Genomic DNA, 576,716 nt, shown 5'->3' on the forward strand with positions numbered 1-576,716 from the left:
GGCAACCTTCAAGTATTCTTCTTCTATCGAGTGTGTTATTGATAACGCTGGTGTTCGATTTCATTCAAGTCGCCTAAAGGCATCTGACATAACGTTGAAGTAATACAACTTTACAATATTTTTTTATATTTATAATATTTGATTAACAAAAATATTACAAAAATCTATCTACACGTATATATTTATAACGCATTTCTTCTCAAAATTATCACTATAGTCTGAACATTACATTTTAATATCGGGACCTGACATCAGGTGAGCCTCATGTCTGTTTGGTAGTATGAAAAGATATATTATAAACAAGTTAAAAAATACTGAACAAATTGTTGTGTAGATAATTCAAATGGAATTGTTTTGAGTCGAAATATGTAATTTTATTATGAATAAAATATTTGAACACCTTATCTATATTGGTGAAGATTTATATTTGAAAAAATAACCAAAATCCTGATTAAGGCAACGATAAACGATAGGTACAAATATAATGTTTCCCGTTCCAACTCATTTTCGTTTATTAAACGGCACAATAGGGAAGGTATAATCCGTATCTACTGAGGGTAAATTGTTTTTATTAACAAAGCCCAGCAATTCTGTTTAATTAAAGAAGCGGTGTAGTCACGGCAAGTAAATCTGGTACTCAAAATAGTCCCCAGATTTATTCTTAAAAACAAGTTTTATAAGTTGTTTGATATATTAAATTACTATTATTTTCATGGCATTGAACTGGCGCAAACCTAATTTAATTTCTTTAGACTCTAGAGTAACTAAGTTAACATAAAATCTGAAAGCAGATTACAATATTTTAAACACAATTAGTATCTATTGTTATTATTTAATATTAGTAAATAATTCATATATTTCGGAATCTGTATAATATAGGAAATGATTTAAGTGTATTATGAAATCTTTTGAACATAATATTATAATAGGAGATTTAAAAGATTTAAGCAAAACATTTTTATGAAATGAGATTAGCTAGCTCGAGTTTTAATCGATTCTGACAAAGTCAAAAGGTTATTAGAATAAATCGATCGCCTCATCTCGAACGACCCAAATTATGGAATAAATTTTGCTTCCGAAAATAAGATTATTTGATGTATTCTAAATGGTTTAAAATTATATCGTATACGATATTTTGCTAGATAAACAGAATCGCTAGATATATAGGTAGGTCCTGTAGTGAATTCCTTTCTTACTTAGTACTGTTCATCCTTATGAATACTACCATATATCATACATACACATAAAGTATTATTTGCAAGAAAATACGCATCGATATTCCAGTAAATCATCCTCGCTATGTCAAACGATTTTTTTTAATAATAATTTTTTTCCAAAAAGCCTACACCGATTTCAATAAGGTAATTTGCAAAATAACTAAAATAAATCCAACAAATCAACTTACAAAGATATTAATTTACCTTAAGCCACGTTATTATTAATTTCAATTGCGAGTTGAGAAACTACATACACAACCTCCGATGTCCTCTGAAAACGGTTTGGCTTTAAGCATGCACAGAAATAGCAAGTTGCAACAGAATATTCACTAGAGATGACTACAGCCATTAACAAATAGATTTCTGCTATCAATAGAGCTACAGATCTCTAGCAATCAATTATTGAGATACCACCGTACCTATTCACGGCTCGCTGATTTTAACTTACTGCGTCAAATATAGAGAATATTACTTTAAGCAGTGAGGACTATAGTGTGTGGGTATAGGGCGAATCTCTCTTTCATCTGTGTGGTTGCATTCTAGGCCGTAACGCCATGAAGTTCGGGGTAAAAAACCTTACAATTTTTAATCACCAAATTTTGAAGTAATTCCTCCTTAGGAATTAAAAACTCGCGACACACGACACTGTAAAGAACCTATAAATTCAATTTTTCTTCAATCAATCAATTTTATTTTTTTACGGTATAGCTCTAATTTCACGACCCTCCTGATGACGTCAACCCTATTTGGGCATGCTCTTGTTTTCTATCACCTGTCAACGTCCCGTAGTCACCTACGGTCCCGTATGACATTCATTATATGGAGTGTAGCAATATAACAAAGGATTATAATTTACTGTTTGTAAATAGTGGCTGATTTACCTACAAAACAAACTATTTTCATATTATCTGTTTGAAAAAATAACATATCGATGTAATTGGAATATTAATTAGTCTACCAAAAAATTATAGGTAATTTGAATATTCGCTTTTGAAGGGAATTTAGTATTTTTACTTTACTTCGAAATACAGAACTGGCACTTGTAATTAATGAGATACCTCATTATAGTTTGAAACCAGCTTTAACTTACCTCCTTGATGTTTGACAAAAAGTTCTTTAAACGTAAATATCAAAATGTACTAATGACTAGATTTGACATTTAGATTTTTTTTGTATAAGTGTATATTGGATGATTAAGTTTTAAATTAATTAAATAAAAGTGTTACACGCACCACAATGCTATCTATTTTTGGTCTTATATTGGACACTTTTCAATTCAATATCTTACTGCAATTTCCACAACCAGTAACCTGGTTATAGAACTGTGTGAGTGTGACTGAACATGTGTAGGGCCCTTGCAGGTGACGTGCCATAACTCGATATAGCGGCACTTACCATGCGGGACTCCTGTCGCCACTATCTCAAGAACCTGATTACAGTATTTACGACGGTTCGCTGCGCAGAACCCCCGCCACTCAAGTTATTGCTGGTAGTAATGTTTAACCTAACAGAATATCGGTTAGTGTAGAAAATGTGTGTGCGTGTTATGGGGTAAATTTAAAAACGTTATCTCGAATTTGCAATGTCTTAATAAGTACATTCTGGCGCAGATATACTTAATCGCCTAACGAACTTATTACCTCAGGGAGGTCAGTTCATCCGCCACCAATTACAGTAAAACTTCATCGCAGATGATTGGTTGTATGGTTTACATAACTATACTTCTATTTTGATCAAAGAGGTTTATTCTAAACAATATTTTTATGTTTGATACGGTTATTATAATGACTGGTTTTAACGGCGGCTGCGCCAGTATGTATTTCTCTGCGAAAGCGGAACAGACACTGTCTTCATACAAACTTCCCCCCCCCTCTTAATAGTCTTTTGGGGGTTTATTTTTGATGAAAAAACCCTAAACGATCCTATGTTTGAACTGGTCTTTAACTATATGCATACCAAATTTCATCACAATCGGTCCAGCACTTCAGGTTTGTTTAAATATTAAATGGATCTTGTTTAAGGTAGCCTTCGAGTTTCTTGTTACCCCATATGGAATAAAGACATACTATATCTGCATTAGAAATAAATTACTACTAACAATGTAAAGTGTTTGATTAGCACTGTTTCTCACCTATAGTACGGGCATTTATTGCCTATTGCATGTAAATTGCCTAATTCGCCTAAGCAGTTTGACGTCTGCGTGTGACACTCTATTGTTCTTTAACGCAAATAATACTTATAGCTATTCTATAGTGTATATTTGGGTCATGGCCCATACTCCTTATCCATCCATAAAGAATATTAGTACCCCAACAGTGGGGGCGTTTGAACGGCTGATGATGATGATTCTATCATGATATGACATTTTCTTAGCTATGTTATAACCATTTAAAGTAGTGTAATGTAGTGTGTATCATAGTAGTGTTACGTAGTGTATCTTTGTGTTTCTACTACAAATAATTACCAATGTATAAGTATTTTTTATGAATAATCAAGAAACTCATATGTTTAGAGTAGTAGTTGTTAAAGAAAATGGTTAAAGGCATATAAAGGCTTTTTTGTATTTTACATAACATTGTACATAATTTTATTTACTCGCTATTAATGTAATAACTTTAAAAGCTTTGATAAAATATTAATAATATGGAATGAAATTAATACGTAATCAATATTTTATCATCTCTGCATGTTCTCGGTTATGTTTGGGGTTGTAAACCCGCGAAGTCCGGTATCAGCATAAAAATAGGCTTAAAGCTTTGAAGATTCGGAAGTGATTTTACAACCGGTCGCCTGCCTGACACCAAAACTCCTTGGGAATGCTATCAACTACCTATAGCCTATGTGTCCCTCGTACGACATCCACGGGAAGATATGGAGTGGTCCTATTCTAGGGTCCCCGCGCCATGCCAATTCAATAGTAAAATTACTTTATTTGTGAAGCAAAACTTTATCTTGTACAAGAATTTCTAAGTAACCATGAAATATTTTCCACTAAGCTCCATCAACAAAGCAGCACTTATTTTAAAATCGTTTTTGTGAAAGCCTACTTTCCTCACGGCAGACAAAACTGCAATGTAGGTGATATTTTACTTGCAGTCCGACCGTAACCACAATTTTTTGAAAGCTTTTGCTTTGTGTGCTCCTGAAAAGCTCATTGTTCAAGCTTCTTACATAGGTAGCTGTCACTGTAATATTTTCTATAAAAAAGTTCTCGTGTATAGATGATAGCAATTCCTCTCTGTTGGCCATTATTTGCATACAAAAACCATAGGTATATTCCGAAAATTAATGTTGAGATTTGGTCAGGTGAAGCATTTCAATGTTCCCCAAGCCTCCTTCAAAAAAATAACTTTCTCAACATAAAAATGCGTTAAACGTAAAAGAATGTATGCCGCCTATGAGCAGGTCGTAAAATTTCTTATATTAAAGCCCTTTTTAATCTATTCAGGGAGAATTTACAGGGCCGTTAGTGTCAAAACGTTGCTTTTATTTCGTTCAAGTTCTTTTGTGTCGAGTATGTTATCAAAATTTATCCAAAATTACCACAACTCATATTCTGTTGTAATTTTTTTTAAATTATATTAATGAAAATCTTATTTACCAATACGAGCCACGCCAGATAACAACATAGAATGGGCACAAGTTATCACAAAATCTGTAAATGTCCATAAACCAGCAAAATATCTGTCTGTAACTCAGCAAGGCGAGCCTTAATTGCTCACAGAAGTAAATGGTAACTCTTGCCACATAATATCGAACTAGATGTCTTACGTCAAAGGAACTGGCGCTCTCCTTCATTAGAAATTTTAAATTAATTCACATTGGAAATGAGCAAACCTGATTCTGCATGCAGCAGTGGACTTAATTAATATTTTCTTGATCCGAAAACTAATTAATTGAAAAGATTCGTTTTGCTAATAAGGAATTGTGGGACCTTTTGGGCGACTGTACATATCAACTTATACCCGTATTTCAAAGCGATACAAAAGAATCTGCAACAAAAAATTGTTCATTCAAACTAAACTAATAAAATAAGTATATTGTACTCAAAATAAAATAAGTATATTGTACATTTAACAGAGTGGCGAAGTCGAAAAGCGAGCAATTAATCCAATACAGGTAGGATTAAAAAAAGAACTTTTTGCTTTAGCTGGCGCTGTTTTCAGAGATATCAGCTTATAAATCAGCCTGTGGAATAGTGTGGATCCATGAATGTAGTGTGGCCGGCTGCGGGCGATAGCGCGAGCATGGCGCGCGGCCAGAGCCGTGTCCGACGACCGGGCCGTGCCGGACTACGGAAATTCTAGATATTACAGGAGAGACGCTTAATATATCGTATTGCTTTGTAAGAATATGTTTTGGCACCGTAAAAAATAACGTATTAAGTTTGGTTCACTTACATGTTAGTAGTTGCTTTGCATTAGTATTACAAATGTAGGTAATATTTAACGATACTGCACTGCAGTACAACTATATATGGTTTTGCAGAATTATTGCAAAACAATATGTTTATCACCAGATTTTTACGAAGTATAATTAAATTTATCGGACCGAATACATTATTAGTGGTATTTCTGTACTTTCGCTGGTTTAAGTTTACGGTGCGATTGTCGGGTGTGTACTACTTTTTGTTTTTCCACTGTATCATGGTTGAGATATTCATTCATACAAGCGTTAAAACTCGATGGTATGTGAATTTAATTTTGCATTTATTTGATTTTTAAAGGGTTATCCAAAAATGAGCGAAGCCGCGGGCAAAAGCTAGTCTTTAATAAAACAATTAATTGTTTTTATATTCACTTTAAACCCACCCAAACAAAAATTTATTTATGCTTTATTTCTTGGAAAATCATCAAATGTTTACAGAGACGTTACGGAGGATGAATGAAAAAATGTGAAATAGGATAATAAGGGCAAGCAATGCACAAAAAATATGCAAACGTGCGCCTCACAAATTGCGCTAACTTGAGAATGAAATGTAAAACTTGAACGTCGGCGTCGCGGAGCGGGGCCAAACGAGAGTCAAGTGTGGAGCGGAGCGGCTTTCTAAATAGAGGCGGACTTGCGGTAGCGTACCAACTTCCTTACAATATTATTGTGTGTAGTTTAACTAACTTCGTTTGTCATTTCAGGCGTAGTGTGACTGTTGTGCGGTCCGCGGAACGCCTGGAGGACTTCACACTTCGAGCGCGTCTCTAATTGTCAACTTGCAGCATTGACGTATGTTGTACATGGATGTCTATAGTTGTTAGCACTATAAACAGACGTAACATTGGTTGACAATAAAGAGCAAGCAATGAACTTATATTATTATTTTGTTCCTCTAATAAAGAATGACATAGGAAGTATTTCCAATTTATTTGCTTTTTTACTTATTAGTTGTAAAATATAAAAAGACTTGAATATAGTACAATTATAGTTAATTATTATTATAATGGTACGACCTTGACATTTTCAGAAATAGTATATCCCAAAAAATTTTTGAAATTAAGTAGGTATATCGTTTTTAAATTCATGAAACAAACCGTAATATTTTTGACATAGTTATAACAGTGCAACTTGAGACTTTTATTGGGGACCATTCGGATAGGATTTAGAGGCTATTAGCGTCATATAACCCAAATTTAACTGCTACTGTGGCAGGCTTTCCGCTTCTCAAATTCGTATAGAGCACAATTTATAAGTAGATAATGAAAACCAATTTGGACTTGTAATCTGTCCACTACACTGATTCAATGTAACGATATGCTGTCACGTTTTCATGCCAATGTTTATCGATTCCAGCGTGTAGTTATTAAAGTTGTGCAATGCAGCGTTGCACAGCCTCTTGGAGACATTATGCCCGTGTCATCTTCTTATTGTGACGTCATGCGACGCCCTCCCCGAGCCACCAACACCACCCGGGCTTTTCATTGTGCCGTCCCACTTTTTAATCTGAAGACGTCGTATAAAGTACAATACTTCGTAAATACAGCTGATATTTTGTTTCATTTTTAACGCAAATACTTTATATATAAGGTAAATTGATGTGTAAATAAAATTTTTGAAAAAAATATCTTTATTTATTGTGTAATCTGTATAGTTTTTTGTATTACAATTATAATAATATTTGATTCATTGTAAATGTAATTTACGATGACCATCCATCAAGTACTTAACTATATCAAGAGTATTTGGTATACATAGCATTTTTCGAGAAAAAATATCTAAGTGTTCTGTAAGTAATTAAAAATTTATATTACGATGACTTGTGGTTTATTATTATAATATAAATGTATGTACCTATAAGATACAGCATCCATAATTTAATAACTAATACGTATCCCAAAAGAATACCCAACCTTAGATATATATTATAAAGGTATATTTCCGGGCCTAGTTAGTGGAACATAACAAATTATTTACAGGGAAGAAAAACTACACGTCTAATATTAGCGGCGCAATATTAATCTGAGGACTCTGGCTGAGTCGACAACACATCTTCTTGTAGGATTGTCTGAGACATGTGGATAAATCATAGCGATATTACGAAGTCGGTGGCGGGCCGTAATAGATCAAGCCATAAAGGCACCTCTCCACCACTGAGCAAGAACATTCTGAGCTTGCATTCCTCTTGTTTGATTAAAACAATGAAATCGTTCACATACATCTTTTCACATTTTGTTTCAGTGCGTTGGGCTTTTATATTGCACGCTTTCAACAAAGTATATGCAAAATTACTAACAGCCATCTCCGCAAAATGAGCTTATTAAACATATTATTAGGCATGGTTTATTCTGCCCTTATGCCAACTATTTCAAAAAATGCTAATAATTATAATATGAAGGAAATCAACATTTGGCAACGTCGTTCAATACCACGTTTCAATCGATTTTTATAAAGATATGTCATAATTTGATAGAATTTAACGCAGTAGTTGAGTGATGCCTTAAAACGCAAGAGTGACGTCATATGTCTCACAGTCATGCACCTAGGTCGTAGTCGCGTTAGAGCTGCAATTGAGATTAATGTTGGTACTTTGACCAGTTACCTTTGATCCGACTGGTGGCCGTGTGAGTATATGCGTCTTTCAATAAATATTCATACTGCTTATCTGCTTAGGTTCTCTCCACAAAGACTGTTATAAAATATAGATAACATTTGTTGTTTCTTATATGTTACTGCAAGTTTAAAAAAATAATAAAGGTACGCCAGCCAGACTAGCCAGTAAGAGTGCAAAAGAAAGTAAGATAAAAAAAGGGCGCGAATTTATAAAATAAGAAAAATGACGATGTAATAAATATGTCAGTTCATTATTAGCAATTGATAACAATTTAGATCAAATCAAACATTGTTAAACGTTTTACAGTACTTTGCACCTAAGTTAATTTTAAGTTGTTAAGTTCAGAAACAAACTATTAGTTCATACACTTATCTTTAATAAATTGTTACTTAAGTATGGCAAAGACATCTTTATAAATGATATTACATAAGAGCCCGAGAGGCCTAGAATTTTTATAATTAAAATTATTTGATCTCACATTCCTTTTTTATGAGGCGGCGCTATTTATATATTTTGTTTTTATTTGGGAATCATACAATCGCCTTACACATAAAAATATCAATAATAGAATAACACATACATCAGTAAAGTTTCCACAATTAATTAACTCAGATGTTGTGAGCCGGTAGGTCAACTTGTACTTGTGTTGTACTATTCAGATTGTAATTTATATAATTTTTTAAGTAATACGCCCATAGGATTTGTAAGTGATTTTTATCAGGTTATGTACCATTCATGTTGTTAAAAATAAATGAAATTTCGAAAATTCAAAACTTTGACGGTCTAAAGTACACATAATTTATAAAACGCAAACAAAGTTCTTGCCGAGCTGTCTGTACGTGGACCAACGCTTTGTATTACCCACAAAGCCACACAGGAAGGTGGGTACTTGTACGTGGGGCTTTTAGGCATAGTTATCGTGCAAACCGCAAATGCGAATTTACGCTTTCCATTTTGAAAAATTAAAAGCGACATTTTCAATGCAATTGCAAACGTTCCTTTCGCAGTTGGCGCGGGTAATGGCCACTCCAATACGAAAATGCGCGGTCTTTTTGTTGTCGCCGCTTTCCAAAACACTCATTTGTGCCCACTATATACAATGCACTTAATTTTCCCTAAATCGCTACTTAATGTTTCATTGTAAACTCCATTCGCTTTATTGTAAACATAGGTATATAATAAACTCTGCATACAAGTGGGCATGAAAGCTAATAATAATACTACATTTCAAATTCCAAGCTCAAAATGTTATATGAGTCTATATTTATTGAATTATAAACATTTGTATAGTTATTGAACAAATAGTATGTATGTCAACTGAATCAAAAGTTTTAATATTTTTTTTAGTTCATAATAGTTCAACAAACAATGGTATAGTTCAATGGTAAAGTACTGATAAAGCATTAACAGATACTCGTAGTTAAGTACAGAAGATACCTCACACAAGGTTGGGATAAAACCTAGCATTGATTTTATAATTACACTGCTTTTGAAATTACTTGGGTACTTGGCAGATATTTATGAAAAAGGAAATATTGTAATACTTAAGTATCCTATAAATGTGTTCCTCTTTTCGTTTGAGTTTCGGAAGCCTTTATTTTCACAAGACACTGTTATTATGTGCTTGCTGACCCGAAATATTAATTTCCTTCGCTCAAAAGAACAAATTAGTCGATTTGAATTATTTCTTTAATTTCCATTTCCACCACAAATAAAGTAGGATTGCTCAGGCACTCTTTCAATAGCGATTCCTTAACGATCTCAATTAGCTTAAATACGTAATTTAAATGGCCAGATGTTGAAGGAACGCCGAGTGCGTTGTGGGAACGATTCCGGATCGGGTCCGCACCGGCGCCGCATTACTTAATGGCCACTAATAATAAAAGCAAACGACGAAATGACTTAAAACAAATTGCAATATTGTTCAAATAGCTTCGAATAGTATTCACGTTCAAAGCTCTTTAATATGCTCTCTCTTTTTAACCTGAAAGTGGGATTGGATGAGTGTTTCTGACATTCTTGCTTACATTGAACTACTTGTTTAAATATTAGCTTTTTTATCACAAATTACTAAGCACCATAAGTTTCAGCAAACGTTTTTCTAAAGTCACTTAAGGTGAGTTGCACCGTCAACTTTCAACGCATAAAAACACAAAGTACGCCATTTTATCCAAATGTCAGAGGCGCGCGACGCGCCGGTTAAAATCAACGTCAAATTTATCGGTGCAAGTCACCCTTAGCCACTGAAGCAATGCTGGGATTTTTTTCTCAAATTCTATTAAAAACAGGTTTCAATTTTGTAGCTATCTGACCGAATGTAAGTACATAATATAAATCAGTAACATAAATAATAATTCACTACCTATACGTACGCCTATAAACTTTTTCAAAACTATTCACTGAAAATAACGGAGTGTATTCAGCAATCCCGCAAGATTTATTAAACCTTTTTGTAGTTTTATGGTAGTAGAATGCGTAATGGTTGCGTGTCGCTGTACCGTGCATGCGTTTCCAGACTCGTTCATATGGAGGATTCAGCCATCATCGCCGATTGATGACAGCCAGTCACGATTTACATTGTTTTTGTCCTGAATGTGCAGTTAAAATAGACGTAAATGTATCTTCCTATGCAAGAAAAAATGTCTTCGTGAAAAAGTAGTGCCTACTTACATAAAACGTAGTGAGTAATAACATGAAGTAATTGCATAATGAAACTGATAATCGCATACATAATTTGTAGTGTGATCTCAGCCTTACATTTCTGTTACTTTAAAAAACGCAGCGACTATTCAAGTCTTTCAAATTAATTCGAACTTTTTATTTCAGTGGACGAAGTAATTTATCTCCTTATTTTTTATTCAGAGAGCAAACCTTCAAGTAAAATGAAACAAGAGATGGAATTAAAAATATAAAAAGGTGATTTTCCTACGAGGCTGAGAACGGCGCGGCATTAATTCAAGAGGCGCCGCCTAGAGCGAACTGTCAAGCTACAAAGTGCACTGTATGCTCTTAATATTTATGGTTCACGACTATAGACAATTACCAAAACACCCGTACATTTAAGTGTTGGCGTGTTGGCAAATGGAAAAGCTTTGCATTCAACCGTTTACGTTTTTATCTGTAGTAATAAAATAGAGGTGAACAGACACAAAAATAAAAACAATTTAAGATAACGTAATTGTACACAGCAATATTATGTACTACAGAGATTTACAAATAATGCTAGAATTGGTATATTCCGTCGTTCTTTCTAACCGAAATAACAAGTTCTACTACTACCTTCTTTATTTTTTTATTTCATTATATCAACTTAGATACCTATTTAAATATGTGGACAAAGTTTTTGGGGCAACTATACTGCAAAATGATATATAATAATAATATGAAACGTATGTACGCTCGTTAAGTTGTGAGCAGGCATCGGTTTTCGGTAGTTGGCCACTTGGCCAAGTGGCATTTTGCCCGTTAACGTAATTTTGTACTGACCACGTTAGATAGTTACTTACTTAAGATCATACTAATGTATAATCGTTTGGCAGTGAATTCATATACTGCTGTATCGGTAATGGTCTTCACAAATATGATTCGCCGAAACGCCAAGCTAAGAAAAAGGAAAAGTGAGTTCATCTACATTTTTATTCGCAATTGACTGGGATTATTCAGCTTGAGAGGGCGGATTTAAATAAAGCCTTTGCCAATTTAGAATATAACGAATACCTTCTTCCTATTTCATTAAAATTGTTTTTAATATATAATATGGTTGTCACTCCAGAAATTAACGCTAGTTTGTTTTAAAAAGAATGAGTTTACATTTTTTTTTCATAAACGTCCTTACAGGGTTCCTGTTTGAACGGATATACCTTTTACCATGTAGACGACCTGAGTAAATATATGAGACGCAGTGACTGAGTTTGAGTCTGTAAAAATATATAAGAAATTTCTATTTTATTTCACGTAACATGAGATCGGTACTCTCGAAAAGAAATCGCAAGTTTTTATCTGTAATCATTTGTACGTGAATGTACTCCATGTGGCTGGCGGTGACTGGTGGATCATTTTTAGGGATCCATTTAATATTATAACCAAGCGTTTTATCAGATATTTTACAGATTATAAATTCACATATAAAAGAACTTGTTTTTACGGGAGACAAAATTTGGAGATAGATGCGTAGCGCAATTTGTCTAGTAGTATTTATATTTAGATAAACAACCGTAATCGCACTGCTGACATCTGCGCAAATTTTTTTTTACAACATTGTGAATATTTCAAAAACGTATTGGCCGATTTTGTCACCCCATGAACTTAAAAATTCAATTGAAAGATACTAGATACCTTTTAAATTTCATCAAAATCGTAGCAACGGTTCGAAAGTTATCGCTTTACAAACATACATACATACAAAAAAAATATTTTTAAGCAAAGTAGAATGTAAAATAAACACACAAAAACTCATATTTGTGTGTTCTTAAATATAAGTAATTAAAATGTAATACATAATTTCAGTTACGAATTACAAATATTCAAACATGCTTGTAACACCTAGATAGCGTAATAGGGTCGTTAACTTTCTTCTTTCGAGGTTATAGAGCAGAACGGCTCGGACGCTAAGAATTTTACGAGCAAATTAAATTCCACACTTGTCGCCCGCATTTAACTGCAACTTTCGCGACCACTTTACTGCTAGCTTATGGTAAAACGACGTATGTGATTTTTTTTTCGAAATTGAGTAATATACGTTTTCGTAATCTTCTTTTAATGCTGGTTCTGAATTCGTATACAACTCATTTTCTAAAAAAATGGTAGATGCGTCTTTTTTCCGTTTGACGGCAGTTTAGGCGAGCTCGTTACCTCATAAATCTCTTCTAATAAAACATTCCCGTTCCGTATCTTGTAGACATTGTGGAGAATGTCAAATGTGTATGCTAACTAGATCGAGTTTCACAGTTAGTTTGTAGTTATTAGAAAATATTACCTAATTATAAAAGTAAATTTTCATAACGTCTTCACGTATCATTGCTCCTCTATACATTTATACTGCATATTAATTAAAGCCTTGCACGCTTTTACGGATAAACAGCTGAGCCGAATTTGATGAAATTAGGTACAGGTATAGTTACTGATCTGAGATCAACCGCGGAAGAGTTGCAACCATCAGGTAGTAGTAAAATAACTGAACAACAAATTTCTTATTTCTAAATTCGCTTTCTACTAATGTAGAAATTACAATTATTAAAACATAGCACACAAACTATAATGAGAACATACGCAAGAAATTCATTCAACTTTAGTCAGTAATTACCTAAGTAATACATGGTGTTTTGAGCACTAAAATGTTGCTGATAAATATAATTTAGAATTGAGCTGCTTTACAACGCTGAATAAGTTCAAATAGACTGAAACATTTGTACTGTAATGAAGACAAATGTTTTCTGTACCAGTTAGCACTGCAAAGACTTTAATATATATTAAAATTATTTGATTCTGGAATGTTTTACTATACTCGATAAATCTGTGTTAAGTTTTTAAATTCCATTTTGGTATGTACCTATGTGAGTTATATTCGAAGGATATCAATCCAGACCAGTAGTCTCTACGAGCTGGTACGAAATAGCTACGCCGTAGCATTTCGTAGCTAGCGCCGCTTTCGTATTTTGTCACTTTGAATTATTTTTTTCTTTAGTCTATACTATATTGGCGTCTCACTACTGAGTATTCCTTCCTTTTCTTTTCCAATAAATCTATAAATCTATTTGGAGAAAACTTCTTACTAAAGTTATTTAATTTTGTAAAAGGTACAAACTATATTATGACGACCTCGGTGGCGCAGTGGTAAAGTTCTTGCCACTGAACCGAGAGGTCCCGGGTTCGATCCCCGGTCGGGTCATGATGGAAAATGATCTTTTTCTGATTGGCCCGGGTCTTGGAAGTTTATCTATATATGTATTGGTTATAAAATATAGTATCGTTGAGTTAGTGTCCTATGAAACACAAGTCTCGAACTTACTTTGGGGCTATCTCATTCTGTGTGATTGTCCCAATATATTTATATTTATTTATATTATATTTTTAAACACTACTAATAATTTACATCACAGAATTAAATTAATACAAATTGTCTCAAACAATTAGAACTCTGTCTACGTAATATAGTTAATATTGAATAACCTCCAAATTTTTTTAAGATAAATATAAATAAATAAATATATTAGGACGTATCACACAGATTGAGCTAAATTGTATGATCGGATTTAACTTCAACACTAATTTCTATTTAGCAGCTGAGCTCCCGACCATATCAATTGGTAAATCAATATTGCCCGTAATTTATTAGACGTTGTACGAAAAGAAACGAAGGTCATGAACAGATATGTGATTTGTTCACTTATAAAAACGATATCCGTTATTGTATAGCCTCAATACTTGTGTTTGCTGATTTCTTAATAGGTGGTTTGGTTGTGTAGATCTTCGTTACGGGTACTTAAGTCATCAGAGTCTAAGATTGTGTTGTAACATTCACGTTTTTAATATTATTTGCTATTCGTTTTGTATTAGAAATCCGTGTTCCGCAGGGCCCCTAATAACTAACATATAGAAATCAGCATTATCATTCACTTACATTTCCTCCGATAACAAGGAAATAAGCTTCTACAACAATTAATTTAGTTGTAGTACCGTCGTTAAACTCAAACAAGCTTTTAATCTCCCTTGGGGTAATAATAACTTGAAGACGATGTAATGGCTCCACTTACAAACTACACAGCAACTGTCAGTGGTTACAATACGGTTACTATAACACAAGAAATTCCTAATAAAAGAAAATAAACAAAAAAAATTACAATACACCTAAGATTATTTCTCTCACAACCCTATCAATAGAAAGTAAAGAATTGTGTGTAAATAAAATTTGATTCATAAATAGCGCTAGCCCCATATCTAGATAATATTTAATTACCGATTTTTTCTTTTAAAATTCTGAATTTTTTCTTTTAAAAAAGCGCAATGCACACTCAGTTTTTTTAATCCGCTGAAGAAGGAGATAAGCCTGCTATATAGAAAGCCCAACTATTTCCTTACAATTTTAAGTTTGAGTTGCAAAGTGCGGAAAGTGTTAATAAAAGCTATAAGTAAATGAGTTATTAAGTGAATCATTTATGCGAACTGCACTTTATGAAATTAAAATGTTGAGACATTGTTTTTGTTTAGTTTGTCATTACTATGACAAACTTTTTTGTTTCTGCAACAAAAGATTATATATTAGAACAGTTAAATAATTTGTAGTGTATTATATAATGCAGTCAAATTAAGTCAATATTAAGGTTTCGATTTATTTAGGATTAATTAAGGGCTCAAGGGGCGAACGATGATGCGAAGCAATGGATCCGTCTTTGACTGAGATTTATGCTGTAATTCCAAAAGGTGAGGGTAAACGGCATTACAGACGAAACACAGCGGATTTGACGACGCCGGCCGTCTGAATATTCATCTCTATCCATCACCCTGCCTAAATAACATAGCGATGAGACAGAGGTCTTTATCACTAAGGAGTTACGGTCGACCTCGGAATAATAAAACTATTTCTTATACATTTATTAAGACCCCTAGTTTATAGCCCGCACTAAAGATAAAGCAAGTCTTTTGGTGCCAACGAATGGAATTGGATCATCGTGAACCGGACACTGGTTTAAATACTTACTAAGTGGGCTGTACCGTCAACATTGACGTTAACTTTAACATGCGCAGAAAAACGCACATTGCCATTTTGTCTAAACGTCAGCGTCAATTTGACCGGTTAAAATCAAAGTCAAATTGACACTGATGTTTGGGCAAAATGGCAATGTGCGTTTTTCTGGGCATTTAAAGTTAACGTTAAAATTGATGGTGCAACTCACCTTAAACATTTTTTAAGACTTCTTTCATTTAGCTGGTATTAAGGTAATTATGGTTTATATGTCTATCTAAGTGTATTATAATTTAAGTAAGTATAATAACTACTTATATATTCTTAGTAGTATAGTATAATATAAATTTATAATTAACATAATACTCTTTTCCTCAGGTGTTCCCGGTTACATTCGGAGTTGTGCCTCCCCGAAGCTCAGGGTTCGCGTAAAAAAAACAAGCATCAAAGTTTGGAGACATGGCTATGCTTTTACAACCGGCTGTCTGCCTGACGTCAACCCTCTTTGAGGATGCTGTTGTTGCTTATCAGCGGGCATGTCTCCCTTAGTATCTTCGTATTCATACGTAATTAATAATTACCTAAAATAATAAATAGTCTAAACAAATTTGACATAAGATCGGTTGTTTTTTTCACAGTGGAAAATATTATATTCCTATCGTCGAGGGTCTCGACATTCAAACCACCACAGGTTAAGCTTCATAAAAATTGATGGTGTGTTTGAGGAAATGTGGAGATTGCTACTAAATACGCTATTTACCTTCCTTTGGGATGGAATATATGTAATGTATTTCTACAGAAGCCATGCCCTAGAGCGCTTATTTACACAAACAAATATTTTCAAAAAAGTCATTGAAGTCAAAAATCATTAAAATGTCCTAAATTATATTTTTTTCAGTAACCAGTAATACGTTGAAACCAAGGAAGGCTACTCAATCATCTTAGGTTAAAGCGCTCCATTTAACAAGTTTTTTTCGTATTTCGTTTGCCGAGCGAAGTGTAATTGACACCACATTAATCTGAATTCCATGCCTGGTTTGCTGGAAAATCATTGCTTAAATCATGCACCTTACGATTTTAAAAACATACCTATATTAAACCCTTGCAAACATACATAAATTTGGTCATGTAATGTTTTGTTAAATTAACTGTCATACAATCAAGGGATTAATATGAACTCAAAGTCCAAGACAAAATCCAATACCAGTGTGATTCGCAACGTTTTCATTATTTAAAAACTCGTCTTTATTTACTTCCTATATTAATTCTCGGTTAATAGTGTTAGATTAAGTTTTTAAACAGTATATTCTCCCCGCTGCACTTGATTCCCGGCATAGTTTGCTTAAGTGTTACTTATAAACCTAGTTAAGTTTAAATACCCATAACTTGGTTAGCGAACGTGCAGTATGGAGGTTTTAGTAAGTTGAGAGCTCTATCTCGCTTTGCTTCCACTAAATTCGTGCTAACAATAAAATGTTGCCAGAGTTTCTGGGTTACAGCTTACTGCGATTTCGATGTAAAATTCTCTATCATAAAACATCTTTCTTTTTTATTATAAAAACATTCTGACTTACTACAGTTTAGCATGCTAAAAATCCTTTTGTATATATCTTATTTTATCTTAACTTATAAACTACATGTCAATTCAAATGAAAAAAAATCTGAATAGATGTTTTCAAAAGTATGTGTATTTCGAAAGTGTGTGTACCCAAAACTGCTTTAGACGAAATAGGCTAAAGTGAATGTCCAAAGTTTGCTAGAGCTTACTCTTGTCACTTGGAAAACGTACGTATTGTTTCAATGTGTAAGTATTGTAACTATAAGTCTCTTAAGTCTTGTATGTTTGTCTGGAAGAGACTCGACACGATTTGGCCACCTTTTGCATGATATTTTTCTGTATTCCTTTAATTATTTTAATATATTTTTAATATATATAACAAAAAAGGACGCAAGTACTAAAGTATTACATATAGTTATTCAAAATCTAAACAATAATCTTCTAGCCATAGTTTTCTTGTTAATCAGATTTGTTATTTGGTAAACATGAAAACATGTAAGAATTTATCTTTTATTACGTAGTCCTAATTCTGTGGATTTGACACATTTTGTAAATTGTGCGTAAGTATGTTGTATATTCTCTCTTTCCTTTGTACTTACCCCAAGAGTTATCATCTCATTCTGAGTCACTTCTTGGCTGACTGGTAGAAATCCTCAGACTACTCATTTTTTACATATTATTGTAATATAGTTAAGTGAATAATTATGTTGCTAATATAATAAAATCGCATGAGTTTACCGAATATGTGGCAACATTTCTTACTTTGCCAGAAGTCCATCAGTCAGCGGAAATGCAAGTCACACGCGAGGTAATTTGCTGCTCCCCTGCGTCGCACTCTGACACGATCAACTTCAATTTCTCTTCGTAACTAGCAATGATCATATTTTGATTATAAATTAGCATCTGCATTATTTTAAAATTTCTAGAGATGTACTTTAACTTTTGTATGTGTATTTTGTATTGAGAAAAGGATTCGTCAAATGGCAAAATGTTCTTATATCATTTAAAACTTTATCAGTTTTGATATATATTACATTTACAATGTACAAAATTAGATTTCCGCTGTCTGTCCTTATGTTTGTTTAGAATATTAAAGCTATGCAGCGGATTTTAATGCGGATAGATATGTAACAAACTGAGAATACGAAATAAAAGTTTTAGGAATTTGATTATATCTACACTTAATTGAATGATATTTTCATTCTTAAGTAACGAAATGATAGATATCTGAATCAACGACATGTAGCAGGAAGATGATAAATAAACCGTCCGCAGCCTCTGCCGAAAACGATACACGATTGGATTTACACGTGGCGAGCAAACTTTCACGAGAGCCTTCGTAAATATTAACTGCTACTCTGACGAATTCTTATATACATTTCGAAATAGATTTCTGTAGGGCACAATAAATTTTCTAACGGATATAATTTAAAAAATTTAAATAATTTACGTAGATACAAGACATTTTTTTTACATTTCCATGAGATAATTGATACATTCAACCTTAGATACATTTTAAAATCCATTCTTCCACATGATCATAACTATGTTTTAAATTATTTTTGGTGTGAACATAGTTGGAGAGCTGAAGAGTGACATAGACTATTTTAATTTAATAAATACTAATAAAACTAATTTTGTCTAAAAGAAGTAGCGAAGGTTCGCTAGGCTACGATGATAAAACGATATATTAGATATATAATATAAATATGTTAAAACCTATTTTCACGAAGATGACACTTAAACTATACTAACCGAGAATAATTCGTAAAGATCTTTTATTTGTTCCGGGGAAATCCAATTAAAAGCAAAATACATACAAATATTATATATATTTATTTATTATATAAAATATATCTTTATGTATATATGTAATACTTGTATGTATACAAGTCTTTCCTTTTCATGAATATCTTAGCTGTCACTTTTTATGTGACTCAAGAAGATCGGAACTAAATAAAGCATTGAGTATCACTAAAAGGTTTTAAACGTATCATATAGGCTCAGGCATGCATGCGAACCAGGCTGGTCCATAAATCAATGTCGAAAAAATGAATTTGCGGCGTTTTACGATGAATATTAATGAAATTTTATGGGCCAGCGCAATATTCCTCTTGAAACGTTATAGGACAAGAACAATCCATAGTGATTCATTGCATGGTTAACTATGCACTTTTAAAGCCAATTAATCAAAATCACTGACTATTAAAATAAAACTATAATATATTTTAATATACGTACACAATTGTTTGTTATTTCTATTGATTTGGAAAATATGATGAAGGCAAATTTGGCAGTGTATTAAAACAATGAATGGATTGATTATTCAGTGCATAAATAAATTGGCTCACTGGTCCATCAATGGAAGCGTCGACAGTCAGAAAGGGAGATAAATGCCGTTTCATTTTCCGTTACTCAATTGTAGTTAAAATTATTTTATTTTATTGTTTCTTTAGAAATCTTGTCATTCGTCATGTATGGGCCCTTTCACGTACCTGATGATTTGACGGCTGGTCTCTCTGATGAACTCTACTTTCACCTGAGTACACTTGTCCCTGGGAGCCAGTGCGGCAAAGAACCTTGACCACGCGATCGAGAACATTAGGTTTATTAATTTTTTTTAGGTTGTTCATTTTTAGGTTTATTCATTTTTTTTACTCGGTGTCGAGCGAAAACCAAGATAATCACAAAAACTGCAAAGATTTTATTGTAAGCTATTGTCGATATCGCATAATATACACATACACTTTTAGGTGTGCTGTGGTATGTCAAACCTGTTTTTGTAACAACCGTTTGAAAGATTGCAAGAGTAAATAAAAACAAAACACGTATTTAATATTTATATCTAGCCAACATAATCAGGTATTTTACAAATTCTTCTTTCAATAATAAAACATACCATAAACACTCTAGAATCGTTATCTCCCAATTCGATGCTGCATAACAATCGGATCGACGTGTATTATGCAAAATAAGTCTATTCATCTCGCCATGTCAACGCTCGCTACGTATACGTGAGATAAGTTGTATCGATATAACCCGAATTCGCAAATTCGAATTGAGATTCAGTATTGAAGCTGTGAGTGCAGTCGGACGACGCAGGCAATGGTCCCAAGGCGTGCTACGAAATTTGTAAAGATGTCTAGCTCTCCCTGGACCGAGGTGAGAATAAGCCAACTCGATTTGTTCAGTTCGGTCTCAAGTAGGTTCAGGAAACTATTTGAATATGACTCGGAAAAGATGTTATATTTATAGAAATTTACTTGCTAGAAACGAAATTTACTTCACTCAAAGTACACATGGCACGAAAGCTCGTTCATTTCTTTGCTATATTAGAAGATTAATTTTAATATACTACCCTTTAATTATAGTGTTAATAAATACCCAAGTAAGTTAACATTGATTTATTTTTAATATCTTTTTATAATGTTCATGATGTGCTTATAATGTACGATCAATATCAATACATATAATAAAACAATAATAAAAGTTGTCTGTACATTTAATATACTTATTTACAAAAAATAATTTAAGGCGATGAAGAAACAGTAATAGACTGAGTACTAGAAAAATGTCTGTGTTTGAACACGCTAAACTACTGGACGGAATTGAATGAAACTTTTTATTATATAGTTATGAAGCCGGTACAACTTATAGGGTACATAGTTTTTAGAAAACTGGAACAGCGTATGCCTTATTCTGACCAACTATCTAAAAGTAAGTATAAACTATATCGAAATTAGTCCTTAGCCAAAGTGATTCAGACTAATAATCTATTAAAGTATAAAAAAAATTGAAGATCTGAAACATCTGATGTGGAATACAAAGAAGCTAGTTACACAATAATATATATAGAAATGACGTTTTAGCAAAAGTTGTACAAATATTCTGTTCCTACCCATACACAAATCTTGGTAAAATCCGTCAACTATATATAAAACACAAATAAAGTCGCGGGCATCATTTATTGTATGATAAATCTGAAATACTTTTAGAGGATCGATCGATCAAATCGGGAGACATTCGGGAGAAAAAATCAAACGATGTAAAATAAATAATATCAGTGAGCGTACTCTCGCCGGGGTGATAAGTTGTAAAAACAAATTCGAACACCCGTTACGCGGCCAGTGTGATATTGCTACCTTGGTGTCAACAGACGACATGAGGTAATAACATTGATTTTATGTAATTGCTGGCATAAACGCTATATGATGACTTTTCAAGCTATGAATTGTGTTTTATTTTTCAATTTGAATATTGTTTACAATCGGATCATGTTCAGATTATAAAAATCATTAAGCTCGGATTCATTTTCGACTTGTTTTTGGAAGGTGATTTACAAACACTTGTTTGTAAATCACCTTTCATTACCAATAAGCAATTCATTGATTACTTATATTGGCACTTTTCCAGTAGGTAGGTATCCTACACAAAGCTAGCTAACGTTTTTAGACCATACACACACATATACACATGAGAGAATTCAATTTAATATTTGATGTAGCAAATTAATTTGCTACATCAAATATTAAAATGCATTTATGCAATTACTCAGTGTTCTGTTTCAGACAATTCCTTATGCTCTATTGTCTAAATATCTAATAATAGAGCATTGCAGCGAAATGATTATGAAGGTACTTAGAGATTACTTCTTGTTGCAGTTTTTAAACTGAATACCAACAAATTGATAAAGTCCTTATAAATAATATGGACCATAAAAAATATTACCGATTAAGAATACCCATTGTAAATTTAGTAAAACTCAAACAATGTCGAAATTAAATCTATGAATAAAGGTGCTGTTCAAACGAACCCGTCTAAATTCTACATTTTCATGAAATTTCGACATCTGAGAATACTAGTAGTAATACTAATAGATAGAATTAGCTTATCAACAGCATATCATTGATAGGCATTAATAATGAGCATCTATATGTTGGGCGTTATAATCTGTTGAAGGGGCACACTCAGAAAGTGGTTGAGAGCCCTCCACAATTTGCAGCGAGCATTATTCGGTGATGTTCAAAGTACTTATCACGAAACACGTTAAATGCTATCCGAAATTGCTATAACATTAGCCGCAACTTAGTGAGTGGAAACGATTAGCTACACTGAATGGTTGACTGAATTTTACGCAAATCAAAAACTTAAAGAATCATAATAAACATTTAAATAAGTGGTAATCGTGCAAGTATACACAGAACATGTTTTTGTTGCAGATATATAAACTTCTTCTCTCTTCATAATTATATCGGAAGTCTGTATGCAGTTTTTAAACAACATATTTTCGAAGCTTTTTCTTAAAAAAATAACTATTCATATATTATTATATATTGAAAAACATAACTGATTTCTGAACTGGAAATTAGCTCTCGTATTTGCTATTCTTGTCTAGGCAAAACAACTGTAGTCATTATGAGTTCCGATGTTGACTTTCGTTTCGTATTCTAAGTTCCAAGTCATTAAACTAAACTCTCCAGGAGAACTGTCTACCAATAATTAAATAAATACAATGTGGCGTGGGCGAATGATTGAAATACGTAGAGAGTTTATATTACTCTTTATTTTTGTGCTCAAATAGTTTTTTAATTAAATTACATTAGTTCGAAATTAAGCTATCAACACTGCAGCATTAGTGTCAAATCCGATTAGGTACTTTAGATGTTAATAGTAAAAATGGTTAAATTAGTACATAATACAGATATATTAGATAGATTAATATTTATTAAAAGAGGATCCATAAAAATTAAAAACAGTGCAAATTTATCTCAGCTCATTATAAGTGCAATCGTTGCAGTAACATAAAGTACTCCTAACAGCCGTGCAGTTCTCACCAATGGAAGCTGATTTAATTAGTATTGTTAGTGAAGTTGCGCAGCGTTTGCAAATAATCCCACTCTAGTTCCTACACCACCTTACACAGTGTAATTGTTTAAAGTCCATGGCATCGTAGCTGCCATAGGCATAGCAGCCAAGCGACTAAACCGATTTCGATTTCGTTTTTTTTTAATTTAAAACCAAATTTAATCGAGAGTGTTTATATAGCTATGTTTGGAAAAGCGTCCAGCCGTTTGGAAACCGTCAGCTCTTTTTTAACAGATGAGGAGATGACAAACAACTACGGAGTCGTGGTTTCTTATATTTTTAAATTAGTTTTTTAGGCTACATTTCATTTTAGAAATCATTTAGGTATGTTATTTTTTAATTAAAAAAATATGATAAAAATTTGATAATTTTAATTACAACAAAGAAAATACATTAATGGAGCAGTTGTTTTAAAAAAAATGTAAGGTGAAAATATTTAAAACCTGCATACAGGCTTCACATATAATTACGTAGAGTGAAGTTTATATATATGTTTAGTCCTTCCCTAATGTTTTCATTTATTTCCGTGTTGTTTTTAGTTAGTCGCAAAAATAAATTAAAAGTGTCTTCAAAAAGCTCCTTTGTACAGTATTCAATAAACGCCTACATAAAGGCATTAATCTTCTTTTACATCTTCTCCGCCAACTTCGAACACCTTTGTTAGTATAGGTAGGTACATAAATCGAGAAGAGATTACAAATAAGCTTATTGACTTCAAGCTGAGACTGATTATGCGCCCTTCTTTAGATAATTGACTATTTATCTAAAAGTGCTATCTTTGGTATTTGTCGAATGACACGCGGGAGGCTCAATAACCATCCAATTTGCATAACCTAATTCCTTGTGGCTGCATCAAATTGCTGACAGACCTCGCGGCCGAGCCCCAGCCGTAATGAATGGGACGTCATCCTGATAAGGACGGAAATTGACAGGAATCTATGCAATCTGTGCTGTATATGATGGAGAAAAAATTAAGAAGTTATTAAATGTTCTTGAACAAAAATTACCAGAACCCTATTGAATAATATAACCTAATTTATATCCTTTACGGATTTTTCGAATATTATATATCGAATATTATTAATTTGAATTTCAATTTTTTATTCCTAACTAAGTTTGTATCTTCATCACGACCGACTAATGAGGATATAATTTTATTCAGAAGAAAAAGAATAGTTACATAAATAAGTAAGTAGAGATGATAACATGCACTTAACACATTAATTTTCCATTACTTGCGTGGTTGGAACTTTGCAATTTAACAAAATTTATTGCAAGACAAAATTCAGCGCGCTATTTTGTAAAGAACTTAACCATGTCCATGTTACTTATAGTACGAAGCGACTCCAAAATTAAAGATGTTTGGATGTGTAAATTGCAGCGTTAATTTTCTAGACGTTGAGGTTATCGATATTTAGCGCAGCCCATGTGTATATTAAAGAATACTACATATAACCTATACTTATAGGTAAGCAAAATTTTCTTGGTATTATATAGACTAGTTGTTCGCCACGAACTTAGACTTCGCGAACACAATAAATGTTTTACAAAATTGTTAATATTTCAAAAACGACTGAACCGATTTTGATGCCACACAAACTTAAAAATTCTATTGGACTATCAGACCAACGTTTCGAAAGTTATTGCGTTACAAACAAACATACATACATACAAAAAATGTATTTTTGCCCCAAGTAGAATGTTAGACCTCGCTCGCTTCGCTCGCTCGGTCAATAATGAAGAGAAGGTCTGTCTGGATGCCATATATCATTAAGCTCAGTTGTACATACGTAAATACCTACCTAAATGAATAATCTACCTGATAAATTATCATTATACATGTACATAAATCTATACCTCTAATTTGTGCGAATAAGCGAAATACGGCATGAATTAAGTACTTATTATAGCTTGTCTTGTTGTAGTTATAGTTAAACTTATTCTAACGCGCGTCATATCTGTCATTAAAACATTCTTTATGTACGAGACTAAACTAAATAGGTTTGATCTTTATCTCGACGCGGTCAAGAAATCAGTATTCAAGGGTCAGCCAACAATAAATTGAATGCAGCGGCTTGTCAGGCATCCGAGAAAAATGAAATTCCGATAGAAATCCAACGCGTGGACAGGTCGTGCCTGCGCATACAAGCCTCTACTATGAGACTCTTCTGTCCTGTACTGTCCTCCTGGTAAGTATTGTAAAATTACAAGGATGCTCTTCGGAATCGGATTGAAATATTTTCACCTTATAATATCCATGTACTTTATATTTTCAAAATATTTTTTAAATAAAAAAAATATCTTTTCTTATTTACAAAATCTCGTTTAACCAAATAAATGTAGGTACTTGGACTAAGACGTTGGACTATGATGATTTTGATCAGTAATCAAAGAAATAAATGCTTGGATTACGTAAATAAAGAGTATGTAAATTCGACCTTTTAAGCATTAACGTAGTGCAGGCGGACTTTATTATTTTATAAGATGACAAATATATGTATTATCTTCTCTGTTTTCATTTCTAAGCAAGCACATACATCCATCATGTCAAGTGTGATTTTTGACCCGCACTTGAATCGTTTCCAGAACTGAAGTGTTATAAATTACCTCTGTCGGACAGAAATAAATATTTAAACTTCAGTTCCTAGTGCTTTATGGAAACAAAAAAGTAAAAACAATAATATTTGGAAACAGTTTAGTTTTGTGACGTTTAACTATACTTACTTAAACTTAGAAATACCTTTCGGAAATCAAGAACAAGTCACAAGAGTCTACAAATGTTGACCTTAATCGTATGCCTCGTTTAGACTACCAATATTGAGTTTCAGAACCATTTTATTATTCATAACATTTTCATTACTAAGAAATGCTTCCGCTTCCGCGTTTAAAAATGCAAATTTTAAATTTTGAATGACATAAAAATCTTTAGCAAAATCAGCTAGTCTATAAGCAGCTGCTTGGGCGAGTCATTGTAATCCGGCTCCGTTGTGCGGACACTTCTCAATATTCTTTTTATGCAGCAGAAGTGGGACGGCAGCTTAGCGCCGCTGTAAGTTGTAAGGCGCTGAACGAAATTAATGGCTTCATCCGCCAAAGTCCTTTTGTACAAAATAGTGACTGCAGAATTATATTACGCGCTAATTGGTAGACATGGGGTTAAATTCAGCTTTATTCCCAAATTTTTTCAACTCATTATCGTTTTCAAAATTCATTTCAACGTTTTAAAAGTTGCTATATAATCGAATGTTATACCCAAGTCTCTTTTGTGTTACATAATTTGCAATATTTTTCACTCTTTAGTAGTCATCAGCCAGAAAACGCAAGTACTTATAAAATATATTTATTACTTTTTTTCCCCTCTTATTATTGTCATGTCTACCGGATGGCGGCTCAACGTGTCCTTTTATGATGATGTCTGAAAATCAGTGTTTGCTCCTTGAGCAATTCCACCACTGAGTCACCTCAAATTTGTATCACTGCGGCTCACAATTACCTCACGGTGGATCCGGCCCTCCGATGGATGTCGTACGAGGCGACTAAGGGGCATAGGCCGCTATTAGCCAACAACACCATTCACAAAAATCACATTTGGTATGCGCCTAAGCATATTAAAATAAAAACAATGCCTTACTATTGGAGTTTCTTTAATTTTTCATGTTTTTAGCATGAACTATTTCTCTGTAGCGCCCTTTATTTTACGTGCAAAGTCCTTACAAGAACGCCTGCAGACTTAATCCCAGCAAACACGTGATGCACTGCCCACTCCAGCACATTGCTAGAACATTGAATAAACTTTGACTAATTGAACATGCATATTTTAATTAGCAATTAGGTAGTAACTACCATGTATACGAATTATTAAAGATTCCAAACTAAGCATAGAATTAGCTTGTTAAGTTGTTAATTCATTGACTTTGGGAGGTAGGTACTACTCATATGTACCTACCTATCAATTAGAAAAAAATGCTGTTTGCTATACTTTTTTTATAGTTGCCTTATTTTATATGTAGTCTTTATTAAAACAAAATACTTAGGTAGGATATCAAGGATAGAATAGATTTAATTTATTTTATCAGAGAATGAAATGGTTCTCGTCTTCTATCTTGCGTAAAAAGATTTTTCATAGCGAATTGCTACACATAAATGCGGACACGACTTCTTGAATCTTTTCTCCATAATTGATTCCGTCTTGGGAGATATTTCTTCCTGCTCGACCGCGACAGCGGAAGATGATTGCGATTTGCTTGTACCTACTTTCATCAGTGACTTATTATTGTAAACAGTTACTGTACAGACTTGTAGTTTTGTGAAGGTTTTACATTTTTTAATAGAAAGCAGTACTATTTAGTTAAAAACATGATTCTTCATGATTTCTTGGTAGCATAGCGTACAAAAATATTTTTTCATCAATTACTAGTCCTTATATTTGGAATAAAAGAATAACTCATTTAACATGATAAAATACTTTTGCAATTTAATTAAGGAATAATATTGTATTCATAATCTCCCTTACTATTTCCCATGATTTGGGATCGATACAACACCTATGTCTTATCAATTCATAAGCCTCTGTTTCATATAATTCCTCACGCAGTTAATCCACCTCTTTTTGGTGTATTTCATTATTATGATAATGATATTTATGTGTTCATATGTAGGAAAGTAGGGTTTTCAAAACAGTTTCAATGTAGAACACTTTATCTAAATATTCTGTAAATGTTTAAAGTTATTTAGATCCATCCCTCCAATACATACTTATTTTCCAAAGAACGTCTGAAAATACGACCCAGGAAGAAAAACGGAATCTACCTTCAGCAAAATTTATGTTAATCTAACTTTTTCGGCAAATAAAATGGAGATATAGAAATAATGTTGCACAGGATGTTTGTTGTCCTTAAATATTTAAATCTGGTCCAGTTTCAAGAGTGGAGATAAGTACGAGGACAGACAAACTCCCTGCTGACAAAGATATATCGGCATATTGATAACCTTGCCGACCGATATTGTCTTAATTAAAAATTAAACGATGTCACAAGCTCATTAACAGACAACCTAATAATAATTTATTACAAAACTGTTAGTTTAGTATGCATTATTTTCCAGTAACACTTCGTCATCATTAGCGCACATATCATCATTTACTATATGACAATATGGAATTTACCTGCTTAAATTCTTAATCATATAAATTAATCATAAGCATGACAAAACATGGTAGTTTTTTTTAACAACTAGATATCCGAAAGTAGGTACTTATTTAAGACATGGAGTAGTTCAACATAAAACTACATTAGCGGTCCGTCTAGGCTTCACTCTGGTCAAAACATAATAAACTAGCCGCTCGCCCCGGCTTCGCTCGGGTAAAACCATAATAAAAAGTAGCCTATGTCACTCCTGAAGGTTTCGCCTATCTCTATGCCAAATTTCATAAAAAATTGCCCAGTAGATTTTGACTTTAATGTATTCATTACAAACAAGGAAAAGAAAAAACGAAAATACAAATCTTTTCTCTTTATGATATTAATATGGATTATACACTTAATCTTTCCTCAGGAATCATGCTATGTATAGGTAAAAACCGCATGAAAATCTGTGTAATAGTTTTTGAGTTTATCGCGAACAGACAGACGCGGCGGAGGAAGGAGATGTTTGAAACGGCATAATAGAAGGTGGAAGTCCGTCCCACTGCTGGATAAAGGAGATCTTTACCCAGCCGTGGGACGGAATATATTAAAATAATAATAACTTTCTTCGAAGAGGTGAATATTCTTTTAAATTATTCTGACATCCAATTTCATCGCTAGCTTTTTTCCTCGGTCCCTATTGGCAGATTTGATTGATTGCATCAATTTCACCCTTGCAATCCTGTCGCTGTTCTTATCTCGTCTTTTCTGACTTATAAACGAGTATTTAAAGTAAAAGATTACTTTCAGTATTTACAGTTTCATAAAAATCTCATGTGATTTTTCCAAAGGACGAACAGACAATGATGGAAATTCTCAGGTTGAACAATTTAATACAGATAAGTGCATCATGTATGCAAAATGTGTGTATAATATCCAATACAATACAATTTTTATTAAGCAAACAACAATATTCTGTTTGAAGACAATTTTTTATTTCTATGTATTTAAAAAATAATACTTATGTACAAATTGTGGATTTAAGAACTGACTGATACTGACGTAGACTCAGACCAATAAAGATAGATGATGCGATGCGATAAAGTTATAGAAACAAAGCGAAGAAGCTCGAGCGAAACTGTATGAGTGCACTGAAGACGATGCGGTAGTTTTGTCCGTCCATGACTGACAAAACAGATAAATATCAGTGTTTTATCAGCTAGTATGTTCACATCAAGCGTAAACCAATAAATTATGCAGGGAACAACCTAATGTCTAGCCAGTAATTTCCGCCTGGTCCTGGTAGGAAGTAAAGAGCTGGATTTATCGTCAAGAAGGATATGCGTGCCAAAGGTCTGACAACCAAGGATGCCGAAGAAAAGGGAAATGGACCTTCGGCTTCAACGCTTTCCATCTGAGAAAAAAGCCGGGGAGCCGGAATCGTTTAGAAAAACAGAGAGTTTTTCAGCAAATGCCACGAGGCAATGCAATAACGTCACGTTTCGTCGGCAACCTGCACGAAGTTTACGAGAGACCTCTGACAGACCCACCGTAAATTGTGGCGGTTCAGTACGTGTTGTGTGTGATTATGTACAGTCTACCTCACTTATAAATTATTCAATGTGACAGCTTTACTTATCCATGTATTATTTTTATTCCATTCAGATTTTTGTCATTATCAGAAAATAATTTTCTGACTTCCTCATTTCTAATATTGATTTTACTTCTTATCAACAGATTCGAAATGCTAGTAGTAGGTATGTAGCATTGGATTACAAATAATTATATATTATAATCTATCCTACTTACGTATGACTTACATACGTAAGTAGGTTAGATTTCGCGAAAGTATGTGTATACATACTTCCGCGAACAAACATACATGCAAAATGTTGATGTATTCTCTCTGTCCTCACTACAGTTAGATCCGGTGGATTTAGTTTATTATGAGTACACACTAACAAATGACAAGGGATGCGCTTTTAACTTTGCGTTGAAGCAAGCAGCATTTCTCAGTCTGTGTTTTCCTAAAGTAAATTTGAAGTATCTATACTTGTTCTATGAGTAGTGTACCTATATATTTGACAACCAACACTAGATTTAACTCAAATTATTATCATGGAATCTTGCACACAGTAAGCAAAATAATGTAACAAAAATCAAAATCGTAACTTCTTTCCGATCTTTTAATATATGTTTATTTGAGAATTATTGTTCGTTGCCAATTTAATACCGAATTATCATTTCCAATACATGTAATAATATATCTCTATCGTCAAAGCGTAAATTACCCAACCTAGCAAACATATTTACCCTCATAGAGTATTAAATGGGTTTTAAAAATTCAAAAATTTAATAACATCGAGTACCTAAAATTTTCAGGTACCGTTTTCACATTCGACGTCTAATAACGTAACATGAACTGATTTCGAGGTTTCAGGAATCTAAACCAAACACTATTTCCGATATCTAACAGTCAAATGGATTAATGGATTTTGCCGGTTATTGCGAAAACTTAGCTTCGTTTAATTTAGTTATCTGCTCTCCTATATGCAATTAATCTTATTGTTTAACTAATTACGAAATACCAACGAACAACGAACGAAATAGTAACGAACACCTATATAAAAGTACTTATACAATTATAAGAAAGTATACCTAAGTACAATTAGGTGATAATTAAAAATATTCTTAATTTATTATCTTACAATAAAGTACCTTTGCATCATTTAGGTAGGAATCGCTATATTTACTTCGTGAAATTCAGTTGAATGCCAAGAAATCATTATACGAGTAATAACAAAACAAGCATATGTAATACAAGTTTTTCTGACAAATCATGCACTGTTTTCACTAACTTTCATTCAGTGAGATGTCAAGAATATCTTTCACACAATCCTATAAAGTTTTCGTAAGAACTTTTTATAGGGCAAACTGCACTTTGGAGAAACACGATTTATTCTACCGCAAGTTTTCGAAAGTACTTTCGTGAAGTAGTTTAAAATTTTATTCCTCAAAACTTTTTGCGTTGTGGACATTTAAACTTTACTTAAAACTTGTTTGTGATTGACGCTTAATAGATAATGGTTCAATTAATACAGCCGATACTAATACTCAATATAGCTAAATTTTATAAGCCAATACAAAGTAGATAGTTAAGGGACTAGCGCTCTTAGATAGACGACTCTTCTGATCATCAAAATGTTTGAAATTATATAAAGTATCCGTAATTTAATGTATAGCTCGTAATTTGAAGTATGGCTACTTGGGCATATAAATCTGGACCACTGGCCGACTTGGACATTCTTGAAAAATGGTAGGGGTCAGATCGGCGACTCTCGGCTCTCGGCCATAAACTGCCAGTGGTCGAGTCGATCAAACGTATAGTTAATATTTGGTCAATGTCCAGAAAATCTAAATATGTTTACGTTTAGGCTAAAAGCACTGTAAATTGAAGTTTAAGTAAGTAAAAGAATCATTCATATCATACTTTATGGGAATATTAATTGACGTCCACCACATACTTTGATTATTTGGTACGAACAAAAAAAATACAAAAATACAAATCAAAATTAGTATGTATGTATAAGTATTGAAGTATATAATTGCGAAAGTCTGACCTCTTAACGGCTAACCCGCTGGACCGATTTTGATGAAATTTGAAATATACTTACGTATAAGTTAAAAACCCGGACAAACATACGCTATTTTAAAAAAACTTTCCGTAGCTTACATGGGGATGAAAGTTTCCAAAAGTACTGATCAGCTGATCAACCAAAGTCATCTGAGATCATCCTAGATTTCACAAAAATCTAGAAAAGACTACGTTAGTCTTTTCCAGACCGTTTTATTACGTTTGCCTAATTTAACCGGGTAATAGCATATTCCGTTTCGATGGATATTTGAACTGTAGAACAGTGAGATGGACCTTTTGTGCTATTAACTATGAATGCATGAAATCAATTTTGAATCGTTGCCAACTAAAATCTTAAATCTAACCTTTACCAATGCGTATATGACAACATACCAGATATTGTCATTAAAAATGTCATTGGATATGCGATATTATTCAAAAAGACCGTGTTTCCGGAGTCAACGAACCCTTTTTAAAGACATTTATAATATTCTAAAAATAGTCATTTTCCCACTCCGTAACATAACTATTAATAAAGCCAGAAACCAGTTACAAGTTTAAACATAGTTAAAGAGAGGAACCTAGGTCGTTAAATTGATCGAAGTGCTTTACTGAGAAAACTAACTCCACCGTCTCAAGTTAGTTGACAAGGTCTAACGTTTCATAGCAAAGTTTTCTAGCCACCCCTGTTTCAAAACACTGCAGTATAGTACATATGTATGAGTACATAGTATGGCGCATTACAAATAAAATACGAGTGCTCCGAGAGGCGTTATCGTTTTAAGTCGCTTCATAATTTTGATTTCTTTTCTTAGCGTCCTGTTGTTACAAGTAGCACTTGAGTGAGACTTGGTTGAAAATTACAACTGACTGAAGCGCAATTCAAAATTATCCATCACTATAAAATTCCTGTACTAAGCGTAAGTCAGTTAGCTAATATCACTCCCACCAACAGTGAAATGACTTCACATTAAGACTCGAAAGCAATATTGAATAATTTTGAATGACCACATTTATATACTTCCTACACATAGTATCTACTCGACAAAGAATGAATGGAATAAATTTCTTATTGTTAATTTTAATCGAATGATAATATTTTTGTACAATTACAAAATACAAATTGCAGGACAATGCTATGAAAGTTAAAACATGGTCTAAAGTGTAGACGTAATGACAGGTTAATTACTACCTATGTACGAGGTGCCTCGTAGAAATCAGTAGTACCTGCATAATTACAGATTGTTATCCTAACTAATATTATAAATGCGACAGTAAGTTTGTTTGTTGCCTCTTCACGCTCTATCTACTTAACCAACATTTTACATATATGTATTTTGAAGTATGGAGAAGAACATAGGGTACCTTTCATCCCGGAAAATTAAAGCGGGCGAAGCCGCGCGAAAAAGCTAGTAAGTAATAATTACAATCGAATAATTTCAATTTAATATATTCCTTGCAAAGGATGGTGGAAAGATTCTATTGGAGGAAAATAGTAAAGTTCTTCTAATACCATGCTTTCATTGTTTTAAAAATGTCTTAAGTGAAGTCTCACTTAAGACATTTCACTACCATTATCATTTTCATCCCGCGTGAGTGCACAGCTGGGCGTGAGTCCATCTATTTTCGCGCCATTTCCAATATTTCTATGATACAAATCGTATAAACAATAATGATCAATAAATTCATCACGTATTCATGCAAACAATAAAATAAAAGTAATATGAAGTTGTTGTTTACCAACTTGAAAAGAAAGTAGTGCTTGGGCGAGCTGCCCATTTTGTACTAGGGTGGGTTTATGTCCGTCGTATAAATGTTTATGTTGTATGCATACATTTGATGAAACTTATAGACTATGACGACAGAGCACAACATTGTAATACTAAACTAGACCATTTTCTTTAAACCAACTCACAGTAATCTGTCTGAATTACTTTCAACAAAAGTATCCGAAACTGTTTTATATTTAACTATCTGAATAATTTGCAAAATCCATATAATACAAAACAATATCTTACCTATTGTACTAAAGTAGTCTCCTCAAAGCAGAGCAGTTTTTCATGTATGTTTAGTTTGATATCTTTGCTATAAAAAAAATTACATTAATATGTAACTATAAATTGGCAAAGTCTAAAAGACCAAGTATTTTGTCTACAATTTTAATCGGAACCTCTTATTAAAATTTACATGCTGTTTAAATATTACTATCTGTGTGCCAACTGTGCGATGTATATTTACCCTATTTTATGCAAATAAAGAACTGTAATGATTAAAAATGCTATCAATAAGCAAAAGCATTAGCAAGTTGAATAAACCATCATTTCTGTAATAAATGTATACACATAAATAAATACACTTGGGCGTATCTCATGGTGATATATCGCATAGCCCGTCCGCAGCTACACCACATACAATCGATCAAGTTACCAGATACATTATTTATTACTGGCTGCAAGATGTGCAAGTCTTCCGTTTACTACCAGCAGGAAATGTTTTTTTTTTAAACTAATTGGTACAATATACAGTAAAGTTCGGCTTAGTACTATTGATAGAATTTTTTCTTGGTAATTTTAAAGGTTCTGATATTGGGAGGTTGCAAGAAATTTTTGAGTTTGTGAAAACGAAGTTTGTTAGAAAATAAAAAATATGAACTCAAAAGAAATCGAATTACTAGGTGTGATATTGCGTATAAATTGAACGCATAAATGAAATTCTGTTATTTTCCTCTGCTACTATAACAAAAACAAAACATCGAGGCGAATAATCGAGGCTATTTACATTTTGCTCTGGCCACCTGACGCCAGCCAGGAAGCGCCACCTGTAACGCCAATTCCTGATCATTTTACTAATTTTGTTATACTCCAATTAGGGCACTTTATTAGCCGTTAACTTTGATGCGATTTTTAAACCAAAACAAGAAATTACTGATTATAAATGTTGTACTTACATATCTACACTAATCTACAGTAATTAATAGTAACTACTCAATAAATTTTCAAAATTCTTTCAACAGTAGGAGGCAACATTTTTCTTGAGTAACAAAGTTTTACTTTTTATTGGTCTGAAAACAATAAGTAGGTAACACTGGTAGGTAACTATCAAAGTCTGTTATGAATAAGCAAACCATTGTAATTTTAGGTTTGATTTTTTGGTTACGGTTTAAATTTCTTGCTTATTGGTCAATATAAATTTAAGTAGTAGAGGCTGTGTCACAACGTTTTTCTTTTCTTGGACGCTGGTAGTTATATTTATTCCCAATATAAAATATCAATGTGAAATATTACACAATGGATAACGTATTAGGCGACTAAATTATAAAAAGCCTTGACGGGCGTAAGGCCACCACAGCATTCCCAAAGAGTAATGACGTCCGGCAGAAGACCGGCCGTAAAGTCTCTTTCGGATTAAAAAGTTTAATTTTTAAGCGGTCTATTAGCTTCTCCAGTTGCTTATTGCTGTTAACGTAACCACCATGTATATGAAAAACTGATTATTCGCGTGGAACTGCAAAACCGTTTTTGAGAACATCGAAGTTCTTTTTTAACATTGTTAGATTGTGGAAGTTAACACAACAATTGACCGAAGTAGATCTTGTTACATTTAAATTTTGTTCCGACCTAGTTTCTTCCGCGCCGCGTGGTCTCACATCTGTATCCTTGCAGCTGAGGTTTGCTCAAGTGCACCAACTGAAGAGAAAAACTTACAAAACTTTATCATTCCTTTCGATTTGAAACTAGCTATATTATAACTGAAAGTCTGGCCAGTATATACAACACAATTCATAGTAAAAACGTAAAGAAAATATCCATGGAGCATAAAAGCCGTAACACACACATACGAATATAAAACGAAAATTTTGCATAACTTGACAAGTTTTGACATTGTGAGGTAAGTTACGCAAATGCAAAAATAGTGACCTCTAGTAGTAAACAAATAGAAGCGACAAGCAGACGACGGCTCTGTACCCATCCGTGAGAATATACAATAATAACAAAATATATTCAGCGTTGTTGATTTGCAAGTGCAAGTCATTGATTGTATTACACACAAACCACTATTCGAAAACATTGACCTCAATGAAAACATTTCGACAACAGACCGTATATCGCATTACTGTGGTTTATGTAATTGAATGTATTTATAAACTAATCATCAATCAATATATATTGTTATAAGTCTTGAATATTAAATACATTAAACAGTAAAAAGTGTTTGTACTTTACATATATTTAGGACATGAAAAAATGAAAAAACTGTAATAAGTATAGAATTTAAAAATGTTTCTCTGTTTGTACAAGCACGGGACGAATTTGAATAAAACTTTTTTTGTTATGAAGCCAATGCAACTTATAGGGTAAATATTTTTTGAAAACTGGAACCACGTATGCCTTACTCTAACAGACCCTCTGAACGAAATGACGCATTAACAAAAGTGGATCAGACCGATTAGTAATTTCTACTAAAGTATTAAAAAAATGAAGTTCGAATATATAACATAGAAATGACGTCTTAGCAGAAGTTCTGAGCATTTCCTGTTGAGGTATAAACATCGAAGATCTTTTCATCATTTGATGTGGAATTCAAACAGATCAGCTACACTATAACGGTAAAAGTACTAAACTAAAACGTAATAGATAAATTTTAATTTTAATAGTTTAGTATTATGATTTATGATATACAATAACATAAGCTGGGAGTGGATATATCCATGTGGTGAAGGCGGTAATAGTTTAGGCCTTATTTTCAATGACGACAGATCATATATAATTGAAACATGCCTAAACTGGCTAAAACTCCCATAAATATATATAATATTCCTTCGGGGTATAGTATATAAATATATATATTTTATGGCACATGTAAGTAAAGCAGTAGAAATTGGACGTAGTTAAGCAAAAATGACTTAATCCACACAAGGTCGTTTTTGAGTTGCAGGCGTTTGAAGTTTGAGCTGTAATTTCTGTAAGACAAAAATATTCATCTTTTAAAATTTGAACTTATAGTTAAATAAATGGTGAACTTATACTAAAATATTTTAATTTAATCTATCCAATAAAGTGTATATTTTGCAGTACATTCTGAGATATTTAATAAAATGTGGGTTAAGTCCTAACAATTAAACTCAAATTTGTTAAGACAGGTCTTTTTTATTTATTTATCAGAATGGACTCATAACTACCCCTAGACCAGAACATAGATTGTAAAAAAAAAGAAAATAAGTAAAAACTCTAGCTACACTAAACTATTTTATAACAATTATAATTATAGAAATAAAAAAAAAACTAATTGAGTACGTCTATCATTCATTCTCCTGTAAAACGAAGTTGAAAAAGAGTTGCTCCATCGACATCCTCTTGGATATTGTTGTTGCCCTTTAAATTTTCATAAAAATAATGACAATCTTCCAGAATTATACTGAACACTGATTTTAGATCATCGATCTTTGCTTGAGAAATGAGTTTTCCTTGTGGCCAAAGAACTTCAAAATCTTCTTCTGAAAATTGAACAACAATGTTTTTTTTTGACAAATCCAAATTTGGATATCCCTATTTTCTGATGGCTTAGTGATTAAGTAGAATTATTTGCTTAGTTTTAATATCCCAGCCAGTTAATTTTATCTTTATTAATGCAATTTTTGCGATTAATCAGGATTAACAAATTCATTATCAGAGCCTTCAAACATTAAAATTAATTCATCGACCATTGTAATATTGATAATGGCATTTGTAACAAAGGGCGGGTTTTCACTGTCTTGTATTTGTGTACTTCTGTCAGTCTTAGCTTGATTCTCTCGTATGGATTCACCCTCTAAACTGTCGCTCTCTGGAACTTGAAATTTTCTCTTTTTAGTTTTATAGATGAATTTGAGACATGGGTTTCCTCTCAGAGTCTGTTTCGCCGTCGAAGTCTACATTTTGATTAAGGTAACTATAACTAATACCATTTACTATGGCGTCTTTCTGACAAGTCATTATGTTCAACTGCAGACAAATCTTCGTTAAGGATTTCGAGTAATTCTAAAGTACTCGGTGACATTGATGGTATAGGTAAATCGGCTTCCTTCCGTGTTGCAAGAGGAGTTAGTGAGGAAAATGTAGGAACAGCTGGTGATTCAACACCTGATAACAACAAAAAAGTATCTCAGAGATATAGCAGTCATGTATACCTTTGACTACTCATTAAGACTTACTTTTTTAAATTAGTTAAAGATTTTTTTTTAATATAGACAAATCACACAGATTAAGTAAGCCCCAAAGTAAGATCTAGACTTGTCTTAGGGGATACTAACTCAACGATACTATATTTTATAACATATACATATATAGATAAACATCCAAAACCCAAGTCAATCTGAAAAAGGTCATTTTCCAAATTGACCTGACCGGGGATCGAACCCGGGACCGCCGACTTGGCAGTCCGGCATGATGACCATTAGGCCACAGAGCTTTTTGCGCAGTCACAAGCGGAGTCAGTGGACCATGCTTTTTAATTAGTAAATAACCAGTATTAAAACAGTTAATTTTATTTCAAATACGGTAAACCAAAAAAGGTGCATTAAACACATCAACACGTGCAACAAACAGTATAATAAATCGTTATTAACTAATCTTACGCAGATAGATTGTAAATAGTTTGCGTGCCCGTAATGTATCAGTCATTAAATATATTCCTTAACTCTGACTGCCTGAGTTGCTTCAGGTTATTCGATAACTATGGGCTGTTTATCTGAAATCATTAAACTGAATTATCTCAAGTATATTTAGTCATTTTTGATAAATAAAAGAAATATTTGGTTTGAGTAAACCAGACACACAGAAACGACCATCATATTTGCAATCGAAACTGATTCTTAAAAAGGACCCAAACTGTTTGAGTTTATTCTGGTTTATTAACCTGACAAACATACACCTAAAAACTCATTAAACTCAGAAACAACTCAAGCAGACTGAGTTTATACTGCAGATATTCTTTTTTACTCTTCATACTGTGTGTTGAGTCGGGGTGCCAAAAAAAACTAGTTTCATACATTTTTAAAATAGAAATGATATTTTATAAATAGATTATATTATTAGATTTGACCTTTAGGAGTACTATGGCATACATGTGTGTATTAGGTCCTTTCTGCGTAACTACGTCATTATAATGATATTTTAATTTGTTGTAACAACACAACAAACTGGCAAAATATTTTCAAATACTCCAAATCGTCAACACGACAAAAGCCGACTTAAAAAGGGTTTCCTGAGACCCTTTTCGCCGATTGTATATGTTTGATACTTGAAAACAATAATCAAAAGAATAATATTTGATTGTAACCAACAAATAACTAGACAGTAAAAAATAGTTAAGTACATACTCCCGACAAAAGTGTAACGAAAAAGAATGAGCAATTTTTATGATCACTGTATTTATTGTTATCTCAAGCTATAATATCTGTGTAGTACAAATTTATTATTGTTAAGTATCTACCGATTTTTCTTGAAGCTGTGGAGGTCAAGACCGTCACTAGTAAGTAGTAGAGTAAGACCATCCGCCTGTGATCAAAAGGTCCAAAAGTCGAATCCTACGTGCCATATGAGTTTGTTTACCAATTTGACTCATGTTTAGTACTTTTTATAGACCACCACTTACTTGCTCAAAAAAGTTTACAATTTAAGTTCCCTAATGACTACCTGTCACTAGATGTCGTTATTTAGTCGTAAAAGTCATGTCAGATGCCTTTAGGCGACTTGAAGAAAATCTGACACCAGTGTTAGCAATAACGCACTCGAAAATAAAGAATACACGTTTTTTTACTCAGCGTCAAATTGCTTGGTTGTAGGAGGGCGGCGCGCGGTGGCGCGGCGGCGAGCGGACGTCGAAACATCAGAAAAAACGCAACCACCCCGGATGCACCTGTAATTGGCGGCTTCCGCTTCCGCAGCCTGTCCCCAGCCTTATTCCCACAACAAATTCTTTTACACGTTTTACAGCTCGATCTTGAACGAACCAAGCCGTATTTATTTATATGTGTTTACGATTTGTATACTCTTTGTTGATTTGCTTTCAATACATTTCTTCAAACAATTGATAATGAAAAGCGCGATAATAGCATTAATCAGATTCCAAAGGCAGGTGTTCTGTTATCTCCCTGCAAAAAAAAACAATGAATTTATTAAATTTTTATTAAACCCATTGGATAAAATAAATTATTAATTTCCTTTCATCGTGGTTTGGATTATAAAATGCAAATAACTAGGCAATAGGTACCCATTTTATCTTCTTCTCGGAATACTTTGATTAAAATGTGCGTGTGGTCAAAGATCCACTTTTTGCATTTTACAAATATTATTACAATGAGTTATGAAATTGAAACATTGCTTAAATGAGACTTTTATCTTTTTTTCATAATTAGCAAATAAAAAATGTAGTACACATTGCTTAGAAATATTTTTATAATGAAGCGTAATAATTTTGAACATTTTAACGATTTATTTTGAAAGTCCTTTATACCCACCGTTCAAATTGATTAGGTTAAGTTTATTCATACTATTGATTGAACATTTTGGGACATTTTCACTATTTGTTGAATAATAGAAACTATTTTCTTTGCGTAAACAAGCTGATCCTGACAGATCCTCGTACAATTCGCCAGTGAACTGTTTTGAAAATCAATAACTATTCATATCCCCCGCTCGGTCGCCCGTGCAAACATTACTCTTGAGTACATGAGTACTCCTTGGGAACGCTTTGATAAATCAGAATATTTTTCAAATGGAACTAGGAAATTTCTAACCATCTGCGGAGAAAATATAAATTAAATATGATACATAGACGACGTTCGTTCCACAAAATCCTTATAAATAATCACAACTGGATTTTCAGTTTCGATTCCATGTTAGAATTTACATTGCATAATGTGGATTAATTCGATAAATAATTATTTATCGAAAAAATAATAAATAATTATTTATTGAATTAATTCCACATTATAATAGTCATTGTTTTTTAAGTAGCTTATATTTTTAAACTAATAAGTACTGACAATCTTTTGAACACTTTTCATGCATACATATACGAGTATATACCGTATCACGCCCGTTAGTCTCTACATTAATTCATCCTCTCCATGCCCAAATCTCATCATCCCTTTTTAGAGTCCCGTAGTCCCTTATAGTTTTGCCGTATCCGTCTGTCTGTCCGTCCACCCGTCCGCGGTCTTAACTTTTACTATTAAAATGATATAATTTGATATGGGTATACATTAATCACGCCATGGGTCCAATAAAATCTTGAAAATACCAAATTTTTAGGGTACCTCCGCAACACGTGAAGTAGAAATGATTTTTCTTTTTCATATTTTCTATAGTGTGAGGTTTCGTTGGATAGGTCTTTCAAAAATCTAGGATTAAGTACACCGTTCGTAAATTATTAATTACGAAACTAATTACATAAATAATACATTTCTACACAGTCTTTTTTTTTGTAGTGTGGAGAAAATCCCTCGCCTCTAGATCCCGCCTATGCAGCCTGCTTCAAATCATTCTTTGTCCTTTATTTTAAAATAAAAATGTGATAATTTTGAGGCAAGAAGGCACGAGTAGCATTAAGCAGTCTATAATCTATTTTGTTGTTTGTTATTCAAATTATGTACAAATACATAAAACAAAAAAATGTACAGAATACAAAAAAAGTTTTGCATTCAAATATTTTAACCCTTGCCAGTGTAAATGTGTGTGAATGCAATCAATTGTCGTCTTCTTCTTCTTATTTAGGGGCAATGCTCTTGTCGGTAAAGTATTCGCTACACCTCTCTATACTTTTAAATTATCAGGGTCTAGTAGATAAATAAACGTGCAAAAATAAAGTTATAAATAAGTATACAGGTAAATTTAATTACACCATAACAGCTGTTTTAAATATTAAACACCCCAGCATGGCACACTGTCGTCCGTCCTTTTATTACTTTCAACGACTTGTAGATTTCAAAGTGGGTTGCCCACAGCTTGTCTTTCAAAAGTTTACTCCTTTCATATCTCCGTTTCAATTCCGCAGCGCAATTTATATGCACTTTGTAGCGACCGCTCAAAAGTAGCTCGGCGGCAGTTTATTCCCGGAGAGTGCTACTGTTAAATGCCGTTTTTTCTGCTGAAGAAGAGTCTTGATGACGCCGTTCATAGTTAATGAGCAGCCAGTATCCGGGTGTTACAGTGTAAATTGCCCGCTCTCAAAAGGCCCGCGTTTGCCAACTGGGCCGGACCGGTGTGGCGTAAAAGACGCTTCCGCCCCTGCATTATTGTTTGCCTCAAATGACTTCTTTTTTTACGTCGAACCAACATTGGGGCCTGTAAGTTGCAACATGCAATCTCTTTTTGCTATCATGTGAAAATGAGTGTCGTCAATGCAGCGCCGCTAATAGGATGTTTTGTCCCGCAAATGGCTTAAGGTTTTCAATGTATGACGGAGTTTGTTCTCAGTTTCGTACAAAGATAAAAAGTTGAATACCACATAAAGTGTGCGGTTAACTACCTACGTACAATATTTCTTTGCAAGATACAATTTCAAATAAATTGAGGTCGCATTCATTAACATATGTTCTTATATTTTATGATTTTATAGTTAACTTACGTAGGATTCTTTTGTAAATAAATTATTCCTATGTACTTAAAAATTCATACCATTTTGTATATTGAGTAGACTAAAAGTTAAAAAATTATTTATGTAATCTAAAAAGCTCACATACATAATTTTTTAACTCCATGGAGATAACAAAGTAATTACTTTTCAATCGGGTTGTTTGATAAGGTGAAATGTATGAATGTAAAATGTTTAATATAAACAGCGACATGCCTTCATATAATAAGAGTAGCAAGTGTAGCACTTTGAGCGATTGTTGAACGAGCGCGGCATGCAGGTGCAATAACAATGCATTGTGGGGTATCGAAACTTATATAATAAACACTTTGTGACTTTGCATCCAATAATATTACTGTATATTTAATATTTGTTTTTGTTAGAATAAACAAACAAAAAGTATTGGTATCCTCTCTATCAATCCTCTGGTTGATTGAAATAATTATAATTCAAGGGTGAATTGAAGACGCTGTATTTATGAATAAACGGCAAACAGACGCCGCCTGTAATTGTTAGGAATTATTTCGAATTTCACAATGCCAACCAATAATTATGTTAGTTGACTGATAAGTTCTGAATCATTGATATTACTATTAATAGTATTTTAAAAATATACTCTCAGTAAATTCTCAATTGGAGCACGAGATGTAAAATGACATCGTAGCCAAAAAGCTTGCTATTTTTGTTTCAATGTTCCACTTCTGGTTTATATAACATCATCTTTTTCAAATGGTTCTTTAGTTGAATACGAATAACTGTTTACTTCGCACAGTAACCTAACTAAATAAATTTAGTTTTTAAAACAATATAACGAACCAATTTTTGTCAGAACTAACAGAATCTGATCAGAATTGTGATTTAATTTAAGTAAATAAATAAATAAATTTGTACATAATTTGAATTACAATTAAAAATTGCCCGTTAATTAAATTTAGTGCTAAAATTTAATTATTTAACCCCATTACTCCACTAATATAATAAATGTGATAATAAGTAAGTATATACCTATGCTATCTCGTCACATACCTACCGTATCTTCATAAATCATTTTTTCCGTAAAATCTCCGTGGGGAATTTACGCAAGCAAAGCCGAAGGCAAAAGCTAGTCATCGTATTTTTCAACTATCCCCTTCTTTGGTAACGTCAACTGTATATACTATACCGTGCACGCACGTGTCAGTTTATATTAGACATGCAATAGAATCACAGATAGAATCCAAACGAAGCAGAACAAGCTTCATACAGAGTGTCCAAATTTATTAAATCTTTTGGATAGACAGTAAACGTGACACATCTATTGAACCTTATCTTATGACTTGTAACAGGCAGTCGTGGGTATTTGATATACCCATTAATAAATATCAAAATCATAGAAGATTATAATGGAACACTAACTTTCAAAACAAGTGACCGTAGAAATGTAACAGAATTATTTATAAATTTGAGGTATCCTATTATGGTAGAAAACTTGGCAATACAAAAATGAATCATGAAATTATATATTCCCCATCACCCGCTAGCTCGCGAACATCCACTGAACACATCCTTGTTGTATAAATCTGTTGCATATTTTGAAACTACATGGATTGTATTGCTTACATGGCCGTACGCGGCAAAAGAGCGATATCAAACGCTCTGTTATATCATGTCTGTAAATTTCTTACATTCAATTATTTTTAAATAAATTATAACGCAAATTTTATTTTATACCCAAGTTTTTGTTTTCACACATTAACCCCCAAACGTTATTTTGGTTATAATGAAGAGAGGTGATTCATAATTGAGAATTAATAAAGAACCGGGTTATGATGGTGGGGTTGTCTACTATAAATAAATGCACAAAAATCAATTATCAATATAATGTATTTCCAAATATATTACAAAAACCTGAATAAATTAAAGCAATCAAATTAATATTCAATTTCGATATTAACATTTAAATGCAAGATTTGAATTATATCATTTATTAGATAAGGTTAACATATATTCAAGCAATTCATATGTAAAAATCATTATTATTATAAAGTACCTAGTATGTAGCTACAATAACTATATTAATTAGGTAAATCCCGGAACGTAGCTAATTGAATGTAGAAGTAGCGACAGTGTCCGAAAATGTACATGTACATACATAGACGCACGGACGGACAGGCGAACTTGTTTAAAAAGATAGTATTAGTAGTTGTTGTACTAGTAGTAGTAGCCCGCGTTTTTAACTTCATTTTGGCTTATTTTTACTTATAAAAAGAATTTTGGAAATACCTCTTCTAATTTTATTCTGTATCTAACTCTGGCCATTAATATGTTTAGTAAATCTGTAATAAATATTCTATTTTATTTATAAGTACTGCCTCTACGTAGTATGACAACATTACAGTATATCCCCAAACCAAGGTATACACCACCTATAAATTTTTGTAAAATTCTAAGACGAAAATAATATTAGCACCTGCCATGGTATAATTTTCTTCATACTGATGATATAGAAAAGTTGTGCCAACATAGTTATGTTAAAGTAAACCTAAATAAAACGTTCAAAAGAAACTAACACGATTTTGTATAGGAAGGTAAACAGTACACCCGGGCCTATACAAATGACACTTCATTAGAATAGGGCCGTGTGTACTAAACACACAGTATACAAAACGTACCTACTGTATACCAAATCGCGTGTTAAGGCATGCCTTGTCGCCGTTGTCAATATAGTATGTTATGATTGATTCGTCTTCTATAATAGATATTAAATGGAGTGCGCATGCGACGGCGGGCTCGAGATCACACGACACCAGCTTTTGAATTAATTTGCTTCAACACTCAGCGGCATGCCCATTCGACAACGGACCGAGTCCCGATCACACGTTACAGTAGAACAAAACAATTCAGCACTGAAAAGAAACAAAGTATTGGAAAAATGAGCGTAACCACCAGTGCAATTGGTGAGTATTAAGTGTTGAACAGTGACAATAAAGGATATTTAAGTTTGTTTAAACGGCAGTGGTATCAAAATTGCGTAGATTATTGAAAAATAAGACAGGCTCGTGTGTGAATTTCGGAAGAATGTTAAAATCTGGTATTACAGAGAGAAATGATTCCGGCGACGCTCGGACTTACAATGTGACCACATTCGGAATAGGACCCAACAAAACGTGAGTAAGTAATGTTTTCTAATATTTTTGTTTAATACGTACCTGAATTTTAAAAAATATTGAGTTTTCATAATATTTTCCTAGCTTCCGACAGCATTGAACTAGGTTAACAATCATTTATTTAGGACAAACCAATTTGGACTTTAAATTTGTGAGCTTATCACTGTATATAGGGACACCGATGGATAAAGTTATTCGCTATATATATTAAAATATTGTTGGGGATGAAAGAAAGCGAATATATTCGTTATAAAAATTAGCATTAAAAATTTAAGAACAAAACCACCAAGAAGTAAAGATAAGTATTAGAACATTTGATTTTTTTAAACATTGATTTATTAATTGATCGAAAAATAATTAATTTTACAGAAATGTACCACAAACTAGCCCCAGAAAATTCAAGAGTTGGTTAACAAAAACGATACCAGCCGTCTCTGAATGGAAGCAGTATATTGGCGTTTTAATATGCGGTAAGACATTTTAAAATATTAATTTAATTTCGAGGCAACTTTGTCTGCTAAAATACTGTTACATTTATTTTAGTACTAGTAAATAGTCTAAACGTAATCTAAACTCTCTCTCTCCCTCTCTCTCATCTGAATCTCAATTGCATTCGCACCCAAGAGCGAGTTCAGGTTTAGGTGAAAATAGAGAGGAAACAGAGTGGAAATAGTCCACGCTATAGCACTATGACTAAGTTATCTTATTACAATATATAACTAAAGTTAAAATAGTTGAAGAAAGTTGAACATAATAAATATATTTTTTTCAAGTATTACATACTACCTATATATATAATATAAAAATCGATATAGAAATTGCAATATAGTTGTAAAATTGTGTAATTTCGTGAAAAATATACTTACATACAAAGAATATCACACGTAGTTTGAAAGTACCTACTTATACTTATGCCATGAAGCAGTTGACATGATATCAGCTTCAAAGAAAAATATATGGCTAGGAAAAGATCTGTGTTATATTTAACCTCACTTGTTAATTTATTCCCATAAATTTCTTTCATAATCTTTAATTTATAATTTTGTTCCGAGGTGAGACATGATTAAAGACAAATTTTTGCATGTAATAATAAGATTTCTGACATATTCTGAATCATTTTCGCACTCTACCTAAACAAACATACATTTGTGCTTATAGCTATAAATGTAATATATGTAATATAAATACAAATAAGACATATTGAGTTAGTAACAACGAGAATTGTGTTAGATCACTAACATAACATTATATTTTATAACAATTATACATTAACATCCTAAGCCCGAGTCGATCTGAAAAATATTTTATTAGCTATTTCTTGTCAGATCGGGTGGAACGGCAGTCCAGCCTGAGATCGCCATATATATGTATATCTTAGCTAAAATTTAATTTATTACGCTCTAGATCGTTATACTATAGACAACAGGCTTTCAAAAAACTTCAGACTCGCTTAATATGCATTGAATATTTACCCAATAATATATTTAATTCGAGATATAGATATTTTTATTTTATAAAAACCCGAAAATACAAACATGTGTAAGAACACATGGTTTTTGCTAATTAATGTTATAAAAAGGTTGAAAAAGCCGTAGTAGCTCAGTTCGCCGTTTACATTTTCTGTAATAAAGGTAAATTATTAATTATAGGTTAATTCTGAAAACACGAACATTCTAGACATAAAACATTTTTTGTTATGACTTTCCTACGCGCCACTGATGTTTTCAATTAATAAAACAATTATAGATGATCGTTGCATAAGGAAACAGATTAGGTACTCGTATGTGAATTACATTCTGCATTGAATACTTATAAAAGAGCCTAACTGCAGGTTTTGCTTCCGTAACAGTGTAATTCAATGTAATGTTAAAGAACCTCGGATTTTTTTTTTTGTTAATAACTAAAAATTACAGAATGTTTTCGGGTTAACCTCCTTGGTAAAACTTCGACAACTACAGCAAATATTTTAGTTTAATTAAACATAAAATACAGCTATTTAATACATACTTAAATACTTTTAATTATTATTAGAGATCTCCAATCCTTTGAGCAATGAAATCAAATTAGTAATCTGAAAGGTAATATTGACCTTTTGTCAAGCTTTTATTTACCTTGCTTTGAGTTCGTTGCACTAGTCGACTTTGACGTTCACTTGCAGTTGTAACCTGTGCAGAAAACAAAGTATAGCATCTCAAGTTAACGTCAAAGTTGACTGATAGGTCAAATCTTACGATTTAAATTAGACTCACTTCCCGTTCCGTTAAATACGCTTTTAGTTTGGATGACAATGCATTATTATGATATGCGTGATCTGTATTGGCACACAGGATTGGCTCCCAACGAGAGCACTATTCAACGGCTTACTGCACGGACATAATTAAGAACTTCATAAAAAAATTCATTTTTGAAAAAAAAAACATATTTCTTCTTCTTATTTCAGGGGTTACAATATGGGGTACATCTTGGTTTCTGTTCAAGGATGTAGTACTCCCGGGCAGCTTCGCCTTTCACATGGCTGGAGTAGCCATAGCAGGCTATGTTTGTGGACACACTATAGAGCGGTATACTACAGTCAATCCTGTAGTGGGGATGACGTTAACTGGAGCCCTTTACAGAAATTTTGGACCAACCAGCTACTTAGACGACCCCATTGCTAATATTATTGATTTTCATTTAAGGTATCTGTTATACATATTGCTATTAGCTTAATAATAAAGCAAGGCATTTCACTTTTTAATATGTCTCTCTATGTAGTTGTAAATAAGTGATGATAAACACTCATTTAATGTAATATTCCACAAGACAACAGTCCTATTGCGGAAGTCGTGCTAAGAAAACATTTCTGTAATTTCCTCATTCGATTTTTATTTAGCCGCTAGTTACTTTTTGGTAACATAAAGAATTTATGCAGATATAATCATTGGTTAGAAAAATTAAAGTAGGCGCATTCTATTTTTATTTAGGTACATTATTTTAATTCATGCCTCTACGTCTCCTAGGTCAATTTTTTAATTACTAGGCCTAGGCATAGGCCATAATTGACCCGGAGTTCACGGACTCATATTCAAACCTTTTTAAACTGTTTCAATTTTACTAAAACTTTGAAAATCTGATTATCATCAGATAACTCTGTGAGACATAGTTCTCGTTCTTCACAGGGTCGGCATTTGATGGTCGTTCCACTTAACACGTCAGAGACAATCAAATACCAGACCCTGACATCAGATTGGCTAGTTGTTTATGGTTCAATTGACCTGGCAATATTTTTTTTACAGACGTATATACCCTGTAATTATCTTGACGAAAGGACCGCTCACTTGGAACTGGGATTACATAAAAAATAATTCGATCAAAGTATTCTCTCTAGCAACTATACCTTGGATCGTAGAGTGTTCGTCTATGGTGTTTTTCAGTCATTTACTTCTTGATTTTCCATGGTATTGGGGTAAGTACTTTAAACGGTGTATGCCCTACATTACTTAAATAACACTTATAAGTATTTTTTAAAATATTATACTGCAGTATTTTATCGCCTATAGCTTTAGGTCCACGGCCAATTCCCCGCGAGATCAGTACAATTTCAGAAAATAAAATTAACTTATGTCCTTTTCTGTATCGCTTTTTTGATGAAATTCAATCGTTGGTTGAGTAGATAAAGCATGAAGAAGAGAATTAAGGTTAAACAATTTCATTGATTATTCTTTAAATAATAAATAAATCCTTTATTTTAGGCAACGTAACAAAGTAAACAACACAATATTTATTTAACAGCTTCTAAGGCTATGTGTCCCTTAGTCACCTCGTACGATTTCCACGGGAGGATTTGGTGGAGAGTGGTTCTGGCAAGGGAGGATTCCAGTGGTGCATTTCCAGGGCGAAACCACACGCCGAAATTACATTTATTAAATTATACATTTTCCAGGTCTACATCTCGGCGCGATATTGTCATCAGTGTCTCCAGCTGTGGTAGTACCCACAGTAAACGCTCTAAGCGCACGGGGCCTGGGCACCAAGCGACAGATCGCGCAACTAGTCGGCAATGCCGGAGGACTCGACACCGCCTTCACAGAGGGCACGTTTGGAATTATCAATAGCGCAATATTTTACCCGGCAATGCTACCATATAGAATTATCAAGGTTATTTTAAATGCTTCCTATTTTTTTAATAATAAAATAATTTTAGAAAATATTATTATTGTTATTTTAATGTCAACGGTTGTACGAATCAATGTCTATTATGACGTAACTTGTTACTTCATTCAAATTATACTGTTTATATAGCGTAACACAAATTTATAATTTTTTTAACACAAATCCTACTTTGTGGCTTACTCATTTCTCTATCTGTGATTCATGCGTTTATATTTATATACCAAATAAATAACGTCACTCCATCTATACTAATTCTAATTTCTAATTAATTTGGCCAACGTTTTTGGCAGGCAGTTCTGGCAATATTCGTGGGGATCGCGCTTGGCATCTTGTGGGGCATCCTGATAGACTATATCCCGGACCACAGTGACGCGTATGCGCCGACCATACGCAGCCTCTTAATTTTATTCGGAGGGCTGCTGATATCATACGGAGGTGCTTTCTTGGGATGGGGAGGAACTTGTAAGTATCATATTATGCCTCATAATTTAAAGTAGTTATTACTTGTTCAATCAACGACACATCAAGCTATCCTAACTCTGAGTAAGTACTTACAGTAATAAGTAAATTTTATGATGCAGAATCGAGTAGACGTCCTAGTACTTTATCTTATCAAAAATATCAGTAGCGTCATTGTCAATCTTTAATTAAACATAACATTAAGATATTCAAACATATCAATGGTTCAACATAAATCAAATCGAATAACGAGCAAAAACAGAAGTCTCCTTATTTTACTCGATTTCTGTAAAGTATCTGTATTTGAAATATTTAACGAGGTATCCAATGTCGTCATATGTCACGTGTTTTCCATATACTTCTCTGAAACTTGTCTCTGATACTTCTCTATCTTCTTGTTTCTATTTTTACAAGCAAACGTATTCTTATCTTTCATGTGTCACGGTGTATTTATGTCAATATGTGTCACGGTGTTTGTATTTTGTAAGAATATTTAACTTACCTGCTAGTGTAGAAAACCTTATCTGCTATTGTGTTAGTAGTAGTAAATACTTACCTGCTAGTGTGTTAGTAGGAAATTTAATTTTACCAATATTATATGTTGAAATACTTTAATAACCTGTCAGTACGTGATTTACACCTGCATTAAATAAATAAAATATTTTATAGAATAGTATTTTTTATGTTCACGTACTACACGTGTAATAATACGTGTCGACACGTGTAAAGTCTGGTCGTAATCGTCATCGGCTAATCATTGCACGTCGTTAGGCGGTTTAGAAACTGTATCAACTACGACAGTTGTTGTATCTATCTTATATAAAAAAATATTAAGATATTTTTCGCGAAAAATATTTTTTTTGTTTACTTTCATAATATTTAAATTATATAATGAAATTAAACATTTTTTTTTTAATTTAGAGGGCTAATTTTATTTATTAAATCTGCCTGATCTTAGACAAAAAGTATTTATAAATCATAGGAATTTATTCCCTATCTAGCTGGAGTGGCAATCATGGTGTGCGCGGGGACAGCAGCGACGCGGTGGTCGCGGCGAGGATGGGCCATCAACAACAACCCGGTGGCCGAGGTGTACAAGCTGCTGTGGCGGATCTTTGAGCCCATGCTCTTCACTTACAGCGGGTACTTTCTAGAAGTAAGCACCTTCAGCTGTTTTAATTTTATGCTCGACAGTTTTGAGCGTGGCTTTCTTGAAATACATATTGCTTGATTTTACGATTTCAACTTAAGTACCTAGGTTTCTAGGTATTCAATGTTACTGATGTAAGTAACAATTTTGCGACACTCAATACTTAGAAATTATTAATTACCAGCGGCCCGTCCCAGGCTTCGCTCGGATAAAGCCATAAAAATTAGCTTATTTTACTTCTGAACGTTTCGTCTATCTCTATGCCAAATTTAATCAAAATCAGTCCAGTAGTTTTCGAATTCATTACAGATAAAAAAAAAAACAAAAATACTAAAATCTTTTCCCTTTAACATATTAGTAGATGTAAGAGGGTCATACACGCTAAAATTAATAGTTCCTTTACAATAGACCGACATCACGTACTCTGGGTATTTTTATCGGTAGCAACATTTTTTCGCTGGTAACGTAGATGGATCTGATCAACTGAAACAATAAGTTGGCAAATTTCCCTTGGGCAGCTTTCTTTATTATACACTCAATTTTTGTCAATATGTATTAAGAAACACGATTACCTACTATTTGTTTGTATAACCCACAGATTGTACAAAGAGGTGAAAATGTTGTGATTTAGAAAAAAATTGTGAATAACATTAAATTAAATTAAATTAAAATATAAACCAGTTTAATATATACCTGTTAGTGATACAGATTTTTTACAAAATGAGATGGCTGCCTCTTTGGATATCTATCTCCAAAAATGCAATCGTCTCATTTATTAGAATAAAAGAGGCAATAAAAAGGCATTATTGGTCCCATGAATGTCTCAAAGGACAAATGGTGCAATGCGTACCTACTAACATTTTTTAAATTGGAAAAGAGCAGAAAATATTTGTAGTAATAAGTAATTTGATCGGATATTACCTAATTTTTAATTTTCATGATTCATTAAAGAGCGCACTCTTTGGCACCAGTCAAGTAAACTTTAACCTGCGCAGAAAAACGCAAGGTACGCCATTTTGTCTAAACGTCGGCGGCGCACAGGTTAAAGTCAACGTCAATGTTGACTGGTGCTCACCCTAAACCTATCTGTGTCCAACTAAAGATAAATAAATATAATTTACTTTCAGATTTCTCAAGTGTCCGGAAAAGAAATATGTTTGATGTTAGCCTGCATCATTTCCGCGTTGATTTTGCGGCTAGTTACGGCATTTCTTATCGGTATTTGTAACAAGATGTCGATAAGAGAAAGTTTGTTCATTGCCATCACGTGGATACCAAAGGCCATAGTTGAGGTGAGTTACGCTATTCTTTTTATTTAAAAACATCCTAGATATTACTACCTTGGCAAATTAAAAGGCGTGCTTAAAGTCTATCAAGAACATGAGTCATTTAAACAGCCCTCTCACCATTATTTACCTATACCAGGTAGTACAAAAATAGGTTCTTTAATATTATGCCTAAACGAAGAAAATTGCCGGGCTAATATTTGAATAGAGTCGGGCGAAGTGACAGGCTCGTTATACGCTAAAGCAATTAATCATCGGCCATGATGGTGAATGCAGTGGCCGCTGCCCGCCGCCTGGCCTTCGCCTCACTGAATTACCACTTCCAAGTGATCGCTCCGTTAATGGCCGCGAACAAGCCTATGACTTTACTAATATATCTATGTATAATTTACATTAAGAATATTGATGATTTGAGATGGATATATTTGTGTGTATAATTAGGTGATCATTTTAAATGGTATACGTTAACTTACGTTAACTTAGATATTTCATAAATACCTAACGCTAGAGTAAAAATTATGTCCCAAAATAAGGGAGGCAAGGATTTCGATGTGGAAGACACAATGTCAACTCAAAATATATTTTGGTGCCACCGCGCCAAGTCAAATTGCTTGTTATTCCGTATATCTTGATTTCAGAGGAGGAAAAAAAGGAGATATTCTGAAGTATACTTGCAGCTACATTTCAGTCGACGATGGCCTTTCTAGCCTACTTTTAGAAACCGTTATCTGTGGGTCTGTACCTGTATAAAATACCAGTTATAAATAATCGTGGACAGATTAATTTATTTATCCCACGTATGAACCTACCAACCTTGTTAATGTTTTATGGGCCTCCGAAAACACTACAGAAGGGTAAAACCACGAAGCAACAAATGGTTCTTGGCAAACCCTTTTGACTGACTTATCTGTGCGCCACTTATATATAGTCTTTTTTCATTGACTGTACATGTTAAATAAATTTATAGTAATAACCTAATACACAGTTATCAGATATATTAAAAAAATATTTAAAAACAAAACTTTAAATATTTTTAAATTATGGATAGTAAAATAATACATACCTCATTAACTCAGAAATTGCAATAGGAAACAAATGGTGACAACTCTTTCGTTGAGATTTGTCACGCCTCTTTAACTATAGAGAGTGCCGATACGCTTGATACACATCGATTACCTTGGATCAGTAGTACTGTAATTAATTAAATATAAAAGAAACTTAATTGCAGGACGGAAAAAATAAATAAATAGTAATTCACAAATCTTGAAAACAGGGTCACAGATTCCTATATCCTTGAAATCAGAACAGAAACAAAGCTCCAAAATCGATGAGAATAAAATATTCTTTTTATTACTAAAACGTTCTTATAACTCAAAATATCAAGAAACATTACATGCCTATAATTGAATATTTTATATAACATTTTAGGTTTTAACATCGCAACAACGTTTTTGCACTGCCAACCTGTATAATATATTACCAGATTTATCACATCTCACTACAAAAATGTATTCACTAAATTCACTCATCTGTGATTTATTTTCTACATTATGCCTTACACACCTACAACAGACTTTCAATTAAAAAAAAAAACTTTTTCTTAAGCCAGGACAGATAGTGAAACAACTTTTAGTACTTTTGAGTTTCGTTACAGTTTCTGTCATAGAGAAACCACATATGAAATGACGACTTATAACAAAAGACTTTTTAGTAAACCTCGTCAACTTCGTAACACCTTGATGTGGTTGTATCGTTCTATTTCAGAGATCCATTATAAAAATACATAAGTACATGTAAAAACACACATATACAGAGATCTTGAAATTTCCTATACCTTAGTTATATTTAAAGTGGAGCTCAGCTAGTAAATTCATATCATTTGTTTCAGGCAGTACTAGTTCGCGTGGCAGCAGATTCTTTGTGGCAAGATGCGACTTCATCCGACAAACAAATAGCGTCGCAACATTCAAATATCATAGTTATTGCAATTCTTATAACTTCCACGCTGGGGTCTGCTCTCACCACGTCATTGGGGCCTGTACTTCTTTCTCAATCGAAAGTTACACCTGAAGGTTTGTTTTTTCACCTTGTTATTTACAAGGAAGGTGTTTATTGAGACATATGTAAAAAATCTAGACACCCGTTAATTATATTAGTTGCATCTAAATCCAATGTCAATTCTTACCCTAAAATCATCGTACAGGTACAAATTACAATGTACGGTATACATGAACGCTATACAGTCAGATATGATACATATTTAGGTAACCAGATCGCATAACATGTTTACTTGCACACTGTTTGCAAATCGATTAGTTGTTATAAATAAATTATATAAAGATATTATACCAAAGAGCTTCCGCTGGATATAATACTTAATTGGACTACTGGAAATAAATGACAGAGTTCCAGTAAAAGAGTTAATAAAGAATAATATATCATATAAATGTTTCACAGTTATAATGCTGTGTTTTGTATCATTACTGAACATTATATAGGTATTTTGATCATTGTAAAGAGATGGGTTTAGGATATCTTACAGACCTAGAGCTAATGACCATGACCTACCGAAAGCAGCTGTATAACGAGTTTCTTTCGGCTAAGTATAAGAAATTTACTTTATAAACAATGCAATAATACAAGGTTAGCGTGACGATATTTTACAAAATGATAGTTTAATAGATTGAAAAAAAAACATCTATTAATACAAGGCGACTGAGGCGGGAATCATTTATTCGGGGTGTTCAGTTTCCGATTTTCTTTTTTTGTCCATTATTAATGCTTCTGAAATTGACCATTGACCGCATAAATCTTGTGACGATGCCAGTGTTGGAACTAAATGCAGGGATTCTTTATTAAAAATGTGTGACATTAATATCATTACCATCTACGACTACCCAAAAAAAGGTGACTATAATATGAAGGTTCTTGAGTAAAGGATTTATTATATTCTTTGTTTCAGAATTTTATCGTACACAGACCTTATCGCCAACAGCATCTGCGTATAGTGTTAAAGAAAAATCTAGCTCTCTTGAACTGTAAATTAAATATGAAGTAAGAAGTTAAATATATATATATATTATTTTTGATGTTTAACTTACAACGGCATCCCATCTTTCCCTCTCCTGCCTTACTTCATCATTAAATTATTATTATTAAATATTGTAAATGAGTGCGTAAAAACCGATGCCAATCACTGCTTAAAGTGGCGATGACGAGAAAGATACTGCATCGTGACCGCACAATATGTATGAAATACACAACATTGCAAGTGATTAATTAAAAAAGATTAAATTAATTTGGTATAAAATAAATTAAATTGATTTTACAGAGTAATTTATTAATAATAAATAGTATATTAGTTCATTTGATCAAAACTAGTCCATAAAATATAACCAATGATTCCCAATGTACCTATTGACTATCAATTTGAAATGACAAATCTATGGATGCATCGATGAACTACTCTTCAACTGATTGAACATAATGAATACAATTCAATGTTGGTATGAATTGATGGCCAATGAGTTTTAATAAAGAATCGGGCGCTGTATTTGTCGTGCAAAAATGTAACAACATTAAAATCATTTTTTCGTTTAGATAAATTATTACAAGTAAGAAAGAGAACTACTACATCTTTGCGTTTGGACTTAAACGATATAATTTAGAAAGAAGAGCCAAAAATTTTAGAACAGAGAGGAGAGATAAACCACTAGGAACATATTCTACCAGCCCATGGATAGACGTCAGCGTTTTCCCTCTCCATGTTTTTACAGGAGTTCATGAAACTGAGCATCTTAAGCCTATGCATGCCAAAGCAATATACTTATTATTTGACTGATATTTTTTTATAATATAATTGCATATTGTGTAAAATATAATGAACCAAAATAACATTTTATGAACATTTTCATGAAAGTAACAGAGCATGCACCATGTAAAATTTCACGCGTAAATTGGCAACGCTTTTGACTGTTTGAAACGTAATGCGTTGTAATTGAGCATGTTACTTCTGAATGATTTCATGTAAACTCACCGTGAACAGAGTCATTTGTTAATAATAATTAATGGAGCTGTAGTAATTAATTTCCACTTATTTAGCTCCGAGGAGGCCAATAACGACACTGCACAAGTGTCTATTTCGAGTCGCCATTGTGCGATGACGCTTTTAATATTTGCGGTGTTATAGTGCTGTTATAATATTTATTTGAAAATAAAAATTGGCAACCAAAAATTTATTACATACAATATGCACAAAGGTAAGATTTAAATTTTTATATTTAGTTAAAAAAATTAATGTTGACGAAATTTTATTTTTGTTCGTATTTATACAGTTATATAAATCTATGCTATCTAATGCTATCTATGCACTTTAGTAACTTTATATGGATAACTTATATTAGTTTATAAGGATTTAAATATATATTATGTTCAGATATATATTAATTTCAATTTATATTTTCACTGAATTTCAACGATTAAGGTAGGTGCGATTTAGGCACACTGCCGACATCCATACCTATCTACAATTTCATAATAATACTATAAATGTGAAATTTTGTCTGTCTCGTCATGTTTTCACAGCTAAACCACTGACCAGATTTTAATGAAATTTGGTGTCCCGACCCAAACATAAGTTACCTATATACAATTTATTTTCCAAATTTCTGCTCAAATAGACCAGGAATTAGTTGAAAGTGTATGACAAACGCACTCGATACCTTTCACCGCGGGCGGGGCTACGGAAAACGGGTAGTACTCGTACAAAAACAAAATCTTACCTACATTTTATACATCGAATAACCCAGTTCTTGCGCTCAAATGTGCAAAAGAAATTTATTCAAAGAGATATTCAATATTAGACTTCTGTGTCGATAAGTCTGTATCACTGTTTACATAGTCAAAACGCATGAGTTAAGGAAACAAACCATTAAATAAATTAAATTTTTCATCCTAAATTTATTCATTTTAATCCTGAATACATAGAAAATTGACAAAAAAAAGATGTTTAATTTTGTCTATTGACACCTATAGCTGTTGCCTATATCTATAGGACAGACTACATTGATGTCTATTTTTTTGCAGCAGTACTGGAATTATTATATAATCTGAGCCAGCGCCTCAGCATTTCCCCCTTCCCTTGTGAATTTTCCACAGCTAGGTAGTTTTCTGCGATTATAGGCGAAGTTTTCTGAAAACTGAGATATAGTGTAAAGAGGTAATAAACTAATAAAGAATCCCGCTAATCCGCAATAGGCCCGCGTGATGGGTCTTAGGCCATATACTTTATCCATCTATGCCGCAGGCCCAGTAGTGGGAAGTTTAAATGGCTGTTGATGGTGATGATTAAAGGTACTAATACTTTACCAGCCTTAGCAAAAATAGGTGAAACCTACCTTGTTCTTACATAACACGCATTGTTTAGAAATACTACACCATTTGTACAATTTGAAAGTATAAATCAATTTGAACACAAATGAACAATTGCTTCTCTGAGTGTTGATTAATTGATACTTGGTTGAGGTTGAGTTAACCCACTAATCCGCATTGGGCTCGCGTTTTGGGTCATGGCCTGTGGAAGCTATTTCTATGAGCCATGACTCTAAACGCGAACTCAAACTCAAAATCCATCCTTAAAAAAGGCCAGAGTCCCAGCAGTGGGTACTATAATATAGTTGATAATTATGATAGCGGTTAAGGCCATATCAATAACGGTTAATGACATGAAAAGAAGAACGAACAGCCTAAAGAAAATTAATATCTTTATCTAATAAAGTTATGAATCTTGAAGATTGCGAAATATTGAAAGTAAAAATAGGTTATATATACATATATCCACATATATAATTTCCCTTCGCATCGCATCGCGCCGCTGATGATCAATAAGGACAATCCGTAAGGTAATGACCACACGATCATCTTAAGTATTATCCTGACTTTATTACTAAATAGCGGTCTGTCCCGACTTCGGAAAAATTATGTAACTTCTGAACCAGGCATGTAACGAATATTTGCATTCGCATTCGCATATGCGAATGATTCGCATCAATTTAAAAATTCGCATCAAGTTTTGCGAATCTGTGCAAGTCGGTACATGCTAGAAGTGGGCGGGAGGCCTATCGCCTCATAGGAAAAAAGGCTGCCATGTTACTTTTTATTAAATATAATTTGCCAGTATTGGAATACTAAACTTGAGTACTTTATTACAATTAATATAATTATTAGTAAATATTGTGATTACGTACTTAGTTTTATTTGTTATTTTAATGAATTACCTAAACATTCGAATTCACACATTCGCATTACCAATATTCGCGAATGTCGAAAATATGACATTCGTAAGAATCCTGTTCTGAACGTTTCGTCTATCTCTGTGTCAAATTAAATCAAAATCGGTTCAGTAGTTTTTTTATTTATTACAAACAAACAAATAGAAAAAAAATACAAATTTTTACTCTAGTATGGAAGTATGGATATGGATAGGTGACCTAGGTAATTTATATAATACATAACAAATTTTTGCTTCATTAAACATTTGAGATTAATCGTTGAGTTGAAATCATAACATTATAGAGTACAATAAGCATTGTAAGAACAGTTGGTTGTTTTACATCCAGCATTCCAAAGGTATTCACGAAATATAAATCATTGCTTGCATTGAGATTTTACTTGCTTCATCGACTTCAGATAACGAATCGAAAACGGTCGACGCAGGTGACACTAGACCACGTAGCCGCGAGGAAGTGAAAACGTGAGTAAGTACGAGCAGTGTTTGCTTTCTCTGATATAGGAAACTGAATAAGAAATCCCTGGCGCGATTGTTATCTACAATGAACGAAGAAGACAATCTATTAGTTAAATTAGGAAATAAGTGCGACATTATGTCTTCAACGTAAGGCTTGAATAAATGCTCATAAATATATTTAGTATGAGTAATTTGATGAGAATAATGTCTTAATTTTTCAGAGAGTGTGCGCCGTCTGCAAGTAAAAATGTTGATTATGAAAAAAATAAACATATATTGTGTGATGGATCAACTTCATCTTCTATTCTTCACTTCACGACACTATTCATTTTAGGTGAGTGATTTTTTTTGTTTTAATGAATTACATATGTTAGTTTTCTTTTTATTATCAAGTTACTAATAGAATAAGACTGGTAATTACTTAATTTTTTTAGTTAATAATTTCAACAGTAACGGCTGCATAAAATTTTTATTTTTTAAACGTTTACAACGTCTTTAGTTTCGAGTTATTTTTTATCCCGATACCTATCTGAGGAGTGGAACTGTTAAAACAATTAAGTATATTCAATTGGATCAGAATAGATTTATAAATATATTAGGACAAATCACACAGATTGAGCTAGCCCCAAAGTAAGTTCGAGTCTTGTGTTATGGGATATTAACTTAACGATACTATATTTTATAACAAATACATATATAAATACACATCCAAGACCCGGGCCAATCAGAAAAAAATCATTTTCCATCATGACCCGACCGGGGATCGAACCCGGGACCTCTCGGTTCAGTGGCAAGAACCTTACCACTGCGCCACCGAGGTCGTCAATTCCTATCGTTTATGACATTTCTAAATACAGGAGACCAGCATGCTCGCTTGCCGCCCTATTTCAAAAATAAAAAAATAAATCTGCTTTACTATAAAATCCTCCTCTTTATTCATAAAATTATTTTTCCTTAAATAGGACTATGCGTATGGGGTTTTCTATGGTCATCATGTGGAAGCAGCTGGAATTGGAATGGAGAATATTTCCGCCTGGTGCTCGTGGGGGTGGTGGCTTGGGGTAGCGGGCTGGTGCTGCAGAGGCTGACCTCGCTCCCCCCACTCCTCGCCGCGCTACTCACAGGAATACTCGCTAGGTACCTCAATCTCCTGGATATGAGACAATACACAAATATTGATGGATTTTTAAGGTAATAAAGTCTCATTTACTTATATATTTTTAAAGTGAAATATCTTATAGATACATTTACAAAGTGCGTCTTCAAGATCAGTTTTGTGTATACAAAAGTGACAAGACTATCTTGATATTATATTTAATTACAACTCAAACTCATTGACAAAACAAAAAACATTACATATGGCAAAAGAGCAAATTGTTTGCAATGCAAACGTGTACATAAATAGCATACAAATAAATCTGAAAAAATATATAGTTTTGTGCCTGATTCTCGTCACATCATTTTGTCATACTAATGTGACACAGATTTTTTCATCAAATTTTCAATCAGATTTTTGCATCAGTGGATGCTGCTAAAATGAACATAATCTACCATCTAAATAGTAAATCCCTACAGGAATGGAATTTATAACGGTCTTGGTAATTAATAATCTTGTAATTTCACTGACATTAGAAAAATCGGTATTATTAATTTTCTCCTTCAATGAATTTGTTTTTAAATATGTTTCTCTATTTTCTTAAAAAATAAAATAAGAATACAAGAAGTTATATTATTGTATATAATTTAAACTTCTATTCTTTTTAAATTACAGATGAACACTTATAAAACTACTGTTTTTCTTCTCTAAATCCCACAGATTATGCCATAGCTTTTGTTTACACAACATACAACCAAAATACGTGTAATTTGATGGAACCAACATTCTTTCCAGGAAAATATATCCAATCGTCATCTTAGGAAAGGGCTCACTGGCATGGGATGTGAATTACATAAGAAGTAACTGGGGTCAGGTGGTAGCCCTGGGAGTGTTGCCGTGGCTCACTGAAGTGACTGTGCTGGCAGCCCTGACTAATATCCTCCTCGGCTTTCCCTGGATATGGGGTGAGTGTTAAACTTCTTGAAATTTTGTCGATTTCTCATCCAGATATCTTTTCTAGGCACCATTTTCACGCCGTGACTCACCTTGACGCTCCTCTAGTATAAAGTTTACGTCTAAAATAATTGATTCCAGGGTGATGTTCGATCGAACAGGTTGCCTCAACAAATCCCTCCAGGTTTATAGAATGAAAATATTTCTACAAGGAACTTAAAACGATCCGAAATTCGAACGGGTGCAGATACCTACTAAAAGAAATACTACAATAAAAGTGCCAAAAACAAAACATTTCAAAAAGACATTTAACATATACTAATAAATATTGTCAATATAGCTTTACCTGGAAAGGTTTACGTTGAATATACAGCGAACCAAAGGGGTAGATAAAACAATAATCACAACAAACAGTGACAGCCGCAATATCCACATTCGGTATTTCATAGTGGTGGAGTCGCTCGATATGCCTGCAGTTATAAAATGAATAGCTATAAGTACAGTGTGCGAAGCGTGCTGTACAAAGCCAATTCAATAAATCCGCCGTGCGACTGGTATTGCAAAAGATTTGAATGCTCTTTGTTGCACGACGTGCTTGGGAAATTAGGATAATCACATGCTGGGACCAAGGTGGAATCCTGTTTGTGGATTCTTCATATGTTTATAAAGGTAATTTTTGACTAAATTGAGTTTAAAACTCTGCGTACTAAAAACTTATCTAACTATCAGATAATTTAATCTGGAATTCACTCGAAATCTACTGGACCGATTTCCTTGAAATTTGTATGTAGGTACCTTATATACCGGGCTAAAAGCCGGAATCACGGGTTAACACCTTATAGATATTTCATCCCGGAAAATGAGGAAAATTAAAACAACAATTCACGGAGTCGATTTACTTGAAAATTTTATAGAAAGAAAAAAGGGGTAAAAAACTGTTAATATGAAAGTTCTACACCGTTGAAGTTAGTGACCTGAAAATTTGGATTTTGGTTGTTTACAACAAATTATTGAATACGTATTTCAGATTTGTCTAAAAATTTACTCTAAAAAACTTCAAAGGGGGGTGAAAGATTGTATGGGACTTATGGGATATAAAGTTGAAAATTGGCACACCTACTTTTTGTAGTAAATACAAAAAATGTTTTGGTTAAAAATATAAAACGACGTATGGGAAAATGGGATGGCACGCGATGCAGAAAGCGGGAGTGGGAGTCGGAGCGGTAAATGGGAAGGAGACACATAGTGGGGAACGGGACGGGACACATTGCGAAAAACGTGATGGCACGATACGGAACGGGATATTTACATTACATAGCAAGAAGCGGGATTGGAAATCGAACCAAATATGAGAAAAAATGCGAATTTAAACCATATATGTTTACCAGTATTTCAGAGTACGCGATAAAAAAATTACTGATATTTTGCTATGAAACTCATGCGGGCGAAGCCGCGGGCAAAAGCTAGGTTTGAATAAATTTAACTAAAACCTGAATATTTATATTCAAGCTTTAGTTGTTATTAAAAAAAAAACATTTACTAATTTAGTCGTTAATAATTTTATAAGTAATTATTTTTCGTATACAAAATTAAATCTGCAGCAAATATGTTTTTGTAACAAGTAGCGAATCCACAAAACCGACCATTTTTTCCGATCAGACTTGATTCACGATCCAAAACTCACTTTTAATTAACACTGGCGCTTTGTACGTATCAGCAGTAGACCACAAAATTGTATCAATATTTTACGATTTCCGAATAAAATCCACAAAATGTGACGTGCGCTTGCGAATGTGCGTTGTCGATACGAAACGCGGAAGCGCTTGATTCCACATTGCTCTCCTTGTTTTTGTGTATCACAGTGAATACACATGTGATTATGCGTCCAAATTTAGTGGACAAAACGTTATAAAGCGAAAACTTTACAGCATTGTTTTTAGTTTTGATGTTTCCACTTAAGGAAATTAAATCCCAGGTTTAATTTTCTGGCGTAATAATGTTTCCCTTTTTTCATATATTGAAACAAATGCATTGAAATCGGTAGAGAAATCTTGCCAGATCAGTTATCTGATAAAGCTAGCCATGCTTTAGCATCTCGAAAAGTTAAGCATCAAAGTAATTGATACTAGCATTTTTATAATAGTACTTCTAATGCAGTATATTTGTACCTACCTAAATATTTTGTTTCTTTCTGTTTAATCACTTATTTTAAAAGGTTTAAATCAAAGGGTATTTCAAAAGCAAATATTTACACTCATGATTTCAACTTTTAACGAATTTTTTTATAGCCTTTCTACATAATTGAACATTTCTCTTGGTTTCTTCGTTGGTATAGATATCCATTGTTATTTTGTTATTTAGCTGTCACGGATTGTCGCCTTACGATCAAATTATACTTTTAAAAAGAACCGTTTGAAAAATTTTGGTCTTATATGCCTAGAACTACAAAACACAAATTTGACTAAATACATAGTTAATTTTACCTTTTAGCACTTTCGTTATCATATAAATAACTCAAATGGTCTGAAAGGCCATACAAACAACAAAGGTTGCACAGTTGCAGCTAACTCTGTGACATGCTGCAACGAAGCACGTTGATTTACCTACCTTTGTAATGTCACGCCACGAGTCCTGGCTGTCAGTCCAGATGAATGGAAAAACTCATAAAATATGCGAATTTAAGTTTTATCATAAGTTTCAATATTTATCCGTAGCAAAGTTCAACTACTTTTTTGTTTTTGTGAAACAGTTTTCTGACTATGATTTTATAATGTAAGTATTTATATAAAGCTGATGACTTAACTTGCCTATAGTAGTGCCTGTAGATTTATATTTTTAATTGAAGACATAAGTAAGTTAGTACTAACTTTAATTGCTATGGCTGTCAGGTAGATCAGATTGATTTGGTCTAATATGCACATTCTAGTTGCTTTACCTTTTTTAAATCATATCACATAACAGGTAATATCGGAAACATCTACAATATGGGTTCTGAAAAATAAATTTAAAATGCAGGTTTGCAATATTAGATAGTAAAAACATAAAGTACTCATATGATAAAATGTAATTATTCTAATTAATGAAGTAAAAATAAAGACAAAAGCAAACAAGATATAACCATAGAAAGCTAAGGCACAAGGAATTGGTTACACAACTTGTTGTTAGGACCGCATGCGGAGAAATCTTTAGTAATTTTGTGATTCCGCTTCGATTTGCAGGCTTCATGCTGGGTTCCGTATACGCGTCGGTCTCGTGTCCTGTGGTGATGCCGCTGGTGGTCAAACATAGCTCGCTCTGCATTCAACGCAATTGGCCACAATTCGTGTGCACAGCCGGTGGAGTCGACACTGCCCTCAGTGTCGGAATTTTTGGGGTGCTCTACAGTTTTTTGTTCTACGATACCGATGATACGTATCGATACGCTAAAGTGAGTAAACATTAACTATACAAATTTTAAGTACAGAGGTAAAATTATATCAATCTTTTATAATGTGTTATACGATTTGATTTTTATTTCCATCTATGCATATTTTTTTTACTTAACTTTTTATCAAATTATTTTGCATCAGAATCATGTTCGGTGTTTTTGACGAACTAGCCTAATAGTCCCAGATTCGATCCCGGTCAGGTCAAAATGGCGAATAATATTTTTTTCAGGAGTCTTGTATGACTAACTATATCTCTCGAGTCTCAAACTTACTTTGGAATTAGCTAATCTGTGTGATTTGTCAGTATATATTTATTTTATTTATGTCTTTTTTCACAGGCGGGTTTATCTCTGTTTGCCGGCGTGGCTCTGGGGATCTCGTGGGGCACTCTCGCGGGGCTCCTTCCCCACGCCCAGGATTATTATGCAACAGAGCTACGCATCCTACTCGTCGTAATGGGTGCGCTCTCCGGGAATTTCATTACGTCCATGTTTGGATGGGGCGGCACCGGTTAGAATGTTCAATTTAATATATCGACAAAAGTTCTAATGTAATAATATGTTGTATGTATCAATATTTAAGATATAAAATCTCTCTAAAACTAGAGGCAAACTATCGGCAACAAGCGTTGTTCGTTCACGCCGCACTTTCATATAGACCTATTTGTTTCTTTCCAGCGGGAGTGGCAGTGCTAGCTTGCAACGCGACAGCCGCCACCTTCTGGGTCCGGCGCGGCTGGAAGCTGAACAACAACCCGGCGGCGACCACCTACCACGTCTTCTGGGCCTTCTGCGAGCCCCTTCTCTTTGCATATACTGGCACCTTCTTTGTTGTAAGATTTGTTTCATTTTTATTTTTTACGTCTTTGTGGATTTAATTAATCGTTTAATTTTTTCTTATTGTTAGGAGAAAACAAAGTTCAAGTCTTGTGTCTCAACTCAAATCTTGATTTGATTTTTGTTTCCCAGATCGACAGCACCACGGCGGAGACATCGTTGGTGCCAGGGTTCGCTATCCTCGCTATATGCTTGAGCGCGCGGCTCTGCATGGTGTGTCTAGTTTGCTGGAACCTCTCGCTCAAGGAGAAGCTATTCGTCTGCTGCACGTGGATCCCCAAGTCCATTGTTGAGGTAGTCTACATACCTACATTTACTACAAATAATCTATTATTATATTAAGAGTATTAATCATACCTTACAGCTAGACAAGACCCAATTTGAACCAGATCTTCACATTTCCATTCATATTTACAAGAAAAACACTCACTCACTCATGTTGCCAGTTTGTGTGAAACTTCGATATTTTATTTTAAAAGAATGAAATTTTTAATTTAAATTTGTAATTAGTAAAAAATAATTTATACCAATTTATATTATATTATTTTTTACCAATAACAAATTTAAATTATCAATTAGATTTTGAAAATTGCATCCCTATAGGGGTGAAATAGGGGTTACAAGTTTGAAACTTCGTCATTTTTGAAGTGAGACACATTAATTTTTTTCTTTAAATTTGTAGTTGGTCAAAAATAATAATGCATTAATTTGATTTTGAATTGCATCTCTAGGGGAATGGTGTAGGGGTGGAAATATATGCGAAACTTTATTATTTTTGAAGAGAGGTCCATGAATGGTGGGGCACGTTGCGTGAAACGTCATGGGACAATTATTTGCAGGAAACGAGACAGGACAGGTTTCAGAACGAGACAGGTAGCGAAAATAGTAGCAAGAAACGGGGAATTGACCTAAATATGAATTTGAATCATAGTAATAAATAAATTTTACCAGTCTTAGAATACCCGATAAAAGAATAAGTAACTGAAATTTTACTTCGATTACTTTTATTAAATGAAATGCACGCGTGCGAAGTCGCGGGCAAAAGCTAGTATACTTATATAATGTTTTTCTTTTCATACACATGTATCTTAGCAATATCTGTGGCCAATATTAATTTAGCCAAAATTTTTAATACAGGTATAGTAATGTTTGTTGGCTGAATTTGCATTTTAATTGTGGCCAAGCGAAAGTTGTGGTTTTAGCCGGGGTATTTATTTATGAATAAAATTAATAAATAAATACCCCGGCTAAAACCACAAAGTGATGTAATGTATACGACAATAACTGCAGTTTAATTAGCATTATTTCTGTTTACGAATACGAAGCCAACCGGCTTCGATAACCAGCTTTAATTAATGAATGTGTATTTTGATTTTATATCACATTTTTATTTTTTACTTGTAGTCAAGGCGTATTTCTATAATAAACATCAAGCTGTACCTAATTAATTTCACTATATTTAACAAAATGAAATTAACTCAATCTTAATTCGAAAGCCGATAGCGTCTTAGTTTTCAGTCAGAGGGTCCGTTGAAGATCGGGAAAGCAATCCAGAATAACTATTATCATTCCTTCGAATGGAAATTCCAATTTGTGATTTCATTTGAAAGCAAAAATTAATCTGAATATATTTTTTGCTCTTTATTGAAATGAGCAAAAAATCTCATCAGATTTTCTAATATAATCATTACTTACTTATGTACATAATCGTTATTTATTTATTTATCTTTTTAGGCGGTGCTCTGTCCGGTTGTATTGACTACACTAATATCGAAGCATACGCAGGATGATCAAGTTATGAAATACGCCGAAGATATTGTGAAACTTATAGTACAAGCAATCCTCGTGACGACGCCATTGGGATACTTGTTAACTAGTCATTTGGGACCAATATTAATGAGAAGCGCTGCAAAGGATATCGAAAGTGCTGGTAACCAAGTTATAATAGAGACTATGTCGTAAAATTATTGTTTAAAATCAATATGATCCTATCCATACTAATATTATAAAGAGAAAATATTTTTATTTTTGTTTCTTTGTTTGTAATGAATGAACTCTACTGAGACAATTTTGGCACACATATAGACGAAACCTTCTTGTTATGGTTTTACTTTATTAAAATTAGCCTTAGATAAAATATACTTTTTTAATTAGATAATATGATTGATATTTAATTTAATATATATTACCTATATATGGTATTATAATACTTAGTTATAATGCTAATATACTAAGCTGTTATAATGCTAAGTTTATTAGGTACTGTTTATTTTTTTCAGGACACTGAAAAACATAATATCAACTAAGTAATGGATCTCACTACCGCACACAAACACAACTGTGTCTTTTATATATAACTGTCATATCTATTATACAATATTACGTCAACTCTAACTGGGCAGATTAATATCAATAATCGAAGTGAATAGTGGGCTTATTGTTGGAATTGAGAAATAAGTATAGTGACAGGTTGCTAGTGCTTGCCCATCGCCTATGATAATATTCTCATTTTAAAGCTTGTAAGATTTTTTATTTTTTTTATTTGTCTCTATATACATTTTATTGTATACTCTTTTTTTCTAATATTTTATTTAAAAACAGACTACGATGAATTGGAAAGTAGGTACCGCTTAGCAAAAAAGGGTACATGGTGTCAGAAGATAAACATGTAGGTCTCTATTGTAATACAAATTGCAAAATTAAGTTTAAGTGAAGGAATAAAGATTTTCAGTAATGTGTGCCTATTATTATACGTACCTTGGTTTTATGTTTACAATACGCGAAGATGGCAAGAGCAAGAGCAGCGTGTCAAAAGCAGAATTTTAGTTTCTGTGGTGTCAACAACACGTCGTCACCACATGCGACCGTTACATGATGGAACTGTTTAAATTACTGATGGTTTTTATCAACAGTCGATCCATAAACTATAAGCTATACTAGAAATAATTATCTACTAGGCTTAAAAAACACTTCAATACTACTGTGTAGTATGAAAGTAAATATATATGGTAGAGAAATTATTGAAATTATATGAAATTTCGACGTACGTCAATGCAACTCAGTGTCAAAACCATGGAAATAGTAGGTACTCCGAAGTACTTACTAAGTCAATGGCGATCAAAACCTATAGAAATCAACGCAGCTACAACTTTGAGAGTCATGTGAGCCTACTTTATAGTTTTCATCAATAACCTGTGAGAGTCATAAATTCGAATACCGCCATCTAGCAGTAATAGATAAAACGTACTACTAATCAAAAGGAAGGTTTAAATTATAACTAGCGCCCTCTGACTTGTTTTTCCGGAACTGATGATTACTGGAATTGTACAGATGCAAAAGTTGGTTTTTATTACGCCATCTACTTTATAGCAACCTAAATGAAAAGTTTGCTATAAAGTAGATGGCGTTACGCAAATTATAAACGAAATAGAGCCATGCCCCATTGGTAAGTCGTGCTCCGTTGCGAGACGCAGTACGTGACTGCGTCGTTAGTTTCTATAGATTTTGACTTTGACATTGACGTGCGTTAACGTACGTCGAAACTTCAAATTTCTGCGTTGTCCGTTGATTGAAGTCAAAACGACCGAGCGTGACTGAGCAATAGGCCATAGGGCTCATATAGGTACTTAGCATTATAAACGAAAATAAAATAATTTATTGCCATTATCAGAACAAAACATCATAAACAATGTTTTATTATTACTATTGGAACAATAAAAAAGGAAATTCTCATTACTTCTATAAATTTCTATTGTAGTAAGGATAATAAAATGGATAAGTAGATAAATTATTTAGTTATAATGTTACTTCTGGTAAATAAGTATTATACCGGCTTCTCGCTATCGGTAAACAGTTCCCCAAATTTTGCAATTTTGATGTACATCGTTGGTTTTTCCTTGCGGGAAATAAAAGCTTTCTTTCATACAAACTACGCAATGTTCGTGCATTCGCGTCGGCAAATGTCTAAGTTCGGAAATCGTGTATAGCCAGCATTGCACATGAGTGTAGATATATAAACACGAGAGCACACGTCATAGATTAAAGTACATGAAGTTACTTATTTGTAATTCAAATATTAGGTGTAACATCAACCTAAACATGGTGACTTCAAATCACTACCGTCAAGGATTCAAATTAGGACGCGTTCCTATTGCTAAGTCGCGCTCCATTTTTTTCTGTAGTGTTTGATACTGACATGAGTTGACGTACGTCAAAACTTCATGTAATTTTTCGTTCTCCTGCGTTGATCCGTCGACACAGGAGGGAACGCGCTCTTAGATCAACGCAGAAAAACCGAGAGAAAACGTAGAAATTGTATAAAGTTTCTACAAACGACAACGCATGTCAGTGTCAAACTCTATAGAAAAACTACGGAGCACGATTGAGCAATGGGTATACGGTATTGCCCCGATTGGTCTGCATATATCGATAATACAATTATTATTATTCTTTACGTCTAATAAGCATAAAAATTTAATTGCCAATACAATAAAGATAATTTTATTTAAATGGCTAACTTTAATATCGTGTGTCACATAAATATATCATGAATTGATCGGTTGTAAATATCGTAATATATCTACATTACATACTACTATTAAAAACCTAATCAAAAACGTATACCGACATATACATAATATATTTCCCAGGTATACAGTTGTTATTGCATATTATGGCATGAAAATCCCAAACTTAAGTCCGGATATTAATGCCCGAAATTATCTTAAAACTTACGTGCCCAACAGAAATTTAATTCTGCCATTGTAATTAGTTTATATCCCTATATAGCGGTCCGTCCCGTCTTCGTTCGGACGAAACACGGAACATAATTATACAACTAAACCTTCCTCAAATATACACTCTTGGTGAAAACCACATGAAAATCCGTGCAGTAGTTTTTAAGTTTATCGCGAACAAACATACAGACAGACGCGATAGAGAATTTTGTTTTATAATATGCAAGAATAGGTACATATCGCAAGAGAAACTCAAAATATATTAACTAAATAGGTGTTTTCACCAATTGATATTTTATACCCAAAGACAGTTCTTTTAGTATTATTAGTAGTATAGAATTAAGGTAAAATTTGTTTAAAACTCGGGCTTTAAACAAATTTTACCTTAGTTCTACGTTAATACTATAAGAACATAGTATTATGTAAATCTTTACATGTTATCTTAACTATGTCTAGTAGACAAGTTTTTAGATAAAATTAAGATGTTGACATCTTATATAAGCTAAATCTGTCTAAAGGTATATTTTCCGATATCCATCAATATGCACATATCACATCAGTTAGTATTTAATACTTAATTACTGATGATATAATACAAACTCAAGACAGACGATGTAACTCGTGATCTAAGTTCAAAAATCTTATGCATTATCGGATGTTTTCAGAGATAAACGATCTATTTAGATTGTCATGAGATCCCTTCAATTAGCAAGGCGCGTAAAGCAGACATGTCAGGAGTGCGGGGCTGGCACACTGAGCAGTGCGCCCGCGCCGGCAGTGCGTCTGGACCCGCCACCCGGCCGTACACACAGCCGCCAGATCGTAGCCATCTTTGAGGTGATAAGTGCTAGTGAAAACCCTGAACGAGGAAATTCAACAAAGCTTCACGCTCCCACTCGCTCCAGTTCAAGGCCCCTACGTGATCTTAACAAGGCGTGAACATAAAGGGCCTCCGTCCTCACGTAAACAGACCTGCATTTGTATATTTTTTTATCTGAACTCTCTCACCTTCGAAGTGAATATCTAATCGAACTGTCAACTGACTATTTTTTTTTTGATCAGTGTGATATCACAATACGATTGAATGAATAGTGTTTACTGAAGATGAAATCTCGAGACCGTCGTGCGAAACCCAAGCACGAGAAAAAGAGCGGGAAACAGGAGACTAAGGGCGGAATAGTAACCGCATCTGGTCAGGGCCGAGTGCGCGCCAAGAGGTCCGGGGCGGAGGCTGTGAAGCTGCACATCCAGTCGTCCGGCAGCACGGGCAGGACGTCCAGGTCTGCCACGGCGGTATGTTAACTTCTATATAATAACCACTTGTCATTAAAAAGACATTCTCCTTTATACATAGAGTCAAAAAAAAATAATATATATATATATATAGACGAAAAAAACAACAACAAAGTCTGTAGTACTGAAACCTACACGTGCATTTGTACACGTGACTGGCCTTGAATATTATTCACAACCCTTTGTAGTACTAGACGGTCTTCGTAAACTATTACTATAACAAGTCATAGTGTTGGTATATCTGGCCCACTATAAAGCGACATGGTATTTGTCTGTGATGAAATGTTTATAATATAGTCATGGATTAGAGTCAAATAGTACCTTCTGTGTTGTGAAACTTATACATGAACCTAGATTGAAACTTCACTATTATAATAAGGAAAATATGTAGAAATCACAACAGCGCTTTAACACTTGATTGATTAGACTATACATAGATAGCTTAATGACCCTTAAACTCACATACATCTCATCTCTTCTATAATATACACTCGTAGAATTATGGTAAACGTCTTAAATGAGCGATGATGATAGAACTGTTCGGACTTTTACCATTAATAGTTGATAGGTTTTGCTGGTAAATCTTAGGATTTACCGTAGTTTAGGCTTTTACAGTAACATATATATCCGCAACAATCACATAATTTCTAAAGTTATTTTCTATTTACTATAGTTAATTTATCTGCTTGAAGAAAAAACCCGGTGAAGATGATTCTGTTTTTCCAATTGTTCGCTTTAGGTCCATAAACTTTAAAAAGCAACAACATGGACAGGCAGATTAACACATTGAAGAGAATAATAAAATGTTCAGTATGTAACACCGAGACATGTGATCCGTTTATCACTTCCACAAGATCGTGTCATTCGGAGATTATCGACTCTTACCTTATCGTGCTGAGAATTAGCCTTGTCGTACGTTCAATTTATTGTGCATACTGTTTTACATGTTAAACATTCGGCAACGGTGACTCTTTTTTGTCAATAGCACAACCATGCATCATGAATAATATGAAATTCCTGTATGCGCGCTCCCGTAAGTTTCATTGGAAAAATTTAAAAAACCTTTCCTCGCATCGTTATTTCTCGAATCCTACCTCAATTTAGGGATCTTCAAGGCAAGAGTGAATAGGCATTCTTTGAACTTGCGTGTAACACCTTAGACTTCATCTCTGCTTCCCATTAGGCTAGATAGACATCAAACGCACTCAAATTTGTAATAAAAAAAACCTATGAATCTATTAGTAATCTCAACCCAGATTGACAAAACTCAATTACCTATAACACGTCAAACCATTGCCTGCCATTAAGCCACTAACAGACTCTTTACTACCGAATTTTCCTCGATTGACCAATACAAGCATAGTTATATAATTTGTAATTATAGTTTGTAAACGGATTTAGTCATCATCATACACATACCATACGTCTAGCCATGGTGGTGGTGGCCATGCTGGAACTTGACGTGCCTCTGACGCCTTGACGCAAGGTGATGCGTTAAGCCATTTTACAAACCACCTCCAAATTGACATTATCTAACTACGTAAGTGTGGTCAATCATGGAAAATTCGTTAAAGGGAGAATTATATATGAAAATAAAAACGACTTAGACATATTCATGTCTAAGTCTTCTCATAAATATAATATTATATTATACATATATTAACTAAGATTCAAGAGCATTAATATTAAGATATCGCAAAACAGAGAAAGAAACTAACGTCTTACTTAACTTTTAAAAGTATCAAAAATAAATATAAGACAACCTTCAATTCCCTTGCAAGACTATTATCCACCATCGTTCACTAGCTCTATTTTTTAAACTGAGAATCCACACTTTTATAAATAATATAAAACAATATATTCCTATTTACATTCTCTAATGATTGAACTGTAAAAAATATATATTATCATAAGCCTAATCCAATACTCACAAAAAATTTGCTCACACTAATTGATTTATCAATTGACAAACAAATGAACAAATAATGATATGATTATTTAGATACACTACCATCATATTTCGCCTGTCTCTTTTTAGTACTAATTTTAAAATATGCGCAGGTAATGAGTAAAAACCCATAAAATTATCAGAAAACCACAAGCAATTATTACCTACCCTACATTGACTATTAATTTCCTTTTACAAAGTTATAAAAATTTGCTGGCTGATGCATTCTCACGTACAGGTGCTAATTACGTTTTATTCTAAAACGATTTCATTCATTTAGGTACGTATTTCAGTAAAAGTTTACAAAGCGAAAAAATACTACACGTTCATTAATAAAAGTATCGTTTCATAATATTAACTTGATGTCTACGCATTCAGAAAGAATAGCGTACAACATAATTCAGAAGTCTAAAAATTTTAATAAAGAGGACATTTGAAGTTTGCGTACACCAGGGAATTAGTAGGAACATACTAAATCCATGGCGTACACAAAATATATCAATCAAATATACTCAAGTAATAACGTGACAAACCATAATAAAGTCAATTATATTATAATGTTACCAGGATACAACAAGTGATTTGTGGTTTCAAAACACGACGATTTAAAGTTAAAAAAAATACTATAACTGATAGGAAAATATATGCAAGGTAACAATAATTAAAAAAGAATGTGACAGACCGTAATAAAGTTTATTGTATTATATCCTTGCCAGGATGCAACTAGTGATTCAATAAATGTTTAATTTTATTGTCAGAGTAATTTTGCACAGCTTGTGGTTTCATAATATGACTATTTAAAAGTAGAAAATTAACCATGGATAATAAATCAAGGTAGCAATAATTAAACTGTAGTAAGCTAAATAATAATATTGCTAATTTAAAACTGAAATTGTTAAAATAATGTTAAGACTGCAATAGGTACGTGTTATACAACTTGACACATAATTTAGGGCGTGATCGTAGAAATTTAGCCGTTCTCTGTATTTTGAAATTAATAAATTCAATAATTTTGCTTGATTTAATGATGTAGATTACTGCTATAAACCTACAAGTTCAGAAACGTCGACGCACAAAGCAAATCGCATTTGGCTAGTTTTTTCCCTAGACTACGACGGTCGCGAACACCAAATGATGCTCTACTATGTAAATTGTGGTATTTACCATATCGATATATTTACCATAAGTTACAATACGTACTGTATTGCGGCCGATGTCGCATGCCGGTTTGATTTGTAGTGAATATTGTTTTCACGTGACACCACCGAATGTTGCAAAAACTACTGATAGATCCCCATCGATTTACGGGCATACTAAACGGCTTTTTCATTTCTTTATAATTTTTATATTAACGTATCACGTGCATTCATTAACTCTATTGTGATAATAAACGAAACAAAGAGATACACTTATAAGTACTAAGCGGTTCGTTGAGTAACATCATTCTGTAGTGACCAACCGGTATGGTACAGTGTGCAGAGGATTTTACGGTTTCGTGTAAAAAAACCGAGGCCATCCAGTGAGAAATATTATCAAATGCCCTTAGCCGGTGGTCACGTAAAGAGTTAGCCTGACTCCGACCCGGGCGCGGCAGTCTGACGTTGGCCGCAGCAGCTCTTAATACGCATCTGTCCTTTATCCCTTAGATAAGGGATTATCTTAAGTAGCGTCCACTTGGTGCTACCTCGTGACTCGAGGGCCGGACTCAGTACTCGCTGAAGATACGCGATATCTCGGAACTCGTCAATATAGATCAAACGTTTATTGTGCTAGTTCATTACTTTATATCTGCGATGTAATTTATGATCTCAATTTTCTTTAATATAAGCATAAAAAATTCATAAAATTACGACATTATAACTCGAAGTGTGGACTGTGTGAAGTGAAGACCACGGTTTGCGAAGGTGGGTTATTTTTTATTTAGATTTTGTTTATTTATACCTTTAATTTAAGTGACATCTTTTTAAATAAGTTGGTCTTTGTGAAACTTTTTACATGTAATATTACTATTTTTTAATGTTTTTTTTAATAACAAATGCATTATGCATATGAAATTAAGCATATATTTATACCTATTTACAGTATGCCTATTTATACAATATTAAATTTACTTAAAAACATTACAATTATTATCAAACATAACATAACATTTTAAAATGGTTTAATGACTGGATTGTTACAATTACAATCCTCACATTTGTATCCCTCATTTTGATAAATATCTACATATTATCACATATTACATATGATTACATATTATATATATTACATATTATCTACATCAAGCCTATTTGGGAGTCGACTGTTGACTGAGTGAAAACATAGAAAACATTTTAATGGATCCCCTATTTGTAATCGATGCAGTTTTAATCTAACGATATTTTGAGAAGTCGTGTTTAGGTGCCTACTTGTTTTAATCATTCGAAATTTTAATACATCGACGTGGCACACTAACGAGCTCAAGAACACTCGCTGAAAGATCTTGGAACATATAGTATATAAGCAAATGCATTCGCTTTCGAATAGTGGATCCCATTTTAATGTCTACAATAGTTATACATTTTACAGAACGAATTAACATTTGTGAAAACGTATGCCTATGCCCTATTCTTTAAGAATAGTACTTATATTCTGATGAATAGAGTAGACTTGGCGATACTACTGCATCGGAGGTTTTATTAGTAGGGGCGCCCAAGAGTAAAAAAAAATTCGATCCTCAGAAAAACTCGTGCGTGCAGATTATGGCAAGATAGACTTTCGCAATTATAATATAGATTCATTTTGGTGTAATCAAATAGAGAATGTAAAAAATATTTTAAAATATCAACAATTTGAGCACATGCGTAATAAATTTGTCAAAGTGAATAACCATTTCTTTATTTTCCTACTTCCTAGTTTTCTAGTTCTCCATCAATAGGAACTTTATAAATCCATCCATCCAAACGTATTTTCGCAAATTGTGTGATTGTCCTAATATAAAAAACATAAAAAATTGCGAAATCAACGCAAATATAAAAATATACAAGAACACTCACCTATTTCTTAAAACTTTGTTTGTTTGTTCTTTATTAAAGTAATTTTTTGTGTGGATACAGTTCTTAGGGTGGAGAGCTTTGCCACGGACTTTAAGTAGTAAGTACTCAATAGTTGCGAACATTGTGTTTCAAACATCCAAATATAGTAAATAACTGAAATTTTAATTTATCTGGTGTGACATCATCAACATTATTATACTATTAGGATAAGATTAATTTAACTTCGATTGACATAATAAATTTTGCTACCCAATAAAATTTCCTTGAGATAATATGACGTAATACGATACGAGACATAAAGTCGTCACGGACTTAATATTGCGGTATATGAGTCGTGAATATTAAGTGGACGAACGCAGGAAAATGTTCTTCTTTATCGACCCCTATTTGTGATTGTGTCTCAATAATATAATAGAATACTAGTTTTGGACCTATATATATATAAAGATAGCTAGAAAAGCAAACGGCTGAACGCACATTTTCCGAACATAGTTAAAAACACTCTCGATTAAATTATCTTTAATAAAAAAACTAAATAAAATTTGTTCAGCCGTTTGGCTAATATGATACCACGGACAGACATACACAGACATGTTATAACTCCCCTACTTCTCTTGTCGGGGGTTAAAAAGCTTAACACATTCACTCACTCGTCACGAAATCTCGAAAACTTGTAAACCAATTAAGATGAAATTTGTAAGGAATGTAGATCGTGACTCAGAGACATCCTAAGAAAGGATTTTTTGGAAATCCATCTATAAGGGGGTGAACGCGGGCAAAAGCTAGTATTTTATAAAAGCTACTTTTATAAAAAACTAGATTTACACAGAACAAAGATACCCCACTGCGTTCGGGCGTCTAAATATCTCGTATGGGAATTGATTCATTTCGAATCTCGTCTATTTCAATCTACTATTCTAGCGTTTATAAAAAAAAAGATCTACGTCATACGGATTGACCACGGTTTTATTATTAATATTGAATGCTAGAAGAGATATTTCGAATATAAGTCAAAGTAATCCAATGAATCTATTCAATTTCAATTGTCACTTCCCGTAGAGCGTAGCGTCTTGTGTCGTGCGTGCGCGGAGTCATCTTTCAGTGCTTGTGTTTGATGCACATACTTTAATACGAGTAGTAATAGATTATATCAAAACGACTCGTCGTCGCCGCCCGCCGCAATCAACTTGTTTGACAACACAAATGAGTGTGAAACATCGCAGCATACATCAAGATGGTCAGTTTCATTTTGTAAATAATTTTAATATTTGGTCAATTCAAATCGAAATTCTTTATTCAACTTAGGATGATACATAGTGATGTATCATCCTAAGTAGTTATTTTACATCAATATGATAATATTGATGTAAAAAAATACTGCCGACTTCCAAATCACAAGTGAAGAAAGAGCAGCCGCACGAAACTTTTTCCAAGATTAGTTTATTGTGTAGCATGTTGCGCATTACATACATAATTACGTTTATAGGCGTTCATACTTCCTCCAGCACCATCATCCCATCAAAACATTTGTAAAATTAATATTCTTAAGTTTTATATCTCAATAAAATAATATTCTAGTTGGAAACATAAAGAAGGTATATATAAAATAACTAAACTTCAATTTGCTTAAAAAATTAAAACTTTTTTAAAATCGGGTAGCAGATATTATAAAATTAATGATTTTTTGACATTTATCTGTTTAATCTTAAAGACATTTAAATTTAGAAACATTCGTGTTTATCTTATTTAATTTATTTTTGCTTTTTCTTTACTTAAGTAGATATATATAGCAGCGACTGTAACTATATTGGCCCACCATTCTATGGCAAGGCATGTTTGAGTCTTAAGATTTTATGTATCAATTTATACGTGTTTTGCAAATAAAATATCTGTTTATCTTTATCTTTTGACAGTTTATGACACTTGTATGTATGTATTAAATCTTTACCAGACGTACGGAACTTTTCAATTGCAATCATGTCTCGTTCTTTGATTTTATTTTATTTTGTGATAGCTACCGGTCCTTATTACGACGTAACGGTACTATAGATAACGCGCTTTAGATAAACTTACATATTTTAGGATTACTTTTCTTTCGATTCTTCGAATACGTAAAATGTATGTATATGTACCTCATCGTCAAAATCGGGTAGGTTAAAGGATATAACATCTCAATTCATATAAAACTAAACTAGCTTTTATTCGAAGCTTTACTTTGTTGAGAATAATGAAACGCTTTGATAATCTTGTTTTTTTTCCTTATGAATTTGTTTGTTAATGTATCTGGTGAAATCTTACGAGCTGAATTAGAAACATTCCTTCTGATTTATTGTATGACACACGTACTTAATTAAAATTTGGAATGTTGATTCGGTTCTAACGCGTATTTGTTGTATGCAAGCTCTAGTGTCCAAAAATATAAAAACTTATTCGTGTGGTCACTTAAGATTTATTTAATCAGTTTTCTCTGTTGATGAATCCATACAACAATTATAAATCAAGTGTATAGTATAGATGTTAATTAAAATTAACTATGTATTTCAGGGTATTGTACTTTGGAAGGTTATCAGACAGCCTTGCCATAAGGAAAGGACCTTCACAATACCTTAACATGCGGTATCGAGGTGTTTCTTACACTAAAACAGGATACTTACAGGAAAATCAAAACCAGATTGTCATACTCGTAAAATTTAAATTTAATATACACAATAACATCATGGAAAAATATAAAGTACTTATAGCTAATATTTTTCCAATAGGTACTTACGTATGCGACAAAAGCATATTATGTCCGAAGTTGATAAAAATATAATAATTTAATGTAATCTTATTTGTACAGTACAATCTTCATCCCAAAACGTAAATACCATAATGTATATTTGTTAGATGCCATTAAAATAAATAAATCAATAGTGTGTATTTTACAATGGCCCTACCAGTCGCGCATACAGCACATTCACAACGTCAATGCAACAAATTGACTCTAGGGAACTATCCCAATGCCAATCGCAATTAATAGCTTTGTAAATAAAATTTTATATAGACAATTTCTCATAAGTACTTGATTTCGTGGAAAAGACCTCCCCCGAAATTTGATACGAACGTGTTAGGTCTTAAGTTGTTACACAGTTTATGAAAAATATACAAATTTTTCTTTGGAGTTCAAAATTCTAATAGCCGCTAAAAGTATTTATTCCAAGATGATAATTGATCTTCATAGGATACACCCATCGTGATCTCGCTGTTAGCAAGTGGATACAGTATTATTACACTAAATACATGACAAACACATCGTAGCAATAACGCAATGAATTGTTTACGTCTTTCTAACGACGGGCGTATGCGGGAGATTAACACCACATTGGACGATTATATCTCAATAATTACTGGTTTATTCCAATTGCCATTGAAACAGCGAGTCCATGGTATCCAGAAGCCGAGGATTTTATCAATGAGGTGGAACGCAGTTTGCGGGAGCGGGATAGATCTCCGGATGGGTCCTGGTATATAGGATGTCCATTGCTGTTCAAAGAAAGATAATGCGGCAAGCGTGATTGGTAGGGATTAAATTTTTAAGCAATTTTTTGTCTTTGTATTCCATTAAATATGTGATAATGTGATCACACATTTACAGCAATTTTCATGACGTTAGTGGAATAGTTTCTTCGAATATGTACAAAAAATTTAAATAAAGTCGGCGACGAATCAACTCCTCTGAGAACTGCCGGCCTTGTCTAATAAAATAATGTTGCATACTGGAACAATTATATTATTGGTATAGACATTGTGTCACGTCTTTATTCCTTAAGGGGTAGATTCAAGATTCGCGGTAGTCATATAGGCCACTTGTAGGATACGATGATAGCATAGTCGACTTTTAAAATCTGCGCGGAAAAAAAGCACTTAGAAGAATAATAACGGTCCATAAAATTTTTACTGATTAAATTAATTAATTTTTTTTAATTAAAAAAATCCATTAAAAGAGCATATTTTTTTAACATCATTCATTACATATATGTATAGGTATATAGATTAGGTGGAGTTAAGCAATTATGTTTCGAATAATGCGTATTTATTCTTGTCCTCCAATGTTTCCTGAATGCCCCTTAAACCATTGTAGTGAGGAATAAGAAGAAAATTATTCCAAGTTCCAATTCCATTACGCGAAAAAGAGGAATAAAATCCGAAATGAAAATAAATAAGGATTTTTACAAATTATATGCCAAAAATTATGTTTATGGTCAATATCTTTCCAGAGTCTTATCAAAGGCGGTGAGATTAAAATAATACAAAAGATCAATAAACAGAAAAAGTAGTGGAATATATTAAAAAAAACTTCCAACGGAATGCTAGAATCCATTTGCAAGGAATGTTAATGTAAATGATCTTGAGTCTTAATGGGATGGTTTTAGATATAAAATTATTATTAATTAATCTTAATCTGATTTTAATCAAAACAGTTAAAGGACGCGAAATTAAAACAGTCAGGCGCCGAAACTCATGTGACATTATGGTGTTGGAAAATTTTCAAAGCAAATTTTCCAACAAAAATAATCGGCAATATTTGTGATATAATCGCTCCTATTTCTATTGTATGAGTGAATAATGTACAAATTAAGGTAATTATTTCTAACAAAGTAAACAAAGCCAGTATGTGACAACAATTCACACCGTAATGACTCAAATTGCACGAGCAAACCTATTGAAAGTTGATTAGCAAATTTAAAAACACAATGCTAATTGAATGCAGAGTTTGGTTTCCATTTTCATTCGCACCCCAATTATTTAATGTTGCACTGTTTACATGCGTCCTTATCAACAAGCAGTTACAGATACAGAAAATCATATCATCTTTGCGTTTTACCAGTTACATTTGGGTCTGTGACGCGAATCCCTGGGCCAGAGTAAAAAGAAACCTCACATTTATGTTCTTTTTGAATCTGCTGTGTATTTATATTTTAATACCTGCCGCCTGCATGCCTGATGTCAATCGCATTGAGAATGCTGTACATGCCACGACGTCCACGGGAGGACATAGAGTGGAAAATTTAATAGATAAATAAACAATTTACTGGTGCTTCTGGTAATAATGATGTTATAATTTTTAGCAAATCAACTGATTGTGAAGTTATAACTTCACAATCAGTTGATTTTGCAGCAACTTTTATTAATAATACAATATATTAAAATAAATCGCTTACTTTTGTAAACAAACGAATATTTATATCTTAGAAAAAAGTTTAATGAATGAAGTCATTGCCCTTTACCTTTTAATTAAGGTCTCATAACAAAAGCGTCGTGACGAGTATAATTGGATGAGCAATGAGGCGTATCAGCGCGCGTGGCGACGGCGAGTGGCGACCGACATTGCTCATCAAATGATTGTAAACTCGTGGTGCGTTCCTCGTGAGTGATCATGTGATTGTGATGAGACCACTTAAGCAAATAAATGCGGACCGGCCGCGAAACAAGTAATTTTAACGGAACTACTAACATTCGGTAGCCATCACCTTTATCAAGTGCTTGGACGTAGGCATACTACATCGAGATCTTGTCAAAAGATACGATAACAATGTAGGTACATACGTAGTTCTCAATTTTATCATATACTAAGTAGTAGGTACTACTGAGTATATGATAAATTTGAGAACTACGTAAATTGGTATCAAAACAAAAAATAACCGTCTAAAGTACTGTTGAATAAGGATAAAATATAAAGAACTACAAACAACAGACACGTGGAAATTATATAATTAATTAATTGTGCATATAAGTGCATAGGTATTATTGGAATTTCAATAAAATCCTAAAAATTTAGAAAAGCTTGAGAATCATAGACGAAATGAAAAGTTGTGATATTATTACCCTGTACCTTATTTAGCGCTCCAACTCAATCGAGAAGAGAATATTAAAAAATTTGGTTGGTTTCGTTTTGTCTCTTATCTGTACACATAATCTGTTAAATACATCTTAAAATATTCGTTTCATTAACTTTGATGAGGTCTTCTTGTTTCAAGATGAAATTTAGTAATCGTACAGCCATTAGCCTGCTAGTAAAGTGCGAACCAGTCGCCGTCTACGCAGATCACTTTTGTGTTTTCTTACATTGTACTCACTTAATATTTTTAAGTAAAAATTTAGTAAAAATAAAATGTTGAGAGTGAAACGGTTCAATTTACGTAACCATGTAGTATATAGTTACGTACATGGTATTATATTCGACATTTTAAGTTCAAAGTTTTGTTCAAATATTTAAATTAGGTATATATTTATATATACCATAATAATAATTTTCATTCATTGTAGTTATTAGTCATTGTAACTGTTAATTAAGTATTATAACTACAATGAATGAAAATTGTAACCGAAAAGCTATTTTGTAAATTCGAAACTGACATCTGATATTTACACCGCGTTGACTTATATGGAAAACTTCATCAAAGTAGTTAACATTACACTGTTCAGTTCCCAGAAATATTATAATATGTATTATTTTCTGTTTGTTTCAGGTTCGCAAAACAAGCGCCAGAATGACGGCGATAAAGGAATATCCCTTCGACCTAAGTGATCTACAGAATCAGACTAACGAAAATAAAGAAGAGAAAAACTCGACACTTGTGCCTACACAGACGTCGTTAGAGGCAGATGCTCCCACCGCGCTACCCCAGAACATCGCCAAAGCCCAGACCCCGGACGGGAAGAGAAAAGTCTCCATAATGGCCGATGAAGGCAGTAAAGACAGAGAAAATATTACAACAGACAGGTAATTTATTTGAAACATATATTCTAGTAAAATCTCTATTTATAGTAATCAATTTCAAAATAGGCTAAAGAAAATAATATAAACTTTCCTACTTTTATAAATTCCCATTATGTAAAAAGAAATATATAAAAAGGAATATAATTAAGCAGCTGAGAGTTAAGCGGCTGAAAATCAATCTCATGTTGATACTTTTTCATACTTTTTTACACAATGGCAGAGAAAAACAACCCACTCCGAGAAGTTTTTTTATCAATGATCAAAGGATCTATAATCGAGCACGTATAGGAAACTATCAGGCGTTTATATCACAGATATAAAAACATTACATTTGTTTACCGTCTCTGTCAGTCCGCCATGGGAGCCTCGTCAATAGTGTTGTTCAGTCGTTGCACATATTCCTCACAGGAGGTTAATCATATTTTAAAACAATAATTAATAAGGTATACTTATGACATAATTACATTTCAAATTTGATTCCTCGTATAAATAATTATTTAGGTAGTTAGATTATTTATATTCTGATACCATAGTGAGGGAAGGCCGGCGCACACCGAAAGCGTATGTAGCCCTTTGCAGAACAGATTGTACCTATAAATGTATAAAATCAAAAACCAAAAATATATATGAAACTTGTATGACAATAATGTGCTATGACATCACGACGTCATAGCACATCATAACAACATCATCATCATAAAAAATGACTGGTGATAAAATAGCCACACAGACTTTTAATTTCACAAAATGACCAGCAAAAATAAATACTACGTTCAGTTTTATTTTACTTTACGATAATAGCACCACCATTAGTAGTTATAGCTTTATAGACGAAAAATCCCAGGTTCAAATCCTACTTGTGCCGCATTAATGTGTTGACCAATGAGACTCATGCCTAGCTGTTTCTTAATCCACCACTTGCTTCCGTTGACGCACACTACACTGGTAGAGTGTTAGTTCTCTAGTGTGGTTGCGTCTACTACGGTAACAACATTTTTAAAACCCCATTTACCTCTTAATTCTTTAATTTTTGAACTGCTAGAAACAAAAACCTTTACTTAAGCTGATTGTGATGCTGAAACAAAGAAATTGGCTGCAGTACTAGACTTACTGGGACAATTAAAAGTATCTTAATAAGATAAAAATGTTAGAAGTTCTGAAGAAACTAGGTATTGAAAACAACGAGGATCAACAACAAACGCACGGTAGTAAATGTAGAAAATAATCGCCTAGTATTTATTCAAAGCAAAATCGCAGAAACTTAATTGACTTTAAGATTGTAACAGGCTAAGGCGTTGAAAAGTAACTACAACGAACTTGCAACTTCTGATTTGAGTTTCTGCCATTTATGACTTTGAGAAACGTATAATTTAAATTTACCTTTATTTTTCGAGTGTTGATTATGGTTTAAGGGCATTTTACTGAATATCTCTGACGTTTCTGTAGCAAGCCCTGCAAATATTATTTGATAGATACTTACTAAACATCCTGTTAGAATTTAATATTTTTAATTTAAACGTATTTCTTTCAAATGCAACTTCAACCAGCCTGCGGCGCACCATGCGAGTGTATTTCTAATCATTATTTTTTGGTCTCTAGACATTATTAGAGAAAGAATAACATAGGAACATAGGTATATACCAATATGAAATGAAATGTAATAACGGTGTATTTTTTATGTAAGTATATGATTTATATCAAAGCTTGTAACAGTTGTTACAACTTTTTAATTACGATTATTAATTTGAATAACAATAGAAAAACAACATGTCACATGACCAAGTATAGTCTTAATAAATGTTAGTTTACGATCCAAATGCGACCAATTTTGTATTTTTCCACAATTAGTTACAGTATTAGGGTATTCGTCACGGATCATATTTTCAACCTTTAACAGTTCCGTTGTGAATAATTTTTGAAGCAAATAATATTATTTAAATTTTGAGTGATGTAGAACTAGATGAGCACGAGAATGGACCCCTACATAACAGGGACCACCAAAGGTCTAACAGCAGATGGTTGGACGATATCATGATTAGGAAGGTGTAGGGAATCTTAAAAGAAGATGGGGAGGTTTAAGTCCGAAGGTGAAGTAGATAGATGATGATAAAAGTTTGAATACTATTCTGTTTTCTGCTTGTTTTTCATATGACGTCAAACATAGGTAGATTTCATCTTGACATGTACTTTCCAAGAGTTTAGACGTGACAATCACTTGACAGATCTCATTTGCCGGACCCGCGCGCCCTTTAATCTACTAGCAACCCGTCCCGGCTTCGCTCGAGTAAAACCATAATAAATGTTTCTCAGAAATCATCCTATATAGATAATCAGATTTAATTCAAAATAATTGAAGTTCAGGATTCGAAACATCAACAGTAACAACGTGAATTCAATGGTGTTTACCGCTGAGCTCTCATATCTTTATTTGACGAAATTTTGAAAGGGATTATTCGTTATTTCTTTTCACCCTTATTTAACTACTCTAAAGGTCAAATTTAAAAAAATCCTGAAACACGGGTTTCATTATTTTTGTAACGTAGCATTTATGCCAAGTTTCAAGTAAATCAGTAAAGATTTTAGGGGTCGAATTTTGAAAATTCCTTTCTTATCTGAATACTACGTAATAACCTAAAGCTAATGCCCAAATTTCGCGTTTATAGCTTCTATGGTTCAGGCTGGACGTTGATTAATAAAAAACGCTTGTTCTTTTATACATAAATGTCATTTACTTTCCATGCACTCATATCATAAGCAAAATTTTCATGACTGTAGCGTAAAAAAAGTTTCATGACGTTGCGTGATGTGCGTGCGTGTTTTTTTATCTATGATTCTATGTATTCGCACCAGGAATTAGTAAGACGGAGTACCTACTAATTCCATGGCTTTGATATCATAATTTGTGATGCTTGCATTACAATTCTTGCTTTGATATCACGTCATCATCTACTATATCATCATCATATCTAGGTACTATATTTACTATTTGAAACTATTTTCCTGCCACTAGTTTCGTAATAAAAAATAGGCTTCAGCTCGCCTCCGGTAATAGATAATCATATTACCATTTTCAGAAGGTCGCTATTTTAATTTTGGTGAGTCCGCCTTGAATAGGTCGTCCAAGTGTTTCATTTATTCTTGTATAGATCTACATTATGATATGTCACTCGGAAAATATCCATCTATGAGTCCGCAAAAGTAATTGCTTATTTGGCAGTTGCGCTGCAACGTTCCCAAAAAGTTGATGGCATTAATTTAAGAACCTGAAATTAAACTGATGGTACGAATTTGTCGTTCACATCAGTTTAAATCCTATAGTGGCAGTAAGCCCCTTGTTCTGTTACAATTCCACAATTACAATTTCAAGCATAGGTATCAATCCTAAAAAAGCATATAGGTAGGTAAGTACCTAAATTACTCCTCACTTCAGCATAAAGTTGATTATTTTTTTATTGTTCGGTGAACCATGACTGGGTAGTCAGTTTTATTGGAAATATTTTCTAACAAAGCGACGACGACGTATGGAACGAATTGTTCTTTTTACGATTGTGTTCGTGGTACACATTGTGTGGACGAGCGCAGGCGCGGAAGGTTCGGAGGGCGCGGGTGCGCCGTCACAGCCGTTATATGAGCTTGTTTGAGATTTTTCACGTCGTTTTATAAACATCGAGCGCGACATCGCCGACCTACTCAGTCAGTCGTCATCTTGATACAGGCACGACAAACCGCCCCAGGCGATGATCAACTTTTTTCTATGGCAGAGAGTTTACTGTTGGGCTTGAGACCATTTTTTGCACTACGGCCAATGACCGGCCGGCCGGCCGGCGAAACTGAGAGGACGGAGGCAGTCACGTGCCCGGGGTGAGGCGCGACGGGCGGCTCACTCACAACCGAACCTTCTCTTTAAGATGCACATTCGCCTTCGCATAGGTGTGGAGCATGCTGGTCCGGACGGCATGCCCCCGCATCGAGTATCCTCTACACTAGCTCCGTAACCTTAACTACGTGAACAAAGGCTCAATGAGCACCATGTAGGATGTCTCACAGTAGCCTCAGTTGTCATTACGACAGCTATCTACCATCGGATTCATCTCTCGAGACAGACGCACTCAATCGCCACTGGTAAGTTTAAAAATATATATATTAGAAAATTGCGTAAAAATTTAATAACATAAACAAGACTTATTTATGTATAATTACATATTTTAATCTGTACATGCTTTTTAACGTAATGTAATTACACACTTAACACTTCAAAACTCAACTAAAAGGACAAACAAAAAAGATAATATTTATATATTGATTACAATATCATAGTGTCACCAGTTGTAGGTATGACATTATGCTCTAGATAAAATATTTAGTATAATGTCACAACATTGCAGTTGCATTAATATGCACTGACATAATACCTACAACCCGATTGTGTCATTTGTAAATTGTAAACGTGCGTACTTTCCTACCAAGTAGTTAACATTCATAACTCGACGTGTGTGAAATAGAGTAAATTAACTTCTTGCCAGATCGTATTTGGCTAAATAAACGGAAACATCCGAAAAAGAAGTATAACGTTCTTGTAAGAAGTTAAGTATATTGAAAACGTTATTAATTTGAGAACTTTATTCCATTTCGAATACTAATCAAGAACAAAATAATATAAGTTAACTATATACCAGTTCATCCATAAAAAAACAATGCATGCTATGCAGGCAGTATTTACAACGTTGACTACCTAGTGCATAATTAAAAGTCCGAGGATTTCGCATAGTTAACCAAGTGCACATGCACTCATGCAATAAATTTCCACAATTTTGACGAAATTAAATTGTTCTATCTTGAAACAAATATTATTTTTTAAAACAAAGGAAGTTTACCCCACTACATGAAGGTAGACCACAAGGCTTTACATTTAATATATAAGTAGTACTGCTAGTTGTAGGTGTATATAAGGCCTTGTGAACAATACCCTCCTATTACAAAAAAGTGGGACATAATTATATTCAAAATATTGAAATTGATTTATTCCTAAACTTGCCAAAGGTTACTTTGTTACACAGGTAGGTATCCTGCGTTACAAATGAAAAATATGATGTAAACGCCTATTACTATTATATTTACACCAACTACACCAACTGCTTTGTATTCCGCTTTATAATTCTATGGAAAATATTACTCGCTTGATCGTTATACATTTACAATGGGTAGAATAGGGATACGAAATATACTTAAAGAAAAAATGAATTTAAAACCTTGCAAACCGTTATTTTTTAATCTCGCAGATGATGTCAAAAAATATTTCGAAATCATTGAACAAACTTAACAAGATAGATATCCGCCTGTTGAAACTTGATGTTATTTATAAATCACAAATAAAGTGTCTAAAGTTCTTTATCATTTGGCTACAGGTGGCGACTATTATAGGTAAATGTTATCATATGATATCCTATTCATCTCAGCACATACCGGGTACAAACCATTCTCTTATACACCTATACGAGTATTATGGCTGCCTGAGTCATCTACCGGGCAAACGTTACATTCAACCTCTAGATTTTATGAAATGTTTATTTTTCTCAGACCACAAAAATTTAATTCCAAACCATGAATATGGTTTGGAACTAGACGTAAACGACAGAAAAATCTAGATGGTTTTTAATTGGTAGAAAACAATTAAGATCAAAAACTTTCTTCAACTAAAGAAACAGTTCCAATTCATTATAAATAGTTTCATCACGTTGTCGTTGACAAAGGAAATGAAATCAAAATGCAAATTAAACAACACACGTTATTTACTTAACTTGCTCTAATATACCTTTGATCTTTACAAATTCCGGTCAACTGACTTCTTAACAGAAGTCTGCGGACATTTATACTACGAACTTTTGTTAATTTTATCACCTCTAATATTTCAACTACTGGGCAAGACAAGATCTCAATATCACTTATTGAACAATCAAGCATAAATTTTCTTGTCGATAAAACCAAACATTTAGCTTTATCTTTGTTTTATATATATACAGTTACTAGACATTAAAAAAACATCAGTTCGATATTCACTATAAGTTCACTACAAGTACTGAATTACATGGACAATCCGCGATCCGTACTATAAAATGCATTGATATAATTACTAGTGTGCATTATGTTGACCACGTTAGATCGGTCGACCCAGAACTAAACATTGACCTACTACATTGACGAACATATCCGTCACTTGCTGTTATTTACCTCATGCTATACAGAGCTTAATTGGTAATAGTAACCTTCTCGGGATTTTATATGAGACCTATAATTAAAACTAGGTTCGATTTCCTTTAGCTGAGAGCGACTGGGATTCAGATGAGATATAAATAATCAGTAGTGGGGGGTCAATTTGGGATGGTTACCTGTTATGATTTATTAAATAAAGATGTTGTTACTTAGCTAGCTGCCACGTACGTATTGACAAGTACCTATACTCATATTCTGAATAACCAGGTTTAGTTGTCTGAGATTCTTCTCAGACAACTAAACCGACTTTTGATCTAGTCTTGTTAAGCGCTTTTCATTATACAGACTAAAAAAACTTTATTCTAATATCCTATTATTATCAAATAAAGTATCATACATTGACAATTACTATCGTATATACCATGCGCAAAATAAACTTTCTCTAGAAGAAAAAGTAAACTACCTATTTAAACCTGTCCCTGTTTGGTAACTAACCGGTTGTCACTTGAATTTTGATTCAATGACACTATACAAAACCAAACATCACTCTTAATTATTATGTTCAGGAAAAACACTGTTTTTTTCTTCAAATTATTCTATCCATGGGTTTCAAATTTCCTTCGAAATTCGAGTATTCTAGAAAAGGAACCCTATATTCGAGATTTACCTACTAACAAAAGTCATAAACATATTATTTATACACTCTAATTCTTAGAAATAAATGTGCAGACATAGTGTCTTAGCATTAAAATATAAATGCAACACAAATTTTAAAGAAAACGATTTTAAACATCTTTTAAGTATGAAATGATATCAAGTTCTTCAAGTATCTCAGTTTATCTTTTCTATATTCCGTAAAATTATGACAGAATTTATGTTAACAACCACTTAAAGTTTTTTTGGTTACAGGAATGGACGGGTTACAAGTACAGCAGAAGGGCCTTCGCGCCGCAAGAGCAATCTACACAATGCAATGGCGGCAGAAATGGACTCATCATGGGGTATATATTTTCTGTACAAAACATAATCTATCTTTGAAATTAATAAAAAAAAAATATGCGCTACTAGTTAAAGTGCGTAACTTTAACTAGTAGCGCATATTTTTTTTTTAATTGTAAAATGTAAACTGAGTGAAATACTCATAATTAACGGATATATATAAATGCACCTATACAAACAGAAAGGCACTAAAACTTATTTTAATGTTTACTTCAAAAACTAAAATGTTAATTTTAGGCACTTTTAATTTGCTGATAACAAAGCTGGTTTGAAGCAAAACATTTTTAATATTCACAGCACGCTTCCAAGTCGAATACGATACGGTAACTGGTGTAGCTAATTTTATTCAGTCTCAAAATAAGCAATATATAATGTTGACATCGAATAACAATATAACAGCAATTTTCCCTAACGATTGCTTTAGAAATGAGCAGGTGCGGGACAGACGCAGCTGTGGACTCGCATGGACAATTTCATCGATTGCCAGCACTTGACTTACATTTGTTTTACTTGTCACTCGTCTGCTTGTTCCCAGACCGACCGGCGCATATAGAAGGCAGATATAAGAAGTATTCAACAACATCCTCAATTTATTCCAAGAAAGCTCTGTCACAGCAAAGTGAGCACGTCGAAAGGTAAATAAAGAATTATAAATATTAGTAAATATTATCAATTATGCTGATAACGGCTGATTTTAAAATTTCTTTTCTTAAAATTTTCAGGTCCTGGTGGTACGCTTGTTGTCAAAAGTGTCATCAAGAAGAATCCGGAATTCCTTCTTGGGAACCACCTCATTGGCAGAAGTTATGCCCTTACCCACTATGCCCGTCATACAGGACTTTCGCCCAAACCCTATCAGTATTACTAATCGGTAAAAAAATATATTATTTCAAAATCTTACATGGTCTTGAATAACAACTGAATAACAAATAGTATATAACGCTATTATTTTGTCTTCAGGTTTGCTTGCATGGCTGACTGTATGGATCATCATGGGAGACACCGCAGCCCCTGGCGGCCAGTTGTTCATGCTCACAGTGCTAACAATCTGCGCGTACTTAGGAGGATGGTTGTTGACCAAACTCACGACACTGCCATCTCTCATAGGCATGCTCGTAGTCGGAATTTTAATGAAAAATATTGGCTTTGTTGACTTTGATCCATCCTACCAAAAAGTCTGTTCATATATAAGGTGATTATATATCAAAAGGCTGCCCAAAATTATTTATCAAACTACCCATTTCAAATTAACTCAACTTATTTATTTTATTTCAGAAAAATAGCTTTGACAATTATTTTAACCAGAGCTGGGATGGATTTGGATCCTACGGCTATGAAAAAAGTTTTCTTTACTGTGATTAAGCTGGCTTTGATTCCATGGTTGTTCGAATGTATTTTGAGTGCTATAATGGGCAATCTGCTGCTTGGTTTACCATGGGATTGGGGTAAGCAACATTAAAATTTCCTTATCTGGCTGTCCAATAATCATGTCGTGAAATTATTCAATAGTTATAATAAACTCACAAAATCTTACCCAAAATAAATCAAATTATTCATATTTCCACATCATATTGACAAATTCGAGTGCAAGATATTAATTAATTACATGATGCTCTCAGAAATTTAAAAATATACGTTAATAAATAAAGACATTTCATTAAATATTCATTGTGAACATTCAAATTGTGACTAGAAGATTATTACAATTCATATCTCGAAACCACTATTGAATTTTCGGGCGTGACCATTATTAGATATCTATGTAAAAATTACACAGGTCCATTTGTACATTTGTAATCAACCAATTACTAGCAAGGTTACTTCAAACCTAATGGTTTAAAGTTATTGTTGACAATTTTCATTCTTATACATATGGATACCTTATACATATACATACCTTTGTCCTACAAGAACATATTCGGATCATACTTGAAAACGTTGGCTGAGTCTATATGAAAAATGCACATTAAAAATTATTTGAAAACTGCTTCTATAATCTTTTTACTATAATATTTTTTAAATATTAGCTTCGGTTTAGTTTAGTATAGTTTCTGATGATAATTTATGAAGCGTATATTTGTTTTAGCATTTTTACTGGGCTCCATAATCGCAGCCGTGTCTCCTGCTGTCATCGTCCCCTGCTTATTCCGGCTACGTGAGAAGGGCTATGGCGTCTCGAAGGGTATTCCCACCTTGGTGCTAGCTGTTTCGGGTATTGACGATGCTGCCAGTGTTGCTGTGTTTGGAATCGTGTCAGGTGTTATGTTTTCCGCTTCATCGATGACCCTGAATATTGTGAAGGTAATATTTGCTTATTTTTTATCCATATAGTTAAACAATGTTTTTTGTGTATATAAGGTGAGTTGCACCGCCAACTTTGACGTTGATTTAAACGTGCACGCCCCTGACATGTAGACAAAGACAAAATAGCGTACATTGCATTTTGCATCTGCGCACCTTTAAGTCAACGTTGATGGTGCAACCTTCCTTAGTGGCTAATTGACATGATTATGTATGAATATGTCTCAAGATGTCAACCTCGTCATTCACCACGAACGAACATGTCAGCGACATAATAAAAATACAGTCATGTGACTTTACTAAATTACTTACCTACACACACCTTTGTCAATACATAAAGTGTAAGTATAGTTCGTCATTGATCGGTCAATAATGGTATTGATATCAATGTCTTCTGAAGCGCCAACATAATCATTATGTTTAAAATGTAAATTAATCATATCACAAGTACAAGAGTGACTTATTAATTATATAGCTAGGTACGTACATATTTTCATGCCTGTTTCCCATAGGAAACTTATTAAATATTGTTCAAAATAAGTTTAAAGAGTCATTGTTATCAAGCGCTGAAAGGGTGCTGAATAAAAAGTATCATAAAATTCCATTCCTTAGTGAATTTTTTTTCAAAGTTTCAATTTTTCAAATTACAGGGACCTCTGAGTATTCTGGGCGGGATAGTATTTGGCTTCCTGTGCGGATATCTAGTAAAGTATATACCGGAGAGGAATGACGCGTTCTTGGTGCCGTTGCGGGTGCTGTTGCTGTTGGCCGGCGGCGTGGTGTCGGTGCTGGGCTCCGAGGAGGTCGGCTGGGGAGGCGCTGGTAATAATATACCTTCTGTTTTTAAGTTATTCTACTCAACGCTTCTAAATTTCACCAAGAATCCGTGCTCATCTTGACAAATTTGACTGCAATTTCTCGACCGAACACCATATTTGTTATGTCACACACATTTCATTTCCAATTTATACGTGTTCTACAAAACATGATTTATTATTAACTAGCTGATGCCCGCGACTTCGTTCGCGTGTAAAACAATTTTTGGTAAGGAGTCAAAATTAGTAAAAAGATTTTAAAAATCTTATTATACCTCTTACATTGGGGGTCTATCCTTCGGGTGTCAATATAAAAAGATATGAAGAGTTATTCACTCCGGAGAAAGTCACGTAAATTCGCAATAAGCGATATATGCGGGATAAGTACAGTTGTAAAACTGTACTTATCCCGAAATTCTCAGTGGAAGTTGTGCCGTCACCGGCACAAAATCTCGGCTTCGATTGAATTTTTATTCTTCAACAGGAAATGCTCATCAGACTGAACAACTAAATTATTATATGTATTGATTTTACTGACTTTTTAATGTCACTATTACCAATGATTGGTTCCAGTAATAATAATCCAATGTTCCAATGATCCCGTCTTCTCCATTCCCATGATATTCTGCCAAACACAACACATAATAAGCAGAATTTATAAACTGGATCATTTCCGCACAAGTCGAGAAGGTTTATACTAACAAACGTTAAAAATGTTTGCGGCTTCGGATAATTGTTTTTCATAGCATAGGCTTTCGCCAGAACAATGCATTGTTATATGGAAATATGTCGGCAGCTAATAAAAAAGTGCAAACAATGTGAAATGTAAATATTTTCCCCATTAATGAGGACTGACCTTATACCACCATTTGTACGAAGACAGATAGGTAACCCCCAATTAACACAAAGGGATGTTTTAAGATAAATAATGTAGTTTAATATAATTTTAATGTAATAAGTTTTTGTCGAAAATAGGAAGGACTGTGACAGGTGTATGGATTTGTAAGTTAAATAAAATTGTTATCTACCTACTAGAGGAGAATAATTTATGGTGTCTAATCCATGTGCCATGTACCTTCTGTATGTACCTCGTCATTCACCAGCTTTTTATGACGTATGAAGGAAAATTATGAACCCGTATTGAGATGCGCATGCATAGATATTGAACGAGCAATGTTATCTATTTCAGGGCCACTTGCAGTGATTGCCTTCGCCTTTATGGCTGGTAAGAACTGGAGTGAACAGGGATGGGAAATAGACGACAATCCGGTCGCCACTGCCTTCGAAATATTCTGGATGTTCTTTGAGCCTATGCTGTTTGCTGTGACCGGTGCCCAGGTCGTGGTAAGTACATTCTCCTACTTGTTCTTATTATTTAGAAGTAAACAGGAAGTCTGTATAGTTTTTTCTATAATGTAACTATTCCGGTAGCCTATAGTTGCGGCTGTTATAAGTAGTTAAAACAATTTATGTAAGGTTTGTAGAAAAATAGGTACTTCGATCAATTTCTGTAGTACAACTAACAAATGAAATAATCTATACAGTAAATGAAATAAAATAATATATATAAAGCAGTGACATGTCAGATCAAGGCCATACTCATTTTACTAACATTGATGCATTTTTCCCATGAATGGAAGTTAAACAAGTTAACAAAAGAAAATTGTTTGTAGTGTATACATATTTAAGTTAAGTAGCGTAGTATCGAATTTAGAAAATTATTCTTTCCTAATGGATGGATAAGAAGTATGCGCCATGACCCACTGTTTTATTATATGTAGGTTTGGCTGGTTTTAACGACTGCAAATGCAACAGGGTATTATTTTCATTTTGCAGATAGCCGAGCTACCATTACAGCTGGTATTAGTGGGCAGTGGGATTCTGGTAGTGTGTGCGATACTGCGTGCCATCCTCACTAGCGTGTGTGCGGTGCGCAGCAACTTGAACACCAAGGAAAAGATCTTCGTGGGACTGGCGTGGATGGCCAAAGCAACTGTACAGGTTAGTACTATATAATGTGTATTTACTTTTTTTTTGAAAATTAAATAATAATGAGATGAAAAAATTCTGAAATCGAGCAGGAATTGAACGGCGGCCTTTACGTCGCACGGGTCTCTGAAAAACGCCCGATCAATGCACGTCCCTTACAGGTCGTGATACAAACAGTGATGCGGCGACACGCGGCATTTTGTATTAATCGCCAAAGATTACAACTGTTGATATATAATGTTCATTCCAACTAACGTTCCGCCTATTTTCGTAGAACTTTATCTCATCTATAATATACTTCGCAGGCTGCCTTAGGTCCTGTAGCTGTCGACGAAGTGGGTAAGATGTTGAATGTGACCGACGAGAAGCGGGCTGAGCTAATGAACTACGCCGAGATCGTGGTCACAGTATGCATCATGTCCATTGTAATCACCGCACCCATCGGAGCCATTATCATTACGCTCACTGGACCCCGATTGCTGTCCAAGACGTCCAAACCACCTGTACTCGAAGGTAAATAACTTTTAATATCAATTTTATTTCAATTGTTTTTATTTAAATTCACTTTAGGACTAACGATTTGCTTAGGATTTAAAAAATGATCTCATACTGTCTGATACGGGGTCCACTTACTTACCCCTACACTGAATGAAAAGAGCTTTTTCACATCCAGGATTTCGCAGAACGGCTAGTTTCCGGGCCAAGGCAATTGATACATTGGTATACTCGCCCAAATTTTCGCAGAGCAAGGAACCATCACTTTAAATAATTCAAAACACTCATTGTGCTTTTCGTAGCCATAAATGAAATCAAATTTGATATCATGGTCCATGGAGTTCAGAATCTCACACACTCTTTCTTTGTGTGTTACTCTAGGTAATTATTGTTTTAAGGGTTTGGAATAAACAGGTGTCAGTCTGCATTTCTAAATTTCATAAACAGTGTGAGCACTAGCAAGAACGACTATAAAAACCATCTATAATACTATAGAAATAGGTGTATACTTATACGAGTTCCTATTTGTGTATCGCTTGGGCAGTTAGCGCGTTACGTGCGCACCCACACACAACTAACAATCCATCATCGTTTTTGTAAATTCCGCATCAGGTTGGCGGCGGTCCCACCGGCCTTCCATCCGAGACATCTCCATCATCGACGAGGAAGAGCTGGCGGAGCGCGACGCAGAGGCGGACGAGCCAGCCGCGCCGCCCGATAGCCCAGACCCGGCGTCGCCCGCCGCTGCCTACAGCACGCCCAAACCCATCACCGTCCAACCCAACCACCGCACGTGATCGTAACAGGTTGTCCTCATTCAGAAAAAGTGGCGCGCTACGACGCGACACGGTAGCTAATAAATGGATGTATGTCATGATTATGCGTGATACAGTGTCCTTTATAATCTAATAGTACGTACACAGCCATGTACTGTACGACCATACATTTATTATTTTCGCATCACGCCACTTTATCTCAGTGAGAACGCGGGGTTAAGGTCGCGTGCAGTTCCGGTTGTGTAGGTTCCTTCCACCGATTATATCGAACATCCCATGGTATTTAAAATCAGTTATGTCTTTCTGGTCTAGGCTCTACACATCAAGATATCGTGCTTTTTTTATTTTATCATGTACTTACTTTCCTTTTATATGATGGACCTATTTAATGGGAAAATAATACACAAGTACTTTTATTGTAAAATTATATATAGCCATCATCAAGCATACCTGACTTTGAACCATATTGTTTGTAACTTATAAGTTAATTCCGGTGGGTTAGTTTAGTAAGTAAATCTTATACGAATGGCATAAAAGTCTGCCATACTCTTCTATACCCGTCCAGTACACTTACATTCATCTGTTTTCATTGAATCTACAATATTTTTCATCAAGCGATTGATCGCAAATAATTACATTGATCACTCACATTCTTTTGTATCAGTATAAAAAATACCTAGCGACAGTTCACTTCTAGGTCCCAATTTTTGATTTAAAACAATTTTAAGATAATAAATCCTATTTATTAAGTACTTGCATACTACATGGTATACTATTTTATTTTATGTTGTCACCACCAGTAAAACATTTTAAGAGAATCACATAAGTAAAATTGTATATAATAAATGTAATTAGAGAATTAGATAAATAGTGATAAGATCATGTGATAAACAGTATAGGTACTTAAATAGGTAAATTAGTAGCATCCCATGCATTTTATTAAAAAAATATATTCTACTAATATATTTAAATGTTATTTAAGTAATTGTAAAAAAATCCCAGTTCATTATTTGTTAAACTAAATTTCAGCAAAACTTTGGTAAAACTATTCTAAAAAAGTAATGTACTTATTTATATTCTAATGTGGGCGATTATATTTTCTAAAAACAATTGATGTTGGTACAAATCATTACAATTTAAATACCTATTTAAAAAAATATTTTTGTAACACTATACCAGTCCAAATATAAGATTGCACGTTTACACTTTAAGATTAAGAAAATATAATTATGTAGATGTAGGCGGCAAATGTAATGTGTTCAGTATTATGCACGCATCTCACGATGCAGTCGCCAATTTATTTGAATAGAACCCAGTGTTTTATAACATTTTCGATTTCATAAATACTAAACATGAGTATTCTATTCTTATTTTTGTTAAAATAATACTTATTGAAATTGTTACATGCGTATACTTGTACTATTTATGATATTTATACTTATATTGTGCTAGTACTTACCCTTTTATGGCACAAACAAAATGCATTCGTAAACTTAACACTTTTGTTATGTAAACTAAATTATTAACTCATTTATTACCCAATTTATCTATTATTTTTATAGACATTGTCGTTGGAGTAAATAATTATTTTTGTTAAATATAATTATTAAAAAAATATGCTTAAAAGTATCATTGTATCGTACTCAAATCCAAATTCTCTTTGGCCCAGTCATTGTAAAAATATTTAATTAATAAATAAGTACTTATTACATCTTTAATCAAACAACTTTAGTATGTAATTTATAGGTACTTATTATGTATCTTGGTTGTGCACTACGATGAGTACTTATAATAGAAATATTTAGGCAATGGTGCTGACTTGTAACTATTTTTGAATCAATTACTGGACCAAGTATTTCTATTAACGGCAGGTTATTTTTTGTCAATATTATGTTTATATAAATGTGTACATACTTGTTACCGATGAGCAATAAATGTTTACTAAGTATTAGTATTTAATATTTGTTCTTATTGAATTCGGTTTTACAAAAATTCGCACCCTAAACAGCTGACCAGTTAACTCTATAACTTATCCTATGACACTCATCTATCTTGCCACGGTTCCATCCGCATGACGTATACGAATACGTAAAAAAAAGATAGTTATTTGTACCTATAAAAAATCTTATTTGCCAACTTCTCAAAATATATTACTATTGACAATTTCATATATATGTATATATATAATAGATGATTTTGTTTGATCTCTGATACTAGGTCGATAGCTAGTCATTACGTCTTGCATCCAATTAGAAGTTATTTTGAAGTTCGTATATGTTTCTCTCACAAGAACGTGTGTGGTGAGTCACACAAGTAATAGCTCACAAAATATAAGGGCGGCTAATTCCATTACCTCACTAAACAAACGAAAAATTGTACAATAGCTTGTTATACGACATGGGTGCGCAAGGCGCAGAATCAAGAAACTCATTATTGTCAATGAGTCTTCCTTATTGAGAGGTAATTTCATTAGTAGAGCGTTTCGACAGTTGCGGCCGCACTGTCATTACAATTTTTCAAATTTAAACAAAGACAAGATTTTTTATTTTTTATCCGATCATAAAAAAATTCGTCTGTACTGGAATAATGTCAAATTTGTGAATGGTTGATTTTAGAAACGATTCCTTCCTCAAGAAAATTGACGGATGGTAATAACAGCACATTCGCAGCGGTCGAATCGCTCCAGGAACGACCCAACGCCGCCTTCCTTTTAAATTAAATTTAATACAATATTTATAGATTTCATTGCTTTAGGTGTAATTTAAAAATTTGTACATAGTTCAATATATTATACATCGCAGTGCTAAGAAACTGAGGTATTGGTCTGAAGACCGGGCGCGTTAGACGAAACGTTAACGAAACACAAACCATGTCACGTCTTCGAAGTCACGGGTAATAGCAAAAATAAAACTCAGTCTTTATATAAACACATTCTTACAACTTTTCAGGCACTACCTAATTTACATAGTACCTTTAGATATTCTCAATAAGCGTCAAACATGTAAAATTGACATAGAAATGCATCATAAAATCGAAAGCGTTGGTGGTAAATGACATGATTTTTACGGTGAGATTACATTTTTGCATGTCATCGGTGTGGAAATAATGAAATTGACTTCATTTTAATCTGTACCACCAGGTACCTTGATATCTATGTAAATACCTAGTTGCGAAATAAACTTCAAATTACATTTTCTTTGAAATGTATTACAAATATAAATTTTCAATGTTTTTAGATGTTTCTTATATCTGTATTTTAGTGCGGGTAATAACGGCGAATTTGCTATTAATTGTACCTAGCTTTATGGTACCTAGCTTTCTACACATTCCATTGATCTAAATAAAACCTAACGTGCGGTCGACTGTACGTATACTTAGGTTTTGATTCCGAAAATGAAAATATGAAATCGAAAATATTACAACATAAAGTGATCTTGTTGACTTACAAGTTTTCACAGCTAAGACACGGAAAACCAAATATTCGATATACATTTTAACTTGACCCTCTTCGTGTTCCCCAGGTTTAACCACAGGATTTAACAGACGGACTTATAGATAAATGGACAGACGCACAACGAAGTTATCCTATAAGGGTTTAGTTTTTCCCTTCTTCAGATAAAACCCTAAAAAGACTCCTGAAATAAAATCTCTTTCTTATAAAGATAAGTTAGAGCATTGTAGGAAAGAATATGAGATTGGATCAGTTCCAAAAAATACAACAATTAAATTTCAAATAGGTTACGCAGGAATCGATCGTTCTCCGCAAAGATTGCCTGTGATAAATGTGACTAATGAGTTTGTTAGGGTGTCGTCCACAACTTTATCTGTAAATAAAGTATATAGGAGAGGGGAACAATCTTAATATATTTATAATTCCTATATTTTAGCTGTACCGTCATTATTCTCCATCAGGTGTTCCAGTTTTCAAAATCATTTATACCCTATATGTTGCCCAGGCTTAGTAGTTATATAAAAAAAGTTTCATTCAAATTCGTTTAGTAGACAGATATACAGACAAACAGACAGATTTTTTTTCAAATTCTTATTCTAACTCACTTACTATGACTCTATCGCCTAATTTTGTTTTTATATAAATTTATTCAATATACAGATTTTTTTCTACTGTTTTATTATATGTATTATTAAAAAGTGACATCCGGGATAGTTTCGGAATTTTGTGTATTGTTGTTACACAAATATCTATCCATAAAATTACGATAACTCGATTAACACGGCTGCCAGAATAAAACATACATAGCGCAAATATAAAAAAAACTGTTTAAAAATAGATTATCTCGGATTGGACACGAAAATTCTGAAACTCAATGGCCTCAAAATTGCTACAATAAATATGAACTTATGTGGAAGTAATAAGCAAATTAAAATTCCACTCATTGTTACATTACGCGTACTAATGATAATATTGAATTAGATTCTACTTAGACAGGATAAGGACTAATAGTAGGGTAGGGGTAAATCGTCTCCATTTGTGATGAAGGTTCTTTTTAATTAAGGGTAAATAAAAACAATTTATTCAAATTGTATATAGCCAGAAAATACAAGTCATATACAAGCCTTAAAATTAATAGTATAATACTATTACTACAAATAAACAAAATTCGAAGGAAATGAATTCTCAGACGAAATATTTGTACCAAATAGCCCTTCTAAAATATTTATTGGTAGATATATGAAATTTATATAGAATTTTTAACACTCTGGCTGACACTAACACTATCGTAGCATTTTTTATCGATATTTTTTTAGTTATCCAAGTTGTTCGAGCTTAGTTCTATTTTTTTTTAATTCATCCTTCGCCTTTTTATAGTTTTTATGAGTTTTTTTTTACAGTTTTAGCAGTTTATATGAATTCATAAAAACTGCTAAAACTGTGAAAAAATACTGCTCGACCGAGGTTCGAGGGCGGGATTCCGCATCACACCTGTTATTCGATTCAAACATAGTTTTATGTTAGTATACTACTTTCCGAGTGTGAGAAATGAAAACTTATTTTAAATAGTTACATCGATGACTAGATCTATCATTTCCCTCAAACATCCTTGTGAAAAAAGACAATCGAGAAATATTTATTAAACATGTAAATTATTAATCGTACACTTTCGTATAGAGATATAGAAATCGTAATTATAAGTAAATGCCAGTGCTTATTCTTGCACTACTCAAATATGAAAGTTAAACATATTAAATTATACATACTTTGTAACTTTTGCATACAAATACAGGTTAAGTACCCAATGTTATAAGGTTTTTCAGGCCAAGATTTTTGCCAGTATATGATTTTTATTTCTTCTTATTTTCGAACAACTATTTTAGATCTTACCAACATTTATAAATTAGAAACCTATTTAAGACTGTACTAAATTATAAGAAACACTAATGAAAATACTCTTACATTACAAATAGGCACAAATAAGCATCATGCTATGATATTAAGTATAAAAAGCATTAGGTACCGACTAAGTAGACATTGTTTTATAAGTGATATAGATGAATTGAAGTAATAAAAAAGTGAAGGTGGGTTATTGAATATTATTATATAAAAATAAACCTAATGTATTTTTTCATAAGTATATAACTAATAATTAAGTAAGTACACAATTAAAACTAAAACACCGTGGTCCTGTGGGTATCAGCCGCCATAAAAGTACAGTTTATTGGTAATTATTTTATCTCTTATTTTTATGGTTGCTGTTCCCTAAAGATGTACTTGGAAGTCATGACGTAAGAAGTACGACGTCAGTCGTCGTAATTATTACGGCATACTTTTTCAAATATACTTTTAGGATACATTCATGTACCTACTCAAATGCACATACCGGTGGTTACAATGAAATATGTATTGTATAAAGTAAAACTTATACATACTTGCATCCAAGTTTATACGATGCAAACTAATTACTACTTAATTTAATTACTCTTAAATATTATTTGTGCTCCAACAAAATCTATTACTGTCACGTGATAAAAGACATAACACGGTGCGATATTATGTACTGTTTGGCGTGATAATAAAGTATTTGAAACATGCGAAACGCCAATATATTTTAGTAGTTATTTATTATTGAGTAAGAACCCAATATTAGTAAGAGAATTTGAATGTTACATTTTTGCATAAAAATAGCTGACGAGCCATAGTTTCAACCACAGATTATACAAGTATGATGTTTCAGCCTACTAACAGCGCGTTATAAATTATTTAATAAGCCGCACTAATCTTCCGACTCTGATGGTTAATCTATTTCTTTTTAGCATTGTTAGGCACAGATACCCTGGTAGAGACGCGGTCGTCGGCACTGATAGAGCGAGACAGGAGAGTGGATGACGTTCGTCCAGATGATGAAGTACCATTCTGCTGCGCATCCGGGTTCTCCAACCCTGTTAATATTAGTTTCAGTTAATTGAAGTGCGTCAATTGTCAAATAAAGCGTTTATTCACAACCCAGAGTGTGGTACGGATGCTATGCAAAATATGGTAAAATATTATATTATCAACGCAAGGGCAGGTTACTATCCGTGATTACTGATAGATGGGTAGGTATTCACTTTAGTTCTATTTTTAGTATATTGTTTTTTACAATTTGTTATGTGTATCACATGTATAAATGTACCTACCTTATCTGTATTTACAAACTACTAACATGAAGACTGACAGGACACGGACTTCGTCCTCAAAAGTAAACAACCTATACATGTCCTAAATCTAAATATTTAACTTTGTTTCGTAACAAAAATACATATAATTATCAGCAAAGCAATAAGCTTCGTCATCACTATATCTTTACAAAAATCATATCCGCAACACACTTCGTCATCGCTGAAATTCATCCTCAACACGCTTCGTCAAAAGGTTTACAAATGTATTCCAAATTATAGTATGAAGAGATTATTTCAGGATTGTGAACAAACGCACACACCACAGTCACGGACACAAGCAAACATGTGCTACACGCTCTACACAATATGTTATGACTAGATACGTGCAACGACTATTATTAATCGATTAGATTATAAAGCGTAGCAGATACTGTGTTAATATAAAGTGTAAAATAAGGGAATTTTTAAAATGTTACTTGAAATTTATATTAAAATACTTATTACGGATTTGTTTCACCAAAACCTACAGATAGGGTGAGCGTTTCTACATAGTGACCATGGACTGTAGTGCCTTAAAACGAAATATTTAATAAAACAAAATAGGTTAAAATTAGTATTCTATTGTAGATGACTAGTCAGTTATCTAACCTAAATATATTTTTTCAAATGTTAGTTGTGGTGAAACACGTCCCTTTTATTTCTAAAGTCAAAAACTACAGAAACATTACATTTATTCCACAAAATAATTAAAGTAGGTACAGAAGGAAAGCTGATAAATAATCGTCAATAAGTACTTGTGTCAATCGGTATCCTTGAACAGCCTGAAAAAATAATATAGTTTCTCACTCTGGTGTTATTATGTGTCAGTTTATTCATACATTCTAAACGCATGTCCATGAAAAAATCGGCAAAAATTATATACAAGTGGTGAATATTTGTATATTTTTTTTGTAATTTTTTTGCAATAAAATTTTACATAAACAAACAAAACGAGCCTTCGATTTACCGGTATATATGACGGTAATTTCTATTAACTTTTAACTGCTCTCAAATGTTTTTTATCGCAATATATAGAGGCTTCTAAGATAACTTTTACGACTAGTACTGTTATTCAATATGCATGCACCTTAACCCATTTATTGGGTGTGCAGATATAAAACCTCATCGTTTATAGGTAAAGGCTTCTTATCGGAAGATTACATTCTAAGAAGTTGTCACACTTCACTTCATCACAGTTACATCTACTTTTGTAAATAATAGTCACTTTAATATACTTATTACGATGATGTTTGCGAATAAATATGAACCTAAATATGCTATTGAATTGCTCGGCCCACTATTCAAAAAGAAGAACCTAAGACCTATGCAGTCACTGCAAGTATATAAATATTCCAAATTCAAATTGTTTGTATGCATGTGTATGCTGTAATCTTAGACAGAACAAAATAATTTGTATACTGAAGCTGAAATTATTTAAAAATATATTTTATTTGTATTCTTACCTAGTCGTTTTCTCGCCAAATAGTAGAGCTTAGGCTTGAATATTAATATAATAAAGATGAGGACGCCCTGGAGTTGGTTGTATAGATCCACGATGTCCCACAGCCATTTGGGCTCGCCAGCCACCGTGGACAGCAGCTCGCACACCCATCCCGCGCCCATCACCACCCACAGCTTACCAGTCAATACATACCTAAGACCATGAAATAAAGATTTTCTTCAAATTCGTCATAACCTTTTTATTTTCAACATATTTTTGTGGATTTATTTTAAGCAAAAAGAAAAAATTGTTCTGTAAGAAATCCTCGATACATTACAAATCTGTTACTATTAATAAAATATATTAACAAATGAAACTAACTCAAACCAAACCATTACGAAATCTTACATTGTATATTTTAAATATAAAATATATCTCAAAGCAACTGAGGTAGGTGTTGGTATACTGAAAAATCAGTTGACATAGGTACAAAAAATATTGACTACCTAAATTTAAAGAAATTCGTGTCAATCTTTCAAGGAAAGGAAAAAGCCTTACTTTGCCCTGTCGACTCTGAAGCGGCGTTTCATGCGCTCGCCTATAGAGCCCGCCTGCAGTCGGTGCACTTCAGATTTTACCCGTGCGCAGTGCCGCGCCGTCAGCACCCACAACACGAAGTTGATGCAAGTCACTATGCCCATCGGAATCACGAAGAAAATGTAGTGCGGCCAATCATCCTTATGGTTTTGCACTGAAATCACATACAGTTTAATATTTAGTCCGTACATTTTGGTTGCTTATATACATAGAAATTTAAATATATGTGCAAGTGGGTTTAAATAAACATACATAGGTATATTGTATGGTTTGAGTTAGTTTCATTTGTTAATATTTTTATCAATAGTAACAGATTTGTTAAAATATAGTGATGAATATTTGTTAATATATATCGCGTTTGTAGTTGTCTGTTGCCGTCGAGATAATATATACTAACGGGTATTTCCATAACCTAACCAAACTACATAACATAATATCCCACCCGATTATTCGTCAAAGACATTCAGCCTGCGGTCAAATTTGAAAATTATTCGAACCCACCTCTTAGAACATAATTCATTAAGGTCAAATTTCATTGTCATCATAATCATCCGGAAGTGATTATCCTCATGAAAATGACAATTAAATTACAAAGTACGTATGATGTATCGGTATTGTATGTATTCGATACTACAGAACGAGGACACGGGACTTCTACTCAATAGAAATTACTTCTCCCCAAGAAAATAAAATAGATATCTAGTGAATTAGATATACCTACAAATGTTAAAGAATATAGACGCTATAACTTACGTGATCCAAACCAGCACCTGTTAACACCCATATTAGAATCAAGGTAGGGAGTGACCGGGTACTTATCCAGCAAGAAGGTAATGACAGTCAGGAGTATGGATGAGCTCCAAGCGTACGCGGAGTACCAGATGAAACGCTTCTTCTCGGCATTCGCCTTGCGCAGCGGCCGCACTGATCGGACGTTCCTATTGTAAATTCGACTAATATTAGATACTGCCTAAGGATATTCTTGAAAAAATAAAATACTTTTTTTCATTATAGTTGTGTTTTTTTTTTGTGATCACGTCCGCTATTAACTGCTATGAACTTGTGTATATTAGTAATTGAGCGCCGGATTATGCTGGAGATTAACACAATCAATGAGACGAACTATATTTTTAGAAAAAAAAAATGGGAACAATTTCCTGTTTTAGTACAAATTTTAAACGCTAGATTCCTGCTGTCTATCGCTATACGATGTATATAAATAATAAATTATTTTATTTATAAGTATCCTGACTACCAATCAATAAATTATCCACTTGTTTGGGATACAGATATGAAATACAATCCCAGGATTATCAGGAAACTGAAAAATGCCGGGATTTGATCCACAGATATATAGGCGTACTAATAATTCCTAACTAACTAACTAATTCACCTAGACAGAAGGAAAAACGGTCTTTATGGTTTTATCTTTTATTACTCCATAACTGTATGTAATTTTTCAGAACTCAGAATTCAACCGCATATTCTTAGGAAGGCACACTGAAAACTATGTTATTAATAGAAATTTTATTATTAGACTAAGTGCTGTTTTGAGTAAGCGTGAATGATTTCATGGCAATATTCAACGGCCAAGCTCAATGAGTAATTTATCAATAATGAAGTGGGTGCTCAGAGATAAAGCTAACGTAATGAAAATTTCCTGATTACTTGGTGCACACGGATTGCAGTGTTCGAGTGAGTATGGTAATCCTCCACTAAGCGCAACGTGTAAACAATCTCACGTTAATAAATAAACTATGCATTTAACCTACTTAAAACTAAAAAAAAATTAATCATTAAGAATAATTGTCATAAGAATATAATTAAATTTTTGACTTACAACTTAGTGACCTGTCATACCTACTCGTATATGTTTATAATTTTGTACATACAAAAGTAATAATCTTGCTCTCCAAATATAATAATTACATTTATTATTATCTATTTAACTTTAATTTACCAAAACAGCACAAATGGGTGACTAAAGCTAAAATACCAAAAACCTGTCAATGGTCAATCAGTCAGACTGTAATTAGATATCAAATAAATGCTTATTAGTTTAGCTATGTATTTGCATATAAATTCCTGTATTTAGTCCCTTGGGCAATTATTGTAGTTTAATTAGATAGAACCACACCTGCACTACTAACACAAAAGTGACTTTATTACTGCCATCCTGTCGGTTTTCATTAGACTATTCGTTGACGGCTATGTTTGACCTTTTCACGCGAACGTACAGTCCATTAGCTCTCTACAAAATAATTAAAATGATTTCACTTTTTACGATCATGACAATGAATTAATGAATAATGAATACTGATAAGGGGACGTAAATTATAAATGTATCGCTCAAAAGGCTGAGGAATAACCAAAACACTGTCATTATATATCCGTGATTCACTCACAAATAAATAAAAATATATATTACATCGAAAATGCTGTTATTAGTATAAACATTTACTGTATTAGTCAGTCATTAGTAGGTAATTTGAAAAATTGTGAAAAACGTATCAAGTGGCCTTAGAATAGAACCACTCCATAACCCAATGATTAATCAATGATTCAAATATAAAAATACGTATATAGGAATACATATTTTTCGTTTGTTCAATCAAATTTTAATGTAAAAGAACTTGTAAATTTATTATATTACAATAAAAGTAAGCATAAACTAGGACTGAGAAACAGGTCAATAAATTTGAAAATTATCATTGATTATTCAATTCTCTATTAAATTTGAGTAATTCATCGTCAATCTTACAAAGTAGGTTGGTAATTTACTTGTTTTTACGGGAGTGACAATATCCTAATTCGTACAGTCCACACCCTCAACCTTGATTAACTTTTACCATGAACTAACGATGTAATATGTAATGCATTAATGCTGTAATGTACTCTTCTAATAAGCTAACCCTGAGCACTTAGTAGAGAATTAATAATGAAAGGTTTCAGGATATTGGATATTTGCGTGGAATGTTTTTCTTTAAGAATATTCACCTACTTGTTTCTTGTTTACTTTAATTTAATCAATAAAGTAAGACAGTTTTAAAACGTAAGATCAGCTCAGCCATTCAACTAAATACAATAGCAATTTTATCAATAGGCTTGGTATGCAGTAGGTAATGCACAAAAAATATCAATGTGCACCGGCAGTTGCATCACACCTCGTATATAATGGCGATTATGAAAACGGAAGGCATTTAAGCTATAAATAAATAACAAGTGCAATACACTTCTGTACTCTACTTATTTAGGCCTCAGTTCCCTCTCCGTACAATGTAAACAATTACGTCTAATATGATCATGACCGAAGCATACGTGTGTAACTAAGCATCGTTATTTGAAACTAAATTGTGCGGTTAATCTTCACTATAATAAAGGGATAACTAGGGATAACATTGAATATCAAAACATATTTTCTAGAAACGTGAACACAAAACTTTGCGTTGCAAAACTAAATCAAAATTGTACACTCTTAGAAAGGTTTTGATAAAATATGCCTGCAAAATTTTGAACCCTATATTTTATTTTACACAACATACAAGAATATGACTAGTAAAATTCTTGCCCGGTAAGTTCTCAGATTTCCATGAACCTATTCTTATATTTTTTTTCCCAATTGGCTGTCACGTGGTATGGCCAAGATGGCCTGTTATTAAAAATCTTCAAAGACCTTTGCCTTTGACCTTGCGGACCTTTTATTTGAGTAACTCGTTTTTGCAACACAGTTATATGTAAGGATTTACAAAGAGAATGCACCGACATTAATATGAGCAAAATTATAAATAATTAAGCAATAAACTCACCCAAATGTCCACCAGATGTCGAAACACATAACATTGAGCCAAGCGAAGGCTGCCACGAAGCCAAAGTAGATTCCGTAAGCTGTATGAAGTAAATATAATATCAATTAGTTCAATATGCCAAGCCATAATAATTAGGTATTTATATGAACAGATAAAATATTCGACTAGGCTTAGCATGTTTCTACTATAGTGTATAATACTTATTTATGATATTTCTCTGAATCACCGATAATGACCGATTATAGCGGATAAATCAATATGACCACCAGTTATGGCTTATCCTAACAGAGCTTAAGTGGGCGAGATCAATAAAACATTTTATGGCTCATGTTAATGTTTGTGCTCTGAGTCGAGGTTGGCATATAGACACTAGCACATTTCGCAACGGTATTGTTACAAAACTACATATATCGGCCGACCTTATTAAGGACTAATAAGTAAATTATTTTAAATGATATTAATTCTCAAATCGGTTTACAATGGTAAATTCGAGGATTTCTTTATTTTCTATTACTTATATTCCATCACTTTAACTTGATTGGAAATTCGCCACTGGTTATTTTCCGCGGCATAGAAATCCCTATAGGATAATTTTTTAAGTAGCAACAATGTAACATACAAAACTACAAATACAAAGTTTATTTTTGTGAATGACTTTAAAAATATTTGTGCCGATCTCACCCAGCAAGGTGCACGTGACAGAGCTGTCAATGTAAGCATACTGCACCCTGGCGAGGCAGCCGAACGCCAGTAGCATGGTGCAGAGGTGGCAGATCAGGGTGCGCCCATGCTGGTTCCTCAGCTCCGGCAGCGCGCAGTACACGAGGAGGGTCAACGCCAGGCACACGCTCGATATTGTCATCAACTACATCACAATCTGAGCATTACCATTTTTTTTATTTACAAATGAAATTCAATAGGGAATATGAATGTGAATATATATTCCACAAAACGAGCATTCATAAATATAATAGAGCATGATAAAAAATTTGTAGCTACTTATCCAGAAAAATGAGGTCTTTGGGTTTCAGGACTCTGTTCATCGCCTAAGAGATAAGAAATATTTATACTGACTAGGTTTAACTCCAACTATCGTATTTATTACATAGTTGTAAACCCAAATATTACTTACATACACCAAAGTAAATAGAACTTACTATCAAGCATACAAAGACAAAGCAATATTTGTTTGTACACAAATATTATAGGTATTTAATTTTTTCAAAATCAGAGATTTGCTCTGTAACATTTTGATGAAGTTGATGAATGTTGCTTGAGTGGCTCGTGTCGAGTGAATTAGTTACATCAAAAATCGATTGAAAATTTGTAGGCATCTTGGATTAAAACTTTTTTTTCTATTTATATAGAACAATCGAAAAGTCTCATCAAACTTTCAATCCAATTCATATATTTTCTTGCTTTTCTAAATATTAGTTACTAAACACTATTAGATCTGATGAACTCTATTAAATTAAGAACATATAGACGATAGACTTTACTGGTAATCAAAATAAATCAATAGATACTCACTGTAAATGATAATTTGAAATTCTTTTCATCTAGTTTTTCCAAGCATGTGACCCCCGTGACCATGATATCCGCATTGCAGTGGCGGAAGTCGAAGGCTTCCAAACAGTAGTTCGGAGTAACGCCCAGAGCCCATAGCAAGTCCCCTTTCTCAGTCAACTCGTGGTGGTCCACTTCTGATGAAATATTCAAAGCCAAGCGACTTTCTGCACAGTCCAAGGATGTTCGAATACCATATACATCTAAAATAAAGTTCGATTCAATCCAAAATGTAGCATAGATTCTAGAAAATTGAAGAGTTGGGATGTTTGATTTCTTTTTATCTGGAACTACTACTGATTCGATTTGAATTCTGATTATAATAATCACGTTAAGGAAACGCTATTCAGAATGCCAAAATTTTCATGGGAGCAAAGCCATGGAACTTTTTTGTGTGATGATGCCAGTTTTGCTATATTTGTTCAATTTAGGTACCGGTATCTGAGTATCATGAACTTAAGCATACCACCCAAGTAGCATTGGGAGTTCTATAGTGGTTGACTAATGGTATACATTTGTTCTTGAAGCTGTATATGTAAGTTTTATAAGAGCTGTAAAGTATGCTATACAGCCCTTGTATTACCGATTTGGGTATTTACACAATTAGTCAGCTTTAGGTTCTTAAAAGGTACACGGTAGCAGGATAGTGGCTCTTTAATGGTAGGTTAAAGAGAGAATTGTAGTTTTAAGGTTGATAACCAACACGAGAAAGTTATAAATAAGGAACAAGTGAATAATCATACGGCCGATAATTCACATTCAAAATCACAAGTGTACTCTAAATCAACTATTAGACTGCTTTTTCCTCAAATAATTACTTAAGTACAACATTTTGTAATAAATATTTATTGTCGATTATGACGTGCAAAATTACTAAGTTGTGTTAAGCCATTTTGAAGAGAAGAATTATTTGTAACTGGTAAGTACACTGTTTACTGTGCTAATATTACTTGGGAATGTAAATTTATTGTAAAGTGCATACATATTTATAGTTAAAATTTTCACGCGCCTCGGATACACAGACTCGAACAGCTGAATAACATTTTCTAAAAGGTCATATATAACGGCTTTGGGCTGCATCAATGTTCACATGTGTAATATTAAAATGCCAGCATTCTAACACCGTACATATGAACCTCTAAATAGCCCATGCCGAAATTTACTACTCTTTAAAGGCTCTTGTTCAGCTTTGAAAATTAAAGCTGACTAGAAGAGTAATGTTGTTCTAATAAAACGCTAATAGTTGCATCATAATAGGCTACATTTACTTCCCTGTATATGCATCATACAGGTACGGGTGAACATGTTCACTTTATTACAGCCTGTGAACCACGTATGACCACTGTTAATGATAAGAGATCACCAGTGAACTCAATGTGACCTTTTAAAGAGAGTAAAATGCTATTTGGGCACAACCGCCAAATAACTAAATCAGCCGTACATATATACAGAAGTGTCCTTTCGGCCGAATATATACTCAATATGTTTGAAGTTACATATTTTCTTTACACATTTAGGTACCCCGATATTCATAAAAATTCAAGGCATTAGGTATATAAATGCTAGAGCCCTTTTTATTAATGTCCTTACAATACTCGATTATCCCTTCCCACCTGGATGACGTCCTCAGGAGCATAAGATTTGCAAGTTTTACTATATTAGACTTTTAATTAAAATATCGAGTCGAGACTATTTAAACAACTTCTGCAGTTTGAAGTATGACCTTAAAAACATTGCAATAAAGCCCACTTTACAAGTGCGTTTCAAGTTATATTGTGGTGCAATCGTATTATTATGATTACACATTGATTTTTACCCTCTAACAGATGGATAGGTATCTAATCTAACTTAAGAAAACGTCATTTATAAGATAAGTATTATACATAGAAAATTTACCTTGGGATATTTAAATATCCCAAGTACTAGAACTCCCTTTACATCCTTAGCCCGTGCTATAATTAGACATTAATATAATTCGATTTTATTGACAACAAAAACATAATTACTGTTGAAACAACTTTGGACAAGAAACAATAATTTATTTACCTGAATGTTCATCCTTCGTTGATGGCAAGAAACGGTTTATATCAAACAAAACAGAATCGTCAGTATTGGGTACACATCGACTCTTAAATCCACATAGAAAAGGCTTGAAATGCTGACCCACAGGGCAACATTTTCTCAGACAGAAAGCATTGTAGTTTGTGCAATTCCTAGTACAAACCCGGGCCACTGTTTGTTTTTTTGGATTATTTATTTCACGGTCTATACACCATTCATTTTGATAGCTGGTACTAATGTCTCCATCATATTTCTTTTCAATATTCAACATACTTCCTCCTAAAGTAAAAGTAAATTTGTCTTCTGTTAACTCTACTGCATACTCTGCCAATTTACAGTGTAACCCCACTTCAACCTCATAAATAAGATTAGTACTGTCACTATTCCTTACTTGATTTATTACCCACTCTTCGTCATCATTCTCCGATTTTTTTCTGCATAGATGATATTTTGTATCATAGTTATGGCCTCTAGGACAACATTTTCGTATTTTGACTAAAGAAATATTTGATTCTTCATTTTCAATCTCGTTTGTTACGCACTGCAATGCAACGATTTTAGGAATGAAATGTTTTCGTTCACCGTTTGAAATATTTGCCACAAGTCTATCATAACAAATACTGTTCGATGATTGTACATCTTGAAACTTCGGTATAGGTAATAATTGAAGATCGCAATCAGGAGGAATACCATACTTCACTTCAATATCATCGCCAAAAATCAAAGGGAATTGAATTCTTGAAATATTGTAGGTCGCTTCTACATCACTGTCTAAACACTGGTAATGCACTTCCGTAGTATCATTGGTTACAACAACAACTTTTATAAGATTTAACCTTTCCGGACAACACTTTTGAAAAGTTGGCAAATCTGCACTTGCTTTTGCAACGAATAAAATAATACAGCAAAGTAACAGCCGCATTTTTAGGAACGTTTGAGGTTGCCGCCTACGAATATAGTAATATTATACAGAACACTCATAACAGGTGGGGGATGTCGATAGCACTGTACATTGTTTATATTGAGTCTGTTTGGCTGCGTGCGATGCGGGCCGAGCCGGCGGCGGAGTGAGGCCGGCGAACACCGTGATGTCCGAATTCAGTCTAACCAAATGATCTTTCGATTTGGAGGCTGTTCGCCCTTGAATCAAGCCCACCAGTCAACCCCCCGCGCCTCACAATGGAGCTTAGGTATATCCGCAAATCTGTGTTTTGTATAGTAACCTTATTATCAATCACTGCACTTAGATCTTTATCAATGACACAAACTAATAGTTAGATTAAATTTATAAAAGTAAATTCATTATTTTGAAAATGAACTGATTGAATAGATTTATAACACCACGTGGTTTATACCGTCCAGTCGGCATAGGGCGTCAGCGTCAAACTACAGTATTGTTAACAAAGACTACGATTCACGTTTCTTATCAGATAAATAAGTAGGTACAGATAAATATTGAAGTGACAGATTGATTGCTTACAATTGCATACATTGATATGTCCAAGTTAATAATATTAGTGGGTAAAATATGGCAAAAAGCGGCGTTATTTAATATTAATAAGGAGATTTTAGATCTATTTATTAAACTATCTATTTATTAACTAAGTAAGTAAAAGTAGTAAGGAAAGTTCGAAAGGAAATCCTTCAACCATAGTGACTGCTGCTATATCCGAGTTGGATTTATGACTTAGCTAACTGGGTGAAAACACTGTAATGTTCATTGTTAATATAAAGGTTATAAAATAAAATATCAATTTTGTTTAATAAAACTAATATTTTATATTTCTATGTAGCCTTCATCAAATTACATAAGGTCTATCTATATATAAAGTAAAAATATTGAACAAGCATGTTGTAATTGAAAGTATTTTGCTTTTTTTTTTAAATTCACACTGGCCGAATCTCACAAGACCGCACAACATTTTTCTTTTTACAAACTTTCATTTAATAAATTGCAATGTAACTATGTCTCGACGTCGTTATGTCCCGTCTCAGGTGGAATCTTACAACTCAAATTTGAAGCAGATACCGATCTTCAACAGAGACTTGAAATGTTGTACACACATTTAAGTTTGGATGACAATACATTATTATGATAAGTATGACCTGATGGTGCACCCAGGAACGGCTCCGGACGTGGGAACTCCTCAACGGTATACTGCATGGACATGAATTTTTGACACACATTGAATGCAATAAGATCTCTCTGAAGCTTGTGTCAAAAATGTCATTTTAGTAAATAACTTATTATTCGTGATTTCTTTAGAAATCTTTGTGGTGAAACCATGAAATTAATCTTTAAAATTTATACATTATTCATCCCGCCCGTTATCGATAAGGTACCAAATTAACTACCATGAATGATGTTTTCCCAAAAGCGGGTTACGTTTCCTCGAGAGAGAAACATATAAGAAAACTTGTTTTCGCATTAATATTATTTATTAATCCTACCCTGGGCCTAAGAAAGAATTTAAAAGATATTTTGGAATATATAGCGCTCTGTGTATTTTTATATGCTAGGCACTTTTGTGGTTATGACTTACATCTTGTCAACTAGAAATATTATACTTGATCTCGTATATATTTTCGGATTGTCCATGACAAATAAAATACAAATAATACAAAATATTTTATTTATTGTCGTATCACAAATACAAAATTAATAACAGATATTAAGCAGATATTATGGCTTCTAGCCGATCTGATAAATGAAGCCCGTAGCAGTACCTGCTATCTACCTCTTAAATGTTTTCAGAGAATTTTTAATAATTCACTTTTAAGTTGCTTATTTCACTTCATATAATACTATGAACAGAAATTATTGCAATTATGTAGATACAACTTACTTTATGTTTTATATTTGTAACTGTAATAATTTACCCTTATTACCTAATTACTTGTAACATTAGCAGCATCTCCTTTTTAATAGTATGTACATTTCATCAAAACGTGTGAAATTGTACATCTATGGTGCATCTAACACTGGTCAACGAACACGGAAACTGTTTTATTATTACACAACTTGAGGAAATGCATTTAGATCTCATTTACAATCACATATGTAGTTACATAGAGCTCAATATTGCCCTAGTTAATGTTAAATAAAACATAATTTGGCACATATTTATGGCTACGTTAAATATGCAAAATACAAAATCTCATATCGTTATACTATCTAAGTACTTATATACGTAATATTATTTACATTTTGCTTAAATAGGACTTAAGTTTATTTATTATAGGTAGATATTAAATAAAGATATGTAGAATAACGAATATAACAGACAAGGTACGATTACGATTCTGATTCTGATTCTGAAGAATTTCTCAAACTAAGTACCAATCAAAGTTTGAAAATATTTTATAATAATATCTAATGCAACTTTTAACAACATTTAAAAAAATACATAATGATAAACATACGTAGGTTCCTATTAAATCCTCTCATTTCAAATCAAACGATAAATATTCAATTAAATTAATTTTCCTCCTTTGTCCACAGTTCACATTTTAAAGCTTTAATTAAACAAGCCTGCTTTCTTCTAAAATATATAAGTATAATATTATGTAACTATTGATTTGTGAAATAGATACATATACTATTGTAGAATGTCCTCGTAAACGAAGCGTTAAGTTACGGTACTGATACGATTGGTTCTCTGAATATATTATATGTAGAAAGTGTGTGACTTAAGGCGTATATATGTATGTAAATATGACTATTTAATGACAGACCAAAAGACAAGGTTTTGTTAAAACAAACTAAACCAACAGCAATCCATAAGCCTAAATCTATAATATATCTTATAAATAATAAAAATATGACTAAATATACCTCACTATGACTATTCGTAAAAACTACGAACTAAGTTACTACTGCTGCTAAAACGGGTGTTCATACGTACCTACAAAATCTAGATCGAACGAAATAATACATGAAACATTACAGATATTGTCAGTTTAAAAAATAGCTACGAATATAATAAATGTTAAAAATAATACTATTTCTTTAAATAATGACTTGAATCATTTTAATCTGGCTGCAAAAAATTAGACAAAAGCATAAACTACTGTAATAACATCGAGTGAAACTCCTTTTGCTTTACTTTTAAGAGCCTACATAACGAAAGCTTCCTTGTAAACGATTATTATTCACACATTAGACTTAGCACTTATTTTAACAAGCAATCAGTGACAGCCACAGCTCTTGACGACCATGTTCTTGTACTTGCGCAGGATGACGTTAGAGTCGTCCGTGTAGTATAACACGGATATGGGAGACAGCTTGATCGGCGCGCAAGATGGCTTCGGTACCTGGAAATTGCAAATATACTTACATAATGAAAACTTACTTACATGGAAATAAGACTGTGTAACTATCCTCTGGTCAGCAAAAGGGCAAACCGAAAAATGCTGCCTTAAAGTCAAGGGTAATATGCGTACCGTGTGATAACTAAGGATGCCCATTAAGAAAAGACAAAATAGTAAAGCTCACGCGTTCTACTAGGTACTCCGCTGTCACGTAGCTTCAATCCAATACTTCAAATCATTTTTTTGCAGTATTTATTTTATATTCTTCTTTCTACAGCACAAGGTTCAGGTTTCACAATATTTTATTCTTTACCTCTCAGACTTCTCTTGGCCTTCGATATTTATTGTGAAAAAATCCTCTCCCAAACTACCCACTCCTTAAAATATAATTCTTGACAAACCATAAATACCTGTTGTGGATTTAAAAGATGAACCAAAGTTTGTACGATAGCGTGATTGGTGGCGTTTTTATGGGCATTCAATGGGAAGTTGCATTCGCCGCTACAATAGAATGCGCCGTAGCCGTCCGGAGCAATAATCCAATCCTGCAGGAAAACAAAAACAGTAAACTTATATATAAGTATTAAGTAATAGGTACCACACGACTCAAACACTCTCTTGTCCAACATATTGTCCTAATCCTGCAAACTATTACTGTATGTCTCACTCTTAGACTATAAAAGTCTCACTAGGGAGATGCATATAATATCTCCATCGCTATTTGGAATTTTGTGGATTTCGAAAAATAACTCCAGTTACTATGAATATGGTATAGTGGTTACCGAATGGTAACCACTTCGGTAACCACGTTTGGTGGCACAAATCGTGAAACTCATCAAAGTGCGACTTCTATAATTTATGAGTGATTTTTTAAAATTCTATTGAGCAAGCAAATATGAAGGTACGCATTGCATATCTCCCGTCATAGTCGATATTCCTCATGACATGACGTAGGGGCGTGATAATTAGGTGGGCAAGTGATGGTCTATGAAATCTACTATACGTGAGTCAAATTGATATACATCACATGAGTTTGTATACTAATCAATCTGACTACTTAAGAGTAGAATTCGAACCTGGGACTTGCGAGCATCTTAACCATTACACCACTACCGCTTCAATTAAATGATGCAACGCGAACACTATATGCAAATGCTAAAGCAATGCATATATAGTAAGTAGTTGATTATTCCCTTGTTTATAAAAATACCTCGTACCTGCCATTCTAAATCCTTAAAACTGACATAAAGAGTTTGAATTTCACAACTCCTTGTAGTCCAGTGCGACGTATCTGAAAAATAATAAAATATTTATTTTTATATATATAAATATTTTATTTTTGTTTACACACTTCTAGTAGGTATAAACCTACTAAAAGTGTGTAAACAATTAATTTATACAAATGGATACGAGTATAACTTAATTAGGCGACTATGCTCCAAAAAGAGGTATAAAACTTATAGACGTCCTAGTTGTTGCCCACATCTCCGCCAGCGGTAGCCTATTGTTGACCACTGGGGCTTACCATCATCTCTTAACGCAATCCACTTTACGACCTAAACTGAACTGCATCGCAAATTCGTACCATCGACTTCATTTTTTTCATTTTAGGTTCCTAAATTGAACTGAGTTGCATTGGAATCGTTCTGTAAAAGTTGTGAGTAGGCCTGCTGGACATCGATTCCAAATTTTATCAAAGTCAGACAACAGATAGATAGACTTTCACATTCATGAGAATCTATGAATTTATATATAAGTATGAAGATATAATATGAAGTTATTTATAAGTATACTTTATCTAGGGGCAGTGCCCCCGCAAGTGGAGCAAAAAAAGCGGCACGGCCGTATCATCCTTGTCTCAAACCAATTCAGGCCTATAAATAATTTTCTTAAATACTGAATCATTTTGCTTTAAAAGCCTAACAAGTAATACAAGTATGCTATGTTAAAGTCGAAGGAGAAAGCTACAAGTCATACCTGTAAGTGGATTCCTCAAATGGTTGTCAGAGAAGCCATGTGACCGCCAGCGTTTAGCCTCCCGCTTGCGCCTGGCGCCCGGGTCCGTGTTGCCCAGTTTCGGCCCACTCTTAAAGAAGGCCACCAAAAACGGTTGCTTCCCTTCTACAATCGCACCACGAGGCTCTTCCAAGCCAATCTCTTCAGGCTTCACGTGTCGCTCTGCAGTTAACATAGGAAATTATGTTATTATGTTATATCAACTAAATTTTGTTACTGTACTGTCGGTAGACGAAAATAAAAAATGTGTGTTACTCTGTCACGCAAAATCTACCAGACTGTTATGAAATTCTAAACGGAACACGGGTAGAATATAACCTGGAATAACACATAAGGTACTTTTTATCTCGAAAGTCCCACGGGAGCGAAGCTTGGGGCGCATCTAGTAGGTAATACCTTTACCTTTATTACCTATGCATAGGTCGTCGAACAGCATGTCATTGTCTATGCTACTGTCTCGCTGGTCGATGAAGAACTTACCTGGCTGTAAATGTGGATGCAGAGTGATAAAGAAACCGCGGTTGTCCGCGGGCGAAGTGAGCCATGCGGCCAGGGAGCTGGTCACGTTCAACTCCAGCCACCCCTCTGATCCCACGCTCGTGTTCACTGACGCCACTTCCTCAAGCTGCATCTTCCTGATATATACATTTTAAACTGTTTATAAAGCAAGATATATCGAGTTCAGGGCCGTCGAAAACTAAAAAAAGTTGCTCATTTCAATAAAAACTGTCCAATATGAATATGGAATTCAGAGTTAAACAATACATAAAATAACACAGTAGAAAAAAATCTGTACATTAAATATATTTACATAAAAACAAAATTAGGCGATATAGTCGTAGTAATAGAGTAAGAATTTGAAAAAAAATCTGTCTGTATGTTTATTTATCTGTTTCCGTATTCCATTTCCAATATACAGACCAGGAAACTTGAAATCACTCACCCTAAATTATCGACACTTAGAACACGATGCGCGACCACTCTGTATAAACTTGTGGGGTCTTCGGTGTGTGTCGGGGCTTGGTGCAGCCGCAACTCGGCGGTGAGAAGGGAGGACGCATCCCCAGGAGCGCCCGCCACTTCGAACCAGACGTGTCTTCCATGGCCTTGTCGAAGTGCTCCCAAATGATGCTCTGAAAATAATAAAATAAACAAAATTAAATTTTAAACTAATAATGTGTTGCACCAGTTAACTTTTACGATAATATTAACCAGCGCGCCGACACCCTTGTCGTTTCAATAAAATGGCATACCCATAGATAAAAATATATCTTTCTTTTATCTATGGGCATACCTAATTTATGTTTTACTACGCTAGTTAAAGTTAACGTCAAAGTTGCAACTTCAGCTGGATTGGAATTGAACCTCGATAATTCCAGGTCGGGCACTCAGGTCACTGAATTCCATAGGGCTTTCTAGTCAGGGAGGCACATGACAACCTACGTGAAATTATGTTCCAATGTCCCAGAAACTCCAATAGCTAGTCGAATGGGCTAGCTTATCAAAACATGTAATAAAACAGTAGAAAAAAATCTGTACATTTAATAATCAATACCTACATATAATAAAACATTAGAAAAAGAATCGGTACTTACATTGAATAAATTTACATAAAAACAAACAATAGGGACAAAGTAACAGAGGGAAGCAATTTACCCATCGAGGAGGTTGGGATTCCCATCATCCACCCACTACCCGGATCAAACACACTACTTTCCGAGTATATATGTGATCTTAAATGTGGTTGTGATCCAAATTAAACGTGTACAGTCAGTACATCAAGTTAATTTGCGTGAACCTCTATGGGGGCAGAGTTTGCAAGAAATTTAGGTAGGTTGATGTGCTGTTGCTGTACCAACAAAATTCGATTGATCCTGCTTCAATATTGAGTTGCAAGATTTCACCCGACCAACTTTGTGTACATACATGATTATAATACTTAGGTGACTATTTCATTTGTTAATACAAACTAGGTACTAAACGAACAATGCTGTAAAACAATTTTCAATTCACATCGTATTGTAAAAGGTGACGTAAGTATTATAATGTGTGCGCTTCTGCGTTATTCAAGTTATTATGTACATTATGCCCCAGCCCAGACTACTTATAGTAGGTATGTAATGTCCACTAATAGATAAAGCCATTCGCATGCTAATAAAGGTTGTGGAACAGGTGCTTCGGCCGCATGTCGCTCGTCAAGGTGTCACATGACACGTTGCAGGTGTCTTCTTTTAAATTGCCAAATAATTTAGCAAAATGTAAAACCTAAATGCAGTTTCATAATTTAATTGATATAGTACTTAATACGCATATTATATACCAAATAGGTAGCATATCAATTCTTCGTCCGAATTTATCACAAAAACCCTAGGCTGATACTGGGTAAGACCTATTAGATCGATGTTCTTTAGTTGTATATGTCACAGCCGTAGAATCTGCAGTTTTATATAACGGCGCAATAAATTTACTAAAGGCTTAACACCGAATGCAGTGCAGCTGAAATAAAGTACGTCGCATTGATAAAGCAAAGTAAGAAGGTAAGGCTAAGGAACATCACGAAGATTGACGATTCGCGATACGCCGTCTTAGAAAGTTGTTAGTTCCATTCCACCAGCACTACATGATCGATCATAATATTATTACAATAATAAACGGCCAAGGTCGTGTCGGGCCACGCACAGTATAGGGTTCCGTAGTTTACTACAACAACAAAACAATTAAGTAATACCTAAGTACGAATAGGATTTCCTGACCTAGAGTTTTGTACCCATGCCAGCAGTAGTTCTAAGATTTACAGTAGAATACAATAGGTGATCGATTATTACTTACTCGTAAACTTGTAAAGCCAACATAGAAGTGATAGTTTTCCTTCTAACTTCGTTATATATGAGTAGTAATGACATAACGTTAAAATAGAAATAAATTTAAATAAAAACAACAACCGTTTCGTAAGTCGAGGGGGGACACTTGACTCAAAAGAAAATTAACACTTTAAAGCTTCATAATTTACGAACGGTTTCCTAAATCAAAAAACGGTCTTCCCATATTTCTAATATTTTTGAATAGGGCTTTCAAAAGTATTACAAGTGTACTAAAACATACTTACTTTAGGAAAGATGAAAAATAAAACAAACATTCCCACTTCACGTTAAGTGGAGGTACCCTAAAAATATGGTATTTTCAAGATTTTATTTGACCACTTCGTCGGTGTAATAAATGCGTATACTCATACCAAATTAGATAATTCTAGTATTTACTAATTATTTTTGAGATAGACCGCGGACGGACGGGCAAACGGATATGGCGAAACTATAAAGGGTTCCTTGTCCATAGAACAACGGAACACTAAAAATAGCATCGCAACACTCGAACCTAAGGTTATCTCATTTATCTCATGATTTGTCTTAAGCTGATGTATTTTTTTTTTCAGAATGTTTGATAAAGATCATAAAATATATGTAGAGAAAAAATGTTCTTGTTCATAAGACTTGTATGCTAAATTTATATTGTTTTTATACAAACTAAGTGTTATGTAGGTATATTTTAACTAATTTTATCATATTATTGTGGTCTGTTGTTGACTCTGTTGTTCCTTAAAGCTATTGTCACTCTACATTGTTTCTTGTAGAAATAAAGCTAAACGTTGAACGCTAACCAGTTGAATTTAAAGTCGCCGTTTTACAATTTGGCACGCTGTTTCGTAAAACGGCTGATTTTTCAATATGATTATAACAAACTAGCACGCCCTCTCAACTTCGTTCGAGTATAACCATAATAATAAAAAAGTAGCCTTTGCGTTATTACTACAGGTTTCATCGCTCTTTGTGCAAAAATCATCAATACTGATCCAGTTGTGTTTATTGTTCTTAATCTTTTCTTTTATATTAGTATGGAAGTATGGATGGACTTAATGAAATTCATTAATTTCATTAAGTGTCCATCCGTGTTTCATTAAATAGGTAATAACTACCTATAAATTCGCAGTTTACATGTTGCGGATAAACATTGTAGCGATAGTGTCGAAAACAAATGTTCTGAGAAATTATTGCATTCCAGTAATAGGCTATGTATAAACAAGTCATACCTACCTACTTGTTATCATCAGCTAATGTTTTGATATGTAGTAATGTAACATTACAAACAAAGGGAGCAAATAACTAGTTACCTACTAAGTAATTAATTCGTTTTATAAAAAGTTGTCACTAATGAGGAAGTCGTGTTCTTTACGTAAAATAAGTAATCACCACTTATTTACTGTGTTTATTTTTCCGTGCTTATTTACTTGTTAACGATATAAGTATAGTTAAGTATACCGAAATTACGCCATATAAGGAATTAATTTAAAATATAAATGGCCCTTTTTTCTTTTAGTAACTAAGTAGCTCTTAAAATTCAAAAAAAATTTTTTTGAATTTTAAGAGCTTTGCCCAGCAGAGGACCATCATAAACAAGCTATAAAAAACGAACTCTTAAAATTCCAAGTGCGATTTGAGACAAAGCTATCATTTCAGTTCAGACGCCTTTCTATCATGTCGCCGCCGCCGTGTCGGAGACCCATGCGCCCTGTGTGGTATGGTATGTAAAGTGAGTCATCATCTTACTACCTGGAACCCAATTTATGAACCCTTAAACTTAAGAAGTCATTTATCAACGAATTTAAAACAATAGCTTTTTTTCGAAATACATCTCGTAAAGCCCTATTATTCTACCTGCGTCCAACTCTATGGTCCAACTACTCAAATATGTACTTACTCGTATTTGGATAGGGTACCTGAGTAGATGGATACATAAAACTGTAATAAACTTACTTATACTTATAGAACATAAGTATTATTAGTTACCAGCCTACTTAAATAAAACTGCCTCTCTAAATAACATTTAACCACCATTGGCAAAGATCCTATCCCAATATACATGGCAAGTCAGGTGCATTTGTTATAAAATTTAATATGCACTAAGTACAAGTTTAATTATTTTACTTAATAGAATTAGCTAACCAAAATAAGTACTTATTACAAATAAAAATAAATAAATAAAGGAACTTACTTTTGCTCTGAAACGTCATAATAAGATCACTGGCATCAATCGCTTGCTGTTCGTCGCCACTAAGCGCCATCTCAGAGCTGCGTGTTGGCCGAGCCTGCTCATGTTCCTCAGCCAGCTGCTTGTACACGTCCAGGAGGAAACTAGGAGCTGAACGGTCTAGCGGCGGAGCGCGGGTACCCCGCGGGCGTTCGCCAAGGCCCAGAAGATCCAGTATCTCGTGTTCGACGACCAGGCGTTCGTGCTTCGTCATGGAGTGATGAATTACGGTTTGATCGACCCCATTGTCGATGTACAGACCGGAAAGTGTCGCGTCTGACACTATAGGAAATAACGCCACGAGAGTGATGCACGCGCATCGCCACACTGCCTTCGGGTCGGTCATGTTGGCTGTCCGAGCGGTGAGCGCCCACTCAACTGGCGAGCGGAGACGCGGAGGCGCGCGACGGGATCAGCCACTGAACCTGCCCACTCAAGGTAGGCCGCCGCGCCGGCGCCGCACTCGCCACATTCCTCCCCTCTCTCGCCTTGTACCCATATTAACGTAAACATTGAATGCCGCAAGCCACAGCAAATTCACATCTACATCACATATACCAAAGTACTTATCTGTTCTGTGTAGTTGTCTGTACCAATGTAATGCGTTATAATAAGTATTATTAGGTATTCATATTATACCTACTTACTTTTATAGATTAATCAAGCATGCACGATGAGTTAGTACTTAACTTACCTAATTAGACTGTTTGTTAATTTAAGTAATACCTACCCTAACAGTCGGTGACTAGGTTATATTAATATACCTACTAGGTATATAAATATAAGTGTTTCTATACGTAAGTAGGTAGGTACTACTAAGCCTGTCTGCCATTATCCATAGTATCCATCCATATCCTATCCATATTATTACGTATACTAATATATAAAGAGCTTATTTGTATTTTTGTTTGTAATAATTACTCTCAAAAACTACAGGACGAATTTTGATGAAATTTGGTAGGTACAGAGACAGACGAATGGTTCAAAAGAAATCATAGGATTTTTAATTATGGTTTTACCCGAGCGAAGCGGCTTCGCTCGGGTAAAACCAAAATTATTAGTTACTAGCGAGTAACTAATAATTTTGGTCCATTAAAAACACGGTTCAAGTTTGCCACCATACGACCACTAAATTAAATGTGGGCGGCAGCGGGCGGTGCAATAAGAACAAAGATTTCACACTCATGAACCAAAGAGTATGTAAGTAAGGGGGGTGCTCATTATTATTACGAATTTTATAAATTTTCCTAATACAACGACCTCCTTGGTGGAGGGAATTATCATGTACGCTTAAGATTAAAGAAACGTTTATTCACCAGCCAATGTCGTCAGAATGGAGGGAATTATCATGTACGCTTAAGATTAAAGAAATGTTTATTCACCAGCCAATGTCGTCAGTCCACTCTGGCTAAGAAGAGCAAACTGATATTCTATTTTTTTTTAAATGGTTCATTCTGTAATGACTACGTAAGACCTTCATCCTCCAGATCCTTCTGTGGATATCGTACCTAATAGGCAGATTACGGAATAAAAAACCTAAACAGGGCTACTACAACATTCCCAAAGAGGATCGACTTCAGGCAGGTGGCCGTAAAACAGGGAGCATACTAAAATAGAGATAAATGTAGTATTAAATAGTTTCGTCGTTAACCACATTCAAAACAGGATGTACGTATTGTATATACAGTGAATTCTTAGTACCTATTTCCACTTAACGCTAAGACTAGTAAGACTATTAATTAAATTTAAAAAAACCTATCTTTCATATCGTTCCATTCCGTTTTGAATTTACGATTATATACGTACTTACCTACCAACTTATTTTTAGTAAAATTATCAATCTCGTCGCCTTCATTCAAGGAAGTCTTTACCTTGACAGTTTCAAATTATAATCACTAAAGAAAATTCTAAAACATCAGACATAACGTTGTGGAATTTCTGTAGTATACCTAATTTCTGTTTATTGCAATAACTCTAAAAAATCAATTTGTCGTGATTTTGAATAACATACATATTTTATACATTATTAATGTCCGTTTATATATTGCCCCGCTCGGTCATGATTTGTGAAAAGACCCAGTTTATCAAATCAGTTGTTTTAGGTACATCGCACTCGCGCTATACTTTTTGAGTGTTTTTGATTTATTCTAGGATAATCTTTCCATAACTAAAAATAATAAAAAGCATTATTTTTACTTAAATCATTATTTTATTACAGACTAAAGAAAATAATTACATGCAATACCTTTGAGTGTTGGCAATTATTATTAAAGACCATTTGAAGACTTGGCGTTTAGCACTATACAAAAGAAAAATAAAATTTGTAGCAGAGCGTTAAATTATTGGTCTTTATAGTATCATTAGTTGTTTTATTCAATATTTCATTTGACATATTTTTCCATGAACTTTTTGTGAAATTCCGACCTTAGAGAGTCATTTATAAAAGTGTTGCCTTTCTTTTCTGGCTCAGAACGAGCACAGTTCTTGAATACTACATCATCATCCCATCTTCGCTTGACCTTCAAATCATTTTTCTGTCCTGCTGCTGAATAATTTAGCAATGGATTTCCAGATAATATGTTCTCCATTCTTATTCTCTCTTCTTCTTGTTTTCTTTCAGCATCCTAAAACAAAATTGAAAGTCAAGTATTTATCAAGTACAGGATAAAAAGTGGAAAACGCATGAAAGTTGATGCGGTTTTTACAGTTGTATAGCAGAAGCAGAAGGTGTAACTTAAAATATGATATAGGTTTCATAATACATTGTTTAGATACAGAGATATCGACAATAATAAGTTATGAATACAAGCACAAATTAAATGTTTGCGAATCTGCGGGCAAAAGTACTGTATAATCTATATACTGTATAAGTATATATAAAGTACTGTATCTTTAGCATCAGCTTCAATATCTATTATGGGCTTATGATCAGGATAGGGTTTTAATACAAAATTAGTTTTAGGTTCTATGTATAATATAGGTACATGAGATATAGGGGCGATCTAAATCTACGGAAAATGATTATTTGATTATTATAACGATAGAAAAAAATACTATATACCTTCTTCGCTTGTTCTATAGCTCTCTCTTTCTTTATTTTATTTAGTTCAGCTAACAATGCTGCAGTGTCATCATCAGAATCGTCAGACTCTGAAGAATCCCCTTCAAGTGGATCATCAGCATCCAGACTAGCTGCAGGTACTTGATCTACTTTGGCTCTCTTTATGGGTGGTTCATTTTGCCTCCTAGCCCCTGGACCTTTTGTTTCTTTTTCTCTATCATCTAATTCTTTGCGGAAATCTCTTGACCTCAACTCCTCTGATGTGCCTTGTCCTTGCTCTCTGAAATGTAATAAAAATAATATTTTTTCTTTATTTTAGTTAATTATCATACTGTGTTACAAGTTTGACACTTCTACTTGACTGAAAATACCATTATAATGGTAATATAAAATACCATGGAACTCACCTGTACTTCAATTTCGTATGTCCAGGAAGATCTCTGCTCGAATACTGTCGAGATATAGCACTCAAATCCTTTTCACCACGCCCCTGCCCACCTCTTGCTGGATCAAAAGTGGGTCTTGCCGCGGTAGTCATTGCAAATAGTTACAAAATCTGAAGTCAAGATTATTACTTATTAGTTGTAATTTCTCAAAAACTGCTTTGACTGCTTTTCATGTTGAAGGTAATAACAAATAGAATAACATTGCATTGGGAATATTATGGAATATTTGAAGAATCAGAATCAGAAAACACACTATAAAAACAATAGCTGTACCATTCAGCCAATATATAACCACCTAGATAACCACTACACAAAACGAAAACGAAATACAATTGTACAAAGTTTTATTAAGGAAAGTATTACAAAACAAATGTGCAAGAGAAGAATACACGCAAATTTATACGCTAAAATAAATATGCTTGGAATGGATAAACTTGGAATTGGAATAGAATAAAATATCTACACACGACACAGTACATACAAAAAGTAAATTAATATATGACACACTAGGTACTATATATGTCATGTCATGGCTTGCTACACCGTTAAAAATATCGTAACGTTACCGCTGTCAAATGTAATTAACGTTACCGGCTAAGGTAACGATATACTGGATAACGTTACTTTTTCAAAAAAATACCGATAAACTCAAATATCGTTACCAATGATAAAAACGGTAAAAGTATGGGACGCTCGCTACGCTTCGTTTTTCTTTTCGAAGATCTCGCTCTCCTCACTTTATTCTTGAGCCAGAATCGTACACAAGCAGAGTATAGCGAATTATTACAAAGCAAAATCGGTTAATCGGTGTAAAATGGTAAGTACATTCAAGTACATAAAATATATTTTATTATGGGAAACGCTTTTATTAATCCAATGTACTTGTGTAGGTTTGTTAGGGTAGAATCTTGCAACTCAACAAAACTAAATCGAAATAAGTAACGATACTTTTAACGTTAATTTGATAATATTATTGAATTTTAACGTTTAATTTAACGTTTTTGAATTGTAGTATCGACACCCGTCTTACCGTTACCAGTTTTAAAAATTCGTACCTATATGTTGACAAAGGCCTCTCCTTAGAACTCAGTATAGGTATGCAAAAAACCGACAATCGAGGGAACGCCGTGCAGTGGCAGTGACAACGCGAGTAACCTATTTATTACTCGCGCTGTCACTGCCACATGCTCGTGCTGCCCACTGGGATGCTCACTTCCCTGCCCAATAGGGCTGAGTTTAGTACTTACCAAAACCATGGGCCGGACATCCAAGTTTTTACTTTTTTTTTTGAGGAGGTTACTATATTTATTTTCAAATATATTTTATTTAGTTTTTACTACCAACAGCTGAACGCCATTACAGTTTTTAGTGTGCTAAATTGTAAATTAGCATTTAATTTACAATTTAGCACACTAAAAACTTCATAATAAATAATAATAATATTTTCAAACAGTGGGGTTTTTTTCTTAAAATAACGAATTTTTGGGGGGATTTTGGGAAGGATTTGGGGAGAATTCACAATTGTTATCTTATCTGGCAACACTGGGAAAGAACCTGACTGACTGGGAGCAGGCAGGCAGCCAAGCAACGGCCAAGGCTTCAAGCAGGCCAAGAAAAGAGCTTGTTTCAAATAATTCCAATAGCTTTGTGGTATAATTAATCAAACATTGGTGAAATTATATAATTAAAGAATTAGGTAAATCACTACTTTCAGGTATGTTTAATATGATTAATTTTGTAACAAGCAACTTAATTTGTAATCTATCTGTTCGCCATTTTGTTAACCACAATGACAGCATAATCGCTTCGCTTACTACCTAGGTACTTACCTACCTATTTTGTTCACAGATTTTATAATATTACTATATTGTAACTTTCTAAAACTACATCAAACTAGATATTGATTTCTACTTATTTTAAGTAATAGATGAAAAGAACAAGTTTAGTAGGTACCAAATCAAATTTGTAACCTATTCATTTTCATACTTTCCGACTTTCCGTAGAGATACTACCTATTACAAAATGTGACAGTGTTTGTTTGCTAGTCATTCTTCCACGTAAAAATGAAACATTGGGTAAATTTTTAGTGCTGGACTGCTGGAAATATTCGGAGAGCTGATCAGTGACATCTGCTACATTTGGTCGCCATTTAGTCGCAGGCAACAGTTAGTCCAAAAAATAAAAGTAACAATACATACACACCACTATTTGTGAATAATTTCCCTAAAACATAAGTAGGTACCTACTTATGTTTTTGTGTCTAGTGTATCAGATTGGTTAGGTAATGCAATGTTTGAATATGTGTGTTTCTTGTGTGTCTTCTTGTCGGATTTTAATGAAATCAACACGGGCGTAATATAGCTTTAAATAGCATTAAGGAATTTATCATCCTAAAATTACGATGGACACTCATAACATAGATAATTGTACACGCTCGCTCAGCCACAAGTAGCAGCCACTTATGCCCAACATATTTATTGGTTTTAGGTACCTACCTATTTATATAGATACACATGTTTTATGTGTTACAAAACAAATATTTTTTTAGCCTTTTGGGTACCATACCTCAAAGAATTAAAAAAATTTATTAATTAACAGATCACTTTTATTTGTTGACAACAAAGTAATCTGTGTTCTGAGGAAAACTTAGGTTTCAAATTGAAATTCTAAGCTCTACACTCATTTAACTGTTAAAAAATTTTAACTTCTAGGTATGAATTGAATTGCATAAATTTGGGTCTCTTTTTTTAGAATGGCTGAAGATCTGGATGTTGAGGCTATGTTAGAAGCACCATACAACAAATCTGTGAGTATCAACTTTAAATACACAATTTAGTGTACCTACTATATATACCTACATATATTTTATAAAGTACATATTAAAAGTCACTATCATTGTCAAAATGATATTTTTGTACTTAATTATTAGATCTGTTTAATAGGAGTATGCATTTATAAACAAATTTTATACATAGATAGATATATATCAATTGGAAAACCTATCTACAGTTTAATGTAATATATGTTACTATTAGTTTGCTATTTCATTTAATATCAAGCCTTTAAATAAATACTTCTGTTTATTACCTAAATTTCTACTGATGCTCATAACAAGAATTATAAATGTTTACAATTTATAATTCTTGTTACACTTTACAAAACACATTATGACATACAATTGCAGAGGACCCTTGATGAGCATGTCAATTTCATGCTTTCATTCCTTTTAACAAATCAAACCAAATTAAACATAATTTAATTTTAAAAGTAAAATTGTGTTCACTTAATTACATGAAAACTTATCTATCTATAATCTGCTACATCAACGAAATTAATTTATGTAAACTCATTTTTTTTGTCTTATTATATTTTTTATGTAAAACTTAGGAGGAACTGTTCAAAGATGTGCTAAAATATTTCAAGTTTATTTTTTAAATCACATGAATAAATTGAATATTAATAAACATATATGTACTTAATATCATCTTTAAGCAGTTTATGACAGAATTATATACGTACCAAAACTACATCTGAGAATCATTTCTTGTATTTATAGAACTTTGTGGTAATAGTCCAGCATACTTCACCGACCTGAACAAACAGAGAGGTATCCACTACTATACTTACATTTTTTGATATTAATAAAATATAATTCATTTTTTAAAGATAAATAAAGAATTATTTAACAAATATACAAGTTTTATAAAAGAGACCATGAGCTGATGGGTCGTAATCTTTTGCAGAAGTATCCCTGTGTGATGTTAGCGCTGTGTGCGACCTTTGTCAATGGTTTTGTGAACGGTAAGTGTAGCCCAGGTGATCGCGACTGACACGTGCAACAGATGATGGTTGCTGACGCAACTATCGGCCCTAGAGAAAGTAAAAGCCAGTGACATTTGTGCTATTTCATCAGGGATATTATTAATGTGTCAATGATGAAATACCACAGATGCTCAATTTATTAAAATAACTTAACTAATGCATTTTTTATTTATTCACTCGGCGTGTGTTGCTGTGGCGCTGCTTCTACCTTGTGCTTTGTGTGACAGGATAATACTTCCTCTTCAAAGCATCGCTCGGACAAGTATTCTGATAAGCACAAAGAAAAGGAGAGAGACAGCAGTAGAAGGTGAGTAGTATTATGATTTATTTTTACATATCAGCATATTAGTGAAAAGTGCATCTACAACATATTTAACTTAACTATTACAGCACATTACTTTTTGGATTTATTGCAAACAGACAGACATGCCAGAGGACTTTGTTTTATAATATGTAGGATGAGGAAGTAATCTAGTTATTAGTTAAACAAAGTCTCGTTTTTTTTAGACGAAGCCGATCGAGAGAAAAAAGAAGATCACGAGATCGGGAATCGCGCCGTTCAAGAGATAGAGAAGAAAAGAAGGACAGAGACCGTGACCGCGAGCGAGATAAGGACCGCAGGGATCGTGATAGAGACCGTAGTCACAGGGACAAAGATCGCGATAGAGAGAAAGAACGTGAGCGGGACAGGGACAAAAGGCGAAGCAAAGATAGAGAACGCAGTCGCGATCGAGAACGCAGCAGAGACAAATCGAACAAACGGGAGAAAGAGAGAAGTCGAGAAAAAGAGAGAGATCCAAGCAAGGAATATCGCTCCAAATCTAGAGGCCTAGAACCAAAGTTAGAAGAACTACCACCAGAAGAGAGGGATCTTAGAACAGTGTTTTGTATGCAACTATCTCAAAGAATTAGGGCTAAAGATTTAGAAGAATTCTTCTCTTCGGTTGGTAAAGTTAGAGATGTAAGACTTATCACATGTAATAAAACCAGAAGATTTAAAGGAATAGCATACATTGAATTCAAAGATGCCGAATCTGTACCATTAGTAAGTTAGACTTCTATCTTCTATAACATAATTTATACTGCTTTAATGTATCATGTTGTATGCATCATAAATGGAACCTTTAAAACTGCTTAGTTTTGAAAGTTTTATTCTTCATATGATGGTTGATCCATGGCTCATATTTTTCTCTATTATGAATTTTTTTAGAATAGAATCAAAACTTTTAATTCCCTATAATCATTAGATTTGAACAACTTAGTACCTAAATAAAAACATCAATGTGTTTGTTGAAAATTCTTAACAATTTTTTTTTACAGGCTTTGGGATTAACCGGTCAAAAACTTCTAGGTGTACCTATTATTGTACAACACACACAAGCTGAGAAAAATAGAGTGGGCAACACATTGCCCAACTTAGCTCCCAAGACAAGTAATGGACCAACAAGGCTGTATGTCGGTTCTCTACATTTTAATATTACTGAAGACATGTTACGAGGTATTTTTGAACCATTCGGGAAAATTGATCACATTCAACTTATGACAGACCCAGAAAATGGCAAAAGTAAAGGATATGGATTTCTTACTGTGAGTATTGATATTTATTTGGATTTCTTATCTTTCTCCAAATACTAATAACTGCTGCCATCACTCTTCATTCTTTCATCAACTCTCATTTTCCTAGATGTCAACAATGCTTTAAACATCATGCATGATTTTTCCAATTAGCAAATGTACATCAAGTGTCGAAAAATTACACCTGTCTAAATTCTGTAAAATTAATAATCAGACTAGTTACTGACAAAAGGTAAATTTTATTTCAGTTTCATCATGCTGCTGATGCAAAGAAAGCCATGGAACAATTGAATGGTTTTGAACTAGCAGGAAGACCTATGAAAGTTGGCAATGTAACAGAGCGTGCTGATGGAGGATCAAACACAAGGTTTGACGCAGATGAACTGGACAGGGCTGGTGTAGATTTAGGAGCTACCGGCCGTTTACAGCTTATGTTCAAACTTGCTGAAGGAACAGGACTCCAGGTAGGGTAAAATAGTTATTTGACGTCTTTTAAAATTCTAGATGAATGAATGAAAAATGTATATCTATTAAAACTGATCGCCGACACAGTATATACGTGCATAGTTTATTACATGCAACTAGTTAGCTGAGCCACAGAGCTCTGATATCTGTTTCTAAATAAAAACTACCCTTTGTGCTCCGTTTATAAAACCTAAAGTTCTATGCATGTTATCTAAATACAATATGTTATTTGTAAAGGAGTATAAAACATCAATCAGCCGCTAGGATTTTTTAAAATGTTATACATGCCTAAGGTTTCCATTTCTTCTGTTCATATAATTTCTTCTTCACATGTGCTGATTTTACTAAGCAATTAATATATGACGATATGTAATTTCAAACTATAGTGTGCCTGAAGTTTCGCCACATGTTTAAGAATAAATATTAAATTACATTGATTCAGATACCACCTGCTGCAGCATCGGTTCTGATGGGTACTGGATCTACGCTGGTTGCACCTCAACCACAAGTCGCTCCGCCGATAGCCACACAATGCTTCATGCTCAATAATATGTTTGATCCGGCAACGTAAGTATTTGTTATAATACTATGTGTCAATGGCATTGTAGTTTAAATTTTTCACTTTTAAATCATCCTCATCAATTATTTTCGTTTTAAGTTTTTGTTTTTAATCAAGGAATCCACGCACGAACGTTGTATAATCAGCTGGCAGGTCAATGCACGGCATTGTCTGTGACCATGAAACAACGTATTCACTAAGAGAAATTATAAAACCTATCAATCAATACTACCCACTAAAATTAATTATATTATATTAACCAACCTAATAAAATTAATTATATCATTAAATTTTAGGGCTCAACATTCATAATCTAAGTTACAATGCATTTGCTCGAACAGCCTGTATTCTAACGAAATTAAAACTATAACATTTTGTTACAGGGAAACAAATCCAAATTGGGATATAGAGATCAGGGATGATGTCATCAGCGAATGCAATAAACATGGTGGCGTTTTACATGTTTATGTAGATAAAGCGTCACCACAAGGAAATGTCTACTGTAAATGTCCTACGATAGCTACGGCAGTAGCGTCCGTAAACACCCTGCATGGACGGTGGTTCGCTGGCCGGGTCATCACTGCGGCTTATGTACCCCTTGTCAATTACCACTCTCTCTTCCCAGATGCTATGACAGCTCTCACTTTGTTGCTCCCAACAAGACAACGATAATTCTGACAGTGAACATTGTGTACTGTAACACAATATTGCTATGAAATTTTTGTGTAACATTCTCTTTAGAATATTTTCAAATATGTCTTATTTTAAGCAATAAAATATTAGATTAAAATATTTCATTTTTAATTTGTACTGGTTGATCAGCTCCAAATTTCCAAGGATCATGATATTTAAAACGAATTTATAGAAAGTTTAAATCATAAAGATGATTGGTTTTGAACGCGTTCAAGCCAAACAGACCTATGGCAAGAATTCGTGCCAAACAAACCTATGGCGAGAATATAAGAGTGAGAAAGGATGGAGGTGTAGAAAAATAAACAAATAATAAGATCGAAATGTATTCTCGGTCGCAACATAAGCTGCAAAGCTTCGGTAAATTTAAAAACACTTAAAGATATTTTATTGCTCTTGTATTTCGTCAAAATGAGATTTCTTCCTTGTTACTTATGCTACTGAAACTTTATTGTCAATATATTTTTAGGGTACTAAATATCGAGAGAGAACACCGTACCACAACCATATAGAAAGTTGACGCACGAACTTTTACCTTCTCGCACTCTGCCCGTTTACTTGATAGGTTGGTTATAGCGTAATGGAGCTATCGCCCGCAATCACCCCATTAACTTCAGTTGGATTAACGGCTACTTCATTAAAGCTAAATCGGAAACGAAATTTGCCGTTGCTGTCAAAATAACACGTTTCGAAGAGAGAAACTTGTAACCGAAACTGCAAAAAAATACCAGAAGGATCGAGGTTCAATTGCGATCGATATGGCAGGCTGATTAAACAAAACAAAATTGAATACAAGATTTTTCTTACTACACTAATTATGCAAATAATATTATTTAGTAATTATGCGGCTCTTATCCAATCTATTTCCAATGTCGCTGGCCCCTTTTGTTTCACTGGTTGATATACCCCTCCATACATTTGAATACCGATACTTGTCACTTGGGATAAATCTAAAGTTTCGTTGTTGTTTACGCGTTTTCCTCGATAATACGCTTTAAAATCGGAAAATAAAAGACTGCTTTCGGCAAATTCATCTCGCGGGGCCTGAAAAGGAGTATGGAATGATTTTAGTATACTTTGTACGTAAAAAATAGAATCCCAATTAGTTATCCCAAAAAAATTAGCATTAAAATAATAATTTGGTAGTAATCAAAATAATAATTTAGCATGGAAAAAAATGATTTTTTTATTCTACCTATTACTAAATTCGTCTCATAAAAATCTACAATTATGATCAAAATTTAATAGGTATTCAGAAACACTTAAAGTCGATTAATATCGTTATATATATTTCCCCCCTCGTGGCTATATTACCTATTCACAGAATCTATCAAGCCACTGATCTGAATAATATCAAGCAGATATGTATACATGAAATCCGTAGGTTTTCGCCGCGAACTTGACCTCACGAACTCAATACATTTTTTATAAGTTTTTACAACATTGTGAATATTTCAAAAACGACTTAACCGATTTTGATGCACCACGAAATTAAAAATTCTATTGACAGATCCCCTTTAAAATTTCAGACCTTTTAAATTTCATCAAAATCGGACCAACGATTCGTAAGTTATCGCGTTACGTTTGTAACGCGATAACTTAACAAACAAACATTCATACAAAAAATGTATTTTTGCCCCAAGTCGAATCGTAGACTTCGCTAGTTTCGCTCGCTTGGTCAATAAAATAAGCAAATTTTAAGACTTGAAACATTCACCTGTGCATCTGTTTGTATTGTTTTAATAACTCATAAGAAATAATGTTATATCCAAATATACCTAAATAATCATTTGAAACCTAACATGACCTACTTACCTGAAAATATTGCTCAAATGAGTAATTTGGTTCGTCGTTAAGTCCTTTATGTCGTAATACGACTTTATAACCATTATATTGACCCTGACCTCTACATCTTATTTGTAATTTTATGAAGCTTCTTAGATCGTATGTTTGTAATGCCCTTATGCCAGCAAAACCAGCCCCGTTCATTTGTGGGTTCAACAATACAAAAAATATAGCTCTTCTGAAGCCTTTGTTTTGATGTATTATGAATACTGCTTTGGACATGCCAACATCTCTGACTGTGTCCGATTGCTCTTGCCACACATCAACATTATCAGTCTTCGTGAAGTCAAAAAGGTATTTTGCAGTTGCAAATGTTGGACTAAAAAGAATACAACATATTATTGTTTTATTGTTTTTAATGACTTATTATATGTATGAATGTAAGGATGTGGGTGAGCAAGAACTTTATGTCCCCGGAAGGGATATCCGTAAAAAAATACTATCGCCACTTGCGCCAACCATCTTGGTCCTGGGCCATCCTTATCCAATTTTGGCCAGCAATTTCCCTTACATCTAGATGTCAGATTACAATCGAAGACATATCCCAGCAGTGGGTCAAATGATGATGTTATCGATGCCATATAGCCTGGCCCTCAATCCTCGCTCACACACCTCGTAACAATTTCCATGCAAATGTAAAAAAAATAATGGATTACTCACTTGACATCACAAAATACGAAAGCAAACATCAGGAGTATATTAAAAATTATTAGTTCTTTTTTAAACATCTTGCAAAATATATACTTCGTTATTATAGGAGACACGCGCTATCACACTCACGATTGTTGTTGGTATATGGAATGTGCTCTGTTATCACAATACTATCTGTTTTACTGTATTATATAGCACATACAAATCGACCTCATATAAATAAGATGAATTAATATAAATTATAAACATTTGACATTCTTATCAGAAGTTATTGACGTCCACATATAGCCAGCTACGTGTTGATTTCAGTTTGTCTAGTAATTTCATTTTTCAAGCTACCTAAATGTAATTTTACAAAAACTTACTAATAGTAATCTACTACCTGATTATCTGCTTAAGATGCATTGTAGTTATTTATGTGTGTAGAATACAATTTGATGCAGTTTGATTCGATTCGTCACTTGATTCCATTAGAATATGTTCCAGAGTACAACAACACTTACTACTAGGTATCGACCTAATTTAAAAACAAAAATAGTCTTAACTCGCACATTTGGCAAGCCATTGATTATCTTGGAGTACTAGAATAAAAAAGGAACTTAGAAAAAATAAGCTCACTTATACGTAGTAGATACCTAGTACTAGTCCCGGGAGCGGCGTTACCTTCAACCCCTTTGGTACCAAATTAAAATTAAAGTTTTTTATTCAACTTCTTTTCTTCTTTGTGGCAATCAAACTTCTTCAATAGAGCTTATTTTTGCCAGTGTCGAGTTACATTGTGATTGGACGATAGGATAGGACTTAGGCGGTGTTGAAGAATGAGGGCAATAAATACATATATTATCATATGTAAGGGTAAATAAATAGTTTTAAACATAAATATTATGGTAAGAAAGGAAAGAAGCAAGAGCTTTAATATATTTAAAATCTGTAAAGGAAAGGATAGTAAAGGAATCACAAGGAAGAGGAGCACGGAGTTCTATAAGGAACTGGTAAAGAGGCTTTGAGTCATATTTTAGACATCTCATCAAAATCAAATGGACATCAAATTTGAGTAGCAATACAACAATGACCAAATCTAAGTCTACATATGGTAGAAGTAACCTTTCTATCAAAAATCAGTTTTGAAAACCAAGGTTTTAGACAAAGTTCTGCATTAAGGCGGCGATAATGTCCTCCCTTTGACTGACTAGACCTCTCCCATGTAGAGTTCCATTCTTTCAAAAGATACTCTCGTGGAACTACCAGGAGGTCTTGACAGTAGACAAAGTCATTTCCCTGTGATGCTGCTAAGGTTGCCAAGCCATCGACTAATTCATTACCTTGGATACCCGAATGACCAGGTATCCAAGCTAGAGTGACATGTAAATTTAAATTATGACAATGTTTTAAATGGCATTTGACCTCAAGGGCTAGAGGACAAGAAGATTGTTTTTGGAAGGGATTTGATAAAATTGATTGAAGAAAACTAAGCGAGTCTGAACAAACATAAGAGTTTTTAATTTTGTTCAAAATAATATATCTAATACACTCAAGAATAGCCATGCCTTCTCCTATAAAGTTAGAGAATAAATTTGGATATTTAAAAAGTTGACAATAGCCTGATGAATGTCTTAAAAAGGCAGCTCCTGCACTATTATTACTAGGGTTTAAGCATTTAGAAGCATCTGTATAGAATACTTCAGGTTTAGAATCCAAATCTTTAAGATACGAGAAAAATTTAGAGTTTGCTAATCTTGCTCCTTTAACAATGCCTAGGGACAAATTTACTTTTGGCTCAAAAATTGAAGTATCGTAATCATATGAAAACACAAGATGACAATAGTATTTGTTAGTTGAGCACTGAAGGCCTTCAAATCTCCTGTAGCTAGATATCAAGTGTGATATGCTCTTTTTACGCCAAAATACATTGCGATCCTTAATGGTGTCACTGAGAGTACGTAATTTTGAGTTTAACGGATGATTGATATATTGTTGATTTTTTAAAATAAACCTATCGAAAGATATTGTCTACGTAACGCCAAGGGAGGCTCGGAACATTCGACTTGTAGTGCATTTCTTGGTGTACTCTTCATTGCACCAGTTATTATCCTAAGACATTTAAATTGTAATAAATCTAATTTATGAACTGCAGTTTTATTTTCAAGACAAAATGTTATAGAGCCAAAATCTAATAGGCTTCTTATTAAAGCATTATACATTAATTTAAGTATTCTAGGATGTGATCCCCACCAAATTCCACTAACAGCTCTAATTATATTTATATTATTTTCACATGTTGTGATCACATTGTTAATATGAGCGTTACCGTTAATAGCAGTGTCAAATAAGCGTCCAAGAAATTTAGTTTTATCAGACACCAGAATCATTTCATTATCAACTGAAACATTTATCAATGGAATGTTTCTTTTACGAGTAAATACAACTACTGTGCTTTTGGATTTGGATAACGAAAGATTATGCTCCGAGAGCCATATTGACAGTTTATGTAATGTACTACTTAGGTTTTCTGCTGCCATTTGAATATCAGTGTCAGATGAATAAATTAAAACATAGTCTGCATACTGTAACACACAACACGATGCCAGATCTATATTCGAATGTAAGTCATAAGTATAAATATTATATAACGGGACTAAGTACAGACCCCTGTGGAACGCCTTTCCAAATAGTTCGTTTTTCATTTTCAAATCCAGGAACGTACACCGATATAGTACTGTCTGAATATAAATTAAAGATAAAATTGACATACTTCAATGGAACTCCCAATTTTTGCATCTTCTCGCTTAATTTAATTAAGTCAACATTATCATACGCAGCATGAATATCTATAAATGCAGACAACTGATTCTGATTTTGTAAATGACGTTAGTATATCTGTGGTAAATAAAGCATGACTATCAGCAACATTTTTACCTTTTCTAAACCTAAACTGTGAAGGGGGAAATAGATATTGTAATCTCTGCTTAATTAAATGTTCTGCCAATTTCGCCAAGACGGATGAAAGAGCAACAGGCCTAAATGATGTAGGATCATTAGAATCTTTGTGGGGTTTTAATATAGGTATAATAATTTGATGTTTCCACGAAGGAGGGATCGAGCATGAGTCTACAAACGCATTGATTAAGTTTAGTAAATATGTAAGAGTAAGAGGTCTGGAATGAATTACAAAAGAGTAAGGAATGCCGTCACAACCTGGAGTTGAATCTGATAGTCTGTTTAAAACCAACTGAAACTCAACTAAAGGAAAGGGAGAAGATAAAATATTATATAATAATACCCTGCACAGAACTATATGCAAAACCTATAGCGGCGATTTTGCAATGATTTTGGATCTTCTACTGGACTGACTGTAGGTACATTCCGTTTTTCTTACCGGGTTCTAATATATTAAACAATCTTCACGGTACTTAGGTATATAGATATCACAGAATTTAAAAGCCTTAAATACTCGGTGCTTAGTAACATTATTCAAACCATTCTAAAATAAAACATTTGTTTAAAATTAAATCGCTGTGAAATCATAAAAAGCATGGTAAATCATAAAAAACTCATTAAAATCAATTATGATTACTTTTTGTCAAGATTACAAATCACAATAATAATAGATTTAGAAAGCCCTCCCCGCGCATGGCAGATGAATAGTAATTTAATTGTGATACCCTTTTGTAGAATATTTAATGTACCTTTGTAATATTAAAATTTTGTTCATTTCCTGTGATGTATATTAGTATATTATGAATAAATTTATTTCTATTTCTAATTACATTTAATCCTGATTTTTTTCCAGAGATTTTCCAAAATTTAGCCTCCCTTTGCGTTTTGGAAGTAAGATGCAAATCCGGAAATCGAAAAAGACGTGACGCATTGACCACCCCAAATGGTCTGTAACCCACCAAAACCGAACTGGATCGATAGTAAAAAAATAATCAAGTAATATTTTAAAAGTAATCTAGTCACTACATTGATCACGTCACTACATGAATCTAGATTATTTTATGTAATATGCATGGATGTAGTATGTACTTGAGTACCTACTAATTCTATGGTAGTATGTTATCCTCTCTGAAAATTGCAAAATTTATTTTTTTTGTTTTCAATTTTTTTCTATCGCAATCTATAAGACGTCAATCCAATAGGGCATATTACGCAAAACTTAGCGCAGATGGCACTACAGGTAAAACTAATGTAAACATTGCCAATGAAGGCAAAAAGTGCCAATGTTTAATAATGTTGCGATCAAAAATACCTTTCTTCGCAATCGTGGTGTGAGTTTAAAGGTAAAAGGAAGGATTTAGTGGATTATTGAAAAGGCTTTCAGAACACAAAGTGTTAAATACAAGACGAATTTGCTAAATGATTCAAGTCCATTGTAAAGCACAATACCTATTATTGTATTATTGAACACTATTGATATCACATTGCACTATTTGAAGGATTGGGATATATATATATTATTTTCGACCACCATTTCTTCAACATAATCAATTAACCACTTCCACCCAAAAACTATTCAAATCAAAAATATAAACACAAAAAATGCTGTACTCTGGCGGGATAAATGTACAGTAGGTACTCCCTAATATGCCCTATTGAAGCACTTGTCGTTGTGTTTTTTCTTAATTGTTATTTATTGTTATTGTATAGTACATACATATAAAGATAGTCTTATAAGTAGTCAAGAAAAGTCATAGCCTATTTTTTATTCCGACAAGTATTTAATATTTTCCTCTGTTGTACCGAATTCAACGCGGGCGATGTCACAGGCGGAAAACTATTTTTTTATTAATACTTCATCTTCTTAATTTTCATCTAAAATATATAAAACGATATTTAAAAAATATTATGAATCTAAAGTGACCCTTTTTTATTGCACGGTACTTGGAACATGCGCAAACTTCCCCCACTACGCTAAAATGTCGACCCTAGATGCCGGGTACTGAACTATCGTCAAATTAACAATCGCTCGTTGCCTTACATCGTGTTTAAATCATTTAGATCGTTGCAATCGAAATGTCCATATACTATTGATAGAAACGAGAGGTAACTATTTTTCATAGTATATTACTATTGCAAATAAGTAATATCGATACTATCGAACGTGTTGCTCTTTATCAATAGTAGGTGTACTATTACACCTTTAGGTGTATCGATACTAAATAAAACTATCGATTTAAACTATCAAGACCTGTTAGTTGACTAACGAGCGGCAACACTATCCTCCATCACATCAGTTCTCTTTGTGTACTATATAGCTATAGCTACCTATCTACAGTACCTAGGAATACCAGTTCTGTGTACCAGTTATCGAACGAAAGGAAACAAGGAAAGTTATATTCCTTCATAAAGTTATTCACGGACGCTACCAAGATGCATAAAGTTTATTCCAGAACTAGTTGCACAAAATTATTTTATTCGAACACTTTATTAGGTAAGTTAGGACAATTCGTGAAGGCCAAATAAAAAAGTGCGACTTAAAATATTCTACTCCACTGCATGCTTTGGATGCTTTGTTTATTTAGGTCTATTTGCTCAACCATTTTCTTTGTTTGATATTATGTATGATATTTAGTTATAAATATGTATGAAACAGATAATCTTAACATTTATTTTACATTTTACAGCAAGTTGTGTAGACAAAACTTTGCATGCATCAACAACATTAAAATTTCCCTTGCCAGCTCTCAAACTTCCGACGAATGTCGTTGATATAAATGCTACAGAAATGGGCACATTCTCGCCACAACGGGACAGAGACATATCAGGACCTGTGATAAATTATCATTATGGGAAACAACATCTTTCCAAGATAGATATAACAAGCCAACCAGATCCACATGTTAATAAATATGACTGTCGAGGTGCTGTGAGTCTATCATCTTCAATGCAGAGCAATGTCCCCAGTCCTTTCAGCGGAAACCACACTCACCTGAACATGCCAGGTTCACAATGGGGACAAGGACATAAATATTTATCAGATCATCTGCACAGTGCTCATTACTTGACATTAAGAAACCAATATAGAAACAAATCAACAAATGCAGGTACATACCAACCATTATTTTTTGACAGTGTTACTTATAATAATTCTAATTTGAAATATGAGGTATCAAATCAAATTATTTTTAATGTTGTTACTATAATATTGTTATTCTTGGTGATTGGATAAAATTAAACTAATGATATTCATTTACATACTAATTTATCTCATTTAACAGTGTCATATATAGGAATTTATATCTTAATGTCATTAATTGTTTTGTGTTTTCCAAAGCATAGTTTTAACATTATCGTCAAGAAACTTGAGTTCCGAGGTGGACCCTCCATTGAGTGCAAAGGAGAAGTTGAAAAAGGCTGTAAAAGAGTACGGCTCTACAGTGATTGTATTCCATGTCTCCATATCCTTGTTATCTTTGGGGGGATGTTACCTTCTCATCTCTAGGTATGTTTTTATTATCATTTCCATGACTGTGAGTTGGACATAACATATTCAAGGATGTATTGTATATATTATGATTGACATAATTATTGCAAAATTTGGTTGTTTCTTTTCAATTAAAAACTGTTTTATAAAATTTTAATGCCAAAACTTTGAAGTAATATTCACTTGAATATTGGGTGGATTTCTAATAACTTTTCGTTTTAAGGTTCAGTTCATTAAATTCATTTATGAAGGAAGCCATCCATCATCATCATGCATGATATTTACATACTTATTAATTTCTGCTACAAAAGGCAATATTACTAGTTAATATATAAATTAAGATTATTAGTTAATTTCAAATAACGATATAGCCAAATAACAATATCCAATGTTCCCTTATGCTTATCCATTTTTTGCTGTAAATACAGTAAAATGATACAAATAAAAAAATGTATTATCTGTATCACTAAGTATCACTCACTCATGGGCAAAACATAATTGTAATATAATTACAGTTACATACACAGTTACTGGATTAACATGTACGTACTCTCATTTATTTTAAACAAAGATAATAAAATTTACTTTCCAACTAGATTATTTTAATCCAATTACAAGCTTTTATTTAACTTGCCATGTGTGTCGCAATGTCTTGGGTGGAATCTTGCAACTCAAGTTTGAAGCAGATAGATATCCTTAACCGATTGAGCTGTAAACATAGATTATACACATAGTCGTAGATAGCCATTTTTTGGGGTTTCATACATCAAACAAAAAAACTGGAATGCTAATAGAGTCCCTCGTGCGTCTGTTTGTCTGCACAACTAGTTGGCTTCAAAACTGAAAGTTTTTTTTATGTAACTTTATAATTATCTATCCCATCATCGTTATCAATAACATGGTTGTGGTCCAGAAATATATTTAGACACATTAGGTACATAATTTACATAAAAACTAATGTGACCTCATACTATTTATTTATGTTACGGCTAAACCCTAAGTCTAAACCCTAAGTGCAGCCGGCCTCAATTAGTAAAGTTCCCTATTTTTATGCATAAATTGTATGCATAAAAATATGTCATAAAATTTAACATGGCATACTTTTACTTATCATAATAATAGTTACGCACAATATTAATTTGGTATTATAATGTTTTAGGTACAATTTTTTTATGCATACCTAACCATAAGCTTAACAATTTTTAAGCATAATATTCTAAAGCATATTGGCGGCATACATTAGCCTAAACTATAATTATGCTTACTGAAAACGTATGGTAAGGTATTAAAACAAGTGTGTCAAATTATTATTATGTCATAAATATATAGGCCTATCTCGATATGCTAAATTAAATTAAGATAAAAAATGTATGCAAAAAAAGGGATCCCAAACTTGTCGCTATTAGTGCACCATAAAGGTGCATGCAGGATAACTTGGTGTGGTGTGCAATGAGATGGGACGGATCGGACGATATAATGAAAGTCGCAGGTCGTACATGGATAAGGGAGGCACAGGACAGAGGAGGGTGGCGTATGCGAAGGGAGTCCTAAGCTCAGCGGTGGGCGGAAAGGGGCTGTAATTATGATGATGATGTCATAAAAGTATCAGGTTATGCCACGCTAGATATATATATTTTTTAAGTATTATAGTTTTCCATTTAACAATGTAGTCACCACGTAGACTAAACAAAAATGGTGGCCACCACATTCCGTTCCACAGTCAATTGTAACCACATTGTTTTCTTAGATTACTTAACACTGTAGTATTCAACATTCTGTGATTGTACTGTACAAATTCTTAAATAAGGTTGGTATGGCATAATCTGTTACAATATGTTTTTATTTTTCGGTAAGAAAAAATTTATAAAAATATGACGGTGGCGCTAAAGTGCGGGTACAAAGCGCTATATAAGTAACTAGCGTCTCACTCCGGCTTCGTTCGAGTAAAACCATAATAAAAAGTAGCCTAGGTCACCCCTGAAGGTTTCGCCTATCTCTGTGCTAAATTTCATCAAATGATCAGTAGTTTATGAGTATATTCATTACAAACAAAAATACAAATCTTTCCTCTTTATAATATTAGTATGGATAGTTAAATCGAGTTGAATGCTAATCACAGATGCTAATGAATGAATAAATAACTACAGTCTGTCAAAAAAGGAAAAAGAAAAGATTTTATGGCGATCTATATTTGTTTTCCATTGTAATACCAGATATATATTGGTTGATAAACACCCAGTGTTGACAGACTTAAAAAATCTAGTGACATATTAATCAAATTTAATCTATTTTTTTATTATTTTGTCTTTATTTCTGTTTTTTTTGTTACAGTGGTGTCGACGTAATAGCGTTACTGCAATATTTCAATATTGGAGAAGGAACAGTGTCTAAAGTAGTGTCATCAAATGCTGGAACTTTTGTCGTTGCATATGCAATACACAAATTGTTTGCCCCAGTTCGAATAGCAATAACATTAACGTCAACACCGTTCATTGTACGATATTTAAGAAATATTGGTTTTTTAAGGCATAATAATGTAACAAATGGTGAAGGGAAATAAACGTTTTATCAAAAGATACAATATTACGGTTTGAAAATGGAAATATAGTATTTACTACTTAATTTTTATGTAAATAGATATAGAGTAGCAGTTTAATAAATACATTGGCGTCCATAATCTGTAGCTGGGCTTTGACTTTGATAAAGCTCCTTGAGTGAGGCCTTGCGCATCTTTTATACGTTTACGAAAGACACTAACCGTTAATGGGGTGTCCTCTTTTGGGCTACCACAAGGTGGTCAGGGAAAAGTAAAATCGATGGAAAAATATTTTTTTATTATACGCAATGTCTTATTTTTTCTAGTGTCTTTGTTTCTAATTAACGTGTCATATTCTAACTCCTTACAATTTGTCCCCCACGCAAACGCAATAGGTACATGCATCTCTTCAGTTTCCTCCTTCTGTAATCCCCTTCTCTCCTCATTACAAAAATGTTAAAATTTCTCAGACTTAAATAACAAACTTAGAGAATAACAGTTACATAGTTTGAATGACAGAACTTGGTCAGACATTGCTTGCATTACTTACTCTTGCCCTTCCTTGTTCCTACTGGATTAACTAGAAACTGGTTAACCTTATTATTTTATACTTGAACTACAGTGGTTTTAATGTACCTAATTCGGACAAATTAAGGTAAAAAGTATTTGTGAACTAGATGTGCTCGGAATCCTATCTAAACTAGCGAGGGAATGAGTAACCTGGTAGGTAACGGTCATGCTAGTTTTCTGCTGCAAAAATGAAACAGGGACATCAAACAAAAAGATGATGTTACATTTCAGATTTGAGTGAATTCTTATGATTATTTTTAAAAAGTTTTTAGTGTTAGTGCTCCTGGCTGCCTCCACTATCATATAGTTATTATATGTGATAACCATGGAATTGGTGGGTTAGTACTTACTAAAGCGTGAAACCTGAAAGGGCTGACGTCATGCAGACAGGCTGTAGTAAAATAGGGGGAGTATTACTGCACATTTATCCCGACAGAGTAGGGCACTGTATGTTAGGTACACACAATCTGTGCCGCCTTTTGCTATGTCGATTAAAACTTTTAGAGTACTTTATTAATCCTTTCATTATGTAAGCATTCGTTTGTGAAAATATACAACACTGTAGCATATTCGGGTGCCGAAATATTGGGAAAAATCGTTTTCCATAAGATAAAAAAACGAAATCTATAGGATACGCCTCACGCTGTAAAATTTTCAACCCAGTAAACGGTCGAAAAAAAGCTTGGAACACTTCACACACGAAGACTTATTTAAATATGGACTTCATGCAGGCAAGATTTTCAGTGAAAATAAAGTTTATATCAGTTTATGACCACAGTTGACCAAATAATTCAGAACATCACCTAAAATAGTGTTATTGTTTTCAGGATAATCCACTAAATCCTTCTTAATTCCGTTACACTCGCACCACGATTGCGTAGAAGGTATTTTTGGTCGTAAATCTGCAACAATATTGAAAATTTGCGCTTTTTGCCTCCATTGGCAATGTTTCTGTACCTTAGCTGTACCAGTAGCGCCATCTGCGCTGAGCTTTGCGTAATATGCCCTAATAATGTGGAACTAAATATTTTTGTGCGCGTGTGCATTGAGTGAGCGCCCTCTAAATTTAAGAAATATAATATTCAGAAAAAAAAATGTAAAACAATTAGAACAGAGATAAATAGTTACGTGTTTCCCATGGATTTGTTGCTATACTTCAGGTTACGTCAATTTCATATATATTATAGAAGAGCTAAAAGTTGCTCGTGGCAAAGAAGACATGGGGAATGAAATAGATTTTTGAGAGTCTCAAGATGTTTGTGAATCATGGTTAAAAACGTGGACCAAATGAGTTTTTTATAAATACCTATGTTAAAAATGCTCATTAGGCTGAAAAACTTTTGTTAAGGCGCTTTTGTCATATCTGTTATAGTGTAGCTGATCTGTGGGAGTACATCATCAGGTGTTCCATATTCTCGATTTTTATAAGTCTACAGAAAATGCTCATCAGGCTGACCAACTTTTGTTAAGGCACTTTTGTAATATCTGTTATAATGTAGCGGTTCTGTTGGAGTTCATCATCAGGTGTTCCATATCTTCGATTTTTATAGGTCATCAGAAAATGCTCATCAGGGCGAACAAGTTTTGTTAAGGTGACTATTCTATATTTCCTACAGTTTAGCTGGTCTTTATAGGTTCTGCTAGAGCTGTTCCAGTTTCCAAAATAAATTATACCCTATATGTTGACCAAGCTTTATAGCTATACAACAAAAAGTTTCATTCAAATCCGTCCAGTAGATCCAGAGATTAGCGTGAGCAAACAAACAGACAGTTTTTTTTTTTAATTATTATTCTATTACTGATTCTCTGTCGATCTCAATTTTTTTTATTTAAATATCTTCAATGTACAGAAACTCTTTTTTTACCTTTTTATTATATGTTTATGTGTATATTTGCAGTTTAGGTATGCACGTTTTTCTTGTAGGTATTTCCAGTCCTTTAGGTCATGATGTGATGGCTTAGGTGAGGGCGCTAGTTTCTTCTTAGCTGTCACATTGTTGACGTAACCTGAAGTATAGCAACAAATCCATGGGAAACACGTAACTATTTATCTCTGTTCTAATTGTTTTACATTTTTTGTTTCTTTTTCTCTTCTCCAATTTTCTGTCTGTATCTTCTAGTATATTCTCTCCATTGTTTTCGCTTTAAGCGCTGTTCTTTTGGATTCAATTCATCTAAGCTTGATATTTATTATTTTCTTTTGTTTTTTAAGAAGTAGCACTATTTTCTGTTTCATTTTTCGTATAATACTGGATCATTTTTAATTGAAGCTTTTGGCGTTTTTTGCTTCTCGGTGTTGCTTCAAAATTTCTTCCTTTCTCTTGTTCCCTCTCGGCATTCTTTCCTTAAAGCATTAATAACATGAATAGCAATAATTTAATTTTTTTTTAAATAAAAACAATAGCGCATCACATTCGTATCCATGTAGCGGACGCTCAGTATCCAGAGTCTACTACATGAACATGAACATATGCACCACACCCAGCCAGCTCGGAGGCTTACGCTTCTACCATAACTACCATACTTAGGCTACTACCATAAAATTAATATTTATTATAGTTTAGCTGGATGACCATGGTTCTCAATCAGGTGTTCTAGTTTTCAAAATCATTTATACCCTTCTAGGTTGTGCATTCCAAACACCCATTAAGCTCTGATACAAGCTTAAAAGTTAAAACTGTTGTTTCGCCAGGAAAATTGCTAGTAAATAGAATTAAATATAGGGAAGCAAAGAAGAGGGAGAAGTTGTTGGAAATTATAAAGAAACTAAAACAGGTAAACAAAGATTTACGGCAAAGATTTATCAAATTAAGAAACCGATTTACTATAATATAACGATTTACTAAATTATAATTATTAAACGAAATATTGATTATTATTGTCTTTTATTTATTTTGTATAATCCTTAAGGAAAATAAGATTACAAGTGAAAATGTCATACACTCCTATAGATGTCATTACATTCACGACAATAAATAAAATTTTCTTAATTAGGTACTCAAAATCTGTAAGAGATAACAAGGTCCAAATATATGTATAAAGTTGTCAGTAAGGTAGACTATATAATGCATGCCAAAAGATTAACATTAGACAGAAATTCCCATGGAAGATAAAAAATGCTTCAAAATAATAATAAACGTGTTTCTTTACAGAAAATCAAGATTTGCGACATAATTACGCGAAAATCTACTTAAAATTACGTGGTAGTGTGAAAAAACCTAGAGCAATATGCCTAAGTGTTCTATAGTGATGTGTGGTGCAAGCCAAAACATAAACCGACCTCGAATGACGCTTCATAGGTTAGTTAGTTGTTTTCTTTCAAAAAGCGATTGAAATCATTCCAATTTAAAAGTAATAAATAAATAATATATATAAATATACTATATAAGGACAAATCACATAGATTGAGCTAGCCCCAAAGTATGTTCGAGACTTGTGTTATAGGATACTAACTCAACGATACCATATTTTGTAACAAATACATATATAGATAAACATCCAAGACCCGGGCCAATCAGAAAAAGATCATTTTCCATCATGACCCGACCGGGGATCGAACCCGGGACCTCTCGGTTCAAAGGCAAGAACTTTACCACTGCGCCACCGTGGTCGTCAAAAGTAGAACTAAACAAATACATAAATGTATTTATAAGTGTCTAATATTTGGTCATATTTTTGTAGTACGGACGATGTTTTCATAAATTTCATGTCGTCATTTGTTTACATTTTGAAATAGTGATGTGCTGGATCCAAATAAAGTATAAAATTTTACCCATCTGTTATTATAATGAATAAAAATATATAAAATATACTGTTATTTTATTTTCATATTAAATACCCTCAACGCAATAATCCGAGAGTAATGTGCTTCTTGAGCCTAGTGGCTTGAGTGCCCGGGGTAAGCTTCATTTTAAGAGTACATAAAGAAAGTAATAAATGGACAGGAGGACAGGCCTTTAATTTTATATAATAGCAAATACTAGTTTATGTCCGCGGATCGTCCACGTGAATGTAATTTTTTTTAATTTCAGAAAATAAAACCTTAACATTTTAGGACAAACCTATATATTGTGCTCTATTTAAAATCTAATTTGTTGTAAGATTACCCTGAACAGACTAAAACAGCAAAGTAATATGTCATGTAATGTCAGTTTGAAAGCACAGCGTAAAAGCTATATCTGCATACGCAAACATACAGATCTGTACTGCAACGCCTCAACAGTAAGTACTCTAAACGCGTTATTATATTGAATTTTTTCCGTTTAAATGATTTCTTTCTTTTCTTTCTTTTTCTTTATACATAGTACTTGGCGAAAACTAGTTATGCCAAACATTAAAATTTTATCTCCGTAATCACCTATATTTCAAATTTTAACGAAATCTTTAGCGCCGTTTTCGAGAACGCGAGCACAAAAATATAAACTGTTCATTTAATAGTATAAGATAGGGTAAAATAATTTAAAAACTTGGTGGGTAAATTTTACCTATACCCAAGAGGAACTTTGTAGTCGCATACCTAACATGCCATTTTTGTCGACGATTGGTACATATGCACGTTTTTCTTGTAGGTATTTCCAGTCCATATTTTTCTTTGGTCATACCAACTTGGGAGGTCTTCTAGCTGGCTAGATGGACATCGGTAATTTGTCTGCCAAAATGTTTACTGGGTTATTAAGATTTATTTATTCTGGCAATATTCACTGACAACGTGTCAGGTTAGTGTACGTGTAGCAAGCCAACCAGCACGATACTATTTCACTTTACTTTCTCATACGGTATCATATCTGTTTGCCGGAATTTATTCTTGATTTAGTTTTGTTTGCGTGTTTTAACTAAAATCTGCTGGAAATGGTGAGTTAATCGGAAATTGTTTCTTTTAAAATTTTCCACTATGTCATACGAATAGTCAGTTTATCAAAAATACTTCAAATTACAGCCTCCTTCTCCAAGCTCTACTTCAGTAGGATCTGGTAGTCGCTCACCTAGCAAAGCGACAGCCGCTCCAAGATCAGCCAGCGGAGGTACTGTGCGACAACGTAAGACTACGACTACTACTACTGCAGCTAGAAATAGAAGCACAGGCGCTGGTTCTGGCGGTATGTGGCGATTTTACACCGATGACTCGCCTGGTGTCAAAGTGTAAGTTCGAATCGTAATCGTAAATTATTGTTATTGTCTGAATGCCACACAAATTCAGAAGGCATTTAAATAAACCAATTTCGATTTTTTTAAAATCAATAAATAGTATTATAATACTGTTATAAGATTTTTAACATATTGTTTTCAAATACCTAGGTAGGTATTAAATTACTTTACTATTATAAGATTATTCAATATTAAATCCAAACAAGTCACAACTTTCAAATGATTTGTTCCTAATATAGGTACATCAAGTACCAGTGAAATGAATGCATGTTCTTGTAGGTACTTTTTTTGAAGAAGAAGAAAACAGCAGGCTATATTGGCAAGACTTGAATAGGAAGCAACAGTTGTTTTACACTTATTAAATCTAGTGAAAGTTTTCCTGCGCTGGACCATATACCTTGTTTGACTGGGTAAAAAATAAAGCATAATGTAACTCGTAAATATGGGTTTTCACATTTTATAGTGATGTTACAGTCTTAGGTAGACAGATTTATTTAATGTTCCCAATATCATACCTAAATAGAAAATCATTTTATTTCAGGGGTCCTGTACCAGTGTTAGTCATGTCTCTACTGTTTATTGCTTCTGTCTTCATGCTACACATTTGGGGAAAATACACAAGAGCATAATTAAGATAAAATAATTATTAAGTTGTTAAAGTGTATTATTTGTGATGAGTGATGAAAGTTTATTTTACTGGGATGTCTAGATATAATAAATTATGTAATATAATCAATTCTTATCTGAATTAAATTAAGTTCAATTATTTGTAAATTTCTTTATAATTATAATAATGATGCATAAGAAAAGATCCATCATATGTTTTATACCCACAGACCACTCGACCTAGGTTGGGTAAGATAGTTGCAATACACTGCTACACAACAAGTTTTTTTCTCCTTATGCAGTGTTACAAATTGTGGTGTGACACATATTTACTTACTTTAAGATGAAATGGTGTTAATGATTTTAAATATAAGGGAAAGTCAATTAGGGAAAAAATTGGATTAGAAGCTTTAAGCTTCGTTCAAACCCAGGCGAATTCCACGCGGGTTCCGTTTGCGCCAGCTAAGCTGTCTGGACGTGTTCAAATTGACGCGAAGTCGCATGAGTTGCAGCGAAATACACGCTTTATAAATATACGCTCACGAAGATAAAAATTAGGTACCTACCTAATACGTAAATAGATCCCAACTAATATTATAAATGCAACAATAAGTTTGTTACCTCTTCACGCCTTATCTACTTAACCAATTTTCTTAAAATTTTCACATATATATATATAATTATGAGTATGGAGGACATAAAAAAACCATTGTACCCGTGGGACTTGCGAAAAACCTATATTCTATTACTAGCCCGCGCCTTCGCCCGCGTAAATTTCCCACGGTAACATTTAATTTCCGAGATGAAAGGCACTCTATGTCCTCCATATTTCAAACTATGTACCTACCTATGCAAAATTTCAAGAAGATTGGTTGAGTTAGAGCGTGAAGAAGTAACAAACTTACTTTCGTACTTATATTATTCGTTAGGATAGGATTAGGATATTAGTTGAGATCGAAAAACTGGAATAAGATTGAACAAATCTGAAATTATTTTAGGTCTTAGTTGTATAGAATATTGCTTGTTCTTCCAATTGAAGACTAAACAAACAAATTCTGAGCACTGGACATACGCAAACATACTAGGTACAGGTCATGGGAAAAGCGTGACTGTCTCAGACTTACTTCTGCAACCTTCTGTGTTTGTCAATGGAAAATTAGTGGGAATTATTGGGCTGGAAGCTAGAATTGCTTTTATCTGTATCCATGACTATGAATGGATAAAAAAAGCAATGCAATATTGCAGAGTCATTTCTAGTAAATCCCGCAGGAATAATACTTTTTGGTTGCCCTTCTTCGTACTCATGCGACTGACTACAGATATGCGAAATTTCAAGATTTGTTAAGTAGACAAAGTGTGAAGAGGTACAAACTACTAAACAAAGAAACATACTTTCACGGTTTTGTGTCGGGTTCGGAGTCAATTAATATCACGGAAACTGTAAAAAAACCTACATTTCGCGTTTTAACATACACTCTGCGCCATCTACTGATTTTTATAGTATTCAAATTCAAAACATTTATTGGCAGTCTTTTATCGCAAATCCCACGGCATAGGATTTGGATTGTTTGGAAATGTAAATCTAAAATTTCATGGCGCATACTTCTAAATTGACGAAGTTTCATACAATCTTGCAACCCTTATTTCACACGACTTAGGGAAAGAATTTCCAAAATTTCTCAGCGGACATCTCCTATCCATAATCTACCTTCCTGCCGAATTTAATCTTTATTGATTTGAAACTTGCAGAAATTTTGGAACATCAGTCAGCATCTGTGTCAGTCAATGAACTGTTTAGATGATAAACTTGACTATGGATTTTAAAGGTGAACGCTCGTGAAGGATGAAGCTTCTGAAATTTAGTTGGTTCCAAAAAACGTCGTTTGGAATCCTTTGGTAGGCCCTTTCCTATTATCCAAGAAGTGTTTTGATTCCGAATGTTCTCCATATAACAACTGTTCCAGTGGCAGTCCAACTTTGCGTGATGAACAACACATTCCTTTGGGCTCTCCGTGCCATTTCGAAGCACGACATTGCGGCATATATGTTTAGAGCCAAGTTGATATAGGTCGAGAGGCAGCATCCAAACATGATTCCCTTTCAATAGTCTCATAGAGTGGGATCTAGATGATACAATCTTGGATCGCTATGAAGCTAAACGCTCATCACGATCCGGTCGACTTTCTGTCAACCTTCTCAAGCGTGCGCAGAAACGGAAGAAAGATTAGATCGTTTTCGGGAAGGCATAGTTTTGGTATCTTTAAGGCAAAAGTAAAATGTATTGTTTTATTCGAATCGAACATCCAAAAGGTCCTATGTGCGTAAGTATTTCGAGTTTGATATGATTTTCCGGCGGACACTCGAATCGACATTGCTTTTTTATTTCCTTGTGGCGCCATCTTGTATCAGATTAAAATTGAAGCTAGTTCAGCTTCTATATTCAATGGTGAAAGTTCGTTGGCGAGAGTAAAATAAACTGTAAAACTTGCTTTATGTAAAGTTTGCATTTTGCTTAGTCATAACGCTACTAAGTCCATTTATGTTTCAGGAACCATCATTTAAAACGATTTCTAACAAAAAAAATATAATGGGAGCTATAATTATTATTTGACGCTTTTATTTTCAATTTTATGACTTCACATGTGGCGCCATCTATTATCGGATAGTAAAACTACTACTACTAAAATTTTCGAAATAATTACAAACTTGTTTTTGAAACTTCGACCTAAAGATGAACGTAAACCTAAAATTGTACGTCTCATTTCAAAAATAACAAAAGCTTCATACAAATTCCATTCCCTATTTCTAAACTTTCGGGATACGAAGTAGCCTATATTCTGATCCAGGCCACATTCTATCTCTACGCCAAATTTCCTGCAGATCCGTTCAGTAGATTTTGTGTGATGCGCGTACAAACATATAGACAAAAATTCTAAAAAAAATCGTTTTGGTTTCTATTGACCCTAAATATCCCTGTCCTATTTATTTTTCGTAAATATCTCCTATGTACAGATGTTACAGTTTTATTATAAGTATAGATAGATATAGATAATTGCACTTGAAGCCCCCTGTAAGTATTATGTAATCGGTGCTATTGGGAATGGTGGAAATAAAACTGAAAATTAAAAAAATGCCACATTTTAATAATCACTTGTACAAAGTAGGTAGGTATATGCTTATAAATAATGATTAATTTATTATTTCGTAAAACAAATCGCCAGAAATTCCTGATATGTTGATGAGTTTAAAATTATAGTGTAGCAAGTACATTGTACTTAAAATTGTAGTTCTGTAGGAAGAAAAGAAAAAATAATGAGGTCTCTGGTATGATCGGTCTGCTTTCCCGTTAGGTCTGTTTTCTTAAATAATATAAATACTCCAACTGTTGACAAGTAGATTGATCAGCACCGATTGTTCACTTAAGGATAATAGGATCACTTTCGTTCAGTCTGTCTACCTGCTTTTTCTAATCTTGACAGGACTTATGCCCTGGTTGAAGATGGGTTTACGCCCAGTATTTGCAGTATCTTTCAAGTCTGACGCAAACCCATTTTAATTTTTGGGAAAAAACGGCGTAAACCCATCTATGCCCTGGACTGGACATTTGATTCGAAATGATGAATTCATTCAAAAATGCATACATAAAATAGGCATCCTACCAATAAGGTCAGGAACATACTGATATGCAACATAAAATTGTATTAATTGACCAAAATTATATTACAATACGAAGATTAAAAAGATAATTATAAAATAGTAATTATATCATTATAATGATAATAAATTGTCATAAGATTTTAAAATATCAACTTAAAATATAGATCCTTAAAATAACATCTATAGGTACCTAATTAATTAGTGAAAAGTACAAAATAATGAGAATTATTTACAATATCAGCCTTACTTTTAATTTCAATTTGTTCCATCAAAATATAGCTGGCACAATCTATGATCATTTCTCCAATTTTACGTTAGAACTACTTTCAAAGTGCTAAATTACTGCAACAATGAAAGACATTCATACATATGCTTCGACTCTTCTTCCTTTTATTTTATCAAAAAATTGGTGCCATGATTTAAGTGTTTTGCCAGACCAAATCCAGAAACTAGATGTAATCCCGACTATCATTGTCATGAGGTACTTTATCATAAACATTTCAAATTTTGGTTTTTCTATTTCCCTCTGTAATATGGGACAAGGTATGGCATACTCTTTAATGCCACACATAGTCCGATGCCATGTTACCATCCAGTTATTAAAATGAGCTTGTTCATAAAACAAACAAACAATAACAATTAAAGCTGGCACTGTGTATAAAACTCCAAAAACACCAATTCTTATCATCAATTTTTCCAATTTATCTGTTTTGGTGCCATCATGCTTCATTACAGTTCTTATTCGGAACAGTGAAACAAACCCAGCCATTAAAAAAACTGTTCCAAGTACAAGGTACACACAAAGTGGAGCTAAAACAAATTCTCGTAGAGCTTCCGCATCCCATAATCCAACATAGCATACGCCAGATAATACATCACCTGCAACAACAAAATTAATTTAGGTATAAAAAAGAAAAAAGATGATTTAGGTGTAAACTTTACTGATGATTATAAACTTAACTATGTTTTCTTTATCTTAGGGCCACCATGTAACTTATGACTGCTTCGTGATAAATGAGTGCATGTGATGCAATAAAGAGTTTATCTATCTATTTTATTCTAATATCCAAGAAGTATACATATACATTTTTCTTTTACAAAATGAAGCATTTTATGGAATTTTTGTTTATGTACTACATAAACAAAAATTCCATAAAAAGTAGTTCTGAAAATCCTACTTGTGCTGCTACAGGAGATCTTTTTGTCGAAGAAAACCTTGACTCCAGTTGAGTATTATTCCAGAGTATAAAAAAGGCAATGGCAATCCACACCGTAAACATTGCCAATTGGTGATTGTGATTATTCATTCCACCCAACAACACACAGCTACAAAGTTGGTATAGGTGTACCTATCTATAGCAGAATCATATCATACTTTAAAGTTTACAATGTAATTTAACAGAGATTATGTTGTACTATGAATATTAATAATATTTTGATGATTTTTATCAGGTAACTTTCATTAGGGTTGAGACATCTTAATGAGAAATTAATTTCTTCACAGGCAACTAATATACATACTTTATTTACCAGGTAATTGAAGTCAGATAAATTTATATTTGGTAGGTACTACAAAATATGGAAATATATTTACCGTCTACTTTTCCCATTGCCAAAATGGATATAGTCTTGATAGCAGGAACAGCCCAAGCAGCTAAATGAAAATATTGAGAGTTTGCTTCTATTGCTTCATGTCCCCATTTGAGACCAGCAGCCAAGAACCATGTAAGGGTTAAAATGACCCACCAGATACTAGATGCCATACTAAAGAAATACACAATCATAAAAAGAATTGTGCATGGTTCATGTTTTGTACCTTGTGTAATAACAGATATATTGGTTCTGGTTCCACTTATGGCAAATGGGAAAGGGCCTTGACAACTGATACTATCACCTGCACTCCAGCCCATCACATAAGCTATTGCTACCATAAGATAACAAACTGATAGGAAAATTATGGGTCTCTCTGGGTATCTAAATCTGTCAGTATCGATAAGAAAAGTTAGGACTGTGAATAAGCAGCTCACAGTGCAAAGAGTAGCCCAAATCCCAATCCATAGTCTTGAGAAGTTTCTTTCATTTTCACTGAAGAACATGCGATTACATGGTACTCCACAATCTTGCTCTACTTTTTGCCCAACTTTTAGTGAGTATTCCAAGTCTAAATTTTTAGGTACTTTAAATTGTTCTGGGCAAACAAATCCATAGTTTTTCGTATAATGTGTTTTTGTGTTATCTCTACCAGTATTAGACGGATATTCACCTCTTGGTGGTCTATGTTCTATAGGTTTATGAGATTCATGAGTAACATTATTATCTCCGACACATATTACATTTTCATCAGTAGCTACAGGAAACTTGGAACATTCCAGATGTTCTGGCCATGGGAGACCATAATGGCTCATTAAATCACCACAATTGTGCCTAGCAGATTCGCACAGATGACGACATGGTGGAATGGCTTGATCTAAGATAGTGCAAACTGGAGCATATACTGAACATAAAAAAAATTTCAAATCTGGTGAGCAATTTATTTTTATGAGAGGAGTAAATTGGTATACCTCTGGGCCAGCATCTTCTTGTTTAGCATGATTTAAAATGTTGGGAAATATTGTTTGGTTGTATCTGATTTGCTGACAGAATGGAATAGTTATTGGCTCGCATCGTCCATGGTCAGGTAAACTATCTCCTTGGTAAACAGTAACTCGAGTCGAACCAGTGATCCACGTTATACTTAATAAACATAAAAGAAATGAAACACAAATTCTTCCCATCATTGTAATACCTATACCTATGATAGTGTTATTGTAAACACAGTGGTCAAGCCATATTCATTCACTGATTTTAACACCCTCGATATTTTTAGTCACACACAAAATAAATGTAATTTATTCCATAACTACTTAGATCTACTAAAGTAATTAAAAAAATCTACAAAAATATTCCAAGAAAATAAGACATGGAAAACCACGGAAGCTATTTCTTGGATTGATTGGAAGCGCTACAAACTAAATAGAGTACCTAGGTAGAGAAGGAATAACTAGTGGTTGATTTGATGGAAAACCGGTTTTTTTTTCGAACCATTTTGTGGCTCTTAGTCCACGGGTGAGCAAAAATCGCACGTGTGTCTTGTCTACGGGTCTTGTCATTGTCATGCATGCTAAGCTGTGGTGTGAGCTAAGCATTCAAAACAACCCCAGCCTCACAGATATGAACATTGTACATAATGTTTTTTATTCTTTATCTGTGAAACATTGTAATGTTCTTATAACAGTGTCCAGCCTGTATAAAAGAAGTAATATGTTCCCCAACCAGAGGCGCCAGAGCTAGCTCGCTCGACCCTCGGAACAATAACGGCTCGACCACATGCATACTTTTTTTTTTTAAATTAAAAATAGACGTTTCTGTTGTCAAGTTATTGGTAAAAAAAATGTCAAATGTCAATTTGACATTTTAAAATTACAAAAATGTGTTGGATTGAATTTGGATCAGAGCAACAGCACAGACAGTCATGTTAGAACATTACTTCACAGAGCATTGAAGTGTTCTAATATCTATGATTTGGAGAGGTATTGGTTTTTATGGTACCTACCTACTGTTACTAGGTTGCTCTGTTTTTTGTTTTGCGTTAGGTAAAAGAGTAAAATAATATAGTGGACCAAAGTAATACTGTGTGTTAGGTAGGTCCCGTACGTACACTCTATCTTTATTTTGTATTTTTTCGTCCAATTTGCAAAAACGTTTCAATAAAGCCGGTCCAAAATTTGTACTACTTAGGTACCTACTGAGTTTTAAACTGAGAACTTGTCTATGCTAATATTGTTAAATGAAAAATAATTATTCACATAAACAAATCAAGTTAGGATAATACACCAGTTACCTACTTGCTCTAAAAAACTGCCTAGTGAGCCCTGATTAATCAAATCTTATTATTTTTTTTGTCCTTACTTAAAGTTGAGAAGAAACATTTTCAAATGGATATGCTGGGAGACAATTTAGATTTCATCAAAGCAGGTAATGCTAAGGGATCCATAGAAAATATAACACCACATAAAATAGCTGTTGTAGCATTTATTCGAGAATATGGATTGCTAAAAATTGAAGGTGAGTATAAATAAATCTAGTCCATACTAATTATATTAAAACATGGGATGGAATTCTAAGGATATAGTAAGTTGGAGAAATAAAAAATCCATACTGATATGGTAAATGTGAAAGTGTGGTTCTTTGTATAGCTAAACACTTAATTCGAAAATAACAATACATTTAAAAGTACTCTGTTCCTACTGAATGCCTGGAAGCAATATGTGTTGTCTGTAAAATAATCTGATTAATGTAGGTTCATTTACAAAATCCTGCTTAAAATGAAAAATTTATTCATAAAAAATATTTTGGATCACTCTCCTATAATTCAAGTAGCACACATTTGACTAGGTGCCTAAACACTACATCACCACCATATTGAACTTGCTTTTTATTCTCAATTTTCAGCAAAAGAAATGATTGATTGTACGATGGCACCAAAGTATCGCAAGGACTTTTGTATTTTGGCCCTGAAGCTTATACAGGTATACCATGCCTCTGTTTCTATAAAGTTAAATGGGTGGTTCTCAAAGCTTGTTGATTGCTGTGGCTGTGCTGTTATGATCCATCGAATTTCTACTTTTATTTTCCACTGAACAAATGAATTAGCTTAGTCATATAATAACATTAATCCAAACTAACTAATCTTGCCCTTGTTAAAATTTGAAAACTTGTAATGACAGCGCAGCCACAGTGGTCGAAAGTAAAGGCTCTGAGGAGAACCCAAATATATATCTGGTGTTACAGTAATCGTGATATTCTTGTTTTGTTTTTAGTGTCCAGATATGGAATTCAAAGAGTTGGAAGCCCTTCTCAAAGATGGCCGTTACAACTTATTAAGTGTACACATACAAAACTTTTGTGTCCGCCTTCAAAACATTTATGCTAATGGCATAAATGCTCTCAAAGATTGTGTCACATCAACTATTGATAAACTAATGGTTGAACAAAGTGAAACTAACCCATGCATAATTACTAGATACAGTGTTTTAGGTAACTTTTTACATTCAATATTAAAATTAATATTTCTACTAATATTATTAAAGACTACTGCAAAAGTGGGTAATGTTTGTTATAAGGAATATATTAAAGTGAGAGTATATGTTATTATATCTATACATTTAATAAAACTGGAAGTGGGCTGTGTCTGTGTGTAGGAGATATTCAAGAAAAATAATTATAGGGGTTTCTTAGGGGACCTAGAGGTGCCAAAACATTTTTTTAAATTTCTGTCTGTTATTTTGATGCGGTTTTCACAGTCTTATAGCGTATGGTCTAACTTAAAATCTGGTATAGGTTTCATCGCGACCTTGATATGTTGCTTAGAACCCGAGATGGGTTTTAAGCAACATACCTTACGTCCACTCTTAACTTATCATTGACAATAATGAGTTAAGAGCGGACGCACGAAATAAACGCGAGTAAAGTCGCAGGCAAAAGCTAGTTATATTATACAATAACTTATTGAACTTATAGAGGATTATGTATGCATCTACCTACATACGTTTATACTTCCCAATGCAATTATATTGTTATATTTATATTTCAGGTTTTTACTTGCGAAGAATAATGCTATACCTAGACAAACTTTCATTTAGTCAAGTTGTGTCATTGTATAAATCGTTTTGTTTATATTATCAAAGAGGTCGGCCTGGACTAATGATGCGATCATTAAGTAAAGAGGTAAATTTTTGCTATATAAGGTTGTATTCATTCTTAGCATACCACACGATGTTAACTAAGTTAATAAAAGCAATGTCATATGCAAAAACTAGGCAGAATCATCCCCAATATTGATTAAAATAAAATTTTCAAACAAAAGAACCATTTTATTAGCTGAGTGACCCTCGGACCGGTGACCTCTGATAAATTATATTTTAAAAAAGTCCTTATTCAACTTTTCAGAAATTAAATAATATGGAGCCTCAAACGAGTGCCCCGTCTACATCCCCAGTGTTGACAGAGGAAACTAAACGTCAAGAATTTTCAATGAGAATGAATGTGATTGACAGAGATAAGTGAGTAACTGATTTCTCGTTAGGTATATTTTATTGTCCAGGTGCTAGAGAATTATTCATAGAAATTAATATAGTATGCCTGTTACAATCTGTTCACATTAGTTCACGAGCATTATTGGTACATTGTACGTTGTACAAGTGCTTTTCGGCCCACGCAGTTTAGGGTTCCGTAGTTTACTAGAACAATCAAATAAGTGCGAATCGGATTCACTGACCGAGAGGTCCGTACCAAACTATTGTTCGAAGTTTTGTAATATTTTTTTCAAAGCAAGGAACACTGCATATGATGATTCAATAAATAAAAATATTTCGATGCCATTGGACCTTGAATTAACATTTCTTTGGACATTAAAATCTTCATGAGAGACTTTGTTAATAGCGTATTCTGTTTAAAAATTATTAATGTTAAAATTATCCATTAAGGTTTTTTTTTGTTTAAAACTTTTCGTAACTTTACCAACAGTTTTGAAGAAGCCCAATGGTCACGCAAGCAAGCAGAATTATTTATAGCACAGCAAGCAAATTTATTACAAATTAATGAGAAGAAAGCTTTACCTCCGAAACAACTTCAGAAAACTATTATACAGATAATGAATGACGTACCTGATTTACCTGAAATTGTAAGTTCACTCTACATGTTATAAAATAAATACACACGCATTCTATCATGATCACTAAGAATGCGATATCGACGAACGCGTCGAGTTAACGAATTGTGTCAAAAAAGTGAATAAATCTATAGAATTTCCAAAATTTTCTTTGTGTCCTCTATGGTATATATTTATTAAATATATAACTAAAAAACATATTATAAATCATAAATACTCATAACCGAATATTTTACTTCAGCATTTCCTTAGCTTCCTAAACTGTATACGGATGAAGGAGTTCTGTGGCGCTCAGGATTCGCTGTACCATTGCTTCGACCGCACAGTATTCAGCGTGACAAACAGTAACAACAATCCCAATAATAATGTATGCAACGACAGGAACAAGAATATTCGGTATGCAGCGCTCAACAGAGCCGCAATGCATACTCAATTCGGACATAAGTGAGTAAATACTCGTTATACTTAATCCTTATCTCTTTTTTAAGGGGTAAACATGACGGAGCGAAAGGATTAATTTTTTTCAATTAATCCGTGACGTCACACTGGCGGCTGTTTGAAATATCATAGACAAATTTTCATAATTTGTGTTTTTACCAAATTCTGGATTTGGATGAGAGATATATACAAAATTATATGGCATCAATAGTTGTAACCACTAGACAGAAAAAATGAGCTATAAAATCAATATATGTACATATAACACTTCCCTTACTGAGTAGTACTGACAGACAACGTACAGCCGTAACTACTGGGTAGGAGCTGAAATTTGTCATGTGTAAGTATAGGTGCGTTCTAAGAGGATTTTTGGAAATTCTACCCCGAAAGGGGTGAAAAACTTTTATATGAAACTTCTACACCGTTGAAGTTAGTGACTTGAAAACTTGGATTTTGTTTGTTTACAACAAATTAATGAATAGGTATGTGTTTCAGATTTTTTTGAAAATTTACCCTCAACCCCTTCAAAAGCGGGGTGAAAGATGGTAAGGAACTTAATAAAAAATTCAAAATAAAATGCTGAAAATTGGTAAACGTACTTTGGTCTTCATCATTTTTCTTAAAGAATGACCAAAATTTTACTGTCAAATTCACGCGGGCGAAGCCGCGGGCAATAGCTAGTTGCTATATATAGCCTATAGGTATATGTTTGGTTATGTGTGTATTTATTACTGCTATGTGATCGGTTCGCTGCGCCTCACTTGAATGGACTCGATAGCATAGATTCCATTCGACTCGAGAGCATTCCCAAAAAGTCGGTCGAGAAACTGTGCAAAACTGTGCAAATGCTGGGCGTAAATGACCATCTCTGGCGATAGTGAGAAGTGAAATGCAAACATGCACTTCGGCGCCAGGTCGGTGGCGATGGAGGCGGTGCGCGAGGCGCTGGCGGCGGCGCAGGAGGCGGCGGACGGCGGCTGCCTGGCGCACGGCGCGGCGTGGGGCGCGCTGGCGGGCGGGCGCGCGCGCCGGCGGGCGCTGCTGGCAGGCGCGCCCCGCGTGCCGCGCCAGGCCGCCGCCGCCGCGCTGCTGCGCGCGCAGCACGCCGCCGTTAACGGCGCCACACCCGCCGATGTCTTCCAGGTCAGCGACGGGGTCTCGCATATTCTATTATAGCTTAATATATTGCAATTTGAACGGTCGACTCGATTACAAGTATTAAACGCGCGCGTACCTTTTACACGATTATTATTTTACTAGCTCGCTAATTATTATAAAAAATGCTTCTCTTCATAAATTACCTTTAGTCGTGAATCGTCACAGGAACACACTTTGTTGCAACAAAAACAAGATACAAGACAATTAAATAATGTGACACTAGAATAATGTAGAATGAGCGACCTTCTAGTGAAATCTCTTCATCAATATTGCTATAATTATTCTAACTACTGTTAGCACCTCGAATATTGATGAGAATTGTATAACATATGAGCTGTTTGTAATAGTTAGTACACATACCATTGTTATTATCGTCAAGTGCCAGTGCATACTTATTGCGCATTTATTATATGGAATTGCAGCTGATTGCTTAGCATACCTATGTTTATGCGACAGTTTTAATTTTATATCGTCGTGCATTCGATCTGAGTTGATGTGGGGTTACAGAACGGCTAATTAGGTTCATTTTAACCGATTTGTAAGAAATTACGGAAATTGACACGTTGGGGTGAAGTGCATTTTATATTTTTCAGATTATAACTAAAGGTGACACCATAAATTACCTACATTCTATGACTGACATGACGATGGCCGGTCTAGCAAACACGGCCGCGCTCTGGTCGCTTTATGGGAAGACTGAAATGGCGTCTGTCAACTGCCAGTTATTGCTCAATCTTAATACTAGTGAGTTCATTATGCTTTGCTGTATTCTTGTTTGTTTGTTTGATCGTTTTTCTGGTTCCAGCTATGCAGCCAGATAATATTTGATGCATATAAATTGAGTCATTATTGTTAAAAGGCCCTTAGGCTTAGGACGGCCTGCCTGTGCATATTTATTTATACTTGATCTTACGAATATTTGTCTCTAGATCTGCATGTGTTTGTTTGAAGAAGAGGTTCCCTACTTATTACCACCATAAATGTGTGAAGGTAACGAATGAATAAATAAAGGCGGTAAGATAAAACTGTGAAGCTAGTGTGCTGGCCCAATATCAACGTGTATTTGCGGACTCATATTTTTTGCAAATAAATGAAGTTTGTATCTCATTGCAGAGAGTTTGAGTTGGAGCGTGGGCGTGGGCGGCGGCGACGGCGAGAGCGAGGGCGAGGGCGGCGGCGCGGCGTGGGGATGGACGGCGGCGGCGTGCGCGGCGTGGTGGCGGTCGCAGCCCGCGCTGGCGGCCGCGCTCGCGCAGCGCCGCGCGCCCGCCGCCGCCGAGCGCTGCCACGCGCAAGACGCGCTGAGGGCCGGTCTGACATTTCCGTTCTTATCTCGCTCACTTATCCTCACGTGTTCCCGTTCACTGCTGTGACGCTGCGAAGCACAGGTTGCGCGTAAATAATCAACCATTGAATTTTGAAGATGGCTATGATTTTACCGTCAACCCTCTTTGGGGATGCTATTGTTGTCTATCAGTTGTAATCATGTGTCCCTTAGTCGTCTCGTACGACATCCACGGGAGGATTTGGAGTGGTCATATTGGGCAGAACCTCACGCCACGTACTTCCATATCTATCTCGAAACCTTGTAATGTTTCGAAATTCGAAACATTTCAATTGCATTGACGATAAAATCTGGTGGCTATAACATACTTCATTTGTACTGTAACTATTTAATATGAAAGACCTTTGTCATTTTATTTTTAATTTCCAGGTAAATGGGAGGAAGCTGATCAAAGCATAAAACGGTTGGCATCATTAGACAGATGGGAGAGTCAACTTCTGAAAGCGGAAATGTTCTTTTTGAAAGGAGACGCGACTGAATCGCTTCGTTCACTACACGACGTACTCGACTACTGCAAATCAGAAGACGACAGTTTACACTACATATCGCTGCGAGTGAGAGCAATGATACTGATGTCGCAAGTTCAACACACCTTCAGCAGCATTCAGTCAACCAATATCATGATTCTCAACGAAGCATTGTCTTTGGCCAAAAAATACCATTTGCATTACTTGGCTGCTACTGTAGAAATGCATATTGCAAATGTACAATTACACACTGGGTGTTCAAAGAACGCATTGGTTCTTGTAAGGAAAGTGTTGCCTACGATTATGGCACATGGTAGTACCTACGATATGGCGAGGGGTAAGTATCGTTTACATATTACTACAAACACAGTTAGGTCAGATTCGTATGGTAATTTCAGTCCAAAGTTGAAAACGAATAAGTCCCGAGCACATTCATGTCCGCGGCAGCTTTCTTCTAGCTAAGATAGTTGACGGCAGAGGACTTAGTTTTATAACGTAAGGATTATAAAGCGTGTATATTGTTTTCAGCGCTGCTGCTGTACACGAAGTGCCTTGTGTCGTCGGCGGCGGCGGGCGGCGCGGCGCGCGCGCACTCGCTGCAGGCGAGCTGCGCCGCGCTCGACCGCGTCAAGCTGTACTTCGCCAGCGTCGGCGCGCACGACCGCCTGCTGCACACCTGGTACTTACAGGTACGGTATATGGACATATCACACAGATCGAGTTAGCCCTAAAGTCGAAACTAAAACAAAAATGACTATTTTTTTTAACATAGTCGTAATTATTATAACCAGGGTTGTCCGCTTTCTGGAAAGTCAGAAAAAATGGGAAATTTTTAGTGAAAAAATGAAAAAAAAAATCACTAACACGCCATTGTTTTATGTTTCTATACCTTTCTGTTTAGTCTATGAAGATTTAAAGTTAGTAAACATTCAGAAAAAAATACATTGAAGGGATTAGAAATATTATTAAACATTATTCGTATTGTTCTATTCTCTTACTTGTTTATAAATGTAAACATATTACAGGCTCAATTATATCACGATATCGGAAACCTTGCGGCAAGAAATCAATGTGCGTGGATGTACAGACAGTTGGAAACGCAAAATCCAGTGGAACCGTCAAATACGCTTCTCATTATGTATTAACATTCTTGATATGATTTGGTAAAATAAATAGTTTTAAAGCAATTTTTATGATTTTTATTTCAATTTAATGTTTCAGAACTCATACATATTGGTACTGATTAATTAAAATTGTTTAATTGTTAGAACAGTTTGTCGTTTATAAGAGCCTTTTGCACTATTTCTGACATGGTAACTTTGATATCTCTGCACAATACTTCAGCTACTAAGACATTCGTTTCTGGATGTGATTCCGATGCCACGTATGCGTTGTCACCCATTATATGCGAATCGTTCCAACAATGGCCGAGTGAAGCTTGAGATTCACATATTCGTCCCAGTTGCAGCAGTAAAGAAGTTATGTCTTCCAATAACGACGGGAACGCCGTACAAATTCTTACTAAAGATTTCAACGCTGGTTGAAATAGTTCCAGGCGCAGGTCGCTCGGCAACACTGACAGTAGTGTGGAGAGAGTGTTGACACACAATCGAGCGATCGACATTGCTTTCGGTAACGCGTACTGTATTGACAAGTGAGAAACCAAATCTACAGCAAATATTTGCTTCTCAAGTGATGCCTGACTCAGAAGTTCTGGTATAAAGTCCAAGCAAATATGCATAGATGGAATACCTTTAACCGTAACTGGTAAAAGTTCACGGGGATATCCCTGAAAATGTACAAGTTTCGCCAATGATGGTTCAGATATAAATATCTGGTGCAGAAACGAACAGATAATACTCCTGACTTCTTTCAACGACCACATCAATTCCGGTTTTAATTGGTCTTCTGACGTTTCTAGACACGCTTCTAGTAAAATTTGAAGAGCGGCACTTTCTTGGGCCGCTACAAGTGCGTTCTTCAGCTCTTCTCGTTCTGAATCTGATGTCAATTGGCCACTTTTCTCAAGAAGAGGTTTATCTAACAAGTGCCTGCTTAGTTGACTTCTAGACGCTGCTAAACTGGCTTCTAGTATTCTAAGTATAATTTTTAAAATGGGACCACATCTAAAAACTCTGATATCACATCTCAGCACTTGCAGAGGATCTACTAAAACATTTTCTTGTGTGATAGTGACATTTCTTCCATTACCATTAATATCTAATAAAGCATTGATTGACATTATCCATAAACAACGAGGGAGAACTGTGTTGAGTCTTAACCAGACTTCTCGATATAATTCTTGAATATGTCTGGGTACCTGATCTGCAAGTACACTCTTGAAATACTTGACAAATATTTCAGCAAAGGGCCAAATGTCAGTGGGATTCTTATTGAGCATGGCTTTGAGAACTTTTCCCGTTTTATAAGGATTTACTTCAATGCTTTGGAATGCTTCATGAATAGCAGATTCTGATAGAGTCACGTCGCTCTGATGGCGACAAGAGTCCCCAAACACTTGGTCATCCATCCAGTCGTCAACAAGAGAAAGTTGTGGGAAATGAGTGGCCAATAAACGGAGAAGAGGACTGAACAGGCCTCCGTAACTCATCTGGTCTTTTTGGGCTTGGTGAAGTAAATATTTTATTGGTAGTTCAGATAAAAAGGCTGCAGAATAGCTTTTTACTTTTCTCCCATTTGCAATCAGAGTAGCAGTGTTAGACAATCTTACGTCCTCATACAACAAGAGATAATATATGAGCAATAATTGGGACGCCAATGTCGGTTTTTCCAGATTCATTTCAATGGGAGATTCTCTATCTATTTCCATTGGAGTAAACGATTTATTCTGCACATCAAAGTTTGCGCCAAAAATGGAGTTCCGAAAAACTTTTCTGATTTCCTCTTCTGTTATTGGTTTATTAACATATTCGTTGGATCCCTTGTTGTTGATTACCAGGATAGAGTTTACATAAACTTCAACGAGAGCAGGCATGACGGGATGTAAAGGAGCAGTACAGTTGCAAATTTGTTTATATATCCAGTTTTTGATGGGGACTTTGTGTTTGGAAAAGGCTCTCGACTTCAGCAGCTGATGAATGCAATGCACGGGTAAGTATCCAGGTATATTATTGCTAAGGTTTACAGTAACTGGCACTTTGACTGCATGTGCTGTTACAACCTGAAATATTACAAAAAGATTATTATTATTGTATCGTATTTCCCTCAGAGTCACCCAGGTACAATAGTCAATCCATACTTGTTCAGTAAATATTTCTTGAGTGAATGCTTGTTTGATGCGCGCTAACCCGTTTGGCCGTACTGGCACGCGCATGCCCAGAGTAGCGCAAACCAATTCGCCTACCGCTGCCAGTTGGCCAGAATGGAAGTGGATAGCAATCAGAAGCAACATCTCGCCAAAAGATGCAGTCACGCCCGAATTACTGGAAAATATATTGAACATCATATATTTTCATTATTTAATAGTTATAATGGCAACACATCACATGGCGTCACAGACCCGAACGCAACTAGGAATATAAACGGGAGATGAAAAAATGTCATACTGGCAACTATGCATTAAAAATAAAACAGTATGTTAAATATTTTTTAGACAGAAATAGTTTATCTACTAGTACTTCCAAGTGTAATAAGTTTGAAGTGCTACTGCAGAAAATTATTTCATTAGTCATAGTTACAGACGGATATGTTCATAAATGGTTCTGGGTTTCATTTGGAGAATTTGATAACTTTTACTATTTACCTTTCAAAATATGCTTCTTCTTTCACCAACCATTGTACCCATTCTATGGCTTTCTTTTCATGTTCTGGGGCAGCTGTAAACAATATAACATATACTCAGACAAAAAATACATGTTATTTATTCTAATTATATTCTCATTTCAAAACTTTCTTGTTAAATAAATCATCCATAATGGTATGAGAGATTCTATATACTAAAGTCAGATCAAAAGGTACTAACAACAAAATACAGAATTTTTATAAATAAGGTTTAAATAACTTTATTCTAATTGTTATAAATAAAAAAAATATGATAAATTTCCATCTCAATACAAGGAAGAAATGAAATAAAGGGCTACCATCTTCTGAACTAGGACTAGGTAGAAAGTTATACCATATAAGTAATAGTATAATTTCGTGGACCAACCCAACATTATTTATATTTATATAAATATTTTGTACTTACCCATTAGTGATGGACAAGCAAGTATCATACACAGGCTCAGAGAAACAAATCGGACACCAGCTGGAGTTGGAGGAGGCTTCTGGGTCACCAGTCTGAGCAAGCCAGACACTTCGTCATCCTGGAACTTAATGCCGGCTATGCCTCTGAGAGCACAATATAACCTTAATAATGCAGACGCATTGACTCCAGCTGAAGCATCTTTGAGCCTATTCAATAGTTCTTGTCGAAGTTTAGTTAAGGCTGCATGACCATCACCTTTCCCTCTCTTGTGTGAATTACGTAAAAATGTTGCAAACCATGCTCTTGTAGTTTGATCAGAACCCAACAGTAATCCAGACATAAATGATACCTGAAAAATATAATGTAGTACAAACTTAAATGTTAGGGCATTTGATAACATCTTTCTAAGTAACATCATAAAAGAAAAGGTTAAAAGAAGAAAGTGGTCCAAGAAAACCAAGATATATTTTATGAGCCAGGAACGATTAAGTAAGCATTGTGTTATTGTCATACCTAGGGGTAAAAAAACTAGGAATAGAAAGGGAAACACAAAAATAACTACTACAAAAGAGCTAGACTCTTAATCTGACTGTGTTTATGTCTGGTTTATAATTATGTGAATATTTACCAAATCATCTTGGTGGTGTTTCAGTGTGAGATTGACTACCAGAGATGGGAGGCGAGCAGCTGATGCTGCTTTAGATCGTATAGAGGCTGCTATGTAAGGACATGCATTGCACAGAGCTGACAGTGTTTTTGCTCTTATACCTCCTTCTTCACCTCTTTCTGCATTGAATACCAATGATTCTGCAACTGTACAAAACAAAATTGAAATAAAAAATAAAATAAAAGCCCAATATTTGGAAAAAACATCAATGGGTTTAGTCTTTTATCACACAAGGACAAAATGTCTTCCTACCTTCTTGTAGAGTATCAGGCATGTTTGCAACAACCCAAGATATTATTATTGGACCTTTATTAACATGGAGAAGAACTTCAACAACATCACAAATGTTAAGTAAATTTGGAAGTTCAGCTAAACTTATGCATATTACGTCAGTGATTTCCTCCAAATAAACTTCATTGTCAAAGAGCTCTGAAGGTTTGATGATGCATTCAACATTCGTATTTTTGTTTTGATTGTACTCTGTTATCTGAGCTTGCATCTGTAATATTTCTGATAGCACCAGACGAACACGCCTAGCAGAGTCAGAATGCTCAAAGTCATTAGCTATACCATTGACCACTTTCTGTATTAAAAAAGACTCAGTGCATTGAGATCCATTCTTTTGCCTGGAAAAAATTGCCCAAGTATAATGTAAAAGCTTTTGAATTTTGGAAAATTTAAAATTCTACTTAAAACTTAATCTATATTTCTTTTTAAAACTTAATGCCCAAGCATGGTGCAGTGCATAACATATGTAATTGATTTATGACATGATTAGGTACTTTTGTACATTTAGCTTTTTATTTGTATTTTTTTTTGTGTGACAATTTTCAATTTTTTTATTTTTATATATTCATTTAAATTTTTAATAATGATGTAAGTTTGTCCTCCTAATTTTTAATATTTGTATAAGACCTATATTTGTTAATTGATGCCCTTGGAGAAAAGGCTGCAGTGAAGTTTGTTGCGCCGTTTCTTCTTTATCTGCACTTTGGAAGTTGGTACTGCCAACTTCCAAAGTGCAGATAGAGACTTAGATTAAGTAATTTTTTGACATCAATAAATGATGTATATCATCCTATATTGAATAAAGAATTTTGAATTTGAATTTCAGCTTTATAAAATTGTGTGCATCCATAAACAATATACTTCTCTCTCCGATTATTAGTTTAAAATTTTTTTTACTAGAACAATGTTGCTCCAGCAGAAATAGATTCCATTTAAAAAAAAACAGGGCACAATTTTTTTATACTGAGCACAGCTTATTAGGCACTAATTATATGTTCCACTCATACTTCTGTAGGAGATACTTTCTAGCTGAAGTAACATACAATATGAAATTAACTTCAAAGTACCCAGTAAGGCACAGTCACAGAACATACAATCTTAGGTAGTCTGGTCTGTGGGTGCAGTGATGAAATATCAAGTGGTAAACACTTTTTGTTCATATTACTCACCTCATTTGCTGTTCCTTTTTTAAGTCTACTTCTAAAGTGTGAAATTCTATTGATAAAAGAGAAACAATGAAGTTCACCAAATCTATACCAGAGAGTAGAGTTAATATGTCCTTTTTAGCTTCAGCGCAGTATCTAGTAATATCCAATGGAGATATGAGAGCCATGCGTACTAAGCATGGTATTATTGGCCTTATTTCTTCTTGATTAAATTTCACTAAGGTTTCGATATCAACATTTTGAATAGCTTGAAATACTTGTGGCTGAACAGGTTTCATGAATATTATAGTATCATCCATTATATGGCTTGGATGGAGGAAATATCGATCAAGGTTCGTTAATAACCTAGTTACTAATTATAAAAAAACTTAGACAACTTATGCTTTAAATTAGCAGAAAAGAGACGCGGAACGGGATAGTCGGAGGAGACGACCACGACACCGACATGACCGGCAGGCAGAACAGATATCTGTCATCACGTTGATTGTCAATGTTATAATGATGTCATACGTCACACGAATGTCAATTTGTTTATTTTTTAATTAAATTATTCTTCTTCCGTCCCTTCCTCGAGTATGGTGCGCAGGAAATTACTTTGTTCTCGGAAATTTCTCCCTTGAAAATTTCATGTATACTAGTTATTTGTCCTATTAATTCTTGCTTTCCGTTCCGAATTCATATATAGATCTACTACTCTACTAAATTTTTCACTCATCCAGATTTCCGACTCTGGAATGTTTCACCTATAACATTATTAATAGATTTATCTTTCAAGAAAAATGTCCACAATAACAGAATTAGATATATTTTTTTATACTAAGTAATATTTTAATAATATATGTATATTTCTTACATATTTCAGTATGTATTTTAATTATTAAATTTAATTTTATTATTATTTCACTTATGAGTTTACATAAAAGAAATACAGTACATTTTTTTTTATTGCACAAATTAATTACATGATATAGGTACATAAGTATAAAATGTATCACACATAGCATGACATAATGATATAGATTCATCGTACAAAAGGCCTTATCGACCTTAACCTTTTGGGAAATTACTAGACGAGGAAATACAGTAATGGAAATAGTATTATTTATTCATTTTGATATTTATACCCATGCTATAAATTACTTATCTTTCAGTTTGACGACTTCGGTGGCGCAGTGGTAAGATTCTTGCCACTGAACCGAGAGGTCCCGGGTTCGATCCCCGGTCGGGTCATGATGGAAAATGATCTTTTTCTGATTGGCCCGGGTCTTGGATGTTTATCTATATATGTATTTATTATATAAAATATAATATCGTTGAGTTAGTATCCCATAACACAAGTCTCGAACTTACTTTGAGGCTAGCTCAATTTGTGTGATTTGTCCTAATATATTTATTAGTTTTTCTCGAAGGTTCAGTTCAGTGCATTATGTCCACTCTTTGTAGGTACCTACCATATTGGTAAATAACATATATTTAGAAAGGGCCCGCGCCTCTTGTAAATAAAGTAACCTGTCTAGGATTGTACTATTTTAAAATAAAAATGGAGCGAATGGACAACCATAACTAATGTTTTTTTCTAGAAATGTTCGGTAATCATGTTTGTTGACTTGTTATTCTGCTGGTTTATTCACTCTTGTTGTTGAAATTTGGCATACTTACCTACCTATCTATATGTAATTATTGTAAAGTAGAAACTGTTTTTGGAAATGTGCGAAAATATAAATTCTCAAAAATCTGTAATTCCACACGCCGAAAATGAAATTTTGATTTAACATATTTCAACTAATATTTCATATTTGCTATAGATTTTATCACGTCTTTACGGAAAGTAGCGAAAACCAAAGGCCACTTCCTTTTTTAGCTATATGGTGGACTTGTTTCACGTGAACTAAGAATAAAACTTTCATAGTTATGGCAAGTAAATACTAGTACTTAGTATTAGTAGTAAATTATTCTTACGGGCATTTGTTTCAAAATTAGATACAATTCTGATATACTTAAAACACAGTCAAGTGCGAGTCTGACCTGCGCATCCAGGATTCCGACTACTAGTTAAATCTGCGGTCGTATGCACTCAAGTTTGTAATTGGTACATAAATCTAGAAGTAAATGCATAATATCTACGTTATTGTACAAATCTGTTTAGGACCTTCGGAACATTGCGCATGGCACGCACGCACTTGATCAGTTATTTTTTCTTTATTTGTATACATTTTAATTCTTGGCAAACATGATCAGCTAAAGAGGAGCACCTAAGTATTGAAATTGCAAAATGTCATATATTTTAATAGCACTGAGTCACAGGTTAGATTTTTTTATTGCTGAAGATATTTCAGTGTGGTGTCACTCTCCAATATAATAGCAAAGCTTGTTAATAAATATGGTTTATAATACAATTTTTTAATTTTAACATGTTACAGAAAGAAGAAAGCTCTTGAATTACAACAGTAATGACAAGATTAAGAATTCAGTATCGCGTGTGACACATTGATCTTGCAGGTGTCCATAGTCTGCGGTGACCACTTTCCAGGTGGGCCATATACCTGTTTGCTTGCTTGGTAATGTAATAAAATCGTATCATATCATTTCTAGGAAATGCTCGTTTTTGTAGTAGCTCGTAGCATTTCGTGGTAGCTCGTAGCATTTGGTAGTAGCTCATAGCATTTTGTGGTAGCTCGTAGCATTTCGTAGTAGCTCGTAGCATTTTGTAGTAGCTCGTAGCATTTCGTAGTGCTCGTAGCATTTTGTAGTAGCTCGTAGCATTTTGTAGTAGCTCGTAGCATTTTGTAGTAGCTCGTAGCATTTTGTAGTAGCTCGTAGCATTTTGTAGTAGCTCGTAGCATTTTGTAGTAGCTCGTAGCATTTTGTAGTAGCTCGTAGCATTTTGTAGTAGTTCGTAGCACTTTGTAGTGCCTGTAGTACTTCGCAGAAGATTTTAGCATTTCGTAAATGATTGGAATAAAAATTTGCGCCGTGTGGTTCCGACCCAAGAATAGGTCCACTAAATATCCCCTGAAGCAGCATTCACGACGAGGGTTGACGTCAGGCCGGTCACAAAATCTTCAAAATTTAACATATTTTAGGGTGTCACGATCGAGAATGAGATGACGTATAACAAGCATTATTTTAGATATTTTTTAAATTTATTCATTCTACTTTATCCTTTTCGGCATCTTCTATTTTTATTCCTATTCCCTGAGGTTGTGTGACAAGCTTGCTGAAATAATACATATTTACAAAAGTTTTCAGCGTTATAAGTAGGTAATCTCACTAAAACGAAGAAGGTTATTTTGTGCATTTTGCATTTTTTTACAGAAACATCGTCAATAAGTCCCTGTTAAAGTTCCAAGTCATAATCACAGCGCGTGTGATAACTAGCAGTATCGGTAATGTAATTGTTTGGAGACGTGAGGTAGTGGCGCTTTACACGTTAACGAACAAGACTAGAATCAATGTGGGTCGGGCGGGCGCAGGCCTTGGGTCGTTCATCTGGGGCGGCTCGGGCGGCGGCGGGCGCGGCCGGCGCGGCGAGCGGCGCGCGACGCGGCAGTCGCACGCGGCCACGTGCGCGCACCGCCTCCGCACCCGCGACACACAGTCCACCCGCGCGCCCTCACCAACCACTCGCTCGATATCCCGAGAACGTTATAGTGCAATATTTTACGACAGATATTCCTTTATTAACCTCATTAACAAATCTCTCCTTACTGAGCTCGTGACATCTTTTTAATATTCATAGTGCTCTCACAGTTTATGGGTCAATAGTAAGTCTTTTAAGGAGATTGCTTACATCATCCAGACAATAATTTCGGCGGGAAACATTATCACATAATAAATTGTGTAATTAATGACAGCATTAAATATAAATTTCTTCTTCATTTCATTATTAGATTTAATATACAATAACGAGGGTAAATTACAATATTAGGATAGGGCACGAACCACGTATATACATATGTATTTCGATTACTGATCCCTCAAGTCTTATTGGATTGAAACGGATCTTTGGCTTACAAAACAATTTCATCACATATTCATGCATCAATGAACTCGTGCTTTGTGAGATTATATGAGATTAGAGACCTTTGCTAATGAAAACTGAATTAGATATGTATTTTGAAAATTTTTATTTCCTACAAAATCAGATATTTTGTTAGTGTAGACGTCATAATTGAAGTGGAATAAGGTTAGGCGGAAAATATTTTAAAAGATATTTATTTTAAGTGTTATCAGATGTTTATATTAAGCTCATTTGTTTATATTAGACAACAGCCAGCCAGTTATTTCTGATCCATTATATAGAACACCTTAAAAATAATAATGTATATTCTCTATATTCAATTCTGTTTTATATTATACCCGTGTACTACAGTAAAATTTGTCCAGTAAGATTTGTGATCTCGCTTGATTCCAGAAAATTTTAATGTCATTATTATTTATTGGTGATTGAATAACAAATATATACTTATACCTATAAATAGTAGCATTTATAGCAATAGGTAATATTATTACAATTAAAAGTTCGGTACTCTCAAAAAGCTATAGTTAGTTGTAATGTTAACATTAGTATGAGCAGTATTTCATTTATAGCCATCTCTCTCGAATTATAGAGTAGAGAACTACGTACATTTTATAAGTACTTATTTTCTTTTAAACTCTTATCATTCCATTAGATTAATAAGTTTAACATAGGTCTGGGATAGGTTCATCGAAGCTTAAAAAAATGTATAAATCTATTTTGATCTACTATACTATGATAAATAAAATGTAAGTTTTTCTCTTCACGAGAACTATTCTTCTACGAAAACCTTTTTGCATAACTTTGTAATTTTAGAAGCTAGCCCTATAGGTAGCTTATAAATAGCCAATTGTAATTCAAAAACGTAAACATACACATATTAAGGGCTCCGTACGTGCTCAAAAAAATAGGATATGATTACTTTGTATATTCTAAGGCATAAAGTTAGAATTTATATCAAATATTTGGATCAAAAGTATCTTTTAGCTGTGAAAAAATCAATCAAGACAACGCGATGACGTTAATATTTATGTCGTAATCGTATTTTGAGATTTCCCAGGGCAAGTAAAACCAAGGGTACTTCTGATTGACCTATAATATATAATTTAGCACGAAGCATTGTCTTACAGCACTTATCAGCAAAAGCATACAACATGCAAGTACATAACAAAAAAAGGCTTTTTACGAACCTCTTGGTGTGCCAGCCAAACTCGCACGTTGACTGTTTTTTTTACAATGATATTTGATCGCCATAATGAACGAATATTTCGTTACCAAGGGAGCTACGATTGATATGTATGTAGTACCTATGATATAATAAGTAGTATAAATGAATCATTTAAATAATAAATCCACGGACTAGGGTTATAATTATAACGTTCGTTAAATGAATATAATGCAATGATTAGTTAATAAAATTACTTTACCTGCTGTTTATACAGTAACTGGTCAAACCACAGATTGGATTATGCAGAGCAGTTATAAAAAAAATCGATAGCAAAAAATACCAATTTGTTGCTCTTTCATAATGATTTACCGATTTGCTTATCGAAAAATTAAAATTGTATGACTCCCTTTCTTTTAGCATTCTATTAATACCTAAAAAATAATAATGCGTTTAGCATTATGTCCATGCAAAAATATTTTTTTGGCAGTTTCAGCATTCCACGAGCCTAATTATACGAGTAAAATGTGGTAAAAATGTATAACATTATAATATATATATAATTAAAATAAACAATAAAATAAAAGACGAAACTATAACTAATAGAATTAATTTAATATACACAAAGTAATACACAAAGTAATATACACAAAGTGTCTACTGTTATACGTAAAGTATAAGCGTATTTTGTACCATTGATATACTTATCTAAGTAGAATGGGGATTAGTAGCGATAGTACTCAATAATTTTTGTGTTTTTTATAAAGAATTCCATTCAAGTAACGAAGATAACGTTTAATTTAAACTTACTTTTCTGGGATATATTCCATGTCTAGTTACTTAAAAATAAGTGAAACAAATAAACTTGTCGTTTGTAAGTAACTAAGAGTCGAGTTTCACGGTCATCCTACTTATGAGCGTCGTAACGATTGTCAATATTGAAATTAGTATGTAGGTATGTATGCACAAACGAGCCAGCAATGTCTGACGACGGCCCAGTTAATGAAAGACTATCGGAACAATGTTTCAGCGTGTAATTTATTCATTACACAGGCGTCCTCGATCAGGCCGGTAACGGAAAGTCTCCGCGATGAACTCTATCGACAAACGCTCGCCACGTCACACACTAGTTAGTTGCTCGTCAAGAAATTCCGCTCTCAATGTTCTGCTATAACTATAACTGGTCACAGTTAGATATAATCTGAGCTTAATATATCATACAACATTTTATTAAACGAAAACTAAATATTCAGATAGAATATTACAAATTTTAAATATGACATATTTGAGTTTCGTAATTCTTAATGAAGATAAGGGAATAAAAGGTAAAGGGAGGAGTTTATCCAGTTGTGGGTCTTATGTAGCTTAAACTTGATAATAACTTGTAAACTAGGTTTAGGTATTTCTAATTTTATTAACTAAAACAAAATTTGAAGTGAACAAATTACAGTGGACCTAGCATCTAAGCTGTACACAATTTCGTACATTTTATCAGAATATTAGGATAGGCATTATAAGTGAAAAAGTTGTGAACAGTTTGGCCTCATATAAAAATGAAAATGATGAATAATCACCGATAGCGGTAAAAATGGATATCGTGTAAAATACAATGGATAAGTCGATGGAGCCTCGAGATCTGAAGAAATGCGCCTGTTGGACATATCTAGTGCCCCCGTGGGGGTTCAAGGACCGGGAAGAAGAGAAGCTTTACTCGGCATACACGCAGCGGCAGCGGCAGCGAGCCATCCCGCGGCTACTGCTGGCCGGGGTGCTGCTGCAGCTGTTCGCGCTGTTGGTGCCGGGGGAGCGCGACGTATTGTTCGCCTACACGTCCGTAGCGATTGCGTTGTTCCTCAATCTGATCCTCGCTTCTATGTACATCTGCATCCGGACTGCACGCCCTGCTCTGATTCACATCGCATGGCTCGTTTTGTGGGCACAACTCCTTGTCAGTGTATCCAGACGACTCGGTGACTCCTATAATGAACTGTTGGGGTGGGCTGTCGTATTACAATATTTCACATTGGCTATTCTCCCTTTCCATTATTTGTTATTAATACTATATAGTATATTATCATTTTCTGCTTATCTTTTGGTCCAATACTACAATGCATCTACATCTGAAAGCAGATTGGCCGAGGACTTTTTCTATCAGGTATATTACAGAAACATACAGTAACGTACGTTATATTATCATAAAATTGTGGCATTAATATCAATGTATTATAAAAATATATTTATTTCAACAGCAAATAGCAAATGGGTCACTGTTGCTCGGAGCGACATTACTTGGTGGAACAGCATACGCAATATCCGAGCGACAACAGCGCAGCTCGTTCCAGGAAACAAAAAGAAGTTTAGGAGACAAACTCACTATAGAACAACAAAGCAAAGAGCAGGTATATAAAATAAGTCAATTTAAATTCAAACTGTCACCGTATGAAAGCATTTCAGCTAATTGAAGTTTAAAATTTTAGGAACGTTTACTTTTGTCGGTCCTTCCGGAGCACGTGGCAGTTCAGATGCGGCAAGATCTAGGTCTCATTGATACACAGTTTAAGAAAATTTATATGTCACGACACGAAAACGTAAGGTGTGTTTTGAAACAATCAAATAATAAATATTATTTTGATAATTATATTTTACATTTAACTTTTTGCATGTTTTACCCAGCATCCTGTATGCGGACATCGTGGGTTTCACGGCTATTTCTTCTACTTATTCTGCACAAGATCTTGTTGCAATTCTTAACGAGCTGTTTGCACGGTTCGATCGATTAGCAGAGGTAACATATACGCACATTACATAACTGAATATAGTTTAGTATATCTATGTTCCCAAATGTATAATTTTAATTTTGTTTTAGAAATATCAACAACTGCGAATCAAAATTTTAGGCGATTGCTACTATTGTATCAGCGGTGCTCCGGTAGAGCGACCTGATCACGCTGTCCTTTGTGTGCACATGGGCCTGTCCATGGTCAAAGCTATAAAGTGAGTTTGTAGTCAACAAAAGACTATCATTCAATATAGCCTTTAAATTTGTTTCTTCTTAAACAAATTTGTTAAAAGGTCCGTGAGGTGTTCAAAAATGTAGTAGTTTGTAGCTTTGGGAATCATGACATTATTTATTTTAAAAACTTTCGTCTAAAAACTTCTGTTTTAGAAACTAAGCCTGTTTCTAAAATTGAATATTTAAACCTCCGTAGGTAGCAGAAGTACAACATGCATGATTATAGTTTAATTTTGTTTTAGATATGTGCAACAAACAACTAACTCTCCTGTGGACATGCGAGTCGGTATACACACAGGAGCGGTGCTGGCTGGTGTGCTCGGACAGCGACAGTGGCAATTTGATGTTTATTCCCGAGACGTCGAGCTTGCTAATAAGATGGAGAGCAGCGGAATGGCAGGGTAATCTTTCACAGTTAGTTTTGCTGTGTTATAACCAGGCGCGGATTAAAACACTTTGATGAGTTCTGAATCATCTGATTTTCTTATTATTTTTTTTGGGTACGTAATTTTTTGAAACATATTGGAAAATAGAATAACGGAAATAATGAAAAAATAAACACTTGGAATTTATTTTTTTATTTATTGGAGTTGACTTTCATATACTATGATTTGTATTGTCATTATTTAAATGGTTTCGAGGCTTTGAAGTGAAGTTTATTTGCAGAAACTAAATGTTTCCATGCTATAATTTTCAATAATTTTGCACGCACAGGGTCCCTAGATGACTGGCGATATAAGACTAGGCCTACTCTCTCTTATTAGCACTGCCTTTAAAATATCTAACGGTTAATCTGACCCTGATTAAAACTATACAAATAAATGCTGCAATCCTGATAATATCTTATGGTTTCAATTTTGACAGACGAGTACACATATCCGAAGTGACCTTGAGTTTTCTCAACGATGAATTCGAAGTGGAACCTGCGCACGGTGAGCGCCGAGAAGAGATGCTGCGCCAAGCCGGGGTTAAAACGTATTTCATAGTGCGAGTGTTGAAGCCGGTAAGGTTTTGTGTTTCGGAACACGCATGATTTATTTCTCTGATACCAGTATACCTACTCTGTAATACATTGTATTAAAATGTAATCGTATAGTAATATATAATTAATAATTGTTTAAAGCAATTATATAGTATTTTACTGCAGTTGTTTTGCTATATATGAGCCGTAACGTAATAATATTACTTTATGATTATAAAAAGCTGGAAAGTGGACTCTGTATATTATGTCGTACGGCTGAGGAAAAAACCTGGAAAAGTTCAAATGACAAATGAGAAAGTGCAGCGTCAGTTTCAGTTTTTTTTTCACAATAACAAGCATTTCGACAACCCTAATGTTTCTGAATATGAACTAATTCAAAATAATAGACGTCAAGAAGAATAATTTGTTCGTTCTAGTACCAGGGAGGCGAAGAAAAGAGTGCACCGGAGGGCGGCGAGGCCGGGGAGGCAGGGGACGGCGACGCGCTCTCCGACCTCAAAGATGACGACGAGGACTCGGTGAGTGCACTACTGTCTACTCTGCCCCGACCCTCTTGTCCCTCACCCTAAATAAATCTAGGAAACGGGAGCAGTAGGCTCGTGCTAGCTACCTAGTTCCAGTATAATTTAACCAAGATAGATTTCGAGTTTCATTCTCATCCGAATGAATTGCTCATTAGTATTGCTCGAAAATGCTTCTTCTAACATTTTAACTCTGTCCAAAAATCACTTGAAGTCTTACACAAAAATAGTAATGTTATGACGTTTTATTTTAGTAAAATATGGCCTAAATATCAAACACAAAAATATGGCCTAAATATATAACTTAGTAAAAGAAGGTGACATAATACAAAACAATTGTCTTCTCGGGATTCTAGAACGGAGTTAACATTATCCGTCATAATCATGACACATAAACGCTCATATCGATTTACCGCTTTCATTATAGAAATGCTTCGTAAATTATTCGTAGGTTCTATCACCACAAGACGAGAGCAAGGACAGTGAAGAATTGAAAATTCTCACAATGTTGCAAGAAGAGCTCGTGAATAGAGATGACGACAAGTAAGTTCTTGTTTGCTATTGTTTACGTTTTCGGCGACAATTAAGATAATGAGCCGGAATTGAATAGACTCCCGTTTACAAACTTTTGTGTTTGAGGCGTATGTGTATAGATAGAGTATCCTTGGCTTACGTCATCCGCATGAATTATGTTTTACTCATTCCATTAGATTTCATTCCGTCAGCGAAGTTAGGGAAAAATGTTTGTGATCCCGAGTTTGAATCTGAAATTTCTTGTGTACTTATATGAGTCGCTACACAATCACTACGTTAAATTCTGTTATTTTTCTGAATGCTTATCTACGAATTACTTACGACCCATAACTATTCATCAACCCGCCACTATATAGTCTCCATACATACAAACCTGACGACGCCATACATTGCAAGATTTCTATTCACAGCTGCATTAAGATCAAATATAGGAAAATGTTGATAGAGTTGTAAGTTATCAGCGCTGTAACAGAAAAAAGAAGAGGAGAAAGTACACCGGAACCAGAATACGCTAGAAATAATGTTCAGTTTTATTATATTTGTTACAAAGTTACTAACTTCGTCTGTCTGTCCTATTGTATCGTTAGATCTTAATCTTAAACTATGCTGTGTAACGGATACTGAAGAAGTTTTCACTATCTTATAAAGACCATAGCTGATCTATCAAGCTAGTCATAATGTAACATGTAAGTTTCTACGGTTTATCATATTTAGGCAGAAACTAAAGTAACGTTAAATCAGTAAGTGGAGTTGTTAAATGATCAAAGCACAGTGTTCAGTTCATATATATAACTAGCTGATGCCCACGACGTCGTTCACGTGGCCGAAACATGTTTGGTGGTCAAACATGTCAGGAGTCAAAATTATGAGAGAGATTAAAAATTTATTTATTTATTTATAAGTTGAGGGTCTTTCATTCCGGTATCAATATAAAAAGACCGGAAGAGTTGCTCACGCTTGGAGAAAGCCACATAAAGTAGCAATGAGTGGTATACGCGGGATAAGGACAGTTTCACCGGCACCACTTCTAGTGAGAATCTTGGCTTCAATTAAAGTTTTATACTTCAACAGGAAATGCTCATCGGTCTGAAAAACTTGTTAAGGCGTCATTTCTTTATCTTCTTAGTTTAGCTGGGCCATCATGAGTCTGCATCAAGTGTTCCAGTTTTCAAAATAGTTTATATTGCCCACGCTTAATAGCTATATAACAAAAAAGTTTCATTCGAATCCGTCCAGTAGGTACTTTCGGAGATTAGCATGATCATACATACCTACAGACAGACAAAAAACATTTTTTTTGCTTTCTTATTAAGTGTCTTAATATATTCTTTTTAAGTGTTCAGTCAAAAATACTGTACAGACAAAATATTTTTACTCTTTTATTATATGTATAGATAATAATACGTTACGGGGACATCGTTGAATAATTTGAAATGTTGAAAAGCAATTAACGTATATTGTTCAGGGAACTAGCAGATGCCACCACCCTGTGCCTGACGTTCAAGGCGACGGGGGCCGAGGCAGCGTACGCGCGCCGCCACGACTCGTGTCCGCTGGCGGTAGCGGCGCCCCCGGTGTGCCTCCTGCCGTGCGTCGTGTCGCTGGCCAGCTTCGCCGTGCCGCCCGCCTGGTCCCTGCATGCCGTCTACCTCGCTCTAGTACTCGAGACTGGCCTAATCAATGTTGTCTATTACGCCTACTATCGATATGCTCAATTTAAGGTAATCCTTTCCTCGCTATTTATTTTGCTCTTTATGTTTGATAAACAGACATTAATTAATGAAGTATACATAATTACACATTTCATTTTATTTATTTTTAGAAAAAGTCAATAAGCCCATACTGGAAATTAACGTGCGGTACGTTCAATATAGCCATGTTTGTCGCAGCGAACGTCGCTCCTTTGGTATGTATATTATAATTACTGCTATAATTACTTACATTGTACTAAAATGGTGTAGATATCACTAACTCAAAAAGAAATACTGAAATATATCGGAACCTACATCTATAACTATATTTTTACATACCACTAAAAGAGTATTTAATTATTGAAAAGAAATATTAAAAATTGTTTATTACACAAAATATTGTACAGATTATCTGCGGCAGTTATGAATCCGTGTTGATGGATGGCCTGCGAGAGGATGCGCCTGCACACAGTGGCGCTCGTCGCTGCATTCATCCTTCTTATTACTACCACGTAAGAAAACATTGCACTTTCACATACGGAGGCGAAGACGGGCCCAGTGTACATATCCTATCACACTAAATTAACACAAATGTGCGAAATTGGAGAATTAAAATAAATTTTTGATTACTTCGACATCGTCGAGCCTTGCATAATAAGTAGGAGAAATCGAAATGACTTTATATTATCCGGCACAAAAGTTTACCGTTCTTCGTTCACATAGAGAGTATCAATGAAAATTTACTGATAATTTGAAAACATTTGATTCAACTAGTCTTTTTTAGCTCTATCCAACATTTGCGAAACACAGTTTTTATCGCTATATGTTCTATATATCCTTTTAATTGACCAACCGAGCGAAACAAGCGAGGTATACAAGTCAACTTGGGGCAAAAATACATTTTTTGTATGTATGTTTGTAATGCGATATCTTTCGAACCGATGGTCTGATTTTGATGAAATTTAAAAGGTATATAGGATCTGTCAATAGAATTTTTAAGTTCGTGGGGAATCGAAATCGGTTAAGTCGTTTTTGAAATGTTCACAATTTTGTAAAAACTCATCAAAAATGTATTGTGTTCGCGAGGTCTTTGGTACACGGATGAGTCCCTCGCTGATAAAGCAACATTTCTGCATCTTGCTTTATCAACAATTTAACAGGTTCCAAATATCGCAGGTGGGTGCTGGTGCGCTATGCGGTGCGCTGTGGGTGTCCCCGCTGGGGGGCTGGTCTCGCGGCGCACTGCTGGCAACACTGGCTGCTGCGCATGCGCTACCCGCCGCCCTCTACCCGGAGCTGTTGGTGCCAAGGCCCAGTCTCGATAGGGACCCTTACAGAGTGCGGTTCAACGCAACCGTCGATTTTGACGAAGATATTTTCAACATCATGTTAGTCGTCCTATCTTAGTAATCTTACATGCGAAAGTTTCGATCTGAGCGAGTGTTTAATTATTTATTTATTTCCCCTTTCTTACCCATTGTTGGGTTTAGGCCTCTTCATGGTATTTCCATTTGACTCGGTCTCTTATTGATCGCATTCAGGTCTTACACAAACTTTTTACATTTCATCAACCCAGCCCATATAAACTTTATCTAACAGTCAACCTTTGAGTCATTGACACACCACATACACAAATCAATCAATATTTATATTAACATTATCAATCAATGTTTATATTGATTGATTTGTGCGTAATTGTCTAACAAACATCAAATTTCCTATCTAGATCTATGTCGAAATGCGATAGAATTTGGTACAAGGATAGAATACCTGAAACAGCATCACCGTATTTTTATCCCAAAATTTCCTCTGAAGCGAAGTCGGGACTCAGCTAGTTATAACTAAAAAGTCACGTTTGCCTGAGAATTTCCAGCCCTACATATTATAATGCTTTAACGGGAAAGATGAAATATAAAATATTAGATGTTAAGAACATAAAAACGATAAAGTACCTAGATGATTTATTAAGTCTATTACCATAGTGAATTGTTTATTTTCCGCCCACAGCGCGCAGATCCACGCCGCGCGCAACATCATAATGCTGTTCTTCTTAGCCATTGCTCTGCTCATATTCAACAGATACGTAAGTATATTTTCCGCGTGTTAAATATTTAAAGAGTGAGAAGATGTACCACGATCACAAATACCTGATCGGTACAGAAATATATATTTCAAAAATCGACTTAATCACTACAGTGGAAAATTGTACATTTTGTTATTTTCTTTTTTTTTCTTTTCTCCGATCATGCATTAATGAAAAGTAAAAAATTATTAGATAAAAGTTAAATATTTTTTTAATATAAGTAGTTTTTATCAAATTTATACAAGTGTAAAGGTGCATGGCTTTATACTTAACCAAGAGTCTTGTTGGGGTTTTAGGGTCCGACGCTCAACGGCTAAGGAAATAACCGAGAAAGCGGTCTGACGAGTGAGCTTTATTAAAATCCTTTTTATACAAGAAGCCGTAACTCTTACCTATAGGTAGGTACCCTAAAACCCCAAGACTCTTGGTTAAGTATAAAGCCATGTTTTTAACAGACATAACCTAGAAATCCTCAGATTTATAAATATAAATATATTTGGACAAATCACACAGATTGAGCTAGCCCCAAAGTAAGTTCGAGAGTGTTATGGGATACTAACTCAACGATACTATATTTTATAACAAATACATATATTATTCATCCAAGACCCGGGCTAATCAGAAAAAGACCCGACCGGGGATCGAACCCGGGACCTTTCGGTTCAGTGGCAAGAACTTTACCACTGCCACACCGAGGTCATCAAATTTCAATGAGAAGAGAAATAATACAAAAGATCATCTCTACTCAAAATAATTAGGTTTTAGTTTAATTTAGGTAGTAGTTCGATAGCGATGCATCTCCTCTATGTAATTTTTTAATAAACATGAGAGAATATAGAGCATTACACACAAAGGAACACAGTCTTCTGTGTTAATTTTGTTTTATGGTCGTTATTTATAGCAGCGTTTGTTTACGTATCAGAACGAGTCGCTGGAGCGCGCGCGGCACTCGCGCGGTTTGCGCATGCGTGCGCAGGCGGAGCAGGCGGCGGACCTGCGCAGGCGCAACCAGGCGCTCGTGCACAACGTGCTGCCGCCGCACGTCGCGCGGCACTTCATGGGCGCACGACACCACCACCGCGACCTCTACAGTCAGAGCTACGCGGAAGTCGGCGTTTTGTTCGCTTCTATGCCTAACTTTTCAGGTAAAATGACCCTGCAATGATTCTGGGACCTGATTCTCAAGCAATTTGAGCTCATTACCATTTTACAACACTATCACATCTATTTTTGAATGTTTTAAATTTTCACTTGCCACTTTACCCATGCATATAATGTTATATATATGCCGTTACAGAAAACCCCAATCAAAATAGGTCAATCAGACACATCAATCGATCGAGATTTTTGATTGACCGGACGAATCGTGAATTTGGGGAAATAGATGAAAAACATCGATGGTGTGAGCGTCGGGCTCTTGATATGAATTTATTTTGCAAATGCAAGAACTAATAAAAACAATCTGTTACAACTAGCACCATATACCTAGCACATCCTGAATATCCATAAGTAGATAGATCCACGATTTGATCCACACGAGAAAACAATGTCAAACCACTCCATAATGCCAAGAATGTCGTTGTGATCTTAGTCTTTGCATTTGGTAATGGTCGCTTGTTCTGCAGTCCGGCTCGAAGGACTAAAAGCGTTGGTACCTAACTGAATAACTAATGAGATAGAAATAATAAATATACTGCTGAAGTAAAAGAAATACGTAGATGCTAGTTCGTACACGAACGCCATGCGTGGTTATGGTGTGCGAAGGTGAATCGTAAATAATACTTCTCAGACGATTTGTATCTATGTACGGTTAAGTATGTATGTGTTTCATTCCACTTGATGAGTACGATCATAAGAGGAGAAGGTAACTAATGAGTATTTGAGATAATTTTGAAAAATAAGGACTTGTTTTAAAAATGACGTGAATAATACAATGATTAAATTTATTTGTTGGCGAGGTTCATTAAAAACAACTTTCTTTATGAAGTTGTCTATCTGTTACAGAATTTTACTCTGAAGAAACAGTGAACAACCAAGGGCTGGAATGTTTACGATTTCTCAACGAAGTTATATCAGATTTCGATTTGGTAATAATTTCTCTTTTTATATCTGTACTTTATTAACCTTCCAATGACGAAATTATTGAATTGTTGACTTTTTATCGACGTAATACCTACCTGGGTAGTCTAATAAGTTATACTGAAGTTTGGTTGGATTTTTATAATGTATTCAACTACTGGACAGATTTAAAGTATTACAATGACGTATAGCATATAAAATGATGCCACAATCCAAGGCGAATTTTACTGGCGTTCCTATAAGCTTGAGTAACAACACAGCACTTATGGGAGTTATCGTCAGATCCCATTAAAGCGTAAATCATAATTTACGCTTTAATATTAGGTTTTAATATTTCAAATTCAAATTTTCTTAAATAAAATATCATTGCTTATGTTTTTCAGCTGCTCGAAGACGCGAAGTTTAGTAAAGATATCATAAAAATCAAGACGATAAGCTCTACTTACATGGCTGCTTCTGGTCTTAACCCCACTCGACAGATGCAGGCAAGTTTTCTTATAATAATTTTAATACACATTAGTAATTAATGTCTTATGTATAGTGTAGTAGTTAGAAGCCATATTGGTGTGGTGCTGTGTAGTGACAACACACCACACCAATGTGATGTCGTTTAAAATGTATTGCATACAACTACCGATTAGTAATATTTAATGTGTAGGTACTTCTAGATGAAAACAAATTTGCTTTGTACTGGATCTAGTTATCTGTGCACCTGCATAAATTCCTATAAGTAGTACAACTGTTCTCGATACCGCTCTAGCAAAGACGTAAATGAAATTTAATTTTTATTTCTCTCAACAGTAAAATAATTATGAAACAAGTGTGGATTTAAAAAACAACATTCTTGTAGATATACTATAATATCAACCAACCAACGTATTCATGTGACAAAGAATAAGTATATATTCTGTGAAATCTGATGATTCATGACTGGTCCTTGCACATTGCATCCACCAACACAACAAAAGGTTGCGCAATACGGCCTTTTAAACTTAATGAATACAATAGGTTTTTATGTGTTTCAAAATTAATTATTATATCATCGATCATATAATATACAAAACAGTTTATAATAATGTCTATGCTCCATGGCTGGTACGTTGCTTGAATTGTTGGTAAAGTCCTGCAGACTTTGCCAGCGGCTTCGCCCGTGTATATTCCCACGGGAACAGTATTTTTTCAGGGGTGAAAGATACTCTACTATGTCCTTCTCCATACTTCAAACTTGTATGCAAAATTTCAAGAACATTTGTAGAGTAGATAGAGCATGTAGCAAACAAACACGATTTTCACATTTATAATATTATTGTATTTCCAAGTACAATATAGTCAATAGGTACTTTAAAACTGTATAATAATCTTTGGACAAAAGATTCCGTGTAAAGTACTTTTTCCCTGCTCATATACGTTCCACCCTTCGATTTACAATTTTGATATATAATACAATACACTCGTACTATTAATTCAGCAAATAGTACAGTACCAGCCGACAATGGTATGTGTTGCAGCCGTCAGACGGCGTGCTGGTCCGCTGGGCGCACCTGGCGCGGCTGGTGGAGTTCGCGCTGGAGCTGCAGCTGGTGCTGGCGGCCATCAACGAGCAGTCGTTCAACCACTTCGTGCTGCGGCTCGGCGTCAACCACGGGCCCATCACCGCCGGCGTCATCGGCGCGCGCAAGCCGCACTACGACATCTGGGGCAACACCGTCAACGTCGCCTCCCGCATGGAGAGCACCGGCAAGGCGGGATGCATACAGGTCACCTCATCATCATCAAATAATTTGACGGCGAGGCTCTTGACGGTGGAAAATATTGACCCGCAAAAAAAATTATGACTTCAAAATCTTACCCAATTTAATGGGAACATAGTGATATTCACTTTTTACGATTCGCGGTTAAAGCCCACAAATACACCAATACCGCAGGTCTTTAAATTAATTCGTTAACTGCGTGGGGTAATGATGATAGTCATGGGACCATTTTTATTATAGAAAGAAAATTAATTTCTGTGTTTATTATCGAAAGAAAATTAATTTTTGACTAAAGATCTCTATTATGAAGTAGTGAGTACTCACACATTCTCAAATAACGTTATTTTATAGTACTGTCCAATCTACAACGGGCTATAGATGATAGTGTCAAGGTTTGTTCGAACTGAAGACTAGGAAAGGAGACAAAGACGATTATCAAGTTTATCAACAATCATTTTGATCTCGTATACAGATAATGTGATGATAATGTTTTCAGGTGACAGAGGAGACGTGCCAAATTCTGGAAAGTTTCGGGTACTATTTCGAGCAGCGCGGACTGGTCGCGGTCAAGGGCAAGGGTCAGCTCATGACCTACTACTTGCAGGGCAAGAGAGACGATACCAACGCACATACAGACAAATCCACTGTTAGTAATATTGATTAGGTAAAATACTGTGCACTTTTGACGGTTCACTTCTTGTGTATACTACATGTTCACTTCTTCGTGTTTTCATTGTTCAGGTTTTGCGTGTGCCTTCAGCAGAATAGATTATATAGCAGAGTAAATGGTATGTTAATATATACTATGATAAAAATATGTTATATATCGATCATAACATTTTATTGAATCTGTATGTATATATTTTAAAAATGCAAAGTGTCCGTTATGTTATCTTGTGAAGCAGTTGTCGCATCGCATGACAGCTAACCAGATGGTATTTCAAAAATAATTCGTGGCACTTATATGAGTATGGCGTTTCGTCTCAAAATATAGAACACAATACTGTTGTAACTCCTGGACTCGAGAAGATTTTAATGTCGGCTACTAATAAAACTGGCTGTGACACAACACTATTACGAAAAAAATCTTTGGAGAACGTCGACAAGCAAAGAAGAAGGTGTCTTGCCAAGCAATTAAAAATGGTTTTTCACCCGGACAACCGCGCGTGCGCTCCGGACAGTCTACCCGGACAGGCCGACGTGCGCCGTCGCCCTGCACGGACAGGCCGCCCGGATCGCGTCGCCTCTCCTCCGTCTCCCTCCATCTCTCTGAACATTCGCCGGGAACATTTCTTCGGACACTTGTTTGAATTTATAACTGTGTATTATGTTATTTTGTGATTCATTACAGGGAACTCACTGCTCACTAACGCATCACGCTTTATCAATTTCTTTTATTTAATCGTGTGCATAATGCTACACTGAGCATGGAATGACCTCTTAAGATTAGTAGCCAAGGGCTGTAAGGCATCAATTGCAGCCCGAGATATTTAGATTTTATCTATTGTTCGAGGGTGCAATTGATGCTTACACCCGAGCTAACTAGTACTACTACTAACGATCTCGATTGTGAGGTAAGTAGAAACCGGCATTACAAGAATTGTTTTTTTCCTAACGTAATTATAAAAAAAAAAAACAAAAACAAACAATATTTAAAATAATAGTTTTCTATTCCTGCCTGTTTTTATTAAAAAAAACAACCAAAAGACTTTTTTATTTTTATCAAGAGCGAAATGGAGCTTCGCTATTCGATACCTATTTAAAATTGATGACTAATTATATTCATACGTAGACAAGGCTGAATAGCGAAGCGACCTCTTTGGTCATTGGGCTGAATGCATGATATCTTTATGCCATTTGTCATATTGCCAGTATGATGGTTAGTTATACGCGAACTTTTTGAAAGAGTGAAGTGTTTTTTTTTAAATTACTTACCGCCCTAGCTACGTTATTACCATAGAGCGCTTATTGGTCACCTACAAGCTCCATTATGAAGTAATAAGGACCTACGTACCCAATATAGGAGGTGTAAACATATTAAATTAGCAGGGACTGGCATTTTTAAAATATACTTCTTTGTCTTAGTTTCATTGGCTATGTTTAGAAATGTTTTATTATCTTATAAAATAGGTACACATTGTACAAGACTAGTTCTAACTAATGAGTAATAAAAAGAATAACCAATATATAAGCCAATCCACAGGTCAATACTAATCGACTATTTTTAATAAATATATACCATACTATTTATTTCTAGATGGAGGAAAATCGATCGTGTGAGAACGATGCGCTGCTGGCCAACGGCGACGCCGCCGGCGCCGCACTGACGCCGCTCCACTCTCCGCCCCCCACCAACCCTCTACTACAATCTTAAATCAATTTCATAGAGGACTCGTATAAGTCATGTCATTATGCTTTTAGGCGATTTAAATAAAACCTAATCACAGCGTTAGGATTTACCGTTTACCGAATGAAGCCGAAGTTTCGGTCAAACAGTATAACACACTCGATAAAAATAATATCGTAAATGCTGTAAGTCTGTAAGCTCAAAATCATACATGAAGCAAAAAGCTTGTGCTGTACTATCGAGTATTTAGGATTTCAACAGTGCAAAGTACACCTACAGACAGTAGTTATATTAATGTATAGTTCAAAATATTGTGTAAGTTTATGAATTGCACTATTTTTGGTTCTCAATTAAATGGTAAACGCAATAAAAAATATCAATTTACTTTAACTTAGAATTTTTGTACAAAGATGAACCGACATCTACGAAACTACCGACCACAGAAATAGATCGAGACGACATACCCAGGCTGAGACTGAGCAGCACCTGACAAGTATTTACTTGTCAATAAATATTGAAAATGTGTATAATCCTCAATTCTACAACATAGATACTACTTAAATTTTTAGATTATACGAGAACAAATATGAAAATCCGTCCAACTAGTTACATCAGTATAATGTAACTAGTGGGAAAAGGTGGCCTTTCCGCGTTTCTCGTTCGGAAACGGTTGCATTATCATCTTCCTGTAAACTAAAGTACAGTTTTATTAATTATCATCAGCGTTGCCAGACGTGTCGTTCGTTCGGCTTTGCCTGGATGCGCTAGAGAGAACACGTCATAGGCACTATGCTATGCCATATAATTAATCTAGGAAGCGGAAAAGCATTTAATACCCTGGTGTGCTCAAATGTCAAAGAAGAACCTGAATTTTCTTTTTAAACCTTTGTAAAGGTCGGTCGAACTAGTAGTGCCTTTTGTGAAATAATGGATTAATCAAGAATAACACCAAATATGCGTCAAACCAAATATTTGTTTAATTGTTTAATTAAATTAGATCTAAAATTTTGTAGAATGTTGTGGCAAGCAAATAATTCAATTGATTTACGGATAAGTAGCTTTTATTTATTTAGTGTAGGTAGAATTTTTCATGATATAGATAGATCTTCCAATCCAGACTTTAGTAATACTGTTGCTTCTGGTATAGCAATATATACAATAGGTATTTATTTAAGTATAGTGTATTAATCTATATACTCGTACAACGATGTATACGTATTTAGTTCAGATGCAGGTTTTTTCTTATTTATTACTTATTATTAAAATTACCCATTATGACATTCACTACTACAAATACAAACCTACAAATTGCGGCTTCAAACGAGTATGCTCCTATTGTGAAATATCCAATAATTAATATTCAATTTCATTAAATTTGTTGGTAATTAATGTAAGTAGAGAGAAAGCGAGTGCTGACTAATGGTTGTTGCTAAATGTTTCGAATAACCTGTGACATATTTTAAAGTTTTTTTCGGAAATTATCATTAAAAATATTTCATGGAATACACTTCACGGATTGTTAAAATCTTGTTTACTGACAAAGACAGTATTAAACAACTAAATTAGTACAACAAATAATTTTAATTTACACGTCATCAAGCATTAATTGCCTAATCATATTAATTTACAAAATATTTTATATACGAACAAAGAAGTACTGTACTATATAGCGCTATTAGGAATTTTAATTATACTAAACTGAGTACCCACAGTAACAGATTGCAGTTAGTACAAAGATAGTATGTTATTTCTAAGTTGTAAATATTCAATATCCCAGTAAATTGAGCGTCATTTTCGTTACGACCACATTCATGATTTAATCAGTGTTGTTGATGGATAACTACAAGTAGCAATATCTGTTTAATAGGTAAATCACGTTACTTGCTAAAGTCATTTTACATGTCGAGTATCGAGTTATTTTACAAGTCGACTCAATGTACTAAGTATTTTACTTTGTTAGAATTTTTTGACTTACAAATGCATGATAAATTAGTATCAAGAGGTAAAAGAAATCAGAATAGGGAATGTAGGTGAGTATGGACGAGCTCCTCAAATATTGTACATTGTGGATAGTAATAGATGCTGGAATTACATTTTCCAAAACACTTGTAGTTTGGTTTATCAAAATTAATATACAATTACAATTTTAAATTAATGAGTATTAAATTTGATAAATCAATCTTCCGTTTCTTCTTCCTAATATTACATATGTACCTCTATCCGGTTCTTTATTTCTCCAACCGTGCCTACAGGTCATAGCTATATAGTTAGATAATTATTAGTACAAAGTAATATACTATGCTTCAAACACTCTAAGTACAAGCATCTAAAAGGTGTAGTAAAAATTAATAATATATCAATATAAGTATAAGTGTGCTATGTCGCTATAACTATTCCTATATAGTTGTGTGCAATAAAGTGTACATAAAATTAAATAAAACGCATTTCATAAGTACTAGATATTTCTACATCAGTCTAATTTGAGGGAAATCCTAGACGATAGATTCTGGATTGGACGGACATATTCAGGTTACAGCTTGGAAGTATTTTTTGTTGCAGAACGTTATTTCCTCATTTTCTTTTAAAAGTTGGCATTTGTAATGACCCTATAAAAATTACTGATGGTTAAAAATCAACCTGTACATATGCATGCTTGTGCGTAAGAATGCAAGTTTTACTTATGCAACTCGAATATTACAGACTTGCAGATAAATCTATAGTCATCAGTGTTGCCTCATCTTCACATTCGTGTATTCTGTAGCTATATTGTGATATTGATTATTAGGTCATTGTATAGGTATTAACAATAACAACATCGATGTCACTAAACCTGTCACAGACATCAAGTATACCTAATATATGTTTGTAGCATCATATAGATATACTTAGTTACGTACTGCTTATAATGATTTATGCAATTTTTATATTAGAAAAATAAGTATTAGGTAGGTAGTGAAACTGTGCTTTCGTCGCCTAGTTCTAGCCTAAGTATTAATTATGTAATATTATATGCATTTTGTAGCATCGATGTTTACCGATGATATTATGTGTTACAATAATAGAGCAGAATAACTTAATCTATCGTAGGAATATTAAGTGGTGATATTAATGTGTATGTACATATATCTGTACTATCTATGTTAGGTCTACTTAGAAAAAAATATTTTTCTCTCTAGTGATATAATCTTCCTGTGATTTGTGACTTAATAATTTTATACTTATATCATTAGCTCAATCGTCTAAAGGTTGAACTTCTCTTGGCTATAATTTTAATAAATAAAGCAATATATCTATAATTTTGTGTTTTTATCAATAAGATCGTCTTATCCTCATTAATAAATAAAGTCCTGAGATAGCTATACTATCTCTGGCCACTGCTGTAAAAAAATATATTAATATATATATATAAATTTAATTATATTTTAAATATAAATTTATGAGATCTAGCTAACAAATTACATTTATGTCATACCTTATGTTTTAATATATAGTATGTACTGTAGATAAAGGTCTCAAGAAAATAATTAAGGAAAACCTTGGCCAATCAGTTATTTATGTAGGGCTGCTGAGATTTATCTTTATCCAAAGATGGACAGTAATCTCATATAATAATGCAAAGATAATTTTAGTAAGCTTAATCTTAAAAAAAATATCATTATCTTTACATAGGTATTTATGTACATTTATTCAATGTACAGATTTTTTTTCTACTGTTTTATTATATGTATAGATTTCAAATGCTCAAAAAAGTGATACGAGTCGCCTCGGCCTACCCACAAGCGTCTTCCGGAGCTTTGTCCGCATGAAATAGATGAAAGGCAGCTTATGTTCACTATATACTACGTAGCTGTAAGGGTTGATGCATAATGTACTACTTTAATACTTACAGCTACAGCTAGACTCTCGCCTAGCTAGCTAATCTATCACTGGACACAGAACTTCGACAATAATGGAATAATAGCGTGGCGGATTTATTTCTGTGATTTTTTTTTTGACGAAACGTTTTGCGGTAACTTATTATGTGTACTTTTTATCTGGATATAATTTAAGTACTGAGAAATAAAAACACGAAGTAAAACCCTGTAGAAAGATAGGCGGTAGATAGGGTTCGTAGCGGTCGTAGAACATTCGAATTTTCGTAGACTTTACGCATCGCTCCGTAGTGTAGCGCTCGCTTAGTTGCAATTCTGTTTTTGGTTTATTCAATAATAAATGACAACTAACTATACCAAATCATTTTCGATTTCTATAAAGTTATACGAAAGAATCACTTACACCAGGAGACATTGTGCGAAAAAGTCTTGCTACAGTTAATATAATAAAGCCATATACATACTGTATTACTGAAATTCCCACGAGAACGGGACTCCATGGCACAGCTAATCTTACATAGGTACCTACTAGTAAATGAAAGTAAGTATCATAGAAGAATTATGTGGACTTAAAACAATATGCAAACTTTGCATTCCAGGGAAATTAAGTAACTAATAGTCGTCGGATAATTTAAAAATGAATATTAGGAAATCTAATTGTGCCATCGGAAATTAAATATAATTTGTTAATATAAATAATTTATTACTAATTTTTAATGATTTAAATAATTTATTACTTTTATAATATTTTTGGCAAATGGTTGTAGACAATTGAGTGGTTCAACAAACATAGCTCTTTTACTACTTCATCATTTTAAATGACATCTTGCTGCTTTTCCACACCCAAAATGCTTACTGAAGCAAATTGGCGCAGACCAATTTGCTTCTGTGAGTATTTTGGGATCCAAGATAGCTTTATATAGCTAATGAAAATTTAAATGAAAAGGATGAGAAACCTACAGGCTATCATTAGTAGCAATATGGATAATTCTTTTAGGTTATAAAAAATACCCTCCCTTACAAAGTAAGTTATCCAAAAACTATGAACCCAACCCAGTGCATAAGGTTGACCTAAAATTGAAAAAATAAATATATACCCATTGTGATAACTTGTATTTAATCGTACAGATCGTATATAGATTGTGATATAGAGGAGGGAAATAATGAAAATCAATCTTCATTTTCCCTATGAAAGTATCACAATAAGTGGCATGGTTTCCTTAGGCTAGAGGATGGATTCCCAGAGGATGGAGGATTTTGTTTGGACGCAGCTCCTCCTGATGAGGCAGGTGATTCACAGCTGATGCGAAGGGAGCCGGCAGAGGTGTAAGCGCCGTGGGCGAGCGGGGCGGGCGGGGCGTTGATTGAGGCCACTATTTAACCGCACGGCCGCCGCGCAACGACCTGTTGTGATCCCGTCATGGCGCGCTACGCCCGTGTCGCTACTTTGGCCGCGTGTCTCTTGTTTGCCTGCGGTGAGTTCTTACTTTTATCTTACACATCCAGACGCCTTCCATCTCGCTACGTCACGGGAATTGAAACACGCGACGTCACAACCTTCCACTTTGAATTACATAGTGATTGCGTCAAAGCAGAGTGTCGCATAAGTGAACAGTGAAGTGGTCTCGAGCCTGTCGCGTCGCGAGGTGGACCGTGTCTCTGACAGTTTGCACATACTCGCGCAGCTGACCAACATCACCTTGCTCGGAACGGCTGAAAGATATCAACGCTGTCGGCGAAAAGTTTCAAGGATCCTCAAAGACACATTGCCCCTGACACCTATATCCACTCTAATGCTAATGTGCCGGTGGTGAAGTTAATACTGAATACTTTCATATTGAATAGAAATGTATTCGATTGATATTCATGATAATCTTCTGGTCTTAGAAAATATTTCAGTTTTTCCGTGTGACATGAAGTATGACTGCTATATAGCGCTTCTTTATTTTTGAAGTTAGAGTATTACGCTATTATCGTAGTGATTATGACACCATTGAATTAGCAAACTAGCAATACAAATGTTTAGCACCTGCTGCGGCTGTGCACTGTGGCCGCTGCGGCGGAACTTTCACATTCGCTGCGAGTTGCAATGCGCCTGCGCCGGTGACGTCACTCTCCAGACGTACGCTTAATATGATATTTTGTGACGCAGTACGGCAATGAATGGCCTAACATATCCTATCTGTACTATCATAACCCTATCTGTACTACTTAATTGTGTAATGGGAAAATTACAATGTAATTTATTAAAATATACATTGTAATTTTCCCAGTTTTCCTACAACAAAAAACAAGAAACTTTAAATAACATCACAACTATCACTAGCCACAGTAAAATTCAAGGTTTTATTGAATAGGACATGTATTTACTAAAAATAGTACCTTTTTAGGGTTCCTTAGCCTAATCAAGGAGCCCTTCTTTAGAATATAGCTTAGATTGTCAAAGCTAACAGTTAAGTACTAACTTAAACATGTAAGTTTTGTTTTCTTTACACTAGTTAGATAGTTTATTCCAATGAAATTAGTATAAACACAGATTAAACTGAAATTGTAACAATTTCAGTTTTCGATGACTATTTTCGTTATATAAATTATTCTTATATATTTGTATATTATTCTCCGATACGGCTCTAACGGTTTTGATGAATTTTGGTGTAACATTCAATTTATCTCCGTATTATAATCAGCTTACACATCCGGAGTAAGCTTGGTAGCTTAGTAAATATTATAGGTCAAATTATAATTCATTCAACTTATCTATGGTTAATTATGCATCCACTCACTTAATCGATCATAACAAAGTAAAATATATTATATAATTTAATATTTATATATACGTATGATATTTTATTACAATGGGGATATTCCCTAGCGGCCAAACTTAAATTCATTAGTTATATAAATATAGTAAAGTCATCAAGTCATAGCACGAGTCATCCATTCAATAGGATCAATATAATTAGTAAAAAGTATTGGAAATAATTTCATAGTAACGTTCTGACTCAAACTCAGAATCGGTTATGGGAAAGGAGGCATTTGGACGGCATCGGAAGTTCTTCAGTTCCGGAACCAATGCCGCGTGATCAATGAATGAAAGGTTAAATGCGGCACGGAAATTGGACAGTAACAAGTATATTGTAGAAACCAATATTTCTGGATGATTTCATTTGGCTACTTAACTGATAAAAAATGGATACAATAAGGATATTTAAATAACCAAAAATAATAATTAAATGTCACTATTATTGATCAATTTTATTAATTACATAATTTACATTATAATAGGAAAGCATTTTGACTCCAAAAATCGTGACGTCATAGCACATCCCTGTCATACAAGCTCCATATATATTTTTGTTTTTGACATTAGAAAAAGCAGATTGGACTAGTTGAAAAACACTCAATTGTTGATGCAAAGTAAGTGCTTATTTTACACTTTACACAGCTAGCAACTCGCAAGATACTCGTATATACGAGAATTGAACAAACAATCGAACAAGCCGCAATATATTACTAAAAGTTGTTATTTTAATTAAAATTATATATTTTACTAGTTTTCCGTGAAATTTCAAATGGACGTACAAATGCAATCATTTGCATCAGGGCTAAAGTTTACAAACAATTTACAAGCTCTTTTTCACGTCAAATTTTAAATTATAGACATTCTTCAAAGATATATTACTTTCGTATTAATGAGAGGACAGAACAACAAATTGCGTAGTTTAGCCACAAGTAGTAGCTTAGCCAGATTTGAAATTCTACTAATTAAGTAGGAGAAGATTTGAATTTTGAAAAAGTAAATTACTATTTTTTACCTAAACATGTATTAGGATCTTGTACTTATATAAATATTGTTTGTATTCATACTTTATTCATTTTAATACTAATATCATTGGTCTTTGTTAACGCGTAACAAGTCAAGCATAATACAAATTGACGCGCGTTTCTATTCATTATCCAGTGACCTGTTCTGGTAACGCTGTATTAGCCTTGTTCAACATTTTTACTAATTAAAATATAAATTAACAATTACATACTTAGTTCACAATTATTCTTGGATCATAATTTAATTAGAGAGCGTTGTAACTGAAGGACAGTTATAGCCTAGTGGTTACCATAAGTTTTTTTTATTTATTTAAATCTGGTCCGTGTTCAAAGTGTCAATTTTTTATTTAAATTAATTTATTATTTATTATTTTAGTTTTAATTTTTACTTTTAACTTATAGTACATATGTTGTATGACTTGGTATCCTAAAATGCAATTTTAGAGTAAAACTTCATACTTATGCACTTTCAACGATTAAATTACAGCCAAAATTTCTAGGAAGATATACGTACAAAGAATCATCAGGATTGGGAATCCAATGATCGCCCATCTCTGATCCCCAGGGTGATGACGTGGTGGTTTTTTTCATTATTGACCACAACAGGAAGGAAGAGAGAACAAACATGTTGAACTTGATCGCACAATGACATCCGGTTCCTACCACTTGCGGGAAAGTTTTCTAGTAACATTGTGAAACTTTGTCACGGCTTTAATATGTCAATTTATAACGCTTACACGTAAGCTTTATTTTTAAACTAGCTGATGCCCGCGATTTCGTTCGCGTGGTCGAACAATTTTTGGTAAGGAGTCAAACTTATTAGAGAAATTTAACTGTACAGACAATCCGTACCTAACGAGACCTAACCAGAAGATGCTCATCAGACTGAAATCTATATTTCCTATAACTGGACCATTATGACTCTTCTTCGGGTGTTCCAGATTTTCGATTTTTATACATCAACAGGAAATGCTCTTCAGGCTGAACAACTTTTGTTAAGGCGTCATTTCTATATTTCCTATAGTTTCGCTGGCCAATCATGGGTCTGCATCAGGTGTTCTAGATCTATTCTAGATCTTTTATATCTCAACAGAAAATGCTCATCAGACTGAACAACTTTTATTAGGACGTCATTTCTATATTTCCTGTAGTTTAGCTGTGCCATCATGGGTCTACATCAGGTGTTCCAGATCGTCAATTTTTATAACTCAACAAAAACTTTTGTTAAGGCGTCATTTCTATTTTTTTTTTATAGTTTATCTGGACCATCATGAGTATGCATCAGGTGTTCTAGATTTTCGATTTTTATACCTCAACAAAAAATGCTCATCAGACTGAACAACTTTTGTTAGGGCGTCATTTCTATATTTCCTATAGTTTAGCCGTACCATCATGAGTTTACATGGATTCCAGATCTTCGATTTTTATACCTCAACAGAAAATACTCATCAGGCTGAACAACTTTTGTTAAGGCGTAATTTCTATATTTCCTATAGTGTAGCTATTACCAGTATTAGTACCAACATTGTTCTCCATTGTGTGTGTTCCATTTTTCAAAATCATTTATACCCTATATTTTGCCCAGGCTTAATAGCTATATAAGAAAAAATGTTTCATTCAAATCCGTCCAGTAGTTCCGAAGATTAGCGTGTACAAACAGACAGACATACAGACAAACAGACAGAGTATTTTTTTCAAACTCTATCTCTATTACTCTAACTCTATTGCCTAATTTTGTTTTTATGTAAATATATTCAATGTACAGGATTTCTTTTTCTACTGTTTTATTATATGTGTTGATTTATCTTTATTTGTATTTGTAAATATTATAAATATCAATAATGTGAATAGAATGTCGATATTAATTAATTATTTAAAATTAAATTCATTAATTAAAATCGATTTTTGACTTTTAAACGGAAGCAAAATATTTAGACATGAGTATGACCAATCTTAATAATCTGTGTCGAATTATTATGCCATAGCAATGTGGCGGCTACTGCGCCATAAGCTAGTTGCGTTTGCTTAACCAGCGTTACTAATTTATCAATCATTTCTTAGCACGAAACCCAAAATTATTGCTTTGAAATTTTTGTGAGTGCTTTTATATTATTTAACTACTTAGTAAACAAGTAAAAATAAGTGCGGAAATACATTTTCGCAAAGTTTAAAAAAAGTGAATCGTCGCTGGGTTCACCGACTTCGCGAGCCTGCCGTCGAAGGTTCCAAAAGTGTAATATTCCCGTTATTGATATATAGTTTATATTTTCAAAGAGAGCACGTCTATAGAAGGAAAGTCGAGAGGTGGTGCTAAATATTCATGAAGTAGGTTCGGGAATTGGTATGCGAGAGGCGCGCGGTCGACGCCCGCGACGGTGTCCAGCGAGCTGGCTGCCCGCGTGCCTCTGGAAATCTCTAAACAACTTATATTTTAACAAATTCTTATATTATTCTTATTAAAAATGTTGAATTTTTTACAGACAAGTCGGTCATCTCCATTGAATTTATCTTTCTATTCTATGTATAAATATATACTCGTATATAATATTCCAATAATATGGACTGCTTTTGAATAATACGGCTGCACGGAATTATATGAATTGAAGAAAATTATAATTTTCTATATATATATATTTATTATTTTCATATATATCTAGGAATTTTAAATAAATATAAATGTAAATAAAGAAAATAATAAGTAAAAAAACACACACTCCTATCACGTAAAAATAAATTTAAGATCATCATCATACAAAAGACATCAACGCGTACAGCGCTACGAACTCATTGAAGAATGTGCTATGAATCAGTAATATTATGAAATGTATAAGTTACAGACTGTATTATTTATTGGATACTAGCCGCTGCCCGCAAGCATGACAGACTTTGGCATTTATAATTTTGTAAGTTGTAGAAATTGTTCCATTATAAAATATTTAAAGAATACATGAAGGTTTGTTGTAAATTAGATATCTCCTCCTCTGGTGGGTTACCGAAAACTTATACATTTAATTCACTATACATTCTTCAAAAAAAAACATCAGAAAATATGTAGTTCAGCAATCACTGGAGAAGCTAAGCAGACTAACATACAAAGCAGACTTTCTAATCAGATAACGTGAATTTGAATTATAAAATATAGATGAAACTATATGAGTATATTACTTGGAAAGTTGTTAATTTAAAAGTCAAAATATTAATGTTATGCGAATGAATTATATTAAAGGGTTAAGATTGTGATCGATTGTAACACAATCTTCAAACCGCACGTGGTAGATCCGGGTCAAAGAGAACCAGTCCTTAATGTGCTTATTTATGATATGTCACGGCTGTAATTTATTATTCATGAAATGATAAGAGAGTTGATGCTGTACTTTTCCATGGATATTAGCATTGTGTTACCTGCACAAATCTTCGTAGCACAAATGTATCCACGTCAACTATAAACCAATATATTTGTGTGTCAAGAAACAATTAGGTAACTCATACTTGATAGTTAAATTAAAACTAATGCACGCAATAAAGCAATGCATATGGATATATAGTTACAAGTAAAATATTGAGAGATTTGTCACAACCAGTTCAGCGACACGACTTTGTATCCATGTCAATTTATATAGGGTATTGTGCAAGAGATCTGTAAGCAATCGAACAATAAGACTAGGGCAATAAGTTCATATGCAACACGCTGGCATATCGGGTGCGTGTGCGCCACTCTCGCCGCTCACCTGCCGGCTGATGTTACGCTTTTTATTTCTTCCCATTTGCTTTTAAAATAGTGCCAATGTTTTCATTAGGGGCCAGTTCACTCACTTAACATTTGTGAAAGTAGCATTTATGTTGTGCCATTCGATAAAAGGTTATACTCGTAACTATTAGCGGGTTACTTGTAACTCGTATGAACGTTGAACTATCTTGACTTATATATTAAATTATATTTCCTGAATTGGTGATATTTCAATAATAATAATAAATCGTTGATAGCAACAAATTTTAGCGTATTACTTTTAAATGGATTTCAGGTGCATACAATAAAATAAAATGATCTTTATGAAATCGTAATATCGAGCCTCGTCTCATATGTAAGTGAAACAGTTAGATAATTACAGCGAGAAGGTTTCCTCGTGTTACGCGCCGCGCCGCGTACTCACGAGTCACGCACGACCTGCATTGGTTCTTACTAAACATTGCCTAAGCACGCGAAACTCAATTAGCAAAAACTATTGGAGCACTATGACAATATCTACGCAGCTTTGTGGGAATATAACGAACTTCATTTACACCTGCAGTGACATAAGTATTCTAGGCATGCTACAAGCCATAAATAGACTCTGTTCCATAAAACATTCTAGCATTTTTTTGTCCGAGTTACGTTCACGGCATGAGCTATGCTGTTTTAAATTACGATTCAAGGAATTCGACAATTTAACTAAACATTTTAAATAATAAGGATTTCGTCAGCCGAACACAAAGGCTTCAAATGCCATGCATATTATAATTCGCTGAAGAGCATAGAAAGAGTCGTCCTTGTTGCTTGCCCAAGCGCTGACATTTTAAAGCGAGTCAAATGTCATATGCGCTCCTCACCTTTGACATTCAAACATCGTATCCAAGTGACATTTGTATCTAATGAAAAAATCTATAATAAACTGCAAAAAGAACCGTCATTCACCGTCAGTCACAGTAAATATACAACAGAAGGACAATGACGATGATAAGGAAGGTACCCACAACATTAATTACCGAAAAATATTTGACGTTTTAAAGCCACTTATTTTATGAACAATCATAATTTAATAATTAACAATTGAATATAATAGATGTGCATGTTTGTGCAGCTTTGGCCGATGGTCACCGATGGCGGCGGCAGGCGGATGACGCAGCGAAGAAAGACGACAGCTTGGAGCAAGAGCTATGCAAGGACAAGGACGCAGGCGAGTGGTTCCGGCTGGTGGCCGGCGAGGGCGACAACTGTCGCGACGTCATCCAGTGCACCGCCTCGGTAACTACCACACTTATTACCTATAATAGAAACGTAGACTCACCTGATCATGATATTTATAGGTAATCTGCCTTATTTAAGCATTCTTTCTTTCGTGGTTACACACATACGTGCTAAAATGTGATTGGTGTGTTTTGTGTGAGGGAACTTTTATAATTTTCGAATTATGCTTTCGAGATTATGCAAATTCACCAACGAAATCTTCGCCACTAATAATAATTTGAATTGAAGACCTTGAATTTGTAAGAAAAATCTGCAATTAACTTGAAATGTAAATATATATTTTTTATGTTCCCTTATTTTGTTATGATAATGTCATGCTATTTAACATAATCTGTGACAGCCAGAATTAATGTAAACGTAGTAAATTCATCTAATATGCAATTAGTATGTATACCTTGTTGTGACCCGACGATACATAGCATTTAGATGTTGCTCCAGCTACAACATTCTTGATCCATTATATAATTAAAATAAAAAAATAAAAAATATATGAGGACAAATCACAGTAATTATGTACAGGATTTTCCTTTACCCATTCGGTCATAGAAAAAAAAGTCATGATTGTGTTATGATATGACGCACAACACAAGTTAGTTGATTTTTTTTATTTTTATTTAAATATACATTATCATTATTTGCAACTTTTAGGTAGATATTTAAATATATAACAAACTAGCGATTCTGTTCTAATGGTGGATCTAAGTGTATTTAGTTAGTTACTTGATGTTAATTCACACAGCCTATATCCCTCTCCGGTCCTTAAAGTCCTCGTAAACCATCATATCATTTCCCTACTCTAATTTGACTTGAAAAGAGGACACAAAAATGTATAAATACACCGACACATTAATTTATAAAATAATTGGATAGTAGTAATAAGTATGGATATAAATAAAAATTTTATAATCTCGATTCCCGCATATAAACTATTGTGAGAATCTTCATCTAGGTACTATGAATTTGAAGGAAGTCTTAAACATAATATATATATCGATTAATTTCCACATTTAAGTTATGAAATCCCACCATATCTACTATTAATATTATTTTTTGCAAGAAACTGACCTTGTGAATATAGCAGATTGGTACGTTCACATATTTTTATTTTATCGAATTATTCAAATATATTCAAATACTCCAGTTTCATCATCATATCGCCTTTTCTCCTACATCATTTTATCAAGAAAACTACTGACAAAAGAACTAATACAACCATGCTTAAAGTATACTTATCTGACTTTAATACTTTAAACGAGTCTGATCTAAATAAAACATTGTGAATAGAGCCCTGACGATAATTTTATATCATTATAATACAGTTTAAGTGACTACTACCTATTTATTTACGACTTAAAATTATAAATAATCCGCCAATACGAATTGATAAAATAGGTGTTATCTATGAGATGAATTATTAACTGTATTAACTTTTGTTGCAACAGGGTATTCAAGCTATCCGATGCCCAGCTGGTTTGTACTTTGACATCGAGAAACAGACTTGCGACTGGAAGGACGCAGTGAAGAACTGCAAGCTGAAGAACAAGGAGCGCAAGGTGAAGCCTTTGTTGTACACGGAGGAGCCGCTCTGCCAGGACGGGTACCTGGCCTGCGGAGACTCCACCTGCATCGAGCGGGGGCTCTTCTGTAACGGAGAGAAAGACTGCGCCGACGGCTCCGATGAAAACTCTTGTGGTAAACAAACATTTTATATTTTTATCTACTACATACCTCTGGTATCTGACCTTTGATATTATAACCGTTGTTATACCACTTATGTACCTATTACTTCAAAAAATCTACTTAACCTTTATCAATATTATGTGAACCAAAATCTAATAAGTTATGTTGATGAACTTGAAAGGATTTTATGAATAAAAACTGGCTTATGAGGCGTGACGAACAACCCGCCTGTAATGCCAATCACTTGGCCTAAAAAAACATCTCAATGCTATGTCGAAACACGCTGGCAAATGGGGTGTTTATTTTATTTATCTTTCATAGAACACGTCGGAATTTTGATTTTTATTGATGAAATAGTTGTATATTATAATTTGTATAGGTAGTCAGTCAAACCGTGAAGAAATGCTCTGAGAAAAATATACATAAAATTACATATGCAAACAGTAACCTTTATAGTTAGTTATTCTAGAATCACACTGTATGCTTTTATATGGTTTACTTCTAATAAAACAACGCACAATCGGCGTAAACGAGTTAGATGTTTGCAGATTATAAAGTTGAAAACAGGATAATATTATTAAAAATGGCGAGAAGGTAACAACATCCGTTATCAAGTTACGTTTGCAACGATAAAAGCGAGCAAATCTTAATATAGTTACTTGAATCAAAAGTGAAATCCAAGGAGGTAGTGTCAGTTGTGAACGATTTGAGTGAGCGAAAGTACCCATACTGGTTCCGACTCTCGCCCGGCCAGGTATACATACTCGCCACTGCATACGCGTTGAATGTCTATCGACGCCCAATGACAAATTATATCACAACCTACCTACCATGAATTTCTCGTCTAAGCATATTTGAAATCGAGGAAACCTAAATCGATGTTGAGCAATGACACAGTTTCGAAACAGTTTGAATAATTTCTGCATTCCGTTCTGAAATATACGAGAATTTCATTATTACATTATCAAAAAACTTTATCAAAATAATGTAGAGAATAAATTAATCTTTAAAAGTATCTAAATGAGTGTAATTTGTTTTAGATATCGACAATGACCCTAACAGGGCGCCCCCTTGCGACCCTAGTCAGTGCGTGCTCCCCGACTGCTTCTGCTCGGAGGACGGTACCGTCATCCCCGGGGACCTACCCGCTAGGGACGTGCCCCAGATGATCACCATCACTTTCGACGACGCCATCAACAACAACAATATTGAATTGTACAAAGAAATTTTCAATGGGAAACGTAAAAATCCCAACGGGTGCGACATTAAAGCCACCTTTTTCATCTCCCACAAATACACGAACTATTCTGCTGTACAAGAGACACATCGCAAAGGACATGAAATAGCTGTTCACTCTATCACGTAAGTTTTTTTATTTGCTCGAAGGTGTTCTTATTTTCCTAATAATATTTAGAAGTTATGATGATATGAATTGATATGAAGTGCACTAATTTCTGCCGAAATGTTAAAAATATAAAAGTATGTATTTATTTATTTTCTCTTTAGTAGCACATTATACTTATAATTTATAGAGACCTCATAAAATTTAAAACCTTTCTTTCAATGGTGAGATACACTAATCGTGAACATTTCTTAAGCTACACTAGTTATATATTAATAGCTTACCTATTTTCTACTGTTGTGCAAATTTAAGTATTGTTTAACCAGGCACAACGATGACGAACGTTTCTGGAGCAACGCTACGGTCGACGATTGGGGCAAGGAAATGGCGGGCATGAGGGTCATCATCGAGAAGTTCTCAAACATCACCGACAACAGTGTGGTGGGTGTGCGCGCTCCCTATCTGAGGGTGGGCGGCAACAATCAGTTCACGATGATGGAGGAACAGGCCTTCCTGTACGACAGCACGATCACCGCACCTCTCTCGAACCCTCCCCTATGGCCCTACACAATGTATTTTAGAATGCCTCATCGTTGTCACGGAAACTTGCAGAGCTGCCCGACGCGTAGCCATGCTGTGTGGGAAATGGTTATGAATGAACTCGATCGTCGTGAAGATCCCAACAATGATGAATATCTTCCTGGATGTGCTATGGTTGACTCGTGCTCCAACATCTTGACCGGAGATCAGTTCTACAACTTCCTGAATCATAACTTTGACCGTCATTATGAACAAAACCGTGCTCCATTAGGATTATATTTCCATGCAGCGTGGTTAAAGAACAATCCTGAATTCCTGGAAGCTTTCACTTATTGGATTGAAGAAATCCTGCAGAACCATAATGACGTTTACTTCGTAACTATGACACAAGTTATCCAGTGGATTCAGAATCCACGCACTGTTACCGAAGCTAAGAACTTTGAGCCATGGAGAGAAAAGTGTGCTGTTGAGGGAAATCCCGCCTGCTGGGTGCCCCACTCCTGCAAGCTTACATCCAAAGAGGTCCCCGGAGAGACCATTAACCTGCAAACGTGTTTGAGGTGCCCCGTCAATTACCCCTGGCTCAATGACCCTACGGGCGATGGCCATTATTAGGAGCCACGATCTCGCGCCTTCAGCGCATAAAATTAGTTGATATATGAATTTTTTGTGAAATGCAAGGATGACATATCTATAGCACTGAAAAAAGATTTAGTTCACAGTGCCAATATGGTTGGCTTTAAGTATGTTATTCTGTAATTTCCAAGTGTACCGGGTCATAATCCCGCCCGTAGTCTAAGTACCTACCTATGTAATATAGACTCACATAAATATTTAATAAGTCTGTTTAATACTTATGTGATCTTCGAATGTAAGTCTGTTTGATAAATTTTAAAATATAAAATAGTAAAAGTCTTTCGGAATTTTATTTACTTCTGCAACTTTTCCCGTAATAACTAATTAGATAATCAAGTCAATTAAGTGTCTCTTTAAATTAATCATTATTTTAATTAAAATTAATCATTATTTTGAGATTAATTTCCACAATAAAATAATATGATTTAAAAAAGGTATGATCTTTCTTTTTAAATAGTTTGATTTACATAGACCCATTCAAGCTCTTCTCTAGATTAAAATATTTTCATATTCTCAGTGAGTTCAATCTTTCTCTTTGTTTGCTATTGCGTCGGTTTAATTTGAAAAGGAGAATGATACACAGGAAGATCGGAATGGCTTTTTAGTACTTATTGAAAAATAAAATTCATGGCATCTCCATTCTATCTACATGTCCGGTAGAGGGACGAATATATTAAATCTGTTTGTACGCAAAAAAATGTCGTACCCAAGAGGCTAATGACCAAATGATTAATGCCCACGATACACGGAGTTGAGAGGCATGCATGCATACCTACTGCCAATGTGCTTAAAATGGTTTAAATAAACTTTGTCCATAACAAACAAAGACGCTTTTAGCAAACGATACTTTTATTTATATGTTTATAGTAAGTTTTTAATTTTAGCCGAATCACTAATTGCCAATCTTAAAATAACTATATTAAAGTAATAAAATCTGATAAAATAGTTTTAATTATCTACTTAAATAAGTTAAGTAATACAATAACCGCATAAAAAAGAAAAGCCGTGAGTTAAGTACCTGATAATATTCGAGAGTAAAATAGTAAGATATTTCAACTGATGGTAGTTAGTATATTCATTGCTCTATATTACTCATGGTTATGGATAATTACCTATCTAACGGAATTTGGGTGTAACAAGTCTGTTAAAAATATATTTATAAACAGAAGATAATGTATAATTTCCATATCAACCTATATAATCTGTTTATATAACTGTATAACCTCTCAGCAAGATCTACACTCTAGCTAGGTGATTTAATTTAAACCTGTTCCGGAGTTTATTGACAAGAAAATAAAAAACAGCCATATGTGATGCTTACCTTGTTAACATTACTTATTATACTACTTTGTCTCAGTTGGAATATCAAATTGAAATTATAACTCATATAAAAAATTACGGCCTTGGTTTTGTATCAGTTTGGAAAGATCAAACATTTTTGTCATCGCAATCTAATGTAAATGATCACAAATGTCGAATTTAAAGAATGAGTAAGAATTTCACAATTTTAAATTATCAAAAATATGTATAGCATATTTCCACAGCATGTATGAATTATAAACAATCGCACAATTTATTTAGTGATCAAAACCTATTATTATTACTTTCCAATTAATCTTTGTATTTCAATTTTATTAATCTTTTACAAATTGACAAAATATTTAAAAACTTTTTGCTATTTATTAACATAACTAGGTAGGTAGTTACATAACTAGATCTGGATCCGGAATGCATAAAGGTCAACAAATGAATCAGGCATAGTGTAACTGGATGGAATATACGTAATTACATTTGATGCATAAGATTGGCATGTATATAATATAAATTTAAAGTGTGAATTTCAGACGTCATGGTAAATCTTGGTAGGTATGAGATTAGTGTGTCTAATCGCAGCCAGACAATGGGGCCGTCGGTGGCGGCGCCACCAACACGCTATTCTCCCGAAGGCTCGTGGGTGGCTTGTTGCACATCATCCATCACCAAACCAAAACCATGTGTCTATTATATATTGTCAGCATAGCAATACACCAAACTTTCCATTTTGTTTTGCAACACGTATCTCAGCAAGAATAAGGACAATGAAAACAATTCGAATTGTTAACAGCATCTAAATAAATAGAGAGTTGGTCTTCACTTGTAGTTGATATTAGGTATGGCAGAACAGAAGTTGCAGCCGCCAGTGAAAGCAGTGAAAGTCCTCCACAACACTGCTTGCCACTTATTTTGCAGCATTATTTGTTAACACTCTTATAAGACGATGTTTACACTCAATCAGGTAGCAATGTCAATGGTTTCACTAAGTAGTTTGGTGTTCTAATTCGTTAGTTAATATATCCAATATACATATTATCTTATATAATGACAGACTGCTTCAATCAGTACATCTTCCATCGCGATAGATCCTAATCTGTAATAGAAAATTGTAGGTTTAAGATTTAATTTTACTAAAGGTGTTTTATTTATATTTTTTCAATAAAAAAATAATTGATTTTTACACAACGGATAATGTCAATATATAAATATCGAAATTCAAATCCTTGTTTGGATAATAGTTTCAGCCAGTGATCTCTCTTCTAATGATTGCCATTGCAAAACTTTTAAATTGTAAACCCACTTAAAATTTATATTCGTAAATGTATTGTAGGTAACAAAATAATAAACAGGAAGTAGTTAAGTCGAATGAAAATTAATTGCAAAATATTGGATAAGGACAGATAAAACAAGTATTATAGAATTAAAATTGCAAATATGGTAAGACTGAACAATATTTCCTAACTTTCAGTTGGTAATGTAACATAACACAATGTCATTTCACGAGGTCAACCAACTTCCATCTAAACGTTTTCCTGTATACTGAGGTAGATTTTGTCCGACCAAGGATAAAATCAATAATGTAAACACACCCTTTCGAAACTATTTCTCCGAATAACTTGAACTGCGTCATCGTGTTCAACCGAGAAATAAACGTGACTTCGAATCTAATCGACAAAAATACAAAAACAAGTTTCTTTTATTTAAATATTATCTACCTAACTTGAATCCGTCTATAAAAAAGGGTAGGTATGTAAGTAAGACAGCGTAACGTAACACCTTGTATCTAGTAAGTCTATAAATATATTACTTAAGGAAAATTGAATCATAATCCTTTAGTTGGTATACGATGATACGATAGACAGCATGAATAACCACACAAACGAACTTACCTATATGTAGGTTCTGCTTGGATTTTAAATAACTAGTTATCGATAGGTACAAAGGTAAAGATATGCATTGTCGCGTTCGCGACGCGAGTGAAAGGAAATATCTTGTAGAATCCTTGACTCGTGCGCGCCTATCTATCGGCGATGTCAGAGGTACTTCATGCGGCGCATGCGCATGCCACCCGCGCATGTGCATCAAGAAAGTTCTTGACAAATACTTAATACCAATTTTTAAAATAACGTAATTTGACTTACACTGTTGTGTTGCAAATGAAATTCAAATTTCAGAAAATTGTTTCCTATGATTACTTTTTTAATTATATTATTAACCTTATTACACAACAGCTAACAAAATAAAAAATACTATTAAAAGACACATAGGCGGTATACCCTTGTAAGCCCTTTTTTTATAAAAGAATCCATTGTCATGATAATTAATATTTTGTATTTCTCATATACAGCAATTACTAGTGTGTTTGTTTATGTTTTATCCGAATAAATACAGTCAGTGAGATATGAGAAATCCCCCCTTGATAGAGAATATTCGTAGAAATAGCTAATCACTCGAAGGCGGAAAATTAATTACAAAAATTGGCCTCGATCAATTTGGCATGATATAGGAAAATATCTATTTAAAATAAATGCCACAAATTTTACTGTGTATGTATAAAAAAGCCAGCTAGCCAGTGTATTTAAAATAACAAGTACCATATTTTAAATATACTATATAGTTAATTTCTTAGGCTTCTTTGGTAAAAATTACAATTATATTTTACGAGTAGTATGTAAAGCTACAATTTTACTGTCGTCGAATACGAAATGAAAAAAGTAGTGTTTTACAGTAGGGTTTAATGTCATTATGAGAATCGATTCCTATCGAACCTTGTTTAACAACCTACTATTTCAATAACCCTACAAGAGATAAATAGATTACACATACGATCACACCAATATTTGCGAACAATTAACTATCGTATACTGGTAATTCTTTTAATTGGCTTTCAATATTTTTGTAGAAATTTACATCTACGAGTATTTACTAATATCATGGTAGAATAGATACATAGACTTATATATTATGGTAGGCAATATAGTAATTTAAGAAATGTAGGTAAGGTCCTAATATAACTATTATCCCAATAAAACAAACCGGCTCTGCTACTGGGTGTCACAATTCACAAGCACACGGAATCGACAAATTGAAACACTAAATCTTCAAAAAGTTATGTAACAAACAACGCATCTCGTGAAAGTGCAAATGTCTAGACCAGTCTAAGTAACTTATCAAATGCCATGCCTAGGGAACATTATTCTGTGCTAGGTGCTTGTTGTTAAAGCTCATTGTAATATACGGTGCCTCTAAATGGGGACAAGGCGATTCAGTAAATCCTTACATATTATAAAAACATATAGAACTTATGTTTTATAATATGTAAGGATTTACTGCCGCGTTTAGTGTTTTAAAGAAATTAAAACGCATTGAATTGCATATTGAGTGCGCGAGTGGCCTGTGCTGCAGGTCGTCCCCGTCGAGTCCGCCCGCCCAACTCCCAGCTGCCAGTTTACTATGAGTCTGCTACGTACTGGATTATATTTAAAGTGCCGAGCTCTCCGCAACTAGTATAAGCATAGTCCTAACTATAGCTTACTTCTCGGTCGCATCGCACGTTACATAACCGGCACCCGGATATTACCACAAGGCCATTTATGTTCTCGTTAAACAGTAATTACTTCAAAAATCACTAAAAAATACGATTCTTATAAAATTTTAGCAATTTCTCTGATTTATATGCAATTTAAATACATTTTCAGCACAACCCGCAAAACAAATGTATGAATAAATTATATTTATCCACATACAATGTTACATTTATATAAACCGTTGTCTAAGATTATCAAACTCGTTTGATAGGTATGAATTCATCAGAGTGCAAGAAAAAAATAACATTTTTAATATGATTTTATCATAAATTTAAAACAAACTCAACGCAACTATTTTAGGCCTGCAAAAAAATAAATAGGTACGCTGCATTACTTATCACAATTAGGCAGTTGTTATAACCTGATAACCTTGACTTTTGACAAGCGAACAGTACTGAGCCCGAGCTGGCAGACCCACTCATCTATAATGTTACGACCTCTGAATACGTTAACATTTTCGCAGAAGCTCTTATGATGTTGAAATAAATTATTTTGTTGAATATAACATGTATTTATATATAACATTATGAACTTCTTACTTAATTATTTAATCAATACATATATGATCATTTTATCTTACAAAAAAATGAAAATGAAGCTGGAACCTTAGTTTAGTTTTTTATGGTTTACTGAAATGAATGAAGATCCATATCTATGTCTTTCTTACCAGTCATATCTAATGTACATTCAAATATTTTGAATATATGCCTAATACCGATCGCTAATCCAGAAATAGGTAGGTACTTTCTGTGGCTCGTATCCACCTTTATTTGACATTGACATAAAATTAAAAACTGGTTCATCTAAATTAATCGAAAGTGAGTCTCTCTGGCTGGACCAGTATGTAAACAAGGGAAGGGTCCAAATAATATTCAATAGGTATGTATTCGAATAGGCGCATTATTATTTTAAGAATTCAGTAGAAACAATCTTTATCGTGGTCTTACAGTTTATATATTTTGCTACTGGATATCCAAGTTCAATATCCAATCTTTCGGGCATATTGAGAACCTGCTGTATTGGCAGGTCTTCGTATCATCTCATAAATATGTCCGTACGAACAGATCCTAGTTCCGCATTCTGTATAAAATTCGCTATATAATTACAATAGCAATAGAAAAAACCTAGATATATATATATATATAGTCCTCCTTGTGAAATGCAAAGCAAACATGGAATAATGACACATTTTCTTTTCAATTTTATATTTTGCATTTACAGTAATATTTAGTCTCTACACTAGGTATAATAAACCTGCATGATTTTGACTTTAAGATAAAATAATTTAATGTAAACACCGATTATTTTGATGTAAATGTGAAATACTTAATTACGAAAAATAATATTTGTTATTTAATATTTGACCCAACAACGAGGCAGTCAAGACATTGTATAATTAGCTACGAGGAACGAGATCGAGAAAATTCTTTGGAAATAATGATAATTATAAACTTATTACAGTTTCAGGAATTTATTTTCAAACTAATCCAACACTCTAATTCATTTTAAGGAAAGTAAAAATAATTAGTTGTACTCATTGTAACTATAATTTCTATTGATAGTAAATTCTTGAATTTATTTTCAGTACAGCTTAACCAATTGCAAATACGTACTGGAATATACGAGTTACGTTAGCATCTTTGCAAAAATATTTTTCAGGTTACTTATAATAAACCCACAAAACCGTAGCATTTTCTTAATTATTTCAATTTCTTTTTCGCGGTCCGTTTATCTAGACATTTACTATTCATTTATAATTATTTCCGTCCTAGGAAATTTCTCTAGTTTTTCCCAATCGACGCGAGTAAGGTGGGAATCCAAATCTTTCACTCGATATTCTGATCAAACACAGGTACACTACTCTCCTAGTACCTATGTATTGAAACTTGATTTGAATTTCCGTAATTCGAAGCTTGCCATTCCATTTTTTATAGATAATAAATATGTACAATTTATATGTATCTACTAGGATTCTAGGAATGCCGTGATCTTGTAATTTTTTCAAGATGCAAAGGAAATATGCTAGTACTTATCAGAAATAAACAATGAATAATGTAATTAAGCTTAATAACTATTAAGTTAACTACGTCAGAGTAACGATGTCCCCTTGTGCAATATGTAATTATACCTACATTAGTTAAGGGCAGTGATTATTAAATATTCGGGTAATCACTAAAATTCGTCATAGTTATTGATATTAAAAGTGCGTGGGGCACAATGATTTAAATTGTGGAGAGACGTAGTGTGCACGAGACGGCTGGATTGTGTCAGGCGAAGGCTTGGTGCCGGAGCGCGCTTTGCGTGATTATATAAAGGTGAAGAGGGGCAGCGGAGACCTCTTGCACTTTCTTGGCGGCGCTCGACGTAGCGTCCAGTCCTCGCCGAGCACCATGGCTCGACGCGCGTTCTTGTGTCTTGGTGTCTTGTGGCTCGCTTGTTGCGGTGAGTACTTACCCCGCCTTATTTCACTCATATTGCACCACTGAAAACAACTGCAATTGACTCCAATTAGCAGCAGACTTTAGTTATAGTAATAAAAAAACCATTGCACATTATTAATTTCAGTAACTTACTACATGTTCTGTATACGTGTTTTAGGTATACCTCATCATTGAACTTAATACCTACTTATAACAACTTTTAAACAGCTTTCATGTTTTGACTCTGCATCTTTAATTTTGTCATGATTTGATTTATTTGTACAGATTCTTTGTAGTGTATACTTATAATTATCTAAAGTTATTTAACATTATTTTAAAATGAAATAAAGCTTTTATTGTTCAAAAGGATCAAATTGTTATTAATTTTACGTCTTAATATAGGCACTTAATTTATTAGCTCTGTGTAACATTTTATCAATTGGTTTCTAATTAACTAAGGTTATTTTAACTTTATATGACAATGAGCTTATCATTAGTTATTAATGCTGTTGATCGCATCGAGTAATACCGCCGGCTATCTACCTACGTGGCTCGTTTACTTCAACTGCGTTGACCTCGATTTCTTTTCGACGATTTAACTTTCAATGCTACAGACATTCTACTTATTAAAGTTGTGTTTAATATATACAATACACGTAGCCACATATTTTTAGAAGTCGATGTAATAATTAATGTTAGCTGCTTTAAGACTTTAATGAGATCTGGTCAACTTAGACGATTTACTAATTTAAGGTCTTCTGTTAGCAAGCAATAGCAAATTCATATTAATTGGATCAGTTTTGCAACAGATTAATCGATCGTGACAAGTATATCTACGTGAAACCCGCTCGGCTTTCAACGCCGCCAAAGAAACGGTACTACATTCCTTCACTGCCAGTGTTGTAACCACCGCTTACGTTAACTCGAGTTACCTAATAAATATGCTAAAGCAGTAACTTCATTTATGGTTGTACAAAAGGTCGGCTAGTCGTACTGTAAAACAAGTAAAGTTGTTGGAATAATAAAAGTGTACTCGTTGTCGCAGTGAGCAGCACCTCGCGAGTGAAGCGGCAAGAGGATGACCCGGCTGGTGACGACGTGAACGCGGAGCAGCTCTGCGAGGGCCGCCCCGCTGACGAGTACTTCCGTCTCACGACCGAGGGAGACTGCAGAGACGTCGTCAGGTACCTAATGGGCACCGACGTCTGAAATTCATCACTTAACGTTTATTAGAAGAAAGCCCTTCAATTCCCTGTTGGAAGTTGGGACCAGTAATAGTCACTATGAAATCTGCTCAGACATATTATATTTTCAACTAGCTTTTGTTTTCGTATAGAATCCCATACATGTCAAATTTTAGATTTAAAGGTGCCCGCCATCTGCGATTTTGATGTAGCAAAAAATAAATTGGTCCTTTAGTATATCGATAGATAAAACATGCATCAAAATGGCCGTTAGAAAACACAACATGAATTGAATTACTTATTTTGCATTATGTATGCATTTTGCATATTATTTAGTTGAGTAGGTCTACCTACTTAGGAATATACTATAACTTAAGTATAAATTATAAATAATATAATTATGCTGCCGCCATTTGGTAAATAATGGCGTATGTATAACTGTAAACAATGTAAACTACCGATTTGATTTGCACACATCGATAATTCTATGCGTAGCTTACACAAACTAATTTGTGCAGTTGATGACCTTCAAACACCCCTTTTAGGTCAGTTAACCGTTCTGTCTTCGTGATTTTTTGACATTAAAAAAAAAATCATTTGGACCTCATCAAACCTCACGTTTATTATTCACAAATAAGTGTATTTGTTCCAGTTATTTAGAATATTGTATAAGTATGATGATAAGGTGGGTTGAGCGCTCTAGCAGCGGCTGAGAGTTTGGCTGTGTGCAGGTGCGACCAGGGCGGCGAGAACGGCGTCACCAGGCTCGCCTCTGTGCGCTGTCCAGGTGGTCTCGCATTCGATATCGACCGCCAAACCTGTGACTGGAAAACACATGTTAAGAATTGCGATAAAATAGAAAGTAAGTTTCTACCATCTCAGGAAGTGGTAATGCAGAGGGCTGAACTTCCGTACAGGAAATCGACTGTGAGAAACTTCGAAAGATAGTAACTAAACGGCCTTCTAGATTTCCACTTCCTGTCTATAAACATTAATTTTAATCACGTTTCTTGTCAACGCAGGTGCACTAGGTCAGGTCTTAAACAGATCACTTGCCCGTCTGGACTGGCTTTCGATCTCGATAAACAAACCTGCGACTGGAAGGGTAAAGTGACCAACTGTGACAAAGTTGAGAGTAAGTGCCGAATTAGAAGCTATTCGCGCATAGCGAGCAAATCTGGGCTTGGGTGAAGGGGCCACGTCGCACTGTAGATTACCTCTAGGTGTATTGCATGAGGCCCCGGACTGGGAGCGGCCCGCACCCGTCCGATCCGATGATTACGCTTAACATTCCTTGAATACATTTGTACCATACATAGTTAATTTCCATTATTTTAAAATAGGTATAAGTACCTAGGTACCTAATTAAGTTTTAGAAATACGGAAACTGGCGCCTAAACGTCAGTGGCGTATTTTTATACTTATTTAGTCCGACTGTACCTACTTAAGACATTTTTTACTCTACTATGATTTAAATTAGTGTTTATTTCGGAAACCCAACAAGAAAACACCCGAAATATTATATGTACTCAATTTTTCACATCCAAAACATTAATAAAAATATAGGTACTAATTAAATCTTATCGATTACTGTGAAAACATAACATTGTAAATTATATTCATCAAATAGAAGCAAGTGATCTTCTACAGCCTCCACTGTACCTAATTTACCAGTAGTATATTGACCGTATTCCAAATACATTACCTATATGATTTTTGATACATTCATACACTTTTTATTTCTGTTTCACTCGCAACAATTTTACCATTTTGTATCTATGTAGTCTCGTAAGTAGGTACATATGTGTAAATATTGTTACAGAAACACTGCACACATCTACTTACATCAATTCAACAAATATATCTTCATAGCTGTCTACTATTTAATATTTCTAAATATCTAACCATGCTTTTGCTTCACTTTTCTAAATTTAATATAACTTATACGTTGGTTGGTTTGGGACCTAAGTACTTGTCCAAAGTTTTGAATTATCCAATTAAGTATTATACACATGGGGTTGAAACACTAACTTTCAATTACCTTTTTTCTTCCTAACTAACAATAGATATCCTGAATGGATTTTACAGACTAGGTATTTAAATTAAATGGCATCTGCATCTTGGTCGCCTTAACGCTAACAAAATGTTATAAGAATGAAGTTAACTTTTTTATAAAGTGACTGTAAAATCCAGAATGAACTTACTTATATCCTAAATAACAATGATTTCATTGTCATGTAAATATATTTTTAAGTTCGTACTAATTTCAAACAGATCGAAACATAACATTAGCAGATTTTTAAAACATTAGCCTTGATGTATGAAATCAAATTGTATATTAACTTATGATACACGAGTGTATAGTAACAACTATAATAGCTGACCACAACTACTGCACCGGCTCTAGAGGCTCATGTTTAAAAATCTACCCGTAAATGTGAATGAGTTGTTTGGTACCTGCATAGTTTGTATAAAAGTTATCATATTTTTATATTTTCAGTTTTCTTAATTCATTAAAAAAGAATAATCTTCAGTACTCTCAATTCACTAAATTAAATCTAATTAAATTTTAATCTCATTTGGCATTATCATACAGAAATACATTATTAGTGAATCTTTTCATACTTAATGCTTTAGGCTCCCTCGCTATCCCTACTGTGACTTTGCGTCACCATAATATCTACATCTATATTCCTACTCTTCTGTTACTTATTGTTCACTATTGTCATTATCTCATGCTTTGCCAAGTCTTTTCTTTTCTCCATTCTTGGCTGACTCGACCAATAACACTGTTACAAGTATGAAGTCACACAGACAAATATCAAAAACTCTGTCTTTTACCACGAACTTGTTTTAATGCCAGTTATATTTCATTGTAAATAACTACAAATTATGTTTCAGAACCAAGAAAAGTTCTTCCTATTCTTAAGACTGATGAGCCAATTTGTCCTGAAGGAAAATTAGCATGTGGTAGTGGAGATTGCATAGAAAAAGAATTGTTCTGCAACGGAAAACCAGACTGCCAGGATGAATCCGATGAAAACGCTTGCAGTAAGTACCTACTCTATTACTTACCTATGTTATCAATTGATGCCTTATGTCATTCTTTTGTCGTTTTAGTAGTATAATATATAATATTTACTTACTAATCGTTAATCTCAACATATACTCATATAAAATACATTTAGTTAGCTAGTTAACAGACCGTATAAGTATTCCTTGGAGTTTAATAACAGGTTTTCTGGCGCATCTGTTCGCGATAAATTCAAAAACGACTGCACGGATTTTCATGCGGTTTTCACCAATAGATAGTGTGGTTCCCGAGGAAGGTTTAGGTGTATGTTTTATTGTTTTTACCTATGAGCGAAGCCGGAACGGGCTGCTAGTACTTAATAAAATATGTAAATAGAACCCTTTGTTGTCTTCGCTAGGTACTACCAATCTCACCACCAGTCAGTATCAATATCAGTACCAGTAGTAATCAAAAAGAGACTATACATACAAATTTCCATTTGCTATTATCGTTTCATATTTTCTTGTTTCATCTAATTTAATTCAGAAAACATGTATTTTTAATGTTACAGCTGTTGATGTGGATCCGAACAGAGCACCTGATTGTGACCCTAATCAATGCACGCTTCCTGACTGCTTCTGTTCGGCTGACGGCACTCGTATTCCCGGGGCAATAGAGCCCAATCAAGTGCCCCAGATGATAACGATCACTTTCAATGGCGCCGTCAACGTAGACAACATTGACCTATACGACCAAATTTTCAATGGAAATCGTCACAACCCCAATGGCTGTCAGATTCGCGGTACTTTCTTTGTGTCTCACAAGTATACAAATTATGCAGCTGTCCAAGAATTACATCGTAAAGGACATGAAATTTCTGTATTTTCAATCACTCACAAAGATGATCCACAATATTGGACTAGCGGTACTTATGACGACTGGTTAGCAGAAATGGCTGGTGCTCGGCTAATTATGGAAAGATTCGCAAACATTACCGATTCGTCAATTATTGGAGTCCGCGCTCCCTATCTCCGGGTTGGTGGAAACAAACAATTTGAAATGATGGCGGACCAATACTTTGTTTATGATGCGTCTATTACTGCACCCCTCAGCCGTGTACCAATTTGGCCTTACACTCTTTACTTCCGTATGCCACACAAATGTAACGGAAATGCCCATAACTGCCCATCTAGAAGTCATCCTGTTTGGGAGATGGTAATGAACGAATTAGACAGAAGAGATGACCCCACATTCGATGAATCCCTACCAGGTTGTCACGTAGTAGACTCATGTTCCAACATCCAAACAGGAGAACAGTTCGGTCGTCTTCTTCGCCACAACTTCAACCGCCACTACACAACCAACCGTGCCCCGCTTGGTCTCCATTTCCATGCTTCATGGCTTAAATCCAAGAAGGAATTCAGGGATGAACTGATCAAATTCATTGAAGAAATGCTGGAGAAGAACGATGTATACTTCACTTCATTAATTCAAGTTATTCAATGGATGCAAAATCCAACTGAACTATCATCTCTAAGAGATTTCCAAGAATGGAAACAAGAAAAATGTGATGTCAAAGGGCAACCTTTCTGTTCCTTGCCAAATGCTTGTCCATTAACCACCCGAGAATTACCGGGTGAAACATTACGTCTGTTTACTTGCATGGAATGTCCTGCGCATTATCCATGGATATTAGATCCTACAGGAGAAGGTTTCAACACTAAGAAGTGATCTCTTAAAATAAATTATATAAAGACTGTAAACACATGTAAATAATACTCAGTACTTAATATTATTCCAATAATTGTGAGGAGGCAAGATGAGGCCAAGATCAGCAGAATAATGCGTTTGTACGACGGTTGTCCTCAACATCACCTACATGTACAGAAAAAAACACGGATAATTTCAATAGTTTTAGTACTATCATGTAACTAGATTTAGAATTGCTTAATGCTTGGAGCATTGATTAATATGTCGTTAAAACTGCTTTGATAAATTAAACACCTACTTCAAGTTATAAGTATATTTAGGTTACTACAAAATGAACGAAAATATTTTTAATTATACTTAATTAAATTCTAAACAAATACACTTTTATTTCATTTATTTATATTCCTATTTTGTATAGACGGTGCATCCGCACTGCATAGTTTTATTATACAAATAGGCTGTCTACGACTCATCAGCTCGGGCGGCAGCCCCTCCGCGCCTGTGGCGGATAGAAATAACACTCTAGCAAGCCCGTTCCGGCATCCTTCGATAAAAACCATTATAAATTTCTCGTGGAGGGTGAGATACAATCTGAATATGTTATTATCTTCCTTAATTTATAAAAAAATCTGAGTGTGATTTATTATAGATTGACTAAGTTTACCTTACTACATCACTTAGCTAAGACACCTGGGAAAACGTTCACCACCATTTACGACCAAAAATACCTTCTACGTAATCGTGGTGCGAGTATAAAGGAAAAAGGAAGGAGTTAGTGGATTATCCTGAAAATAATAACACTATTTTAGGTTATGCTCTGCATTATTTGGTCAACTGTGGTCATAAACTGATATAATCTTGATTTTGAAGATCTTACCTGTATAAAGTCCATATTTTAATAAGTCTTCACGTGTAAAGTGTTCCGAGTTTCTTTTCGATTGTTTACTCGCTCGAAAATTTTACAGCGTGAGGCGTATCCCATAGTTTTCGAAGTTTTATTTATCTTATAGAAAACGATTTTTCTGGCGGGATAAATGTGCAGTAATATTCCCTATTCCATGGCATCAACGCGTCACGCTTTGTCAATATCAGCGGTCTAGTAGTACTTAGTAGTAGGCCATTTAGTAAGCAGTTATTTCTAGTTGTCTAAGGGTGTAGTTGTCAAAAATTTCAAATACTTATGTGCCAATGTCAAAAACGACAGAGAAATTTTGTTTATGATGGATGGATAGATTAATTTGAGTTGAGATCGTGGACTGAGTCCTGAGTGCTTTGTTGTGAACATCAACACTTTTAAGTATTTATTTAATTTTTTATTAATATTTGACTGGCCTGTTCCTGTTTGTGTTAAATTTATATATCAATCTATATCTATCCAACAATTAATTCCATGTGATAACGATGTCTTCACAATTGATTGATAAATTTAAACAGTTAGATGCATATGCCAAAACTTTGGAAGATTTTAGAGTAAAAACCGCCACGGGGGCGGCAAGTAAGTACTTAACTTGATTAACTTTAAGTACAATTAAATTTTTTTAATGTTGTGAACCTGAGTCTAATAATACTTAATTAATCACAGTATTATAGTTTTAGATAGTATTTTGCAAGTCTTTTCACTTCAATATTACTTAATACATCAACTGTGTATTGTTACTTAATAATTAGCGTAACAACAATTATTGGTAACCTAAAGCCCATCCAATCCAACACTTTCTATTTTTGTTACTTTTCGGTTAAGCTGATATTTTGCTATTCTTTTTTTTAGTTACTGTGGCTGGAGCAATGACAATGGTTTTATTATTTTTGTCAGAACTGTACACATATATGTCTCCGAATATATCTGAAGAATTATTTGTGGATACTTCTAGAGGACATAAACTTCAAATAAACTTTGATATTGTTGTACCAGCTATTTCTTGTAACTGTAAGTGGTATTTCATAAACAAATTTGCTATTTTTCATATGCTTTTGATGTAGTACTAGATTTCAATTACAATTACAAATTCATTGCTATTATATATGTAGAAAACTGACCATGATACATAAGTTCTGCTAGGTTAGTTCTGATAGGTTGGTTTATCTTATTTTGAATTCTATACATATATCTTGATGCTACAAGAAACAAATATTTTGATAGGCTTGTATTGTTTGTAAGTAAAAATATGATAGTAGAGATATAAAAGTATTGTGCAATATAGTGTAATCATTAATTGTTATTTTAGATCTAGTGCTTGATGCCATGGACTCATCTGGAGAACAACACTTACAGATGGATCATAATATTCACAAACGAAGATTAGATTTGGATGGGAATCCAATTGAAGAACCAAAAAAACAAGAAATTGTTCTGAGTTCCACAGTAAGCTATTTTAATTAACTGTAATAGTTAGGATACCAACTTCTAAACAACTAAAATTGATTCTTAAAAAAATACTATTGAACTCATGGAAAAGGACTACTCTAAATATTGGAGATAGCAATCTTCAAGAAAACAAAACTTTCAAAACTCAAATAATTTTGAAAATTCACACAACTACATTTGAAAACCAGACCAGCAACAATAAAAATAATAACTGCTCTGTTATTCAGGAGAATGAAGCCTGTAATAAAAGTGGGAAATGAAAATTAAATGTTCCTTGTTTCAATATTTGCTATCTCTGGCATTTAGAGCTAGAGTTGAGATTTAGAGTAATTTTTAGGTAAGGTTGAAAATATCCCAGCCTGTATCATGTTCTCTATAAATGAAGTTTTTTATCTTAAAAGTAGAATAGATGTATAAAATTTTGTTAAATAATATTATTTCATATTTTAACTCATGACACTTGTCTTGAATCAATGATGTACCGTTGCATTGTCACACAAGTGCATGTATTGCAAAATATTTCCTGCACAATCTCCAAATGTCCTTTAATATATTTTATTTCCTCCTTTCCAGTTACAGCAAAATGATACTGCAATAGCAAAAGTATCATGTGGGAGCTGCTATGGGGCAGCCTTTAATGAATCTCAGTAAGATCAGACTCAGATTGTAACTTTTCACAAATCCTAATTGTAATTGTAACTTGATTTAGAGCAATGGGGCATTCTGCTGTTGTACATACCTACAGTGCCAGACATACAAGATGAATTTTTTTGAACTTACACTCATTATCTTTAAGCTAAGCAACAATTGTTTCCGGGGGTTCAAGCACCACTAAATTTTGTTGCTATTCTGGATTTCCCATTTCTCAGTTGTGCTGCGCCATCTTCTACATGTTGACATCCGTCAACACAAAAGAATGTGGAAATTGTATAAAATTTTGACGCATAGACTACACATATTGCCTTGTTGCAAAAGGGCATGACTGAGCAATGGGAACACACTCCAAAAATCTGAAAATGGTTGATCACTTACGTTCCATATAGACTAAAGGGAAAAAGAAAAAACTGATGAAAAATCTGCTGTTTTAATTTTTCATTTAATTTTTAATTCACTGGATTAATAGTGTAATTTTTTTTTCATTCTTTATGCTTGAACAGATGTTGTAATACTTGTGAAGATGTGAAGGAAGCATATAGAATACGAAGATGGGCTTTACCAGATCTAGCTACGATAGACCAATGCAAAGATGATGAATCTATAGAGATAACTAATTCAGCTTTGAAAGAAGGTTGTCAAATATTTGGCTCTATGGAAGTTAATAGGGTAATGAAATTTGATTTATCATTTACTAGCTGTTGTCCGCGTCTTCATCCATATTTTTTTCTGGTATGAAAGGTACCCTATGTCCTTCTCCATACTTTAAACTATGTGTGCATAATTTCAAGATGATTGGTTAAGTAGATAAGAATGTGAAGAGGTAACCAACTAACAAATAAACTTACTTTTGCATTTATAATATTAGTTAGGATTATGATGTATCTTTCTTTGACTTAAGAAAAGCAATATTATTTAATAGTTCTTATATTATTATGTACTCAATGTATATGCACTCAACTTTTATGTCTCATGTATTTTGTTTTGTGTATATTAATTTAAACATAAATTAAAGTTACATAAATTACAGGTTGGTGGTAGCTTCCACATTGCACCAGGAAAAAGTTTTACAATCAATCATGTTCATGTGCATGATGTACAACCTTACTCATCTTCAGTATTTAATACTACTCACATTATTCGTCATTTGTCATTTGGAAGTAACATTGAAAGTGGTAATACTGCTCCTTTAGATGGTGTAGTTGGGTTAGCTAAAGAAGGTAAGATTCTTGTTTGTTTGTCTAAAGGCCGATTTACATCAAGCAACTGAATGTTCATTCTTTGACCACACTGACTACCTATTCAGGCTATCACACCTATTAATTATTATTATTATTATTATTTATTTATTTATTAAAACTTTACAGTAAACACAAATTAAATATGTCCTGCAAAACTGCTTACGCGGTTTGACTGCATGGATGGTTGAATGACTGAATGGTTGGACAGTAGACAGCTAGATTGAACATATAATGGTTATTCTGTGTAAATGCACTTTGACCCTCTTCTGATTTGCTCTTCAACTTTTTTGTCAAACCTCTACTTTAAAACAAGTAAACAGTTGAACACCCAGACAGTAATGAAATTATAGCAAAAACAAGTCGAAAATTTGAATGACTTATTTAATTTTTATTAGAGACTACATAATAATATTTAAATATATACAAAATAGATATTAAATAGATACTAAATTAACAACGAATGCCTGTTCCAATAGCCATAAATGTACCAAATGTTCCACCACCTTGAAGCATTACTTTTCCAACCGAATGTACTAGCTCACGGCCTCTAGCTCCATATCTGAAAGTAAAAGTTAAGTTTGGGTAAACATATGTAGACGTAAGAGAACTAATATTTAATTGATTTAGAAGATAACCTCAGAGCAGTGAAACCGCCGAAAAGACCTCCGCTCGCCATGCCAACGCAAAATCCTATCATGAATCCCATTTTCATTTTGTCGAAACAGGAAGGGCCCTGATTTTGGTACATTCCACCAGGCACTGGCATTTTTTATTGTATTATGAATTATATTTCTCTTCAAAACTTAAGGAATCTGTTCTTTTTGCTCTCTCCGCTCCACTTTAGCAGATAAAATTCGTACGACTACGGAATGGATAAAATATTTTTAACTTGACAGGATGACACTGACATCATGACATTGACATGACAGCTTACTGTCAAGCAGAGATTTTTTTTAATGTATAGCTATTATAATATTTTACGCAAACGCGTAATTTTTATTAGGGCATTTTATTAGGGTCGTAAATCTGCAACAATATTGAAAATTGGCGCTTTTTGCCGCCATTGGCAATGTTTGTGTACTTTAGTTGTACCAGTAGCGCCATCTGCGCTAAGCTCTGCGTAATATGCCTATTCACGATAAATTCTTATTTTAAACCGTTGTGCCAGCGCACATGAAAATTCCGTGCGTGTGCGGCGGCACAGCTTGCATGCAGGGAACGCTGCGATGACTTCATTAGATTTGTTCCTTTCGGACTCGTGGAAATTTCTCAACCTCAACTTTAGGTTCTTCGGTTCGGATAAAGAAACGTGTGCGGCGGTTTGAACATTTTGTATGAAAGAAGAGCATTTAGGTTGACGAATTATTGCTATCTCTTTAATTTGCTATAAAAACGAAGAGGTACGCGCCGTATGTAATCAAAATCACCCTCTTGAACTTTTACAGGTGCAGTTATGTTCCAGTATTATTTGAAAATTGTACCTACAATGTACATAAAATTAGACAAAAGTATTTTGCACACTAATCAATTTTCTGTAACAAGGCATCAAAAAGCTGTGTCTAATATCAATGCAGAATCAGGGATGCCTGGTGCTTTTTTTAGCTATGAACTTTCTCCATTAATGGTGAAATATACCGAAAAGGAAAGGTAAAAACAATTTTACTTCATACTTATTTATTTTCTTACATTTTAATTAAAGTATTTCATATAATATATAAATATAAGAATACATGTAAAAATTTTTAAAGGTACCTATTATTCTTTTGTTTCAGATCAGTAGGACATTTTGCTACTAATATATGTGCAATAGTAGGTGGAGTTTTTACCGTTGCAGGAATACTGGATTCACTTTTATACCATTCTCTAAATGCATTCCAAAGTAAAATGCTACTTGGCAAAACTGGATAATTTACAATGTTTTTAAGAAAGTGTTAAAATCTGAGACACTACATTTTGCAAAAGCTTTACAAAACTCTATATCTGTATTTTCTGCTAATGCTATAATTGGTACATAGTTCTCTTTCTTTGGATCATACTGAGCTCTTCCCAACTTCTCCAGAAAAAGATGTCGCTGTTTAATTCTAAAGTTTCTACATAGTAGTATACCAGGATTATTTAATATTTGTGTATGAGGAATTTTTATTGTATTGTGAATGTAATTGAATCTATGTAGTAGTGACTTTTGATCTGTAAAAAAAATAGAAATATGACACTATAATTTGACATATACGTAGGTAATAATGAACATAATACAGTAAAAGAAGGACCTTCTGAGGCAATCCACAGCCAGAATATGTATTCAAAATAAAATTTATTTGGCTATATGTAGATGCGTAAGTTGTCCTTAAATCTGAATTCATAAATTTCTTGTTCAAGGAATTAATAAATTGATTACACCAATGTGTTTTATCATTGATAACTTGAAATCAGTGTCCTAAGTTTTAATAAATATTATATAGCTGATGCTAGAGAGACACTTTTTTATAAAAATGTTTGTAGGTATTTAAATATCTTCCACAAAACCTACCTATCATCCACAATTTTGGTTTATCAAGAAGTAAACATTTTATTTCATTATCCTCAAATCCCATTTCTTCTTTAATTACAAATGAATTTGTTTTTACATGATGTAGATTATATGTAATCAACTTGGGCTGCTTTGATGCTAACATTCTAAGTTCACTGCCAGTTAACTTAAATTTATCTTGAAAATGACCCAACCTTCTGTCAATCCTTTTTGTACTGAAAAAAATATTTTGGTTACAAATATTATTTTAAGTCTTTAGATAAAGAAGCAATACTTATACTATTACTGCTTACCTGAACATAATCCAAAATGGATTCTTTGTTATTATTCTATTTATTTGATCATCATGAAATCGTTTTGATTGTAAATAATTTATTCTCACTTTCAAGTCTTCTAATGGTTCAAAGAAAATCATTGGATTGACAGTAATGAAACTGCCAATATTATCAATTCCAGCATGATCTTTGATAAATAAAATGTGATTCTTTATAGCATCAAAGTTAAGTTTCAATAACTTTTCAGCAATGAAGGGTTTCTTTTCTATCTTACTCAAGTTCACATTAAGATTTATAAAGTTTTGTAATATCTGTGAATTATTTACATAGGCAGCCAGATTAAAAGTATTTGAAAGATATGGAGCTACAGTAGACAAATCACTATCAACCTTTTGCAGCACATTATGGCCTGAATAAGTTTCAGTTAATTGTTGCGAATGTTGTGTTGAACATACATTGCTGGAATATCTTGGCAAAAAGAAGAAATATTTGCTATTATTTTTGTAAAGATAAACACCGAGTATAGTTCTCATAATCATTTTCTTCTAAGTATCAAAACTTAGGTACACCACACATAAACGTACGGTAGTAACTAAACATAAACAACGTAGGTAGAGATGATTTATAAGGTAAAATGTTACCGATTCAATTTAATAACAAAAATTCTTCAAATTGGCAAAAAATCTTTGTAAGGTTAGGTTACATTCACATGTCAATGTTATGTCAAATAATAATTTGACAATGACGGCTTGCCCTGTTTTTTTTTTTTCAATTTTGTAAATAACGTACCTACACTGTTTTATTTAGGTAACTTTCACCCAGGAGCTGAAAAACCCTCCCGGAGCATACCATCATCTCTTAATGCGATTCAGTTCAGGATCTAAACTGATCTGCATCGCTAATAGCGAAATAGACAGTGCAGTGCAATGTGAGCTCCGTGATGCACGCGCACCCTGCACTACAAATTTTTAATTCAAGAATTGCGTGGCTCTCGGCCACGGCGCGAATCCACTATGAGTTCGAAACAACTCATAGTCAGTGAGTTCTTGACGTTCATCGACCATGCTAAAGACACGATGGATGAGCTCAGCATCATGCAGATCTGCAAGTCTAGCTTCACCAAATAGGAGATTTGCAAAAGCAAGGAGCTGCTCTTCAAGGTGCTCGGCAAATCCGCGCAAATACCATCTCGCAGAAGAGATGAGAAAGGCGAGCGAAGTCTCTAGGACATCATCACCTTGTTTAAGGAGACCGACCCTGACGACGTGCCTACGTTCCAAGCTGCCACCAGTCACGTTCGACCACGTCGACGTCACCAGGCTGCTGAAGGATATTACAGCGAGTCTGCCCTAGATGCAATGTAGGATGGAAACATTAGAAAATACCATCAGTGCGTTGCGTTCAGAATTATTATTATTAAAAAGTAATGATTCCGGATGTAGATCACCCGTAGCCTCCAACATCAACATTCGCCGTGGAGCGCATAACAGCAGTTACAAGTCGGCGCAATTTGACTCGCCGCCGCTTCCAACCGCGCCGCGTGATGCACCGCGCCCCGCCGTCTGCTCCACTTACGCGTGGAGCCGACAACACAGCCGGGCACATCGGCCCTGACACGTGCCTATGCCGCTGTAGCCGCCCGTCGCACCATCTCAACGGCCCGTCATTCAGCAAAGTAAAAAAGTCTTGGATGTTTATCTATATATGTATTTGTTATAAAATATAGTATCGTTGAGTTAGTAACCCATAACACAAGTCTCGAACTTACTCTGGGGCTAGCTCAATCTGTGTGATTTGTCTTCATATATTTATTTATTTATCCGCAATCATTACGGATCCGCCCTGGCCGGATCGAACTGCTACGTCCGGAGGTGAAATCGACGCAGCTATATGTGTCGCGACTGCACTAGTCTACGAAGGAGGAGGATGTCGTAGACTACGTGCTGAAGAAATCCAACTTCACTCTCCGTTTCGAGCGGTTGGCATCTCGCCACAAAGTGAACTTCAATTCGTTTGTGGTTAGGGTGCCGACCCATCATCTGGAGAAATTCGTGAAAGAGGAATTCTGGCCGCAGGGAGTAGTGTTCCGGAGGTTCCGAGGACGACTGCCTGCTGACCCAGCGTGCCACACGTCGCCGACACTACGTATGACCTAGGTTTAAGAATATTTTATTTATGTGTATGTGTATGTTATTTATGTGTCTGTAAGGTATTTATAATATGGGTCACTGGCATTTGTATTAGGTTTTTATACTGCACTTATGTTATTACTTGAAATAAAATGATTTATTATTATTATTAATAGGGAGTATTATTGCACATTCCCGCCAGAGTACAGCACTGTATGTTAGGTACAAAAAAGCTTTACCGCCTTTTCCTATGTCGATTTAATCATTTCATTATGTAGGTAAGCATTCGTTTGTGAAAATATACAATAATATAGCATATTTGGGTGCCGAAATATTGGAACAAATCGTTTTCAATAAGATAAAAAAAACTTCAAAAACTATGGAACATACACCACACGCTGTAAAAGAATCGAAAACTGCAACTCCGTGGCATGATTTAGGCTGAAAATGGCGACTATGAAATTACGATCATTTAGGTATAGCGCGCGCATGTCGCGCGTATATATAACATAGTTTTTGAAAACACTGGGTCTTTGTATTTTATATAAATTTTTTTGCCGAAAAATAATATTTATTTTAAAAACTGTGAATATTTCAAAAACGAAACCAATTTTGTTGCCCTTTGAACTTAAAAAATCTATTGACAGATCCTACATACATTTTAAATTTCAGCAAAATTTAAAAGGTATATCAGACCAACGGTTCGAAAGTTCAAACATACCTGTGATACATAAGTACAAAAAATGTATTTGTTTTTACCCCAAAGTTGCGAAAAAAAATAGAGAATAGAAAACGTTGCAAACAGGACGAGTTGAGAATGGAAAAAGTTGCGTCCGATTTGGACGATTTGCGTTACAATCCCGTACATACATAACGAAGTACAAACGTAATTATGGCCCCTTCAAAATTTTCGTTTTCTTAGATGTTGAACACTGGATTATCTGACATAATAATATGTATAAGCTGTCAGAGATTGCCAGATTTGATTGTTTGGATAGGGCTAACTTGTAACACACCCTGTTACTATCGAACGGACGGAGCTGTGACTATCGGATACTTAATCACCAAACGGTGAAACAGTTATTTAACTAGCCAGTTGTCTGGTTATTTTGCTTAACTGATACGATTTAGATACTGTTTTATAGAGGAACTTTTCAGGGGGAAATGTAAATAGAAAGTAGTATATATGTTCCATAAAATGGCTCGTTTATTATAATATTATATCCGTTATTATTATATTAGATATTACATTATATACTATGAGCTATATTTATCTATATGAATATACTATTGCCTATACACAGGGTATTATTTTACACAGCACAAATTTGGATGACAAATCTGATCAAATCACCAATTTCCATAAAATAAATTGGCTAATCAACTGATCTGACAATATGACTAGTTGTTCGCCACGAACTTCGACATCGCGAACACAATAAATTTTTGATGATTTTTTACAAAATTGTGTATATTTCAAAAACGACTTAATCGATTTTGCTACCCTACGAACTTAAAAACTCTATTGACAGATTTTACATGCCTTTTAAATTTCATAAAAATCAGACCAACGGTTCGAAAGTTATACATACATAAATTGTAATTTTGCCCCAAGTTGATTTGTACCAAAAAGTTGGAAATCTATATCTCCTTTCACTGTGTATTTATTTTGGAACACAATTTCTTGTACTGAAGTGCAGTTTCAAAAAAATATCCTGTATATATGTATAATACTGCCAAGTGTAAGTTCATTTATGTATTTATTAAGTGATTGGCGCACGACGGAGACTGACTGTGAAGATCGGCTTCGATGAAAATTGGCATTAATTTTGGAAAGCGAACGCAAATAGTTATTAGTGATAAGCAATATCGCTTCTAGGCATTTACGTCAATATCGTTTGTGTATAAAGCGTTATTTCCTGTTTTTTCTATAATTTGTTCTACGCCAAATGAATCAGTGTTAGCATCGCCATTCCTGAAAAATATGAATTATAGTGTCAATAGAATTTAAATTCAAAATTCTCGAAAAATAACTATGAACAGCACTCAACAAGCAACGGTTGATTTTGACATTGCAGATTCGATTTCCAGAATCTAACATGTTTCATTTGTATTTCATTTTTGTGTTTTAGAAAACAGGCCAGTACAAATCTTCATTCAAATTGTAACCCCTATTTATTGTCAGAAATGATTGTTCATTTCAGGAAATAAATTACTTCTTATTACCTGTTGTTATCGCCGTCTCCAGAAAAACTGTCTGAATCGTTAAGCGATGTTAGAGAATCTGCAAATAGATGAATTAACTTATTAGATACAATTGTACATTCGGCAGAAACTTTCTTCTCAAAGTTTGATAAAATATGGATGATAATATTAAAAAAACGCAAAAAGTATTTATAGTTAGTTTTCGCAATAACTTACAAAGTCAACTTGTTGAGCAACTACTAAAATAAAAAAAAATTGCAAATAAATTTTGATTATTTGAAATTTTGAAAAAGTAAACTAAAACTAAATATTTCGGGTCTGCAGATGAGCGATGTGGCTTTTCGTTCATTTGTTATTAGGTACTTGCAACCTTGGGATATAAACATAGCATAGCAGGGACATGGCGATATGTTTGTTAGGTGAGGGACGTATCGACATAAACAGATATTGTCATGTCTACCCGAGGCATGAACTGGCTACTTGTTGTATTTTTATGACGATATTATTAACTGTCAATGTCCAGTTCAGTAAATCAGCTACAGCCAAAGAGTATATAAATCACAAAACCAGCTACCGCCTCTCATTCCGTTGTATTGGCGCAGTCGTTTGAAATCATTATTTGTTTTATTAATAAAAAAATCCGTCTTTTTAAAAAATAACTGTAAGTAAAGTAGGTGTACCCTGCGTGGCGAGGCGGTGAGTGGTGAGGTACTCGGCACAGAGGTAGGGCGGCAGCTCGTCGCTCTCAGCCGCGCCCTCCGCGCCCAGCGTCTCCACCACCGACAGCCACTGCCCGTTGTGGCAGCGGAACCGCTCCACCTACAACACAAACAATCGTAATCCCCTATTTTCCATCTAGTCACATCAGATACATTTTTCTAATGCCAAAATAAAATATGTTGAGCTTGTATGACAGTGATACGTCCTATGATGTCACAATTGTCGCGATCGCACTAAAATTGATCAATTTAAGTGACATTTACTTCTCGTGTTTTCATTAACTACATAACGTTATTAATTTATTTTGTACCCAATAAAATAGCCATTAGTACACCGAGAAAAAAGGCCGTGAACACTTAGAGAACCTTAAATAAGCGACTTGAAAATTCGTCATAAAAGTAATCTATGTAAATATATATATATATATATATATATGTTCTAATAAATATGTTTCGCAATACCTTAATTCTGGCAGCCCATTCATTTTGCATCTGAGATATAATATCGAGACAGGAATCGCACATTTTTCTGATTTCAACGTTTTTATCTTGCATGAGATCTATCAAATATGCTGGAGCTTCTGTAACATAAAACAGAAAAACATTTCAAGGAAAGCTAAATTCATATTATTATTACATAAGGACTTTAGCATTATTGTGTAAATAAAATTTTAGTACATTTCATAAATGAAGACATGCAGTAGACTTAAACATCCTGTTCTTCATCTGGTTCGTCATCACATCTTTGTTTTCCATCTGGCTAAATGAAGCCAAACGCACTTAAATCATAAATAAAAATAGATGTTTTTATTTTTGTTCCGTAAGCGCGTAAGCCACCAAATCGCAACTAGATTTATAGTAGTTACAAAATAAGAAGGACTATAAATTAATTTTATTTCGCAAGGTTTGAATTTAGCTACTGATGTGTCGTATGGAACGTCGGGAGCGGGCCACGCTTGCCTGTGCTGGAGACGAGGAAGTCAGCGTTGCTGGGGTTGGAGAGCAGCTGGCGGAAGGCGAACACAGTCTGCAGCACGTGGTCGTCGTCAGCCTGCCGCAGCCGCAGCAGCGCCACGAGCGCGGCCGCCGCGCCCGCGCGCAGCAGCGCCGCCGCCGTCGCCGGCTCACGCGCCGCTGCGCCGCACCACACCACGCCCTCCAGCAACAACTCCGGGTCGCAAGCGCTCTCTGCGTTGCAATTTTTACGGTCGATTTGTTGAAATCTTTACTAATATTATTTTTATTTCATTATCAAAGTATCAACAGCACTTATAAAGATTTGTTGAACTCAAAAACAACTGGACCGATTTTGATGATGATTCAGGAGTAACATAAGCTACTTTTTTTAACTTAGACTTCTTTTTTACCAATTCACTAATATACCAATACTATATGTCATTTTTGATATTTGCTTCAAAAAAATGTTTATTAGAAAAATGTCTATCACATACTAATTACACTAAGGGCCTGTTTTGACGCTTTCTGCTAATATGCTTTCATACAAAGCATATTTTATGCAGGGGCATAGCTACCACCGCTAGCTATCAATGATATGGGGCCAGACTACAGAGACCCACATGTGTGCAAAAATTCGTATATCTCATAATATCTCTAATATCTCTTCCCGGAAGAAAAGCATATAAGAAACTGTCATATGTGCCTATTATATTTTCACTTCAGATAAGTTAAAAAAAACAATGTCTTTTTCCGAGTTAATCATACACTCAAAAGTTTGCAACATTCTATATGGGTTAATAGGGTAAAGCCCATAATAACTATGATTTATAATGACAATCACGAGAAGAGAAGAAATCTTTACAGGGCACGCTACGCCACTGCCTATATGTAATATCTATATCGGCCGTTATCTCAATTTTACACACATTTTATGATATAATTATGATTTTATGAACAATATTTCATATGGGGTCTATAGGTATATTTTCTTTACTTCTGTATGTGGTTTGGAAGCAGCTTTAAAAATGATGTCTTACCTGGATCCAAAATCTTCATAATAAATGGAATTAAATTGTATCTCTCCACCACAGCGTTTATGTCTATATTGTTACTCGCACTCAATATATTGTTGAGAGTTCCAAGACATTCGATAAGAAATTCTTCCGAAACCTCGCTGTTCGTGACTGCCCCAGCGATGTCGCCCACAAACTCCTGAAATATGAGAATCAATTAAGTAATAATAGCGGAAACATATTTCATTGTTGCTAAGGGTAACAAGTTTGCTGGCTGTGCATACGCGGAAGAAACGCATAAACAGTCTCGACTGTGACTCGGGAATAATGTTGTTGCTTATCAAATGTCAAGGCTTAACCTATGTTAATGTGATATACGTACTTACTATGTCAAACCTTAGTCATCTGGTATGAGATTCGTAGTGATCCTATTCTCTTTTTAGCAGTTCCTTCTACATTCATTCAAGACTCAAGTTGATATCCATTCACGCTACCTACTCATCACAACTTCGCCATATTTTAAAAATTGATCATAAACAGCCTATACAAATGATACTTACAACAAACAGAGCATTATTGATATCGTGATGCGAAAGATTGCGCACGAGCTTCATGAGCATAGTGTTGGCGTGGCGGAAGGCGCGCGCCAGCAGCTCCCGCAGGCGGCCGTCGCCCGCCATCTGCTGCGCGGCGCGCGCGCTCCACGCCAGGTTGACGCACAGCGCCAGCAGCACGTCCGTCGTCGACGGCGATCCGCTCGCGAAGGACTCGCTACTAACGTTCAGCAGCAGCATGTCCGTCAGCTGACCCCGGGAATTACATTTCGAACCGTTAATATAAAACTATGGTTATACAGACTATCTCTCTAAGCTAATATTTTGGTCATTTTACAACTTTAAACACTTGCCAGAATGAGACAAATCATACTTTAGCATGAAAATATGCTTCAACTTTTATGAACAAGAAGGAAAGTAAGCTTATTTTACGGCCTTACTAAAGGCAAAACAGTCGCTAGCGTTGTACATAAAAAAAAAATATATAAGTGCCTCTTCCTCCCCGAACTTCTCAAATCCCAACGATAGGATAACCCGGAAAACAATTAAATTATACGTCCCTAAGTAATAAAAAAAATATTTAAAATACGGCAATATTTACCAGACCCACAATCGTATTATAACTATTTTTCAAGGTTTTATGGAGTCTTTGATTTTTTCCCTTACTTTGCTTTGACGGCAATAACTGAAAATCAGTGTTTCTGTACAAACGCAGAAAGCTCACTAAGTTATAGCCTTTTTCCACTCTAATTCGTCTAGTAATAAGTTATTTTGTAAAACTGTTTATTTCTTTGTTTATTTTTTTATTAGTATATATTTAAAGGCTATAGTAATACAAATAAACGGTTTTCTATGTCTATATTCAATAATATTTTTTTTATTAAATAATTATGAATCTGTCCAATGTAATTATTTTTTGCCCAATTTTTTTTGTATTAAGGTAGCTGATACCTTAATATATAGGATACCTTTTATTACGAAACTACGCGATTCCCGTAAGTTTTGGTCAAAATCGTGTAGTTTATTATTCCGAGGTCAAAATGATAATGAACGGCACTTCATAAAGTAGATGGCGCTGCTGCGCATAAAAACGTAAGTATTGTTTCAAAATAATTACGCGCGAGGACCGTGGGGTACTGCTTGTAAGAAAATATAACATATTTACCAATTTGACACAATCTGATTGTGTAAACATTATTTTTACGCGGTCATCCATACTCAGGTGATATAATATTTTCATTGCCAAATTAATTTGCTTTTCATCACCTGTAATACAAAAAATAAAAATAAATTATTACCACCAATATCAGAAAACACTCACCTTAATCTATGAACTTCAATTTCAAACTTGTGACTTGCAATTAATAAATCTCAATCTTATGTCTTGTGATATGAAATAATATAGTCATAAAATTAATTTAAGCTGCTAATTTCGACATAACTGATATTTCATTCCTCATTTAGACAAGTATGTACAATTATATACGGAATGGTATCTATACTATTCTACATTACAATTTTGCAGATTCTGTAAATATTAAAATTTTACAACATGACCTAGCAATAGCCGAATCTACACCAATTACGAATACTAGGTAAAAACTTACTTGTAAACTGCATAAATTTAGGCAAGAGTCCCAATTTGATAATTTTATTTCGTAATTTTGTATCAAAAGTCAAATTAAAGAGTAGCTTTAATGTGACATTGACTAAATCAGCATTTTGAGAGTCTAATAAAGGAGCTAGTTTTTCCACAATACCCCGTGAAGCCATGCTGTTTTTATTTTCAACAAAAATTGATAACTTCTGTAAAAAGGAGACAATAAGGATCAATAAATCTATATTGGAATGTCTTTCCATTGCGCCAATAAGAAGCCCAACAATATCTTTTTTGTGCATCTTTTCTTCAACTTTAACATTGTCTGCAATATTGAGTAACATGTAGAAAGCCACTCTCAGCAACTGTTCTTGTCGTTTGGACAATGTTTTCAACTTTCTCTTCATCTGCTCTTCATCATTTTTAGTCCATCCGTCTTCAGAAGCATTACACAAATCTTCATGATAACTGGACACTAAAGTACGAGACTTTTGTATGTTTACATCAGCCACAGCCCATGTGCCAGATTTAGGACGACGCTTTGGTTCTGGAATCCGACTTTTAGGTGGATCATTCTAAAAAAACACTTTTGCTTTAGTAAAATGATCAAAGAGTTGACACAAAATTAGTGATTTTTTTTTTATATTTAAATTAATTATGTATAAAAGCATAAACAAAATAGTAGTAATTTTATTATATGCAAATATGGTGTACATAACTTATGAGCAGAGCAATATAAGCCAGTGGACCGCACAGTTTAAACTTTTTATTTTCCAATTAAATTACATTTTTTACACTTACCTTGTCTGGTGTAAGCATCTGTTTCTTCCCTTCCACTTTCTCTTTCCATTGATCATAACGTTTAAGCTCATATTCTATTACATCCATGCATAATGAACCAATTTTGTATTGAATAATTACTGGATGAAATTCATTGTAGGTTGAAAAACAAAAAAAGGTATAGACAATGTTTGTGCTTAGTTCAATACTTCTTTTCCATTCTTCTCGCAAAACTCTTGAGAGTGCACTTAAAAGAGCTTCTGTAAAATATGTATACTAAATATTAAACATAAGGAATATACCATTGTACTAAAATTTTAATGATTAAGATTAAAATAATTGAAGATTCTCTAGCGTGAAAGTAGTTTACATTTATATGTTTAAATATTTATATTAATATAATCTATCATACATCACTTTTTAAGTTTATAATCATAAAACATCCAAAACAAAAATATGGAATGTATTAGTAAAATATAAAAGTTGTTTTTACACTTACCATTTCTAGCTAGTTCAATCAAGTTATCTGGATTTCTGGCCAACTGCAATATAAGTGCTGACCCTTTAATCTTTTCTGGTATATCATCATAAAGCAATTCCACATAGTCATCAACGCAAGTTAAAACAGCTACTGGCACACTTTCAACAGGGCTCATGTTGTACATCAATAAAGATCTGTAAAGACAAAAAAGATAGTGTTTCCATCCCTAGGAATTCACATCAGAATTTCAAGGCATCAACACCAGGCAGAGATTTGATTCAACTTTTTTCGTATTTATTTTTCAGAGATATGTAGACAAATCTATCAAGGTCTAAGCTCTAGCTAGGGCTAGCCTAGCAAGGCAATAAATATATCCGACTTTACTCACATTCAGAAAAAGAGGTAATATATTTATTTCGTACATCACATAAAAGCTTACCTTTGTTTCTGTATGATAATTATTATTTTGAAATACCTACCTAGGTACAATTTTCTAAAATGAAAGAGGAAATCAATATTTTGATTAGATTTGTAAAAAAAATTGCACTAGCTGTCACTTTAGTGTTGCCAAATTAGAAATCGCATAGATTTAAAAGAAAGAAAAATATACAGCCGAGTTTTCTCTATCTTTTTCAATTCGATCGAACCAAGAAAGGAAGTCTCATAATGTAATTAGGTACCTAGGTACCTTTTACATTCCTTCATTGCTTTTAAGCGTTACAGATTGCATTGCATCGCTTTATTTCAATATAGCTGCATTACACGGCTAGCGGCTAGACTACACGCTTCGTTAAATATTGTCTGTGGTTTACTTTGACAACATGTTTGCTCCATCTAGTTTATACCGTGCTAATAGCAATAGGCAGGTAGAAAACAGTGATTTACAATTTTATGAAATTCTAATAATTTTCAATATTGCGTAGTTTCGAGTTGTATATTCGTGCAGTTAAAACAGTTCTACATACATTTAAAAGCTTTTATTGATATCATATCGGTATACCATTACATTCGTGACGTAATTAGTTTGCCGTGAAGTTGGAATTATTTCTTGTACATATATTTCCTAGGAGATAAGGCCTACGATAATGAGATAATTGAAATTTGTAGTGACGGTTCCATCGAAAGCAGCAAAGCAACGCGAAACTCCTATCACAATCGAGCAATGGTAAATACTTTGTTGTTATTCTAACTTCCATAGGTAGGTAGGTACTTCATTCTCCAAAACAATGTTATCCCTGAATAGTTTAGAGAAAAGATGTGCTTAATGTTGCTCGAACAACAGAGGCACGATAGTGCCGCCTGATTAGGAAATACAAATTTTGCAGTTTCTGTATCATGTTTCAAAGTAAATTAAATGCAAAAGTCTGTCTGTTTTGCTAAACTGCTGGACTGACTTTGATTAAACTTAGTATGCATGTAATTAAAGAGCCTCATTCTAACATAGGCAACTGTATTTAAAAATCAACCCCCAAATAACTATGTATAATGGTTGGTGAACATTTGCATGAAAATCATGTCTGTACAGAAATTCATGCTGGTGATGCCGCGGTCATATGCTAATGGAAAATAATTGCACTGCATATTGGACACTCAATTTGATGCTTCATGTCCTTTTTTACATTTACTTTGTACTGTTGATTTAAATACCCACAATGTTATCAGTACATGTGAATACTGAAAGATTATTAAGATAGAGGAATATCAGTGGTATACATTATATTTTTTAATTTTGTCACTGGGCTGTGTGTAGTATATTTATTTGATATTATTAAATATTTTGTTATTTGATACTTTGTTTAATAAGTACTGAGTCTTGCAATGTTTACAAATATATGTTGTCTTTTAGGTCTGCCTCTGAAAATATGAATTGATTTCAGTATTTATCATCATGACAGAAAATACACTGACCACCCCAATTTCCCTTTCCACATATCATCAACTGAGCTTAACAGGTAAAATTATTATTATTATTTCAAGCAATATTTTCAAATATCACTGGAACTTGTGTCCAGAACTAAGACCTTGTTTTTTGAAGTATTTATATGTAGCTGTAAATAGGTACCTTATACTGTACTGTACTGATAAATTTAATGAAACAATATTTTAAAATATTTTCAGTTGAATCCGCAAGTATAAGAAATTCTGGATTATTCAAACCAAATCCCTATCTGCAAGTGATAATAGATGATAAAATCTCTAAAAAAACTGAAGTCATAAAGAATACTTGCCATCCCAAATGGAAAGAAGAATTCACAGTGCTGGTCACTCCTCTGTCTCAAATTTTATTTCGGCTCGCTGATCACCACAGTTTTAGAAAAGACAATATCATTGGTGAAAAAAGGATAAGCCTTACAAAGGTGTTGGTACATTTCAATGGAAAATGTGAAAATATTGAACTCACTATAGGTAAAACAAATTTATTTTTTAGTGTCTGATTACTGTGCTAGTTATTCTATGATTTATTTCTATGTTATAATATATACATATATAATATATATGGTATATATTTCATTTATATGTAGATTTTAAGATTCTAATACAATTTTAGTAATACGTCATTTTTTTGTGTACATAGAGGTAAAATGATAATGACAGTAAATATAAAATAACTTGGAATAATTAACCAAAACATAGACCTCTAGTTAACTTTTAAAAATTCCTGTCGGACATACTCAATGCACCTTATGTATGTAAAATATCTCTATGACATTAATAGGCTGTTATGCCCCACTCAATTTATTGAAAATTAATACTTTTCAGTTTTTGTTATAATCATAATAATATGATATTGCAATTTTTCAAATTATGATAACAAGATTATTGGAAAAATTGTATTCCTACTAAGCTTTATACTATATATTACATTTCAGATTTGATGAAAGCTGTATCACAAGAAAATAGCTCTAATGGAAATACTGAAACAAAAACTGCAGAAGTTGTCGTTCTCCTGGATGGATTGAGAATAGAGCTTGCTGTGCTGAATCAGTCTCATGAGGTTCTTAATGAAGCATCTAGCTCTCGAACACTATTGAATGATGGCCTCAGAGCTAAAGTCAGACAACAACAGTCATTACAATCTGTGAGATCCATGTTAAGGATGCAGTCACTCAGGGTGAGCAAATTAGGATAATTAAAAGAATATATAATATTGATATTTAAGTGGACACTCAACATTACATAGAAGATATTAATGTATAGCTAATAGCAGTCTTGTATCCACCAAGATGTTAAGAACAAAACAGCTTTTTTCTTATGCTATAGGCCTACAAGAGGTTTAATAAACTTACATACAAACATACATTGTTTTATTGTATAATAAAGACGAAAAGCAAATTACAACTAGGCATATTACATATTATTACAACTAGGCATATTATATAAGGATAATAACAATCTTAACATTGAATAATCATCTTCTATCATTCATCTAAATCTTAATTTGAATTTGGATATATTTGCTTAATTTAATCAAATGTAGTGCAATAGCTGCTGAATGTTACGTATTTTCAGCCACCACCGGGCCCGCCCCCACTCACCAACGGCGCGGCGCACCCGCTGCCCGCGGAGCCCGCGAGCTCGGAGCTGAGCGCGGGCCCCTCGCAGCAGGAGCCGCCGCCCGACGCTTCGTCGCCCGCCGCCGGGCCCTCCGTCGCCGCTGAAGAGCCCTTACCCCAAGGCTGGGAAATGCGATACGACGTGTATGGACGACGGTGAGCTAGGCCATATTGTTCATTTTTAAATTTAAATAATAGGGAAATTTTGCCTTAAAAAATATTTCTATCTTTACCTAATTTCATCGAATCTCGTCTAGCGAACATATCGCGTTCACATCCAAAATTTGTTTCCGAGGTATGTTATGTAATATGTTCTGACAAAAATGGAATTTTGTATTAGAACTTGCGAGTCCATCTGTCACGGCTAGACAGCATTATATACAAGGTGTTTGGTCAATGGTATATAAAGCCGTGACAAGCCCATACCCCGAGGGTCATATAAGTTGTGTGGTGATGAAAAAAATTTTATATCTTATAATATTTTTTTCCATACAAAAATAAAAAAACTATATTTATTTTTCTTTAGTGACATCCCTAATTCTAAAAAAGGACAGATACATGGTGTATTGCCGTCCTACTTGACACCACCCGCAAAGCGTCCATTAAAACTCCTTTTAAGATCTAGTCTCCTAGTACAATTCAAACTTGTGCATCAAAATGTTTCAAAAACACCTAATTTTCCTTTGAATACGCCGCCTTTGATGACACCGCGCACACGAGCTCGCGCGTTCCCCCGATATTGGCGGACGACGCGACCTTGACACACTACACACTATTTACTTAACACTTTCAATAGGTACTAATCTTCAACACATTCGTCCTAGATTTAATAATAAATCACAACACTTGAATATGTCGCCTTTGATGCGCCAAGACGCGAACGCGCGCGCGCACCCCGATAGCGGCGGACGACGCGACCTTGACACTACACAATTTTTAATAAACACTTTCAATACTAATATTCAACACATTCGTCCTCGTAAAATTGCAACACAACCAAGGCATTTTGCGTAGACCGGCAAATTACAAATGTCCGACTATGCCTCTCACCACGACGAGCGGCTGATAGGTCACCGTCACATGTTCCAACAAACATACAAACATAATCATAATCTTCTTACGTACACTACTAATTAGTGTCAAAAAACACGACATGACGACAATTTGAAATAAAATATCACGTCATAACCCGTCGGCGTTTCTCAATCGACTGATGTAAGGTAACTACTTCCGGCAGTCCAGGATTCCAAAATATCTGTCCGCCTAGTACCTATTTAGAGTTCCTCGCGCTAAATGTGAAAGAACCATAGATTTGTGTGTTTCTTCCCCAGCCGCGTCAGAGCCTTCTTCTACTCTTCGCACTGTATGTTAGACCATCATTGCTAAAACCGCTATTCGCGATTACTCTAAAATGCAGCACCGTGTGAACAAGTAATAATAAAAAAAAAATAATAAAGTACTCATAATCTCATCAATAATGATTTAATTCATTAATTGAAAAAAATCGAACAACAAACTACAAAGATTTCACATCAAACTTTTTTATGAGTAGGTAATAATAAATCATACAGAACCATGGAATCGACACTAAAAATAATAGGCAATATTTCATTCCATCCATCTCTTTCCATCCTATTTCTTTCACATTCACACAGGCGCAACGTTATTTTAAAGATCAGATTCGCAGAAGAGATATTCCATAAATTGTACCTAATTGTTTACTTTGTAATAATTTTAAAAGTTGAATTACTTCAATTGTGAATAAGACAACATTTCTTATTATTGCTTTTACTTAAGTTTTCAATACAGTTCTGTAAAAGCGATTTTGCATGTATTTCATAATTAAAAAAATAATATTGTCCTCTCAGACTTAACCATATTAGTCATAAAAGCCATGTTTTGAATGTTCATCATCATAATTTGCACCAATCCTGGTACTGAGGTCAATGAACAATAAGTTGTACAGATGAATGAAATCAGCTGTTCCAGGGTTGGCACTGCACCAATTTTACCGTAATCTAAAATCTTTATTAACTACCTATTGTGACGTTTTTTCCACATGGAAATATTTTTCTGAGAATGTGGATACGATACCCTATCTGCCACTTTTGGCTTTATATACCATTGACCAAACACCTTGTATATATAGTAGTAAAAGGTCCATCCGCGGCCACTTTCAATTGAAGTGAAAACAAAACAGGTACTACGTGGACCACAACACCCGGTCGACGTCGTGGGAGCGGCCGCAGCCGCTGCCGCCGGGCTGGGAGGTGAGGCGCGACGCGCGCGGGCGCGTGTACTACGTGGACCACAACTCGCGCACCACCACCTGGCAGCGGCCCGACACGGAGCGCCTGGCGCGCTTCCAGCACTGGCGCGGCGAGCGCCGCCACGTGGTCGCGCAGGGCAACCAGCGCTTCCTCTACCCGCCGCCGCATCAGCGCCATGTCGACGCTGAACAAGACTCCGCGATGGGTGAGTCTCGTTGCGGTCTGATTCACTGCTTGCTCATAAAGCATCTGATAGTTTATGCGAACTGATTGCCTATTTGGATACTTTTTTCCAACATAAAAATTATATTGATCTGTATGACAGTGTGCACGACCGTCACAAATGTTTAAACTAAAAAGCGTTTTAGCAGGTAGTTTATCTGTCAGGTTACCATATTATATTTTATCAGGAAGTGGTCAACCATGACATTAAGTGACGTAAGTACTCCCGTCACATTGTACACCATTCTAACTCCGACATAGGTAGGCTCCAGTAGTTTTCATCGACCACCACATGCTTTCAGTGAGGACAGTTATTAAAAGGATATTGTAAATATGTTTAGCCTGTATTTATCTAGTACGTTTATTTCGTCTTGCTTTATCTCTATTAGTAATCTTATCACATTAATCGCACTTAAGCTGTTGTCAATGACGTATGTTTGCAAATTACGAAGATATCTATACTTTATATTATACTTTTGTTTTGCAATTTAATTGCAATCGTTTATGAAAATAATATTTCTTTATTTTGGACGCAAATTTTTTTTTGCTTGCCCTATTTAAATCACCAATGAATGTAAGTTTTTCTTTAACAGAAAAATAAAGGTAAAAGAAAACAATAATATTGAATATTGTTATTATTTTTTACATCACCACATAAAAAATCATTTATATAAGTATAAGAAGAATAATTGATCTGGAAGATAATGATACATTAATAATTTGATTAGGCGGCGGTCAAGCGGCTGTCGGCGGCGGGGCGGGAGCCCCGGCGGTTGCCGCAGCGGGTGCGGGCGCGGCTCCCCTCGGTGCGGGCGCAGCGCCCCCCGGAGCGAGCGTAGCGCCCCCCGCCGCGGGCCCGGCGCCCCCGCTGCCGGCCGACGACGCGCTGGGCCCCCTGCCTGCTGGCTGGGAACGCCGCGTTCACGACGGCAGGGTGTACTTCCTTAACCATAAAAATAGAACTACGCAGTGGGAGGATCCGAGGACGCAGGTTGGTTGATTATGTTTAGTTCACATTATCATCAGCCTACCCTTATCCCACTTTAGGTGGGGATGGTACAGCATGTCAGTCTCCTCCACTTCTCCCTGTCTGATGTTAACAGATCTGTTACTTCCTTTTTAGCCATATCCTGCCTAATGCACTCAATCCACCTCTTCTTCGGCCTGCCCCTACTTCTTTTCCTATTCAGTTTCAAGTCCATAACCTTTCTTACAATATTATTTTCCTCCCTTCTCATAACGTAGCATATAAACCATACCAATGAAGCCTATTACTTTCCAATTTTCCTATGATGGGTGTTACCTTGAAACTTCCTCTCACATATCGTTTTCCTTATCTTATCCATCCTTGTCACTCCACACATCCATCGAAGCATCCTCATCTCCGCAACATGCAGTCACCTTTGATCCGTCACCTTGGTGGCCCAACATTCCGAACCATACAAAACAACAGGTCTGATCACGGTCCTGTAGATCTTGCCCTTGAGTTTGAGTGGCATTGGAGAGTCACCTGCCCCCTGTGACCTGCCGCCACTTCATCCAACCCGCGCTAATTCTGCTTTTCACATCTCGGTCTATATTTCCGTCGCTTTGGAGGATGGAACCGAGGTATCGAAAATCGGAGCAGATCGGAAGGGATACAGATACTACCATCTAAAACTGGAAGTACCATTAAAGTCAACAAAAAGTTGTTGTGTTTTGGTTCGGCTTATTTTAAAACCAAAGTGTCCATTATAAGAAGAAACAGATATGGGCTAAGTGCCGGGCTGATCCCTAATGCAAGCCCACCACCACATTGAACTCGTAAGTAGCGCCAGCTTCGGATCATGATCATGTGGATTGAGTGTGACGCTGAGAGTGGCGCTAGTGTGTGGGTGCCTCAAGTATGTATCATCATTATTTATAAGGCTGAAAGCTTGATCCCAAAGAGAGTTGACGTCAAGTAAAAACACAGCCGAAACTCCTCTAATAATTACAACATTTAGAAGAAAGGTACATCCATAAACATATTATAAAAAGAAGTCACCTTGTCGCTTTAGTATATGAACGCGATAAACTCAATAACTACCAGACGGATTTTTGTACGGTTTTCACTTAGTGTGATTCCTGGGGAAGGTTTAGGTGTATAATATATTACCGAGCGAAGCCGGGACCGGTCAGTAAGCTTAATAGGTATATAAACGAAACTTTGCAATAATGAAATTAAAACTAAATGTATGACAATTTAATATTTAGTTGTTTTCTTGGCATTATAGTGTTTGTGTTCCCAGGGCCAGGAAGTGGGCGCGCCGGAGGAGTCGCTGCCGCTGCCGGGCGGCTGGGAGATCCGCTACACGGAGGAGGGCACGCGCTACTTCGTCGACCACAACACGCGCACCACCACATTCCAGGTATTATTTATTCATTTATTTATAAAGGTTATTAACAACTAGCTGCACCCTGAGACCCGCGTTATTATTTAAAACAAATAATTATTTCATACGCATGTGCATACGCTACACAAAAATCTAATCTACTTCATAATGTAATACATTACTGTACTAACATAACTCATTAACAATATCGACGAGTGACAAGAACTCAGACTTTCCGGAACGCACTGGTATGCGTTCTCCTGTCGAACCTTTAACACAGTACATCGACATTTTATCGGGAGAGTTCGAAATGATTTTTTGTATTGCCATTTTTATATTTGTAACGTAATGATTGCAGGACCCGCGGCCCGGCGCGCCCAAGGGCCCGCAGGGTGCCTACGGCGTACCCCGCGCCTACGAGAGATCATTCCGGTGGAAACTTAGTCAATTTAGATATTTGTGCCAGAGCAACGCTCTACCCAATCATATTAAAATCACATTATCTCGTCAAACGCTGTTCGAAGATTCATATCATCAGGTGAGGTTTTATCAGATAAAGTTTTTTTATTATTATTATTTTGAATGTTTTCACTTATTTCACAACGGTTTACATATAGTCGTCGCCCACAGATGAAAAATTAAACTCCTGTCATTTTAGTAATGTGTATGTTACTTATTGTGTGGTTATTAATATATACAATCTCCTTTCAGATAATGAGATTACCACCTTACGAATTACGGAAACGGCTATATATAATATTTCGCGGAGAAGACGGCTTAGATTATGGAGGAGTTAGCAGGGAATGGTTCTTCTTGCTTTCACACGAAGTACTGAATCCAATGTACTGTCTTTTTGAATATGCCAATAAAAATAATTACAGTTTACAAATAAATCCAGCCAGCTATGTGAACCCAGATCACCTACTATATTTCAAATTTATAGGAAGATTCATAGCGATGGCGTTATATCATGGCAGATTCATTTATTCTGGATTTACTATGCCTTTTTATAAGAGAATGTTAAATAAAAAGTTGACTATGAAAGATATTGAATCAATTGATCCTGAATTTTATAATTCTCTAGTGTGGATAAAGGAAAATAACATAGACGAATGTGGCCTTGAAATGTGGTTCAGTGTTGATTTCGAAGTATTGGGCCAGGTCATACACCACGAGCTCAAGGCGGGCGGCGATAAGGAACGCGTCACTGAAGTAAGTACAATGAACAAGTACCTAAGTTTATATTCACTTATCGACGTGTAGTGTTTGTGTTTTGTAGCGGGTTACTGGTATATATGTTGCTGGAGATAAAAATTACCTTTTATATTAAAATAAACCGAGCCCCGGCTGTAACTGTCAACAAAATAATAATGATACCTCTACATTAAACCGTTGCGAGTCACGGATATGACATGGTGTCATACCACCGCGCATTCGCGGCAGTCTTCATGTCCGTGACATAGCATATAAACTCCAAGAGTGCCACCACTAAGGCCACGTTTCACGTAGGGAACAAATGTCTGGCTATGCCGCTCCCGCTGGCCCTAGCAGAAGGGGCCCAAGCAATGCTGGCTTGATGTCGTCAAGGATGATATGCATGCTAATGGTCTGACAATACTAGGGATGCCGACGACCGTGCGAAGTAGAGACGAAAAAGTAGGAAAGCGGACCCTGGAATCCGACGCTCAACGACTAAGGAAGAACTGGGAAAACGCTCAGATGAGAGAGGGATACTATCCCTGGAATACTACCTGAAATAGAAATATCAAAGTCCAATAAGAATAATTAAATGTATATATAATAACCAATAATGTATTTATTGCCTTCTAGGCAAACAAAGAGCAATATCTACAACTAGTGACCCAGTGGCGCATGACCCGTGGAATTGAAGAACAAACCACTGCATTCCTTGAAGGCTTCAATGAGGTAAATTACATATGACGTGTTTGGATAGAATCGAATCAATATAATCTAACGTTATTTTAAGTAAATGTATGTTTGTACGCTTAATAAAGTTACAAATTTGTATCAATTGTGATACAAATATATAAATTATGTACATGTGGTGTGTGTTTAATATTTAGCCTAACAATATTTGAGATAGCCAGTCCGAGAAAAAATTTAGCTTAAATTAACTTTTATGAATAATAGGGAAAGTCATCTAGAATTATGGAAATAGAATATATTATTGTGAAACGTAGTTCTCAAACGGGATAGTATTTTTTACGGAAGCTTATGTAATTACCATGTTACTATACGATTGAAAGGTAAATAAATTGTGAATTGTCATGAACGCAAGAACCAATATCTAACTTTTTAAATCGAAAGTAATAAACATAATAAGTTGATTTTTTCAAAATCGCCCCTGAGGTTTAGACGTGAAAGCATGACAAACAGACATACAGACTTTCCCGTGTATTAGTGGACAACTAAAAGTTGGTAGTCAGTACAGGATGTGATTAGGATCCATGCTATGCCGGCAGGTCATAACTCTGGAGTGGCTGAAGTACTTCGACGAGCGGGAGCTGGAGCTGATGCTGTGCGGCATGCAGGAGGTGGACGTGGACGACTGGCAGCGGAACACCATCTACCGCCACTACACGCGCACCAGCAAGCAGGTGCTTTGGTTCTGGCAGGTGTGTGCGATACTCTACATTTTTGACGATCTCTGTTTAAAATTCTAAATTTAATTTAAAATTGTTTCAAATTCAAAAGCAACATCGCGTAGTTTGTGTGCGAGCTTTTACTGGGGAGAAGAGTGAATACAAATTATCAAAAATGTGAAGAAAACTACCGTCACATGGAAATACTCGAGCGCGTCAAACATTTATAGTGTATGTATAGCGTATACTATACTATTCATCGACTATGTCTTTTTGATAACAGAGAGATATTAATCTGACGAGTAATTAAAGGCCATACAAAGGGGTTAAAAAAAAGACAGTTATTCGAGCGTGTCAGATATGCAATGCTAAGTGAACTTAAAAAAGTTCTATTAAAATGACTGACGATTGATTGATGGATTCGACCAAAAGTCACGACCGATTTTTGAAAATGTAAAATAAAATGTGACCTTGAAGTACTAGACTGCGCCAGATTCTTATACAATGTAAAAGTTTACTATGTTTTGTGTTTTTTTCTTCAGTTTGTACGTCAAGTAGATAATGAGAAGAGAGCAAGACTGCTTCAGTTCGTGACAGGTACATGCAGAGTACCTGTCGGTGGCTTCGCAGAGCTCATGGGATCAAACGGCCCTCAACGTTTTTGTATAGAAAAGGTTAATATTATACTTACTTTATTTCCCTTAATAATGAAAAAAAGGTTTGTTTGAAATAGGACGAGGTATGAAAATCGTTAATAATATGCAATATGATAGAATACATATAAATGAACTCATCTTGCTATATTTCTGCATTTATACATGCAATACAATTTATACACTTGGGTTGATTATTAAGAAGTAAAATTTTATGGGAAAGTTCATTTCGTTAGGAGGAGTAAAGGAGGTACGATAATTAGTATGGGCTTTTTAAAGTACAACTGCGGACTTATTTTATGTAGGTTTGTTTATGTGTAACTTGTGGGTTTATTTGGTGCCAAAATACATTAGTTCTATTTAAAATAATCAATTTATCAATAATTAAAGTAAGAAATAGGCATGCATAGCGCAAGTGGCGAAGACGCCTTAGGCTACTGTAGCAGTTTGATTACATTGTTATACAATTCCATAGAAAACTAACTTTCACCCGCTGTTCGCCGCCGGCGTAAATTTTCCACGGGGGCAGTTATTTTTCAAACTACGTGTATGCAAAATTTCAAGAATATTGGTTGAGCATACCTGCTCAAGCAATCTTCTTGAAATTTTGCATGAAGAGATAAAAACAAACAAACTTCATTCGACCTTCGCAGGCGCTTTGTCACATCAAATATTATATAGTAATTTTCATAAAGCTACAAACTACTGGCATTTCGGAACGACGAAAGATACTGATTGAAACAGTGTTGGTATCTGTTATGCCAGAAGGGCTTACCATTATTGTTTCTTACATATTTTTTCTAATAGTATAACAAAGTACATACCTGTAGTCAAAAAGTATACAAAACATAAAATAATATAACACAATAAGTATAGTAAAACCCACTTAATCACACAAAAATATAAATATAATTATGCACCACACACACATCGTTTGCGCCAACTTGAAGCGAATGCGCAGTCACTTACAGCCGGTTCTAACTTGAAAATAATATATTTTCAGGTTGGCAAAGACACGTGGTTGCCGCGATCACACACGTGCTTCAACAGATTAGATTTGCCGCCCTACAAGAGTTACGAGCAATTATGTGAGAAATTAAATTATGCTATCGAGGAAACTGAAGGATTTGGACAAGAGTGAAATAATAAATCTACTTACTAGGTTAATAAATGTAAATTATTATTAGCACCTTAATATAATTGCACCACCTCACGAAGAGGAACATTATCACCAATAGAATTGGTGCTTTCATAAAAAGACCAACCAAATAATTTTATGATCACCTTTATTATGCAGTGCTCGCTCAGCGAGAATATGACCTTCGGCATTTGATGTAAAATAATGTTTACTGATGAAAAATATAAAATAAATAGTTATCTAGCTCCAATGTTTGTTAATTTTAACTTACAAGTATATATTTCTAAAAGTAGCTGCAACTCAATTGTGTTTATACTTACGAATATATATATCGGCTCTGTTATAATAAATCCGTCATTGAAATCCAATGTACAAAAGAATTCCAGTCGATTAGCTAGATAACAACAGCTTGTCAGTGAGTATTATTTTGATCCATAGGTCAAAATCTATGGTCAACAGCACACGTCAAATCAGAGCGAAGACCGTGGTCGGAGAAAACTATATATAAAACGTCATATTTTCCATTTCGTCCATGCAATAAAGAAAACGCTTATTGAAAACACACGGATGAGAAACGGGACAGAGCTCTCATATCTTTTACATCTTTTGTCCTTCATCGTGTGCCGCGGGGTCAGCCTACTGCGACTAAAACTAATGTAATGGGTTAATGTATTAGATAATTCTAAACTCTTATCTATAATTTTCTTTGTCTTGGGCGGAAATGCATACCGTTCCCCACAGTGAATACGGTAGAACACATAAACATATTGTGATATAAAAACATTATTCTTTTGTTTGTTTAAAAGTAAGGGTGTGATTAAAAATCACGGCCTGAAGTTATTTCAAGTGTTGATGTTGTTTTGACAATGTTTAGACCATCAATATTGTTGTATTTTACATAGACAAGATAATGTTCATAATACTATCGGTAGTCTTGAACAGCACGATACATACTCTGAATAATGATATACCATTGCTGCGACACTAGTACTGAAACTTGAGGCAAATAATTCAACCAATAACGTGCTGTTAGACTTAATGCGATGACGTGTGTATAATGGCAACTGCAGTGAAGCGTGAAACAATATATTTATTATGTAGATATGTTAGCATATTCAATCATATAAGAAATATTTTTTTGAGAATTTCGTTCTCCAGATGTTAGCAATGTATTTTAGACGAGGCTTTAAATTATATTTTAAAAATGAATATATGTGGTTTTCTTGTAATATTAATAAAGAACAAGTATGTAAATTCTGTTGCAAGATTTCGTCTTACCGCGAAGATTTTATTCCATTTAGTACCGATGTACTACCCCCGATGGGTGAACAAAGTAGAATTGCTTTGGCATGAACTGCTAGCGTTCATAATCATCTGATTGCACGATATCATGTCAGAGAGGGAGAGAACTCATAGATCGTTTAGAATTTTCTAACTGGAATGTCGTTACCCTAGCAAAAACTGTTTTGAGTTCCATAGTACTGTTCATATTTGTTAGCTATATAATAATGACAACATTTTTGAGGTTATGTAATAACAAATTAAATTCACCTTTCAAACATATCAAAGCGGTCCAAATACGCTCGGGTGAAAAAAATAATTGCCAAAAAACTTTGAACGCGACTGTATGGGCAACGGTTGAGGATTAAGACGTTCAATAAAGAAGGTCATCTATATATGAAACCGCCGCTTTTTCGTAGCCATTCGAATTAGGTCGGATAACCAGCCGTTATTTGCATGTTTCGTTTTCTATTATTATCTTTTTACGTACGAAGCATTTTAAGCTGATAATTTTCACTGACTTATTTGACTATAGGCACAAACTTTTATGAATGTCAAAACGACGGGATCACTGTTTATTTTGCATAGACGATATCATCTCTTTTTTTATACTCAATTGATACCATTTTGGTACCTGATTATTTTAGACAATATTTAATATAAATGCTGATCCCGCCATTCTCACATGTCAAGATGGCGGGATCCAAGTTGTTACTACAAACCTATTAACCATTTAATTAAACTGTATAGCCTGCGATTTAATACCTCTTGGAAGTCGTAAAACATTTTTGTAATTGCTTATAGCTTTTTGTTATTTATTTAATTCTACAGCTTTCACGCCTGCTAAAATGTTAAGAGCACAAACTCAAAGTTTCATTAATATGCTTTTGTTTGGCAGGAGGAGTTTAGGATACCTAGTAAATTTTAGCATTGTAACATTTGTGATTAAAATGTATATTTTCAATTGCTGGTTTTATTGGTACTCTTATTTGAGATGTTGAATATGTTAAGCCACAAAACCTTGATCTGTGATAAGGATTTACAAAAAATATAACGGAAGAACTACGCCTCCTGCCAAACAAAGGCAAATTAATTCTACTTGGAGTTTGTGTTCTTAATATTTTAGCAGACGTGAAAGCTGTAGAATTAAATAAAATAAATAACAAAAAAACTATAAGCAATTACAAAAGTTTTACTACTTCCAGGAGGTATTAAATCGCAGGCTATACAGTTTAATTAAATGGTTAATAGATTTGTGGTAAAAACTCGATCAGCATCAGATCAGATCGGCAGGATTAGCATTTATATTAAATATTGTCTAAAATAAGCAAGTACCAAAACTGTAAGTTAAGGTATCAATTGAGTATAAAAAAGAAATGATATCGTCTATGCAAAATAAACAGTGATCCCGTCATTTTGACATTCATAAAGTTTTGGTTCACACCCTTTTGGGTTGACCCGATTTCTTTTAAGTTGACGTCAAATTTATAATGTTCAGACTTTTAGTACTATAATTCAATAACGGATGTTCCTACACTTTTGAAACTTTTTATAGATATATAGGCATCAAGAAGGAACGAATACAGTTTTCAGTGGACTTATGCGTTTTCTCATTTCGGTGCTGCGATTATTTTTCTGTTTTTCAAAAAAGTGCGATCACTCGTAAATTATAAGTATTATCATAAATCTAATGATATGTGCCATGAGCACAATCAAGGGCTACTCGTGTATATTTAGTCTACATGCGTACCTGTAATGATTTAAGAACACAAATTATATTTTCGCAGCACATACTTCCACACACATAACCTACCTGACCATGAACAATATTTCTCTCTGCGATTATTAGTTTAAAATTTTCTTGCTAGATCTACGTTACTCCAGCAGAAATCGTTTTTTTTTTTTAACTACGACATACACACATAAGCTACCTGACCATGAACAATATTTCTCTCTCCGATTATTCGACTAAAATTTCTTGCTAGAACAACGTTACTCCAGCAGAAATAGTTTTTTTTTAACTACGACATATATGTATAGCTGAATAGGCACTTATTATAGGTTCTATTCATATTTCTGTAGGAGATACTTTCTAGCTGGAGTAACGACACGGGTTGGATAGGTCTTCAGAGTCAAGTGTGTGGGGTTAAAAAATACAAGTTTGTTTTGTTTATTATTTATTTCAAATCATTATTCACAGTTAAATTTATTTAAAACTGAAAACTTCTAATATGAAGATTATGACAACTTCGTTTTTGCAAATTCTTGTGCTTTTCTCATAGCTTCCTTCAGCGAATTCCAATTATTTCCAGATGCTTGAGCAGATTCCGATTTTCCACCCCCTTTTCCGCCTATAATGTTCACAATGGATTGAACCCATTCAGATGCTAACAAACCCTTCTCTACAATATTTTTTGGCACTGCTGCAAGACAGTATATTTTGTTGGATTCATTGTCGACAGAAAAGAACATAGCAGCTGAGTTTGGACACAACTGCTTGACTTGTTTCAATGCGCCATCCAAAGCCTTTGTATTTCCAAATGCTTTTAACTCTGCAACAATAACGTCCGAATTTTTTTGTTGCAGGCACAAATCCTTGGCTTTCTCTGTAACTTCTGTTATTACTGCCGCTTTTGAAGCTCTTTCCTTATCATCAAGTTGTTTTTTTAAACTTTTCAGCATTGATCGTAATTCATCCTTTTTCCAATAAGAAATTTGGGCTTGTGATATATCATTTGTTAAATCGGTAATCTTCTTCGTGATATCTCTATGTATAATATTATTTCCCTGTTTCTTTATAAAATTAGCAAGATTATTGACTTCATTCTCTAGTAGACTTAGCTTATTGATCGCTTTTATTGCTTCTGGGCCAGTCAGTGCTACAATTCTTCGAATACCTTTTGCTATGCCTTCTTCACTAACGATTACATATTCTCCAATATGGCCTGTTTGATGTAAATGAGATCCACCACAGAATTCTACGGAAGTGTCATAACCAGTTGCAGCATCAGGGTTTTTTTCTAATTCTTCCACAGGCACTCCAACTGATACAACACGAACTGGGTCTGGGTAATGTTCATCAAACATAGCTCTTAATCCATTGATTTTTTTAGCATCTGCCAACTTAGTATGCTTAGTATAAACTATTTTATTAGCATCAATAATATTTTTTATTTGATTTTCTGCATCTTTTATCTGCTGTGTAGTCATAGGACCCTTGTTAGTAAAATCAAACCTTAAGCGATCTGGCATAACAAGAGAGCCTCTTTGATCAGTATCGTTTCCAAGAATCTTTCTTAGGACATTGTTAAGTATATGTGTGCCGGTGTGATTATTCATAACAAGTCGCCGTCTTTCAGTGTCAATATACAAAGACAAACTATCGCCGACCTTTATAGTACCTTCCACTTTACCAGTGTGCAATACATAACCAGCTTTGACTTGAACATTGTTAACAGTAAATTCCGTGCTGTCATCGTTTACTTTTACCATATAACCCTCGTCATAAATTTGCCCACCTTGTTCTGCATAAAAACTTGTTTTATCTAATATAATTCCACACTCTTGACCTGACGAAACTTCATTAACAAACTCTTTATTTCTGCGCAGTGCTACTACAGTTCCAGTGCATGTGTCAAACTTATATATAGCTTCTTTGCCAGAGTTTGATGGGACATAATTATATTTTGGAGAATCATCAGTAACAGATATACCAGAACTCTGCAAATAGCTTAAAGCATGAATGTCTAAAGCCAACAAATCCTCATGTCCAACAGATTTTCCCTGTGAAGCTAATTGAGATTCTTTTTTTGCCTTTTCATAAGTTTCCATATCAACAGTAAGACCCTTTTCTTCACACATTAATTGTGTTAGATCTATAGGAAATCCATATGTGTCATAAAGACGCCAAGCAATATCACCTGGTATAATTTTAGACCTACCATTTTTTTCTATTGTTCTGTTGAGAAGATTCCTACCACGAGTAAGGGTCTTTAAAAATTGGATCTCTTCTTCATTGATAATATGAATAATAGATTCTGGGTCTTTTTTTATTTCCGGGAATACATCACCCAACAGTTCAACGACAGTATGTACAAGGGAAGCAAAAAATCCAGGTTTGGCATTAAGTTTTTCAGAAGCATAGCGGACTCCTCTTCTTAAGATTCTACGCAGAACATAACCTCTACCGGTATTATCTGGACAACCACCATCAGACAAAGCAATTGTTAATACCCTGGCATGGTCGGCCAAAACACGGTACGCCATGTCAATACCATCAGAGTCCTCATCACCAACTTTACCAGAATAAGGTCTTACTCCAGTGCCAATCTCAATGGCTTTAAATAATGGCATAAAAACATCAGTATCATAATTAGCTCTTTTATTTTGGATTACAGAAACTAGTCTTTCAAATCCTAATCCACAATCAATATGTTTTTTGGGTAGATGTTTCAAGGAGCCATCAGATTCTCTATTGAATTGAATGAACACTAAATTCCAGATTTCTAAAACATCAGGATCATCCATGTTTACAAGATGAGCAGCTTCGCGACCACCAATTCGATCGTAATGTAACTCTGAACAAGGCCCACATGGACCAGTTTCACCCATTTCCCAAAAGTTATCTTTCATACTTCCAGGCAAAATGTGCGACTCAGGAATTCCCAAAGCCAACCAAATATTTTTACATTCTAAATCAGGCTCCAGTCCTGATGCTGAATCTCCTCCAAAATAAGTTACATACAGTCTTTCTCCTGGTAATTTGAAAACTTCAGTTAAAAGCTCCCAGGCCCAAGTACAAATTTCTTTTTTAAAGTAATCACCAAATGACCAATTTCCCAACATTTCAAAGAAAGTGTGATGGTAAACATCCTTACCAACATCATCTAAATCATTGTGTTTGCCACCAGCTCTAATACACTTCTGAGTATTAACGGTCCTCACATAATGAGCCATGTCCGAGTTAGGATCTACTGTTCCCAAGAATATAGGTTTGAATTGATTCATTCCTGCATTTGTAAATAGTAAAGTTGGGTCATCTAAGGGAATTGTGGATGAGGAGTGTACATATTTATGACCCTTACTGATAAAGAAATCAATAAAGGCTTTACGAACTTGACTTGCAGTCATTGATAAATCCATCTTATTGGATGTTTTCCTTTCTGTAACAAGAAAAAAAAGAAATGTAAATTTTTCAGAGCAACCATTGCTCTTTGGATTTGCTTGTTCATAGCATTTCGGAAAAACAAATAATCATAAAACACAAAGTTTCTGACAATGGCCAAAGGACATCTAGGTATAAAATAGTAGGATGTATCAAAACAGAAGTGTGTGAAGAAACAGAACAAAGAACCCATTGAGACCTGTAATACCAAAATACACCATAGCAGTTTATTGACCCTTTGTGTGTTCACAGCAAATGTTTAAAAAATTTCCCTGTATTTTCCCTAAAATGCCTGAATATTTTTTGTTATTTCCAAACCTAATCTTCCAAATTTTCAACAATTATATACATAGGTATATTTGTAGTTTTTAAGCAAAATGAAGAATATCAGAAATTATAATTTATGAAAATGTTTATTTTAAAACTGTGTTAGTTTTAGCATAAAATAATAATTGGCTACCTAGCTATTCATAATTATAGTAAGCAATAAGCTTGTTTATCCAAGGGTTAAATGTCAAATAGTTCCTTCCAGATGTTCTGAAACTTCTGTTGTTGATTTTTACGGTGACTTAACATTCGCAATAAAAAATAATGGATATCTACCAACAATTTTTACTGGGATTTCAATTACAGTCAAATAACAAATCTCGATTTTACAATCACTGGGACACACTGAAATTTTCACTGATTCCGAAAAGTGGTCACTCTATTTATTGAATGTTCATTGTGTTGTTAGGTACCCAGGATATAAATAGGTGCCACAGGAACTTACCATACCTACCTAAAATCACTTTCTATAATTTACTGCATTTTGTTTATTGAATGTCGAAAAATGGTTCCAACGACCTAATAATACAAAAACCTTCGAAAACTCAGATGACCAGAAAAATATTACAATTTGAGTACCTACCTAATGATGAAATTTAATGTAAGAATGTCCATAGTCATGGAATAAAAATATTACGTACCTACGAATAATAGGATTATGGATATATGAATACTCAATACCTAAGTAAGTTTGGATGGCAATTTGGCAATTAAAAAAGAATTATTTTCTAGAATAGATTATTTTAATAGGTAAATGAATTGAAACTAGAAAGGACTATAGTCACATACCATATGGTTCTAGAATATAGCAATATTTAAGCTAAAACGCATGATACAGTAATAATATTTACTTAATAAAACTTACCTGCTCATAAATCCACGTAGAAACAAAATAGTCATGAAACAACTGGATTTTAATGAAAAAGATAATGCAATCCAACTCGACAAGACTAATGACAGGCAGGACAGGGAAAGGAAAAGAGAGAACCTAAAAGTGTTGCCAGTAGCAGGGACTGTCTTTACCTAAAAATGGCTAAAAAGGTACTAACTTGTTTTAGCAGAAATGTATGTAAAAAAAAAGATCATATAAACCGAAGTAAAGAGTCTAGCAATTTGGCACTTATCTATTTACCACTTATCTATATACAAGCATTCGGTATAGCCGTCAAGTGCGTCGAAGACATTCGTTAATGGCAGAATAGCTACAGATTAAACCATTGTGACATTTCATTACATTCGAGATTTTTTTTATTTATATTCTTAGATGATCCCAAAATATATTTATTACCTTTTGGTTTTAGGAACCTCGGTTTCGGAGTCGTACGGGGCCAAATGTACAACACACAGGTTACGATTGTAATATTTTATATAATTGTAAGGTTCTCGCAACACTGTAAAGCAAGGTGTCGGGGTAGTGAAGGAGTACTTATTACTGCACATTTATCTCGCCAGAGTGCTGCACTGTATGTTAGGTACACAAAAGCTTCGCCACTTGTACGCACTTCACTATGTAAGCATTCGTTTGTAAAAATATTCAACAACGCAGCATATTCGGGTGCCGAAATATTGGGAAAAATCGTTTCCCATAAGATAAAAAAAATTGAAAACTATGGGATACGCCTTACGCTGTAAAATTTTCGAGCCAGTGAACTGTCGAAAAGAAGCTCTGAACACTTCACACGTATTCAGACTTATTAAAATATGGACTCCATACAGGTTAAGATCTTCAGTCAAAATCAAGTTTGTATCATCAACAATATTCTATATCAATAAAGCATTAAGTAATTTTCGTTTCATTCGTAACGCGACTAAATCATGCTCTCTGCTCTTGAATCTGCCTGAGATCCGATGATCCAATTGATGCATTGATTCGAATCTTTGCACTGATGCAGGTTCGAATGATCCAATCTTTAAAATGATACGTTTTTCTCAGCGCTACTAGATACACTATAGTGTATCTAGTATAGTAGTATAGAGTATACTCTAACAACAGTATTAACGTGCTCACCCCCGCATGCGGGTCTTTTTAATCTATGCGCTTACTCAAGCAAATTAGTCACCTCAGTCTAGGTTGCCGATCTATCGATAGTTTCAATCTAAAAAGTCCATACTATCGATTGTATCGAACTGTTATGATGAGAAGACTATCGATAGTAATGCTCTGCGATATTAGATATGCTACCTATAGCTATTTGTGGCAATACAATACTATTGATAAAGAACAATACTATCGATAGTATCGAACCGTGATGATGATTAGACTAACGATAGTATTGTTCCTTATCAATAGTATTGCACCAAACCCGGCTATCAATACTATTCTTTAAATCAAACTATCGATAGTCAATCGATACGCAATTGATAGTTCATCAGGCGGTAACATACATCAATGTCTCATTGACAGTCTGTCACTGTCACTGACATTTATTCAGAGACAACCCACCTTTGGTATAAATTTCCAAAAAAAAATAAATTAATAAAAATGAACAACCTAATAAATCGATTTACTTCATTGTCGAAAACAACACGAAATATCGTCTTTATCCGAAAATTGTCCAACAATACAGAAGACGTAATTACCCACACGGGCCAGGTAAAGAACTAGGTTTTCTCCGTTTATTGCGTAAGACGTAAGTGTTTTGTCACCAAAACTATCCCCTACAAAACGATATAAAGATTGGTTAAATGTGAGTTTATATATTGCTCTAAGAAATACATGTTTTTGCAGATAAGATTTTTTGATAAGAAATACATGCCTTACATGTTTTTGCAGAAATGGGACTCTGATGATTACAGACTAGTCAGATTCGCAAACGCCCCAAAACAAGTTAATCCTAATTGGGCTGTAGACTTGATTGCCGAGGTGCCCCCAACACAAGTTACTGAAAGAGTAGTGTGGTGTGATGGGGGCAGCGGGCCCGAAGGGCATCCCAAAGTTTATATAAATTTGGTAAGAAACAATTTTCTTTTAATCTACAAATATTATGTCGGTAGATAGGTGATATTTATTGAAAATATCTAATTTGTTCGCAGGATAAGCCAGGTGTTCAGTCATGTGGATATTGTGGTTTGAGATTTGAAAAAAAAGATCATCATTAACTCTCCAAGAATCTATAATTAAAATATTTCTTAGCAGGTAGTGGGAAATGGACTGTAAAATCTGTTAAATAAAAAAGTTAAAACATTTAGTAGGTAGACATTTATTTCAGTATTCATTACTTTCTAAACTATAAAGTTTTATTAGATACATGTGAGCAAATATTATATATGGTAAAATTTCTGTAATCAACGAAAACCAATAAATATAATATGGTAACTCAAACATAGATACACTTCACAAACTTTTGAACAAGAATTGAAATTTAAGAATATACTAATACATTCAACAAGTCTTATACATAATGTATGCAAATATTATATATGGTAAAATTTCTGTTAAAATCAATGAAAATTAATAAATATGACAACTCAAACATGAGACTATACTTAATAAACTTTAAAGAATTGAAATTTAAGAATACAACACATACAACAAGCCATATTAGTCCAGCTTTGTATATTTACAATATAACTTATTTTTATATGCATGTGTGTGCATGAATGGATTTTAGAATGAAAATATGTATCTGGCACTCAGGGCACACTAACCAAAGGTTCCATGAGAAGAATACATTTTTTTTTTAGATTTGTAGTGTTGACTATTTTTTTTTAGAACATTTTATAAAATTGTTTTTTCTAGCTATTATGTCTCACTGATGGTCTTTGAAGGTATTATCCCAAAACAAAAATAGCATGTTGTTCACTGAGAAATGAAAATCACAGATTCTAATGAGGGTATATGTTGTGACCCGAGACATTTAGTCAAGCGTCCCAGACACATCGAGTTGTGAATCATACTTTCTTTCAGGTGATACATAGTGCTTTATATGATACTGCCTAGGACATAAGAAAACTATTAGAATAAAATACAAATTCTAATACCTACACAAATAATTACAACAAGTTCATCAAATTTTCACATTCCAGTAGGTGTACCTATTTCATATTTTATTTAAATAGAATCATATTTTTTACCAGTCTGCATTATAAATTTCTCATTGCTGTCAATATTGATGTAACATGATGAAATTGTGTTTGGAGCTGTCTAAATGACATTTGTATGCAGCGATGTTCATATTTATATCGACTGGGTTATAATAATTCCCAAGAGGAACATAGGATTTTCATACATATTTTCAGGCCTAGGACTTCAATTATGTACTTTCATTCACTTATAAGTTCAAACATGGAATTACATTGTTTTGGATTAGGTATCATATAAAATTGTATTCACTACTAGCTGATGCCCGTGACTTTGTTCAGGTGGCCGAACAATTTTTGGTAAGGATTCAAAATTATTAGATATATAACAAAAAAAAGTTTCATTCCAATCCATCCAGTAGTTCCGAAAATTCGTGTTAGACAGATTTTTTTTTCAAATTCTTACTCTGTTACTATGTCTCTATCACATAATTTTGTTTTTATGTAAATTTATTCAATGTACAGATTTTTTGTACCATTTTATTATATGTATTGATTATTAAGAACAGTTAGTTGCAGTTCCATTATCAATACAGAATAACTAATAAAAGTTTGTTAATTGTTACTTGATTTTAAATTTTCATTTCTTATTTCATTTCGAATCTCAATGTTGGACTGCAATAACTCTTTGAGCTTTTCATTGATGTCATCAGTTTTCTGTTCCAGAAAATCCAGTGCTGTGTTCAACTCATCCAGTTTAGAATCAAGAGAGTGGTATTCTGCAATCAGACAACATTATAGATACCTATCATGTAATTAGTTGGTTGTATGAAGTACTTACTAAATCCATGGTACCTATACATAAAGTAGCAGACAATTGTTACAAATAAATACTCTTTGCTAATAAAATGTGAATGTAAGATTGTTTGTTACCTCTTCACATATTATCTACTGGACCAATTGTTATGAAATTTGGTACATGGGTAGAAAATAACCTAGAATAACACATAGGGTACTTTTCATGCCAAAATTCCCAGCAGAAGGGGGCATCTAGTTCTTCATATAGCAAACATTTTCTGCCATAAGACAATTCTGTCCAATGCCATGGTCCTTGTCAATGCTGAATCTGCACAACCCAGACTCTGCCGTAAACCAACAGAGGGTGAAGCAATACATTAAGAACAGAAGCACAGATGAACATCCCTATCATAACAATAATATTGTTTTCATTGTTAGCTTTTACTCAACCATCTTTCATGAAATTTTGCATGCATACAGTAGTAGTCAAGGGAGAAGTTAGGAGTAGGGACGAGCTGGGCTACAAGTTCACGCAGGAGAAATCGCGAGTTAAAGCTAGGCGAATGAAAATAGTAATAAGTATGAATAAGTATAACGAACCTTCGTTTAAGTTTTCCTCATCATTTTGATTTTCATTTGTTGGCTCTATTTCTTGGCCGCTGACTGTATCATCTCCATTTTTTGAATCATTTTCATAGCCAGCCATTTTTCGTACTGTAGCTGCTACTAACAAATGAAAATTAATCACTGACTAAGGTAAAATACTACTTTATTACGTAGTAGGTACTACGGATAAGAATTTTACTATTTACTTTTCTCCCAAGTGTTGATTGACTGAAAATACTGACATGACAATTAGTTTCAACGGAAGGAACGGTCCTCACCTCACCTTCACCAGTGTAGTGGTAGCGAGAACCGATGCACAACCGGTTTTTAACCGGTGAAATTATTTTTACCATTGTATTCAATATAGTAAACAGATAAAAATACTTATAATTGAATAAAAATAAATCTCGCCATTGCCCGCAGCTCAAATGTTGCTTAAATTCTCCCAGAAAAAGAATCAAAATTTCAGCTATTCTTATATTTTGCATCTTATTCTGCACAACTGGTAATAGTACATTGTTCACCAAGGCAAGAAAGTAAAGACTTTCAACGAAGGTGGCATGTTAAGCCCAAGACGTAGTCGAGGGCGTTAATCAAACGAGTTAAGAATCGTACTTTCTTCCAAATGATACAGTGCTTTATAGAACACCTGCATACAAGGATAATGAAATAAGAAGATTTTTACGGCAAAGGTTATATGACAGCTTGTGCTCTTTCGTTAATCCATGGTGGCGTTAAAATATCTCAATACTGCCATTAGTCGACGACGAATACTCGTCCATATATTATCATCAAATATATAATAAATTGAAAAAAAAAAATTACAAATGGCAAATATAATTCAACAATAAGGCATATTACACAAAGCTCGGCGCAGATGGCGCTACTGGTTAACTGGGGTTAAAATTCCTTCCACACGACACAATTTGATTACTGATTGAATTGGGTACAATCTGATCGTCCGTCCACGTACACGGCTAAATTGCCAATTTCAGTATTTGACTGAGCAATCTCAAATTGGGCGATACCGACCACCTAATGCTTTGAATTTTATATTTCCGTCCACACGACCGAATTTGATTGTCAATCTAATAAAATTGGGCGTAAAATTGAGTCGTGTAGAAAGGTTTTAACAAACATTGCCAATGGAGGTAAAAAACGCCTATTTTTAATATTTTTGAAGATTTACGACTAAAATACCTTCTTCGCAATCGTGGTGCGACTTAAAAAAAATGAAGGATTTCGTGGATTATTGAATAGGCTTTAGAACACAAAGTGTAAAAATACAAGATGAATTTGCTAAATGATTCAAGTCCATTGTAAAAGACAACACCTTTATTATAATTATTGAACACTATTGAGATCACATTGCACTATTTGGGATTGGGATTCTCTTCAACATAATCAATTAACCACTTCCACCCAAAAACTGTTCAAATCAAAAATATAAACACAAAAAACCATCTATATAGGGCTAACTTCATATACCTACTCATGCGGGGGGCGTCATTTCGTATGGACGCGTAAATTTTAGCTCCGTAATATTTTTTTATTAGTTTTTCATGTTCGAAGTAATAGTGCACAGTAAAGTTATAGTCATTACAATATTTGATTTTTAGCTTCACGTTTAGCAGCTCTTATTCGCCTTTGAGTACACTTTTATGACTTCAGTTTTAGACCATAATAAAACTGAAGGGCGGTTAATTGGTTCTGATAATATAACACCATTTTAGGTTATGTTGTGCATTATTTGGTCAACTGTGATGATATACTGATTTGGACTGTCTTACCTGTATGATGTCCATATTTTCGTAAGTCGTCAGGTGTGAAGTGTTCCGAGCATATTTTTGACTATTTTATTGTTTTGAAAAATTTTCAGCGTGTGGCGGTTTCTCATAGTTTTCGAAGACTTTTATTTTTGGAAAACGATGTTTGCCAATATTTCGGCACCTGAATATGCAACACTGTTGTATATTTTCACATACGAATGCTTACATAAGGAAAATATGAATAAAGTACTCTAAAATAAACGTCTCGTCAACTTAGAAAAAGGCGGCAATGCTTTTGTTTCCCAGCCACTGCCAACCACACAGTGATGCACTCGGCGGAATAAATGCGCAGTAATACTCCTTATTCTAAATAACACGACAAAATTATTTTTTTGGATTGGCTGACTTTGCTGAAAGACGTTTGTATCCACCGAGAGAAGAAAAATAATCCGCCTGAAATAAATACTAATGTATTAATTTCAGGCGGATTATTTTTCTTCTCAAGGGCAAAATGGATTTTCATTTTTCGGGTGGCGCATTGGTAATGTGCTTGTCTCTGAACCGAGAGGTCCCGGGTTCGATGATGATGGAAAATAATCTTTCTGATTGGCCCGGGTATTGGATGTTTATCTATATATGTATTTGTTATAAAATATAGTATCGTTGAGTTAGTATCCCATAATACAAGTCTCGAACTTACTTTGGGGCTAGCTCAATATGTGTCATTTGTCCTAATATATTTATTTATTTAAAACCATGTCTTAAAATTCAGAATATTAAATGGAAGTATTGACTTAAGTTTCATACAAATCGCTACCCTCTAATTGAATTTTTATGCCATATTTTACTGATCAGAAACTTCATTCATGTGTTTCAGTTTAAAATGATGAAGTTTCTTAGATACTGTGATCAATAGCGAAAAACATGCACTCATACACTCACTCATCTTGAAAACTACTAAGCTGATGATGATACATTTTGGCAGGAGGGTAGATTGTGACTAGAAGACGTCCGCTAAGACAGGATTTTTAAAAAATTCTATCCCTAAGGTGAAATAGGTGTTTCCTAATTTTTGGAGCGAAAGATGTAATGCCAGTTCCATACTGTCGTCGAACAGTTTGCCAAAATTTGGTGGACTCGATATACATTGCTGGGTTTTCAGTGCGGTAAATAAAAGTTCTCATACAAATTACGCAACGTTCACGCATTCGCGTCGGCATGTGTCTGAGTTCGGCGACAACAATGTGGAGCTGGCATTAAATTTGATATAAACCCTGTGATATGAAATTTCCCTTGCTAAATTTATTGTTTAATTTAATATTTCGTGATTCGTGTGAAAGTGCTTTAAAACAACCTATAAGAACCCGTTATTCACCGGCTCTCGCCCAATCACCGGTGAGTTCAAAAGCTCACACCGGTAAATGTAAACCTCATACATGTATTTATAGTACGTCTACCTACCTAGTACAGCTATGTTAGTTGACATAAAAAGGTAAAAGTTGCCTTTATCATTTTGTTATCTCCCTTTTTTAATTTTACGTGTAATATACCCAATATATACAATATTGCAAAATAACAATATATTTATCGAATACTACATGCTATTTGTTGGCATGATTCTACATTATGTTCGATTTTTATTGTGTTCAAATCTTAAAAGTATATTAATTACAGTTAAATTGGATTAAATGTTTGCCATGCAGGCCAACATTTAATACAGTTCACACATTTTTATAACATTTAAGTAGCAGAGTTGAGCATATTAAAAAATGGAATTACCGGCATTGGTACTGGCATTTAAAATTATACAATACTGATATGGTCTATCCAATGGTCTGACAACTAGGGATGCCGGTGACCTTGCGCGTGGGGCCCTTTCTAATTCGTAGGTCACTTGCTATAAATATTAGATAGGTAGGTACTGCATAGGTAGTATTACGGAAAAGTAAAGTTTATTATTCCGTGGGTAAGATAAACTCTATCGATGGGCAGGCACGTGATGAGGGACAAAAGATGTCAAAGCTCTATGTCTTTTTTTCATGCTTTTAAAATATGCAAATTATTGTTAAGAACGAAATGGAAGATATGACGGGCGGGACGGGATCTCAAAAGACCGGATTGACGGGTTATGTAACTTTCTCGTCTACAGTCTACAAACAAAACATTGAAAAATAACATCTCGTGACGAGACGAGCTGACCTGTCAATAATGTCGTCATGTTATGTCATTTTCAAAATTTTCCGAGCTGTCAATGTGCTTGTACCTGTAGAGTATATTATGTTGTACCTACCTTTATTTATTCATTCTAAATGTCAATCAATCAATATCGATTAAAAAATAAAAAATATAACCTAAAAAGTTAACTTAACCTTTAATACTATTCATGGATTCTAATTTCTTATTTTATGATTTTTTTAAGTTCTATTTTCAATGCTAAAATAGCCAATGACAAATGGCCAATCTGAAGGAAAGGACGAATTCAGGAACTTATAATGAGCTTCAAAATGAGTTTGTGGCTGCTTTTAGTTCAATTAATGAGCGACCGGTTGACGATATATCTTTAGAATTCTTCTACAAACCGCATACTATTACACTTCTGGCTGTATCTATTGCATCCGTTATTTATACGGCCTTTGTAAGGTTAGTATCAGGTATTGGTTTATTTTGATGAAATGATATTGATGATGTAATAACTTTGTTTAAAACTAAAGTAGCTGTTCGACTAGGCTAGATAAGCATTTTTGTGCTCTGTATTCCGAAGCCTATATTCACAAAGTATTTTACTGTTATAATAATTTGTTCCTATTCATGTCCCGCTTAATGTATTGTCAACCTTTTAAATATATATATATATATATATATATATATATATATATATATATATATATATATATATATATATATATATATATATATATATATATATATATATATATATATATGTTTTTAATGTCTACCTTTGAACTGGTGCAAATGTGCCATTAAAACTATTTTTTATCTATTGTGTCTTGATTCTGAATGATCGATGAGTTAATAAATCTACAGGAGTAAATCGACATCCAAATCTGATTTCCAAATAAACTACAAACAAATTCTGGAAATTTAACATAAATTTATTTATGGTTATTTACTTATTTATTCTCAGGTTTTAACCTAAGATTATTTTTTTAAATTTTGAATTTTATTTTATTTTTTTAATTTTATTTGTAAAACATGTATGTGATTTGTGATCTTCAAGTGTCTGAATTATACTTCTATTTCAACGAATAAGAATTGTAATTATGAAGTCATGGGAATCGAGTGTGTCATGCTCACTCAAATGGTCAATCTGGTAGTGGCGTTGTGGGCCGGGTCGTGAGGTTCCCTCTATTATGGTTGAGCTACGAGATGGCTGTCCCATGCATCAACTCGTAAACGGGTGCTGCCAGAGTGAACTGGTCATCTCATTTCTCATATATTTTCATGTAAGTTAATTGTGTTTCACATCAATATATATATATATATTATAATCAGCACTCGGATCACAATCATAACCTGTTTTGATATACCTTTTGACTATGTACATTATGTACTTTTATATATTATTAGAAAAAAAAACATTGTAAGAAACAATAATGGTAAGCCGATCTGGCATGCTAGGGACCAACACTGTTCAAATGAGTTTCTCTCGGCATTTCTTCTCAGCAGTGGTCGTTCCGAAATTCCAGTAGTTTGTAGCTTGTGAGAAATAACTATAAATATAAAGATTGACGAGAAAAAGTGCCTGTGAAGGTCTAATTTCTGAATAAATGATTTGAATTTGCACAAAACTAGTTTAAGCTTTTGCCTGACTACCTGCACATTATTTTAATTGCTTAAGTATAGTTTTTACTTTCCAGAAATGAAGATAACATTCAAGATAATATTTGGTCTGGAATATGCTGTGCTGTGTTTTTTTTCCTCATTATATCAGTACTAACATTTCCAAATGGACCATTCACCAGGCCTCATCCTGCTGTATGGAGAATTGTATTTGGAATGTCAGTTTTATATCTACTTGCACTAATTTTTTTACTCTTCCAAAGTTATTCAACAGTATATGACATTATGTATTGGATTGATCCTAATCTCCGAAACTTCCACATTGACATGGAAAAGGTATTAATTTCTATCATATTTGTTCTTCATATCATCATTGTTATCTATTTGGCTTTAATATGTTGATACATAATTATGAGAAATAAATATATTATTTTGTTAATGTGTAATAATTATATGTTGTCAGTTAATTTTGGGTCTCCCTAACCCTATGAATAAATTTTGAAATTTTTTACAATAAAAAGTTATTTAACCATCTAACTTCTAAAATCATCATCTCATTATTATAGAATGAGAGCTCTTAGCCTTTCATTCTGAGAAAGTTAAAACTAAATCACAAAATCAATGAATGTACTACCTTAAAACAACCATCCTGTATAATTTCTGCCTTCCATCTTCTATTTTGCTCTTTTCAATAGTAGATGTATGTAATCTTTCCTGAATGTTGATAGATTAGCTTTTTTCCCTTCTGCCAGTAAGCTATCCACTTTTGCACAGCACATGATGTATTAACTTAAAATTTGTTTACTAACAGAGAGGGGAATTTTATACTTAATATTTAATTATTTTTTAAGATATTTTATCTATATCTCTCATCTGAGCCCCAGAATTCTGTTTTTTTTTTTCTCATTTAGCCAATTCGTTGAACATTTCATTCAACAATTTGGCTAGTTGTTCTTTAGTCATTCAATTGATTCGAATGAGCTAGCCTTCTAATTAAATGGCCTATTCTACTAGATGACTGCGACAAATACACAATAAGCACAGCTTATGTTTATATATTGTTATTTTTTCAGGAATATGCAGTAAATTGCTCAGATATCAGTATTGCCAAAGTCTGGTCGCATTTAGATGTGTTTGCGTGGGGGCACTTCTTTGGGTGGTTGTTTAAAGCCATACTATTCCGCCATGCTGGCTTATTATGGGCAATTTCTATCATGTGGGAAATAACTGAAATTGCATTCGCCCACCTGCTTCCTAATTTCTTGGAATGTTGGTGGGATTCTATAATTTTGGATGTTCTTATTTGCAATGGCTTAGGTATTTGGTGTGGACTTAAAATATGCAAAGTTTTAGAAATGAGAGAATATAAGTGGGTTAGTATAAGGTAAGCTTTTGTATTTTAAATTTAAGCTACTTTTGAAGTTTAGAGTAAACACTGGTGTGTTATTTTATTCAAGTCGCCCATTGCCAAAAGAACATAACTTTTACAACAGCTATCTAGTGGCTGCTGTTAATGCAATTAATTCATTATATTTTGAATTTAAAACTTAATTTCTCACACTTAGTGTGGCTTTTCGATATAAAAACTACACTATGTTGTGCTCCATAACTTTCATGACCTTAAACTAAAAGTTCCATCGAAATCGGAGAGATCATCATAATTTCCAAATTTATTCTTTTACAGGGACATTTCTTCAACAACAGGGAAAATAAAAAGAGCAATATTGCAATTCACGCCTGTTCAATGGACGCCTGTACGCTGGCTCGACCCAACATGCACTTACATGAGATTTTTCGCTCTTGCACAGCTCGTCGTATTCTGGCAAATATCTGAACTGAACACATTTTTTTTAAAACATGTTTATGAGATGCCACCTTCACATCCCTTGGTGATAGCGCGACTTTGTCTCATTGGCGTAATTGTAGCTCCTTCGGTTAGGTAATGGCGAACTTTTAAATTAAATTATATAATGTTATATACTCGTAAACACTAGGTGTCACCTGGTCTAATTTTACTAGCTTAAATAAGAGTAGTGTGTATTAGGGACTTAGCGGTTGGTTTTGGGACAAAAATCTTATATAGATTTTATTAAGTTCACAAAAAGTCTGGAATGGTCATTTGGGTTCCAAATAAAATTTTGAATTATTAATTTCATTTTTACAGACAATATTATATATATGTAACAGATCCAAATTGTAAAAGAGTGGGTACACAATGCTGGGTTTATGGCGCCATAATGGTCACAGAATCAATGCTATGCATCAAAAATGGAAAAGAACTATTTGGACAAGCTCAAGTATGCAATGTTATAGTGTGGTTAATTATTCAAATGTTAGTGTCAATTGGCTGTGTATATGGTGTAGTCCTTTACCATAGATATTTTAAGGTAAGAAACATCAAGTTACTATCTTATTGATTGTGTGATTAATGTGAATATTCATATTTTAATGATGTACTTAGTACTTACTACTAGTAATTAGTAAAATTTAATTTTAATTTACGGTAATGTCAATTATAATAAAAAAGCCTTAACATGTATTCGGCTCCCATATCATCATCATTTTCATTGAAAATGGTGGCCGATTTGTTAGCGCGATTTTATGTTCGAATAGTCGTTCTTTCGGATTTATTTATTTGATTTTGAAGAAGAAACTTAGCCTAGATTTTTTTTGTTGAGAGCTATTTCGTTTAAAAGTTGATATTTTATTTGCCAAATAATTTTCATTTTAACAAAGTTTGGAAAATAGCATCGTAGACCGATGTTGTATTGCCTCAGTAGACCCATCATGTCAAATCAATTACTATTGCCGTATTTAATTTAATGTTCTAAACTTTATTTCAGCCCCCCAAAAGTGCCACTATCAGGAACAGCTTGAATAAAGACCAATAAAGCTGATGATCCTCGTAGTAAGTTCCATATGTTATGTTCTTTGGTACCTAATCCTCAAATATTAATCTAAATTGAACCAGTTAACATTATCTAAAACGATATATGCATAATTTCTATAGAAATTAGCTTACCATCTTGATCTCTTTTTACCAGACAATGATAATTGGTAATTTCCGGTAGTATTGTCTCATATGTCGTTGCCTCGGTAAAAAATAATACTATTTAAATATAACTTCAATCAATTTACGACTTTTTAAACTAATACTTAGTTTTAAAGTTATTTAAATAATTTATGGTCATCGAAGACTTTGGATGGTACTGGTAGGTACACAAATTACCTACCTAAATGATTTTTTTCTTTAACTACTTCCTCATAGGTACTTGTGTACCTACTACCACTACCATCCAAGTCGCACAAGCATTGCACCTCTGCGCCAAAAATACCCCAGTTGTATTATACTAGCTGCTGCCCGCGACTTCGTTCGTGTGGCCGAACAATTTTTGGTAAGGAGTCAAAATTATTAGTGATATTAAAAAAAACTTTATATACTATATTGGGGGTCATTGCTTCGGGCGCCAAAAGACCTGAAGAGTTACCCTGGAGAAAGCCAAAGTCGCAATGAGTAATACACGCGGGATAAGTACACTTTCACCAGCACCAGTCAGAGTATCTTGGCTTCAATTAAATTTGTGACCTAGCGAGCGAAGCGAGCGACTTCTACAAATCAACTTAGGGCAAATTTTTTTTTTTGTATGTGTGTATGTTTTATTTATAAATTAATTAATCAATTAACCATCTTGTTTCAGTACTGATGAACAACAAGTTCCTGTTAAGAATTTGGAAATTCATTGTGGCCCTGTAGTTTTTATAGTGTTTATATAATACGAGAAACGAGTCACTATACCTTTGATATTATTAGTAGGTAATGTATGAAGTATGTACAAAAAATAAATAATATTATTTTAATTCTAAGTATACTCAGAGGTGGCGGAAGGCGTAGGCCTAGGAGCCTTCGTCCGTGGCCTCACGGTGCTGTTTTTTATATCATTATGGTTATGGACAGGTTCCACAAAAACTGCACAACTACAACACAGGACCGGACCAAATGGAAAGAATGGAAGGAGGCCTTTGTCTAGCAGTGAGACACCTGATGTCTCTAAATAAATAAGTGGTTACGACCTAAGAAAGCTCATTCGCCCAGTCATTGTCAGAGTAAAAATTCGAGATACTTCCAAAAGCATGTACCTGTTCAGCTATGACAGTGTGACCTCAAAACGTAATTCGTAAAACGTGGAAAGGAAAGTACTCTGGCCATAAAGATTCCGTCTCCGGCCGCCACTGAGATATTAATCCGTTGCTTTCGCTATGTATTTTGTTCTATCTCATAACTATCCTCTTATTAATAAAAAAGTTACAAATATAGTTTTCCTCGTTTTCCATCAATGTCAAATATTGTTAAGTGATAAAACATACTTTAACGTTTTTCTTACTATCCGATGTAAATGTGCCGCTTAAAATTATCTACTGTCTCGATTCTCACTAAGTAGTTCGATTTCATACGATACTTGCCTTGCAGCCATGAAGGAACATGCGTAGCTACCTACTACAACCAATAAATGTTTAGGTGGTGCTGCGCAATCTTAATATTATTTATTGTGTCTCAATTCTGCGTGACCGACGGGTTAACTAAGTGTTGGTAACTTTTTTATTAATAAAAAGATCGTTTAAATTATATACTTTATATATTACTGAAAACCCGAATAATAATTATAACATAGTTGTCGTAGGGCCAGATTTAGTTTAGAAGCTCCTTAGACCTTTGAATTGGGATAATCTACAATTGTAATAATAGCTGGTCCAAGGATCCATGAGAAAAAGAAATCCTTTTACTGTGGATAGAGTTTACATATTATAATGCACCTACCTATGCAATAATTTCATAACCCGTACTCATAACTACTAAAGGTGTAACTGGCTGTGAATATTATTAATATGTCTATCGTACCTACCTATGTATGACTCACTAGTCAAAATAAAAGTACTTACACTCGGATAACTTGTTGTAAATCCCTACATTCATGCTTTTTCTGACGCATATAACAATAGCGATTTAGTGTGAAATCTGAAATGCATTTCTACGATATTTTATTGATATTACATACTAGCTTTTGCCCGCGCCTTCGCCCGCGTGAATTTCATAGCAAAATCTCAGTAATTTTATCACGTACTCTGTAAGACTGGTAAACATATATGATTCAAATTCGCATTTTTTCTCATCTTTACTTCAATTTTCTGTTTCCTGCTGCGTGTCTCGTCCCGCAAACTTGTCCAATCCCGCTTCCTGCTATGTAATGTAAAGTAGATATCCCGTACCGTTTCCTACATATTGTGCCATCATGTTTTTTGCAATGTGTCCCATCCTGTTTCCTACGTGTCTCCTTCCCATTTCCCGCTCCTACTCCCACTCCCGGTTTCTGCAACGCGTGCCGTCCCATTTTCCATGACGTTTTACGTCCCGGTTTTTTATTAACCACAAACGTAAATTAAAATTAAACATTTTTTGTATTTACTATTACTGTTATTTGCTACAAAAAGCAAGTGCCAATTTTCAGGTTTTTATCTTGAAAATTGTATTAAGTCCCATACAATCGTTCACCCCCCTTATGAAGGGGTTGAGGGTTAATTTTCTGAAAAATCTGAAACACGTTTTCATGACTTTGTTGTAAACAACCAAAATCCAAATTTTCAAGTCACTAACTTCAACGGTGTAGAACTTTCATATTTACAAATTTCGCCTCTTTCATCCCATTCGGAGTAGAATTTACAAAAATCCTCTCTTAGTGCTCACCTACACTCACCTAAATGCCAAACAGCTTCCCGACCAGCAGTTTCGGGTATATGTTGTCTGTCAGTCAGTCAGCCAGTCATGACTGACTGACTGAAAGGGTCGAAAGAGTTTTATACTGATATATACATACTGCGCCCATTATATCTATATCAGACTTTAATCGATAAAAACAATTTGTTTATATTCTGTTCACACCTTTCTACAAAATTTTAAAGTAAATCAGCTCCGTGGATTGTTATTTTAATTTTCCTACAGGACCCTCCTCATTTTCCGGGATGGAATATCTATAAGATGTTAACCCGGGATTCCGAGGAATTTTTGATTCATAATTAGTTTTTCCATTATCCTACGGGAACCTGACCATTTACCGGGATGAAATGTATTTAATTTTCCTACACCCTCCTTATTTTCCGGGATGAAATGTCTATAAGATGTTAACCCGGGATTCCGGGGCATTTTTGATTCATAAGTCGTTTTTTAATTATCCTACGGGAACCTGACCATGTACCGGGATGATATGTATCTAATTTTCCTACAGGACCCTCATTTTCCGGGACGAAATGTCTATAAAATGTTAACCCGGGATTCTGAGGCATTTTAGATTCATAATTAGTTTTTTAAATTCAACGGGAACCTGACTATTTACCGGAATGAAATGTATATAAGATGTTAACCCGGTATATTAGGTGCCTACATACCAAATGTCAAGCAAATCGGTCCAATAGATTTCGAGTGATGCGCGTTCAGACAGACAGACAGGCAGACAAAAATTTCCTAAACTATATTTTCGTCATCTATATCAGTAACTAAGTATATTCCATGAAGAATTTAAAAAATATATCCAATGTACAAATTTAACCTTTCTTCAATTTTATGATATGTAATGATATTGATATTTGTAAAAGTGTTTATTTCAAAGACTTAGGTAAGTAATACCAGAAATTCTCTTTCACGATCCCCTGCGCAGACTGTTATTATTTTTTTTGTTCAATTATCTCCGGGAGAGGATTACGGATCTCAACTGAAAGTCTAGAAATCTCCTTGAATAATATAGGAAAGGTTATTGCCCGCGGCTTCGCACGCGTGAATTAAAGTGAAGTTTCAGTTATTATAATATTCCGCGTATTCTAAGACTGGTAAAATGTATTTATTTATTTCATAAGGTGTGCAAAACAGGTTACAGCCATTACATTACACAAAAAATTGTCCCATGATTTTCCTGCTACGTGCCCCAACCCCGCTTTCCGTAACGCGTGCCGAACATTTCATGGACCTCTCTTCAAAAATTAAAGTTTCGCATAAATTCCCTCCCCTACATCATTCCCCTAGAGAGGAATTTTTCAAAATCTAATTTATTTTTATTTTTTAATATTATTTTTTACCAACTAGGTACTAATTTAAATTAAAAATTTCATGTCTCACCTCAAAAATGACGATGTGTTATAGAAATTTACAACCCTATTTCACCCCTATAGGGATGTAATTTTCAAAATCGAATTAATACATTATTATTTTTTACCAACTACAAATTAAAAATTTCTTGTGTCTGACTTCAAAAATGACGGAAGTTTCATACAAACTGGCAACACCCCCTTAGGGATGGAACACAGACCATATGGTCTGTGGGATGGAATTTCGAAATATCCTTTCTTAGCGGACGTCTTCTAGTCACAATCTACCTTCCTGCTAAATTTCATCTTCATGGGCTCAGTAGTTTTGGAGATTTCGTGATACGTGAGTGAGTGTTTTTCGCTGTTTTACTTATACTAGATTTTGCCCGTGGCTTCGCTCCCGTCGGAATTTTGAGATAAAATGTAGCCTATAACAATCTTAGATAATGTACCTTTCTAATGGTGAAAGAATTTTTGAAATCGGTTCAGTAGTTTGAGATATTACCCGCCTTAAACATAGAAACTCACAAACGCTTACCTCTTTATAATAATAGTATAGATTTAAAATCGAAATATTTTCTAACTTAATAACCCGTCAGTAGGTATATAGAATGTGATTTGTCCGTGGAATTAGTACCTCTAGGTACTCAAATCCATGGATTTGTCATATATTCAGATATAGTTTGCCACTCTTATATTGGAAAAAATACTGACTTTATGAAACCATCTGCTTTTTAGAGTTCCGTACAAAAATAACAAGGAACCCTTTAGGATTACAACCATATTGGGTAAGATTGTGTAATGCTATGACAGACGTGCAGAGTCCTATATATATATATTTTTTTTCAAAGAGTTGATTACCGGGGTTGAATTAAGGAAATAAAAAAAAGTGTGTGCAAATCTCGCTGTGTCATAGGTACATTAATGGACTAGTTACGAGGATCTCAAATATAGTTATTATTGTATTAATTGTAATGCCAGCTCCACACTTTCGTCGAACAGCAAAACAATCTAACTGGTGGATTCGGTATACACGATAAATAAAAGCATTAATATACTAACTAGGTACGCAATGTTCACTCATTCGCGAAGTGTCCTTCACCTATATGGTGAAGGACACTGCTTATGCAAGCTTAGCCTATGCAAGCTTAGCCTTGACAATCGCTACGTTTTTATTATTGCCATTATTGATGTGCTCCACCTCTGGCTACACCATTATTTGAGATATTAAGATCACCGCCAATATTATTTAGACCATTCAGTACACAATTGGGACAAATTGGGACAAGGTGAAAACCAAACATATTTAATTTGTGATTTTACTTACAATAAATATGTACCTGAACATTGCACATTTAAATTAATTACATAATTATCCTAAATCCTTCTATTCCCAACGATCTCCAAATGCTTTCAACATCAGGGCAAGAGAGGGAGATTTACCTAACATAGCTGGTTTAAAAATACGGTTTGACTTTTTTCCATAAATTTAGTAAATATATATTCCCAATGGAGCGTGCTAATTTTAAACTTATTGATAAATTAAAACAAAGACTTGATATTGGTATGACTCAGCTCTGAGAAGCCGTTTGTTCTTCTGAAATGATGATACGACTAAATTAATTGTGATTTATATATTTTTACTATTTCCATACAAGTAGATTGTTTCATAATTTCCCTTGTGTATGACATTATTTCCGCATTTAAGTATACCTTTTAGCTAGAGTTTATTTACAATAGTTTCCATAAATTATAATACAAAACGATTGTAACAAGAACTATTACATTTCGGACACTTAATGAATCAATAATAAACATAAAGCCCATATTTTTTCTTATTACTTCTATTAGTCGATTAATTTGTTCTTCTACATGGACTCAACAATATGATAAAAAAGGAACAATCAAATTAAACTTTTTCTAGGTTACTGCTAATCAAAAACACCAACACAAATATTGTATCTATATATAATCGGTTCCGCCTTTTTAAAATAAGTGGAAGCTTTCATATATTACATGCGTGCGCAGTGTCCACACGTACTACTAGTGTGGCTTAATTTGTAATGTCTACATACTAAATTTTTAATTTTCGCTAATTAATATAGTGTGCGGGTTGACCCGAGTCGTACCTTGATGAATAATGGATCTACCCAAAGTATCGTATCTCACCACTTCTTATTCATATAGGTCTTTAGTAATACCATATTTGTACATTTCGTCGACCCCGTATTTTTCATCAGCTTTAAGTTTTATTTCCAACATAATGAACAAAACATTTTGAGAAACGAATGCATTAGAAAAGTCATATCAAGTCATCATATGTATATTCATATTCTTTCAAAATAATTTGGGAGGAAGTAAATCTCTCTTCTATCTAGTCCCGTCGGAAAAAGCATTTGGGTGAAGTTGGTAATAGACCTTAAATTCTTCGTTTGTTGATACTTCCATGGAATGTACACTATAATAAGTATAAATATAAATACAATGTTTAAAATAAAATAGGGTTAATGATAGTATTAACTAACAAGAGTCGACGGATAACAGTGCACATCGATTTAAAAGCTTTGAAACAGATATAAATAAATAGCTGGTATTGGATTCATAGTCTGTCATTATTAGGTTATAGCTCGTTTGCGAGAGAGATGACAAGAGGCTAGTCGATTATCTCTTTACTAAGACCGATGTGTACCGTGCCGGCGGGTAGAGGCGCGTGCGGCGGTTAGCAGGCGCAGTGGTCGCGGGCGGCGGGCGGCGCGGCGAGCGGGCGCCCCGGCGACGCCGGCTTGTGCTGCACGCCCGACTCCGCCGCGTTCAGGTCCAGTCGCCCGTCTTGAATACTTTGATATATCTTCTTAGCCGTTTCGAGGAAAGCTTCTTCCACATTCTGCCCCCTAAAACATATATTTCAATCCAATAACAATCTTTGCAAAAATTGCTTGGTAAAGTAAATTTGAAATGTGTCTTTTCACGTGAAAAAAGGACTATCTTCGTTTTTACGTGAAAGGTTAGTTTTTACGTGAAAACCTTCATTCACGTAAAAACTAACCATTTGATTGAGGTGATTTATAAGTTAATTAGAAAATTCCAAAAAACAGGGATAAAGTATTCCAATGAAATTAATTTCAGATGACCAACAGAAGTACATCGAAGGTACGGTAAATGTTGAGAAAATAATTTTCGTTGTTATTTTTTACTATTTAAAAAGTATTTTAAAGGTTATAACTTACTTTTAAAATATATAACCTTTAAAAGTTAAAAACATTTATTAATAAAAATACTTACCAAATGAAAATAATTTAAAATAGTAAAAAATAATTTACATTACTTAGTTATTAATTACTCTCATAATCATGATACCTACATAAAAATATGTAAGGTTTTGACTGAAAAATAAATGATTAATAATAATTAATCATTGTTTTATTCCCAAAACCAACATTTATCAGCCGTCACTAGCAAAACCTAGCATATACTAAATTCCAAAAGCCCGAAAAAAATATTCAATTATTTAAAAATCCTTACAAATGTAAGGATTTTTAAATAATTGAACCAGTATGGGTTGGTAAATACCAACCCATACTGGTAAATCCTAAGATTTTCTGAAAAAACCTAAGATTTACCTGTATACAGACTTTTACAGTAACATATACAAACATATCTTATTTGGATTTAAATTCAATTACTAATTGTAACTAAATCTTTAATGTTTAGATGGCTGATGATGCTATTCAAAATATTGTATGTATTAAAGAAAACCAATAGACTAACGTTTTAGCACTGGCTTCAACAAACATCAATCCATTCTCATCAGCAAATTGTTTGGCTTCTTCGTATGTTACATCTCTTTGTCCATCTAAATCTGATTTATTTCCAATTAGAAATATCACAGTGCTTGGATTGGTCAAATTTCGTGTGTCTGTTAACCAACTGCTCAAATGATTGTAAGTAGACCTGAAACAATTACATATATATATATGTATGTATTTGATAAATTAAAATTTTGTTAACCATTTTTATTAAATATATCTTATTGCATGAAAATAAAGTACATCAATTAATATGAATACCAGATTCATGTAAAACAGTAGCCTTATCCCACATATAAAAAGACAACCAACGATAGGTTAAGAGGACACACACAAGTGGCAAGTTAGAAGGACAAGTACAATATGAATAGAGGGGAAATATTGTTGTTTACCAATGATAAAATCAACTTCACTTTTTGACACTTGATCATGTACCTGGAGTGAATGTTGTTCAATTTCTGAGCAATCATTATGAATCAATGTACACAGCAAATTGTCATTTTTCTATCTAGAATAATTCCAACACATTAGAAACAAGTTTTGAAAAAGATTTGAAGAATTCTTTCTCATAATTCTTCAATCCTTCCTATTAAATCTCAGCAGGGTGAATATTTATTTACCAACCTTCTTGTTATATCGTAAACCATGAGAGCCCCTGCTGCACCTCTATAATATGATCGTGTCACAGCTCTAAATCTTTCTTGACCAGCTGTGTCCCAAATCTGAAGTTTAATTTTCTGTCCAGCAACTTCTATAATTCGAGTCCCAAATTCAACCCCTATTGTATGAGGACAATCGGCCATAACTAAAAAAAATGTAAACAATATTATCACTATTCAGCAATCTGTCAATACTAATTTGTATTGTTTGTATTTGTTTTTGTAGCACACTTAGCAACCTTTTATCCAAGGACATCAATTAACAAATATAGTTCTTATACATATATAAAAAAAATTAAGTTTCATTTCATGTCATGAGTTCATCTCGCTAAATGAATTATAGATTCATAACTTACATTTTTTATCAGTAAATTGATGCAACAGACATGATTTTCCAACTCCCATGTCTCCAATAATAATATACTTGAAAATGTAAGAGTAGTTGTATGGACCAGAAGTCATTTTGCTGAAAACACAAAAACAATTTTTACCAAACTTACTCCCCCTTTAACAGGCTCAAGCTAGGTAGAAACGTAAACAGTACATAAATATACAAAACTTATACAATGTTGTGCGCAGCTTACGCGTCAACCAATAGAACCAATTCTACTATTCTGAGTCATCGCTTAAATGTATTGATAAATAGTTGCAATATACAAACATTTCAAAAGTAGAAATTTATAAAGACATAAATTAGATGATCATCGACTAAAACCAAATATACTAAGTAGTACTACATACATTAGTATATAAATCACTGTAATGCTCATGGGTAAATAGCACGACACTTCAAAATGTACGATCGACACCATACAAAAGGTTGAATAAAAAGGTACACAGTATTTAAATATATACTAACCGGGTAGGTATCTATATTTAACAGTAACCAATTGAATGAAATAATAATATTCACACGAAAAATCTGGATTTCTCAGCTATAATCAGTGCAAATTGGAATTCTTTCTATTCCTTTTTGTTCATTTTCAACTTCAACAAAGGTTCTCAAATCGCTGTCATGTCATGTCAATACAGAGAAGCAATGTTGCCAGATGCCAGATTTCATCACAAACTATATTCCTATATTTCTTTTATCTATGGATAATAAGATTCTGGAGCCACTCCACTTTAGTCTCACCACACGCAACGCACAACATTGTACCTACCCATTGCTGGAATGGTAGACAGAGATAGCTATAAACCCCATCAAACTTTTTCCAACTCAGCGCAGCTGCTTTCCGAATCGGGATTACCGACGAGGTTTTCAAAGAACAATGAGATTGGCGGGAAAACAGGGCGGATTTAAATTTTGATATCCTTTTCAAAAATTCATATCTTTATATTTCTGTGTAGATGTTATAAATAATACATTGTAGTATAGTGTATATGTCATTGCCAATAATTTGTAAGTAAGTTTTAAGCCTTTTTTATTACTTATGGATTTGGAGCCAGACCCGGATCCTCCGGATCCGAAAGATGATTCAGGAGATTTTGCTGATACTACTAACAGAGTTTGTTAACATCCAAATTCAAATTCAAATTCAAATCATTTATTCAGAAATTAGACCTTCACAGGCACTTTTTCTCGTCAATCTTTATATTTATAGTTATCAAAAACAAAAAGAATGAAAAGAAAAATAAATTATATAATTCTTTCAAAATCAAACATACAGCATACAACATAAGCAATTGTCAATGCGTACACAGCACAGTAGTTGTATTCACTCGTAAAAGAAAAATTCCATTGATAAAAGTTTCAGTTGATAATGAAATAATTCCGGTGTCTGATAAAGCTAAATTTCTTGGACGCTTATTTGACACTGCTATGAACGGTAACTGGCTCATATTAACAATGTGATCACAAAATGTGAAAAGAATATAAATATAATTAGAGCTGTTAGTGGAGTTTGGTGGGGATCACATCGTAGTATACTTAAATTAATGTATAATGCTGTAATAAGAAGCCTATTAGATTTTGGCTCTATAACATTTTGTCTTGAAAATAAAACTGCAGTTCATAAATTAGATTTATTACAATTTAAATGTCTTAGGATAATAACTGGTGCAATGAAGAGTACACCAACAAATGCACTACAAGTCGAATGTTCCGAGCCTCCCTTGGCGTTACGTAGACAATATCTTTCCGATAGGTTTATTTTTAAAAATCAACAATATGACAATCATCCGTTAAATTCAAAATTATGTACTCTCAGTGACACCATTAATGATCGGAATGTATTTTGGCGTAAAAAGAGCATACCTCATTTGATATCTAGCAGGAGATTTGAAGGCCTTCAGTGCTCAACTCACAAATACTATTATCATCCTGTGTTTTCATACGATTACGATACTTTAATTTTTGAGTCAAAAGTAAATTTGTCCCTAGGCATTGTTAAAGGAACAAGATTAGCAAACTCTAAATTTATCTCGTATCTTAAATATTTGGATTCTAAACCTGAAGTATTATATACAGATGCTTCTAAATGCTTAGACCCTAGTAATAATAGGGTAGGAGCTGCCTTTTTAAGACATTCATCAGGCTATTTTCAACTTTTTAAATATCCAAATTTATTCTCTAACTTTATAGGAGAAGGCATGGCTATTCTTGAGTGTATTAGATATATTATTTTGAGCAAAATTAAAAACTCTTATGTTTGTTCAGACTCGCTTAGTTTTCTTCAATAAATTTTATCAAATCCCTTCAAAAAACAATCTTCTTGTCCTCTAGCCCTTGAGGTCAAATGCCATTTAAAACATTGTCATAATTTAAATTTACATGTCACTCTAGCTTGGATACCTGGTCATTCGGGTATCCAAGGTAATGTTATTAGTCGGTGGCTTGGCAACTTAGCGGCTTCACAGGGAAATGCTGAAAATGACTTTGTCTACTGTCACTCTACGTCTACTCCTGGTAGTTCCACGAGAGTATCTTTTGAAAGAATGGAACTCTAGATGGGAGAGGTCTAGTCAGTCAAAGGGAGGACATTATCAACGCCTTAATGCAGAACTTTGTCTAAAACCTTGGTTTTCAAAACTGATTTTTGATAGAAGAGTTACTTCTACCATATGTAGACTTAGATTTGGTCATTGTTGTATTGCTACTCGTTTACAAAGAATCGGTGTTCTTAGTGAAGATATATGTGACTGCGCTTTAGTTGAAGAAGGTGATATTGATCATCTTCTGTTCAGATGTCCAAAATATGACTCAAAGCCTCTTTACCACTTCCTTATAGAACTCCGTGCTCCTCTTCCTTGTGATTCCTTTACTATCCTTTCCATTACAGATTTTAAATATATTAAAGCTCTTGCTTCTTTCCTTTCTTACCATAATATTTATGTTTAAAACTATTTATTTACCCTTACATTACATAGGATAATATATGTATTTATTGCCCTCATTTATCAACACCGCCTAAGTCCTATCCTATCGTCCAATAACAACGTACAACAAAAATAAGCTCTATTGAAGAAGTTTGATTGCCACAAAGAAGAAAAAAAAAAGAGGTTTTCAAAAGTTAAAACGTAGGTACCTTTCTAGTACCCTTTGCCTCCTCAATAAAACGAGGGAATAAACCAAAAAAAAAACGTAGGTACCTTCTTATGGGTTTTGTCACTATCGCATATTACAATATTTGACTTTGACAGAAAGAAATATATAGATATATTTTAGCCATGGATTTAATAAGTACTTCGTAGTACCTACTAATTTTAGATTAGTATGTTTACACTTTTTTATGAATTACAGTGATTGTCCCTAGATAACAGCGGCTTTATAAAATGTATTAGGTACCTAGCTGTGGTACCTAGGTTTAACTATTTAATTAAAGGTTTAACTAGTTATGTGCAGGACACAGGCTAATCGTAGACTCGCCTAGGTGTCTTTTAGCACTACTATAGGTTCACTAATAAATAGAAGTAAGAAAATACACGGATTTTCACAGTCCAGGATTTATTGTCTATAACTATACTATATTCTTAGTCTATACACCATTATATTTATAATCTATCACTGTCTATCAATTACTGTCTATACATATACACAGTCTCTATCTGTAGTTAATACGATGAACTATGCTATCGCTTTTAATAATCACTGTGCACTCTCTAGGTACTGGTATCACTGCACTGTACTGTGTCTTTCACACACAAACACTGTTCTTAAAGACTGACTGAACACTAACTGAAAACTGTTTACTGAAACTGTAACACAGTTTAATATAACTTGTTCACTTTAACGAAACTGTTCACTGTTTCTTCTGTGCTCAAATAAAACTGACTGTTTATCACTGAAACTGAACTGACTGAAAACTAATTACTATAACCTAAAACTGTATACACTGTTTACTGGAACTATTCACTATAACTATTTCTTCTGTACTCCACTGTTTCCAAGAGACTGCAGACTGGTACTGGTAAAATAAAAACTGAGCTGTCGAAGGACTCCTAGATTCTTATATACCCAGACAGCGACGAGCAATTTCCTGTTGGAACACTGTAGAAGATTCCAGTAAGAACTTTTTAGAATAAAATCTAACTTATAGCGGAAGATTTGAATTGGTTTTGGAGCATTCGACTATTCCTGTCTCGTTCCTTCTTGCTGCGATCTATATATTGCCTTCTGTTTTCTTTTGTTGTTCTAGAGTTTTCGGCCATCTTTGCATCCGTTATATTAGGAGTATAGAAGTTCATTGAAAGTTCATTGATGTAGCCTTTCTCTGTCTGTTATATATCTGTCTTTGTCTATTACTTTACGATTTACTACGCTATTCACTACGAATTCTTCGGCCATCTTTACATTCGTTGCACCAGGAATACAGAAGTTCATTGAATTTTCATTGATGTAGTCTTTCCCTGTCTGTTACATTGGAATTTATTACGCTACTCACTATGAACTTATGCAATCCGCTTGTGTGAGTGTTGACGTACTATTTTATTTTTTATTAATGAATGAGTTGTCGCGTACAAGTTATAACTATTTTAGGTTATGTCCTGAATTATTATTATTTGGTCAATTGTGGTCATAGTTTTCGAAGTTTTTTTATGTTATGGAAAACGATATTCTCAATATATCGAAAGGCGAAGCTCAATTTCGTTCTTGAAATAATAATAATTAAAAAGCTCTTTACTACTTGTTTTTTTTTTTAATGAAAAAAACGGGAATAGAAAACTTTTACCATAGATATTTGTTTTTGGGATTTTTTTATATAATTACCTTCGTGCTAATTAGAATAAAACAATTCTTGTAAAGCCGGACCTCGGGTGTAGGTAACAATTACACCCTCGAACTATAGGCCCCCTCGCTGCGTTCGTGCGCCTAAATGTCTCGGGCTACAATTGATGCTTTACAGCCCTTGGCTACAAATCTACTATTATTTTTCAAAGTAATTATCTTCTAAGCTAATCCTTCTTGAATTAATGTTAGCAAGTTGGTTAATTCTCGCGGAAAAAAGGCTTGATCCTGGGACTCGAAAAGGGGCTACAGCTTTTATCACTTCATCATCATAGTTGATTTTTTTACTTTTTTACATGAATAAAAAGGTGAAAATCGCTTTGAGATAGGTCCGAAGAATATATAGAACCCAGCAGATTGGATAGCAGCGCTGCAAATTTAGATTGATTGGCAGGGGCGTTATATGAAATATTATTACTCTGGCGCCCTATAGACGTATATTCTTTAGTTATTGGCGAAATCTTGTCAATAATCATGCGTCATACTCTCATACTCTACACTTAGGTATTGTCTCTTCTTTATTTAAATAGTCTATCATTATTATATCTTCTGCATCCTAAAAGGCAGTTGTCATTATTTCTCCAGCGGACGCAGATATCTTTAATTTCTTGATTCCCGGGGAGGACTTCTTTTCTACTATCTTTATCTTCTTCAATTTTGGAATTATTTGCTTGCGTTCTTCTTGGCGTCGTCGGTTAACATTCGAGGAGCGTTCTGGGTTCCTCAAATGTTCCTTTTTGAATTTAGAAGAATTGTATTAAATATATAGTGAATGCAAATGAAAGCTCAAGAATGTCAATTACCTAATTAGTTCCTCGAACTGTCTTAACATTTCTTTTTAACGTTTTTCTGCGAACCGCTCGTTGTTCAATTCTAAAACAAGTGCATTGACTGCCAAAGTTTTTCAACCAAAATTCAAACTAATATTTGATAACTTTACGAAGATAGAGATTAGTCATATTGTTTGCGATAAATGAATATGCCACGAATAGACGAAACTTTCAGGAGTGATATAATTTTTATTATGGTATTACCCGAGCAAATCCGGAGTGGAGCGCTAGTAGTTAATACCTACTGGAGTAGTTAATAATATTGGAGCTCATTTTGTGGGCGTATGTGCTTGCATACCCTTGTACCTACTCTAAATTGGAATTGCGCATTTAAAATACACACAGCGCCATCTAGTGTTTTTATATTTGGCGCCACTAAGAATATAGGTTTATCGCAAATAACACGGGAACAATAGGGTTTTCCGGGTTGAAAGGAACTCTGTCTTTTTCCATACTTTTAATTATATACATACATAATACATATATGCGAAATTTCAAGATTTGTTGAGTGGATAACGCGGTGAAGAGCTAACAAACTTACTTTCGCAATGTCATTCGCACAGTTGGGATTAGAAGAGAAATAATTTGAACATGTTGCAATTTTATTTTACGAACTTTATTCTCTTAAATTTTCTTCCATGTCAACGTAATGGAATTTTTGTACGCCATACACCAGGGTAAATGTCAATCGTGTAACATCACTAATATCTGTTGAACCGCACGCTGGGCCTTTCTAAATCTATGATCTTATTTATAGATTTAGAAGGGCCCTGCGCGCGTCTTGTTTACCATCATGGAATTAGTAGGTAATCTGTACAACGGAGTACCTATTAATTCCATGTTTACCATACATGTATAGATATGAACCATGTATGTCAAAAGAGTGCTCACATCGAGTTTTATTACTAGGTATAAATTGGATAGAAGCTCTCTCTACATAAACTTTATGGATAGAAGAAGATAGTGTTTCAAAAGGAAAAAAAAAAACAACAAAACCTTGAGTGAACTGTATTCCATCATAGGGTCTCCATGGAATCCCAAGCAGAAAATACTATCATACAAAAACTTTACGCTTTGCAATCATTACCACCACCAAATATATATATATATATATATATATATATATATATATATATATATATATATATATATATATATATATATATATATATATATAGGTAAATTTTCTTAATTATTAACTCATCTTCTGCAACTAGAAACAACAATATGTATGGAAAAACTGGTCAAGTACGAATTGAACTCGCTTGGGCTACATACGATTTATGGAATTCATATTTTCAGATAGTTTCAGAGATCAAGAGGCGTCCACAGCAACGCTAGGGGTGTCACGCGCGTGTACTCTACACGCAACAGCGCGCAAATTTAAAAACAACACCAAACATTTAAAATTACATCTATCCAATTTTTCTCGAATAAATTAATATATTTCCTAATTTAACCCCGATTACTGCACCTAACTAGCACTAACTAGCTTTCCCGTGGGACGCCGTTACATGAGGTTATAGGTACAACGGGCACATAGGGATTTGTGACAATTCAGTTCATACAATATCAGTTCTTTACAGACAGTCAATCCGAAATATAATTTTACTGGAAATTTGTGATAAGATTTGAATTTTGCGTTTTTAATGGTACGCACAAATTTCATGTACATCTTTACAGAGTGCTATTTTGAAATTTATAACTTAGATTGAATATTTTGAAGTAATATATCGTGCATATCTTGAAGCGATTGTTCCAATGCAGCTCGATATTCGCTACATGCAGTTTCCGGATTGGCCACAAACGCTGAAGTCGCAAAGTTCACGTCGTTGTCGCGTGGATTGTAGCACGTAGCGTATCCATTGGGCACGAGTGGACCATAACACATAAATCCATCGCACTTGCAAGCAACCTGAAATAAAAAAACAAAACCCGTTTTACACCTAGGCCTGCTAGTGTGCAAGTGTCCAGCATCATAATTTAATATTTTTTTAATAAAAAATATTATCATTATTATTTTTTAATTAAATAGTGGCCACTGAAACATACCATACATAATTGCTTTTATTAAAAATTATTACGTTGGATAGTTACCACAATTTACTAAAAAGAGAATGGTGGCCACCAATATAATCTTCGTAAATTGTGACTATATCCTTAGTACATATTAAAAACAAAGACCTCTGCCTCGTCTGTTCGCGATAAAGAAACGACTGCACGGATTTTTATCCGATTTCACCATTAGATAGTGTTCCTAAGGTTCCTAAGGTTTAGATGTATAATTTACTAGCTGTATACCCGCTTCGCCTGCTTTAATGGGTGAAAAATTGTATGGGACTTAATACAATTTTTAAGATAAAAATTGGTAAACATACATCGTCATTTTTGAAGTAAAAGTAAATTGAAATGTTATGTAAGGGGAAGAAGAAAATATAATAATGCATTATCTATTTTTGGAAAATTGCATCTCTAGGGACATGATGTAGGGGTGAACATTTATATGAAACTTCATTATTTTTCTAGAAAAACCCGTAAAATGTTTGATTTACGTTTGTGGTTATTAAAAAAACAATTTTTGAAGGAAAGGTGAAAGGAAGATGAGGTCCAGGGAGACCGAGGAAGAGTTATGCAAGCCAACTGAAAGAAGGCGTTGTTGCATATAGAGACCTTAAAAGCAAAGCCGAGGATAGAGAGGCGTGGCGTATACTCCACCGACAAGAGCATTAGCGTACGTAGTAATACGTCGTGGAAAATAGGACGGCACGCGTTGTATAAAGCGGAAGTGGGAGACATAGCGGGAAATGGGATAGAGACACATAGTGGAAAATGGGCGAGGAAAGTAGTGGGAAAGGGGGCGGGACATATTGCGAAAAACGAGATGGGACAATATTTAGGAAACGGTACGAGATCTCTACATGGAAGGAAGCGGGAAACGGGAGTGGACGAGACATGTAAGGGCAATCAACTACAATGAACAAGATACGAATTTAAATGTACCATATGATTATCAATCTGCGATGTTATACAGCGAATGATACGCTATTGGACCCGCAAAAAAACAAAACATTTCGAAGTGAAGGTGACGTATAACTATTGACATATGTTAAGCAATTAACAGTCGCAGTGGACAAGCTATACCATTGCCCCTAGCGCCGCAATTGTAGGTATACTTACGAGTAAATACATCTGTTTTTTGGGCAGTATCGCGACTCGCATGATTTGCATAAAATGCTTGCACTTTGCATGAAAGTATGTACGAGTATCGGGCGCTAGGGGCACAACCTAATAATAATAATTGTTTTACTTACTTGACTAGTAGAAATTCTCATGTGAGTGCTTTTAGCAAATCCTGCATCAGAGTATATTTTAGGCACTGCAATACCATTTTCTTTAGCTATTAACTTCAGTCCCAGAAGGTGTCTATCAACACCAAGTCCTTGAAGAGCCTACAATTATCCCAAATAATATTATAAACTTCATTTTGAACAGCAAAAATAATTATTTGTTCAGCAATATTTGGCCAACAGAGTCCACACAAGAACTTAACGTTTAACTGCATGGTCTTCTAAGCTACGCACCCCTGCACTTATTGTTGTCATCATTATCACTAACACCATCATCATCACCATCAGGACTCAACGGAATCCAATGGAGTCACTGATGAACTCTACTGACCAAATGTTGCTGCTCAAAAAAATATTTTTCTAACCCGCTGTAATATAATTATATCATTAAACTTGAACCATTTTATAAATATTCCTAGTAAGGTAGTAATGAATCACTTTCGTATAACTATGTTACAGCGTTATCTCTCTTACTGCGACATATATAAGTACTTTCGAAATAAAAATCTATGCACAAAATAATTTCTACAGTAAATTAATTTATAATGTGTAAATATTTACATTTTTGAAGTGTTTTTTAATAGTCTTTATTATTTGCTTAAATAAGTAATTTACAAACAAAAAAGCATGTCTTGATTGGCAATGATATATTTATTACATTTTAGTCTTAAGCACTTTATTTGTTAGACAAATTAAAAACCCCCGACTTTCAATATTCATTTCGTTACAACTTTGAATGGCTGAACCGATTTTGATCAAACATATCTAAGACGCACGAAACGCATTCAAATCGGTTCACCCGTTGATGAGTTGCGTTGCCACGTACATAAACAGACAGACAAACGCACTTAGCAGTCAAACTTATAACACCCTTTTTTGTGTCGGGGGTTGAAAACGAAAACCTTTATTAAATAAAAAAAGGTGAAATTTTATTTAAGACGGAAAATTATATCGAAACATGTTCGAGTAAAAACCTGATTTCGTGTTTACTAAAAAAAAATCATCACAAATGCCGTACCCACACGCAACATTAATTTCATTGGTGGCAACAATTTGCTACTAAGTGGCGGCAAATACAAATCTATTAAATTAGGGTGACAAAGAGTTATCTCTATGTCATCCTAATTTAATAGATTTGTTTATTAAATGCCTTTATCATCATACTTAATTCATTATTATCATCAACAATATCTGACATACCTAATTTCGAACATATGTAATTCTAACGTAGTAGAAATTTTTTTATTTAGGCAATGAATCAATCCACTTCCACATTATATTTCCGTACTGACTGTACGGTACATACGTACGTACAGTACACACACACATTTTAGTACAAAGTAATATGCAAATAAACATGAAATACCTGAACTGTGTAATCCTTATGGGCTTTTATAGCTTTTTGGAGCGCTGCTACTTTATCTTTAGAGGAGCTTTGAGGATTTAACATTGTTTTTGCAAAATCAATGGACTCGGTGGAACAAGAGCGAATTGTTTCAGTGCGACCGCCCACGTACATTCTAGTAGCAGCCGACTCGTAGTGTGCCCCAGGAGTCTTATAAAGCCTGTCCGAATTGAAAATGTTAATCGTAAAAAATAAAACAGCAGGTAAAAATAACTAAAATCTGCTAAATAATATTTTACCTTGTATCTTAAATTAGCAATGGTAAAAAATATCTTATGTGTTTTTCATACAGATTTTCACCGCCCATTGCAGCCCTTTGGTGATTACTAAATTTAACTCTTTGTACTTTACGAAACCAGTTTCGAATGGGTATTTGATTTCAAATATCGAATTGTTTATTCATACTATTATTACAAAGAGGTAAGCGTTTGTGAGTTTGAGGCGGGTAATCTCCGAAACTACCGAACCGATTTCAAAAATACCATTAGAAAGGTACAGTAAGCTGCAAAATACATAGCTGTCCCATTTTCGTGTTGGAAGTTGCAATAAAATTTTGGTAATTTTTAAGTTTTGCTTGGTTTATAAATAATACCAACTAAACCAAAATTAAATTAAAATATAGGAGGTTAGTATTACCTATACAAATGATTTGAAAAAAAAAACAACAAAAAGTATAATGAAGTTTTTAATTCAATTTTTCTTCAATTTAAAATTCATTCTTCAGTCTATGGAAATGTTTTGGAAGTTATATTTTATCAATTTGTAAAGGTTTGCCTTTTTTATAATTTCTGTTCCTTTTAAAACATTATAATCAAACTTAAAAAAAAACACAAGATCACAATGGTGGGTAGCGATCGAAAAAGGTCGAGCCTTTTAGCCCTTTTTTAAGACTCGCCGCTTTATAGCGAGGGCTAGAAGGCTAAAAGGCTAAATAGCTCTTAAGCCCTCGAGGCTAATTGTATTTATGGCTTTTGAAGGCTCGAGCCTTATAAATTTAAAGCTTGCGAGTCTTTTTTAAAGGCGGGCTTTTTTTCTAAAATTGTTCACTAAAAAAGGCTTGAGGCTTTTTAGGCATAGGCTTTTTTAAAGTCTTTTTAGATATAATATTATTTGACACTATTAGGTACTAATTAGGTCTAAAGGTGGTATCGATGATTGGTTTAAATATAGCAAAAACATAAACAATTACATAATTTTTGGTACATTTAATAATAAAATATAAAACCAGTATACGTTGACACTTGGTTATAAAGATTTACTAAGTCATAAGAGGCCAACTTAAAATAGTCATTGTTCCAAAAAGAAAAACAGCCGATTTTCATTAGGTATGGCAATGAAATGAAATTGTAAATAAATAAAGGATGTGTTAATAAAAATACAGTATCATATTTAAAAAATATAAAAATGAAATTAAACGTAATAAATATAACCAATGACACAACTTGGATATCTACTCATTTTCATTGTCGGAATCATCAAAACTTGGCAAACTGATATTAGCCAAACTGTCTTCTTGGCGTATTTTTCTAATGAAATCCAGAATCTTTGAATACGTCATCGTGCGTTTTTCTGGAGGAACACGGTCGAGCTCAAAAGCTAATAATTTTGCAAACTCTTTGTTTCTTTGATCATTTGGTTGCTGCTCTGAGCACAGGTGGATATCGTCTACCACTACCACATTCAATTGTGCTCGCACATCGGATGAGTCCCATCGATTTCTTTTATATATGGCACAATCCATAATATCTTCTTGTCGTACCTGTACTCCTTTGTCCAATTGTTTTTTTGATGATGATTCTGGTTTTAACTTTTCTTCATTTAAAGATAACTTCCTCTTCTTCTCGCGAGATAAACCAGGTAAAATACTCGGAGAACACGGAGGAGACCCGTCATCACTAGACATTTTTATTATATAATAAAAATGAAATGTATTATCTTAACGAGCCAAGAAATCACAATTGCTAATGATTAACAGATTACAAAATAGTAAAAATATCCAAAAAGTTGTGGGTAGGTGAAATGTTGACCTACCCACAACTTTTTTGATATTTTGGATATTTTTTTTAAACTTCAAGTTACAATATAATATATTGGATCTTTAACCACTGCGCATAACATATCCAAAAGAAAAGTGATTAAAAAGAAAAACATTCTTTAAAAAAAATATTTATTTAATTAGAGTTCCATCTTTAAAAATACTCGACTCTTTTGAGGATTAGGTTAATAGAAACGTAATGAATTATAAATGAAAGTTTTATTATGTATTATAACAGTTTAACATATTTTAAATCAATTAATGAAATAAAAAAAGCATAGGTAAAACATCGTTAGGTACGCGAACATTAATCACCAAAAACGTTTAGCCAGGATGAAAGGCACATTGAGGATTGTATGCTTTTATTACTCAAACGATTCCTTTTCTTATTGATTAAATTTCCAGCTTTGGAAAATGACTGTTCACTGGGAACGCTTGTAGCTGGTATACATAAAATATCAAAAGCCATCTTTTGTAAGCGTGGTAAGTTTAATTGTTGGTTTTTCCACCAGTCTATTACATCAGTGTCTTCGGGTTCAATCGGTAGGGATAAATATTTTTCCAGCTCATTATTATCAAGTCTTCTTTTTTTATAAATTGAAGAAAAAATATTGTTATTGACTCCAGATGCACCGGAAGATTCCGATAGATCGGATTGCTGTTCAGCTGCTTGATTTCCAAGATTGTATCTGGTATTAAAAAGTAATGTCATAGAAGTGAGGGGATCTTCAGTACCATTGTAATTTTCGGAGTAATAATCATTTTTTAATCTTGGATCGAGTATAATAGAAAACATAGCATACTCAGTGCGTAGCAAGGGAAAATATTCTTGCAATTTGTTGAGCATGGCTCCAGAAATTTTTTTCTTAAGATCATTATCCATCTCCTCGGCATTAGAAAGTCGATTCATTAGGACGTCTACTATAGGTACTACATAGTAAATACTTGGGTATTTTGACTTAGATAGTAAAAGTGTGGCATCGTAAAACGGCTTTAGCAAGTCAATCAATAATTTAACATCAGCCCACATGATTTCTTCAATATTGGAATTTCGAAATTCCCTATCATTCTGACAAAGATCATTGAGAACTGCTTTCATTTTATATGCACGCTCAAGCATAAGGTAGGTCGAATTCCACCTTATGTTAATTTCTTTTAGTAAAGCTAATTGCGGAATATCTAATTCTGCACACTTTTCAAAATAGGTCTGCTTTTTTTTAGTGGAAAAATTTATTAAGTTAACAAGTTTACTCACAGCTGAAATAGGCTCTTCAACTTCTTTTAGACCTTTCTTTACTACCAAATTTAAAATGTGTGCCAAACATCTAGTGTGAATCACATCATCATAATCATCATTACATAAAGTCAGTAATTGTAAACATTTCACATTTACTTTCTCGTTATCTGTAGTAATGGACATAATTCTTTTATGTAAAGCATATAAATTGAAGATTTCTACAATTTTATGTAATATCTGTTCAGCTTTATGTGGATACGGTATTAAATCGAAGTCCAGGATAAATGACTGTAATGCACCATTATCTATTAAGTGCGCAGTAACAACTACGTATGGTTTGTTCGTGACGGAGGTCCAAAAGTCAAAAGTCAAAGAAATTTTATTTGTAATCATTTTGATTTTCTCTATAACTTCAGGTTGTTTCTGTTTAAATAGTTTGTGAATGTTTGATTTAAGTGACGTTGAACTTAATGGCGAGTATTTAGGATTTATCTCAGCCATTAATTTTTTAAAATGTTCTTCTTCTACAAGTTTAAACGGATGGTTGCCGTGAACGATAAAATTAAGCACTAGTCGGTCATACAGTGCCTTTTTATGTTTGCTCAATGTCAATGCAGAAGTATTGCTGGTTGAGGTTGAGGGGCCTTCAATGCCTTCATGACTTAGCAAATGATTTTTTAGCGTAGAATGTGACGATTTTATCGAAAATGGTTTTTTACATATTTTACATTTAAGCCCACTGTCATTCTTCGTGTAATATGTATTCCTCAGCTTTTTATATTTTTTTTTAGGATTCGGAGAAGACTCAATACTCACATTTTCTCTAGAACTCGTAAATGTGACATCAGTAGACACATCCAAATCACCATCAAATCCATCATTTTCCATTTTGGCGCAAAGATAACGAGTAATAGTAACCAACGCGCTAAAATATAATTCCAACCCAATGTTTCAGTTCAATTGATGAACCAGTATTTATTTACGATATTAACCGCAACACAATATACTAACAGATATTTAACTTAACACATTTCCTGGTCATGATACGAACAACAATTCGAATAGAACGATATTAAAACGAATGAATGACGTAAATTAAACCGGGCATCCAGCAACGCATAAGAACAAATATACCTACCTACCCTCACATTAAAATATTAAACACCACGGAAATAAGTATTTTTCTTTGTCATTTCCAAGATAATAATGGCGAAATAGGAATCGATGTTATTTTGAAAATTGTAAAAAAATAATATTCACGTAAGTACAAAATTAATAAAATACAGTCTTATTTTTAAAATAAGTCTAAATTTGACTGGCCTCGTGGCGTAGTGGTTAGTGACACTGACAGATAATCCGGAGGTCGTGGGTTCGATTCCCACCCAGAACAATTGTTTGTGCGATGAACATGATAATTTATTCTGTGTCTGGGTGTTTTATCTATAATATGTATGTATTTAGAAATTTATATTTATTAATTGTTTTTACTACCCATGGCGTTATATGAATGTAGTGACATATTTATTATTATTAGCCAATGTCCAGCAGTGGACGTCCATCGGCTGAGACGACGATTTATTATTATAATTAATATTGTAGCCATCGCTATAAAACGGTGAGTCTTAAAAAAAGGCTATAAGGAGCCTTTTTGACCGCTAAAATGATAAAACTCTAATTACGACGCCAGTCTTGTAAAAAGGCTTTAAAAAAAGCCTAGGCCTAAAAAAGCCTTAAGCTCTTTTTTAGTGAGCAATTTTAGAACTACTGTTTCGTGAGTCCGCCTTTAAAAAAGACTCGCAAGCTTTTAATAGGGCTAAAAGGCTCGAGCCTTTTCGACCGCTACAATTGTGAGTCCGCCTTTAAAAAAGACTCGCAACTTTAAATTTAGGGCTAAAAGGCTCGAGCCTTTTTGACCGCTAATGGTGGGGCTTGAACCATTGATTTTGTCATTACGAGTCTGATTCAATACTGCAACACTACCGAAGATTACTTGGTTGTATTAGTGGATAGTAAGCCTAGAATATGTTTTACACTTTTGCAAGAAACTGCAATGATTCATACTTGTCCTGTGTAATGGAATTCCCTTTGTAAAACAAATGCAATTTTCTTTATAATGCATATTGTTAATGATTTCTGTCCCTGTTCATTCCTCAGAAATATTTAAACTATATAAATATAATATAAATATTTTAACAATGACATGCTCTAATCAACTTATTTAAGCATATACATTAATATAAGACCTTGCAGAACTAATTCAACTGATAGAAATAATAAAGTGTATAGTGTATTTGTGTTCTTGTTAACTTCAACTCTTTTTGAAGTAAGCACATAGTTAGGGGAAGGATAAGTGCCTTTTATTCAGAAAAAAAGAAAATAAAACTATGAAATCTTCTTCTTGTTTGCGTGTCGATGGCATAAGTAAAAGATCTACGTGTAGTTTATTTGTTTACTTATGTAGATGTGTGAGTGAACGCGATCAAACGTGACCGCTACATGCGATAATTTTTGTTCACTCTATATGGACTTTTGCAGCATACTGTACATTATCCAAAATTGCTATAGGCTATATTTTTTCTCAAAATTCTATTTATTAACTAGATGCTGCACGGGAGCGAAGCCCCTGGCAACATCCTAGTTAATAAGTACATTTGAGCACGAAAACAGACACGGGGCCCACGCGGTCCACGTAGTTTATTTATTGCAAACATTTGTTGCTCGCACGTCCGTCTGCGGTAGCCCTATATTTGAGCTCCGGTCAAATTAACTAATTTACCACCAAATCGACCCAGCCATTTAGCCGTGATAGCGTAACAAACAGACAGACTTTCGCATTTAAAATATATGTAAGTATATATGTTATATAAGTATATAAGCATGTCGCATGTATATTCTTAGTATCTTAGTGGACGATGGATTTTTATATTTTTGCTTGAAATAAATAAATAAGTACCTGTAAAATGCATATTGCATAGCCATTTGCAAGTAACTATCTGGGCTGAGCTTTTGAGACTTGATAAAATTTTTGCCGTATTTGTCGTAAGTGAAACAATTCAACTCGAGATTATTAACCAATCTGAAAGAAATAATGCAAAGAATAAGTAAAATACTATATCATTGGATCACTATTCTTGTCTGTATGTGGTATTATGTAATCAAAATTCACTAGGTATTTATTTCCTTTGGGTATTGTACTGTAATCGTAAATAACAAATAAGAAACAAAATAAACCGAAATAAATATACTATACTTGTCCAAATTTTCTCTGGCTGTTCGAATCATTCTCCTTACATCATCATTCACTTGGAATTTTAACTGTACCGGTTCAATAGGACTAGCTGACGAAGATGTCGGCTTGTTTTCTTTCTCACTAAAACAAAAAGTTAAGAATTATATCATTTTTTCTTCTTCTAAGATCATATTATTGTACGTACAACTTCAATAAGCCTCCATTTTTATTGTTATTTTCATTGGCTATTGTTTTACCAATAAAAAAAAAACAAATCCATCAAAATACTTAATACCAATGTACTATCAGTATTTCTTCTGGCTGTTTGATTGACCATTATGTCTTATTAAACGCAACATTTATAAAAATCAAATAAAAACAAAGTAAAAACGAAAAATTGAAACCGTACATATAATTTATAATATAATCCGTTAGAACGGCTATCGGCTGTCCTTCAGCGGGTGAATGTTCGTATGTTAGTCCGGTCACACCGTCAGCGCCGACAATGAACTGCAAAGTAAATCTGAACTACAATAAAACTACAAGTACAAGATGATCTACTAATACCAGAAATAGTGAAGAACAGTGCCGGTTTATGGTTCAAACAACGAATGTAATTAATAAAATGGAATAAATTAATAATTTAGGTTTTCTACCTAAAATATTTTGGTGTACCTAATACTACTCCTGCAATAAAAGTAAACAACAAACAATAAACAACAAACATTAAACATAAAAGTAGAAAAGACACAATAATAGCTATAAATTAGATTTACATAAAATACCAATGTCAAGTAGAAAAAATAAATGAACGTCATCCCTAAGCTCTTCTTTAGAGCTGAGTCGATCGTGATTGATCGAATTGTAATGATTCGATCACTACCCGTGATCGAGTCACGAATTTCTAAAAGATCTATCACTAAAGACCCGGTCGCCGCCCGCTCATGAACTGCACTTTCACAACTATGTTCGTCTTTTTCGTTCGATAGCATGCGGAAGAGAGATAAGTATATACGTCAATCGCTCGTTCTCGGGTTCAGTACGCTACACTTGTACCTAAAATGAATGAACTTGTTTGTTTAGATTGGATTTCAAATTTGATCAGTTGCGCGGTGACATGTGACCCGCGAGTGCGTATGCGACCAGACACCTGCATTGATTGGATACCTACGAGAATCCTGGAATCGTGTCAATCATACAATAGAAACTAAATCCATTGATCCACGAGGTATAGTTTCAAAGTGATCGAGATCTCTGAATGATCGAATCATTTAGACTCGATCACCAGGCTTACGGGGCGTGAATTACCGGGTTACAATAAACGATCGATTGACCCAGCTCTAGTCTCCTTCAAACTAATTATTATATTTGTGACGAGTGATGTCTTTTAATACTACAACCGAGAACTCTGATTCGGAGCACTCATTTCTGCATTATTTTCATGCATGGCGGTAACTAAGTCGGAGCATGCGACAGTCCTTATTTATCTGTGACAACAACATAATATTTTGATACAATCCTCTTATTCATAAAAAGTCAAATTATGTTTCAACTCTGTCAATGTCAAATATAATATATTGCGATAGGGACAAAACATATATTAGTAGGCTTTTAACTTTTTTAATGAATTAAGGTAACGTTCCAAAAACAAGTCAATACCTGAACAGTCTTGTCAAACCACCTATTGCCGCCATTACTCTCAGATCCTCCACCATGTATCGTTTGACCCGCGGCAACATTTTGCATCTTATCCTTATCATTATGACACCAAAGGCCAACAGGTTGGTCTAGGCATAAAACTGCTATACTCTTTTCCACATCAGCCAGAGATTTTACATTAACTTCATCTGAAACTAAAGGTGTAATAAACAAAAATCCATATCCATGTGGTATTTTTTGAATTTATTACACGGGCGGTAATGGATTGAAAAGATGAAATGGAACACATTAACCACTCTAGAGGTATAAAATTAATTGTTTGTAATACTCAACTAGAACTCGAATTTGCACCGGAGACGCTAAGGAGCGAGTTATAATGTTATCATAGGTTAGATTTCAAATGTTTCATTTTGCATGTTTGACAATTTTATTATTATGAATAATACTAGAAATCCATGAGTTTCAACTGTGAGAATATTCTCACAATTCCTTACATTTGAAATATATATGTGCATATTTTAAACAAAAGAAATATTTACCTATATTCAAATGTATGGAAGGCCTAGTTTCTAGGTCTAAGGGACAAGAGTCAGCGGATTTACTCTTATTATAGTTTTAAGGAGATTAAATTGTTTGATCTTCTGGACGTCTTTTCTAATAATAGTAAATACATCTACCAAGTACATCTGCCTACATAATATTAGATACATATATTGAAGTGAGAACAATATTTTAATTTGTTTTGGTATATGGACATCTTGTAATAGACTAACCTTTTCCAAGCAGTTCGTATGCTTGAGCCCATGTATCTCTATTTTCTGATGTCAGTATACCAATTGATACCTCTGCGGATTTCGTCGACAAGTCTATAACCTTCTGAAGTTGGTGAACAATTTGCTCCTCATTCAACAAAACGTTATCACTTCCCCAGAGATCTACATGGAAAATCTAAAAAGTAAAAATACTTTTGTAACTTTGTTTTTAGCCACGGAGGAATTACGTATTTCATTTGTTCTACAAGTGTATATTCTAAATAAACCAATTCCAAAATCGTATGTGAAGTAAAAAATTTGAAAAAAAAAAACAGAAATGTTATCAATTACACCTTTTTACCAATGTCTTTATTGTCTTTTAAGCCACCGCATTATCGGTGATTATTATGTGAAGTAGCTAGTGGTCAGCATTGATTTTCTTCTGTGATTATGACAATCTGTGTAATGATTTTTGTTTGGGATAATTTCTGGTTGGTTAGTTAGCACAACCGCTGGGCCGCTTTTGGTTAAATTTGGAATGGATACTGATAATGACCTGGGGTCTAATAGGCGAAGCTACATGCAATAGCTAATGTAAAAATAATGTAAATGATTTTCTTACATGATTGTTGTGGAAGACAGAAACATGCTTACTGTCATTGAAGGACAATTTATCTCTGCCTTTTATGGGTATTCTGCATGTCCCAAATATTTTTTTGTATTGAGACATATCCAAAGGATTCTTACCCATCATTTCTGTAGGAATTTTATCACTGAAAACAAAATAAATTTGTTGTTTCATTGTATAGATTAAAATATTATATAAAAAATTATCACTAAAATAAGTTTACGTATTAATTTTGTTAGCGGGTCATTGTGACCTTGATACTTCCAATCGCGTGCAAGTATTTCTTGTTGCAATTGTTGTTTGTTAGTTACTTTTCCATGTTTATTTATTCGCAGCTCATAAAATATATTCTATATCGATGCACATACGTAATATAAACGGGAAGTTTGTCTACGACTCATCGAATGTTCGAAAAAATACAAGTACTAACAAATAAATCAAATTATCACATGAATAAATAATAGTACCTACATACGCCTTTTAAAAGATAAAATTACCTACTTATCTATCAAATGTTTATATTCAAGAGCAGCCAACAACGTCTTCGCGGCATACTTTAATTGATCCTCTTGATTACAGAAGTTTCGAAACGGGAACACTAATCCTGGACTAGAATATACCACGACTGGGTCTCTGTACTCCAAGTAAGCTGTGTTTAACCACCACTCTTCCAACCAGTTAAGATGACTTTCCGCTCGTTGTTCCAATAAAGCCTGTAAATAAATAATACATTTATGTACTTCAATCCCTTCCATGGTAAAGTTTTACAATAGATTTATGTACATACTAGATGTTGCCCGGGGGCTTCGATAATCTTGGATAATAAACCTTATAATGGTGAAATAGTTTTTGAAATCGGTTTGAACAATATCTATGGTCGTAAGAAATGAAACTTTTTTATTATTAAAATGTAAATATATAATGAAAACCAAAAATACAACTCAACTATCGGCGGCAATTTTCTTCACAGCGAAACATTGTCAACTTATTTGTCTAACACAATTTTGGTGGCCAGTGCAGTTATTTTATTGTTATTTAAATCCTGAACACGGTTCGATAGTTTCGGAAATTACCCGCCTCAAACATACTCGTATAAACTCACAAACCCACAAACGCTTACCTCTTTATAATAATAGTATAGAAGTACATTACATACCATTTTTATCGTCGTATGAAATGTAAAAAGACTTTGTTGATATATTACTAGGTACTTATATTCGCATACGAAGAGAGGGAGTTAAATTGTTCCAGATTTTAGCTGCGGCATACTTGAAATTTCCTTTCAAAGCTGTTAATGAGAAGACAAGGCGAGATCTAGAGGACCGCAGTTTAGCTTTTCTAATAAATATGAGGGTTTACGACATTAAATAATTCCAAAGAGGAGAGTAGATAGATGGATATAACGGCGTGACGACATGTTTAGCATTTTGGCAGAATGGGCATTGTCCATTTTTTTTGAAAACATTTTATTCATATTTATATTTATGTTGTGAAATCATAAAAATACCCTATAATTAATTTTATTTTAAAAAAATAATGTTAACCTTTGTTTGACCTTCATGACGTCATCAGTGGCGGAGTACAGTGTACACATCAGTGAGTAGGTACTCGTATGATAAAAAAAACAAACGTCAACGTCAAACATCCGAACATAACAACATAACTTTAAAGTATAATTCCTATATACTTTAGATAGAAGCTGTTTAGTTTTTATTATATATTGTACATAGTAGGTAATATTACATTTCTGGAATTTTGCTTGCGTCTTATTAGGGCATGTAATTCGAAAACTGTACAATATGTTCAAAAATTGTTTCTTTCCTACATGCAAAAATAATACGGAAAATAGCCGGGATAAGAGAAGACATGCGAGAAAGATGATTTCACGAGGTAAACACAGAGTATTTTAAGGTTTACACGATGTACTGCTGTGAAGCTGCCAGTAGTTTGTAGCTTGTGAGAAATAACTATAAATATAAAGATTGACGAGAAAAAGTGATTGAAAAAATTATTTGAATTTGAATTTGAAGATTTGATGTAAATACGTAAATCCTGTAAATAACAGCCTTTGTACATACCGTATGTACCGTACCGTATGTTTATATCAACCAGTATAAATTACTTAGCTGCTATAATTGTTTGTCTTTAACATTTTGTTAACTTAAATTATTTTATTTTACAGCCACAGAGGGATTTGAAAAACTGCTATGTGTAAATTGATGAACGATGAGCCGATGTTTAAGTGTTGCATGGTGCAAGCCAAAATAAAAATCTAGCTCAACTGATGCTTCATAGGTTATTAAGTTGTTTTCTTTGAAAAAGCGATTGAAATCATTCCAAAAGTAAAACTAGACAAAACATAAATTTATATATAAGTGTTAATTTTTGGTCATATTTTTCCGTATTTAGCGCCGTTTTCGAAAACGCGATCATAAATACATAAATTGTTCATTTAATAATATTGATAGATCCAAGGATGGAGCCTTGAGGGAGTCCGTTTTAACTGGGGATGAAGATGAAACTGTGGAGGATCCGTTACTTTTGTCGATTTTGACAAACTGAGAACGGAACATAGGTAGCTTCGAAACTAAGCAAGAGTAGACGCTTCGAAACCATGAGAAGAGAGCTTGGAAAGTAAGACAGGTATATCAATAGTATCAAAGGCACGACAAAAGTCAAAAAAGAAGAAACAAAAGAAGAACTAGAAAAGTACCCATTCCATTATCTTGGGCTTCCAAGATATTACTAGTAACGTCAAGCAAGGCTGTGGCTGTACTGTGTTTCTTTCTGAATCCTGACTGTGCTTCTAGGAGAATTTGATTGGACTCCAGAAATTGTGTTAATTGTAAATGCACTACTTTTTCTAGTATTTTAGAAAGAATTGAAAGGATGTTTATTGAGCGAAGATCATTTACGGTGAGAGTGTTTGAATTTTTTGGCAGAGGTCTGACGATTGCAGTAGTTATAAATTAATTAATGATGAGGGTAATAGATTAACGAGAATAGGGTAGGAAAGATTAAGAATTTTCTAGGGAAATCTGATCAACTCCTTGAGCATTTGATTTCAGATTATGTAGTATTTGGAGATGATTTCTATATGATTGATGATGATTTCTGATAATATCTATTGTTATCCATTTCTAAGTTTAATCATTATCTTTATATTGTCGGTTATCCAAGGATAAGAACGATCTCTAATAACAATTTATTATAATGGTTCATGTTTATCAAATAGTTGAAGTATAGTATTATTGAAAGTAGATACCATCTCATTAACGTTATCTGCATCTTTAATGCCAAGGAATAAGTTTCAAGTCAAATAATCTATGTCTTTTGTAGGTCTATAAGAAATATGTTAGGGGCATGGTTTATCTTTTTAAAAATTTAACTCACATGCTATCAGAGCATGGTTGGTCGATTTGCTGCCAATAACACATCTTGTCACATCTCTAACTCGAGCGTTGTGTGCGAAGTGCAAATAACGTCAATAAGAGTTTATGATCGGTAAAATGGGTAGGTGATTTGACCACTTGTTCTAAATTGAGATGCTCAATTAATTCTAGCAATTTTGCTGATTCAGGAGATGTTTTATCCAAAAGGTTTATGTTAAAGTCCCCGAGGAGGATAATGTTATTATAATTTACGAAATACTGTAGCAAATCTGTTAAAGAAGAACACTCAATAATTGTACCGAAGCGGTCGATAGGCAGTGCCAATAACTACCTTTTTACCATTGATATTCAATTTTATCCACAATTATTCTTGTGTTAGAGAACATGCAGGAAAATTACAACTCCTAACATGTATTCCCTTATGGCTATAGTTCCAACCAACTTTAAAGTATTTGTTGTAGGTACATCAAAAACTTAAGTATATCGAGTGAATATAATTATTGTTATAAAAACAATATTGAATAAGTTTGTGAGTTAGAAAATAGAACAAGGGATTAAAAACTCCAGGCAGTTTTGTGATGTATGTAGTAGTATGAAAAGTGACTAGACACCGCGATTGCTGTATAAATTATACTTACGTATAAAACATTGAATATAAGAAAATAAATATACAAGGTGTTTGGTCAATGGCATATAAAGCCATGACAAGCCCATACCCCGAGGGTCATATAAGTTGTATAGTGATGAAAAAAAATTTATATCTTGTAATATTTTTTTCAATACAAAAATATTTTTCTTTAGTGACATCCCTAACTCTAGAAACGGACAGCAATACAATAGCAATGGTGTATTGCCGTCCTACTTGACACTACCCGCAAAGCGTCCGTTAAAACTCCTTTTAAGTTCTAATCTCCTAGTACAATTCAAAGTTGTGCCTCAAAATAACGCCGCCTTTGATGATGCCGCGCACGCGAGCGCGCGCCGCGTCGACACGACGACAATTTGAAATAAAATATCACGTTATAACACGTCGGCGTTTCTCAATCGACTGATGAAAGGTAACTACTTCCGCAGGATTTCAAAATGTCTGTCCGCCTAGTGCCTATTTAAAGTTCCTCGCGCTAAATGTGAAAGAACCATAGATTTGTGTGTTTCTTCCCCAGGGTCCACTTGCCTACTTTTTCTTTTACTCTTCGCACTGTATGTTGTTAGACCATCATTGCTAAAACCGCTTTCCGAGATAACTCTAAGATGCAGCACCGTGTGAACAAGTAATAGTAAAAAAATAAATAAACAAAGTACCTACTCATACCATACCATACATCACGATACTTAGTTTTTTTTAAATTATTTACATCAATAATAATTTATTTCCTTAATTGAAAAACGTAAACAACAAACTACAAAGATTTCACATCAAACTTTTTTATGAGTAATACAGAAAGTTATATAATAATAAATCATACAGAACCATGGAATCGACACTAAAAATAATAGGCAATATTTCATTCCATCCATCTCTTTCCATCCTATTTCATTCATATTCACACAGGCGCAACGTTATTTTAAAGATCAGATTAGCAGAAGAGATATTCCATAAATTGTACCTAATTGTTTACTTTGTAATAATTTTAAAAGTTGAATTGCTTCAATTGTGAATAAGACAACATTTCTTATTATTGCTTTTACTTAAGTTTTCAATAGAGACAGTTCCGTAAATGCGATTTTGCATGTATTTCATAATTAAAAAAATAATATTGTCCTCTCAGACTTAACGATATTAGAAATAAAAGCCATGTTTTGATCATCATAATTTTCATCATCATAATTTGCACAAATCCTGGTACTGAGGTCAATGAACAATAAGTTGTACAGATTAATGAAATCAGCTGTTCCAGGGTTGGCACTGCACCAATTTTACCATGATCTATAATCTTAATTACTCTCTATTGTGACGTTTTTTCCACATGGAAATATTTTTCTGAAAATGTGGATACGATACCCTATCTACCATTTTCGGCTTTATATACCATTGACCAAACACCTTGTATAAGTAAGATTGTAAAGGTAGTCAAAAATATAATATTATGTGGTTTGCATTTCACTTCTCATTCACATTACATTGCAGTGTGGTTGTCGTTGTGTCACAATGGCACAATGTGATTGGTTCACTGAGTTTCACTTCGAATCGATTCGATGGTGAGAAGTGAAATGCAGACCCACACTCACCCCTCTGAGGAGCAGGCGGTTTTAACTGCGGTGGTGAGCGAAAGTCAGTTCTATCACGAGCCCGAAAGCGTCGGACCCGTGATAGAAGCGTGAATTTGCCTGTTACATATTACTTTATTACCATAAAATAAAGTGGTTCCGTATTCAAAACGGCTATACTGCTTAAAGAAATGCAAAGGATTTCCAATGTTAATTTCGAGGCAATGTTAAATTAGGAGTAAACCACGCAATATACCAATCCCCACAAACATCCAACATAATATAATAAAACTGTAAGTGGGCTATGTCTGTACATAGGAGATATTAAAGAAAAATAATTATGAGGGTCTTTATGGGACTAACAGAAGCCAAAATATTTCGGGCGTAGGCAACCAAGTTTTAATACCGTGGGTGTTCAAGAAAATAAAACGGCTAAAAAGTACTTTCTCGAGCAGGGGGACAGTATAGGCTAAAATAAGTAACGTTCTGTTAGGTATATGCGGGATGGAAAAGACAGCGAAAGTTACTTAGTACAAATATTCCACGTCTGGATGTATGCAGGTAAGTATATGTATGTATATTTGTATGAAAAGTAAAAAAAAACATGTAAGTACTTACATAATGTAAGTATTGTATTACCTAAGTAGTTTTACGAAGAAAAGTAGCACGATTGTTTTGTTTTGAACGTGTTCATAACTTTATAAATGAATCATCTATATTGTTACACTACAAATAAATATAATTATATTTAGAAATCACGTCAAGATGAGTAACTGCTTACTTGTAATTTGTGTCCAACACCATCAGCAGATGCAAAATCTTCTACAAGATTTGCAGTAACTGCAAACTCTTGTTCAGACAAATAGGGCTTAATTGACTTCAAATATTTTTGGAGAGTGTCCTTTAGCTTTGGTACAGGTAATCTTGGCAAATCCTGCTTATTTGATCCAAGACTAACTGACGCATAGTTGCTCGTCACTTGAAAAGAGCTAACATAGGGCTCTAAAAATACAATTCGAGGTCCACCCTGTAATGAACACAATAAATAAGTAATTAAGCAGAAGCAAATTATTATTTTTATTTTCAATATTAGACTTCACTAGAAGTCGTTCACGCATGTGTATTTTTTTTCATCTTGTTAGAATTTAAATAAATATAGGCTAAGACGCTCTATCTATGACGGCGGATACAACCGGGATAACTCTCAGATAAGAGAGAGATGGGCATCATTTGATAACGAAAGGCCGCTGTATAAGCTGCTATTACTTCAAGTTCAAGATAACCACAATAAAAACAAATCTAACTTCGTGTTTAAACCATTTATTAAAAAATCTCCCCACATCTAGCGACAAAGCAGCAAGTGGCAACACTGCTGATCGGTTTGGATTCCGAATACAAGAAACTGATTGAACATCTGTGCTAGTATTACGGAATTCCGAATATGAAAACGTCATCACGAATTCTAATTTGGTAACTAAAATTATGCGGCCGCGCCTATATTATTGTGCACTAGCTGATGTCTGCGACTTTGTTCGCGTGGCGAAAAAATTTTTGGTAAGGTGTCAAAATTATAAGGGAAATTTAACAGTACAGACAAAGCGTAACGATACCTATACAGAAGATGCTCATCAGACTGAAAAACGTTTGTTAACGCGTCAATTGTATATTTCCTATAGTTTAGCTGGGACATTATGACTCTTCTTCAGGTGTTCCAGATCTTATTTTTATATTTCAACAGAAAATACTCATTAGGCTGAAAAACTTTTGTTGTCCTTATTTCTATATTTCCTATAGTTTAACTGGATTCCTATAGTTTACATCAGGTGTTCCAGATCTTCGATTTTCATACCTGAACAGAAAATGCTCATCAGGCTGAACAACTTTTGTTAAGGCGTCATTTCTATACATATTTCCTATAGTTTAGCTGCACCATCATAGTTAATCATCAGGTGTTCTAGTTTTCAAAATCAGTTATACCCTATATGTTGCCCAGGCTTAATAGCTATATAACAAAAAAAGTTTCATTCGAATCCATCAAGTAGTGTCGGATATTACCATGTACAAACAGACAGACATACATAGTTACAGATATACAGACAGATTTTTTGTTTGTATGACTCTAGCGTCAAATTTTGCTTTTATGTTCAATGTTCAATGAACAGGTAAACAACACGTACTAGCTTTTGCCCGCTTTGGCTTAGCCCGCGTGAATTTCATAGCAAAATCTCAGTAATTTTTTTATTGCGTATTTAACGGGATGAAATGTATCTAATTTTCCTACAGGACTCTCCTTATTTTCCGGGATGAAAGGTCTAAAGATATTAACCCGGGATTCTGAGGCATTTTTTATTAATAGTTAGTTTTTCAATTATCCTACGGGAACCTGACCATTTACCGGTACGAAATGTATCTAAGATGTTAACCCGGTATATAAGGTACCTACATACCAAATTTCAAGCAAATCGGTCCAGTAAATTTTGAGTGATGCGCGTTCAGACAGACAGACGGACAAAAATTTCCAAAACTATATTTTCGTCATCTATATCAGTAACTATGTATATTCCATGAAGAATTTTAAAAAAATATCCAATGTACAAATTTGGCCTTTCTTCAATTTGATTATATGTATTGAGTACTAATTGATTAAGTATTGATTAAGAAATGAGGGGGCGATCCCATTAGCTCGATCCTAATCAATCAAAAACTACCAAAATGACAAATCAAAACAGTTTTATTTGTAACAGACACGTCCCAAACTTTTTGAAAGATAAAAAGCTGAAATTCGTCAACTGCATTTATCCCGCCAGAGTACAGCAGTGTATGTTAGGTAACAAAAGCTTTGCCGCCTTTTGATGTGTCGATTAAAACGTTTATTTTAGTATTTTATTAATCCTTTCATTATATAAGAATTCGTTTGTAAAAATATACAACAATATAGCATATTCGGAAAAATATTGGGAAAAATCGTTTGCCATAAGATAAAAAAACTTCGAAAACTATGGGATACGCCTCACGCTGTAAAATTTTGGAGCCAGTAAACGGTCGAAAAATAGCTCGGAATACTTGACACGTGAAGACTTTATTAAAATATGGATTTCATACAAGTTTATATCAGTTGACCAAATAATGCAGAACATAACCTAAAATAGTGTTATTATTGTCAGGATAATCCACTAAATTCTTCCTTTTTATTTTTGGTCGTAAATCTGCAATAATATTGAAAATCGGCGCTTTTTGCCTCCATTGGCAATGCTTGTGTACCTTAGTTGTACCAGTAGCGCCATCTGCGCTGAGCTTTGCGTAATATGCCCTATTTTATTTTAATGTGACGTAAAAATTACGTCTGTGTACTTAATGACGTCAAAAATGTAATGACTGATAAAACATGCTAACTTTTTTATAAATATCAGGGCCAACGTGGTGTGAGCCCTGGGCCCGGCGGCTAAGCACGCCACATGTAACCAATTTAGTAAAAAAATTAAATAAAAAAGAAATCAGAATCAGTCAACATCCTTAATCTTAGGTAATTAAAACTATTCCTGTGGAACATATACAATACATACCATTTTTTTTAACATTCCACGCAACATGTTATTCTGTAACAAAAATTTAATTGTAAAATTCTAAAATCCCATTTTAAATTTATTTTTAAAGAAACACCACTACACTTTTTATAACTTATAAATTTGTTGAAACCCTTGGTACACAAGTCTAACTCACTCTTGACCATTTTATTAGTTTCTAATATTAAGTGTAATAGGTATACAATTTCATGATAGTTTACTATTTTTAGCAATGCAAAGTCATTTTTTGCTGTAATCTTTACTATATCTAGTAGTTCTTTAAAGAATCACAAAATAAAACCATGTTCAGACTCATAAACATTTTTAAAGTAATTTTCCATAAATAATTCCGTTAGCTGATGTATTGGTTTTTCTTTCGCCTTCTGATTTCTACATGTATTTCCCTACATAAAACTTTACTAGAAAGGATTCCTTTATAGGATAAATCTGCGCCACTCCGCCATAGCATTTCCTATTCTGTATTTTGTTTCTATTTATGTATTTTTATGCCATAAAACATCTCAAACTATCAAATATGTTGTTTTATAAAAAAGATATTTCTAGAGAGCTTGCTTTCCACACAAATGCAAAAATTTTGAATCTCCATACTACCTATTAAAAGCGTGTAATTTAAACAACTTACATTTTTATCAGTGGACTTTGTAACCTCTCTATTGATAGACATCAGCTGTAAAAATTGGAAGTAAATAATAAACTCCCGGGAGAAAGTTATTATAGTTGAGTTGAGACCAAGACGTTCGACGTTGAAATGTTCTCTCGGGTTCTCACTTGATTTTTTTTATATTTTCATTTAAAACCGGTTTTGCAAAGACAGGTAATTGATCTAATAAAGTAATGTTGTTCTTGTCTTGTAAATACTTATTTTGTGTATTGAAATATACATACTAGCAAGTGAAAATATAATTTGAAGACTTTATGTAATAAAAAAAAGAATAAAAGGATATACGATTAATTATAAACTAATCTTCACGTACCTACAAACAAGCTGATTTTTAGTACATAAATGTGTACACTCTTCATGTGTGTGAAGCTGATGCTGTCAACGTCAACAAACTGTCAGTTTAGAGTTAGAGTGTTGCCAGCCGGGTCTGTCTGTCTCTTATAACCTGTGGAGGCACGAGAATTTCGAAGCGGCTGGCGGTCTTTTTTTTGTAAGTTTAAATTTGTGTAAAATTTGTAAATATTTGTAAATCTTGTCGTAAATACTTTTTCTGTTGTATATAACAACTTCATTTATAATGTTGTATAGTTTATTTTGTATATAAATCATGTTGCTGAACTCGGGGTAAGTTGTTACCTTTTAGATGATGGGCGGCAAGAAGAGAATAAAGAAGGAGGAAGACTCCGAATCGCCTTCATTTATCAAGGTTCTGATAGCGACTCGGAATACTCCGACGCATCGGACTCACCGCTGGATATAGGGTCGCTGACTATAGCCGAAGATATCCATAGAACAGATCAGGGCACAAGCATGTTATTTTTATAACTAATTCAGATGAAAACGTTCCAATAGGTACCTGGGACATGATGTACCTGAGCAATAGCTTTACCCGATTCGTTAAGGGAATTAGATACTTAAAAAATTCAACAAATTTAAAACGGGGGTTGTTGTTTGTTCTTGGATAATGCTTCATTTCAAACAGAGCCTCGCATCTCTATTTCCATTCCGGTAATTGAAATAACTGGTGTCATTACAAACGTACCAGCAGACATGTCCAATAAAACTATCTATGAATCTACTGTCTACCACAATAAAAAAATCATATGTGTTCGTAGAATTTTGCGTAGGATAAAGGACGGCAACTCTTTTCTTCTTCAACCCACACGAACTGTGGCAATCACGATTGCATCCTGTGCATCTTTACCAGACTATATGTAACTCAATACAAACCGTGGCAATTTCTCGACAATTTAATAATAAATCAGTCACCATAGTGTTTCTTGTCCTAGTATCAGCACACATAGATTCTGTAAAATTTCTTCTTTATCCAAACCTTTTATTTTAGGGTTGTCATTCTAGTGATGCTCGTGGTAGGGAAATTTTAGATATTAATGATAAAAATAATTTAGTTTTATTAAACAACAATGTGCCTGCTATAATTGGTTCGAATTTTGCTGATCTTGATCTCACCATAGTATCATCATGTCTAGCAATACAGTGTGAATGGCAGGTTTGTGACAATACACTTGGAAGTTATCATTTACCTAATTTTACTAAGTTGTATCTGAGATCCAATACTAACATGCTTCATAACTCTTCAAATTTACTGAGACATGTTAACTTAAAATTGGTTGATTGGAAGACTTATGAAACACAGATCAATTTATCGCTGTCTAATTTCAATATTAATCACATGGACCTCATTGATTCTTATAATCGTTTTTGCTCTATAATTTCTAGTTCTGTCGAAAATTTAGCTCCTAAACTTAAACATTTTGTCTTACCTAACAACAGTGAACATCTTTGCCATGGTGGAATTACATTACAGCAGTAGATGATGTTAAAGCTTATATTTTGTTTAGGTAAATCTTGTCCCTCTACAGAAAATTAAGAAAAGGCAAATCAGCTGGTATCAATATTGTTCTTCTTTAAATCGATTAACTTCTATGAGTGAAATTTGGAAGAAAGTTAAAAAAAATACAATTCATACTCTTTACCTATTTGGGGACGTGGTTCTAGAGCGAAATAAATACTCGATCAGAAGGTAGGAATCGAATCGAATGACTTTATTGCACAATTGTAGCTGTATATATACAAAAATATTTACAAAGAGAAAGCGTATTAACCAATCAAAAAATCGGAATTATTCTTCGCTCTCCTTGTCCAATGCATGCTCTCCTTGTCGCACAGTCGGGCCGATGCGGCGCGCGGCGATTTCGCGGTATCTATAAATAGGTCCCGCAGTGGCGTGGCTCTTTCTTTCCATGGCGAACGGCGAGGCGAACGGACGTCTGCGTGTACTTCACTCGACGACGGTGGTGAGCGCGGCGATACATCGCGACGGTGCATGAAGATGATGCGTTGTAGTTCTTATCAGAACTAAGTGCATGTTTCTTGGCGAACTGAAGACTGGGTCTTGCCTGTGATGTGAAGTGCGCGTTCTTTTCAGAGCTGCGTACTTTCTCTGTTTCTTGTGCTTGTGTGTGTTTTTTCTTGGTAAATCCTCGGTTTTGGTTATATGGTGAAGGTAACGGTTCGGTATGGTAATGTTGTGGTAGCCACACCTACAAATTCCTTTTCTGAATACAATTGGTATCTGAATTTCTTCACAAATACACTCCTGATACAGTTGAACAAAACGTCCCGCGCTCGCTTCAGGAACTCTTATCCAACCCTGCATGCTTAAACCTTTATATGTACCTTTATATGTGTATTAGCCTTAACAATTTTATATCCAATACAGATGTGGCTTACGCTGTCTTTATATTCTTTAGTGGACTATAGCCACTTTTTTTTACAAAAGACTTGGCTGTATGGGCTAGTACCGTTTGCCTCCTCAGTGAAACGAGGGATTATAAACAAAAAAAAACCTGTATTGTAGTAAGTGGTAACCATGGATATAATAAGTGAGTGCCATGGATTTAGTACGTACTTGAGTACCTACCTACTAATTCCATGGTGAGTACCTATTAATAGGGCATATATAACGCAAAGCTTAGCGCAGATGGCGCTACTGGTACACAAACATTGCCAATGGAGGCAAAAAGCGCCAATTTTCAATACTGTTGCAGATTTACGACCAAAAATACCTTCTACGCAATCGTGGTGCAAGTTTAAAGGAATAAGGAAGGATTTGGTGGATTATACTGAAAATAATAACACTATTTTAGGTTATATTCTGCATTATTTGGTCAACTGTGCTCATAAACTGATACTTTCTACCACAGTGGTAACTTTCTACCACATGTTTACATTAGCTTGTTGGGTAAAAATTGTACCTATGCATAAAAATAGGGAAGCCACATTGTTTGTTTGTTTGTAGGTGATGATTAGTATTTTATAATTCATTGTATATCCTTTTGTTTTTACATACTTGCAAGTACTTACCTAATTACCCATGTTGTATACCATTTCAAACACATTACAGGAAACTTAAAATAAATAAATAATATTATGAAAAATGACAAAGACTGAGCTAGCCCCAAAGTAAGTTCGAGACTTGTGATATAACGCAACGATACTATATTTTATAACAAATACATATATAGATAAACATTCAAGACCTGGGTCAATTAGAAAAATATCATTTTCTATCATGACCCGACCGGGGATCGAACCCGAGACCTCTCGGTTTAGAGGCAAGTACTTTACCACTGCGCCACCGAGGTCGTCAAAAACGTCTTAAAACGCTTGTAAGTTATAAGACAAATAAAATTCTACTTGTGCCATGCCCATGTGCTCGTATGGTCCCGATATATTTTTAATGATTATGAATAATATTAACATATTTTAAATTTTTAATCATTGAACATATATTGCTCCTGCGCCACGTGGCTTCGCTCCCGTGGTAATTTCGGGATAAAAAGTACCCTATGTGTTATTCCAGGTTATTTTCTACCCGTGTATCAAATTTCATAACAATCTGTCCAGTAGAAAATGATGAAGAGGTAAACTTTTTTCGCATTTTGGGGATAAAATTAATTAAAATTTTCTGAAAAAGAAATTACCCAATATAAAGTAGGTACTTATGTATTTTTTTTATAATTAAAAGTATTTAATACTTAGATAAATAAGGTCTGATCTAATCTTTAGGATGCCTACATATTAGGTATATTTTTTAAAATATTATGACTGTTGTAAGTATGGGAGTCAGGACACTATTGTTATCTCTTTTATTTTTAATTCTTTTTATTCTTCCACTTTCATGGGAGAAGAACATGAATGAGCCAGCTGCTTCTCCTCTATCAAGCACAAATTGTAAAAGTATTGTAAATCAAGGGACAGTATTATAAATTAGTGATTCTTCCCAAATGCAAAGGGCTAGCAGCCTGTTATTATTCAGTTACTGAAATATAGGATAGGATACATCTGAATTTGATTTGAGTTTTGCAAATTTATATAAAATTAAGTTGTGCTCAACCTATCATATCTATGATTTAATTGACAGAGTGAGCGAAGCGAGCGAGGTCTATCATTGTACTTGGGACAAAAATACATTTTTATATGTATGTTTGTAACACGATAACTTTTGAACTGTTGGTCACATTTTAATGAAATTTAAAAGGTATGTAGGATATGCCAATATAATTTTTAAGTTTTTGTGGCACAAAATTGGTTCAGTTGTTTTGAAATATTCATTATTTTGTAAATATTTATTGTGTTCACTATAAATTCACAGTGAACAACTAGTATTAGTTTTATTTGACTTATTGTTATTTCATTTATCAATAATCCTACTTGTCCTACCGTCTTTGTAAATTTACATGTCATATAGGTACAATGTACATAATAAACATACTGCTACCCATTAATTTTTATAAGGTAAATTGGAGTAAAATAGTCATGACAGATATTCTATAAAATACAGATTACAACACTTTATTATGTACATCTCATATTATATGAATCACTTAACAAAATCCTTACATAGCTCCTTAACCACTAAAAATATTAGACATCATCTATAGTGGGCAACCAGAATGCCATGTTAGTGCATGCAGAAGCCAACATCATGTATTTAGGATTGAATTGAACACACTGTATAGGAGCTGGGTGATCTCCATTTAATACACAAACTTTGTAACCTGTATCAGCATTCCAAACATGTACTCTTCCATCAGTAGAACCACTGAATATATATTGTGAATCTGGACTAAATGAGGCTTCTATTGGTATTCCTTTGTTATTCAAATGACCAGTAAATGTCTGTAGTGGGGTTCCATGATATGCATCGACTAAACGAATAATGGATCCATTTGTACTTATTAGCATGGTTTTACCATCTCGAGAAAATTTCAAACCAGTCCAGTCACATTCTTTTTCTTGATTCAATTTGAATGTTACAAATGGGCCTTTGTCAAATGATCTCAAATCATAAAGTTTGATACTTTCAGAATTGACACCCGCAGCAAATATAAGACCTTCAGGATCATAAGCAGCTACTGGTCTTCCAGATAAATGCATAAGCCCTTGACAATTAGGTGAACGAAGGTCCCATAAACGTAGTGTTTTATCCAGTGATCCAGACAAAAATGTGTCCACTACAGGTGAAAGACAAAGCGTTACAACTTTTTTTGTATGTCCTGGAAAATATCTGATATATTTGTTGTCATGTAGTGACAAATACCGTATTGTGTCGTCCACTTTGGTAGAACTGTGAATAGCCGTATTTTTAGCATGCGTAAAATGTATTAAGTCTACTCCATACTTTTTACTGTTAACAGTTATGATTTGAGTTCCTTTGTCACAATCGTATATAACAATTTGATCATCTTCACTACACGAAATCAATGTGTCGCCACTGGGTGAAAAATCTATGCTGTTTATTTTGTCGGTGTTTTCCCGAAATACCTTGGCAACCTTAAAGCTGCGAACAACTTGATCAACTAATTTCATCATTTCTCTACGATAATGAATTCGTTAAAGAGCTCGGTTGTAGCTATACACTTAGATTATTAAGTCTTTTGCAATTTTCACTAGGTATCTGCCAATGATTTCATAGAAAACAATTCAAAAACACTCGAATACAATGTAAATGCTTGAATGAAACTATTTATTCAATTTCATTCTTGACTTGACAGAATGTTGACAGGTGGGTCCCAAGCTTCCAGGCTTGGCTTGCGTGAAACTATGGACAGTGTTGCTAGTTGCTAGAAATTATTTGTTCTCGGAAATATCTGAAAAAGTAACCTCACAAGTTACAAAACAAAAATAAGCATTTTGTCGCTATCCGTTCTGTCATAGCCAATTTTTGGAAAGTGCGATAGTGACAAAACACATACTTTAGCTTTTTACATGAAATCTGGCAATGTATGACTGGGTCTTTAGTTTTCTATGTCTACACGGTATTGCCATTCTAATAATCGACGGTAAAAAAATCTATAGACAATCAAACCAAAACCAAGCAAGCAAAAAAGCAAGAAAAGACAAGATCCTACCTTTGGTTTGGTTAGTTTGGTTTGTGAGTGAACAAAATGGACGGAGACTAATGGCGTACCGAGTGTTATTTGAAGCGGTGTATTAGTTCGTCCATAAAAGTGTAGAATCTCAGTCTATTATTATCGACGGAGAATAATTAATATATGTACTGCATCGTTACCTTATTATTTTTTCGCTCGTTGTCCTTTGTCTTTTACTAAGAATTTGGAACTTATTTCTTGAGTATGGTATCCATTTTGTGATCAGCCTTGTTGTGTGGCGTTTATAGTGAGTATTGAATACAAATTTAAATATTTTTTATTGTATTTAATCGTTATATCGTGTTTATATTTAGCAAAATATATTTGGTGTTGATGGTATGTAAGCCGTTTTGTCCGTGTCTTAATTTATTGTCAAGCTAGGTACCTACATAATCGGTTTGCGGATTCTAGATACCTAGATGGTACCATTGTTACCTACTTTCCATTTTATTCAAGGGATGCTCAGATAGGTACCTATATTTTGATTTGACCACTGTAATTGTGAATGTAAGTAATGACTTCAATGAAATTGAAAAAAATATGCTCCGTAATTTAAAAAGTGGTTTAGTAGGTAGAAATTTGTTAGGCATCTACCTATAATACCTAATTTTGTTACATTTCCAAGAAATTGAAAAAATATGCTCCGTAATTCAAAAAGTGGTTTAGTAGGTAGAAATTTAGTAGGCATGTACCTAAGAATAGGTACCTATGTTTGTCACATTTCCAAAGTGGCTAAAAAACTGGTAAAAAATATGCTCCGTAATTTAAAAAGTGATTTAGTAGGTAGAAATTTGGTAGGCATGTACCTAATAATAGGTACCTAATTTTGTCACATTTCCAAAGTGGCTAAAAAACTGGTTAAAACATAATCTAATGTACAAATAAGTAATAGTTAATGTACATATTCAATTATAATTTATTTCAAAGCTATTTATAAAGAACTAGCTACCTACTAGGTATGCAAAGATATTTATATTTATTTTGGTATTAAATCATAACTTTGTCTGAAGGACCTCATCCATGTAGTTAAGAAAAAGTATTGATTAAATTACTAAAACTAAAATTGTAGCGGTTGAAATAATCCTATATACCTATATTATGGTTTACTTATTGGAAAATCTGAGAATTTCAGGGTGGTTAGGGAAAGTCACTGAAATCAAGGGCCTACTGGAGAGTCAGGGATTCAAATATAAATGTGTCATGTCCAGACTCTTCCCCCCCATAGCCATTTTTCACTCCTCATTACATACAAAAATATTAAGATCAATTTCTGGCTGAAAATCAACAACAGAATGTTAAGAACATCTGTGGTGGGTGGCATTCAGTTGGCTGTATTCAGATAGTAAATAGTTGGTTGAACATATGAAATAAAAATAATTGTTTACATTTGTTGTAAAAAAAATATACTGTTCACCATTATAAAATTCTATCTGTTGGGAAACAGATGTTAAAAGTTTAAATTGTAATAGCTAGAGATCTCATGTCAATTACATAGATTATTATTTACTATAATAGGGTATTTGTTTATTATCTATAAAATCAACTAGTTATTAGTTATTATGGCAATGCTATCAGATACAAAAGTGGGTGAAAGCTAGTCATTCTTTAATTCAATCCCAATCCCACAATTTATAGAGTGGTCCCTTTTCACTAAACATATAATTGCAATTTTCTCACATTGTGTACATGATTTTGAGATGTTTATTGTATGAAATAAATAAAATGTTGCCCTTTGCATGTTGCATTAAAATCAATTAAAATCACAAAATCTCAAATATCACTGAAACTAGAATCTGCCTAGTGGTACCTTTTTGATTGGAATGCCACATATGGACAATACTATATTACAGCCACACTTGGGTCATATGTTGGTTAACCTCATCCCTAGTGCTTGTACTGGAATAACTAAATACTGGATAGCCAAATTATTTATTTTAAGTAAATCATAGTTTTGAATATGTTTCACTTGCTTAAAACTATAAAGAAAACATAGGTACCTCTAATTAGTAATTAGTGATATGTTTTCTTTGTAATTTTAGTAATTAGTAATTACTGAAGATGCTACAATGGTTAGTTGGCCAGGGAATGTTAAAGGGAATTAGCTGTGGACACCTGTTTCACTATTTCACATAGTCCTTTGTTTCAACTCACACTACAGGTTTTTGGTAATTTTACACTAAATTTGGTTTGGTTTGTTGTTAAGTTTGTTCAGTTTTTGTTTTATTCGGCTTTTGTTTTATATTTATTACTAGCTTTTGCCCTCGTGAATATCATATCAAAATCTCAGTTAATTTTTTGTCGCGTATTCTGTAAGACTGGTAAACATATACGCTTCAATTTCGTATTTTTCGTAACTTGTGCCGTCCCATATAAATTTCCACCCCTACATCATTCCCCTAGAGATGGAATTTTCAAATTATAGATAAAGTGCATTATTATATTTTCTTCTTCCTAACATTTCAAGTTATTTACTATAAAGAGTGTGTTTACCAATTTTCAGTTTGAAATTGTATTAAGTCCCATACAATCTTTCACCCCCCTTTTGAAGTGGTTGAGGGTTGATTTTCAGAAAAATCTGAAAAACGTTTTCAACAACTAAAAACAAATTTTCAAGTCACTAACTTCAATGGTGTAGAACTTTTATATAAAAGGTTTTCACCCCCTTCGGGGTGGAATTTCCAAAAATTCTCTCTTAGGGCTCACTCTCCAGGGAACCTATATGTCAAATTCCAGATTCCCACGCTTAGCAGTTTCGGCTGATGTTGTCTGTCAGTCACTCAGTAATGTATAGTATAGTAAATCATATATATAATAGATTATGATTATATAATGATGCTGTTTTTTATTTGTAGTTATTTTTGAGTATAGAAGTGCAAAATAAATAAGATATTGTAAAAAGTGTATCTCAATTTTATCTTGTTCATTCAATTTGTCAAAACCTCATTCTTCCAATATGTTAGGTACATAACTAATTTTAAGAAAGTTTTGTTGAGGTATTGGAATCTAAATGTGACGTTCTACGGTTCTATTTCATTTCTGTAATCTGCTATTTAACTATTGACATTACTTTTTATTGAAACAGGCACAAAAATTAACTTCTTCACACATTGCATATTAATTATTACGTACATAGTTGATAATATTTGCATATTTGTAGTTGCATTTCAATAAAAAGGCATGTTAACATTGCTTTCTATTACGTCAATAATTGATGAATGGGCCAATCCATACACTAGTGCTATCATCTCCATTTTCTTATTTATGAAAATTAAAAGGCACAACAAGAGATAATAAAGGATTTTATTATTTGGATTTGGCATCGAATTGAACGTCTTGGAAAGACTTGAGGAAAATCTTTGCCCAGCAGTGGGATGGAACATACTAAAATATATATATATATATTAATTAATAAATTGTAATTAAAAAAATATATGTTTTGCAGTAAACTTTTTTTTCAGCATATCTACTTACTACATATATTATTGTTGGGATATTTTGCTGTTTAACTGTAAGGGAAAAGTTATTTCGCTGTATGTTGCTATTTCATAAGCGTATAGCTTTTCCCCTTAGTTAACAAGCACGATCTACAATCAAGATCTTGAGACCTGTAATTCTTTGCCTGTGTCTTTTATCCAGGAAATTATACTTTGTATTGCTGTATTATGTATGAATGTAGTCTTATTATATGCAGTTTTTGTTTTGGCAAAATAATTGTTTAATTCATTATTTAATACTAAAACCTCTTATTAGTGGCTTTGGTTCTGATGTACTGTCGAGTTTTCCAAAACCCTGTGTTATGTGTTACATTATCAACTGTTTGGACTTATTTTTATTGTGATTTAGCAATATTCAATTTGCATAATTATAATAATTATATCAAATGTAGGAAACAGATATAATCCTTGAGGTATCACTTGCATTCATATGGGGTTGACCAATCGCACCGTACATAGAAATCAACATGCCGCGATTCTATACGACATATAGAGGAATCAAATTTCCATCACCATTCCTACTCAGACTACCTAACTTGAGGAGCTATTAGAGGAATATATATTTTTACTTATTCCTTGAATTGCACCAGATAAATATTGACTGTTGCACTAACTAAACCATGAAGGTCTAAACGAAATAACTCGTGTCTACAATTAGTATATATTTAACACAAGCTGTTGTCTGTAGCTCCATCCATGGTAGAATTAATAATAAATTAATTACCCCTGGTCATTAACTATATTTATTTCAAATTTCTAAATCAGTTTAGCTGTGAAAGCACGTCGGACCGACTTTCGGACGGAATAGCATGTGTGTGATGTGAATTGATTATTACTTAGTTTATGATTATTTTTATTGCTCACTTTCAGAAATAATTTACGATATAAAATGGGCCTACCAATCAGTAGTTGGTTTGTTCAACGCAAAATAATTTTTATTCACTCCAAAGAGTGATGGACTCATATAATTTATTTGGTGATGATGGAAGCGGTATGTTGGAAGGACTCACGGATCTCGGTGGAACAGACAGCTTTGCTGGTAGCTCTGCATCTGGTGTAGCTGTTGACAATAAAGATAATACAGATAACAGGTAAATGTTTTTATAATATCTTATTTATAGGTATGGATAGTATGGCTACTAAAGCGTAAGCTGCACCAACAGCTAATGAGAGGAAAATCAAGCTATGGGGGCGAGCATCGTTCCACACCGCGTACGATAACTATCGATACTGTTTTGATGATGCCATAGATCCTTTTCCGAGAGATCTTTGACCTCACATTGTTCATGGTGTTAACTTAGTTATGGAAAAAGTGAAAAGATGCAGCATTTCGGTGTAAACCAAATTACTTCACCCGCCAGCTCGTAGTGTGGCCTGCCATCAAGGGTAATCATCAACATTTCAGCTTTATTAGATCAGAATACATTTTGTTTTTGTTTTTCAATTGTATATTTTGTTTATAAAAAAAAAACAGTTTCAGACAACCATATCCACAGAGCAACGTAGCACAGGATAGTTCTATTCAGAAACTGGCGCCATTTGGCGGGGGAACTTCTACCGGAATATCGAGTAGTGCACAGCCTGTGCCACCGCCTACAGGCCCCCCGGCATCAGAATATCATGATTACGGCAATTATCCTCCGCGTCCACGATTACCGCAACCACCCCATGCTCCTCTTCATCCATCACATCATGTGCACCCATCTCATTCATATCCTGGATACCATCCTGGACCTGATCCCATGTACAGCATGTCTGAACAATCAGGTGAGTTCTATTTTTTAATAGCGTTAAATAAAGTGATATTATTACTTTACACAACTGCCCAAAAAGAATAGTTATATTTCAGGTTTCCCGTTTTTATGTTTGTGATTTGTTTTAGGCATTGGGGACATGGGTGTGTGGTCTGGAGCGCCAGGAGCCAATAGATATGCTCCAATAACTCCTGGATACAGACATTCTTATGAACATCAACAAAAGATTCATCAATATTCTCCTCAACAGGTATGCAATATCAATAAAAAGTCGCCAAGTCCCAATATCTAAAATGTATTCAATTTTTACCTATTTACTAAATATAGGATTTCACTTTACAGGCTTCAAGTCTAGGAGGCCTCCAAGCGCAAAATGGATCTTATTTGCCAAGACAACCCCATTTTTCACAACCAACATCACAGCAAATTTATGGACAGCAACAGGTATTTTTTTCAAATAAAGATACAGTATCACGTCTTTATCCCTTACGGGGTAGACAGTGCTATAAGTTGCGAAACTCATTAAGAAACCTATAGCTATGGCTATGAAATTAATCTCCAGTTTCTAGCCCTTCATTGACTTTTACAATCTGTGCGTGACCACAAGTCTGTCACTGAGTATTGTTTCGTGTATGATAACCGAATAACCAAAAATAAACTTGTGTTTCTTTCAGAACTATCCAAATTATACGCAAATGCATCCACCTACTGCATCAAGAATAAGTCAGCATCCTACCTATCATCAACAGATGGATGTTAATCCTCACCAATATGGGATTCCGCACGGACAACAGAGTCATGCTACGTTATCACAACACCAGCCGCATCAAAGTATACCCAGTCATTCTGGAGGTATACAAAACCACCCAAATGTCCATCTTCATCATGCTGGGGCTCCGCCACTGCATCACGTTTCGCGTCAAGCGCCAGGCCCACCATCATCTGTGTCGCCTGCACATCCGGCCAATATGCCTTATGTATCTCCCCACCATGCCGTACCCATGAACTATCAACCTCATCAAGTTCAACATCCTTTGGACGTAAATGTCACAAACCAATACAATCCAGTAAAACCAAGTGGCATTGAAACCGGGAGTCCTCAGTATCGTCCACCATTTCCACAATTATCCCCTCAGATGTCACCTAGGGCACAAATGTCCCCAAGACCACAGCAACCTCCCCAGTTATCACCGAGGCCAGTTATGTCACCTGTAAAAGGACCTACTGCATCGCCACATGCAGCCACTCGAAATTTAGTGCAATCCCCTGTGTCATCAGGACCTCCCACAGGGGCCTTTTCTTCGCAAAATACATTGCAAGCTTTGGAACAAATGGTTTTGCCTTCGGGAACAGAATATCCGTACCAAAGGAATCCCTCGTCACCAGCGGTTGGTCATGTTGTTTCTTCACCTTCACAATGGTCTCAGAATAAAATTCCTGCATCTATTAATTCATCGACATCAACAGAAACCAGTGATCAATCAAGTAAAGAACCTATAAACACAACCGCGACTTTAAAAACAGAATTGGTAAAAAATATCCCACTTTCTGTTGCTGATCCAAAAAATTCAGAAACAAGTGATATGGAACATGAACGGAAATCTTCCGAAATTCCGACTTCTCACATGTTTTTACCTACTGGTTCAGTTGATTCAGTATCAAAAGATAACATGCCGCCAACTGTGTCAACTGTTCCCCCTTCAAACATTGTTCATTCGAATACTTCCATTATTCCAACTGAAGTTGAATCCAATGAAACTGAAAGTGAAGTTAAAGAAGAAAAAAATGTGGAAAAAAATGTTGAAGACCAAATTAAAGATATTACCCAACAAACAACAGATATCCCAAACAGAAAATGCAATAACGAAACACTAGGAACAAATATAGTTACTCCTTCTACATCTGCGAAAAGTGGTGTAAATGTGGGTAGTGACCTTGCACCTAACCAAATGCATCTACCGCCACCCCCGCCACCCACCCATGCCGTTGCATCAATTTCTAACCCAGGACCGCAGTACGAAACTCTAACAACTCTTAACAATAATAGAAACCAGGGCTATCAAGGCAATAGTATTCCAAATGTTCCACCAAGTTTGCAAAATACATTACCGCACAATGTTCCAAGTAATGTAAATATTCCTGCAAGTATACCATCGTCGAACATTGCATCTAATAATGTTCCTACTAGCTTTCCGAGTGGAACTAATTCTGGACCACTGAGTCTTCCTGCTGGGCAAACAAACCACACGTTGCCGCATGGGGGAATTACTAATACTGTGTCATCTTCAATGTCAGGACACAATCAACAAGTTAATTTGAACTCTGTTCCTAACATACAACAAACTTCGATGCCCAATAATCCTAGTACATTGCCAATGGTATCAACGAATGCAAATACTAATATACCGAGTGTACCTGTGGGTATGCAAATAAATGTTCCAAGTATACATCCCAATTTGGGACCTAGTATGCAGACAATACCTAATATGCCCCATAACATACCACATAATCCCAATATGATAATGATGAGCGCAAATCCTATGACTCATCCTAGTATACCTGGAATTTATCACACTTCTCATCATCAAGAGCGAATGGGATTGCAACAACAAATACAAGAAATATACTGTTTGCCTCCATCTAATGAAAATCAGGAAAAAGTCAGATGTCTGCAAGAACGACTGGCTCTTATACAACAACATGAAACAAATGAGAAATGTAATGGTGGGCCGAATTGTATTTTACAGAACCCTTTATATGGGTCTAAAATGGTTGAAAGTCCTCAAGTAACTAGTACTACAGGACGTGGGAGAGGAAAAGGGCCCGCTAAACCCAGAAAACCTCGGGCAAAGAAAGATAAAAATACTGCTGCAGCGTCTTTAGATCAATTACCAGTCTCTGAAGATTGTGTTACAGCTGGAACGGGTTTGCTTAGTAATTCTGAACTGGATCTAGAAATGAGTGAAGATTTAACAAATTTAGATAGCAGTGCGCTTTCGGTAGATGAATTAGGATGTGGAAAAGTAAAGAAACCAAGGGGTCCTCGAAAAAATAAAGAAAGAAAGCCTCGAACGCCTAAAGAACCGAAGACACCTAAGCAACCAGGAGATAAACCTATTAAGGAAAGAAAAAAGCGTGAACCAAAAGATCCCAATGCACCTAAGAGAAAAAGAAATACGAAAAAAGAATTATCAGAAGTACTGGCTGACACAACAACCACTTATGATTTACTTGAAAAAAGTAACATTGATAATTCTAGCGAAACAACAGCAATTCATCCTCATGAGCTGCCAAAGAGTACAGCTACTTCAGAATTGGCATCTCTAGATGATTCTAATGTAACTGACTTTGATGATATTCCTGTATCCAAAATACCTATTAAAGAATTATTAGAGGAAGCTGAAGCTAAGAGAGAATGTGAGAAAGATGACGAGATTGAATCAGTAAGTCAAAAGAAGCGTACTTCAAGAAAACGTTCATCAATTTGCGGAAGTGGTAGAAAATCTTCGTTAAAAAGAACTCCAGGAGGACGCAAGAAAAGACGTGGTGGTTTAGTACCAGATTCTGATGGTGAACCTGATGACATGATGGCAACACCACCACCTTCGCCGCCGCCAGAGGCTGATGATAGCCTAAAAAGACGTTCGGCAAGAAACACTCAACGAAAAAAATACACAGACGATGTCATGTTACGTTTATCAGATGACGAATTCCCTATGACTGCTCCTAAAATGGAAAAAGAATGTAAGGTTGAGGATATCACTATGGAAACCAAAGAAATTGTTAGGGCTGAAGGTACACCTAAACTAACACCAAACTATATGTATGTAAATACCACCGAAGAAGATTCAATGATAGTCCAGCATGTATTGGCAAGCCGAATGGGTAAAAGAGAGTTTAAATATGAGCCACCCGCTGAAGTAAGTAAACCTGAAAATGACGAAACAGTTTCGACAGTGTCTGATAATAACAAAACTCAACTGCCATCATCAATACCAACATCAGATATACCTCCTCAAGAATCCAGTGATGATAAACCCATATCATCACCAGAAGTGAAAGATGAGCAAGGTATCACAGAAAATTCAGATGAACAAAAAACCCCATGTGAAGCTGAAGATGGAGAAAGACAAATTACTGACACTAAAAACAAAAAGCCTGTTATAGTTGATGTTGAAGAATACTATGTCAAATATAGAAATTTTTCTTATTTGCACTGCGAATGGAAGACTGAAGAAGAATTGTATAAAGGAGATAAACGAATATTTTCTAAAATCAAACGTTTCAAACAGAAACAAGCTCAACAAATGAACATTTTTGAACTTTTGGATGATGAACCATTTAATCCCGACTACATAGAAGTTGAAAGAATTTTAGATTTGTCTGAAAATCAAGATCCTGCTAATAACACAGTTGTAAAACATTATTTGGTTAAATGGAAAAGCCTGCAATATGAAGATAGTACGTGGGAATTAGAAGAAGATATTGATGTTGATAAAATAAAACAATATAGAATATTTAGCGAACTTCCACCAAAGGATAAATGGAAGTTTAAAAAACGGCCATCCGCTGATCATTGGGTGCAGTTAAAAGAATCCCCTCTGTATAAAGGAGGCAATACATTGAGACCATATCAACTTGAAGGTCTTAATTGGCTGCTATTCTCATGGCATAATAATCGCAACTGTATTTTAGCCGACGAAATGGGTCTTGGTAAAACTATTCAAAGTTTAACTTTTGTTAATTCTGTTTGGGAATATGGTATTAGAGGCCCATTTCTTATTATTGCTCCATTGTCAACAATTCCGAATTGGCAACGGGAATTTGAAGGTTGGACTGAAATGAATGTTATTGTATACCATGGTTCTCAGCAAAGTAAGAGCATGATACAGGAATATGAATTTTATTACAAAAATGAAGGTGGCGAACCCATTAAAGAAATTACTAAATTTAATGTTTTGATTACGACGTTTGAAATAATCGTTACAGATTTTCAAGAACTTAAATCCTTTAACTGGCGAATTTGTGTCATTGATGAGGCTCATAGACTTAAAAATAGGAATTGTAAATTGTTAGAAGGTTTAAGACAACTACATTTAGAACATAGAGTTTTGTTATCGGGAACACCATTACAAAATAATGTAAATGAATTATTTTCACTATTAAATTTCTTGGAACCATCTCAGTTTTCTAGCAGTGATGCTTTCTTGAATGAATTTGGTCAGCTAAAAACAGAATCTGAAGTATTAAAATTACAAGCTCTATTAAAACCCATGATGTTAAGAAGATTAAAAGAAGATGTTGAAAAGACTTTGGCGCCTAAGGAAGAAACTATCATTGAAGTAGAATTAACTAATATTCAAAAGAAGTATTACAGAGCAATATTAGAGAGAAACTTCAGCTTTTTGCAGAAAGGAACAGCCTCTGCTGCTAACATACCCAATTTGATGAACACCATGATGGAACTTCGAAAGTGTTGTATTCATCCCTATTTATTAAACGGAGCTGAAGACCAAATACAGTTTGATTATAAACAAACTTATGGTGAAGATAAAGAAGCATATTACAAAGCTCTTATACAATCGTCTGGAAAAATGGTTTTAGTTGACAAATTATTGCCCAAATTGAAGGCAGGTGGGCATAGAGTATTAATATTCAGTCAGATGGTTAGATGTCTGGATATATTAGAAGATTATTTACTATATCGAAAATATCCTTTTGAAAGAATTGATGGACGCATTCGAGGAAATTTGAGGCAAGAAGCTATTGATAGATTTTCCAAACCAGATTCGGATAGATTCGTGTTTTTACTTTGTACAAAAGCTGGTGGATTAGGTATTAATTTGACTGCAGCAGACACAGTTATAATTTACGACAGTGATTGGAATCCCCAAAATGATTTGCAAGCACAAGCCCGTTGTCATCGGATTGGACAACAGAAAATGGTAAAAATATACAGGCTTATCTGTCGCAATACCTACGAAAGGGAAATGTTTGACAAAGCATCACTAAAGTTAGGATTAGACAAAGCAATATTACAAAGTATGAATACAACACAGGGAAAAGAGACTGGCTTAAAACAGTTATCAAAAAAGGAAATAGAAGATTTGTTGAAGAAGGGTGCTTATGGAGCGGTAATGGACGAGGATAATGCAGGTGATAAGTTTTGTGAAGAAGATATTGAAATGATTTTAGCACGCAGGACACAAGTAATTCAAATGGAATCTGAAAAAGGATCGACATTTTCTAAGGCCAGTTTTGCAGCCACAGATCAGAGATCTGACATTGATATTCGAGACCCCGACTTTTGGAATAAATGGGCGAAAAAAGCAGAAATAGACACAACTGAAAAGAAAGAAGATGAAGACCTAATTGTTACAGAGCCTAGAAAACGAACAAGCATAAAAAGATATGGACATGATGATGGACCGATGGAAATGTCAGATATGGAAGTAACACCAGATTCTGAGGAAGATGAAGAAGGTAAGCATAGTTGAATAATTAGATGTAATAAGAAACAAATCATACAAGTTTTATGAATAATTGCAATTGCTATACTATATTTGTAACACGTAATCATACTACGTACTAATTAATTTCAGGTATAAGTCTACGTAGCAAACGAAAGAAAGAGAAATTAGGGAGAAAAGGTAGACGATATGCTAGTGATGACTATATTCCTCGACATGAAGGTGTTCCGGTTGACGAAGAGGTGGTATATGGATCATGGACACGTTCAGAGTGTTTTAAAATTGAGAGAGGATTACTTACATTTGGGTAAGTACGAGAATCAATGTGTTACTTCACTACTCTTACCTCTTGTACTAAGGTCATGATCTCACAAAAAGTTACGTCTAATACAAAATTCTAAATGTGTAATGCCTTTCATTAGTATCGTACGCGTCGCATCTTACACTATCTAGTATGCACACACAAACAACAAAAAATAATTTAAAAATACACAGACACCACAAACAGTAATTTAAAAATATAATCTTCAGGAAAAGGAAATTTGTCCTTTTCGACTTTCGCTCCATCTCCCGTCCCGTACGTACTCGTCCCGTGTCCTTCATTTTTCCGTCCCATATCCTTCTGGTACATTGTAAAAAAAATGTTGTAATCTAGATGTTAGTTATAATATTCTTTAAGAACTCTACCTGTTTGACATTTTAATTTAATCTAATTTCAAGTCTTCTCTGCCTCCAATGCTACGTCTGGAATTCTGTCTCGCACCGTTTATTGTTTCGTATCCTAGCATGACCATATCGTAGCAGGTTTATATGTAATCTATTGTATGTCATGATTCGATTCTTTGTAAATTGAGCCCTAGAACAAATTCTTTACTTGATATTTAATTTTGACATCGGTACCCTAATAAAAAATATTATTAATTGTAGGTATTTCGCTCGATAGTATAGTCGAAAGTACCTTCGACGCATTTCCAACCATGCATTAAATTCAAATGCTTTAAAAAGAAAAAAAAATTATCTATAACATATAATGAAACAATAAAAATGGTTGCCTGTACATTTAGTATTTTTGACTGAAATGGGTAGAGAGACACTTAAAAAGAATAAGAGAAAGCAAAAAACATTTTTTGAATTTTTTGTCTGTATGTTTGATCGTAAATCTCCGAAAGTACTGGACGGATTCGAATGAAACCTTTTTGGTATATATCTATTAAGCCTGGGCAAAATATAGGGTATAAACTATTTTGAAAGCCGGAACACTAGATGAAGAACAATGATGGTCCAGCTAAACTATAGGAAATATAGAAATGGCGCATTAATAAAAGTAGTTCAGCCTAATGAGCATTTTCTGTTAAGGTATACAAATCGAGGATCATCATCAGGACACATGATGTAGTAGACCCATGATGGTCCAGCTAAACTATAGGAAATATAGAAATTACGACTTAACAAAAATTTTTCAGTCTGATGACAATTATCTGTTGAAGTATATAAATCGAAGATCTGGAACACCTGATGCAGTCCCAGTTTAACTCAACCATTATGGTTCAACTATAGGAAATATAGAAATTACACCCTAACAAAAGTTGATGAACATTTTCTGTTGAGGTATAAAAATGTAATTGAAGCCAAGATTCTCTGGGAGTGATGCCGGTCTACATTTTTCCCATACAAACTATTGATGTATTTCTCACCGACAAAGCAGCATTCGAACGGAAAACTTATTATCGACCGTTTTTCGCCGACTTATTTCAGTTACCATAACAAGTCCTTGATAAAAACCGATTAAAATATACCCTATGGCCGTCCTGACATTCCATTCTACAGATTTGAGAAAATTTTTTTGAATGAGTGCAATATTTTCGCAGATTACCCCATACATACAAACTTACAAATACTATATTTTTACAATATTAGTATGGATTAATTAATTTAAAGATTTTATGTGCAGATGGGCTCGTTGGGATGAAATAGTTGACAAGAATCAGTTTAGAAAAGGATGGACTATACCTGTCATAGAAGATTGTGCACGTGTTATAGTGAGTATATTGCTTTCTTGTAATGCATGCCGATTCTTTTTTACATGTTTAATCTAATTAATGATCAAAGTACAAGTAATTCAGTTTACATTAATCAAGATTCAACATTTCTTTTTATGATTTGCATTTCCGAATGTGACCTAAATTTGAGGACGCTGTATACTCCAGATCTCGTTTTAGGGTGCCGGCGAAGCATGGAATAATTGAGTTGAGAGATTTTATGAAAAAAAAGAGTGAACAAGATCTAGATTAGATATACTAACGTTATGATGACTTGCCATGCTAATACCGAGAAAGTTCCAGACTTTCATTGAGTTCAATTAAGCACATCTGATAATAAAGTTATACTTATGTTTAAAAAAATATGTTAATGTTTCGAATTTGTTACAAATTAAAATATTTTTAAGGTACTATACTGCTTGCGACACTACAAAGGCGATGAAAAGATAAGAAATTTTATTTGGGATCTTATTGAACCATGTGAAAACGGAGAAGTCACAATTTCTAGAAATCATAGCGGCCTACATAACCCCGTGCCTCGCGGAAGAAATGCTAAGAAAAAAAACAAACCAAAAGATGTGCCAAAACTAAGTGACACCCAAAAGTGGGAAGATGTAAATCATTGGAGTTCAATTGAAAAGTACGATTGTGAGGCGTATCTAGAAAGTAGTTACAAAAAACATTTATTTAGACATGCCAATAAGTAAGTAAAATTCTTACAGTATTATAATTCTTAAAGGGTATCTTCAAAGTTTCGTAATAATCATATTTATTTAAATCACTTAGAATATTAATAATTACAAGTAAGGAAAAATAACAAAACCAGGCCATGTCCGGTGTTAATCAATTATTTTGTTAGAGAGCTGTCAAATAATTATGTAATTTTATAAGGACTACTAGAGGATATAACTGTCATCGCGTTCAAACCCCATGGTAGGTTTGAAGGACTAGTGGCCTAGCCTGTGCAATCTAGTGCTGAAATATATAACTGTTATATGTATATTTCGCGCGTCTTTCGTGGAACTGTCTGGAATCACAGTCATCATGATATCCGACAGAGTTCGATCATGGCGTCAGGAATCTTGTACTGAAGATACTATATTTCTTTTCAGAGTTCTGTTGAGAGTTCGTATGATGTATTATATCAAGCACGAAGTAATAGGGGACTATGCCACTCAAATCGAAAATGGAGTTCATGCAAGGTATTAATATCGAAACTTTTTATTAATCGAACTATAGACGGTGAGGATATTATTCTTAATAACGAATGTTTTTATTGCTACAGTTCCTTGGGTATGAGGGTGCCTCGTGGTGTGGACAGTACGCCGCCAAGACTCTGGTGGGATACAGAATGCGATGTATCTCTATTAGTCGGGACCTATATACATGGATACGAGAACTATTTAGCGATGCGTACAGATCCACAACTTTGTTTTGTTGATAAGTTGGGTCCGCCAGACGATGCAGAATGTACAGATATCAAGTGAGTGTTTATGTTACTCATACCAGATTTTGGAGTGAGAACAACCCCTCAAGCTGAGAACGACACCTTCCAAAAAATATAATTTCATTACATCGACACCTGACTCGATCAAAACCTTAATAAGTCAACCATTTAATGTATCCACTATTTAGAATATCAATAACTCATTGAATTGACACATTTTAACTACAATCTCGAGTTCAAAGTAAAATTATGCGGTCATTAAATATATGACAAAAATTAGCTTTAAAATATGCCAAGCATCATAAAAAGAATTTCTGATTTCACCACTTTGATATTTTAAACTATTGTCTTTGAGAATGTAACACAATGTAAATTACATAATTACTTTTGGGAATTTCAAACTTTGGGAAGCTTGGGTGCTATTAGACTCAGAAATTAGGGCTCAAACTGTGGTTAAGGTATTTCGTACTTTGCTATTAATGTCGTTCAAGGTAGAACAACAGTGATTTCGTGTAGATTGATGCACATCAATCTACCCGAAATCATTGAAAAATTTATGCCTATTCCCGTTGTGGTAGTTTTAACTGCAATACGTATATACTTGTAACTTTGAAAAATGGAATCGCCAATATGGCCAAACTTTAATTAGCCAATTTTCCTAAACCGTAAATGTTTCGTACAATCATAGTTATTATTATTATGGTATAATGATATTAATAAGTGGTCATGGTGTTTTAGGAGTGAAGAGAGAAAAGTGCGGGGCAGTGTGGTAGGGGACGAGGACTGCACGGACGACGTGTCGAGCGGCGCGGGCGCCACGTCGCCGGCCGCGTCGCCGCGTGCCGACGACGAGCCCGGCGGCGGTGGGCCTTGGCCCTCTATGCAGGTATCTACTAGCTAGACTCATGCTATATTATACACAATTTGCTAAAAAGAAAATTGTGGCAACCAAATTCCTTTGTAAATTGTGACTACATTTTGTATACTATCCAATAATAGTACATTGTTCACCGAGGCAAGTAATGTATTTTTACAAGGGTGACATGTTAAGCCCGAGACGTAGTCGAGGGCGTTAAATACCCGAGTTGAGAATCGTTCTTTCGAGTGATATATACATAGTGCCTATACGACACCAAGCTACAAGGATAACGGAATAAGAGAAATAAGACATAACTTTATTGGGCGAAAATAAGTCAAGCCATTAAAATTATTTCAACAAATATACATGTACATTGGCGTCATCCTGCGATAGGTTGAGAGGACATGTATACATACAGTAGCAGGCAAGTTACAAGTGATAACGTACAACATGAACAGAGAAGACTATGTAAAAAAAATACATATACAATTATACTTGGATCGGATAAACCCTCCTAATCCCTCAACAACTATATACCCCATAAAAATTTAAAAATGCAAAAAAATTAAGGCTTAATACTAAAGACCCTATATTAATAGGGTCTTTAATATGAGCATATGAGTAATCAAAATTTAATATTATTTATCACCAAAGTTATTGAAGTTTGGGTTTATCCCAAAATATCAATGAATTTATGGACGTAGTTTGAAACTAATAATTCCAATACATAGTTTATCGTGTTCTCTCGCTCTCGCGTGCAGTGACCCTGGCATAGGCAAAAAATAATTGCCAGAATTTATCAATGAAAATTGACTTTGTGTGAACCGTTGCACTGAAGTTGAGCTTTACTATGAAGCATAGTAGTCAGGTGGCACATTATTATTATAAGCAATAGTAATAATATAGTACTATAACCAATTATTATAGATTTTTTGGATAAATTTTAATTTAGATTTTTGTATATTTTGACTATGCACATATTATGAGTAATAGCCTCATTTTATTTTTTGGCATAATTAAAAATTTATGGTGTATAAACAATTTGTTCTAACTTACAGGACCTCAACACGCGCTTACGTCGACTGATCACCGCCTATCAGCGCAACTATAAACGCGAGGAACTCAAGATGCAGCAGAGAGCTAAGGTGCGCTGTTATCACACATAATTTTGGTCACCTATCCCGCGATCGATATGCTATATAAAAGAGAATATAATTTTTATATTCTTCTTTCATGGGAACAGTATTGTTATTTTGTTTTTACTGAGTAGTCGCGAACGACCTTGACGAAATTTATTTTGTGTGTGGTCGGTGTGGTCCTAAGCACAGTTTTTTTGTTAAATCTTTTTGAAAAATTTGAAGGTTTATTAAGTTTGACTTTCATTCAGAAGATGGAGCGGCGAGAGCGCATGGATCAGCTTGCACGGGATGAAATTGCCCAATGGCGATGGACGCGTGCTGACGAAGAAGCGTTCCGACGTACAGTCGCGTCATATGGCGTAGAGTTTGACCCAGCTACCAAGAGTTTACGTTGGAGCCGATTCAGAACGTTGGCGCGATTGGATTCCAAGAGTGATGATGCTCTGACTGATTACCTCAAAGCATTTATGGCGATGTGTAAACGTCAATGTGGGCTGTCTGTGGGAGAGGCAGAACTACCCACCAGAGCAGACTTAAAAGCTGAGCCTATAGGTGAAGAAAGGGCTATTGCCACTTTAGAAAGGTTGGTTTAATTTATTACTTTTTTTTACTTTGTCCTAAAAAATAACAAAACCCTTATTGGACCACCGCCTGTATGTCTGTCACAGCCAATTTGCTATGGATCTACTGGACCAAATCTGGTTAAATTTGGACAGATGGTGTAATCCTAACCCAAACACTGATGTGCATAGCAAATACTTTTTTCGAATAAGTATAAGTAATTTTCGGGGAGTAAATTAAGAAATAAAATAGTTTCCCACGATAAAAAGTATAGGCTTTGACAGACCGACAACGCGATCAACACAAGTTCAAGTCAGACTTGACCAGTTTTTTTTTAAATCTAAAGTCGAATGCAATGTATAATGAAATGAAATGTGTAAATTCAAATTTTAATTTAATGTTCAGGATGTTTGTATGAACACAGGTTGTGTTGTCCTTGAAATCAGAGGTTCAATATTAAAAGTGAAATCCATTATCCAATAAAAAAAAACATACTATTTTAGGGTTAACATTCTGGGGTTATGTGACAATATACTTTACATGGTCACTCTCTGTATCATCCTTTGCTATTTTTTAGAATCGATCTTTTAAGAGTGCTACGTGAAGAAGTGGCACCACATCCAGCCTTAGACGCCCGCTTGGCTTTATGTGAAAGGTCTCCTGATACTCCACCTTGGTGGCAACCTGCGCGACATGATAAGCTGTTAGTTTTAGGAGTTTGCAAGTAAGTATTCGGTTTATAGTGTTATTAGAAAATTCATACATGATACTAATTAATTTATTTAAATGCGAGATAAAATTATACATGCGAAAGAATTATGGTTATGATGTATGTAGGCATATTTGATTCTTGCTGTAGTTATAACCTAGAGTAGAATGTATGATACTTTTATTATCCCACAGGAGCAAAGCCTCTGGGTGCAGCTAGTATTTTGTTCAAGTACATATATATAGGTACAGTGTATCCAAAAAGGGAGATATTTTTGGATTCGAATTAAAAACATGAATAAGTTGATAGTAAAATTGAAGAAACTTGTACAAACGGACAGACGCTCTTAGAGTATAAATATGTACCAATGGAGCGTTAGTATTGCTATTGCCCCTTTGGGCGGTAGTTCTGGTGAATAGCTAAGGTTCGCACAGACTGCTTCGATTTATACTTTAGGAGCAGAAAATTTAATTCCAATACAATCTCGATTTATGATATATTGTTTTTGTTTTTTAGGCATGGGCTTGGCGACACATACAACAAACTATTTTGCGATCCCAAATTACCTTTTGCCGATTGTGCTAATAAATGGTATAGTAGTCACAAAGGAAAAACTGATGCCCAAAAAGTGACTATGGACGATGACGAAAACGCCGAAGAGAATACAGGAGAAACAAGAATGTCGCTTAGGCGCAGTAAGCGAACATCTAACGCTTGCGATAAAGATAACGAAGATGATACCGACGCCCTATCGGAATTGGAAAATCTGGCTAAACTAGGAAGAGTTGAAGGTATTTACTGATATACAATGCGGTACCCCTCACAGAGTGCTGACTGTAAAATATTAGATTAACACCACAACCCAACATCACAGCTTAATATCCGTTACCGTAGACAGAATAGACATTGTCATATCTTTTGTTGGCTCATACAAGAAAGAGACATAAGTAAATGGACTACACTCACCTGCCTACCCTAAGCTCTAAGCTTATCTCGCGGCTCCGATGGACACAAACACAAACGAACACAACTCACCCAGAACCACAGACAAATATTTGTGATCACGGTCACAAATATTTTCCCGCGCTGGGAGTCGAACCCATGACCATCCAGGTAGTGGGCGGGTGTGGTGGTCGTCGAAAAAATGCGTATTAGCAATACAGGAGAAGAGTGATATCTTTTGTTCCTCACTGTGTGCCCTAAGCTCATAATTTCAAAAAGAATTGTATAACGGAAGTGTTAGATTTCGGTCTGTCAGATCACACTGCTCAGCTTATTAAATTGCCTATTACAAAAACTGTAAGATTTAAGTTTCGGCGTAGAACAGTGCGAGATTAGTGTCATTTTCAAAGGTGTATGAAAAACATTTTTCCAACCAATTAAACGTCTATTTTGAAGATAAAAAAAATTGTGTAATGAACAAAAGGGGTTTCGTCGTAATAAAAATATAAATATGGCCATCTATGATTTTTTGAAAATTGTATTAACTGAAGTTAACATCAGAAAACCCATATGCTCTATATATTGTGATATGACACAAGCTTTTGACTATGTTCAACATGACATACTATTAGACAAGCTAGAAGCGTACGGAATTAGGGGTAATGTGTTAAATTTAATAAAATCATATTTATCTAATCCTAAACAGTTAACAGAAATTTCAAAATTCAATCCTAAAACAAAATCGGAACAACATTACCTATCAACTGAACGATCTGTATTATATGGTGTTCCACAAGGTAGTGTGCTTGGGCCCCTTCTTTTCATAATCTATATTAACGATCTTCCAAACACTACCAAACATAATATGACTTTATTTGCGGACGATAGCACGGTAACAATAAAATGTAACTATGTAAATATTTATCAATTAGATATTAATGCAACTTTAACATCCATAATTGAATGGGTTGATATTAATAATTTAAAGATAAATCTTGACAAAACCAATATAATGCATTTTAGTCAAAGACCGCTTGATACGGAAAATTATAAAATACAATATCAAGGCCATGTGTTGAAAGAAGTTGATTCAATAAAATTTCTAGGGCTAACTATAGATTCTAAATTAAACTGGAAACCCCATATAGATAGTCTTAGTAAAAGACTTAGTAGTTCGGCGTTTGTACTATTTAAACTCTCAAATGAATTAAACATAAAAGCGCTTCTTTATATCGTTTAGTCTGTCTACATTCAGCAGTAAGCGAGTAATTCCTTTTAAGTTGCAACGTGTAAAATGAAAGTTGTTACTCGCAGGCTCGATGTCGCCCGAGCAGTGGTTCTCGGAGCGCGCGCTGGAGACGCGGCTGCACCACATCGCGCACGCCGTCCAGAACCGCGAGTGGCCCAGCGCCGCGCCCCAGCCCGTTGTCGAGGTGAGCTAATCATTACTTAGTATAAAATAAAGTCGCTTCCCTCCATCTGTCCTTTGTGTGCACACAAAAATTTTAAAACTACGCGACGTGTTTTGACGCGGGTTTTTTAATTTTAAATATATTAGATAGTTTTCAAGACAAAGGTTTATACGTACAACATATTACACCCGTGTGAAGCCGAGACTGGTCGCAAGTTACTGATAAGCCTGTTTTTTTTTACTGTCAAGTTTTCTAAACTAAAAATAAATAAAATCCCTTAGGAACAGTTTAACCCTTCTCCAAACTCTTAATTTATATACATATATGCGAAATTTCAAGAAGATTGGTTGAGTATATAATGCGTGAAGATGTAACAAACAAACTTACTTTCGCATTTTTAATATTAGTTGGAATTATGAATGAATGAATGATTTATTTGAACAACTCAACGTACACAAGCCTATTAACACATAAGTAACAACAATAAAGAAAAAAAAACTTAAAACTAATACTAAGCAGGTGTGGGCCGCAGCAATTCAAAAAGGTCATAGTTCAGCGAATTTCTTTACCCACGACTGAGATGAGCAAAGCACTGGTTTATTGCTATAACCTGGTAGTTAACCGACTTAGCATTTCCGCCATTATACATCAACAGTACAACGTTACGTACGTACAATTTTGTGTTAATCATATAATAAATATACATATTTGTGCATAGATATATACATCCATCCATCCATTCATCCATCTATATGTTCCAGTTTTTTATAGACCTCACTCGCTTCTAATAAATAAAAAAATGGAATTACGCCAGGCTTCACTTGTTATCTGCAGTGGTTGCTCCAAATGCCACTTTACAACAAAATTTGACATATTCATGGTCGCTGAGTTGTTAGATAATTCGAGTAACGCGTTGTTCGTCGTTTAGCAGGCGAGCGAGCGCACGGAGGGCGAGGAGCGTCGTCACAAGCGGCACATCGCCATCGACGTGGAGACGGAGCGCGCCAAGCTGCACGCGCTGCTGTCGTCGCCGGGCGACGCGTCCAGCGACTCGGGCTCCCGCCGCGGCACGCCCGCGCCGCCGCCCGCGCACCAGCGCCCGTCACCCGCACCCGCACCTGCGCCCGCGCCCGCCGCACCCGCACCCGTCGACCTGTCGGCGCCGCTGGACCTGAGCGAGGCGCACGATTTCTCGCTGGCGCGCCGCTCGCCGCCCGCGCCGCCCGCCGCGCCCGCCCGCAGCAGGCTCGATGACACGCTCACCAGGCTCATGAAAAGGAAAAATGTCGTGAGTGTCTTTGACTATGGCCCCATTTATACAGTCTGCCTGCTCTATATTGAGTCGATAATCACAATAAAAATATACTGACGTGGTCTCCCATAGACACAAAGGCATGCGGGCATACGCAATAGGCTAGTTAATGGCGTAGAGCTTTAAGTTTGTAAATTAAAACGTTACGTTACACTAATTGTACTACCCCTCTCGTATCGATGAAATTGCGGTATAAATAATTCCCTTTGTGCTATTCCAGATTAATCCTGTGTACCAATTTTCATAGTAATCCATTTAGTATAAATAGTGATTGAGTGATAAACATCTATCACAACTTTTGCATTTACAAAAATACAAGATCTTGTTTGTTGTAACAATTCATTATTTTTCAGCCTGCTCCAGAACAAATAATTGGAAAAGAAAAGAAACGCAAGAAACTTGATGAAATTGTTCTTGGACTGTCTGCTGCAAAGGGGCAAAGTTCGTCCAGTACCTTTACATCCGAATCATCTCGTAATAGAGCTACCCCCATATTGCCTGACGTTACAGTCACACCTGCTGCGCCTCCGACATCTTCGTCAACATCTTCAGTCCAAAAACCTTTTTCTGTGACTGTAACTAATGTTCCTTCCTCACAATCTTCTACTAAAGAATTATCGTCATTTTTACAACAATCTTTGGAACAGAGTACTAAAGGACAAAAACCACCTTCTTCTGTAACAATGAAGTCTTACTCCCATGAGGTTAAAGTAAATAAATGGTTAGCAGAACAAGCCAGCTTGGAAAATCGTCGCCGAGGATTGACACCGCGCCTTGCGCCCGACGAACATGTGCCAGTAGTACACAGAGTTACAGGAAAGAGAATTGTTGGCCATAAGGCACCTCAATTAAAGCAATTGGCACAGTGGATAGCAGACAACCCAATGTATGACATTGATTCGAAATGGACGGAAGGTATCAAAGAACATGTTAAACTACCCCAAGATGTTCGAAGTCAACGACATTCTCCTATGCCCTCTACCAGTAGTGTAGGAGAGCGTAAAAAAGGTCGCCCTCCAACACTTGATAGTTCATCAGCTAATGTTTTGTCTTCAAATTCACACCTAAACCAAAACTTAGCTGGATTAAATCCTGCTTTGTTAGCCAGTCTTTCAAGTTTAAGTGCATTTGACCCAAAAACATTGGCAGCGTCTTTGTCCAATTTAACAGGTTTTGATCCAAAACTGTTGAACACTTTTGATCCTAAACTTCTATCAAGCTTAAGCAGCTTCGATACTAAGAACAATCCACTTTTAAATTCATTCAGCAGTATGCCAAATTTATTGGGAAACATTGCTGGAGGGAATATTTTTGCAAATTTGGCGGGTTTAAGTCTACCTGGTTTTTCGTCACTGGATATGAACTCTTTGAGTGGGGCGAGTAATTCTGGAGACAAAACAAAGGCTCGGAAAGCTTCTGAAAATGCTAGCTCCTCAAGTTCAAAATCTCAAAACTCACAATTCCCATTTGTGTTCCCGAACCCAAATATGCTTTACCCGCAGTTAGGGTTGGGAGGCCTAAATCCATTTGGTATGCATTCTGGAATGTCGTCAGCATATGACGCGTTAGGCCTTCTGAGCAATAATTTGGCTGCAAGTTCGAGCGCTGCTACATTACATAGTAGCCATACCACAAATCGTGTTGCTTCTAAAACTACTGCGCCCAGATCATCAACTGTAGTTACCAATTCTTCAAGTTCTCGTCAACAAAAAGTTTCCGATCGTCAACAATCAAGTCAATTACCTCAAATACTGTTGCCACCAGATCCGTATTTATTGGAATCTCTGTCAAAGCAATCATTGAATTATGAATCTTTACTGCGAGCCGAGAAAAAAGTCCGCGAAAATGATGGTCACGAAGCAGCAGCAACAGATCTTTCTAAAGTGGACAAGAAAAAAACACCGTTTGAATCCTTGAGGGCACATGTACCTCCAGAATTTGCAGCTGTTCAAGAAAAGCTTCTGAAGGGAGATAAAAAGGATATTGATATTAGTAAAATGTTATTGGAACAAATGGCATCTGGTGCCCTAAGTGCTAGCTTGGTAAGTTCTGCTGAAGCTAAGAAAGCGAAAGAAAGTGAAAAAGATGCATACGAGAAATTAAGCAAAAGTTCTTCTGAATATATTGCCAGAACTTTATCTTCAGAAGATGCTTCAGCTATTACACCTCACAAGAGAAGTCATGAAGAAATATGTGAACCAGAGAATTTAGCAATGCAAACAAATGAAACAAATCCTTCAAAAAAAGTGAAAGAAAGTTCTGAAAAGAAATCTAACGTCGATAAGCATCTAGATCCACATAGTCATACGGGAGAAATGGATCTAGAAGATTTAATCGCGCCATCCACAGTTATTAAAACTGGTATGAAAACGGTCAGTGATTTTGATGGCAGTCTTAAAAATTTGACAACTACAGATAATTCTCCACCTTCATCTTGCAATCTAGACAGAGAAGAAAGTTCACAATCAAAACTATCCAATCAATTTCAAGATGACCCTAGTGTTCAAACAAGTCATGAACAACCCGTATTAAGCGACAGCAGTAACAATCGGGCTGAAATCGATACTCGTGACGCCGTAGATGACACCAATATTGCTGCAGATATGACTAGTAGCGATAGCAGTCGTAAAGGAAATAAAAAGAAATATCGTAAATCGTCAGAAGAAACTACAACATGCCCTCGCCGTGAACTTAGATCTAGTGCTGGAAGGCAATCAACTGAGACAATGACTTCTCATCATTAACATGGACAATTTATCTAATTTTTCATTAAACAAAATATTTAGAGCAGTCAGAATTAAAATTAAACAACTGCTGCGAGGACGATTATTTATATATATTTTAGAATTTTTAATTAAGTCTCTATTAAAAAACTGGAGCTTTTTTCCAAATATGGAAATATTACCTATGTTGTTTGTCAATATCACTTTTCATCAACGATTCAGCTTTTTACGGGACAATGAAAATGTATCCAGCATCATCTGTGCTCCATTATTTGGGTTGTTTAAACTTCAAAAGCCTGAAAAATATATTTCATACATGCAGTTGTATGTTGAGTTCAACATACTCTGCTGTAGGTGTGTTTCAACTAGTTTATATTGATAATACTAAACACATCCAGCCTTTTTGGTATTATAACTTAAATTGATATTGATGTTTTATTTAGTAATTACAACTTTTATTACTTCATGTAAAAAAACCTAATGGAGTATAGATTTCAGAAATTTTATTCGTATGCTGCGTGCACGAAATCGGCAGCGCCGAGGGATGGCGGTAGCGGTGTAGGTATATACAACATAGATGCGTACAACAGCATAGCAACGTTTACGAAACGTTTGGAAATGGAGCAGCGGGCGATGCACCAATGGAAGCGGGAAGAAAGCGGTGGAATCACTTTTATACGTCACTTCTGGGAGTACATAATGTTGTAGTAGTAGTAGTTTTGTGTGCAACAGCTGCCTCATTGAGCCGTGCCTCCCTGCGCCGCACCGCTTCTTGCACCACGTCATTTGTAATATGATAAATGGTGTACTTGCGAAACTTTAAAATGAGACGGATTTATAAATAATTTATACAACACTAAGATCTCTTACAAATCCGATTAATTGGTAAGCTTTGAGTACTTGCTAATGTTAAATGCTAGTAATAAGTTTTTAGTAATCATGAATTTTAAAATACTTATATTAAATGCTGATTTACTAATTTCATATAGTGAATTTAGTTTTGAGGATTATGTTAGTTATATTCTTTGTTAACGCGAGATTTAAGTTCCATTTTACATTAGTTTTAAGAGTTAAGTCAAACACTGAATGTGATAAAATTATTTATTACATGTATTCTTATTATTTTGCATCGCTCTATTGATGAAATGTATTATAGATTATGTGACAAATCATGGAATAAATATTGAACTGATATTATCTTTTCATATATGTACCCCACAGTGTGAGAGTTACTCTAGCTAAAAAGTGTCCTACAGAAATATTGGTAGAACGTGCAGTATGCTCATAATAAATGGATTTATTTTGTTATAATTACCTACGTACTTTTTGTTTTTAAATATATCTGATAGTATAGTTTGCTTTTAAATATATCTGAAAAATTTCAATAATTTACTTAATTTATTTGTACAGAGTGCTCTTCCGTTATGAGTAGGTAATACTGTTATGTGAAATTGCTGTGTGTTCTTGTAACTGATACAACTCAATGTTAGGGATGTAGCAATCGTATCGAAATAGTACCTATGTACTGAATCGATATTTCACCCTTGATAATCGAAGTTTGATTTTTATGTTTTAAAAAAACTATAATAAAATTATTTTACTACAAGCTATCCTACTACTAACCACTATGTTGTAATTTTCTTTTCAATATAAAAATACAATAATAAATAATCTTCCTTTTATACCTAATCTAATACTTTGATATGGCCCTAAAACAAAATTAACCAACATTTTAGTAAATTTATAATAATTTGATTAGGTATGAGGTTCACTAGCTAAGATGTTCTTGACCTGGTCAAAACCCACAGATATATTTTAAAAACAATGTTTATAAATCTGTGTAAAGCATGGATTTAGTGAGTACTTACTCCATGGAATTAACAGGTACTCCGTATATAACTGGATAGATTACTTCGTAATACCTGACAAACAATAATAAACTCAAAATTCAAGGTTCTAAAGACTATTTTAGAATAACATAGGAGACGAAAATTTCTTGAGACTGCTTGGTACGTTGTAGTATTGTGACATAGATATATTTCTTTTATAAATCTATGATTATGACCATAAATTTTGATTTCTAATCATATTGTAAGGAATCCATAGATTTAATAAGTACTTCGTAATGTAATCTAATAACAATATTTTTTTCATATCGCCATAAAATAAAGAATTACAAAAAATGAGCTGAAGTGACTACCGGAAAATTAAATAATAGCTCTGTGATATACAGTTAACATTTTCAACCTGAGGATTACGTGTGCGTTACTCCAGCTAGAAAGTATCTCAGTCCTACAGAAATATGAATAGAACCTAATATTAGGGCATTTTACGCAAAGCTCAGCGCAGATGGCGCTACTAGTACAACTAAGCTACACAAACATTGCCAATCAAGGCAAAAAGCGCAAATTTCATTTATCAGTTTATGACAATAGTTTACAAAATAATGCAGAACATAACCTAGATAATCCATTAAATCCTTCCTTTTTTCTTTAAACTTGCACCACGATTGCGTAGAATATATTTTTGGTCGTAAATCTGCACCAATTGAAAATTGGCGCTTTTTGCCTCCATTGGCAATGTTTGTGTACCATAGTTGTACCAGTAGCGCCATCTGCGCTGAGCTTTGCGTATTATGCTCTATTCCATGGGTATTTCCAGTCCATATTTTTCTTTGGTCATTGGAATTAACCGGTCTGACAAAGGGGCACTGTTTGAAAGAAGCTAAAATCGATGGAGGATTAAATTTTGTATGTACCTAGGTATTGTGTTAAATAAAGTAGCGTTGATCGCGAAATATTATACATGCATACAAAATATTGTGAATTTGAGGAAGATGTGTTCACCACAATTTCAATTTTAATATGTTAAAATAACAGATTTCCATGAAATTAGTAAAATGTTGCAAAAAGAATATGTGGATGCCTTTAGTTCAGTAAATGAACGGCCAGTTGATGATATTTCATTAGAATTCTTTTATAAACCACATACATTAACACTTTTCGCCGTTTCTATTGCTTCTGTTCTATATACAGCATTTGTAAGGTAAGATTTATGACATTTTGAATAATATATTATTGAAGTTTAAGGATCAAGAGTACTTGTTCTGCCGTGCTGAAATTTGGTATAGGAGGGAGTGAGAGTTCAGGAAGGTTGTATCAATCCCCTCACGAAAAAGTCTGATGAATGATATTATTTATTTAATAAAACAAAGACTGCTATGGGCAGTCAGTGCAGGAAGCCATACCCTATGCCAATAAACAATCTTAATGATTGTAAACACAACTGTGTTATGCAGATGCAAGGAGCCCATTGCCCAGGAGTCAACTCGAGAATGAGTGCTGCCAGAGGAAACTGGCCAGCTTGATTCTTATATATTGTGTATCTATTTTTTTAGCACACTAACATTTTTTTGTATACCTACTTTATGTGTAGGTAGGTACTACTCAATATTTATAATTACTTAAAAAAAAAGTATTTCAAAAAACTGTGACCAAAAACTATTTGAATAAGTATCTTTTGGCAGTTTTATAGCTCTTAAAAATACATACTATGCAATTTAAAATTTCTGAATAAATGCTTTGACTTTTATTCAGAAATTTTAAATTTAGCTTCGATTGCTGTATCATCTTCATTTCTGAAATTATAATATGTCCAGCTGTAAACATCCCCAGACTGACATGTTAATATTGTCTGTATTAAAGCATATACTCAGCAGTGGGCTTCCTGAGTCTAAAATGATGATTTGTCCAGCAGTGGACTTCTAGTACCTTCCTTGTGGCTTCCTGTGTCTGAAATGATAATATATTTAGTCACTGTCAAAACACCTTCCCCTCACAAAAGCCTATTTTAGTGTGATGGAAGAAGTACAGTTCTACCTCAGGTTTGACCATAGTAGTATGCATATTGATACCTATGTATTTATTTTTACAGAAACGAAAATAATGTACAGGCAAATATTTGGGCCGGCATATGCTGTGTGGTTTTCTTCTTTTTAATTATATCTGTACTTGCATTTCCAAATGGACCTTTTACCAGACCTCATCCTGCACTATGGAGAATTGTTTTTGGGATGTCTGTCTTATATCTACTTTCTTTAATATTTTTATTGTTTCAAAGTTATTCTACTGTATATGACATAATGTATTGGTATGATCCGAAATTACGAAGTTTTCACATCGATATGGATAAGGTAATTAAATATTTAACTGTCTAATTAGGTACTTACCTAAATCTTCTATGGTGGGGGACCGGTTTTCTTGTCCAAAGTTTGAAATTTACATATACCTCATGACTTTATATTATTTATATAGATGTGCGTTTGTTCCCGTTGAGTCCCCCTCAATTTAGGTACACCGTTACTAATCAACACTCAGTATTTCTAATGAGTAACACTGTTATGTATCGGAGGATCTGCCCTCTGTATTTTCGTTGCCTAACAATAATTAAGTAAAGGCTGATGGTTACATAAACATGAAAATCCTGTATTACATTATTACAAAACATACTAACCTTAGGTAGTTTCCCTTAAAGTTAGCGGGATCATACTAACTGCAGATTAGGAATAGATATAGATTTCCGATTAGTAGGTACCTAACAGTGTCTTACCTAAAAAAGCTAAGTGGTAAATTCTCAATACGTAACGTACAACGTAACGTATTAATAATGTTTTTCTCATTGAGTAGCAGTGTGAAAAATCATAACTCAACATGAAATTTAACGGGAACAAACGGCAAGACATTGCACAGTGTTTTCTGTGGCAGATTATGCATTTAGCTTTGCATGAGTAACAAATGCTACGGGCCCCGGTCATAAGTCTGCTGCCATTTTATTTTCATTATGTCAAGTCCTCTCACTCATGCTTCAGGCACACAATGCGTTGACCTTTTTTTTCGGATAACTGACAATACCTGTTTTGAAAATAAAAAAATAATTTTAAAAGTTCCATTGTTCCATTGTATAGGTGGACCTCACGTCTTAAATTTCTTATAATACTTTTTGCCATACACACGTTTTAATTTAATTGCTGTTGAATTATACTTAATACACTCGATATTAACCAAAGTTTAAGTTGTAGGTTTGATATCAATCCCATCAATTACCTAATCCTTACTACCTAATCCTTATTGGCTAGAATATTGCCTAATAGTTTTTATAAAACGTTGTTTTCTTTTCAGGAGTATGCAGTTAATTGCTCTGACATAAGTGTAGCTAGGATTTGGTCATATTTGGATGTATTTGCTTGGGGGCATTTCTTGGGTTGGACATTTAAAGCAATTTTATTTAGACATGCAGGTTTATTGTGGGCAATTTCTATCATGTGGGAAATAACAGAGATCGCATTTGCTCATCTGCTTCCTAATTTCTTGGAATGTTGGTGGGATTCTATTATTTTGGATGTACTAGTATGCAATGGCTTTGGTATTTGGTGTGGTCTTAAAATATGTAAAGCTCTAGAAATGAGAGAATATAAATGGGTCAGCATAAGGTAATTTCTTATTTACTTAGTACCTACTTACTTCTTAAATATCAGATCAATAAATTGAAAATACTAATCAAATCTACTTACTCTTATAAACGTACGTGACTTCGCAAAGAACCCTATTTTCTATGTCGTGGCCCAGGCATATCACGAATTCACGATGACGCATATAATATAATTAAGAGGAGAAGGAAATAAGGTACCTCTCCCGGAAAAAACTATTGTTCCCGCGGGATTTGCTAAAAACCTGTATTAGTCCAAGAGGCAGAGCCCAAAAAAGTCTCTGAATTTATTAAGCCTTGTTTTTTTTCAGGTGATTGTAATTATAATTTACAGTAAAATGACCTGGTCAAACAAGCGCCCATCAGAACAGGTGTCTCAGGTGCGCGTTCAAACATGTCGTAACCACCGACATACTAAAATCAATTTATTAAGGCTGAAACTTTATACATTTTCTTTTTTTATATATAAATAAAAGTTACTATGGTCAGTCAACATAATATCGGAACATAGCTGGTCAGTCAGCGCCAACGTACGTAGTGAGAGTTATGAACGTGCAATTCGTTTATTACGCGTGAAACTTTTTAGCAAGTACTACTGACTATATTATTAATAAATAAAATGGTCAGTCAACCATTGTTTAGAACAACGCCCGTCAGTCAGTGAAAAAAGGAACGAAATTTTTTCGCTTTCTATGGGTGGTACACGCGGCAGCTCGTCTTTTATTTATAATTTACATAAAAAAATAATAAAATTATCACTTAAAATTATCACTTAAAGTATAATTGCCGACTAACAACTAGAACATTGGATGGCATAGAAGGGGAAATCTCGCGCATGTGAGGACGGTGCGGGGTTCAAATTTCGACTTACGGAAGAGACTTTGAATAAGTGCAAGGCGATTTTGAAAATTAGAAAGAAGAAAAGAAGAAGTATAATTTAACTTACGAAAGTGTAAATTTTCCGTTAAATCCGAGGCAAATTGAGTGCTATCATTTAGCTTGCTACAGGAAGTTTACAGCTTTAAGGAAGAAATAAACGAATTGCACGTTCATAACTCTCGCTACGTACATTGGCGCTGACTGACCAGCTATGTCCCGATATTATGTTGACTATAGTAACTTTTATTTATATATAAAAAAAAGAAAGTTTATAAAGTTTCAGCCTTAATAAATTGATTTTAGTATGTCGGTGGTTACGACATGTTTGAACGCGCACCTGAGACACCTGTTCTGATGGGCGCTTGACTGACCAGGTCATTTTACTGTAAATTATAATTACAATCACCTGAAAAAAAACCAGGCTTAATAAATTCAGAGACTTTTTTGGGCTCTGCCTCTCCGTCTATATTCTATTATAGGTGGCGCTAAATGCTAATAAAATAAACATTGTAATAAAAACACTAGATGGCGCGGTGTGTATTTTAAAAGCGCTATGGATATTTCTAACTATCCCAATTCCATTATAATACGACGAAAAAATTACTCCCGAGTAAAACACTGGTTATATTATAAAGTGTAACTTTGTAAAGAACTTAAGTTTTGTGCACGTGACTTTTCTTTTACGATTTACAATACCTACTGCAGAGGTTCTCAAACTTTTTGAAGTTAGGTAAAACCTTTTCTTTAAAACATTTCTATGACAATATTGTACTTTACAATACTTTTACGTAATTTTATACTTTACACCACGAATCTTTTGATAATTTAATCCCTTATTTGTATTTTTAATGTTTTGTAAATGTCGTCTTATCCTATAATTGGCATGTTTGTATACGTATGTTTAAATACAATTAACTATATTTATTTTAAATGTGATAATTAAAATAATAATCATCAAATCCGAGTAGTTAAATGGGCATTTTTGAAAATGCCACTTCCTCCATTGACTATAAAAAAATGTTTGGGCCAAGGGTAATTATTATGTCATTTATTTTTTAAATTAGTGAACAAGTAGAGCATCGACAAATGATGTTAGAACTGCTTCGTGTCCCTGTATGTATATAGTTCAAATGTGGATTAATTGTTTAATACCTACTTGCTAACTTTGATAGTCATTAACTTCTTATGAAAATTAAGATGTTCCAAATATAACCACCGTTAAATTTACCGAAAATAATATGAGTAAAGCAAGCGATGTCATAGACATACAGGTATTCACATTATAAAATTGTATGTAATGATTTTATGTGTATGTTTTTCATTTACAGGGACATTTCTTCAACGTCCGGAAAAATAAAACGAGCGATACTTCAGTTTACACCGGTTCAGTGGACCCCAGTCCGATGGCTTGATCCAACATGTACATATATGAGATTTTTTGCACTTGCTCAGTTGGTTGTATTTTGGCAAATATCAGAACTGAATACATTTTTCTTGAAACATATATTTGAAATGCCTCCGTCTCATCCTTTAGTCATTGCTCGTCTTTGTCTAGTCGGCGTGATAGTTGCACCATCTGTCAGGTATGTTTCCTCTACTTATATTTTTAGATACAATTACTACAATTAACAAAAATAAGTTAGGTACCTACCCCCGTTGTTCATTAAAAAGGTAAAGCTACAAAATTTGTTTTGTCACTATAGCACTTTGTAACATTTGCTAGAAAGAGAGAAAACATACCTTAGCTTATTTTTTTTATGAATCATTAAGGAATCGGTAAGTCTAAATCGACATTAGTATTCAAATAATACTAAGAAACCACGTAGCCGGAGCGTATTAAATTTTGTAATATTGATCAATAGAAGAAAAAATACTATAAGTCTCTAAAATTATATTTTTTTCAGGCAGTATTATATTTATGTGACAGATCCCAAATGCAAGAGGGTTGGTACCCAGTGTTGGGTTTATGGTGCCATAATGGTTACAGAATCAATGCTATGTATAAAAAATAGAAAAGAGTTATTTGAACAAACTCAAGTATGGAATGTTATGGTTTGGCTTATAATTCAAATGTTGGTGTCAATAGGATGTGTGTATGGAGTTGTACTCTACCATAGATATTTTGAAGTAAGTACTACTTATTTGTTTTATTTTTAATAAAAACAGAAACCTTTTCCATGGGTATTTTGGTTATCTTAAAAACAAAGGATTAAAGATGTTGAGTATTGAAAATTAAAGTTGGTAGAGAAGTTTTTGTCTTATACTTATTCATATCTAAATATAGAGTGCATACGACTTTCGACCTTCGTTCGACTCGATTGGTGTTAATGGAGTTTAAAAATATTAAAACCTAAAAATTCAATTGGCGTATCCTACATACCTTTTAAATTTCATCAAAATCGGACCAACGGTTCGAAAGTTATCATACAAAAAATGTATTTTTGTCCCAAGTCGAATTGTAGACCTCGCTCGCTTCGCTCGCTAGGTCAAAAAAGTACTGGCAATATTTAAAAAATCAGTAACAAAATTCGTTGCGTAGTTTTAAAGATCTAAGCATACATATGGACAGACAGCGGGAAGCGCCTTTTTTATGTAGCGGTGATAGTACCATAAGCGCGGCCGCCCACATTAGGTTTCTGAATAAGAAATCCAAATTCGGAAACCTTAATGCTCGTCTTCATACAAAATGTTCACAAAGCCTTTTACAGAACGAAAAATACCTAACACCAGGTTTGGGAACTTTCCCCAAGTCAGAACGGAACTGTATCTAATGACGCACACACCGGAAATTCCTGTCCGCATTCAAAATATATTTGTCAATTTCTAAATCATATACTAATTTTCTTTGGAAATAAAAGAATTATTTTTTTATATTAGAAATAAATGTATAACAAAAGGTTGTTAAAGACCAAAAATGCACTTAAGATTGAATGTGATATAAAGACGCAAAGTAAAAACTGACAAATGTCGATTAAACGATTTTAGGAAATCACTGGTGAACCACATATTTCCGTTAGGTAAAATATAGTTAGTGGCCGCACTTCTGTTTGGTTATGATTCTGAATACATAAAGCCATACGTGTGCGGCCAGTGTCAAGAAATTAAAGTGAAAACGTCATCACTTCAGGAAACCGATTCGAAAACCGTACATTTACGGCCGCGCTAAATCTTCTATATGTAGCTACTACAACGTGCGTTTGGTGAAAATTTATGTACCTACCTCAAAAATTTTAGCACATAAATATTTTTAAAATACACTGTCGGTATAGCCGTTATCAAATAAAAGTACGTGTTCGAATTTTAAATATACATAGTTAAGTATAATTGTATAAAAAGAATTATATATATATATATATATATATATATATATATATATATATATATATATATAATATTATATATATATATATATATATATATATATATATATATATATATATATATATATATATATAATATTGTATTGAAATAGTATTAAATTAAATATTATACATTTTTGATTTCAGTCACTCAGTTCGGGAAGTCCCAAAAAATGCGACTAAAGTATATTATCCACTATACCTCTGCTCAAGCTCATACGTAAAGCCACTTCGCTAGACTAGTACTAGCGAGGACATAATGGTAAGTAGTTGTATTTAACCTAACAGAGAAAATATTTGCAATTTCTTTAGGCGCGCTCACACATGAGCATTATCGAAATCGATGAGTGAAATTGGTAGAATGTTAGGATTTACACAAAAATATTCAAACAATTTTATTGATTTCGATACATAATGCCTGCCCATGTTGTTTTTTACCATAAATTTTAGCATTCTCTACAGTACTGTTTTCTTATAACCTCTGTCGCGTCTAAGACCGCCATAAATTTAATGCCAAGAGCAAGTTAGACTTACAAAAGGTTACGTAGCTTCATATATTTAGTTACCAAGCGTATAATACACGCATAACAATATTTTTTGTTGCTACGGAACTCTTCGTAACCTAATCCGACTTGCGCTTGGCCGATTTATTATTGAGAGTTATTTAAAAACATTTTCAAATTGAGAAAACCCTTATATTTTATCTAAAACGTCATATTTTATTGTCGAATTTTCTTGTGAAAAATTCTTTTTACAGACTTTTTATTATTTTAGAAGCAAATATTTCAATAATTTAAAAACTGTTAAGAAACCTTCACATCATTTTTGAAGACCTATCCACAAGGGTATTTTGTCTAAAAAATTTTTGCCATCCCATGTCATCAGTTACATGTGTCACCCTTAATAGTGTCACCCAAACTTTCTACTTGGGGCAAAAATACATTTTTTGTATGTTTGTTTGTTTGTTTGTTTGTTTGTTTGTTTGTTTGTTTGTTTGTTTGTTTGTTTGTTTGTTTGTTTGTTTGTTTGTTTGTTTGTTTGTTTGTTTGTTTGTTTGTTTGTTTGTTTGTTTGTTTGTTTGTTTGTTTGTTTGTTTGTTTGTTTGTTTGTTTTTGTTTGTTTGTTTGTTTGTTTGTTTGTTTGTTTGTTTGTGTCTTTGTTTGTTTGTAACGCGATAACTTTCCGATTTGGATGAAATTTAAAAGGTATGTAGGATCTGCGAATGGAATTTTTAAGTTCGTGGGGCAACAAAATCGGTTAAGCCGTTTTGAAATATTCACAATTTTGTAAAAAAAATATTGTGTTCGCGAGGTGAGTTTGTATGTTTGAGGTGGGTAATCGCCGAAGCTACCAAACCGATTTCAACAATTCTTTCACCATTAAAAAGCTACATTATCGGATATTGCTATAGGCTATATTATTTTGAAATAAATTAGTTTTAATGAACACTTATAAAGTAATCCGAAAAAAAGCGCTACCGAAAATCTTAACATGACCCTACTGTTGATTATACATGCATATAATGTACTACAAAAATATAGGTTTTTAGTAGATCCATAAAAAAATCCGCGCCACTATACATCTATCTTTTATAATTATGTGACTATAAGGCATTGTCTATGTAAATGTAAAAAGATAATGTAAATTTTGACAATTATTACTACACAAGCATGTTAATCCTTATGATTAAAAGTTATTTCATCATCAAGATAATTTCATGAAAATAAATTTTGTCCTTTACAGCACATACATTGGATGAATATTCAACAATATATAGGTAGGTACCTATATATTGTTGAATACGGCACGCGCTGCCGTCAAACCAAAAGACTAACTTGGACTTAACTTTGACTAACTCGAAAATGGTGTTTTGAGATATTTGACATTATATTATATGTAAAAAAAATGTATTCGCGAGGTCTACGTTCGCGGCGAACAACTAGTATAACAGATTATGGTTTTACCCCAGCGAAGCCGGGGCAGACCGCTAGTATTTACCTCAGTACTGAGGGCGAAGTGGAAGATTGCATTTCACTTCTCACTATCGAATCGATTCGAAGTGAGGCTCATTGTCGTTGCGTCACAAAGGCGCACTGTGATTGGTTAGCTGCGTCTCACTTCGAATCGATTGGATATTGAGATGTAAATAGCAAAGTCGCACTACGCACACTGTACCTACAGACAGTACAGTACAGAGCTAAATTCTTCATGAATTTATCATGAAGAGTTTAGCTCTATGATTTTGTTGCCCCACGAACTTAAAAATTCCATTGGCAGATAAATATATATAAATAAAAACAAATCACAGACACAGATCCTACATACCTTTTAAATTTTAGCAAAATCGGACCAACGGTTCGAAAGTTAGTTACAAACATACGTACATATAGGTACTTAAATACAAAAAATGTATTTTTGCTCCAAGTAGAATGTAAGGGCTATTTCTATCTTACTGCGACATATGCCTTTAATCCAGGGTCTTTAGCGGTCAGTGAACATGTTTACGTTACACCTATGAAATGTGTTACACGTATTATGTTTTTGATTTAATTCATTGAGAAGAAAATAATGTTTTATAACTTTATATTAGGTTTATTTTAGTAAATTCACTCATGCATTTGTATTATTGTTACAGATTGACAAAAACAAGCATTAGCTAACAATTTTTGTCAAGTCCTCCATCGAACCCACTTTCTAGGAAAATTGTAATTTTCCTAAAAATTGTTTACGTTTATAATTATTGTTCGTAGTCAATTTATGGAACAAAATAGGTACCTATATAATTTATATTACGTATTTATGTTTGTGTTTTTAAATATAGTAGTTATTTAAAAATAAATACCTATAATTATTTATAAACTAACTACAAATATACGTGATTTTGAATTTTAGTTTTAAACCTCTCCACGTATTACCATTGGGAGATAAGGTTAAAAATGAGCGAAGCCGGGGCAGGCCACTAATTTGTTTATAAATCCAATAATAGAATTACACTGAGAAGTGAAAAATACATTGACAAAAAAAAAATAATTGGAGAAAATGTACCTACTTTATAGGTACAGTCAACAGCACATCAAGTTAGCCTGCATCACAGACCTTAGATACATTTTAGTATGAAAACGCAATCGCTAAATTTTGGTGGGGTGCGGGGGAAGGTAGTTTAGCTCTCATTGGAGGGTCAAAAATACGTCAATTTTTTTTTATTTTTGACAATTTACTAGTGTTGGGCAACACAAAGAATTCTAAGGCTCAAATCGAGAATTTCTAAGGCCAGGCACACATGTCCCACATTAGTGAGAGAAAAAAATCTTTTCTCGAACAGAGTACGGGAGGTCTCGGGAAATATATCTCTGTATGACTAACAATACAATATTGCAACAGAAAAATAATATAAAGAAAAGACAATATATTATTTATTTCATCTTTATTACTATAGTAAATATTGTTGAGATAAATGATATGACAATTTGTTTTGTTTAGACATTCTCAAAAAGGATTGACGTTAGGCCGTCGCCGGTCTTAAAAAAATAATCAAATCTTCAAAATTTAAGGGTTTATTATTTATAAAAAAGTATTGCCTACTTCGAGTTCAAATTATGTTTTGTCCCTATAGCACTTTACAATATTTGACATTGCCAGAAAGAGACAAAAGATTTTAACTAAAAGTAGGCAGTCTTTATTGATGAATACTTTTTCGTATTTAACCAGTTTCGTCTACGTTTCACTATGACTACGAGTAAATCTTTTCACGTCCTTTTTTAATAACCGCAGTCTTTAGGGAAAACCATGGCTCATACTTTATGTCATTGACTATCAGACTGACCAAATCCTACAAGTATCGCAAACTTCGGTGTAAAAGTACTCTATAAAAATCAGCTACCTCAACAAAACCAAATTTCTTTAAAAAAATGCCTACCCGTTTGAACGTGAAGACGTAAAGAATAACATACATAGTCACAAGCAAACAAGTCTTCCTCAATAGGCTATTATCCAAGGTCAAGGAATTAAAAACAAATTATTAACATAAGGCGTTGCACACTAGCGCCATCATAATCGATTAATATCAGTTCATCGATCGATTATCGTATCTTACGTGTCCCTTCACTACCTTACACGTTCCAAGGCAGAGCGAGATAATTATATGTTTGTGCCATATTGATTTAGATGCGAAAGAAAGCTAGATATATTTTGTTCTTATATTATTGTTTATAAAATGACATGGTTCGGAAAATTATCAAATTAAATTATAATAAAAAAAATAATGATTTGTTGGTGATTTGTGATTCCATCTTTTGTTAGACTGGACGTATGGTGAAATGGTGTGGAGCTACACTTTCCACACCATTTCACCATACGGCGTCATTGTTTTGATATTGTTTTTATTTACGAGCAAACTGGCACAGCCTTCGCTTCGATGCTCGTCGGCGGTATAACCAAAGAAAAGGGCCTAGGCCCGATCTTATATAGTGTCACGACATAAGTTTGGCGAATGGATATGCCGGTGATGCGCGGTCTTAAGGTTAAATGGTCTGTGGCCTGCATGAACCTCCATGGTGCGCGCGGTAATAGCGACGAGTTTGCAATGGATTTGTGTCGGTTGATGTGCTGTTGATTGTACATAAAATATTATCTGCGTTAGAAAAAATATATAATGGTGTGTAACATAAACGTGTAATAAATATTTATTTGCAATACTGTTGTATAATTTTCCATTCCGCTTTTTACAAGTATAGGCACCTAACACGTTCCATCACACAGGCACGTCTAACGGCATCAGTCAGCCCCATGGATTTAGTAAGTAGGTACGTTGTACAAAGTACCTACTAATATTATATACTATAATAATATATTACGCAAAGCTCAGCGCAGATGGTACAAAAACATAGCAAATGGAGGAAAAAAGCGCCAATTTTTAATACTGTTGCAGATTTATGACCAAAAATACCTTCTACGCAATCGTGGTGCGAGTTTTTAAAGGAAAAATTAAGGATTTAGTGGGTTATCCTAAAAATAACACTATTTTAGGTTATGTTCTGCACTATTTGGTCAACTGTCATAAACTGATATAAACTTTATTTTGACTGAAGATCTTACCTGTATAAAGTCCATATTTTAATAAATCTTCACGTGTGAAGTGTTCCGAGCTTCTTTTCGATCATTTACTGGCTCGAAAATTTTACACCGTGCGTATCCCATAGATCTTATGGAAAACAATTTTTCCCAATATATCGGCACCCGAATATGCTACATTGGTATATATTTTCACAAATGAATGTTTACATAATGAAAGGATTAATAATATACTCTAAAATAAACGTTTTAATCTGAACTGCTGTACTCTGGCGGGATAAATGTGCAATTTACACCCTATTCCATGGTCAGCCCTTAGCAAGCTTAAAGAATAGATCATAAATGGAGAGGCCCTTGTCAACGTAAACGAATTTTACTTATATATTTATCAAGCATTTTGGTACAGAACGTTAAATATATGTTTTTCTCTATTTTGAAAGCTTTTATTTAACTTGCAATGTATGTATGTTTGTTTTTTCCGGTGGAATCTTGCTACTCAATTTTGAAGCAGATATCTTCAACCGATTGAGCTGAAATTTTGTATACACGTTTAGTTTGGATGACAATATACGATAAGCTGTGTGACGTCATTCTAAATCCAATATGGCGGAATAGTTATTTTTAATGCATTTCTTCAATATGAATATCAAATGAAAGAGCTTGTTGAGAGTAACTCAAAAAATAATGTGACGTTATTCTAAATCCAATGTGGCGGAACACCCAAGATGGCAGAATATATGACCATAAAAGCTTGTCGCGAGGTCTGTGTAAGTACCTTTATGTATTTTACTCAATGAAATAGGTACTTACTAGTTTATTTGCACAAGTAAACCTCGCGAAAATTGTAATTTGCGACATATTTACGCGAAAATCGCGTGCGTTACTTCAGCTAGAAAGTATCTCGTACAGAAATATGAATAGAACCAACGTTACCCCAGCAAAAATCTCTGTATTTCCATAACCTGAACACGCACAAATTATATTTTCGCTTCTACACACATAAGCTACCTGACCATGAACAATATTTCTCTCTCCGATTATTTGTTAAAAATTTTATTGCTAGAACAAAGTTACGCTAAAATTATGATTTCTGCTGAAATCATTTTTTCCATAAAAAAAAACTACGACAGGCACAAATGTTTTATGCCGGTATACATAGCTGATTAGGCACTAATTATAGGTTCTATTAATATTTCTGTAGGAGATACTTTCTAGCAGGAGTAAAGCACACCGAAAATCTACTTGAAATTACGTGGTAGTGTGAAAAAAACCTAGAGCAATATGCCTAAGTGTTCTATAGTGATGTGTGGTGCAAGCCAAAACATAAACCGACCTCGAATGACGCTTCATAGGTTAGTTAGTTGTTTTCTTTCAAAAAGCGATTGAAATCATTCCAATCAAAAACTAAACAAAAACAAAAATTTATTTATAAGTGTTAATATTTGGTTATATTTTTGTGGCACAGACGATATTTTCATAAATTTCATGTCGTCATTTGTTTACATTCCGCAATAGTGATGTGCTCAATCAAAATAAAGTTTAAAATTTTACCCATCTCTTATTATAATGAATAAAAATATATGAATTAAACTGTTATTTTATTTTCATCCTAAATACCCTCATCGCATAATCCGAGCGTAATGTCCCGCTTGCATATTGAGCCACTAGTCTTCAGTGCCCAGGGTTAGCTTCATTTTATAGAAAGTACATAAATAAAGTAATAAATGGAACAAGCAGGACAGGCCTTTAATGTTATATAATAGTAAATACTAGTTTTTGTCCGTGTGAATGTAGTTTTTTTAGTTTCAGGAAACACACCTTAACATTTTCAGGACCAACCTATTTATTGTGCTCTATTTAAAATAGGATCTGCTGTAAGATTACCTTGAACAGAAAAAACAGCAAAATGTCCGTTTGAAAGCACAGCGTATCCGCATCCGAAAACATACAGATGTACTGCAACGTCGTATCAACAGTACCCTAAACGCGTTATTATATTGAACCTGTAGGGCACTGATCTTATCAGAGTTAAAAGTTTTAATCTCTAGAACATGACAACTCTTAAGAGAAAAATGTTGTCATGACAGTTGGTTGTTATTTCTGAGATGGTACAATTGGTGTAATGATTTATTTAATGTATTTATTATAATAGAAATAAACAAGTGAAGTGTTTTATCTCCATACCCTGTGCATATTTTATAAACACCATTCTCTACAGTGCCTTCATGCGAAACTTCACCCATTACCTTACATACATCCGCTTTCATAATTTTAAAGCCAGTTTCCTCAAATAGTACTGAAAGATTTTTACTTACAATTTTGCTTACACTAAGCAAATTTGATGATAGCTTTGGAACATACAATACATCACTGATTGATTCCCATTCCCATTCTCATGAACTACCTTACCAATTCCTTCAGCGTATACTACCTCTCGCCATTCGCACAAGATATCTTTATCTTGTTCTCCAGTATCTTATAATTATGCAACCAATCGCGTTTATTGGTTGATTTGAAGCACCGGAATCTAAAATCCACACTTAGCCATTGCTAGTGACGTCATTACAGTTTCCTTCTTAAGTTTTGATTTTTTTGGACAGCTTTTCGCTTTATGAGGACCATCACAAATAAAGCACTTTATAGAACGCGGTTGTTTCTTTATTCTTTGCACTTTCTTTGCTTTCTCTCCTGCATTTCTTGCTTCGAGGGCACTAGATTCTTTATTAGGGTCAGCATCGTATGCATCTTCCATTTGAAACAACTTAGATTTCACATAATCGGTTGTTAACGTTATGTTGCTGTTCTCAATGGCTGTTGGAACACCAACATTAAAAAGTTTGTTTTTTATATTTAATTTTTTGATTACGGCAACATTGTATCGAATTTTTTCTCTCTTGTTCGTTCTCCCTCCAATAAACGGTCACGTTTCTCCGTAGCTCCTGGATTTTTATTTTTACCAGCCTAAATCTACAGTCCGCTATAATTCACAGTTTACATTTTTATTCATGGTCCTTTCTCGATCAGTAAATATCCGCGAGTTAATTGTAGGAGTGGTGTGCAGTATACAATTTCAAATCCACGTCGCGTGCCTATGAACGACGGCGCGGGAAGACGCCATCACAGCCACCGGAGTGACGGCAGTGTTCAACAATCAATATTGTTGATCAATTTGCGGAAGGAGCGAGCAAGGGCAGCTTACAGGCAAGCTTGTTGCCATACAACAGGCAAGCAGGAAGTTTTTTCCATACCTACATTGCAAATTTTACTTTGTATTTGCCACAATTTTATTTGGCGGCAATTCCACGTTCAATTCATATCCTGTGCGACGACACGTTCGCCTCATTGATTGGTGCGATCAAGTTGCCAACTTTCGACACGACAAGCAATTGGCGCTGTTGTACCGGCGTGCACGCGTGTCATTGGTCCGATGCGCCGTGCCAAACACGACGAGTCTACGACAACAGTGAACAACGCCCGCCATTTTGTGTCATCAGCAAGTCAAAGCTTTGATATTGTGTTTACATTTCGAAAATAAATAAAATTTGTTCCGCTTTTGTGATTTAGATCAGTGCAAATTTACTACTTACGTGCAAAAAAGTGTTTTCACCGTCTCAACCTCGTCTCAACTAAAAAACAACCATGCCAAAAGATAACTTCGAGCCCGCGGTTGCCGAGACCTATGACTTGGCTACTCTTCGACGTAAACGCGCGGCTGTTAAGGGTGTGATCACTAAAATGCATAACGCCCTAACTGATCCAAGTACTTCTGAATTATTGGATGAACATGCCTTGCGCGTCAGGGAGGAACGCCTGCGAGCTTCATTTTCTAAGTGGGAGGATTTATGCCTCGAGATTATTGCGAGGGACCCCGATGACCCTGAGGATGAAGTTGAAAGTACGTATTTAGAAGCACTTACTAAAATTGGAAGACTTTCTACAAAACATGTTAAGGAGCCAGTAATGTGTCAAACTCCAAAACTAAATAAAATTAAGTTGCCAAACGTGGTAATCCCGACCTTCACAGGTAAATACAGGGAGTACCAAGCCTTCATTGGGCTTTTCGATGCATTAATTCATAAAAATAATAATTTAGAGAGCATCGAAAAGTTATTTTATTTACAAAGTTATTTAAAGGACGAACCTCATGAGATTATTAAAAATCTTCCTTTATGTTCTGAAAGCTATGATGAGGCTCGTAAAATATTAAAAGAAAGGTACGATAATAAGTATAAAATCACAAATGACCATATAAATATATTGTTAGATATAACCCCTATGACTAAGTCTACAGCATCTAATATTAGAAGTTTTTTGTCAATTGTTAAGCAACAGTTAGCTGCTTTAAAGAATTTAGGCCACTCTGTTGATCAGTGGGATGCTATCATTCTTTGCATTTTGACTAGAAAATTGGATATGATTTGCAATAGGGAATTTGAACTTGGTAGACAACAACAACCTAGTGTAACAAGTATCATTGAATTTCTAGAGAAGCGAGCTTTAGCGCTTGAGAATGTGGAACGAGATAAAGTGTCATCGGCTCCAAAAGCTGTCCACATAGCTACTGTGAAGAAGTTACAGCCTGCCAGCACTGAAAAGAAGAGCTGTTTACTTTGTAAGTCTGAACACAAACTCTTTTCTTGTTCCCAATTTCAATTAATGTCAATAAGTGAGCGAATAAAGTTTGTTACAGCTAATAATATATGCCAAATATGTTTAAATAATCATAATAAGCCATGCAGATATAAGTTTAAATGTCAGGTCTGTAAGAAGGATCATAACTCTCTTCTCCATAAGGAAGAGGCTCCATCACCATCACCAGTCACATTGGTGGCTGGATCTGCTACAAAACAAATTCTGTTGCCTACAGCACAGGTAAAACTTTTAGCGAGCAACGGAACTGAAGTTTATGCCAAGGCTCTCCTCGATACTGGTTCACAGGTATCCTTTGTGACCAAAGAGCTAGCAGATTTATTAAAATTACAGATTCAGACTACAAGTACTCCTATGACTGGTATAGGTCAAACTTTTAATGAATTAAAGCAAAGGGTGAATTTGGAATTGCACTCACTGACACAGGATTTTAAGATTTTTGTTCCTTGTTACTTGCTTGACAAAATTACTTCAAAATTGCCTCAGAAAAGTTTCAATATTAATAAATTAGTATTGCCTCCCAATATAGTATTGGCCGACAAGACTTTTAATCAGTCAAGCAATATACATATTTTATTAGGTGCTGACATTGTGTTTCAGGTGTTGCTGCCGCCTGAGTCACAATACAACCATGCAGGGCATGCGGCTTCATCTCCATTACTTAATACAAAATTTGGTCATGTAGTTGCAGGTAGCATACACTTAGACAATATTAATTTAAGACACACACAAGCGGTTAATTCCTTATTTTGTGAAGCATGTACTTCTAGTTTAAATCAAACACTATCGGAATTTTGGCAATGTGAAAAGGTTCCTGAAACATTTACAGAAACACATTCTGAACATGAATTGTGTGAAAAAATATTTTTAGAAAATATTCAGCTTGACAGACAAAACAATAAATTGCAAGTTGTTTTGCCTTTAAAACAGCCTTTAGATTCTATTAATCAATCTTTAGGAGATTCATTACATTTGGCTTTGAAAAGATTTTATAATTTAGAAGTTAGACTTGGTAAAGACCCTAGTCTTTATAAACTATATTCAGATTTTATTAATGAATATTTAAAACAAGGTCATGGTACGGTCATTGATATCAGTCAATACAATTTAACAACTGATCCAGTGTACTTCTTACCGCACCATCCTGTTATTAATTTACAAAAGAAAACGACAAAATGTCGAGTTGTTATGGATGGTTCTATGAAAACCAGTAATAAGACTTCTTTAAACAATTTATTGCTTAATGGACCTGTAGTACAAAAGGAACTTGTTGATGTTTTGTTACTATTCAGAATAGATTTTTATTTCTTCATAACAGACATAAAGAACATGTTTCGCAACATATTGTTACATCCAAAATACAGGTCTTTGCAAAATATTCTATGGAGAGATAATCCCAATGATAGTGTTCAATGCATTCAACTAAACACTGTCACATATGGGTTGAAAAGTTCATCTTACTTAGCAACTAGGTGTTTAAAATGGTTAGCTGAGCTATACAAGGATGACTTCCCATTGGCTGCATTCATAATTAATAATTGCACATATGTCGATGACATTCTATTTTCTAATTGTTCCTCTGATAACTTGATAGAGGCCCGAGAGCAACTATGTAAATTGTTGAGTCTAGGCAGTTTTCAGTTACATAAGTGGGTGTCTAACTCAAAAGAATTATTACAGGACATCCCACAAGATAGACAACATTTTGATGAGATAGATTTACAAGCAAACAACCATTCATTAAAGACTTTAGGCATGTGTTACAATACTCAGTCAGATTCTTTTATAGTGTCAAGTCCTAAAGCTACGGGTAATATGCCCCAGTCTAAACGTGAGATTCTTAGTTTTATTAGCCAGTTTTTTGATCCCTTAGGCCTTGCTGGGCCCATTGTGGTAGGTGCTAAAGTGATTATGCAACGTCTGTGGAAGGCTAAATTAGACTGGGATTCGTTACCTGATAAGGAGTTGCTACAAGCATGGCATGAGTTTTACACTAGCTTAATTTCTATGAAACCATTAATCATAGAGCGTTACATAAGTTTGCATAATATTAGCTTTGCCGAAATTATTGGGTTTGCCGATGCTTCCAGCATCACTGCTTATGGCTGTTGTGTATATTTAAGATGTGTTGATGAGGCAGCTAATGTTAAGATTTCCTTGTTATGCTCGAAATCTCGTATAAATCCTACTTCACAAAGTTTATCTATACCAAGACTGGAGCTTAACGCTGCCTTGCTGCTCGCTAAGTTAGTGAGCAGAATCCATGAAACAATATCAGTAAAAATAAAAATACAAAATGTGTTCCTTTATTCAGATTCACAAATTGTTTTAGCTTGGCTTAAAACTAACATAAATACATTAAAAGCGTATGTAGCAAATCGTGTTAAAGCTATTATGCAACTTACACAAACACACACTTGGTCATATGTTAGCTCGCAGGAGAATCCAGCTGATTGTCTTAGCAGAGGTGTGACACCTCACGAGCTAGCTGATCACCCCCTCTGGTGGAGGGGACCAAAATTTTTACATTCAAGTGAGTATAAACCAAATTTTAATTTTTCAATACCACAAGAATTACCTGAGGTCAAGGACTCTTCCGCATGCTTGAGCGCTATGGTTTGTGTTTCTACTTCTATTGTTTCTAAAACATTATGTCTGGATTTTCTAGATAAATTTTCGGATATTAATAAGATGCAAAGAGTGATAGCTTATGTCCTACGCTTCTGTCAAAATGCAAGGTCCAAGGGTATTAAAAATAAGCTTAATTATGTAACCAGTCAGGAACTTAACAATTCTTTGTTAATTATTTTAATGTATGAACAACAAAAGTTTCTGAAGGATGATATCCATGCTTTAAGGTGTGGTAAGGCCATTGTTAAAGGCAATTTAAAATCTCTTTGTCCTTTTATTGATGACAGTGGTTTGCTGCGGGTTGGAGGGCGCTTGCATAATGCTGATATACCATATTCGCAGAAGCATCCAATTATTTTGCCGCGAGATTCGCGCGTCACTAACCTAATAATTCATAGCGAGCACTTGAGGAACCTCCATGCAGGCCCTAAGTTGACTCTGTCATCACTAAGGCAAAGATTCTGGATAATACATGGTCTTAGAGAAGTTAAGAAAGTTTTGTACAGGTGTACCATTTGTTTTAGATTAAAAGCAGAAGCTTCTAAGCAATTAATGGGCTCTTTGCCGCCTGATAGGGTGAAAGCATGTCGCGCCTTTCAAAAAGTCGGTTTGGATTATACTGGTGCAATATCATTGAAAATTGCTAGAGTAAGAAAGCCAATAATCACAAAGGGTTATGTTTGCGTGTTTGTATGCTTTGTAACCAAAGCAATGCACTTAGAGCTTGCTTCAGACTTAAAAACAGAGACTTTCATTGCATGTTTAAACAGGTTTATTGCCAGAAGAGGGCTGCCTACTGCCATATACAGCGACAATGCTTCAACCTTCAGGTGTGCAGGGAAGCAGTTAGATGATATGTACAAATTACATAATTCTACAGAACATCAAAGATTAATTTCTCAATTTGCAGCTCAAAAGAGAATTGAATTTCATTACTTACCTTGTTATTCCCCAACGTTTGCCGGTTTAGCCGAAAGCGGTGTGAAAAGTTGTAAGAATTTGTTAAAAAGAGTGTTATTAAAGTCAATTTTAACCTATGAAGAATTGTATACAGTTTTATGCCAAATTGAGGCTATCTTAAATAGTAGGCCTCTAATGCCACTATCTAATGATGTAACTGACTTTTCCTGCATTACTCCAGGGCATTTTTTGATAGGTACAGCTTTAAATACATACCCAGATGCAAATGTTACTATGATTACTAGATCTCAATTTTGGAAAATATGTAATGAGATGAAATTAGAATTCTGGAAAAGATGGAGTAAGCATTATTTGAATTTTTTACAATGTCGTCCAAAGTGGCTGACCTCTCAACCAAATGTAAAAATAGGTTCGCTTGTAATACTTAAGGATGATAATTTATCACCAATGTACTGGCCCTTAGCCAGAGTAATTAATACCTATCCTGGTGATGATGGTAGGGTTCGTGTGGTTGAAGTAAAAACTTCAAACGGCCACATACATAGAAGAGCTGTAGTGAAAATATGTGTACTACCGCTTGATAGTGATGATGGTAGCAGCTGTGCCTAGAGGTGTTCCTTACCAATCCCAAGATATGTGTTTACTATCGTAGGGCTAGGCACAGCACCAGCCTTTATGTACAATTTTGTATAAGTATTAATAGTAAATAACTCTTTTCTTATTTTAGTAGAATAAGCTACAGGTAATAGTGTTTTATATAGCAAACATAACAATGTAAGTTTCTCAACAAAAAAATGTTTGCATATTTTTTAAGACATTTAATGTTTTCAATATGTTATGTCAATACCGTTCCTATTTATTTAGATATCAGTTAAGTGTCTGATTAAAACCTGTACTCAATAATTTGGTTAAATTTACAATTCATAGTGTATGCGTACATACTACTTACAGAAAGTTAAATTTTATTCTATGTACTAAGGTTTAATGTCATTCTATAAAGTGTAATATTTATAGTTTGAAAATATTCTCATTGTATCTTTTGTTTGCCCCGGCAATATGTTGGAACACCAACATTAAAAAGTTTGTTTTTTATATTTAATTTTTTGATTACGGCAACATTGTATCGAATTTTTTCTCTCTTGTTCGTTCTCCCTCCAATAAACGGTCACGTTTCTCCGTAGCTCCTGGATTTTTATTTTTACCAGCCTAAATCTACAGTCCGCTATAATTCACAGTTTACATTTTTATTCAATGGCCATCTCATCGGTTGAAATTTCTCTGTTAATCCTTGAAGTATCAATGCTGCTAACAATTCATCATCAATTTCTTTACCGATCTCACACAGTTGTTGTGCTATCTTCATCATTGTTGTTAAATATTCTCTTATCGTTGAAAACTGCTCTAACTTTAGGCTCACCAACTTTGACAGCAATTTGCAGCGATTATTTAGGCCCTTATCCTCATAAGCAACCTTCAATGCATCCCAAGCTTCTTTAGCTGTCTTCGTGTTACGAACATGGGCCAAACAATGCCTTTTTACCATGAGACTGATTTTGACTCTGGTTTTTGGTCCTTTTTACAACCTAAAGTATCTGTTTGAGGTGGTGTCGTAGTGGTATATTCCCACAAGTCTTCATGGATTAGGTCTAATTCCATCATAAACATCCATGTAGAATAATCTGCACTACCATCAAGCTTATCAATCGTGGGTAAGTTTGAAGCGCTTGAACTCATGTTTAATGTATCACTCGATCTTACCAAGTTTTCAATGTTTACATCTCCAGCGTTTGCCATAACCTGTGTTGAGGACTAGTGAGACAATATCGGATAAGAGGTATTCGTTACGAAGCAGAAAGCGCAGAGAATTGCCTGATTATGTAACATATAAAGCTACTTATATGGTAAATGAACCAGTTGTGGCGACATCTACCACGCCACATGCACAACGGCGCAGATGTAAAAAGCCGACCAAACGCAACTAATAACAAGCCACACAAGTGATCCAGGACACTACGGACAGATGGCACAACGGTCGACTCACTATGGACAGCTAACAAGCCTAGACCGCGCAGACAGTGCGTTTTCGATTGGAAGCATAAATACAACCTCCGACATGACACCGTCGGAGCCGTGCGGTTCCCCAGGCGCAACACCTAGCCTGGCGGGAAGATCTTCCCTTTGTGGCGGTCGAGCATAATCACCTAGCTCCCGCTACAAGTGGTAACCCCGACGTGATTGAAAGCAGCCTTCGTCATCATCACACCCGACGTGATTGAAGCAGCCATCGCCAACGTCGTACTCTCCAATCTTCACCATCACTCCTCGCACCCTCATTGGTCTCAAGTCAGCAGCAAACAGTCACTCGCAGCAGCAAGCCATCACTCATCTTCAAGGGCATCTACAGGACCATCGCAGCCGACGCAACGCGCTTCCTGGTTCTGGCACCCGCAACTCTCTTCGACTTCATCGACGCCGACGCACCCTGCAGCCCACGTCTGGACGCGCGCACTCACCGGCGTGGCAGCCATGTAGGGACCGGTGCCAACAAGTCATATTCCGCTCACGACAGTCTCGACTCACCGCAGACTACGAGCTCAACCTACGCATCCCGACTCACTGGGACATCGAGTAACATGGCACAGACTGCACATCAAGACTTCATCAGACCTTCGGTCTTGGGGAGGAGTAATGTGGCGACATCTACCACGCCACATGCACAACGGCGCAGATGTAAAAAGCCGACCAAACGCAACTAATAACAAGCCACACAAGTGATCCAGGACACTACGGACAGATGGCACAACGGTCGACTCACTATGGACAGCTAACAAGCCTAGACCGCGCAGACAGTGCGTTTTCGATTGGAAGCATAAATACAACCTCCGACATGACACCGTCGGAGCCGTGCGGTTCCCCAGGCGCAACACCTAGCCTGGCGGGAAGATCTTCCCTTTGTGGCGGTCGAGCATAATCACCTAGCTCCCGCTACAAGTAAATGTACAGGATGCATTATCCAGACCTGACAGTAAAAAAAATGGAAAGTAGCATTTGAGGAGGAGCTAGAAGCGTTAAAAAAGTACAATACCTGGACGCTTGTAGAACCACCCGAGTCGTGTAACATCGTTGACTCAAAATGATTATTTAGAGTCAAAGAGGCGGGGGGAAAGACTATATAAAGCACGACTAGTAGCGAGAGGGTTCAGTCAGCGAAATGGTATTGATTATTTTGATACATTTTCTCCTGTAATAAGGCATAGTTCTTTGAGAGCATTGATAGCTCTAGCGGCAAGGATAGATTTGAGCATAGATCATATGGACGTTATAACGGCTTTTCTGAATGGAGATTTAAAAGAGACTGTTTACATGATACGGACTCAAGGGAACAAAGAATGTAGCCTTGAGATACACAAAAGATAAACTACAAAATGTTTTGAAAGCTTATGCTGATGCTGATTTTACTGGGGACAGTGATAGAAAATCCTATTCAGGATCAGTATTTCTTATTCAAGGAGGAGCTGTTTCTTGGCAGAGCAACAAACAGCGCACAGTGGCACTCAGTACTGCGGAGGCAGAATATGTATCACTGTCTGAAGCACAAAAGAAGTTGTTTTTCTTAGGCGATTTGTGACAGAGATGATTGGTCAAAAATTTCAGACAGCTACAATTCTGTTGTCAGATAGTCAAGTCACCTATTGCTATCGCTAACAATCCAGTACACCATCAACGTACAAAACATGTGGATGTACGTTATCATTTTGTGCGAGATGCAGTTGAGGCAGATATTATTAAAGTACTGTGAAACTAAGAAAATGGTCGCATATGCCTTAACAAAATCTCTACCTAGAGGAAAATTTGAGTGGTGTATGAGAGAAATGGGTTTGTGTGTTTGAGACGTGAGTGAGAATGAAAGCTATCCTGAATGAGAGGATGTGTGAGAGTATAAGTTGTTAATATTGTGTTTATTGTTTATGTTTACGAGATTAAAGAGGAGTATTAGAGTAAAGAGTTTTAATCTCTAGGAACATGACAACTCGAAAGAGACAGATCTATCCAATTCCAATAATAAGTCCAGAGTTCGAGTGTACAGGCACGAGTAGTAATAAACAAAGTAATTTGGTACATTAGTTACTAGTTTTTTTTGCAAAGTACGTACTTAGCAAAAAAAAACTAGTTATGGGACCTAGCCAGATTGTCATTTTATCGTAATCACCTATATTTCAAATTTCAACGAAATCCTTAGCGTCGTTTTCGAAAACGCGATCACAAATATATAAATTATTCGTTCTAATTATATCGCCGCCTGCTAAGTTGATGAAAACGTTTATTTTAGAGTATTCATATTTTCCTTCTGTAAGCATTCGTTTGTCAAAATATACAACAGTGTTGCATATTCGGGTGACGAAATATTGGGAAACATCGTTATCCAAAAGATAAACATCTTTGAAAAGTATGGGAAACGCTACACGCTGCAAATTTTTCGAGCCAGTAAATGGTCAAAAATATGCTCGGAACACTTCACACCTGACGACTTATGAATATATGGACTTCAAACAGGTAAGGCTTTAAGTTGAAATCAAGTTTATCACCACATTTAACCAAATAATGCAGAACATAACAGTATTACAATTTTCAGGAGCAGTTGACTGCCCTTCAGGTTTCTCATGGTCTAAAACTGAAGTCTTAAAAGTCTACTCAAAGGCGACAAAGAGCTGCTAAACCTCAAATATGTGTCGTATATGAAGTTAACCCAATAGACAGTTTTTTGTGTTTATATTTTTGATTTTAGTTGAATAGCATAGACTATTTAATACATCTATGTTGAATAGGTGAAAGTGGTTAATTGATATGTTGAAGAAGTAGTGGTCGAAAATAATATACATATCCCAATCCCACAAATAATGGAATGTGATATCAATAGTGTTCAATAATAAAGGTATTGTGTTTTATACAATGGACTTAAATCATTTTGCAAATTCTTTCAATTTCAATTCGTCTTGAATTCACTGTGTTCTGAAAGCCTATTCAATAATCCACTAAATCCTTCTTTTTTCTTTTAAACTCACACCACGATTGCGTCGAAAGAATTTTTGGTCGTAAATCTGCAACAAAATTGAAAATCGGTGCTCTTTACCTACATTGGCCATGTTTGTTTACCGAAGTTGTACCAGTAGCGTCATCTGCTTGCGTAATAATCCCTTTTCCATGGTTTCAAGTATAGAAAAAAAAAGATACGTTTTGTTTTATAATTTATTGATATTTATTTATTTACATAACTGCAATATAATAGAAATTATAACTAAAATGTGATACATACCTATATGTACTATATGTATAATAACACAAACAATATATTTTCCGACAATAACAAAACAAAATGTAACTGGCACTGTATTTTTTAAGAAGACTAAGCCACCATTTTAAAAACAAACAAATAATTATACCTTAATATGGCGTTCGTCAGACGTACATGCCGAAATCAGGCGTCGACTTATAGGAACTGACGCATGGGTGTTAATATATGTCTAATAATATAGTGTTAATATATGTGATGGAGACTCATTACACTGGATGTCAAGATATCACAAAGAAAAACTGTCTGAAAATCTTTTTTAATTAATTTCTGTAAATATAAAGACTGAGAAAACTATAAAGACTTTGTCATTATCTTTCGTTCGTTTTATACAAGACAGATAAATCCGTATTCCACAGACTTATACAGGGCTGGTATCTAACGCATAACCTTCCAAAGGCCCATAGGTACATAGAGACTTAACATCTTTTTTCTACGACTTTTGTCTAAACGTAATAAATACATAAAGTTTCCCTTTTTTACTTTTAACGTCCTTTCTATAAAACATTAACTCTATGTTCGATTCCGGTACATAACGCTACTGTACTGTCTCGTGCGTGTTGCTTGGCTACTTGGCTATTAGGTACCTACATAGAGTTAAGATGTGTAGAATCGCAAATTAGATTGTATTTTTTTTATATTAAAAAAAAACTACGAATCACGAAAAGTCGTAGAATAAAAGTTGCTTGTTTTGATGTACCCAAGTAGTCTTTAGGCGTTTGATATCAGTAACCCGGTATACAGCGTATTCAATATACCTAAAAGTACATCAAAAATAAAAAGGAAAGATAGTTAAACATATTTTTCGTCCTTCATCGTGTCCCCGGTTTTATAACGACTTTACGATACTATAACTTTCTTTACAATGGGCCACGGGAAGTAGGTAGTAATGGAAATGTTTTATCTCATTTGACTATGCTAGCCTAACGTGTCTTAGTTTTCTTTGCCTTTGATATATATTGCACATTTACTGTTTTTGAAAAAGAACTTCTAAAGCTTTTAAAAGGTAACGTACTTTAGAAAAAGCAGATGTATACTTATATATAAAGGGCTTCGCTCCCGTGGGAATTTCGGGATAAAAAGTACCTTATGTGTTATTTCAGGTTATATTCTACCCGTGTACCAACAATATAACAATCGGTTTAGTAGATTTTGCGTGAAAGAGAAACAAATAAAAATACATACATACATTCACACATTCTCACAAACTTTCGCAATTATAATATTAGTACCTAGGAAGTGGGATAAGTAACTTAAATAAAATGTATTACAGTGTATAAACTCCTCCAGCTTGAGAGTAGCTCCTAGAAAAATATGAGTGGAACGTATAAATTGGTGCCTGATCAACTATGAATGTGCCCGGCATAAAAGAATTGTGCCTGTATTCTACGTAGTAGGTAGGTATGTCCTTTTTCTATTGGCGCTGGGATTTTCTTAACGTTCTCCTTTGAAGATTCGGTTGTGATTTATGCCTATGTGTTCTAGTTCTCAAGGGTTGTGTTCATGTTCCCAATATGTCAGACAACTACCGGCCGCCCGGTATTTGCTATTACTGTATCTATTAGCTACCAAGACAATCTGTCGCTTAGTCGCCTTAGTGATGATCGTTCTATTTATTCATAGGTTTTGTGTACACATAAAAATTACAGAAAAAATGTGTTCAATTAAACAAGTACAAAGGAAGATGAGAGGTCTTATTCTAGAACGAACGACAAAGTTGAAATCAGCCAAAGCGAAATTCTAACGCGAATAGGGATATATATTTTAAGTTCAAGCTGTGATATCTGATTTAAGTGTGTGTATCAATGGTATTGTCCACAGTGCTTCGCCGCCATCTCAGTTGGTCCTAGGCTAACCGCTTCAGACCAGCGAACGAACTTCTTGAGCTCCGCTGCAATTGTGCGCCAGGTCTGCTTTGGACGGCTAACTTGCTTGCCTTGGGGGTTCATCCAAGGCTTGTCTCGGGATACGTAAAGTGTCCCTTCGTAGAGTATGGCCAATCCATGTCCACTTGAGGCGCCCGATTTATCTCTATTGGCATTTCCCGGCCTCTTTCCCACAGTTGATTGTTAGAAATCTTGTCTGGCCAAAAAATGCTAAAAAATATTTGACGCAGGCAACGGTCTAGAAATGAAATTTTGGTAATATTTTTGTTTGCAATTTTTTGTTTTCTTTATATAACAAAATATATGCATTTATCCTTATTATAAAACAAAGTCCTATGCAGCGTCTGTCTGTCTATTAAAACTACTGCACGGATTTTCATTCCGTTTTTACCAATAGATAGTCTGATTCCTGAGGAATGTTTAGGTGTATAATTTATTGCGTTTTTACCCGAGCAAAGCCGGAACCGGCCGCCTGTTGTTTTTATTTTCCCTTTTATTAAATCAAAACGTCTCTCTCTGTATGTGATAATATAATCATAGGTTCCTTGAGATCACAGTAAAACAGGTTTCATTGCAAATTGTTATTATTATAATGTAATTAATATACATTATAATTATAATGTTAAACTTCTATAAGTTTTCCAGAACAACAACTGCAGGGATAAAAATTCTTTAAATCAGAATTTGCGTGCTTGGGATCTATTAAACAATTGCTCTTCAGATGTGATATCAAATTCATTACTCTTTCAAGATCATTTTTTCTGGAGTCGTTAAGGAAATATTGTGATAATTCTTTATCTTCAGAAAATCTTATTAACAAATTGCTCAACTCTTTGATTTGACAATGAAGCTTATTGCATGCGTCTTGAAATATTTTAATTTGAGTGTTTCTCTCTTCATCTCGTTTTTTTAACAAACTACGTTGTTGCTGATATAGGGCGACGTATTCACATATGGTATCAGTTTCATTTTGAAGTTGAAGAATTATATGTTCTAATCTATGCTTCTCATCAGACAAATCAGCTACTTCACCCATTATTTTCAAAAATCTTTCTTGTAATTTAGTCATTGCATCTTCGTTTTTTATAATTAACGAATCATTTTCGTTATCAGTCTCGTTTATTACATTATCTTCCTTACAAGGTCTGCAATATTCATTGTCATGAGTATTCCTTGTAATTTCAGAATGTTGGGTTTCAAGTATTACATGTTCAGGATGTTCAACATCTTCCTTTTCTACTTCATGTAAATTATTTGTAATTCCTTTTAATTCTTTTTCTGCATAGCGTAGATTATTCTGCAAACGTATCATTTCGTCATCTTTAGCCTTAATCTTAATATGCATATCTTTGGCTCTTTCTTCTACTTCTGCCAACTTAATTGTCAATTCTCTATTCAAGAATTTTTCAGCTGCAATTTTTTCTGTTAACTCTAATTTATCTTTGCTCTGTAAATATATATACAGAAATTATATACTATATATATATATATATATATATATATATATATATATATATATATATACACATATATATACATATATATATATATATATATATATATATATATATATATATATATATATATATATATATATATATATATACACATATATATACATATATATATATACATTATTTTAATAAAAACATAGTTATGTAAGTTAAATATCAATAAAAAAGCTAATACGTTGTTTTATTTCTGTGCTATCGTCAGCTAAATTGCTAATTATGTAATTCAAATGTAAACTATGTATATCTCTCGTCGATAGTTCACCAAGTGTTTAGGGTGTCCCCTAAAGCACACTCTCGTCTCTCTCTTCAGAAATAGTATATGTGATGTGACCAGAACTTTGCTGAACAGTATTTTCATTTTTATTCTACTTAAGTGGATAATGTGCGACCATAAAACATCATGTTTGGACCATAAAAACAATAGACTCCTAGAAATTAAGCTGAATTGAAAATTGACTAACTGTTGGACTTAAAGCGACATACCATTTTGATAAACGCTTCTTCCAGCTCTTGCATATCACTTTTAAGCTTCATATTTTGCTCTGTTGCCCGTTGCGCTGCGATCTTATCGCTAGTCATGTCTGCATGTAGTTTCGTAAAACTGATATCATCCTGCGAGCGCTTCGACTCCTTAGCTTCGGATAGTTCTCTAATCTTAGCTTCACTATCAATATACTTTTGTTTAATATCTTCATATTGAAAAATAAGTTGTTTAATTTTTTCCTGTAACAAATTAAAGTTATTTTATGATAACAATCAGATGAAGGTGCAGAGGAGTCTCTAGTATGTTTTATTACATTCTCAAAATTTAAAAACCTTTTTTATCAGCTGAAGGTGCAAAGGAGTCTCTAGTATGTTTTATTACATTCTGATAAACTCAAAACTACCAGACAGAATTTTATATGGTTTTTACCACAGAAGTCAATTTAGATAAAGTTTTATAGTTTTCACCAGTAGATAGCATGATTTCTGAGGAAAGTTTAGATGTATAATTTATTATGGTTTAACCCAAGCGAAGCTGGGATGGCCCGAGTATATAAATACAAACCTGAGCCTCAACATAGTTTTGTTGAAGTTCAGTAACATTTACTGAATTATTGGTGTTCATCTCAACAGTCCTTTTCATTTGACTGAAATTTTGTAGTCTTATCTCCATGTCACTAATCTGTTCAATTAGAGTGGATTCCCTAGTAGATAAACTCTGTATTTCCTTGGCCATTTCATCATTCTTTTTCATAACTAATTTTAATTGTTCATTTAATTCTGCCACATAATGTTCATAGTGAACACTGATTTGATCCCTCTCTTTATGTGAAGTCTTTAGCTGTTGTTCCAATAATGTGATTTTTTGAAGTAACATTTCATTTGCCTCTTGACTTTCATTATCATTTTGGTATATTTTTATTGATGACCCATTAGTTAATTGACGTAATTGCAATTTCACTCCATCCAATTGATTCTCAACTTGACATAGTTGACTTTGAAGAGATGCATTCTCAGTTTCTTTAGCAGTTAACATGGTTTTAGTAAGTTCCAGTTGTTCTGTCAGGTGATTAATTTGATCCAAATTAGAAATTTTGATGTCATTTAATTCCTTAATAAAATTATTTTTCTCTTGCAAGTCTCTTTGAGCATTCATATAATTATCATGAAGATTTTTAAGCTCTCTTTCCAAATCAAAAATTTGTTTTCTTGAAATATTAAAATTTTGTGTTGTTTGTATATGGTTATTTTCAAGTTCTATAAGTTTCGTTTGTAATTCAGAAAGTTGTATTTCTAAATTTATTTTATTTGAAATAAGGATTTCTGTTACATTCATAGGTTTGTTTTCAGTTTTTAGTTCCTCTTGATTTTTAAACTCATTTGTGATTTGTTGAGAATTATCACCAATATCTGAGTTATTATTTTGAGTTAACACTGCCTCTTCCTGTTGGACTTCTTCAGATGTTACAATAATTTCTTCATCCTTTGGAGGGAAGATAACTTTTTTACCTTGATGATCTTTTAACTGTAATAATAACAGTTTGTTTATATTTTTGTATTATTGAGTTAGACTAACACATCAAGGATTCATGGTGATCAATAAGGTCAGGGGACTATAAGTCATATAAAGTTGTGTGAGATATTTAGAACTTTATAACCTATGTAACATCTACTCTGCATGTACTTATGTAAATATATCATGAAATAAATAATTATGATTTTTTCAAAGATAGTACTCAATCTAAACATTATATTTTAGTGTCATCTAGTTGGGCTAGTCCAAAAATGTATTATTGTTTTTGTCAAATCTATGAAAGCATTGTCATCAGCATAGTAATATTTTCACTGGTGTTACTAATAATATAAGTCTTTGAATAGTCAACCAAATATAAATTTTTCATATACCCTATTGTGTGTACTCATGAAGATGCAAAGTGTACTGACATCTATTTAGTAGACTTTATTTTACGATTAATTATTGCTATCTTGTTTACTTGTTATGAAAACGAAAGGATCCACATTAAATCTTAGTAAGCATAGAGAATGGTTTCTTGAGATGTGGGTCACCATATGAAAGGCAGTAATGGCGAAGTTTGGGATTTAAGTAGGTATTACACTTCAGTAAACAAAAATTGCCTAAGTAGGTACCTAGATACAGATAAACCATAATGAAAAAACATATTTTTTTAAACAAAACTGTAATGATGTATTACTCGTACTCATCAGTACTGTAATAGTAGGGCGTCATATCGGTATTGCGCACGGGCGGGCGATCAAACAGCGGTGGGCCTGAATACAAGGTGAAGATAAAGGGCTGTTAGGAAAAGAGGAGGGATCTATTTTGAATATGTACTTTTTTTATTGATTACATAATAGAACTCACCTTCTTACGAGCTAACGCTAGTTTAGCTGCTCTGGAATCCATTCTTTCTTAGCTACAATTTAAATATATATAAACAGAGTTTAGAACCAGAGAGATAACAAAAATAATGGATTATCTATTTTCAAAAATAATGCATTTAAAGATATTTCAAGCATAGGAATAATAAGAGTCTAAATTAATTGTTTCCAATAAATGAGCACTTTTAACATAACAAACCTAGCCAACGAAAAACTACCTAATTACCTACCTACCTACGTTTTTGTCATTGGCAGTGACGTTGACGTGAGCGACGTGTAGATAAGCCAGAGAATATATCTTTTTTTTTCCTTCTTTGTGGCAATCAAACTTCTTCAATAGAGCTTATTTTTGCCAGTGTCGAGTTACATTGTTAATGGACGATAGGATACTTATCCTTCAACACCGCTTTAAGTCCTATGACTTAAAGCGGTGAAGGATGAGAGCAATAAATACATATATTATCATATGTAATGTAAGGGTAACATAAATATTATGGTAAGAAAGGAAAGAAACAAGAGCTTTAATATATTTAAAATCTGTAAAGGAAAGGATAGTAAAGGAATCACAAGGAAGAGGAGCACGGAGTTCTATAAGGAAGTGGTAAAGAGGCTTTGAGTCATATTTTGGATATCTGAACAGAAGATGACCAATATCATCTTCTTCAACTAAAGCGCACACATATATCTTCACTAAGAACACCGATTCTTTGTAAATGAGTAGCAATACAACAATGATCAAATCTAAGTCTAAATATGGTAGAAGTAACCCTTCTATCAAAAATAAGTTTTGAAAACCAAGGTTTTAGACAAAGTTCTGCATTAAGGCGTCGATAACGTCCTCCCATTGACTGACTAGACTTCTCCCATGTAGAGTTCCATTCTTTCAAAAGATACTCTCGTGGAACTACCAGGAGGTCTTGACAGAAGACAAAGTCATTTTCAGCATTTCCCTGTGATGCTGCGAAGGTTGCCAAGCCATCGACTAATTAATTACCTTGGATACCCGAATGACCAGGTATCCATGCTAGAGTGACACGTAAATTTAAATTATGACAATGTTTTAAATGGCATTTGGCTAGAGAACAAGAAGATTGTTGATTGAAGGGATTTGATAAAATTTATTGAAGAAAACTAAGCGAGTCTGAACAAACATAAGTTTTTAATTTTGTTCAAAATAATATATCTTATACACTCAAGAATAGTCATGCCTTCTCCAATAAAGTTAGAGTATAAATTTGGATATTTAAAAAGTTGAAAATAGCCTGATGAATATCTTAAAAAGGCAGCTCCTACACTATTATTACTAGGGTCTAATCATTTAGAAGCATCTGTATAGAATACTTCAGGTTTAGAATCCAAATCTTTAAAATTCGAGATAAATTTAGAGTTTGCTGATCTTGTTTCTTTGAGAATGCCTAGGGACAATATTTAATTTTGGCTCAAAAATTAAAGTATCGTAATCGTATGAAAAAACAGTATGACAATAGTATTTGTGAGTTGAGCACTGAAGGCCTTCAAATCTCCTGTAGCTAGATATCAAGTGTGGCATACCAATGTATTTTGGCGTAAACAGAGCATACTCTGTTTACGCCAAAATACATTCTGATCATAATGGTGCCACTGAGAGTACGTAATTTTGAATTTAATGGATGATTTGTTTATTGTTGATTTTTAAATAAACCTATCGGAAAGATATTGTCTACGTGACGTCAAGGGAAGCTCGAATTACTAGACTTGTAGTGCATTTGTTGGTTTATTCTTCATTGCACCAATGATTATCATAAGACATTTAATTTGTAATAAATCTAATTTATGAACTGCAGTTTTATTTAAGAGACAAAAAGTTTTAGAGCCAAAATCGAATAGGCTTCTTATTAAAGCAATATACATTAATTGAAGTATACTAGGATTTGATCCCCACCAAACTCCGCTAACAGCTCTAATTATATTTATATTCTTTTCACATTTTGTGATCACATTGTTAATTTGAGCGTTACCGTTCATAGCAGTGACAAATACGCGTCCAAGAAATTTGTTCATAGCAGTGACAAATACGCGTCCAAGAAATTTAGCTTTGTCAGACACCGGAATCATTTCATTATTATTAGAGTAAAGAGTTTTAATCTCTAGAACATGACAACTCAATAGAGAAAAATGTTGTCTTGACAGTTGGTTGTTATTTCTGAGATGGTACAATTGTTGTATGATTTATTTAATGTATTTATTATAATAGAAATAAACAAGTAATGTTTTATCTCTATACCCTGTGCATATTTTATGATAGTTTTAGTCCTCAAAAATTATCAACAGAAACATTTATCAATGGAATTTTTCTTTTACGAGTAAATTACTAATATACTTTTCGATTTGGATAATGAAACATAGGCTCCGAGAGCCATATTGACAATTTATGTAATGTACTACATAGGTTTCCTGCTGCCTTTTGAATATCAGTGTCAGATGAATAAATTACAACATCGTCTGCATATTGTAGTACACAACATGATGCCAGATCTATATATTCGAATGTAAGTCATAAGTATAAATATTATTTAACAGGGGACTAAGTACAGACCCCTGTGGAACGCCTTTCCAAATAGTTCGTTTTTCATTTTCAAATCCAGGAACATACAGCGATAGTTATTTTTGAATATAAATTAAAGATAAAATTGACATACTTCAATGAAACTCCCAATTTATGCATTTTCTCGCTTAATTTAATTAAGTCAACATAATCATACGCAGCATGAATATCTAAAATGCAGCAACAACTGATTCTGATTTTGTAAAGGACGTTAGTATATATGTGGTAAATAAAGCATGACTATCAGCAACACGTTTACCTTTTCTAAACCCAAACTGTGAAGGGGGAAATAAATAGATTATACGTTGACGTACGCAAATTTTGACAGTTGGTGGTGAACGTGTTACCGGGCACCTTCAGCTAGTGTTGTATTAGGTAGGCACCTAGTATTGTAAACATAGCCAGTTTTTAATCAATAATACTCTGAATTTTGTATTTAATGAGGTAGAAGATAAACCAGTGGCTCAGAAAACAGAGCAGTCACTGACGTCACGAAGCGTATTGCGAAACTTAAGTGGCAGTGGGCGGGTCACGTCGCACGCAAACAGGGAGCGTGGTGCAAAGCCGTGATAGAGTGGAGACCGTGGGGCGAGAAACGTCCACAAGGAAGACCTCAGATGCGTTGGTACCATGATATCCTATCCACGGATGATATCAAAAGAATGGCTGGCACTAAGTGGATAGAAACTGCCCAAGACCGAGTGAGATGACAGAAACTGAGGGAGGCCTACGACCTAGAGGTTAAAAATGGAGAGAAGAAGATAAATAACATATTTTTAAAAGTTTGTGTTTTTAATTTATGAATTAAATTTTTCTTCCATGTAACAAACATTATGGAATTTTTGTACGTTTTATTTTGATTTCTGAAAAATGAAATTTTACTTGGAAATTGGTTTGTAGGTTAACAAGGTTTGTCCATTTCTCAATCTCTTCTTTTGGATTAAAAATGAACCTCCATAGAAAAAAATGGCGCCGATTTATTAGATTCATGATTCTGTCACAAATTTTGGAGTCTGAAATGATTCTCGTGGTTCTCTGAACGGTTGTTGTGGTGCCACTATGAATTTAAAATAGGGTTTTAACTTTCCAATAACACTTTGGCTACCTACCGAAGTTAGGGAGGTACTTCAATCATTGATCAACACTATTTTTATGAATAAGACGGAAAAGAGGTAAATCATGTAAATACAGAAGGATTTCAAAAAAATGCTCACATAGAGTTGTGTTTGTGTATATATATCACGTATCTTTCCAAATTCAGTTCTGATCTACCTACATTGATCCAGCTACTGGATCCAGCAGCTGCTTTCCTTTCATTAAGTAAGCATTGGTTTGTGAAAACATACAACAATGTTGCATATTCGGGTGCCGAAATGGTTTTTGGGTGGAAGTGGTTAATTGATTATGTTGATGAAATAGTGGTCGAACGAAAATGTATTGTAATGTAATTAAAACGAAATGTATATTACATATACCAATCCCACAAATAGTGCAATGTGATATCAATAGTGTTCAATAATTATAATAAAGGTGTTGTGTTTGACAATAGACTTGAATCATTTAGCAAATTCGTTTTATATTTTTACACTTTGTGTTTTCTTTTAAACTAATCCTTTTTTTCTTTTTTCGCACCACGATTGCGAAGAACGTATTTTAGTCGTAAATCTGCAACAATATTGAAAATTGGCGCTTTTTGCCTCCATTGGCAATGTTTGTGTACCTTAGTTGTACCAGTAGCGCCATCTGAACTGAGCGTAATATGCCCTATTCACTGGATTGATAAATATAACGCTTATTCTAATCCAACGATGGATCTTAAAAGTGGCAATGGACAGTGTTCATTTTATTTTTTTAAACTAAGTATAAAACTGGACTGGATTGAAACATGTTTGGATCCAGTAGTTGGATCAACGTAATCGACCTTTATCATTACAAACAAACTCAATCAACAATACCTAGTTACTTACCATTTGTACATATTGAAGTTGCAGTGCAGTGTATTATTTTGATTGTAATATATCAATAACTTGGCGGAAACATAGTAAACAGAAAGGGATAAAAATTGCTTATAGTCGCTATACATGTTTATTAATTTATATTATCCGTCCTGTCCTGGAACGATAACATTTAATTTATTGTTGACTTTAGGTTGGTACTATTATACAATAATGTCGATTATTTTTAGCTAATGCAAAACTCTTACAAAGTAAATTTATTTTTAGTTTACTTTGCATCAGTTTTTTATCAGCAGATTAGATAAAATCTAGAGATAAACTTGAATAGGTTAGGACCACCATTCATAGGTTGAATTTTTATTTTTCTTGTACAAAAATATTTTGTGTTTTTAACTCTCTCTTCAGGATTTTGATCAAATATGGGTTTACCTTTGCCAATACCACCTTGCGCAAAAAGAGATGGTAATGTTGGATTGGGCTGTGAACGCTTTGAATATGCAAGTAGTATGGCGACTACTTTATTAGCACCTGTCAAAACAGAGAGACAGATTTTGGAACATTCCATGTATGAAGATGACCCAAATGCTAATACACAATTACCAAGTGAGGTAGGGTCACAACCACGTTGGGGTCCTAGGCACCGTGGAGCACAAGAGCTTGCAGAACTTTATAGTCCAGGTGAGTGCCCTTAATTAAAAATATAACTGCAGTTTTTCTTGCTATACTACAAAAGGGATTAGGTTACAAGGGGTGGAAGGATGGGGGAAGCTTCCCTCAGACAACACTTGCACAAATCCTTAAGTTTTAGTTAGTTTAGTTTTTGAACTTCATTATCATTGACCCATCAATCCTGCAGAATCGTAAGGTAGATGTTAATTAAATAAAAAAGGGAAAAAAAGAAAATATATATATAAGTCACACATTTAATATTTATCTTCTGAAATATTAGTACTTACAAAAAACATATTAAATACATTGGAATAATAGGGTCCAGCGGGCAATGTTCAAGAATACCACTTTCTGGATCTGACTCATGATGCAAGAGCATGAGCAATTGGCATGAGTCAAGCGAGAGATTCTCTAGATGGGGTTTAAATTTTTTCCTGATTGTTTCATGATGCGTCAAGTCCAAATGTAAATCAAAAATTTTATGTGTCTCACTGCAAAAACAATTCCATGTAGTCTTGTCGCACTTACCCCTAGAGTTTTGTTCCCATAGGTGTGTTGGTTTTAACACTCGCCACTGTGGCGGAGGCTGGCCAATAAAGCTAACAACCAAAGCTACGGTGGTCAGTGAAAACCATTTTGTATGAAACTTTGTCATTTTTGAAGTGAGACACATGAAATTTTTAATTTAAATTTGTAGTTGGTGAAAAATAATTATGCATTAATTTAATTTTGAAAATTACATCCCTATAGTCCATGATGGAAAATGATATTTTCTGATTGGCCTGGGTCTTGGATGTTTATCTATATATGTATATGTTATAAAATATTGTATCGTTGAGTTAGTATCCCATAACACAAGTCTCGAACTTATTTTGGGGCTAACTCAATCTGTGTGATTTGTCCTAATATATTTATATTATTTATTTATTTATTTATTATATTTATGTTATTTACTACAAAAAGTAATTGTCAGTAAGAATTTTCAGCTTTATATCTTGAAAATCGTATTAAGTCACAATCTTTCACCCCCCCTTTTGAAGGTTGAGGGTTAATTATCAGAAAAATCTGAAACACGTATTCATTAATTTGTTGTAAACAACCAAAATCCAAATTTTCAAGTCACTAACTTTAACGGTGTAGAACTTTCATATTAACAATTTTTCACCCCTTTTGCTGTCTGCAAAATTTTAAAGTAAATAGGTCCGTGGATTGTTATTTTAATTTTCCTACAGGACCCTCCTCATTTTTTAAATGTCTAAAAGGTATTAACCCGGAATTCCGAGGTATTTTTGATTCATTATTATTTTTTCAATTATCCAACGGGAACATGACAATTTACTGGGATGAAATGTATCTAAGATGTTAGCCCGGTGTATATAAGGTACCTACATACCAAATTTCAAGCATTCGGTCCAGTAGATTTCAAATGATGCGCGTTCAGACCGACAGACAGATAAAAATTTCCAAAACTATATTTTCCGTCATCTATATCAGTAACTAAGTACATTCCATGAAGAATTTAAAAAAATCCAATGTACAAATTTGATCTTACTTATATGTATTGATGTATTTATTGATATTGATTACAATTATGTGAAGGTCATTATGTTGAAGGCATATGTAGAAAAGGACTAGAGAAATGCAGCACATGTTAGAACTTAAGTACTTTGATTGTACATAAAAGTAGTTCTGGTCATTGATTGTGTCTTGGATCGATATATTTTTTGTCAACAGGCAAAAGACTTCAGGAATGGGTATGCGTGGTGGCTTGCTGTACATTATGCATCTGTGCAGGCATTCTGATGGCCCGACATATTCGGGCGGATGCCTCTTTACTATTAGCCGCCGTTGCTGGTGTTCTTACCGCCGATTTCGCTTCGGGCGTGGTGCACTGGGCTGCGGATACATGGGGAGCTGTTGATTTACCTGTGATTGGCAAAGTAAAAAATAAGAAAACATTTAAATACTTTCTCACAACTTATTGTCATTGTATTCCTTCTTTTTGCTTTTGTAATCTGCATAATGAATGTTGTTGTTGTTTCAATTCATGCTTTTCACTTTATTATACTTATTTACCTACCTAATATGTATATGTATATCCATCATCTATTAGGTATGTAAGAACTTACGATGATTTAGCCGATAGCGATTATTCTATAAATTCCACCATGCAAGGGTAGTATTAATATAATTAGAAGAAAGGAACTTGCCAAAACTGAAGCGAAGTAAGTATATTTTTATTAGCTTAATTATGGTCTTGGCTTGCAGCTTCACTCGTTCGCGTTTATATTTCCTTCAACTCACTTATAATGGGTACATTTTTTCTTTTTGTTGATCTATGGATAAGACGCCATGATTAACTGTCGTCCTTCACTTCTTTTATCATGGCGACATATCGTCAAGACAAAATACGATAGAAAAGTGATCAAGTGCAAGGACTCGCCCATGAAGGTTTCTGTAATGACAAGCCTTGATTACGAAATTGTGCAGTCGCTTGTTTTTGTCAATCTGTAACAATAATACAAATGTGTGAATGAATTTATTAAAATTTAACTAGAAGCTAATATGACGATTAAAAAAAACATCATTTTCTTGAAAATAACCAAGAAAATACTGCGTGCTAGCAGTTTGAAACTTTTGTAAATATTATTTTATTGTAGATTATAACGTCACTTGCGTTGTGAAATGCTTTAACTTTTGAATGTTTGAATTATATATTTTTGCAACATTTCTTGAAATCAAGTAAAAAAGAAATTTCGATAAAAATGAAGCCAAATGCCAACCTTTTCAATCAAGTCAGATGGCTTTGGCTGTTTCGAATATGCTTACACAAAATTTATACTAACTAGTTATATACCTAGGTTATTTTAAGTTATCTGTTATAATTTCCCTAGAAAGTGGGTTCGGTGGAGGATTTAACAAAAGCTGGTAGCTAACACTTGTTTTTGTCAATCAATGTAACAATAATACAAATGCATGAATGAATTTACTAAAAATAACCTAATATTAAGTTAAAAAAAAAATTCTTCTCAATAAATTAAAACAAAAACGTTAATACGTGTAACACATTTCATAGGTGTAACGTAAACGTGTTCACTGACCGCTAAGACCCTGGTTTGGTGGCACAAGAATAATTTATCAAACAGAATGATGAATACCTCTGAAGAGTTTACCTCTGTAGGTACTGTAAAGCGGCAGAAGATGTGAAAATTTAATGCAATAAATTGAATTAAAAAATAAAAAAAATATTAAAAATGCCAAAAGAATTGTGTGAAACTAAGAGATGAGTAAGCAAACTTTGTTTTTGAAACTATTTAGGGTTAAGAAATAGATTAGTAGTTTATATTTCGATAGTTTCAGGCTTCCGTAACCAAATGACAAAAACGGAACCTTTATATACCTTTATAGTTTCGTCATGTCCGTCTGTCCGTATGTTACAGTCATTTTATTCGGACTATACTTACTACTTTACATTAATTAATGATTGATTTTGATATATACGTTACGGAACCTTTCGCGAGCGAGTCCGACACGCATTTGGACGGTTATTACCACTTCCGAAAACTATTGACGTTGAAAATATGAACTGTACCTGTCTATAGACACACTGCAATTTAAGATTTTTTCTTTATGGATTTGGACGGAACAACATGGAAACAGCGTTGAGCAATTAATATACCTATTCATTGTGTGTATAGTTGTTAACTCCACATAGGTACTTACTTACAAATTGAGTCAGAAGCGTGTTACTACTGTTGCAATGGCGGTACTCGTCAAAATTATGTCAGATGCCTTTATGTGATTTGAATAATACCTGAATGAACTAGAATGTTAGTATAAAATCACACTCGATAAGAAGGTTATTTTATGCATTTTTATTGCAAACCTATTGTTACTGTTTGGCTTATGATCTAGTTAAAATCAGGAAATTTCTGCATATTTTTGTCCGGCTACAGGCTAACTTTGCATGTTTCAGAATTTTTTACGTCCATTTCGTGAGCACCACATCGATCCCACCTCAATTACACGACATGATTTTGTGGAGACCAATGGTGATAACTTTGCCATTACTATACCGGTCCTTGTGCGTATTGTGTGGCAATTGTCGACATACGATAATGCCAGTATTGATAAGGAATTTCACTGGATATCGTATTGGTATTTGTGTTGCATCTTCGTAGCTATGACAAATCAGGTAAACATTCCGAATTTGTATTTTAAATAGGTAATTTTCAAAGCACCAAGTACTTAAAACAGATTTCACATTCAAGTGTCTCCAAATTGCGGACAGTTGTCCGGATCATAAACCTATAAATTTATTTTTTACCAAATTGACATTTTGACACGTGAAATTTGAATGTCCGTCAGAGAGACATTATATCGTTTATCAAGATTTATTTTTTCAAAAATCATGTCCGTGCAGTAATCCGTTGTAGAGTTACCTCATCAGGATCCGATTCTTGTTGCACATCTGTTGATATCTGGTCATACATATCAAAATAAAGCACTGTGTAACTAAAAACGTGTATACAACATTTCAGCTTTATCGGTTGAAGATATCTGCCTCAAAATTAAGCTGCGAAATGTTACCCGAACAAACATATGTAGTTCAACCTACATTCAAAGATATTGGAAGTTATATAAAAGCATGTAAAAATAAATGTTGTTTGGGTTAACTTGCAAAGCAATATTTTCCAGGACTTTTTAAAATTACGAGTATATTTGGATAGCTAACTGGCAGAACAAGTTCACTAAGGTTTAAGCTAAAAAGCATCAGAAAAAAAATTATGTTAAAAAAGTTTTTAGTTCACCAATTGAAAAATATACCAAATGTATTTGGTTCTGCAAATGTATCATTTGGCATAGACAGACATTTACCTACATTGGCATGTAACAAGAATTTTATTTTTTTAGTTCTTATTTTACAAAAAAAGCTTCATCAATTTATTATTGTAGACTTGACTACAATTATTTACCAGAACCTTTATTGGTAAAATGACATTTTGCGATCACACAGTCATTTGCAATACTTAACTGGTTTTTTTTTCATTAGACGACTTGACACAACTATACTTTGGCCAATCCCTTTTGACTACGTTTTATTTTGCTAAATTATTTGTAACACTGGTATTCGATTTTATTCAAGTCGCCTAAAGGCGTCTGACATGGGTTTTACGATTCCCTATCGCCATTTAGTGGCAAGTAGTCACTCAAGTAGTACACACTAGTGAACCAAATAGTTAACTAGTGTGCAGGTCTCCTCACGATGTTTTCCTAAACTACCTATGTACTCTCTTTTTTGTTTTTTGTATGTGCGTGTGTCTGTAGTAGTATTTTAAATAAACATATTTCTATTCTATTATGTATTGCTATGTTATGGATACTTTTATTTAGCTAAGTACCTATATAGTTTCTCGAATGATATAATTATGTTAATAATAAATGTATAGATTTTGCACGCCTAGATTAGGTAAATGTGTTGGACTGTACTAAGCAATACTTTATTTTAAAAATATGGTTATCACTATAAAGAATAGCATTGAATAGGTAAGCCCTTCCGGCTTACATATTCAATTTAATTCTACAAAAACGACTATGCATGTGTAGTGGTGGTCAATAAAAACGACTATGCTTATATGATTACTCGTGCGTTACTCAAACCAAATAGAAGGGCGTCTTACCATTGGACCAGCACGCCGATTCGAATGATAGTGTTAACATTCTCCGAGCTAAGACAGTAATACACCACAACCGACCTTTTTGGTTCCTAGAGTCTAATTTCGAACGCCTCCACGCAGGCCTGTTGTGGAAGGGAAGGGCTGAGAGGTATGGGTAAGGAGGTCCGCTCCGCTCCCAACGCTCCATATGACGCCTTGGGACATAAATCAAGGATGGAACTTTTGGAAAAAATATACAGATACATATCACATCTTTCATATTTTGTGACCTTGATTTAAATGCATCGCTATTAACTTATAAACAAACCTCTGAAGATTTTTTTAATTCAAAAGAGCAGTTTAATACATAGAGCCCACGACCCAAATATTGTGATTATGGCCATGATGGAAACATATCAATACATAATATAATAATTTTTGAACAAATTATTCAGTGTGTTAGTGTTTCTACTCACACCTAGTTACTTACACTTTTCAGATTCATAAATGGTCTCATACCTATTTTGGCTTGCCGTCATGGGTGGTGCTATTACAAGAATGGCACATAGTATTACCTCGTAAACATCATCGCATTCATCACGTGGCGCCGCACGAGACTTACTTCTGTATCACTACTGGTTGGCTAAACTACCCTCTTGAAAAACTACGGTTCTGGTCCACTTTAGAATCAATAATTCAAGCTGTGACTGGATGCAAACCACGTGCTGATGACATGAAGTGGGCACAAAAACGTTCCTAGGACATTGTTTTCGATATTAGAAGGTAGCAATTTCTTTACTACCGCGTCCACATCTACGAAATCAATTAATAACATAGTTAATAACAATTAAAAAAAAAACATATAACTTAATTTAGTTTTTATTCTAATTGCTTGTATTACAAATAGAGATGTTATAAGTAAAAAAATATTTGTTCTATCTTTTTACAGACAAATATCACACTGCGCTATAATACTTATATTAAGTTACCACACATCCCGTATATATATATATATACGGGACGGGAAGTCCCATAGTGGTTACTGAAAGTTATGTAATCTCGAGTTCGACATCGGAATCGTCTTGTTTTTGTGTAAACAACATTTAGCAATTATTAAGTTTGTATTATAATAGATAGTTAATGGGTAGATGGAAAGCTGTGAAATTTTAGAGAATAAGATATAATAATAATGTTCAACAAATTTTTAATAGATATGTACTGTAATGGTCATGAGCAGATTGATCTAAGATGTCAATAGACAAGTAACATATTTATTACAGCGTAGTGTGACAATATAAAATAATGAGAATTCTTCGCAAATCACAGCGCAGATGAAGGCACCAACATAATGGAGCTATAGATAATACCAGTATTACTTTTGCTATGTCTTATTATGCTTTGGGGACTCCAGAGTCCCCACTCCCAAAAACTTTTTGATGCAAGCAAGATATACATTATATTTCTATCTTTTTTATCATTGTGTAGTATACGAGTATATGTTATGGCTAAACTACGAAGTGAGAATTAGTTTTATAGACTCAACCCAATGGGCTAGTTGACAATTTTTTGTTTTCATGACTATTTGAAGATGTTGAAAAATTACTGTGGTAATGACATTGCTTTAACAGAAATGACAAAAATAAAACCACATATTTTTGGACTCTTCCAAACGCTCCATACTGTGTGACACATAGAAGTGAAGTCACAACGTGGTAATATCTTCGCAACAAAGCTATGTTTATTCAACCGCTACATATTTGATGGAAGTTGTAATTATGCATGAGATACTGTACCTATTTTTTTTATTTATTAATTAGGCAAATGTCGTATAGCACTATGTCACTATATCACTCGAAAGAAAGTACAAGTTACTATTACGGCCGTCGATTCCGTTTCGGGCCTCAACATACACCCCACAGAAAATATACACCCTAATTGGAAACTGTTACTTTCGTTTCTTGGTGTACTATTCTTGTCTATTGTGTTACTATTGATGAAAAATTGTCATCGTCAAATTAATTATCTTTATTGCAATAACCGTGTGGTTCTTAGATATAGATAGTTGCTATATACTCTTAGTACATTATATCTTACTAAATTGTGAGGATGTAAGTATGGATGTAATGTAAGGTTTTCATTTTACATCAATTCGAAATCTAATAGAAGAATTTTAATGACATGATACAACTACCTAATATGTGTATCACAGATTAAGAACATTACATGTTAATGTCACAGATGGGTACTTATGTTCTTAAATCTGTGATGTGTTTACAACATGGATTAGTACGTACTTCGTCGGAGTACCTACTAATTCCATGGTTTAAGTGTGCCATACTGACAGCTGTCATTTTTTGTCATTTTCAGAAAAACCACTTTCGAAATAGATTCAGTAAAAGAATTCTATTTCATCTAGTTTTTGTTATTAAAATATATACACACACACTACAATAGATACTATGAGGTAATTTGATGATAGCGCGTACTCTTGGTAACCGAATGGGAACTGAATATGATAATAAATAAGTCGGCAATTATGTGAATAATTGCAGACTTATTTAAGACTCTACTGGTACAACTAAGGTACACAAACATTTTCAATATTGTTGCAATTTACGACCAAAAATATCTTCTACGCAATCGTGGTTCGAGTTTAAAGAAAAAAGGAAGGATTTTGTGGTTTATCCTGAAAATAATAACACTATTTTAGGTTATGTTCTGTTCAACAGTGGTCATAAACTGATATAAACTCGATTTTGACTGATGATCTTACCTGTATGAAGTCCATATTTTTATAAGTCTTCACGTGTGAAGTGTTCCGAGCTTGTTTTCGACCGTTTACTGGCGCGAAAATTTTACAGCGTGAGACGTATCCCATAGCTTTCGAAGTTTTTTTATCTTATGGAAAACGATTTTTCTCAATCCCAATATGTCGGCACCCGAATATGCTAGAGTGTTGTATATTTTCACAAACGAATGCCTACATAGTGAAAGGATTAATAAAGTACTCTAAAATAAACGTTTTAGTCGACATAGCAAAAGGCGGTACATAACATGCAGTGCTGTACTCTGGCGGGATAAATGTGCGGTAATACTCCCTATTGTGTGATTTGCTGTACTGCACAATGCTAGCTCGTTCAAAAAGTACAGATAAAAATCATTTGTACATTAGTCAAATGGAAAACAGTAAAACAATTATATTTCTTCAGTTAGGCAAAGTCCCGTCGTGAAGTCATAAATACAAATAAAATATTTTTAGTTTTTATAGATTTTCCCAAAGGTTTTTAATGATAACCCATGAATCACTAAATAGTTCTGTAAAAGAAAAATAATCAAAATAATAAATACCATTTCAAAATTCAAATTGTAAAGTTTTGACCCTTAGTTCGCGCACGGCCCGTCCGATCGAACTGCGATGTGATCCCGTTGTTGTTCATTGTTTTTAATCTCTAAGCTCGAAGGCTTTAGGGCTATCCACACATTTCCGGGAACCCGGAAAAGTGTGGGAGTTCTATCAACCTTTCGATGATCATTTTGTACCTACTTACTTACGTCCGTGCCTCACAGCGAGCTCCGGGACACAGACGATCCGTGGGCGAAGTGCGGGTTAGCATTTCACTTCTCACCATCGAATCGATTCGAAATAAGACACAGCGAACTCCTCAGGATGCGCCTGACACGGAGCTGTGTGAACAAGTTCATACAGATTGTTCTTACGTGACCGATTTTTTGCCGTCCCTGACGGAACACGGTAGTTGAGTAGGTACAAAAAAACACCTGGTTAATAGAACTTGTTCGACAGAATAATATACTTTACGATCTATACTATTGCAATAATTTCGAATTCTTCTCCATTAAATAAAGACATCGTGTTGGTATGCGTATTGCAGCTAAAGAAACATTACACTGATACCGATTTCCCTGATATGTGTGAATGCGGGTGACGGAATGGCACGTCCCTGACGAGAACACTAAAACTGATAACTCGGAACACGGATAGTCCTGACCCGGAAATGTGTCGATAGCGCTTTAAAGTATTATTTTTCACTACAATGTTTTTCCGTTTTCTGTCAGGTCAGATCAGACAGACTGATTCAATGTTGGCAACATTTATGAAATATCCGAATTCTGCGGAAAATCGTAGACAGAATTTACTTTTCTTCTTGGCTGAATGAAAATGTTCTTCTTGGCTGAATGAAAATGTTCTTCTTGGCTGAATGAAAATGCCGACTATATTAGCACACATAGCGCTCATGGGCGCATCACAGAGTTACCTCTTTCAAGAACAACTAAAAAACTATTAGTCTCCAATCTCCATATCGACCTTGAAAATCATCAATAGTATCCATAGATCTACCGAATGAGGCAATAGGTACCTACAATCTATCGAGTGAGCTCTATGCTAATAAGGTTAACATTGTTGAATCGCAAAGAATAATACTTATTATTTCGTTAGTATTGCCTCATTCTGAGGTATCAATAGTATCACAATACTTATTTAGTACAAAATAGTCAACTATCGACAGTTATTGGTCTATCAGCAACACTATTAGTGCTCCATTTGCTAATACTGCACTTAATACAGGGATAACGCAGATTTTAATGTAGGTTTGCATGGATTGTATTTAATTATACTATAGGCAAACTGCTGTATTTTCGTGTAAAAAGACTACATTCCCTGTGTTAATTTAATTATTTAGCCTAGTGCTTACAAGGTATTAAGGTGCTAATTCAATAATGTAATCATTTATACTGTGAATTAAAGATAGAAACTGTAAACTACCTATTTTAGCAGAGGAAAGATACAAATAACAATATTGAATACGTCTATACAATACATAATGTATGTGTTTCTGAAAATTTATTCTAAACGCAAATTATGATTAAGTATTTTAAAAATATGAAATTATATTTTCAAATACAGCCATTGTTTATTGATTGGTTTTTGTTTCACCACAATTATATATTTTTCATTTTGCAACAAATTGAACTGATTTCAATCTAGCTCGAAGGAAAAAATAAATGAACAACAACGACTCACACGAAGCACTAAGCTTGCATCGCGGATCCAATGGACATAAACAACAACCCCAGAACCGCAGGCAAATATTTGTGATTAAAGGTACAAATATTTGCCCGCGCTGCGAATCGAACCCAGAACCTCAGGATTGCGGACGGGCATTGTGGTAATAATTTTGGCTTTAATTGGCTGCGCGACCTATAATGGTACAGCAATTGTAACTTTTTGTAACCCTATATATTTATATATGGGATTACAAAAGCATTTTTTATGCAATTGGCGTATCTTGACAACTAGACTGAAATTTGCAAAATATTTTAAGTTTTTCCTTGATTTGTACATTAATTAAACACTAATTGTAGGTATTCTAAATTTGAAGCACTTTTTTTGAACACTTATTAGTACTTACTAATTCCATGGCTAGAAGTGACTTGATGATCGGTCTAGCGAGTGAGTGAGTAGACCGCAAGAGTACCTACTCGTGACCCCATGATTATATGTACTCCGGATTCGTTTTCGATTCTATGATACATTTTTTTTGTTCTCGCAGGTTTTGACTTCTTAGTGCTTACCTAACTACTTACAAACCTAAGCAAACCCTCTTACTAAGTTTCAGGATTTGAGTCAGCATCCTTTTTTTCTTTAAATTTGTTCTTGTAGATATATTTTACTTCAGTTTACTCCTTACCTACTTGTATCGTTGTGGAAACGCTTACAACACATATACACACGTTTGAACGAGATAAAAATATACGTCTAATAATAGTACCCATCCCAGTAGATATGTGCCGGTAGTGCTGTTTCATTAGATTTCACTTCTTAGATAATATTTTATTGAACATCAACATTGAGTATCAGCCCAGGCCTCATTTTGTGTGAGAAATATAAAGGTACGTAACTACATATGTATTTAAGGTACATCAACTAATTAGGAGTTTTATGACGTTGTATATTATTTTTATGACCGATTTTCTTATTTTTGCTTTAAAGAATAAATAAAATGGCAATCTTCTGCGTGAGATATAGGTGGTACTTTATAATAATAAAAACAACAAACAACTGATAAATATGTTTGATATAGGGATGGTAGTATCGCGATCAGATAACACACATATTTATAACAACATATACATACTGGACTAAATAATACCTACCTACTCTAGTTTTTGGTTGATGAAAATATGACTATTTATACCTATTGTTTCAGGTGAACATGTTTCGCGATTCACAAACTGTGAATTGTCCAGATTGTGACACTCGTCATAAACAGCCAAGAAAGTTGGAGAGTTTATCCCTTAGCAAATTGGGCGATTGGGTAGCATTACAAGCAGAAATAAACATGATTCCTATAGCTGCTTTAGCTCAAAAAAATATTAATGGTGCACATGAGACATTAGCGAATCATGTTAATGTTGTTCGAAGCCGTCTAAGAAGTAACGTACCTTGGATGCTTCACGACTTGTTAGCTCATGAAGTAATAAGAGCATTGTCAGATCTTCTGGAAAAAACTAAAAGATCTTTGGGTTTCAGAGGTTCGATGGGAAAGTTTGTTAGTCAGATTAATGTTATCGTTGTTATGGCTGAAGTGTTATTCACAAAATATTTTACATTTCTTTCTATTGATAATATTCCTAAAATGTTACGACATAGCTTTTATTCTAAATTGTTTATGCTCAAAGGACTCGTGTACTTGAATCTTGGCTCGCTGTCTGGTGGCTGGAAAACAGCAGACATGGAGGAGGCTGTTATAAAATCTTTGCAAGAACTGCATCGCTTAAAATATCTTTTTATAAATTATGACTGCACTGATAATATTCTGAAATGCATTGCAGAAAATTGTAAGCTGATCGAAAAATTAGATATCTCATGTTCCAAATGTATAACAAATGATAGTATTCACATAATATCGAAATTAAAAAAATTGAGAAGCATTCAGTTATATAGAACATTTGTTACTGCCGAGGGTTTTATAACACTGCTCTTAAGGTGTAAAAACTTGGAGGATATCGGAAGATGTGACGAAATTGGATCTATATTAGAAAACATTAACATATCTAATTGGGAAGAACGAGTTTTTAATTTAAAAGTATATGTTAGTAGATATTCGACACTTCATCAGTTACAGCTAGCTGTGGAGATGTGTCCCTATATACGAAGTATGACCGTGTTTCATAATACTTTACAGAGTGATTTAATGGTTCTTGTTGGACTGAAAGATCTCCGAGAGATGAAACTATTGTCATGCGATTTCTATGCCGATCAAATCAAACAAGTTCTACATGTAAAAGGTTGCAATATTACAAGTTTACACCTTGAGCATGTGGATCAAATAGATTTGAATGCTTTAATGTACATTAGCCAAATGTGCCCTTTGTTGGAAAACTTCACTCTATACAACTGCACGCTTATACAACATACTTCATTGTATACTAAGAAACTAGAAATATTACCTTTTAGAAACTTAAAGAGAGTAACCATTATTTCCACTTGTACTGATGCACAATTATTATTTATACTAACAAACTGTTTGAATGCCGAATTTATTCATATAGGAACAGCTATTCAACTTTCAGATGAGTTTATTTTTAATATATTGGAAAAAAATCCATTTATTTATTTAAAAGAATTGCGTGTAATGCAATCCGATTTCTTAACACTTAATTCAGTAGAGCGTATAATACAAACGTGTATGAGTTTAGAGGTTTTAGTAGAGCTTGAAAGTTGGTCTTTACTATCTGAAAATGATCGACATTATATAAGAGATTACATCAGGTTAAACAATTTGAAGTTAGATATTGCACCTATTCGAAGATACGATGTGTAATAATTAATACATGCATTTTTTTTACCAATTTAAACGTTAATTACATTTAATTAAACAGTAAGTCACCTCATATGATAGATGGCTGAATGTCGCCTAAGCTTTTACAATGCGCCTAGAAAAAATGCCGTGTACTTAAGTATACGTACATACCCAAAATTTTAATTTCAGCGCACAGACGGGGACTCTGTATTTGAGATTTTGTGAAAAAAGGTGGAAAACTGGCATTTTGCGATTATTATTAATTTTAATGCAACATGCAAAGGGTCACCTGCGTTTTCATACATAAAATGTCTCTGAATCATGTACATAACAAACGTGAGAACATTGTAATTATATGTTTAGTGAAAAGGGACCAATTACCAACGCTTAGAATTGAATTACTTATATAATGATTTAGCTTTCGCCCCGTTAATATCGTTCCTTCGGGAACAGAGGAGCTACAATGAAAAATAAAACACGTAGCACAGTTCAGCCTTCAGTTCCATACAATACTAAAAATATTGCTCCATTAATAACTATGTAACTGACAACTAAATCTCTGGCTATTACAGTTTAAACTTTCAAAATGTGTTGCCCAACAATTTGATTTTTGTAAGTGAATATTGAATTGTTTTTTTTTCCAATAAATGTGAATAAATTCAATACTTTTTTTATTCCATATGACTTATTTTAATCTGAATATAGGTAGTGGTACCTAAACCCAAGGACTTCAAATTTGATTTTTTTTACATTTGTCATTTCTGAAGTTCTATAGGTACATGATGCTTTTTCTGGGAAGCATGAGAAAGTGACATTGTTGATAACATTTTCCCATTTTTTGCTTACCAACGTTGGGGGCTCTAGTAGCTTGGGGGCCCGTTTCAATGATACGCCGATAGCTACGCCCCTGCACACTGCCAAGAAAATTCTTGGTGTGTAGTTTCTTTAGAGTGTAAGGGTGAGCACTCAACTAGCTAATTCACATCGGTGCAGCGATTTATCATATAATAGCAAACTTTCGCATCTATAGTGCAAACTTCAAGCTGTGCCCTGGGCCATGGACCGTCCGGGACTTCTGGGCACTCCGCTCCCGTGAACTTTTCGAGATAATACTTACCTTATTGTAGTTCCAGAATACATAATACCAGTCTACCTCCTAAAATATAAAGTAGGATTAGTAAGTATAAAATTATGGATATTCAAATAATATGGTGCCTTGGATGCAATAAATTATACTTATTTCTATTTTTGTTATTATTATGTACTAGCGACCTGTACCGGCGTCGCACGTAGAAAATCATAATAAATTATACCTTACTTTGGAATCACGCTATCTATTGGTGAAAACCGCTTGATAATCCATGCATCAGTTTTTGAGTTTATTGCAAACAGACAGACTGGACTTGTTTTATGTAATTCAAACATTTCATTTTTAACCCGTTCATTTTATTTCATTTCCGTTCATAAATATAAAGGTGGCTCCTCAGTCTAAATGAGGAGCTATCGCGTATCTGGAAACATAGTGGTTGAATATTTTTCATTATTTGGTATGATATTGTAGTATTTGAGAGCAGTTTGAAAATGAAATTTGAGTTAGATGGTATTACAAATTTAAACTGTTTCCATACATTATATGTATGTATGGCTCCTCAGACCATATACATACATCTCGTCATTCTTAGAGAAGCAGTAGCTCAATTAAAGCCCGATTTCCTTATCATCAATACATATAATAAAACAGTAGAAAAAGAAACCTGTACATTGAATATATTTACATAAAAACAAAATTAGGCGATAGTCATAGTAACAAACAAAAAATTTGAAAAAAAAAGAATTGTATGTATGTCTGTCTGTTTGCACACGCTAGTCTTCGCAACTACTTGACGGATATGCTACTATAGCTATTAAGGGCAACGTATAGGGTATAAATGATTTTGAAAACTGGTACACCTGATGGAGAACAATGATGGTACAGCTAAACTATAGGAAATATAGAAATTACGTTAAAGTTGTTCTGATGCCTGATGAGCATTTTCTGTTGAGATATAAAAACAAAAGATCTAGAACACCTGACGCATACCCATGACGGTCCAGACAAACTAGAAATGACGCTTTAACAAAAGTTGATCAGCCTGATGTGCATTTTCTTTTAAGGTATAAAAATTTAAGATCTGGAACACGTAGACCCAATATGGCATAGTTAAACAACAGGAAATATAGAAATGACGCCCTAATAAAAGTTGTTCAGTCTGATGAGCATTTTCTGTTGAGGTATAAAAATTGAATATCTAGAATATCTAGCCCAGCGAAACTATAGGAATTAAAGAAATGACGCCTTAACAAAAGTTGTTCAGCCTGATGAGCATTTCCTGTTGATGTATAAAAATCGAAAATCTGGAACACCTGAAGAAGAGTCATAATGGTCCAGCTAAACTATAGGAAATATATATTTCATTCGTATGAGCATCTTCTGTATAGGTATCGTAACGCTTTGTCTGTACAGTTAAATTTCTCTAATAATTTTGACTCCTTACCAAAAATTGTTCGGCCACGCGAACGAAGTCGCGGGCATCAGCTAGTTTAGTAATAAGTACATATGAATTGTAGGATAAGAGTCAGTTACTCAAAATGAGTGGTTTGGAAGATATGTTGTATTGTAACTGGCTCCTCAATTAAAATATTTAGTCATCACACGTCATCACAATTGTCAATGTCGTGTATCTATCAAAAAAGTGAACTTTATGTCACGTGGTTGTAGTTGTTGTTGTTGTGTTGGTGTTGACAGTTTTTTTTTACGATACAACCAGGCTAAGGTAGTATTAATAAGCACCATCAACTATTACAAAACGCATTAAGAGATGATTATCAATTTAAATATCTGTGCGATTTTGGTATAATTTTCAGAAATTACTTTTTATTTCAATTAATATTCAACAACGATATCTGAAAATCAAAAGATTACCTTGTGCATGCTACATTATATCAAAAAATGAAATGTTGTCATGGTTGTCATACAACCATGAACATATTTATTTCATAGTTGTGATATCATATTACAATAATATGATATCACAACAATAATCAGAAGGTGGCCATGCAGTGCAGAGTCCTTAGTCCAATTTATCTACAGATGCCTACCATCGATGATTTCCATTAAGTCGATGAATGATGAATTTGCGATGCAGCTCAGTTTAGGTCGTAAATTGGATCGCGTTAAGAGATGGTAAGCTCCCAGATGTTCAAAATGAGGCGAATAGGAAGGATTAATTAATTTCTCGATTTCCGCTCTTGAGAACGTTACCGAGAACATTATGTGCAGTTTCCGTGTATGTACGTATATTTTATAAATGTACATTATGCCTCCGACAGTGGTTATATCATGACATAACCACTGTCGAAAGCATAGTTTAATAAAGAGTATTTATAATTTCCTAATCTAAGGGTTTTTCATAATGATCACTCAATGAGAACAACTGGGAATATTAACAGTGAACAGCCCATTATGTAAATACTTCTCGTTCCAGTTTTCTGTTGTATTAAATATTTTACCTGATATAATTCTGATATTCTAACAATATACCTACTGAACATTGTACTTATAGGTCCATTAATTGCCCTTAGACTTATATTTTCTCATAACTTTATTATGAATTAGATTACAGTACTGTAGACAAAGGATTTTCTAGTGAGCCCTCTGATATCTCCTGGATTGTCACAGTTTGATCTTCTGGAATTGGTACTAACGCAAACATATACACAGGGTATATTCCATTTGGAAAATTTGTTTGTTTTGACTGTTTTATTCTCTTTAAGTGTGCGGTCTTAAACAATTTCAAGTATTGTTTTAAAGATCTTGTCACAGATGAATCTACTTCATCCTTTTCAACATTTCCAGATGTGGTCACATTTTCTTTAATCACAACTACTCCATTTTCTGCCAAGGCGTTTCTAAAAATAAGAAAAAAGGCTTTTAAACAATATGAAAATATTATTTAGCTGAACCTAGTCTAATAATAATGACAAAACGAATTAACTATAAATTGAAATCAGAGTTATATTTGAAACACCTAATTAAAATATGACAGAATCAACATAATTATTGAATAATCAATATACTTATAAAAATTTTTTTCACATCATTAATGATACATTTACAAAATGTATAAAAATAGTGTTGAATGTAAATTTAATATTTCTAAACTGTCCCTCACCTTACCATTTCTTCGGTATTTCTTTTCCCTCATTAATAATTTAGTAATTAAAATATCACAGAATCAACATTATTAATAAACAATATTAATAAAATGATTTCGGGTCAGGTTCGGAATAATCGGTTATTTTGCATATGAGTAACTTCTCTATCATATCCTTTTTAATCTCTTTAGTTAAATGTGTCCAGATCACAGATATAAAAACATTGTCCATATGTTCTATAACTTTGACATATGAGTGGCTATATCATCTGCCAAACCTTTGTATAGCTGAAAAAGCTCATATATAAATTATATGCCATATCGTCATCTATGCCATTAAATCCAGTTCTGATGTCAGGCAGAATAGGTTTCTGGATGGGCTGAGGTACCGTTTGATGTAAGCAGATAACTTTATATTTTCAAGTATCCCAATTTTCGTTTCCATCCAACAACCCAATATTAAATATTCCAGTAATCCTTGAAGTATCCATGCTTGACAAAAATTTTACTGTTTATTTGTGCTGGTCACATTACCTATTGCAGAGCTTTATTTTTGCATGATAACTGACAATGTCTAATATTATTTTCTTTTTTTTTATTTGAGGTTTTTTTAGAGGTTACCGCCTTAGTGCTTTAACTTTAACAGTGCCAACTCTCATTTGTGCAAACCATTTGTAATAGTTTTTGAAATAAGTTTACTTATAAATATAACAAGTATGTAATCCTCAAATATGTCATCACTGTTATTTACTATTATATCACATATGTTGGTATAGTATCTGTTATAGTAAAGTAACTGTGATGTTAAATTGATAAATCAAGAAATTGAAGCGGGAGGTTGCCTGTGCCAACAAAAGATAACCCATATGCAAGAACTATGCCTATTAAATATCTTGCTTCCGCTTCCTTGTCATCCCCTCCCCCAACACCTATCACACCTAAACCCTATTTCAGCATGGCAGAAGAAGTACAATTCCACAGTACTTTACTTATAAATAGGTACCTACTTATGCTATTAAAATAACAGGTTAATAGATTTCTGGCCTAAACTAATACCTACCAAAACCATATCAGTATGTTACATACATTATCGAAACAATATAGTGTGTATGTTAGAAGAAATAAACAAAAAAAAAGAGAAAAATTCAAATTCAAATTTCCATTCAAACTAATGTCATAACTCTTAAGTACATTAGGATATAAATTAAATGTAAATAAACTTAAGGATACATTAGGTATATAAATTAAATATAAATAAACTTACTTGCAGCGTATCAAATAGGAAACTAAGTCATCATCTGTTAGGTATCCAAGAACCCACTGATTCCAAATAACATCATATTTCTTATCAGGAATAAATTCTTGAAGGCCTAGCTTGTACAAAGACCCCAACTTGATTTTCATTGGGCCAACGAATTCCGGAATTTCTTTTATAAACTTTTCATCGGGTTCAATTACATCTACCTTGTTAAAATGGGGAATCAAAACATGTTTTGTTATTCTTCCAATTCCGGCACCACAGTCTAGAGCTGTCTGAGTAGAGGGTGGATTTCGTGATGAAAATAGTGCTTTTAAAAATAATGTTGATCCCTGTACATCTACTTGCGAAATATAACCAAATCCTCCTAGTACTCCATCTATAGTAGGTGGTATATCTGCCCAATACTCTAAAGACTTTTCGTAACAAATTGAACGATTTTCATTCATGCTACAAATATTAGAATAACCTAATTAAACTCAAAAAGTAGGTACCTATTATTTTTAGGCTTTTACTCCAAGGCTTGATTTTGAGTGACTCTGTTGTGTTTAGGTTAGGTCACAGAACACAGAACTTTGGTACGGTAGGTAGGTACTAGATAACCTAGGTACCTAGGTACCCAATCTATATACACTTATAGGTACACCTATATCTTTTTTTTAAGTTTCATGGCTCCATCGTTCGCCAAAACGATGATTTTGCCAACGTCAAAGTTGAGATCAAAATAGAAAGTACTCTGTGGTTGAGATTGATGAGTATTACTGCACATTTATCCCGCCAGAGTACAGCACTGTATGGTACACAAAAGCTGTGCCGCCTTTTGCTATGTCGATTAGAACGTTTATTTTAGAGTACTTTATTAATTCTTTCATTATGTAAACATTCGTTTGTGAAAATATACAACACTCGGGTGCCGAAATATTGGGAAAAGTCGTTTACCATAAGATAAAAAAACTTCGAAAACTGTGGAATACGCCTCACGCTGTAAAATTTTCGAGGCAGTAAACGGTCGAAAAGAAGCTCGGAACACTTCACACGTGAAGACTTACTAAAATATAAACTTCATACAGGTAAGATTTTCAGTTAAAATCAAGTTTATATCAGTTTATGACCACAGTTGAAAGAAAGAAAGAAAATATTTTTATTCGACAAAAAATTACATAAACTTACAACTATGCGACTTAAAATTAACAATACAGTAATAATAATTGTCGAAAAGGCGGCCAGCTCGGCATGTTGCTGTGGCAGAAACCATAGTGCAGGGCAGATTACTCCAGATTTTGGTTGCGGCGCATTTAAAACTTCCCTTAAATGCTGTTAATTTGTGGCTCTTAACAATGAGAAGACCAAGGCGAAATCTCATGGACCAATTTAAATTTTCAAACAATGGTTTTTGATTTTTAATAACGCCAAAGAGAAGAGTGGATGGGTGAATATAACGTTGGGACGACATATTAAGTATTTTGGCGGAGTTAATGAAAGGTATACTTGATACTTGATTTCGTGGCGGAATATTTAAACAAAAGCGTGTGCATGCATTGCATTTTGGACATTTTGAATCAATGTTTTTGTCTTCGCTAAAAGACGAGGAACATATACGGTATCAGCATAATTGAACTTGGACAAAATTAAAGATTTTCTGATTTTCTGTAACAGTTTAAGGCGGTAAAAACAATTTCGTGCTATTTCTACAATGTGTGAATGAAATCGAAGTTCAGAATCCATCAGCAAACCTAGATTACGAGATTCCGAAACACAATTTAAAGGTTCTCCATTTATGAGGATTTATGGCGATTGCCACTGAATTTCATGTATTTAATGAAAAGTACCAAGAATCATACATTTCGATTTTTTTTGGGTTTAAATGAAGGCCGTTAAGATTAGACCATTGGTACAGGTGCTCAAGATCGCTGTTTAGCTTAGTTACGGCTGATTGAACTTGATCTGGTTTGAAAGATTGTCGTCTGCGTAAACATGGAATTTGGCATGTTTGAAGTGGAAATATCGGACATATATAGTATGAAAAGCAGAGGTCCCAGAATAGACCCCTGGGGAACAACTTTGTTAACTGAAGAGGAAAGTGAAGAAATTGGATGGTAGATTATTCGAACCCATAGGCAGCAAGTTTGGAAAGTAAGAGAGGGGTATCTATTGTATCAAACGCACGAGAAGAAAAGTCAAGAAGGACTAGAATTGTAACCATACCTGTAACTTGAGCTTCTAAAATATTGCTAGTGACATCAATTAAAGCAGTAGCTGTACTATGTTTTTTTCTGAAACCAGACTGGGCCTGCGGGAGAATATTGTTTGATTCCAAAAACTCAGTTAATTGTAATTGAACTACCTAAAATTCTACAATTTTTGAGAAAATAGAAAGGATACTAATTGTAAGAGGGTTGGAATTTTTGGAAAGAGGCCTAACAATAGCAGTTTTCAAAGAATCGGGGAAAGTAGAGGAAGTAATAGAGGTGTTAATGATTGAGGTAATATAGAATACGGTAGGGTTTATAAGATCATGTCTCTCTCTTATATTTGATCAACTCTGAGCGTTCGACTTGAGTTTTTGAAGTATTTGGGAAATAACTATTGGGGTCACAGGATGGAGTTTGAAAGAAAAGCCACTTGCAAGTATATCAAAGTTATAAGAGGACGAATTGTGCATGTTACCTACAGAATTTGGATGGGTTAATGAAATGTTTGATGATTTCTTCGGGGTAGGAAAGATGGCCAGGTAAATAATTTTTAAGTTTAGGAGGTAAGACATTATTTTTAAGATTTTTCCACAGGATTTTTGGACAGCTCACTTGTTTGTATTTAATTATAAAACTCAAAATAAGCTTTCTTTTTTCTTTCAATAGCAGATATCAATCTAAACCAAATTTGACTTTGTGGAAAGCTTTGAAAAGAATTATGAGATATGTTAAACAAACTTTATATTATGATTTATGTTATAAGAATTGTAATAATATTTAATTAGTTGGTTTTGCTGATGCAAATTGGGGTAGAGACGTTGATAGGAAATCAACTACTGGTTATTTGTTTTTAATTTTTGGTAACACTGTTGTATGGAAATCTAAAAAACAATCTGTAGTAGCTTTAAGTACGACGGAAGCAGAATTGATAGCACTTTGTGAAGCTTGTGTTGAGTCTGGTTTTGTTATTAAGATTTTAAATGGTTTAAATATTGAAGTAAAGGATTTTAAAATTTTTGAAGATAATCAAAGCACCATTAAATCTGTTCAAACTTATGATCAAAGATAACTGAAGCATTTAGAAATTAAATATAATTTTATAAAACAAAAGGTTGAGCAAGGTTTTGTTAAAGTTGAATATATAAGTACTAATAACCAATTAGCTGATATTTTTACGAAGCCTGTTAGTAAGTTTTGTTTAAAAGAATTTGTTGCTAAGTTAGGAATTTTAAATGTGATGTCTGAGGAAGAGTGTTGAGTATAAGTAAGTTAGTGGACAGCCACCACATTTAAAGGTTATATTCTATTATATTGTTTATGGTTATCATATAGAGTGACATTGTTGTTGTGAAAAATGGTTTGAATTTGTAAGACGTTACAATGTAGCAGATAGAAATAGAAGAGAAATAAAATGATTTAATATAAAGGAACTTTAATTAATAAGGGCGTTCAGATCTACAAAGCCAATAATAATAATAATATACATTTTAATTTTAAGTAACAAAAAAGTGCGTATTCTTTGCCCAAACTGGTAAAAATTTGATATCGGAACGCAACTCTTGAAACGAGATAAAATATATCGACATCGTATAGCCTTATCTTTTCTTTGCGTTCCGATTCTGCCCTACAATTGATCGTTAGTTGATGGTAGGCCTATAACTACAACTATAAAATTAGTAGGTACTACGAAGTAGGTACTAAATACATTATTTCAATATTTATTCTGGAATATCGATGTTTTATCGTTAACATCGATGATTATCGAAATTCGATGAACATCACACTACAGCCGCACATCCCTACACTCCGTCTTTTTGTCAAACTTGTGGAAAGTGAGGACGGTTTTCAAAGATGGTTAGTGCGTATTTAAAATCTGTTTTTAGAACGATAATCTTTTACTAAATTGTTATTATTCTAAAAGCAACAGTATATTTTGGTTATATGTAATCTACAACTGCATCTATTTCTATAATCAGAGCTTAACTAAATTTTTATGTTGTGAAGAGGCGGTTGGGTTTTGTTGTTGTTTCACATTTATAATATTATAGTAGGATTACTAATATTATAAATGTGAAAGTTTGTGAGTTTGAATGTGCGTATGTATGTTATTCTTTCACGCGAAATCTATTAAGCCGATTGTGAGGAAATTGGGTAGAGGGGTAGAATATACCTAGAACCTAGAATAACATAGGGTACTTATATCCAGAAATTCCCACGGGAGCGAAACCCCGGGGTGAAGCTAGTAATATATAATAATACAAGAGGGGTAAAGCCATATAGATATACACATAAACTTAAGTATATGAACAAGACCTGATAAAGCTGCCTCTTTGATTTCAGGGAAAAGTCAAGTGCTCGGAATTGCGCACTAAGGACAAAAAAGAGCTCTTCAAACAACTGGAAGAGCTCAAAACTGAGCTTACTAGCCTCAGGGTAGCCAAAGTTACTGGAGGTGTTGCTTCAAAGTTATCAAAAATGTGAGTTATTACAAACTAGTTTTTGCTGATCTTATACATACCTGCCTAAGCAGATATTTTTCAAAAATAAACAAATTAGCCTACTTTCAAATAATAGGTATAGTACTTAGTAGTTAGCATTAGGATTTATCTATTTCTAGTTAGAATATAAAGTTGTTTCCAAGTCACTATGTAATCATCAAACCTGAAGCTAATGGCTCTGGAAACAAAGTTATATTTTGATTATTTTTAATTCTGTCTTCAAGATTAGGGGCTAGTGTTCATTTTCTGTTTTCATAAATTAGGTGAAAAAGTGGTTACATAGATGTCCCCGGGGCTTCACTCCCTTGGTATCCAAATAACAAATGTTTGACTTTTGCATTTAGTGGGACAAATTCATTGTTGTAAGTTATTTTATACGGGTTTTAATCTCAAAATAACTTATAAAATAAAATAGATAAATAGTTTTATATACTCAGTAACTCATGGAATGACTACTACATAATGAATATTTAGTTATTTCTTTATACTAGACTGTGTCATGTTTTATGGCAGTTGGTCATTACAATTATTACATATTTTTCATTAATGAATATCTTTTGTTTTCTAGCCGTGTGGTAAGAAAAGCAATCGCCCGTGTTTACATTGTCTACCACCAAAAGATGAAGGTTAACCTTCGCAATCATTACAAAAACAAGAAATACAAACCCTTGGACTTAAGACCCAAAAAGACCAGAGCCATGCGAAAAGCATTGACTAAACATGAATCCAAAATTAAAACCAGGAAAGAAATAAGGAAGAAGTCTCTGTTTCCTCCTAGGGTTTATGCTGTAAAAGCTTAATAAATAACCAAGTAAATACTTATACTTTTATTTAAACATGTTTATCGAAGGTGTCAAGTTCTGTGAGCGTCGGAGGGACCAATTCTAACTTTTGACCCCGGCATCGCCTGCGTATATTTCCCATGGGAACAAGTCATTTTTTCCAGGATGAAAGGTCAATGGTAGGTATAGTCCTCCATTTCAACATTGGTTGAGTAGATAGAGCGTGAAGAGGTAACATACTTTAGTAATTTCCATTTATAGCTTAATAAACAACCAAGTAAAAGCTTATACTTTATTTAAATACGTTCATCAAAGGTGTCAAGTTCTGTGAGCGTCGGAGGGACATACTCTAGCTTTTGACCCTGGCTTCGCCTGCGTATATTTCCCATGGGAACAAGTCATTTTTCCGGGATGAAAGGTATGGGTCAATGGTAGGTATGGTCCTCCATTTCAGCATTGGGATATTAGGATAGCAGCCCGTTTACAGCTTTGCATTTGTAATATAGGTTGGTATTCGACAATATTCATTTGCATTAGATTCGATTTTGCATATTGATTCTTCACGCGTTATCTACCTACTCAATCTTGAAATTTCTCATATATTATAACCAGGGGGCCTACCGTCAACTATTACTCGATTCAAGTGCAGGGCAGTTCAGTAGTGTGCGTTACTCCAGCTAGAACGTATCTCTTACTGTATGAATAGAACCTATAATTATGTACACATACGTCCAGCGGAACCCGGGTCCCGACAGTCTTTTAGACCAAATACTGATTTAATGCTCATTTAGTGCTCTTAATATTTGTGATCTTTTATTTTAGTGCCCCTCCTATATAGAAAAAAATATTTAAGAAACCGCCAACGGGACCCTTCGTTATTAGGGACACATATTTATGTATATAATGCTCTCAAAATTTAGTTACTTTTTGTTTAGAGTTCAATCTGAAAAGGAAAAAATTAAATGTAAAAAAAGTTACTGCCAGCGGGCCCTCCGTTCTAAACAATGATAAGTAGATAATTAGTTTAATAATTAATGTTTTGGATTGCCGTTATAATATTAATTAAATTGAAGAAACTTCTGTAATTTTTTATGAATAAGACCGATTGGTAATTAATTTTTAAAACATTGGAATTAAATACATTACTTAGTTTACGTTAGGTTTCATTAGTTTGTTGTTAATTATACATTTGTTTTTGACATTTGTAACATATCAACCAAAGATTTCAAGTTTTTTTTCTACATATATAACTATAATCCTTTCTTACTTTGTATTTAGTGACTTCGAAACCATTATCTATCTACAAACCTAATAAAACTAGTAATCAGTTGCTGCTTTTATTTGATATCAATAGTCCCTGGTTTTTTCGTTCCGTAGCCAAATGGCAAAAACGAACCCTTTGTCTGACCGCGGACTAGCTCAAAATCTGTTAGTACTAGAAAGAGGCAGATACCATATTTTTATTTAATGAAAAGAATTATCTACTTCTTATCTTTGTTAAGAACGGAGGGCCCCGCTGGCGGTAACTGTTTTACATTTAATTTTTTCCTCCAGATTGAACTCTAAACAAAAAGTAACCAAGTTTTAAGAGCATTGAATAAATAGTTCTCGAACCCCACGTGTCCCTAACAACGAAGGGCCCCGGTGGCGGTTACTCAATTTTTTTTTCGATATAGAAGGGGCACTAAAATAAAAGATCACAAATATTAAGAGAATTAAATCAGTATTTGGTCTAAAAGATTGAATCAGCTATGTATGTGTCCGGCATAAAACATTTGTTTAAATGGAAAAAACTATTTCTGCTGAAGTAACGTTGTTCTAGCAAACTAATAATCAGAGAGAGAAATATTGTTCATGGTCAGGTAGCTTATGTGTGTGGAAGCATTTGCCGCGAAAATATAATTTGTACGTGTTCAAGTTATGGGGATACTGAGATTTCTGCTGGAGTAACGTTTTGCAAAATCGTTTCTCTTAAAAATTTACAGGTACGCATGTAGACTAAATATACACGAGTAGCTCTTAATTTGTGCCCATGGCACAATTAATTAGATTTAATTATATAATTTACGAGTGATCACACAGCGCTTTCTCATTTTTCGGCGCTGCAATTTTTTTCTGTTTTTCAAAAATGTGCCATGGATTTAGTAAGTACTTGTACTAAGTGAATGAAATCAATTAAAAAAATAAAAATTGTCTTTAAATCTCAAACCCCCTAGGCATAAATGACCTAAGGCGACATTATATCTATGTAAATAAGAGCTTACTTTTGAAAAACATGTTAGACTTTAACACCGAAATAGACAATATTTTATTTTTTATTCATTTTCTATCTAAACATATCGCTCTTCAAAAGTGATTTATTTGAACTATATTCTCCTATTTTTATATTATTGATATATATTCTTAGTATTTATGAATAGGGAGTAATACTGCGCATTTATCCCGCCAGAGTGCAGCATTGTTTGGTTGGTAAACAAAAGCATTCCCGCCTTATGAAAACGTTTATTTAGAGTACTTTATTCATATTTTCCTTATGTAAGCATTCGTTTGTGAAAATATACAACAGCATTCGGATACCGGTGTAAAATTTTCGAGCCAGTAAACGGTCTCTGAACACTTCACATATGGACTTATGCAGGTAAGATCTGCAGTCAAAATCAGTTTATGACCACAGTTGACCAAATAGTGCAGAACATAACCTAAAATAGTGTTATTATTTTCAAGATAATCCACTAAATCCTTCCTTTTAAACTCGATCACCAACCACGATTGCGTAGAAGGTATTTTTAGTCTGAAAACATTTATTTGTCAAAATGAATTAAACCTACATGTTTTACCGAACATAGGTATGCAAATATAAATAAATAAAGAGGAGCATGCTATCAACTACAAATAACAAAAAAAAAAAATAATGTATACTAGCACTAAATTCTATCCGAGTCTGTCAGTGGAACGCGTGGAGATGCGTCACAGGGGCTTAGCTCATAATATTGTTAGCGGTCAACGTGTTAAAGAAATCATTTAAAGTATAATAACATTTATCAGTTAATAAAGACTTGAGGTGCTTTTTAAATAGATTTAAATTGAAGCTTTTATATTGATTTCGAATTTTGTTGTAAATTTTCGGTGCCATACATACTATGCTATTACCGAGTAAAGCAGTTTTTGATGGGTGCACGCATAATTGATAGATATCTCGATGATTCCTCAATACATCAGCTAGACGAGGAAATAAATATTGGTTTTCACAAATGTTGCTACCTCAAGTATGTAAAGTGACGGATAGATGTAAGAATTGTGTTCTTTAAAAAACGGCTGACAACTATCAGTGCTTTGGAATGTAAACATTGCGCGAATACAGCGTTTTTGCATTTTAAAAGCTATAGCCTTATCCGTCGAATTGCCCCAAAAAATTATTCCATATCTAAGTATTGATTCCACTAAACCATGATAAGCTGTAAGAAGCGCTTTTATGTTTAATTCATTTGAAAGTTTAAATAGTACAAACGCCGAACTACTAAGTCTTTTACTAAGACCATCTAATGTTAATAAATATTTTGAAAAATGATAGTCACTCCATTCTGACGTCAAGATGGAGGCACCAAACTGAAAGACTGCCCCCTCGAATGTTTTACCTGCATATATTTATATAGCATTTTAATGGGTCCCAAATACTTGATGTTGAATGACGTCGAACGAAGATTTTTTTCTTTGTTGATCTATGTGCTCAAACCACGCAAGTTACGGTGAAAAAAAAATATTTTAAAATTACTTATTATTATATTACTCTTCAGGTGAAATGAAACACAAACTAGGTGCTTCAGTTTCATTTTAATATACCTCATAACCTCACCATAATATTTATTAGTAAGAATACCTCGTACAAAATCAACGGTGCTCATTTTATTCGACTTTGTGAATGTCGCTTCATTAAAGTTTCGCCCCTGTGTACTATGGAAATATTTTCGCCACAATGTGTCGTCATACGACACCAAGTACCTATTGGATCCGGAATAACACTATGTGAAATCACTGAATCATCAAGATAGAAGGACAAACTATTATTATTCGTTCGATTCGATTTAATAAAAGTTTCGGCCAATTGATACTAAGTACTAAGGTAGAATGAATAAAGGTATGAAAATACTATATACCTAGGAAAAACATTTAAGGGAGCAGTCTTTTAGCTTCAGTTTAGTCCCTCCATCATCTTGACGACAGGATGGAGGGACCATAGTTTTTTTAAATAATTTGTGCCTTTAAAGAGGTATGCACCGATATGTTTACTAAAAGGCAAATAGTAGATTTGTGGTACTATACTTTTATATAAATAACACATCAGCGCGTGGTCTCTCCATTTTAACGCTAATAAAAAAGCGTCAAGATGGAAGGACCAATGCATGGCTCTCTTGATCTAGTTCTGTGGTGGAATAAACAATGAAACAAAAACAAAGGCTTGTTTATTTATTTTAATACATATTTTATATAGGTAGGTACCTGGTGCAATTAGGTCTTCTATTAAAATTCATCATGTTTCGTTTTTTTACGATATGGATATGACCAGAATTCGGAAGGTAAACCCTTGCTGTCTCTTTCTCTTTTCACAAAAGCTGTGAAAGATGAAACACAATTTCCAATAAAATAGTTAGACTGACCAAGTATTGCCAAGTCGAGGTGGGGATTTGAAGGCAGCAATACAACAATTTTTATATCAAAGCTCTTTAAGGAATAATTAAGTTCATCTGTCATATGATTTGAATCTGATGCAACAAATATATATTTTATGTCATTCAGTTTTTTCAAAGCCCTCTTTATCTGTCTGAAACAAGAGAATATAGGGTGACTTTTAATACATTGGCAATATTTTTTCAACATGCCTAGTCCATGATTCTGAACAATTCTGTAGTATAGGGGTAACTCCGAAATAGAAAAAACAGCTGTTCTATACAAAATTAAATACCTAACTTGTGGAATTTCTATACGAAAAGTTGTTCAGTACCATGGACTGAGCATGTAGATAAATTAATGACATTACAACATAGGCACCTTATACGAAGTGGTAAGATATACGGCATATACATACCTTGAGTACTTAAGTCCTTTATGCGAAGTTTCAAGTAAATTAGACTTCTAGAAAGTAGCGTCCATTGCGACAAATACGAAAACCTTAAACGAGCACCCTTTTTAGTATTAATATTAACTATAAACTTAGCATAAAGGATATACCCAAGGTACCACTAAAATAATATACACAAAAACCGACCTCGTCCACCCATGCGAGGGAAAAGCCAGGGAAACAGTAAGGAGCTCATAAAAAAACCTAGGTATAATCGCACTTTTAGGGTTTAGCCTTAACATAGGTAAGTATACATATATTATAAATAGAAGCGGTGGTGGTGTAATGGATTGAAGTCTCAGGTTAGTATCCTACTCGTGTCATATGAGTTTGTATACCAATCTGACTCATATATAGTAGTTTTCGTGTACGTTACTCTAGCTAAAAAGTATCTCCTACAGAAGTATGAGTGGAACGTATAATTAGTGCCTAACCAGCTATGTATGTGCCCGGCATAAGAAATTTGAGCCTATTGTAGTTTTTTTTGTTGAAAAAAAATAAGATTTCTGCTGGAGCAACGTTATTCTAGCGAGAAAATTTTTAAACTAATAATCGGAGAGGAACATTGTTCATGGTTACATAGCTTATGTGTGTGGAAATATGTGCGGCGAAAATATAATTTGTTCACCTGAACACAAGTTCGATTCGAGATTATTATTATCTTTTTACGTACGAAGCATTTCAAGCTGATAATTTTACTGACTTATTTGACTATGGGCACTAACTTTTGGTTCACACCCGCACGTTTTGGGTTGACCCGATTTCTTATATGTTGACGACAAACTAATGATGACGTCGTTTAGATTTTTAGTATTATAATTCAATAACGGATGTACCTACACTTTTATTGAATTATAATATTCAATAACGGATGTACCTGCAAATAACGGCTGGTTATCCAACCAAATTCGGATGGCTACGAAAAAGCGACGGTTTCTTACGAAACCGTCGATATGTATATATCGATCGCCTTCTTAATTTTAGTCCTGTACCAGTTGAAACGTGTTAGCAGAAGTACACTAAAGTAGAAAACGGACAAATAAAAAGATATGAACTTGTTATTGAATTTATTTTCGTGAATTTGCACATGCGCATTAATAACTTAGACAAACATAAGCAAACGGTAGGTAATAGTACAAACATCCAGATTATTGTATGTACTTATTTTTTTATTACGATGTAACTAGGCTGTGTATAAAGGGACGTCACAAGGATTTTCAGAATTTATTTAGTCTAGGGTTATATTGTACAAATAAATCATAAAACTATTTGTGGTCGAAAATGTATCGGTATTTTAATCTGTGATTTTATGGAATAATTACTTTAAGAATCAAAATTAAGAGAATAAAAATAATTGTCTCCACATCAAGTATGTAGCTCTTATATTTGATATGTTAGAAAGGTGAATTTAATTTGTTATTACATAACCTCAAAAATTGAGTCATTATATAGCCTACGCTCGGGTGAAAAAAAGAATTGCCAAAAAAACTTTGAACACGACTGTATGGGCAACGGTGAAGATTAAGACGTTCAATAAAGAAGGTCATCGCTATATATGAAACCGCCGCTTTTTCGTAGTCATTCGAATTTGGTCGGTTAACCAGCCGTTATTTGCATGTTTTGTTTTCTATTATTATCTTTTTACATACGAAACATTTCAAGCTGATATTTTTTACTGACTTTTTTGATTATAGGCACTAACTTTTGGTTCACACCCGTGTTTTCGTTTTGGGTTGACCCGATTTCTTGTATGTTGACGTCAAACTAATGATAACGCCGTTTAGACTTTTAGTTATATAATACAATAACGGATTTTCTGTTTTTTTTAAATGTGCGATCACTCGTAAATAATAAGTATTTTCATAAATCTAATTATATGTGCCATAAGCACAAATCAAGAACTACTCGTGTATATTTAGTCTACATGCGTAGGTACCTGTAATGGTTTAAGAGAAACACGATTTTGCAAAACGTTACTCCAGCAAAAAATGTTTAAAATTTTCTTGCTAGAAAACGTTGCTCCAGCAGAAATATTTTTTTCCGTTAAAAAAAGCACGACAGGCACCAATATTTTATGCGGGGCACATACATAGCAGTGTGCATGTTCCTCACGATGATTTCCTTTACCGGAAGCAAGTAGTGGTGGTGCACCGGAAGCAACTATGAAAACTACGTGTACGTAACGTACACGTAGTTTTACTAATCAGCTATGTATGTGCCACCACCACTATATATATAGTGTGTATGCGACCACCTGCCACCACTAGATGGCGGCAAGTAGTAAAAGTCAGGTCAGATGCCTTTAGGCGACTTGAACAAAATCTGACACCAGTGCTAGCAATAACACACTCGATATGATGATGATAACTCGTAATAATGTTCAATAACTTACTTCACTATATCCATTTTGTCTGGAAGACACATAGATAATGTAAGTGGACCTTTTTCATTTTTATAACCAACACATTGCGGAGCAGCGAATAACATAGGACTATCTTGTACATGCTTGCATGCTTTGGTCCAGTCTGGGCCATTTCTAAGATGAATACCTAAAAATCCACCACCACTCATATTCTTTTTTATAAACGATTTGGACTTTGTTTGAAATTCGTCACTCCATAACAAATATTTTTGTAAATTTATATTCTCTTTTTGAACGGGAAAACTCGCTGGAGCACCTGTGGAGAAATAAAATAATGTAAGTGTACATGACGAGTACATAACGTAGGTACCTACATTGGAACAGTTAGCGGTAGAATATACGGTAAGCTTCCCTACAGTCTACGAATACAGATAAAAGCATTATATATCCTGTGCTTACAATATGTAAGTACTCTACCACAGGTTTAAAAATATTGGACGGAGAGGGATTGCTTCGTCCAAACCAACATGATCCCATTCACAAAATTCCGCAAATCAGGACGCGCTTTGACCTTTGTTTCTATTAGGATTTAATGCTGGTTTTCACTACTATTTTAGTGTACTTTTACACTGCGACGACTAACGTATCGATTTATTTTAACAAGTAGGTAAGTAGCTTTTACGCCCTGTTTCTCCTGTATGTATTTTCTTTACAAAATATAGAATCGAAACAATTTTTCAGCAAATTTTTTATCCCGTATTTTTCGTTGTTCGTCGCTTGACTGATAATGTTGGGATTTAAATTCGCAACCCCTTAGAGACTTTGACTACTGCAGGTTTAAATTTTTATATACGTCACTTCAAAATTGAAAGTTTATTATAAATCTGTTACAAAGTCTGTTCAAAAGGGGTCGAATTTGTAAAAACCTTTTCACAGTGTTCACTTAGGTACCTACGTCACAAAAGGAACCTTGTGAAAAATGCCACTGATTTTGGCTGTGCATTTAGTTTCTTCTTTTTTGTCTTTAGGTATAATAGATACATAATATAGATAGATTGATTCTTGGTTCCCCTTTGCATAAAATTTCAGCTGTTTGCAAAAAAAAAAAACAAAATCATGTTATTGAGAAAAAATATTTGCCTTTTTGATTTGATGTGGTGCCAATTATATTTACTCAAAGAAATTTTGAAGACAAGTGCGACGTTGCCAGGTGCATCTAAGATGCACCTGGCAGCGTCGTCAAATAAGAATTTGGTAAGTAAAAGGTAATCACATTTCTGTTTGTAATAAATAACTGTTTGTTAAATTAACATTTCGTAATTTATTTGCATTTTTTTATTGTTTATTGTCAATATAATAACTTTGCCAATCAGTGCAATTTATATTCTCACGTGCCAGAGGCCAATTGTCACATAATAAACTAATCTAATATCAATACCTGTGAATGCAATAACTGGCCAATCTCCAGAGGAGTAATTTTGTCTCCACTTTTTCATCATATCTTTATTATGAGCATCATAATTCAAAGGGCCATAGAACTCTGATCCTACAAATTCAATATTAAAAGTGTCCCAAAATGGCCCAAATGGGTTTCCTGACTTGGCATTACAACTTTCAGTTTCTGCCCCTGCTCGTTTGGTATAACAGAAAGATATTCTTTCACTTTTTGGCCAAATAACAGGTGCTGTGTCTGCCATAAACGATTCCATAGAGACCACTCTATGATACAATAGTAGGGAATCAACTTTGAAATATGTATCAAAAGGAACTTGAATAGACCTTGATTCTCCATATCTATATTCAACCCAAGGAGGTAATATTAATGTTCTGTTTATGCCCTTGCTGAATGCTAATGCACCTAAAAAATGGTCTGCTTGGTTTCCAAATCTGCCTGTAAAAGATAAAAAATTATTTCCATATAGCCACAGTAACAAAATACTAAATTACAGTATGGTCACTGGCTGACTAGTGTCGAATTTGCTGCACAATCAATACCAGAAGTATATTTAACCAAGTTTACCACATTTTCTTCAGGAGTGCAAAAAAATATTTTGTTTTCATAATTGATTTCTAACTTTTTATGTTGTGGTCTGATCTGATTTTATTAATATCTAAGGAAAATTTTCAATTCTTGTGTTATTTATTAATTGTTATGGTTGATTTTCATAATTTCAGAAATAGCTTGGCATTTACATTATGACAACCTCGGTGGCGCAGTGGTAAAGTTCTTGTGAACTGAGAGGTCCAAGGTTCGATCCCCGGTGGGGTCATGATGGAAAATTATCTTTTTCTGATTGGCCCGGGTCTTGGATGTTTATGTATATATGTATTTGTTATAAAATATAGTATCTTTGAGTTAGTATCCAAAGTACACAAGTCTCTTTGGGGCTATTCCAATCTGTGTGATTTGTCCTAATATTTTTTTTTATTTATTAATCAGAAAAAATATTTACTTGACTGACTAATAAAATGTTATGTAAAATCTATTAATATTGGTATTGAAGTAAGGTCCAGAAAAATAAAGTAAGCATCAAGCAGGGGCAATTTGGTGGAACATTTTAATGTAAATGACTATGTTGCCTAAAAATTCTTAATGTGCGGTGACTAACATTAAGTAGTTAAAAGTTTAATTATAAATAAATTATGTATTTATATACATAAATTCAAGATATAGATTTTGGCCTAAATGTATTTTGCATTAAGTAGGTAGGTACCTAATATTTTTGGTATCTACATATTCCATAGTGAACTACCATTATAGTGCCAACATTGGCATCTAGCACAGACAAGCATGATACTTGTTCAGGTTCTTCACCTGCACAAGCATGTGACTGTGTGCAGAATAATAAACTTTATAAATATTTCCCAAACTGTTTATTGTCAATAAGATATTGGTAGGAGGTGATTTGAAATGAAAAACACTGCTAAAATATAATCCCGACTGATGTCGATTGTCTGATGTTGATGATGTGATTATATGGTTATAATCACAAAGTTTTTCAATCGACCTGAGTAAAACTCTGCCAATTTAGCGTATATACCTACACTACGTTATGATAAACTACCTCCTATAACCGGGTGGCGTTAGCATAAGATTGATAAACATAAAAGGTGATATCATAAAGATAATCTTACCCATACAGGGACAATAAACAATATATCCGTTTTTGTCATAGCTAACTGCTCTTGTATTTATCACTAATAACGCAATTATAAAGAGAAAATTCAACATGTTTCTACTTCAACTATGTATCGACACTACCGTACCGGTCCGGTTTCATCTAAAATAGGACGTACCTACTCTAAAATATTTACTATGAAATAGGTAATTAATTTATAAAAGTGACACACATTCCATCAATTGAACACTAACATGAAATATAGAAAACCAGTATTGTTTACAGGTTTATTTACATACGTTTCTGTTAGGTTAGAGAGCGAGAGCGATAGGCTCTTTGACGATAGGGTTGGATGAATGATCGTTATTTCAGTGTTGCCATGCCAACTGCATGCAGCACGGAATAATAAACACAGGTGGAAAGCTTCATGAACCGCTGTCGCCAAACTCACAATTTATATTGTAAGTGTATTGAAATATTTTTAAGCTATTTGAAATATGTATTCCATTAGAAAGAATAAAGATAACACATAAAAAGAAAACATGGCAATCTAAAGGCATTCGTGTTTCTAGTAAAACTAAAAGACTGATGCATAATAATATAATTAAGAAAAAAGATACAATGTTCAAAGAGAAATACAAAAAATACTGCTTAGGTACTACTTAAATTAATAACTCGTGAGGCTAAATGTGACGATAAAGTAAAAGCTACCATCAACTATGGTCTTTAATAAATCAATGTAGTTCCTCCAAACCATATCAAAAATCCTGTTGAAAAAAATTGCATATTACTAACCTAACCGATAACTATACCTAACCGACGACCCATCACACAGTCTTTAAACAAATATTTCAAAAATAACCTTCAGAATAATGTAAGTAATAACTATAAAACAATCTTATCATCACAGCAAAATAATAGTATATTTCTCAAACCTGTTGATGCTAATGAACTCAAAACTATTGTAATGAATTTCAAAAACAAGAAAAAATGTGGTTATTGTAGACGACAGCGTCAGCTGGTTCAAATTATATTTCAAATGATATAATTGTGTGAGTTAAACGATACAGCGGTTTTTTTGCAACATTTATTTTTTCAAAAAGATCGGACTGTATTTGCCCTTGCCTGAGCTGCTTCCATTTTCGCAACTGCCTTGGCTTGAGCTGCGTCTGATTTGGCTTGAGCAGCGTCTGCTTTGTCCTCCGCCTCCAACTGTGCAGCTTCTATTTCAATTTTCGTTTTCGCATGGGCAGCTTTCAACTCCCGACGTAAAGTTGACGTTTTGGTGGTTTTTGAACTGGCGGCGCGGTAGGAGGTTGCTGCTGTTCGTGCGTCGTCTGTTCGAACACGTGCGTACCAGCGCTCAGCGTTACTCTACACGGTGTTCTTGGTGTGTAGAACATTGACACTGTTACTCACTATTACCGGGAGAAGAACCAACAAATGTAGACGACAGCGTCAGCTGGTTCAAATTATATTTCAAGTGATACAATTGTGCGACTTAATCGATACAGCCGTTTTTAGCAACATTTATTTTTCCAAAGTTTATTTTGAATAACACAGTCAATACAGTTTTTCTTTTAAAAACGTCAAAACCTAATGAGATTTTAATTTAATGTATTCATCGCCAACAGTTATGATGATATCCATAAGCAAATAATCAAAAAAGCCATATTATATTAGTGAGCTTTGATTTATTTAGGTACATATAATGCTTGTAAGTGGAACATTTCCCGATGATTTGAAATTGTCCAAGGTGAAGCCACTTTACAAAAATAGATTAAAAATGGACGTACCTAAATAATTATATACCGATTGCTTTATTGTTGTTTTTCAAAAATATTTGAAAAAGCCTTTCAGGGTAGACTATCCAGTTTGATAATATCTATTCACAAAAATCAGTTTGGCTTTCAAAAACATACAAATATTTGAGATTTTAAGACATATGGGAAACATTAAATACCAAATCAACATGTAAAGGATTATTTCTAGATATGTCTCATGCGTTCGAATGCGTGAAACATAAATATACTTCTAGGGCAACTAGAAAATGTAGGAGTTCGAGGTTAAGTCTTTTCACACAATTATCCAGCAAGCTTTCTTCACATGGAACAGGTCGTACCTTCTTTATTTCTATGCCAGATTTCTTAAATTAACTTACAACTTAAGATCTAAATTTAATTATTAAAATAGGTGGTGTTAACTTATTAGCATACATAGAATTCGGATAGGGTCAGTTTCCCAAAATTTTGCTAGAGAATTCTTCAATCAAGTAATTAAAATTTTGGGTGTAACCAATTTTAATTGCTTTTTGAGAATTTGTACGAATAATTAGTATGTAATGGAATATATAGGTACATTGCAAATCATTAAACAATATCTGGTTAGATTTAACCTGAAATAAAAAACTTGTAACTTGAAATCACAAACTTTTTAATCTGGGGGCACGGCCCCGCAAGTCGAGCAAAAAAAGGCACGGCCTTACCATCCTTTTCTCGAAGCAATTCAGGCCAATTTCGAACCCAAACTTCGTTGTGGATAAAACAAGAAGCCTGCATTTTCAGTAATTAAGCAGGTATTGTATAAACACTATGATTTTTAATAATGATAATAACTTGCGTAATAACTTAAGACAGAAGGCCCCTTAAGTAGGGACTAAATAAATTAATCAACTTGGTAAAATGGATCTCACAACTTTTTACGGTAGAAAAACTAAGCTGCTAGACTTGGGTTTTTACAGCATATTTTTGATGGTCATATTTATACAAATTGAGTTATAAAAATGAGTGTCCCGGGTCTTATAAGTGGGTTCGAATGACGCCGAAACATAGCACATTTTGTCAATAAAACTTATTATTAAATTCCAAAAATAATTAACCATCAGATTACTGAAAATAGGGACATTTGTATCAAACCTGTCATCACTCTTCACCCGGTTAGCACAGGTTAGCACATAAATAGTTCGTCTGTTTCTCTGTATTAATTATTAGTTCATCTGTTCGTCTGTATTAATTATTATTATTTATTATTTGTCAGCCCTCAATAATATTTAATTACAATTTTTTTTCGCCAAAACGTGTGTCGCTCCGTGTCATTCAACACCATGTATAGGACCCAAATTTACCATATTCAAGACAAAGTTAGGTATTTAGGTACCTAGATATTACAATAAACCTGAAAAGAAATCTGAAGCATTTTTTATAGTACTAGATGGTAAGTTATTTATCATATCCCTCTTTTTATCTTGCTTGTGATTTAGGTCGATGATCGAATCAAGTGATTCAAAATATGAAATATTCCAGAATTTTACATCATTGTCATGGGAGCAAGAAGCAATAAATTGGCCATCATGACTTATATCCAAGCATTCTACAGGTAGTTGATGTTGTCCCACTATGCCTAATTGTCTTTGAGGAAACATATGAGTGGCCCGCAGTATTCCATCTTCTCCTGAAGTAACTACAATATTTTGAGTCACTGGTACCATGCATTGTATAGACTGTTTCTGGCCAATGTATTCATCACTGTGTAATCCAAATTCTTTCCAGTTGAATAAGTAGAGTTTTCCTTTACCAGAACCAACTAGTAATTTTGTATCAGATCTAAACAGTCCCATACACGTCAACTCCGCATCATATTCTTCAGATGTAGTATATAGTTTACTGAAATTAAATGTTATACCATTAGGACAAGTTTTGATCATCTTATTAATTACAATGAAAATTTCTATCAATTATATCGGCTCGTCCCGGCTTCACCAGGGTAAAACCATAATAAATATAAATGGTCAAGTGTGAGTTTAACCAGAGTGAAGAGGGTTACGTACAATTTATAGAATTCTTATAAGTTTTCCTGTAATCTACGAGCAATTAACCATATTTAGATTTTTTTAAATTTATGGCTCAGTATTTTTAATGATCAAGGGGCCTACTTCACACTGTCCCCGAACTCAGACATTTAATCGTCAAGATGGAGGGACCAACTCACGTAACTCTTGTCATATTTGAATAAAAGCTATACTACCTATACGTACCAAAAACCTACTTTCGCTACCTTTGGTAGTTTTAAAAATTTTATAGACCAAACTGAAAGATTCTACTTTAATAATGGCCGAAACATTTACCGTTTGTGAAAATCGAATAATAATAGGTTGATCCCTCCATCTTGACGATTAAATTTTCCTTCAATTCTTTACTTGGCGAACACATATTATCGCAAAAACTGATGTGACAGAAACCAATATTAGGACCAAATCTATGCTGTAATTTGGTTTAGGTTGGCTATAAATTTTGTCAATAAACAATATTTTATCTAGTTATAAATATATTCACCATTCAAGCACAAAGATAAATATCACACTATCTAAATCGATCCGTGTTCCAGTAATTCAATTCCATTCTCTGATTCTATTATGGGATCACTATACCTTACTTTAATACTACTAACTAAAATTCAGGTAAAATGCAGGACATCCGTTATTTACAACCAATAAGTACTTACCTATCTTACAATTGGATTCTGGATTTGGTTTATGTTAAGTCGTCGCTACCTACCTAGCTTCTGTCAACTAAACGACTAAAAATGTTGAGGCAACTGTTACTTAAAACTAATAATGGGACCCCCTTATATTATTTTACTCATTGAATGGGACCAAGTCGGTTCCCTAACTTTTTTGGTGGAATGACATTTTGTGATAGTCCATTTGTAAAATCTTCAAATGACGTTTAGTGAAGTCGTTGAACGTTTCATTCAACAACTTAACTAGTTGTCCTTTAGTCATTCAATTGAATGTCTTTCCAATTAAATGGTTGGTTTAACCAGATGTCTGCGACAGATAACATGATTTAATGACAACCTCGGTGGCGCAGTGGTAAGGTTTTTGCCACTGAACCGAGAGGTTCCGGGTTCGATCCCGGTCGGGTCATGATGGTAAATGACCTTTTTCTGATTGGCCCGGGCTTTGGATGTTTATCTATATATGTATTTATTATAAAGTATAGTATCGTTGAGTTAGTAACACATAACACAAGTCACGAACTTACTTTGGGGCTAGCTCAATCTGTGTGATTTGTCCCAATATATTTATTTATTTAACATTGAATTTAGTAATATTATCAAGTCTTGGAAGTTTTGTGCCATCTTAAAAGAAATAAATAAACGTGATTCACCTTGCTTTTAAATCGACAGATGACAGCACTCCATCACCACCGGCACATACCAAGTACTTTTGAGAGTCATTTGTAATCATATCAGAAACATAATCTTCACCAATTTTCAGAGAAAATATAGCACCAGGCTTCCTCAAATCCCACAGTTTAATAGTTCCTCCATCATCACCTAGAAATAAAAATGATTTACCTAGTAAGTAAGACTAGGGAGATTTTGGTGGCTACCGTTTTCAATTTAGTAGACTGTGACTACATTGTGTAATGGAAAACTATAATACTCGCCTAGATGCTGCATGGACAAAGTGGCTGGAGCTAATTGGTGTTAATTGGGACCCCAAAATGCCGGTCCGTCGAAAGGACAGGTCTACAAATCGATCATAAGTCTTGTCCTTCTATATAGCAGTGAAGCACGGCAGGTGTTCGAGCGACACACAAGGGAGTTGCGAGTCACGGAGATGACAGTGCTCAGATGGATGTGTGTTTTACGCGGCTCGATCGCCTGAGGAACTCGCGCATTCGCGAGTCTTCATGCCGCCTATGCTGGTACGGCCACGTCTTGCGTAGACCGGCAAATTAAGTAGGTAACAAATGCTATGCCACTTTCGCCTTGCCTTAGTAGAAGTTGCTGACTTGATGTCGTCAAGGATGATATCGATATGCATATCAATGGTCTGACAACAAGGGATACGACTGTACGAAGTGGAGATGAAAAAGTAGGAAAGCGGATCCTGGGCTCCGACGACGCTCAACGGCTCAGGTAGAAACTGGGAAAACGCTCAGATGAGAGAAAAGAGCTTGTCAAAAATGACACTTTATCTATTAATAAATCTTTGTAGATATTAAAGAGTGTATGTACTATTACCTGTTACAAATTTCGAACTATCCAAACATAGCAATTTATAGACAGGGTCGTCATGTGCATTTTCATAGCATTGTTTTAATTTTCCAGTTTCAACATCTGTTGCCATTATGACCTTGTCCTGAAATAATAAAAAAACATTTATTTTAAAGTAGGTACACTGTATGCCATCAAATCTTTGTTACATTAAGTATAATTTATGTCAAACAAATATACCTTTGCTGTTGAATACATAGTGAGGCCAGAATCATCAAACTCTACATCTCTACAAGCTTTCAAATGCAGCTCAAATGTGTTAACAAGTTTGGCTTCTTCATTGGAATATTCATATAGTAATATATCACCAACAATGTTGGCTATTGCAATTAAATTTTTAATGGGACTAAATGATATATCAACAATAAAGTCCTCTGTTGTTATAGGGGGTGGATGATCACGTAACTTATTTTTTTCAGCAAGAATTGCTTTTACAACTTCATCTTCATTATCTTGACAATCATCAGCTGTGTCTTTGTCTTCGAAAGCTTCATCACAAGAAGGGTTGTTGTCATCTTCTGTTTCTATTTCCTCTAAAAGCAAAAAATAAATTTAAATGTAGGTATCTAAAACATGTAAATGAGGCATTTCCGGCCTTAGAATAGGACTGCTAATAGGTATCAGTCAGTAATCACTGGTAGCACATATTGATTCCATGCCTTAGGCTTCTCGTCTTAGGGCACTATGGAATTTTAAAGGAATAAAAAATATTTTCAATAAACACCAAAGAAAAATAGATAATTCTAAGTATATTTTCCAATCTAAATAAAACTATCAAGTAATTACTTGATATAACTCTATTTAAATTCAGTTTTTAAACCACAATGACACATTTTATTTGGATTTTCAGGGTTTGCTTTGAATATACAAACAATTTTTTGTTTTATGATAATGAAAAATTACTATGTAAACAGCAAAGCTTCTGTAACAGCCACTGCATAACAATGTGGAGTTGGTTTTTGATCAATTTGTTTCATCATTGATGTTAGCCTGTTATTATTTCCTAGTTGGGGACCCAGCACAAGTACCAGATGGGTCCACTTCTCTGAAAATGTTAGCCTATATGCATACCATTATTCTTAAAAAAAGTTAAAGCAGACTTTAAGATAAAGTACCTATGTTAGGTTGTTGTCTGCCAATTTCAAAAAATTAAAACATACTTTAGCTAGAGTATGCTTTAACTTTTTTATGAATAATGGAGCTAGTTGATTAGATTATTTTTATGTTTGTGAGAGTGTCGAATTAATTACCTAGTCCATAACTAGTCCTAGACCATAACTTTTACCTGTTTATTATATTCTGCAACTTGCATCACTGAATTTTATTACGGATGTTTGTTTTTATTTTATAACTTTTTCTTTTGTTCTCAAGCCACTATACCTCCTATGCCTCATGGTGCCAGCTGAAAATCAGCACTATGGTTTCCACAGCAACATGCTGGGCTGGTCATCAAATTGTAAATTTTAAGTTGCATAGTTAGTTGTAAGTTTACCTATGTATTTTTTTTGTAGAATAAACATACCTATTTTCTTTCTTTATAAATACACTGGCAGAAAGTTCTATGTATACAATACCAAACTATTGTTAGGAAAAGTGAGATTTCATTCATTTTTTGAAGGTGTAGAAGAGTTGTCTGTGGAACTCATATCTACACAATATTATCCCTAAATTTACATATTATAAAACAAAGTCCATTGCTGTGTCCGTCTGTATGTTCGTGATAAACTCAAAAACTGATGCATGGATTTTCATGCGGATTTCACCAATAGATAGTGTGATTCCAGAGGTTTAGGTGTATAATTTATTATGTTTTTACCCAAGCAAAGACGGGACGGGCCGCTAGTGAAATATAAATGCGATACTCTTGTGACGTTTTTACGGCTAAACCGCTACGCCGATTTTAATGAAATTTGGAATGGGTATAGATAAGAGTTCAAACATAGGCTACCACAGCGCAGGTGGGGTATAGGTACCAACACCAGTAACACAATGGGGCCTGCCTGTAACATACCAGCATCTGAAGAGACGTAAGAAACATTGCTTGATTCACTTTCGCTATTACCATCCGATGATTTTTTATCAAACTCACGAAATATTTGACCCATTGTTATATTTTTATTGATAAAAGCCACCCCACATTCAACTCACTTAAGCCAGCCCTTAGAGAGAATGAATAGATAAGGGGGGTGAGGTGACGACACTTCTTCGGCGCCTGTCATTCGACATAGAAGCAGGCGCCATCTGTATATAACCTGACTTTAAAACTTTTTATGCATTGCCAGTTATTTACCAAAAAATATTTTTGTTGGAATAAATAATATAATACAAATTAATTCGTAGAAAAAATCCCAAATAGGGATTATTACTACACATTTATCCCGCCACAGTAAAGCACTGTATGTTACGTACACAAAATCTTTGCCGCCTTTTGCTAATGTCGATTAAAACGTTTATTTTAGAAGAGTACTTTATGTAAGCATTAGTTTGTGAAAATAAATCTAAATCTGCAACAATATTGAAAATTGGCGTTTTTTGCCTCCATTGGCAATGTTTGTGTACCTTAGTTGTACCCGTAGCGGCATCTGCGCTGAACTTTGCGTAATATGCCCTATTCCATGGCCGGAAAAGACTTAGAGTATATATGGGAAAAGATGACAAACAAAAGATGTCGTCGGCGCGGTCTATAGTTTCCTTTATCTACATCTATATAAGACATTCTCTAAAATTGAGTTGGCAACACTGTTTCTCCCAGTCCCTACCGAACGAATGAAACGAAACGTAATTTTTTGTTGTCAGCTAGTGTACTGTACTGTACGTTACGTAGGTACGTAGGTACCTAATTATTGTATTACCTAGGTGTTTTTTTTATCAATATTAGCTACACTTTTATCTTGTCAGGATTGGTTTCTACGTTCACGAGTTATGTTGTGCGAATTTGTTGAAAAATATTCAATAATATCGAATAAAATTCCTAGGTAAGTATGTATTTTTATATTTACCTATATATTTGAATAACTACGGATTTTTAATACCATATCTACTTGTATTCAACTACTATAGTAACTTATTCAGAACACAGGGACTCAAAAACACTATATTAAGCGTAATAAATCTGTTACAGAATTATTTCTGTAACATGTTATTCCACCAAGTTAAAAGCTAAGTCTGGATGAAGATGTTTGTTTCATTATAAAAACAAATGAAATCTCTTGGTAAAATCAAGCCAAGAGTAAGGTCCACAGAATAACCTGTGGAAATCACATTTTTATATTTTTTTGATATTGAATAACAATGTTAGATAGGCACATACTTACACCATGATATCACAAAGGCATTTTTCAATGACTCTTGTCCTGATGTTATCATGTTCTACCTTAGTGCCGTTGTTTCGTAAAAACGTTTACTAACAAAAATTACCTTTGATCAATTATTTTCGTGATTTCACCTTTGCTAGTTATGAAATAAATTACTATCAAAAGAACTTTATTTATGTGGATTAATTGTATACATAGATTATGTTATGGATGAAATTATTAATTTGGATTCTATAAAAAATGCCCATGTAACTGAATTATTGCCCATAATGAGAGGGCAATATGCTAAATATAGTCAAATTGATTAAGCATTGGGCAGACTGTAGGACAGAACTAATTAAAACAGGTTTTCATCACAATTATGAATTATAAAAGTTATTTACATAAATTAATCTGTAAAAATGACTCAACATAATCTTGTCGCACCTACCATTTGAGTGTTATACTACCTACATGTTACGGTGAGGAGGGGCGAGGCGACTTCATGAGCTGTGGAGTAGGTAGTGAGGTAAAATTACACATGGGGCTGCCACCACCACAGCACCAGCCTGTCTTAAAAGCTTTGCCTGTTTATGTAACAGGAATAAAGAAGTACTATGGTATTTATTTATTACTATAAAATAATACTTGTTACCATATTATAAAAGAAGGTTGTGTTTACATTGTTGTACTTATTATAGCAAATCTCTCAAAAGAATTGCCTACAGCCACATGATAATATTCATAATGGCAAGGCAATGTGATAAATTAGGTGGTTCATACTGTGTTTGTATTAGGTATATGCAAAAAAATATTTTGCCTGAAATGGCTTGTTTATATTCAAAATACCCAGGCATGATTATTCATTTTTTAATTATTCGGCATATCCATAACAGTCACCAGATGGTAAGAAAAACATTCGAACCTAAGTTGTACATACAGTGACTACCTTTATTTATCCCTTATTGCAAATATTTACATATCATAATGCTATAATATTTTTATATTTTTTGCCGATCTATGGCCTTTCCCTACCGGTCAAATCTTTGGACCAAAATGTATATCGCAAAAAGATTGGTGATATAAAAACTACGTCAGAAATATGTATAATCATAAAATATATATTTACCTTTTTAACCCTAACTGCGTCATTCGTCATTATTCTACTGGTTATGAGGGGGGGCGGTGGAAGGTGGAGGGAGCATAGGTAGACCAATCACCCACCCAACGCACTACGATGAGAGCCCGCACGTGCAATGTACACGCGACCTGTGTGAACGTGACCTACTATTGGCTCGTAAGACAACGTTGTTTACGGTCACGTGGCGCAATATTTTCCCGAATACGCATCAAATTCTTATGTTGTGCGTATTTTCGCTAATTAAGAATCTTCTGTGTTCTTTACTGGATCTGCATTGATCATACAAGTGGATAATGAAAAATCTAGCTTTACAAATTACACTAAACTTCATTTGCTGTTAAAATATGTGTAGATTTTTAGCCAGATCTGTGTTCATGTTTGTGTATGTATACTTATGCGTGTGTTTGGTACAAATAACTGTATTTTTGTGTAAACTGTGTGTTATATGTAAGTATTAGTTGCGTCCCAAGGTTCCGCTTCCATAGGTATTTCGAGACTAGCTTTTGACCGCGGCTTCACACGCGTGAATTTCAGTTCTTCAAAGGAATGGAAGTAAAATTTCAATTATTCTTTTATCGCGTATTCGAAGACTGGTAAAATTTATTTATTACTATGATTCATATTCATATTTTTGTCATCTTTAGTTCAATTCCCCGTTTCCCGCTATGTGTCTCGTTCCGAACCTTGTCCTACAATGTCTTTTCCCGCAACGTGATCCATCCCATTTTCCGCCACGTGTCCCACTCCCGCTTCCCGTAACGCATGTCGAACATTTCATGGACCTCTCTTCAAAAATTTCATGTGTCTCACTTCAAAAATGACGGAAGTTTCATGCAAACTTGCAACCTCTATTTCACCCCTATAGGGATGTAATTTTTAAAATCGAATTAATGCATTATTATTTTTTAACGACTACAAATTTAAATAAAAAAATTCTTGTCTCACTTCAAAAATAACGAAGTTTCATACAAACTGGCAACCTATATTTCACCCACTTAAGAATGAATTTCGAAATATCCTTTCTTAGCGGACGTTTCCTAGTCACAATCTACCTTCCTGCCAAATTTCATGTTCATGGGCTCAGTAGTTTTCGAGATGTCGTGACACGTGAGTGAGTATGAGTGAGTGTTTTTCGCTTTTATATATACAAAATAGCTTTTGCCCGCGACTTCGCACGCGTGTATTTCAGTTCTTAAAAGAAATCGAAGTAAAATTTCAGTTATTCTTTTATCGCGTTTTCTAAGACTGGTAAAATGTATATTACTATGATTCAAATTCGTACTTTTGACATTTTGATATCTTTAGTTCAATTGAACTAAAGATGACAAAATGTCAAAAATGTCGTGTCCCGCTACGATATCCGCTACGTGTCTCGTTCCGAAACTTATCCTGTCCCGTTTCCTACAAATTGTCCCATGTATTTTGAAGACTGACGACATCAGTGGCGCAGTGGTAAAGTTCTTGCCACTGAACCGAGAGGTCCCGGGTTCGATCCCCGGTCGGGTCAAGATGGAAAATGACCTTTTTCTGATTGGCCCGGGTCTTGGATTATGTATTTGTTATAAAATATAGTATCGTTGAGTTAGTATCCCATAACACAAGTCTCGAACTTACTTTGGGGCTAGCTCTATCTGTGTGATTTGTCCTAATATATTTATATTTATTTATTTTCCTGCAACGTGCCCCATCCCATTTCCCGCTACGTGTCCCACTCTCGCTCCTTTATTCCTTCGGTCGCCAATATAAAAAGACCTGAAGGTCACCCTGGGGACTGCATCAGTTGTTCTAGATCTTTGATTTTTATACCTCAACAGAAAATGCTCATCAGATTGACCAATTGTTGTTAAGTTGTCGTTTCTATATTTCCTATAGTTCAGCTGGACCATTATGGGACTGCATCAGGTGTTCTAGATCTTCGATCTTTATACCTCAACAGAAAATGCTTATCAGACTGAACATTTTTTGTTAAGTCGTCATTTCTATATTTCCTATAGTTTAGCTGGGCCATCGTAGTTCTCCATCAGGTGTTCCAGTTATCAAAATCATATGTTGACTAGACTTAAAAGCTATAAACAAAAAGAGTTTCATTCGAATCCGTCCTCAGACAAACAGATTATTTTTCAGATTCTTACTTTATTACTATCTCGATCTATCGCCTAATTTTGTTTTTATGTAAATATATTTAATGTATAGAATTATTTTTTCTACTGTTTTATTATATGTATTGATGATAAAACTGATGCCATCAAAAAGATGCTGTAAAAAACCCAAGTCTCGCAGCTCAGTTTTTCTACCGTAAAAAGTTGTGATATCCATGTAATACCAAGTCGATTATATATTTAGTCCCTTAAGTATAGGGACCTTCTGTCTTAAGTTATTATATAAGTCACTATCATATCAATATTAAAATTCTTTTAGGTTTTAAGTCGATCTATTTATTTAAAACCTAAAAGATTTTTAATATTGGTATAGTCCCGGAGTCGTCCTCACATCCGAGAAACTAGGCTAAGACAGCGTTAAAAAACGGCATTCTCTCCACCATGGAGAGGATTTTACAGAGACGACGGGACGGGACCCGTCACCCGACAGGATTTTACAGAGACTTAGAGCCACTATCATCGCTGACTAGTAGCGAGACTGTGTGTCTTTAGGCTCATTTGTGGTTTTATAGAACACTTAATTTTATTTTTATCTGAAATAATAGTACTTAAACCCTTGAACAGTTTGAACACACAACACTCGACGATACCTAATTAAATTCTATTGCTTTAATTTACATGGAATTTCTTACAGATAGAAGATGGAATGGGTCCTCCGAAGCCCACAGATCCACAGTACATTTGGCAACTTGGGCTTCACACATGGAGATGGATATCACGTGAATGAGAATTGCAATGGTAAGAAAAATATAATACATCTGAATGTTTTCCCGGTTACTTTACTCATAATAGATCAACTACTGTTGATCTATTATGAGTGACTGTTGGTCCAGGGTCCGCTTTTTTCCTCTTCTTTGCACGGTGTTTAACATCCTTGTGTTGTCAGATCTGTCTTTCATCTTAGCGTGTTTTTATATTTGGGTCTCGATTTCCTGTTGAAATACAGGACTCAAACCTAAAAAAAGAGAAAAATGAAATACTTCAAGAATTTATTTTTAATAGGAGTATCTTTTGCAGCGGCGCTAGAAACAATATTGAACAATATTTTGACCGAAGACAAGTATTTAAGAACATATCGCAGAAGTATTCGGTTTGGAGACAATATCAAGAAAGACCTTATCCCCTTGTTGATAAATGCAAAGAAAGATACTACAATAGAATTGTTGGTGAAAATTTTACTCAATTTGACTATACCAGTAGAATGTTTACTCTCTGTGGAATTAATAACGCAAACAGACTTTGGACGACATTACGTTTTTGAGATAAATAATTTGCTCACAGCTACGAAAACGGCATTTACAGATCATCGAACAACTAGAGTAATCATTGATTTTTTAAAGAAAAACATAGACAATGAACAGAAAACTAAATTATCTGTTGAACAATGCACGAATATAAGCAATTGTCTTATATTGTTGAGAAATATACTGCATATACCAGAAGACAATAGCGGACAAAGTCCCAGCTACAATGGATCGAATCACTCTGTGCAGAATCAGATACTGTGGAATATATTTAGTCAAAGTATTGACAAAGTTCTCATTAAGCTGATGGTAATGCCCGATGCGGTAAGTGATATAAAAATATAAGCCATTATAATACTTGGAACTTATTTAAACGATCACATTGACACTTATCGGTTAGAATAAAATAAATGGGCAGCTAGTAAATAGGATCTTGAAAAATGTAACTTGTAACCTTTGTAGCTATAAGGATATGCTTAATAATTACTTATGATGAATTTATAAAACTTATTAAACTTGAATAGATTTCATAAATGACAAACGTAGGCAGTTATTAAAGAAAAGCTTCGTAAATTCATCGAAATAACTTACTAATAATAGGATTCGTCATATCAAAGATAAAGCTAAAAAGATCATTTTCACAAAGTCCTCAGAAACTACTCCGGCTACGGTGATTTTGAAGATCTATTTAAATCCCGAAAGGTTTCTGATGAAGGAAGTGATTGTTTAATGCACATTAACGGCTTCGCTCGGGAAAAATATAATAAATTATAAACCTTAACCTTCCTCAGGAGTCACACTATCTATTAGTGAAAACTGTACAAAAATCCGTCCTATAGTTTTTGATAAGTATTATAAATTCTGTTCTTGTTTATGCTGACATAAGAGGCAAGGCTGGTTTGGTTTTAGTCTCAAATTAGCTACGGAAAGAGATACGATTAGTTGGAACGATGATAAAAAGAACTGATTGGAGGTTGCTCTGGATCTTTATCCAGACACGTTGTTACCACAATAAGCTTTTACTCTTGTTGCATTCAACGCGTGAAAAAATCGTATCCGTACAGTAAACCAATATGATTTTTTTTGATCCAGATCCACTATCAGGCCTTGCTTGTAATGCATTGCCATCGGAACTAAAGCCACGTGTAAAATTTCATGACCGTGCTATTAACCGTTGAAGAATTTCCTCGTCGGAAGCCGATACTGGGCGCACCATGGATATATGCTTCAAAATTGAGTTGCAAGATTCCACCTGAACAAACATTTATGATCATACATACATACTTGCAAGTGAAAAATAATCGTTTCTAAAATCAGATTTGTTTCTGAGGACTTATTGTTTCGTTAACTAGACTGCTGCGAGCTTTGCTCTAATTGTAAATTTTGTAGTGTCTACCTTTTCTCAAGGGAATCGGGCAATAACATGTGCCTGTATTTGACATCTATACAGGGTTACTGGTATCTAACGCATAACCTGCCAAAGGCGCATAAGGTACATAGAGAGTAAAATCTTTTGTTCTACGACTTTTGTCTAAACGTAATAAATACAAAAAAATATATTTTTGTATTGTATTGATTCCGCTTCATAATGTCTCGTTTTGCTTGGCTATTACATAGAGTAAGATGTGTAGAATCGCAAATTAGATTGTATTTTTTATATGAAAAAAAAAAACAACTATGAATCACGAAAAGTCTTAGAATAGAAGTTGCTTGTTTTGATGTAACCAAGTAGTCTTTAAGACGTTTTGCGTTTGATACCAGTATCCCAGTCGAACATATACAGATATGTTCGTTCGAGTATGATTAAAATATTGCTCGTTGAAGTATGGGATCTGTGTTGTCGTAACGAACTGTCATTTAGTATGAAGTGTTAAGATTTGGATACCCCAAACAATCGGTAACCAGGTAAATGTTTCACCAATGTTCCTTTCGATGTGATCTTTCATATGAAATTAATTTTTGTGATCCTATTTATGGGCGTCCGCTCCATGACGCATAGTACATGTAGGTAAAATGCTGTATGGTGTGACAATGGTATTTTTTTTGTAAATAGAAAATATTTTCTTCACCAGTAAGTATTACGAATATGACAAAAACTTGGCGAACATATTTCCCCTGTGAATTTTCTTCTTTTGTAACTGGTTAGGTTAATTTCATTACCAAAGTGGATGAAGGGGTATTTTCAACAGAATATTAACTGTTTTTTGTCTTCAGATCAAAAACGACTTGTTTATTGAAATAGATATGTGTTTTGTATTTTTTTTTCCTTTCAGACTTATTGGGCAGTAACAATGGTGCAGCTCATAGCTCTGCTTTATAAGGATCAACATGTCGTTACACTGCATAAACTTTTAAACCTTTGGCTTGAAGCATCTTTGTCCGAAAGTTCTGAGGATAATGAGAGTAATACTTCTCCACCAGACAGAGGTGATATTGATTTAAATTTTGATTGGTGGGTGGTTTATGTGAGTGGAACATGAAAGGCCGCCAAGCAGAATTGTTTTATTTATTAGGCAAAATAATAGAAACCTATTAAATAAAACTTTGTATTTTTAGGTATTCCTTTACTTTTCTGAATTTTAAAAGTTCAAAGTAACTTCTTCTAAAACGGAGATTCACATTTTATAGGGAATCTTGACTTAATTTTAACGTCTGAATTTTCTTAGCGGAAACACGCACACTAAAATGTCACGAGTTCGTGGGATTTTAAAAAATTAGAGTTTAAAATTGAACAAATAGGTAACAGTTTTAGCATCGTGTGGGTGGCGGGGTCGCCAAGGATTTATATGGAATTATTAATTCACCGAGGCGTCACATTAACTTGCATCTAAGTGTGAGCAAAATCAATTCGTCATAGTAATTTTTATGATTGGCCTTCTTAAGCAGCGGGACCTCTCATGGTGATTCACCCACCTTATATTGAAACATTAAAATATTTATTGGTACACAAAGCGGACATAACAATATATTATTATATTATATTTAATTATTATATTGATGTATATCTAATATATAACATTAAAATATTTATATTAACGTAAAGAAAAGTATTTAATATCTTGTAATAATTTGAAATAAATATTCAACTTGTAGGCAGTGAAGATTCTTCTCCTATGCTGACGTCGGATCCTACTTCGGATTCATCAGATACGGGTGGTAGTGGCAAAAGCAATGACGAACCCAACTCTGTAAATAATGGGTGGGATTCTACTGCGTCCATGAACAATAACAGCGAGAATGGTAATCAACCTTACCAACAAACGAAGGATGTTGAAAATAAAGTTAATGTTGAAGACAAGACTGATTCCGCTGAAAATATCACCGAATCTCAAAAAACTGATGATGTAAATTTAATACTATTTTACTATTTTATTTCTATAATATATATATTACTGTAATAGGCTATTTGGTAAAATCTTGTAATACAAATAATATTTGTATTATTATATATTGATCGTATGGCAATATTTATTGTCTGTTGTAATTAAAAATTCCTTGAACCGAAAGAAAAGCGTAAAGCATTCATTAATTCAAAAAAATGTGGTGTACTGTTTGCTTCCGACTTCCATAGTCACACATTCGCGGCTATAGACACTCCTTCAAAAACCTGCAGATAAAGCTGAGTATTGTGATGGAGTGACTTTCAGATTGTCATATCAAATTAAATAATTAAGATACGGTATTTATACAATTGTATTGATAAATTATATATATGATTTATTTTAATCATTTCGTAATATTAAGGAGAATTTGGTACCTACTCGTATGTATTATTGTTATTAATCGATCCTCCAATTAGATTGCAAAACCAAATGTGGTCAAATAGCCTATTGTGTTATCTTCATAATATATTCATATAATGTTAAATTTACAACAGGATTATAAAGTATCTAATTCTGTCAAAAAAGAAGAAAAAAAGAAATCAGACGAAAATTCGAAGAGCCAAACAGATTCAAAAAGTGATAAAGTACCAGTATCTGAAACTTCTGATTGTGGGTATGGAACACAAATAGAAAATCAAGAATCTATATCCACCTCCAGCAACGAGGATGAATTACCTTCAAAAAAACCAATCCACCAAAAGCCACATAATCCTAAACAGAGGATAAATAACAAACCACGCCCCGGTGTAATACTGCAGGATCGCAAACGGAAAAAAATTGTCAAAAGAGGAAAATCTAATATGTAAGTATACATATAAGTTTTATATCTGGCGCCACCAACACATTTTTATCAATTTATTTATTAGCAAAACCCAATTAATCCCAACTAATATAAGTTTGTTGGCTTGTTACCTTATGCGTTATCTACTCAACCAATTTTCTTGAAATTTCTCATTTATATAATTATTATATATTTAAACTTAAGACAAAGAAAGAGGACGCAAATCCCATGGGAATAATAGTTTTTCATCCCGGAAAAAACTATTGTTCCCATGGGATTTACGAAATACCTGTATTGTATTTTAGGCGGCGCTAAATGCTAATAACTTTGCAATAAAAACACTATATGGCGTTGTGTACTGCTAATTTTACGCCCAATTTGATTAGATTGACAATCAAATTGGGTAGTGTGGACTGAAATATGAAATTAAAGGTCATTGTGTGGTCGGTATCGCCCGATTTGGGATTGCTCAATCAAATTGGGTGGTGTGTCTTGCTACGGACTTACTAAAGTAAATGATTCATGTATGGTGTAATGATCCATCCACATGAAATTTCTAAATTCGTCACTGTCTAGCTGTCTAACTAAATTTACGTGACTCATTTGCTTTATTTTTAACAACTATTGTTTTGTCCATAGTCTTCTTTTTCTGTTCATCTACATTTGTAGTTAAAGCCTAGACCAATCCCAATTTTGGCTTCTTTGTAAAAGGTGTTTATATTCGAAAGCAACGAAGCGGGATCCACTTATCTAACAGCCTAATGATTGCTATCACATAACAATTAGCCATTTTTGTCTTATGTCATATTGCCACAAGTGGTATTTTTAGGTTAGCCAAAATGCCAAAACCGGAACCCTTATAGTTTTGTAATGTCCGTCTGCCCGTCCATCAAACTGAGGTGACAAATTCAAAGAATCCAATCGAAAATTGGTTTGAACAAAATCGATCGAAGCAGTTTACGAAATATGAGATAATTTTGATTTATCCCATATCGAAATTATATGTGTATATGTATAAGATAATTTATGTTATTTATATTTACGTCATTTTTTAAATAGTATCTAAATAGTAGTAGTAGTAGGTTACTACTACTATTTAGTATATACGTTGATTGATTGCACTGGAAATCCAGCGGGCGATGGGGTCGTCACATCCCTACGCACTTATTATATTTTTATTGTTTTTTTTGTTAATTGTCACTTTCGCGGTGCGCGTAGCTCGCAAATCATTGAGATATAGAAAAAAAGACTTTTGTTGTATAGAAGAGAGAAATGTAGATGTTGATGCACCGTTTTGGTGATATTAGCGAATAACCCAGAAAGTATACATAATTTTATAAGTAATTTAATTTTATCTGTCATATTTACGGCACATTATCTTTTTTTAGTATTTTTTCTCATTCCAGCATTAACGTTCAGGGGCTTTCACACAAAACTCCAACAGATGACGATATTTCTAATATCATGAAAGAGTTCACCGTGGATTTTCTTTTGAAAGGTTACAATTCCTTGGTTCAAACTCTTCATAACCAGATTCTAACCAACATGCAATTGGAAATTGATACGTCGCATTTCTTTTGGCTTGTTACCTACTTTCTTAAATTCGCAACACAAATAGAATTGGACTTGGAGCATATTTGTGCTGTTCTTTCTTATGACATCGTGTCATACTTGACTGCGGAAGGGGTCAATTTATGTGAACAATTTGAGTTGGCGATAAAATTAGACGGTAACGATTTGAAGCCCAGTTTAAGAAGATTGCATCTGGTAAGTATTTTAAAATATTGAGTAATTACGATTTTGTAGGTCGGTTAGAATTTCCGAATATTTTTATGCGTTTACGTAAAATTTGAATTGGCTATTTTGTTTTTGGTTGAAGGTAAATTAAAATGAATGACTCGAAGGACCTTGAATACGAGCATACATGTTTGTATTTTATAACTGTAAAACTAAATATTCTATCTGTACATTAGCTATCTGTTTATGTTTATATATGTTTAAAAATATATGATATATGTTTAAAAACGCTCTGTGTATATTAAACAAAATTAAATTACAATAATTGGCACAGTGATCTTAAACATGATTACAATGCTAAAGCTAGCTAACATGTGAAAAACAAACCAGATTTTAATATTTTAGTTGTATCTCTTATATTATAATGTGTACTTAAGTAGTAGACATTAATGTTTTTCGAACATCCGAAGGTGGTTACTGCCATTAGAGAATTTGTCCAAGCAATTGAAGTTTACAAAAAGTTTGGACATATGTGTAAAGATGATCAAGACTCTTTACTAAAACTACAAATTAAAATGTGTGAGACTGAAGAATTGAGGTCATTGTTAGTCTTATTATTGCGCCATTATGATCCTAAATATCATTCGAAGCAATATCTACAGGTAAGAACAAGAAACAAATCATTTTACTGGCAACGCGGCTAAAAATATTATATGAAACGGTAACTTTTTGGAAATCTGTTGCAGGACCTGATTGTAACAAATCACATATTGTTGATGTTTTTGGATAGCGTCATGAAGTTACCCGAATACAGTGGCACCACCAACATGCACGATCATATAAGACAGTGTGTATAATAATTATATATTCATACTTTATAATTGCGTAATATACCTTCGATTAACGATTTAATGGAAATCAGTTTCGCGTATACATCCTGGTGTGGCCCCCATGTGCGGCATGGCAGATAAAGTCGCGGGCTGAATATAAATATACTTAGATTTACTACCTATTTTTGGTTTAAACTAGGGGTGGGTTGTCGACGCATTTTCTGTGAACGAGACTAAACCCTCTATTGAACGTTCATGGATTACTAGATTAACTATGGTCCTATAGCTGGACCATCATAGACTGCTGCATCAGGTGTTCAGTGTTCTAGATCTTCGATCTTTATACCTCAACAGAAAATGCTCATCAGACTGAAAATTTTTTGTTAAGTCGTCATTTCTATATTTCCTATAGTTTAGCTGGACCATCATAGGTCTACATCAGGTGTTCCAGATCTTCGATTTTTATACCTCAACAGAAAATGATCATCAGACTGAACATTTTTTTAAGTTGTCATTTCTATATTTCCTAAAGTTTAGCTGGGCCATTGTAGTTCTCCATCAGGTGTTCCAGTTATCAAAATCATTTATACCGTATATGTTGCCCAGGCTTCAAAGCTATATAACAAAAGTTTCATTCGAATCCGTACAGTAGTTCCGGAGATTAGCGTGTACAAACAGACATACGGAAAAACAGACAATTTTTTTTTCAGATTCTTACTTTATTACTATCTCAATCTATCGCCTAATTTTGTTTTTATGTAAATATATTTAATGTATAGAAATTTTACTACTGTTTTATTATATGTATTGATATACGTATTCGGAGTTCGTTTGCCCGCATAGTGGGTAAAAAGAAACTAGTGGTTTATTTCAATAGTAATAATGTCTGTTTTCTTGTCAAGGTTCGCAACGCCTGATATAATGCTGCAATATGGAATTCTGCTGGAAGACTACGCGAGCAATGGTGAATTCGTTAACGACTGCATCTTCACACTGATGCACCACGTGGGGGGCGAACTTGGCTCTCTCATTACTTTGTTTCAACCAAAGATATTAAAAACTTTTACTTCTATATGGAAATCTGAATTTGAAATTTGTGATGTAAGTGGTATTTATACCTACTAGCTGCTTACTACCCCAGGGCTTTCGTGATAGAAAGTACCCACTGTGTACCCTACCTGAAATATCAGGTTGTATTCTAATTTCAAAGTTCATAATAATCAGTCGGTTGATTTTGCGCGTAGAGTAACAAACATAGTAAAACCGATCCTCAAAAAACTATTAGTAAGAAAAATTAAAAATAAAAGCATTTTTAATATTAGTAAGAAAAAAAAATGGCTTATATTGTATGATCTAGTCTATTATCTAAGTACATGAAATTAATTATAGTTACATCTAAATTTAAATTCGAAGTACATTAAATTAATTCTCGTAACATTTTTATTTATAGGTAATAACTAATAAACTTAAAACGTGACCACTTGAAGTGTCGATACCTACTTTTTTACTAGGTACTAGCGCTGTCATCACATTTTTATTACTTTAATTATTTATTGCAAAAACTAAAGTGGTAAACAAAAACTAAAGTGGTAATGCTACGCTATTATTGTGCATTAGTAAATAAGACAAATTTCTTCCTACCTACATATTATAACATTTTGATATTTGATCATACGATTTGCCTTTTCAGGACTGGTCTGATCTCATTGAGTATGTCATAAATACATTTATAAAAAAACCACACACTCTGCAAAGTACAACCAACTTTAGACTGGATACAGAGAGTTTCGACGATGACAAAATATTTGTCAAGCCTTTAGCTAAATCAGGTAAACCCGGAAAACAAAACACAGATATGGATAAAAAATCTAACAGTACTTCACCCGGTGTTTCCAAAGACAAGTGAGTACAAAAATATTAACTATACTATGTTTTGTTGATTTCAATGCGACATCCACGGTCCACTGTCAATAAAATTTAATGCTTTAAAAATAAATAATTAATTTCATACCCGAAGTAAAATAACCAGCAATAATTGGCTACTTGCCTATTACTTAATAACACAAAACGTATTATTTCATGTAAATATAAACGTGACGTCAAGACTACTATAATAAGATAAAGGTAATTAAGATAAGGATAATTCAGTGAATTTTGTAATCGTTTTCAGTTGGACTGAAGACGAATTGTCGTCATTAAGTTGGCTTTACATGCAATGTAGCACTTTGTCAGATGTAATCGGAGAAATCATTAAACTTTATAAGGAGGATGGTATCATAAAGTCTAGGGACTCGGTGATTAAAGAACTTTTGAAACAGAACATCATTAACAATAGTGAATATGACGAATACCAACAGAAAGAGTGTGATCGAACGGCTAAAATACTCCAAGTTCACAAAGAGGCGAGGGACGACGAAATCTGCAAGTTATGTGACCAATTGACTCAAGATGGGAAGTCAAAGTTTTTGGATTGGGTGCAAAAAGTTATTCTAGATACATGTTATGCTAAACTTTATGTTGAAAAGAAAAAAATCATTCAAAGTGATACCCCTGCCGCTAATTCAGACTTTAAAATGTTGAATTTTGAGTTGTTTAAGAAGAAGTCGAGTGAATTACCAGAAATGTCGCCGGTATCCTATCATTCTTTATGTAAGTAAAACATAATTTGCCCAGCATTAAAACAGAACGACTTGTTTGAGAGTTTCATTGAAATACCGCATGTTCACTTATCGCTTCCACCATCATTATGTGTTTTGTTAATGTAAACTGGAAGTTTGTGACAACGAATGCGTGTTATAACACATTTTCAACTGCCTTGAATGTACAGATTCTATACAAATCTCAGAGATTTGTATAGAATCTGTACACTCCAGGCAGTAAATCTCAGAGATTTGTATAGAATCTGCACACTCTTTTAGCCAGATAATACTATGTAAGATTCATACCGTTGTTTGATGGTGGACGATGCTTATGGCGATACAGTCGCCAGAATTAACAATGCAGCCAGGTTTATCACATAATATGGAAAATGTTATATTAATTGATGATTTCCAAAAGTTACAATCCTTCAATTGGTTCCCAATGAGTTATATGGAGCGTTGGGGCGTCGCCCTGCGCGTTCGAAATTCTACTGTAGGAACCAAGTAAAATAGATCGGTTGTCTGAGGTACAGTAAAAATATTTAATTTTCAGTGTCAGATCAGTCAGTGCCACTGGTTCCCTGGAATTGCGAGCAAGCGGCTATTTGCAAAGACTTAAAGTTTCTTCAGCTCCTTCACAAATTGGGTTTTCACATGCCTGTCGATTCCGGAAAAGTTTTTATTCGTATACCACATTTTTGGACTGCCGACTTTCTGTACGAAGTAGCATCAAAAATCTCAACCATTGACATAAGTATGTAATTATTTGCACTTTTTAGTGTTTTCTTACCTTTTTAGTGTAATGTAGTATCATCACTCATCGACATTCCCCAAAGAACTGAAATTTCTTTTCAATGTTTTCTACGGAATTTTACGTGCATACGAAGTACCTAGTGAGTAAAATTTAGCATTTAATAATTAGAGTACTTAAAATTATTTTGAGGCATTTCTATATTTCCTATAGTTTAGCTGTACCATCATTGTTCCAGTTTTGAAAATCATTTATACCCTATATGTTACCCAGGCTTATATAATAGCTATATAACAAAAAAGTTTCATTTAAATCTGTCCAGTATTTCCCAAGATTAGCGTGTACAAACACACGCTAATCTTGGGAAATACTGGACACTGACGAACAGACAGACATACTATATATATATATAGTTAACTTTTTTTGTTTGTAAAAACGCAGTATTTACTGAGCTAAAAAGTATTTTTTCAGCTAAGTTGAAGTTTTCTATGGACGAAATATTTGATGGCGCAGCGACGCACTCTCAACGAAACAGATACCTGGTGGCGTCGGGTCACAGTAGTGACGTCACTATGATTGAGACGACAGACAACTTTTATCAAATACATAAGCAAAAACACCTCGCAACCATGGTTAACTTTACACCTATGTAATTATTTTATTCTAACTCATTAAGTGTAGTTATTACCTTATCCGAACTGAGCTAGCGGCCCATTAGCGGGTAAAACTAGATTTTAAAAAAGTTGGCTATGTTACTTCTGAAGGATTTTCGTCTATCTCTGTGCCAAAGTTTATCAAAATCGGTTTAGTTTATTCAAAAAAACAAAAATACAATTTTTTATGTGAGATATAGGGCAAAAAGGCCAAATACACTCGTTTATAACTTTAAAACAAAATATTTTTATTGAAACGTAATGCGACACTCATTAGCGGTTATCTCGTAATAATATAATATGGATATCTATCTGTCTCGTTCGTTTCATTCATCGCCTCTCATTCTTTCACACTTTCAATCCCACATATGTATGTATAATTGTATATATATTATTTGTATGGATAATAAATATATTTAGATCTTTTTTATTGACACATAAGAATTCAGTTGCATGAAGTTTGTACATTTAACAGCCTATGACATACCTATTAGTTATTGAATGCCACCAAAATAATTACGTTACCTTCCAGGCCTGGGTCGTCTTTCAACGCTGAGAGCGACGAAGTTTCTAAGCAAAACTGGTTAGAAGTAGTGCAAAATTCGCAAGAATATAAAATGTCTCTCGAAAAGTAAGTTGTTTCTTTAAAAATTTGCGTCTATGGTTTGTGAACGTTGTAAAGATATTGTTAAAATGCAATTCGCCTATATATTCTTTTGGCGCAAAACACAGTTGGTATGTACTACTATATATACAAGATCAGGTCCAATCAGAAAAAGATCATTTTCCATCATGACCCGACCGGGAATCGAACCCGGGACCTCGGTTCAGAGGCAAGCACTTTACCACTGCGCCACCGAGATCTTTATGTTTGTTAAACTTCTGTACTTATATCTTCGTATATGTATATTAAGGAATGATTGCTTTTTAGGTCCATGAGTAACAGTAATGCAAGATCTAGTTGCACGGACATAGTGATGCCAAGAGCGGTAGAGGAAGTCATAACAGCGTCCACCGCCGCTCCCCCGCTGGACAGCGCCCTGAGGGACACCCCCACTCCCTTGTCCGGCTCCTCAGTCCTCATGCCCGTTAATATGAATATTAAGCAGGACAATCTGAATTACAACTTGCAACTTGCCGAGTCAGAATATTACAATAATAGGTTACTTATGTTTTATTTTAAATTATGTAACTGTATCTAAGAGTACAATTATTATCATTAGTGAAATATAATGTTAATATATATTTCACAAATGATAAAAAAAATAGGTTTTTTTTATTTTGTATTGTATGTACAATGCAAAACATACAATACAAAATAAAAACAACCTATAACCTATTCGTATTTCATTTTCATTTAAATAACATTCGTTTGCAAACCAAAATGAGTCTGTGAGAAACAAATGTCCAACAAATATACAATATTGTTTCAGTGTGTGTGAAACTGCATCCGTCGCTTCGGACCTGACCAGAATGTACGTGTCAGACGAAGACGAAAAAGAAACACTCCTACGTCCAATCATGGACGTCAGTCCATTGTTGGACGATCGGTTTTCAAGCGACTCTGAGAATACCATTGCAGAAAAGCGCCCGAGAGTACAATTTTAATAATAAAGGTAGCAACGTTTAAGTTACTAGGTACTCAAATTATTTTAGTGTTGGATGTTATTAAGTAGCTTTATTGCAGAGAAAAAAAAAGAGTTGAACTAGTAATTATATTTACAGTGTTTTGTAATTTAAGTAATTTTACGTGTGCATTTTAAGACATTTAGGTTTAAACTAATATATTTTTATTGGCGAAAACTGTTTTCTTACATTTCCTATATAATTTTTTTATATTCAGTACTAGGTATATTTGTAAATTAATCAAGAAAGAAAAATATATTCTAGTGCCGACGTATTATGTTTAATTGACACTTGTTGTTATATAGTAAATATATTTATATTTAACAAACTTGTGTATAATTTATTGGTAAAATTAATAACAGTCACTCTACACATCTAGCAACAAATCAGTTCAACATATAAATAGGCTATGTAACAATTTCCTTATTATCCTCATCCTGACATATTATAAAACAAAGTTCTCTGCCGCGTCAGTAGTACTTCGAGTTTATGTCGCGATAAATAGACATACAGACGTGTCAGAGGACTTTCTTTTATAATTTTTTATTACATATTATAGGAAACAAGGTACATTTCACTCCGTCACAAACTACTTACACAAATACATATATAACTATCTACACAACTATCTATCTATTAGTATGCTAGTAATAACTTTTGGCCGCACTATTCGTTCCGCCACCTAGTTGGTGTTTTTCGAGATAATCTTTTATGGCATTATCGTAACTTTTGGATTCTGAGGATTCATCCCCGTTATTACCAGAGTACCCATTGTAATTAAAGGGGGCATCTCCATACGAATTTCCGTTAGATCCCTCTGAGGAATCGTGGAAATTTTGCTCATTACCGGTACTGTATCCTTTGAATGGATGGGTCCGGGGTGCGAAAGGTACATAATCATGGCCAGGTTCTTCTTGTACTTGGTATGAGTTTTGTATTCCACCACCCAGCTGGTGGCTGCCTTGGAATCCACCATATCCGGAATCTGTGTTACCGGAGTCGTGTTCTGTTTGGTCAGATTTTGTATGCACCAAATGAGGGACTTTGATAATTTGTGGAACCGGAACAGGGTATGGTTTCGAGATAGGCACGGGATAAGGCACCTTCTCCCTCACCTTTACAGGATATGGGACCGGGACTTTCACAGCGATAGTTTTTGTGATCTTGATAACCTTCACTGGCGTTTCTGGGATTTCCACGTGTTGTCCGAGGTTTTCCAATTCCGTTTCATATCCTTCCACAGGTATTACATGGGACTTTTCAGATGCGTAACAGTAGTATGAGCAGCAAATTACGAATAATAATTTCTGAAACAAAAATAATTCTCTTAATTTCCACATTATGTCTGTAGATACTAGTATAGGTACAGGTATACTATTCTAACCTGCCTGTTCCGCTTTCATGGCTAAATCGCTGAACAGATTTTGATGAAATTTGGTAGAACCCCGTGCTAGGCTACTATAATATTTTTTGTACCAAAATGGCTATAATGGCGAGTGAAAAATTTTGTAAAAATCAGGCTTTTCTACTTTCGCCGAGAAAATCACGCGGGCGAGTCCGCGGCAATAGCTAGTTTACTATATTTATTGTGAAAGACGGAAGTCAACGAGTGAATGAATTATCTAGAATCAGCTCTAGTAAAATTTCAACATAGTCATATCACTCGAGACAGAATTGCATAAAAGTTATATAACTAAGTAATTGGTAATTTACCCACAATAATCAGAGAATAAAAAAACTGTCACCGATAAAGTAGAGCAACTGTATGTATTTCACTAACCAAAACTTCCATTATGTCGCGTTGAGCGTACAGCCACGGCACTCTTTAAAAAACTATTGAACGACAAGTGTGTTGAGAGGCTTTTATATGGCGCATTCTCTTTGGAGAGACGGGCCGCGCCACACCATTTACTTTCCTCAATCTGCAGTCACTTCCAAGTTTGGCCGGTAATAGTGGAAGTTGGTCATATATTGGCAGTATTGGCACTAACAAGCGTGTCAATATGTGACCTATGAATGCAAATAGATTCATCAATATCTTACAGATTACCTAAATATTACAAACTTCCAATACAGTTATAGTGTCTTTTGTATTTTTTTCTTAAATCCAGGGACAAACATTTTATAAAAAGCAATTACGCTCTGCCCTCGTAAAATTAAGGTACCTATACTTATTAATCATGAAGGTTAGTAAGGTAGGTCTTTCTTCTTTTGTAGCCAATTTCATTAAATTCGGTCTATCTATCTATATAGGTATATATAAAAGCGAAAAACACTCACTTACGTACAAGTATCACGAAACTTACTGAGCCCATGAAGATGAAATTTCGCAGAAAGGTAGATTGTGACTAGGAGACGTCCGATATGAAAGGATATTTCGAAATTCCATCCCTAAGGGGGTGAAATAGGGTTTGCCAATTTGTATGAAACTTCGTCATTTTTGAAGTGAGACATATGATATTTTTGGTTTAAATTTGTAATAGGTAAAAAATAGTAATGCATTAATTAGATTTTGAATATTATATCCTTATAGTGGTGAAATAGGTGTTGCAAGATTGTATGAAGCATTATGGGAAGCGGGAAATGGGATGGGGCACGTTGCGGGAAACGACATGGGACAATTTGCAGGAAACGGGACAGGACAAGTTTCGGAACGAGACACGTAGCGGAAATCGTAGCGGGAAACGGGGAATCAAAATAATTTAAATCATAGTAATAAATAAGTTTTACCAGTCTTAGAATACACGATAAAAAAAGAAAAGCTTTTTAAAGATTTCTTTTTAGAACTGAAATTCACGCGTGCGAAGCCGCGGGCAAAAGCTAGTTCGTTATAAAAACAAAAGTAATAAGTCATTTCCGTCTTACTATTTTCTGAGACTTCCCTCTGAAACACGATTTTGCAAAACGTTACTCCAGCAAAAAACTCAGTAATATCTCGATAACCTGAACACCCACAAATTATATTTTCGCCGCATATACTTCCACACACATAAGTTATCTGACCATGAACAATATATCTCTTTCAGATTATTAGTTTAAAATTTTCTTGCTAGAAGAACGTTACTCCAGCAGAAATAGTTTTTTTCCATTTAAAAAACTACAACAGGCACAAATGTTTTATGCCGGGCACATACATAGCTGATTAGGCACTAATCATACGTTCCATTCATAATACTTTCTAGCTGGAGTAACGTACACCTCCGTTTCGTATAAAATTCTCGACTAATTTTCCTTCGCCGTACATTATTATATATTAAGACAAATCACACAGATTGAGCTAGCCCCAAAGTAAGTTCGAGACTTGTGTTATGGGATACTAACTCAACGATACTATATTTTATAACAAATACATATATAGATAAACATCAAATCCCGGTTCAGAGGCAAGCACTTTACCAATGAGCCACCGAGGTCGTCAATTAAAATATTGTCTCGTCTAATTGATGTTTTTTGAAGTACTTTTTATACTTTAGCAGATAGCTCCAATTTCAGAATTTCTAATATTATAGACTAGCTGATGCCTGCAACTTAAGATTGCAGGCATCAGCTAGTCGAACTAGTGCCAGTCAGTCTAACTGCAGATGTCGACGCGAATGCAAACATTGCGTAGTTTGTATGATTGCTTTTATTTACTTCAATGAAAAACCAGCAATGTATGCCGAATCCGTCAAGCTCTGCGAACTGGTCCGCGATAGTGTTATGCTTGCATAACACGTTGCTTAGGTACCTATTTACTTTAAGGGTACTGTGGCAAAACATCCTAGGCCACAAAGTAGGCAACGCGCATGCTGTGGTGACCACTTGCCATCAGGTGAGCTGCATGCCTGTTTGCTTAATTGGTAAGTATAAAAAAATTAACTACATTTATTTTTAAAAAGTACTTGAGTTTAATGAAAACAAAATATTTGTGAACATAATGCAACTTTATTCCAAGGAATAAAAATATTTCTGGTATATGCAATATGTCTTGTGTCTTACACTATGTACCTACCATATAGTTCTGTGCTATGTACACTTCACACTGCGCAAACAAACGCTAGCATATTTCTCCCAAATGTAACGAATGTATTGCTATCCCTATTGAAAGATTTTAGATCCAGTGTGGACATAGCATGACAAGTACCTTCAGATAGGTACACAAGTGTCAGTTGCAATATACTATTTATATAAACAAAATGTCATGAATACAATTGTTTTAAAGGTATACATTAAAATAATCAATATTTTTATTAAATATGGGATAGTTTCTTATAGTAAGAGATAAAACAATCTAAACTTTCATTCTATCAGATAAGACTCTTACAATGGAGCCAGAACCACCCACATTAAAAGCTTTCTCATGCCAAAGTAACAAATGGCCGCTGGAACCTTCCGAGGGACACTCAAACCCTCTGTAGATATACTTCATAAGAATATCAACATCATTCGGCGTAAGACTGCTGACTGCGTCTTCGATCTGTCCAGACTTAATGGCAAGCAGCACCTTCAGTGTCAGAGCCAGTGCATTGTCCTGTAAATAAATAATAGAATTATTGTTTTGAAGAATAATCTATTTTACTACAAGTCAAATCAGAAGTTTTTTATTTCATACTTTCATTTGGAAAGTACTCTCAGTCTCAATATCTTTGCATTACAGAAATTATAAGTAAGTCATCATTTTAAATTTTGATTAAATAAGTAACTATTACATGATTCTCACAGTCCCTTCATGGCCACAGCAGGGCTTTTGGGTCAGGGAAGCGAAAATATGACTAAAACAATATATTGAAAATTCTTATGCCGTCACTGTTTATACCCAAAACACAGCAAAATAGTGACAGCACAAGAGTTTCGAATGATGTCAACATTTGATTTATATGGTTTATTACTCCTAGTGCCTATGAAGTTTTATTTGATATGTATCAGTGAGCTTACTTTAATTTGCTGGTTTGCTGACCCCAATGGAGCATTGCTTAAAACAATTTGAAGAGCTTCATTATATCTACCTGTACTATGGAGTAAAGGAAATTAAATGTAAACTTGTACAATCACATGAAGTTAATTCCACAATTCAACCTATGGCCTATCCATTCCAGCATTACAGACTTAATTAATGTCTTTATTAATTGTCAAAGCTAGATAGGTACTTAAAACCTGGTAAGCTGTCAATCAATACATCTAGATATATATTATAATTCTGTAGGTATTAAATTTCTATATAGATAGGTTAAATGCATATTTACATCATCAGTAATGACTCATGAAATTTTATTAAACTGATAAATAACTTTATGAAGGAGACTTATCTATATATTGAAAAGTGGTGTTAATTAAAAAGGATATTGGTTTAATAATGCTGAGACTTCGCTTTCGTCAGGACCAGAAGGCACGGCATGTTCAGCTTCCTCGTCTTTAAAATTGTCCTCATTGTATTGGTCGATATCAATTTTTCTAAACGCAGAATTAAATGTGTTTTTTGCCATGTTGTTGCAACCAAATAAATTATATTGGTTGATCGAAAAGTGAAATGAAGAGCAACATATAACCTCACCCACAATATAAAGTACTCTGTCTATACAATACAATAATCTATATCTGTCACCAAAATAGGTACCTAAGTACCTACTTATCCATCAAGACCTATAGAAAGTAGAAACCAACCAAACCATTTGTCTAATTTAAAAATTTAAAGAGACCGTAACGACAGTTGACACTGACAGTATATAGGGACATAGGCATTGAATTTAGAATGATTGAGGTTTTCCCATGGAATTAGTAGGTAGGTGCTCCTACTAATAGGGCATATTATGCAAAGCTCAGCGCAGATGGCGCTACTGGTAGAATTAAGGTATACAAACATTGCCAATGGAGGCAAAAGCGCCAATTTTCAATATTTTTAAAGATTTACTACTAAAATACCTTCAAAATTTATTTTTCGCTGCAAAATTTTCAAACCAGTAAATGGTCAAAAATATGCTCGGAACACTTCACACCTATCGACTTATGCATATATGGACTTTTACAGGTAAGGCTTTCAGTCAAAAACAAAGTTTATCAGTTTATCACCACAGGTGACCAAATAATGCAGAACATAACCTAAAATGGTGTTATTATTTTCAGGATCAGTTAACCGCCCTTAAGTTTTCTCAGTTTTCTTATGGTCTAAAAATGAAGTCCTAAAAGTGTACTCAAAGGCGACAAAGAGCTGCTTAACGTGAAGCTAAAAATCAAATATGTGTCGTCGTATATGAAGTTAACCCTATAGTGTTTTTTGTGTTAATATTTTTGATTTGAATAGTTTTTGGGTGTAAGTGGTTAATTGATTTTGTTGAAGAAGTGGTGGTTGAAAATAATATACATGTCCCAATCCCACAAATAGTGCAATGTGAATAGTTGACGCATTATCTTTTACGCCATCGACTCACGATGAGAATAAAAAAAATGTTCTAGGTATCAAATCTAAAGCTGTGGATTGGCTCGGTGGTGTTGCAGAATCAGACTCGTAATCTAAAGCTGTGGGTTAATATTTTACCTGTTATTTTACCAAATCTTACTCATATTATAAACTTTTCTCTTGCTGCTGGTACCTTTCCATCTATATGGAGGAAAGCGTTTGTTATTCCATTACCTAAAATCTCATCCCCGGTAATTTCAGACCCATCTCTATTCTTTAGGCTTCTTGAATTTTGGAAAGGAAAGGCCTTTACAAAATTCAAGAAGCCATCATGCATGCTCAGATATCAGCCTATATTTTCTCAAATTCTCTTATCACTCCCTTTCAGTTCGGCTTTTGTCCGGCACACAGTACTGCTATTGCGCTACTTAAAGTTACTGAGGACATAAGGTTGGGTATGGAGAGTACGTTGGCCACCGTTCTTGTTCTTATTGATTTTTCTAACGCTTTCAATATGGTAGATCATGATATTTTCCTAGCTATCCTCTAACATCTGCGCTTTTCTCCTTCTGTGGTGGACTGGTTCTCAGGGTATCTTCGGGATCGACAATAAGCGGTTCGTATGGATCGTGAGTTGTCCACTTGGAATGGCCTATCTACTGGTGTACCGCAGGGAGGTGTTCTTTCGCCCCTTCTTTTTTCTCTCTTCATAAATCTTCTTTTTGATCTCATTGGTTGTTCTTACCATTTCTATGCTATAACTATTCACAGTTTTCAATTGATGATATCGATTTGGCTATCTCTAATGTCAATAGTGCCTTATCTGTTATATTGTCGTGGTCTAATGATTTTAGTATAAAGGTGAACCCCTCCAAATGTCAAGCTATTATTGTTGGTAGTGTTAGACAAGTAAGTAGGATAGACTTGAATACCGTAGCTCCGATTACGTTCAACAATAATGTCATCCCTTTCTCTAATTCTGTTGAAAATCTTGGTCTCCATATTGACGCAACACTTAGTTGGTCCACTCATATTGCTGAGTTAAGTCGCTCTATCACTGTCACTCTTCAACAACTCAACCGCCTAAGAAACTTCCTCCCTTTAAAAACCAAAATAATGTTAATTCAAACTTTAGTGTTTCCGATACTTGATTATGCTGATGTGTGTTATCCGGATATCAATCAGGACTTTCTCAACAAATTAGATCGTCTCATGAATAATTAATTGTATTCGTTTTATGTCTTAGGAAATATGATCATATTTCTGCATATCGATCGGAGCTGAAATGGCTTCCTATCCGACAACATAGACAGCTTCGGCTGCTCTGCATTCTATTCTCAGTTCTTTTGAACCCTCAAGCTCTTAATTATCTTAATGCTGGTTCAAATATCTTTCTGACTCCCATGAACGGCAGCTCGCGCCTCCTTTATATCCCCCTTTTCCGGACCTGTTTCATGGCCAATTCCTTCGCCCTCCAATCTTCACGACTCTGGAATGCTTTGCTCGCTGACATTACCGTCTTAAACAGCAGAATTTCTTTCAAGAAAAGAGTTCATGGTCATCTTTTGGACTCCTTTTCCTCCTGATTTTCTCTTTATTGTTTAGCTTTTATCTGTATTTCTTGAACATAAATTTTATTAATTTGGTTTGTATGTATTTACATATTGATATATGTAGTCTTATGTATATATGCTTTGCTATTTATATTTTTATTTTATATATGTAGTTATTATTATATTTTAGTATGTGGTAGTATTTGTGTTTTAATTACTTTTTTTCGCTGCACAACTTTTCTCTGTTTCTCCTAATGGTTAGCTGGGAGAGAATGCTTATAGCATTAAGTTCGCTATTTGTTTAGAAGTATATTTTTACTTGGAACAATAAAGTTTTATAAATAAATAAAGTAATGCAATAATTATAATAAAGGTGTTGTGTTTTGCAATGGACTTGAGTCATTTAGCAAATTCGTCTTGTATTTTTACACTTTGTGTTCTGAAGCCTATTCAATAAACCACTAAAGCCCTATTCGCACACAACAGTGCCGGCACGCGCCGATCAGTGACTTATCCATCAGTGCCAGTGAAAATTTTTATTGTAGCACCCCTTAAAGTATAGCCATACATTTTGAATGACGCCATCCGTACTCGTCAGTGACAGTGACATTCAGTGATCTCAGTGCTGGACCGATGATCGCCGTGATCCGATGTGAATTTCTAGCGGATAATATTTTGCCTGATATGGTCGCAGTATTTCAATATGGACGACGAAAAGTTTGTGATACAAGGGTAAAAACACTGGACGGTACTGACATGTATGAATAGCACGTCACGGAACTGTGCGGTACGAAACTGTCGATTACGTGTCGGCACCGTTGTGTGTGGATAGACCTTAAATCCTTCATTTTTTCTTTTAAATTCGCACCACGATTGCTAAGAAGGTATTTTAGTCGTAAATCTTCAATGACCAGTTGCGCCATCTGCGCCGAGCTTTGCGTAATATGCCCGTATATATTGATTTACCTAGGCATCTATAGGAGCGTTCTGTTTAACACCGCCGCGCTAAATTTGTGTCAATGTCAGAATCGTCCAGCTTGACATAGCGTTTGACAGGTCGTAAAATAAAAAAGTGATTGCATTGCATTGCATTACCCAATCTATTCAGTTTATTACTAGGTACACTTTAATCCTATAAAATTTTACTATTTAACACTACAACGTACTAAACTAACGTTTGTTTCTATATTTGTGAGTTTATCTTCACAATATATAAGTTAAAAAAATCAAGAGTTGAATTTGTGAAGAGTCAGGTATATAATTTAGCATCATGACAATGGGTGACGAACTGCCAGTTACTTCTTTGGTTTTACCAGTTCTTATACGACCTGTATTGACTCAGGTAGATAAATTTGTTTATAAATTCAGCATAAGTATTTCATATTTAGCTAAAGTTTCTTGTCTAACATTATTCATTTATTCAGTTGGAGAAATATGATTTGGGTGCTTCTCAAACTCTGCGTGCTGCACTTACCAAAGCAGAAGCAGTTGTTCCTGGCTTAAACTATGATTTAGTTGCTGGAATCATGAGACGTGCTGACATACCTGTCAATATGAATGAAAGTTTACTACGTCTTCAAGGAACTCTTACAGAGTCAGAATGTAAGTGCCTAGTGCCTATATACCGAATATTTGCATTAGCAAGAAACGTTATATCTATATCTCGTCTTCGCGTTTTCTGTTTTTTTTTTTTTCAGAAATGTGATACCGCACAGCTTGGGGCTGGCACATAAAATAGACCTTAGAATTTTGTAAATTCATTAGTAATTTTACATTTGGCATGAGGCAGACCCTCTTTGGGTGCCTTTGGATCCCTATCAACTGACAAGGATATGGAAGGATATGGAGTTGTCTTATTCTTAAATCACATGCACAAAGCAAAGTACCTATATTTTGATGAAGAACCTATGAAACATAGAAAAATAAGGCCAAACACTGACTTTAGTTTACGTAATGAGGTTGAATGTTGTCTCTACATCACTTTTGAAAACACTTAGCTCTTAACTTGAAAAATATAACAATATACATGAAAACTACTAATCCAAATCAAAACTTAAGCCACCAGTGAAAAAATCTAGTCAAACATTTTGCCAATATTCACATTTGTGATTATTAGATAATTTGTGTTCATATATATATATAATCTTATTTTTACACACTTTTCAGGGTATGTTGAATATCTTCACAAGCTTTTTATTATTATTATTTATATAACTATATTATTCACCTGCTTGCCTAAGTAGTTTGGAATCCTAGGTAATATTATAAATATGTGAAAGTTTGGATTGTTAAAGTTAGGATGAATGTTGAGGTTTACTTAATTGTGCAAATTTTTCTTCAGGGGTTTCTATAAAAATTGGTAATAGCACATGGTTAGAATATAACCTGAAATAGTGTGTAGGGTGTCCTAGAAGAGATTTTATTTGAAATAAGTACAGTACTCTTATAGTCATTTTTGTTTCACGTGCACATAAATAGAATAATGGGCTATATTATTGTTATAAATTATAATAGGTGTTACAATTTTAATTTAAAAAGCAATACATAACTTTTAAGGTGCTGATTTGAGACTAAACAGAAGTGAAGAAGCTTTCCAAGAACTGAACAAAAAATCAACAGCTTTGAAGAAAATTTTGAGCCGCATTCCAGATGAAATTACTGATAGAAAGACATTCCTTGAAACTATTAAGTAAGACATTTGATTTTAATTTTGGGGGAACCAAGCAGGCCATGTACGAAAATACTTGTTATTGTTATTTTAGCTTATATAAGAATCATTTTTAAGTGATATAATTTCTTGAGGAAGTAGAGGTGAGAAACCTGCTTCTCTAACAATGTTAATTTGCTATAAATTATAAGGTTTTCTGTAAATTACACCATCAAATTGGATGAGCCTGTAAATGAAATAAATAAAAATAAACTTAGCTCCTCTTTTAAATGAGAGGGAAAGAGGTGAGAGAGGAGTGCTCAGTCCAGTTATCTGTCAAGATTATTATGGTAACATCTTTGATACTGGAGTAAACTTTCCAGTAAAACTATACAAACATGAAACTTTCTACATAACATGATATATATTTGTAAAATTTCGTTTGCAGAGAAATTGCATCGGCAATTAAAAAGTTATTGGATGCTGTCAATGAGGTTTCAACATACACTCCAGGGCCAGGCAAGCAAGTTCTTGAACAAAGGAAAAGGGAATTTGTCAAATATTCTAAAAGGTTCTCCAATACCTTGAAGGAATACTTTAAGGAAGGACAGTAAGCAAATTATTTGTTATATAATAGATGGGAATTTACCACAGTTAGACCTCTTGATTGGGCCTTTTCTGCATTGACGAGTCTAGACCGCTGTCTAGTCAAGCTAGCCCTTCTTCAGGAAGCAGAGCACCTTCAATGGTGTACTGCAGGTTTAGCTCATAGACCTTCCATTTCCTAGAAACTCTAATTGATTCAATGCCTAATAAAATATTTCTTTACATTAATTAATACAATGGGTGGTTTATAGGTACAGGGACTCAAATCGAAAATTTGTACACGAATCAGTTTGAATCACCTGGAAAAAAATCGAATTAACCCTTGCTTTGAATTGACTAGTAATTCGAATTGATAAGATAATTCGAATTGATAAAATAATTCGAATCATTAGAAATCGAAATGATGATTCGAATCAATACGAATATAAATAAAAAGTATATAAACCTAAATTAAAAGAAATGGAACATTGAGAAAAAAGAAATAATAATTATGAGATATCAGAGAAGTAATTTTCATAACCATTAAGTGGTCGGTCGACACAAACTCACTATTTTAATAGTTTTAATATGCAAAATTTTCAAAATCGCTACAATAAACTTGAATGTATCCTAATCGTCTCAACTATAAGGTAAGTTTGATGAGCAATGAAAATTGGAAACAAAGAAATTTATTCAATCCAATCAATTCAGCAATTCAAATCAGGGAGCTGATTCAGATAAATTTGACAATTCGAATCATATGATGATTCGGATCAACATAAAATTTTATTCGAATGGAGTTTTGACTGCTATCATTAGAATCATATGAATTAAATGTGATTCGAGTCCCTACTCGAGTACTAGTGATGACTAGTTTATACAAACTGTGTTGAAATTTCAGATAATGTGAGTGAAAAAGAATAAAATATTAATTTATTGTCAAAGTTTGTAAGTATATATGTGTGTGTGTTTGTTACTCTTTTACGCAAAATCTACCAGATGGATTGTTATGAAATTTGGTATACAGGTAGAATATAACCAGGACTAAACAACATTTTATTCTGAAATTCCCATGGGAGCGAAGCCCTGGGCTATCTAGTAGGAAATATATATTTGTATCAGTTTATTTAGTCATTAATTGAATGTTAATCCCATATCAAATTATTACAATTATGTATTTCCTTTTCAGGGCTAATGCGGTATTTGTGAGTGCTTTATATTTAATCCATCAAACAAACGAAATCCTTTACACAGTGAAGAGCAAGTCTGAATAAGATATTTTATGTCTTGTCTGGAATGTGTGTATCTAGCACCTTTACCTTCTATATTATAAAAAGCCCGTTAGAGCTAGGACTTTGATAATTTTAAAAGCTGAATGTTTATTTGTACGTATCCCCACCCAACACAGATTGACAGATCATGCAGAGAGTATTGAATCAGGCTCTGGTTGCACCTGACAGTATGTGGCAACGCAATGTTATGTTATTTTTAATGGTACTAATATTCTAATGTACATATATAGTATATTAAAAAACTGTATGAGACATTTACAAGGGTAACATACAGTACATAAAGTTACAAATGTTTGAGACCCAATATCAAGAAAGCATGATCCAAACTTCATGTTCTCTGAATGATGTTGCCTGTGAATGGTGGGACATGCACAGACAAACACAACATTCATTAGGTAACGAAGGGCTGGCTTTGCGAGTTCTTTATATTGAGTAATTAAATATTTTTGTTAGTAATTAAATTATCAATATATGTTAAATACCTAATTATGTTACAAAATACCTAATTGTCAATACTTACATTTATATTATCATAACATATATTTTTATAGAAATAGAGGGCATTTAAGGATAAGTAAAATTAACTACATAATATTTAAAGTAAAAATCATAAAGTACATTGTTTTTAATTATGGTTTAATTTGGAACAAATACAAATCATGGGCACATTTACCTTACACTATCGTCATGCAAAACAAATTAGAAGCAAAATTGTATACTTCTATGTACTTCATTCTTGTTATAATTGTTTTCTTGTTAGTAACGTTTCACATCTTCTAGAATTTGTAATTTGAATATTTTGCGCTTCCATAAGGGAATGGGAGATAAAAAAGATGGCCACCAGCATGTATACCCATTTTAATGGGAGTAAGTTTGAACGTATTTTTATGCAGGTTAGCCGTTGATTCCTGATACATATTGTTCTATGTATCTTGAGTGTTTATATAGCAGTCATTTTATTAAAGCCTGCTGATATGACAAGGCGGTATTGACTCCCTAAAAGGCTACTTCGAAAGTATTTTCATTTTAGTGTTAAAAATTATTAGTTTTAGTTATCATCTGTTGTAATTGATCTATATATGTGTTAGTTACATGTTTAAAATTTCTGATATGTATTTCAATGAATAAAGCGTTTGATTTACTACATTCATGCATTTATTTATATAAAGTCCTCAATGGACGACGTTTTCATTTCACATATAATATATGATATCATATATGAGGAAACATTCTAAATTTTAGAATGTTTGAGACAAATCTTCTCAGCCGCGGCATATCCCGGCAATTTTAAGTTTTTTATTGTTACCTGCCAGGTTGAGGTTCAGGTTTTGGCTTTTCGGTTTACTACTCGCAGACAACTGAAATGAAGGTGCTATTCCACTGCAAGGTCAACCGTGTTTTTAACAAGTTTATTTTCCGCCTTCCGCCCGCCGCCGGCGACTATACGCTTACTAGCATTGTACGTCCATAAAATTAGTTCCAATAGGTTGGTAAATATAAGTGACCTGTTTAATAACTATAAATATAGTATAAATTAAAAATTAACAAAGATTTATTTGTTGAATTATAAAATATAAATAAAAACGACAAATGCCGTAGACGCGTGTCTACGTATGCAAGTTGAGTTAAATAATATCTAGTAGGAATTATTTATCTACGAGGTAGACTTCTACCACATATGTATGTTCTTATATAATATTATGACTTAAAAATGTTTGCAAATAAATAGAGAACACCGTGGAACACGCACTTGTTACCGAAGGTTACAACTCCATAGGGGACCCGTCTTCAGGGCGAGTTAGGTAATATTCTAGTCTATAAATTGCATGGAATTAGTAGGTACTCCGCGAAGTACTTACTAAATCCATGATAAATTGTACGACGCCACGATGGAGCTATATAATGAAAAACGAAATGTTAAATCTAGTTCTATTTTTAAAATCGACTGAGGGTTCCGTTCCGCATGTCACAGCTCCCACTCGTATGTAGGTGCAACTCGCATGTACCTATGTAGGTACATTTCGTTTCCGACTACGAGAAATAAAAATAGTAAATTAATTATATACCACGATAGCGAAGCTATTGAATTGCTATATTGACATTTATACTTATATAATAAGTAGGTTGATATATTTTAGTTGTAATTCTGCATAGATCAACAAAAATAAATCATACTGAATAGAATTGTCTGTAAATCTGAATTTTTATGAATAAATAAATAAAGCGAAGCATTTTGAACGAACGTACGTAGAGCGTACGGGTGAAATATCGCTTTACTGTTGGGGTGATGTACTCTGCTTTTCACTTGGAGAACTTAGATAACTTAGACAACAATATTATGATGAACGATTGAATTCTTTCCCAGCAGGAGCCGTGGGAATTGATAAAGCTGTGGTTTTTAGCAGATTCATTTTGCCCGATACGATGGTGTCAGTGAAAGAGTCTGGTAAAATGATATCGTGACCGCGTTTAATGGGTCATGAAGCCTGCGTTGTGATTCGTCTCGTCGTGCCACGGCGGACAATAGCTGATCGTGCCTTCTGCCCTCGACGCGCCTCAGCTATGCCTGCCCGTGACACTTGACACAGGGACTGGAACACGACCTCTGCATTTTTCAGCGTACAAGTTTTTTACCTGGAGTAGGGAATAATTTGATATAATGGAGCCAGGAATTTTTTCCTGGCTCCATTATGAGAATAAAACGAAATTTCTATTTATTTTTATGACACATCTACTTGCTACCAGTTTTTAATTTATACGTATTTACATGAACGACAAATCCCCTAATAATTAGTTTGAAAATCCAAGAGTATCTAAGTTGATGACCTGTGTAGGTATAATTTAATTTCTCGTGCTTTGAAAATTCAGTTTTGAAAGTTTACTTAGTATGTTAGATCGAATGATGGGTACAAGATGCTGTTATCTACCTAATATCGCTCGGAAAAATCGCTATCGTTGACAATTTACTATTGTTTTCTCCTTTACGAGTGTGTTATTGCTAACACTGGTGGCAGATTCTATTCAAGTCACCTCAAGGCATCTAACATTACTTTTGCGACTACCGACGACTACGACTATTCCAGTGACATGTAGTCGAATACACATTAGTAAACTAAATAGTCCATTTTGATTCTCAAGTGGTGGCCTATGAAAACTACTATACATGAGTCAGATTGGTATACAGACTCATGCGGCACGAATAGGATTCATCAGATACGAACCTGTCATTTTTGTAGAGCCATTACAGGAGCCATTACTAGTAGGAGTTTAAAAAACATGCAAATATCTTTGTCGTCGTCGTTGTTATGTTTTGGGGTGACTGAAATCCGTTACTCTATAATCTGATTGTCGTTTTGCATTTTTCTCATCACTTTCTTTACAATTGAATTTGAGTACAGGCCTATATGACACCGAGCAACAAAGAGTCAATCATGCAGATCAGTTAAAATATTCATAGCTTTAAAGCGGAGGCGTAATCGATTTTAACTTGGACGCGTCGCCTTAAAGTAATGTTAGTATAGAACAGCGTTAAGTTTTCAAACTTTTTGAAGCCCAATACAAATAACCTTTGAAAAATAAGAATTTGACGGAGCTCTGAATTCCAATTTGTAAAATTAGAGTCTTGGACCTGCAAGGCGTCTGCTATGTAGGTACCTATTACAATTTTTATTTTATTTTATGATGGTTGATTTTGTTATTGTAATATCATACTTTTTGAAAATAGATTTTCCAACCAACTTTAAATATTCGTATAATGATCCATATGCATTGTTACAGTCTTTTACCATAATTATCTTAATAGAACTATTTTATCTAGATTATATATATTTTATACTGTTCTCTATATACCTACTACTCAATAAGATATATCTTATTCAAAGGTACCTATTTTCTATTTTTGTGTTATTTTTAATTTGTGGTCTGCAGCGTACCGTGCTCTGCTGCCGCCTCGCCTCGGCTGATGAAAGCGTGCGATATGATGTTTTGGAACTTTGTAGTAGGCACAAAAAATATCACATCTAATGTCAACTACATGGGCAATTGTCTGTCCACATTTCGTTCAAAATTTTACAATCGCTGACTTGATACCACTACGTCTGTCGTCGTAGGTACGTTAGTTACGTACCTAGTTATCGATAAAACTTTGATAATTTGGAAAAAACAACTGATAAATAAATCTGTTTTTTCAAGGCATTTGTCCATTATCAGTTTAAACGGACTGATGCCGATTTCGATTGGATTTGAAAAAGACGAGTCGATTATTCCTGACAGATTAATAAGACGGTTTTTACAAAAAAATATTTACAGAACTTGAAATGTATGTACTTACTTATTTTAATATGATCAGGTGGAATCTTGCACAACTCAGATATGGACTTCAGTGCGCAAGCGAGCCGAAATTGGTATATTATAATGAAAATGATAGTTGATTGTGATGACCTGATGGTGTGCCCCAGATGGGCTCCCACAGGGGCATTTGAAATGATTGTGACAATAAATTTTGAAATGATTTATGTCACACGTTGAATGGAATAAGATCTCTCTGCTGACAATATTGTGTCAAAAATTACATTTCTGTAAAATGTTAATTACCTAAGGTTTCCAGTAGTAGTACAGTTTCCATAAAACCTACCTCAGTCAGCAATAAATATATACCTACTTACTTTTCTACAAAATCTTTTCAGTGAACTTACAAACGAAATATAGGTACGTAAAGTAGAACGATGGATGACTTTCGAGGCGATCAATTTATTAACATTTACACATTAGCATCCCAGACTTGTAAAAACCTAGTTGTAGATGCAACACATTCTGAATGTATGCCCGGGAGCATCCCGTAATTGCTGCACATCAATCTCAGTTCCTGGTTGCAAAAACAAAGCATTTGTTATTGAAGATATTATCATGCGATAACCGAAACTGTTAACGTGATTTATACAGACGATTCAGATTGTTACATTATACAGAATGGAATGCGTGACAGTTCAACGACGAGAATCGCTTAATTCAGCGGATAAAACCAGAATAGATTTCGAATAACAACTTATTATACTTATACTTAGTTAGGCAAGTTACCGGTGTACTTTTCTACTGCATGCGGCCCGGAGAATAGTCAACTCTAGATATTTCTTCTGCTTTTATTTGTTGGATCTTTTACTAATTTCCATGTTGATCTTTCTTTAAAAATAATAATAAAATAGCTACCTTCGCACTTCATCCATCTTTAGTAACTGTAGGATCTGTCTCATCCTCTGATCTGTCTTCATTAGTGGCCATTACTCCCCGAATCCAAGGTTTCTGCGTCAAAATAAACCGAACCACCGAATTATTTTGCTGTATGTTGGAATTATAACGCAGTGTATCTAATCTAAGGCGTGTATAAGCGCGTGTACAACCGACGCGTGTGATGCGTATCTATGATTCTACGCTCGGCCTGTCTTACGTTAATTTTCTTTTGTGATGTTGTTGCTTATTGGGTGTCAAGACTTTTCTTTTGGTTGCCTCGTACGATATAGGTACACGGGAGAATATGGAAGTATGGTATTTACCTAACTACCACGGATTTTATGCCAATTCATCATTGACTCTTAGTATAACGTACCTACCTACGGCGTTATATCTAGTTATTCTGTTCATTTTTACAAGCTTTTATTTAACTTGCAAAGTAACTATATATGTCTTTTTGTGCATATATATGAAATCATGCAACTCAATTTTGAATTACCTACTTACATATCTTCAACAGCTTGAGCTGAAATGTTATACACACGTTTAGTTTGGATGACAATGCAATATTTATTCTATATAAGGTACGCTTACAGTGTTTACATATGTACTTTTAATTTTGTAGTTTAATGCAATACTTAAACACTAATTATCATTAAGCACAACATTTGCCAACAATATAATTATCTGCCGTAGGAAACAGAAGAAGATAGGTACAGTAGTTAAAGGTACGGTTGATCACAAACTGTAAAGTGATAACTTAAAATGATAACTTGTGAAATATTAGATAAATGAATTGCAAGCAACATTGTCTGTATTATTGAACATTATGTATGAAATAAATATCAAATATAATAATACATGATGTATAAAATAAATTAAATAGATAATTTGTAGGAGATTACAGTTAGTGTTAGTATCTTTATCAAAATTTTGCAGATATACGTGCGTAGCTACGATATTTGTCATGAACAATGTCAATTTCAGGAATTTGTTTAACTAGCGCATTTTCTAGCTATGTAAGCCTAGATTTGTTCTATGGTATCGTATGCTGAAGATTTTAGTTAAGTATGGGCTTGCGAGGACATTTTAAAGGTACGGTGAAATTGACTGAGTTGGATAGTTCTTTAATACTTTGTTATGGAGAATATGGTATAAGAAAATGAGATTCGAGATATTACGTCGTATTTTAAGATTTGATAATGATAAGCGTTGCTCGTAGGGTTGACTGGGAGTAATATCGTCGGTAACGTAGGCCAAGTGCCACGTGAACGCTCGCTGGATACTCTCTATTCTCTGCGATTCAGCAGCGTTAACTGGATTCCAAGTTACGGATGCAAATTCAAGTCGGCAACAACTAAACTATTCTATAAAACTACACGAGACTAATATTTGAATCCTTTAAGCGCATGTTTTAGAAAAGCAAGTATTTTCGCACTCTTTTTACTATGCTATGTACTTATATGTGATGCAAATTTAAGTTTTTCATTCCGAATATTATCCCCAGATCTCTTAATTCTGAAACAATACAAAGGTTTATAGTACTCAGTGTGTAAATTATTTTTATCATATTTGACTTTTTTGTAATCTAATGATATATGAGTAAGTAAGTGCACTAGCTGGCATTCAATATCATACCGTGTGAAGTACACCAGTCATTAATAGTATCTAAGTCTTTTTAAAGTTAAATGTGAACTGAGTTGTTTACAGTGGAGTATATTTTCAAGTCGGCAGTGAATAAGAAAAATTGACTACCTATGTGACATTATGTTTATAATAAGTATCGTTTATAAAAACTAATAATAAAATTGGATCTAAGTGAGAACCTTGAAGGACTTCAGATTCTACATAAAAGTAGTCTCTTAGGTAGGTATGTCGAAAAGTAAAATGTAAAAAATATTTAAAACTTTAAATGTTCAATTGGGTAGGTACACAACATATTTGCTAACCCTACCTCCCAGACAACAGACGTAATAGGAAATCTAGACGCAGACGAATTATACATTCAACCATGTCTAGATTTTGTATTCGTGACATAGAACATCTAAGAAGATATTGATAGACATCGATAGGTATCAAATAAATTTCCTTAAATGTTTTTAGAAGAATCAATTTCCATGTTTCAGCAGACAGATGTGTCGATGAAAAGTTTGATGATATAGCAACCGGACTACAAATTGTGTCCAATGTTATGCGTGATAAAATATTAATAGAGCATCTGCTGTCGTCGGGCCATCGGAGGCGGCGGCGGAAGAGGGTGAGGCCACAGTAGGAGCGACCGCGGGCGGCGATACTATTATTACACAACGGTATAAACGTAATGTCATCGAGAAACATCATTTTGGCATATTTTGCCAAGAAAGTCCAACGTACGTGTACGCACATGATGTGTACACGTACGTTGGACTTTCTTGGTACGGAATTAGTAGGTACTCCGTACAACGAAGTACTTACTGCATCCATGGTACACATAGCTTCTTGACGTACACGTAGTCTGGCCAACAGTCATGAAGAATCTAACTATGGGAGTATGCTATTCTGTAGTAGTACTTAAATATTTATACACTGATATGAGAACATTACAATTATAATGTAGTCTAGTTCTAGTCTAGGCATGTTATAATACTATAAATGAACTATCTGCCCGTAGGCCATTTTGATTGCAATATTATTATTAACTATATTCCTACATACATATTTATCACATTTCTTCTTATTATTTTTAGCCTTTTTTTATTACACGGGTGTAGGCCTTCTTCAGCTTAATGGATATTATATATACTATTATTATAAAGAGGTAAGCGTTTGTGAGTTTGTATGTTTGATGATGATAATCTCCGAAACTACATTAGAAAGACATTATCCAAGATTGCTATAGGCTATATTTTATCTCAAAGTTCCCACGGAAGCGAAGCCTCGGGCAACATCTAGTAGTAAATAAATTAAGTATTTTTTCACTTCACTTTTGTATGTGTTATGGCTATGAGCAAAAAATCTGTGTAAGTTCGTCTTTACCTATTTTAAAATAAATACAACAAATCGCTCTCTACTGTAGGCTCAGCCGTCGGCGCATATGCAATGGCGTCTCATGCGACGATAGCCAGGCAAATCGATGATAATTCGACCCACAACGTATAATAATGTGCTGTTTTGACGGGTCAAGTGTCTGTTTGCTATATCGAGATTTATTACATATAGTACCGAGATATATCACGGGGTTTTAAATAAATCGAATAATATGGGTTAAAATTGTCAGTCATTGTGTCCCTAATACAGCTACTGCTACTAGAATGATGACTACTAGAAGTTTTACTTGTTTAACTATTGTAAGCTTGAGTACTTCAACAACCAGATTTAATTACGATATGAACGTTTTTTACATACTTACGACGTATGTATGATAAACTAGACATCATACTACCTAATGTCATATTTACAGACGAATTAGGTACAATTAATATCATACATACCCCGTGAATTTAGCACCATAGATAACAGTGTTGATTTCGAGTCCGGAAGCATACATATCCTAATATTCTTTACAATGTAAACTAACAATTGTGTGGTACAATATTGCAAGTGATCGCACTCCCTGCGAAATGATTCCCACAGCCCCCACGAGGGTCACTCGTGAGACACCGCAGTGTCAGCGACTGGTGCGGCGTCCCTGCGCCCGGCATCTGTTCCCTGTCGTGGGAGTGCTCTCGGGAACTGATCGCACCATCGCGCCAACAATAACACACAAATCAACGAACCGAGCGTGGCAGGTCAGGACTCACCCCTCTGGAAGCTGTGGGAACCAAACAATTAATAATATCATTGGCGAAATCCCCATCTGAATCTAAACAAACTCGAGAGAAGTAGGGTGGCATAATGATGAATTCTCAATGGGTGTACGTACACTGACCGGAAGTGGTACTGAATGCGTCAAATGTCCGGCGTAATTGTATTCACTTTGCCATAAAATGTTTAATAGATTTTATTAATTACGTTATTTTATTGTCTTACTTGACCTTATTATTATTAGTGAAATTACTGTCTAACTTATTCGATTTTCGATTATAATAAATTGTGTTAAAAAGTTATCCACCGTAGAAACCACCTGCGTCTGCATAAAGTATAAACTTAGAACATATCATGATTATAGATATCGATCATAGTTACCAAATTCTTTGAAAGTCTTATTCTTTCCGAGTGTACGGGAAGGTAATGCTTTAGAAACATGTTGTAAACAAGAGACCCGTTCTAACATATTGTGCACGAGTTCGAATCATACGTGAACTTAGTGGTTCGCGAATAACTTTAAAGCCTTACACTTTATTCGCGGATGAGGAATAAATGAAGTACCTATACGGTGTTTTTGATGATGCTTAAATTTCCATGAGAGCAGAGAACAAAAAATATAGAAATACAAAGGGAATATGAATGATTACGATGGATTGGTCTGTTAGGAGGGTGCAGCAACCACCTGACGCCAGGCCACCCTGCGTGACCACTGCACACAAGTTCATCAACTACGGTCATTATTATTCATTACTAATCTTATGAATCATCGGCGCTCAGTTTCGTAGGTTATTTTTTTATTAATTCTTTTACTTCTATTTGTGTTGATTCAATGTTTGGCTCTACGTGCAAATTCCTATTGTCTGCGTAGGTAATGCTGGTGAGTACGAATTGTAGGTATACTTATTTTATTACAAAATACGACATTTCCATTAGTTTTAACTTTTAACCCTTATAGGGTGAAAAGAAAACTTTAAAAGTGTGACCAACGTGTATTAATGGGTCTTGATAAAGACACAACTATATTTATTTTATCTTGAGTTGTTTCATTTAAACTCCGTAAGGAATTACTATGTTTATGATCTAAACTGACCTCATTTATAAAAAATATTATAAACATATGACGAAATTACTATCTAGCAACTTCTTCAGTATCACACAAAGAATAGGGATAAATTACCTAAAAAAGAAAATAAAGCTATCTGATTCTATTTGTTGTGTCACAAGATTGACAACAACAGTCATGGCAGGAACAGGGCAGTAAATAAGAGAGGCTCGTTACGGACCATAAGTTTTTTGATTATATCGCAACGCGCGCGTGGCACTCCGCCCGCTGAACAACCCGTCGCACGCTCACAACCTCGCAACTGGCGGCAGTCGCGTGCCAGCTTAATAAGCTCTTAATGAAATTAACGACTGTTACGTGCCATATTGATGGGGATGACCAACAAAAACGTAACAATTACAAATTTCGTATGTTGTTTGATATCCTACCCCTATATTGTATAAATGATGTTAATGTTACCTGCATGATATCATGGTCGGAAATATTTATTACCTTAAAATATCATGACAATTGAAGAATAGATCTTACTATCAGTAGAGAAGTATAGGTAAGCTGTAGCGTGGTTTATTATTATTTAATTTTATTGGAAATGATGATATACCTACATATATTTTGTACATTACCTACTACATTACCAACTTGGTCATTAAGTAAATGCCATTTCTTATTCTTAATATAAAATTTCATGTGAAAATGTATCGACACCGAGGTGTTTGACGTCTTGACGCACGTGGATTTGTTATCATATCAGTATATTTTGAATGCATTGCTTATATGTATGCAAATTGTAAATATGGGAACAGGACAGGACAAAGACTTTCTTTATAAATATTAACCGAGGGAATAGAACGATGTTTGTTTATTAAAGTTTCTCAATGCCCCCCCCCCCCTGACCATGCGGTGCGGGGTCCCCTGTCTGTATGATCATTTTTAACCAGTGATTCTCAACATTTTACAATAGTATACAAATCATATCACGCCTTACTTAAAATTAGAATATACACTTTTATTTTATCCTCATATCTACTTATGCAATTATTGCACTTAAGTGGGAATAGATGCAATATAAGAGAACCAAAAGAAGATGTTTTCATCAAGAATTAACATTTGAAATTCCTCTTTCGCTAATAAAATGCCAGGATTTGTAAACACACTCGTTGTAAATATAAACCTTTGCTACATTTTGTTGCACATTGCGTCACTATTTCAGGGTTCGAAACCACTGTATGGTATAAGACGGTAAACCTACGTGGTTGAACACGTGCGCACTCGTCAACATATGTGTCAGTATTCACACCGGCATCTTTTATTTAGAAGCAGATTAGATAACGGTCGCTTCAGTAATTAGCACTCACGACTGGGGTAGATACTCTTTATATCTTGACGAAAGGTTACAGAGTGATAAGAGAGTATAACAAAATCAGGTTTCACGTACATTATTTACCTTGGGTTCAGTAAATGAGGTATGAGGTATCAGGTATATGAGTGTAATGAGGTGTCAGGTATGGTTTGCCGGCAGATAATCCGAATTTTAAGTGTTTCGTCGGTGTAATGATATGATGTCACGTTGGCACATATTTGATGTATATGTATGCCTAGTTACTTAGATAAAACATATATTTTTAAGTAACATACAATCATCAGATAGAATGTTTGCGGAATTTGCAATGAGGAATTGCCGGGTTCATGAATGTATATTAAATAAAAGTAAATGCCATATTTGTATTGTATTATTATACCTAATCTAAGATTTTTTTTTCTAAGTGTTTTCTACATTTTAATATTTAATACAAAAATAAAATCTACATTTTAATATTTAATATTGGATATAATTAGGAAACTTTTCCTAATTATATTATTTAATATTGGATTTACTATTATATATTTATTTACATTTTATGATTTAATATTGGATATAATTAGGAAACGTTTCCTAATTATATTATTTAATATTGGATTTGCTATTATATATTTATTTACATTTTATGATTTAATATTGATTGATTTAATATTGTTTCCTAATTATATCCAATATTAAATAATAAAATGTATTAATATCCTACTCACTTAGAAAAAAATATCGTGCCGTCGCACGTGCACAGTGCTCCGAAGCATACGTTGTTGTACAGACGTAAATAATTGTGAGTTATGATGTTCATAAAAGATCCAATACGAGATATATCTATTTTCTGTGACGGTAGATGAGCATATTAAATCATAAAAATTAATGGTATTGTTCATTTTTAAAGTCCTTATGGACGGAACTAATACACTTTGTACATTGCAGATCTCTTCATAGTTGTACCTATTTTCATGGCTAATAGTATACAACAGTAGGTATAGCTCTCATAAAAGGCAAGGGCTAAGTACCTATGTGATTTTGGTGGAATTTGTCTTTCCATCTAGATTTCTGAGTTTAATTTCTTTTTTTTAGTTTCTGGTGATTTAATTAATTACTTATTTTGATTAAATAATAAAGTATGCAGTTAAAGTAAAAAATGTAAGTTTACGTGTAGTGATGACATGTTGGATCTACGAGTATATTGAAACGATTGGACTTGTATGAAGAGCACATCGTACATTCATGTAAATCATGCAGTTGCCATCGTGCGACGTGCGTCGCGTCGTTACTGAATATGTAATTTCCGACTCGAACTTTACACGCAGGCTTCAAAACTCACTATTATTTAAAATGTATAACGACAACGACAAATCGAATTCAGATACAAATTCATTCAAGTCTCTAATTCCATTCTTAAGTCGAGTACGTAATAATAAGTTCAATCAGCTGAATTCACTGTGCTGAAATAAGGATGTTGCGTTGGATGAGCGAGGTAACGCGAATGGATAAGATAAGAAATGTTTGTAAATGTCAGAGGAAGTTTAAAGGTAGCGTCTATAGCAAAAAAATTAATTTCATTTAATATAATTCTACGAAGAAAAAAAAGACGTATTGCGTCATCTTATTTCCTTTTTGTTGATCAATCTATTGCGACAACCCAACTGATGGGAAATGGTAAGGAAGATGATAATCATCTGAATTTGTGAATTCGCCACGTGCGCCGAGTCGACACGAAGTACTAATGCTTATTCTATTAGAGTACCTATGACTCAAATTAAGCTAACCCTCTGAAAAATAACTAAAAACCTGGGAAAATATAGATGATAAATTGTCAGACTTGGAGTAGGCATTAGGCAGTTATTTTAGGTTGGTATTAAATTTTCGAATGTGTGGTCAATCGACATCAAGCAGGCGAAGTGGTCAGTAACACAGCTACTTACGAAAATAAAATTGAATAGTGTCTAGGATAACTTAATATATGTATAGCGTATAATTAATTGGTATTTTGTGTTGATTTATAAGTATTAACGTATTTTGCTCCATATACACACGCTCATGGGAATCATGGGGCTCATGGGAATAGGACCGAGCAGTGAGCACACCTGCCCCAGCTTCCGATTGCTTTGACTTTCAAAAGGACACCCGTTTACGGTCCCGTCTGATTATTTTATCGAACAATTGGAAACGAGTTTATAATTAATTCTACATAAATATGCACTAGTTTTCTGATCGGGTTCCTTTTGTGTATTTTGTCGATCGAATTATTTTGTGGAATTGATTGTATTTTCGAACTTAATTTGCATTATGATAATATTAACGTTACGGTTATATTATTATTCTATAATAACGATTTTAGTATTGTTAGATCAAGAGCAAGATGGGTATTTAAGTACCCCTATAATAAACAAATAATAGTATAGGTAAGTATCTACACCACCGATCACAGCGCTAAGCAAATACCTATGGAGTACAGTAGGAAGTGGTCGGGGCAGGTGTGTTTATTGATATCTTGTTTCCACGTGGCCCATTCTAACTACACATTGCTATATTAGTCTCAATGACTCAACATCATTTCAGTAATAGTTATTGTTTCATAATATTGAAATTAACAAAATTTGTGTTTTATCAATGCATGTCAAAAGCTGGTTAGAGTGAAGCATTCAACATTATCGTGAACTCAGGTAAGATCTTACCTTCTTTCACGTTCATTTCAATTTCAACTTTTTTTTTACAATTTTACCTATATGGCATTGATAAAACCTTTTAACGACTGTATTTTTTAAACTTTCCTAGTCAGATAACAAAAAGTTTAGTGTTGCAAAATAAATGTGATGGGTCTGAGTTGATTCGCTATAAATATCATTCATAATCATTATTGAAATCACCAATACCAAACCTAAAATAATCAGTAGACTCGTTGCTTCAATATCAGCTTCAATAAGGACTTCAAATACAAATCGTATTTACCCAAGAGGCGAGGGCGAACGTAACGCATGCTAGTTACATACATGCGCAGGAGCTGGGGGAGTTAACAGCTGTTTCCACAAGAGTAACATTAAACTAAATCTCGTCTTCATGGCTTTAGCAAAAAGTTAGGTAAGCACTTGACAAAAATCTTAAGATTTGATTATTGTTCCGACAGCACCTAGCTCGCGGGTCTTCGTTCTAAATAGTGTTATCCTGCAGTTAAAATGATGATTATCGTGTATCGTTGCCACGTTACGGTCACGTTTACCAATAATGCTAATATCGCTAATCCAAACTTTATATCGTAACTAATATTATAAATGCGAAAGCAAGTTTGTTTGTTACCTCTCCGCGCTCTAGCTACTCAACCAATCTTCTTGAAATGTTGCATACATATAAGTACGGAGAAGGACATAGGGTAGCTTTCATTCCGGAAAAATAACGACTCCCGTGGGAAATTATGGCTATAAAAAGCTATATATTAGATAACATAAAATTAATATAAGTAAAAAATATGTTTAGCCTCTTTAAGGTACTGGTGGCTAGCGCGAGTGAAGCATCCGTCCAGTCTCCTAAACAAGAGGCCTATCTAGGGGCGAATTTCCTCAGGGAAGTTAGAAATAGTTATGGCTAAGAGAACTAGGGCATTTACACATGTGTAGAGGTATATCAAACCCATTACTCATACGCATATACTTTTAGTGCATGTGTGTGCAAGATTTATTCAAAACCATTGGTATTCTGCATAGATTTCAGAGTCCCTAACAATCAGTTATCTCGACGTTATAACATTTCCTGATTTATTTACATGTAAGTAAGTAAATAAGTAAGGTACCTAACCACTTTGATGTAGGCACTTAGACTGTTTCATTATTATCAAAAGTTTATAAATTGACTATTAAATATTACTACTTCACTTAAGCGCCGCCGCACGACTTACCCACCTTCACACTGAATATTACACCTTAAACACCATACATTTTCCGATATTCATACTGCTTAGTGTGAATATGTGATTTAATGATGTCTCTCCCATAATAATTATCAATGTGTTAATATCCAGTTAGCATCCTTAGCATAAATAGTGAACTTGAAATTCGGAATGACCTTGGTTGAAAATATAAGTAACTAGATTTTGCCCGGTTTGGTCCGTGTGTATTTCTCTGCGAAAACGGAACAGGCATAATTTGTACAAAATAAGTGACTTATGTTTGTACGTGGGTCTTTATCTACATGCATACCTAATTTTACCAAAATTTGATCAGCGGTTTAGCCGTGAAAGCGGCTCAGACTACTCAGAGTAAACTGAATAAGTATGGGTTTCTCAGAATACGAGTGGGTCACGTACCGTGGGTCTTGCAAATATCTCAACATTCTTCAAGTATTACCGTCTCTTTTAAACCTTAAGGAGATCAAAGATAATAAGAGAGACAGAACGACCAACCGTGATGTCTAATAGATAGTAGTTTCATTGATCGAATAAAAGAATCATGTGAATTGTGAATCCCAATGCTCAACTGATGAATGGAGGTCGTCATCATGACTTTACGACATTTTTTGCGTCACTTTGTCGCACCGCACCGCACATGAAGAATAGGTTTATTTATTTTGTTAAGTAAAAATTTGTGCTATTTTCGTTCCAACTACCTGTGCCGCAGCGCATGCCAGATTTTTTCTACGTTTTCAACAGCCTTTGTGCTGTAGCGCCAACGACCATGATAAATTTTAGATTGGTATTCCGAATATTTCAAATAGACTAAAAACATTGATATTCGGGATAGAATGTCTCCAATGCTATATCGGTTAGCTACGAGCGCAATCTAGGTAAATGGATGTCAGACAATTTTCTTTTTCTCTCGTTAACGTAAAGTTGCGCAAACGTGGCTAGATCGCTGGGTTCAGATAAGAGCCAGTTTAGCTTAGACCCTGAACCCAGCTAACCTAATTGACAAGCGGTGCCCGTTGCCTGCACGCTTCACATCATCGATCAACTTGACCACCTCACAATCGGCTTACGAAATTCACATTCGTCTAGATACAGATAGAGGCTTGACTACAATTACCGTAACAGCCGGGGTTTACTTAGTTTCTTGGGTATTTTAGTACAAAGTAAGTTTGTATATTGGTATGACGAGTGCAGTATAAAAATTTATATCGCGAAAAGCCATAATAAAATGTATCAGTGTGTGGCTCATCTGGTTTGTAAATTTTGAGACACAATTTTCAGTGGAATGTAACTAATTTTGATTGATAACTTAATATTTAAAGGGTATTTAGTAATTGTTTTCAGAAAATTTAAAACAATAAAGTAATAAAGACAAAATACGCTAGATAAAATGTTAAGTGTATGTAAAAAAACCCTATATATCTAGAAACCCTAAAAAAAAGTCTAAGACTATAATGCTGTTTACTTTAATACCGTTCATATCTGACTCACAATATATATAAGTACTACAACTAAGTAGTAGTTTAAGTCGACAATTTGAGTTATCATTATAATCGTGTTACCATAGCGGTATCAAAACTGGACACCAACCACTTCCGCAATTTTGTTCAGATTACAAACAATGGAACAAGTGGCGGGGCGGTGTCGCTGTGGCGACTCGTTTAATAAATAATTTACAACTAGTTATTAGTGTTCGCCTGAGTCTGCGTAGATATCGGAACTGGTCTGGTGTGTGTCGATTTTTCATTAAGCACATTAGTGTCGAACCAGCTTCTCCGTCAAGTCTGATTAACTGGCTCGGTCCATCCACTGATGTTAGAAAGCACGCAAGGATGTTTATTCGCTTGAATTAATTAGCTTTCCCTCTTACTTACATGTTTGTAAAAACTACTAAAGCAATTTATTCCTGATCTTGGATCACATTATGACTACGTAGCTGATTATTTATTGGTTTCGTAGATTTTAGTAAAGTTACTACTAGTTAACAATGTATGTGCGTAGAGCCTCAGTAACTTCTTCCCTTCTTAGCCAACCCGTAAATGGAAAGCCCACGACAATTTCTTTATTTTTACATAAATGGAAAACGACACTATAAGTGTAAGCCAGATGTCAGACAATACTGTCTTAATTCTCTTAACATTCTTATTAGGTACTCTTCTAATTTATTTATTGTAGCAAGCAAGTTAATAATTATTAGGCCAATATTGAAATTAAATATTGTTTTTATTATTTCAATAATTAACAGCCTTACAGCATAGTCAATTTAAAATCGAAAGCCAATCAAGTAGTATCAAGCGCATTGCCTCCACAGATGACAAGGCTTGACGTTCGACGCGACGGACGCGGACAGTGGAACAATCGACCGCCGTCGCCCGAGATAAAAGCCCCGACATTCTGTATCTGTGGTTCTAAGTAATATGATTGGTGCACAATCAGTTTACTAATCAATAGTAAGTTTTCTTACAAGTTTAGCTAGCTTGTGCAAACTTTCTATTTCACTTAACGCAATGATCTATAAAATCTATAAAAACCGACTAGGTCATTAAGCCACATTGAAGTGTTGTGAAAGCAAAGTACCACTAACTAATCAAAGTACCTACTGGAATTCCTTAAAGAAATGTGAAATTTGATACCACATAAGCACGGACATTATGTGGAACTCATTGATGTCAAACAAAACCAAAAGCCGCAAAACTAATTCGTTTATCGTTTAGTTAGTTTCTTCAGACTTCAGACTTCGTTTATCGTCAGGGTTCCATGAGAAGAAATTAAAGATGTCATTCGTTTGTCTCAATGTTACAACAAAGTATTATTTTTAGACCGCAAGCTGCTGGCTTGGCTATGGCCTGTGGCTTACAATAGTTGTCTACAGCAACAGCAGCTATAGAGCTCATACAGCACAGTTGCATCATTATTTCTCGTTACAGACAGGAAATATAATTAAGCGAGAACGTTATCTGACTTCTCGGCGCACCAGGTGATTAGTCTTTAAGATGTCTCGATTGATGTTTGCTTGATTGTTTGACATGTTTTGCTATGTGTTGATATTTATGTGATAGATATGAAAATGGATATTTTAATATTTTACTAATCGAATATTTAACCTAGACTCTTTTATTCTCTTTTGGATGTAGGTACTATATCGCAAGTTATAGATAAACCGGTAATAATTTAGAGAAGTAAACTAACTGAAATTTTTCAATTAACACGGAAGTCCATATCCAAAATACGTGACGAAGGAGTGTGCGGAGCAATTAATTACAATGTGATATTTTGTGTGGAGATAGTTAAAAAGGTGGAGTGGAGATAGAGAGCAACATATACAAGTTTTTGCTGTGGACAATCATAAGGTACTTAAAAATATGATGTATCTTAAGTATATTTAAACGTAAGCACATACTTGTGTTATAAATAATTGTAATTTGCTCTACTTGTTACCTTACGAATATAATTGTATGGGTGTAGCAGTTAGTAGTGAATCGAGTATCGACAGATACTGCCTGTAAACACGTCGTCTATATCGCAACAATCTATTTATAATCACGGGCCGGCGAGACCACTGTGTGTTAAATGTCCGATATTTACGATTACGAGCCGAGACGCCGGTTTAGTGCTGAGAGGAAACGGATCCGTTGTATCGATATTTGATTTCATTTTACGCTGAGGTATAAAACAGATAATATTTCCAAGAACGCTAGTACTTCTTTGTTTTAGTAGTGTTACGTTATTTTAATTTCGTGACAGCTTTGACATTTCCCCCTTTTGCACCATGAACGAATGAATACATTCGTTCGTATATGATATCTGTGCAATCGATGTTCGTTACATTTTCTATCGTTTTGGATATGACTGAAATATATATTTTATAAACATACGTAATCTATATAAATAGGTATTGTTATGATAAAGTTTGTCAATTTATTTATCTTTTTTCCGTTACCTAGCAATTAAATTCCACTTGTTGCTTTCTATGAAATAATAAATGTGCAAGCACCTAAATTATTATGTCATTGATGAATATGTAGTTTATCGACAAGATTGTTAGCTAAGGCACTAATCTCAAATGATTAGCGCACCCGCGGCCGGCGCGCACGTGCGCTTGACCGGTGAGTAAGCTCGTAGTTACACCGCGCACGCGCAAACCAAGGTTCTGTTTATGCGAATGCCATTTTGCACAACCTTGAGCCTGTATCCCTAACCGATAGAGTTTATTATCGAATACGGATAGTTAACTCTCTCCGCAAATTTAATTTTGTGTTATCCACACCGGCGGCCCTAAGCACAACTATCTCTAGATTGTCACGCAAACAAAACTCAAATAAACAGTACATAATGTTTATATAGATTAATAACAGAAGATCGTTGTGTGTATTATAAATCTGTATTCTACACCTGCCAATAACTTGGAAAGCAAAATGCAAATCGGTTTGTACGTGCGATTAGACCATTCGCTAGAGCAACTCTAGGTCTCACGTTTCAACACTTTATATAAGTTTACGACGTTTTCTGACAAATCCAATATAACTTGAGGAGAATTTATGTTTAATGTATTCTATAACCGTTCTATGCGCAAGTATTTAACTTACAACGCAGGTGTAAGTTTGCTGAAAGATCGTTATGGGATTATATCAGATTTTTTATCGTTGACAGCCGGCTGTTCGGAACCGTTACAGTTCAAAGTGATCACAATGACGGCGAGCATGAAAAAAGCACATTGTATGCTCACAGGCGAGCAGTGTTCGTGCGCTCACCTGCGCGAGCACGTGTACATCTGGGCAACATGTGTGACGTCACTATTGGCAATACTGTATAATACCAATACCTACCTCCTTAGACTCAAATTATATTTGTAATTTAATCGTTATATTTTTCCTAATATTTAGTCATAAACAACTATCTGGATAAGACGCATTCTGAAAAACTGCACTATTGGATGAGAAAAATCTTGTTTCAACATTCATATATATATAAAATAAAATACAAATAAAAAAATATATATCTACAATTAAACTTCGGAAATTAAATTAAAGTTACATTACTTTATTTATTTATTGTTAATTTATTTATTTATTGTTAATTTATGTATTTATTGATTATTGGTGTCAATTTACATCTACATGTTTTTAGAGTTCTGTACAAAAATGAAAAAACGGAACCTTTATGATCACTTGCGCGTCCGTCTGTCTGCCCGTCCCTCTGGCACAATTTGTTCCGAATCTACTGGACCAAATCAGGTAAAATTTGGTAAGATGGTGTAATTCTATAAGAGATACTTATGCAGAGTAAATATTTTTTTATTAAGAGCAATTTTTGGGGCGTAAATGATGAAATTAAAAATAAACGTTTTGCAAACAATCAGGTATGGAAATTTTTTTTAGGTTCTCAAATAGTTTTTGTTGGTATTATAAAATAAGCAGTTTCAATGTTATTGCTTGTAGATTACAGGAAAACCTACAAGAATTCTATAAACTGCACGGAACCCTCTTCACGCGAGTTCAACTCAAACAATAGTTATTTCAAATGTCGATCTTGAGATACAATGTTACTATGTTCATGGAATTAGAAATATTATAAAAAAAAGTGAGTGAAATATTTTTTGATGTTTCACTAACTGACTGATGTTTAGAGTATAGTATATAATAGCCGTATTACCTGCGTGCGCGCATTAGCAACGCTCATCACATCACTGTTGCAGTGTTGCCACCCCCTCGAACTATACACCACACCGCAGCGAGTCTAGCGTAGCCTATTTCAATTAATTTTAATTAACTGATCCCCATTCACAAAACATAATGAGTTTGCGATGATTCTTTTATTTTATTAGCATCGTATAGGGCAGAAGGGGAGAAAAGTGAATAATTGAGAAACTTTTTACATCCAACTAGCGCGCTCTTTCGTCTGCATAGATTATACTATTGTTAACTCAGGTTCTAAGGGCTGTATTAAGATGGAACCAATTGATTTTTTAAAGTTTAAGCTCTTATATCTTTTAAATTATCTTAAATATACTTAAATAAAAGAAAACATATGGTTAAATCATAAATACTTAGGTATAAATAAATACAAAATGTATATTCCTTTTGTGTAAAGAGATGCAACCTTTCCTACTCAAAACGGCCAATGGTGAATTAGCTCTTTGACGGTTTCACAGGATCCAATAAATGCCACTTGGAATGTATTTGTTATCCTCGAAATAACGAGCTATTTCGTTGTAATCACACCCTCCCCTATAAGAATAAAGAGTTATGTATCGAAATCGTTTAAATATTACGGGTTCATGTTATAACAAACGTTTAACGTATACTTGTAACCCACTATTACATTTTTGATCCCCTCATTATCGGAACAATTGGAAATTTGAATAACAAACAAATAAAATGTTCTCATAAGCCATTTAGTTATTTTTCGAATCTCTTAATTTCAGATTCACAAGGGAAAACGATTAGGTAGTGGTGCGACCATTTCGACTTGGACAAGTAATACCCTATTGTTAACGTTTGGATAACAACAAATGCTTATACAATTACACATTTTGTTAGCAGGAAATACCTATATTTAATTTAAATTTCAATAAACTCAAAGAGACCTAAAATGTACTTGGCCAATTATAATGAAATTCTCCGCGTAGTGCAAATAATGACTGCCTGTTCTTTGTCAAGCGATAAGGGAGCGAGTAGTGCGAGAATAAATAAAAGATAGAAAGTGGCTTTATTTTAGTACATAAATAGTTCCAAGAGTGTGATAGGCGTTCGTTGCCAGGCAAGAGGCAAGCATAATAAGCTAACCGCTGCGTAGAATTTAATTGTTTAAGTGTGTAATTTGCATACATTTCTAGTATTTTATGTGAAATACGTGAATATAAGAATAAGATCATCAATATTTTAATGTAACTTTAATGGAAAAGTGAACAGTTAAAGAAGAAATCAACAAAACAGTTTAAATTTTACAAAATAACTGTTGGAATCCCTGACCTACGACAACCCGCAGAGTCGCCGCTTGATGAATCATTGCATCGCATCGCTCAGCTGAGCCACGACCGCCCGTGTACCACGAGACGCAGATTTTAGCGACGTTAACTATCGCTACCTCTGTACTAAGGTAATAAAAAATGTCTGATACAAAGAATTGTAGTGGCTGTAAAGGCGTTATTGTTGATGAACGGTATTTACAATGCAGCATTTGCATGGAATATTACGACCTTATTTGTGCCAATGTTCCGGAAGTTCGATTTTACAAAATAATGACTAAAGAACTCAAAAATACTTGGCAGTGCGTTGTATGTAAAAGCAAACAGCCCAAAATCGATAATACAAATACACCAGTACGCGCTTCTTTTGACGGCGTGACAGTACAGCGAGGGGCGGACAAAAGTAGTCCGGTCTACCTAGATTTATCTATATTTGAAAACAGTAATTTGATGCAGCCGTCAACGTCCACTGCCTGTAATGCTGCATTGAGTGTCACCACTAGCAGTATACCTCAGTTATCAGACAGCGAAGAAGATGATCAAATCACTTCTCTTAAACATAAAATATCGCAGCTCACGAATGAATTGGATCGTGCTTCGAATAAAATAATAGAATTAACAGCAGAAAATGAAGTTCTGAAAAAAACTATTTCAGAATTAAAGCCCCACAAAGACAATAAAAAGTCTAAAACAAAAAAATCAGCACCAAAAACTAAAAAAGTCTCAAGTCCTCAAATAAATGATATTAAGAAAGCAGGAAAAGTTACTATGAAGCCCCAAAATATAGTTCAAAATATATCAATACAGAGTGAATCAGAAAAGAAGATGAAATTATGCATGATAAGCAGTAATAATGATATTAAAATGCTAGAGATAGCAAAAAATTCTTTTAGTAACTCAGAAATATGTCATTACTTGTACCCTAAGTGTGGGATAGGCCAGCTCATAAAAAACATAGATGTGAAACTTAAAGATTTTACAAAGGATGATTGTTGCATTATTTTTATTGGTCAAGAAGACTTTAAAAAAACAAACAACTATTTTGATTTAGTTTTAATGCTGAGGGAAACATTATCAGCAATTACTCATACAAATATAATATTATGTCTGCCAATATTTAAATGTGCTGACAATACAGACATTTTTAATTGGAGACTGGAATGCTTCAATAATTTACTATATTTGGATAACCATACACATAATTATGTATATCTACTAGACACAAATTTGAATTTATCATTTGAATATGACATGTTCTCAAGGCAGTACGGGACTATAAATTACTACGGGATGAAGAGGATATTTAAAGACTTGGAAAATCTAATTCAAGACATCGAGTATAATAATAGGGAATGTGATAAATTCTTGTCAATCAATAATTTAAACACAAACGATCAGTTTTTTCTGTGATTCGAAATTAGTTATAATACATCAAAACATTGCAGGTTTAGTGAATAAGTCTGACTTACTTGTTATACACATGGAAGAATTATTATGTAATAGAATTGACATTGACATTATTTGTGTATCTGAACATTTTATTAAATCGGGAAATGAAGACAATTTGTATATCCAAAATTTTTGTCTTGCAGCATGTTATTCGAGGTCTAGTGAAAGTCGTGGAGGTGCATGTATCTTAGTGAAAAAAATATATAAATATAAAGAAATTCGTATATCAAAACATTGTGTTAATGGAGTTATAGAATGTTGTGCAGTAGAGTTGACAGAATTTAAATTAATAATATTGTGCGTCTATAGACCATCCACTTCTAAGGATTACGATACTTTTTATGATAAATTGGATATTATCTTAAAAATATTATGTGCACATTCAAACAAGAAAGTTGTAATATGCGGAGACTTTAACATTAATATCTTAAAACGATGTACTTTAGCTTTGGATTTTGAGTACTTCCTTAGGGGTTATAATTTGACATTACAAATCAGAATACCGACTAGATTGAGCAGTAAAACATGTATAGACAATTTTGCTCACAATATGGAAGGTATAAGCAAAACTTATGTGCTAGAATTCGGTTTGTCTGACCACACGGCTCAAATAATAGAAATCCCGGTCAAGAAAGTAAATGTTGTAAAGTATTGGCGGGTAAAAAAACGTGATTTAGGTTCAGACAATTTAAGTATTTTTAAAAAATATGTAAAGGAATTTGGCTTTTCGGGTGTTTACGACACAGAGGATCCAAATTTGGCTACTAAATATTTTCTAGAAAATTTCCAAATGTTGTATAATCTTTGTTTTCCGGTAAAAATAGTAACTGTAAGAAACATTAATAAAAATAAATGGGTCTCAAAAGGAATAAAAAAATGCTGTAAAAGCAAAAGAGCTCTTCTTTGGAAATATAGAAAAAATGCATCATATGAAAATAAAATTAACTTTAAAAATTACAGTAAAAAATTAAAGAAAATCGTAAACTTAACTCAAAAGGCGCAAAACTCACATTATATTCATCAAGCCGAAAATAAGTCCAAAGCAACATGGCAAATAATAAATAAAAGAGAATATACTAGAAACTATATTACAAGAGTTGAAAAAGATGGTAGTATTATTACGGACCCTAAAAAAATTGCAGATGCTTTTAACTCACACTTCATCAATAAAATTGAATATTTATCAAAAAATTTGAATAACAAAGTTGATATACAAACACAGTCACAATCCATGTTCCTACAACCCATATCACCTGAAGACGTCATACGTATTATTACGACTTTGAAAAATAAAAATAGTACTGGACTCGACGGTATATGTACTAAAGTAGTCAAGTTTGTAAAAGAAGAGATAGCTCAGCATCTGAGTCATATAATAAATATGTGCATAGATGCTGGTATCTTTCCTGAAACACTAAAAACAATAGTTATCAAGCCAGTGCATAAAAAAGAAAGCAAACTCAATATGTCCAATTTCAGACCCGTAGCATTGGGATCTATATTCACAAAAATATTTGAAAAATATCTTTATGATGCTCTTTATAAATATCTGACAAAATACAATTTACTATGTGACGAACAAATGGGATTTAGGAAAAGTAGAACTATCAACATGGCAATATATAAATTACTTGACATTGTAATGCATAATGTAGATAATAGAACCGCGGTATGTGCACTGTATACAGACATGACTCAGGCGTTTGATTTTGTTAACCATAAGCGATTAATAAATAAGCTGCACGCATATGGAATAAGAGGGAATGTACTGAATCTTATATCATCTTATTTAGATAGCCGTGGTCAGCACGTTGAGATAAACCGTATCTGCACTGTAACTAATCAAGAACAAACTTATTTATCGGACCATCGTATCAATAAATTTGGAGTTCCGCAGGGCAGTGTGTTAGGGCCACTGTTATTTTTAATATACATTAACGATCTGCCCAAACATGTTAGACAACACATGGTATTGTTCGCTGATGACAGTACAGCTGTAATAAAATGTAATGACCCAAAGGAATATGAAACCGATATAACTAATGTATTACGTGATATAGTAGAATGGCTTGAGATAAATAATTTGAAAATTAATATGAAGAAATCTAAATTGATGCAATTCGCTCAAAGAAAGACAGTACAAAACTTAACTATTCATTATAATGGAGAACAGGTTGATGAAGTCATGACAACCAAATTTCTAGGGCTAACAATTGACAACAAACTAACATGGAATGGTCATACCGATAATGTTTGCAACAAATTAAATAAATGTGCGTACGCTCTTTTTCAGCTTCAGAAAAAAATAAAATTAGAGGCGTGTGTTATAGCTTATCACGGCTTAGTCATGCCGATATTGCGATATGGGATAATATTTTGGGGTAATTCAAGGGATAAAGACATCATTTTTAAAGCACAAAAAAGATGTGTGCGATCAATGTGCGCTTTAAAAACTCAAGATAGCTGTGTGCCATATTTCAAATCCCTTAAATTACTAACATTTCCTTGTATTTATATATTTGAAATATGTATATTTGTAAAATTAAATCCGCACTTATTTAAGAAAATAAGGGACACGAGAAAAAGAAAGGACCGTGTTAGGCCACAATATGTACACAAACTGGTAGTTGGTGGTCACAATACGGCGTTATTAAGAAACAGTGTATTTGGCATGGCCCCTGTTATATATAATAAATTGCCAGAGAGTTTTAAAGATCTTAATTTTTTGAAGTTTAAGAAAACATTGAAACTTTTTTTATTAGATAAATGCTATTATACAATAAATGAATTTTTAAATGACAATTTATGATATATACCTACCTAATATGACAATTATAAATAATTATTTTAATTTTAATTACTTTCTTGTTATTTTGTTTTTATTTTGCATGGCGATTGACAAACTTACAGTACTTATAGTTTAATTTTATTTACAATTAAAAGGTTTTTTGACTCTAATAATTTAATAATGATGACTCGTGAAATATAATTAAACATATAATCTTGATGCATGCCACACAAGGAAATAATATTTTTATAATTAATTAATTATTGTACATCCGCTCTCGGATAAAACATAGTGATACTAAAAACATGTGACTTATATCTGTAACACCTACCTATGTTTTACAATAAAGTTTTTGAATTTGAATTTGAATTTGAGCGGCGACTATGAGCTAGTATAGTGTCGCTCGGATAGTCGGATAGCTAAAACCTTTTACGAGTCTCCGAGACCGACGAGAGGACCGGTGCCGCTGTACTGCACGCAATTTACAAGTCTTTTAGTAAATTGCTCGCTAATCGCTCTGGCAAAAGTAAAGAGTAAATGAATAAAGACAATACTTGTGTGCTTCATATAAAATTCTATTCACAATAAATTTTGATAGCCTACCGACACCACTCGACTCGTCTTTGTTGTACACTCTACGGCCTTGCTCGACGTGCTTCAACTTCACGACTTTGCACAAAGAGTGTCGGGAATAATTAAAATAATTACTGTTTACAGTAATTAATGACCCACATTACGTGATATGGTTTGATTGATCTCGGGATTGTGACGAGATAATTGTGGCTTGCTCGCTGATTGCCACACGCCGCCTTACAGCCAGTTTTCAATTAATGAATACGTAGGTACCTCCTTTAGCACAATACTTTGCCTATCACTGTGTTATGAAACAAGCTCTTGTACGAGTCTTTTATATTTCAATTGTCTTAGAAATTAGAGGTTAATAGAATACCAAGCGTGTTGTGCTGACACATTGCATATTGAATTTGCAAATCGTTTTAGCCTTTATAATTTTGTAATTATTTGAAATGTTTTGATTGTCAGATTCTATAACATCACCAACGTAAACAAAATGAAAAAGTTGAACAATATATTTATAAATTTGTTGAATGTAATTAAAGTTGTTTTTTCTAAGTAAGGCAACAATTAGCTTGCTTTTTGTAAAAAAAAATTCGTGTGGTGAATAAGGGTTACCGACTTTAAATGCGAGGCGAGTAGCCACGGTCTCGCGATAGCCCGCGGCTATCCGCTACACAGACACTGCATTAGGGCTTCTTCGGCAGTCTGTCGGCTCCTTTGCTTCCATAAGCGCATTTAAACCGTAATCGCACAAGTATTTCTCCTTTGTATGCAAAACAAACATAAAAATACATCTTAGAACGAAATAAAGTAACCAGGTAGAGCGAGTTGTTTTGTTGACTACTACTTACATTCTTAAACATTGTACAGATAGATAATTTCGTGAATTAAATTTAGTTAATTACATTACTGAAGATACTTCCAACTCTTTGAAAAAAAACGTTTCAACCACCTGAATTCAGCATTTGAAATTATTATATTCGTAGTAAAAGTTTCTGAGTGTGATATTACCGTATATCAGATGACCGACTTGGTAATTAGTTTTAGCTGTTGATACTAAACCCGATCTGAAGCTGATCGGTACTTAAGTGAAGTCGAAATCATCTAGGTATACGTATACGTTCGTACGTATATATAGGTATATGTATACGTTCCCACGCAATAAAATGTTAAGCGAATATAACATAAAATAATAAGCAATGATATTATCTGGAGTGTAAATACAGGAAGGTTGTTAAGACAGCAGCGGCGAGACGGGCGTGGGCGAGATTGACCCGTCACAGGCGAGGCTATCGGGGCTCACTTAGCGTTAACTTGGCGTTCGTTTTATCGCGCGGCGCCTGCGCCTGCGCTTCGAAGATTCACTTAACTCAGCCCACTGACACCAAATAAATATTTATCTTTCCAGTTTGAAATTCATATGTAAAATGTATGTACAGTCGGGAGCGGATAAACCTAAAACCCGCCTTACTTACTATCATGGCCCGGGGGGATTAGGTTTATCTGTCTCCTACTATACATGATGAGTTCCTTCTACATTTAAAGCCCTAGCACACCCAATGCGTATCCAGCACGTGAACAGCAAAATTGTATGTGATTTGGAAAATAACTAACGTGTACACGCGCGTGTACACGCGCGTATACACGCATGCGTTACACTTGACACCAATCAACTCAGGTACTCCCACCAACCTTTAACAATTTTAGTATATATTTTCTGATAATAATTATTAAGTATTACTTCTGGCATAGACTGGCATTGCATCAGCTCATATATCATAAGCAATAAACTAACGATCGATCATGGCTTGCAGTTTCATATAAAAAAATTCATAAAATATGTATAGTGGCAATTTCTGTGAAACTCAACTTATGAAATAACTAAAGAATAAACTAATATATTTTAGTAATAACCTATAACACATATATATGAGTATGTATGTCATTGACCAAATTTTTTATACATATTGAGGTAGGGGCTCTTTTCTTTCTCATCTTCAGCGGGCAGCGTTTAAGTAACGGTATGATTTTGAAGAGTCGGGTGTAATACATACAGTGTACATACAGTGTATATTGACGACCATTGACGACCTCGGTGGCACAGTGGTATAAAGTGCTTGCCTCTGAACCAAGAGGTCTCGGTCCGGAAAATGACCTCTTCTGATTGGCCTGGGTCTTGGATGTTTATCTATTTATGTATTTGTTTAAAATATAGTACCGTTGAGTTAGTATCCCATAACACAAGTCTCAAACTCACTTTGGGGCTAGCTCAATCAGTGTGATTATTATTTTAGTGCGTATGTATTAAGAAACATGTTTAAGCTGGTTTTAAGTAGGTATATTTTATAAGTAATGAGTAACTATATATATGTTTATATATAAGAAATTAAAAATTATAGATATTCCTCTCCCCTCCTACCCGCACATTGGCTCCCGGGCTAGAAATGCTTTTGGGGCTTAAGGAATGTGTGATGAAATTTTGGGTAAAATGCATAATTGCCTTCACTAAGATAACAGATGCCCAAAATAAACTATAATCATTTGCAAAGTCGGGATTCTAACACAACGGTTCTAATAATACTGTTTTTAAATTAACAGTTCTTTTTGTTAACAAGTAAATGCTAAATTGCTACCTTTTAAAATATCGATAATAGGTCTATTTACAGGGGTGAATAAGATAACAAGGTGTGAAATTTTGAACTTTTTTATATTTATCGTATACGTGTTCCGTATACTTTTGATGAATGTTGGAAGGGGCTCAATCTAATAGTAGTTTAATCTTTATGGAAATTCTGAATTTTTAGTAGGCAATGCTTAGGTGGTTAAACTTGATAGTGATATTGTACCTATGCCTGTGACGATGCAGGGCAGGTATAGAGAGCCGTTTTCGCTGGCGATGGCTGTCAGTGGCCGGCATCAGGTGATCTTCGACTGTCCGTGACTCAACAGTTACGCTAACGAACCGGTGCGGCGCGTGCTTCATATTGTGCCGCATTATCTATCATTATCTCGCTTAGCCTACATACGGACGTATTCAATAACGCATGTAGCAATATCAAACGTAAAACAATAAAGTTTTAATAAAGAGAATGATTACAGCAACGCGTATTGAACCGGATTAATAACGTTGTGCAACTTCAGCCGCTTTGTCGTGAATGATTATTGCAAATATAACTGTCAGGGCTAGATTAATGCGGCTGCAGCTAAAGCTTACTACTTTCGAGATGGTTTGTGTGAAACTTAATTAAAAAGGTTAATTTACGGTATAGACATTAAGCAACTAAATAATTACAAAAAGTAATTGTATAATAAAATATAACTTTTGTGTTACTTTAATTTATCACATCTTCCTGGATTCTTTTAGGATAAGTAGGTACTTATCCTAACCTTTTCCAACGCATCTAGCACTCTCCTCGAATCTAAGGAAACTATTGTATGCTGAGCGATCTGACATACCTATGCCGACACGAAAGAACGTATGTACTTTGCGTAGTTAGTATGTTATTTTTTGCCGCAAGGAAAAGCCAAAAATGTACGTTGACACTTCCAAAATTATGCTAAATAAACATGTTCTTTTTTACTTTAACCACCCTCAGCGTTCTGTTTGCGAACAGTCAGTCAGGCAGTCTGCTTGCGAAGTCGTTGCTTTTTTTGTTACGATGAACGCTGGGATAGTAACTTCTACTTCTTCTCCCCCTCTAAATTTACGGAGTTGATTGGCATGCCTTTTAACTGGTTGTTCAGAACCCTGTAGCTACACAGTATACAGGAAATTGAACTGACAGATGAGAAAAAATACGAATTTTAATTATATATGTTTACCAGTCTTACAGAGTACGCGATAAAATAATAATCGAGATTTTACTATGAAATTTACGCGGGCGAAGCCGCGGCCAAAAGCTAGTTTAGTATAAAAGTCAAGTAATTTTGTATGCTCATCTCATGCTTAATAAGCAAGCTAATTACTTTTTAACTCATTTTAATTTCTATTTGGATGAATACGACATACCTGTTTAGCCTTTAGTCATCGAGATGTAAATCGCTGCACAAGGGTTTTATTTTACTAAGTACTTACCAAGTTTTTTACGATATCGCAAGACAATAAAGCATCGCGCCTGTCCCATGTCCCGGCTGCTTGCGGGAATACTTTAACATGCAAAGTTCGAAATCAGTACATGCACGCACAGTGACGTGGTCGTACAGTCAGAGTTAAAAACAATATATTTGAATCTTTCACTTTTTCTCACTTATGACAAAGTCGGTAAGGGTGCAAGTGTTCCTTTTGTAAACAATATACCTATTTCTTTTGAAATAAATTCCTTAACTATTTATTTAAGTATAACTTGGAAATACTACGCGGATTCGATAACATGTACACCCTATTTTATATAAAGATATTTCGTCGGTAGAGTCAATTTTTAATCCCGATTATAATTGGGTTTAGAATAATATTTACACACAACATGACTTTACATAACTTGAAAACATAGGAGTTCTTCAAACACACGAATTTGTTTGTGTGAAGATAAAGACATAAACATAGAGAAAATATTCACAATGCAACCAATATTAGTTGCATTGTGAATATTCTCCATATGGAGTAGACTGTACTGTCAGAGATTCCTACCAGCAATCGCACGCACACCGACTCCGAGTAGCGCAAGATTTGTTAGCAGGTGAAAATAAATCACCGACAGATTAGACGGGCTCACCGTGTTGGCTGAGTTAAACGGTTAAGGCCCGTGATTAATTCCATTAGGTCTACCTTATGATACTTATCGATAGTTATTATGTTTCATTAGTGTAGTAAACTATCTGAACCGTCAAAACGATCCATCAAGGTGTTAAGTACAATCATCGGCGTTTCGGCCACAAAGTGCCCATCATGTCTATTTATTAAGCTTGCCACAGACCGGTCACTAACACCTGCCATCAATATCCAATAGTAACATTATGAGGTGCTAGCACATTCATCGTATCTTCAAATAATCACGGCTTTGGATTAAAGGGTGTTCCATTAAACAGAACGCTACGAAGTATGGTTCACTCAATTTTATACTTATCGTTCATAATTTCAATGGGTTTTTCTGTGGTTCAAACCACGTGTTAGTGTTTTTTTACAGATTCATTTGGTAACTATATTTCATTGATAGTACTTATCATATGTCAGATTGTTGCGTGTAAGTTTTTAAGTAAGTATTATTTACATAAGTATATTACATTCATCAAACTTGCAAAAAATAGCAGTAAGAATGTAAAATCTGAAAAGAAAAAAGAACCTGGCCTGATTTATTTTTTATTTTTAAAGAGGAGAGGATGCAATCCCGGGACAGCCTGTAGGTGTCTGTTCATAGCTGAATACAATGACGTGATGACATGCCGATTAATACACCTGATCTATTTAATAGCTATTTGAACTAGAGAACCATTATGATTGACCTATGTCTTCAAAGTAATATTTATTAAAATCCATATCCATACTTAGTATATTACAGATATAGCTCAAGATTCGAGGTCAAACTTATGCAACTTTTTTTAAACACAATACTCTGCAATAGGAGAAGAAAGTTTATCTCAAAAATTACCAAGATACTTTTGGTAACAGCTAGTAAGTACTAAACTAGTTAGCCGAATATATGTACACTAGCATTTGCCCGCGGTTTCGCACGCGTGAATTCCAGTTCTGAAAAGGAATCGAAGTAAAATTTCAGCTATTCCTTTATCGCGTATTCTAAGACTGGTAAAGTTTATTTATTACTATGATTCAAATTCCTATTCTTGTCTTCTTTAGTTCAATTCCTCGTTTCCCGCTACCATTTCCGCTACGTGTCTCGTTCCGAAACTAGTCCTGTCCCGTTTTCTACAAATTATCCCATGCTTTTTCCCGCAACATGTCCCTTCCCATTTCCCGTCACGTGTCCCACTCTTGCTTTACGGTAACACGTGCCGAACATTTCGTGGGCCTCTCTTCAAAAATAATAAAGTTTCGCATACATTTCCACCCCTACATCATTCGCCTAGAGATGCAATTTTCAAAATCTAGTTATTGCATTATTATATTTTACCCATCACCAGTTTTTACCGATTTATTATTATTAAATTTCAAGTTATGTTGACTTCGAAAATGATGAAATTCAACACAAATTGTAACCCCTACTTCGTTCTCTTTGGAATAGAATCTAATTAATGCATTTATTTTTTACCAACTACAATTTAAATAAAAAAAATCATGTGTCTCACTTCAAAAATGACAAAGTTAGACATCATACAAGGGATCCCCTATAGGGATGTAATTTTCAAAATCTAATTAATGCATTAGATAGATAAATAGATAAAACATGTATTTGTAAAACAACAGCGCAATACACAACCAGACTAAAACACAAAATAAAACACAGTATTCACAAAGCACATTGGAAGAGCAAGTGTACTGTATTACATTATTATTTTTTACCAATTACAAATTTAATTTAAAAATTTCATGTGTCTTACTTCAAAAATGACGATGTTTCATACAAACTTGCAACCCCTATTTCACCCCTATCGGGATGTAATTTTCAAAACCGAATTAATGCATTATTATTTTTTACCATCTACAAATTTAAATAAAAAAAAATAATGTGTCAAACTTCAAAAATGACGAATATTGATACTAACTTACAACCCCTATTTCACCCCTATAGGGATGTAATTTTGAAATATCCTTTCTTAGCGGACGCCTCCTAGTCACAATGTATCTTCCTGCCAAATTTATCTTCATGGGCTCAGTAGTTTTCGAGATTTTGTGATACGTGAGTGAGTGAGTGTTATCGCTTTTATAGATATGTAGGTTCGTGCTCGTGTCAAATGAATTTGACAATATGTAGAGTTCATTATTTTATGCATATGACTACATAAAAACCAAATGACAAACCTATGATGATAATTTTCGTTTATAGCTTTTCCAAATTAAAGTCAGGAATGAAGAAGCTTGTGACCTTGAATAGTAAGGTTAGTTGACAATCGGTATCGTTACCGCCATAGAATAAAGAATAAGTTACCGCGATAGGGCATGACTATGTTCTACAAAAAATATTCCTTCCAACAAATAATAAAATCCATGCTACAATCAAAAAATCTTCATAAAATAATAAATAAATAAAACTGTCAAAGATCATTCGTGCAATTATTTTCAGCGAAATTTTCCTTTTATTTTTCTAAGCAAAGATAACCATAATCTATGCGGTTCTAAATTCCTAAAGTTTGGTAATACATGTTGGGTCGTTATCATCTATGTGGTTTTGAGAGCAGACGATCAAGTTTCTGTATATCTTGGGATACCTAAAGTTAAAGCAGAAAGGCCAGGCCTGACCAGAACTGAAAAATCATTGGTAATTCATAGTCATCTATTGGTACTATACTATATATATATATATATATATATATATATATATATATATATATATATATATATATATATATATATATATATATATATATATATATATATATATATATATATATATATATATATGAAATTGAATTATTATTGAGTATCATATATTCAGATATATGATACTCGTATATTGTAATAAAAAACGTTGCAAAAGGTTATCCACCTCAGTTCTATTGGTTTTGTACTGGCGATACACGTTCGGTGACATCGGCTCGGCTACGACATTTGAAAGCATTCCCGCGCAAATTATTGCTCCAGTATTAATCTGGACTCTCAACCTCCATTCGAGTAAACGATGGACCAAAAACGTTAGTCACGATCGGAAGATTAATAATTTGTTTTTATGCGGTGTCGCCGAGATTATCGAGACAGTCTGGACGTAGCCTTTTCACAACGTTCGATGTGTTACCGGAGCAGAGAAGGAGGCTAAGTTCGGCATCACGATGTCGCTACTCAACTTTCGACTGCGTCGATTAAGAATCACTTGCGACAACATTGGATTGATCGATGTAGCCCTTGGCATTTGTACGATATAACTGTACACTTTACAACAAATAGATGGCATAGATAGTTACCGTACTGACTTGTTGAATGGATGCCGCGGTTAAATTGAATTAATCGTAAAAACATAATAACGATTATGTTACCTCGTGGTCAGGAATAGAATGTAATCTCTAACGTCTGAGAGAGTGGAATTTGCGATGTGCTTTTTAACCAGATTCCTTTGTACACTGCGATGAAGAGCTACTTTTTGTTGCGTAAACTACCGTAAAACGAGTAGCGTCTTCTTAATAAGCATTATATGAGAACGGGTTAAAGCTACCGCACGTGGATAACCAGCGAGTTGCGGCACATCAAAGCAAACACTCGTTTAAGCCAATTGTTGCGTGCCAGCGCGCGCGCATCTACAACATGTAATTATACGGTTATAGGGCGCACCCCCGCACTCAGCGCGCCATCATCGGCGGCGACCCGAGACCGCGGTTCATAAAAAACAACCATCTGTTGTGGAACCACAATCGGGATAACGCCTGCTGGGTCAGTAATTGACCGCCAACACGGTGTTTTCTAATTTAAACTTTTTTGTATTAAATCTACAAGTCAATATTCATATTAAGTAGGTCAAAAACTGCTTAATAAACTTATTGTATTTAAAAAATTAAGACTTGTGAAATGGAGATACAATGTTAAACTGAGGTGATTGATTCCTGATGATTCCATAAGAACGAGTAAAATTGATCAACCAATTTTAAGGTGATTTCAATAAGTGACAAAATCAATCAATTAATCATGAATGTATGCTTATCTTTTATGGACACCCTTTTTCCGAAATGCCGTATAGTAATGGCATCAAGTCCACCCATTTGGTAGGTAAATAATTATTAGTTTTGTATAATATTCGGATATTATTCAAAACTAATAATAACTATAATCATAACTAATAAATTACAAAATTGGTATTAATAAACAAATAATTATAGTTTCGTAATTCCAAGTCAAATATTTACAACAGATATATGATTAACTTTTTATATGATCAAACGAAGCCATGTAATTAGTCCAAAATCGAATGAATCGAAACAAAAACTACTGGTTCTGTATCATAATATTAATGTTATTAATAGTGTAATTTAAATCAATTTCCGCCACGGTTTAACCCCTTTAGTCAGGGCGTTACAATCATTTATGTTTTATAATAGTGTGTAATCGGGCTCCGAATCTCGGGTGCCGGAGCACCAGCTGGCTGCGAGGTGATGCCGTCTTTGGCCATACCCCGATTGTTATGAACCGTATAAATTACGAGATAACAGTTAAAACTATGAAAATTCTTTACATGAATATTATAATACCATGAAATTTGATAATTAAAGTATTTTAATATGCGTGCATCAACCAAAATCTTATAACGATAGTTCATTATTTGTCTGTATTGTATGTCTACCTAGTTATGCATGTGCACTTTGTGTAGATTAAATATACCTATGTACGTACTTATTTAGCTGCTGAGGATGAATGTACTTAATTCTACATTATCTTAACTAATATTATAAGTGCGAAGGATTGTTTGTTACCTCTTCACGCTCTTCCAATGCTCATAAAATTTTGCATACATGTAGTTTGAAGTATGGAGAAGGACATAGTGTACCTTTCAACCCGGAAAATTAATACGGGCGAAGCCGCGGGCAAAAGCTAGTAGATGATAATTATAAACCGCAATCAAACATTGTAGTCTCAATAAATATAGAAAAGAACCTATTTTACACCTTTTTTTCTATCAATTCCCTTCCAAATGAAGTGGGGTATCATTTGATAGCCCACATATATAAAATATTATATATGTTCAAAGATCATGTCTTTATTGAGAGTTTCGTTTACGAAATATTTAATTTAAAACGACAAAATTTGCTATGATTTACGTTCCTGTACCATTACAATACGTACCAACCGTTAGGCTCTCGTTAGCGGACAAACAAACTTTAAAATTCAAAAGCTTCGCGGCCGTGAGTGTCGCGAAACGAGAGCCTAACACCAAGACCCGGAAAAGTCAAGCCGGGAAACACCCGGATGTACCTATTGCACTTGGTTTTGACGTAGAACGTCACTTTCGTAAAATGTCACTTTCGCAGAATTTTATTCATAAAATTATGTTTTATTACATAGTAATAAGTAGACCTAATGCTAACACATTTTCAAATTAAAACATATATCACGATTATAAATATGTTTTGTCTATAGTGTTGTAATAATGTGTATAATCAACTTTGTTTGTAATAAAGATTTGATAAGTGATATTTGTTTTTTATTTTTTTATTTTACTCTGCTTGGTTGTTAGTGCGAAAGTTGTTAGTGTCTGCAAAAGTGGCATTATGCTAAATTGACTTTTTACTAAAATGACTTTCTGAGAAAATGACCTTTTGCGAATGAAATTGACTTTCTGTGAGTGACCATTATTTTCGAGATGACATTTCGCGAAAGTGACATTCTACGTCAAGACCTTGCACTTACACAAGTGGTACATATAATAAATTAACAATTACTGTACTACAATATTGTTACATTCAGAAGTAAATTTAGTCATGATTTTCAAAAAAGTATGTCTTTTAATTGAATTTAAATGTTACTTCCTGTTTATTTAAAGTTAATTATTTAACAGATGTTGTCGTGTGAACGACAGCGGGACAGCGACTCTCTGTCTGCTTAAACAATGTCATGTCTAAAGAAATACACTTATAAAGTAATTTAAATCAGGTGGTATCAGCCTTACTGTGGGTAGTTAGTTTGCAGCACGTGTTGCAAACTACAATAGTATGTCCGGCCTGGCCGCCATTGTTCCGGTTACGGCGGCAATAAAGCACTGACTCTAAACTCCGCCACGACTGCGCGGCCGCAGGTGGCGCGCAGATATCCTTGTTGTTTAAAATGAAAGTCGATTGTTTACGTTTTACGGTTATTAGTCAACATTTCACAACAATGCTTAACGACTCGTCGATGGGAAATTGTCGGAGTGCTGTAAGGTTATGTTTGTGTTGTGACATAGAGTTGATCGATTTTAACTGATCTCTATCTGGAACATTCATCAGTTAGCTTGACCCAAATATCAATAATGAGAAGATGACACGGTGAAATTATTTAACAACGGGTCGCGGCTATTACGTGGATAACTATTAATAATCTTCGAACGATTAATCACAGGAGGTCAAAACTGTGCGCAGAATCAGAATGTTCTCTCTGGCTTTTTATGGATTGTTTTTACATTAGATATCATTAAGCATGGAAGTGAACTAGCCTACGTTGGTGGGCGCCGAAATGACACGCAACAACGGATTATTTGGACGGACTATTTATAACGTGGGGCTTGCAGACGCGGATTGCGGACGATGGAATCTGCTCCTTTGTCATTGGAGCAACCTGTTCTGTCGGGCTCGAACTCACGGAGAGCACAATGTAATGTAACGGACCACCTGATTAACCGCCATTCCGTCCAGCTATGCAGATACGTATAGCCCGCCGCGTCACCGCACGCCGCGCCGATCACTAATCATATTAATTTCAAATGATAGATTGCTCTTATAGAGTTAATGCCTTATTATGATATAGATAACAATATCAAGGTCGCTGAACTTTCTAACGCTTTAAGTGTAAGTGGTCATAATAGAGCGCGGATGACGCGCTCTCATGATCGATTAAGTACTGTGGGAACGAGTCTCACAACACAAGTGTAATTCGTTTTTATAAGTTCATTCGGTAACCAGAAGCGTTTATATGTTTCTCTTCCTTCGTTTTTGTTCAATTTTTTAACACAGTACCTACATTAGTGTAGCAGGTGATGGAATCCTCGATTCACACGCTTTGGTTTTTAAACGTTATCTTGTAAATTTGTCGTAGGAATATCAAAAGTAACTAGGCCAAAATAACAGGAAGTTATGTTTGTTAAACATATCTGACATTATGTCTCTTAGTCTGACCATAACGTATGTATGTAGCGTTAGTCTGACACATGGAAAAATGACGTCACTAGGTCTGATAAGTAATAAACCCGGTGTTGTGTTGTAAATGGGAGATTTGTTAAGAAAATAATAAAAAAAATTTTATCGACCAGAAGGACATATGATGAATTTTCATCGTATGTATAAAGAAATCAAGCCGAACTTTAAGTTTTCGCGCGTGATTACGCCTTTAGATTAGATTTAAATTAACTATTCAAGTGTTCAAGTTCTCAAGTGGATGGGAAATTGTAGAATAATTATAAGGATTAAGGATTTAATTTAATTTCCGACACTCGACGTAATGCTACAAGAGGAATAAAAAACAGGGCACCTTTCGCGACATCCGCTCCCGATTCTCACGAGACAGGTAGCTCCTTCCGCCGAATCTTTTATTCCAATTCTTACATGGGCATAATTATATTGGTGCAATGTATGTATGGTAACTGTATCACTCAGGTCCAGGTAAGATCCACCTCCGGAAATAATAACCCTTTCATACTCCTACCTATATGTCATGTTATGAATAGAAATATTTTTAAATAATAAGTAGGTATAAGCACTAATGAATATTAATGTGTTTATTCAAGTTTGTTATAGCTTGTCCCGTAAAATTTTTTGCAATGCTCAAGACGCTATTTGCATCACAAACGTGAAGCTCTTGCAATGCAAAAAAGGGTATGTAGATAATTACATACTACAAAACTATTTTAGCAGTTGCATCTTAACTTTACTCTTTGTTTATTGAACCTTACGATTATATTTTTTATGATCATAATAAATAATTACTTATAATTACAATGGTATTTTTTCGGAACATAAAAAATATCATTGTAACGTTTTTGGAGAAAAAATATATTTTCTCATGAGTAAGATTGCAATGTTATAAAAATTCACAAATTAAAATTACTTACACGTCATAAATTTCTTTTTTGGATTTGGATACTTACTCTTAACAGATAAGAAGAATAAATAAATAAAATGTAAATTAAATATACTTATTTTGAAAAAAGGCAATGAAATTTTTTTTCAATATTTTTTTCCTCCTTACTGCTTATAGTCACTTAGAAGTTAATAAAGCTTGCAGTATTTGAAAAATGTAACTTCGTTAATACTATATGCTTGTAAAAATAAGAATTAAAACAAAACAATATTAAGAAGTTTTAAAGCAATTTGATGGTGTTATTAGTGCATCTTGCGATGATAATAAAATTTATGGGTTCACGTTCGATGTTCACATGTCATGCTCGCCCTTCGTTCTTAAAGCGATAAATCGCAGGTAATTCAGGAAGTACGGGCAGGTCCTGTTGGAATGGAACTGGTTCACGACAAGTTGTAGCTTTGTAGCACACATCGGAACCGGGAGCTCGGGGATACGGCCCTTGCCCTTCCTTCTACTACTATAGTATACTACTCCGTTGAGTATTGGCTTCTATTTGGAAATAATAAATAATAGTCATTTTAGTACAACACTCTGTATTGACAGTACTCACATGAAATAATATCATAGCATATTATGTATGAGTAAGATTTAATGTCTAGTTACTCAAATCTACTAGATGTATTTCGATGCAATTTGGTTCACGGATTTACCCTTGAACAGCACACATTATACATCATAATGTATATGGAGCGGGCGGATTTATGGGACAGAATAGTAATGAATAAATAACTTGGCAAGTCAATATATTTAACAAATATTACCTACGTTCGGCATTGTAGACAATACTTCAGAGAGCAAGTGAAACAGACTGTAGTGTAGTGGTGGGTATCGTTTATATGTAAATATATATAAAAAAATACGTAGTAAAATATTTAAATATTTTATACAATCGGTTAATGACCAATATTAGTCGTGACGATAAAGGCGGTGAATCGAAATCGATGCACTATATACCAACCCTCCATCCGCGCTCACTACTCTATTGTTTGCTGAGAGAAATGGAACGGGAAAAAATCTCGTTCCCAAAAGGATCGTGAGAAATTATTAAATGTGGCCTGCATTCATTAGGTGACGCACCGGCAGAAATCAATAAATATCATATTACGCTTGGCTAGCCATGAGATTCAAGTGCGCAGTACTGGTATTTTTTTAATTATATCCACTGTGACGATGATAGAGCATTACTAAAGTATATATAGCATTTAACAAATATGTAACAATTATTTTAACACTGATTTAAAGGAAAATATCGCCTTGCTTATAAATAATTGAAAACAAATTAAATAATTAATTCAGCTGTTTTATATGAATGTAATTTTTTGTGCTGTAAATATAGAAAAAATATTTTTTCTATATTTAAGAAGAAATATCTATAAGAATAACCATATGGTTAATCTTATTCAGAATTATCCTTTTTTAATGCATTTTTTTGTGCAAAACCCAAAAAATGCTGGCTTAATGTCGTCAAGGATGATATGCGTGCAAATGGTGTGAGAACCAGGGATGCCGATTACCGTGCGAATTGGAGACGAAAAAGTAGGGTAGCCGACCCTGGGCTCCGACGCTTAATGGCTCAGGAAGTAACCGGGAATACGCTCAGATGAAAGAGATAGATTGTTATTCTTATTGAGAGTTATCCTTTTTACAAGCTTTTATTTAACTTGCAATGTATGTAGGGTGGAATCTTGCAATTCAATTTTAGAGCAGATATCTTCAACCTATTGAGTTGAAATAATGTATACAAGTTTAATTTGGATGCATTATTATGATAAGCATGACTTGATAGTGAACCCAGAATGGGCTCCAGACGTGGGAACTCCTCAGCGGTTTGGAGATCAATGTGGGACAAAAATGTCTGTGCAGGACATTTTTGTCCCACATTGATCTCCATGACAACAATAAAAGCTTGTGTCAAAAATAAAATTTTTGTAAAAAACATATTTGAATGTATGTTCATGCGAATAAACGAAAAGTATCATAACAGTTTATTTAGAAATAGGTAATATTGATGGCGTTTGGATAATCATGAACCACTCATGTTGACACGAAGGTGATGGAGTGAAATAGTGTAGTGACCAGACGTTGCGGGTTGCGCCAGCGGCGTCGCCGCCGCGGCGCGCCGTCCTCGTTTACCCAGCACGGAATACGCACAGTATGAAGAATAGGATCCAACCAAACAATTTGTCCCTAATAGGTACGTAAGCAAAAGCACATATTTTTTGCAAACGTTTTCACAAATTTTGGAACCTTTCTAATCAACGTTCCTACACATCTTCCTCGAACATGGGAAATATGAAAATATTTGAAATTATAAGTGCTATACAAATAATACAGTAACGTGGTTATGTTTTTATACTAGTATAGTTAGAACCACACATTTTCTTTCACAGAGAGATCGTTTTTGGGAACACTGCGGGACCGTAACTAGGGAAAGTGGCTCACGTTCCTAGGAATAATCGTTAAATTGAAGGTGCTAGCTACTTCTCCCACCGCGCTGTATGGATTTATAAGGAAAGCATGATTCTTCTGATAGTTCATAGGCTATTACGGAAACCTATCACTATATTTTATATATTCAATCTCAATTCTAACAAAAAATATAAGTAGTAGGTAACCTAGTCATTTATTAATTTAAATAAAAAAGAATAAAGTGAGTAAGTTTTTATTCTGTGTTTACTTGTGACGGTGGTGGATTTACTTCTTTACTCTCCATGTTTTTGGGCCTCGCTGCCTAGAGCGCCACTCACTCGACTGACTCATGCCCATGGATTCCTGTTTCGTACCTACTACCAGTGTACTATCACCGTAACATTATGCCCAAACGATCTGCCAACGCATTGTCTTTGAACTTACTGCATGGCGGCAAATGTCAGCGTTGATTTCCAGATCTAAAGACCATCGCAATTGTCGAAAACCTTTTTGCGAATTTTCTCACTTCGAGCTAGGTAACTTCTAGGCTAACTTTAAGGTATTATTTAGGTATATTTTGGCTATTGATAGTCAAAATATACCTTTTGGATAATGGATTAATTTTGGTACGTATTTCAAAAGCAAAACGACTCTCGTAACGACAACTCGTAATTTGTCATCCAAATTATATTTACTTAAATAAATCTAAAAATCGACTTATTTCAATAAAACCCCTTGTATTATTTATTATTTTAAAATGATTTTATAATTGGAAATGCAGTACGAACTAAATCAAGATACATCAAGTATAATTTAAACACCATTATATTTACTTACATAATACATTTACTTTGCGCAAACATCATGTCCACCGAGTAACTGCAACATTACAAGAACCTATTGTCGGATCGGAGCATGCGCATGCGAGGGATCACAATGACGATGTTCCCCACTGCTCAATAACTATAAGTCAAAGAGTCCTAATGTTGTCGTTGTAACGGCTTTGGTCGTAATGTGTCCAGTTTACTTGCCTGTAAGATAATGATTTACAAGCAACATGCAATTATTAACAATAATATAATTTTCTCGAAGTAGCACGAAAAAGTGTGAGTCTAAAATTAATATTATATTGCAGTGAAATTATAGTTAATTAAAACACATTTTACAAAATTAAAAGTAGTTTTACTTAGAGGAAGTATAGCCATTGTATTACAAAATATAAGGTGGGTGAGACACCTTTGATGCAAGTGAAGCATATAGTAACGTTAATATGCTATAGGTCGAAATCGTTAACTAGCTACAACCCACACATGATTTTGTAAATGTCGGATTGCGTTTCCATAATGCGCGCGCCTAATATTTTCTCATCTATCATTTTGTAAACAATCAACTTTCTCAGATTGTGCGTCTTATACTCTTTTTAATATTAGTTAAAGTACTTCAGTAAAGTATGCAAATGTTTCTGTAAATTTACAAAAATATATTCTCACGAATGAAATCGATCTATAATTGGACGAGGATTACGGTCTTGGTCTATGTGCACTAACTACGTACAACTCTATTGTGGTCATAAGCAACAATTTTATTACAATCTTGATTAATATTTATGATTCAATTCTTTGTCCAGTCCGTGAATTACATATGGCTCGTGCTGGCTGAAGTGATAAATTTGTTTAGGCAAACTCTTAAGTATTAGCAATTCGCGACGCATCTCTAGGTTAATGTGGCTGTGCAAGAAATATGAAATAGAACATGAATCACAATTAAATGTGTCTGCTAAATAAATATTATTCATAAAGTACCGTAAAGAGGGTTGCGAATATGAAATTGATGCTTACATTTACATCGAAGAAAGTACTTAGTTGTGGTTGATGTTTGTTATGACACAAAAGCTGTAAGTAGTGGTGGTAGAGACCTATTCGGTTGTCGAAGCGGCCCACCCACTTTGAGACTGTCATATTCCCATCAGACAACTTTCTCGTGCTTTTTAGTTCAAATTCAAAGGGTAATCTGACGGGCACGAACAATTTGCGACAATTGTCAATCAGATAGCGACTTACCAACAAATCTTAGATGCGAATAATAATTTAACCAAATATTTATGCAAATTTTCGGCGCGTGCTCTGTATTAGAAAGCTGAACAAAGACATCGAGCTGAAGATTAGGTGATGGACAGGTAATAGATGTGTAAAGACAGCGTGCAGTGGTAGCGAGGTCCGAGCGCGGCCGCCGGTAGCAGCTCGACGCTCGTCACAAACAAACGCTCCCGTTTGACAGATACGATCTGCGCCTGCGCGCCAGCGACTGTCAGCGCTCTTCGCTATTGTGACAGCAATGAACTGTGCCAAAAAGAAAAGTAATTACAGTTATCCGGTTAACTTTTTTAGTTCACTGACTACATTATTTAGAAGAACGACTAATATAATCTCTGCGTTTGTCAGAAGCCTGTCGTATTTAATTCATCTTCGGCTTCGCTACGTGAGTGCGATTTGATCTGATCAATACTTAATTAAATCGGTCAATATCGACATGCGGTGCCGATATAGCTTTATTTTTATTATTATAATAAATATTGGTAATAAGATTTGCACCCGTGAATACTCTATATATAGTTTAGGGGATTAGGTAAAGAATAGGGTAAAGAGCAAAAGATGTAGATCAAAATCAGGCCTGTGTAATTCGAAACATTAATACGTTCAAACCATCAAACACATATAGGCCTATATAGAATCATGTAGAACAGATATATTTAGATATCAGGAACTATCATAACGGTATTATATCTAATTGAAAAGGTTAATAACTGTAACCAGTGACATTAACAATAAGTAAAAGTCTTCAAGACTCGTTGACCTGTTATGGGTATTAAATTGATCGACTACTGTTCTCGAGTGACGAAAGCAGACAACTTCGTGATCCACGGTGCTCCCAAATCAATGCTAAACACAGTTGTCTCTAGATTATCATTTCAACTTGAACGTGTACCTACTTAAGATGGAATTTTAATTCGGCCCTAAGTGGCTCTTTGGCAATCTTTTAGTATGGTTAATTTTGCTGTAGCTTTTTAAAACAGCTCATATAATACCTAGTATTAATGATGAATTAGATTAAATACCTTTTAATGATGTACCAAAATGTGGATAAGTCGATTTATCGAGTTTCTTATCAAGTTGTTATTCAATATTATTTATGGCTAACTTTTGCCCGCGGCTCAGAGCGCGTTTTTTTGTGGTCCGCTCTTATCTTATTATTGTCAATACCTCGGATTTTAAGCAACCCATGAAAATTATGAAATAGGTATATACGAGATTGTAAGTAGAGTAGACGCTAAGAAGACTATCCGCTATATAAATGTGAAACCCGCATTAAATTCCGTATTTATCATCCCGATTGCGAGATGCGCGAACAAGCAGCATATAGACAGACAAAAAAAATGTTTTGCCTTAAATTAGTCCTATAAATACCCCCATATTTTTTTTTAATTTAATATCTCCTATGATATAGCCCACTTACAGTTTTATTATATATATAGATTTTTAGAGATCTCTTTTTTTAAGGAGGTAGCTTTCTAGATGATTGGATTTTTGACTCCTTTACCCATCTGGATGATAAGGTAAAAAGGTTTACAACCAGTTCATTCTTTGTAAATACATATTGTGTTTAAATCTCAAGCAGGAGAGATTTTCACGATTTTGAACTTGTTGAGCTAAAATAATAAATAACATCAGTAGTAGTGATGGAGATCGATAGCCGCTATATAACAATCGTTGATCTCGATATTAAACAAAACTGTGACAACTTAAGTGCTGCAATATTTTTTTTATTAAATATTTATATTTAAAGTACTATCCATTAGTGCATTGTTGTCTTTAATTGTCATCCAAAGCTTTACTACTACTCTTCAACTTATACTGATATGTGATATAATAGAACATGGTGCACCAACAAAATAATAGAAAAACAGAAACAGGTTGCTTCTGTTTTCTTGTCATTGTATTAGTTTGAAGTTTTTGATTATGTTTTCAAATTTAAATCATTGGGAGACAATTCATTTTAGATTTCGACCAAAGCGTGGCAGCAACGATAAGACACTGGTGGTTATTTGAAACTGCATTCATTTTGTTTTGAAGGTATTACTGCATTAATGTATGAACCGTGTTTGAATTTGTACTTACATTATTTTGTGGTAGAGTCGATACGTTCCCGAGGTATATTTTACAATCCTGAGACTACATTATTGCCGATCATATGATATCCCGACAGCGTCTTTATCTTTATTGCCTTTCTATCTCAGTCCATGTTGGCTTTCTATCTCAATGTCAATTTCAAATCAAAATATATATGTTCTGAAGATTGAATCAATAGCTTTGCATTGCCACGATATTTTTAGATACCTTAATGCTTTACTTTTACTAATATAAATCTATATGGACCTGATAATTTCTGAGATTGAGGAAAATCATTGTTGTTGTTTCAGTTATTTTTTTACCCTAATCATTATCTAGACCAAACAAAAAAATAACTTTAATAATATAAATTAATTTAATGGGCGTTTGGACGAAATCAATTTATTAAAAAAAGTTTTAATTTGTCTAATCCCAGAGCCATTCCAGTTCGATTTCGATTTGAACACATGATGACGAAATACAATGTGCATCCACATTGTTATCGGTTACGCACGCACGTACTATCGACCCGAATGTTTTCTCGTACGTTCGTAGGTGACAGAAAAAATCAAAGGGTAATAATTATGTCAGGGGGTGGTTCGCGCACGCTCTACAATTTACATTCCTCACGACTTAGGTCGGCATTTGGGTCGGGTCGTTTCGGTCACTCGAAGATTGGATCCATATTTTTTTACCTCTGGGGCATAATTTGCAGAAATGTCACTTTTCTAGCGTTTTTCTAGAAATGGCGAAATAGAGCAAGTTCCTACCAAATAATATTATTATAAACGTTTGTTTGAGGTGGGTAATCTCCTTAACTACCGAATCGATTTCAAAAACTTTTTCACCATTAGAAAGGTACATTACCCTAGATAGCTATAGGCTATATTTTATCTCAAAATTTTCACGGGAGCGAAGCCCAGGGCAACATCTGGTATCATATAAAACCTCAATTATTATGGAGAAAAGAAAATTTATATAATTTTTTAAAATGTAACTTTTTTTTGTATGAAGTTGTTCCCTGTATGTAAATTTAAGGCAAATCTGTTGAATCGAAATTTATATCAAACTAGCGGTTCGTCTCGGCTTCGCTTAGGTAAAACAATAATAAATTATACACCTAAACCATCGTCAGGAGTCACACTATCTATCGGTAAAAACTCTGTAAACATCCTGAATAGTTGTTCAGTTTATCTCGTTCATACAGACACGGACGTAACAGGTAAGTCTCCCATGTCGCGTATATATCAAAAGTTAAGTTTGTATAATATCAAAATGTACCCCAGGGTACTTCCCGTTGACCTAGAATAATGAAAGCCAAGAAACATGAGCTTACAATACAACCAAATATTGATAATATTAATTACTATTAATTAATAAGTGCAAGTGCGATAATTTCATAAGGCTAAGCTGTCGTAGCACTCATAGCGTAGCACTCGTAGCGTTTTATAGCACCTAATATTGAACATTATAAACTATTCTATTACTACTATTCAATTCTTCATCCGCAAATACATACCAACACTATACAGTTCCCAAAACACAATTATAAAAGGGAAGAATTCTATATTAAATTGCGACAGAATTTAAAGCCTTATGGTGTCTGCAGTAAGAAAAAAGTAATTGGAATGATTCTTTTAAAAGCTTTCGCTGACAAAAAGAGGCGTATGGCATAAATGTGATCAATAAAATCAAACTGAAGACGTATATACCATTTAATATAACGTTTAAAGGTCTGACATTTTGCTGCTGAACAGTTTATTAAGATATGACGAAAGTTATTGAGCTGCATTTACACTTGAAATACTTGTTGTTGTTTATTCATATACTAATGTTTTATAATCCGCGGAGTTCTAGGTTCCTGGGTAACCAGAACATTTTTTAAGATTTTTTGAAAACCATCTAATAAAATATTTAACTTTCCAATATTCAAGTGTGATATATGGATATTTTTTCTGGGAAGAGAGCTCGGAGTAAACGCTGATTGTGTTTTTCAATATTTTACTACTCTTGAAATGACATTTATAGTTGATCCGAAATATTTTGGGTCTTTAGTCGTTTCGCACCACAAGCGATTCGAACCGCGGTGCGAATTGCCCCAAAGCCCTTTTTGAATAGGATCTTTCGCACCGCGGTGCGAATCGCCCAAATATTTATTTGAATGAGTCAATTCGGACCGTAGTGAAACAAAACAGTTTTCTTGTTGGATTGGTGAATTCGGACAAAAATACTGTAGTTTCATTAAACATCTTACTTAAGAAAATCTTGTCAATAAGGGAATAGATTTATTGACTCCATTACCTAAATTTGATAATATCAAGAAAAAACTTTACAAAATCAGAAACAAGTCGCAAGGTGCTAAAAAACTTATTTTTCATGAAGCCTGTGATCTTAAAGTACCAAAAATGTATGATAAATTATTGTTTGCAGAATATAACGACAAAAATAAGCGAATCCTTGTTTTTGCAAAAAAAGAAATGATTAAGTATTTGAAAGAATCGACAAGATTTCTTGTCGACGGTACATTCAAAATTTGCCCGAAGTGTTTCTGTCAAGTGTACACAATCTATGCAGATATTGGCAGTAATAAAGAATATGTAAATGTGGTTCCTGTGCTTTATGCTTTGCTCCCTGACAAAACAAGGGCAACATATGAAATTTTATTTGAAATGATTAAAAGTCAAGTCAAAGACTGGCAGCCTACGCAAATTTCAATGGACTTTGAAGTGACTGCGATTTCGGCCATAAAAGATTTCTTTCCAGAAGTGAAAATAGTTGGGTGTTATTTTCACTACAGTCGGAGTTTATGGCGAAAAGCTAAGCAAATAGGAGTAGTAAAATTAAAATTGGGTAAAATCCATGTCAAATTATGTACAGTATTGTCGCATCTACCTCCAGACTTGTTGGATGAAGGGTGGCTGTACGTGATGTTATTATTAGACTGTTAGTGATTCAATCTGTGATTATGACATAGTTAAATTTCATACTTTTTTATACTTTTTTGAAATGTAATCATAACATAATATATTGCACGTTTTTTTTCGTTACCTACCCATTTTTCTTCTTATCTGTACAAATAAATAATTCGAATACTTTAATCTTTAATATGAGTCTAAATCGGACCCATGGAGTATTGAATCGATTCGTCCCACGGTCTGAATCGACACATTCCAATATATACCTTGGGCCATTCGCACCGCTCCAACGACTGCGGTACTGAAGAACCCATTCAAAAACGGCTCTTGGTCGATTCGCACCACGGTGCGAATCGCTTGTGGTGCGAAACGACTAAAGACCCAATATTTTGATATATTTTTGTTATTTCAGGATTTCTCCAAATAACCTTGTTATATAATATATAACTGCTGCTACTTTGTTACATGGCGTTATTCTTTTTTGGTGACATATTTATTTATTCATTTAATTTCATAATAATTCATGTTTGTGATTACTTAATATTAGTTTTTTTAGAAAATCATATTTTACCGGAACCTAGCTTATCATTTTAAAAAAATTAATGAAAAACGTCAGAACTATTCTTGAAATGTGTCAGGAACTATAGAACTCATGTGGATGCATATAGAACTCACGTACGTTACGTAGTATGCCAAGTTCACAGACACCCTTAGATAGATGTTCCTTAATTACTTTATATTTGAAATCGAAGAAAATAATTTAATTCTAATAATTACATTACCGCTCCTCATTTTTTATTAAAAGCTTTTATTTAACTTGCAATGTATGTATGCATGTATGTATGTTTGTTCGGGTGGAATCTTGCTACTCAATATTAAAGCAGATATCTTCAACCGATTGAGCTGAAATTTTGTATACACGTTTAGTTCGGATAACAATACACGTGTGACATCATTCTAAATCCAATATAGCGGAACATCCGAGATGGCGGAATTTTTTATGCACTTCTGCATATCAAATGAAAGGGTTTGTTGAGAATAATTAGAAAAATATTCTGACATCACTCTTAATCCAATAAGTTTTTTATGCTTTCTTATTACCTTTCTTATTTATATACGCATACTGCGTATTAAATGAAAGGGCTAAGAATAAAAAGGTAAAAAAAAATATTTGCTGCTGGTTAAGCATATGTGGCCTTAAGTAGGTAAAATCATTTGAAGGTCTCCTTATATGAGAGATGAACAGACTCAGAAACCTAGCTAGCGATAACTAAAATAAAAAAAACTTTTAAAAAGCTATTTAAATAAAAGCTTTTTTTAAAAAAAGCGACAAGCTTTTATGTTCATATATATTGTGTATAATGAGGTTATAAGTTGATATAAAAGCTTTTTCTTTAAGATTTTTCTTTTAATTCATTTTTTTACTAAACTTTTAATTATTTATGTTAGCCTTCAAAGTTATCTAGTAGTCTGAATAACAGTTTCATACACACTCTCAAATTTACACAAATCACAAACATAGTAATATTTAATGAGTATTCGCGAACTGTATTATACTGATTGACCTTTAACCGTGGTTGATTGTACTGTGAGTACACGTACTGGCTACTATTGTTACGTGGAGCGCCATTGTCTCGGTTTATTGCTTCGGTTTATTGACTTTGCAGATAAGCCAGCCATTAGCTTTCGATCGATCAAGACAGATTGCTACCGATGTTTTTTTCAATATTCAGGCTTCAATGTTAAAAGTTTCCTTTTAATTTACTTTCCATATAAACGAAGCCTACATGCATCCACCCAGCACAGTGAGTGTCTTATCTACACATAAAGTCACTAAGTAGGTATATTAGTTATGTAGGTAACAAAATATCATAATATTTCTATTCACTGATACCTAAAAATAACCAACTACTCTAAAACATTTTATAACCAATTTTTACCTATTTAGTATAATAATGCTATAACTTTCCTAAAAAGAAGACCTAATTTTGTATCACATGAATGATATAATAAAATAAAAATAAAAATATGGAAACGCAATTCAAAATAGCAAAAAGATATTTAAAACAATCACATAATTATATTTAAAATACAGTTAACAATAAAAACTATGCTCCAGGTGAGGCTCGAACTCACAACCCCGGCATTGCTCACGAACACTGTCTTATAAGTACCGTGCGCTAACCAATTGCGCCACTGGAGCGATGAGCACGCCGGCGAAATAGCGATATACGAGCTACAGTACCCCCCTCACCCGCCTCACACCCTCATCCTAAGTTATGAAGAGGGCATGCGTTAGAAGCCGATTGACGTCACGGTGCGCGTTGACGCGCCGAGTGATTAATTTAAATTATTGTTGTTCATAATTTTAAATTGTTATTTTTTTGTAAAGCCATTGTTAACTGGCTGTTAACTTAACTTTCAATAAGTATTTGTAGGTCATACACAACGAAGATATTTTTTTACATTTTAGTATGAGAACTTTTTAGACATATAAGTCTACTTACATACGATACAATTTAATTTTAAACAAAAAGGTTATGTAACTTATAGCGAGTTTGTAAATTATTATTGATTGATATTAATAATAATTAACAAACTCGACATTAGTAAGTAGAAATATTCTTCACCTATTGTATTTCAACACTAATATTTTTATTATAATATTTCAGGTTCGCTAATTTAAATAGGCTAGTTGACAATTTTTTGTTTTGGTCCTTGTATTATTAGAAACACCAGTGAGAAAAATACTGTGATAATGACAATACTTTCAAAGATATGACAAAAATAAAATCACACATTTTTTGACTTGTCCAAACGCTCCATAACGTGCGAAAATGTTCGCGAAGAGGATATGTTTGTTCAACAGCTACATGAAATATTACGTTTATGGTTTACTTCTTAATAAAAGTTGTTACAAAATTTTAGTTTTTTAAGATGGTCGAGTTTGTTTTTATAATTTCATACTTTTTGAAAATGGATTTTCCAACCAAGTTTAAATTTTCGTATAATGATCCAGTTGCATTGTTACAGTCTATGAATTATTATAATGATCATATATAAATATATCCATTTTATTTATACATATTTTTATCAATTCTCTGTTGCTTGTCAGCTACAGCTATCATATTAAGCCGCGCGATAAATTTTATAAGGACCAAAATATTTTATCACAATTTCGTATATAAACTAGAATAAGCCTTCTTTCTTTTGTCCTTTGGATACCAAAAATAAATAGTTTGTTTCTCGCGATTATATATAATAGGAAGTACGTTTCTGATTTATTTTATGTTTATTGTGTGTTTATGATTCGAATTTCCATAATAGTTATAAATAGACATGTACAAAATACTTGTAGACAAATAAACAGTAGCAAATATCATAGATTGAGAAAACTGAGGGTATCTCGTTAACAGCAGGGCGGATGCGGCGTCAGCGCGATCGCTCGCTGGAGTTTGATAGCGTAGCCAAATCAATATCAATACATATAACTAGTCGTTCGCCGCGAACGTAGACCTCGCGAATACAAATTTTTCTTAGTTTTTTTTTTACATATAAGATTAATGTCAAATATCTCAAAACATCTTTTTCAAAGTTACAGTCTTTGGCTTCACACGGCAGCGCGTACCGTGTTCAGCAATATATAGGTACCTACATAAAATAACTTGGCGTGCGTATTATTTAATTCCACGATATTTCAGAATCTATTCATTCAATTTATGTGCTGTAAAGGACAAAATGTATCTACATTAAATTATCTTGATGATGAAATAACATTTAATCATAAAGATTAATATGCTTGTGTAGTAATAATTATCAAAATTCACCTTTTAATTTACATTATCTTTTTACATAGAAAATGCCTTATAGTTACTTAATTATAAAAGATAGATGTATAGTGTCGCGGACTTTTTTATGGATCTATTAAAACCTATATTTTTGTAGTACATTATATGCATGTATAATACACAGTAGGGTCATGTTAAGATTTTCGGTAGCGCTTTTTTTTCGGATTACTTTACAAGTGTTCATTGATATGGCTGAAAACTAATTTATTTCAAAACAAATATTTGCCTATAGCAATCACGGATAATGTAGCTTTCTAATCGTGAAAAAACTTGTTAAAATTGTGAATATTTCAAAAACGGCTTAGCCGATTTTGTTGCCACGAATTTAAAAATTCTATTGACAGATCCTACATACCTTTTAAATTTCATAAAAATCGGACCATATATACATACACACACACTCTATCGCCTAATTTTATTTTTATGTAAATTATGTTTAGTTTATAATGTAAATGTAATCAATGTACAGGTTTTTCTTTTCTACTGTTTTATTATATGTATTGATTGCAGTCGCAGCCCATCATTGGCAATGTCGCACTGCCCACCACGCACAGTATGTACTTAGGGCAAATTTTAATTTGTAGGCTTGTATCAAGAATTATGATATATTATATATATTATATTCAACTACCGGCTTCGCTCGGGGAAAAATATAATAAATTATACACCTAAACCTTCCTCAGGAATAACACTACCTATTAGTAAAAACCGTATGACAACCGTGCTGTAGTAGAGGACTTAGATTTGTAATATATATGGATAACGAACTTACAGGTCAATAGTTTAACAACATATTCTCTAGGTACACTAAAATAGGAATTGCATATCAAAATGTATTTTAAAGTTTCGTAAAATTAAAGTAGCTAAGTACGGTACGGTATCAGCAACTTATCAATGTTAAATAATAAATAAATGCACGTAACTAACAAATGGAGAATGGTACCGTCGCTCGGGACCGTTCAATAGTAGGTTATCGATTGTGAGTAGAGTATCAGGCGGCGGCAAACTGACTGATCAGATGGAGCAGGACAATCGAGCCTAATGAAAGTAATTAACACGACGCGATTGCCCGATATCGATAGCGGCCGCGGCCACAAACTATAGAAAGCACAGATGTCGAGCAGAGAAATATAAATAATTATGTCTACTAGTCGTGAAGAGTCCCGACCAGTAGATATAGGTAATTTATGAGGTCAGGTCAGGGCAGGTCTCGTTTAAAATTTTATAACGATGTACTTACACAAAGTCCATTTTGAAGCATTATGCACGTGTTGTATACAATATTAGATATCTCTATATGATATACCTATACCATGCTCTGTGGCGTCATCAATCAAAATCACAGTTTAAAATTCTAGTGTCAAATCTTACCTACCTGATCCTTGTTTATTCATAACTAGGGGCCCGGCTTTACTCGGATAAAAATATTATAAATTATACACCTTTCTCAGGCACCACCAGACCAGACAGACAGACAGACGTGGCAAAGGACTTTGGTTTATACTATGTAATGATACAAAAATAGTGCGTAGTATACGTAACTAACAGGATTCGAGAAAGCAACCTGTCGTCGATGATATGTCGTTCCGTACCTATAACCGGGCAGAATTGTTGGTTTTTCTTTTCTCCCGTATAAAAATCTCGTTTAAAAATCTTTACAAAATCAAAATAATTGAAGTCCAGGATTCGAACCATCAACAGTAAGATTTACTGCTTCAATGGTACTGCTTACTGCTGAGCTGTCTGCTCTTCTTCTTTAGTCGACGAAATTTTGAATGGGATTATTCGTTATTTCTTTTCACCCTCATTTAACTACCCTAAAGGTAAAATTTTAAGAAATCCTGAAACACGGGTTTCATTATTCTTGTTGCATAGCATTTATGCCAAGTTTTAAGAAGATCAGCAAAGGTTTTCGTTATTTTTCACACAAACTTTACCTCTAATTTTTACCCCTTTAGGGGTCGAATTTTTAAAATTCCTTTCTTATCTGAGCACTACGTAATAACCTAAATCTACTGACCAAATTTGCGTTTATAGCTGCTATGGTTTAGGCTGGGCGTTGCTTAGTAAAAAACGCTTGTTATTTTATATATATAGATATTATATTTAAATTGTGTTTACTAAGTTCCGTGTTTTGAAACATTAATCATTCCGAAATATTTTGTAACTTTCTTAAATATGGTTACTTAGATATTAAATTAGATTTGAAAATCTGCCCGTGAACGTCTAATTTCTGAATAAATGCTATGACTAAATAATATAAATACTTACTGAAAAAGAATTGTAGGAGAAAAAGGCTCACAAAAATGTAAAAATTGGTTAAAATCGAAATTCTAAACCAATTCGAAACTGAATTTGCTTTATGTAGTCGGTGAGGTAGTATTTCTGTATTGTGGTTAAGGTCGCAGTCAGCTACTGCGGCTGCCTGTGCGCAAGTGCCACCGACCAAGACACCACAATGTGCGACTAAATCAACCTACACGCAGACTTTAATTAGAAAATAAATCTTACCGATTCATGTGGACCAGAATATAAAGAGGATGACATTCGAAAGGAATACTAGAAAAAAATATAGGATCTATTTCACTGATGTTATAAGATAGTTTGCTGATTGTAGCCAAACTTTCACGCAACTCGCAACGTTAACAATAGTCTGTTCATGGAATACCTCATATTTTTTGCTAACTTGCTTATGAGAATTGACCGAATCTGCTGATGCAGGTAAAGAAATTGTACAAGGTGTATATTGAATCGAAGCATTTATAATGTTCCGTGTGAACTACTTAATTCAAAATTCGATGGGAAAGTTAACCGGTGCCTCGAGGTATTCAAATTGAATTTAATGCAACACTTGGCATTTCAGATAAATACGTACGCGTGGTTCTCAGAATCTAGACACCCACCCTTATTTGCTTACATTTTCCAATATCTGCTTGTGTGTAGATCAAGGTTACGGCTGCATTTATCTTTTATGGCGCTGTAAATCAAGAACAAATTTATAGATAACCCGGTATAAGCTAACAGTGCGACTTGTTGGTGTGTTTGTGTAAGATATTTCACAAGATATTTGTATAAAAGTAAATAACTAGAGTAAATATTACTTCGACTATCTCATCCAAATTGTTCAAGGTCACTTAGATATTAACATTCTCCTCGCATGAAAGATACGGAAAAATGTCAAGGTATATTTGCTAAGTGAACTTAGTTTTTATCGACGCACATACAATTTTGGGTAGTATCGATTGATTGATTGCAATAATGTAAAATCATGTGTGAGGTATCAAATTAAAGGGGCCATAGGTATGCTACAACGACAACGCCCTGAGAAATGTTTTGTCAAGCTATTTAACAAGGCTGCGGAGCACGTGACGCTATATGTGTACCGGGCCACCAGTCACGTGTGCTTACTGAACCAAATTTGGTCAAAACATGATATAATCCAAATATATCGATGTCATAACGAAAATAATCGTGATTTTTTATAGCAAAATAATAACTTGAAATTAAAAACTAAAACATTGTGCAGAACTTTGGAAAATTATTGAATAGAACGTAATCATCAGTATCATGCATTGATCTAAATACGATATATTATTATAATTGATATGATACTCACCTAAATCATCCCACATCGGAAGGACTTTGGCGAGAAACCAGGTTGATGGCCCGTAGTGTTGTATGGTGTGATACATACTAAACAATCTAATCATACGATGGCCAAGTCGATCTATTTATTTAAAACCTAAAAGATCTTTAATATTGATATGATAATAACTTGCGTAATAACTGTAATAACTTAGGACAGAAGGTCCCTTAAGTAGGGACTAAATAAATTAATCGACTTGGTAACATAGATCTCACAATTTTTTACGGTAAAAAACTGAGCTGCGAGATTTGGGTTTTTTACAGCATGTTTTTGATGGCATCTCACTTCTTTTTGTAGTCATAAGTCGAATTTGTATGGAAAGTAGTTTTTATTTTTGTATTTCAACATATTTTCCTATGGGAATGTTGTTCAATTTCATGGCCTGAACATACCCTTTCCATTATACAGGTACAATGATTCATTAACTGCAAATATAACTTTGTAATTTCCTATATTTATATTGGATTACAAAGTTATTAATGCAGTTGGTGTATCTAGAAAACTGGACCGGAATTCCAATATTTTTAGGTTTTCCCTTGATTTAGATTTGACACTAAACACGAATTGTATTTCAAATTTGGGTGCCTTAGAATTTTGATAATCGGTGAGTGAGTGAGTGACAAAATCAAGAAACTTTAACAAGTTAAAATTATTAAACTACTGGTTCAATTCAATGAAATTTGAAATTTACAGTCCTTATACAATACCTGCTTAGTTACTGAAAATGCAGGCTTCCTGTTTTATCCACAACGAAGTTATTGGGGTTCGTTTGGCCTGAATTGCTTCGAGAAAAGGATGGTACTGTCGTGCCTTGTTTTTGGCTCGACTTGCGGGGGCACTGCCCCAGATGGACAAAATAGAAGACAAACGCAGAAATATTAGACCTAGTAAACAAAAAAAGAACGTTATTAAAAGTTATTAAACTGAGGTGTGAAATAATGTTTGGCCACCTTGTACGACATGATAAACCCTCTCATTCCAACAACCAAGAAATATCTTAAATTTTGTTTTTTTTTTAAGTTACAACAAAAGCCAGCTCTTACAACAGAGAATATTTTGGATACTTTAGATCTTAGCTATGATATTTTTCTCAACGAACCACAGAGAATCTTCGGTAAAATAGATATGAGCTGAGCAAGTACAATCAGAAGTTTTTGCACAGATCTTTACCTGGAATATCCCACGGTCTCGGCGCCTCAACAGGTGTGCACCTGAGAGCAACGCGCTTTTTCATTGGGATCCACAAACAAACAAAACGACACGCTCGTTTCAGAATGATGGCTCGATTCATTCATCGATCCATATGGAATGCTTTTATGTTCGGATGAACTCGATTTCGTGTGTTATTGTCTTGGTTCACTTTGCCTCGTTGATTTGGATTTGGTTTCGTTAGTTGAATAGCTACATGAAGACCAATCAAAAGAAAAAAACTTGTACTCGGTTCGAATAGGTAAGCAGATGTAGAGATCGTACAAAACCACCCTGATATCTCGTACTTTGTACTTTCTTGTTAACCTAATGAGTTATTCTTTACGTTAGTATCATGCCACTGGATCTCAATAAGTAATTGGTCGGTCTATGCTGCTTGAACTTCAAAATTATACTTTATCACTAACACTAAAACACTAACTTAGTGTTTATAAAATTGAATCGCTACAAAAGTGCAGTATGATTGAAAAATAAAATTATTAAAATTTTTTTTTCATTGTAATTGTAACATGTGTACATACATGTAACGGGAGAATGAAAAAAATTGTATTTACACAACTTATATTTATGGAACAATATCATGGACAGGTCTTTAGAAATGATGTTGAGGTTTCTAAAACAGTTTTTTTATTATTCCAATTTTTTGGGAAATATTTGCTTCTAAAGTAGTAAATAGTCTACCCCCCCTCTAATTTTTAGAGGGGGGGTTACATTAGGGCCTGTGATTATGCCTATCTATTAAAAAAATTATTATATATTTAGTTACCACAAAAGTTTTGTGAATAAAAACAACACATTTTTTGTTTAAGGAATTCAGATCGTCGGTGAGATTTTATTTTCGTTGCCATACAGGGGCTGGGCATAAAGAAAGCACGATACGCTTTATGTGTAGGCAGAGGCCCACTCAGATATGTACGTTCCGTGTTTCAATTTTTGCCCATATCAGGCAGCGGTGGTGTGCCGCCGCGTGTAGACAGATTCAGATATGCTAAGAACGTGCAGCGAAGAGTGCTGGGTGCATGCACAACGCCGCTGCGCAAATCTCGCGCGCGGCCGCTCCGTAGGCGTGAACATCGGACTTCGCCACTACTCGTGGTTTCACCACAGATTTATGCTTATGCAGGTGTTACTGACACTACCTGCACTCTGAACACTTCCATATTCAATACTTCAAACCCACACCTAAATTCTCATGACGTCTACCTTACGCAAAACGCTTGCTTACGGTTCGGGTTTGTATTTTCTTTTTGCATAACTACACAAATATTATATGTTTGGAAATTATTTACCTGAAAAGTTTTATGTCGCTATTGAATATATCGACAAAAATTGATTTTATTCTCATTCCGCATTGGTGTACTTACGTACTTACAACAATGGCGAATGGCTCAACGCGAAAGGGATTTTTGAAAAAATTCGTCGCCGCTCATGAGCCAAATGGTTATTGTTTGATACTGTTTTATTACCAGTTGCCAGTGACAAACTGCTTTGTTTACCTGTGAATTCACTATATTTTTGGTGGTATTCGCATTAAACTACGTTGAAACGATTTGAATGTTTGTATCTGTATTGACGACAAACTTTTTTACTGTTTTATTATATGTATTGACATCAAGGAATTAGTGGTACTACTGAGTACCTACTAATTCCATGATTAAAACCATATAATAAAACAGTAAAAAAGTTTGTCTGTACGTTTAATATATTTCCAAAAAAATAATTTTGGGCGATGAAAAAACGTCGTTTGTCTATTTGTACACGGTTTGGTAATAAACGGAATTACTGGACGGATTTGAATAAAACTTTTTTGTATAGCTATGAAGCCGGTGCAACATATAGTATATATTTTATTATGTATATATATTATAAAAACATTGGAACAGCTTATTCCTTACTATAACGGATCATCTAAACTAAAAGAAATATCGAAATGACGCCTTAGCAAAAGTAGTCAAGCATTTTCTATTGAGGTGTAAAAATTGTTGATCTGGTACATCTGATGTGGAACACAAAGATCCATTGCAAAAGTTGTTCAGTCTGATGAGCATTTACTGTTGGGGTATAAAAATCGAAGACCTTTGCATCATTTGACGTAGAATCCAAATAGACCAGCTGTAGCTGGTAAGTCTCTAACGGCGAAAGCTGTTCAGCGTAATAAGTAATTTTATTTATATCACCATATTCTTTGTAATAAATGATTTCTATTATATTCTATTTCATAGTTAATATATTATGATACACAATAACATAAGCTGGGTGTACCTCCACGTGGTGAAGACGGTAACAGTTTAGGCCTAATTTTCGACTACGACGGATCATAATAATCTTTGCTAAACTCTGTCTGCTGTTAGCTGGTTTGGCATAACTAAGTAACAAACATTTTTCCAAACTTTTAATGACAGAAAAAGTTTACATGAGCAGATCGAACCTAAACTTTATATAGTACTCTCATACAAAAAAATTGAAGGGTAGTGAGTGTAAGGATAAATAAGGGTTAGTATCATCATGACTAAGTCCATAAATTCACTAAGTATTTTTGTTATAAATCTCTCTCTTTATACTCTTTATAGATTGTAGTTAAGTAAAACTATTCAATGTTTTCAAATGTTTTGTTGAAAATTTTCACTACAAATGCAGTTAAGTAATGGAGATATCATAATTACTGTAGTAATAAAAGCAAAAGCAGCTGTTTTTTTTTTAAATTTATATGTAATACCTAAGATTTTCGGTAAGATAAGACCTTTGGGATTGTTGATATGTGTTGAAGTTCTTCGGGGTCATAGCCCGTGCAAACTCAGCGTCACGTGTTTCTGTATTCACACAGATTTTGATTAAAATAATGTTACTATATATTTAACGAAATCAATATTTTATACTCTCATTGGAGTTAATAAGAGGAATAGCTATATACATATATAGTTGGTCCCAGTGTGTGCTGTCTGGGGAATGTGAGCTTCGCTGCTCTAATTATTATATTTTTCATATATATATGTGGATTACTGACGCTGATATGACTGTTATATTAGAATCCTCAGCTTTTAGTCTGAATGAGAAGCGCACCTTCAGCCAGGCATAAGTAGATAATATTAACAATGTTGTTGTAGGGTACGTTTTGACACCAACACGTACCCTATTATTCTGTAAGTAAAACGAAAGTAAAAGCATTGCTAATATTTTTCTACATAACTATGTACGTATTCGAGATTTTGAATATATTTGAAATTTTGAATATATATTTTGCAATGGGTACAAACCGTATAACTCATTTTCCAAGAAACATGTCAGACCTACTCGTATATGAACTTTTTCGTTTGACGACAGTATATCTCTAAATGGTATATAATTCTGTAATTTCAATAATTTGGATAATTGTGCAAGAAGCCACCTAGTGTTTTACTGCCACTTAGTGCTCGCCGCAGCCGCGTCTCCAATGCTGATTCAATATAATACATAGAACAAACGATCAATACAACAGGTTTTATGAAATGTGTGCTAAAATTAGGTATTCATTGATTGGTATCGATTAGCCATATGATTGCTTCTTCTGAATTCATGAAAGTCTAACATAATAAGTATTTTTCCTAAGTTAATAAAAGATAATGCATCAGAACTGTTTATGTAATATGAATGGGTAAAATAGAATGGAGCATGGTACGAGTGAGTATAGTTAGTTACAGTCAATAAATAACTAAAGATTGGAGCCCTTTGGAGAGTTCAAATGTTAAGTAGGTACTTACCTATGTTATTTTTATTAAAAATGGTCTATCTGAAAAATATCATTTTCCTTCTTGACATAACCGAGAATCCTGACATGATGATCATTAAGCTACAACGGTCACAAAAATTAAAAAAAAAACGGTTTCAGGAATAAGAGAAGACGTGTGGACTCAATTAAAGAAAAAGAAAAAAAGGACGTTGTATTCAAAAATGTATATTGTTAAAATTAAACTGTTCAAAATTATACTGTTTTTTATTTTTAAACAGGAATACAAACAGCTACATAATGATACAGTAGGGTATTTGAGTGCATATACCTACGGTCTAATTTATTAATATTAGGCTTCATCTATTTTTCCTCTGCATATTATCACGCAAAAATTGTGATTCGATTGGGATGTATAGAAAATGTGTTATTTGGATAAAGCACGTCCACTCGTCCAGCGCCCGTCGACGTGCGGATGCGTCGCCGGCAGATAACTCAGCCAACCTGTCTCTTATCGAACTGTTCTCTGTCAATAATCCCTATGCAAATAACTAGATATATATATAGGTATACACTTTTTTAGTTGTTGGCACAAAATAAAATTATAAACCATATTGGTAACCGTAGGTAATGGAAAAGTATTTATTTGGTGAGTAGCTATCGACATAACATCTACATCGTATCTACCCTTAGGTAATACTCGTATTTTTATGATCTCTATATTATGACAAATTTCTTATTGTCGATTTGTAGGTACTTACTTTCATTACTTAATGTAAGCAGTTTACTGAGTTTTTACGTAGGTTGTGAAATTTTCTTTTCTTTTAAGGATGACACTTTTGACGACTGTGACTAGCGCGCCGCTTACGATATATATTTATTTTGTTTCGTTTACTGTCCAAAGAGATGAAGAAAATAAAATTATTTCACCTGCAGTTTCAATTCGCTTTAGGTACAGGTAAAATATATTGTTACTTGGGTTACAAGAAAGTTGTAACCAAGTAATGTTCGTAGCGAGACCCATAAAGTCTGAGTCGGAGGTCGTCATCGTATCGTAAATCGTGCTCCAATTTGTTTATAGCGATTGCGGGCCTCGGTGGCAGGTATTGACAATGACATTGTTGGCTGGCCACGAACTTACAATGATTTCAATACAGCTGGACAGAAATTTTCCTAAACGACTGTTCAACACTGTGTCCATTGAAAATATTCATATTTATACATAATATCGATCAAAACAAATCACATCAATATATTTTAACTGTCATGGAGACAATAAATAACGATGTTGGATAATAAACTTTTTCTACTTCATGTTCTTGTTCAAGTTTTGTCTGTCTCCGTCGAAGTTTGTCCGTCTGTTGGTATTTATAAAATACTTCATTTCTAGCTTAATTTTAGAGCAAACTTTAACTTTGAAAGTGTTGTTTGTTCTAACTAGCCTTTACAAGAAAATAAGTTTACCAGAAAAGAAATCTATAAGTAATTTGGACTACAAACATAAAGCAATCAACGGTCTAGCGAGTATATAGAATTTAATGTCAGTGGTAACACTGGATCACCGGACGCTGTTTGTAATATACTTTGATGGTCTACTTGCCTGGCGAAAGTTTGTTTACATAGTATTGTTGTGAGATGATAAATAAATATAAGCGAAGGTCGCGATAAGTGGTCCGAATGCGCGGCGTTTCCTGCCGCGTGGCTGGCACGTGCGTGCAGGATGCGCGTATTGCGCATATGCACCGGGACTCCCTTCCATCTAGCCAATGTATACAAAAACCCGATGCAGTAACTCATAACTATTACATAATAATTGTTTTTTACTAGTCACTTATAAGTTAATGCAATACACAAGCCAGGATGATACATTCTAATAATAATACACATAAGTATAGCGTTTAACTTGCATTTTATCCTTTGAATGAAAATAATTCATAATAGTTTTTATCATTGATATCTAGTAATAAGTTATCATAAAATGTAGTTGCCAAATAAAACATAAAAATTGATTGTTAAATAATATTAAAATTATCATATATTTTTGAGAAATATGCTAACTTTGCACTTCCTCTTCATGTCACTGAGGTTACGGAAGATTTATTCATGAATTCGTAAGGTATTCTATTTTTGGTGTGCGGAATAGTCGTAAAGCATGACAATTTACAATTGAAAAGCGGTTACGAAAGTGCAACATAAGAAAGAATAATTCTTTTGGTGTGATAAACGGCGACATTCATAAGGTGAAAAAAAAATTAATTCGTGAATACCTTAAGTTATTGGCACAAAAAGGGAAAATTTAAGACGTGCCAAGTCAGACAATGCGAAGTGGTGTTAATCTCTCCGCGATCAATAAACTCTCTGATTACACATTCATGGAATACTCCGCGCGCGAGCTCACGGACCCAGGGCTTGGAGAGCGCTCTTTGCTCATCGTAAATGCATCGCATGCATTTTTTACATGGTATAAATTTGAACCTCTTGCTACATTTAAACAGTCGAAAAACATTTAGTTTATAAATACGACGAAATTTCTAAAATATAAGAACTAAAAATATGGAAAACATAAGGCGTTGATGGCGATGAATTTTAACTGAAAACTATTGCTGATAAATCACAACACAGGTCATATCTAAATCAGTGGCTCTTCTATACCCAATGAAACTGGAAAATAATAATTGGATTTCATTTTTCGTTCTAGCATCGTTAAATAAAAAATTTATTATTATATAAAAAACCTATATATACAAAACTGGGACAGGATAATACTATAGATTTTCCTATAAAGTCAATATTTTGATTGTATTTTATTAGCGAACTTCGCAAAGATCATCTGCTGTTTCTTTCATTGTATCGTGTGTGTGACTTATCAGTTTGTGTCAGCAGTACATCGAGTCCGCGGCACGTATCATCAAGCAAATCACTCATTCATTATTGTGATAATAAATATTATGAAGTAAATGAACAGGAAGTTAAATTTGATTGTTATTGCATGACACGATTTTTATGAATTAGGATGAATGTTATTAATGTCATGAAATAGTAGACAATGCTAACACTGACACGATCATATTAATTATTAGAATTAGAATATGAAGGTATTATATTACACGTTGCTCATAAGGTTTATCAAATATGTGTCATAGAGTCATAGGTGATCAATTAGTTACCTAAGTATAAACACAAAGAGTGTGTCACATTGAAAAGGAATAGAGATGACGAAATTAGTTTCACTGCGGCTGGCAGTTTGGGACATATGGGTCAACAGACGCATAAAAGGTGGCCAACTGATCCAGATAACCTAAAAAATGTGGCAGCTGACCGTTTCCTATACACTGCTGTTAATTGTTCGACTCGACGCCGGCGAGGTGACACGCACCAAATTGGCGCATCTGTCTGGCGATGGTCGAAAAGGCGTCATCTGCACACTATTAGACAAAACAACTATAAACAAAGAATGCGGCATGAGATAACTAATAACGACATTAGTAAACAAAATACGAATTCATTGATTGTATGAATAAACTCAGTGAGTAAATAAAAAGATTTAGGATAAAGTCAAGTCAAAGTCATTGTCAAGTAATAATTCTGGTGTCAACTACGCATTAAATTTTATTCTTTAAAAATGTGATAAAACATTTTTAAAGAATAAAATTTAATTCGATCACAATTTCGAAATATTTTAAACAACATTAGAAAATTATAAAATAAAATTAATAATCGGGTTTTGGAAACTGAGGTATAAAGCCTTTTCTTATAAGCTTGTGAATGAAATTAATAAGCCTTTCTTCAAATGCGACTCCACGATCGGGCTCCGATCTCACGCCGGGACAATCTCCGGGTTTGACACACATGACACTCTGTATAGTTGATGCCGATGACACATCTCTGTTTCTCATCGCTCATTTGAAATGGGTGACCAGACCGTAATAAATGATAATCTCCTGTGGCATTTTATAGTTTTATTATTTCACGATTGCTTACTAACTTCTTTTAGAAATCGATTTCAAAATTCGTTCTTTTATAGGTTTAATGGTGTTACTTTATTTGCTGTTATGCTTAAATAATAACTAAAAAAACAGCTCTACTATTTAATCTAAATCTATCAGACTCTCTGAGGGAATCAAAAGTTTTAATAATTAGATGTAATCATATGTAAATATAATTGGATTGTTATTTGAAACTATTTCTGCAATTAGGAGAAAATACGGACAAACAAATTACAAACGTAAATCATTTATACATTTATTTACTTAACCAGTGTGGTTTTACCTTTGCATAAAAACTACCCAACTAATACAAGAACAAATGAAGAGCAACGACCGTAAACTTCCCAATGCGCACCTGCTCACCATTGAACTCCAACATCGAGCACAATAAAGTCTATTCAAAACAAAAATTGCTTTCGATAGACAGCAACAGCACTATATTGAATTTACATGAAGGAGGAACAATACTCGCACGCATCGATATCTCTACCCAATTTCTGTTGAAGAAAGACAACAAAGTTCCTCCTTGTATGGATCGACAGACAAGTGAATACCTTTACAAAGAGGTGGGCTGTACCGCACAAAGGTCAACTTGGTCGGAGATCAGTTTACACTGCTCGCAGACTAGGTCGTCACTGGCTCTCGCACTCGTCCAAGTCTGAGCACGGAGCGCGATGCGCCTCTGAATACACTTTTGTGACTCGACGACGAGCATTATCGCGCGATCTGGAAGCGGAGATGCGCCTCATAATGCCTTCAGATAAACCCGCTTTGTGTCGTGTGTTTTCTTTAATAAGAATATTCCATGAAAGGAGCTAGCAACGCAACAGGTACATGCCCCCGCGATTATCTCCTAGTTTAGATGACGTGTGGTTGATTATTTCCAATCTCTGTTCCGAGATCATTGTCGAGCATTCACTTTTAAATTATTTATACATGCTTGTATACCTGGCACGTCGAAAGGGTGATCAAACATGATCACAGTTTTTAACGTGAACAGGATTTATACATGTATCAGTTATATAACGATTTATATTGCAATGATGCAACAGAAGATCTGTTGCATATGAATCAAGCTTGTTGTTGTGACTATGACCGCATGCGCCGCGAGCCGCGACACGTTTGGGACCACTGAATTAAACAATCACTGCTGACTCATAGTATACCGGTTGCCTATAGAGACAACAGAAATTATCTTTGTCTAGTTATTTCGCAGACAAAACGTCATGTAACTCTGATAGCATATTTCAAAGTTGTTTTAAACCTTTGATACATAATACTACATTTTAGTACAAATGTCACTGATAAATTGTAAAACACAACGAAACAAACTTATCTACTAAGAATCACAAATGACCAAGTATATATATATATATATATATATATATATATATATATACTTTATTAACTTTCACAATCGTTTCCTAACGCTAAGCTACTATTACTAACTACCTCGATAGTCGTGATGATCTCTACTTTTTGTTTTATCGTGTGTTTAGTATGACAAAAAAGTCAATTTTAAGAAATTTTAAGAAACTTAAATTTTATCATTTCGAATTTTGAATCAATTACCTATATTTGTACGAAAAATTTTAAGAATCTACCATGTAACTTACCAGAATATTCTGTCTCCGGCTATAGTACTTTGCTATTTCTTACCTACTTTAATCTTTAAGCTAAAAAATCAGTGCAGCCTCCTTAATCCGTTGAGTAAACGAGCGGGTTGCGCAAAACGTATTGTTTGTCAGAATGTCTGTGGTGTGTGGTACTGGACTGGTACCTGCGGCGTGCAATATCGAGCATGCGATACAGCGGGCCACCAACGAGGCTGCAACAAAGGAACCCGCGATCCCATTCTCGCAATCCGCGACGCAACCCTAATAACTTACTGCCTACCTACTGTCTTTACTGCCGGATGTAACTAACTCCTTATATTTAGTACTGCACCATTACCATAGGTGTTGGTCAACCAATAAATTAACTGCATTTATCTTTTTCTTTCATTACAACTATTTTCAAAAATAAGAATGTTATTAAAGAACGAGTATCCTTACTTCTCATCTATTAGTATTATAAGCTTAGTTTATTTAAATTGAATGTCCAAAAATATGATGTTAAACTAAGTATAGGTATCTCTTCAAAAATCACGTTATCTCAATTTAATACAAATCAAAAACACATTACGTACTTATTTCTGAAATAGCCCAGTGCAAGTGCCCAAATAAAATCGATTTAGTATTTCATAATACATTATGACTAGAAGACGCTGAGCTATCAAAATGAGGGCTGTTATAATCGCTACACGCAATGCAGTAGCTTCTACATGTTCGGAATTTATTTGATAGCTTGCTATATGGTGGCCATAAACATGAGGCCGATATTGTAGCTGTGTCTCAATTAGACCACCATCTACTGTTGAACACACACAATCAAAAAAAGTATTTCAAACAAGTGTTCGGATTTTGTAGGTGTAGCTAATAAAACAGACAGACTTACCATTTTTATTGATAGCATAACTTAGTTATATACAAGAATTATTTGATTTAGTAAAATAAAAACATACGTTTAGGTAAGTAATTTCTTTGCAAAAAGTTTGGTTATTACCTGTTTTCCGATAAAGAGAGCACAGTTTAAAGAGTATTTACGTTACTATTTTGTTTATATTACGTCTTGCTTTCTGAAGGTCCTAGTTTTTCCCAAGTTTCACGTACACTCCTTTTGTGTCTTCAAAATTTTACTCTACTCCAACCGTGTACTAAAATCTGAGGAATATCAGTTTCACGTAATTAAGTATAGGACATAGGTACACCCAAATGTTCGTGTTTATGCACTAGAAGAAATATAATATGCCTCTATCGCAATTAAGCTCCCTAGGAAGTTTTAATATGTACTTACGTTACGTTTAAATTATATTATTTGTGCTTCTTAAATAAACGATTATAATTATTTGATCTCGTATTCTGCAGCTGATATATTACGTAACATAAATCTTTATTTTATGTTATACATACTCTTAGCGAGTTAGTATTTTTAACTAATCTCAAAATTTTTGTCACGTTTTATAATACGACTCAAATTACATTTATGATTACCAAGACCAATGAAGATTACCAAGGTAGGTGTTTTTACATTGTAAAACGCTCATCTAGCACACAAATAATCAGATACCTAACCAATATCATATTATACATATTAGTTACAGTAAAATTAATTGAACCTAGGAAAATTTTAAGTAGAGCAACTGACGCAGTAATTGAACAACGGCGAAGCAATGATTTCACTGTTTCATCGGCAAAGCATCGATTAAGATTGCGTAATGGCCCACGAGTTGATACCTGAACCCGATGCTCGATGCGGCCACTGTGCAAATCGGCCCAATGATGCAAGTGACTCGATTAGAAAATGAGATGGCCCGTGCGATATTTGAACTCAATTGATTTGCTTACATAATCATCGCCGGAAACAATGCAAGCGATAAATTAAACCATTTGAAGTAAGATTCTTAAAACTATTATTGCCGTTTATTTATTAATAAGTCTTTTTAAACCGAACATCTCCTTGTGCCTTGCTTTTATCTTTTATTATTATTATCTCATAGTTATATGGTTATTGGTTGTTATTTAATCTGAATTGGCTGTTTTTAGGTAAGGACCTGGTTAAAATCATTAAGGGTTGACTATTCGTGTTCAGGTATTTAAGAGGTCAGCCAGGGCCACATTTTTTATCCTTTAAGGAGAGTACTTTTTGGTCATAACGTGGTATTTGGTGTAGGCACATTTTCGTTAAAAACTTTGTCATGTGAATTGGGACATATGGCTAACAAACAATTTAAAATAATCTTTTCTTAATTAATAAATTGTAGGGTTCGCTTCTATGAGTACATTGTTACCATAGTTAACAACATAAAGCATTTTATAACAAATCAAAATCTAAAGACATAAAACCTAGCATGTGGCTTAAATATAATTTTAATAGTAAGTTTCTATATATCCATAGTTTTGTATTGAATATTTAACAAACGGGTGGCAACATATGTAAATGGGCAGGAAATTTATCAAGACTAGTATATTAATGAAGCCTTTAATCACATCAAAGAGGTCAATTGAAATCGTGATACCGGCGAGAGATGTTTATTTCAGGACAAACTTTGTGACAAAGTTTAATTAATTACTCAAATATGATTGGTAAAAAAAGTTCGTTTGTCCCGCTATGAAATTTAATTTTAAATAGATTCAACCAGCAGACTAAACATTAATTAAAATTATAAATGTATACAAATTAATATGTGAAAGACAACATATATAACCAATTGCTATTAATCTGAATGAGCAGATGCCAGTTCAGCTCAGTTCTTAATATATCCAATCCACGCTAGTAAAATAGGAAGCGACGATTCAAGCAGTTAAGAAAAAGTACGGGGTAGGTCAAGAACATGTGGTTCCGATATATTTGAATTCGGTGAGGGGAACAAGCTGCGACGAGGTCAATGCTCTGCTTGACGAAAAGGAGGGTTGTCACCGGTGCGGCGGAGAATGTCGAAGAGATTGTAAAGGAGGGCCGACTCCGGCGCACCTCGCACCCCGGGAAGTGAGCGCAGGTGAGGGGTTGCTTTCTAACTTGGAGGGGCATTCTAACTCGGATGAAAATAAACACAGGCTTATCTAATCGTTTCCAAACGTATAATATATTCGTCAAATTACGTAACGACTAAATTTGTAATGAGATAAATTAAACGAATAAAGTTTTGTGGTTTAATATATTTTAAATGTTGTAAACGAACTGATTAATTGATATCTGTAATGCTTTATTTCTGCAATATTTATTTCGGTTTGACGTTTGGATATAGATATTTATATTAAGAATAATGATCAAGAAACCGTCTCTAAGGTCAAATTTTATGAATCGTAGTTAGTAGACATTTCTAAAATAAGTAGTGAATGCTTCTATAAACTACAAAGGATATAAAATTTTACCACACATTAAATGGCGTTATCATTATGGAATGAAAAACACATTTTTTATTGTTTTTTGCCATTTGCCATCTCTAGTTCATTAAATGAGAAAACATCAGAATACAACTAGAAAATGAGTAAGCTTTCTTTATAAACCGATGAAGCTGGTGTAGGATTTGAACCTAGGGCCTTTTGATCGTCATTACAGCTACAAATTTAAATAAGTACCTAAAGGCTACTTATATAGTTACAAGGTATACTTGTAAACTTGTGGATAATTTTGATACGAGAGATTGCAAAAACAGTGCATATAAACAAGAAGTATTACCGATAATTTATTATTAATCAAACAATAGGCAGTCTGTGAAGCAGCGTGTCGGCGAGATATTCGATAAGAGACTGGTAGCTGGTAGCGGCACAATCAGCGGCCGGTGACTCAAGCGCACTCACTACCGTTCATAGTTGAATGGTTCAGAATAATTGAACAAGTTATTTATAAGTTTCCTCCTTAGAAGCAAATCGTGTGCGCGATCGTCGCCGGATGCCGCCACCCTTCGGGGAGCATGCCTTCACAAAGGTATTTAGTCTATTTAAAGACATCCTGCTTAGTGCCGGGCCCGGCTTCTCTCGCACGTGCGTCAAGTGCTCTGCGCCCGTCGACCTGTCAATTACTGTCACCTTCACTCACCTATCTCGTGTTCGCAACATCTCGAGTCTGTTCCGATAAACTGAGTCTCCATCGCTCCGAATCTCATCACAACGAACAGCTCCTGTCGTTTGTGCAGATGTCATCGACATTGTCAGTTACCTTTCCTTAGAAGCAATGTTGTATAACAATATTTAAGATTTGTAGCCATATTGAATCTTCTGACTATAAATATTTGATTCTTAATCAATATCTTCTGTTAACATGATCAATTTGGTAAGCTAATTAAAAAAAAAAACGAAGGAAGGAAGAAATGTTGCAAGAACAGTTGTAAGAATTTGGTTTAGATAAATTGAAAAGTGAAATAGATATTAATATTTATCTTGGATATCAAATTAGTCATTATTAAATTGGTACAAAGGTGAATCGATTAAATTATCAGGAAATTGGGTAGGCTTCTTGTAACGCACAATCAAACAGGATATTGTTTCACGACGACGACGGCTAAATTTATCGAAGGAGCATATCTGACAATATAATGGAGTTGGAAACAATACCACCGATTATAAAGATCAGTGGAGCGGAGATTATGGCGTTCTTGAGGACATGAAGAGGAGTGGCCGCTGCGGACCGCGGAGGGTAATGGCTCGAAGCCGCTCCGCAAGTGCGTCATGCACCGCCTCTATCCGAAACCTGAAACACCGCCTCATGTCGTATTCTTCTCCTTACTATATACGTTGTTGTTGTCCTTACTATTATATGTCCTGATTTTGTTCTGTGCTATGGATTTGTTCCAAGGCCAAACAATTTAAAAACGTGGGTGTTAGAGATTTTAACTTACCAAGTTGGCCACCGATATTCAGTACTATTCCAACTTGGAGGAATTGAATTGAATTAACCTTATATCATATAGTCTATAATACTTAGTATACTATACTAGCGTAATATTTCCTCGATAAATTGATTTTAATTGAATCGATGCTTCAATCATATCGATAACCTGTTAAGTCAAAAAGAAACCATATTAAATAACAAAGATTATTTTTTTGTTACTAAATGTAGGATTATATTAAATTTTACCTTAATGAGACTATGAGTAAAAATAAACTATTATATCATACCAAATATGCTTACCAACTCGAGTATGTCCTCATTTTATAACAAAGTAAGTACGTCGCGGAATATTTAAAGACGAACGAACGACGCAATAAAATCCGGATCTGTATGGGGAGTAATGAATGCGAGTACCTCCTTGGCCATGCACGTGTGTTGGAAGGGTCCCGTGGATCCTCGGAGATGTGGGAACGTACCTGTGGAGTATAAACAAGTGTTTCCGGTCAGGGGCAAAAGTATCCGGTGTGCTTGCGAAACTACTCGGCTGACTTATTCGACGATCCGTCTGATTTTCATGCATTAATGATTTTATTGGTCTCATATTTTTAGTTAATAGCCTCAAATCTCTGTAGGTATATATAGTTAATAAAATGTTCCGTAATTGAAATTTGAATAAACATAACTAATTTAGTAAACAAATTACCGCTGATTTCAGCGGTATATATTAATATAAATATATATCCATTAGTATTTAGTTTAGTTTTCACACTTTCAATAGCCGTACACAGCACCCCGACAGTGAATGTACAATTGCGTTAAAAAAGCTCTCAATAAAATTTTTAAGTCAGATATATTTTTTACTTATATTCGTTCCCAGTTCGAATCCTGTGGTATTTTGTTTTGAATCACCAGAATAAATGTATAAAGATTTTTTCATATAGTAAACGTTACAATTATGAAAGAGTCGTAAATCGCCCAAACATGGAGAGTTTGAATGATTTTGGCCTCCAACTAGTTATTAATAGGAAAGAATAAACCATGTGAGATACTAACAAAGGAACTAACTAGTTTTTACAAGAATTTATAAGACGCATAATTGATCAACAACCTATCAAGTTGACCAATTCAATACAAAAATAAATCGCCGTTAGACTTTAGTGTACACTTGTACATGTCCCGGGACGTCATTCAGCAAATAGTTACAATAATAACGAGTTGTGCAGGTGAGGATGCCGTCTCTATAGCGCTGATTACACCTCCATTCATACACCGCACCGCCTTATGCCAACCAGTTCCGATTTCAATACACTACACATTTTTTAAATTATATTTTTCTAATTTACTAATTGAAGGCACTCTATAACTACAAAGTTGTTCGGTAGCATCAATACATATAATAAAATTGAAGAAAGGTCAAATTTGTACATTGGATATTTTTTTAAAATTCTTCATGGAATATACTTAGTTACTGATATAGATGACGAAAATATAGTTTTGGAAATTTTTGTCTGTCTATCTGAACGCGCATCACTCGAAATCTACTGAAGAGATTTGCTTGAAATTTGGTATGTTACCGTATATACATGTTATATATATGTTGGTATGATACCTTATATACCGGGTTAGCATCTTAGATACATTTCATCCCGGTAAATAGTCAGGTTTCCGTAGGATAATTGAAAAACTAATTATGAATTAAAAATTCTTCGGAATCCCGGGTTAACATCTTATAGATATTTCATCCCGGAAAATGAGTAGGGTCCTGTAGGAAAATTAAAATAACAATCCACGGAGCTGATTTACTTTAAAATTTTGTAGAAAGGTGTGAACAGAATATAAACAAATTGTTTTTATCGATTAAAGTCTGATATAGATATAATGGGCGCAGTATGTATCAATATATCAGTATAAAACTCTTTCGTTAATGAGTGACTGACTGGCTGACGCGATAAAATTACTAAGATTTTGCTATGAAATTCACGCGGGCGAAGCCGCGGGCAAAAGCTAGTATGAAATAAAATCCAAAATCAAATAATGCAGTTCGAAAGCGAGCAGCCTTATGAGTTAATATTAAAAAGAACAAATATTTTTTACGAGTGTAGTATGTCACCAATCTGGAAACATATAGTATCTGCAAAAATGCAAAACAAAAAAAGAAAATTTTAAGTAAAATATAAAATGAAAAATGTGCAAAGAATCTATTCGTAAGTATACACAAACTAGTACAATGATAGCTGCTTATTACTTCACTTCGACTGAGAAATATGACAATACAATAAATTAATTAAACCTAACTAATCAGTCCATTCCAGTAACAATTTCCAGTAAACACCTATATACAATGTACAAATTGAAACAAATACAGATCAAACTGTTTTATCGTAAGGCTATTTGGAACAACTTGGATAGACACTGCGGTGTCTGTGAGCCTCAATATGTTATGGCCTATCGGAAACTCATTGTTTTGTTCTCCATCGTCATGATCAAGACCATTATATTTGCTTGCTCAAGCATGATTTTATCGTTCGTTATTTTACTTTGATCAGTGGCTGACATCTTCATAATGATTTTCAATAATCATTGTTTTATGAATCATAAACAATAGCTTAATCACAATGCTAATAACAACCTTCGTATACGATACTCATATAATTCGCTGGCCCATATTAAGAACCACACGGGGTAATTCTATGTAGGAAGTAAAAGGAAAGTACTTCCTATTGTTTTTTTAAGCGCACATTACATATGCTTCTTGCCTACTTCTTAATTAAACTGTTATTGTTCATTCAATAAAAGCGCTAGAAAGAGTCTATGTATTGTATATCCAGCTAGTTTATAAAAGAAAGATAAACATACGAAGCCACAACATTTACATTAACTCAGTGTGATTTCGATTATTATATGTATTGATTTTACTATAATTTGTGAACAACGTGAAACAAATTTATAGATTATAATCAAAAATAGACATCAGTCAAAAATAGATTTGCAATAAGTTTTGTTACTTTTTTGAGATGATGATGTTGTCATTCCTACAATGTGGTTATTGAATATAAATAAATAAATATATATTAGGACAAATCACACAGATTGACCTAGCCCCAAAGTAAGTTCGAGACTTGTGTTATGGGATACTAACTCAACGATACTATATTTTATAATAAATACATATATAGATAAACATCCAAGACCCGGTCCAATCAGAAAAAGATCATTTTCCATCATGACCCGACCGGGGATCGAACCCGGAACCTCTCGGTTCAGTGGCAAGAACTTTACCACTGCGCCACCGTGGTCGTCAATCAAATTCATTGAAATATACCAAATTCCTCTTTTTATATAATCTTATGCAATTTCATTGAAATTTCGCAGTTATTTGATATACCTATAAATGTTATGTGCCAACTGGACATAGGACACCAAGAAAAAATAATACTCTCGCACAAGTTTGGCATCGATTTTATAAATCGACTTCGCAATTATTAATACTTGTAATAAAAGTCCTGACGTGAGCGTAATACTTATATAGGTCAAAAATGTAAGAAAATTATGTAATTATAGTAAACAATGTGTGATATCAGACTTTATAATTATACTAGCGACCCGCCCTGGCTTCACACGGGTGCAATGCTGATACTAAATACACTATTATATAACCATCATGTACCAAACAGTTAAATCTGTATCTGGTCCCAGGATATATCACCAGATTGATGTTGACTAATACTCATACTCCTGTAACAACTTCAACAATCGTATGGTTTTCGAACCGTGGTCTATATTTATACAGGTCCCTTATAATATGAATAGTAAAGTGTCAAAATCAAAATCAAAATCAAATCATTTATTCAGAAATTAGGCCTTCACTGACTGTCCGAATCCTTTACAATATAGCTTGTTCTAAGCGCATCCAAAATTTATTCCATAGACCAGTACTTTTAAGCGAATTTGGACTTATATATACGAGACTTATATAACATAATAAAAACTTTCTAAAAGGCCTCGACGTGCCAGATGATTTAACTTAGATATAGAGAAATCTAAGTTTTAAGATCTAAGTTTCATCCATAATCCCATAAGGAGAAAATATACAATAATAATAAACACTGTACACACAATTCCTATTGTTATATCAGCAACTGGTGTTATCCCAAAAGCCTCCATCAAATCCTCGATATGTTTAAAATGAATAAAACTATCATCCATACTTTGCAGAAAACAGTAGGTAATCTTAAATACGTACCGTCTCACCCAAAAATTTCTAAGTACCTCGTCTATTTCCTATGCCTTCAATACATATACTAATTCTAAAATCTACGCTTTGGCTATAGCCCGTGTAAATAGAATACCTCTTTAAAGGGAGGTATAATCACATAAACAAAATAATAATAATAATAACTACAAACAAGCCTACACCCTACTATGAGTACGAGTTATGATCGAAGCATCCTTACCGATAGAACCATACACTATAACAGACCTGACATTGTACTACAAGATAAACTAAATAAAACTACATACCTTATAGACATAGCAGTACCAAATACGCATAATCTCACAAAAACTATTACAGAAAAAAATCACAAATACACAGACCTAAAAGATGAAATATATAGGATATGGAATCAAGATAAAGTTTTCATAGTTCCCATTGTATTGTCCACAACTGGTGTCATTCCCAAGCATTTGCATAATTCCCTCAAGCTACTCAATCTCAAACCCCTTACATATATTAATATGCAGAAAGCAGCAATTCTTAATACCTGTCGAATAGTTAGGAAGTTTATGGACTCTACAGACACTGACACCTACAACATAAATACCAACGACACACGGACTGACCCCCTAAAAATGATAGCCACTTGGTCATGGCCCGTGTCTATCATTAGAATGCCAGCCTCGGCTGAGAGCTTAAAGTGATAAAAACATAATAATAATAATGTACCCACATGAATTGTCCCTTTCTTAATATATAGCATTTGAGAGGTATATTTACTGTCAGGAAAATTAAAGATATAATTATTCGATACCAACATTTTATGGAAAGCAATGCAGAATCATACTTATAACATAGAAATCGCAATGGTTATATGCAAAGTTATCGACATACTTTCAAGAAATACATACCTAAGGCTTTGGTGATGACTGATATTATTTATGGACGGCTCAGAACTGTAGTCCTCATCAAATCACAAATTTAAGTTCAAGACACGTCAAAGTGATTTACCTTTCTTTGGTACTAAAAATCCGAAGGCCATTAAACGGAACGAGATTTCTTCGGAGACGATGGTTCGTAAAAGTTTCGCAAGAAGCGGTCGTAACCCATTTTGGTTATAACGCGCCGTGACGCGAACTTTTACACGGCGAGTGGAGAAAATAGGGAGACGGGACCGCCGAAAACAACAATGAGGTACTGTTACCATAATGACACTTTATGAGCGCAAACATCGGGCCGCAGTACCGCCATATCGCATCGAATACGACACGACCGCTACTCAAATTGAAAATATTGCAGATGGGTCACAAGCAACTGACTAAAGAACTGTGACTTCCTTTTTAAAAAATACCATTAATAGTTCTAGCAAAACCCGTTCATACACACTGTCTTGTAACAAAGAATTCTTCTTCTAGATTTGAAAATACTGAACAAAAATAATTTCTAAAATTCTCTAGTCGTCCTCTAACTATTGGCAAAACTAAACCTATACTATTGTTCAATTGTCAAATTATAATATCACTTTCGTGTCCTCTAGTAGACGTAGAGTTTATTAGAGTTTTTTGAAGAGAAGTGACTACTTTCTTAATATATGAAACATGTTCACAGGCATACACTTTTTGAAACCACAACAATATTTCTGGTCCTCTAAAATGAAACAGTAGGCAATATCATCCCTGTTTCCACATTAATTTATAGTCGCGGTTGCGATTCACGAATATGGTCCGCTTTGTTTCCAAGTTATGCCGCTCCAGCATCGGGACGACAGTGATGCCGCGGACAAAGGCACCCATTGCAACAGACGACTTATCGATGTCGACCTCCACTGACATTCGCTCTGATTCTTAGAAAGGATTCGATTTACTGAGCTCATAACTTCCTGCACCCGCTCACATGCACTGTCATGATGCATTTGTTTAATTTTTTAAAATAAAAATATATGGACAAATGACACAGAAAAATATTAGGATATTTTTCTGTGTGATTGTGATAATATATGGAAAAATATTGTATTTTATGAAAAGTGGTCCTGAGGTGTTCAACTATTGCTTTGAAGTACTTAACGTGTGTTATTGCTATCAGTGGTGTCATTTGAGTTGATGGATTTTAAGTGTCTGACATGGCTTTTAAGAGTAGTCGCATACACACTAGTGATCAAAGTGTGCATGTGGGTTTCCTCACGACATTTTCCTTCACCGGAACTATTCCATAAGAGCTGGAATAGAATTCTTAAATTATGAATTTGTAATCGCATTAGCTAGAATGAATTAATATAAACCATAAGAATCTACAATCAACAATTCAAATTAGTAAATGTATGATAGATACATAATAGTAAGAAAGATATTTAAATCATATTTTTAGGGACACAATTCATGAATTTTACTTACAACAACGATTAAGTATATTAGCAAACTCTGTCCATCTCTATCTGTATCCGAGTGCACAACAAATACTTAGTACCATACGTATATAAAATATTTTCTTGAATCATGACCCAGTTCACGTCGGCACGTCATGTTCAGGAAGATGAAGTTGTAAATAAATGCGGTCGCGGCCACAAATTGCATTTTTTTTTACTTGCGACTATAGCCTGAAATTAAGACGTCCACTTTCTTTACATTGCTTTGATGAGCTTCGATGGGTAATGCTTATCTTTTAACTTTCTTCATTAAAACAGTGAATTGACCACATTGTACGGAATTCGATAAAGCTTTCGATTATGAATAATGAAGTACATGCATCGCATATATTATTTTCATTGCTTTTATAATTTCTGAAATACCTTTATATTCATGATTATTAATATTACGAGTATTATTACGTGTAGATTAAAAAAGGCAGAACTATGTAATTGTTCTATGTCTATGAGCTTTCACATAGGGAAATGAGGTGGTCCCCATTACTCATAACTACTAATGAATTTTATCAGAGTATTTTCTTGGCAACCATTGCTTAAATATAAATCATTATAGTTTTGGTATTTTTCAATGTTATTACCAAGAAGTAGTTTTTAATTTTGCACACTAGCGAATTAACCAACTGGAGTAAGGTTCCGATTCCTCTCAATGGATTCTTTTATCAGAAGTAAATAGTGTCTTTCAAATTGAGGTATAAGAATATTTCGATCATGGGCCCGAATGAGTAACTCTACTCGACCACTACTTTTTGGTGTGTAATAACTAAATTTTCCCTATAAAATTTAACTCAGGATCTCTAAATAAAAATAGTTGTACAAATTGTTTGTTTAGAAATAAAGTGCAGTGATAGGACCACATAGACCGAGCTCGCTAGGCGGTCGATGGCGTGACATGTTTCAACGTTGGTCGGAGGACCAACACTGCCGCCTCGCTGCTCACTTCACGCACGCGATCGCTTCCCGGAGGACTGACTTAACTGCTTATAGAAAACTCGACCACTAGCGGTGTGGTCTTGCCGCAATTGATATAAATTATGTCTAACAAGTTATATGACTACCGCTTAAACAATCAACTTTAGATATTTTTTAAATATTTTATGTATATCTGCTAAAGAAATAAATTCATTTATGGAGCTGGCGGAGCAAAGTTTTTCCCTCTTAGAAATACACTATATTATGTGATTTCTTTAGTAAGTATAAATTATAATTAGAATTACAAGGGAATTCCATGCTTCGGCATTATGTAGTTACTTAAGTTTTATCATGTACCCGAGATCGTCTTTAATGAGCCACCGGTGATATGAAAATAATAAGTTTTACATAGCTATATGTACAGACGCTGGAAAAGTACCTAAGCTATAAGATTAGATGATAGAAGGAACGCTAGTTGTGCTCGTAGACAATGTTCACAAATCAAAATAAATAGATGAGACTGAACTGAAACTTTCTATTATTATTGTGAAGAGCGTGTAGTAAGAAGTACATATATGCAATCCGGTAGGTCACAATCGTGAGCGGAGTGTGCGCTGGGCCAGGTGCAACAATCTCGGCAGTTGTCGCGCGCACGCGCACCCTCACTGCGCTTTTAATAAATTTCAATACACATAATAAAAAAGGATCTATCAAAAGATGGCGACGAAATAAACCGGTGTTCGGGTGCAACTATGCAGCGTTCCTTTGGCGCAGATCGCTCGCCCTCCGCGAACAAAACACCGTTTGTTGGGTGTGCAAACAAGTTCTGATTAAATGAAAAGGTGTCCCGGAACGGGTGTGTCCGCCGGTTGCTCTGAGTAATTACATTTTATTTGATATCTAGCGGTGGGCACACAATTCAAATGAACAATCATTTCACTTTCGATATTGATGAATAAAACATCTTGCAAAGGAAACCGTCGCCAACAAAGTAACATATATGTTTTAGATGACTTACTTATATTCTTTGTAACTAAGGTTCACAGGATACGGCACCCACCTATGATCGAGAGGTCTCTGGTTCGAATTCAACTCTTGCAACATGGGTTTTATACTAATCTTACTAATGTTAATGAAAGTATTATAATCTGTGCTGATATGTACCTAGTAGATTAATACACTACCAATTGTAAGAAAGTGTTAGTTATTATTGGCATGTTATTAGTAGTTTACTATATTCGTGTGCCTATCCCATGTATTTCACGACATGTATATTTGCTTAGATATAATGATTTAGAAAAATTGAGCAAAAAAACGGTTTTATCTCTGTTAGCAATTTCGTCCAGGCTCACTTTTGGGAAATTGCTAAGAAATATAATAATGTGTTATGGATTAAACTGAGAGTAACATAAATTCGGTTAGTAAACCAGAACTAATGATGACGTCATCTGATTTTAGCTTTGAAATTTTAATATATAGTGCCGACGTTATAGTTCCACTTTATTATTTACCTACTACTTAAGCTACCTATGATATTCAATTCAGCAGTAAGTCAAAATGATACGAGTATGAACCGTTATCCGTCATTCCTCACTTGTTAATCCGATGCTAAACAATGAATATATCCGGGCCTGCTCCAGCGCTGATGCAGCTGCCCTCGACCCCAGGTCTTCATTCCCCTTCTTACTAACCTATAAATACCGTCTCGTCACTAAGGAAAGCAAAAAATCCCTATAACGGAAAGATTCCAAAAAAATATCTAAATGTGGGAAACGAACGGTTCCCGTGTCCCTAGATCGTCATGTTATTGTAACTCTCTCACAATTACCCTAAAAAGATTCGCTTTCTTTTTCAAAATAACTACCAGACCGCACTCGGGATTGGTATTTATTTACATCAATTTATCAGTATTGCTAAGCACGCCTTAGCAATACTGATAAATTAAGGAATGAAGAGTTGATATAATTATATTTATTATAACTAAGAAGCTATCAGCTCTTGTTTACTCGCTAGTTTATGAAAAATTAATTCTTTAACTTATCTAAAATAAAATGAAATATATAAGTACATACAATTTGAACACTTAAGTAATGATGCATTTGGCTGAAGATCTTGTGAGTAGCACCTCGCTTAATTATCATAATGAGTCCATTACGGGACAATAATGATAGTAATATTCTGGCCATGCCCCAGGTGATTCAGTATTAAAAAGAGATAATGCATTCATGGGTATTTAGGAACGATTATTGATACGTGGATTGCAGTAAGAATACAAGATATTGTCAACCGTGTCAAAGTGATTTAAGCTAACTGTAAACAATCTTCAGTAAGTTCTACACTAGATGATTTGCGATTGCGAGACCTAAAATGCCATCCATACATATGAGATATGTATGTAGCTTTTTCTTACTAATTATTTTTTCCGTTATCTAAAATCTGACAACATTTTCCCGTTTACTATACCTGTAACCGTTTACAGGTTACAGTTACAGGTATAGCATACAATGGTTGTATTTGAATCACATTATTAAAAAAAAATACAACATTCTAATATTTGTGCTGGTATGTATACGTACAGGAGTGCACAATTTTATAAAAGAACTCCTGTATGTATATCTCCTTTCAATTTAACGATGAAGAAGAAATACCTAGTGCATTGTATACCGAGTTTAGATAGAAATAGATCCAAAAGTCGAGGGGAGGGCCTCAAAACCACGTTTTGAACCGTACTTTATTTCAAAGGATACGGTACATAGACTTTTATATCTATATATTTACCTGTCTAAGCGAATAATAAAAAATAAGAATAGAATAAAATTTCTCAAGTCCAATTTCAACCAATTCCGACCAATATATTCAATTCACTTACACGCAGTATTTAAAAGTGGACCCATTTTTTGCAAATACTTCTTTTGAAAAAAGAATACTCGTCGCTGTCATGAAATTTTGATAAAACACGACAAAATTGTCCTGTCTAAATGAAGATAAACGTTATATCCGTCGGAGTATAATTCCCAAGGGAATAATGGAATTCGATATTACAATTTTTCCAAAGATCTCAGTTTAAACGTGGAATATGATTCTTTCAGAGCTGGTGACGTATAAAATAAATATCCGCGGAAGAGCACGTTGTCTATTTTGATGCAGAAACTACATTGTAATATTGTATTGTAACAATGTATGTATTTATTCACTACTCAGGTATACTATTTTTAGAAGGTTAGTATATAATACAGCAGAGCAGGGCCGGAGACGAAACGCAGAGGGGTGAAAGGTGGCCGGTGCGTCACCGCGCCACCGGCCGCTCTCTATAGCGTGTGCCGAAATCTCAGCTGTTACCCCTGATTGCACAGCATGATGTTTTTTCTAGCATCCATATTATTTCGTATATATTACAATTACATATATTACAATTTATTGATGAACGATTATGCTTTGAGTATGATTCTGAATTAGTCTTTCATCTTTCATCATAACTTCGTTGTGGATAAAACAGGAAGCCTGCATTTTCAGTAACTAAGCAAGTATTGTAATAAACACTGTAAATTTCAAATTTCATTCAATTTGAACTTTAACAAGTTAAAATTCTTAAAATACTGGTTTAAGGATTTTAATTTGTTAATGTTTCTTGATTTTGTTACTCACTGACTCACTCACTGACTGACCGATCATCAAAAGTCTAAAGCACTTCTAGCAGACATGGAAGCTTCAAATTTAGAATACAAGTGGTGTTTAGTGTCTAAATCAAGGGAAAACCTAAAATTTTCGGAATTTCGGTCCAATTTCCTAGATACACCAACTGTAAATGGAAATTATAAAATTACATTTGCAGTTAATGAATCGTACCTGTATAATAGAAAGGGTATATTCAACCCATGAAATTGAACAACATTCCCTATAGGAAATATAGGAAAATATGTTGAAATATGAAAAAAAAAATACTTTCCATACACATTCGACTTATGACTACAAAAAAAAAGTGAGATGCCATCAAAAACATTCTGTAAAAGTCTCGCAGCTCAGTTTTTCTAATTCTTCCATGTCACCAAGTCAATTAATTTATTTAGTCCCTACTAAGTTATTATCATATCAATATTTAAAAACTTTTAGGTTTTACATAAATAGATCAACTTAGCTATTGCATGATTAGATTATTTAGTATGTATCACATCCTTCCGATGTGGGATGTATTAGGTGAGTATCTATACATTATTATTATTTACAAGTTTAAATGCCCCCAGAGCTATTTATTTAAAACCTAAAAGATTTTTAATATATCGGAAAAAAATTGGAAACTAACGGCCACTCCTGGCTTCGCTCGTGAAAAACCACAATACGGTACGAGGGGCAAGAATTATATAAAAATCTGTCCGTCTGTCTGTGAGTAGTTTTTGAGTACTATTCATTACAAACAAAAAATAAAATTACAATTGTTCCTTTATACTATTAGTATGAAACTATGGATTACTTACTAATATTTAATTTTCAAGATAACACCATGTATAAAACACAATCCATCTGTATTAAAAGTGTTTATAAAAGCGTTGAATGGCCCTGTGCGCTTTATATAGAAAATTCTACAGCTATGCCATTATTTAAAATTAAACTACTCACCTACCTGCAGAATCGCGATCCCAGACCCAAAACGATATAAGCGAACCTGAATATATTTATTCAAAAGAGGCCTTTGTCAACGAACTTTATTTGCGCAATTTGTGATATTATGTCGTATTTTGTACGTTATAAGGTTTCAATCCGTAATGGCCAAGTGTATTGAAGCGTAATCGAAGTGTAAGTGATAGCTCCGTGGCGGAATGTCGTCGTGACTAGGGAACCAGTTGTCGGATACGTCCTTTCAGTAAACATTACAAAACAATGAATGGGGGAGACCCTAATCGTTACGATCAGTTACAAAGAGTCGTAAGCAACTTGGGGTTATTTTGGATTATGTTTGGGGTTGTCGTGGCGCTTGAGCCATTCTGTCTGGTCGTACTGTTCCATGCAGATGTGCGATTCGGGTACAGACATGTGATTCTGCACGCGCAACCAGCTGCCAGCATAGCTGTGCACTGATTCAATTCAATGCATGGTCTAAAAATAAAGATGGTACAGAATTATTTTTCATTCTTTTCATAACCGGTGCTGAACTAGTACATCATGGATGAACGATCTAACGGACTAGTCAAACCACATACAAATAATATGTACTAATACCATTTTTTCCTTTTACTCACAAAATTTTAAGACTTTTAGATGCTATATAAAAATATATTAACTAAATTATCTGCGATAAAGTTTATTATAACAAGTCGGTCGCACGACTACAAAGTCACATTCATATAAATCTACTTGTGTACTGTCTTTATTTTGCGATGCAGGGTCGAAATCCACTGGTGGCTTCGCTTTGAAAAACTTTTCATATGTGTAGGTAAGCACCACAAATAATGATACAAATACTCGCACAGCAACAAAGGCGGCTGGAGCTCAGGTATGCCTCGCCTTTACTGAAATAATGAAACATTATTTTGTTTTATTACAAATTATCGACAAAAAATTTAACCAAATTTCACATTCAAACCTCTATCTAAGACCCGTCATAACATTTGAAAAGTGAACAGATTTTCATCAATTCTCTCTATGTATATGTATAAATAAATAAAATTGCATGTCTAACATTCATTAAAAATATACGATCAGTCTTAATAGGGCCGTTAAAAGTCAAAATATTTTTTTAATACTTGCCCAACAGTCTGTACAAATATCATATAAAGTATAAAGTGTGTATTCCTAATTAATAATAAATCTTTATTTCTTTCCACAGAATTATTAAGGTTACCAGTTTTGGATTGTAAGTATTACATTCTTATATCTAAGGCGCTATTATAAATAAACATATACATGTATGTATTTAAAGTTTAATCATGGGATATTTTGGAAGATTGAACTTAAAAATTGACTAATTTTATTTTAATAAGCTGCTTTGAAACTAAAATATTAAATATTATTTAAGAATACTTAGGTACTACTAAATTCCATGCAGACTAAGTTGCAAAGCCATATCGGGAACAGAATGCAAAATTACTTCGCAGACATTTTATCATTGAATTGTAATGTATGCAAGAAATTAAACGGCAATTGTGTGACATTGAGAGCTGAGCTGGCATATCGCACCACCTGCCCGGGTGCCCCTGTCCATCGCTATTTCCGCCGCAGCATAGCGCACGTCCCCTCGCTCGTGCCGCGACCGTTACGCACGCGCCCCGACCCCCGCGACATCGCACCTGGCCGCGCCGGCGCAGCCGCCACACTACCCCACCACATACTCGTACATACCCGCTCTAATCATACCACATGATAAAATTGATGCCCAGATGACACCGACGCCATTTAATAATGTGTCAACGCCAATAACTATAATGATAACTTAATACTTTATCATCATTGTTAATCCATGCTGCCATATACATACTATTAATATTATTTATGCGAAAGTTTGTCACTTTTTACAGCTAAAGCTCTAGGACGATTTTAATGGGATTTGGAATAGATATACTGAATGACCCGAGGTCAAACACAAGCTGCCGCGGGTTGATCTGCAGACAAAAAATAGAAAACCTAGCCACACGTACTTATGCAACATATTTAAAAACGAGCATGAGAACCAAATGATAAATAAATTACTTAGGGATGACCAGAGAACAATAAACGTATACAAAGGACAATTAGTCCAGTTTCTACTAATGAAGCTTCCAATGATTTGAGGATTTGTTTACCCGACATTAATGAATGAAGCACACACCCCATTATCACCTTGTCATTCACTAGATAGATCGATTGGTAATTTTTTGTTTACCATCAACTGTCTTCCGCTGATTTGTTTACAGTTCCCAAGCGTAAATTAAGATAAGTACTTTCATTCATAAGTTCTCGAGCCAATTAGGTAATGACTGACGCTTATTTTATTGTGTTTTGGTTTCTTGAGTATGCTTTCGACGTCGAGAGTTGTAAATAACAAGATAATCAAGAGAGATCTCTTGGTGGTTTGATTTTATTATGTTGGTCATCGATCAAGGCGATTAGTCACAGTTGTATAAGTATTAAATGTAATCGAGCAATTGATGTCCATTACATGTCGATTCCTTGACACATTTGCAGGCTGAGTCACGAGTCGAATTTCACCATAACACGAGTAATCCACGTCACCGTGATTCTGACCCATATGAACGTTGAACTTGCTGAAGCAATATACATACATATATAATTAACAGACTCTACAATGTGTCATCATTAGTATATTTTGTGTTCGTGTGAACAAAAACACTTAAAAGATCAATTTTTTGTATGACGAAATCATTATAGAGTCGTCTTATTATACTTATACATTTTCGTGATTATATTTTCGATTCTGATAGGAACCTAAAGTCATGGAAAACAATTTTGATTGATATGAATTAAAAATCTAGTACCTAATTGTAATATTACCTACGAAAAAGAAACAGCTATCTACACATGTTTTGACACTATTTATCTTATTTTTTTTTTTGTTATTTGGAACTTTGGTTTCCTGAACGTATTACACCAAATTATTGAGACTACAAAGACAGGAACTTGTTCTGTGAGAATCTGTCTCGATTTGGCAGGGGAATAACGGCCTGACCTGTGGGAATTAACACTGGTCGCATAAAATTATAACAAAGGAGCTATGGACGTTATATTTCCGCGTTGGGACTCGGGAAGGGTTGCGTATCTTGTTTGGTTTGACACACACAAGGAAATCTCATTGTTAAATGTTTAGTCGCCAACGAGTTCCCAGTATTTCCGGTTATATTCCGTTATTATTATTATCATCTGTAGGCATAATATTTCATAGAAGATATTATTGATTGTATCACTTGTTTGATTAATTAGGTACCTATACATTATACATTACAGTGCAAATAACACGAATGCTTCGCTTGGCAAATGTGGCATTCGCTGATGCTGCATACACTTGCACGTTGAAATGGAGAGTACGCAAACAGTTCAGCAAGGTCATTGAATATCTTTCATTGTGAATTGCATGTAGTTCACCAATGTTATGTTATGCATTCTTACTACACACACGCATAGACTAGATCGTATTACGATTGACAACAAATATCTACTAACATTTTTTTGATAAACGCTTAATATAATAATTTTGTATATTATATAAAAGTATAATTTTGTATGTTATACATAAAACCGAATGATTAAATGAATTAAACATTATGTTGATGGCGATTTCGTTGACAATCGCAAAGATATTTTATTATTCTTTTAAAGATCCGCCTTGAATGGAATAAATAATTATAAAACAACTCAGGTTTTATAATGTAATAGTGTAAAACACACTTGCTAAGAGGACAGAGCGGCTTGATATTGGTTGATTTATGATGATCCACTATTGTCCCTCGGGAACCAGACCTAATACTACTTACTGGAAGTAAAATTGTGACTGCATTACGTTCTTTGCATGTGAATATGAAATTTACTCATATATTTTATGGAGGAAAAAAATCAGTTCCTATATGAATTCCTTTTCCGTGCCTACATAAAATTCAACAGCAGCTGCTGATTTTGATCAAATACGAACTACAATAAACGCGGAACAAAGAACATGGGTCCATTTCAAAAAGGCGCAATGGCTCAGTTCAAAGGTGCTTAACCCCAAGAACTGCGCAAAAAATCATTTCGGCTGGCGAGACAGTTCCAACCGGTGCGGTACTGAAGCTGGGCATATCGCACTGAGAGGCTGCGAAGCCGCCGGCTGCGGAGGCGCAGGTGCCGCCGCCGCCCCGCGCCTCCGCCGAGCAGCTATTGGCCGCCGCCCCGCGCCCTCTGCCGATTGGGCACTGCGCACGTGCGCGGCCTACCCGCCGCCACCTGGCCCGCTTAGACGGGGAGCGCATATAAACCTGCTCGACTTCCCTCACCGCACCACTCCAACTCCGGACGCCGACGAGTACATACGTACAAATTGTTTGTTTTCTCACTACGATTTTGTCAACTACGACTCCGGCGCAACTTAGTGATGTTTGGACTGCCCTAATAATTGTGAATTTGTGTTAAATAAGTACTTTAAGACGATTTAAGTTTAGTGTTAGTGAACTCAGTGAATGATGCTTGTGGAGGACTCGCAGACCGCTCGTGCGATGATGACGAAGAAATACGCTCATTGCCCATTGAAGAAACGGCCGGTGCTGGTGCGGGAGGAGCGGCCAGCGACACCGCCTACTACGCCGCCTCACCCCGCCCACCTGGCTACCACGAGGCTCTACTACGACTATCATTGTAAGTATTTTATGAAAAACACCTTTTATATACCATTACCCTAATATAAAGTAGTTCATTCACATTGACTTTAAAGATCGTGATTTGCGAGTTCATAATAATAACCTAAAGATGTTTATTAAATAAATCTAGCAATAATTTAAATATTAAAGAGTTAAATTTTATCTAAAGCATATATCTAATTTTACTTTTCCTTTGTTCATAGGTGATAATGAAAGAGATGAACCAGAAAATCTCAGCACAAAGCCTGAAGATCTATCTAAAACTGGAAATTATCCAAGCAAAGCTTCATCACCAATGGCTGCAACAGCAGTAAAAGTTGAACCTCGGGAATGGTCACAACAACATCTGGAATACTTGGCGGCTTGCCGTGCCCGTCTGGAGCCAGCACCCACCGAGCTAGCACGACCGACTCCACAATATGCTTATCTGCCGACGCTGTACGCCCCGTATCATCCACTGGAAGAGCTGTATCCAGCAGCGCCGGCTCTGTCTCCTCCTGCGCACCCGCCGCTTTACGCGCATTACTCGCCCGCCTCACCGCCCTCTTCAATTTCTCCACCACCTTGTCCGGAAGATTTACGCTCGCCGGGTTCTGTATCCTCAGATTCCGGTGTATCGGTCTCTGCTCCACGTCGTCCCCGTTACCAATGTCCTGATTGCGCAAAATCTTATTCGACATACTCTGGACTATCCAAACATCAACAATACCATTGTGCAGCGGCCGAGGGAAGTCTGGCGAGAAAATCTTTCAGCTGCAAATATTGTGCAAAAGTATACACTTCCCTTGGAGCTCTCAAGATGCACATACGAACTCATACTTTGCCTTGTAAATGCCATTTATGTGGTAAGGCATTTTCCAGACCATGGTTATTACAAGGGCACATTAGAACACATACTGGTGAAAAGCCATTCTCATGCCATCACTGTCGGCGTGCTTTCGCGGACAGGTCCAACTTACGAGCTCATCTCCAAACCCATTCAGATGTGAAAAAATACTCTTGTTCAGGATGTGGAAAGACATTTTCCCGCATGTCTTTGCTTACCAAACATTTGGAAGGTGGTTGCAGCGCTCCCGGCAGTTTTCCTTATGAATACCGACCTGAAAATGTACCGTCGTCACACCCACACCAACAACTAGCTCCCACGCCGACTGTTCATGCCTATTAAAAGACTGAACACTGTAGTACCTTCGATCTCGTACTAGGTCTAAATGAATACATTATATTTCATCGCACTAAGATTATGTAAAACTAACTTATTTTTGTAAAAAAATATGTGCGTGTGGAAATCCTAACTAAGACCATTGTACATTTAAATTATATAACTTTGTTTAAGCTAGTTTTAGTCTATAGGTTAGATAAGTCGCTCGATAGATGCGGCTTTGCTAGTCATGTGGCATTTGCCGAGTGTCATACACTTATGAAACTTATATTTTAATTGTAAGCCATGTACAAAGTGCCTTAATTATAAAAATAATTAATATATTCTTTGAAAAAATATAACTGTATGTCCTAAGACGCTATTATTGTATAAAATATTACGAAATAGTACCAATCATGAGGCTATCAGAGCTGACAGTCGATTACGTTCCTTTCTGTTACCTCCTATACAGAGAAAATAAATCATACTCAAATTGAAGTCATTACACTCTCTTATTCACTTATCCTTTCAATCATTTAACAACTATAAGACAATCTTATTTTAAATAATAAATCTCTCTTTAAAATAAATCGTGTGTGATCAAATTAATCTTCTTTTTTGATATAAAATATCAATTCGAAGGGAAGAAAAGATCAATTTTGTTCTGTCATGAAGAAATATATTCATAAGTTCCCTAAAACATTTTCTTAAGTTCCTTTGAAAATTAAAAGGAAACACACCACCTTTATTATAATTATTAAACACTTTTGAGATCACATTGCACTATTTGTGGGATTGGGATATGTACATTATTTTCGACCACCACTTCTTTAACATAATCAATTAACCACTTCCACCCAAAAACTATTCAAATCAAAAATATAAACACAAAAAACCGTCTATAGATGGTTAATAGTTTAACTTCACATACAACGACACATATTTTAAGAATTCAGTTTTAAACCATGAGAAAACTGAAGGGCGATTAACTAGTCCTGAAAAAAATAACACCATTTTAGGTTATGTTCTGCATTATTTGGTCAACTGTGGTAATAAACTGATAAACTTGATTTTGACTGAAAGCCTTACCAGTATGAAGTCCAAATTTTCATAAGTCGTCAGGTGTGAAGTATTTCGAGCATATTTTTGACCATATACTGCCTTGAAAATTTTGCAGCGTGTGGCGGATTCCCATAGTTTTCGAAGTTTTTTATCTTTTGGAAAACGAGGTTTCCCAATATTTCGGCACCCGAATATGCAACACTGTTGTATATTTTCACAAACGAATACATAAACGAATACGAAACATAATGAAAGGATTAATAAAGTACTCTAAAATAAACGTTTTCATCAACTTAGCCAAAGGCTGCAATGCTTTTGTTTACTAACCACACAGTGCTACACTCTGGCGGGATAAATGCGCAGTAATACTCCCTCTTTTTTTAAATAATTTTCAGATTTTGTAACCTTAAAGACAAATTCATTGTTATAAAAATAAAGTTAATGGGACACAAGAAAAGTGAAATTGATTCACAATATAGAAACAAGTAACTGTCACTAAGTTGCTTTGTTTTTCATTTGTCATATTGCATGCTTTATTATTACGTTAACGCATTAACCAATTTGAAGATATGTAACAAAACAAAAACGAAGTGAAGGTACTTGATTTTCTTATTGCTGGATAAAAGCACCGACAAAAATATTTTCACCACAAAAAATAAAATTGTTAATATAAAAACAGAGTTATTTGTTTTTTGGATTGACATTGCTTTGTTTTTCCGTAGATATTTTGGACAAATGCTTGCAGTTACTGTAATTTTCAATTTTTTGTTTTCTTTTTCCGTAGCGCAGCCGAACTAATTGTGCGAACAACGAAGATAATCGTATCACTAAACGATTTTTTAGGTTTCATCAGCAAAATGATACTCCATTTTTTACTAATTTTATAAGTAGACAGGTACACAGACAGTAGGAGGTCTTGCCTGTGTACAAGTAGATAGGACAGGACCTTTTGTAAATATGATCGTGCTTATAAGTAAAGCAGGTAGGCAGGTTCCATTCCAATTAGAATTCTTGATTGTTGATTGTTTATAAACTTATGAAACGAATTGTTCTGTCCTTGAAATATTATCGAGTACTTATATTGAATTTATTTAATTAGTTTTCACTCTTTCGGTGTCTTGTTACTAGTTTAGTATTGTGAAACCTAGACTTTTTCTTCTTTTATCACATCATTATTTTTTCGCCAGTAAAATATTAACTATAACTACTTATGAAACAAAAGCATTTTCAATGACTTACTTCAGAAGTTTTTTAAGATGTTATCTTGGAACTAAAGTAATACCAATAAAATACTCTTTTGTGCACTCTACTAGTTATACAGCAAAATATTTAAGGTTCTGGCTTCACAAAGTCCAACATTTGTTTCTGATTTGTGACTAAGTGCCTAATCATTTGATTTAAAGGTGGTTGCGGCGAGACAATGGCGGGCACCGGTTGGATGTGGGTCGGGCTCGCGGGCGCCGCGCGCTGCCACCACGGTCAACCGGCCACGAGGTCACCAGACCCCAGCTTTACTACACTAATCCAAATTCAGAGGACCCAATTAGTTGCACTATTCCACAAATCACTATAATCTACCTAGTCGGCGTCCTATCTAAATTGCCTGAAAAAAGTATTTCTGAACTTTCTTTGAAGGACTTGCGCACTTACTATTAGCAATAGGAATTTCTAATTTTGTTTTCTATATTGATTTACTTATACAGATATATACCGTATAATATACGGTATATACTATAAAATAATATATATATAATATATATATATATACTAGTATACAGCGTGTACTATAAATTTTAAATTGTTGTAGAGGCATAATGCAGAATGTCGCTTCAGGCATATATCTTTTACTTCTGCTAAAAATACCTACTTTAATTTCTTTAAAAAAAACTAGGCCCGTGTATAAAAAGTCTTATGAAGGATAAATATTTGTTGATATTATTTGATTGTAAAAAAACCTTCTAAAAATAATCGCAACATTCTGTAATTATAAAAGAAAAAGAGTGAAGATTTGAGTAGATTTTATACGATTAATTTAACGGTCAACAATTTATCAAATTGTTGCGAAGGTACGAGTACTACATTAATATGAGATATGTTAAACAAAGTAGAGATCTTCTTATTCGAATCATAGTGATTCTGATATTGTGTTTTATAATAAGAAATTAAACTTATTTTAATATTTATATTTATTTATTCGACCTAGATCTTCTAGTCTAGTTCGTGTGTAGTGTTGATACCTGTAATGTTTTATTATACATGTATCTTGTCTTAACTTATTAGAGTTTCTTAACTTATTACTGTATTTTGAGAAATATTTTAAAACGTTTCTTGATTACATCAATGAATTATCTTACATTATCTAATGTAATGTCATTATCGTGTCACTTACTGTTAGGAAAGTTGTCCAATAAGATAGAGATCTATCTGAACGGCTAACCTCCGACCCTGTCAGACAAGTGCACGTTTCTTAGGCTGCAGTATTGATGCTTTTTATCGTAATGATTAGAAACGGTCTCTTTTGTCATATTACATCATCTACTTAGAGAATATTTATATGACAATACCTTGAAGTTCTCTGTATTATACTAAAAAATCATGTTATGATAAAATACAAGCATACAAGAACTACAAGCATTAGTAGTGTGTGTTTATTCTAAGTTAATTTAATTAAGTATTATCTTATAGGAAATAAATTAGCGCTTTGCCGAAGATATTGTAAGATTAGGGATAAACATAGAGCTACATTAACATAGAGACAACGTCCCCATCAACGTACAAGAGTGCCAATTAGAGGTAGCCGGTAGAGATGTGTATTATATCTGTAACGTGTGAGCATGCGTGCGCGACTCTCGCTGATTGGCCGCGCGAGAACTCGCTAGAGTTGACGCATGCGCACCGCGCACGCGCGCCTATGCGTCCGCTCTCGCGCACCACCTACCAATGCATTCTCATTAATTAATTCTGTTCCTATTTGCATCGTGATTATCTAATCCGATATCGCGCGCCGATATGGGGTACCAATTAGAGTTCACACCTAATAGTCTAATAGAACTTTGAACTTTTCTATTAGTTATTAAAGATCGCTTACCGATAACACGAACGAGTTTCAACATTAATTTGACCTCGTTTGAGAAGAGCTTTTGTTATTTAATTTATTTATGTCGTTCCGACTAGCAGCCTTTATATGCTACAATGCAAGATCAAAATTGATAAAAACCCATGCACTTATATTAGTAACTATTTAAATTATTTCTACAAGTACTTCAGTAAAGGTAAATCGAATTAAATGAATGCGAATGTGGTGTATTGACCAATGCACAGCGCATGCACTTAAGAGATGTGTCTCGAGTAAGTATAGTATATAAAAGTAAGGTGAGAAGAGTAGGTAGGTATCTAGATCCATCTAGATTTAGGGCTGCGGCGGCAATGGACTCCGTCGAGTCCGGACGATAAGCATGATTTGTAACGCAGCGCGTCGTCGGCGCGGCGCGTGCGCACAAATAAACGTGATTTCAATGCGCACCTTTCAATAAATTACCTAACCCACTCTTGATATGACATCGTCACAATTTATAATCTCCTCACTTTGATACATTTTGATGTCATGTCGTTCTTTACAATCTGAGATAAATGAAGTGTGTCATTTACATCATGATCGATCATCCCTGTGACTATATTGTTTTATATTCAAGTCATCTATCTAAACTTAACAACTAACCTATAAAATATAGGAAAAAAAACATATATTTGTAGTTGTTTGTTATAATGAGAGGCGAGTATTAGATGGCATATAGCTAATTAAATGTTATACAACACAGCTAAGAATAGAGGAATCATTAAGTATACTTAGTTCAAAGGTGAAGCAATTTAAGATCATACAACTTATAAAAAGTAAACAAAATATTTAACTTAATCGTTAACAATTAGCGCTCGTTTATGCCGCGAACTCGGTGCTAACGTAAACATAATGTTAGAGTAACAATTCCCGAGAAATGTTAATTAACGTGTGCTGTGTACTCTGTGCGGTTCAGAACTCACTATACCCTCAAGATTCAACCCAAATGCAAAATAAAGCCTCTCATTTATTTAAATTCGGCCGCGACTCTAAAATTAAATGGAGTTTATTTTTGGAATTTACCTGGTTTGCCGTACCTTCAAGAATACTACTAGAACTTTAAAATTAGATAAATAAAATCAAACTTTTCAAGAGCAAAGTTCAAAGGTCTAATAATAAGTTGATCAAATAGTGTCAGGTTTTTGATAGGAGATCGAACAAGTACTATGGTGTAGATGAGGTGGAATAATAAAGGTCCTGTGGGTACTAGACCATGTGTGCTCGACGGCGCAGGCGCAGTGTAGCCGCGCTCAACATTTAAATTGTCGCTGTAAACACGGCCAATAAACTTGGTGACTGCTCGTAGTTTGTAATCACATATTGTTCTAGTAAGTAATCAAATTAATTTTGTATTCAACTCAACTAAATGAAGTCTAATGTTTGTTTTCAATGGCCATTGGGTTGGTTTGTGTCTCTACAAATTATATGTGTAATATTTCTGTTCGTAAATATGATTTATGCGGTTTCTACATACAGCTAGGGTATTGTCTGCAACATTTTATGCGGTAAAAATGGCGTCCTATTACCTACTATCTAACTTATTCGCGTAATAAATCTCAATGAAGTCGATCTTTAAGTATCACGTTATTCGTACTTTACATGTATCCGATAATATTAGACCTATATAGCGTGATAAAAGAATTTCAAAAAGACGAGGCTGCAGGAGAAAGTAAATTTCAACGAAATAATAAAGGTTGGTTTCTGAAAATAAAGTTAAATCCAGAGTGATGGAGTTGCTACTCCCACGAGCAATTGTTATAATGCACGAGTTTCAAATTCAAAATGAAAGTCACTGCTGACGCTGAGTCAACGAGAATACAAGTTGTGCCTTACTCTTGCTTGAATATTCATCTACTCGTTTGCAGTTTTGAATTAATATACATATAGTATAGCATGGAATCGTTAGCACAATGGCGAGGTGTGAACGTCGCGCAGCCAGCGCACTAGTTCTTCATCAAATAAGAAGAGAAGAGAAATAACACAAAATGTTATCAATTCTTGTCTGTATTACTTTAGTTCTAGCTAATCAATAAATATATTTATAAATTTGGACAAAAAAAAAATTATTTCATACAAAAGTCCATTTATCGAGGTATTGGGTAGTAGGAAGCCAACAATTATAAGATTATGCAATGTATACATTCTCCAAATTCAAATAGGTGATGAGATATAAGATATATTTAGTGTAATATAATAAATGAAAAAAGTAAATTTGATTAAAGAATGAATTTACTTTTTTTTCTGTAGTTTCCATAATTCGATCGTGCGTGTCTTGTCCGCATAGAAGAGTAATCTAAATGTTGGGTTGGGCGGATGCGAACTATAAATCGCAAAATCTTATGCCAATAACTACACACTATTACTGACAGGGAAGTATGTAACTCTAACCTACACATACTGATTTACAGAAAAGGTCTTCTTTTAGAAGTTGAAGTATGCATATCTTCTATGTAGAATAGGTCGATACTTACTTATTTGGTTATGGTTTGTTTAAATCATTTATTATATTTATTTCCGTGGTCAGCGAGGTATTGATGTGACAAATGAATATATATACAGAAATGATTGGATAAACCTAGAATATTTTCTTCAATTAATCTACGATTAAATTGTGAAAATTATTCAATGCATGGGACGTGACTTCAGTAAAGTATAGCGGCGCAGGCGCAGCGCGTGGGCGCAAACGTCGCGCTTCACCGGCTATGAAAAGATTATTAGCTACTAGCGATGCTTTGTGGATTCGCGTAAATGGATTCCGATGCTTTATTTCCATAAGCTTCACACAGTGCCTGAGTAAATCTGGTTTCTACGCGATAATCACAGACTAAGATTGTTTACACTGCTATTACAGTGGGCCAATAAACTGTAGTGCCACTGATCACGGGTTAGCTTTGCTTGCGTTATTAAGCAATTCCAGCAATAGAAATGCGTACAATACGCGTATACAATATGCGTACCAACTCTTTTTAAGATTTCATATGTATAAATTCGAAATTATGAATTAACTACTTAAGTGGTTTTGAAAAATATAATATTAGAATTATCAATATGTATTACTCCATAATAACTACATAAAATACAATTTAGTTTTAATTTTAATCCAAGTTAGATAAAGAAAAGTAGGAACTGAATAATATTTACCTGAAAGAACTATATAAGTTAACCATCACTTCCCAAGATAAATCTTACGATTTGTTGACATTTGTGTCGCTGTGCTTTCTAATCTGTGAAGGAGGACTTGTAGTTTCAATAACAGAATTTCACCTCGTTATCATTTAATTTCATGTACTCGGGAATACATGATTTGCCTTGAAATGGCTTACCCCGTGCCGCGTGTAAAATATGTTTATATGTGTACCACGAGGCGGCAACCGATACTATTAAATAGTTATGATCTGATTCACGCAATGTCAAATAAATATTTAATATTATTATTAACCAGGATATTTCTCTATGAAATCCTCATTTCATATCTGATTTATACGGTTAATTTTTTTTTATTGAAATGCACAAAGCTCACTTTGGTGAACGATGTTCACCATAAACTTGATAATTTATTTAAGAAATTCGAACATCGATCAGGTTTTAGGCTTAAAAAGAGAGATTTAAATACGTGCACGCACCTAATAAACAGCATCATAGTTTAAGATTCTAATACATAATACTGTTTGGTTCGTGGGTGAGTCAAACAAAAGACATCAACTGACCAATTCTAATTTTTGTTTTATAGATGGTCAAGTGCATGGTGATTGGTGTGTTCTTATGAAATAACTTTACATAATTGACGGCTGTAACTAAATTTAATATTACCATCTTATTTAATGAAATTGGTTATTTGAACCTGAAATATTTTGTAATTTCAATCGACTTTGTATTTTGTTATTGTAATGTAATATACCTTATAACAACTGGTTAACGTAATAATATAATAGTAATAGTTTTCCTATGCAATACATATATATATATAAATATGTACTTTGAATCCTCAAAAAATCAATGTGAAACAAGCTCCAAAAGTAGTAACACGAAAATAAAAAAAATGGAAAATAGAAACAAAATATGTATATTAAGCAGCAACAAACAGAATAAAATATTTTCAATTGCTAGAGAAACCTTAAAAACATATAACATATGTCATTACCTTACTACAAATGGCAACACTAAATTATTACTAAAAGACATCAAATCGAAATTGACACATTTTAATAAGAATGACTACTGTATTATTATGATCGGAGATGAAGATTTTAAAAGTACTAAAAATTATTTTAATATCATATATTACATTCGAGATATGTTACAACAATTGACACATACCAACATCATTATTTGTCTTCCCACATACAAATATAGTCAAATAAATAATATGTTTAATTGGAGAGTTGAAAATTTTAATAACCTATTATATCTGGATGTACATAGTCATGGATATGCTTATATATTAGATTCAAATAAAAATATAGGTTACGATTATTCAACATTCCTGTTACGAACAGGAATTGTAACTAATAATGGAATGCGCATAATATTTAATGATATTAAAAATCTTATTAAAGATATAGATTACAATAATAATCAACTAGAAAATAATACTCCAGAAGAGGATTCTTCATTTTTTCGAGACTAAGGCTTTGTACATTTTACATCAAAACATTGCAGGGTTATTAAATAAATCTGATGAGCTTTGCATTATTTTACAAGAACTCATTGATAAGAAAATAGACGTAGACATCATTTGCATAACTGAACATTTCATGGAGACTGGATACGAGACCTTCCTAAACTTACATAATTATAATTTAGCTGCTTGTTACGGTAGAAATAATTCCAAACGAGGAGGAGCGTGTATTTTAGTGAAGAAAGAGCATAAGTGGAGAGAAATAAATGTTAAAAAATATTGTGTTCCTAGTACATTCGAGTGCTGTGCGGTTGAGTTAATTGATTATAAACTTAATATTCTTTGTGTATATAGGGTGCCAGATTATAAAAATATATATGATTTTTTCCAAAAGTTGGAACAAGTCTTAAACGGTATATCGAAATGTAGTCAAAAACAATTAATAATTGCTGGTGACTTTAATATTGATAATCTGAAAAATACTAAGGAAAAAAATGAATTTGAATGTATATTAAATAGTTATGATTTAAAATTAGCATTGAAACAAGTCACTAGACCAGTAAGCCAGACATGTATTGATAATTTTGCTCATAATTTCAAAAAGAATTGTATAACGGAAGTGTTAGATTTCGGTCTGTCAGATCACACAGCTCAGCTTATTAAATTGCCTATTATAAAAACTGTAAGATTTAAGTTTTGGCGTAGAACAGTGCGAGATTACAGTGTCGAAAATATTAATAAATTTATAGACTGCATAAAACGCTTAAGTTTTTCGGAAATATATAATACGGTGGACCCCAATATTGCGTATCACAGTTTTGCAGAAGTTTTTATATTATTTTATGATTTATGTTTTCCTAAAAAACGGATTATAGTCAATGTCTATAGAAAACAATCTTGGATTTCCAAAGGATTAAGAAATTGTAGTAAAAAGAAAAGAAGTCTTTTGTGGAAGTTTAGAACAAAGCCTACTCTTAATAATAAAATAAATTACAAAAGATACACGAAGCAGTTTAAAAAAATTATTAAATTGACAAAATTAAGTCAAAATAATTATAAGATAATGACGTCCGAGAACAAATCAAAAACCACATGGCAAATTATAAATCAAGCTAGACTAAACATACCAAAAGAAACAATAAGTCGAATTAAAGTTGATAATCACTATATAACAAATCCAGAGGAAATAGCTAATTCATTTAATAATTATTTCATTGACAAAATCAAACCAGAAAAAAGAAGTCGAGCCAATAACATATCTGCTATTACCCATAGACAACATTCAATGTTTATGGCACCATGCTCACCAGAGGAAGTTTATAAAATTATAAAAGAACTTAAAAATACGGATAGTGTTGGGTATGATGGTGTTTCAACCAAAATACTCAAAGCTGTAAATGAACATATATGTCATCATGTTAGTCACTTAATAAACCTTAGTATAGAAGCTGGTGTTTTCCCTCAAGACTTAAAAACTACCATAATTAAACCTTTATTAAAAAAAAATAACAAAGAACTAATGCAATATTATCGACCTATAGCTTTAAATTCTATATTTTCAAAGGTTTATGAAAAACATTTTTCCAACCAATTAAACGTCTATTTTGAAGATAAAAAAATTTTGTGTAATGAACAAAAGGGGTTTCGTCGTAATAAAAATATAAATATGGCCATCTATGATTTTTTGAAAATTGTATTAACTGAAGTTAACATCAGAAAACCCATATGCTCTATATATTGTGATATGACACAAGCTTTTGACTATGTTCAACATGACATACTATTACACAAGTTAGAAGCGTACGGAATTAGGGGTAATGTGTTAAATTTAATAAAATCATATTTATCTAATCGTAAACAGTTAACAGAAATTTCAAAATTCAATCCAAAAACACAATCGGAACAACATTACTTATCAACTGAACGTTCTGTATTATATGGTGTTCCACAAGGTAGTGTGCTTGGGCCCCTTCTTTTCATAATATATATTAACGATCTTCCAAACACTACCAAACATAATATGACTTTATTTGCGGACGATAGCACGGTAACAATAAAATGTAATGATGTAAATATTTATCAATTAGATATTAATGCAACTTTAACATGCATAATTGAATGGCTTGATAATAATAATTTAAAGATAAATCTTGACAAAACCAATATAATGCATTTTAGTCAAAGACCGCTTGATACGGAAAATTATAAAATAGAATATCAAGGCCATGTGTTGAAAGAAGTTGATTCAACAATATTTCTAGGGCTAACTATAGATTCTAAATTAAACTGGAAACCCCATATAGATGGTCTTAGTAAAAGACTTAGTAGTTCGGCGTTTGTACTATTTAAACTCTCAAATGAATTAAACATAAAAGCGCTTCTTACAGCTTATCATGGTTTAGTGGAATCAATACTTAGATATGGAATAATTTTTTGGGGCAATTCGACGGATAAGGATATAGCTTTTAAAATGCAAAAACGCTGTATTCGCGCAATGTTTAGACTCCAAAGCACTGATAGTTGTCAGCCGTTTTTTAAAGAACACAAAATTCTTACACTTCCGTCACTTTACATACTTGAGGTAGCAACATTTGTGAAAACCAATGCTCATTTATTCCCTCGTCTAGCTGACGTTGTATTGAGGAATCATCGAGATATCTATCGATTATGCATGCACCCATCAAAAACTGCTTTACTCGGTAATAGCATAGTATGTATGGCACCGAAAATTTACAACAAAATTCCAAATCAATATAAAAGCTTAAATTTAAATCTATTTAAAAAGCACCTCAAGTCTTTATTAACTGATAAATGTTATTATACTTTAAATGATTTCTTTAATGATAGACTCGGATAGAATTTAGGGCTAGTATAGTACATTATAGTTCATTATAGTTTGTTTTGGATTTGTAGTGGATAGCATGCTCCTCTTTATTTAATTATATTTGCATACCTATATTCGGTAAAACGTGTAGGTCTAATTCATTTTGACTATTTGTACTCATGTTTTTGGCAAATAAATGTTTTTTCTTTCTTTCTTTCTTTCTTTCTTTCTTTCTTTCTTTCTTTCTTTCTTTCTTTCTTTCTTTCTTTCTTTCTATCGGTAGTACATAAGATATATATATATGTATAAATTCTATTTAAAAAAATATTGAGCACCTACCTACTCATACCTCATAACATTTTTTTATCGCAATTATCGCATTTTATAGTGCACCATTTGTTACGTCTTTAATAGAATATATATATATATATATATATATATATATATATATATATATATATATATAGAATATATATATATATATATATATATATATATATATATATATATATATATATATATTCTATTAAAGACGTAACAAATGGTGCACTATAAAATGCGATAATTGCGATAAAAAAATGTTATGAGGTATGAGTAGGTAGGTGCTCAATATTTTTTTAAATAGAATTTATACATATATATATCTCTTATGTACTACCGATGTTGGACAGATAAAACAAAACTACAAGGGCTCTTTGTTTACTTCGAAACTCTGAAAACCGTAGCTCAAAATTATGAAGGCCTGTGTGTCGTGTACTAAGTGTCTGTATACTTAATACCATTACTGTATATTAGTATTATTAAGTTGTGAAATGTTATAGAAGGTAATTTTAATTAAAAGCCCTATATTCTAAGCGTGGTTAATGCAGGCCATATTTAAACGCTTGACAAGAAGTTCATTATGGCAAGAAAGGAGACGTAAACAGTGTGTGCTGGACGCAGTAAAAGCATAAACGCAATAGACTATCCTTCTTATTGAGCCTGCGTGAAAACATTTTGTCGGCAAACATTATATTGCGACTGGTCGATCTAAAGTAAGTTATATGGAAAACTATAAATATGAAAAAAGGAGGCCGATACCCAGCAGTGGTCGATGCGATGTTGGTCATAATAATAAAACATAGAAAACTTTTGCATTGATACTGAAATTAAAAAAATAATTAATTAAAAATGTTTATTTACATTATTTCATATATTATTATTGTAGAAAAAAAATAGATATCTGTCAAATTCTAGGATCGTCGTAGTCTATCTAATGTACTGATTACATCGATTTGGGTGAAAATTTGTTTAAAGAGCTAGATATTGAATGTATCAGTTATGGTATGTAGTGTATGTAGTTTATACTCAAAAAATAAATATGGTAATTTATTGCTAGACAGAGGACGTTAGGATGTGTTTCATATATTTTTTTTAATTCAGTACAGTATTGCTATAGTATGCACTGAATAAAATTATCCCGATAATCATTTATTATTTGAAAAAAAAAACACAGAATTAAAAATAAATGTACAAATATGTACTTTATACGTCGTGTACCATTCATAGCCTCTCGAGAGATAGCAAGGTGGTGCGATTAAGTTTGTCTAATAAATAATAACTATTCGTGAAGTTCGGTTATTATTTTATAGGACTTTACTAAGTTCAATCGATGGATGCTTTATTTGTTTCGGGAGCAATATTTAATGCACAACAAATGCCGAAGACCGACGCGTGACTCACGCCTCCATCGTCTTCTTAGATTTATACAGTCATGTTCAGTGTACCTCCATCTAATACCGGCAGTGTAGAATAGCTAGTGTTAGCAATAACAAACTCAATAACAATACGAAAAGGAAGAAGTATGGAATTGAAGAAACGAGGGATTTTTTTATTTCCAAAAACTAATATCTTAATACATATATTATTCGATGCCATGCCGTTTTCCTTATAACTTGTGGTTCGTAGGCTCATACATTTATCTAGTTGTTATCAGTTGTTCTGAACATGCGAGCAGGTTTTAGCCTAGTCTCGTCTAGGTGTTTAGTACGCATGTACTGTTAGCCTCAAAAACAAGAAAGACAACTATGTTAACTTTCTGTATCTTCAATTCTGTGTATCAACTCTTAATTATGGGCATCTGTCACCGCGTAACGTGACGCGGGTGCTGCGAATACATCGACAACATTACATTCAACTCCAGTTATTGACATTTATTTACATTTGTGCATGCAAGTCGTGTCTACATTCTCTATAGTTACGAATAACAAAGATCATACCGCCACACAAGCTATAAGGCGACGACTTTATTTGAAGACTAATCTTTTTTCTTCTTAAAACTGATCAAAATAATAATTTTGACCACTGCTTAGCAAGAGTAAATTTTCTCCAATCGTATCTGTCTCTCTTGCTCTCTCTCTTGTTGTTATCAAAACTTTGTAGATGATTTTGTTCTAGGTCCCTCTTTTGTAGTATTCATTTGGTTATTTTTAAATGTGATGTAGGAAATACTTAAATGATAATACCACATTATTTCATTTATTTTCATCACTTTACGACAGTAATCATGGTTTACAGTTGAATAGTGAAGGACTGGTTATCACTTCATTTTAAACAATTTTGTATATCATAAGTTATAATAATAATTGAAATGGGATGCTTGTCTATTGCATTGGTGAAAACTGTAAAGATAGATTTAAGCTTATGAATGAATAAATAAATAAATACATTTTCTTCAAGCAAATCACATGAAAAATATATGTATATTTGAATATAGCACATAACCAGCATTAATCAGACAGCCGTTTGTTGGCTTAGTTTCCTTTCGCGGCCGCGGCGAGGAGGGCGCGGGCGTTAATACAATAATCTTGGCTGTATAAAAATTAACCGGTATGTAACGGGACAGTGCGTAGGCGCCACACGCGCCGCGCCGACCCTTACCTCTGACCTGTCAAACGATACATGTGTTCATATATTTAATTTCATGTGGAATACAGCCTCGAATATATGTAACTTTTATCCTGTTGAATTTCCCCACTGCTAACTAAAGGCCCCATATTTTCTCATTCATAACTTCTTGTCTTTACCTACCGTACCTTTATTTGGTCGAAGCACTTAAAAGTGCTTCAACGTTGACTTTTTCTTTTTCTTCTAATCGAATTAGTAGGTCTAATCTCTCCACAATATATAACGTAATTACATAATTCAGATTCAACAAATTGAATTCAATATATCTATCCACATATCGTGGACCATGGCTGTCAACTATACACTGAAAAAGTCATAATTTATGACAGATGTAGTGTGTCAAGTAAACTAATATATAAACAAAAAAAATCAAATAAATTCCTATGCATGAGTATGTGATATGACTTTCGAGTTTTACGGAATCGCAAAGCTGAAACCATAGGCTGGCTGCCTGCACCGGATGAAATGGAACGTTGTTTTAATGTTCTTGCTACACATATAAAAAGGAACATCAATATTGAACACAGACATGAACATTTATTTTAAGAAAGTTAAACAGAAATGTTAAATTCTCTTTTACTTTCCTTTTACATTGTGTATCTGAAGGAGCACTAAAAACTTAATCATATCAATTAAATCGGCTACGTTCACTAAAGATGAGATCGTTCTCCGAGCGCGTTTATAAGGAGAAATCAGCACGAAGATATATATACTCTCGTCATTAAAACCCATTCGTTAAAACATACAGACAGTAAAATCTGTAACAACAACGTAATAAATGCAATAACAATGAATAAAATGGCAATAATAGCAGGTGAAATCGCGACAGGTCCGGGTCTTGCGGGTCGTCGTCCGTAATTATAAATAAAATAAGGCAACCGTGCGCCCGCGACGCTTTGGCCGCCCCCGCCTCTCTATACACGGAGATCTATCTTGTAGCGTAAAGATGTCTCGATGTTTAATATCGTTGCTGGTTGTTTTGTTCTTTATTACTTAACATTCAATGCAGAAGAACTTAATATAGATATTGTCTGAATAACTGCCATAAACACCAAGATACTTTATATAAAAGAGTGACTTGGTTATTCCGCTTAGTCCAAATCCTTACTACTAGGTAGGACCATTTAACAATCCTGTTGGTACAGATGAGAACCAACAAATCTATGGTTGCCTGGCAGTAGACGATTTATAGATACGCAATTTTACTATTACACACACAAACTATAGAGACCCTGGCTCCCAACGTTACTAGTACCCAAAGTATACATAGCAACTAGATCACTATAGAACTAAAGTCAACCGAAATAGTGTTTGAAATTCTCATCTGCAGAGCAATTGCGACAATAACAACTGAATCGCGGCGGAACCGAGATCATTGAGGCATTTATTACCATTGCGACTACAAGTTCAAAGAAAAGCGAATAGTTTAGCGCGGGACACCTCTATGTTTTGACAATGACAACGTTTGTCTACAGTTGATTCAAATATTTATCAAACTATTTTCGTGATACAGAAACGATAAAAAAGCGATACGATCGAGGTTAAGTTGGGATATAGTTGAAGTTATTACCACGATTGGTGCCTTATTCTGATAAAATCGTGTATGCAGCAGTCTGTCAAGTCACACCACAGTAACGTAGTCCGAGTAAATCCACATAAATCAAATATACTTACTTAACTGTCATTTTTATAGTAGAAAACTTATTTTTATTTTACCTACTCACCAATTTTTTTACACCACAATAGAATTTTAAAGAACGAATAAAATATGTACGTATGCTTAGAAACTTATATCTTTATACTAGGTACTGAATTTTAATTGAAGCTTCCATTGTTTTGAAATGTAATTGTTTCGTCGATTCCTCATTCAATAAATATTGAATATTTTGTAATTTACCGTAATGTACTGCAATTTTTTAATTAGTGATCTAAGTGAATTTATCGACTTATCTATAACCAAGTCCAACTGTTATAGAGCACATGACGGTTACAATGGTGTTAGAATTAATATTATAAAAAGTAGTAATGTCATGAAGATAGGGGTTGAGGGTGTGAGGCGCCGGAGCGTGGCCCGCGTCCGCGGAGGCACGCGCCCTGCATGTACTCTTATTAAAATAAAATTAAATCGATTGGCTCTTTGAATAAAAATCTCTTGGTCCGAGTCCAAAAAGCTTGGCCCCCAAGCTTTTTGGTGCCAGGCAAAGGTTTTTGGCGCAAGACTATCACTAACTACCAAGGTTCTCACCAATGGACGTGACTATTCACGTCCAATTAAAATATATATATAATAATTTACAAAATAAAAATTTCATGAAAATCCCTTAGGTAATCTACCCTAGAGCTAGAAGTCAAACACCACTAACTCATCCAGTTGAAATTGAACATAGTTATAAATTGATTGTTTCTTTACTCAGTCAACTTTCAATTATTATTATTTATATGACAATCGATGCCATAATACGAGTTGCGTAATATCTTTTGCATGGTCTCTGATAACCTTTGGCTGAATAAAGACGGCGTAGGCGATCTAGTTGTTTGTTCAGTTCGGCCACCCAGTGTGTCGATATTATCCTTAATATTTTCGTATCACCCACAGCGCTCTTGTGTTTATTGGTATTCCTTTCGTATTTTACAACGTAACAGCAATCTGTAAACTTCGTAATTAATGGACATTTCTGGATTGATAAATGGTTTAGTTTTGACAAATTGGATCGTTGATTAATTTAGTTATAATTTTAGCAGATATTAGAACTTCAAGCACTTTTTCAAGACAAATTTTAAATATGTGTATAATAATTCTCACATCTACAAACTATATTCGTTCATATATTCATTTTACGTTTATCGTTGGATCGATGAAATAGGCTAATATGTTTTGAAAACGTGGTAAGTACGAGCATCTTCCTGAACTGTGAGACAACATGGAAGAAACTTTGTTAAAATATGTCGTCTATCCCAACTAAAGTTACTTTCGCATTTATAATAATAAATGCGAAAGTAATTTTATCACCTCTTCACGCTTTATCTACTTAACCGATCTTCTTCAAATTGCATACATGTAGTTTGCAGTACGGAGAAGGACATGGGGTTTCATCAACCTTTCATCCCGCTAAAATAAAATAAATGGGAAATATACGCGTGTGGAGCCGCTCGCGAAAGCTAGTAGTGAATCTGAAATCTCTGAAAATCTTTACATACCTTATCAAGTAGTGTGTCAATGATGGATACATAATTCTTTATTTAATTTACTCTCCTGTGACTTGTGCCAGGTAAGAAATACCCAAGATATTGTTTACAATAATCGTCATAGCAACAAAGTAATGTACAACATGGTGGGTGAGGGCGTCAGGTGCTAAGGCTCCACGGTCGAGAGGCCAGCGTGGACAGGCGGAGCTCAGCGCGGGCGCAGCAAGTGCAGGTCGAGCGGCCACGGTTGACGTCTCTGGCGGTTGGCAGTTGGCGCACGCGCCAAACACGCGACAGGTGGACGTCACGCGCCGTTACGCCGCGCCCATGCATTACCTCTAAGACTAACTTACACTTTACCCTACAAAAGCGTTAGTGATAGTGACCCCTTAAGACATTTCTCGGTTTCCAGGAAAATTTACAGTTGCACAATGATTAGAAGATCTTTCTGTATTAATAAGACCACAAATGCAACTTGCAATGCAATATTCTCGACTACTACTATACTATACTAGCTTTTGCCCGCGGCTTCGTCCGCGTTTATTACGTGCGTCCGCTCGTAACTTATTCTCGTCAATATCTCGGGTTTAAAGCAACATATCGCGATGAAACTTATACAAGATTTTAAGTTAGACCATATTCTATATAACTGTGAAAATCGCATCAAATTCCATTCAGCAGTTTTTACGTGATGCGCGATCTTTACTACAAATAGTGTGTTTACCAATTTTGCTTTTTATCTTGAAAATTGTCTTAGGTCCCATACAATTTTTCACCCCCCTTTTGAAAGGGTTAATTTTCAGAAAAATCTAAATTACGTATTCAATTTGTTGTAAACAACTAAAATCCAAATTTTCAAGTAACTGACTTCAACGGTCTAGAACTTTCATATAAAAGTTTTTCACCCCTTTCACCCCCTTCGGGATAGAATTTCCAAAAATACTTTCTTAGTCACTACTCACCTACACTCCCCAGGGAACCTACATGCCAAATTTCAGCTTCCTACGCCCAGTAGTTTCGGCTGTACGTTGTCTGCCAGTCAGCCAGTCAGTCATCACTCACTCAGTAACGGAAGAGTTTTATATACCTATATATTGATTAATATATTAAGATTAGCCTTCCCGATCAAAGTATTTGTTGGAAGTAACCGTACCTTTGGATTCTGATTTCATCAACTATCGAGATGAGTTTCACTTTTGCTCTTGAATTAAATGTTAGTTTTTATAATTTGCTTTTTATTTCAGTTGGTTGGTTTTATTTAAGGTTGTGTAAAACTGGCATTATTGCGATTAATGAATTTAAAGAGTCGTTTTTCAATATAAATAGCATGCCATTTAAGTAACATAAAGCTGTCATAAATTAATCGTTTGCAAAATAAGTTCATAAATCATCTTCACCAAAATATTTTTTCGAAGAAAATTTTGTGAGAGTTCTGTGACATGCGTGTCCTGTCCAAGTCCTCAGTATCCACGCATCTTGAATCTTCAGATTAAGATCCTGATTGTTTACAATATTCTCGAATTTTTTGGCAAAAAATCTCTACGAAACTCATTATTCCGCCGTTATGGATCGATAACAGCGTGAAATTTTCGTAATTGGTAATTTTAAGGTGCGCACAATCTTGAACAATATATTAAAAAACAGGATTGATAAGAGATCTATATGATACATTGATGATCAGGTATATTTCTGATATCAAAATCAACTTAAAGAAAGATTAACTTGCTCGATTATCGTTTTAATTGAAATAACATCCATTTTAATGAGATAGACGATCTTAAAACGCGTACAAAAGCGCGTAATGTACAAGAGACGATAAGCGGGCTTCTTGAAATGTAGTGCTACTGCATTGTCACGTTGGTATTTTGAGTGAGTCGCTGGCGATTGGTGCGGTGTCGGGGTCCATTACGCCGTAATCAATCATCGTGGACGTTCAGGTTTCAATCTGCCTTGCCTGTACACCGCTTTTGGTCAGGCGACGCTTTCGACACGGGCGCAATCAATATAGCAGATAAATGCGATAAGATCCGAAACAGCTTCGCCAGAACCGAATGCCTGCAAGCTTCCCAGTCGATTTTTAGGGTACTGAAGAACCTTTATAATGTCATCATATCCGTCCGTTCGTCTTTCATTTAATCAAGAGATTTGATGACAGAGATTGCATTTAATCAAGCTAAAATAAAATAAATTAAAAGAAAAAAACTGTTTTTTAAAATCTTTTACTTAAATGCTCCAAAAAGAAGAAAATAAAATTTTCCTTCAAAATTTTAACTATCAACTTATAACCTCATTATACACAATTTATATGATCATAAAAGCTTGTTTTAAAAACATTAGCTTATTCTTTGAAATAAGATATTTAATAATAAAGTCTATGAATTTGTGATATGTTTACGTGAAACATGGTAAAAGATGTAAACAATAATAATCAGCATGTCTCGCCATGCCATAAAAATTTTTTTTCAGTTACATAGCTTTTATTGTCGTGTTTATAATAAGTATATGTCATATCCGAAATATTCACGCATATCCTAGACATCAAAAACATGTAACCAAATACGGTGATGAATATACTCATTTAGATGAAATGCGTGTGGTATTTTGTGCTACGAAATACATGTAACTCCATAGATGTGTGATGTGACACTCGGAGGACACACAGACATCGACCATTTATCAGCGTGTATAAGCGGGCATGCGGGCACAGGTGCGCACGCGCCGCGATGGCATTCGCAGGCAGGTAGCCCCTATACAACTCTTAATTTTTGTCCACCTGTGCCATAACACTGACCATTTCTAGCAAAATACAGAATTCGACAAAAAAATAATTGCTCTAACAGCTGTTTCTGTTTCTAACAGAAGATTAAGCTGGAGGTGTCAAAAAACAGCAGATTATAATCACTTGGCTATACTTATTGGTTCCCTTTGATAATAAGTTGATAATCAAAATCATAAATCAAGTTGGCATTGTTTTCAGTAAAATACAAAGCCTGTCTGACCTATGTTCTTGAGTTATTGGGCAAATGAGATAATTACCTCTTAAATTACAATGTGAAATGTTGTTTGAAGTCGATTAGTAATGGAAACTATCCATTAATGAGCGACATAAGACGGCTGCTATCGTCGGCAATAAGTTAGTTGAGCATTAGTAAGCTGGGAACTAATTGCGGAGGCGGGCCGATTTACAGAGAGTGCGGGATCAATTAATACTCGCTACGTGATCGTCCTCTTCGCGGCCGCGCTTTCATCAAAACCCTATATATATTTTTGAACTCATATAATGAAATCTTTGCTCAGCCATGGGATGCAATATAAGTAGAAAAAAGAAAATAACGAAATATATCTTGATTTATATATATCGGCTTGACATTACCAAATCTTCGCAATATCCAAGCTCAACAATACCAAAGCTATCGCAATTTTTGGAAACATACCTACCAAAATCAAAACATATCTATATTTTTTATTTGTTTGTATTTTATTTCATAAATAAAAGAAATAAGAGTTAAAAAATAAATCCTTAAAAACTATCGCACGGAATTGTGTACGGTTTTCACCAATAGAGAGTGTAATTTCTGAGGAATGTTAAGTGTATAATTTACTATGGTTTTACACGAGCGAAGCCGGGACGCCGCCGGGCTGCTAGTTAATTACTTTTCCTATTATTATATATAACTCAGTGCTAAGTATTACTCAATTCTAGACATTGAGAGTGCTAAAAATTGAATAATGAAGTATAAGTGAAAATTTACTAAAACTAAAAAAATAGTAAAATTTTTCATTACAACATGCTTAATTTTTTTTTGATGAAAATACTGAATTCGTCAAATCAACAATAAACGATAATTCTCCCTCCTCAGGGCATTTTTTCCAGCAACCCCAAAGGGACACCGTTACAAACAAAATATTTCAGCGCTGCATTTGGCACCCCGTTACAAATCTATCACTCTAATCAGCACTCTGCGTGAATCCGGAATATTACACCAAGAAAAAATAAAAATAAACAGGAACCAAGGCGATGAGATGACTTGACACATTATTTAAATTTAAAACAGGTTAATACGTCCGATCGCTTTTTTCATTTTGATTGTTTTTAACCTTTTTACTTGTTTTTGCACACTTTTAAAGTGTTGCACCATATGGGGTCTTATCTTTTGAAAGCAGATATTTAATGAACAACATGCTGATGAAAACATATGGCCAATTAATTTTGCCTAGAACCGCCAACACCAAATGAGCCACATTTGGAACGAATTCGTAATTTGTAAACTTTTTAAAAACTTATAACTTTGCCTAAAAAAAGGATACACCCATTTGGTCTGTTGATATATTATACTAACAATGATTAAAAAATGACAGTAGAAAGAACGATATAATATATCAGTTGCAAATATTTACAAAACCCTATTTTTTTTTTAATTCTCCAATCCAAGGTTAAATAAGCAGGCTAAAATTACGATAAACATTATCATCATATACGTTTTGTCACATTCCTAACCTACGTCTTAAGTCTTTAACTGTTATTCCCGTAGCAGGGGTGGGTTGTACCAGTCAACTTTGACGTAAACTTTAACCTACGCAGAATAACGCAATCTACGCTATTTCAACTCATCGGCGGCGGCGGGGAGCGCGGTAGCGCGGCAGCGCTATGGTCAAAGTTAACGTCAAAGTTGACTGGTGCAACCCACTGTAAGTTATTCGACATCAGATAAATATAGCAAACTACTGATGAGCATACTCGTGCGAAAAGTGAGATATTTCAAATAAGTAAATTATTAGAAGCTGCAAAACAGTGAATATTTGGTCGTTAACATCTTTGATCAAAAACAGTCTTGATTTATTTTTCAGCTTCCTGCCCGCCGTATTACATTTGGTTAAATATGAGATTTAATCAGATTTGTTATTCAATTTCCACATTCAAAAGCGCAAATGAGTATGCGTGGTAAGTCACAACCTGCTCAAAAGCGGGTTTCTCGACGCGTCGAGGCGACCATCTGGTGGGCGAGAAGTTTTTTTATTTTCCAAACGTGTCGTCTTGGATTCTTGTTTTTTGCACTGACTGGCGCTCGCTCCTTTTCTTTTTTTATATCGCCAAGTTGCAGTTAACAGGTGGCTGGCTGTGTGCAGGTGAGACCTGAGATTTTAACTCGAAATGGTGTGAAAAGTCACGCATTTTTCATTTTTCTGATGAGTAAATAATTTTTATAAATATGTACTTACAATTCTTTGTTTACTAGCTAATCATATTGAGTAATTAATGTTTATGTAATTTGTTATATAACAATCTAGAGGTCCGTTCCGGCTTCGCTTGAGTAAAACAGAATAAAATAGTAGCTATGTTACTTCTGAAGGTTTCGTCTGTCTCTGTGCCAAATTTCACTAATATGCATAATTTATTAATATGGATAAATTAAAGAAGGAGAAGCACTACCTAATATACTCTTCTTGCTATTCACAAACTACAATTTTGTCGTTATAATCTAAATAAATGGAATGGAATATGCATCGACTTAGTGGTAATTTTGATGGAGTGGTTTTTCCATTTGCGATTTCCATCACGCACTGTCTGATAAATCATCAACTGAAGTGCAGGTTTCTTCACGATATGTTTACTCTCTTATAGTAGTAGTTATTATTTAATTGAATATTAAAAACACCTTTAAATTAATAAGGAAATGAGAAATCAACACTCGTAGCATCTTCTCGTGTCTACATGCCATCTTATATAGTTAAACTGAAGGATAATCTTTTAATTAATTGGTGTATAGTGTACAACTTATACATTCTTATCGTAAAAAAAAGTCACAGTGTACAATATCTGGTTGTAAGACCAAAAGTGGGTACACACAGCATGTTAAAGATTATTATTCTAACAAGAAAACATGAATATTACAGTAAATATATAGCAATGAAAATAAAGCGTCAGAAGATGTGAAAATTAAATACAATAAATCAGTTTTTCATGACTCTTGAGTTATTTCTTACTAAGCAATTACAATCACTCCAAATACAGCTTTCAGATTTATTCTTATCTATACTAATTTCTGTAAGAAGATACAGTCAAATCATGAGAGTATAATTTATCAGTCCTAGGATTTTTAGCTTAACAGGTATTAGCGGGGACTTACGTGAAAGCTTGAAAAATTGTACCTATTACAGACAGCGTGCTCAATAGGCTCGCAGACCTGCACCGTTAGACTCCAGATCACGACCCGTCGGATTATTTGAGAACACAAAGAGATCGAATGCGGTGGTACGGACGGACAATCACTCATAGCGTTGCGTTTGTCATAGAGCAGTAACGACGTTGACGACGCGTCGATCACCGACCGACACACTTTGTCTGTCAGTCGTTCCGATTTGTAACTGCTGTGACACTCGCTCCAATCCACTGACAACCGTACGTAAATATATCAGCCGATAAACTATGTAATGGTTTTCATACTACAAAGGAACAACACTTAACTGAGGTATTGCACGAAAAAAACATTTACTTGGTATAAGGACAATAAAATAAACCAATGGGCTCCAGAAAAAGTAGTAACCACCAGTACAGCGATCGTTTCGAAATAATTTCAGAAACTTTCTTTTGGATTGTCCGCACGAAAGCTGTAAAAATCGTTCACCCATAAAATGAAATATAGGTTAAGACAGTCTCTCTCGAAAATTCATTCAAAGTACCGTAATCTCGTCCTTTTATTTTGTAATTTCTTCTTACCACCAATTTTGAGCAGTCGTTTAACATTTTAGGGCTCATTTTATGGCCTCGAACTGATGAACATCCTTTTTATTTCTTGTTTTGACTTCAGACATACACGAATGATCTTGACTCGAGCTTTAAGTCCATTACCCCGGCTGGCCACAATCTCGGCTACTGGTTTTGCGCCTTTACGTTGAAATATATGTTACTAGGTACTAATGAAAACGTTAACTAAACGATAACTACTTTAAAAATGACTTCTTAAATGTATGAATAAATATATTTCGATCTTTATTGTTAGCCTGACCGCAATTTAAATATTTACAAGTGGTGTACACATGCATTTAATTTGAATTATTAAAATAAAAGCATAGAAGGAACAATAGGTTTGCTAGAAGTTTTAGCTGGCGCGGGCGGTGGCGGCGGCGGTGCAGCCATGCGGCATATTGTCGGGGCGGTGTCCGGGAGCCGTGCGCCCACGCCGGACCTGAGCGTGTGCCTTGTCCGTGTCAACAGTACAACGCTCAACATTTTAAATATCTTACTTTCACAATTGTAATAAGCTAACGTCAAGAACTCATCACACTGAACAACAATAAGGCACGTGTCTGAATCGCTCGGTTAACCACATGTTCGACGATTCACATTGAAAAGATTTACGGACAACATTTATACCGTAATCACATTATAACTTCAACGTCTCTCCGAGATTGCTTTAGGAACTGGTGTCATTTGCAAATTAAATGATATTGTAAAATGAATGCCATCAAAAACATGCTGTAAAAAACCCAAGTCTCGCAGCTCAGTTTTTCTATCGTAAAAAGTTGTAAGATCCATGTAATACCAAATCGATTAATTTATTTAGTACCTACTTAAGAGTCCTGCTGTCTTAAGTAATTACGTAAATAATTATCATATCAATATTAAAAATTTTTTAGGTTTTAATTAAATAGATCGACTTGATACATGCTAAACAATCTAATCATGCGATGGCCAAGTCGATCTATTGCAGCATGTTTTTGACCTCTTTTTGCAGTCATAAGTCGAATTTGTATGGAAAGTTGCTTTTTTTCATATTTCGACATATTTTCCTATGGGAATGTTGTTCAATTTCATGGACTGAACATACCCTTTCCATTATACAGGTACAATGATTTATTAACTGCAAATGTTACTTTGTAATAAAAAAAAAAGAAAAAAGAACTGGACCAAAATTCCAAAATATTTAGGTTTTCCTTTGATTCAAAATAAAAAATCAAAATCAAATCATTTATTCAGAAATTAGGCCTTCAGAGGCACTTTTTCACGTCATATTCTAAATTAAATGATGTTTACCAAAGCTACAAACTACTAGCATTTCGGAACGATCACTGAGAAGAAATGCCGAAAAAAACTCATTCAAACAGTGTTGGTCCCTATTATGCCAGAAGGGCTTACATGGTCAAAAGGTATACTGAAACATATTATTATTGTGATCAAGTGCTGCAAGGAAAATATATATACTTATATATAATTAACCAAACAATATATGTATAATTAACCAAATATTATATGTATAATTAACCAAACAAAAAAAAACTTTTAATAAAAGATCGAGCTGACCAGTTCCCCCGGCAGCACCCGTTCACGAGTTGACGCGTGAGTCAGCCATCGCGAAGCTCAACCACAATAGAGGGAACCTCCCGACCCGATCCACGACGCCGCTACCGGTTTGACCATTTGAGTGTGCATGACATACTCGATCTCCATAACACTATTACAACAGATTTAGAGACTAAACACTAATTGTATTCTAAATTTGAAGCTGATCGGTCAGTCAGTGAGTGAATGAATGAGTGACAAAATCGAGAATCTTTTACAAGTTACAATTCTTAAACTACTGGTTCAAAGTGAATGAAATTCGAAATTTACAGTGTTTATACAATACCTGCTTAGTTACTGAAAATGTAGGCTTCCTGTTTTATCCACAATGAAGTTATTGGGGTTCGAATTGGCTTATTCTATGTTAAATATTTTGTTTTACATTTTTATTTCTTCTGATTGTGGGCAATTTTTTCTGATGGACATAATGGTATGTCCATTGAAATATACAATCGATAGGATTCGAAATTGGCCTGAATTACTTCGAGAAAAGGATTGAACGGCTATACCGCTTTTTTTTTTGCTTGACTTTGGGCCGTGCCCCCAGATATCGTTGATAATGTAATATTTAGATAAATAAATCAATATAGATACCTAATTACAAAATGGGTAGCTAGCCCTATATATTCATTTAAAATTCTCTTCTTATTTATCAATTTATTTATTTAAAAAAAATAAAATATATGTTTTAAAATATATTTTAAAGTTTAAGTACGCAAGAAACTTGTAAATATAGATTACATTATAAAAATGAGTACAAAAGCAGTTTTGTAAAAAGACTACAGGCTCAAACCCTAAGTAGACATCTCTGGCGATGGCGCCGAGGACAAGGATTTGAAATAAGTAGCAGTACTTTTTTTCCATGTCGCTTTGCCATGTTGCCGATGGTCTGCCTTAAGATGTGCTGTAAGACAATGGTTTTTGCAAAATGTAATTATTCTAGGTGGAGGATAAAACGAAATATCAAAATATGTAACATAAATAGTTTTTTTACATTGATTTACAAATTTGTTTTTCACAGTCGATAACCCGAGTATTTGACACTTCGTGTTTGAGAAGAAGAGTTCAGACGAGCAACGAAGTAATAAGTATTCCATACACCTAGGTTATGATTATGACCATACTCACCAAAGTACTATAACATGTTTTTCACGTAAGTGTTTGTGATAAGTATCGCGTACTATAAGATATGTAAATAAGAAACTTTCATTTCATTGTCGGGACAATGGTGATGATTTCGCGGGGGTTTGCCGGCGTCAAACATTAGAAATTATGAATTTTAATAGTGTGAAAGTTCACGACACTGTCTCCTAATGTCTTTTACTTAGACATTTTAGTTAAAAATCATGTTACGAAGAAAGTTACTTGTCAATAAACAAGTGTTGCAAAAGTAACACTTGAAACTCATTGCATAACTAAGAAAATAATAAATTTATTTATTCACTCGTATACGACGTAGTATTTTTATTTTGTTTGGTGCCTACTTCAATGTTTATAAGAACGTTTATTATGTTTGGTGGTCATGTTAAATATTATATTCAATAGTATTTAATATATTATATTAATTTAGAATTACTACGTATCTACATAGTTTTCACCAGCAACAAATTATATTCTTTTTCAGTGTTTGTATAAATGACAAGCTATTTTCGCAATTGAGTCTATTTTCCAATTTCCAAGTCTATTGTCTATTTTCTTAGAACTAAGGTCGTGATAAATATATTATGATACATTTCGGAAACACTACTCGGAATTAGGGTTGCAAGAGGTGGTAATATGTTAAGTCATCAAATCTAGATAATAAAGTACTAGGTAATTATGAGGTAGTACTATAGGTAACTTAGCAAAAAATATGTGTTTATTTTTGGAAATGCTTGTCGTTTCAACTTAATTTATCAC

The 576,716-nt window shown here is 34.2% G+C and overlaps 43 protein-coding genes, 6 long non-coding RNA genes and 1 other non-coding gene across 90 annotated transcripts; 25 read left to right on the plus strand and 25 right to left on the minus strand.

The window, feature by feature from the left end:
• Window positions 1-2,420: 2,420 nt before the first annotated feature.
• LOC128670410 (uncharacterized) lies at window positions 2,421-7,356 on the plus strand. Its single transcript, XR_008404760.1, has 3 exons — window positions 2,421-2,706; window positions 6,350-6,437; window positions 7,002-7,356. It is a non-coding gene; the product is annotated as an uncharacterized LOC128670410 (long non-coding RNA).
• A 38,133-nt stretch (window positions 7,357-45,489) lies between these two features.
• LOC128672412 (sodium/hydrogen exchanger 9B2-like) lies at window positions 45,490-56,011 on the plus strand. Its single transcript, XM_053749548.1, has 11 exons — window positions 45,490-45,670; window positions 45,814-45,880; window positions 46,250-46,350; window positions 48,321-48,558; window positions 49,156-49,325; window positions 49,803-50,017; window positions 50,323-50,494; window positions 51,493-51,647; window positions 52,769-52,933; window positions 54,816-54,999; window positions 55,890-56,011. The coding sequence occupies exons 1-11, from the start codon at window positions 45,490-45,492 to the stop codon at window positions 55,967-55,969; spliced, it is 1,728 nt and encodes a 575-aa protein (XP_053605523.1). The 3' UTR covers window positions 55,970-56,011.
• Window positions 56,012-57,027: 1,016 nt separating this feature from the next.
• Window positions 57,028-68,720, plus strand: LOC128672148 (sodium/hydrogen exchanger 9B2-like). 3 transcript variants are annotated; one of them, XM_053749105.1, is made up of 11 exons: window positions 57,028-57,186; window positions 59,615-59,678; window positions 59,894-60,006; window positions 60,635-60,863; window positions 61,564-61,733; window positions 64,941-65,149; window positions 65,489-65,660; window positions 65,828-65,982; window positions 66,119-66,280; window positions 67,721-67,916; window positions 68,266-68,720. In XM_053749105.1, the coding sequence occupies exons 1-11, from the start codon at window positions 57,177-57,179 to the stop codon at window positions 68,271-68,273; spliced, it is 1,488 nt and encodes a 495-aa protein (XP_053605080.1). In that variant the 5' UTR covers window positions 57,028-57,176; the 3' UTR covers window positions 68,274-68,720. The 3 variants fall into 3 exon arrangements, with proteins under 3 accessions (XP_053605080.1, XP_053605071.1, XP_053605076.1); XM_053749096.2 differs by lacking the exon at window positions 68,266-68,720 and having other exon boundaries at window positions 67,721-68,247; XM_053749101.2 differs by lacking the exons at window positions 57,028-57,186; window positions 59,615-59,678; window positions 68,266-68,720 and adding an exon at window positions 59,680-59,819 and having other exon boundaries at window positions 67,721-68,247.
• Window positions 60,687-68,948, minus strand: LOC128672165 (uncharacterized). The gene is made up of 3 exons (XR_008404919.1): window positions 68,744-68,948; window positions 62,069-62,192; window positions 60,687-60,822 (listed from the first exon to the last, which is right to left on the minus strand). It is a non-coding gene; the product is annotated as an uncharacterized LOC128672165 (long non-coding RNA).
• A 2,621-nt stretch (window positions 68,949-71,569) lies between these two features.
• On the plus strand, window positions 71,570-99,302 carry LOC128678063 (sodium/hydrogen exchanger 9B2-like). 4 transcript variants are annotated; one of them, XM_053759377.2, is made up of 13 exons: window positions 71,570-72,015; window positions 83,508-83,761; window positions 90,878-90,969; window positions 91,503-91,602; window positions 91,690-91,838; window positions 91,928-92,159; window positions 92,243-92,412; window positions 93,054-93,268; window positions 93,919-94,090; window positions 95,273-95,427; window positions 95,920-96,084; window positions 96,378-96,585; window positions 97,180-99,302. In XM_053759377.2, the coding sequence occupies exons 1-13, from the start codon at window positions 71,827-71,829 to the stop codon at window positions 97,362-97,364; spliced, it is 2,286 nt and encodes a 761-aa protein (XP_053615352.1). In that variant the 5' UTR covers window positions 71,570-71,826; the 3' UTR covers window positions 97,365-99,302. The 4 variants fall into 4 exon arrangements, with proteins under 4 accessions (XP_053615352.1, XP_053615518.1, XP_053615436.1 ...); XM_053759543.2 differs by lacking the exon at window positions 71,570-72,015 and adding an exon at window positions 75,453-75,867; XM_053759461.2 differs by lacking the exon at window positions 71,570-72,015 and adding an exon at window positions 78,054-78,235.
• Window positions 99,303-101,804: 2,502 nt separating this feature from the next.
• LOC128678277 (G-protein coupled receptor Mth2-like) lies at window positions 101,805-114,853 on the minus strand. 2 transcript variants are annotated; one of them, XM_053759749.2, is made up of 9 exons: window positions 113,454-114,853; window positions 111,372-111,610; window positions 110,523-110,706; window positions 109,842-109,920; window positions 106,789-106,973; window positions 105,997-106,189; window positions 105,461-105,651; window positions 104,753-104,779; window positions 101,805-103,739 (listed from the first exon to the last, which is right to left on the minus strand). In XM_053759749.2, exons 1-9 carry the CDS (start codon window positions 114,388-114,390, stop codon window positions 103,600-103,602), a joined length of 2,175 nt encoding a protein of 724 aa, XP_053615724.1. In that variant the 5' UTR covers window positions 114,391-114,853; the 3' UTR covers window positions 101,805-103,599. The 2 variants fall into 2 exon arrangements, with proteins under 2 accessions (XP_053615724.1, XP_053615799.1); XM_053759824.2 differs by lacking the exon at window positions 104,753-104,779 and having other exon boundaries at window positions 101,813-103,739.
• A 1,231-nt stretch (window positions 114,854-116,084) lies between these two features.
• Window positions 116,085-125,461, minus strand: gbb (glass bottom boat). Its single transcript, XM_053769045.1, has 7 exons — window positions 124,842-125,461; window positions 120,739-120,928; window positions 120,276-120,430; window positions 119,757-119,957; window positions 118,997-119,070; window positions 118,190-118,324; window positions 116,085-117,782 (listed from the first exon to the last, which is right to left on the minus strand). The coding sequence occupies exons 1-7, from the start codon at window positions 125,221-125,223 to the stop codon at window positions 117,657-117,659; spliced, it is 1,263 nt and encodes a 420-aa protein (XP_053625020.1). The 5' UTR covers window positions 125,224-125,461; the 3' UTR covers window positions 116,085-117,656.
• A 1,602-nt stretch (window positions 125,462-127,063) lies between these two features.
• c12.1 lies at window positions 127,064-128,891 on the minus strand. The gene is made up of 4 exons (XM_053769167.1): window positions 128,658-128,891; window positions 128,346-128,494; window positions 127,939-128,218; window positions 127,064-127,501 (listed from the first exon to the last, which is right to left on the minus strand). Exons 2-4 carry the CDS (start codon window positions 128,474-128,476, stop codon window positions 127,259-127,261), a joined length of 654 nt encoding a protein of 217 aa, XP_053625142.1. The 5' UTR covers window positions 128,477-128,494; window positions 128,658-128,891; the 3' UTR covers window positions 127,064-127,258.
• A 1,039-nt stretch (window positions 128,892-129,930) lies between these two features.
• Caper (caper) lies at window positions 129,931-135,597 on the plus strand. Of its 2 annotated transcripts, XM_053768056.1 has the most exons (9): window positions 129,931-130,098; window positions 130,472-130,549; window positions 131,136-131,190; window positions 132,434-132,513; window positions 132,714-133,251; window positions 133,527-133,793; window positions 134,030-134,245; window positions 134,689-134,813; window positions 135,189-135,597. In XM_053768056.1, the coding sequence occupies exons 3-9, from the start codon at window positions 131,137-131,139 to the stop codon at window positions 135,475-135,477; spliced, it is 1,569 nt and encodes a 522-aa protein (XP_053624031.1). In that variant the 5' UTR covers window positions 129,931-130,098; window positions 130,472-130,549; window position 131,136; the 3' UTR covers window positions 135,478-135,597. The 2 variants fall into 2 exon arrangements, with proteins under 2 accessions (XP_053624031.1, XP_053623234.1); XM_053767259.1 differs by lacking the exon at window positions 130,472-130,549.
• A 208-nt stretch (window positions 135,598-135,805) lies between these two features.
• Window positions 135,806-138,172, minus strand: LOC128683531 (uncharacterized). Its single transcript, XM_053769290.1, has 3 exons — window positions 138,001-138,172; window positions 137,311-137,659; window positions 135,806-136,539 (listed from the first exon to the last, which is right to left on the minus strand). The coding sequence occupies exons 1-3, from the start codon at window positions 138,066-138,068 to the stop codon at window positions 136,336-136,338; spliced, it is 621 nt and encodes a 206-aa protein (XP_053625265.1). The 5' UTR covers window positions 138,069-138,172; the 3' UTR covers window positions 135,806-136,335.
• Window positions 138,173-143,230: 5,058 nt separating this feature from the next.
• LOC128671045 (uncharacterized protein C18orf19 homolog A-like) lies at window positions 143,231-147,098 on the plus strand. 2 transcript variants are annotated; one of them, XM_053747159.1, is made up of 4 exons: window positions 143,231-143,422; window positions 143,616-144,035; window positions 144,271-144,433; window positions 146,747-147,098. In XM_053747159.1, exons 1-4 carry the CDS (start codon window positions 143,362-143,364, stop codon window positions 146,973-146,975), a joined length of 873 nt encoding a protein of 290 aa, XP_053603134.1. In that variant the 5' UTR covers window positions 143,231-143,361; the 3' UTR covers window positions 146,976-147,098. The 2 variants fall into 2 exon arrangements, with proteins under 2 accessions (XP_053603134.1, XP_053603141.1); XM_053747166.2 differs by lacking the exon at window positions 144,271-144,433 and having other exon boundaries at window positions 143,235-143,422; window positions 146,747-146,996.
• Window positions 146,745-150,538, minus strand: LOC128671054 (uncharacterized). Its single transcript, XR_008404809.2, has 3 exons — window positions 150,139-150,538; window positions 149,387-149,865; window positions 146,745-148,423 (listed from the first exon to the last, which is right to left on the minus strand). It is a non-coding gene; the product is annotated as an uncharacterized LOC128671054 (long non-coding RNA).
• A 1,672-nt stretch (window positions 150,539-152,210) lies between these two features.
• On the plus strand, window positions 152,211-153,432 carry Sec61beta (Sec61 beta subunit). Its single transcript, XM_053750670.1, has 3 exons — window positions 152,211-152,372; window positions 152,458-152,660; window positions 153,208-153,432. The coding sequence occupies exons 1-3, from the start codon at window positions 152,370-152,372 to the stop codon at window positions 153,293-153,295; spliced, it is 294 nt and encodes a 97-aa protein (XP_053606645.1). The 5' UTR covers window positions 152,211-152,369; the 3' UTR covers window positions 153,296-153,432.
• A 3,715-nt stretch (window positions 153,433-157,147) lies between these two features.
• On the minus strand, window positions 157,148-159,926 carry fz (frizzled). The gene is made up of 2 exons (XM_053747859.2): window positions 158,524-159,926; window positions 157,148-157,808 (listed from the first exon to the last, which is right to left on the minus strand). Exons 1-2 carry the CDS (start codon window positions 159,704-159,706, stop codon window positions 157,291-157,293), a joined length of 1,701 nt encoding a protein of 566 aa, XP_053603834.1. The 5' UTR covers window positions 159,707-159,926; the 3' UTR covers window positions 157,148-157,290.
• Window positions 159,927-160,359: 433 nt separating this feature from the next.
• On the plus strand, window positions 160,360-168,233 carry ida (imaginal discs arrested). 4 transcript variants are annotated; one of them, XM_053744504.1, is made up of 14 exons: window positions 160,360-160,498; window positions 160,884-161,033; window positions 161,421-161,497; window positions 161,789-162,005; window positions 162,562-162,695; window positions 162,918-163,030; window positions 163,494-163,650; window positions 163,880-164,082; window positions 164,991-165,219; window positions 165,828-165,978; window positions 166,348-166,545; window positions 166,949-167,383; window positions 167,575-167,735; window positions 168,072-168,233. In XM_053744504.1, the coding sequence occupies exons 1-14, from the start codon at window positions 160,486-160,488 to the stop codon at window positions 168,189-168,191; spliced, it is 2,358 nt and encodes a 785-aa protein (XP_053600479.1). In that variant the 5' UTR covers window positions 160,360-160,485; the 3' UTR covers window positions 168,192-168,233. The 4 variants fall into 4 exon arrangements, with proteins under 4 accessions (XP_053600479.1, XP_053600472.1, XP_053600497.1 ...); XM_053744497.1 differs by having other exon boundaries at window positions 160,390-160,513; XM_053744522.1 differs by having other exon boundaries at window positions 160,397-160,618.
• IntS2 (Integrator 2) lies at window positions 168,231-173,840 on the minus strand. Its single transcript, XM_053744486.2, has 7 exons — window positions 173,378-173,840; window positions 172,173-172,546; window positions 171,882-172,066; window positions 171,254-171,602; window positions 170,810-170,882; window positions 170,306-170,489; window positions 168,231-170,227 (listed from the first exon to the last, which is right to left on the minus strand). The coding sequence occupies exons 1-7, from the start codon at window positions 173,671-173,673 to the stop codon at window positions 168,311-168,313; spliced, it is 3,378 nt and encodes a 1,125-aa protein (XP_053600461.1). The 5' UTR covers window positions 173,674-173,840; the 3' UTR covers window positions 168,231-168,310.
• Window positions 173,841-175,392: 1,552 nt separating this feature from the next.
• LOC128670936 (uncharacterized) lies at window positions 175,393-179,547 on the minus strand. The gene is made up of 4 exons (XR_008404803.1): window positions 179,368-179,547; window positions 178,820-178,991; window positions 178,583-178,699; window positions 175,393-176,591 (listed from the first exon to the last, which is right to left on the minus strand). It is a non-coding gene; the product is annotated as an uncharacterized LOC128670936 (long non-coding RNA).
• Window positions 176,903-196,845, plus strand: LOC128670883 (adenylate cyclase type 8-like). 9 transcript variants are annotated; one of them, XM_053746948.2, is made up of 21 exons: window positions 176,903-177,138; window positions 179,994-180,712; window positions 180,807-180,956; window positions 181,035-181,150; window positions 181,231-181,342; window positions 181,424-181,551; window positions 181,813-181,971; window positions 182,435-182,573; window positions 182,969-183,070; window positions 183,525-183,616; window positions 185,073-185,328; window positions 185,430-185,513; window positions 185,706-185,810; window positions 186,475-186,686; window positions 187,306-187,381; window positions 188,304-188,526; window positions 189,386-189,468; window positions 189,844-189,945; window positions 190,969-191,217; window positions 191,708-191,875; window positions 193,469-196,845. In XM_053746948.2, the coding sequence occupies exons 2-20, from the start codon at window positions 180,167-180,169 to the stop codon at window positions 191,873-191,875; spliced, it is 3,102 nt and encodes a 1,033-aa protein (XP_053602923.1). In that variant the 5' UTR covers window positions 176,903-177,138; window positions 179,994-180,166; the 3' UTR covers window positions 193,469-196,845. The 9 variants fall into 9 exon arrangements, with proteins under 9 accessions (XP_053602923.1, XP_053602888.1, XP_053602880.1 ...); XM_053746913.1 differs by having other exon boundaries at window positions 176,906-177,214; window positions 191,708-191,857; XM_053746905.1 differs by having other exon boundaries at window positions 176,906-177,138; window positions 179,951-180,712; window positions 191,708-191,857.
• A 1,955-nt stretch (window positions 196,846-198,800) lies between these two features.
• serp (serpentine) lies at window positions 198,801-210,737 on the plus strand. Its single transcript, XM_053745414.1, has 5 exons — window positions 198,801-198,905; window positions 206,094-206,257; window positions 207,703-207,952; window positions 208,981-209,302; window positions 209,609-210,737. Exons 1-5 carry the CDS (start codon window positions 198,851-198,853, stop codon window positions 210,435-210,437), a joined length of 1,620 nt encoding a protein of 539 aa, XP_053601389.1. The 5' UTR covers window positions 198,801-198,850; the 3' UTR covers window positions 210,438-210,737.
• A 6,856-nt stretch (window positions 210,738-217,593) lies between these two features.
• verm (vermiform) lies at window positions 217,594-224,065 on the plus strand. 2 transcript variants are annotated; one of them, XM_053769624.1, is made up of 5 exons: window positions 217,594-217,801; window positions 218,825-218,963; window positions 219,986-220,098; window positions 221,865-222,014; window positions 222,548-224,065. In XM_053769624.1, the coding sequence occupies exons 1-5, from the start codon at window positions 217,750-217,752 to the stop codon at window positions 223,705-223,707; spliced, it is 1,614 nt and encodes a 537-aa protein (XP_053625599.1). In that variant the 5' UTR covers window positions 217,594-217,749; the 3' UTR covers window positions 223,708-224,065. The 2 variants fall into 2 exon arrangements, with proteins under 2 accessions (XP_053625599.1, XP_053625590.1); XM_053769615.2 differs by lacking the exon at window positions 219,986-220,098 and adding an exon at window positions 219,695-219,825 and having other exon boundaries at window positions 217,604-217,801.
• Window positions 222,992-224,756, minus strand: LOC135309820 (uncharacterized). The gene is made up of 2 exons (XR_010370043.1): window positions 224,564-224,756; window positions 222,992-224,471 (listed from the first exon to the last, which is right to left on the minus strand). It is a non-coding gene; the product is annotated as an uncharacterized LOC135309820 (long non-coding RNA).
• Window positions 224,757-224,890: 134 nt separating this feature from the next.
• On the plus strand, window positions 224,891-230,346 carry LOC128683722 (uncharacterized protein). The gene is made up of 8 exons (XM_053769636.1): window positions 224,891-225,181; window positions 225,455-225,613; window positions 225,912-226,048; window positions 226,625-226,698; window positions 227,209-227,374; window positions 227,736-227,925; window positions 229,392-229,593; window positions 229,719-230,346. Exons 1-8 carry the CDS (start codon window positions 225,088-225,090, stop codon window positions 229,852-229,854), a joined length of 1,158 nt encoding a protein of 385 aa, XP_053625611.1. The 5' UTR covers window positions 224,891-225,087; the 3' UTR covers window positions 229,855-230,346.
• LOC128683751 (uncharacterized protein) lies at window positions 228,310-228,840 on the minus strand. Its single transcript, XM_053769672.2, has 2 exons — window positions 228,582-228,840; window positions 228,310-228,505 (listed from the first exon to the last, which is right to left on the minus strand). The coding sequence occupies exons 1-2, from the start codon at window positions 228,710-228,712 to the stop codon at window positions 228,397-228,399; spliced, it is 240 nt and encodes a 79-aa protein (XP_053625647.1). The 5' UTR covers window positions 228,713-228,840; the 3' UTR covers window positions 228,310-228,396.
• mTerf3 (mitochondrial transcription termination factor 3) lies at window positions 229,856-231,464 on the minus strand. The gene is made up of 3 exons (XM_053769648.1): window positions 230,767-231,464; window positions 230,474-230,688; window positions 229,856-230,133 (listed from the first exon to the last, which is right to left on the minus strand). Exons 1-3 carry the CDS (start codon window positions 231,285-231,287, stop codon window positions 229,856-229,858), a joined length of 1,014 nt encoding a protein of 337 aa, XP_053625623.1. The 5' UTR covers window positions 231,288-231,464.
• Window positions 231,465-234,062: 2,598 nt separating this feature from the next.
• Kap3 (Kinesin associated protein 3) lies at window positions 234,063-241,772 on the minus strand. 3 transcript variants are annotated; one of them, XM_053769594.2, is made up of 12 exons: window positions 241,663-241,772; window positions 241,202-241,377; window positions 240,724-240,962; window positions 239,933-240,497; window positions 239,491-239,591; window positions 238,332-238,574; window positions 237,796-237,970; window positions 236,762-236,989; window positions 236,264-236,382; window positions 235,763-235,901; window positions 235,104-235,161; window positions 234,063-234,852 (listed from the first exon to the last, which is right to left on the minus strand). In XM_053769594.2, the coding sequence occupies exons 2-12, from the start codon at window positions 241,365-241,367 to the stop codon at window positions 234,753-234,755; spliced, it is 2,133 nt and encodes a 710-aa protein (XP_053625569.1). In that variant the 5' UTR covers window positions 241,368-241,377; window positions 241,663-241,772; the 3' UTR covers window positions 234,063-234,752. The 3 variants fall into 3 exon arrangements, with proteins under 3 accessions (XP_053625569.1, XP_053625561.1, XP_053625579.1); XM_053769586.1 differs by having other exon boundaries at window positions 241,623-241,751; XM_053769604.1 differs by lacking the exon at window positions 241,663-241,772 and adding an exon at window positions 241,572-241,612.
• A 220-nt stretch (window positions 241,773-241,992) lies between these two features.
• Window positions 241,993-262,073, plus strand: Su(dx) (Suppressor of deltex). 6 transcript variants are annotated; one of them, XM_053769566.1, is made up of 15 exons: window positions 241,993-242,348; window positions 243,030-243,135; window positions 243,302-243,589; window positions 244,054-244,295; window positions 244,694-244,893; window positions 246,938-247,212; window positions 247,958-248,220; window positions 249,500-249,619; window positions 249,942-250,121; window positions 250,295-250,795; window positions 251,414-251,509; window positions 252,067-252,219; window positions 252,729-252,860; window positions 253,843-254,001; window positions 262,051-262,073. In XM_053769566.1, exons 2-14 carry the CDS (start codon window positions 243,072-243,074, stop codon window positions 253,978-253,980), a joined length of 2,652 nt encoding a protein of 883 aa, XP_053625541.1. In that variant the 5' UTR covers window positions 241,993-242,348; window positions 243,030-243,071; the 3' UTR covers window positions 253,981-254,001; window positions 262,051-262,073. The 6 variants fall into 6 exon arrangements, with proteins under 6 accessions (XP_053625541.1, XP_053625532.1, XP_053625503.1 ...); XM_053769557.1 differs by lacking the exon at window positions 262,051-262,073 and adding an exon at window positions 254,416-255,186; XM_053769545.2 differs by lacking the exon at window positions 262,051-262,073 and having other exon boundaries at window positions 242,015-242,049; window positions 242,291-242,348; window positions 253,843-255,186.
• Window positions 257,419-261,767, minus strand: AlaRS (Alanyl-tRNA synthetase). 2 transcript variants are annotated; one of them, XM_053769514.1, is made up of 2 exons: window positions 261,615-261,767; window positions 257,419-260,420 (listed from the first exon to the last, which is right to left on the minus strand). In XM_053769514.1, the coding sequence occupies exon 2, from the start codon at window positions 260,398-260,400 to the stop codon at window positions 257,497-257,499; it is 2,904 nt and encodes a 967-aa protein (XP_053625489.1). In that variant the 5' UTR covers window positions 260,401-260,420; window positions 261,615-261,767; the 3' UTR covers window positions 257,419-257,496. The 2 variants fall into 2 exon arrangements, with proteins under 2 accessions (XP_053625489.1, XP_053625480.1); XM_053769505.1 differs by having other exon boundaries at window positions 261,619-261,765.
• A 1,077-nt stretch (window positions 262,074-263,150) lies between the features above and the next one.
• On the plus strand, window positions 263,151-263,937 carry ND-13A (NADH dehydrogenase (ubiquinone) 13 kDa A subunit). The gene is made up of 3 exons (XM_053769659.2): window positions 263,151-263,342; window positions 263,523-263,699; window positions 263,783-263,937. Exons 1-3 carry the CDS (start codon window positions 263,232-263,234, stop codon window positions 263,846-263,848), a joined length of 354 nt encoding a protein of 117 aa, XP_053625634.1. The 5' UTR covers window positions 263,151-263,231; the 3' UTR covers window positions 263,849-263,937.
• A 6,234-nt stretch (window positions 263,938-270,171) lies between these two features.
• On the plus strand, window positions 270,172-280,408 carry LOC128683488 (phosphatidylserine synthase-like). The gene is made up of 7 exons (XM_053769182.2): window positions 270,172-270,582; window positions 271,821-272,079; window positions 272,817-273,127; window positions 273,428-273,682; window positions 273,908-274,130; window positions 274,587-274,651; window positions 275,442-280,408. The coding sequence occupies exons 1-6, from the start codon at window positions 270,395-270,397 to the stop codon at window positions 274,632-274,634; spliced, it is 1,284 nt and encodes a 427-aa protein (XP_053625157.1). The 5' UTR covers window positions 270,172-270,394; the 3' UTR covers window positions 274,635-274,651; window positions 275,442-280,408.
• Window positions 280,178-284,369, minus strand: Rab14. Its single transcript, XM_053769195.2, has 5 exons — window positions 284,199-284,369; window positions 283,696-283,805; window positions 283,305-283,485; window positions 282,643-282,825; window positions 280,178-281,765 (listed from the first exon to the last, which is right to left on the minus strand). Exons 2-5 carry the CDS (start codon window positions 283,799-283,801, stop codon window positions 281,594-281,596), a joined length of 642 nt encoding a protein of 213 aa, XP_053625170.1. The 5' UTR covers window positions 283,802-283,805; window positions 284,199-284,369; the 3' UTR covers window positions 280,178-281,593.
• Window positions 284,370-290,388: 6,019 nt separating this feature from the next.
• LOC128683544 (carnitine O-acetyltransferase-like) lies at window positions 290,389-313,936 on the minus strand. 3 transcript variants are annotated; one of them, XM_053769272.2, is made up of 14 exons: window positions 313,847-313,923; window positions 313,495-313,539; window positions 312,852-312,884; window positions 310,070-310,315; window positions 304,190-304,401; window positions 303,683-303,833; window positions 303,082-303,256; window positions 302,309-302,502; window positions 301,059-301,159; window positions 300,671-300,790; window positions 300,374-300,496; window positions 294,110-294,308; window positions 292,708-292,845; window positions 290,389-291,311 (listed from the first exon to the last, which is right to left on the minus strand). In XM_053769272.2, the coding sequence occupies exons 2-14, from the start codon at window positions 313,534-313,536 to the stop codon at window positions 291,096-291,098; spliced, it is 1,950 nt and encodes a 649-aa protein (XP_053625247.1). In that variant the 5' UTR covers window positions 313,537-313,539; window positions 313,847-313,923; the 3' UTR covers window positions 290,389-291,095. The 3 variants fall into 3 exon arrangements, with proteins under 3 accessions (XP_053625247.1, XP_053625266.1, XP_053625257.1); XM_053769291.2 differs by lacking the exon at window positions 313,495-313,539 and having other exon boundaries at window positions 313,847-313,936; XM_053769282.2 differs by lacking the exon at window positions 313,847-313,923 and having other exon boundaries at window positions 302,309-302,496; window positions 313,495-313,840.
• A 4,449-nt stretch (window positions 313,937-318,385) lies between these two features.
• On the minus strand, window positions 318,386-319,647 carry Wdr82 (WD repeat domain 82). Its single transcript, XM_053748893.2, has one exon. The coding sequence runs from the start codon at window positions 319,429-319,431 to the stop codon at window positions 318,484-318,486; it is 948 nt and encodes a 315-aa protein (XP_053604868.1). The 5' UTR covers window positions 319,432-319,647; the 3' UTR covers window positions 318,386-318,483.
• A 314-nt stretch (window positions 319,648-319,961) lies between these two features.
• On the plus strand, window positions 319,962-346,044 carry kis (kismet). 3 transcript variants are annotated; one of them, XM_053748866.1, is made up of 19 exons: window positions 319,962-320,238; window positions 324,356-324,576; window positions 324,960-325,252; window positions 325,368-325,489; window positions 325,582-325,683; window positions 325,914-331,722; window positions 331,842-332,016; window positions 333,661-333,748; window positions 334,156-334,451; window positions 334,861-334,950; window positions 335,034-335,231; window positions 335,934-336,081; window positions 337,113-337,199; window positions 337,442-337,776; window positions 338,332-338,478; window positions 338,980-339,254; window positions 340,720-340,838; window positions 341,746-342,105; window positions 342,483-346,044. In XM_053748866.1, exons 2-19 carry the CDS (start codon window positions 324,440-324,442, stop codon window positions 344,871-344,873), a joined length of 11,172 nt encoding a protein of 3,723 aa, XP_053604841.1. In that variant the 5' UTR covers window positions 319,962-320,238; window positions 324,356-324,439; the 3' UTR covers window positions 344,874-346,044. The 3 variants fall into 3 exon arrangements, with proteins under 3 accessions (XP_053604841.1, XP_053604856.1, XP_053604849.1); XM_053748881.1 differs by having other exon boundaries at window positions 341,749-342,105; XM_053748874.1 differs by having other exon boundaries at window positions 337,445-337,776.
• Window positions 346,045-347,522: 1,478 nt separating this feature from the next.
• LOC128673346 (phosphatidylserine synthase-like) lies at window positions 347,523-359,266 on the plus strand. 2 transcript variants are annotated; one of them, XM_053751113.2, is made up of 7 exons: window positions 347,524-347,897; window positions 348,786-349,044; window positions 350,030-350,340; window positions 352,544-352,798; window positions 353,120-353,342; window positions 354,722-354,836; window positions 357,210-359,266. In XM_053751113.2, the coding sequence occupies exons 1-6, from the start codon at window positions 347,752-347,754 to the stop codon at window positions 354,755-354,757; spliced, it is 1,230 nt and encodes a 409-aa protein (XP_053607088.1). In that variant the 5' UTR covers window positions 347,524-347,751; the 3' UTR covers window positions 354,758-354,836; window positions 357,210-359,266. The 2 variants fall into 2 exon arrangements, with proteins under 2 accessions (XP_053607096.1, XP_053607088.1); XM_053751121.2 differs by lacking the exons at window positions 354,722-354,836; window positions 357,210-359,266 and having other exon boundaries at window positions 347,523-347,897; window positions 353,124-353,259.
• Window positions 359,267-362,461: 3,195 nt separating this feature from the next.
• On the plus strand, window positions 362,462-369,026 carry LOC128673315 (uncharacterized). The gene is made up of 3 exons (XM_053751099.2): window positions 362,462-363,539; window positions 364,131-364,256; window positions 364,895-369,026. Exons 1-3 carry the CDS (start codon window positions 363,284-363,286, stop codon window positions 364,909-364,911), a joined length of 399 nt encoding a protein of 132 aa, XP_053607074.1. The 5' UTR covers window positions 362,462-363,283; the 3' UTR covers window positions 364,912-369,026.
• LOC135309693 (uncharacterized) lies at window positions 365,624-370,478 on the plus strand. Its single transcript, XM_064437065.1, has 2 exons — window positions 365,624-367,573; window positions 370,128-370,478. Exons 1-2 carry the CDS (start codon window positions 365,624-365,626, stop codon window positions 370,476-370,478), a joined length of 2,301 nt encoding a protein of 766 aa, XP_064293135.1.
• A 2,601-nt stretch (window positions 370,479-373,079) lies between these two features.
• LOC128673331 (golgin subfamily A member 2-like) lies at window positions 373,080-379,724 on the minus strand. Its single transcript, XM_053751106.1, has 4 exons — window positions 379,463-379,724; window positions 377,645-378,604; window positions 377,080-377,319; window positions 373,080-376,529 (listed from the first exon to the last, which is right to left on the minus strand). Exons 1-4 carry the CDS (start codon window positions 379,502-379,504, stop codon window positions 375,705-375,707), a joined length of 2,067 nt encoding a protein of 688 aa, XP_053607081.1. The 5' UTR covers window positions 379,505-379,724; the 3' UTR covers window positions 373,080-375,704.
• Window positions 379,725-383,905: 4,181 nt separating this feature from the next.
• Window positions 383,906-395,280, plus strand: Kua. The gene is made up of 6 exons (XM_053746505.1): window positions 383,906-384,211; window positions 384,424-384,696; window positions 386,422-386,627; window positions 388,664-388,882; window positions 390,844-391,127; window positions 391,294-395,280. The coding sequence occupies exons 2-5, from the start codon at window positions 384,438-384,440 to the stop codon at window positions 391,102-391,104; spliced, it is 945 nt and encodes a 314-aa protein (XP_053602480.1). The 5' UTR covers window positions 383,906-384,211; window positions 384,424-384,437; the 3' UTR covers window positions 391,105-391,127; window positions 391,294-395,280.
• LOC135309719 (uncharacterized) lies at window positions 386,479-388,664 on the minus strand. Its single transcript, XR_010369901.1, has 3 exons — window positions 388,411-388,664; window positions 386,898-387,195; window positions 386,479-386,613 (listed from the first exon to the last, which is right to left on the minus strand). It is a non-coding gene; the product is annotated as an uncharacterized LOC135309719 (long non-coding RNA).
• Window positions 395,281-395,419: 139 nt separating the features above from the next.
• Window positions 395,420-398,830, plus strand: LOC128670629 (uncharacterized). 2 transcript variants are annotated; one of them, XM_053746457.2, is made up of 2 exons: window positions 395,420-395,530; window positions 396,572-398,830. In XM_053746457.2, the coding sequence occupies exon 2, from the start codon at window positions 396,578-396,580 to the stop codon at window positions 398,186-398,188; it is 1,611 nt and encodes a 536-aa protein (XP_053602432.1). In that variant the 5' UTR covers window positions 395,420-395,530; window positions 396,572-396,577; the 3' UTR covers window positions 398,189-398,830. The 2 variants fall into 2 exon arrangements, with proteins under 2 accessions (XP_053602432.1, XP_053602424.1); XM_053746449.2 differs by having other exon boundaries at window positions 395,431-396,254.
• Window positions 398,831-401,061: 2,231 nt separating this feature from the next.
• LOC128670670 (N-terminal Xaa-Pro-Lys N-methyltransferase 1-A-like) lies at window positions 401,062-404,361 on the minus strand. Its single transcript, XM_053746519.2, has 2 exons — window positions 403,625-404,361; window positions 401,062-402,115 (listed from the first exon to the last, which is right to left on the minus strand). Exons 1-2 carry the CDS (start codon window positions 404,065-404,067, stop codon window positions 401,824-401,826), a joined length of 735 nt encoding a protein of 244 aa, XP_053602494.1. The 5' UTR covers window positions 404,068-404,361; the 3' UTR covers window positions 401,062-401,823.
• Window positions 404,362-407,507: 3,146 nt separating this feature from the next.
• Window positions 407,508-409,126, plus strand: LOC128670674 (large ribosomal subunit protein uL29-like). Its single transcript, XM_053746532.1, has 3 exons — window positions 407,508-407,664; window positions 408,151-408,287; window positions 408,877-409,126. The coding sequence occupies exons 1-3, from the start codon at window positions 407,662-407,664 to the stop codon at window positions 409,106-409,108; spliced, it is 372 nt and encodes a 123-aa protein (XP_053602507.1). The 5' UTR covers window positions 407,508-407,661; the 3' UTR covers window positions 409,109-409,126.
• A 4,415-nt stretch (window positions 409,127-413,541) lies between these two features.
• Window positions 413,542-420,051, minus strand: O-fut1 (O-fucosyltransferase 1). 2 transcript variants are annotated; one of them, XM_053746494.2, is made up of 5 exons: window positions 419,704-420,051; window positions 418,007-418,459; window positions 416,599-416,884; window positions 414,174-414,256; window positions 413,768-413,909 (listed from the first exon to the last, which is right to left on the minus strand). In XM_053746494.2, the coding sequence occupies exons 1-5, from the start codon at window positions 419,798-419,800 to the stop codon at window positions 413,902-413,904; spliced, it is 927 nt and encodes a 308-aa protein (XP_053602469.1). In that variant the 5' UTR covers window positions 419,801-420,051; the 3' UTR covers window positions 413,768-413,901. The 2 variants fall into 2 exon arrangements, with proteins under 2 accessions (XP_053602458.1, XP_053602469.1); XM_053746483.2 differs by lacking the exon at window positions 414,174-414,256 and having other exon boundaries at window positions 413,542-413,909; window positions 419,704-420,050.
• A 222-nt stretch (window positions 420,052-420,273) lies between these two features.
• LOC128670643 (uncharacterized protein) lies at window positions 420,274-427,995 on the minus strand. The gene is made up of 5 exons (XM_053746470.1): window positions 427,762-427,995; window positions 425,931-426,283; window positions 425,718-425,835; window positions 424,856-425,024; window positions 420,274-423,349 (listed from the first exon to the last, which is right to left on the minus strand). Exons 1-5 carry the CDS (start codon window positions 427,853-427,855, stop codon window positions 422,851-422,853), a joined length of 1,233 nt encoding a protein of 410 aa, XP_053602445.1. The 5' UTR covers window positions 427,856-427,995; the 3' UTR covers window positions 420,274-422,850.
• A 4,988-nt stretch (window positions 427,996-432,983) lies between these two features.
• tim (timeless) lies at window positions 432,984-446,315 on the plus strand. Of its 6 annotated transcripts, none has more exons than XM_053769760.2 (16): window positions 432,984-433,081; window positions 433,361-433,911; window positions 435,861-436,014; window positions 436,681-436,931; window positions 437,465-437,772; window positions 439,140-439,518; window positions 439,959-440,150; window positions 440,235-440,335; window positions 441,221-441,419; window positions 442,009-442,220; window positions 442,489-442,967; window positions 443,511-443,711; window positions 444,180-444,357; window positions 444,894-444,992; window positions 445,293-445,523; window positions 445,795-446,315. In XM_053769760.2, exons 1-16 carry the CDS (start codon window positions 432,985-432,987, stop codon window positions 445,967-445,969), a joined length of 3,807 nt encoding a protein of 1,268 aa, XP_053625735.1. In that variant the 5' UTR covers window position 432,984; the 3' UTR covers window positions 445,970-446,315. The 6 variants fall into 6 exon arrangements, 4 of the variants coding, with proteins under 4 accessions (XP_053625735.1, XP_053625997.1, XP_053626075.1 ...); XM_053770022.2 differs by having other exon boundaries at window positions 439,158-439,518; XR_008404604.2 differs by lacking the exon at window positions 445,293-445,523 and having other exon boundaries at window positions 444,180-444,340; window positions 445,795-445,936.
• Window positions 446,096-447,903, minus strand: LOC128669195 (uncharacterized). Its single transcript, XM_053743846.1, has 2 exons — window positions 447,768-447,903; window positions 446,096-447,294 (listed from the first exon to the last, which is right to left on the minus strand). Exons 1-2 carry the CDS (start codon window positions 447,777-447,779, stop codon window positions 446,632-446,634), a joined length of 675 nt encoding a protein of 224 aa, XP_053599821.1. The 5' UTR covers window positions 447,780-447,903; the 3' UTR covers window positions 446,096-446,631.
• A 1,988-nt stretch (window positions 447,904-449,891) lies between these two features.
• Arpc5 (Actin-related protein 2/3 complex, subunit 5) lies at window positions 449,892-451,622 on the minus strand. The gene is made up of 3 exons (XM_053749917.1): window positions 451,309-451,622; window positions 450,902-450,973; window positions 449,892-450,497 (listed from the first exon to the last, which is right to left on the minus strand). Exons 1-3 carry the CDS (start codon window positions 451,447-451,449, stop codon window positions 450,258-450,260), a joined length of 453 nt encoding a protein of 150 aa, XP_053605892.1. The 5' UTR covers window positions 451,450-451,622; the 3' UTR covers window positions 449,892-450,257.
• A 3,350-nt stretch (window positions 451,623-454,972) lies between these two features.
• On the plus strand, window positions 454,973-459,583 carry Ccm3 (Cerebral cavernous malformation 3). Its single transcript, XM_053748097.2, has 5 exons — window positions 454,973-455,255; window positions 455,338-455,515; window positions 456,470-456,602; window positions 457,009-457,170; window positions 458,335-459,583. Exons 1-5 carry the CDS (start codon window positions 455,184-455,186, stop codon window positions 458,417-458,419), a joined length of 630 nt encoding a protein of 209 aa, XP_053604072.1. The 5' UTR covers window positions 454,973-455,183; the 3' UTR covers window positions 458,420-459,583.
• Window positions 459,584-510,010: 50,427 nt separating this feature from the next.
• On the minus strand, window positions 510,011-510,102 carry TRNAI-UAU (transfer RNA isoleucine (anticodon UAU)). Its single transcript is given in 2 exon segments — window positions 510,011-510,046; window positions 510,065-510,102. It is a non-coding gene; the product is annotated as a tRNA-Ile (tRNA).
• Window positions 510,103-547,211: 37,109 nt separating this feature from the next.
• LOC128673031 (zinc finger protein SNAI2-like) lies at window positions 547,212-549,227 on the plus strand. Its single transcript, XM_053750617.1, has 2 exons — window positions 547,212-547,582; window positions 547,788-549,227. Exons 1-2 carry the CDS (start codon window positions 547,408-547,410, stop codon window positions 548,750-548,752), a joined length of 1,140 nt encoding a protein of 379 aa, XP_053606592.1. The 5' UTR covers window positions 547,212-547,407; the 3' UTR covers window positions 548,753-549,227.
• Window positions 549,228-576,716: the final 27,489 nt, after the last annotated feature.

The sequence above is a fragment of the Plodia interpunctella genome, chromosome 1, assembly GCF_027563975.2.
Source record: "Plodia interpunctella isolate USDA-ARS_2022_Savannah chromosome 1, ilPloInte3.2, whole genome shotgun sequence".
In the NCBI taxonomy this organism is placed as follows: Eukaryota; Metazoa; Arthropoda; class Insecta; order Lepidoptera; family Pyralidae; genus Plodia; species Plodia interpunctella.

What these genes read in the sequence shown, in the direction of transcription:
- ND-13A (XM_053769659.2), top strand. Translation starts at nt 263,232, where the DNA reads ATGAACAACCTAATAAATCGATTTACTTCATTGTCGAAAACAACACGA. An exon ending in TAATTACCCACACGGGCCAG is followed by an intron (nt 263,343 to 263,522) that starts GTAAAGAACTAG and finishes ATGTTTTTGCAG; the next exon opens with AAATGGGACTCTGATGATTA. An exon ending in CCAAAGTTTATATAAATTTG is followed by an intron (nt 263,700 to 263,782) that starts GTAAGAAACAAT and finishes ATTTGTTCGCAG; the next exon opens with GATAAGCCAGGTGTTCAGTC.
- LOC128683544 (XM_053769272.2), bottom strand. Translation starts at nt 313,536, where the DNA reads ATGTCTATCAATAGAGAGGTTACAAAGTCCACTGATAAAAAT. An exon ending in GTGGAATGTTAAAAAAAATG is followed by an intron (nt 310,316 to 312,851) that starts GTATGTATTGTA and finishes TGTTCATTACAG; the next exon opens with GGTGGACCTCGAATTGTATT. An exon ending in ATACGAACTGCTTGGAAAAG is followed by an intron (nt 302,503 to 303,081) that starts GTTAGTCTATTA and finishes TTACACCTTTAG; the next exon opens with TTTCAGATGAAGTTAATGTA.
- IntS2 (XM_053744486.2), bottom strand. Translation starts at nt 173,673, where the DNA reads ATGGATGATACTATAATATTCATGAAACCTGTTCAGCCACAAGTATTT. An exon ending in AAAAAGGAACAGCAAATGAG is followed by an intron (nt 172,547 to 173,377) that starts GTGAGTAATATG and finishes AATTTTTTCCAG; the next exon opens with GCAAAAGAATGGATCTCAAT. An exon ending in AAGAAATATTTACTGAACAA is followed by an intron (nt 170,228 to 170,305) that starts GTATGGATTGAC and finishes GTAATATTTCAG; the next exon opens with GTTGTAACAGCACATGCAGT.
- LOC128672148 (XM_053749096.2), top strand. An exon ending in ATACGTATCGATACGCTAAA is followed by an intron (nt 65,150 to 65,488) that starts GTGAGTAAACAT and finishes CTTTTTTCACAG; the next exon opens with GCGGGTTTATCTCTGTTTGC. An exon ending in GTTTGGATGGGGCGGCACCG is followed by an intron (nt 65,661 to 65,827) that starts GTTAGAATGTTC and finishes GTTTCTTTCCAG; the next exon opens with CGGGAGTGGCAGTGCTAGCT.
- fz (XM_053747859.2), bottom strand. Translation starts at nt 159,706, where the DNA reads ATGATGGGAAGAATTTGTGTTTCATTTCTTTTATGTTTATTAAGTATA. An exon ending in GGCAATGGGAAAAGTAGACG is followed by an intron (nt 157,809 to 158,523) that starts GTAAATATATTT and finishes TTGTTGTTGCAG; the next exon opens with GTGATGTATTATCTGGCGTA.
- Caper (XM_053768056.1), top strand. Translation starts at nt 131,137, where the DNA reads ATGGCTGAAGATCTGGATGTTGAGGCTATGTTAGAAGCACCATACAAC. An exon ending in AAGCACCATACAACAAATCT is followed by an intron (nt 131,191 to 132,433) that starts GTGAGTATCAAC and finishes TTTGTGTGACAG; the next exon opens with GATAATACTTCCTCTTCAAA. An exon ending in GAGAGAGACAGCAGTAGAAG is followed by an intron (nt 132,514 to 132,713) that starts GTGAGTAGTATT and finishes CGTTTTTTTTAG; the next exon opens with ACGAAGCCGATCGAGAGAAA.
- tim (XM_053769760.2), top strand. Translation starts at nt 432,985, where the DNA reads ATGGAATGGGTCCTCCGAAGCCCACAGATCCACAGTACATTTGGCAAC. An exon ending in TGATGGTAATGCCCGATGCG is followed by an intron (nt 433,912 to 435,860) that starts GTAAGTGATATA and finishes TTTTCCTTTCAG; the next exon opens with ACTTATTGGGCAGTAACAAT. An exon ending in TACTTCTCCACCAGACAGAG is followed by an intron (nt 436,015 to 436,680) that starts GTGATATTGATT and finishes TTCAACTTGTAG; the next exon opens with GCAGTGAAGATTCTTCTCCT.
- LOC128673031 (XM_053750617.1), top strand. Translation starts at nt 547,408, where the DNA reads ATGATGCTTGTGGAGGACTCGCAGACCGCTCGTGCGATGATGACGAAG. An exon ending in GCTCTACTACGACTATCATT is followed by an intron (nt 547,583 to 547,787) that starts GTAAGTATTTTA and finishes CTTTGTTCATAG; the next exon opens with GTGATAATGAAAGAGATGAA.
- LOC128670883 (XM_053746913.1), top strand. Translation starts at nt 180,167, where the DNA reads ATGGATAAGTCGATGGAGCCTCGAGATCTGAAGAAATGCGCCTGTTGG. An exon ending in AAGATGACGACGAGGACTCG is followed by an intron (nt 183,071 to 183,524) that starts GTGAGTGCACTA and finishes AATTATTCGTAG; the next exon opens with GTTCTATCACCACAAGACGA. An exon ending in CAGCGAACGTCGCTCCTTTG is followed by an intron (nt 185,514 to 185,705) that starts GTATGTATATTA and finishes AATATTGTACAG; the next exon opens with ATTATCTGCGGCAGTTATGA.
- LOC128678277 (XM_053759749.2), bottom strand. Translation starts at nt 114,390, where the DNA reads ATGCGGCTGTTACTTTGCTGTATTATTTTATTCGTTGCAAAAGCAAGT. An exon ending in GACATCTGGTGGACATTTGG is followed by an intron (nt 106,974 to 109,841) that starts GTGAGTTTATTG and finishes AATTTACAATAG; the next exon opens with GAACGTCCGATCAGTGCGGC. An exon ending in TTTGGCGAGAAAACGACTAG is followed by an intron (nt 104,780 to 105,460) that starts GTAAGAATACAA and finishes TTATTTTTTCAG; the next exon opens with GCTGTTCAAGGATACCGATT.
- LOC135309693 (XM_064437065.1), top strand. Translation starts at nt 365,624, where the DNA reads ATGTTTCGCAACATATTGTTACATCCAAAATACAGGTCTTTGCAAAAT. An exon ending in TATCATTGAAAATTGCTAGA is followed by an intron (nt 367,574 to 370,127) that starts GTAAGAAAGCCA and finishes TGATTGAAGCAG; the next exon opens with CCATCGCCAACGTCGTACTC.
- c12.1 (XM_053769167.1), bottom strand. Translation starts at nt 128,476, where the DNA reads ATGACTACCGCGGCAAGACCCACTTTTGATCCAGCAAGAGGTGGGCAG. An exon ending in CATACGAAATTGAAGTACAG is followed by an intron (nt 128,219 to 128,345) that starts GTGAGTTCCATG and finishes ATTACATTTCAG; the next exon opens with AGAGCAAGGACAAGGCACAT. An exon ending in CTATAGAACAAGCGAAGAAG is followed by an intron (nt 127,502 to 127,938) that starts GTATATAGTATT and finishes ATTTTGTTTTAG; the next exon opens with GATGCTGAAAGAAAACAAGA.
- LOC128683751 (XM_053769672.2), bottom strand. Translation starts at nt 228,712, where the DNA reads ATGCCAGTGCCTGGTGGAATGTACCAAAATCAGGGCCCTTCCTGTTTC. An exon ending in GGCGGTTTCACTGCTCTGAG is followed by an intron (nt 228,506 to 228,581) that starts GTTATCTTCTAA and finishes TTTTACTTTCAG; the next exon opens with ATATGGAGCTAGAGGCCGTG.
- kis (XM_053748866.1), top strand. Translation starts at nt 324,440, where the DNA reads ATGGACTCATATAATTTATTTGGTGATGATGGAAGCGGTATGTTGGAA. An exon ending in TTCTGAGGAAGATGAAGAAG is followed by an intron (nt 331,723 to 331,841) that starts GTAAGCATAGTT and finishes AATTAATTTCAG; the next exon opens with GTATAAGTCTACGTAGCAAA. An exon ending in GCTATTGCCACTTTAGAAAG is followed by an intron (nt 337,777 to 338,331) that starts GTTGGTTTAATT and finishes GCTATTTTTTAG; the next exon opens with AATCGATCTTTTAAGAGTGC.
- LOC128678063 (XM_053759377.2), top strand. Translation starts at nt 71,827, where the DNA reads ATGAAATCTCGAGACCGTCGTGCGAAACCCAAGCACGAGAAAAAGAGC. An exon ending in TGGCCAAAGCAACTGTACAG is followed by an intron (nt 96,085 to 96,377) that starts GTTAGTACTATA and finishes TATACTTCGCAG; the next exon opens with GCTGCCTTAGGTCCTGTAGC. An exon ending in CAAACCACCTGTACTCGAAG is followed by an intron (nt 96,586 to 97,179) that starts GTAAATAACTTT and finishes ATTCCGCATCAG; the next exon opens with GTTGGCGGCGGTCCCACCGG.
- ida (XM_053744497.1), top strand. Translation starts at nt 160,486, where the DNA reads ATGATTTGGAGAGGTATTGGTTTTTATG. An exon ending in GAGAGGTATTGGTTTTTATG is followed by an intron (nt 160,514 to 160,883) that starts GTACCTACCTAC and finishes CCTTACTTAAAG; the next exon opens with TTGAGAAGAAACATTTTCAA. An exon ending in TACTAGATACAGTGTTTTAG is followed by an intron (nt 162,006 to 162,561) that starts GTAACTTTTTAC and finishes TTTATATTTCAG; the next exon opens with GTTTTTACTTGCGAAGAATA.
- LOC128670629 (XM_053746457.2), top strand. Translation starts at nt 396,578, where the DNA reads ATGTTTCGCGATTCACAAACTGTGAATTGTCCAGATTGTGACACTCGT.
- LOC128683531 (XM_053769290.1), bottom strand. Translation starts at nt 138,068, where the DNA reads ATGTTTAAAAAAGAACTAATAATTTTTAATATACTCCTGATGTTTGCT. An exon ending in TTCGTATTTTGTGATGTCAA is followed by an intron (nt 137,660 to 138,000) that starts GTGAGTAATCCA and finishes TATTCTTTTTAG; the next exon opens with TCCAACATTTGCAACTGCAA. An exon ending in CATTTGAGCAATATTTTCAG is followed by an intron (nt 136,540 to 137,310) that starts GTAAGTAGGTCA and finishes ACTCCTTTTCAG; the next exon opens with GCCCCGCGAGATGAATTTGC.
- LOC128673315 (XM_053751099.2), top strand. Translation starts at nt 363,284, where the DNA reads ATGCCAAAAGATAACTTCGAGCCCGCGGTTGCCGAGACCTATGACTTG. An exon ending in CCCTGAGGATGAAGTTGAAA is followed by an intron (nt 363,540 to 364,130) that starts GTACGTATTTAG and finishes TTGAATTTCTAG; the next exon opens with AGAAGCGAGCTTTAGCGCTT.
- LOC128670643 (XM_053746470.1), bottom strand. Translation starts at nt 427,855, where the DNA reads ATGGGTCAAATATTTCGTGAGTTTGATAAAAAATCATCGGATGGTAAT. An exon ending in CTATGTATTCAACAGCAAAG is followed by an intron (nt 425,836 to 425,930) that starts GTATATTTGTTT and finishes TTATTATTTCAG; the next exon opens with GACAAGGTCATAATGGCAAC. An exon ending in TCTGTCGATTTAAAAGCAAG is followed by an intron (nt 423,350 to 424,855) that starts GTGAATCACGTT and finishes ATTTAATTTCAG; the next exon opens with TAAACTATATACTACATCTG.
- verm (XM_053769615.2), top strand. Translation starts at nt 217,750, where the DNA reads ATGGCTCGACGCGCGTTCTTGTGTCTTGGTGTCTTGTGGCTCGCTTGT. An exon ending in GAATTGCGATAAAATAGAAA is followed by an intron (nt 219,826 to 221,864) that starts GTAAGTTTCTAC and finishes ATTATGTTTCAG; the next exon opens with AACCAAGAAAAGTTCTTCCT. An exon ending in ATCCGATGAAAACGCTTGCA is followed by an intron (nt 222,015 to 222,547) that starts GTAAGTACCTAC and finishes TTAATGTTACAG; the next exon opens with CTGTTGATGTGGATCCGAAC.
- serp (XM_053745414.1), top strand. Translation starts at nt 198,851, where the DNA reads ATGGCGCGCTACGCCCGTGTCGCTACTTTGGCCGCGTGTCTCTTGTTT. An exon ending in GTGTCTCTTGTTTGCCTGCG is followed by an intron (nt 198,906 to 206,093) that starts GTGAGTTCTTAC and finishes ATGTTTGTGCAG; the next exon opens with CTTTGGCCGATGGTCACCGA. An exon ending in CTCCGATGAAAACTCTTGTG is followed by an intron (nt 207,953 to 208,980) that starts GTAAACAAACAT and finishes AATTTGTTTTAG; the next exon opens with ATATCGACAATGACCCTAAC.
- LOC128671045 (XM_053747159.1), top strand. Translation starts at nt 143,362, where the DNA reads ATGCATAAAGTTTATTCCAGAACTAGTTGCACAAAATTATTTTATTCG. An exon ending in TTATTCGAACACTTTATTAG is followed by an intron (nt 143,423 to 143,615) that starts GTAAGTTAGGAC and finishes TACATTTTACAG; the next exon opens with CAAGTTGTGTAGACAAAACT. An exon ending in TGTTACCTTCTCATCTCTAG is followed by an intron (nt 144,434 to 146,746) that starts GTATGTTTTTAT and finishes TTTTTGTTACAG; the next exon opens with TGGTGTCGACGTAATAGCGT.
- LOC128673346 (XM_053751113.2), top strand. Translation starts at nt 347,752, where the DNA reads ATGTTGCAAAAAGAATATGTGGATGCCTTTAGTTCAGTAAATGAACGG. An exon ending in CTATATACAGCATTTGTAAG is followed by an intron (nt 347,898 to 348,785) that starts GTAAGATTTATG and finishes TTATTTTTACAG; the next exon opens with AAACGAAAATAATGTACAGG. An exon ending in TCTACCATAGATATTTTGAA is followed by an intron (nt 353,343 to 354,721) that starts GTAAGTACTACT and finishes TTTTGATTTCAG; the next exon opens with TCACTCAGTTCGGGAAGTCC.
- mTerf3 (XM_053769648.1), bottom strand. Translation starts at nt 231,287, where the DNA reads ATGATTATGAGAACTATACTCGGTGTTTATCTTTACAAAAATAATAGC. An exon ending in CCATTTTGGATTATGTTCAG is followed by an intron (nt 230,689 to 230,766) that starts GTAAGCAGTAAT and finishes TATTTTTTTCAG; the next exon opens with TACAAAAAGGATTGACAGAA. An exon ending in ACCAAAATTGTGGATGATAG is followed by an intron (nt 230,134 to 230,473) that starts GTAGGTTTTGTG and finishes TTTTTTTTACAG; the next exon opens with ATCAAAAGTCACTACTACAT.
- LOC128672412 (XM_053749548.1), top strand. Translation starts at nt 45,490, where the DNA reads ATGCGACGGCGGGCTCGAGATCACACGACACCAGCTTTTGAATTAATT. An exon ending in CGTAACCACCAGTGCAATTG is followed by an intron (nt 45,671 to 45,813) that starts GTGAGTATTAAG and finishes CTGGTATTACAG; the next exon opens with AGAGAAATGATTCCGGCGAC. An exon ending in TACCAAAGGCCATAGTTGAG is followed by an intron (nt 52,934 to 54,815) that starts GTGAGTTACGCT and finishes CATTTGTTTCAG; the next exon opens with GCAGTACTAGTTCGCGTGGC.
- Kap3 (XM_053769594.2), bottom strand. Translation starts at nt 241,367, where the DNA reads ATGTACAACATGAGCCCTGTTGAAAGTGTGCCAGTAGCTGTTTTAACT. An exon ending in TCACCGCCTCGCCACGCAGG is followed by an intron (nt 235,162 to 235,762) that starts GTACACCTACTT and finishes ATCTATTTGCAG; the next exon opens with ATTCTCTAACATCGCTTAAC. An exon ending in GGAGACGGCGATAACAACAG is followed by an intron (nt 234,853 to 235,103) that starts GTAATAAGAAGT and finishes CATATTTTTCAG; the next exon opens with GAATGGCGATGCTAACACTG.
- LOC128683722 (XM_053769636.1), top strand. Translation starts at nt 225,088, where the DNA reads ATGTCTTCACAATTGATTGATAAATTTAAACAGTTAGATGCATATGCC. An exon ending in GCAGCCTTTAATGAATCTCA is followed by an intron (nt 226,699 to 227,208) that starts GTAAGATCAGAC and finishes ATGCTTGAACAG; the next exon opens with ATGTTGTAATACTTGTGAAG. An exon ending in AAATATACCGAAAAGGAAAG is followed by an intron (nt 229,594 to 229,718) that starts GTAAAAACAATT and finishes CTTTTGTTTCAG; the next exon opens with ATCAGTAGGACATTTTGCTA.
- Rab14 (XM_053769195.2), bottom strand. Translation starts at nt 283,801, where the DNA reads ATGACTTCTGGTCCATACAACTACTCTTACATTTTCAAGTATATTATT. An exon ending in TCAATTTACTGATAAAAAAT is followed by an intron (nt 283,486 to 283,695) that starts GTAAGTTATGAA and finishes CATTTTTTTTAG; the next exon opens with TTATGGCCGATTGTCCTCAT. An exon ending in GTTGAAGCCAGTGCTAAAAC is followed by an intron (nt 281,766 to 282,642) that starts GTTAGTCTATTG and finishes TATATGTTTTAG; the next exon opens with GGGGCAGAATGTGGAAGAAG.
- Arpc5 (XM_053749917.1), bottom strand. Translation starts at nt 451,449, where the DNA reads ATGGCAAAAAACACATTTAATTCTGCGTTTAGAAAAATTGATATCGAC. An exon ending in TCTCAGCATTATTAAACCAA is followed by an intron (nt 450,974 to 451,308) that starts TATCCTTTTTAA and finishes CTCCATAGTACA; the next exon opens with GGTAGATATAATGAAGCTCT. An exon ending in CAGCAAACCAGCAAATTAAA is followed by an intron (nt 450,498 to 450,901) that starts GTAAGCTCACTG and finishes ATTTATTTACAG; the next exon opens with GACAATGCACTGGCTCTGAC.
- LOC128683488 (XM_053769182.2), top strand. Translation starts at nt 270,395, where the DNA reads ATGGCCAATCTGAAGGAAAGGACGAATTCAGGAACTTATAATGAGCTT. An exon ending in ATTTATACGGCCTTTGTAAG is followed by an intron (nt 270,583 to 271,820) that starts GTTAGTATCAGG and finishes TTTACTTTCCAG; the next exon opens with AAATGAAGATAACATTCAAG. An exon ending in TATAAGTGGGTTAGTATAAG is followed by an intron (nt 273,128 to 273,427) that starts GTAAGCTTTTGT and finishes ATTCTTTTACAG; the next exon opens with GGACATTTCTTCAACAACAG.
- O-fut1 (XM_053746483.2), bottom strand. Translation starts at nt 419,800, where the DNA reads ATGTTGAATTTTCTCTTTATAATTGCGTTATTAGTGATAAATACAAGA. An exon ending in TGTTTATTGTCCCTGTATGG is followed by an intron (nt 418,460 to 419,703) that starts GTAAGATTATCT and finishes TATCTTTTACAG; the next exon opens with GCAGATTTGGAAACCAAGCA. An exon ending in GCCAGTTATTGCATTCACAG is followed by an intron (nt 416,885 to 418,006) that starts GTATTGATATTA and finishes ATTTCTCCACAG; the next exon opens with GTGCTCCAGCGAGTTTTCCC.
- Sec61beta (XM_053750670.1), top strand. An exon ending in GACTCGCCTGGTGTCAAAGT is followed by an intron (nt 152,661 to 153,207) that starts GTAAGTTCGAAT and finishes ATTTTATTTCAG; the next exon opens with GGGTCCTGTACCAGTGTTAG.
- LOC128670674 (XM_053746532.1), top strand. An exon ending in GCTTCAAAGTTATCAAAAAT is followed by an intron (nt 408,288 to 408,876) that starts GTGAGTTATTAC and finishes TTTGTTTTCTAG; the next exon opens with CCGTGTGGTAAGAAAAGCAA.
- LOC128673331 (XM_053751106.1), bottom strand. Translation starts at nt 379,504, where the DNA reads ATGGATTCCAGAGCAGCTAAACTAGCGTTAGCTCGTAAGAAG. An exon ending in TAGCGTTAGCTCGTAAGAAG is followed by an intron (nt 378,605 to 379,462) that starts GTGAGTTCTATT and finishes TTATTATTACAG; the next exon opens with TTAAAAGATCATCAAGGTAA. An exon ending in AAAACTATGTTGAGGCTCAG is followed by an intron (nt 377,320 to 377,644) that starts GTTTGTATTTAT and finishes AATTTGTTACAG; the next exon opens with GAAAAAATTAAACAACTTAT.
- Kua (XM_053746505.1), top strand. Translation starts at nt 384,438, where the DNA reads ATGGGTTTACCTTTGCCAATACCACCTTGCGCAAAAAGAGATGGTAAT. An exon ending in TGCAGAACTTTATAGTCCAG is followed by an intron (nt 384,697 to 386,421) that starts GTGAGTGCCCTT and finishes TTTTGTCAACAG; the next exon opens with GCAAAAGACTTCAGGAATGG. An exon ending in TCGTAGCTATGACAAATCAG is followed by an intron (nt 388,883 to 390,843) that starts GTAAACATTCCG and finishes TACACTTTTCAG; the next exon opens with ATTCATAAATGGTCTCATAC.
- Ccm3 (XM_053748097.2), top strand. Translation starts at nt 455,184, where the DNA reads ATGACAATGGGTGACGAACTGCCAGTTACTTCTTTGGTTTTACCAGTT. An exon ending in TACGACCTGTATTGACTCAG is followed by an intron (nt 455,256 to 455,337) that starts GTAGATAAATTT and finishes TCATTTATTCAG; the next exon opens with TTGGAGAAATATGATTTGGG. An exon ending in GAATACTTTAAGGAAGGACA is followed by an intron (nt 457,171 to 458,334) that starts GTAAGCAAATTA and finishes TTTCCTTTTCAG; the next exon opens with GGCTAATGCGGTATTTGTGA.
- gbb (XM_053769045.1), bottom strand. Translation starts at nt 125,223, where the DNA reads ATGACCGACCCGAAGGCAGTGTGGCGATGCGCGTGCATCACTCTCGTG. An exon ending in TTTGAGGAATCCACTTACAG is followed by an intron (nt 119,071 to 119,756) that starts GTATGACTTGTA and finishes ATTATTTTTCAG; the next exon opens with ATACGTCGCACTGGACTACA. An exon ending in TTAAGGATTTAGAATGGCAG is followed by an intron (nt 118,325 to 118,996) that starts GTACGAGGTATT and finishes GTTTTCCTGCAG; the next exon opens with GATTGGATTATTGCTCCGGA.
- LOC128670670 (XM_053746519.2), bottom strand. Translation starts at nt 404,067, where the DNA reads ATGAATGAAAATCGTTCAATTTGTTACGAAAAGTCTTTAGAGTATTGG. An exon ending in TCCTATTTGATACGCTGCAA is followed by an intron (nt 402,116 to 403,624) that starts GTAAGTTTATTT and finishes TCTTATTTTTAG; the next exon opens with AAACGCCTTGGCAGAAAATG.
- AlaRS (XM_053769505.1), bottom strand. Translation starts at nt 261,649, where the DNA reads ATGACTATTTTGTTTCTACGTGGATTTATGA. An exon ending in GTTTCTACGTGGATTTATGA is followed by an intron (nt 260,421 to 261,618) that starts GCAGGTAAGTTT and finishes TTCTTGTTACAG; the next exon opens with AAAGGAAAACATCCAATAAG.
- Wdr82 (XM_053748893.2), bottom strand. Translation starts at nt 319,431, where the DNA reads ATGATGAAATTAGTTGATCAAGTTGTTCGCAGCTTTAAGGTTGCCAAG.